The following is a 576,716-nucleotide window of genomic DNA, read 5'->3' as shown; positions in this document are numbered from 1 at the left end:
AATCCTGTTAGTGGCAGACACACCCATACCCTAATCTAGATGCAGTCTGCAGTACACTCAGTGAAGAAAGGAGGTTAAGGATCAGGCTATTTAGATAGCCACTCTATTTTGCTCTTCTCCAGTTGTTGCAATCAAGTTCTATGTGGCTTAGATGTATCAAAATACACATGTTAACAGGGTATAATCATTTGAATACATATTCAAGTGGATATTCAAAGATGCATTTTGAGACCTTTTTTAAAATCTGCAGATTAACGTGGACATTCACATTCTTGGTAGTGGCACCTCACCAGTGGAATGCCTTCAACCAGGTGATATGGTTGAACTCTTCTGTGTTGCCTTAGAGTTTTCAATGCATCCTTAAGGCACATCTTTTTACTTGAACCTTTTGGGACTGCTTAATGTGGCCCAAAGTCAAATAGATTGCTGTGGTTCAGCTGCCGGGAGACTAGGTTTAACATTTTGATTAACCAGTGTGGTGTAGTGGTTAAGAGTGGTAGGCTCATAATCTGGTGAACTGGGTTCGTTTCTCCGCTCCTCCACATGCAGCTGGGTGACCTTGGGCCAGTCACACTTCTCTGAAGTCTCTCAGCCCCACTCACCTCACAGAGTGTTTGTTGTGGGGGAGGAAGGGAAAGGAGATTGTTAGCCGCTTTGAGACTCCTTCGGGTAGTGATAAAGCGGGATATCAAATCCAAACTCTTCTTTAGTGTAGCTATTATTTTAGCTGTTGTAGGCAACCTGGGATCCTGACTGATGAAGTACAGCTAATAGAATTAAATAAATAAATAAAACAGTATACAAGTATGGCACTATCTGGAACTAGACAGGTAGTCAACAGGGGAGTTTCAGAGAAGAATAGTAATCAGGGGAATATTGAAGGAGGCAGTGATTAAAGCTCAACACCCCAGTTCTCCAGTCCTTATTTGATTCCCTGCCACATCACCTATTAAAGAAGTTTTTAAAATGCAAGAGTACCTCTTCACAGATCTCCCAACATCACTTCTAGTTTGATCCTGGCCTAAGCCACACTCTCCCACCTACCATCTCTAATATGGGAATGATAATAACAATGTCCTACCTTACAGAGTTGTTGTAATGATTGTACCAAGATATGACATGTTTTGTATGCTCAACAACTCTATATAAATGTTAGGTATCAATGTATTTATTTCAGTTGTACAAAAAACATGACAGTGGTCCTGGGAAGCTCCCATTTATATTTCAGCAAAATTTACCCTGGGGAGCTTCCTATCACACTGTACCCATTTGGTATGAACTATTCAATTAAAAAAAAAGGATATCATGATAAGCTACAATTCATATTAAAGTAGCCTATCGATGGAATGTTAAAGATTTAATGAGATTTAAAATATTAATTTTTTCCTAAATGGCAGTTATTTCTACTTTTCTATGCCAGTGGATGAATATATTGTCACAGTACTTGTGGAAATTATGAAGGCCAAGATTCATCACTTTTTGACTGTGACATCAAGGGATGATTTGCATGTGCTAATTGGCCATCACAGCTCTAACACAACAGGCAGAACTATCTTATCACCTCAGCTGTGATGCTTTTCCATAAAGTCAGTTCACACATTCAGTTGTCAGTCATTAACTGTAGAAGAGTCAAGTGCACAGGACTCACATGGCTTTTGTGCATGTGCACAGGACTGGCTCCAGTTCTAAGGAGACCCTTTGCAAAGTCCAGCATTTCCTATCACCTCTGGGGTCTTCTTGAATCCTGTATGGCACACAGGTGCACCAGCTCCTAGGGGCCAAGGCAGTTCTGGCCCCCACAAAATATTTGTAGAGGGGATGAGCCCCCTCGATATTCAGGGGGCATTCAGCTCCACCTGCCCTGGATCCTTGCGCATGATGTTGTGGCATTGCACAGCATTGTTCACGGACCCCCTCAACCTTCTTAAGAAGATGGCACTTCTAATGGTACAGAACTCTTTAAACAGAAAGCTAGTGTGGGGAAAGGGGACGCGAGTGGCGCTGTGGGTTAAACCACAGAGCCTAGGACTTGCCGATCAGAAGGTCGGCGGTTCGAATCCCCACGATGGGGTGAGCTCCCGTTGCTCGGTCCCAGCTCCTGCCAACCTAGCAGTTTGAAAGCACATCAAAGTGCAAGTAGATAAATAGGTACCGCCCCGGCGGGAAGGTAAACGGTGTTTCCATGCGCTGCTCTGGTTCGCCAGAAGCGGCTTAGTCATGCTGGCCACATGAGCTGTATGCCGGCTCCCTCGGCCAATAAAGTGAGATGAGTGCCGCAACCCCAGAGTCGGCCACAACTGGACCTAGTGTGGGGAAAGATGGGCACTACCAAACTATGGGCCCCTCAAAAACCTTCAGAAGGTGAGTACGAAAACAGATTAAGAAGATAGGAACAAGAAGCCACCAAATATAATAGTATTAGTATCATTAGATTTCGACCCCACATTTTCATCCAAAGGAGCCCAGGGTGGCAAATCTAGCTGCAGATTTTTCTTAGGTTTTCTGAGGAAGAGGCCTTTCTAATAGAAAAGGAATATATATATATTCCCTCGCATGAGTAGTTGGTGTAAAAATCTGTTATGTACACCTCTTGGGTGCGGGGTCCCAACCTGAATGGATGTGGTAGAGTATCAAGGCCAGCCCAACTCATTTTGGCACCTGAGGTGAATCACAAAATGGTGTCTTCCCCTGCCAAGGAAGAAGGAGTGAGTGAAGAGATCTGCACCAGGGACAAGTGGAGGAATCAAATCAACCTTACTTGTCAGTTGATGTGTGAAACAAAAGCCATCACATGCTGGGACTTTGGATAAAGTAGAGAGGCAATGTAGCCAATCAAACAATTTGAATATATATATAACCTGGGGGAAAATAAAACTAATAACTTTATTATTATTATTATTATTATTATTATTATTATTATTATTATTATTTCTTTTCCCTGCTTTTTGTTCAGCAATATGTTGCTTGTCAATTATTTCCCTCACTGTTGCCCTTTCAAAGCAGCTAATGTTTAACCAACTCCAAAGTGAATCTAAATGAATCAGAAAAGGGCTTATATGATGCATTATTTTGCCTTTTTAGCTAATGGTTAAAGACATTGTCCAGAGTGAGGAATTAGCTCTTGAGTGTCACAGGTACACTTACAAGTTAGGGAAAGGCACGTCCATCACTCCTACGTCTCTCAGCTACTCCTAGGTGTGCACCCAATGCAGCAGTTGCCGCAACAGAGAGGCCCCTCTCACAAACTCAGCTTGTGTATCTCCCCAACCCATGCTCCACACAAGCAGGTGCACCTATTTCTGCTCCTCTCATTTTAATCCTCTTCTGGTCCTGGGAGACAGTGGAGCAGGTGGGGTCAGGAGGAAACCCTAGACCAGGCTCAGCTCTCCAGATGTTTTGAGACTACAATTCCCATCATCCCTGACCACTGGTCCTGCTAGCTAGGGATCATGGGAGTTGTAGGCCAAAAACATCTGGAGGGCCAAGGTTGAAGAAGCCTGCCCTTGACTCTCCACCAGTCTGACCTATCTTTCCATCCTCCTGCAGCTTTTCTTCACTCTCCAATCCTGCAGCTTCTCCTGCCTCTTGACTCTTGTCTCCTGGCTGTTATAGGCTCTCCCCAAACACTGATCCCTTCTTCCAAACCAGTCTCACCCATTCTTCCAGTGCCCACCCAGCCACCACTCAGCATCCAGCCAGTCCCTGAACACTAACTGGAACTGGTTTAGTCACAGAGCCATCTCTCTATCTAGAAAGGCATGGAAAAGAAGTAGAAATGCCTGAAATGAATTTCTGGTCATGTGTCCATTTCTCACCATCAAGAATATTTCTGAAATAGAGTGGGGGGGGGCTTGTCTTTGATCACCTGTCAGTAACTGTGAAGTATCTTTGCATTAAATAATGTGGGTGTCACATACACAGTAAAGTGTGTAGGAAGTATTATTACCTTTGCTTAAAATGAACAGAAAATGACATGTAGTACAAGCTTCACAAATGTGACAGTCGATGAAGCCAATGAGATTCTGGCATTTTATTTACTTTTATAGTTTAAGTACAGTAGTGTTGCTTCTCCATTAAACTAACTCTCCCTCTCTCTCTCTCTCTCCCCCCCCCTCTCTCTCTGCAGCCTGCTTAAAAAATTAGGCAAGGATAAACTAGTATTATAATCAAGGGCTCCTATGAAGTGTGTGCATTTGTATCAAACCTATTTGACGCATAATTGTATCTAAGTCGATGACAACTCTATCCTAATTCCACAACTGATCATTTTTATGTTCTGCTTTTAAAAATGCCTGTGGCCATCAAGTGATATGATGTTCCTGGTTGCAAGGGCTGGAGCGAGGGAGGAGGGGACAGCCACTGAAATAGTTTCCTCAGAAAGGTTTCTGTACGATTTAGTTTCTGACTGGGAATGTTGACACACAGTAAAGCAGGAAAGTGATATTTTGCTAAGAGTGATACTGCCTCGATTTATAGTTCTGCCCAGTATAACATGTCAAAAGAACCTAAAGGCAACTAGTCTCCAACATTGTATAGACCTCCTTTGTACATGGAATCATAGAACTAGAAGGGACTCCAAAGGTCATCTAGGCCAACCTCCTGCCAATGCAGAAAATCCACTGCTGCAGCATTTCTCAAAGGTTGAGAAAGGTTGACTAATCATCCTTTGTTGTTCAGTTGTTTAGTCATGTCCGACTCTTCGTGACCCCATGGACCAGAGCACGCCAAGCACTCCTCTCTTCCACTGCCTCCCGCAGTTTGGTCAAACTCATGCTGGTAGCTTCGAGAACACTATCCAACCATCTCGTCCTCTGTCATCCCCTCCTCCTTGTGCCCTCCATCTTTCCCAACATCAGGGTCTTTTCCAGGGAGTCTTCTCTTCTCATGAGGTGGCCAAAGTATTGGAGCCTCAGCTTCACAATCTGTCCTTCCAGTGAGCACTCAGGGCTGATTTCCTTAAGGTAGTCATCCTAAGGTAAAGGTAAAGGTACCCCTGCCCATACGGGCCAGTCTTGACAGACTCTGGGGTTGTGCGCCCATCTCACTTAAGAGGCCGGGGGCCAGCGCTGTCCGGAGACACTTCCGGGTCACGTGGCCAGCGTGACATCGCTGCTCTGGCCAGAGCCAGAGCCAGAGCCGCACACGGAAACGCCGTTTACCTTCCCGCTGGTAAGCGGTCCCTATTTATCTACTTGCACCTGGAGGTGCTTTCGAACTGCTAGGTTGGCAGGCGCTGGGACCGAGCAGCGGGAGCGCACCCCGCCGCAGGGATTCGAACCGCCGACCTTTCGATCGGCAAGCTCTAGGCGCTGAGGCTTTAACCCACAGCGTCATCCTACCTGTGCTTAAAAACGTCTAAGAGTCCTCCACCTTCTAAGGAAGTCTGTTGGACAGCTTTTAACATCTGGAAGTTCTTCTTAATGTTTAGCCTAGAGGACCAAATCCACACCATAGATTTAAAGCACTATTATTTGCCTTTAACCAGTAAAGTCTTCCCCCAAGGATTCATGGAAAGTGCAGTTTTTCAAGGGTGTTAAGAGTTGTTGGGAAACCCCTATTTTTCTCATGGAGCTACACTTCTCAGAGTGGTTTAACAATCCCTCTTCCTGGGGAATTCTAGGAATTGTGGGTGGGGATTTTATTACCAGGTTTCATGGGATTTAATACAGGACCACTTTTAGTTTTGCTTATTGCGCTTTAATTGTAATTGTGTTTTCTTTTTGTTCTGTTCTCACAGGATACTCATAGGATGTGGCAAACATCCTTGGTTAAGAGATTTGTGCTTAAGCTTGTCATAGACAACAGCAGTGTCTCTTTCAGTTAAAACCCAAAGTAATCTCAGCTGTGGCCTGCATGAGGCCTCTATATGCCGTGTTGCATATCGGAGGTGCTTTGGCTGTTATTTGCATAAAGCAACTGCTTTTCTTCGTTCTTCAGGTGCTGAAGCTTCTTGGAATACACAGATATGAAATTAATGATTTTGCTTCAGTTGTTATAGATCCCCTCCCTAGACAAGGTTGACCATGATGAATGAACAGTTTCAGTAGAAGATTTGATGTAAAACTTGACAAATGTTTCCATATGTGCTTTCAAGACATTGTGTGTGTGTGTGTGTGTGTGTGTGTGTGTGTGTGTATCAGTGCCTACGTGAGAATTGTCTTGAAGAGGTCAATTTAAACTAGCAGAAAGTACTGCAACCAACAAATGATGTTGTAAGAATATATAATCCTAGTCTACATTTCTAAAACCCTTTGTGAGAAATCTCTGCAAACCTTACAACACATGGTGCGAAAGGTAACAGTGATAGATATAGAAATCACTTTTGCTATCTTAATTAACATTATGGAGTGCAATATGAAGATTCCATCTGGAATGAAGATTCCCCCTATATAGATGAATGGAAGCCATTCAATTATATGGAAGAGAGTAAAGGCACTCAAGGATACTACTGGAGTGGAAATTCAAGCTGAACTCCTGTTCCTAATGTCTGGGATATATATCAGAGTTTGTATCCTTTCAAATTTATCTCCGCTTGCAAGTCATTAACCTTTTCCCCAGGTAAGCTGGGGCTCTGGCCCAGCTGCTATTAGGGCAGACAACTGAGAATGGGCCCAAGTGATTTTTTTGTGTTACATCTAGATTTGATAGTTGACCTAACACCACAGAAAGAAACTCCTGAATGTACAACTCCTTGCGTAGTTTTCAAATCCTGCAGACCTACCCACTAATTCATTCTCTTCCATCTCCATTGACCAACAATCAATCTGTTTGACTGATTGTTTAACTATACCCGGTCATTTCAACATGCAAAACCAAGTAATTCAGCATCAATGGAAGCTATCCACTGCAGATGCCAATCGACATCAAAAGAACTGAATAGTAAAGGTAAAGGTACCCCTGCCCGTACGGGCCAGTCTTGACAGACTCTGGGGTTGGTGCGCCCATCTCACTCAAGAGGCCGGGGGCCAGCGCTGTCCGGAGACACTTCCGGGTCACGTGGCCAGCGTGACAAAGCTGCATCTGGCGAGCCAGCGCAGCACACGGAAACACCATTTACCTTCCCGCCAGTAAGCGGTCCCTATTTATCTACTTGCACCCGGGGGTGCTTTCGAACTGCTAGGTTGGCAGGCGCTGGGACCGATCAGCGGGAGCGCACCCCGCCGCGGGGATTCGAACCGCCGACCTTTCGATCGGCAAGCCCTAGGCACTGAGGCTTTTACCCACAGCGCCACCCGCGTCCCAAAGAACTGAATAGACGTCAGGTAATAAAGGGACGTATGTTGATATTGCTAAGCAGCAAGTACAGGAACAATACAACAAGTCTGCATCAAGCTCAAAGGTTCAGTGTATAACAGCCTTAGCCAACACTTGTAAATGCATGTAGTTTGTGAGTGGTGAATCAAACAAATCTCAGTCACAAAGGTCCATGACTCCTTGGCAACAGAAGTGGATCCATGCAATTCACATTGGTCCTAGTTGTTGTTTACTCTTACTACTCTATTACAGCACAGGTGTTTCATATTGCTAAACTTATTTATCTTTCCAACTATCCTGTGTGTTCTTCTTAGATGACAACTTCCTTCATTCCTGACCATCAGCCATACTGCCTGGGCGTGAGGGGAGTTAGAATTGAGTGACACCTGGAGGGCCACAGATCTCCCCATCCCTGAAGCAAATGGGTAGTAGCACTTTTGTGGTATGCTTGTAGAAATTTGGGATGAAATTTAACGTAGCGCTATGGCAAGTGTTTCATCAACACAAGCTTTTCTGATTGCTGGACGGAACGATCCCCTATCGCTTCCCATAGTGCTTACTACCAGGTGTCTGCTTACAGGGTAGCAGATTCAAGCAAGATTCAAAATGGAGTAAGAAGTGTTCTAACTCACACGAGGAGCCTCCAAGGAGTAGAGGAGGCTCTTTGCTTCAAAATGTCACCTGCAAACTCCTGAAGTGCTGTTAGCACAATTTAAGGGATGTGCTGGAGGAGGCATGGCTTCCTCTGACATATTTGCTTACATACATTTAAAATGAGCACCCAAATAAAGATTATGCCACCTTTGAAGGCACTTAGCTTTTTTCGTAGCTCAAAAAAAAAAAAGTGTTTTGCCCCCAGTGTTACAGGGAGCCAAAGTTATCGACCTCTTCATCACATTTACAATTGAAATATTTAAAGGCAAGCTTTAAAATCTCAGGTGTAAACATCTAATGTGTGAAGAGGTATGTTGATTGAAATGGCCAATGAAGGAAAACACAGGTGTGCTGCTAGTTTAATACCAACACCTCTTCTGATGGCCCTTTGAGCATAGAAGGGCTAGGTTCTATAAACAATCGATATTCACATAATTTAAGTTTCATAGTTTCTTACAGGAAAGGACCCATTTTTCTGTCATAATACTTTTTAGCTCATACTTTTTCTCCACCACAGGTATTGAAGAACAGCTTTACCATGATAAAATAAAGATATAAAAACCCATGAACTATATCATAATTACATGGCAAATGTATTTTCCTTCTTTATGTCCTACATGTCCAAGGCTAGACATGAGAATGGATTAAGAGAATCGGAGGGATGAGGAGGGGAAAATGGAGTGAAGTACAAATATAGTACCAAATTACATTTCCTCCCACTCCCCCAAATAATCTAAAAATCTTCTGAAGAAAAGCAGGTTGAAATATTGGAAACTTAAGTGCCTTAAGTGCTTTTCAAAAAAAAAAAAAGACACGTATGAGAGAGATCAGGAAAGGCTGGGAAAGGAGGTGGGAAGAGAAGACACCCAAAACACATTTTCTATCCTAGACTAAAATAAACATGATCATGTTTTTTCAGTGATATGTCAGTAATAGGAAAAGGTAAAGTTTGCCTTTCATGAAACACAAGACAAAACGTAGCACCTAGCCCAGGGTATAGATGGGGGAGGCATTCAATTCAGTTCACATTTAAAGGTGAATCTATCTAACTCACACTTTATGAAACAATGCAGGAACTGAAATGCAGCCATGCTTTCAAATTCGCACTTCTCCGAACTTTGCAATGCAGTTCTCCTGCCAAGTGACGTGTGAAGAAATGAATGTGCTGGGATGAAGTGTGTATAGAAATGCATTTGTTAGTGTAAGCAACATGCAAAAATGCATTAGATTAGGTGGTGCATTGAGGAGGTGTGGAAAGGTGGTGCGGGTACTCATATCTTGATAAGCATGCCATGGGTGCAAGAACAAAATGGCTACCATGGGCAGGGAAAAAAGAAGTCACTGTACTCCATACCAGTGAGCATAGTCATGCACAAAAAGTATTAATGCCAGGGTACATTGCTTTGCAATGTGTATATTAGCCAAAATTAAATAATAATAATAATAATAATAATAATAATAATAATAATAATAATTTTATTATTTATACCCCACCCATTTGGTTGGGTTTCCACAGCCACTCTGGCTTGCTTACAGCACATTAAAAATTGTAAAACATTAGACATTAAAAAAAAATTCCTGATACAGGATTGTGTAAATGTGTATATTAGCAAAAATCAAACATAAGACTATCAGAGACGTTTAGACAGGATGGGGCCAGATAAGCAGCCCATAATTTTACTGTCGGATTGAACTTCTAGTTTCCCAACAAGGCCCAGAAGATGCCTCTGGGAAGCACACTATCAGGGCATAAGCGCAGTAGTTTTTCCCCACCTTTGTTCCCCAATACTGGAGATCATACATAGCCATCATGGCTCCCAGCCATTGATAGCCTTATATTCCAGGAATCTGTCTAGTCCATCCAAACTGTTGTCCATTACTATATCTTGGGGCAAAGAATTCCATAGTTTAATTATGGGCTGTGTACTGTGGGTCCTATACCCTAAGCTCTCCTTATATTTTTATTAGTATTCATAGACACATCACATTATTATTCAGAATCAGAGTGGTCAACATTAATAGGAACAGCAGATCCTCCCATGGATATTGTGATGTTAGAACACTACTCTAAGGAAATTTATTAGCATGCATTTTATACTAATTAATAAAGAACAAAATAATATGGGCCACTTTATGCAGGTTATGTATTTCTCTGTCAGGCAATTCCATTCCAAATGCTTAGAACACAAGGACACCCCTGCTGTCTCCTCAGTGCCTCACATTTTTAAAAGTGGATCTGTAATATCAGACACACAACAATGTGAAGAAACGCTGGAAGTAAATTAAGTGCTAACTTTTAAAGCCCTAAACAGCCTTGGCCCTGTATATCTGAAGGAGCATCTCCACCCCCATAGACCAGCCCAGACACCAAGGTCCATCTCCAAGGGCCTTCTGGCAGTTCCCTCACTGTGAGAAGTGAAGTTACAGGGAACCAGACAGTGGCGCCCACCCTGTGGAATGCCTTTCCATCAGATGTCAAAAACTAAACAACTTTCCAAAAAGATCTCAAGGCAGCCCTATATTGGAAAGTTTTTAATGTTTGACATTTGCTGTGATTTCATTATGCCAGGAGCTGCCCAGAGTGGCTGGGCCAACCCAGTGAGATGGGTGGGGTATAAGTAATAAATATTATTGGGACTTCCGGAGGCGGCGCGAACGGCAATGGCTGCCCTTTCCTAGCCGGGGAAGGGAAGCTCCGCCGAAAAAGGGTCTCCCGCTGCGGCGAAGCGGGGACCCATTCAGGAAAACCACAGGCAGCAGAAGCCTGTGGTCTTGGGGTCCGGCGGGCGCCAGGAGCAGCCCCCAAAACGTTGAAGGAGCCCCGTAAGGGGCTCCGGATCGCGGAGGGGGTTGCGGCGCTGTGGATCGTTCCGCAATCAGCGGAACTGGCTACTTTGAAGCACCTTTTGGAATACCAGCAAGCACTGTCTGAAACACTGTGACTTTTTAAATGCTAACTCTGCTAAAAGTTACCTTATAGAAGGTTCTCGGACATTAAATGGGACTATATTATTTTTATTGGAATTGTCTTCTTTCCTAATGACATTTTAAGTTCCCCCTAGAGGATTTGGGATTAATAGCAGTGACATTGTTTTACTTTCCTTTTCCCGGCCTCCTGTTTGACTATTACCATCTGGGCCGCTGCTTTCTCATGGGAACAACTCAGCTTGACCTTGAATTTTAGATAACTCTGGAATGAGTGGCGCAAGAAAAAAGGGACCGAGAACTAGACAAACAACCCTAACCGCAGTCTCCCAGGCACGCAGATCATCTGTGCCTACTGTGCTTACTCTGCCTACTCAGACTTCTGAGAAAGAAGCTGCTTTTCTGCCACGGGCAGAAACTGAGGAATTTCAATCGGAAGAGATGGCCTCAGGAGAAATTAGTTCTACTTTAGAGAAAATTCTTGAAAAATTGGAATCTTTGAATAAAAAAGTGGAATCTTTGGATAAAAAAGCTGATCAGCAAACAGCTAAAATTGATCAAAATACTGAATGTTTAAATAGACTAACTGGACAAGTTGCACAGAATGTGCAAGCAATTGGAGAATTGAAGGAGACTGCAGGTGAAAATCGGAAATTGGCTGAAGATACCAGCCAAAGATTGGGAAATTTAGAGAAAGAGGTAAGGCCACTCAGCAAACAAGTAGGTGAACATCAGACTTATCTTTCTATGATAGAACTACAGAATAGACAGACCAATTTAAGGATAAGATCGGTACCAGAGGTGGAAGAAGGCAACTTAGCTGAGTTCTTGACCAAAGAATTTTCCAAGTTTTGGAACTTAGAGGAAAAAGACTTTAAAATCATATCAGCCTTCAGACTTGGAAGACTTATAAAGAGAGAGAAGCCCAGAGATTGTTTAATAATACTGAGATCAAAGGAGGAAAGGGACAAGATTTTGGGTCTACATTACGGAAAGTCACTGGATATTTTGGACAAAAGAATCGAAATTTACAAGGATATTCCTAAACAACTGTTGGACCTTAGATCTGACTATTTGGAACTAACAAGATTGTTAAGGAGTAATACAATTATCTTCAGGTGGGATTTTCCTCAAGGATTATCTTTCACTTTTAGAGGGAAGAAGATTAAAATTAGATCACCGGAAGATAGAGACAAATTTTTGACTGCGTACGGAGAGGACCTCCAAAAAGGACTGGAACTACCCTCGGGGCCTGTAGTACCAGAGGTGCCTGCACCCTCGGATTCTGAAGACCCAGCGAACAAGGTACTACCCCTAGAAAAATAACCAGACTTATCCAGGATGTCTCTGCAACTTTTGAGTTGGAATATAAATGGCTGTAACATTCCGGAAAAAAGAAGGAAAATTTTTCATATATTGAAAAAGGAGCAATTGGACATTATTTGCTTACAAGAAACACATGTGACTAGGCTCCACAGGAAAGTACTAATAAACAAAAGACTTGGTCAGGAATTTATATCTTCAGACAAAGTAAAGAGAGGCGTGGTGATATATGCAAAAGAGAGCCTGTCACCTAAATTTTTATTTAAAGATGAACATGGAAGAATTTTGGCAATCGAAATACAACATCAAGGAGAAAAGATTTTGATATTAGGAATTTATGCACCAAATGAAGGGAAGTCGGATTTTTTCAAGAAGTTGCATGAGACTATGCTGGAATATCTGGATTATGACAACATCATCATGATGGGAGACATGAACGGGGTCGTATCAACTAACATGGATAAGTCACAAAGCCAGAATGTTACAAAAGATGGCAGACTACCAAAGACCTTTTTTGAATTGACTGACAATATGGACTGGATTGACATTTGGAGAACGAAGAACCCCTTGGGAAAAGAAGGAACATTCTTCTCTGAAGCTCAGCTGACTTGGACAAGAATCGACCAAATATGGATAACTAGAGGTCTGGCACCGAAGGTCAGAAAGGTGGAAATCTGCCCAAAAACTTGCTCCGACCATAATGCACTGAGAATGGATATGACACTATTACCAACTGGCTCCTTTAGATGGAAGATGAATGACAATTTGTTCAGAGATCAGGAGATTATTAAGAAGGCCCAGAAAGCATTGAAGGACTACTTTGAGATAAATATGAACACTACGGTGGAAAAAAGAATTATTTGGGATGCAAGTAAAGCTGTGATGAGGGGGTTCTTGATACAACAGAATGCTGCAAGGAAGAGGACACAAAATGACAGAAAAGATAAGATTTTGGAGAAAATAAAAGAACTAGAGAAGAAGCTAAGATCAAACCCGAAGTCCCTGCCGACCTTGAGAGAAATTAAACTCTATCAAGCACAGTATTCTAAACTGATAAATCAGGAAATAGAGTGGAAGATTAAATTAATGAAACAAAAAACCTTTGAATCGGCAAACAAATGTGGAAAACTGCTAGCTTGGCAGTTGAAGAAGAGACAAAAATTGAATACAGTTACAAATTTGGAAATTGAAGGAAGAAATATTCAGAACCCCATGGAGATTAGAAAGTGTTTTTGGAAATACTTCAAAAAACTATACACTCAAGGGCCGCAGAATAAGGTCGAGATCAAACAATTTTTAGAGAAAAATGGACTTAAAAAGTTGTCACAAGAAAATAGATCTCTCCTGAATAGTAAAATAACATGCCAAGAAATTGAACAAGTCATTCAAAACATGAAATTGGGCAAATCTCCAGGACCAGATGGGCTAACCTCCAAGTACTATAAGATATTAAAAGACCATTTGATACAACCATTGATGGAGGTTAGCAATGAAATTATGGAGGGGAGGAGGGCGCCGGAGTCGTGGAAGGAAGCATTCATCACATTGATACCAAAATCGGAAGCTGAAAAGACACAACTTAAGAACTACCGTCCCATCTCCCTTTTAAATGTGGATTACAAAATATTTGCAGACGTTTTGGCAAGTAGACTTAAAAAAGTTTTAAACGAAGTAATTCATAAAGACCAGGCAGGCTTTCTCCCAGGTAGACACATGTTTGCTAATACAAGGAACATTATTGACATTTTGGAACTTTTGCAAACTGATATAAATACAAAAGCAGTGCTAATCTTTATAGATGCAGAGAAGGCCTTTGATAATATCTCTTGGAAATTTATGAAGGGAAATTTAAAAGAAATGGGAGTGGGTCGGGGTTTTGAGAATGGGATTGATGCAATATATTCAGAACAAAAGGCTAAATTGATAGTAAACAACGTGGTCACGGAAGAGTTTAAAATTGAAAAAGGAACACGACAAGGCTGCCCGATTTCCCCTTTGTTATTTATATCAGTTCTGGAGGTGCTCTTGAATATGATTAGAGGGGACCGGTTGGTGGAAGGGATTCAGGTCGGAGTGAAGCAATATAAACTTAAAGCTTTTGCAGATGACCTAGTTTTGACCCTGCAGGAGCCAGAATCTAGTACAAAAAGAGTATTACAACTGATCCAAGATTTTGGTCGGGTGGCGGGATTTAAACTAAATAAACAGAAAACTAAGGTGTTGGGGAAAAATCTGACAGATGTAGAGTCGGAACAGTTTCAGAGAGAAACAGAACTAACTGTGGTTAAAAAAGTAAAGTACCTAGGGGTAAACATAACAGCAAAAAATCTGAGTCTATTTAAGGATAACTATGAAAAATGTTGGTTTGAAATTAAGAGAGACTTGGATAGTTGGACAAAATTGAAGCTTTCTTTGTTAGGCCGAATTGCTGCTGTTAAGATGAATGTATTGCCAAGAATGTTGTTTTTGTTTCAAACATTGCAGATTGTGGACAAAACAGAGTGCTTCCGGAAGTGGCAGAGAGATATATCTAAATTTGTCTGGCAGGGCAAAAAGCCCAGAATTAAGTTTAAGATACTAACTGATGCGAAAGAAAGAGGGGGCTTTGCCCTGCCGGACCTAAAGTTGTACTATGAAGCCGCAGCCTTCTGCTGGCTAAAAGACTGGCTACTTCTCGAAGACACTGACGTATTGGATTTGGAAGGGTTTAACAATGCTTTTGGTTGGCATGCATATCTATGGTATGATAAGGTTAAGATCAATAAGGTCTTTAAGAACCATATTGTCAGGAAAGCAGTTTTTAATGTCTGGACAAAATACAAAGACTTACTGGAAAACAAAACTCCGAGGTGGCTTTCACCTCTGGAAGCTAAGGCCCGAAAGAGACTCAATATGGAGGCCAAATGGCCAAAATATTGGGAAATATTAGAAAAAGACGGAGACAATTGGAAATTGCAGAGTTTGGAGAAAATGAAAGATAAAGTGCGAGACTGGTTACATTACGCTCAGATTAAAGAAGTTTTCAAAAATGACAAAAAGGTAGGGTTCCAGGTGGAGAAATCGAAGTTGGAAACAGAATTGTTAGAACCAAAAACTAAGGTATTATCAAGAATGTATAACTTGCTGCTGAAATGGAATACACAAGACGAAATGGTTAAATCGGTTATGATAAAGTGGGCTCAGGATATTGGGCATAATATTATGTTTGAGGATTGGGAAAGGTTGTGGACCACTGGGCTGAACTTCACTGCATGTAATGCTTTGAAGGAAAATGTAATGAAAATGATATATAGATGGTACATGACCCCAGTTAAACTTGCCAAAATATACCATTTGTCTGACAATAAATGTTGGAAATGTAAAGAACACGAAGGAACATTCTTTCACCTCTGGTGGACCTGTCCTAGAGTGAAGGCCTTCTGGGAAATGATATATAATGAGTTGAAAAAGGTATTTAAGTATACCTTCACTAAGAAACCAGAGGCCTTCCTTCTGGGCATTGTCGGCCAGAAGGTGTTAAAGAAGGACCGAACATTTTTTATGTATGCAACAACGGCAGCAAGGATACTCATCGCTAAGAGCTGGAAAACTCAAGATCTACCCACACTGGAAGAGTGGCAGATGCAGCTGATGGACTATATGCAACTGGCCGAGATGACTGGCAGAATCCGAGACCTGGGAGAAGAGAGGGTTGAAGAAGACTGGAAGAAATTCAAGATTTATTTACAAAAGTATTGTAATTTGGTTGAATGCTAAGAAGGATGCTAGATCATAAATAATTGCCTACCATTGAATTAGATTTGAACTTGATGATAAGTGAGATTGAGGGAAACATAAAATTTTTGAAGATTAGATTAAATTAACAGAACAAGATTCAAGAATATAAATAAGATGATAAATTGCTGGAAAAAAATTTATAATGATGTAAGTGGGAGTGGGAGACGCGAGGGAGTCCAAAGAAGTTCTGAAAAATGTGTTATGATCCATGCTATATTGTTTACTATTTTTGCATTTAGCCAAGTGTTACTCAGGGTGGACCCACTGAATTAATGGTCCCAAGTTATTTATATATAGGACTTTCAGTAGGTCTTCTTTGATTAAGAATTACATTGAATATCACTCTTCAAAAAAAAAAAAAAAGTAATAAATATTATTATTATTTGTTGTTGTTGTTGTTGTTGTTGTTGTCGTCGTCGTCGTCGTCATCATCAACAACAACAACATCTTTAATGTTTGGCTATGTTTAAACTGTCCTGTAATGTTTTATCAACTACCAACTATTTTTTAAAAGAAAAAAAAAATCTGCTTCCTTTTGTCTTTTATATAACACAAAACACCGGACAACCAATTGTAAGCGGAAGATAATTAGCCTTCAATTATCAGCAGTCACATTTTCACCTGTCCCCTTTTGCCTGTTTGTGGAACTTCTCCTTTGACCGATTGCCATATTCCAACCCACCCCCTACCTCACTGACACAACCCGGCTGGAATGGGATTAATAACCCTTTGTGCTCACCATCTCCAGCAGTGCCTATTCAGCTCTGTAGGAATTGCGGTGCGCAGTTTGTGGTGAGTGGTAAGAAGGCTGCACTATTCATTCCTTCTTTTCACCAGTCAAGTTTTTAAGTGTGATGAATACAGTCAAACATTTAATTCCCACAAGGCAATGCTTTGGGGGGGGGGGGTTTCTCCGCACCTCATATAATCATGGTGGTGGTGGTTTTACTGCTCCTGTACCAATAACAGTAGCCAGATGCACAGAAATGCAGAGGTTTATTTCCCCCTCAACTGTCTACAGTGCTACAAAAAGTTTGGTGGCTATACTTATGTGTGTCAGATTTATGTTAAAAGACCAGGCTTGAAGAACAGGGCCAGTGCTAATCATGTTGCCAACTACTACTTCAGAATTTTAATATGTATGAAGTTACCATGTCACATGGAAGAAGGAGCAAGCATTAGAGGAGCAATTAGAGATATGTGGAGAAAGCAGAAAAGCTTCTCCCTCTCAATACCCAGAGCTATCCCATGATGTTGAATGGTGGGAGATTCGGGACAGAAAAGCAGAAGGACTTATTCACACAGCTTCCACAAGATGAGGGTGACAGCCACCCACCGGATTGTTTTAAGAAAGGTTTAGGCGATTTCCTAGAAGATAAAGCTGTCGATAGCTAGTAGTCATGATATCTATACGCTACCTCCAGAGCATGTCTCAGAATACCAGTTGCTAAGGAACGTGATTGGGAAACTGTTATTGTGCTTGTGTCCTGCTTGTGGGGTTTCCATAGGCAACTTTTGGACACTGCAAGGAACAGCTGGAAAAGATGGACCTTTGGTCTGATCTTCGTATGATCCATGCCTCTTCTATGTGCATCATTAGGTATGACTAACTTTCCTGCGTATAGTTCTCTAGATGCTAGAATGTTTTTGATAGAAGGGAGCAGTAGAGAACTCCTACACACAGAAAATATGTACAGAAGAGGGGAGAAAGTATGTGGAATGGGATCTTGTCCTTAAATTGTTGTTGTTGTTCCAGCAAGGCTTTTAATTATGCAGTTCTGTAGTCCTTACATATTGGACATTTGGGGGATTGTTGTCTTTGGTTGTCTATTTACGCAGCTTTTAATGTGGCTTTGCTGCTGTTTTATAGGGTTTACAAAAATCTAGTAAGTTATTGTTTGATTTTAGTATGTTTTAATGCTTGCTTTCAGTTGAATGCCACCTTTTCAATCCTTTGGGAAAGAAAGCGGGCGTAGCAAAATAAATATGCGCAGCTCTTGAATGTGTATATAGTACATTTCCATTGGTAGCTTGTCAGGTGATGATACCAGTGATACTGTAAGAGCTAAAGCTAGATCAGATGAGCAATAGCTTCATATGATGCTTTCGTTGATGGGTTCTACCATTTTGGACTGCAGATGAGAGTTCAGACGCTTCAGTGCTCCCTGACTTAAATTTCACCCTAGCATAGAAAACCGCTGTTAAGAAAAATACTTCTGGGTATCATGGTTTTATATTTTATGGAAGAAACCGAAAGCACTTAAGAACACAAGAATACTAGATCAGGCCAATGGCCCATCTAGTCCAGCATTCTGTTCTCACTTTGGTTGATCGGGTGCCTTGTGGGAAGCCTGCAAGCTGGACATGAACACAACAGCCTGCTGCCCACCTGCAGTTCCCATCAACTGGTATTCAGAGGCAAAATGTTTCCAGGCTTATTATTTTGGGGTGGGATTCAATACATACTGGGAAATTCAGGTTGCGCAATTAAAGGATTTGCAGCTCTTGCACAACAAATCCCACTTCCACCCAAAATCATGCTTTTGGTGATAAGTGATGGGGAAAGGCATTGGAAAGTGTGGATGAAGAATTGCTTGGCACAACATTTTATAACTTCCCTGCAAACAAATCAGGATGAATGCCCACTAAATAGCTGGCATTGTTTAACCAAGCTTTCTGCAAAGAAATTGAAGGCTTAATAAGTAGGTCATCTGAAAGTGATGAAAGAACTTCCAACTCTATGGTTGTACTTATGCTAGGAAGCAAAATATGTGATTCTCACCAAAACGATCACATTTAGGGATGTACAGTTCAGCCTATTTCAATCCATTTCACCTCCGCATGTGTTTACTTACAAGTCCATTCCATCCCATTACCACATTATTCTGCAGGTTTTAATCAAAGTCCACACAGGAATTCACAAACACACATTTAAACATTTATTTGAAATGCATTCTTTGTCAAGCTATGCAATGTCTAAATGCATTTTCTCTCGACACATGAATTTTAAATATTTAACAATTTATTTAACAAAATGTATCTAGCACTTGATGGTTAAAAAACAACCCACCTCTAATATCTGAGCTAACAACTGCACTGGAACATTTGTGAAGTGTCAAAGCCAGCAGATACCCAAGCGCACTCTGCACATTGGTCTGGAAGGCGCAGATCAGGTCAGTTCATATTGGAATTCAATATGAAAGATCAAATTCCTCAAGCAGCCTAATCACATTGAGTTTCTGCTCATGTCTATGGGGTCCTGTTGGGTCCTCAAGGTCCCAGAGAGCAGGGGAAGAAGACAGGTGGCCACATTAGCTCTGTGCGCAGATTCATAGCTTCACTCAAATGAAACACCTGAACTGGCTCAACTTAGTCAACTTGGAACTTACATGTACAGCCTATTATTTTAAAACACTGTCTTTCTGTTTTCGTGCACATACACACACTCTATCTTGCTCCTCATGTCTGGGGACAGTTTTCACTACTCAGAATAGAGGCTTTACAGTGGAAATGGCAAAGTTTTACTGCTCTGACAAAGCAATCCATGAGATATATATGCTAGACCTACAGCAAAGAAGAATCGGACAAAGACTCAGGGAAGCTAATTGTCTGCAGTGAACCTATTCCACAATATGGTTTGTTTTTATAACCTCTTGGTTTTCAGCAGACTCCAATCACGGTTGTGACAGCCCAAGGAAATTGAACTTTTCTGCACAGTCCTCACTAATGCAGCCTGCCACTTAGTCCTATTGTTATTAGAATAATTTGCTCCCAAGTTCTGAAATGAACTCTGTGCCCAAGTAATTAAAGCTCTTAAAGTTTCTAGTCCTTTGTTTAAAGAATTCGTCCTTGTGCTCTCTATGCCCCATCAGCTACCTAATTAGCAGAGCCTTTGCGTGATTAAAAATTCTCACAGAGATTCTGCTGGATATTTGCCTCTCTTAATGAGTGTTTGTGGACAGCTGGGAGCGGGAGCTGGCTCCCTCCTCCCAGGACCTCCAATGAATTCTGCAGACCTCTGTCAGGGCCCAAGAGTGAAAGCTGTCATTTTAGTAATGTGGATGAAAATTGGTCAAAAGCACCGTGGTCCTTGAGGAATGAAAGGCCTTGAAATATAAATGAAGATGAATATTCATATTTGGTTCAATAAGTGCCAACTATTAATATACATGTCTGTCAGTAAGAAAAGTCAAACTTATTCATTGTGCCTAGCATAATTTGGCTTCTAATTCACAATTATTCCGCTATTCTTCCTATTGCTTCGCGGCCCATTCATTGACTCCAGCCCTTGCACGGAAATTCAAAGATCTTCACAGAAGGGAAAGTTATTTCCTCCAAACAAAGTTGCCTTTTTGACGTCTGAGATAATTTACTCTCTGTTAGAACCCACCTGCGGCTTCTGCTCTGAGGGATTCTGAGCACACAGAAACACACACTGATTTCTCATACGTTACTCATGACAAAATGCCAGTTTAAAAATGGCTGTGGGCATGATTCCTGCATTGCAGGGGTTAGACTAGATGACTCTCTGGGTCCCTTCCGACTCCACAGTTCTATGATTCTGAGTGCGAATGCACAAAGGGCGCATGTACATGAGAGGAGGAATAAGGACTTTCCTTTTTCAATTATCTCGACTCTTCACTTGCTTTGTTTTTCCATTTCAACCCTATTTGCGCACAAAATTGAAACACTGAAAAATGTGTCCATACATCATTTAAATGAAATAGCAAGTTGCAATGTTTAAAGGAAATGGCCAGGGTTAAAATTTGTGCCTTGTTTTTGGATGTCAAATAATTTGGCTTCTGCCTGGACCTCAGCAGGCTTGCAAAGCTGATGGCAGATTTGCCCTTCCATTCTCAATCGGCAGCCAGGGCTGTCAGGTGGCAAAAGAAATATTGACTCATTGTGTTTTTCAAAACCATATTAAAATTCCATTTGGTGTAGCCCATTCAAAGATGAAGTCAACATTCAATGTATATTCAGTTTCAAAAGGCTTCTCTTCTGTTTAACATGGACAACACAGAGACATGCACAGCTCGAAAGAGGCTCAAAGGTTATTTAGTGTAATGTATGAGGGGGATTATCTCATTCTATCCAGGGGCATGTCATGATATACAGTGTCCAAAATGGCTCTTGAGTGGTAAACAACTAAGTTTTACTAAGAGCCAACCCATTGAAACTAATGAGCATGACTACATTAGGTCCATTCATTTCAACAAGCCTATGAGGAAAAATTCAGTTGAGTATCACCCCTTGTTTGAAGCCATCCTGTGCTTTTACTGGAGGGGGGCATCTTAGCAATTAGATATGTGTTTAAACCTCCACTAAGCTGTCTAGAAAAGAGAAATGCCAGGCAGGGAAGAAAGGGAATGGAAGCAGACAGGTGTAATTTTGTGACTGACAGCACTAGAACTTCCAACCAGAAATTATTTCACCAGAGCTCACCTATCAATTGCTTTTGGAGGAACACTGAAGTAACCTATCAGAAGTTGTTCCACTATTTTCAGAGCCCTTCTGCAAGAGCTGTGGAACTGTTGGTGGGGGCTTTGTTTCTGAGACCTTCATTCCAGTCCAGAGCAATCTTTCGTAAAAGCCAGTCCCTTGCATCCTAATTCTTATTTACTCGTGCTGTTTGTTTCTGCCTTGAGTGTAAGCTGTTAGGTAATTCACCTCCCTTCACCTCATCCCAACTCACCTCCATTATGGACCTGGATGCATTTGATCTAAGTTAAATATTTGTGGATCTCTGAGTAATATCCAAGTCTGGTGTGTGTTTGTGTGACTATGTTACGCACAGTGTTAAGGTGTGTGCAAGCACTACATTAGGGCACATTTTCAATAAAGTGTCATAAACTCGACTGAGTATGATGCAGCTTTGCTCATAGATTGGTTCACATTCCAGACATGGGACCAATAAGAGAATATTAGCAATTTCCATTACTGTTTACATTTTTGATTGAATGCTGCAACATCCCAAACCACAAACTGGTTTCTGTGAGGAGAGACAAATGCAGAAAGTTCAGATCTTTAAGCAAATGGGGGACGCAGGTGGCGCTGTGGGTAAAAGCCTCAGTGCCTAGGGCTTGCCGATCGAAAGGTCGGCGGTTCTAATCCCTGCGGCGGGGTGCGCTCCCGTCATTCGGTCCCAGCGCCTGCCAACCTAGCAGTTCGAAAGCACCCCCGGGTGCAAGTAGATAAATAGGGACCGCTTACTAGCGGGAAGGTAAACGGCGTTTCCGTGTGCGGCTCCGGCTCTGGCTCTGGCTCTGGCCAGAGCAGCGATGTCACACTGGCCACGTGACCCGGAAGTGTCTCCGGACAGCGCTGGCCCCTGTCCTCTTGAGTGAGATGGGCGCACCAACCCCAGAGTCTGGCAAGAGTGGCCCGTACGGGCAGGGGTACCTTTACCTTTACCTTTAAGGCACCAAAAAGTTCACAGTCCTCCCTTCCATCTGAAATTTGGCTTACATCATTGGTACCATGTCTGAAATTTTGTCCAATTCTACCAATAAATAAAAAATTATAGCTTTTTGTTGATTGTAGTCAGTTGGGACTATAGTTGGGAGATTCTGCCTCAGATCCAAAGTAAAACAGACCTTCTCCAAATCTGTCCAAAGCAAAGCAGCCACCCAGCCAAATCAGGTTCTGAAGCATTTTTCCCTCTGTGCACACCCATAACATATGACTGCATCCACCTTACTCGTGTCTTTTTCAGAAAATTACATGAGAGATATGGCTTGCCAAAACCACATGGCAAGAGTCAATGCACTACAATGTTCTGAAAAACTTTTTGATGCAGTATCCCTGAGAAAGAGGTCCTTCAGAGTTGGACGCAATGTTTTTGAATGTTTCTTGTTGGAAAGCGATTTCATATGGAAAGGTTTCTGATTAGTGTGAAAAAGGAAACATGTGGGTGACCTCCTAGAGGTTTGTAACATCTGTATGCAGAGAAACTGCATACAGATAAGCTTTCTTCCTCCCTTTTAACACCAGAACAAAAGTTCGTCCAACAAAACCGATTGGCCTAAGACTGAGGACAGACAAAAGGAAGTAGTTCTTCACCCAGTGCATAGCTATTATGGAATTCACTGCCACGAAATATTGGGGGGGGGGTCCAGCTTTTTTTGTAAACTATTCTGAGAGTTTTGATTCCCAATGCCAATTGCAAGGAAACAACAGTGTGAGAAATCTATAGCCCTCACATCCTGCTTATGGACTTTCCAATGACATCTGATTAGCCACAGCAGAAAACATGGTAGGATGCTGGGCTAGGAAGATTCAGCAGGGATCTTCTTAGGTCCTTGGCATGTGGAGAGTGCTAGTCGAGACCATTCTGTTGGCAGGGAGATCTTGGTGTGAAGAAGCATTCAAACGTCAGATCCCTTCCTGCATTCTAAAGCACAGGATCCTGAGGCAGTGAAAGATTGTGCAGTGGATTAGCACTTACCTGACCACCTGACACCTGAGTTTCTGCTGAGTGGGAGGAGCAAGGTGTTGGGGAAGTCAGTGCAGTGCAAATGCACCAGCAGGTATGCCATATTGGCTCTGCTGGTATGTTTGCACCATACCAACATCTCTGTTATCTCACCCCTCTCACTCTGCCTCCTGGTAAGCAGCAGCAACTCAGCTGTCAGGAGGTCAGGTAAGCACCAACACCCCACCCGGCCATCCATTAATGCTGAGTGATCTGTGTTGGGTATTTTATTTTATTTTTGGCAAGGAATGTAAGAAGGTAAGGCCAAGGGCTTGTCTAGTCCAGCATACTGTTCCCACAGTGACCACCAGATGCCAAAGGGAAGTCCATAAGCAAGACCTTAGTGCAACAGCACTCTCCCCACTTGTAATTCCCAGCAAATGATATGCAGAGACAGACTGTCTCCAATAGTGGAGACACAGCATAGCCACTGTGGTTAGTAGCCATGGATAGCTTTATCCTCCAGAAAAGTGTCTTTATCTCCTCTTAAAGCCATCCAAGTTGGTGGTCATCACTACATCCTATGTGAGTTAATGTTTCAATCATTTCTGATTTTCATGGATTGGGTGGTGGGGTGGGATAAGGAGACAACCAAATGCAAGCCCAATGCTTTTTCCAGTGCATCAAACCAACACCAGTCTCCATTCTCCAAATAATTATTTTATGATTTTGACCTTTTCAGAAAATGAACTACCAGGGCTTCCTCAGACACTTGTCAGTGACAGAACTAAGAACGAGTGTAGTTTGATTTCTTTTCACTCTCACCCAGTAGAATATACTTTCAAACTTTATACAATTCCTCATACAGATAACTAGTGTGATATATTTTATACACTTCAGATATTGTTCGTGTATGTTTTTTGATAAAAATGAAAGGCCTTAATAGATATGTTTGGCAATTATCCCTTTTCTGTTTTTATTGCTCCAAAAGTTTACTCACGTCAACCAGTTGGAGCCAAATGTTGCTGTATGCTGTCTATTTCTTATTTTAATGCTTTGCCTGTTAACAGTGCTTGTCTTTAGTGGGGGGGAGAAATGCCAGTACTAAGTACCCTTGAGTACTCCCAGAAAAAAGCACTGCCTGTAGAAGTTCAGCCCCCAATATCTTCAGGTGTTGTTAGGGAGGGTACTTGCCTGAATCCCTGAAGAGCTGCACTCTCTCAGTAGAGATAATACTAACCTGGATGGACTAATGGTTTGACTTGGTACAAATCAGTTTCTTATGTTCCAAACACATACCCTCTTTAACCATTCTTAGGTAGAAACAGTAAAACCTCCAGGCTTTCAGCTGTTGCCAACAGGTTGGTTATTGTCTGCCTTAAGATTTATCTATAGATTTGACTGCTTCTTTTAAATAGGACGGCCACCTCCATTTTTAGGGTGGCTTTTCGTATGCATGAGAAGGAATCTGTAGGTGCTAATGTTTTGTTTTCTGCGAAATGTAGCTTTAATTCAGTGAAGAAATGAGATCAGCTGTTGTCAATGGCAGGTTGAAAAATGAAGTGGAAAAACTTGGGACAGGTGTGGGAGCATATTAGTGAGGCAATTAGGTTTGGCAATAATGATTTATCATTTGTAGTAAGGTCACATCTTAGAAATCTGTGCCCACGCTGCATTTAGAGCTGTGCTAAATCAAAGGTTTCAGACTCACAGAAGCTGCGGCAGAACTTTTAGAGAGTTCTAAGTCACAAAAATTCTAGCATTCTCAGAAATAACAAGCATTCCTCAATGGGGTAGGGGTGATGATACAATCATCATCACCTTAACATTCATATAAGATTTTTTAGTATTTCATGTACATTATCTCAGTTGTCTGGGCTATGGGGCTGGACTATAAGGAATATCAATTTTGCAATCTCCATATTCCATAGGGGGCAGGGACTGATCAAATTGTCCTGCTGTCCATGATGCCGCTAAAGTTATTTTTCCTCTACGCCTGTGGTTTCTTTTCCCCATTGCCTTTCATAGTTAACATTTAGCCACTTGACCTACCTGAACTGTAATTCTTCAAGGGAGAGGCCTGGGCTGTAAGGTCTTGCATATCTCTATCATCCCCTCCCCTCTGCTGTCTCTCACAGCCATGCACGCTCATTTTTCAACTGACCCTCCCTCGCTGACACACATTCTCACTCCATCCAACACTCCATTCCACCCTACTCCACTTAAACTTCTCTCACTACAGGCTAGATCAACAGGCTAGTGTGCCACTACCAAAACGGCCTCTTACTCACAGTCACCCACCCTATCTCACCTGGTAGAGGCCCTTGAAGAGGGGCCTCCATCATTGATCTCAGAATCTGGGTAGAAGCAGAATATGGGCAGAGGTGCAGTGGGCAGGAAAGAAATAGGGGATCAAGAGTTAACCATCCCCTCCCTTTGACACTGCTGCTTCCCAATCCTGCAATTCTTTTCTCTTTTTTTTAAATGCCAGAAGAGCAATTGCAGGTATCCTGGCAGCATATTTCACTTGGCCTTAAGTCAGCGGAGGGGGGAGGGAGTTTTCTGGTGTCTAATGTGGCATGCTGTACCACATTAGGTGAAGGTTCACCACTGAGTCTACCAGGATAGCTTTGAAATGTCATTGTTAGTCATTTTCACAAAATGAATATCGTTTATCAGAAAATAATTTGTCCAGGGAGAAGTATGCTTTTGGCATACAAAGAATAACAAATTATGCAAACATCAGTTGAAAAATGTGAGAAGGACACATGGAAGCATTATTATTATTATTATTATTATTATTATTATTATTATTATTATTTTATCATTCTGTAGAGGGAAGAAATGAAGACACACTTTGGCTGGCAACTGGATAAACACAAACATTGCACTAAAATTGACCATAAGTGTAAGTCAATAAACTGCTCTTAACCTTCCAGTAAATAGTTTATTTTAAGAACTTCTCTGGGAACTATTGGAGTCCTTAATGTTTGGGAGTGAATCCTTTTTCATTGTTACATGAATAGCATCTGTTATCTGTGAGCACGGTTTTGATATTTTTTTAAAAAAACTTTCTCATAAAGTATGCAATTAACAAGCCTTTTCTTACTCAAATTTCAGAGAGAGCCAATGAGACATTTTGAAACTGCATAAAGCCCTCTCACTCTTCCATGGGTAACGACTGGGACTACGACTCTCTGAACTCCCAGCAGGAAACTGAATTGGAGTACCTCATTTCTGATGGGAAGTCAGCAACCTCCAGCTCATTTTTCTGTGGGGTATTCTAGGACTTAGGCATCCCAGTCCCATTATTTTGTGGACAAAGCCACTCTACAGGGGACTAAGATCCTGCTGCTGTTGCACCTGTCTGCCACAAGTTAAGTTTTGGGGGGTCTTGGGAAGTGGGGTGCAGTGGATAAGAATTGCAGTGAGAATCTGTTCACACAGGTCTTGCCATGTCTCAATTCTAATCAGGAGTGATTAGGCAAGTGAGTTTGAAGTCTCACTACATCCAAATCTGTAGTATCTGCTATAGGTTCATTTATCCAGGAAGTACTCTAGTTTTTGTTTTTCCTCCCAGTTCTTTGGAGGTAATATTTTGTTTCCTCACAGCATCTTTAACCCCAGGTGCAACCTGACCTCCGGTGATCTCACCAATTCCATTACAGACTTTCCCTGAGACTCATTTTTAAATGTATACACTTGGAAGTATTTAATTTAAAATGTATTTTTAAAAAACAAAATGTTCACAGTTTCACTTGTAAGGAATCATAGAATTGCAGAGCTGGAAGGGACCCCAAGGGTCATCCAGTCCAACCCCCTGCAGTGCAGGCATCTCAGCTAAAGTACCCATGGCAGATGTGCATCCAACCTCTGCTTAAAAACCTCCAAGGAAGGAGATTTCACAACCTCCCAAGGGAGTCCATTCCACTGTTGAACAGCTCTGTTAGAAAGTTTAGTCGGAATCTCCTTTCTTATAACTTGAAGTCCTTGGTTTGAGTGCTACTCTCTAGAGCAGGAGAAAACAAGCTTGTTCCCGCTTCCATGTGACATTGAAAACAATGTAGTTTTCAAAGGTTATGTAAGGAGGATTTTGAGAAGGGATTTACAGAACAGAACTTAGAAACTTCATTTAAGGGTTTGTGGGGGGAGGGGGTTGAAAGAAAAGATCCTGTTCCTCTGCTTTAACAACAACAACAACACAGCTCATTAGGGCTCCACAGGCACTGCTTTACACTGTAAATCCTATTGGAGTAAAGGCCCATCACAGGATACAACCAACAGAAAGAAAGTCTATTGTGAAGCTACAAAGTAATTTTTGTTAAATGTGCAGGTAAGAAGTCACTTGGCCACTTCTTAATTATTTTCATGTAAGAGAGAGAGAGAAACTCTGCCCTATAACAGATAACGAAGGAAAGTGAATCCACGATTTAGCTGGGTTAATCTACTTTGTGCCTGTCCATTTCATCCACTTTGGCCAAAAGAGAGAAAAAAAGTAATACTGAATGGGGAAACTCAGACATTCGTTTTATAAAGAGAAGCTCAGCAGTCAAACTACAAATCAGAAAGTGCAGAGTGACTCAGGTGCAAATTGGAATATTTAAAAATGCACAGATAAAGGGCTAATCTTGGGACCTGTGTCCACGCTGTGTGTGTGTGTGCATTTTACATTGGAATATAGCCCTTGCCCAGCTGTACATTGAATGCATCTACATTGCAGCAGGCATCTCTTCGCCAGACATCTCAATCATGACTCCAAACCTATAGCCTCCTTCAAGTCTCCTGCAAAGAAGCATATAGCTCATTCCGGATGCCTCAGTAATTTTGCCCTCAAAACAGAGCAATCCAATGATCTCTTCTCTATGTGCTCAGCTGCAACTCAACCCCCACCTCAACAGGTCAGTATGGTCTGGAGAGTAAGCACTTTACTATCCTTTGTTGTTAATGTTGCTACTGTTTTAAGTCTGCTACGAAAGAAAGGTAAAAAGGGTAAGCACAGAAAGAAAGCTGAGTCTTGGTGGGGGGAGGGTGTAAAAAAAAGAACAAGGTCACATCTCAGCAACTGGAAAGTAGTAGAGCTCCCTTCATCAAGTTTTTAACTAGAAAAATAGTATGCCTATTTCTTTGTAATACACCTCTGGGCTTTTTTATTATGACTTCATTTCCCCTTGTAATATTGGAACGTCTCTATAATTGTAAAAGTGTAATAGAATCTAATAGAATTTCATTTGGAACTCTGAATGGTCTATGCCATCTCTGCTCATTCTGAGTAAAATAATGATTTTTAATGTCCACACATGGCTTCCCATGACCTTATTCAATCTTTGGGTTGATCAGGAAATATATTGATTCAATTACATACTGATGACAAATGAACTAAAAGAAAGAGGGGAAAAAAGGTCAGCATATATTTGAACATGTAAATCTTAGCAATGTCTTTTGGGTTTGCCCAAAAAAAAAAGTCATTTCAAAATGCCATTTGTGGCTAATAGCACAGAGTTTCAGTTCCTATCTGTGAGGAGCAAAGAAATCATTAAAGTGCATAGAGCGTATTCTGTTCTGCTTTTATCATTATAAAATCCTCTTTCCTTCAGAGGGTTAGAGGGAATGACCTCCACTGACAAAAAAGACCCTCTCTCTTTATCACTTTACTGAAGCTTTACTTCATAAATATACCAGGGGGTTTCGCTAATTTCTCTCTTCTTCTTTTTTTCCTCCCTTGGTTCTTCTTTTTGTTTTCTTCATGAGGCAGTTACCACAGTGGATATTTTACCCTAATTGTCAGTGCTTTCCTTATTACCCACCTTTCTTCTCCCTTTATCACCCATCTCAGTCATACAGAATGCCAAATAGCATTTCCTCAGGCTTTTGGCTCTTAATTTGAAGGGTGGCCTGGTGGCCTCTTTTAGTGAGTGATGATCCATTAGTTGTGTCTTTTACTTGTATAGCTATGTTTTTAGGTTTTTTACTTGGTTGTTTTTAATTGCTTTTGATAAAAGTCACTTTGGGTCATTCAGTGAGAAAAGCAACTTATTATTATTATTATTATTATTATTATTATTATTATTATTAAAGTAGATTTGCCTAAGTGGGGTTATTTCCAGTTTAATAAGCTGTTAAGTGTCTATTTGCAGTATTTCATGGCATCTCATGTGGGGGGGTGGAATTAATGGCTTAAGGACAGCTGAATATTTACGTACCTCTGTTCTGTGAAGCTAGGCTACGAACCTCAGATACAAAACATATAGTTGCTCAGAAGAAGCAAGACACAAACAGAAATTAGAATGACCATCTTATTACTAAAACAGTCACTGGATCATGTACCTTATTTGAAAGTAATGCAGGTGTCATGAGCTACTCGGACTCCTTTGATTTGGTTCCATTGGCTTCATTCATTAACTTCTCTTTAAAATGGGACCTTTATCATGGCATCCATGACACACTGGTTTATTTCATTACAGCACATAGTTATCTATGCTCTTGCATAGAAAATCTTGAGTTGTGTTGCTCTGGTGGTAAGGATTTTGTCAGCAGAACAGAGGAGGGAAGCCACTGGGGCCATTCTGTAGCCTCCATGCCCCCTTAAATTTGCTCGAGAGGGGGGACCTTTTAGAATAGATTTTAGGAGGGCAGGCACTAGTGACTGCAGGGAGAGGGGGAATGACTGCAATTGCTCCCCTCCCTATTCCTCCAATTGAAGCCTTGCCATCAGCTCAGCAACATCCCGTTGCATAAACATGATTGTCATGGTGTCTGGTGATTATATGTGTTGCAAAGTAAGACTCAGGAGCACACACATCGAGCCACTCCAGGGCTGGATTCATGCAAGTGTTAAAATAAACTGTGTAAAATGTTGGCAAAGGCAGTGAAGCGAATGCTCCCCTATCTCTAGTGTGCAGGTGGCTCGGGGAATTGCCATAGGGCACATGAGCCACCAGCATTGTGGAAACAAAGCTTCGCTGGGTCTGGTAGCTAGATTGGAGATCACCTGAAAACCCCAGGTATGCCACCATGGGTTTCATGACACATGAGAAGCTGGATATAAATGTAATGAAAACTAATGATCCCCAGGTCCCCTTTACTGTGATACGATGAACTGTACTGCCCCAGTGGCATGGCGACACAGATTCTGAAAGGTACAAGTTGACAGCCAATGCCTAGTACTTTCAGATTGTTGACAAAGGCTTGTATTGACATTGTGCAACAGAATATACAACGGTAACATTTTCTTATCTTTAACAAAAGCCGAAATCCTAAACACATTTACTTCCTTACTTGCACATAATGGGGCTTTCATCTGAATAAACTTTGTTCGTTACATTATTTACATTATTTATTTATTTAAATTGCATATTTCCACTATAATGAAAATGTAGCAAGTATACACAGAGTTGTGCTGCTAAATCAAAATAAGACCTCAACGATGTCCTTGATGAGTGTGTTTCCATAATACATTGTGCAGGTTTGGAGAGTACACAATGTACACAAAGAGCCAGCGTGGTGTAGTGGTTAAGAGCGGTGGACTGGTGAACTGGGTTCGATTCCCTGCTCCTCCACATGCAGCTGCTGGGTGACCTTGGGCTAGTCACACTTCTCTGAAGTCTCTCAGCCTCACTCACCTCACAGAGTGTTAGTTGTAGGGGAGGAAGGGAAAGGAGAATGTTAGCCGCTTTGAGACTCCTTAGGGTAGTGATAAAGCGGGATATCAAATCCAAATGTATTTTAGAGGAAGCTCCCCTTTTTCTTTACTAGAGGGAACAGCAAGTCATTCCCTATTTGGTTGCATTAATGTCACTCTGTGTTTTGAGAAATAACCATCATTGGAAGGAGGGAATGGAATATTTTGATTATGAGCTATCCAGAATGTTCAGGAAAATCCAATGCACATTTACCCAAGAGTTAATCATGTTCAATTTAATATGACTTAGTCTGCAATCCTAAACCCACTTACCTGGGGATGAGCCCCACTGGATTCAGAAGGAATTACTTCTGAGTTAAAATAGTTAGGGCTATGTTGTTGCTTCTGAGTAAGACTTGTATAGGCTTGAACTGTAAGACACAAATTCATTTCTTAACACTTTGAGGAAGTATAAGCTACTTTTTTATCAGTAACAGCAACCCCGCAATGTCTAGCCTCATCTAATTTACATAAGTAGTTGGCAGCTCATTAACAGCTAATTAATAACTTTGTATGTGTTTGGTGGGGAGAAATAGGTGCCAGAACATATTCAATGCAGCAGAAGGAACAAGATTCTGCTTTCAAATAAAACTAAAAAGAAAACCCCCTTAATAAACCTCTATAAGAGAAACTGAAAAAGATTAAAAAATAGATGAGTATTTTCCATGATTCTATGGATGATCTTTTTACAGATTATATCCAATGGAAGTAATTGGTTTTCGATTCTATATTTTCTATGATGGTTTATTCCCCCCCCTCCAACTATGAGGTTCAATTATAATTTAATGTACAAAACATAAAACACATGCAAATAATATACTAATAGTGCTTATCCTATACATGTCTATTCAGAAATAAGTCCAATTGAATTGCATAGAATTGCAGCCAAACTAAACTTAAATTCCAACAATCCCCAGCCATGAGAATCTAAATATATAAATATAAAGGTAAAGGTAAAGGTACCCCTGCCCGTATGGGCCAGTCTTGACAGACTCTGGGGTTGTGCGCCCATCTCACTTAAGAGGCCAGGGGCCAGCGCTGTCCAGAGACACTTCCGGGTCACGTGGCCAGCGTGACAAAGCTGCATCTGGCGAGCCAGAGCCGCACACGGAAACGCCGTTTACCTTCCCGCTGGTAAGCGGTCCCTATTTATCTACTTGCACCCGGAGGTGCTTTCGAACTGCTAGGTTGGCAGGCACTGGGACCGAGCAGCGGGAGCGCACCCCGCCGCAGGGATTCGAACCGCCGACCTTTCGATCGGCAAGCCCTAGGCGCTGAGGCTTTAACCCACAGCGCCACCTTGCGTCCCTATATAAATATATATTGCCCTAAATAGACAAAATAGGACTGTAATTTACTAGGCACAGATATGAGAAAATAAGGGCAGTTCTGTACATGTTCAGTTGGAGTGTGTCTCAGCTGGAGGTGGGGGAGAGGAAGCCATATGGTAGTAAACTTTCCTAAAATATCCCAGTAGCCAGAGAGCCACATTCCCTAACATTTGGGCGCCCACATGCCTGTGATAAGCAGGGCCAGAGACTGCACATCTGTAGACACAGAACTGAGTGAAAGCAAAAAAAAGTCTATAAACTGCTGCTCAACTGTGTACAAGAAAAAAAAAATGCAAACATGTGCAATACAAGTATCAATAAAGTTACTAAAATGCAACGATATAGATCCAGACTATACATAAAACTGATGTGACAAACAATAGCTAAAGTCCAAATGATATTTTGACCCCCATGGGGTCTTCCTCTGCAGTCAATGAATTTGTAACACACAATTTGTCATCCAAGATAACCTGATCTGCATAGATGACAAGGTGAGCTGACCTATCATATCCATAATGTTACTGCGCACATATGGTGGACATGAAGATATAAAAAAAAAGATGGTGCTTTTCTACTAGTGCCCAGTCATGTGTGTTTTAGGGAGTCCTCCGGATCTCACATTATAGATGTCAGCCAACCATCATAGGCCAAATGCATGTGGTGGCAAGAGCCAGAGGCCACATATCTGTGGTAAGGAGTGACAGAGGCAAAGTGGGTGGAGAAATGGGTGTGACTCCTGCCTTTGTGCAGCAGGCTACATTCCAACAGTATAGAAGCCTGAAGTTTCAACACAAATGTATTGAAACACATGTTTCTCTCTCTGTCCTCCATTCAAGCAAACAAGAGGCACCATTACAGTTCAAGCGCACATTCCAGCCAGACAAAAGCACTTGAGGAGGTGCACAGCAGGTCTGGTGAAGATGTGGCATGTAAATATGGAACGTGGCCTTGGGAAGGGGCATATACTGGGGCGAGCTGAGTAGAGAGAATTGGAAAGCCACACTTGGCCCTCTGGGCCTGAGGTTACCCCGTCTGCAAGGTCTAACAAAAATGGTTGTGCCTTTTGATATAAATGCGACTTAAGTTAGCTTCTGTTGACCTCAATGGGATTTAAGCATGACTGGCTTTCTCTGGTTTTGGGCCGTTAGCCTATAAAGTCACTCTGAACAGTAAGTGGCGCCCCCACATTAATTAAGGCTTGGATTAGACCCAAAGACAGCAGAACAGGATACAGTTGCAACAGCAGAGGAAATCAATGTTTGTTGTTAATCCTCTTTCACAATCATGCCAAATGCATTAGTTATAATTGGAAGATTGAAACGGAAATACACAGTGAATCAATCTGAAGTTCAGCACAAAGAATAAATTTTAACACGCTTCATATTCTTTATGAGGGCAGTGCAACAGGGTTCATTGCACAATTCATTAACATTCTAGCCAATGTGTTTTTTTTTTAAAAACGCACACCTAGCTTTGAATGATAGCACAAAAATAACCACAGATTTACAGACACCTTGGAAAAGAAGGTTGCCTTTTAGCTATGCAATGTTCATTAACTTGCAGCTCTGGTGAGAAACCTGGATTTGTGGCTGCAGCTGGGTGTTCAATAATAATAATAATAATAACAATAATAATTTATTATTTATACCCCGCCCATGTGGCTGGGCTTCCCCAGCCACTCTGGGCGGCTTTCAAAAGAATATTAAAATACTGTGATACATCAAATATTAAAAGCTTCCCTATACAGGGCTGCCTTCAGATGTCTTCTAAAAGTCTGATAGTTGTTGTTCTCTTTGACATCTGGTGGGAGGGCGTTCAAAAAGGAGGGCGCCACTACCGAGAAGGCCCTCTGCCTGGTTCCCTGTAACTTGGCTTCTCGCAATGAGGGAATCGCCAGAAGGCCCTCGGTGCTGGACCTCAGTGTCCGGGTAGAACAATGGAGGTGGAGATGCTCCTTCAGATATACTGGACCGAGGCCATTTAGGGCTTTAAAGGTCAACACCAACACTTTGAATTGTGCTCGGAAACGTACTGGGAGCCAATGTAGGTCTTTCAAGACCAGTGTTATATGGTCTCGGCGGCCGCTCCCAGTCACCAGTTCAAGTGGTGGCACTGGCTAAGAGTGGCTTTCAGCAGCTTCAGCGGGGTCATCAGGTTTTTCTGGGGAAGGCAGATGTAGCCAGTGTAATTCATACTGTAATAACATCCAGACTGGATTACTGTAATGTGTTCTACATGGATCTGCATGTGAAACTTCAGTTTGTTCAAAACGGAGCTGCAAGAATAAATGCATTTGCATTTTGTTTGAAAGCAACAATTTATAATGCTCTAAAGTCTAGGACCTCCAATATCTCAAGGACAATCTTGATTCATGTATCCATATCTGGGCATTTAGATCAAGGACCTTTCTCTATAGGTTTCTTCAGGTATCTCCCCCATTCTAATTGCATGAAGGTGGGAAGCAGAGTGCGCTACCAAGCTCCACCCTCACATCACTGTGACATTCCCACAGCCCTTCACATGTTGGGGGCTGAACTTCTGCAATAGGGAGCTTTTTCTACACTTGATTTAGAACCTTAGACAATGATATTAACATCAGAGTCAGAAAGCACACCTCCATTCTTCCCCCTCACATGATTATAATTTGGGGTTGGGATGTCTGATGAGGGTTTGTGTCTCCCCGACATCTGAGGTAGGCCAAGATCAAGCTTTCTCGGTGAAAGTACTGTAGTTGTGATACACCCTCTGAAAGCACCCATTCGTTCCTTGAAGCTATGTCACTACAGTAAGCCTGCATCTTGGGCACATTTAATGCTTGCACGTTCAGCTTTTTTGTTGTTGTTGTTTAGTCGTGTCCGACTCTTTGTGACCCCCTGGACCAGAGCAGGCCAGGCACTCCTGTCTTCCACTGCTTCCCGCAGTTTGGTCAAACTCATGCTGGTAGCTTCGAAAACACTATCCAACCATCTCGTCCTCTGTCGTCCCCTTCTCCTTGTGCCCTCCATCTTGCCCAACATCAGGGTCTTTTCCAGGTAGTCTTCTCTTCTCATGAGGTGGCCAAAGTATTAGAGCCTCAGCTTCACAATCTGTCCTTCCAGTGAGCACTCAGGGCTGATTTCCTTAAGAATGGATAGGTTTGATCTTCTTGCAGTCCATGGGACTCTCAAGAGTCTCCTCCAGCACCATAATTCAAAAGCATTGATTCTTTGGCGATCAGCCTTCTTTATGGTCCAGCTCTCACTTCCATACATCACTACTGGGAAAACCATAGCTTTAGCTATATGGATCTTTATTGGCAAGGTGATGTCTCCGCTTTTTAAGATGCTGTCTAGGTTTGTCATTGCTTTTCTCCCAAGAAGCAGGCGTCTTTTAATTTCGTGACTGCTGTCACCATCTGCAGTGATCATGGAGCCCAAGAAAGTAAAATCTCTCACTGCCTCCATTTACATGCATGGCAAATAAATAAATAAATAAATAAATGGGGGGCAGGATTTCAGGAAAAAATTATTTTGGCAAACTCATCCACCACTGAACCCAATAGGTTTTGACTATACACAATTTTGGATTTAGGCAGGCGCCTCAGAACACAGCTCCCACATAACTTGCAGGCCTACTGTATGTGCCCCACACCCGACATCCATGTGACATCAGGTGAGGGGGCAAGGGGGTGTGGTCCTTCAGGGATAAACCTGGCAGAACAAACGTGGGCTTGTGATGGGCCGAATGTGGCCCACAGGATGGAGGTTCCCTGCCCCTGCTCTAAAAGTGAAAGTGAGCATAATAGAGCAAGTGAACACTGCAACAGTGACCTCAATCTAATCTAAACTGAAACAACCAGCACCTTCTAAATGAGTCTTTACTGATGTACAACCAGTTATCTAGAGGTATTGGGAATTGCCCTAGTGATGCTAGATAAGGGAGCTTCAGTTGACTTGTTAGGTGCCATACTTCTGGGTTTCATGACCTTGACAGTGGATTATATTTTATACTTATAGGAAATCACTAACTTTTAAAAAGCTCATTTATTTATATTTTGGCCTTTCAGCATGTAGAAGTTGATTCCGGTTCATAGACGAGACAGACCATATTTCTGATTGATAGAAGCAATCCTCAATGAAGGTGCCATTTAAAAATAAAAATAAAAAAATGTCCTCCTTATGCGAAAGAAAGAAAGAAAGAAAGAAAGAAAGAAAGAAAGAAAGAAAGAAACTCACACCATTGCCAGATAAATTCTCACATCACCTTCACATTTAAAGGAAGCCTGTTGGAAATTAAATGATGTCCCGCTATAGTGTAGCCTCTTGCTCAGAACATGAGCTGTATTTCTGTTATTTATCATAACCAGCTAATGTATTTTATTTACTACTCAAGGTCTACTCCTTCCTTACACCTGTTGCGAGGATGCTTGTAAACCTAAAAACCTAATGGTATCTAAGTGAAACTGCTCTTTAATGAGCTCCCAAAGGATCACACCCAAGGCTTTTATATGACTTCCTCACTCGTTTGATGTTCTAATCTCTGTCAAACGATCAATTTTTCCCCTTTAAAAAACGGTCACAATAATTCCCCTACCCCATCTTCACACCAAAGGCATAGCCGTGGTTTTTCTTGTTTATAGCAATCTTTATTGTCTCTCCCACAGTCAGAGAGAAAATAATTTCAAAATATATCTTAGGAGTCATGAAGTTGGGTCCACTGTTAGTCATATTTAGAGTAGGTCAATTGAAAGTTATGGACATAAGTACCATAGGTCCATTAATGTCACTAGGTCCACTGTGAATAGAACAGCCCATGCGTGTCAAAGTGTTGGAAGTCCTGGAAGCCTTATCAGAGTGGATGTAGCTCATGGAAGAGGTGGGTGAAGTTTCATGGAGGGGGAGGATCCCAGAGCAAATTGAGCCAGAGCACTTACCTTCCAGGAACAAAAGTTCAGTACTGTAGAAACCAAATCTGCCATGCAGAAGCTGCCAGAAGGCAGTAAATGTATGGAACCTTCTGCACAATAGTTCTTCATTCTCCAGTCTCATTCTTTGGGTGGCAGTGGGTGAGAAGTTCTGCTCCAGCTCTCTTCAGCTACCATTGTACTGGATACAGCACATATACAGCATATATCCTCTCAAACACAGAGTGTAGACACATACATGTGCACATCATGTGCACACAAACTTGAACTTGGCATCCCTCACCCCTTGTCTTGATCCATGAACTCTGGGTTGCAGCTCAGAGCATAGCTGTCAACTTTTCCCTTTTTTTAAGGGAAATTCCCTTATTCCGAATAGGATTTCCCTAAAAAACAGGAAAAGTTGACAGCTATGGCTCAGAGGCCCACCAAGTTCATCTGGTTGCTCAGAAGAATAACTTGTCATTTGTAGATTTAGGCTTAGTAAATTTATGCAGCTCTTCTCTCGCACACACACAAAATAACTCAAAGCAATTTACAGACTAAATAAAAACTACATTCATGAAATCTCATGTACCTCCAAAAAAGCAGATTTAGTGGTACAATATTGTATCACTCATGCTGCCCAAATGCCCAGGAAAAACAAAAACACCTTTACTTGGTGCCAAAACTATGACAAAGTTAACACCTGGCAGGTCTCCCATTCCATAAATGGGGAGCTCTACAGAGATGGCCTATTCTCTTGTCAACAATCTCAAGACTTCCCTTGGAGGTGACACACTGAGAAGGGCATCAGACTATGATCTCAGGGTCCAGGCTGGTTCATATGATATTGAGTTCTGAGCCACGTAAGGCCTTAAAGTTCAAAATCACCTATTTGAATTGGGCCCAGAAATAACCTAGCAGTCAGGCTAAAACCAGAATTATATGTTCATGCATTCTTGCACCAGCTAACAATCTAGCTGCTGCGCTCTGCACTAGCTGTAGTTTCCACACCATCTTCAAATGCAGCCCCATGTACATTTCATGACAAGAGTCTCACCTGGAGCATACCCTCCAACTTTTCTCCGATGAAAATAGGGACATCCTATTCCATAATAATAGTTTGCCACAGCCACTCCAGGCAACTTCCAAGATATATAAAAGCATAATAAAACATTAAACATTAAAAAACTTCCCCATACAGGGCTGCCTTCAGATGTCTTCTAAAAGTCAAATAGTTACTTATCTCCTGGGCTTGGGGTTTGCATAACTCCATACCTTCCAACATTTCTCTGGTGAAAATTGGGACAGCCTATGAAAAAGGGGGGGGCATTCTGGGATCAAATCAGAAACTGAGAAGGCTTCTGTAAAACCAGGACTGTCCCTGGAAAATAGGGATGCTGGAGGTTACCAGAGCATAGAGAGCCACAGCCAGCCTGTCCTAACCTAGTAGTTCAGCATCTCTTCCAGGAGTTCATTATCACTTCTGAGCTATCTATCATTTTTAAACATTTTTATTGAGTATTTAACATAGTTCTCCAATAAAATCAATGCTGTTCACAAAGTGGCCAGAGGCTAAGCAGGTGAGTAGCATTTGGAAAGTTCAGGGGAGATGCTTTGCCCAGGTTTCCTAGCAGACAACGAAAAGACAGATAAGCCTGATCTCCCCTGAACTGATCCAGTCTCTCACAAGCCTTCCAGAAAGTGGTATGAATGACAAAGGCCGTCAAGCAGTGCAGAAGCATTCAGCAATGAGGAAACAGCAGGCAACAGACTGAAAACGCTGCTGGCAATGAAGACCCCAAACTCAATGGGAGACAAATGGAACAACTCAGACATGACCAGGACATGATGCAGGTCATTCTGTCACAGCCATCAAATGGATGGGGATCTTGCGGGCCAAGAAAAAATGCTTTGGGGACCAAGTACAGTCCTTTCCAGGCTGCTGTAAGAATTATGAAATAATGCATATAACTCTCTTTCAACACATGAAAGTACTGTACAAATGTTGTTTATTTTATATCAATCATCATCATCATTAAACACTGCCCCTCCAATATGATCTTGATGAGACTGTGCATATGATTACGTCAAGCTCATTTCTGAACACAGCCTTCAACACAGCTACACTCCCAAACACGGTGAAAACAATATACAAAACCAGATTGACACAAACAGGTATTGCATCACTTTTTCTGCATGTTTTTCTTGTCACACCTTGCTAATGTAGAAAAGGGGGGAAAGATAGGGACAAACAGAAGGGACTGAAAACTGCAGCAACTATTTGTTCATAAATTTAAAAAAAATGTAATGAAAGGAAGTTTGTAGTATGTTGGGTACGCTTTGAAAATGAGACAAGGTAAATAGGAACTTCAAAATCTGGGAAGACATCCAGATAAGGAGAATTCGGGAAACATCCCTAATCTCTGTAGGAGTGTCCTATGCTAATCCAGCCTCTCTGAGCTGGCTGTACTGCAGAGTTTGTCTAGCCCACTAACCAGGACCAACTCTTTACAATAGAGATATATGGTACAGATATACAATAAATATATGGGACACGGGTGGCACTGTGGTCTAAACCACTGAGCCACTTGGGCTTGCCAATCGGAAAGTCAGCAGTTTGAATCCGTGCAACGGGGTGAGCTCCTGTTGCTCTGCCCCAGCTTCTGGCAACCTAGCAGTTCGAAAGCACACTAGTGCAAGTAGATAAATAGGTACCGCTGCGGTGGAAAGGTAAATGGCATTCCCGTGTGCTCTGGTTTCCATCACGGTGTTCCGTTGCATCAGAAGCGGTTTAGTCATGATCCAGAAAGCTGTCTGTGGACAAACACTGGCTCCCTTAGCCTGAAACGAGATGAGCACCACAACTCCATAGTCGGCTTTGACTGGACTTAACCATCCAGGGGTCCTTTACCTTTACCTTTACCTTACAATAAATATACAATACAGAAGCAGAGATTTCCTTCATGACCCTGAAATAATGCTTTATTATGACTGCTTTTATTGTGTTTATTCTTTTTTAATTGCTGTTTTATGTTCTCTCTTTATAAACCAACTTGAGAGCCTTTTTGGCTCTAAGGCAAGATACACATTTCAAAATCAAATCAAATAATATTACGAGATGTTGATCTACTCTAGCAATCATTCTACTGCACTTGCCGCGGATCTTGTCTGGTGTAATCGCTCATAAACATTTGTCCCGGCCCTGCCATCTTTCAAGTCCATATTTTCTCATCCTTCTCACATCACTGACAACCTAGCTCTTCTCTGAGATGAAATGTACTCTCATGTTTTGACTTTTATCATTTTATTTGACTGTATCTTTTCCAACAGCAGAAATGCTAGCGAGCAGGTTGCTCCCATCAACTGGCTCACGCTGCAGCAATTTTCAAAGTGCAAACTGCAGTCAAAAATTTAGAGGACTTCATTCAGCATGAAGTAGTACCACCAGAAGAATCCTGAGAAACCTGCACAAATGGGAATCCACAAAACCCAGAAAACACTCATTTAATTTCTTGACCTTTGACTGAGTGGTGCTTCTTACTCACAATGGTCCCTGTGTCTGTAATGGGTGGTGTGCTAATAGGGAAGACAGACATGAGCTGTGGACAGATCCACACCACTCATTTAAAGCACACCCATCACACATTTCTTCCCCCCCCCAAAAAAAAAAAAAATTAATGATGGGAACTGTAGTTTGTTAAGGGAGCTGTGAATTATAGTTCTCTGATTAAGAAGCAATAGTTCCAAAGATGCTTTGGGGAAAGTCATGTACCTTAAAGGTGTTTGGATGTGCTTTAAACATATAGTAAGTGGACATGGGATGAATAGATCCTAAAAGGATCCCAAATAATGGAATAAAGAGCATGAAAAACCCAAAGAGTGTTTCAAGCACGTAGGTCTTCTTAGGATTCATAGGTACAGAATTTAATCATCCTCTATGGTTTGGAGGAAGCTGCTGAATCTCATGAGTCACCAAAGTTTTTGAGCCAGGGGATGCAATTTGCAATGTTGAGGAAGTGTCATGGGTTCCAGTCACAGAATGGATGCCATGGGATCATAGGATGACACAAAATAGACATTTACTGAGGCTTTTTGCAGGTGCCCCAGGAGATACCGTCAGGCACCTTGGAGCCTGTGGGCACTACATTGACAACACCTGAGTTAGATGAACTACCCCTGTGCAATGCATGTTCTCTCTAAATGAACTGAATTATTTCTGCATGCTACTGCTATTAACATGCAAGGACAAAGGGATCTTTTACTATGTGGCTTCCTATCTGTACTTCTGGGATAGCTCTTCAAAGGAAGCCATTGCTGGCTTGTTCTATGCTATACTTCATCACCACTCCTGCAAAGAGAAGTACTGCTAAGCAGAGTTCAGGTAGAACAAGGGGCTAAAAGATTCCCACCTGATCCTATAAAGCAGTGTGTACTCCAGATGTGGTTTGACCACAACTTCTCTGGCCATTGGGCATATTAGCTGACTAACTATTTTACTGTTTTGTGTTTATGTAACCTGCCCTGGGACTTCTTACATTTCAAGAAATGAAATCACTCAACAAATAAATGACATCTTGAGGGCACCGTGCTAGCTACTGCTGCTATAATGCACCCAACAGTCTCTGGGAGAACTGCTCTCAAAACTGCTCATCTCTTGCTTATTAGACATCACAGTGCTCAATTGTTTTCTGGCTCTGTAATTCCTCAATGTGAGACACGACAAGGAAGGAGGCATTTCCCAGCCAGTACTTGGCCATGTATCACTTGCAAAGTTTCACAGACGTTACGGAGTCCTTTCCCCAGTGCTGCTACAAGATGGGCAGCAGCAGCTTCTCCATCTTGTTGCTCCTCCTCTGTTTCCTTTGACTATCTAGATATTGTGAGGCCTTGTAGTTTAAACTCTGGGCATACTGGGACCTTAAGAAATGATATCTTTGGCTTATGGGGTGAAAGGAGAGAATGGTGTTCAACAGCTGTATATGTTGGTTCTACTTCCTTGCTGCATATTTTTTTGGCAGGGCTGTTTTATTACTTTTTAATTCATCTTATTAAGCGCAAACTCAGCCAAGTCAAATCACTTCATTAATTAAAAGGGATTGGAAAGGTCCTTAACTCCCAGATTCCGCAAATGCCCAAAAGCTCAGGCCTGTTTACAGGAGGTCGTATTTCATTTACTGCCTATGTCAAACTGCTACCCATCAGGCCTTTGCTAGGCCCCTGAGACGAGCCAATCAATGTCTGCTTGCTAAAGCCCCTCGCATGAATCCACTTAAGCAATGTGGATGCTTCCTGTCTAAAAAAGAAATGGTCTCTTGGTACTTCTGATAGAAATTAGCCATGAATTAGAAGAGAAGCACAGTTGTTTTGGAAGGAAGCCAGGACCAGAATTAATAGGCCATCCAAGCCTCTTGAGTGTTAAATCCCATTTGTTGGCAATTCTTTATGAAAGGCTTCCTCTACCTATACCAGCTCTGACCTAGGACTCACCACTTTCTTCAGAAACTAATATTGTCAAATAAAAATTCAACCAGCTGAAAAAACATGAAAACTATTCCCCTTAGCCATTTGACATTTTATAATTTTTTACTGAATATTTGTACTTTTTAACTCCCTTGACCCCAAAGCTATCTATTTTTTTTCCCTTGGTCAAATATCCCATCTCCTCTTGGCCCATCACATTCAAATAATCCATCTCAAGCGTACCTAGTCCACTGATATTAATGCACTTACACGGGAGACCTATTTGGGTCACTGCAATTTTTAAATAGAACTTTTAGAATCTTGTGGATGCGGCTACTGTGAATTTAATTTAATTATTCTGTGCAAATATGAGTGTACTTTGAGTGTAATACAATGTATACAGATTTTTTTTTTCATTATCAGTTTGATGTGTTCTCATAAAAGCTATAGTAAAGATTTCAAAACTCATCACAGAAAAGAACACTAACAGAGCTAGGTTTCTACATAAGTGGCATGAGCCTATTCAATGACCCTATAGTTCCCTCATTTTGAAATTTAAGAATACATACCCTTTTACATATTATTCTTTAAAAGATCCATTTCTTGGTGTCAAAGTTGGCTATTAACAGGACACTTAGATTTGTTCAAAGCTATAAACAACACAACCACATACATTTCTAATCATTAGTAAGCCCCACTGAGTTTAGCAGAGCTTGCTCCTAAGTAGTACGCATGGGATTGCAGTTTAAATAGTCTGTCAGTCAACATCTTCTACATTTGATAATTCACAACTGTTTAAAAATACACTTTTTCTATTGGTTCTGTTCTGTACTTTCTTTATAACATGGGAAGCCTTCGACATTTTTGTGATATTGTTTTGCTATAGTTTTGGCCGAGGAGTTTTAGTGTATTGAAACTAAGTCTGGAATGAAAGCTCCTGTCAATTTCATGGGAACATTACCACTTTTCTCAGAGGGGGTGGCTTTCCTTTAAATATGAGATGGCTTAGGGTTGATTCCCCCACCCTACTTCATTTCCTTTTTTTAACACAGGCAAAAAAACACTGTCACCACTTTAAGTGGCAACTCGATGGTCCTCAGCATTTTGGCAGCATTCCCTTTCTAATTTGGGACATGATGCCCTTGGGAATGTCATGGCATCAGTACATGCAGCTTAACTAAAAGGTGACTCACTACTACACAGGGACATCATCAGGACTTGAGCAGGCCAGACCTAGGGGTTGCCACCGGCGCACTTCTGTAGGCAGTAAGCCTCTGCATGCCAGTTGCTGGGAATCACAAGTTGCACTCAAGGCCTCCTTGCAAGATGCCAGACTTGATAGCCCTGTGACCTGACTCAGCAGGACTCTTCCGTTATCACCCAGTGAAGGGAGGCAGTAGAGAGGTTACAATCATTGTATGTTTGCTGTTCAAATCTCAGCTCCGCCGTGAACCCACCAAGTGGTCTTAGATGAGCTAATATTTTCCAGCCTCAGGCCCTCTTTGGTCATATCCACATTGGTCAGCCTTTCAACACTGTTGTAATGCTCAGGGAAAGCAATGTACTGTATAGGATACTAAGGGTTGCTAAAATGTTGTGGTGGATGGCTTTAGAGGGGGATTAGACAGTGGTTACTGGTCATGAGATGACGCAGGTGGCACTGTGGGTTAAACGACAGAGCCTAGGACTTGCCGATCAGATGGTCGGTGGTTTGAATCTCCGCGACGGCGTGAGCTCCCGTTGCTCGTTCCCTGCTCCTGCCCACCTAGCAGTTCGAAAGCACGTCAAAGTGCAAGTAGATAAATAGGTACCGCTCCAGCGGGAAGGTAAACGGCATTTCCGTGTGCTGCTCTGGTTCGCCAGAAGCGGCTTAGTCATGCTGGCCACATGGCCCGGAAGCTGTACACCAGCTCCCTCGGCCAATAAAGCGAGATGAGCGCCGCAACCCCAGAGTCAGCCATGACTGGACCTAATGGTCAGGGGTCCCTTTACCTTTACCTTACTGGTCATGACACCTATATAAATGAGCAGGATTCACCTTGCAAGTCCTGTCAGTGCAAGCCATCCCTGAAGGCTTCCACTTGAGCAATGGGGCATTCCTTCTCTCCTCACCTTGCCCCCCGTTATCACTGGAGGAGAGATGGGATTATTCCCAGAAGAGACAAGGAGTGGAGGAGATGGGGGGTTGTCCCACCTGGCAAACTGCAGTGCTTGTGCTGACAGAGCATTCATCATAGAGCAAGGTTGGATTCCACCCACCGTCCACAGGATCAGAGGCAATATTCTTCTGAATACTACTTGCTGGGAAGATGAGTAGAAGTGCTCCTTTCCTGCTTCTGGGTTTTCCATAGGCATCTGGTCTGACCCAGGAGGGCTCTTCCTACATTCTAATATACAGCTACATGCTAGACGTTCACCTTGCACACCTGACCCCGACGTTTTGTGCTTTGTCCCTTTATGAAAATGTTATAAGCTTCCAATTAGAACATGTGCAGCATTCTCGTACATAACGAACTGGTCTCCACAACCTGACTATATTGCATGTGTGCTTGTGCCAGATCACGAACAATGGACCGTTTTATATTTTAAATGGTCTGCTCCCAATTCGATGCTCTACAATGTAAGCATTTTGTTCTACTTGGTTAGCTCTTTATGGGTTTCATTGTGCATTCTTACCTGACTGGTGACATTCATGTCAAGTTTGTTCTCAAACACTTCAGATTTATTTAGCCATGCTAATTCCTTCCAGAAGTGCATTTAGAGCAAAACACTGGAATGGTTCCCCCCTACTGAAAAAATGCAAAGGACCATTTGATTTGAATGAATGTTTATGCTACAGGATGGGCTTGATTAACAGTGAGGGCCATTGCCACATGGAGCAAAGCATTGTGGGTAAAAGACAGACAAAGAGTATCAGCCTAGCTTTGAGTAAACCCCAGCTCACTTTTAAGAAGTTATGATATACATTTTATATCTTTTGTGGCAAATACAACTGAAACAAAACAATCCCAAGGACCAGATGCACTGGAACAATGGGCCATTTCAGCTGGAGAAATAAAACATATATTGGCTCAAACCTAAACAAGAATAATTTGAATGAGGTGGGTTGATAAAGAGCCACTTTTGCTGGAAGGCTTCTAAGCTTTTCCTATCCACAGAAAATATGCTGATCTCCCCTGTATCTTTGAATTTGCTAGTGAATCTCAAAATGATATAATGCTTACAGGCGCACAAGGCCGCTCCATTGCTGAAGCAGCTCTGAGTCTGGTCAATGCCTGAGTGGATGAGTACCTGGGAACCACATATACACCAAGGGTACCATGATAGATGAGATGCAGGGTACAAATGTGCACGGTTTGTCAGTGCGTCTGGCTGTTAACCAGAAGCTTGGTGGTTCGAGCCCATGCAGGGACAGAATTCCTGCATTGGAGGGGGTTGAACTAGATGACCCTTGGAGTGCCTTCCAACTCTATGATTCTGTGACTATGACTTCCAAAATAAAAATAATAGTGGCTCTTCACACTCCCTACCTCATCCCCATCCTTCTGTCCATCCTGCTTCCTACAGCAGAAAATGGTGGAAGTGGGAAAGCTGTTGCAAATTTCAAGTGGAAATGTTGCCATCCTATCTGTAGAAACTAATTACAGTGGTACCTCGGGTTACAGACGTTTCAGGTTACAGACTCCGCTAACCCAGAAATAGTACCTCAGGTTAAGAACTTTACCTCAGGATGAGAACAGAAATCGTGTGGCAGCAGCGGGAGGCCCCATTAGCTAAAGTGGTACCTCAGGTTAAGAACAGTTTCAGGTTAAGAACGGACCTCCAGAACGAATTAAGTTCTTAACCCGAGGTACCACTGTATAATGGAGGGGGGGAAATCTGTTGCTATTTTTATATAGCACTGAATGACTGGTGCAGAAAGACTAAGATTTGTGCCATCAGTACACAAATGACTTGATCGGTTTTTGAATGCATTTACTTGGTAACATTTCTCATGATTGGAGCACAATGAAGCACTACCACTGAGGATGGGCAGGTGGAGAAGCTCATAGGTTGAAATGGCCCCAGTCTCCTTGAAGCCAAGGCTGTTATGCCCTCAGCTGGCCAGCCCTTCATAAGCTTCCATGAGAGCCCTCCAGCCTCTTGCAAGATCCCATGAGAAGACTGCAAGATGAAGGAAGGCTTATGCCCTGGGAAGGCTTTTGCCATCCTGGGAGTCCCTGCACCACCGGGCAAAGGTACCCCCTCACAGGGGCTCACAGAGTGATTCTAGTGCAGCAATCACAGATTTTGTCATTCATGGGTATGGCGTAGCTCATAATCTGAAAGCAAGAAAAATTGCCGATTCTCCCCCCTCATCCAAATTTTTATGTTGAGTTTTGAAAGTATATACAAACTACTTTCCAGGCCACCGAGACAGAGTAAAAATGCAAGGATTGAACAGCAGCAAAGTGGCATGTTTATAAGTCTAAGAAAGGTCTTTATAAGCTGATTGAGAACCAGAACAGTGATGAAGTGTAAACCATATGGGATGAAAAATAAAGCAAGGTAAAAGTACTGTACATAACCTGCTAGCTTCTTGAGATCAGATCGCACACACATTTTAGAAGATGGTTATTCAAAAGTGAATGTAATAATAGAGCAACTTCATGACAGGAAAGTTTTAATCTATCCCACAAGGGATTTATCACTCAGGATAAACATACAGGATGTCTGCATAAACAAGAGAGAATCTATGAGCAGAGGGAATGGAACCTGAAAATTCTTTGCTAGAGACCCCAAACCCTCCTCACAGAAGTCCTGGGGGGAAAGTATTGAACCAGTTTAAATCTATGGCATAAATATGTCTTTAGATTCCCCCTATGCTGTTCTTATGCTGCTTTTACACTGTTTTCATACCAGTGTTGAGCTGGTTTTATGTTGATCTTACATTATTCTACTGTATATTTTATGATTTTGTAAACCACCCCAAAAACTTTTTGTTGATGAGTGATACAGAAATGTTGTAGGTAAATAAATCGGTGTACACCAATTAAACAGGAGTCGTTGATCACATATATTTTCTGGATTGTGTCTAGTGTGTGTCCATCCTCTGATAGAAGGCAATTTGATCCAGCAGAGAATTCTGTGTGCACAATGGGAAGGAACTCAATTGCTCCTCTCTCTTGCAGCCCCCTGTGTCCCCACCACCACCTCTCCCAGAGCACTAAAATCAGGGACTTTTTGGAACATTATAGAAGGTGGTTTGGGGGGTTGCAAGGAGTGATGGGCAGTTGCTGAAGATCACCTCCTTTCCTGTTATGCTGACAGAAGCCTCTGCAGGAACACCACTGGATATGACTGTTGTAATCTTCAAGCGTAGTCAGAGGAATGTGCCATTCTCCAGGCACCCGGCTCAGATTACTTGTTGACCTCCCTGTTCTCCGACTCCCGGCAGGAGACAGGCGGGGTCTCTATCGACGATCCTCCTCAAACGTGAGAAGAACACACCACTCTTCCCTCCTCCCTATCTTCCCCAGGAGGGGGAAAGAGACAGACAGAAATGTATTTACATGCCTTTATTTCTGTCTATGCAGCAGTACAGAGAAACACGTCCGTACTCTTCAAACACCAACAGCAGAGAGAAAAACTCCACCCCTGTACTTCCAGTACATATCAGGTGACACACTGAGCTAACATCCGGTGCTCAGTACAGTGAATAGACTGTCCTTTGGATCCCACGGTACAGTCATAAACATCAACATCCTGTTTGGCTTTCCAGCCAGCTGCAGCTCGCTGCATTGCTCCTTTTTCGTAACAATGACATGGTCCAAAATATCTGAAAGACCTCACTGGGTGTAGCTCCACCAACCTCAGAAGTTCAGGGATGGTGGCCTGGGAGAGGACATTCTCTATGATGGCACCTACGTTGTGGAATTCCCTCCCCACAGAGGTGCACCTGGGACCTTTATTTTATAGTTTACATCATAAGCTAAAGATGCTGTCACCCACTCTGAGATCTTATAGTGAAGAGCAAGTAAGAAGGTTAATAAATGATGATGATGACAACGAAGATTCCACCCCATACATTTTTCAAGACTTGTTTTGTACACTGTAAAAAGACAAGGCATCTTGAGATCAGGTCCCTGATTTTTTTTGTTCAAAGGTAGTGCTTTAAAAGGGGGGGAAAGGGTTTAATGAGGCTTGGTGTGGCAGCCACTTCAATTTATAAGGTCAAAAAAGGATATTCTTTTTACCTTGAAAAAGATGCTGTCAGGACTTTAACTGAGCCGAATGACTTGAATTTCATTATAGCTTAAAATAAAAAAGATTTTTTTAAAAAAAAGAAGAAGAATCCTAACACAATTTACAGCCTTTGTTCAACACATCAATACAGATATTTGCATAAGGTATTGATTACAAGTCATTATAATCACAAAATGTTAATTACACCAATTAATTCCCAATCTGTTTTTACCCTATCTTGTTTGCCTTGAGCGCAGAAGGTTAAAGCCAGAGTGACTAACTTGTGAGGTTTTCTCTGCTAAGAACATTTCTTATACGGGAAACACTTTCATTTTAGGAATTTGTATCTTTTCCCTTTATCAAGCTTGAAAGCGATTATACCTTGTAATGATTTCTCAGATGTGTTTGTCTCATTTAATGTAAGATATATATATATATTAAGTGCAAACATTAATTATTGAAGCTATCAGAAAAAAAAATGAAATGCCTTATTTTTGTTGAACTACTTACAACTTGGATTTGCTCAGACTGCAGTGTGTGGTATTCAACTACTATGTACCATCAGTGCAAAGATTTCCACTTGCAAATGAGACTTCCCCACCCCCGCTGCCCACCCTGCACCCTCCCCAAATCTACTCCAGAGGGTTGGAGGAAACTTTGGTACAGATTTAGGAGGTGCACAATGGGAGGAGAGGGGGAGAACATTCTATTGCACAAGCATAAATCTTTGTGCTAATAGAACATCCACTTAGTGTTACATTGGCTCCTTTGTGGTGCTCAGCCTTTGGAATACTCCACCTTGTGAATTATGTTTGCCCTCCTCACTCCCATTATTTCACCAACTAGATTGATTGATTGATTGATAATTGTATTTTATTGTATCTTATTTTTATCGTATTGTAATACGTTGTCCATTGCTTTGGGGGTCCTATGAGTCCAAGATGCAAGGTGAAACCAAACCACAAGTATACTTTATTCAATTAAGTGTGCTGTATCCAAAAGCGGTTTTGCAGAAAGTGTTTCTCCCAAAAGGCACTGAACATTGGCCAACCTCACCCCTGACTACTGCAGTTCTTCATGCAATAGTTCAAGCTGTTCTGAAGGGTGACAAAACCTTCAGGAGCAAAGGGGTTGGAGAGGGAGGTGGGAAAGAGTCTACAGTAAAAAGGGCAGATCAGGAAAAATTGTGTGTTCCAGCTCGGGATGTAAGAAGGCAATGATTTCCATTCCAACCAATCTTCTTCACAATCCATTCAGCTGCAGTACAGCTTCCAGCAAATACTATGTTATTCACCTTACTGTCCACTACTTAACATATGTTACATAATTATTTACATAATTTATGTAAGTTAGAAAGTTAACATAATTAATGGCACAATTATTTCTACATCATTCATTTCAATGTAAAGGAAATGGATAGACAATGTAAAGAAGTCATAAGTTATGTATTGGTTGTAGACTTTAAAATTATAAATTCTGTTCTGGACCTGGGATGAAAATGCAAAGAGTGGCAACTTCCACTTCTGATTTAGTTCTCCAGCATTTCTCACCCCAACTTGCACAAACAAAAGTCCAACTGATGGTGCAAAACCATCATCAGCTATAACCCATTATTAGTATTTTCATTAAGTGTCTGAATTACTGGTGTGTTCTAAACTTTTATGTAATGCCAGAACATACCAAACTCTGCCTCTTGGCTACAAAATCCTCAAATGGGGCATGCAGTTTCAGCATCTCATTCAAAAAGGAGATTCAATCACCATTACATTTGTGGTACATTCCCTGACATCAAATGCTCTAATACAGGGAATTTTCAAATTCTGAAAGCTATAGTGGTTGGATTTTAGTAGCTATACATTGCCCAAACACAATCCATGTATTATGAATGTTCCCCACAATGTGCCTAAACTCTCTGAGGTTAAAGCACCACTGACAACAGCAGCTTTTCAAATGTATGTATGCACAAAGATTTGTAGAGCACTTTTTGGACATTCTGTTAGATCATTTTTAATCTAATCCTCTACGAAAACCTTCCAACCTAGCCCTTTTGACATATCCTTAGTGTTGACTTCCAACAACCAATTATAAATCTTTGAAATTAGTCCTCTAGAAATATTAATTGAGGAATTTAACCTATAATTTATTGTTTGCATGATTTATTTTTCCCCCTGTGCAGCTGAAGCAACAGCCCCATGAAACCCAAGGAAGGGTAAAATATTTATGGGCAATGTGCTTCATCTTTAAGAGACAAACTGGGAAACCCCTGGGAGGCAATGCTGCTGAGAAACCTGCCTATAGTGGCTTGGTGTCAATTTGCATAACATTACCCAGAATGCTTTGTGGTTTCACGTTAGTGTGAAGAATGTTATCTTTTCCTTTCATTTAGGGAACAGATGGCAGCACAGAGGGGCTGGTTGATAGGCTGTTTGATTTAAAGGTTTGTTCATAATGCAAAGGGGTGTCAGTGTGGTTGCTGTATTAACATGGAGTGGAGGAAAGAGCAGGTCATTAGTGATAGCTCTGCATGCCAATAAAAAATCAACTGGAAGCAGGGATATCTATCATCAGATTGTCTTAAATTCTGTTCTCACAGCAAAGGTGTGTGCAGTCCATGTGTAGAAGAGAAGCACATCCATACCTGCTAGCCTGCTCCCAGCTTTTGCACACTGATAACGTCTTTTGAACCAGGTATGCATGGTAAGCTTGATCTCCTGCACAATCAGCACATATCGGCTGTCGTGGAAACATCAGATGTGATGTACCTGCCTCCAATCTGCAGGGACCTCACCTGCTCTCCAAGAATTCTCAAAGTGGGTGCAGCCCATCAGGCCCTGGAGATCTGAATTCATTTAAAGTAGCTAGGTGTTTCCTTGCCACCTCTTTTCCTATCTTGGGCTACAGCTCCTTCCTCACATGATTTATTGTTATCATCAGGTTGGGCACTGCTTTCCTTTTGAAGACAGGGGCAAAATAGGTGTTGAGCAATTCCACCTTCCCTCTGTCACCCAATAGCATTTGTCTTCTCCATGCAGATCGTCTATTACTTGCTTGTTCTTCCTCTAGCTTCAAACATAGCTGAAGAAACCCTTTTTATTGTTTTTAACCTCTCTTGCAAGCCTGAGCTCATTCTGAGCTCTGGCCTGCCTGACCTTCTCCCTGCAACTGTTGGCTACTTGTGTTTTATTTGTTTTATTTAATGCTGAATTTGCCCCTGGCTCCCCCTCCCTCCACTTCCTCAATTCAGTAGCATTTGAATTGCCATTGACATGGCCTTCATGTCTTCTTTTTTCTCTTCTTTTTTCTCTTAAGTACTTGCTGCAATTACCATATTGATACTAATATCAACATCTTTATTGCTGGCATAAAACTAAGTATTTTCTGGAATTTGGGGGGGGGGACTAGTCATTCCTTTTAGAAGAGACAAAGAACAGATTTACTGAGCCAACTTTGGTTAGAGTAGAAACATGCATGTTTTTCAATCATATGCAGATTTTACAACCCACTTCTAATATTTACTTGGAATGAAGTCGCTTTTATCTTAATGGAAACTGCAAAAGTGTTTAGGATTCCTACTTTAAGCAGGTAGTCGGAACAGAGCGAAAGAGAGCACACAAAGTTGAGTGCAGATCCAAATATTTTTAAACAAGCAGACAGAACTGAAACCAAATGGAGAAACAGAAACAAGGGGAATAATGGAGACAGAGGGCAAGCAAAGTTTGATAGATGCCATAAATAGGGTTCAAACCAAAATTGTTGGTACATGCAATATAAATTCCAAAGCCTTTTGAGCAGTGAACTCTTCATCTACTGTATCTGACATCTATTCTAGTTTACCATTGTAGGATTCGGTGGGTCAGGGGCTCCTTTTGGAACTAAAAAAATTACTATTCTTTTCTTTTTGTCGCCTGATGCTCATTGCATGGAACACTTTAAGATTTATATTCCTTGGATGGCTCCATGAATGTGTTTATCTGCCAAAGTTTGCTTAAAATCTATGTGCACTGGCTTAGGGATAGGGGTGATGACGGTCAATTTCGATTTCTCTCTGTTTCCACTCTTCAGTTCTTCACATTTTCACATCACTTTGCTTTTTTTAAAGTCCTCATGAAAATTCACTAGCATTTCAGTGAACATTTCCCCCACTAAATATGTTTGTATGCAATTTTGGCTAATACACTCATTTTTACAAATATATTTCCCCCTACCTAATATTTATATTTTCTTAATATAGTGCTTGTTTCAAAGGATGGCAATGTTTTGTTTCATGCATTGTTTTGAAAAGTGTAAATAAGGCTCACTTTTCAATGAAAATTAAATCAATTTTCCCCCATCCTTACCTAAGCATAAACCCCAATGAACACAGTGGGAGTTACTTCTGAGTAAATGTGTATAGGATTGCACTGAAAGTAATGTTTAATACATTTGACCACGGCACCATATTTGTGTAAAACTCCTTATGCAATTAAAGACACTTCTGAAAGCTGTTTACAGCATCTTAATATAGTAAGGTAAGTAGAGTTATCCATAGTCTTTTCTTTATCTTACAATGCAATCCTATGCATGTCTACTCAGAAGTAAGCTCCATTGCATTCTAAGAGATTTACTTCCCTGTATGTGTTTATAATATTTCATCCCCAGTTGTACAGTGGTACCTTGGGTTAAGAACTTAATTCGTTCCAGAAGTCTGTTCTTAACCTGAAACTGTTCTTAACCTGAAGTACCACTTTAGCTAATGGGGCCTCCCGCTGCCGCCGCACAATTTCTGTTCTCATCCTGAAGCACAGTTCTTAACCCGAGGTACTATTTCTGTGTTAGCGGAGCCTGTAATCTGAAGTGTCTGTAACCCAAGGTACCACTGTATACAGAATTAACCCCATCCTCCTGCCTCCTCTTAGAGCAAACCAGTGTGTGGCTAGATATAAATGGCAACACTTAGCACAAAAGTCTATTTCTATAAAACTAGCTTCATGGTCTGTCATGGTCACTGTCTGTGTGACATTCCCACATTGTTCCCCCCCCCAGGCATCACAATAGTAAACGTATAGTTTTAAGAATAATTGTAGAATCGAGTCTAAGCATGACCTCCATCAACACAGAGTACATGCAAGCGATTAAGTTTTCTTTCAAATCACAAAGAAGCCAGGCTTTAGAAATATAAACAAGCCGACCCTTTGACTTCTTTCAAGATTATTCTTCCACAATAATGTCCTTGTCAGTAATTTTTACAAGATACAAGAAAATTAGGTGAAAATTTATCAGGGAACATAAACAACAACGATTTGATCTTTCGTTATGTTTTTTATTGATTTTCCTCCTCTGCAAAGATTAACAAGCAGGCACTGGCATAAATTTATGCTATAATATGCCAGGCACAGTTGTATCTTCTAGACTGAGCTGCAAGAGGAAAGTTCACTCACTTAAGGAAGCTCTTGCTTAGCATCAGTTAACCTAATTTGGCTGCAGCAGGAGATGCTTGCTCCATGCTTCCTCTTTCCCTGTGGATAGACTTCATAACTTTGTAACCTACCTTTTGGTTCTGAAAATAACTCAAGTTTTGTCCATTCCATTTGCCTAGAAAGGAGCATTTTAAGAAGAAGAAAAAGCAATTTCTTTTTATATAATTTGGTAGCCAAGTCTACATTGTCCACAAATTTAAAAAAGCCAATTTTGTTCAGTCCTATCACGTTCACATTTTGTGCAGATGTGTGGCAAAGATGTCGAAATGAAGCAACTCCAAACATAAGCTCTAGCAAAATGAATTAGTATAAGCAAATAAGAGATGCTCAGAGGATGCACACATGGATTCCTTGTGCTGCTGAGGTAATGCTCTCCCACTAATTCTTGAAAGCAGAATTACCACTCTTTCTCCATATATGTATCAATACTACGCAAGTGTTGCGCAAGTCTTGTCCATGCAGCATTAATGTTTGTATGGATGGTATATAGTAAATTGAGGGGGTCTGTGATGGCAAGTGGCTAATAGACTCCAGACCCTTTCCACTCCCATTAAGGTTTCCAAATGATATACCCATATTTTTCGCTCTATAACACGCACCCAACCATAACACGCACATAGTTTTTAGAGGAGGAAAATCCGTAGGCATGCCACCCGTAGGCATTCCCTCCATAACACGCACAGACATTTCCCCTTACTTTCTAGGAGGAAAAAAGTGAGTGTTATGGTGCAAAAAATACGGTAATATAACAACAAAAAACCCAGCTTGAGCCAGTGCCAGAATCAACATAAACAGAGATCTGCATACAATTAATATAAAAACTAGCAAAGAGAAAGCAATTTGCGTGTTCAGACCCAGACACCCCCCCCCCCAAATAAATCAGCATATGACTCAAATTTTAGTTTTGGTTAGGGAAGTTTTTTAATGTGTGACATTTTAATGTATTTTTAATCTTTATTGGAAACTGCTCAGTGTGGTAGGGGAAACCCAGCCAGATGGGCGGGGTGCAAATAATAAATTATTATTATTATTATTATTATTATTATTATTATTATTATCATCATTATCATTATTATTGATTACAGAAGGTGAGTGGTTGCATAGGCTCTGGTTCGACTAGCTCCCTGCACCCTTGCAGGCAGCGGTGACCCAGGGCACCTGCATAGGTCAGCCAAGGGAGAGCACCTGGGAAGGCAAAAAGCCGGGAACAGACAATGTTCACCACCCAGATGCCCCCCTGGACTCAGGCATGGGCACAACCCCCTCTTGGGGGTTGACCAAACCAGTTGAGTCCCTGGATTCCTTTAACGGAATACCCTTCACATAGGGATGGCGAGACCGCTCCCCCATCCCTATCACCTGAACCAGTGCCTATCCGCAACCTTACAAGTTGTGACGATTTCCTGCCTTGCCCCTGTCTCAACAACATACGACACATGACGGCATAGCAAGGTCAATAGCATAAAACCCTAAAAGTAGGGAGAGGTGGGCAGGTGTTCCAAATGCACAAGCCGAAAGAGAAAGCTCTGGGTCACGTGCATGGGTATATATAGGTCCCTCGATCCTTTAAGACTGTGCCCCATTGGCCAGATTGAACCCAACATCGAGAGACCTACCAATCGGGTGTTGCGTCTAACCAATCAACCCACCCACAACACAGGGAGTCAGTCTCCTGGTCTGACCGCAACATGTGCCCTCTTTTAGGGAGGACACGATTTATGCCCCGAACTAAATGCACTGAAACTGAAAAGACCACAACAGAGGCATTCCCTCCCAAATAAGGGCCTAGTATCCACCCACCTAATATGAATTGGCAGAGGCACCCAGAGAAGGATCTCAGATTAAGATATTCATAATCAAGAAAATATATGTGGTATATATGCAATAACTGGTCAGTCCTTCAAACAACCTGGTCCCAGGTCATTTAGGGCTTTAAACTAGCACTGGAATTTGACTGGAAGTCAGTGCAGGTTATGAATGATATCATATCTGTGTTGTAAAAAAGGCCACCTTTGAAAATTGTCCAGTCCCCATTAGTAATCGCAATACTCTATTTCGGACCAGCTGAAGTTTCTGGACCATTATTCAAAGTGAATAATCCAACCGAGTGTTACCCAAACATGATCATAAGGCTCTTTCTGTCCAGATAGGGCTATAATTGGCATATATAAGATGAAACTGATAAAAGGTGTTCCAAGCCACTCAGGCCACCTCAAGTGACAGTGATGATTCCAACAGCACTCCAAAACTGATCCATTAGTGAAAACCCAACTGGTTGGACACCAATTTACTGGGCAGGCAGCCCACTCACCAACAGCAGCACTATCTTTTCTGGACCGAGTCTCAGTTTTATTGGCAATCATCCACTCCATCACTATGTCCAAACATTGGTTCAGAGCAGCCAGTGTCTCACCTGGATTTGATGAAAAGGAGACATGATGCTGGGTGTCATTAGCATATTGGCTGCTGCTTTGTGCAAGGAAATGACTTGCTCAAGTGAGAAGAAAAGTAATGAATGGAGATAGTTATATTTATATTAAAGCATATTCCTAACAAATCCACATCTAAAGTTTCACTGTTACAATACCTGAACAATGCTATTAAAAGTAAAATAAAATTATTTTTAAAACTTAAAAAATAATTTAAAACCTGTAAAAGAAAAACCTTTAAAGCACTAAAAACATCTAAAAACGTGTATAACTTGTACCCTCACAGTTAATTTGCTCATAGTTAATAACCTCAACATTGCCAGGAACAGAATCTTTCAGCTATCACATGCCTGGGTGAATTCAAATGTTTTAAAGTTCTTTCTAAAAGATAATAATGAGGGAAACAGATACACTCTCTTGCCAGGAAGGGCATTCCATAAATGGAGAACCACCACCACCATGAAGACCCTGCCATGGGGCAACATGACTGGGCGTCTCCCAGTCTGATACCTCACTGGTAAGTAGCTGGAGACTGCTAAAGCCTTGGGCGGAGCAAAGATTGGGAGTTAACTTGTTAAGGGCCTGCTCTTTGTCAGCAGAAGATGGAAGAAATGTTTGAGGATTATATATAAAACAGCCTCACTGCTGTTGTATTTCCCAAGGGTTCAGTTGCCTTTGGCACCTAAGCAGCAGTACTGTCATTATACATCAATAGTTGCAGCAGCTGGGGATCTGGCCTTTTGAGATTTGCTCACTCCAATATATAGGAAATCAAGGAAAAGGAGAGGCTGCAACAAGTCTGAAAATGAAAGAACAGTCTTGGTTGGTCAGATCAAAACGTCAAAGGGCAAAGACATGTCCTAGCCATTGTCATGTGATGTGTCTTTTTTTTTAGGGATGGGGGAGAAATTTGATTCCTTCCGCATTTTAATGTGAACCTAGCTAATTTGTACTTCCAAAAACAATGTGTGAAACAAAGCAGCTATTCTTCAAAATTCCCTCTTCTAAATTCTTTGGTGCAGTTTTGAAGGATAGATTCAAAATGTATCCTTCGAAATTCACTCTTCTAAATCTATGCAAAGCAATGTGTTTACCTGGGGAAAGTGTTCATAAAAAGGCATTTTAATAGAGAAAAATGGGTGCACTGGGCAAAACTGCATACAAAAATGTGTGTTTTAGGAGAGAGGCACCCTAAAATGCTCAAATGTTGCCCCGTGTGATATTCATTCAAATAGGCTTGCAAATTTTTCATATATATATTTCCAGATTGTAGGCAGGGCCTGGGGGCATGGAATGTGATCACCTGAGGGCTGAGCCCCACAGAAGATGCTCTGTTTATCTGAGATGTACAGCCATTCCATTTACTTTCCAATTCTCTGCCAATAAGCAAAATTATCCACACAAGATCTCAAGCCCCACAGAACACAGTCTAGCCCAGAGGTTTCCAAAATTCTGAGTTCATTGACCCCTTGATGAGCTTCTAAAGTTGTCATAGACCCAAATCCAGGAACGTAAATAAAGTCAAGAAATATCAATATGCAGTTTACATTTATTAACCATCAATCACCATGACAAGGAGTCATAAAATGTACAAAATAAGGAAATAAAACAAGTGAAAATAATAACAATACCATACATTTTATCTTTTCTAATAGGATAGTTGGGCCTGATGGGCTTAACAAGCGTATGAATATTGGGGTTGGAAGTTAATCCACTAATAAGTATCTCCATGTCTGTGAAGTCAGAATGTCCTTAAACAAAAGGTACTCAGGACTGTAACTTTTCTATTCTTGGTATACTTCTATCAATCTCTTATTCTTTTATTCCTAAAGTTTCATAGCTCTCATCCATTTGCTGTTTATTCTCACAGTACATTTACTCACTCTGACCCTCCCCGTCTTTTCACAACTTCCTCTCTATTTGCAATGCAAAATCTATTGAATATCTATATTGCTTGTATGGCTATTGAACATATTTAACAAGGGCAAATGCTAATAGGCAGCTTGATGTCCTTTGTGATGGACTGATGTGGATGTTAACGACGGTGATGACATCAATGAGGGAAATACCATTATTGCTTTTTAAGTGAATGCAAACATTATGGCCATATGCATTGCAGAGGGGCAGGTAGAGCATTGGTTTAGATTGATGCTGTGATTAACAGGGCTAAGAGTATAGCATCTATGAAATGAGGTGGAATGGAGGTGTCCGCCCTCCCATAGGCTCATGTTCATCCATCAACTGTCTTCAGTCCACAATGCTGATGGTGGTGAATGAACTTATGGAAGACTGGAACCACAATTGTACCATTATTGTATTGTGGTAATATTCTAGATGTAATTAAATGTGTACTTGCATTTGTATTAAGTAGAAATGTAGAAGTACAACAGTGCCTCAATCTTCTCAGTGATGTGTAGACTTTTCTATGAAGCTGTGCTAAAGTAGCATTTCCAATACTACTCAATCGGCATTTCTGATGCTAGTTACGTATCAGAGAAGGCTTGGTGACTCCATGTCAAAAAGTTAAGTGCTCTAAGAACTGCTCTAGCTCAAAAGTAGGTGGTTGCTCTGTGGTGCCAGCATGACTATAAACCATTTCCAAAAACAGGAAAATGCTGCGTTGTTTTCTGAATGCCACACCCTGGATTCCAGGAGAAGAAAAAAAGTTTGCCAAAAACACTGAAATGAGTGCTAAACTTGCACTATGACCTACTATATTTCTACAAGTGGATTTGACATCATCTGAAAGCTCAAATATAACACGGAAATTGCCGTGCGTTTGTGGGGAGGGCTCTTCCCCCTGCTAGCCCATTCTCCATCTTGGGCTTGGGGACGGGCCCCATACTCCACCTCAGCATAAAAGACTCCAAGGAGGCCCGGGACACTGCTGCTGCCGCTTTGCCGGTGAGTCTTGGGGAGGACCGCTCCCCCTGCAAGCCCATTCTCCACCTTGGGCCTGGGGGTGGGCCCCAGACTCCACCTCAGCATATAAGGCTCCAAGGAGGCCTCGGAACATTGCTGCTGCCGCTTTGCCGTGTGTTTGTGGGGAGGGCTCTTCCCCCTGCAGGCCCACTCTCCATCAGGCCAGGGGGCAGGGCCCACGCTCACCACCGCCGCAGCCTCGGGGACACTGGTGCTGCTGCAGCGGTTGTTGGAAGTGTTCTTATATGTTTTAAACTGTTTTTATTTTTTTTGCTTTGTTGTACCACCATAAGCGGTGGTTTTTATCCATGTACTTTTATTGTGTTTTGATTTATTTTGGGTTGGGGTGGGGTGGTTGGGGAGTGGGGTGGGGATTGGTTTTGTTTTCGTGTAATTGTTTTTGTTTGCTTGCTTTTATATTCTGTAAATGGAGGCGAGTATGAGGCTTGGGATTCCTACTGTGGAGGGGCGAGGGAGGTATGGCAGTGGGGGCAGATGTCATAGGCGAAGGGGATCGAGATACGGATATGCTCGTACCCCTTCCAATCTGCGCCCCATCCCGAGAGACGAGGGTAGGGTGAGCAAGGATTACTCACCTCCGTCACTGGTATTGTGCAATGCCAGGTCTATAGGCAACAAAACCGCCACCCTGTGAGATTTCTTCACCTCGCAGGGGGTTGACCTGGCATGTGTGACTGAGACCTGGGTGCGCGAAGGGGATACTGTTACCTTACAAGAGATGGCGCCCCCGGGTTTCTCCGTCCTTCACCAGTCGCGGACTGTGGGCCGGGGGGGGAGGGGTGGCGTTATTAATCCGGGAAGATTGTTCTTTCAGGGCTCTACCATCGCCATCGATCCCCGGCATTGAATGTGTTGGCCTAGTGTGGGGCTCCGAGGTGAGCTTGGCTGTCTGGCTGGTGTACCGGCCACCTAGCGCACCAGCAGCCACCCTGTCAGGCCTGCTGGAGGCGGTGGCCGGCTGGGCCTTGGAGTTCCCTAACCTATTGGTATTGGGGGACTTCAACATCCATGCTGATGCCACTCCCTCCTCACAGGCTCTGGACCTGGTGTCTTCCATGGCGACACTAGGGCTCTCCCAGTTTGTTTCGGGCCCCACACATCAAGCAGGCCACACGCTGGATTTGATCTTTGGCGTCGGTATAGATGTGATCATGTTTCCTTCGATGAAGGTGCCATGGTCTGATCACTATGCTCTGAAAGCCAGGATTGACGTTCCACCCCCACCCTGCTTGGGTGGCGAGCCAATTTGGGCTCGCCCGCAGAGGCTGATGGACCCTGATAGATTCCATCAAGCCTTGCGGGACCTTTCTCCCCCTGGCGACTCATTGACTGAGCTTGTTGAGGCCTGGAATACCCAGCTCCTGGCAGCCATCAATGAGATCGCACCTAAGCGCCCTCTGCGACCCCGCAGAAACCGGGCTCCCTGGTTTACCGAGGAGCTCCGGAAAATGAAGCGGGACCTCAGACGGCTAGAGCGAGTATGGCGGGGTGCCCGTGACGGAGCTTCAAGAACATCTTATAGGGTCTTTATGAAAACCTACGAGATGGCATTGAAGGCCGCTAAAAAGTCCTACTTCTCGGCCTCCATTGCATCCGCTAGCTCTCGCCCGGCGCAATTATTTAGTATAATTCGGTCTTTAACGTCCCTCGAAGGACAGCCAAATTTAAATAACAATTTGACACACAGCTGTGAGGCATTTGCGAGCTTTTTTGCGGAGAAGGTCTTGTTGCTCCGCCATGACCTCCCTGCCAATTTGGATACAATAAAGGAACTGGAGGCCCCTCGACTGTCCTCGGGTTCAATATTGGACCACTTTGACTGGATATCCCCAGCTGATGTAGACAGACTCCTCCGAGCTGGAAATCCCACCACCTGTCCTCTCGACCCGTGCCCGTCCTGGCTGATTAGAGCGTGTCCAGAAGAGGTGCGGGCCCCCCTGGGGGATATCATCAATCTGTCCCTTGGCACCGGGACATTCCCAGGGGAACTAAAGGAGGCAGTGGTGCGCCCGCTCTTAAAGAAAACATCATTAGATCCCTTAGATCTATCCAATTACCGCCCGGTTTCGAATCTTCCATTCCTGGGTAAGGTGATTGAGAGAGCGGTTGCTGAACAGCTTGGTAGGTTTCTGGATGAAACATCAGCTCTGGATCCATTCCAGTCCGGCTTCCGCGCTGGTCATGGGACCGAGACGGCTCTGGTCGCCCTAACAGATGATCTCCGCAGGCAGCTGGATCGAGGCGGGTCGGGGCTGCTGATTCTTCTAGACTTGTCAGCAGCCTTCGACATGGTCGATCACGAACTCCTGGACCACCGCCTTGCCGACGTGGGGATCCAGGGCACAGTCCTTCAATGGCTGCGCGCGTTTCTCTCTGGTCGGGGACAGAGGGTGGCGCTTGGGGGGGAATTGTCATCCCGCCACTCCTTGGTGTGTGGTGTGCCTCAGGGTGCAATACTCTCCCCGATGCTTTTTAACATCTTTATGCGCCCCCTCGCCCAGCTTGTCCGGAGTTTTGGGCTGGGCTGCCATCAGTATGCTGATGACACCCAACTCTATTTGTTGATGGACGGCCACCCGGACTCGGCCCCAGACACACTGATCACATGCTTGGAGGCTGTGGCTGGATGGTTACGTGGGAGCCGGTTGAAGTTAAATCCTTCGAAGACAGAGGTCCTCTGGCTGGGACGGGACGACATGGGACTGAGGGGGCAACTCCCATCTCTTGCGGGGGTGCAATTAGTGCCAGCACCGTCCGTTAAGAGTTTGGGTGTAATCTTCGATACCTCCCTCTCCATGGAGGCGCAGATTGCAGCTATAACAAAGGCGGCATTTTTTCATCTCCGCCAAGCTAAGCAGTTGGCTCCTTACCTCTCTCGCCCTGACCTAGCCACTGTGATCCACACGACGGTCACCTCCAGACTGGATTATTGTAACTCGCTCTACGTGGGGCTGCCCTTGAGACTGACCCAGAAACTCCAGCGGGTGCAGAATGCCGCAGCGAGACTCCTTACGGGGTCTTCGCTTAGAGATCACATTCACCCGGTGCTATACCAGCTGCACTGGCTCCCGGTGGAGTACAGGATCAGGTGTAAGGTGCTGGTTTTAACCTTCAAAGCCCTATACGGCCTAGGGCCCTCGTACCTACGGGACCGCCTCTCCTGGTATGCCCCACAGAGGAACTTACGATCTTCAAATAAAAACACCTTGAGGGTCCCAGGCCTCAGAGAGGTTAGGCTGGCCTCAACTAGAGCCAGGGCTTTTTCGGCTGCGGCTCCAACCTGGTGGAACGCTCTGTCACAAGAGACAAGGGCCCTGCAGGACTTGACATCTTTCCGCAGGGCCTGCAAGACAGAGCTGTTCCACCTGGCATTTGGTCAGGGCGCAGCCTGACCCCCTCCTCTGGCAATCTTTACAAAGCTTTAGTTTATGGTTGCCATCAATTTTGATTTTAATTCATTTTTATAATGTTTTATAATGTCATACTGTTTTAGTGTTGTTAGCCGCCCTGAGCCCGGCTTCGGCTGGGGAGGGCGGGATATAAATAAATTTTATTTTTTTTATTATTATTATTATTATTATTATTATTATTATTATCACTGGGGAAACATCATGGAAACAGACTAAACCGCCGTGTGAATGCAGCCACTGTGACTTGCTAGCGGTAGCAGATGGTGTCAGGAGAGTGGCTCTACCCCACCATACTCATCGTTTGCTAATAAAAGTTAACCATTCATTTCACTATAAAGCACAATGGAGACCTAATGCCTCTAAAACAGTCAGCGATCTAATCAAACATACAAATGACAACCAGAGGTTGACTCTGCTATTGGGTGAGGCCTGAAGGGCTGGAACTGAGAAATCGGCTTTTCTCTGTACTACCACCCTATCCAGTGCTATTTTTCTAGAAAAAGAGGTGCCAGAGCTCACCATGAACTTCTCCCTTGTTCTCTTAGAATGGCAATGGCGCCCTCCTGAGAGGTGCCAGAACTGAGCTCCAGTGAGCTTCGGCTGAAAAAAAGCCCTGACCCTACGTGTTGACCTCTTGCCTCTGGAAGGATGATAGACAGCTACAAGAGTTCAATTCCAATGCCAGCTGAGAGCATCATGTTCTCCCTGGCCTTCTGAATGCTGTCAGATCGTTTTGCACAATAGTTAGTATTGTCTTTTGTGGCTGTACGGTTGTTTGATTTGTTTCTATCTGCTGCTGTAATTTTGCATGTTGATTATAGTTGCATTTTATGTGGATTTTAATTGTGTTTGTTCATCAGGTGTCTGTCTGTTGTATTTTAATGTTTTACTGTACAAAGGGCGCTGGGATTTCTATGAAGAGTAGCATGCAAATTTTATTTTAATTTATTTTTTATTTATATATTGCCCTTCATCAAAGGATCACAGGGCTGTTTACAGTATCAAAAACCCAAATATATGTAACATAATTACAAACAAAACAATACACCACCTTGGGTTCCATGATGAAAGAAATTCAAGACATAAATATAATAAAATAATATATAGACAAAGTCCGTCCCCAATGAATAACCACAATGAGTTTCCACAAATCTGTGACTAGCAGTTAAATTTTCTAGAGCATAGAATGTAAGCTTCTTTTAAGGATTACTAGGTCCACACCTTGTGAGGAGAGTGGTCCCTTTAATAATATGTTGGTACACAGTAGGATAAATGGTAGGGGCAGATGTGTGAATGGTTCATTCATCTACTTTTCACACTTCCAGTGTAATGTTTAAAAGGCAACTTGCTCATTCTGCACCAAAAGTGAGATCTGTGAGCTCTATCCACATATTGAGCTCATTCATCTCACTTTGTGGGAGAGAGATACGCTTCACCATTGGATGTTATGCTGAAGAGCAGGTGTGTGAGAGTAACCCATGTATTCACTGTAATCAGTGCTGTGAAACGTCTCTTGCAAATCCCATAAGAGCCATACAAAAAAACGAGCTCTCTTCATGATGCTGCTTTCGTCATGCCTGAAACCTTGGGATTCAAAGAAAACATTTCTCATGCAATCGACTACATTTAGAGCTGGAGGAAGGGCCCTGCCATCTTCAGGTAAGGTTGGCAAAGACTCCTGTCTGAAAAACTCTCTCATGGGGGGTGGAGAGAGAGAGAAATGGAACAAGAACATAAGGAAAGTCTGCTGGATCCAGCCAGTTCAGTCCATCTAGTTCAACATCCTGTTCTCCCATAGCCAACCAGATGCCTATGGGAAGCCCACAGGCAGAATCTGAGCATAACACCGCTCTCCCCTCCTGCCATTTCCAGCAACTGGTATTCAGAAGCATAATGCCACTGACTGTGGAACTAGAACATGTCCATCAGGGATATGTAGCTACTGAAAGTCTTATCCTACAGGTTGGTGGCCATCACTGCTTCTTTGGTGAACAAATTCCATAATTTAAGTAGAGAGGATATTGCCTCTTATTCCACGACTGCTAAGGTTACTTGCTTTATTGAAAGCTTTTTGGAAGTCCACGTACACCATGTCAACCGGATTGCCTCTATCTATATGCTTGTTATCTCTCTCAGAGAACCCTAATAGATTTGGGAGACAAGACTTACCCTTGCAGAAGCTATGCTGGTTATGCTTCTACAAGGCTTGTTCTTCCATATGTTTCGTTACTTTATCTTTCTCAGTACTTTCCACCATTTTTACCAGGTCCAGGATTCCCCCTGGATCATCATAAAATTCATGCTACATTAGCCACAATCCAGTCCCTATGGATGCTGATCTTAGGGACAAGATGCCTATTGAAGTTAGATCTGCCATTTCACATGGTAGTTCTTGGAGAGGATGCCATCCAGACCAGGTGATCGGTCAGTTTTTATTTTGTCTATTTGGCCTAGAACTTTATCTCTTGTCTCCCCTCTTTGCCTCAGTTCCTCAGACTCCCTTCCTGAAAAATTAGTTCAGGCACTGGAATTTGCCCTTTAACTTCCACTGTGAAGACAGATCCAGGGAATTCATTCAACTTATCCGCAATCTCATTCCTCTTTTGGTTGCACATAAAACTTCTGGTTGCAACAAGGGATCAGGGAGAAATTCAATTTTGTTTGCATTTTAATGAGAAATTACCTAATTCACATTTCCATATGCAAACCAAAACACAGTTCCCCTTGAAGATTCACATTTCTCTTAATATTGCTATGCAGTTCTCCAAGAAAACAATATATGCCATAGACATATTATATTAGGGGGATATGCTAGCAAAAATGTGTATGTTAGTTAAACCTGTTGGCAAAAATGTTCTTATTGGGAGATATTCACACCAAAATGCTGACAAATTTTATGAAGATTTTTTTTAAAAAATCACAAAATGCTGCAGCAATGTGGAGAACTGGATTTAAGAATGGAAAAATAAAAAACAGAGAGACACCAAAAGTGAGAGATTTGGAGTCTCATGGACTGCAAGAAGATCAAATCTATCCATTCTTAATGAAATTAGCCCTGAGTGCTCACTGGAAGGACAGATCGTGAAGCTGAGGCTCCAATCCTTTGACCACCTCATGAGAAGAGAAGACTCCCTGGAAAAGACCCTGATGCTGGGAAAGATGAAGGGCACAAGGAGAAGGGGACGACAGAGGACGAGATGGTTGGACAGTGTTCTCGAAGCTACCAGCATGAGTTTGACCAAACTGCGGGAGGCAGTGGAAGACAGGAGTGCCTGGCGTGCTCTGGTCCATGGGGTCATGGAGAGTCGGACATGACTAAATGACTAAACAACAACAAATTGAAGCTGGTTGATGCCCCATCCATTGTGTCATAATATGGGATCTGGATCAGATTTAGTGCTAAGGAAGTATCTGGTAGGCTTTTTTAAAAATGTGGAAACCCTTTAATAATCTACAAAAAGGTACTACCTACACAGAACAATCTTCCTCAGCAGGAAAAGAAAACCCTGTTAATATCCCAAAATTTGCTTTCTAGAGCCACAATACCCTAACTCTGGGGTAAGCCTTGTCAGTTGTGCTTTTTCACAATGGTTAAATTGGCCCTCTGCGCCTCCAATCCTACTGTATCCAATGACAAGAGTTTGTCATTGTGTGATCACCAACATTGTGCCATTATTAATTGAACAGATGGAATTCATCTTAATCGTTTGCCCCCCTCTTGGCTTTAGACAAAAGCTTCATTCTTTCCTTATGCTCAATTGCTCCCATAAATGGTTCATTAACACGTTCTTTTGGTGGATGTAGCAGCTGTTCCAGTTTCTTCACTCCTTTTTGGTATTACAGCTGAAATATATTTCCTGGGTGTTAACCAATTCTAAATGTGGTGTCTGCCCCCATCCTCCTCCTTTCTCTGAATGCATTCATCCCGAAGATGGGGAATGAGTGTTCAAGAGCACTGGACTCTGGAAAGTTGAATGCCCCTTCTGTGCCCTGTTTATCCACATATTCCCCTTTCCTTATATCTTTTCATGATTTACGTTTTTATTCTTAAAATACATCAAATCTAATGTCAAGTCCAAATTACAGAGTCCAAATTACAGAGTAAAATATCTAAACTGAAAGCAAACTTGTGGTTCTAGTCTGAACATAAACTTGCTAATAGGGAACACATGATACCAATTTAATGTCTTGAATATACAACATGCTCAGTGACTTTGTAATGTATTGAAGTGAGCTAAATGCAATTCTTTCCAACATGTTAGTATTTCTGAATGAGCTACCTGTCAGTACAAGCTACATTCTCTTCATGGTACAGTACAGGAGTTCTTCCAGGTATAGAAACCTTGTTGGAATATTAGTTTCATTGTCCCAGTTCAGAGGATAACGTATTCTGATGGGAGAATTGATATTCACTTGTGAATTATTATCTGTATCATTAGGGTTTAATCAGGAGGACTGTGAAGAGTCACATTTCATATCAGGAATAACTAGGGTTCAGACAAGACTTGATGAGATGATTAATTGCAAATGGAAGTATGTGTAGCAAGCAGACATATGTGGTCATTACTGTCTTTGGTGCCACTATGGTGAAGTGGATGCTATGCTAGAAGCAGACTTCGTATATAGCCATTCTAACTTCTAGAAAGGTCTGGACAATGGGGAGCTGGAAAACAGATGAGAAGGGATCCTTCGTGATAGTTTGAAAGCTTGCTTTCTTCAGTAAAGGTTATATGTACCATGACTTAGAAGAGGCAGGCCCTGTAACAACATACTACAGCATATCTTCTGCATGCTAGACGCCAGTTGTGTGGAAGCCCAAACACAAGCAGCAGGGGTTCGTGTGTAGGATTTTTCACTGCAGATGACCATGCTCTGGATTGGAAGTTCAGGGGCAGGGCCAGCAGTGGGCTTGATGGCCCTGCTCCCCAGGAATGACATGGTGCTACCCTTACACACGTAATGCATGTAAAGGTCATCTATCTTGCCAGGTTCTGGTTCCTTTAAACCCACTTTCCCCCTTCACCAGAATGGAAGTGAGGAAATATAGAAATAAAGCATTTTAGCATACCTGTGACTGGGCAGGAGCTTCCCACCCACCACCCACCAATAAAAAAAGAAACATAAATACCAATAAAAAAATGGCATTCACTGAAAATCTGGAGGTTCCCTCTCCAGACAATGAGATGGATTCCTCCTATTTTCTTAATCTTTTTGTCTCCAGTGCTTTGTTGACACCCCAGAAGTTCACAGGTCTAAGAAACTCACAGCTGGTGTTGCTATTTAATGTATATATTGTACACCATGGGGCTCATAACTATACAGAAAATGTTACTTCCACATTTTTAGGTGGCTTTGGTTTGCCCTGATAGGCATCACCCAAGTTCACTGTTAGAGGGTCTGTACTAGCTGCAGTTTCCAAACCATCTTCCAGGATAGGTTCACACTAAGTGCATTTCAATAGTCCACATGTAAGGTTAATACTGTTGTGAGGCCATCCCCATCAGGTAACTGCCATAGCTAGCAGGAATGCCAACTTAGCCCAGTGACTGTGGGTGCCCAGGACCATGGGTGCCATGCAGTGTGCATGGCACTGGCACTGAAATTTGTGGGTGCCCAGCCCCTTCATGGGGAATTTTGTGGGTGCTCAAGCACCCAGGGCCCCAGAGAGTTGACACCTATGATAGCTAGTGAATGAGCTAAAGTTGGAAAAAGGCTCTCCTGGCCATTATAGCTACTTTTGAGATCTATAGTGATATTGAGGGATCCCCAAAGATACCCATCTGCCTCTTCAAAGGAAATGCAACCCTAGACCATCTCCCCACTTTTTAGACATGGGAACTACCAATCAACAGTGTCTTCATCTTGCTGGGATTCACCCTCAGATTACTGAGCATCATCCAGACTCCAGGCACTAGTTTAACACCGACACAACACGTTCAGATGGAATGAGGCAAGGGAAGCGAGAGAGAGATGGGTGTCATCAGTGCATGTACCCAAAGGGAGTTCTGTTTATCATGCGTGTTATAGGATCAAGCCTTGGTGCTGAAAACTTCTTAGGGATTACTGAGGTTAAGCACTCACTCTATCTCAAATCAAACCTATTTTTACTGAAAAGTCAATTGGGTATTTTGTCTGCTTGCCTGCCTGCCTGCCTCCCGCCCTCTCTCTCTCTCTCTCTCTCACACACACACACACACACTGCTTTATTAAGTGAAAATTGTAATGCTTAAAGTAAGTATGCCTAGAACTACAGCTATCTGTGACAAACACTGAGCATGGAGACTGGACCAGAGTGACCAATGTAGTCAGAGCTGGCACATTAATAAGCTTTGAAGGGAGCTGTTAATTCAGCAAATGTCCATAGGAGAGTGTGGAACCTGGTCCTCTGCTGCATCATTGCTTGCAGCTGGATGTTGGCTTGCAGCTTGGTCTACTCCCTCCTCCTGAGTAGGCCCTTCCTTGCAATTAGACCCTTTCTCCTGAGCAGACCCTTGCCAATAAAGATGCTCAGCAGCTGAATCCTGTGACTTTTGACTTGCCACCCAGACTACCACCACCTTTGCTTCTCAGGCTAGAGGGGTAGGGGATAACTGAGGAGCTAGATCTGGGGAATCTCCAGATGGGGTTACTAGCTAAATCAGGCTACCTTTAGCCTAGTGCAGGTTTCTCCAAGGGATCCTCCTCAGAAGGGATTTCCCCAACTTCTGGGTGAGCCGAGATCCTGAGTGCATTCTAAGTGACCTAAACTTAAAAGAAAAAAACAACATCCTTCTGGGTTCTGGAAAATGTGGTTGCACTTCTAAGTTCAGTGTTTTCATATAATTAATCCCAGTCTTATTTGCTTTCATTTCTTTTATCTGCATCTTTCCACAGGCTATTAAAAATCCAAAGTCTTATTCACTGTGGTAGTTGGGGAGGAGTTGGCTGTGGGGAGGGGGAAATTATTTTATTTTTATTTTTTTGGTCCACCCAATGTGAAAGATGACAGGTAATAATATAATGTGTGGTAGAAGAAGAAATGCTGACAGACATTGTGTTACTTTGCTTCAATTAGGCTCTAATTACTTCTTCTCTTCAATTAGAAAATCACATGAACCAATTATGCCAGATAATGTGTGCTTATCCTATTCAAGCTGCACAATGGGTGAGGTCTATTCACATTGATTATCTTCAATTTATGCTTTTAGCCTTTTCCCCCCTTCTGTCTGCATGGCCCATTACAGTTTTAAAGTGGAAGCTCTTAAGCAGTTCACAGTATTATGATATCATTCATAACAATTGTTGTGTTTTGATGGAAGAATAATTTTGATGCCTTGAATAAGAAAGGGAAATTTCTTTGGATTCAGTATATTCTTCTCTCTCTCTCTCTCTCTCTCTCTCTCTCTCTCTCTCTCTCTCTTCATGGTTTATAAATGAAATGACACAAAACAAGGCTTTATTGAGTGCACACAAGTGCATTCAGATGATCAACTGTAGGGAACAAAGGATTTAGAACTAAACTTTGTACTGTCTCATTGACAAAAGAATTTGATTGGCACAGGCCTCCAACTCACTGAAAATGCTCTTACTATTTGAAAAGCGAAAAGGACCAGCATGGAGAAAAAAATGCCAAGTAAAAAATTTTAAAAGCCAGTAGAAGAGGTGGCTCTGCCTGTCATTAGCTCTGGGTTCCACCTATGGTTGTTCTCCCTGACTTCTGCCCCACCAGTTTTAGTGGCACCAGCAACCACTAGTAAATGCCAATGTGAAATTAGCAGAGAAATTTGCTATTGCCAGGGGTATTATGAGGGGGTGGCTAGATGTCCCAGGCTCTGAGTCTTTGGGATAACTCAGCCTCTTTCACCCTCACAGCTCCTTATTCTAAGCAGCTAAAATTATATCATTTTCTCTTTATATTACGTCATGCCCTTTTTCTGTCGTAAGATAAGATGTTAATAATAACTCATTACAGATGAATGGTAAGATGCTATAGCTGTCTATCTCTCCCTCACCCACCAAGCTTATAGCAGCTGGAAAAGGATTTAGATGGGAGAAGGTCACTAAAGAAAGGGTTTAAATATCCCGGGTTGAAACCGGCTAAATAAATGCACATGCACAATGACTTCCACAAGTGTGGCAGAGCTTCCCTTCAATCTCTTCCATGCTTCCTAATTCGATATCTTCTTCATTCCATCCAATTTGATGCTGATATACACAAACATCTCTTCAGAATGCGGGACTGTCTTCAAAGGAACAGGACCCACCTTCCCTTTCCTAAAGGTATTCAACACATTGTTCAAAACTTACTAAACTAACTCTGCTTGTTTCAGTTGAAAATGCTGTCTTACACCTCTAACTACAGACATTTTGGAGAGCATAAAAAGCTTTCGAATATCTAACTATAGATTTGCTACAGCAAACCTACAATAAAACAAATGGCAAGTGCCCATTATTCAAGACAGGGGGACTAAACTTTGAGGGATGTGTGCAATTACCGTAATTACACATCCAGCCACTGCCACCTGCAATCATGCAACTTTGAGCCCAAATTAGCCCCAAAATGGTACTTGCATTTCTACACCTACGTATATGTACTACATATATTTTTCCTAGTGCATGTATTATAGAATAATAATGGCAGCAGAAAGTCCAGAAGATAAAGCCAGAGGAGTTACTGTAAACGAAAGTATAAATAGGTGTATACAGACAGTGGTTTCACAGTGGTATAAGTTTCAGGCATGAACGTCACATTTATAAGAGGCTGGTTGTTCCATGTGTGGCAGTGTACATGACTTGATAACTTTGCGCTTGACAACTATGTGAAAGGACTCCTTTGGAAAGCATTGCACATATAGTGATATAAAGTGGTCTGTTGCTGGCACCTCTGATTTCTCATTCATACATACCACTTGATTTCACTCTCAATAAGTAGGGTTGCCATACGTCTGGGAAATCCAGACGTGTCTTCTTTTAAGGGAGATACATGTCCATTCAGGGGGATTTTTACAATTGTAAGCAAATGTCCAGGGGGTTTTGTAGGGAGAATTGGAAAAAATGTGTGTGCACATGGACGGCTTGAGTTTAGGCTTGGGCAACCCTACATTAAGTAATGCCTAAAATGTTGGTTGCTGTGTCTCAAAATTCAGCTCAACCTCAAAACTGAGATCAGATACTGTACCTCAAGTATCCATGGGTAAATTATTAAAGTCCGTGGTTATAGAATTCTTCAGAATTACAGGTTTTCAGTCTGTAAAAGACTGCAGCTTGCGGAATTAGATAGCGCTAAGGATATATAGGCATAGAAACTGTATGAACTTTGTATTACCTTTGGAATCCAATGTAAGATTTTATTGACAATAAAGCTTTACAGTGCAAGAAGCCAATTAATAAGGGTACAGGCCTACGGATATTTATCTGAGAAGAACCAGCACTGGAGCCAATCAGAGCCTTTCTCCTGCTCCATAGAGTGCCTGGGAGGAGCAGGGTTTTCGTCAGGAGAATGGTGTGGGAGAAATGCCCACTCTCACCTGCACCAGTGGCCATCAGAAGGCCCCACAGCTGTTATTTACAGTTTTTATAGATGCCCATAATTCCCATGGCTCTGTGTATAATTTGATCCTCATTTGTACAACACTTTGCCCTAATGAAAAGCATGGCCAGTAGAAACTCAAATATTATGAGGAGAATGCATATCAGCTGTGAAGTGGAGAGTCCTTCCTTGACCAAATTAAAGCACACATAGACACATATATCCACCCTCCAACCAGGAAAGCAAGAGGTGTTGTCACAAGGCAGGGACACATTTATAGGCAGGCAAAAGCACTGTCTGGAAGCCTGCTGGCCCACAGGCCAGAGAGTCCCCACCCCTACTTTACCTATTTCTTTAATTTGCTTATGTTCTACTGTGTTTTATGCAAGTACATTCTTTCTTTGGTTTGGAACTAGGTGCCACAGAAACACATAAGAAATCTGAAAAAAACAAAACCACAAAAAGCAGCTCTCTGGTCTAGGCTACCTACCTGATCTGAAAGAGTAGAAGTTTGGGAATCTCAATGTTCACAAAGCATGTTTGACCAGAAGAGGCTCCAGCATCATCAGACTTCAATTTGTCATAGCAACAGTTTCTCATGCCACACAGAGCAGCTACCACCCTGTTCCCCTGGGTAATGTTTGTGTTTGAAAATCCAAGCACAACTGCTTCAGATTTTCAGTTGTGACTGTGATAAAATAGTTTTACATTTTCAAATCTCCAGGGCTTGATGAGCTGCATCCAAGGGTACTAAAGGAGCTTGAGGATGTAATTTCAGAGCCTTTGTCTATTATCTTTGAGAATTCTTGGAGAACAGGTGAGGTCCCTACAGACTGGAGGTGGGCAAATGTTGTCCCCATCTTCAAAAGGAGAGGGTGGAGAAGTCCCAGGTAACTACCAACCAGTGAGCTTGACATTGATACCAGGGAAAGTCCTAGAACATATAATTCAAAAGTCGGTCTGTGAGCATTTAGAAAAGGGTGCTGTGATTACTAAGACCCAGCATGGGTTTCTCAAAAATAAGTCATGCCAGACCAATCTGATTACATTTTTGATGGAATTACAAACTTGGTGGATCAGGGAAATGTTGTGGACATAGTGTGTCTTGATTTCAGTAAAGCTTTTGACAAAGTCCCCCATGATATTCTCGCAAAGAAGCTGGTAAAATATTGATTGAATGAGGTAACTGTTAGGTAGATTTGTAGCTGGTTGACTAACCGAACCCAAAGTGTACTCATTAATGGTTCCTCATCATGCTAGAAAAAAGTGACAAGTGGGGTGCCGCAGAGTTCTGTCCTGGGCCCATTGTTGTTCAATGTCTTTAAAAATGACTTGGATGAAGGAATTGAGGGGTGCTTATCAAATTTGCAGATGACACCAAACTGGGAGGGATAGCAAATGATGTAGGAGACAGAATCAGAATTCAAAATGACCTTAACAGAATGGAGAACTGGACGCAAGCTAACAAAATGAATTTCAACAGGGATAAGTGTAAGGTTCTGCCCTTAGGCAGGAAGAACCAGATCCACAAATATAGGCTGGGGGACACCTGGCTTACTAGCAGTACATGTAAAAAGGATCTGGGGGTCTTGCTGGAAAGGATCTAGGGGTCTTGGTGGGCCACAAGCTTAACATACTGTAAGTCAACAGTGTGATGCAGCAGCAAAAAAGCTAATGCTATCTTAAGCTGCATCAACAGAAATATAGTGTCCGGATAAATGGAAGTAATAGTACCACTCTATTCAGTGCAGGTGGCGCTGTGGGTTAAAGCCTCAGCGCCTAGGGCTTGCCGATCGAAAGGTCGGCGGTTCGAATCCCTGCGGCGGGGTGCACTCCCGCTGCTCGGTCCCAGCGCCTGCCAACCTAGCAGTTCGAAAGCACCTCCGGGTGCAAGTAGATAAATAGGGACCGCTTACCAGCGGGAAGGTAAACGGCGTTTCCATGTGCGGCTCTGGCTCTGGCTCTGGCCAGAGCAGCGATGTCACGCTGGCCACGTGACCCAGAAGTGTCTCCGGACAGCGCTGGCCCCTGGCCTCTTAAGTGAGATGGGCGCACAACCCCAGAGTCTGTCAAGACTGGCCCGTACGGGCAGGGGTACCTTTACCTTTACCTTTATTCTGCTTTAGTCAGACCACACTTGGAATACTGTGTCCAATTCTGGGCACCACAGTTTAAGAAGGATGTTGACAAGCTGGAACATGTGCAGAAGAGGACAACCAAGATGATCAAGGGTCTGGAAACTAAGCCTTATGAGGAGCGCTTGAAGGAGCTGAGTATGTTTAGCCTGGAAAAGAGGAGACTGAGAGGAGATATGATAGCCATCTTCAAATATATTAAGGGCTGTCACATGGAGGAAGGAGCATGCTTGTTTTCTCCTGCTCTGGAGAATAGGACTCAAACCAATGACTTCAAATTGCAAGAAAGGAAATTCTGACAAAACATTTGGAAAAACTGTCTGACAGTAAGAGCTGTTCAGCAGTGAAACAGACTCCAGCAAGAGGTGGTGGACTCTCATTCCTTCGAGGTCTTTAAACAGAGGTTGGCTGGCCATCTGTCATGGATGCTTTAGCTGAGATCCCTGCGTTGCAGGGGGTTGGACTAGATGACCCTTTGGGTACCTTCCAACTCTAAGATTCTATGATTCTAAGATTCTTTTTGTTAGTTTATTAAAAACCCAACAGATTGGATGCCAAACACTGCAGAGTTTTATATCTCGGTGGCTCACACCTTTCATTCATTTGAAGAACATTGAAGGTGGCAGATGTTAACTGTTGAGAACATCTGACATAGGAATTGAACGGAACTTCTCTAGAGCCTTAGAATACTATGTGAATGAGAATACATAGGTGCAAATCATATTCATTTTAGGGGAAAGAATTTCCTTTCCCATCAATGTGTGTGTGTGTGTGTGTGTGTGTGTGTGTGTGAATACTTTCTGAAATACATTCCCACTATAATTCCTTTTGCGGGGGGAGAAATGTTTCAATAGCTATGATAGCTCCCCAAGAGAAGGTATAATAATGATATCACACAAACAGCATTAATAGAATAACAATTTATATAATAGCTTGCTTTCACGCAGAAACATCAAAATTTATTTGTAAACCCTTTTTATTAAATCATACAGTGAATTGCTTTTACATGTCAGATAGAATAACATGCAACAAAATATTTAATAGCATAATGTTCTCAAGGGCTTCAATTATATCATCGAAACCAAAGTAACTTGTTTCCCGACAGACCCCAATATTCACCGATAGCCAATATTACACTGGGCGTTTGTAAGAAAATATGTGTCATGGGTACGTATCAATACTCAAAAATATTCAATACTATTGTGAGCATTTTTTATAAAATGTATATCTCTATCTACATGATAAAGGTAAAAGGTAAAGGTACCCCTGCCCGTACGGGCCAGTCTTGACAGACTCTGGGGTTGTGCGCCCATCTCACTTAAGAGGCCAGGGGCCAGCGCTGTCCGGAGACACTTCCGGGTCACGTGGCCAGCGTGACATCGCTGCTCTGGCCAGAGCCAGAGCCGCACACGGAAACGCCGTTTACCTTCCCGCTGGTAAGCGGTCCCTATTTATCTACTTGCACCCGGAGGTGCTTTCGAACTGCTAGGTTGGCAGGCGCTGGGACCGAGCAGCGGGAGCGCACCCCGCCACAGGGATTCGAACCGCCGACCTTTCGATCGGCAAGCCCTAGGCGCTGAGGCTTTAACCCACAGCGCCACCTGCGTCCCATCTACATGATACAGCAGCACTATTAAAGCTTAAGACTTAGGCCAGCTTTTGCCATCCTGGTTCCCTTCTGAAGTTTTGGACTACTGCATAGCCATACTGCATAGGACTGATGGAAGTCATAGTCTCAAAAACCTGGACGGCACCCGGTTACAAAAGGCTGCCCGAGGGAGTAGACTAATCTTAAAACATGGATAATTTGGCAACAGTAGGCTCAACTTGGGGTGAAGGTAACCTGTCATTGAAGAACACCATAAAAATAGAAGATCGAAGCTAATACAATCTCCAATTATCTAGCCCAGTAGTTCTCAAACTTTTTTTTCCTGTGGGCCTTTTGAAAATTTCTCAGGGGATTCTTAGACCACTTAGTAACCTTTTTTTATCCTACAAATCAAAGTCTTACCCTTCTAATGCAATGAGCAAAGTTCTATGAAACCAGGTATAGTAATGCTTGCCAGTCTTAGGCTCAGGTCATGTTAAGCATTAATCAAGGATGGACTTGAGGGTGCAGGTAACAAACATTCTCTCACCCAGTGCAGAATTATGAAAATAATTAACCAGTTTGATAATCTGGCCAGGATCAAAATATTCTCAATCCCCTGGTTAGAAAAATAGTAAACAAAGTGCAGGTCCTAGCAACAATGTGCTTTTGTAGAAAGCTCTTCTGAGACTACCAAAACTCTAGCTAAAGCACTTTGAATATGTTCCTACCACAGAAAAGCACCAGAGAAATCTGCAAAAGCCCACTGGGTTGGGCTGCTGACACTAGGCTCAATCCAGAGAAAATTGGACAAAGTTTCACTAAATCAGTGATTTCACTAAATCATCTAATATTTTCTGGATTCCACCTGCCAGCCTCAGTCCAGTATACCTGAAAGAGCGTCCCCACCCCCATCATTCTGCTCAGACACTGAGGTCCAGCGCTGAGGGCACTTGCCCAGTGTCAAAGAGAAGAACAACTACCAGACTTTTAGAAGACATTTGAAGGCAGCCCTGTTTAGGGAAGCTTTTAATCTCTGAAGGACTATTGTATTTTAATATTTTGTTGGAAGCCACCCAGAGTGGCTGGGGAAACCCAGCCAGATGGGTGGGGTATAAATAATAAGTTGTTGTTGTTGTTGTTGTTGTTGTTGTTGTATCCTTGGAAAGCAAAAACTAGTACAATCCAGGCCTTCTGTTGGATTCAGGGGTTTGGAACAATAAAACTGGAAGCTATTGAATAGAAAGTTCAAGGGTTATGTTTTTTTAAAAAAATAATATTTATTCAGAATTTTAAAGGTTACAAAAAGCAAAAAGAGAAAAAATAAAAATAAAAAAGACACAGGAAAAAAAATGAAAATGAAAAGTTCAAGGGTTATGTTAACTGTTTCAGTATAGATGCAGACTGGGAAAGTTCTCTAATGGGAAAGCTGGTTGGGAGAGGAAGGTCTTTAGGAGGTGTTGAGAAGACAACAGAAGTGGCAGCTGTCTAATATTTAATGGGAAGAGATTTCAGAGGGATCTCACAACATTAAAGGCCCAGTTCCAATACTGTGCGGAACCAGTGCTTTTCTTCTAGGAAAAGAAAATGCCGGTACTCACCATGAAGTTGTTACAGTAAGCGCCACACTTTTAACCAGTGCAGAAAAATTGTGCCGGTACTGCATGCCCTTGAGGACCCCCAGAGAGAAAAAAGCCCTGTGTGGAACAGACCTCCTGATAAGATGACGTCTGCAGGAGACCCTCACCTTCAGAGCACAATGATTGGCTGTGTATGATGTATATGGTACTGTTCTTGCTGGATGTCTTCCATCTGCACTGGAGTTGGGGGTGACCTTAACTTGACAGCACAAAGTTGGGGCTGTTCTGCACACTGTCTGAACAAATGCCCCACCTTGCTGAACACCTGCTAGTCCTGCTCCTATGGGTACTACTTCTTGCCTGCCTGCTGTTAGGAATGCTGGAAAACAAGCTCAAGAAGATGAGGCAGGAGAGGGGAAAGGGAAATTCTAAAAAAGAATGGTTGTTCCTTACTCCCAGTCTTCTCAATGTATAACTGAAATATAGTTCATGAACAAAAAAAAGTCTCACCCTCAGTTGAAAACAGTTGTAAATTGCAGTGCTTACACACACACACACACACACACACACCTCTCTTAAGAAACAATTATGGCCTAGACGTAAATGCTTTTATCTGAAACATTATTTTATTGTTTTTACAGCCTTCATAATTTTTCCTGGAGGTTCTGAAACAGATTGCAGGAAAGGCAGAAGCAAAATAGATATTGTGTCCCTGCTCAAGTCTACATGTCTCTTTCTCAGATATTGCAGCTCTTGATAATCGTGCCAGGGGAACTTCCCTACTCTAATTCAAATAAACATTTACACCAAAGTCAAGAGGGATAAAACAGCTCAGCGGGGGAACAGAAACCCAAAAGAAGCACACAAGGGGAATCTTAAAAATTTCAAAGGTTTTCTCCCTTTAATAATTAAAAAAGACTCATCCTGGAAACCAAGGGCTTTTTAAATGCAGCTTCATAGTAGAAAACTTAGTTCTACAGATATAGATAAAAAAGGATTGCTTCAAGTTACTTTTAGCTCTAGAAAGGTAAAAGATTGAAGCGACTCAGTAGGAGGAAAAATAGGATTCCTTTTCTTCTTCTTTTTGTAGAAAAAAGACCAGTGACCACTCAACTAATAGAGAAATAAGATTTGGTTTTGGGGAATTATGTTTTAACAATTATAATTATGGAACTGTATCTGTGATGAATCCTCTGTGTTGGGAATACAATGGCACTGCAATTTTTAAACGACTGTATAATTCTTGGGCACGCTTTGATGATTCCCCCCCTCCCCCCCCGGCAATTGGTCTGTCTGTTTTATAAATCAGCAGGGGATTTGACAGAATGAGAAAAAGGTTTCCTCCTCCCTAGATTTATACATGCTTAGCTATATTCATTGTTAGCGCTGCTCTGAACAACTTAGTCATTGATTTGTGGCATGTGCTCCTTAGAACCTTTTAAATGTTTTTATGTGTCCTGAATGAACCTTTTACTCTAAAACTTGAAGCGTCGCAGCTTCAGACGTGAGTTATGGTAAAATAAATTGCCCCTTATTTCATCCCCCCCCCCACCCATATATATTTGAACTGATGATACGTCCTTTATTTCTTAACTCAAGACAGAAAGCGGAAATGTCAAAGCCCTTACATCAGGGAGCCAAAAATAAAATTCTAAAAATTCAGATTGAAAATCAAATTACTCACTTCCTGGATAGGTTATGATGATTTCAGTAACCTTATGGTTCATCTTAATCTTCATAAGGGGAAAATGATGGGCTCGTCCCGCATCAAGGAAGACCTATGCTCAGCAGAAATTGACATCTGCTTGTCCAGCAGTGGATAAGCCTGTGGATGGGTATCCATATATTACTTTAGCATTACTGGAATGTTCTTTTCTCAGGCAAAAGCTACATGTGTTGGCAGGGATGAGAACACCAAGCTCCACTCTTGGAGGGTGAAGTTCTGAAGCTGGGAGCCTCCATTACTCATGAAGGTTCTCTGCATGCTTTGGAATCCTCCATAACTGGGGTTCTATATCATGTGGGGAGGACAACATCAGACCTTTGCTCTCCATGAGTTGAAGGGCAATGGGGGCATGGAGCTTAGTGCATCTGTCGCCACTCTCCCTGCTAGCTTTTGGTGAGCAGAACACATGCACAGGGTTCTTGTGAGTCGTATTTAATGGCTCCAGCAGGACTTTCAGTTGGATGGACGAGTACCTTGATGTGGATGTGGGTCTTCACGAAGATTTCCATGTAGACCCATAGCTATAGGACTTCCATATGGTTCTCCGGGTAGTATTTTTGTATTTTTGATTTAATTACTTTGTCTTCTGTGAACTGTGTGTCCCTCTCTGTACCACCACCCCTTGTTTTGGATATTTGTCTGGTTTACTTGCCCAACTCTTCTGATGCCTTTTCCACAGGAACAATAAGTGACATTTTCTATGTGATATGGTTGTTTTTTTGTTTTTTTGTAAGCGTTTTCTCTCATTGGAGACAGGGCTGGGATCTGCTACTAGCAATTTTTATGATTGGCTAGGTAGAGAAGATGGACAGAAGCATCTAGAAAGCCTCTCAGTGACTGAAAATGTATCAATGTGATTGTGGGGCTTAGGAGAAAGACTGAACTGCAGCTTTGAAAGCTTGTGAGCGAGTTCAGTGGAGCCTCCCTTGCTCAGAAGTAAACTGTGCTATATTCAGTGGGGTTGGCTTCTAGGAGAGTGTGCGGAAGATTGCATTTTAAATGCTATTTTATTTTTTGGCTGAGTTTCTGGAGCGGGAGAGGGATAACTGTTTAAAGATATGGCTGGCTGCTAATATTAATTAGCTAATTGTACATCAATTTTCCTGATTTTAATTGCAGTAGTGGGGGGGAGGGAATGAGGACTGTTTTTGACATGGCCTGTATTTGTATTGTTTAATTTCTTAGTTGCTAAGCGCTTACTGTGGAAAGTAGGGGGTGAATTAAATGTTTCAAATAAATAAAACAAGGTGCCTACAGAATGGGATTGTGGGGCTGCACCAGAGCCCTAAGGCTGCTTAACCAATCTTCTCAGTTACTTTTTATGTAACTTTTATGTATCTTTTATGTAATCCAGAAACTCATAGACACCAGGTATTCTGAAAAACAGCTTAATGGACGCTACCAAGGGACCTGAATCAGACTTTATAACACAGAGACAAGTACCAATTTAAAGTGGAGAGCAATTCCCAGAATAGCATTATCTGTGTAGTGTTAATTCTTTATTATTCAAAAGATGGCTAACTGTTCATATCTGCACAAATGTGTTCATGCTTCATTCATTCCAAGTCAATAATAATGGATTCTTACTATTGATTATACATGAGCCTTTTTGTCCCATCATAATGAAATTTTAATGTTGATGGTCCCTAAACTATTATTTCAGCCTAATAACAGTGAGACTTGACAATTACCTTGGTCTGTGGATTGCAGATAGAACTAATAAGGTCATCCTTAATAACTTTTTGTTTACCTGACATTTGGTAATTTTATAGTTATTATGTATTATTTTAAAGTCAGCAGATTGTTTTGCAGAGGGCTGTTGCCTCCCCATGGAATAAAAATATGATTCCGGCAGGAGGATACCTCTTTTGGCTGGCTGCTCTCTGACCTGCCGCATGGCACTCGCTTCCATTAAGAGATCCCTTCAGCTCACAGAGAAGAGAAGGGAGGAATGAGCTTCGATAATTACCATTCGAAAGGGCTGACCAAAAGAAAAGCAAGAAGACATCTTTAAATCTTCCAAAACAATTTAGAGAGAGAAACTTAATTTCAGAATCAATAAGGGCAGGACAGTAGCAGAAGAACTATTCTCTCTTTTCAATGAGCTAAACAAATATGTTTTATTCCCCCTATAAATTTCATGCCAACATGAGGCTATTTGTACAACGTTTTATTTGGCCCTCATCGGCATGATGTCAGCACAACCCACTCTTTTTCTGTTTTAGCCTAATCTAACCCTTGTGGCACCAGCAAATCCATTTTATGTTGCTGACTATGTGACAAGGGGTGCATGTATAAACACAAAGGTTTCCTGAGCGGTGGATGTAGACCCACACACAAGTCATTGGCAACCAGGCAATTTGCCACTATACCTGGGGCGAGTCGCAATTATTCCACGGAGAGCACTCGAATACCAAACGGCACATGTCCCCGAAGGAGGCAGTGGCAACCACCACAGCACTGTTATTAAAACAGTACAGCCGACTGAATGCGTGACTCATCACTCTCTTCTAACTGCAAAGAGGCAGTAGCCTTTCAATGCTAAAAATGAAATGAATGAATGAATGAGAGCCATGTGTAAGAAGAAGTGCCAGTTCCAACTCATAACTGGGAGGTATGAATCCTCCATCTGAGATCTCACAAGATCAGGGCTGCCCAAGATATCACAGGATCTTGGACAGCCCAGGAGATCTCACAGGAGCCTTCAAAAGGCCTCCAAGGAGCCTCCCCGTCTAGTAAGCAAGATGGAGTGCTTTAAAAGCTCTTTCTGGGAAAGGAAAACCCTTCATGGGAACAGCTTTTTAAGCCTTCCATTTTGTTTACCAGGCTCTGGGACAGTTGTGTGAGGCCTCTCGAGGCTCCCACAAGATCTCATGAGGGCTTCCAGAGTCCAGTAAGCAAGGGTCTCCTGCCCCCTTTCTATTTTTAATTGGCAATATGCATAAAGCTGCAATGGTGCAAGAGTGAAGTCTGCCTAAGTTGCAATTGCCCTATACCTCCTGAATAGTGATAGGCAAAACTGGTCACAGCAGCCTCACTGGTGGCTGAGCCAATTGCCCATTGGAGGTACTGGGAAAGCCGCAGCAGGAAGTTGCACTCTTGGGTCAAGATTAGAGAACCATGATACACAGATTTCAGCAAGCCATTCTGAAGCCACATATTTGAAGGCTCCAGGCAGCTTTTCAGATAATTCAATTACATTATCTAAAAGGATGCTACCCTTTGAATTGCAGAGTGACTGTGGACTGTTTCACACATTAATACTCTGACCCTCAGAGCATGTATAACAAAGTTCTCTCCCCCTTTCTCCACCCCTTTCTCTCTTTCTTTCTCTCCAACACCACTTCTTAGTGCATGTACACAGAGTGAAGCAGATGTTTGTGTGGGCATTCACTCTTCTGGCATGAAGATCCATCTTCATGTTGGGGAAAATGTTGCATGTAAATCATATGCAGTTATCTACACATTACTAGAGACACGGGGCTGGAAGGAACTATGAAATCAGATCTAACTTTGTTGCAAACCACACTGGAAATATTTAATTGGAAGGCAATAAGAAAATGTTCTAAATATTTTATTTTAAAAGAAATCTCTCCTCTAATCTAAGCATCACACTCTCTTAAACCATTCATCATATTTCCACAGATTAATCCACACAATCTGTGCCACAGCAGAGACACACAAACAGCAGACACATACAAGCCATTGTCCCTCATGCTTTGGCGTCATCTAGTTTTGCTTCCATTGTTTCTATATCTGTCCTCCACTATAAAATGTTTATGTGGAGCGGAATATGAATTTTGTAAATAACATTAAACCTGCAGTTCTGGACACTGCTTGGTTGTGTATGCAAGCCCGGACCCAAGTCAGTGAAAGGGTTAATCAGACCAAAAACAGGTCATGAGGTCAAGCTTCATCTCACCATGTGGAGGCAAGGAAAGGTCTTACTGGCGCTATGTTGTGGCAGATCACATTGTGGGCAAAGAATTTGTACAAAGATGGTCCAGTGAAGAATAAAACATCTCTCATTGATTCCTGCATTGCAGAGGATTGGACTAGATGACCCTTGGAGAATCCTTCCAGCCCTACAATTCTATGATTCTATGAGTTGTGGTCTTGTTTTTTGTTCCCAATTATACAGTCTGGTTAAGCATTCTGCTGACTTAGGTCAATGCTTACACTTAACTCCAATTGACTTCAATGGCTCGCATCCCACATGTCTGCAAACACATGGAGACTGTACGTCATGTTGGTTAAAATAGCAATAGCAATAAAATAAAATGTTCTGAAGATAGAGGTGAAAACTTAACTACAGTAAATACAAAATACATTCTGGAGGCATGGCACAGCTTCAGTGGCCAGCTCCTCCAAAGCGCTTGGCCTCCTCCAGACAATGTGACGTCACACACACACAATGTGCGACGGGTCCTCTCAATCTTGGGGGCAACTTGGCGCCTCTGGTGTCCATGTAGGCTCTAGTAGCAGGGCAAGCCCAAGGGATTTTGCTGCCTAAGGCACAGCAGCAAATGGTGCTTCCTTCCCCAAGTCCATCAACACTGTGCCAAACACTGGGAGTAAGACTAGCCAAATTATTTTGGCACCAGATGGCAAAGCCCACAAGCACCTCTCCCCCTCCCTTGCATTAAAAATTCAGCATTGGTAAATTAAGCAATTAATAATTTCCCACCCTTTCAGGAAATCCAAAGCCAACTGCCTGAGGCAGCTCCTTCACTCAGCCTAATGGTAGGGCTGGCCCATAGTAGTTTAATAGGGAGAGATTTGCTTTTTGTGGAAGAAATGACAGAGCTGGGCCATTTGCCTGATCCAGCAGGCTCTTCTTACATTCTTAGCTATTTGCAAAATGCAATGATCATCCTACGGTGGGAGGAGAGGTATGAAGAAGGAAATATCTACATTAGAAAGATTTGTAGCTTTTTCCAGTCAGCTGGAAACTTGAAGAGAGGCTCCAGTCTTCCATCTCAGAGGAAACTGCCTAAGGATCATTCACTCTGAAGCTTGCTAGAGGCCAAAATATTTGTTTACAGGGCTGTTCCTAAGAGAAACATTCCCGACTGCTGACAAGAACATGAAAATGCTGTCAGAGGATAGCACCTCCCAGACCTAGGAGAAAACAGGCCGAAGAAGGGAAAATCTGTTAAGAAGATTGATTTCAATTAACCAGTAGCTCTCTGACACTCTCTTGTTACTCTGCAGATGTGAGAAAGCCCAAAAGGCTGAAGTGTGAATGCAAACTTCTTGTTCATATTGCATCAGATCACACTTAGGGGGTGGGGGGAATCTCTTCCCAAGGGGTGGAAACGTGGTTATCACTCATTTGCCTATATTAATTCATTTATATAAATATTTTTTCCAAAGCACAACATGCCAACACAGCCCAGCTATGTGACTAAAGTCCCCCTTTTAAGGCTTGTTTCTTACAGACTAATAGCAATTGATAGCATCCCAGTGAGTTCAGTAAGCATCACAGGATCACAACCTTTTTCTGGGCTGATTTAAAAGATACTTTTTGATCTGGTTGAAAGCTTTTCATGTGATCCCTTTGAAAGATGAACTCCTTGGAACCAGATGCAATGCTAATAGGGACGGTTCCTTAGAGCAGAGCAGAGCAGAGCACATTAACCTGTACAGATTTCTGCATAAGGGCATACTCACATACCAGCTTGGGTCCAAGACCCTTCTTGTACTCCTTATGCCAGTGCAACTGCATTATGAAAAGCATCACATTTTTATCTAGTTTGTTCTTCTTCCAAGAGTTGGCTTGATGCAGTGTCTTAACCATCCTACTGACCAAATGTTGAACAGCAGCATAAAAATTGAAAGGGACAGAGATAGTCAAAGCCATGATCTCTCAGCCTCAGCCACCCTTCTGCATGTCATCTAATGAAAGGATTATACAAGAAGATCATGTATGTGAAGCACTATGCTTGGTATTACGTATTCTATTTGATCTCTTAACTGGGAGTAAGTCTCATTAAACTCAGTGGCACTTACTTCTGAGTAAGAAAGTGTCATCTTCCATTCTACCCTGTATTCATTGCACAAGGCATTGTTTCCCTTCTGCTGCAGTTCCTCTTCCACCAAAAAAATACACTCTGTCTCACTGCCCACTGTGGCAAAATTATGTAATATTATACTATTCCACCTCCTTAATTTCAGTACAAAGGAAACACAAGTGCAGGAGGGCGAAATCAATTACATTTCATTTGCAGACTGTAAACAACAGCAACCACAGTGAATGCCCATCATATTCACTGGATTGTTTTCTGTTCTGGCATGAATAACCAAACACGGGCAATTTCTGCTCCCGTTTCTGTTTTCGTTGGAATTCTCCAACATTTCTGCTTCTGAGTAGACATGCATAGGATTGCGTGGTTAGGCTTTCTTTATCACGCGGTGACAACTCACTGATCACTCAGCGATTGTGACATCAAGTGTAGACCAGCAGCATGTGTGAATGAGCAGAGCCAGTGTAAGTTGAACACCAATTATTATAGGCTTTCCTATCACCATCCATTTCAGTGGAGTCGTTTCATACATTTAGCCGTGCGTCATCAAGGCTTGAGCAATCAAGCAGCATATAACTGTGTGTGCATGCTGGCCCTTAGACATCATTAGCAGCTCATTCATTTTGTCTGTTAGGCTAGGTGTCAAATCTAATGTGAACATACTTCCAATAGGAGTGAGAGTGGGTGTGTTTGTTCATGCAATTGTGTGTGCTTCCAACAATGGCTTACTACATAAATTAATGAAAGATAAAAGGGTTTATAATGATGCACACAGCAACTCAAAAGGCAGGATGGCACATTCAAATGTCCCCATATAAAATAGTCAGATCCCATTTAAGAAAGAAAGTATTTTCTTTCTTTCTTTCTTTCTTTCTTTCTTTCTTTCTTTCTTTCTAAAAAGTGCAAATCTGATTCAAGAAATGGGAACACTCCACACGAAGTGCACTATTTATTAAAAACTAAAACACAGCCCACCAAATCTTCTCTGCCTTTAATGAAAGCAAAGTGCCTTGGAAACATTTATAATCCATAGCTCTGCTTTAGTGGTGTACGTGCTTAAAAAGTTGACAGATTCCTTTGTAACAAATAGAGGCTTAATACACTGCATTAAGAGTAAATACAACCACCTTAATAAACATACTCATTCCCTCTTTAAAAAAGATAAAATGCAATAATAAAAAATGTGCAGATCTAAAAGGTACAAGGGACAATTTTCCACCACAGCAAACACACTGGGAGCAGCCAACTATTGCTCTTACAAGAGTGCTTCTAATTAAAGACCTAGATACATCCTTACACCAAGCTAATGAGACACAGTTTGCCTCTCTCGGAAGTTGCTTAGGCACTGCTTCATAAAGAACATGTGTGCTCTCAGTGCAAGTTAAGGGAATCTCAAGCTCAGTGGTCAAATGTGACCTTCCAGACATCTAGACATGACCCATGGGACTCTCCACAAGTCACAGCCCCTCCTTAACGCCACTTCATACCTTCAATGAGTTTTTGCTTGGCTGGAATGAGTCCTTGAACTCTCGCAATGTATCTTGATTGCCTGGATGAAGAGAGACATGTCGTGTGTGTGTGTGTGTGTGTGTGTGTGTGTGTGTGTGTGTGTGTGTGTGTTTAGAAACTAGCCTACTATGCATAGTTTCGATTTGCATTCCTTGCTTCACCCACTTTTGCTTCTGGCCTAGCTCAATGCTGACATGTCCCAGCCCCAAAAAGGCTGTCCATATATGAAGGTGGCCCTCAGTCCAGAAAAGGTTCCCCATGCAGGTCAAGATAAGGCATGAAAATTAGCCAACAGCATGGTTCAATGCTATCAGTCCAACAACACTTGCTGTCCACAGAGATATAGAGGAAGGTGCCTTAGACTGAATATTCTGGTCCATCTAGCTCAGTATTGGAATTCTGTACTTTCTGGAAGCTTCTCTCCAAGGTTTCAGACAGGGAATGTTCACAGCCCTACCTGGAAATTCTGGGGAACAAACCTTGTGCATTCAAAGAAGAAGGCCTCTTGCTAGTTGTATAGAGCTGTTGGGTAGTGAAGAACTGGAGCAAATGATTACTTATGCACTTGGCCTCCTGAGACATTTAAACCAACATGAAAGAGCAATATTGACAGAACACTAGGAACCAATCTTCCCAGTCAGGGACCTCACCTAATGTAGCTGTCCCACTGGACTATAGATAGACATCTGAATATATGAATGGATCAAGTCAGAGCAAAAATTCTAGCCTAAACTTTTCCCTGACATGCTAGTTCTGAATGTGCCAGGAAGTGTTTGTTTAAAAAATGACAGAGCATCCACACATTCAGTCCCCCACCTGTAGTGTGAACAGCAACATTTCCATCTCATGCTTCTGATCGTGTATTTTGCCCGAGTGCCCAGCTTTTCACAGCAGTATTTTATCATGGGATTGCATCTGACAGACAGTACAGAAGATCTGCTTGCTCTATATGCCAATCACACAATGCCACCATCGCTATTATTATAGGTGCAAGTCATTTTGTTTAAAGTTTTGTCATTTACTTGCTTGTTTGCTATATAGTTGTGATACTTTGGTTCACTTTTCAGCCAAGAAAAGCAGCTTATAATTAGGTTGTATTGTTGGTTCTGATCCCTAGCAGAAAAACCACCCAGATTCCAAGCTCTTCCCTCCAGATGGAGAGGACTGGATTAAGCTGCAAGAGGACTCAGGAACTGGCTGGTGGTAAAGATGCCAATCTACCTACCCAGCCATTCCTTTAATCCAGTGGTTGGTTATGGCTTCTAGGTTCAAGATATTTCTCTCCAAAAAAGGGTGAGGGAGAAAGTAGACAGGTATGCTAACAGAAAAGGGTGCCCACAAGCAATCCATAAAATATGCCAGTACAGGTATAATTTTTCTTATCTAGCCCATATTTTGGACAAGTTTATCTGTTCCTCAAAGGTAGAGCTACAGGACATGTGTTATCTAGTCTAGATGCCTAACAACTTCAGCTTTTTACCACAGGAACTAAGAGCAGTGCTTTGAAAAAGAATGATGCCATCTAACACAAGAAAGATATCAGGCAACTTTGTGCTATTGCCCTAAAAAATCACGCAGAAGAGAGCTCCCTTATCTTGGCATCTCTCTAACCTGGCAAGATCCTGCCAAGTTGTCCTCTGAGCAAGGAGGTTCATTTCTCCAATGCACTATTAGAATAAAGGACAAATCTGAATCTTAATGGGTGCACCATTACCCTATAGGGCCTTGAGAAACTTTGCAATCAAGCCACACAATTTTGTAGATGGAGAACTCCCTGTCCTGTTGAATAAATCAGTAGACTATCTTCTTACACTAACTCAGACTAACAAATCTTTTCACAGAAACTGCTCTGCTTCAATCTCTGAAACAGAACAAGGGTGTTAAAACCTCTAAATAATTCTTGAAACTCTTATTACACCCTGTTGCCCACAGGAACACACACAAACAGCTGGGAGCCTCCCAACCTGAGATGCTTGACTGGAGCCACTTATCATAACTAACATTGTAAATGAGTTTGCCCTTTTCAGAATGTCCAGGCTCAGTTCTCAGCAAGGAAAAGAGTCGTTTCTGTGCACTGAATAATCTCTCGTATATTTAAGACATGTTTTATAAGCTTCAGATGTTCTCCACACCAGTTTTAGGCATAGAACTCAAGAATATTAGAGCAAAGGCCTGTTTAGTCTGGCATCCTGTTTCCCAGAAGCCTTTGGGAAGCCCACAAGCAGGGTGTGAGGGCAATATTCCACCTCCACTGTTGCTCTGGCATTCATTGTGACCTATACAGAGAAGAAGCATGGCCCTTAACTGAATAACGTTACTTAGTATGGCCCAGCTATGGGTTTATTCAGCCCATCTTCTGCCTCTAACTCCCAGTGCACTCCCTGCCTGTGACCTCTACTCCTTTAGCCATCCCACCCTTGCTCTGAGCTCTTTGTGGGCTACTGCTTCCTTTAACAACTTTGTGTATGTTTGTATGTTACCCACTCCCACCTAGAAACATGTACATAGTGCTTCGTCCTTCCTCCTCAGAATTTGTCTTCTCCATAAAGCTATTGCTTAACTCCTTAATCTTCATCCCCCACCACAACAAAAATCTACATATGTATAACAACCTTTGTATTTTCTCTTCATAAGCAAACCTCAGACTACAAGCTTTTTTGGGCAGTGACCTGTCCTGTCCTTTTCTGCTTATGGTCTAAAATACTGGGCTCACTGAAAGTGCTGCATAAATAATGCATATTTATGATGAATATTCATTCGATCATGTTAGCATTGCAAGATGTATATCACTAGAGGATGATCTGTGAGTGCCTATTCCAAGTTGAGATAGTTAGTGGAGAGCTTCCCTACATGACCTATTCTTGGCTTGCTACATCCCCTTAAAACTTCTGAACATAGATGGAGCATTGGAGTGGCAAGGTATGTCCTGGTCAGTTGGTGTCACAAGTTGCCTATTACTCTGCTGGGTCTTTATGATCACTAGGTGTGCCCAACAGCCCATATCTCACCATGCTCAAAATATAATAAGTCCCTTCACTTAAGATGTCCCAGTTTGTCTGTCTTAAACAATATATAAGATATCATAAAAATGTTTCTTGGGGAGACTCAGTTGATGGGTTCTTTATTTCACATACAGATGCCCATTCCAAAATGTGTGTTGGAACCATGCAGATACATTTTGCTGAACTCACTCCTGGCTGTGCAGCACATCTTTCATGGTGTCTGCACTCTGCTCCAGGTACTTCAATGTCCTGCGATGACATGCTCAGCTGCTTGCACCTGGTTTTACCAGTATTGTCCTTTCAGATGCAATTTATAGCATAAATAAAAGGGAGATCTTTGCAGTGAGATGACCAAGACTAGTCTAAATAGTGGGAAACTTTTATGTGAGCCTCATTTATGTGAGTTGACTGGGAAACATCCCAATTATTCAGATGGCCAGACATTTGAATGCATTGGATTGCTATTTATTCTGAGTCTCCTGGGGACAGGCAATGAACTTTGATAGCAAGGAATTGTGAATAACAAAGGTTGAGATCATGGTCCTCTAGTATTCCATTTGCAGCCAATTTGTTCCATCATGAGGCCACTAGGATGCTAATGTTGGTCCTCCTCCGCAATCTTCCAATGGACATTTCATTTTAACTATTTATACAATGCTGCTGATCGAAGTGCCAAGGAAGGGCAACAAAAGGGCACAGCACTAAAGTAAAATACCACCATGCATGACAACGGAAGCAAAGCAAGTTAGCAATGCCTGATCTTAACTGAGAACAATATATTAGTAACAAGCTTCAAATCACAGAAAGGAATACTCTGAAGAGGAAAAGACTCGGAACAACTATTTGCTGTGCAGAGATCATTAGGTAAACAAAATAAGGAAGGCAAGGTTATGAAACTGGTCCTAGAAGAGACGCACGAAGCCTAACACCAGTATTTACAAGAGGTAACAGATAAGGGGAACTTAGGAAGGAAACGAAACAATACAAACAAAACAAAAAAACCTAATAGAGTAAAAATCATATGAATTGCATTAAATACAAATTTTGGAATGCTAAATCTGTTGGAAATTGATAGACAGAGAGAGACATAAATGACACTTTTGCCTTGCTGGGTCATAGAACTGTAGCTCTAACAGTGCAGTTTAGTTTTGTTCTCCTCTGCACCAACTGAAGGAAAGTTCAAAGTGTCCTTTGTTTTAAAGACATTAATACAGGAGGCTCACTGTGTCTTTATAATAAATTGCTTCTTTGCACATGAACAAACTGAGAGGATATTATGGGGTGTTGAACCAAGCCCATGGTTATTTCCATATTCCAAGTAAAATGAGTTTTGTCCGTGAGTTCTATTGGTTTTTTTACACGAATCATGTGACAATCATGTTACTTCTACAAGCAGCAACATTCTTCCCAGTGCTTTGCTCTCTCTTAGCCCCAAACTGCTAAAAGTTTCACAGAATTCCCACTGTTTTCATACAGTTATTTTCATTATTTGTGTGTCAATGGATCCTTCTTTTTCTGGCTTTTCTCTTTTGGGGGGCAGTTGCTGCTATTTTCCACAGGGGCATTTTCCCCAAAGGACTTCAATGTTCAGGGCATTCTGGAGCAATAAAATTGTGGCTGTCAAGAGCAATTGTCCCACCAGAAGAAAGTTAGCCCTCCGGCAGTTGGAAATAAGGGACACAGGGGCATGAATGAGAGTAATGAAAAGTATGCCGCTTCATTCCTCTGTACATTCAATGCAGAATTAATTAAAGTGGAACCACATCAGCCCATCAGTTACATTTTTCATTCATTCCAAAATGAATGCACAACCTTGTTTTTAACCTGAGTTTCCCTTTGAGATTTTTCAAACAAGAATTCACACATCCTGACTTGTAGCTCCCAACATTTAGCTTCCCTGCCAGCCACTAACTAATACAGTGGTACCTCTGGTTACAAATTTAATTCGTTCTGGAGGTCTGTCCTTAAGCTGAAACCGTTCTTTACCTGAGGTGCCACTTTAGCTAATGGGGCCTCCCACTGCCGCTGTGCTGCCAGCACGAGATTTCTGTTCTCATCCTGAGGTAAAGTTCTTAACCCGAGGTACTACTTCCGGGTTAGTGGAGTCTGTAACCCCAGGTGTTTGTAACCCCAGGTGTTTGTAACCCAAGGTACTACTGTACATACATTTAGCTTATCCTCAAACTGGCAGCATTTTACAGATGCAAACACATCATACTCGCCTCACCGTTGCATCTCCCTTCTCCCTCCCAGTAATAACAATTTAATAATAATTGATTATTTATACCCCACCCATCTGGCTGGGTTTCCCCAGCCACTCTGGGCCGCTTCCAACAAAATATTAAAATACAGTGGTCTATTATGTGACGAAATCTGATAAGATCTTAATTGCACTGGCCAGCTAATTGCTTTATGGCCCCAATTAGCCCCAGTGGTCCGGCACGCTTCCCAGCCAAGCTGCTCTCAGACCTTCTTCTTCTCCGGTTTCGCCTTGCAGAGTAAAAACACAGCGGATCAAAACCGTTGCAGTCTGCTTCAGATCCAAACACACCAAGCACTGTGTATGTCCAAATTCATCAGTTCTTTATTGCAGCAAATATTTACAGCTCAGCATTTCTCAGCTCCTCCTGGACTGCTAGCATTCATGGCGTCCTGCTCTCTCAGAGACACAGAGAGAACAACAAGTAGAGCTCCTCCCTCCTTTCAAACGTCAGAAGAATGGGAGGCACAACTCAGAACAAAATTAACCCAGTAAGTTCTGAACCCCAACACCCCCTCTTGCCTCCATTCCTGGCAAGACCTGTGGATGTACCTTTGCAGACCTCTGTGAGATCAATCCCTTCCCCAATGCCTTGCGCCCTCTCCTGGCGTTCCTGTCAGGCATCTGTGGAACATCCTCACAACTCTCAGATTCGCACTGTGCGAAACTTACCCACGCACCTGTGGCCTGATACCTTTCAGGTGGAATTCCCTTCGTTGTGCGACTGGACCTCCTGGGCACAAACTCAGGCACTTCCTCTGACTCACTGTGGTCAGCAGGTGTGTCCTCTGCATCCTGGGATTCCCCCTCTGACTTAACACGTCTTCGAACCCTTGGAATTACCCTTACAGGAGAACTAGGCTCACTCTTGGGCTCCCTTTTTACAACTTGGGGAGATGCCCCATCCTGCTCCTGACTTTGGTCAGTGAGCTGATCGTCATCAGCAGACTCAGCCCCTGGCTCTCCTTCCTCCTCATCAGAACCTTCCTCCTCTGAATCAGAAAGACATTCTGAAAGAATATCGCGTCTGACAGGGGTCTTTGACTTTTCCTCCTGCTTACAGAACTCAGCGTGTTTACTGATCAGCAGCTTACTCTGATCACCTGACGGGTACGCAAACCTCCATGCACGAGCCGTTGGCTCATACCCACAGAAGATCATTTTCTGGAACTTGGGTTCACCTGGCCCTCGCAAAGCTTCAGGCACCGGCAGCGAGGCCGTTGATCCGAACTCACGGAGGAAGTGTACCTGTGGCTTCCTCCCGTGAAGCATGAAAAACGGTGTGTCTCCTACCACTGAATTGTAGGACCGATTCCAGGTGAAGCTCACATATTTAACTGCCTCCATCCAAAACTTTGGAGGTAACCCAGAATCTGACAGCATCACCTGTGCAGCCTTAACCAGAGCCTCACTTCTGAGCTCTGCCACCCCCCTCTGTTGAGGAGAAGTCACTGTGTGACTTATCCCTTTCTTGTGAAAGAACTTCTGCAAAGCAGACCCAGTAAACTGTGCGTATCTGTCACTAGCAATTTCCCTGACTCTGGTGGAGAACCTTAGTTCCACCTCCTCAATCCAACGTCTAATCAGCTGTGCTGCATCTTCCTTGGATTTGAGACCATGTGTCCAGGTGTTCTGCGAAAAATCATCCTGCAGTGTCAGCAGAAACCTGGCCCCTCCCAAACTTGGTTCCTTCATGGGACCCAACAGATCTATGTGCACAAGATCAAAAGGTTTTGTGGTTACCCTCTCCACCCTGGGGTAACTGCACCCTCTTACCTTTGCCTGTCTGCAAGCCTGACAATCTAGGACTCTTGCACATTCCTCAATTCTACAGCCTTTGGAAACCTCAGGTAGCACCTGCAGTTCTTCAAGACAAGCATGAGCTGTCTTCTTATGCCACGCACAAGAACATGAAACATGAGTGGGAACTGTAGCACGCAAGGCTTGTGCTTTCTCAACCTTCCCCTCACCCTCCAGAGACGTTTTAAGAATGAAGAGATCATTCTGCCCCTTTGCAACTCTGACCAGTTGCTTCCCTCCTTTGGAGATTGTACAAACATCGTGTTCAAAGCAAACCTTAAACCCCTTTTTCAACAAATAAGGCACAGATAAAATACAGTGTTGCACTCCTGGTACAATGCAAACTTCCATCTGCTCCTGCAAAACAGAAAACAATACATTTGCAATGTTATTCACATTTTTCTTTTCCCCACTTGCAAACTGAACAGTTTTCCCAGCCGGAATTGCCTTGCAATTCCACATCTCGACTGCAGGGGTCTCTGGGATCAGGTTGCAGTTAGCTGCTGAGTCGATTACAAAACGAAAATCAGTGTGTCTCTCAGAGCTGTCCTCAAACAAAGCCATACTGGCAACAAACGTGTCGCTGCCCCCTCTCTCTGGGCTTCTGCAGCAGTTCTGTCTGGTTGTCTTGGCAACCAACTCCCCCTTGCTCAGGACCTTGGCAGCTTCTGTAGAAGTAGCCTCCTCCGTTGCCATGGAGACCGGCCTGGCCTCTGCGTTCCCACGCGACTCTTTAGGCCTTATCTTCACTTTGTCCAGGTGGCCGACCTTGAAGCGTCTAGCTCTCCGCCGCTTTCCAGACTTTGGCTGAATACGACAATCCCCAGTGGAAAAATACTGCCCAGGGCTCCTTTCAGCTGGCCTGGCCCCCCTTCTTCCGGAAGAGCCCTCTGTGCCAGCCCTGCCCTTGCTGAAACTGCGTTTCACTTCAGCACTCACAGTGGAAAACTTTTGAAACTTGCCTTTGGAATTCTCAGCCCCCCCGACTTGCACCTCAGGGACTGGGGCTACAGCCATCTCCGGGCTCTGCATGACTTCTCCAGGGTCCTGGCATCCTGCTGAAGTTTCACACAAACTTCTCAGCACCTCCCAGGCAGCCCTTGCTGACTTTACGCCCTCCAAACTGGGCAAAAGTGATGCATGTACGCATGCCTTTAGCATAGCAAGCTCTCTTTGCATTCTCTGCTGGCTATCTTCAGGCAACGCAGCCTCAAAGCCTGCAATGTCTGTCAGGGGAAGTGGCTCTTTCTGGCTTACATCCCAAAGCCCAGCCACCAGAAACCAACCCCTTACTCTTCTGGACCAGGTTGCCCAACTTCTTAAAGTGAGCTTCTCAAGCGGAACGTCCTCCAGGACCTGGCTGTCTGCCATTTTCTCCTCTTTCCCGGGGCCCCAGCTGCTGTACTCACGCATCACCAGTCAGCCCTCCGGCACCCGATTCTGCAGCTGCTTTCTCAGCTCTCTGCTCTCTTGCAACTCTTGCCTCTCTGCAGCAGGCAAAACACAGAACGCAGACCTCTGCCGCTTCAGTAGCGTCTTCCAGCTAATGCCAAGCTGACTTCAAACTTCAAAGCTCACCGGCAGACTCTTAGCAACAGTTTTATTAGCGGTAATTAGGTCCTCCATAACCTGTGACGAAATCTGATAAGATCTTAATTGCACTGGCCAGCTAATTGCTTTATGGCCCCAATTAGCCCCAGTGGTCCGGCACGCTTCCCAGCCAAGCTGCTCTCAGACCTTCTTCTTCTCCGGTTTCGCCTTGCAGAGTAAAAACACAGCGGATCAAAACCGTTGCAGTCTGCTTCAGATCCAAACACACCAAGCACTGTGTATGTCCAAATTCATCAGTTCTTTATTGCAGCAAATATTTACAGCTCAGCATTTCTCAGCTCCTCCTGGACTGCTAGCATTCATGGCGTCCTGCTCTCTCAGAGACACAGAGAGAACAACAAGTAGAGCTCCTCCCTCCTTTCAAACGTCAGAAGAATGGGAGGCACAACTCAGAACAAAATTAACCCAGTAAGTTCTGAACCCCAACATATTAAACATTAGAAGCTTCCCTAAACAAGGCTGCCTTCAAATGTATTTTAAAAGTCTGGTAGTTGTTCTTGTCTTTGACATCGGGCGGGTGCCACTACCGAGAAGGCCCTCTGCCTAGTTCCCTGTATCTTGGCTTCTCGCAGTGAGGGAACCACCAGAAAGCCCTCAGCACTGGACTTCAGTGTCCGGGCGGAACGATGGGGGTGGAGACACTCCTCTAGGTATACTGGACTGAGGCCATTTAAGCAATAGTCAAGGGACTGACTGGAGTTCAGGTGAGCAATGCTGTCCCACCACACACACCATCTGCACCTGGGCAGAACAGTAGCAAGGGAGAAATTGGGAGGCTTTAAGAATTGCGGTGCCACAACTATGATCTACAATGGAGCGATAGAGGTGGGGTGTGTGGTATTTGTGTGTCGCACAGGGCACCAATGAAATCCCATGGAAAGAAGCAGAAGTTCCATTGACCTCCCACTGAAAGCAGGGGGGGGAAACATGCATGGAATCGGACTGTTCCTGTTCTCCTGCTAGAGTCCCCAAATTTTCTTTGTTGGCTTTTGGCACAAAAAATGAAGAGTCCGTCATAAATATAAACTGTTTTTTAAAGTGGGGGTAGGTAGTATTACATGTTTTTTGGGGTTTTCTCCAATGAGCCAATTGTAGCTAAACTTTTCACTGCCACTTCCTCAAATGTCAGTGCTTGAAACTTGATGTGTTTTATTTATAAATGTACCTTATAATAGAATTTGACAGCAATGACAGGTAAGGCAATTAAGGTTTCATCAGCCATTCTTGAGATGGTCTGGGCACTAACTGTCAGTCCATGTATCCATGCTCAAAGATCCCATGGAGATGAATCAATCCACTTAAGTGTGACATTTGTTTGGAACAGATTTATGTGGGGTGGTGGGGAGCTTGGTTGTAAGTCACTTTGGGTTGTCCTGGGCAAGACAAAGCAACTAACAAATTTAATAAATAAAATAAATAAAAAAGCTCAGAGGAGAACAAACACCACTCCATGGCTTGCAAACTATTTAAAAGCAGATGAGGAAGGAGTGATCCCAAGCTTCTTACAAATGCTTAAAAATCCCAGCTTTCTTTTATTTCATAGTTGTTATATGCCTGTTTACAACATTAAGAAAACCTTTAATTTTTTATTTAATAGTACAGTTTTGATTTTAAAAAGAAAGAAAGCCACCTCGTTTATGGTGCAATCATTTAAAATAATTTTGATATCTCACCCTTGCTCTCCTGAAGGGGGATTAAGGTAATGCAATTTTGAAGTTGTTTGCCTTATCCCCACAAGCTGGTTGGTAGGGCGTGTGCCAGAACAAATGATGTCTCTGTGTAGAAATGTACATCTACACTTTTTAGTATGTACTTTTCTTTCTCCCTTCCAACCCCATTCCCACTAGGAATAGCCCAGATTCTTTAAATGACAAGAGACTGCCCACAGCTTGACACTTTTATGTTAAACTAACAGTCACATTACTTTTTCATCTTTAAAAGGTACTATTCTTGATCAGCGCCAACACACATATTATCGAGTGCCTTTCAAAGCTGGCATTTAAATATTGCTAATGGAATTTCTTTGTAATAAGTCCCAGAGAGTTTAACTCTGTATCACACAGCAAAGCCATCTCTGCATCTCCCTTTGACTCAGACAGCAACATAATATTTGGAGCTCAATCTGTTTCACTTTTTGGAAACATGGTGAAACCAAATGGTGACTTTAAAAAAAGAAAGAAAGATCTTGATGTGAGGTGCAACAAAGGAGGCTCCTGAAGTGAAGCCATCCTGACTGCACGTTCTAAGGGAACAGAAGAAGACCCCAGTGGGTCAGCCCAATGGCCAATATAGTCCAGCATTCTGTTCTCACAGCGGTCAACTTATGGGAAGCTTATGAAACTTATGAATGCAACAACATCCGACAATGAAAAGCTCCTAAGGAGGGGATGGAGAACCTGTTGCCTTCCTAACATTGTTGGACTACAGCTCCCATCCTCCCTGACCATTGGCCATGCTGGCTGGAGCTGATAGGAGGTAGAGTTCAACAATATCTGGGGGAGTGGGGCAGACTTTTCCCCATCATAACATGCTAGTCAAAGGAGCAGCTCAGCTCAGCACTGTTTTAGTTTAATCCCTGGATTTAATTGTTGATTGTTCCATCTCAAACTTGCATGTTTGAGAGCTTACCCAATGCTTTTTCCATGTAACCTGCCTAGGCCTTCCACTCAGCAGCAGAAGACCCTGCTGCCAGTCCCTCCAAAGTACTTTTAGGATAACCTCTTGGTGCCTTTCCCAGAAAATCACACCTGATCCATACCTGAAGCTCTGAAATTGTTCCCAGCCCTATTCTAAGCTGTTTCTCTCTTGCTTGGGTGAGTTGTTGCTTCCATTTTTAATTGTTCACACGGTGATATTAATTCTGCAAATGTTAGCCACCTTGTGGGTTTTTTGAGGGGGAAGCATGGCATTAATATCTTAATAGTGATATTGTTTGCTGAGGTATTATTTGAACAATTCCTGGTTACTGTAATTGCTTCTTAATTGTATATTAAATTGTTATTTTCCACCAAATTGTTTTATTCAATATCAACTTGGTATTATTTTAATGAGAGGCAGTCTAGAAAAGTTTTAAGTAAATAATATTTTTATGGTTTTATTTTTATATGTTATGTGAGCTGTTATTTTATGTTCTGTGCAATGCATTGGAATGTGCCCAGAAGATGAAGGACAGATTAGAGATATTTATTCTTATAAAAACTCCCCTTAACAACTTCCTGCCATTAGCAGCTTTGTCTGTCAAATCTGATGAGCATAAGGATAGCTGTAATAAAGGTGTGCTGAAAGAGAGAGAGAGAGAGAGAGAGAGAGAGAGAGAGAGAGAGAGAGAGAGAGATGTATATGAACTCAGGCTAAGGTCAGCAGGCATGATCCTGCTCCATCAACTCTATAGATTCAGTAAATATATTTAGAAAGTTGTGAAGAGGGTTTATGTTTTATTCCAACCTAATCCAAACGAATTTCAAACGGACTTCTTTCCAAGTAAGGATGCTCAGCATTTTAACCCTGGTAACTATTTATCTATAGAAATACACATATTTCCACATAGATCTATCATTTAAACCTGGGAAGTATCCCAGGATTCTGAAAATTTAATGTTTGGGTAACGTAGGGCTGCCATACATCCGGATTTTCTCAAACATTACTGGGATTTTAAAGGTAGAATTGACATCCGGGGAGAATTTCTGAAAGGTGGCACTTTGTCCTGGATCTTAGGCAAGTCAATCAAAAAATCATTTTAAAAAGCTGGTTTATACTTTTTGAAATATGGCAACCCTAGGTAACAAAACTCCAGTTCCTCAGGGTCTTGACCTAAAATCCCTGGATGCTGGCAGGAAATTTCAAAAATCAAAACTTGTATGAACAAGGCTTACAGTAAAAATATTTTATTTTGAAGTTACTCCACTCTTAAGCTTACTATATTATTTCAATAAAGTTTTTTTTCTATTCAAGTTCTTATTCTTTTAAAAATTATAGACTTGAAATCATTCTGTAATCATCATACACAATGTTGGATTTTTCCTTTCAATTTTTCTCATTTGTTTCCTCCACAAACAAACAACTCCTTCCTCCTCCCACTTCAATATACTATCTCCCACACGTATCTCTGTATAGTACAGGGTTGATTTGTTAGCTTTAGAGTTTTTCAGTGCTTTTAATTAACACCTATGGTCCATATTGATAATTAAGGGTAAGCCCTTCCTTTAAATCTAAACTGTAAAGTACTGTATCTGATCAACTGTAATGCCTGGGTGATGCTGCTACAACAATCCCCATTCCTTCGTGAAAACAGATACATCTCACTGGTTTCAATATTGTCCCCCATCCATCCTAGGGGATTCTGCAGGCATGCTTTTAAAAGATAACATGGCCCAATAAAACACACGGTCTATAATCCTCCAAGAAGTTCTTTATCAACTCAGAGTCCTGGATAACGGAACAGGTCAGCCTCTGCAGTAGTCCAGGACAAAGTAATTTGAAGAGCCAGAGGACACACTTCACTTGGTTTCCCAAAAGCTCTTTCATGTTTGTATCAGTTTTGTGAGGTTGTCTCAGTCTGGTGCTCTGGTACCATTGACCGCCAACTGCAGGACTTATTTCACTCACTGTGAACCTAGAGACTCACATTTCCCAAGTATCTCCTTCAGTCCTCCTTTCCCTTCAGACTGTAGCCCCAACACAGAGAAAGATGGTTGCTTTTTAATTCAACTAACTTTTAAAAACTATTTCTATCCCACTTAATCCTACCCACTTAATCAAACAAAGATTTCCATGGGATCTAAACATACCTGTTTCTATCTTGACAGATACTGTAGAACACTGGTGTTCAGCTGGTGGGTTAGAACTGATCCAAGGTGGGTCACAACAGGACCACTACCACCATGGAAATATATGGTCAAAGATTAAGAAATGCATCCCCCAATGCAGCTGGGCCCTGGGTTTGAAAAAGTTGAAGATACCTGCTGTAGAAAAGAGGTTTTTGACTGTTCCTCAGAAGCTTATCAGGGACTTCTTGATGAGAAGATAATTAATGATGAACAGCCTTTGTTGAATGGTAGCTGAAAATCACAGCGACTACCAAACTTTCCCTAGAAAGTGTACAGCCACAGGGAGTTGTTATGTTGGTTGTGCGTTCTAAATTATAATCTCAATTCACATAAAGCTATAGTGAAGTCTAGATGGCCCAACTAGTGCTCTGCTAGAATTAAAATTACACCTTACTTTTCTCCCCAGAATGTGCAGTTGCAGACATGCAAGGCAATATCCTTTCCTACCCAGAAAGTGGGAAATTTGAAAACCACTTAGAATCAGAGAATCATAGATTTGTATAATTGTAAGGGACCTTGAGGGTCATCTAGTCCAAACCCCTGCATTGCAGGAATCTCAACTAAAGCATCCTGGCAGATGTTCATGCAACCTCTGCTTAAAAACCTCCCAGGAATGAATGTACACCACCTTCCAGGGGAGTCCATTCCACTGTCAAACAGCTCTTACCATCAAAAAGTTCTTCCTGATGTTATTTGGAATCTCCTTTCTTGTAACTTGAATCCATTGGTGCAGGTCCTAGCCTCCAGAGCAGAAGAAAACAAGCTTGCTCCATCCATGTGACAGCCCTTTAGATATTTGAAGATGCCTATCATATCTCCTCTCAGTCTCCTCTTTTCCAGGCTAAACCTACCCAACTCCTTCAACCATTCCTCATAAGGCCTGGTTTCCAGACACTTGATCATCTTGGTTGCCCTCGACTGCATATGTTCCAGGTTCTCAATACCCTTCTAAAATTGTAGCACCCAGAACTGGACACAGTACTCCAGGTGGGCAAAGCCTCTAACATTTCCCTGATAAAAATCGGGGCATCCCATTCTGTAATTATAATTTTACTATTTATACTCCACACATCTTACTGAGTTGCCCCAGCCACTCTGGGCAGCTTCCAACATATATAAAAACATAATAAAACATTAAACTTTTTTTTTTAAAAAAAAAAAAAACCTTCCCTTTACAGATTAAAACATTTTCCAGTAGCACCTTAGAGACCAACTAAGTTTGTTCTGGGTATTATTTATTTCGACTGCATCAGACCAAAACGGCTACCTATGTGAATCTTCCCTTTACAGGATTGCCTTCAGATGGCTTGGGGGTCGGATAACTCCATACCCTCCAACATTTCTCCAGTGAAAATAGGGACTTCCTAAGGAAAAGCGGGACATTCCAGGATCAAATAAGAAACCGGGATGGCTTCTCTAATCTGGGGCATTTCTGGAAAATAGGGTCTGGGTGGGGTCTGACCAAGGCAGAACAAAACGACACTTCAAACAGTGGCTCATAAACAGTCTGTCTGTCTGTTTCATGTTGCAGTGGAGGGCAAAGTTTTTTTCTCAGCCTGCACCTCTGGATTCTGAAATGAGGGGAAAGGTGAGTAAGTGGTTGCTATGATAGTTAGGTCTTAGACAATTCCACAATGGACCATAGTTGTGATGTGTGAGGAAAGTATGAAGCCTGCTACTTTTAGTAGCTCTGTGCCCCTGAGCACCCCCTGAAATGACCCCAGGAGCACATCAGCTGCCGGAAAACAAAGGTTAGCTGTTTCTGAACAGTAAAGATAAATGGTATGATGAACACCATGACCTGTCATTTAGATAACTAAATTTTAATTGTGAGTAAAGGGGGGGATTTTTATATGCCTGTTGTTTTTGTCCATGGAGTTTTCTTGGCAGGGATACTGGAGTGGCTTGCCGGTTCCTGCTCCAGGTGGATCACGTTTAGTCCAAACTCTCCACTATGACCTTTCCCTCTTGGGTAGCCCTGCACAGCAGAGCTCATGGCTTCTCTGAGTTATTCAAGCCCCTTCGCCACGGCAAGGCAGTGACCAATGAAGGGGGGTTTAAGAAACAAATTAGCAAGCAGTAAAGGTTTTTTTGAGGGAGGAATTGGGAAGTTTATAGGAGGATCGTGATTTGTTTGTTGTCTTCACAAAAATCCCTATTAGATTCATCTATTTCAGACAAGCGGTTTTTCTTATATATTTTTTGTTCTGTAAGCTCACACACATAGAGAAATGAAAATGTTGCTTTTGGATTTCATTCTTACTCTTTGCAGTTTTGCTGGTTGTTAGCTTTTCTGTGCTGAGTTTTCCACATTTTTTACAGCTCTGGTTAATCTTTCTTATTTGTTTGGGAAGAGTTTTCTTCTCCGTATCAGAACTGTCCCTAGTGATTTTTATACAAAGCATGGTTTTCCTGAGCTTTGGCCTATAAACAGCTTTGAATAATTTAATTTTTACACATTACTTTTATTTTATTCTTCCTTACTGGATTTACCTGGTGAGTTTCAGACTTCACTATTCTGTTATTGAATATTTTTGTTTAATTTTTACTTGAAAGTAATTTTCTGTTTGGATGTTCCTAGATATGATGTCCTGGATATCACACTAACACCTGATATCATGCATCTAAGACCAAAGAAGCCTATTCCCTGGAATTCTGTATTGGTAGCTATTATTCTCTTAAACTAAAATGCTTTGCAGTTAGGATTGCTCTGATTATAGTAAAATTTAACTAGATAGCTGGTGGAGTTTTGTTGTTGTTTAGTCGTTTAGTCGTGTCCGACTCTTCGTGACCCCATGGACCAGAGCACGCCAGGCACTTCTGTCTTCCACTGCCTCCCGCAGTTTGGTCAAACTCATGCTGGTAGCTTCGAAGACACTATCCAACCATCTCATCCTCTGTCGTCCCCTTCTCCTTGTGCCCTCCATCTTTCCCAACATCAGGGCCTTTTCCAGGGAGTCTTCTCTTCTCATGAGGTGGCCAAAGTACTGGAGCCTCAGCTTCACAATCTGTCCTTCCAGTGAGCACTCAGGGCTGATTTCCTTAAGAATGGATGCGTTTGATCTTCTTGCAGTCCATGGGACTCTCAAGAGTCTCCTCCAGCACCATAATTCAAAAGCATCAATTCTTAGGCGATCAGCCTTCTTTATGGTCCAGCTCTCACTTCCATACATCACTACTGGGAAAACCATGGCTTTACCTATACGGACCTTTGTTGGCAAGGTGATGTCTCTGCTTTTTAAGATGCTGTCTAGGTTTGCCATCGCCTTTCTCCCAAGGAGCAGGCGTCTTTTAATTTCGTGACTGCTGTCACCATCTGCAGTGATCATGGAGCCCAAGAAAGTTAAATCTCTCACTGCCTCCATTTCTTCCCCTTCTATTTGCCAGGAGGTGATGGGCCCAGTGGCCATGATCTTGGTTTTTTTGATGTTGAGCTTCAGACCATATTTTGCGCTCTCCTCTTTCACCCTCATTAAAAGGTTCTTTAATTCCTCTTCACTTTCTGCCATCAAGGTTGTATCATCTGCATATCTGAGGTTGTTGATATTTCTTCCGGCGATCTTAATTCCGGCTTGGGATTCATCCAGCCCAGCCTTTCGCATGATGAATTCTGCATATAAGTTAAATAAGCAGGGAGACAATATACAGCCTTGCCATACTCCTTTCCCAATTTTGAACCATGGGACTCTCAAGAGTCTCCTCCAGCACCATAATTCAAAAGCATCAATTCTTCGGCGATCAGCCTTCTTTATGGTCCAGGTCTCACTTCCATACATCACTACTGGGAAAACCATAGCTTTAACTATACGGACCTTTGTTGGCAAGGTGATGTCTCTACTTTTTAGAGTTTAGGTGGGCCAATACAGGATTCTGCAATCGATAAATTGTAGTTCATTTTAAAATTGCATATTGTAAACATTGCATATAATAACTACTTTACCTGATGTTTTAATACAGTTTATTTCACACTTTACTTTCCCACATAAGCTTTGCATCCTAATGTTTCCCTTGTATACACTGTTTCTTATATTTCCCATTCCCCAGCATCCAACTTAAAAGTGCTTTAATGTTTCTTTGATATCGTTTACAGCTTTCAGAAACTACTCATCTGCTGATGCACTGCAACTATATTCTCCAAACTGATTTCAGCCTCTGGTCATTTCTTGTCACCACTACCCCTCTCACCCACTGGGCAAATTAAGGGTCACTTTCACACGCAAAAAAAGAAAGCAAAAGAGGGGCACATATAATACACAAGAATGTCTTTTGGGGGCTCATCTGTACCATCCATTTAAAGCAATCATATACCACTTTAACAGTTGTGGCTTCCCCAAAAGAATCCTGGGAACTTTGATATATAAAGGATCTCCTAACAACTCTTGGCACCCTAGCAAACTACAGTTCCCAGAATTCTCTGGGGAAGCCAGGACTGTTACAAGTAGTGTGGGTGTGGCTATCAGTAGTGCGTTAGGACTACATACCAGCTAAAGCAGGTACCAATTTCAGACAGACAAGTGAACAGGTTTTAGTCTTTCTTTCAAAGTATGTGGAGATTCGGCTGAAGAACCGCAATTCCCTGAGAATAATTAGGCTTTGTTTGCACTCTCCCTTTGACTTGTAGGCTTCTAGAGTCTCCAAGTTGCCAATTCCCAGGCGCTATTATTCACTGCATTGCTTGAGGGTGGGGGTTTGAATTCCAACTGCAGGAGCAAATTATGTTTGGGAGGAAATTACAGTAAATAGGTGTGAAAGTACAGTAGCTATAGAAGTGAAAGAATGTGAGTGAGTCACACAGAGTAACCATCTCATTAGATCCTGTGTTTTTTTGATGAAGTTGTTCATTGGGGAGCTGAATATGTGGGGGCGCACTAAGAGCCTGAATTATAGCCAGCCCCTGAAGAAGAGGGGGGGCTATGCAGACAAATAAAGGTACTTTGTTAAAAGACACAGAATCGGGAGGCAAGGAAACTTTCAAAAGCCACTTGCAAAGGGGGCATGCTCTGGAGTTAAAAGCAGTTAAAAGGTGGGGAGGAAATCCCACCATTAGAGTCACACAAATTGCTCTCTATCAAAACCTGACAGAACAGCAAATTTTGATGACAAAAACCATTTCTGTGATCCAGACCCCCCATAATTTATTTCCATTTCCATTTAGGTTTTACTATAAAGAGAAAAGTAAACTAAAACACTCAAAGGGCACTTACATAACAGGATGTTGGAAGCTGCTTAGATGGTCACCAAAAGGTTATTGAAGTTTCATGGCTCAGACACACGAAGGCTTCAGTACTGATGTGTCCTTCTAGCTCACCCCTCCACCATCTATTGACATAATTTAAAGGAGTCACCTTAGGCCCACCAAATGCTCTGTAAGCCATGTAGATGGCCCTTGAATGTATGTTAGCGTGAGCATTTCAGGGGAAAAACTAGACCAGCACTTCCAGGTTAGAACCAACCAGCCTGGTAACATCAGAAGCTGTCAATACACTGAATGTTTAAAATATAAGATGTGGGTGCAGCCCCACTGAGTTTAATAGCATACTCCCAAATAAGTGTGCCATAGATTGTAGCTAAAGGCTGCATCCAGGTGGAACCTTCTTGTTCAGAGAGTTCCACAGATGATTAGAAGAAAATGCAGGGCCCATCACCCACCCCTGAGACTGGGAACGTTTCCCTTCCAACACCCTTGAAAACCAACATCTCTGAGTTTGTGGAATCCTGTTTTTCTCACCACGACAGTCCCAAGTTATTAGGCTTATCACAAAGAAACAAGACACTATCCTTCTCAGCAAGAGCTGGTCATCTTCAGGGAAGAAGAGCCAAGATCACTAACCTCTCTGTGGCAGAAATGACCGGCAGAATCCGTGACCAAGAGAAGGAGACTGTGGAGGAAGATTGGAAGAAGTTCAAAGCTTATCTTAAGAACTGTCACAATATTGATGAGTGCTAAAATGTCAAGGGGAAGGAAGATGCAGAATTGCAGCTGAAAATGTTTGAGGATTTAAGGGGAAATTGAGAAAAATAATAAACTTAAATTTAATTGGCTAAAAGGGTTGCTGAAAAATTGTAAAATAAAGATGCAAAAAGGGTGAGGTATGGGGAAGTCCGAGAAAGGAGGCTTGTGAAAATGAGGTTAAGAATTTATATTTGTGTGTTTGTCTGTATTGGTTGATGTTTTTATGTTGTTGTTGTTGTTTTGTTTGTTTTAAAAATTGGAAAACTAATAAAAATTATTATAAAAAAAAAAGATCACTAACCTCTCTGTGACAGAATTGTGGGTACCAAAAGGCTTCGAAACCACTGTTAGGGTAGCACTCAGGTCTGGGTTCTTGCCTGTGACTACTTCTGAGTTTTGTCTCAGATTCTGGCATCTAGTTGTCATCTCAGATTCCTCACTTGCATGGTGTGCTCATCCCTGTCTCCCCTTCCTGAACCCATCTATTGCTAGGACATAAGCCCAACCCTCAAAACTGTGCTTCTTTCTTTACTTTCGGATGGGTAAGAGAAAAGTTGACAGAAGAAACACATATAAGGATGGGAACCCCATGACCTTCCCAATGTTATTGGACATCAATTCCCACCAGTCCCAGCCAGTGTGGCAAGCATTCAGAGATGATGAGATCTGTACTCCAGCAACATCTGAAGGGCCACAGGTTCCCCACCCGTGACATAAACACCCAATATCTTAGCAGAACATGGTCAAGCCTGCCTCTGCTCAGATTCAAAGCCAACAGGTATGATTACCTAATGTTCTTGATTTATGTGTAGATCACCACTAATCTGGCTCTTGGTGAGAGTAAGACTATATTCAATTGTCAAAAAAACCTTTTTATATGCTGCATTAAGGGCCTTCCATTTTCGCTCAAGTTCCAAAATGATGGGAAGTTGCAGGTGTTAAGTGCCACCTCATGAAAAGATGCATTATTTAGGTGATATGGAGAAGATATGGTATAGTATCCTATTCTGCGGTTAGTTCAAGCTTCACTACTAATCTGGAGTTGGATAGCTGTCAGTGGCAGAGTGGTGGGCCTAAATTACCAGCGCTCTCACTTTTATCAATCACTCACTCCCACATACACAGCCATCACACATTTATTGCATTAAAAAAAATATTACTACACATCCTTTCATCAACATTCTTTCACATAACAGCCAATAATAACCTAATGCACTGGCCATAATAACAATCATAATAGCAGCCAGTAATGATCAAACATCTCAGCATCATCACTAATCCCCCTCCCTCCCACTGAACTAACAGGTCCTCTCTCCCGTCCCCCAATCTCTCACCCAGGGAGGAGGGTGGGTTTTTTTTGTTTGCCAGTGTGGGCTCTCAACCTAGGAGGATATACAACTACTTCCGGTCCATCTAGTTCAGGCACTTGCTCATGGTTATCAGCTGCCTTATTTGGCTGAGCTAGCTAGCCCATTGGTCTGACCTCATGTAAGGGATCGTGTAAGCTTCTTACATTCCTAGACCTCACATCTGTCAGAAGGCGGGTCATACAGGAAAAGATACTGGGGGCCGATGCCATTTAGGGCAGCATTCAGCATAGCCCTTCTGATGTTTGGGACTACAACTTCCATTAGTTCCAGCCAACATGACTGTCAAAAACTGCACCTTGAATTGGGTGCAAGAACAAACCCGAAAGCCAATGCAGAAGAGCTGTTCACACATACATGACTCACGCCCCTCAGTGATCAGGCAGCAGCATTCTGAACCTGCTGAAGTCTCCAGACTGACTTCAAGAGCAGCCCCGTGCAGAAAGGCATTAAGACTAGTTCAAACAGAAAAGAACCAAGGCATGGGCGACTGTAGCCATGTCTCTGTTCTTTTCTTTCCTTTTAAATTGCAGGGGGGAATTATGCTATATTCAGTGAAAAGAGTGACCTCTCTAATCTAATTAATTTTGCTCTTTGTAAAGAAAATCAGCAGAGCCATTAGCAGTCCTTGATTTTTTTTTCCCTTCTCATTTGAGATATTGTTCAGGATTCAAAGAACCATGCAGAGATACCTAGCTGCCCAAGGAAATTTGGAGCTTGTGTTTCTCAAGCAGGAGCCCCATGTGCTGTATAGCAAATTTACTTTTGAAATTGAGGAGTTTCAAAAGCAATTTGTGAGATGGCACAGTGGTCAGCTGTTGAAAGAAAAGAAGTCAAAATTCCCACTGAAAGTGTGCAGGGCCTTGGGTCCACTCTAGGTAGTTGCTTGGATCCTAGTCATTCACACAAAACAAAGCCACAAAACACATGGGCAGGCAAACTAAGGCCCGGGGGCCAGATCCGGCCCAATCGCCTTCTAAATCCGGCCTGTGGACAGTCTGGGAATCAGTGTGTTTTTAAATGATTAGAATGTGTGCTTTTATTTAAAAATGCATCTCTGGTTTATTTGTAGGGCATAGGAATTCGTTTATTTTTCCCCAAAAAATATAGTCCAGCCCCCCACAAGGTCTGAGGGACAGTGGACTGGCCCCCTGCTGAAAAAGTTTGCTGACCCCTGATCTAGAGGTTGCCTGGCTGGAGAGGCCTGCACAACAGCATCCCTGGAGCAATCTACAATTAAATAATCAAGCCACAGGCTTTCCTCATACTTCTGAAGAGAATGAAGATTATTCAACCAGTGAAAGAACACAGGAGGAAACCAATACCTGCATTTATGTCAGCTACAAAATTAGGTGTCCTTTTATTCCAGGAAGGGCCAACCCACTCAGCCAGGACCGAGGAACAGAGCTGAATTTACCTCCCCCACCCCTTGCAGGCCAACTATGACAGGTGGACAGATGAGGTAACAACCTGAAAGGGGATTGTCTTTGAAGACCCTTTGCAAGTGGTTTCAGTCATGTCTCTCCCTGCTTCACCCTGTGAAAGGATCCCTGCCGCACTCCTGTTGTGGATATTAAAGAATATCTAAATTAAACCATGGCTTGGATCCAGAGTTCCCATGAGAAGAGTTCCACTTGTGGGATTCTCCTGCTGGTGGTAAAGCAGGTGGAGAGGGCTTTAAAAAAATATTCTCCCTTCCCTTTCAGTATGTGGTGCCCTCCCTTCCAAAATCTGCTCTGAAGGGTTGGGTAACCATCCAGACGAATGTGGTAGGGTCACAGGGGTGGTTCCAAGAAACGGGATATCTGCAAAATCACCTCTTTCTCTATCATGTGAAGACACATCAGCCAAGAAGCTAGACTAGAAATTTATGTTCTCCTTTAAGAATAGAACAAGAGGAGAGTCTTGACCCCATCTAGATACAGCCAGGTGCAGAGACAAAATTTAGTGATCAAGCCACATATGACATTATCCACACACATCCTTCTTCCATCAGAAGCCTCTCCTGGACCAAAGATCCTTCTGCACACAAAAGAAGACTTTCCATGTATGGAACAGCGATTTCCTTCAACCTGTTGTGTGGTAGGACAAGTCCAACATACAAATGCATCCTGTTGTCTGATATGCAGAAGTGTGTGAAATGATGCACAGGAAAGGAGCTGAACATCCCAATCATCTTATGTGTAGATGTACGAGTCACGGCACAATATAAACACATGTATTTTATGGAAATGGTGTTGACTTTCACTTTGAAATAATTCTGGCAAACAGGCCAAATGTTTGGCTTTTATTTGGAGAGTGGGTGTTTCTGGCAACAGAATTGTTGTTGTTGTTTAGTCGTTTCATAGTGGAGAGTTTTGACCAAACGTGATCCACCTGGAGCAGGAACCAGCAAGCCACTCCAGTATCCCTGCCAAGAAAACTCCATGGACAAAGACAACAGGCAACAGAATAAGAGGGTCAAAAAGAGAACCACAAAAACCAGCAAGCCAGTAAATTTTTGTAAAATAAAATGCTGAGGGTATGCTATTCCTACAGACATAAATAACACGAGACCAAGAGATAGAGAGCAGCAAGGTAAATAAATAAAGAACATAAAGCCAACTTTTCATGAAGGTAGTAGCAGCTGACCTAACGTACGGTCTCGTTTCACCTGGGCAGCTTTGCTGTGTGAGAAGAGAAGAACACATCCTAAAAACTTCTTCATGGAAAACCATGGTGCTTATCCACAGAGCCAGAGAACAGAACTTAATTCTGTGCAAGAGTGAATGAGTGAGAACATGGCTTCACAATGCAATAGTTTAATTATTATTAATACTTCTTTATTGATTCTTACACCAAGATTATCTGTCAGCAGGGACAGCGTTGCATTAAGGGGAAAAAAGAAGTAATGGAAACAGGATAGGTTGAAGCCAGACAAGAAGGGAGACATGAACTGACATTAGATTTTTTAATTAAAATCCACACAACTCTGTGGTCAAAGAACCTAGCCTGAAATGTAACCTCATGGGTAACTCATATGTTTCTTGATTTTAGGCAAGATATAAGAGGCACCCAGTAGACTGGGCAAGGGAGTTTGAAGAAGGGAACCAGTCTAATTAAACCAGCCATGCCTTTAAAATAAGTATTATTCAATTTCAAAAAAAGAGAGAGAGAAAGATGAAGATGTGCTGACTAAAATTACATTAACTTGCCATGCCCTGCCCTACTGACAGCTGCCAACTGTGAAGTACTTTACCTGTCAATTTTGTATTTTCTGCTTCATATTTGTCTGGTTCCCTGTCACCGCCACCATTGACCACACACCTGATCTACCAAGCTCTGTCTGCTCCCAAATCCCTGCTGTCATCCATGTCCCACCAAACTCCACCAAGTTCTACCCTCTACGCATGTGTACGTACACACACACACACCTCTGGCTCTGCCCACCGGCCCTTGACTGAAGCTGTATTTTTGTATATGTTGTATTTTTATATATTCTGCTGAAAGTCATCCAGAGTGGCTGGGGCAACCCAGACAGATGGGTGAGGTACAAAAATATTATTATTATTATTATTATTATTATTATTATTATTATTATTATTATTATTACTACTACTACTACTGCACACATGGGCTAGGGAACCTCAGGTCCAGGGGCTGAATGTGCCTGAAGAGGCCTTTCTATGTGGACCTTGGGACTCTTCCCAAACCACTAGCCTCCTCAGCCACGCTCCTCACTAGCCTTGTTTTGCTCCTTCATTTAGTGTTTTGGCCTGGCTAGAATGTCTCCTTGAACTGTGTTAACACCTCTTGCATTCTGATATAGCAGTATCGGAAATGTAGCCACTGCTTTGGCCCCAGAGAAAACTGTTTTCCTATTTAAAACTTGGGTTTCCTCTTTTTAATCTATATTTCACCTCGTATTACTAGAATGCTCTTCCTCCAGAGCTAACTCGCAGACATTACACGTTTTTCAATTAATATGATTTTCATTCACTTTGTAATTTATTTCTCACAGGTTAAAGATCTATCAATGAAATTCCATTTCCAGGCATTCTCAAGATCTCAATAGTTACAATTGTCTTCACATGGACATCAATTTTAATTATAGCATCACTTCACATTACAAGTGGTAGGGCTATGTCAGCGCTGCCACTGTAAATAATTTTTCATGGATTTATCACCTAGCAGTAAAACTTACTTGGCTTGGGTTTTCAAGGTCCTGCACCAAATGCAAATATTTTCTTGGGGAGGAGAGATTTGAGTAATATGTTAATTGAACAGGAAATTCATGACTGGAAAGACCTTTCTCTCCTTAGCTAAAATTTAACACACCTGAAACTATACAACATACAGGTTCTGGGTAATTTAGAGCAAATTGTATTAGACATGTATTTGTCACAGCAAAATAACAAATCAGGCAAAGCACAGAATTTGTTTTACTTCAGTTACCTGGAATTCTTATTTTCCAATTCCGCATTCAGAATAATTATCCATCTTGTTTTGAAATTAGGGAAACATTTATTTCATTTATATCCTGCCCTTCCTCCAAGCAGCTCACTATCATCATCGTATTATTCTTATCCTATTTGTTCGTCACTTTTCTTACAAAGGTAACTCAAAGCGACTTACATTAAAACCAATAAAAACCAAAAAGAACACAAAAATTCAAATAAAACACTAACAATTAATCAAAAAGTCAGGACCACAAGTTCCACTCTACTAAAAGACACCACAAAATATTTCAAATTAAGGGCCAAGAACTCTGGGGGGGGATGGGTTTTGTGCAATGCCTAAAACGAGATAAAATGGCACTAGCCATGCCTCTAAGGGGAGAGCGTTCCATAAGCAGGGAGGTGGCCACCACTGAAAAGACCTTCCCAATCTTGCCACCCTCCAAGCCTCCAGAGGAGGGGGCAAATAAAGGGCCTCAGATTATAATTGCAGGGTTCATGTTGTTTCATGTGGGGAGAGGCTGTCCTTGAGCTACTGGGGTGGTAAGATGGATAAGGCTGTCCTATCCTGAGCACAACATAAGAAGCTGCCTTATATCGAGCCAGCCCTACCGGGAGATGCTAAAAATTAAACCTAGGGCCTTTGGCCTACAAAGCACCTCTGTGCTACGGTCCTTGCCCTATGCGGTAGGCTAGGCTAAGAGAGAGTTTCATAGTGGAGTGGGGATTTGAACCTGCATCTCCCAAGCCCTTTGTCTGATAACTCTTTACTACATCATTCTACAGTAGTTCCAATACAGCAAAGAGGCATATACACATGGCAAATTTCTGCACACATCTCCCTAGTGGGGATGAAGAACTACATGCACCAATATGTGTACAAGATCCCAATCCCATATCTGGGACTGGCATATATGTAGCCCTGCTCAGATAATCCGCACTCACATGAGTCAACTGTCAGAGTAAACAGGAAGCTGAATATGGTACCAGCAATTCCCTCTTCCCTGCCCAATCTGATTGATGCAGTTTTGTGACAGCGATAAACATGCATAGACCAGGGCCTATATTATTTTATTCAGATGCTCCTTTTGAACTTGTCGATGGGTGCCATGTAAGTTGTTATATAACTTTTCCTATTCATTTTGCAGCTTTTTTTTAAACATGCAAGTAAAAAAAAATCCACTCAACAGTGGCAAGATATGTGTATATTTCAGAGTAATTTTGATTATCCTTTGACTTTCATTTCATTGACTTTCATTCCTCATTCGTCTTCTCCCCTGCTGCAACTCTCCATTGGAAGTGAGGGTTTATGGCAGTTCCAACTACTCTCACAAGTAATTCTAAAGAGACCTCTGCTGGACAAATGGGAAACTGACTGCATGAGAAGTTAAAGGGCATGAGATGTGTAGAATCTCAAAAATACTTAATAAAATTATCATTGTCATTACAGTAGTACCTCAGGTTAAGTACTTAATTCGTTCCGGAGGTCCGTTCTTAACATGAAACTGTTCTTATCCTGAAGCACCACTTTAGCTAATGGGGCCTCCCACTGCTGCCGCGCTGCCGGAGCACAATTTCTGTTCTCATCCTGAAGCAAAGTTCTTAACCTGAGGTAATATTTCTGGCTTAGCAGAGTCTGTAACCTGAAGCGTATATAACCTGAAGCATATGTAACCCAAGGTACCACTGTATTATTAAATATTTGTACCTCACCTATCTGACTGGGTTGCCCCAGCCACTCTGGGTGGCTTCCAACAAATATAAAAGCATAATAAAACATCAAACACAGCCCCTCCAAGTGTCCCTATTTTCCAGGGACAGTCCCGGATTTACAGAATGTTTCTGATTTGATCCTGTAATATCCTGCTTTTCCTGAGGACATCCCTATTTTCATCAAAGAATAGTTGGAGGGTTTGAAGATATGCAACCCCCAAGCCAAGGAGACAAATAACTACACAACCTTTAAAAGACATCTGAAGACAGCCCTGTATAGGGAAATTTCTTAATGTTTTATTATGGTTTTATATGTTGGAAGCAACCCATAATAAAATGATGATGACGACGATGATGATGATGATGATGATGAACATCCCTATTTTCTTCATGTTGGAGGATATGCAAACATTAAAACCTTCCCTATACAGGCCTGCCTTCAAGTGTCTTCTAAAAGTTGTACAGTGGTACCTCTAGTTACGAACTTAATTCATTCCAGAGGTCCGTTCTTAACCTGAAACTGTTCTTAACTAGAGACGTTCTTTCGCTAATGGGGCCTCTTGCTGCCGCTGTGCTGCCAGCACACGATTTCCGTCCTCATCCTGGGGCAAAGTTCTCAACTTGAGGTAACTCTTCCAGATTAGCGGAGTTTTTAACCTGAGGCGTTTGTAACCTGAGGCGTTTGTAACTCAAGGTACCACTGTATGGTTATTTATCTCCTTGACATCTGATAGAAGGGTGTTCCACATTAATGATGATGATGATGATGATGATGATGATGATATAAAATAATAGAACCAGCACAGTGCAGGTGTTAGTTGTTAATTCCCATATTATGGAGAAAAGCACAACTATTTTTAATGAAATTCTAAGAGTATATTTCTCAATCTGTCCCTTTCAGGCTTCCACAGCATATTAAAACCCACTTTTAAAAATTAATCCTAAAAAGACTTGGGCTGTGTATGGCCAGGAACAGGCTGCCAACAGGAGCTTCCAGGCATTCACCTGATGGGCTAAGAGCCCTCATGTCAATAACTGGGGCTGGTTGCTAGAGATAAAGAGACAGAAAAACCTGTTCAGACATCTACCTCACATGGTTAGCAGATGTGTAAGGGGGGAGCAGGACCAAAGCAGACAGCTGTGCCCCTAATGCCACCACACCCCTCTGGCCATTCCCCCATATCTGCACATTTATTTAAGACGAGTGGGAACAAGCTGAATGTAGCCCTAGGTTTGGGCCTGCACTTGCCCGTTCCCAGGCCACATCCCTCGCCCTCCTTGAGTGCTTTTGTGTGGCTGGAATGCTTCCCTGAACACAATGCCCCTTTCTTGCCTGGATAGAGGATGAATGTGTGCTCAGTAGGGCTTGTGTGGTTGAAATGTAACCTCTTGTAGAAAAACGAGAATCACATCCATTGCTCCACCCACTTTTCCTTCTGGCTCCGCCCAGCACAGGAATGAGGTCCCTGTAAGTTTGTCCATGAGAAAAACATTCCCCATCCCTGAGTTAAGCTCATGAGAGAGGTTCCTACACAGATAGGGACATCAACACAACAAAGCTCCCAGTCACATCAAAGCCTCTACACAAGGCCCCTTTTACATGTTCAACCAAACCTGTGGACCTCAAGTGGCATGGGCAGAGGGGTACATTCATGCTGGTGGGGCTCCCTCATCTATTCACAGAACTCGTAAGCAATTTCTGAGCAGGGCTTAGGCAGAGCAGGGCTAGGTTTTAGGCAAGACTGGTATTGTTCCACACCTATGCTGGAAAGGGGCTTGGCCTCTTCTTTCTTGGCAGGAGTTGCGGCAGAGAAAGCCTGTCTCTAGCCCTCAAAAAGCCCCCTGCCTGGCTGCTTATCAATATATAGAATACAAATACAATGAAGAATAAAGACAGGGAATAATATAAAACACAGCTTAAACATAAAACATAACCCACGGTAGAATAGTTTTTAAAAGAGCTGTTAAAACTTAACAGGGCAGTAAAACCAAAATCAGATTCATGATGAGGTGGGGGATCTCTGCTGAACAAAAAGTGAAAAGAAAGGGATCCAACCGAATCTCCACATGGAGTGGGTTCCATAATTCGGCATTGCAGCTGAAAAGACCGAGCTATGTGCCCTAGTTCAGCAAGGCCTCAAACGAAGATTATATAGAATGCTTAACAATGTAATCCTGTGCATTCTTCTTTCAGATGAAAGTCCTCACTGAGTTCAAACCTTCCAAGTGTCCCTATTTTCCAGGGATGTCCCTGATTTAGAGAAGCTGTCCCAGTTTCTGATTTGAACCTGGAATGTCCGACTTTTCCTTAGGACATCCCTATTTTCATTGGAGAAATACTGGAGGGTATGGTAGGATGTCCCTATTTTCATTGGAGAAATGTTGACAGGTATGGAGTTATCTGACCCCCCAAGCCATCTGAAGGCAATCCTGTATAGGGAATTTATGTATGTTTAATGTTTTGTTATGTTTTTATATATGTTGGAAGCTGCCCAGAGTGGTTGGGGCAACCCAGTAAGATGTGTGGGGTATAAATAGTAAAATTACCTTTATGGAATGGGACATCCCAATTTTCCTAATGTTGGAGGGTATGTGAGTTTAATATAATTTAATTCCAGGTACGTATATGCAGCATTGTTGCAACAACCCTGTAAGGTAGGTGTGAAATTTTAATGGTATGCCAAACTGAAGGTACATATGGCAATTTAGAGGTAGTCTCAGGGGAGCATCGTGAGAACTGGGTATGCTAAACTCCTAGCTTCTCTAATTCTTCTGTAATAGTCTCTGAAAATTTACTAGAAAATTCCCTTATGTGCATATATTCCCTCCCCACCTCCCACGTTTAACATTAAATTCATGGTAAGGTGTAGGTAGGAACCTCCATTCTTCCTAAACTTGTACCCGTAGAAGACTCAATTTTTACCACGATAGCAGGTGATATATGGTTATACCAGCTGTGATATGCTTTTTATACTTAAATGTAATTTAAACCCCCATGACATCCTTGAAAGAAGGTGTCTTAATTTCTGCAAAGGGCATTGCACTCACGATTGAACTTGCCCCGAACACACATTTATTATTGAGTGAAACAATCTTACAGTAAATGAGGGTTTTTTTTAACCTTAATCCAGATATGGGGCAAAGGCTGAGACAAAGAGAGAAGCTTGCCTAAAGCCACCAAGTAAATTCAACGCAGTGGCAAGATTTTGACTTACAGATTTCCCTGTTTGTAGCTCAGTTCAGAAACAATGCCAAGGAGAAGTTATGATGGATTCCATCTCTCTTTCCATGCTTCCATGTCTGCTCTGAAGCCCCAAAAATGCATGGATCTCAAAGTGAAGGAAGAATGTGCACCATAGAGGGTTGCTATTTATTAATATAAAGTAACCCTAAAATACAAAACGAATCAGCAAATACAGCCATAAAATAATTAAACACCTTACAGCGAGTTACCACTCCTATAGACTGTACTGTAACACAAGGATATTTTTTTCTTTGTCAAGGTTGGCAAAATGTTGTGTGTTTGTGTGCAACTGGTGCAACTGCATGTATTGTTGCTTGTATTGTTTTGTTTTGTTTTTTCTTGGTTTTCCTCCCAGGAGCTAAAAGCTATGTTCATTCCCCTTTCCCCCTTTATCCCCACAACACCCCTGTGCCATTGGCCACCTTGAGAGTTTGTAGTTCAGACACTGGAGTTGTTAAACTGCAGTACTTAAGAGTATTTAGTCAAATACTTAAGAGTTTTTTTTTGCATGCTGTTATCTGGCAAACATTTTGTTTGTTTTGGTATTTTGCTGAAAGTATCAGGAAGGGACGCAGGTGGCGCTGTGGGTTAAAGCCTCAGCGCCTAGGGCTTGCCGATCGAAAGGTCGGCGGTTCGAATCCCTGCGGCGGGGTACGCTCCCGCTGCTCGGTCCCAGCGCCTGCCAACCTAGCAGTTCGAAAGCACCTCCGGGTGCAAGTAGATAAATAGGGACCGCTTACCAGCGGGAAGGTAAACGGCGTTTCCGTGTGCGGCTCTGGCTCTGGCTCTGGCCAGAGCAGCGATGTCACGCTGGCCACGTGACCCGGAAGTGTCTCCGGACAGCGCTGGCCCCTGGCCTCTTAAGTGAGATGGGCGCACAACCCCAGAGTCTGTCAAGACTGGCCCGTACGGGCAGGGGTACCTTTACCTTTACCTTTTATCAGGACTATGGAACATTTCAGTTAAAGCAAGGAGGCTGCTTTTCTGCCTTTCTCTACTACATGATCTGTGAATGACATCAGGCCAGTAAATAGCCCATTTAGTCAAGCATCTAGAGCCTATGAGAATTCCTTCAGCAGCTAGTATTCAAGAAGCATAGGCCTCCAACTGTGGAAGCAGAGCAGAGCCATTGTGGCTAGCATTGATAACCTTATCCTCCATGAATTTGTCTAATCTTTTAAAGACATCCCAATCATTGGCTCCCGTGATGATATATTCCATTGTTTTCACTCTGCATTCGTGTGCTTTTCCACCAAGGTTGTTTACATTTTCTTTCCATCCCTCTCTCCCTTTTATATTTGGAACAGCACTGTGAAGTAGGCTAGGCTAGGTTAATACAGGTACATAAGTAGCAGTTCTTGCCGATAGATGGGGAGCGCATGCAGAGGGCCCAATCCACAGTGTACCAGACCCTAGAAATCCTGTTGGCATCCCTGCCAGGGAGAAACTGCTTGATGCCAGCAAGGAAGCCATACCTCTTGCAAGGATTCCTACTGTCATCAAGTCAGCTGACTGTGATACATAGGAAGCTGCCTTAGACTATTAGTCCATCTAGCTCAGTATTATCTAAACTGACTGGCAAGGCCTCTCTAGGATTTCAGGCAGGGTTCTCTCTTAGCTCTACCTGGATATGCTGGGAATTAAATCTGGAACCTTCTGCATGCAAAACAGATGCCCTTCCCTCGTGGCCTGGACATCATGTGATCTGCTCCCCAGTTTGGTCTTGCAAGGGGAGGGTGTAGAAAAAGAGCATCCCAGGAGGGACTGCTCATCATGACAGCCAGAACCTGTATGAACTATCAGGCATAGGATGAAAGAGCCTAATTCTTTGGTTGAGTGTGGATGATTGGCATGTGAACGCACACCTAGGCTGACATGCCAAACAACTTAATTCAAACCTGTGTAAATTACTTTTTACAAGAACTTTTTGTTGAAACGTGGTGTACAAATATTCAAAGTAAATGATCATAGAACACTTATAAAATTTCTGTAGAATAGAAATTAAGTTAATTATTTTTGGGGGGGTCCCAATATGAGTGTGATCTTATCTTCAACCAGGGCAAACCCTCAATTTCCACTAGGCTGGAGAGGAAGAGCTGAGAAAAGTTCCATCCCACGAAAACTAGACCCCGACCCACCTCATTAGCATAGAGAAGGGAATGTTTCCCTATTTTCTTATACTAGCAAACAGGATAGGACCTGGTAATATGTTTATCCACTTTCCTGCAATGCAAGGAGGGGCAGGTGGCAACACTGATGCCAGCATCCCAGCCCTTGTGGAGGTAGGAGGTAACAAGTTGGAGGCAGAGATGAGAGTCGGCTCCCATTAGAAGTGCCACCTGGCCGCTTTTAAACTGCTCTGGTGTTTTGAAATCATCCGCAGTGTCAAGTAATGGGCAATTTAATATGTGCATATATGCAAATTAATCAGCACAAACATGATCAAAGGCTTTTCCCTTTCCGGAAGAGGTGCCAGTTCTACTGCCTTCCTCCCACAGGCATTCATGTGCAATGCCACCTTCTTACCTCTTGGCCACAAAAGCCTGGTAAGTTAGCCGTTGGAGATACAATGTGCTGGCAAACAAGAGAAATGGCACGACTGATGATAATACTAACAAGCAGCCATCAGGAGATTCGTGCATACATCTAGCCTAGTTTGCAGCTACAACACACATTTGCTGCATATAAATTTCTGACTCAGTGTTGGCAGCCTGCAACAGTCCAGATCTTTCAGAACCAAGCCCCTTATCTGTATGCAGCCTGCTTTTGTTCCAAACCTTTCTTCGTGTTCTCCCTCTCTTCTTAATTAACAGAAAACAGTTATGAATATTAAAGAAGAAATTAACAACAGTGTAAATAATTTCTGGGTGTTTGTAGATTCCATATTTAGTTTTTAATTAACCCCCACTGGTTTCAAAAGAGTGTTTGAGAGACAGATATCCTTTTAAATTCTCCTTGTGCAGATGTTGTTGTTGTTTTTTAAAAGGTAACATTGAAAACGGTATTTTGGCATTGCAGACACATAAGTGTTATTTGGGGGGTGTTGATCATAAATTGCTTTGGGTGCTATTTTGGCTGCTGCTTATGCCCAGTGTACAACCTGAATTCTAATTCAACTTCCAGAAAGAGAGGTAGCTGTCAATGCCTTTATTACAATGATGTAGATCTCTCTTCCAGAATATCTGGCTGGAAGGCAGACACATGGAAAACCAACCAAAACGTAATTTAAGGCAGCAGTATACCACTGCATCTCTTCCACCACCATTTTGAGTAGGGGAGGTGTTTTCTTTTCCTTTTTTAAAGGTCTGCAGTGTTCTTCCTAAGTAAGAAATACTTTCCTCTGCCAGGAAGGATGTACCATTCATTCACTTCCAAGATCTTTAATCTGCCTTCCCTGCCAATCTCCCGAGTGCCAGGAGAGCAGCAAGGAGGATGGATAGTTTGATGGTGCCATTCAGCACTGATGGCCCTTGATAACTTGCCTGATCTTGATAATTGTTGGCACTGGCCACACACTAAAGAAAGGAAGGGGAACTGATACTCCCACCAGGAATTATTCAAATATATGAGTTGCATCCACATGGTGATCCCACATTGCCACAGGAGTGGGACTAAAGGTATAGTTATTTCCTATACACCTCAGCTGAAGGAATCAGGAAAGTGATGTTTGAGTGCAAGGCTCCCCTGGGATGCGGGTGGTGCTGTGGTCTAAACCACTGAGCCTCTTGGGCTTGCCAATCAGAAGGTCAGTAGTTCAAATCCCCACAACGGGGTGAGCTCCCATTGCTTGGTCCCAGCTCCTGCCAATCTAGTACTTCAAAAGCACACCAAGTAGATAAATAGGTACCACTGCAGCAGGAAGGTAAACAGTGTTTCCGTGCGCTCTGGCTTTTGTCACAGTGTTCTGTTGCACCAGAAGTGGTTTAGTCATGCTGGCCACATGACCCTGAAAGCTGTCTGTGAACAAACGCCGGCTCCCTCGGCCTGAAAGCAAGATGAGTGCTGCAACCCCATAGTCGCCTTTGACTGGACTTAACCGTCCAGGGGTCCTTTACCTTTTACCCACCACCCACATCATCTTCACCACCCACATGGTTCCTTCATGCACATATTGCTGGAGGGCTATGAGATTGCACTCAAAGGAAGTGGACCAACTCACCTATTCACACCCAAATGCCCACGTCTCAGAGGACTGATCCTCAGAGCCAACATACATGTGATGTTACACATGATTTAAAGCTATGTGAATATTTTTACAAGGGTAAACAGCAGTGGCCTGATTAGGAGTACAGTTGTACCTCAGGTTACATATGCTTCAGGTTGCAGACTCCGCTAACTCAGAAATAGTACCTCAGGTTAAGAACTTTGCTTCAAGATGAGAACAGAAATTGTGCTCTAGTGACACAGCAGCAGCAGGAGGCCCCATTAGCTAAAGTGGTACCTCAGGTTAAGAACAGTTTCAGGTTAAGAACGGACCTCCAGAATGAATTAAGTTCTTAACCCAAGGTACCACTGTATGCTGCTCAAGGAGGTAGTCCTTTTCTCCTGCATCAGAGTCCTGATGAAGATCTCCCCTGCAACCAAGCTATGATTCGGCTATGGGGAGACATTCCTGTTGGATGCACTGGAGTACACATATATTAGATAATAATTTGTTGCTGTATTTCTTATTTCTGTTTGATAATACCCCACACACACACACACACACATCAATGAGGGCAGACCTTGTGCTTAATGCAAATTTCTACCATAATACAGGATACATGTGAGACTTGTGCAAGAAGGATCCGTGAGTTTAAGAACTCTGCCAGCCATCCAGACTCACATCTGTGGGAATTCTGCATGTAGAGTAATAACCTGATGTCAAGACGCTCTTAGGAATCTGATCTTAAAATGATTGTGGAAAGCTTCAGATTGTACTTTCCTAAGTGCACAAAGGGGTTATGTTGCCCTCTCCCCTGTGCGTAACACCCATTAGCGTTAATTTGAGTTTTCCTTGTTCACCGAGAAGAGAACATAGCCTGGAGCTGCTAGCATAGCTTCTTGCCTTCGCACTAACACAAAGTATTCCCTCTGCATTCTCACACAACCATTGCAAATGCATGTTCTGGGGAAACACACTTTGTACCACAGCTGTGCTCGTTTCTGTTAATGCAACACCTCTCCCCGCCCCCCAACCCTCCATCCTTTAAAAGGAGGAGAGGGAGAAACCTCTTGTCTTCAGAATTGTGGACAATGCTAATCTGTTTCAAATATGCCATCTGATTTTCTAGAAAAGGAGAGAGTATTATTCATCATATCTCAGCGTCCTTATTAATTACAGTTAAGAGAGTATTGTGTAAATACATTTATTTTCTGTTTTTAACATAAAACGTAAAAACTTCCTGTTAGGAAAATGAATTCTAGTTTATTAAAATCGTTACTTAATAAACATCATTCAGCCATCTTTTTTTCATGAACAGGGCAGATGGATCGGCTCATGTCCTCTTTCCCTTGCTCAGTGGTGGCAGGTGGACACTTGATGTGGTCAGGCAACTAGGTGGAGAGGTGGGGCCCGCTTTATTGTCTGAAGGTTGGGTATGTGGGTGCATAAGACCATTAGATTCATAATTATAATATTTCCTGCTTGTCCTCTCTATTATAATATTGTCTAATGTGAGCTATTCAAGTATATGAACTTGCCCCACCATCCCAATGATTTGCCACACTGGTGCACATACGAGAGTGTTGGTTTTATATGTAACACTTGTACCCTGTGCTTGCTCTGAAGAGCTCAGAGCTTGTTGTTGTTTAGTCGTTTAGTCTTGTCCGACTCTTCGTGACCCCATGGACCAGAGCATGCCAGGCACTCCTGTCTTCCATTGTCTCCCACAGTTTGTTCAAACTCATGCTGGTAGCTTTGAGAACACTGTCCAACCACCTCGTCCTCTGTTATCCCCTTCTCCTTGTGCCCTCCATCTTTCCCAACATCAGGGTCTTTTCCAGGGAGTCTTCTCTTCTCATGAGGTGACCAAAGTATTGGAGCCTCAGCTTCACAATCTGTCCTTCCAGTGAGCACTCAGAGCTCAGAGCTACTTCCTTACAATTCCTTACAGTTTCCCACCCACACTGCAATCAAAGGGCATTGCATACATTTCATTTAGACCATTATGTGCAGATTTACAAGATGAACCTCAGGTGCATGGCTTGCTAAAGAGAAGAACTTCCACGTGCTTCGGATCATAAGTGGCCACCATGCCTGGATTTGGAGGCAATAAGGAATTCTTCTGACCTCTGCTAATCTGTATTCTCTGCTTATATTTTAAAGGTTGACTACTGAAGGGTTATTGCTGGTCTAAAGTGGGGGGGACGACCAAAAATGACTTCTACCCAATCCAGCTACGAAGAACCTAGCTTTGCTGACCTCAGGTGGAGCATGCTCTTCTTACCAGTCTGTAAGACTGCCTGCTTTCCCAGGAAGGTGTGATTCACAATTCCAGATTCCAAGTGTGTGAGAGATCTGTGCCACTTGTGAAACAAGCATTACCATGCTGTTCTATGACTTTGATGGAATCCCACAGCCATGTTTATCATATTATTGCAACTCTGAGCAGCACAAGATTCCAGGCGCTTGCCCATGGTTTGTTTCCCTTGTGGAAATGAGGTACAGCAGAGCCTGTAGTGTCTTTATGATATATGGCTTATTTACACATATATACAACCTGGGGGGCGCAGGTGGCGCTGTGGGTTAAAGCCTCAGCGCCTAGGACTTGCCGATCGAAAGGTCGGCGGTTCGAATCCCTGCGGCGGGGTGCGCTCCCGCTGCTCAGTCCCAGCGCCTGCCAACCTAGCAGTTCGAAAGCACCTCCGGGTGCAAATAGATAAATAGGGACCGCTTACCAGCGGGAAGGTAAACGGCGTTTCCGTGTGCGGCTCTGGCTCGCCAGAGCAGCGATGTCACGCTGGCCACGTGACCCGGAAGTGTCTCCGGACAGCGCTGGCCCCTGGCCTCTTGAGTGAGATGGGCGCACAACCCCAGAGTCTGTCAAGACTGGCCCGTACGGGCAGGGGTACCTTTACCTTTACCTTTTACAACCTGAGCCTACAACAGAGGGATTCACAGCATCAACACCCCAATATTATCTTGCTTCTCCCATAGCCACAGCCTTGGACTTCAGCAGACATCAGCCATGGCACTTTCTCTGCCTTTCCAACCTGCTGCTTTTGTATCTAGCTTCTAGCTCCCATCACTTAACTCTGGCCTTTCTAACTACAGTGGTGCCCCGCAAGACGAATGCCTCGCTAAACGAAAAACCCGCAAGACGAAAGGGTATTCTGATTTTTTAGCGGCTTCGCAAGACGAATTTCCCTATGGGCTTGCTTCGCAAGACGAAAGCCCATAGGGAAATCTCCGGGGACAGCGGGGAAGCGCAGCACCTGTCCTGAAGGCTTGCGGTGGGAGGTCCGGGAACAGAGGAGAAGGCGCGCAGCGATTCTCCTCTGTTCCTGGGGCTTGCGGTGGGAGGAAGGTTTTCCTCCCCACCGCCAACATTCAGAAGGTTGTTCTGAAGGCTGGCGGTGGGAAGAAAAGCCCTTCTCCCGCCTCCAGCCTTCAGAAGAGTTCCCCGCAGGGCTCCCCAAGCTGTGAATGTCTGCCCCGCGCGAGGGGCGCTCTGCTTCAGAGCGCCCCTCGCACCGGGCAGCAGGCTGCTATCCGCAGCCTAGGCAGCCCTGCAGGAACTCTTCTGAAGGCTGGCGGCGGGAGAAGGGCTTTTCTTCCCACCGCCAGTCTTCAGAAGGCTGTTCTGAAGGCTGGCGGTGGGGAGAAAAGTCCTTCTCCCCCCGCCAGCCTTCAGAAGAGGTCCGGGGACAGACTGTCCCCGGATCTGGTCTGAAGGCGGTCTCCCTAGGAACGCATTAATTGATTTTCAATGCATTCCTATGGGAAACCGTGCTTCGCAAGACGAAAAACTCGCAAGACGAAAAAACTTGCGGAATGAATTAATTTCGTCTTGCAAGGCACCACTGTAACAGACAGTTGAGGGACAGAGGCCCACCCATGTTTCCACTAGCACAGAGCCCTTTCCTTTGTTACCCTAATGGCACATGCTTAGAGGGCCATTACCAGGCTGGCCTGGCTATTACAGCACTTGAATCTGCGCTGTGTCCAGGAATTAGAAGGGGGACTCAGGAAAACAGCCTACCCCCAAGTCATAACACTATGATTGACTTGTCCTCCTAATCTTCCATCATGCATTTCCTTTGTCTGTGATAAGCATTTCACCCTGTGATGGTGGTAGCCTTCAACACGAGCAAGGCCCACATGTGTTAAGGAGTCATAAAAACGTCAATGTGTCATTTTAATTCCTCTCTTAAAAGGTTCTTATTTCATAATTAGAACTCCCAGGGCCTTCCCTCATAACAGAATGATAAGAATTGTTTTCTATCTTGCTACATAAGGTGGTTTTCATGTTAACTAGTCCATTAGCAATCTGCCGTGCCTACACATTGCAAGTTAATCTTGCCTCGGGCAACATTAATTTAGCTTTGCTTTTTAATGGCACCTCCTCGGGGTTAAATATAGATGATGCAATGCAAATATTTTCGTGTGTAACTTCACTCACTAACCCCCAACTCCTGATTTCTGCAAATCATTCATGTTTCTGCATTCTTTGCTATAGAAAATTCATAATCATGTTTCCATGTGTATTTCGGATACATTGAACCACAATTCCTAAACTCCAATACACAAATGAGTGATATAATGTTTATAAAGCCTGTTAGGACCTTATTAGGACTTTTCACAAACATTAACACAGGTCCTTGATCATTAATTTCAGCTTAACAATTACAGTATTTCAAAAAATTGCATTTGCTCTTTTGAAAATACTTGCTAGCCAATGAGCAAAAATAATACTTTGAATTAATACTCTGATATACAACAAAATTACACTATAGAATACAAATAACGAATAGACATAACTCTTTGTATTGTCCTACCCATTAAAAATCAATAATATTTAGCACTGATTCAGCACTTGCCAACTGTTTGAAATGCTTCTGATGTATTATCTAAAATGCAGTCGGTATTATTATCCACATATTCCTGCTGGAGGTGGAGGCTGAAGCTGAGAGACAACAACATACCTAAGGCCACCTAGTGAATTCATGGGAGAAGTGAGATATGAAATGCTGGCAACTTCACACCTCAGTTTTTATACCACATTGGAAGATGATTATTCTAGCTCATGGCAAAATACACCTCAGCTCCATTTAGGACTCAACTGGCAGAACCATTAATCTTTTATCCCTCTGACCATCCTTAAATACCTACAGTGGCTTCCTAATTCACTCCTGGATCCAACGCAAGCACCTCATCCTTACTTTTAAAACCTCCACAGACTGACTCTCCCTTCTTTCTCCATTCCATTATCCTAAAACATCCCTGCCTATAAACAGTGCTGTCACTACATTTTGTTGTATGGCTAGGAGGCCACTTAAGCTAAGTGGAGGTGCAAATTCCCACTTGTCTGTCAGAGCTGTCTAGAAGGTTCCATACTGGGGTTTGTATATCACTACAGGCCATGAAGAACAGTGAAAATTGGTCTTTCACATGTGACTTAGGGTGAAAAAGAATAGAAATCTGGCAAACTGCTTGTACATTTATATATCATATGCTTGATCAAATGTGACCTCCAGCATATGGTGGCCAGTAGCTGTACTCTTCAGCTGTATCTCTGTGCTCCACTGCTCATAGGCTGTTAATGGGAGAGTAAAACTTTCTGAACCTGCTTTGTGTTTGTTCTTCAAAAATATCTTGAAGGGTTGCAGGCTAGAGTTTAGCCATGGGCAGCAATTTCCTGGTCAGTCATATGGATGGTTAAAGTTTTTTTTTTTTTTTTTTTTTTTGGCCATTCCATCCTATTACATACTATGGGTCAGAAAGTCTATGTGGTATAAGCACATGTGATCATTATGTGAACACTCCACAGATGCTGAAAAATGAATTTCCTGCTGATTTATTTGATGTGGAGACATACTGTTGGAGATGGTGGAGAGCAAATAACATTTCCTCAGCTAAGCCAGAAAAGTGGTCGTCTTTTGCATTACTGCATTCAGCCAGCCCATGCTTAGAACTACAATTGCTTCAACCGTTAACCAAAACCTTTGAATAATAATTGTAAAGAGTATGAGAAATATGGGTATTTGTAGAAATTAATGTGATATAGTTTCTCACACATACACACCCAATCCAGTAATTCAAAATAAGTTTCAGGAATCATTGTGCAGGAGCCTCTCTAATGAAACCTTGAGAGAACACAGATAATCTTTAGTTCAACAATTCAACTTTAGAGGTTTCTTTCCCTGCTCCTTTCAGATGTTTCCCCCAAGGTGTCTTTGCTAGAGAATAACTTTATGGTTAGACAAGTTCAAACACAACTTAAAGAAAATGTGTTTCATGTAATTTTTACAAGCTGAGGTTGGCACCTTACTGTTCTACAATGTCCCTAGCAGGTGAGGAAAAAAGTGAAAGGCAGAAGCGAAGAGAAATATTTAAGCTAAGCACTGAAGCAGTAATTCACAGAAAAGTTTAATTAATCTGCTAGTCTTTTTCCTGACACCTTCATCTTTTGACCTAGCCACACTTGCTTTTTAAGCTCTTGGTCATTTTCTGGTTTCTTATATGATTCCCATCTCCTGTTATGTTCGGTAGTATTTTTCCAACCATATTCTTTGAAAGACCTACTTCTGCTTTCCTTTTCCCCCATGTAACACTTGTATTACTGCCAAGCAAGCTCCTGTATTAATTATAAACCAGATGTGCCCCACTGGATCATCACATGGCTCAAAATCAGAAGAGACCTTCCTTAGCCTTTGGCCTGGTTTGCACTTCATGGTAGACTAAACAAACTATGGCTTACTGGGCATACAGGCTCTTGGAGAAGCTCACAGATGCTTTGTCCCTCTTCGGTCATTTTTCCTTGTGTGCTACGCTGAGCTTAGAGTGCCATCTGAACCCAGGCTCCTAGTTAAGCTCTCTGCTCATGAAACATTAAAGGTAAAGGTACCCCTGCCCGTACGGGCCAGTCTTGACAGACTCTGGGGTTGTGCGCCCATCTCACTTAAGAAGCCAGGGGCCAGCACTGTCCGGAGACACTTCCGGGTCACGTGGCCAGCGTGACATCGCTGCTCTGGCGAGCCAGAGCCGCACACAGAAACGCCGTTTACCTTCCCGCTGGTAAGCGGTCCCTATTTATCTACTTGCACCCGGAGGTGCTTTTGAACTGCTAGGTTGGCAGGCGCTGGGACCAAGCAGCGGGAGCGCACCCCGCCGCAGGGATTCGAACCGCCGACCTTTCGATCGGCAAGTCCTAGGCGCTGAGGCTTTAACCCACAGCGCCACCTGCGTCCCTCATGAAACATTAGCTGTAGCCAAAAGCATCAAATGAGCTAGAAAGTAGGCAAAAGAAGCAGGAAAGTTAATGCAGCGGTGGATGGGGCCACATGCCAGTGGGCATGGCAGGTAGCTGGATGGGATTTCACACATGCACACTTATAGGGAAGACATATGGGGTGAGCAAAGAGACAACCCTCCCGCTTCCATGCACTGCCCATCACAATCACGCTATCCTTAATTTGGTGGCTGGGGAGAGCACAATTCACATGGAGAGGCATCAGCACTGAGACAGAGGGAAATTTGGCAACAGGCGGTGGCTTGGGCACTCACACAGGTGACACTGAAGACCTTGCAGGGCTATGGCTGCCCCTATGTGACTTATATGCTTGTGGTTTGAGCCACCTCATGAGGAATGGTTTCCTTGCATTGTAGGTATATATAAACACATAACTCCCTTAGGGTCCTTTGGAAATCCTAGCCTTTCAGTCATATAACTCCCTCCGCCCCCTCGAAAAACTCACCAGTGAAGGCACTGCATTGAAGTGTAATAAGACAGATCCAGTCCTTCCATTACACAGAGTACTCATCTCTCCATTATCAGATCTAACATCTTTTATTCTTTGAGATGAAGGATGCCCTGTGTGTTGGTGCCTTTGAATTTGATGGGATCTCTGCTCATTAAGAGCAATAAAACAGCCACTTCTTATCCATGAAATTATATTAAGTGACAGAAATACCCTTTCTTACTGATGTAAGCATATGGACTGCTGCATTTCCTCCCCATACTGTTAGCATCACCCATTAAGTGCATTAATATTGAATTAGAGGCCATAGATCACTTTCCCATTCTTAATTAGTACTTAGATTTTCCTCTAATGAAAATACTAATTGATGTGATATTAAAACGAACTTTTTTTCAGCACAGTTACAAATATTCTGAATGCAAAATAACCTAAACGAGCAAATGATTTTATAAATGAGTTGTTTCCCCAGACAGAAGCTCCACCTATTACATGGACACTCACAATATAGATGTAGTTGTTGAAAACATATAATGCACTCAAACCTACCCCATTACATTTTAATACCCACTAATCAGTTGGGGTTTTAGGATGAGATAAGTGTTCAGAATAGCAGTTTTTAGGCTTAATCTTTTCAATATTTTCTTTAAAACAACACCAGAAAAGGGCAATTGGACAGTATTTACAGAGTAAAAAGGCTATCATTTAAGGGTTGGGGAGCATCAATGGATACATCAGTCAGCAATGGAGAGAACTTTAGTCAGACTTGAACTAAGGTAGGTTCAAACTGCTGTTCAGCATCTCTCACCCAAATCAAATTCTCAAAGTTGCATTTAGGGTTAGATCACCTCACCGTGTTCACTGTCCTGAACACAACAGAGTGAAGTGTAGATAACAAATGGGGTTGATAGGTAAATGTACAATTACATCTGTCCATACCATGCTTGTACACTACACTGGCATATGCAACGTTATGGACCCCTCTACTGAACTTTTACTGAGGCAGACAATTACTTCAAGTCTACTCCAACTTTGGTGGAGGTTTTTAACAGCTCTTGCCCACCCCCTGGCAATTCTTGATGGATGAGGAAGCAGAACTGGAACCCTAGCATGCCTCTCACTCCACATTATCCACACAGGAAAGGAAAACTCTTCTGGGAAGAGCAGTCGGTATGGGCCTACAGTGTACTGTATCTTTAGACAAAAACAACTGTATTGACTTATACCATCCCATAAACTAGAGTTGGCACCGTAAGTTCTGAAGGGGAGAGGACTGGCAAACCACATTAAGAGTAGAGAAGAGGGTGACAAAATATGACTTTCCCCATTCCATATTGTCCTTAAAGGTTTCTGAATCTTAATATAGGGTGATGTGTGGCCACTCAGCCCACATGATTCATTTTTAAATATCACAGCAGGTTATCTAAATTTTGTTTCCTATTTAATTTTGTTCCATTTTTAAAAACATTTAAAATTATCACTCGAGGTATTGAGCATAGAAAAAGCCAATCAACAGTTGCTGGAAACAGAAAGTAAATTACACCATTTGCCTGGATGCGGCTAAATTTTGGGATTGGTCCACAATTTTGTATGTAAGATATAGTAGTATTCTAATTTAAATAAAATGTGAATTGGAGTGATATCAGTAGAGCAGTGTTTTGTTTTGTTTTTCCCTTTTCTTCATTGGGAATGGCCTCAGCTCCTAAGCAGGACTGAATACAAGTTAATTAAGATTGCTGTGGAGCAGTTCCCATGAGAGATGCTCACATATGGTAAGATGCAATGTGCAATTTTCTGTTTTCTGTCTTTCAGTCCCAAAATGCTACTTTCTGTTCAGAATTTGGATGGGATGATATTTCCTGCCATGTTTTTAATGCAAGTCAAATTTGATATCTCTGTAATCCAAGGAACTTTGAATTGACAAATGCTAAACTGAAACAGACAAGAATAGGGCATAAAGCAATGTTAGCAATAGCATCTTTTATAAAGCACGATGAGACAATGATAAAAAGCAAGCCTTTGCTCCAGTAATTGTTTGAAGTATGTATCCCCTTAATAGAATGGAATTTGGAGGATACAGGTGGTGTGACAATATACATATATCAGTTAAGTGTTAATGGGAATTGCATCCATGATAAATGTCTGTAAGCACATGGAATAAATACAGAGATTAGAACATAAAGGCTAGTCTATCCTCTAAGGAAGGCATGTACAACTTCCAAGAGACTGTGATCTACTCCCACTATAAAAACAAACTGGCAGTGATCTACTCATTGGATTGACCAAAGTTGTTGAGCTTTTTGGGGGGGGAGTCAGAGTTGTTGAGCTTTTGGGGGGGATCAAACAGGATCACACGATCAACCAGGAATACCCCACGATTGACCAGTAGATCGCGATTGACCTGATGGACATGCCTACTATAAAGGAAGTGATCAGGTATGAGAGGGGAATGGACTCTAAGGTTTCCTGCTCTGTGTTTTAATTACTCTGTGGGGATTTACAAGGCTTACATTGTTGAGATTCTATACATTTTTCTGGAAGAAGGGTACTGAGTTCTTCTCCGTCTTGGATTGAAATCCAAGTCAGAGAAAAACCCAAAGGGATGAACTCACATAATGCTCATGTCGCAATTAATGTGAGCATTACGAGTCTGTGAGCTTCATATTCCAAGTCAAGATGTATAAAGCTCAACCGCATCTCCCCAGCTAAGGGAGCACTTACATCACAGATGGGGCGGGGTGGGTGGGATAGGCAAAAAAGGAGTTAGAGCAGTACTGAATAAATGCAGACTATCAGCTGTCAGAGGCTTGATTTAGAAAACCTATTTTTGTTGCCTGCCTGTGACTACAAAATGCAGGGGAACTATCTAGCAACTAGTAGCCCACAATGCATAAGTGTTTATCTTAGTAGGCCAGAAGTTGTGCAAGTCTGGTTTAAGGCTAAAAAGCATGGCGTCACAGAGGACTCTATTCTGAAGCAATCCACCCAGACAATATCGCTGTTACTCTGAAGCACCCTTGCCTATTTATCCTCTTGATATGTTGGACATTCCTTTAGAAGTTCCTATGTAAATAACTTTAAAGAACTGTGCATTGCATACCTTGCTCTCCTTTCAGCATTTTTAAACATAATCACCTGCTGATGGCAAGCTTATTTTCATATGATTAGATTGTCAAATCAAATCTTATGTCCCTGAATCATCCTATTCTGGACTGTTTAAAATGGTGCCAATTCCTGGGCTGCTGCCATCTTGATTTATACTAGGCATGCTCAGCACACCTTGAGAAATGTGTGTCAAATGATAATTGAAATGCAAACCAAAGAATACAACCATAGAAATATAAGTTATAAAGATGTGCCCCTACGTTTCCAAAATCAAGACCTTGATCTGCAATATTCCATTCAGGTCAGCTTTCCATGCATTATATATGAAGGATATATAATATTAGGGCTATTGGTGGTCAAAAAAATAGGTTTAAAGACTGTCTTAAGGCAAATTTTTAAAAATGTAGTATAAACACCGACAACTGGGAAACACTAGCCTGCGAGCACTCCTGTTGGAGAACAGCCTTTACCAAAGGTGTCATGAAGACACTCAAACTCAGAACGCAAGGGAGAAACGTGCTAAAAGGAAGGCACACTTGGCAAATCCACACCGTGATCAACTCCCACCCGGGAACCAATGTCCCCACTGTGGAAGGGATGTGTGGATTCAGAATTGGCCTCCACAGTCACTTACGGACTCATTGTTAAAACTGTATTTATGGAAGACAATCTTACTCGACTGCAAGTGATCGCCAAAGAAGAAGAAGACGATTGGGGCTATTATCACCTCAGCCAAATTTAACTCCTATTAAGGCACAAAGCAAGCTAGAGAAACTAGGGCACTTGTCATAGTCAGCACCTTGAGCTGCTCCTAGAAATATCTCTACCTCTACCTGGAAGCCAATGGCAAACCCTGAGCAAAGGTGTTCTGGCACTGGCTTAAAGTTAGCACAGCCCACTGCAGCAGCCAAATCTGGAGGTTACAATAACAAACAAAGGACTTCTGGTGTACCAGAGACATCAATTAGGCACCTTTAAGATGTACTAACATTCACTGAAAAGGTAAGGAAGGAAAAGATTAAAGTCTTTTTGTCGCTTTGAAAAGGCTCATCCTGACCTTACTTTACTCTAGTCATACAGAAGCCCATTTTCCCCCCATCGATCATATCAAAGAGAAGCAACCTTGTGCTACAGGGTTTGCTTTCCATCCCTCACCTGCACATCTCTTCTTTTTCTTTGATTGTGAAGAGCTATGTGCTCCTTCTTCTTTTTTCTTCAAAACAGTTCCAGTGCTGAGAACCTTCAACTACATTCCTGATGCATTCCCTACATTAGAGGGATAGGACTATAATTTAGTTTGGGACTAATTTGCTCATATCTCTTTATTATGATTAATTAGCAAACCAGATATATAAAAGAAAAGCCGCTTTAAAAAAAAGTTATCAATGGACTCCAAGCTTAGGAGGCATTGAGGTTTTGCACACTGCTTTTCAAGTCCTTTAGCAGATTACAAACAATACAGATAAGCTGTGCTATTTCATAGCATCAACATGCAAGATAAATGCTTTTCCAGCAAACATTTTCATTAAGCTTCTGTTCTATTATATAGGAGTCTGGGATATTTATTCAAATACATTTTGCACGGCATGTGGTACTTTTTAATGGAATTTTAACAGAGAAGGGGAGAACTAGGAGAAATGTATTTTCCAAAGAGCATGTTTATATCACAGATCCTGAAAGAAAGAAACCATCATGAAGGTCAATGTATATTTTAGACAGAAAAAAGAGTAAATGGGAATTTAATAAACATGACCTTTGATAAGGTGTTCTGTCCAGTTTTTGTATCTGAGTTGTCTTCGTTCAGTGCACAGACCATGCCACACAGCAGATACAAAGTTATTGCTACAGATAGGGAAAACTTCATGTCAAATGTTTTCGAGGAACTTCTGTGCTGGGAGTCCAGCACAGCTCAAAGTCGAAATCCCCAGTGACAATTCAACATTTTCTGGATAGGTAGCAACTGGACTCAACACTGCCATGCCAAAATGACTTATAATTTGGCTCAGAGACTCTTGGACACAACAGTCTAAGTACAAACCATTGATAAGTAATAAATAAATTCCTATTAGCAGTGGAGATGTTGGGAGCCAATCCTTACAAAAGGAATGAGAATCCTTATTTCTTGGGGTCGGAGGCAGTGGTCGAGAGACACTTTGACATTTTGAGCATGTGACAGTTAGCTCTTATTTGTCAAAAATAAGAAACATTTCCATAACCATGGCTATTTTTGTTTTCCTAAATGGAAAACACTACAATGGGAGGAAAAATAAAAGGAAAAGAATGGAACTCCATGGAATGAGAACACGTGGGTGGTTTGCTGAATGCATACAAGCCAGGAAGCTACAACTGGTCTCAGCTTCCCAGCACATACAGTATACACAGTGGTGGCTTGTTGAGGCAGTTTGATGGAAGGTAATTCCATGCTTAGCAGTAATATAGAAGGATAAGTTACCTGATGCTCTTAGCAGAGGATGTCATAAGGCAGCAGTCAAGACCTGGGAACGGTTTTGTTCAGCACCACGCAGGCACAAGCATGCAGCTGCTGAGTGGCTGGCAGTGCGCAGTATGGGCCACTGACATTATGGCCCATCAGTGCATGGATTTGATGTAACAGTCCCATGCCTCCATTACCACCTTGCAAGGCCTTCCTCTTCCTGTCGCCATCAGTGTCCTGCAGCAGAAATGTATTACCTTGTAGTAAACTGCCTTACAAACGGCTGCTGCATATATATTATATATGGAGGCGGCAAAACATGCATGTGCAATTGTCAGGGGATGCAATCTACGCATAACATGCATGAAAGCTTTTTCTTAAAATAGAAGTGCTTTTTGATCAGGAAAGGGGCAACAAGAGGTAAGGCAGCTATTGAGTACTGTTCTTGCTACCTAGGACTATCCTTCTTTACCAGCAAACAGATGACATCTCCTAAGACACATCTTGCTTCATTACCTGCTGGTTTGCTCTTGAGTTATTTGCTCTTTCCAAGAAACTTCTGACCATGGTGTCCAGGTTCCAAGGATTAGCTTTAAAGAATTGTAGTCAGAGACTATGGCTAACTCTCAACTTCATTTTATATAGTCTAAAAGTGTTTAATGCAGATAGATGAGACAGAAGGAGATGAGAAACAAATGCAGCCTTGAACTTCTCCTGACTGACTTTATTTTTTATTCAATGGACATACAGAGAAGAAAGGCAAGGGCACTCAGACATGGACAATTGTGAAATATATCTGGTGCCAACACAGCCAAACCTATGTTGATATAAACAATCCCTTAGATCTTTGCAGAAACTTCCAGTAAAAATAAGGGTGGATACTATTTCATCCATCAAACATGAACATATAAATCATTAGATTTAGCTGTGGAACAGCACTTCAAACTGGAAAAAATGTATATTTAAATTATCATTGAATGTCCTGAATTTGATGGAGCCAGTAAGGAAACTACTGTGGAAATAACTGAGCAGTAGATTTTAAACTCATATGGGCACACAGAATATTTAGATGTTATAATTTTAACAAGCTAGGCAAATCCATGGTATCATACAAATCAGTTTCAGTTAAAACAAATTGACCTATAAAATTTATTTATTTACTTTCTGTCCCACTTTGCTTCTCAAAGGAGCCCAGGCTAGCAAACACCAAAGTCATAGATCAAATGATAAATACAAACAACTAATAAAATAATAATGTAAATGTTTCAAACCTTAAAAAAAACATCTAAAAATATTCAAAGGAGTTACATGCTTTTGGAGTTGATAATTTTAAAGTTACAAGGAAGCATTATTTGTCATCAAAGTTGTCCTGAAAGTTAATAATGAGGAACACAGATGCATCATGCCAGGGTGGGCATTCCACAAACAGGGAAGGGTCATCGAGAAAGCCCTGCCGTGGGTCAGTGCCAACCAGGGAGCATCCAGCAATGGCACCACCAACATAATCTCCCAGCTGATATTGAGGAAGACACTCTTTTAGGTATTTGGGCCCCAAGCCAATTAAGACTTTGTACACAAGTACTGACTTCTTGAATTGGGCACAGTAGTTCGTTAGCGGCCAGTGCAACCACATTCTGCACTAGCTGCAGCCTCCAACCCATCTTCAAGGAAGGCCTCACATAGAGCACACTACAGTAGCCCAGGTAGTAGGTCACCAGAGCAGAGGACAGGCTATCCTGCTCCAGACATAGCTAGTGAACCAGCCTAACCTGGCCATAAGCATCCCTAGCAACAGAAACAACTTGAGACATAGAGGAGGATATGGTTATCCCTGTGTTAGTAAAAGAATGGGTTAAGTAAGAGAATGATAGCCCTATAAACATTTATACTGGTGAGAGCAAATGGTGAGAGTTCAGCAATAAAAGCTAGAATAGATTACTTCTGTTTCAGGAAAACCAATATTGACTTGTAGCTCTTTTGTTGTAAGACAGCTTCAATGTTTTCTACCTCATTTGCCTACTGAGGAACTCCTGATGCCTGCCACAAAACATTAATTCACTTCACTTCCTCCCAAATCCAAGGCAGTTATCGAAACCAATACTTCTGCAATGTACATATATAATGTGAGCAGGTTCATGATGTCCAAAAGACACAATACCCCTCTACTCAGATGCCCATCCAGTTTTGGTAATGCTTTCTTTTTTTTCTTCTTCTGTGAAATGAATTCTCTTCTGTATCATATGCAAGCTTATGCAGCCTTTAAAAAAATGTTCTTCCCTTCTCCACGGCAATACCCCATTTCAAGAACCTTTGGGGAAAACAAAAATCCCCTCCTCTCTTTTAATGCGAATCTCCCCTTCATTTCCCTGTTACTATAGGAGGCAATGCAAGTACAATGCAGAAAGAATGCCTTCTCTGAAGATGAAAGGGGGGGGGAGTGGAGACATATCGCTTTCCCAGAAATATAGATCCTAGACCAGGACTGGTTAATTTTTGGCCCTCCAGATGTACTAAAAGTCTCATCATCCCCAACCATCCCACACCCCACAGCCTCATCCATGAGATTTTTTTTTCTGGTCTTTCTATCTGCATGGCTGCAATGCCCACACTCAGAATGCTATTTCCCGCTTCTGAATCCTGGAATATCCCTATTGTTCTAAGTAAATCAGATCAAATTGATACCATTTGTTTGTTAAAAGCAGCTGTAACTACTTATCCAAATCCCAAGGATGCAATTTAAGTGCCAGGGTATGAAGGAATCTGTTAAGTATGTAACTTGCACAGAGCAAGAAAACAAGCACTGTATGAAATTTCCTCCATCTAAATTGAACAACAGCTGCTGTAACTTAAAGAAAACATTGGATAGTGCCTGTCCCTAGGATGGTATCATGTAATACAGGAGTAGAATGTAACCCTGCAGCTCTTGTATATCCAGTCACACAATATACACAACTATTCTGCATCCCTTCCAAATTATGTTTTCACCAGTACAAATATGATATGCAGATAGAGTCAAAGCAAAACAAAATTATGGAGTAATTCTTAAATCTTCTTAGAAATGACATTGAAACAACACTGCTACTGTACCCTGGTGGAGCAAGAATAATGTGAACATTTCCACATATATCTTGCTGCTACTCATAAATGATAGTGTGCACCCAGCATGGAATCTAAACCATATATTAATAAAGTACAGTTTTACCTACTGATGTGATATGATACAATGCGAGGAAGCAGTGCAGAATGTACCAAATTCAGCCCTGAGACATAATTTTCTACTGACTCTGAGGAGTTTCTGGGGGGAGGGGGGGATCATCAACAGTTGTTTTAGCTTGGCATTTTCATGTATCTCATTTCTTTCTTGTGTGGCACCGAGCGTGGGCAAGAAGTATGCATTCTACAAAATAAATACATTTGTAAAAGCCAGCCACTGCTGTTTCACTAACTAGGTTCAATACATCATTAGTAAAATTCTGCAGTGTAACAAAGCTAATACTTGTGAAAGCTACTTGCATGGCTCACAGGCCCCCTTTTTAAAACATAAGTAGAAAGGTTCTCTGTTGTATCTCTAGATAACATGAATATTTGAAACATTCTTCAAGGTGATTGTATCTATCAAATTTTCATGTAGATAGGCTGAACAAATGAACTAGTATTGCATTTTTAAAGGATCAGACTACTGTTGATTAAGGCCTTGTCAGACTGGGTTCTTTCTTCCAGTTTTCCCAGTGGTGCAACTGACTACAAACTATACAAGCATTAGCATAGGCAAGCTGTCATTTTAATATAAAGTGCTCTAAGGTTTAGATACTTTTAAGGGGGCAAAGCTTCTTGAGTATATGGTGGTGTGGTGTTAACTTTTGCATCCCTAACCCAACCTTCCTCCCATAAGTTCACAGCAGCACTAAGAGACAGTGACATTCCCAAGGATGCTCCATTAAGCTTCAAGGTAAATGGCGATTTGGCCCTGGATTTTCCAACTTCAAAACCAAGATACTAGCCACTATAAAAGCAGTGCACTGAAGAGGCTACACAAAGTTTCATCATAACAAAGCAAAAGTTATGTATTTAAATAAGTACGTAAACAAGTCCTCCCAGTTGTGAGGTAACGTGACTGACATATTTTCTTTTATTTAAAATTCTATATGTCCCTGGGTCCAGGGTACAAAAGAGCAAAGGGCACAGTATATGTCAGCCCCGGTCATTAAAATTCCATTTACAATAGTCAAGAACTTATTTGAACACAAAATAGAATCGGCCTTAACGCTACATAGTCAGTTTGCAACTAAGCCAGTCCTGCGATCAGGTAGGATTGACCTGAGGCTGGCTAATGATGCCTTTGCAGCTCTAATAGAGCATGTCCTGGCATAGCCTACAAGCAATTATCTGACTAAAGGAAAATAACTGGTGCCAAGAGCTAATAGCCAACTAGATCTGGTCTTTTAGAACAAAAGGGACCTATTGCACCTCTGTCAGGAGACTCAGAAAGCTAGTTCGACTTTTTAAGATACTCTGACCATTTCATATCAAACCAGAGAGGCTGTCAGATCCAGTATCTGGGACAAGGTTTTGCTGAAAATAGCCTGAATATTATTATTTGGGGGGGGGTTAACCTTTAAGACCAGCTAAATTAAGAGAAGTACTTTAATGTAAATGGTTATAACATTTGTAACTTTACTAATACACATTAATAGTAAAATATTAAATTCTTCCCATGAGGTAAAGGTAAGACATCAAGATCTGAAGTAGAAAGAGGCAACCTCCTTATCACCCATGCATATTTGGGGAAAGTTTGGATATATCCAACTATTTATCTGGACATATCAAGTCATACAAATTAAATCTAAAATGATATTGTGAACATCTAAAATGCCATCATTGGCTTGAAAAGTCTGAGTCGCAGCGTGCCCGCATTAAGTCACTTGCAGGTACTAGGAACTAGAAACCTCTGGGGAACCTGCAGCTTACATGGAACTGGGCCTTTGGCATTGCCCTGCATAATCATCTTGGGAAGGTGACAGAAGAAGAATGAAATCTGCTTCATTCACAGGCTTCACTGAAGTACCTGTTATTTCTGCATAAACTGAGGACCCACGGTTGCTTGCAATCATGGGAAACCTACACTCAATTTTCCACAAAAGTTTGAAAAGAACCAAATGTTATATAAGTATATGAATGAGACCACTACACAAATATTTAGCCTGACAGCCTGAATAATTCACAGTGCAAAATATGTCAAGTGTAAGCATTCAAGAATAATCTAATGAAAGAACTTTAAGCAAAAAGAGCTTTATCTTTAAAAGAAAAGAATCATATTACAAAAATATGATTCTTCTGTGGCACAATCCATCCTTTCAAAAATGAAGATTAACTAGCATGTGAAAAATATTTTTCTAAGATCTGTTTTATTTGAACACACAAGAGTTTTAGCAGCAATATGAACCTCAGCAATTTTCATAATACCTAAAAATGTTTAAAGTATGTTTTCTAAACAAACTAAAGTGCCATAAAAATATCAGAAACAAAATCCATTGACCTTGGTACACAAGTTATAATGCCTACAGGGTTATAAGCACAATCTACATACATACATACCACCGAGCCATTACATATTTTGGCTCCTTATTCCCCCACGCAACAAATGTTTGTGACAATACAAAGCAAATTTAGGAAAAACATAGAAAGTAGATTGAAAGAAACCAGTCGTTTGCCTGAACAATACAATAAATAAAAGACCGATTTTTACACAGTTCTGTGCTCTTGCTCTGAAAGTAATACGACCAGTGGATGCCCTCACATAGGTTAGGAATTCACACTGCTTCAGAACTTTTATCAGCACTACTGTGAAGCTAGAGCTCTCTTGATGATTATAGATCTCAGAACAACAAAAAAGGCAAAAGAGTTCAGGCTACATTGGTCCTTTTTATAAAGTTGCCACATTTTGGCATCGGCACTAGTTACTTCGTAAGAACTTCGTTTTGAGTTGATGGATACCCCCTAAGATTTCTTTTTCGTTTTGAGTAGGCCACTAAGGGTAGTTGATTTTTGTGAACTTTTGCTTGGAGACCCATGACTCGGAGAAAAGGAAGACTTTTCCATTTCAGTTTTCTTCTCTTGGCTATCCTGCATCCGTTTCACAACCGATCCTGGAGACACCGACCCACTTCCACCACTCTGAATCTTAAAAACAAACGACACCAAAAACACAAATTAACACAGGATACATTTGATATCACATTTATTAATGGGAGGAAGAAACAGTCATGTGATGATGCCTGTTCAAATTGTAGTAGAAATTTCTGATTTCTGATCAGTTATACAATGTCATTAGGAAAGGACAACTTCGACTGGAGCTATGTTAGTTGCAATAAAGCAAATCAGATTTGACAGCATTCTTATTAATACATGGTGTTAGGAGTGGGAAGAATCCTTGTCTAACTACTCAGCAGAACCATATTCTGTAAGCTAAAAACCAATAGGCCAAAAAGCTCTCAGATGCTCAAAAAGTACCAGGAAGAGCACAGCAGCAATGAGTGTCTACTAAAGGGAGGAAAAGGAAAAGAGGTAAAGGAACAGTAATAGAATGACAGAACAAGCTGCAACAGATCCTGACTTTGTATTCCATCACAATCCAGTCCCAGACTGAAGGAACTACGCAATATTGCATCACCAAAGTGTCTACAGTTCTATTGGGCCCATCTACTCCCTCTTCTCACACTGACTAACCAAATGTCTATGGAAAGCCCACAAACAGGACCAGAATGTGACAGCACTCTCTGTATCTTTTTAAACCTCAGCAACTGGAATTCAGAAGCACACTGCCTCCAACACCGGAAGCAGAATACAACCATCATGGGTAGTAGCCACCAACAGCCCTATCCTTCATTAACTTGTCCAGTCTTTTAAAGCCATCCAAACTGATGGCTGCAACTACCTCTTCTGGGAATGAATTCCTTAGTTTAACTATACACTGTGTGAAGAAGTACAGTGGTACCTCGGGTTACATACGCTTCAGGTTACATACGCTTCAGGTTACAGACTCCGCTAATCCAGAAATAGTGCTTCAGGTTAAGAACTTTGCTTCAGGGTAAGAACAGTTAGCTAAAGTGGAGCTTCAGGTTAAGAACAGTTTCAGGTTAAGAACGGACCTGCGGAACAAATTAAGTACTTAACCCGAGGTAACACTGTACTTTCTTTTGTCTGTCCTGAATCTTCCAATGTTCAGCTTCACTGGGTGGTCTTGAGTTTTAGTATTATGAGAGAGGCAGAAAAACTCCCTACCCACCTTCTCCACACTATTCAGCTCTATCATGTCCCCCGCATACTTGCCTTTTCCCCCTGAACTAAGAAGCCCTAAATGTTGGAAACTTTGATAGCTTTATCACATCTTTGCCCACGCTAGCAGACTTCCCTTCCTGATGACATCATCTATAGGACTGAAATGAACGCCATCTACTTTGCAAAGTATTTCTGTAGTGGCAAGAACTACGGCACCACAAAGACTGAAGCAAGGAAGGTTCTGAAGGCTAGTCTAATGAAAACTTCTGCACCAAGTTTACACACCAAGAACAATGAGAAAGCAGTTACCAATAAAAAAAGACTATAAATCACACAAGTTGATATATGGAAGCTACTTAACTAAACCAACCTCTATAAATTACAAGAGAATCGGCTTAGTCAGAATCAAATCCTCTAAATGATTCAGAGCAGTTTTATTTAGCCTCTTGGTATGCTGTTGGTTAAGATGCTGGGACTGCGTGAGACTGCCACTATGCTTGCTCCTAGACACCTAGGTATGAACCAGCATCCACTAATGGGAGCTCTACATGCAAGTGCCCCAATTCCCTTTTCTTATCGCGGGACTCAGGGCCTTGGCATGTAGACCATCTACTTAGAGGCACATTTAAAGTGTGATCCCAGCCTGCTGCAAGCACAATACCAACTGCAGAAGCATCTAAAGTACTTACATGGCAGCCCACACATAGCTGAAATGACCCTTCAGTTAAGAGAGAGCGGCCGATTTTATAAATATGCTTACGTTGGAAGCTGACTTGTTATATGAACTTTTCTTCCGCAATGTCCCATTTGGTAAAGTGTTGCTGTGGGTTTTTTTCTTATGAGTCTGAAAAAGAATACATGTTGTTCTGTAAAAAAAGTTCTGTAAAAAGTTCTGTAAAAAGTAACTATGATTCATAAACTTTGATTCTCCTTAACACAAACCTTGCCTTTACCAGCAATGCTCTATGCTATTATGTAGTTCAGGGGTGGGCAACCCAGTCAGATGGACAGGGTGGAGTAGTAGTAACAACAACAACAACAACAACAACAACAACAACAATTTCAGCCTGATGGCTGCCCCTCTGTGAAAACTTCTGAGGGCTACACACCAATGAGAGGCAGGGCCAGAGGCAAAAGTGTGCACAGGAACAAATGTGTTTTTTACCTGTGAATTTTTAGGTGAGTTTCCATACAAAACTCACACACACTCTCTGTTTCCATCAGGGAAAGCAAGAAGCATTCATCAGAGTTTGAAGACACATTCCAGCCAAACAAAAACACTCAAGGAGGCTGCAAAGCAGGTCCAGTAGCATGTGTGGCCCAGGGAGAGTCAGGGCCAGACAGAGATTCCTAGAGAGACACTTTTGGTTCCTAGGACTGAGGTGCCCCACCCCTAAGATGGACTTTATCTTAGAAATACCAGGTTAACTTTTACTTGTTTTGTCAGCGTGGAGGATTTTCTGCTCCCACTCTCTGCTTCTGTTTCTATACTGGCCTCTAAGTTGCCATTGCTGCTAGTAAGTCTATCATGTTCTTCACGGATTTCTTGTTGTGAAGTTGATGATGCGCCATTCAGTTCAACTTCCAGAAGGTCTACTTCTCTGTTGTCTGTGCTGATGTCGTTATTCCACTTCTTCATCAATTCTAGGACATTACATGGCCTTGGGAAAATGTCTGTTTCACCCTAAAGAAATAATAAACCATTTATGTCCAGGCCTTTATTTCTGGAGGCCAAGGTGTTTCATTAATTCTTTTATTATAAAAGTCCAAAGAGAGAAAGCTCCTCTTTTTAAAAAAAAAACAAAACTGATTTTCTCCCCACAAAACAAAATAATAATGAAGAGTTTTACATTGGGAATTATATTGTAGCACATGTGGATCCATTTCCTCTTCTTTTTGGCCAGAACATTCTAAAAACAGCTGATGCCATCTATACCTTATCCTAGGTGGCACCTTTTTTTGGTCCTCCTTACAACTACTTCTTGAGGTGGCAAGATGGAACACCTACCTATAGGCAATTAAAAACAGCACTGGTGCACTTATTAGAAAGTCAATTGCTTTGGCAATCCCTCCGTACCTTCATTGATTTTCTATCACAAGTATGCAAGTCCAATAAAATCTGAAAATGATTTTGCCTGCCTGGTGGCAAGCTGTTTTCCCAAAAGCTCCTATTCACCTAGAAGTTTTAGAAGCATTTCTGACTAACAGGACAAATGTAACTATTTTTTTTCATGGCACAGCAGCAACGAGTGTCTACTAAAGCCAGGCAAAGGAAAAGAGGTACAGTAAAAAAAACAATACTAGAAAGACAAAACAAGCTGCAGTATATGGCATCAGATACTTTGATGCCCACAAATGCAGATTCTATGGAATCCTAAACATTTGGTTTTTTTAGACTTGAGCCAAAAATATGAAAAGAGTTTTGTGTGAACATATTTTTGCTCCTGTGTTCCTTCATAGTAATTTCTGTGGAGTAGAACCAAGAACAAGAGTGAAAACAGCTTCACTTATTTTTCTTCAGCAACCATTCAGAGTGAGGGGACTGCTTTATGACCTTATTCTGAATTAACTTTGTGACACTATCATTGTAACCAAATCCAATTGGGTATGTGGTTTAATGACATAAATATGGCTTATGGCTGGATCAAATAGGAAAGACCTAATATAGGTCTTTTAAAAACAGATTTCCTAAGCAACAACCTAGGCAACAAGCAATTATAATCATGGCGGAGAGAGGAGGACATACCCCTCCCACTTCAATTCCATGCCAAAAATGTTTCAGTAAAGAACTTGAGCAAGTTAGACCAAGGCTTGCATTGTGTTCTTATATATTAACTTACTTAGCTTTACAGACCCATTCTTGTATTTGTGTAATGCTCATTATGGGCACATATCAATTTCCATAGAAATAAATGGATCTTAAATATATAAATAAGCACTATTTTTAGTGGATTTTCTCCCAATGGATTTCTTCACTTTTTTGAGTCTTTATAAGCTTTTGGTTCTGAAAGTCTCTGGGGTATAATACCTGTCTATTTGAAACTAGCAGTTACCCCACACACACACACACACACACTGAGGGGCAAGGACTATAAATGTAAAAGCAGCCTTGTAGCTTTGTCTTCTCTGTATAATGTATCAGCATCAGCTTCTTTAAGACTGGAACAGGAAAGTCATGTGTGTGGGCCCACTTAAAGAAAGATTATGGGTTTGATCTGTTGTGGGGAAAATCTCCCCCATGGATGTTGAATCCAATAAATGCAAAGTGATTCACAGTGAAGATTCAGTATCTTTAAGAGATACAAGCATTCAACTTAATGCTTTAAGCAAGAAATACTTTGTTCTTTAAAAAAAACCCAAGCACTATGTTTTTAAAAGTTTGCTTATATGTGTCTAAAAATAACATGTGTGTGAATCTTTTCCATTTAAATAAATGTATCATAAGGTTTTGACCATACCATAAATCCATACATGACAATGGATCCATACATTCCAAGCAATATAACCAGATTTACACCTTCTTTTCCAACCACAATACTATATTGTCTTTATTAACAGTATATTTCAGTCTTTGCCTTCCTATGGTTTTGGCACAAGGTATGTATGTGTGTGTTGTTTCTGAGTGGTGGAGGTTGGGATAAGATAGCCATGCACAGAGAGAATTAGTTCTACATGAATCAGGATAATGTATTCCCAGTCCTTCTAAATTTATAGAATGATTTTCAGATGTGGACTCCAATTTTGCAGGTGCAAATTTACATCTGTAATTAACTGTAGACAAATTGATGTTGCAGACATCCAAATAACTACCTTATTTGCAAGCACATTCAGGTAATTAAATTTCTAAGTGCACCAAATCGCACCTACAAAATAAGAGGCTGAGTTGTGGCCTCAGGAAAAAAAGCACTATGTTTTAAAGAGCTACAAATACTTAAATAGCACATGAAATGGGGTGGTTGTGTTCTGACAGTTTTTAAGAAAGTGGAACCACTTAAGTTAATTGTCTGTATTGCCTCATTTGAGCACCTGTTGAGTTTAATTGGCTAGCATCTGGTGCTGATTGTGGGGAAAGTGGAGGATTACTAATTGGTTGCCTTTTAGATTGTTTCATTTTCTTTTGTCTTTCCTTCAAGCTTTTTATGTTCATATTTTAAGGGAGTGCATGTCAGTGAGATTCAAGGCATAGAAGGGAACAGTGTGCCCCTCCATCATATGGCACCCAACGTATGTCAGAAACACATTTTCCATTCTGTGATCTCTGCTAGACTCTGTTCTGAATGGCAGTACTCCCACACCACAGCTTCCGGACAAAAATAATGGTTTGTTGGAGAAAATGTTCCAAAAGTAAGGCATAGTTTAAGAACCTTTTGTGGTATTTGTCTGTGATGAAAAATAAATGAATATTCACACAGAATGGTCAGTTAACTGGTGACTGATTTTTATTATAATTTTGTGAGGGATAGGCTACGCACTGGAGAACACACTTGTGTGATCAAAAAGGGCAATTGGGGGGCAAAAGGAAGGAGAAGCAGCCTCAGTAGTTGAAAATGTAAGTGCTGAACTTATTCATGAATTGAAGAAATACCCACTAGTGACAAAACGTTCCATCGTGTGCAGTATGGACCAACTTGCTAAACTGAGAAGCAGTGTGCTTAGTTTTATAAACCAAAAGACTATGCATTAGGAAGAGTGAAACTCAGATTACGCAGAAGCAAATACGAATATGAAATATTTGAGGCACTCGTGAAATGCACATTTACCCTAGTATCTCTAAACACTTTTGTGCATTAACATAACATGAGTTCTTACATAAATTTGGGAACTGAGGTGGGTGGGAGTAATTTAATTATAAACATCTAACAAACAAGACCTTCTGTCCATCTGTGGGCACAAGGGGGGAGAAAATCTAACAACCAATCCTATTGATAAATAAACAGCTGTTTATTTGGGTAAAGAGTACGAGAAAAGAACTATAGCAATTATGCAAAAATAATCCAGAAATAGATGCAACATAATTTCAGTTTGTTTGCAGCAGTGTATGGAGAAAAAATAACACTGATAGAAGCTTTTAACCATTGCTATCTCTGCTCCAAAGGATAACCAATCACAGATTTTTGAATTAACACTTTACATAAAATAGCAGCTATTAGAATTCCGTGATAATTCTGCCCAAATGCTTGTCATTTCAACAGCTATCCCTCTGTCAAATGCTCTGAAAGCTTCAGTGATTGCAAACCCTAAAGCTGTGTACCATGCATGAAGTGCCTAACCCCCAAAGGTAGAAGAAAGGACAACTGGATATGGACAATCCAGATATGGGTGAAAATAGATTGCAACCTTATTGATACAGCAAGTATGTGCAGTTGGCTAGGCACAGGGCAAGGACTGGATAGCAGAGATCTCACCTTTTATACGAAGGCCCCTAGCCCATCTGCTGGGGCCACCTCCTGTGGGTTGCCAGCATAACAGTCCTCAGCGTGCTACGGGACAAGCATCTGAGTTCTAGCTGGCAACCTGGGACAAACAGTGAAAGGCCTGCCCTGCTCAAGCCAGGGGTGAGGGCTAAAACACCACCTCCAAGTCCCCACTATATTAATGGTCTTGCCCAATGCCTTATCCTGCTCAAGTTGTGACAGAGAAAACAAAAGATGAACACCTAACAATGTAAACAGCTCTTGCGGAGATGAAGGTGAAAACCTTACATTATGGGCCAATCAAGATATGAGCAAAATTCCTTTCCGGGAAACCAAGCAAGTTCCCAGCAAATGTCTTCACTCCGAGGGAGGGAGGGCGCATGGTGAAGCCATGGACAAGAACAGACAGATTCCCAAAGTCAAGGCCTCCTTTTGAGACTAAGATAAGCCCTGCATCTTCCCCCTAAGCCTTGTGATAGTGTAGAAGCTCCCAGGAATTTCCGCAAGACCTAGTTAGCCCCATACATGGACCCCACCTCCTGAAGATTCTGCCCAGTCTGCACAAGGCGACCCTGCCACACGAAAGCAGAGAACTATTAAGTTCTGGTAACACTAGGCTGCCCTATGTAAGACAGTAACCGACATTCCATTATTAAACATCTCACTAACAAAGCTGATCTTGTTCTTCATGGGGGAGGGGAGCCTTAGGATGAAACCTTTGCTAGAAATGGACTGGAACAAATAGAAATGTGTAAAGTCTGGGAAAGTAATCAAAAGCGCATAACATCTTATTCATTTCTATATTATTGTTGTTTAAATAATTGCTTCCATTATTATCAGCGAACCTCTGTAATCACCAAAACTTCAGATATACTGGGAAAATAATATTTGTTTTGTAGGGTGTTCATACTGTAGTTTACCTATACTGCTTGCTTAAATGTGGATACAATTGCTTTGGGGAACAACCATCCATGCACTCCATTTAAATGAAGTTTGCAAGAGAAGTTCCCTGTGGATAGTGCCCTTGATTCTGCTTATGCTTTCAGTTAACAAAAATATATACACATATCTCGGAGATATTGCGGGTTTGGTTCCAGACCACTGCAATAAAGTGAATATCATAATAAAGCAAGTCTCTCTTTTTCTTTTTGTTTCCCAACGCATACATAGAAAATATATGTTTACACTATACTGTAGTCTATTAAGCCAGGCTTCCCTGGCTGCAGGGACAGAAGGGGGAAAAACCTAGTTCTAGCCCTAGCCAACTCCACACCCATGGCCAGAAAAGGACCATTCTCTGCAAGGCAAGGCATATTAAAGTGAAGCACAATAAAATGAAGTATGCATGTACACAGATGGAATATGCAACTCAGTGTCTGGATCAGAATTCTGACAATTGGAACTACACTAAGAAAGGTCATGAAGAGTTGGCAGAATCTGGAGGGAGTAGAAGGAGAAATGTAGTAATTTGTGGCCGGATTTTTGTTCCTGTTTACACAGTCTATAAAAGCCCAGTAAGCCCTCACAGTGACTTGTGTCATTGTTTATATACTGGCAGATACACCAAATGCTGTAAGTACAATTTAGATGCATATAAGGCAAATGACGAATGTCTCAGCATCTTACTTGTTGTAACGTAGTAGACCCTTCAGAAAAATTGGGATATGGCTATTATCGGAGGGAGGTGGAAGAGAAACATTTTCACAAATAAAAAGAAAAATAAAGAAAAAAATTTAGGATTTTTTCAAAACAACAACAACAACAGCAACTTACTGTTATCCACTGGATGTGAAGCAATTCATTAGCAGTCATTCTGTGGGCAGGGTCTACTCTCAGAAGCAGCTCCAACACAGCTTTGGCTATAAAGGGAAAGACTCGTAAACCTCATTTCTGTTAGCTGCGAACAAACACATCTCCCAGTTGTCTCTGAGTGCTTTAATCCAGCAGAGTATTTTACCTCTAATGCTGTGAAGCTAATTCATGGCAACAGTTCTGTGAATTTTCTTTAGCATCAATTTTACATTTATGAGAAAACACAGTACTTAATGGTAATAAAAAGGTCAAAATATTGCAACAATTTGTTGAATTTCATGCTGGGGATGTTGTTGTTTGTTTTTATCATACAGTTGCCTACTTACCAGCCTTACTGACTGTATCCCAGATTGAATGTTTAAAATGAAGATCTCCTTTCTTTATAAGTTCAAAAAGCTTTTCTTCAGAGCCTGCCATAAAAGGTGGATCACCACATAATCTGTTTTGCAGGAAGCAAAAAAGGAAGGCTGTTTTATATTCTGATTAGTACACATATATGTTTAAAAGATAGAAGCCCCGTGAGGATTTGAGAGGTGGCTGCAAGTCTAGTCTAGATAGTATAGGCAAGCTGTTCTTCACATTTGCAATACATTCTTTTGGATAGGAGTTTAAGCCAGGTTATTATATCTCCATTGTTGCTTTTAAAGCGAATGTACGTTGTTGTTTTTTCTCTATATAAACATTCAAATTCTATATAACATTTTTGTTTTCTGAAACAAACAAAATCCAAATGATTTTGAAACCCCGGAGGTTTAAGACAGCTAGTTTAAGCTCCCAAACAAGATGACTCTTTGTCAGAAATGGCAAAACTTTGCACCAAAAACTCTGCTTCTTGGATTTTGACTGCTCAGCTCAGCTAGTCTCTTAAGACATATGATCTATATTTTTATGCTGTTGTTCTATAGACAGTAGTCCTATAGACAGTTTCCTGCAAGTAAGTCCACCGAACTCAGTGAGACTTGCTTCTGATTAGACATGCATAGAATTGCACTGAACAAGACTTAAACACATTGTGCGTGCTATGTTGGCAGCACTGATTGTAAGGTCCAATTAGTCTAGAAATGATCTCATGCTCATTCGTAGGCAGTATTGTGGTGTGATTGCTGACTACTAGAAAAGAATGTTTGGCTAGCTAGCCTAGGAACACTTTGCTTATGATCCCTCTATTGAGCCCTAAGATCAGTGGATGAAGCATTCCTCTCAATGCCTCATTAGTGGAACACCCTCCCCACCCCAACCCCACCCAGGGCTTACTGGGATTTCCCTCCTAAATTATTTCAGGCAATAGCAAAAAGTATTTATACCGGAGTGAACCTTTTAAACACATTTCTTCCTCACCCCTCCCCTCCTTCTCTCATATACTTGGCTTTGATGCATCTATCCTGGCTTGTTAAACCACTGTTTCCCATGATATCAGAACCAAGAAACGATGATTTAATCACTACTTACAATCCAAGATAATAAACCCCAGCAAATTCTTAGGCCAATAAACCATTAGCTTTTGGCCTCTGATCCAGGCTAGGAAATTCCTCATTGCAGCTTCTTGGTTGCAGTGGACAATATCCATAAAAAGAGCAAAGTATTGGCCAGAGGCAGAAGAGCAGGAAGGGAAAGATCATATTGGTTCAAAAAAAAGAGTAGTGGGAGAAGATTTGTCTCTGGAGCAACTGCAAGAAACTTCCCCAAGCCAGTTCCAGAATACACAGTGGGAGGACTATCAGAACAAATCCTCAAAACAAAAGAGGTGCCAATTCTGCAACTCTTGCTTGAAGAGGAAAGAAAGGGTGTCAGAAAATGTTCCTTGTGGATTTAAAAGAAATTTGGGGAAAGACTGCTTCCTGTTACGAAAAGCAGGGAACGATCCATTGTGGAGTGGTAGGCTGCCTCTGAATGCTAGTTAAACTAGATTCATAACCAGTGTTTTGAAGAAATCCTTGCTTAAAAATGGATTAGAGTTTGCTTTAAACTATGGCTCTTCCAATTTGATGAGTGGAAAAAGAAAATAAATAGTGGCAAATTCCTTTTCCTGGCTGTGCGAGAAGAAAAGAGTATATGAACCTGATGGTTAACTTAAGCTCCTTCCTGCCAGTCTCCTTCCCCACTGGGCTTCAAAAATTAATATGAGCATTCTCACAAACAGCCAGGCCCTAGAATACCTGCCCAATGCCCTAGCTCCTGACAATTATGAAAAAGAAATTATACCAGGTGATCTCTAAAAAAATACTCGTCATCACAAATTTAGAACTTGCACACATTACCATTAAGTGTAACATGACAAAAAAGTGAACAGAAGCATGCGGTCAGGTTCACCAAATGTAGGGAGCATGTATTTTTTCTTTAATTTTAAGTCTGCTGTAGATTTAGAAAATGCTGTCACCTATCCTTGATGGGTGCCTGCCACTCAAAATCAAAATATAGAATCATTACCATCAGGTTTATTTCACTCTGCTATGAAATGCCATAAGTAAACATTTTAGCAATTTATTTTCAAATGACAGTTCTCACAAGTCTCATATATTTGATGGATTTTTAACCCAGAATATCCTCAAAACGCAACAGACATGATATACAGTGGTACCTTGGTTCTTGAACGGCTTGGTTGACAAACAAATCAGCTCCCAAACACCAAAAACCCGGAAGTAAGTGTTCTGGTTTTTGAATGTTTTTCGGAAGCCGAACATCTGATGCGGCTTCCGCTTGAGTGCAGGAAGCTCCTGCAGCCAATCAGAAGCTGTGCCTTGGTTTCTGAATGATTTCGGGAGTCAAACAAACTTCCAGAATGGATTAAGTTTGAGAACCAAGATACCACTGTATAAAATAAGAGGAGTAAAAGCAGGAAGGGGCTTACCATTGTTCTGGCCTTCGAGCAGCAACAGCATTGTTACATACTAGGACAGTGAAGGGGCAAGGCACAAGCAGAGCCATTCCTGGTGATGTGCCTAAATTACACAATGCGTCAGAGGCCTTGCAAAGCCTCAGACGTGATTTCTGAGGCTCTGCAAGGCCTCGGACACAAATTTCAAGGCCCTGAGAGGTCTCGGACATGACTTCCAGTTCCTCCTGGAAGTTGCCTTAGAGGCCTCAGATGCGACCTCCAAGTCAGTGCAAGGCCTCCAATGCAACTTTTGGGCCTCACAAAGCACTGGAAGTAGCATCAGAGGCCTCACAGTGTGAATGCCGAGCACCCACACAAATAATATGGGGCCCTGGGTGCCAGTTGCTGCCAGTGACCCCAATACAAGCCTGTGGCAATGTACTTTTCCTACTTCCGTTCTATTTTCTAGGCCTCTTTAATTTTGCGTTCTGCCACACTCCTGTGGCAGCCATTTTGTGACTGGCATTCCCAGCACTCTGAAAAATCAAAATGCATTCCCTGGTCCAAAATGACTTGTGACCCGAGGGCTACATGATTATGTCACTGAGGTTAAATAAAGTCTATTGAGAATGTGACAGCACTTATTCCAGAATAAGTCACATAGATGATTCTGGGCAATCAAGGATCATACAGTGTATGGATATTTGGCCAATCAGCTTTGGCTACATGGTTATATCACTTGATGGCAAGCAAACCTAACTGAGGATAAAGAATTTGAAAATATTTCATAGGCATTAAAGAAAAATTAGTGTTATTTCAACACTGTTGAAATTGTTCCAGAGAAACTGGGAGAATTTTTGCTTCAGTCCTGTTTGGCAGCATAGTTGCTTTGTAAGATGCAGTGATAAAAATATTGGCCACATAAAATGCTACTATGCGCCTTGTGGTAGAACTTGTGGTCTACGAAACTAAGCCAAACACAGCCCACGAGGAGCTCAATAAAAACATAATTGCTTGTTGTTTTACTGGCCTATGCTAAAAGAGAAATGGCAAGCAAATTACAGATACATTACATTAAAAGCGTCACAGCAGCATTATTCTATTATACAAACACGTCACGTGAAAAATTCAACAAATCTGAACAAATGGATCAAATCTTAAGGCCTGGATTTCCTAGGTAGTTCAAGATCAAGCCGATTCTAACAGATAAGCACTTGTTAAGATAAGTCATGCCATCTGCACTTTTGTCATTGCTTTGGTTGCTAGAAGGTAAATGCAGACTCATTCAGCTACAGGGAACATCATGTAGCAATGGCAACATTAAGCATTCACTTAGACATCATGGCTCAAAAGTCCATCTAACAATAGTAGGGTGTGTTGCTTATGAAAACTGGATGAAAATTAAACACATATCTTATATATCTCTTGAATACCATTTGCAGCAATAAAAGTGGTGTGAAGTGGATTCTATTAATACTTAGGCAGTATGTTTGTGGGTTTTTCAACTGTCATCTGGATGAAGTGCAATATAATGTTGCATTGTTATAATACTATTGTGATTATAAAACGCTAATTTAAAATATTTATATGTTAATTAAAGTATAATGTCAGGAGTCCTGAGCTGTGACTACAATCAGCACAATTCACTGCTCTGTGTTTTTACAAGGCCTGTGAATTGTGCAAATTGCAGAAACAGCATGGAATTCTTATTGGCCAATCAGGTATTTCAGTTACCCCAGCCCAATTTATAATGCATTCAGCTGTGCTATACTGTGCAAATGTGACTTCTTCAGTGGCAACATTAATACTGTAAAGTATGGCCATAAAACTGGTACTGCCTCAGCATTAAAAAGTTTGTAGAACACAGTTTGAGCCACAAATTAAAAGAAAGAAAAGCAATAAAGCTGTTCAATTTATATTATGGTATGCAGGAAAAGCTACACTGAAGGAGTTGAAGGAACAATAGGTGGGGGAGTGGTACACCCCCTACTGCATCAGCTTAAGGTAAGAGGCATCTTCTTCCTCTGTTTGCACTTGTCCAGAACAGAGATGTTGTTGCTAGTTAACCTATCAGAGCCCAACACTGCTGGGAGCAGTTTGGTTACGCAGGGAGAGGTGGGGGTAGGAAGGTTTACTCCCGTTGTCATCTCATGTTTAGCCCAAAGTAGCACTTTTAGCCAAGAAGAGCTGATAGGAAAGTCTTTCTCTGCACATCAAAGGGGCTCTGGGTTGTATTTAGCACTGCGTAAGCTGAGTTCCCTGAAACACTAGGACTTTCCTTTCATTTTCTCAACCTGCACACCCCCAAAATATGCTCCCGGGGGACCCCCCCTTGACCCTCTGGGACAGATCTTGAGCGTGTGCGAGTGCTGCAGGAGAGATGAGAGAAGCGAGTTCAGTTGAGCAAGCAAAAGTATGTTACACGAGTGGAACAGCAGGATTGGATACAATCCTCTGCCACAATTTCACGTTTCGTTTGCTTAGTTGAAAGGTTTCATTAAAGGAAAAATAATTTAAAACCCTGGATCCACATGCCGTGTGGATTTTTTTTCTTAATGTTTTTTTAAATAATAATAATAATAATAATAATAATACATACATACATACATACATACAAAATTTCAGCTTTTGTTTGCTTAATCTGAGCATTTTCTCTTATGCACAAATAAATATAACAGAGTAAATTCATTACTCCCACAATCGAATGGAGGTTTTAGATTATTTTGAATTACTCTATTAAAACATATGAATAATTACAAGAACTGGAGAAGTAAAAACATGTACCGGTGTATCTGGAATAATTTGTTTCTCTTACTGTATTCTTCTATTATACGATATGTTGTACTCTTCAAATATAGTAAGTCATTAAAAATTTAAATTTAATTTTTTAAACAATGTCTAAATACACTGGACACCATATATAAAATTGTGCAGTACAATGGGCAGACAGTGTAAGCAAATGCCTTGAGCAGTGGCAGCAATGGCAAATGGTTCCCAGTTCTGTCAAGTCTACGCCAACACTGACAGAAAGAATGGACCACATTTTCATGAAACCTTATTTTTCATTAAAAAGATTTTGTCAATAATAGCCTGACCCTTCACGCTGCCTAGACATGCACATTCTAAAGCTTTGATCCTAAGCACACCTATTTGAAAGAGTATCTAGAATTGAGGTTTAATTGTACCGAAAAGATTAACCAATCCTGTTAAAAAGGAGTCAAGAAAGACAACCTAAGCAATGAATAATTTCAGCTAGTATGTAGCCAAACCAAGTAACAACCCTTATTTTATTTTTTTTAAAAAGGGAAGATTAAATACAAAGTTACGTTCTTTAGGATGGATATTTTCATTTTATATAAATGTTACAAGCTACTTACAGCATATACATAATGACACCTATGCTCCAAACATCACACTGTTGGCTATAGTCATGTGCACTGATCACTTCTGGGGCTGCCAACCAAGCAGAAAGAATATTATTAATAATACAAAAAATTACTTTTAAAATGCTTAAAACAAAGCATGTGCTGATGAGATATACTTTATTCCTCCCCGAAGCAAAAAAGAAAAGCAGCAGATGTTGAGATTAATAATGTACAGCCCTTAACAATTCATGCTGATGTGTCCTCACTTTGATCATTTAGGAATGATGACATTGTGGCTAAGTAATTGCATTATTGGTTTTCTTTCCAGCTATAAATTGAGAAAACGTTGCTTATAAAATACTGATAGCAAATGCTTCATGACACCACATAAACACATTTCCATTTAGTAAACAAGTGTAGTGCATAAGGTTATATGCTGGATTTAAATACAGAAAGGGTTCTTTAAATATTCATTTAAGACAAATCTGAAAATGGGTAACATCAATTTAAAATATAAACATGCTTTTGGAAATAAAAAATGGCTTCAAATTATCTGTTTTATATATTTATACATGTCCTATGACTGAAAAATGTACATAAAATTTTCTCACTAATCACTGGCTTGGCTCAGATGATCACATATCAGGTTACTAAATGGAGATATGCACAAACCTTTTCCCTGCACAGTCTGCCCTTTCACAGCTCCCTTTCTGTTGGCCAAGATTAATCCAAAAAGTTTCTAATTAGCAAAAGTTTCCCATTTCTCCGAACCAGGAAATTACAGTCACAAGTTTCAAGTTTGTTTAATAACCTACTTCTTCCAAAGTGGGTAACCACAGTATCTCAGTTAAGACAACACATGAAAAGACTTTCCAGTTTCATAGCTGCATAACATGAAGAGAGGAGTGAAGGGGCTGCATACACAAATAAAAAGCTTGAATGTGTTTGATTTCAATACACTTAAAACAATTGCTTAAGGATAAAGGTAGCAGTGCCTAATGTACTGTCCTTTAGTACAAGGTTAGTTCTCTTTGTCTGCCAAGGACATTTCACCTCAGAGAAAAGGGCAAGGTAAATACTCATGCATCAGTACTTCATCCGTTTTGACACTGAAGCAAGTTAACTTTAATTGTCTTAGTTTAGCATGTGTTACATAACCAACGGGCTGGCCTTCAAAACTTATTTAGTGTGTGTCACAGCTAGCAGAAAACATCCTTTTACTACATTCAGCTCTTGCTTTGAAGCTGTAAAGCAATTGCTAAGAGAGCATAAAATCTCATTTTGACATGCCATTATAATATCACAGCTATTGGATCAGTCTTAGTTTTAAACCAAGGGTCATAACAAGGCAGGAAACCTGATGTATGGTATCAAACCCAGGTCAACAACATAGCTTAAAATACAGAATGAAGAATATAAAAGCCAATTACAGAGAGGGTTGTCACACACAATACTGATTTCTAGATCAGAAAGTTACCATAACAAGCTGTATGCAGCTTCTATGGAAGCTGCCCAGAGTGGCTGGGGAGGCCCAGCCAGATGGGCGGGGTATAAATAATAAATTATTATTATTATTATTATTATTATTATTCACAATGTCCTTGCCTGCTGAGCCAATGCAAATATAGTCATTTATATGAAACAAGTGGGGCCTTGCAACAAAATGTTGCAGTGTGGGGTGCATCTGTTTAGGGTTTGACACTTCCTGTCCTATTATTATTATTATTATTATTATTATTATTATTATGCCAAAGCAACGATGGGCAAAATGAAGACATTGTATATATACATCTAAACAAATGGAAACCACCTATTCACAGACTGTGGGCTACAAAATAAAGTTTTATTCCATTCAAATGCCAGTCTTTCATGTGATGAAACTAAATGGGAATAATACCATATGAAGCACTGAACTTACCCATGTAGATAGGAGTCCCACAGGTAGACTGGAACATGCTTTCGCTTCCTCCCATCTTTTGTACAGCTAAACCAAAATCAGTCACCTACAGGAAACAGAACTCAACTGTCTTGAAAATTCTCTGCTGTTATGTAGTTGCAACTCTTTTATTCCTCTGAAGAGCTCATTGTTCATTGCCAAACCACTTCAGAGAGACCTAACGGAATCTGACTAGATTTCCCAAATGATCTCCTATAACAGCACACCTAAAGAAGAGGAAGCTCTGCACCAGTCCTTCTATAAATATTCAGAGCTGAGTTTTAAACAACTTTAATACTTACACTGCAAATTGCACTAGCATTTGAGCATATGAAAAGTGATGAGCTTATTAATGAGATTCAAGCTAAGTGTGTGCTGCTATAGGGTCTGATCAAAGCACTTTAAAAAGCCAAATATTTTAGTTATGAGATCATTGGGGGACATAAATATGGGGAACGCAACAAGAGGGAAAGAAGGCAGGAAGGAAGTCAGACAGGAAAGAATCAGGAGATAAATGATTTGCTGGGTGTTTGGGACACACTCTTCCTCTCCACATACAGAGGAGACTCCACAGGTGCACAGGATGGGATGAAGTTGGGGCAGACTCATCCATCCTTCTCGACTCTATTCAGCAGCAGCGTAATGCTGAATGCTACCTCAACTGCCAGAACACTATTATGTGAGGGCAGAGACTGGGGAAGAAGAAGAAGCCCAGCCCAGTTTTGTATCCAGGAGCAGCTCACCTGGTGGAGTGGAGCAGCTATGCTAGCTTCCTGGCAGGTGGAATGCTGTTACTTAGGGAGGTATATGGAGACGTGCGAGGCAGCGAGAATGTTGGCATGGCACTAGATCAGTTCTGCAGGTCTGTTTGCACCACATCAACCTTTCTGCCATCTCAGTCCTCCTGGTTGGGAGGCCAACGTTAGTGGCTCCCCTCCTTCTGGTGAGCCAATTCAGCTACTACCTCCCTCCACCTTCCTTGTTTTCCTGGGGCCTGACTTCCCTAGTAGTACAAGCTCCACTGTGTATAGTGCTTATTCCTGCGCCTAGCAAGAGACACACATGTGCACTGGGTCCAGGATACTGCATGGGAGATAGGATGTGTATGGGGCTTTTCTACTGTGGCCTGCCACACTGCTGTGTGCCTGGCACAGAGCAGTACACAGAGCAGTACTGTGCCAACAGAAATACACAAACATACCTGAGGAAAAGTTAATAACTACCTTGCTCCCTCCCCCCCCCCTTTTAATGAATCCTGAGAGCATCTTGAAAAGCTAAGCTACAGAAATATTTCACATTTTTCCACTGCACAATGAAGCATTCCCCCCCAAAATACAGCTTTTGTTGCTAGTAGAACAAGAATTTATTCATGCCATTTTTGTTCTTCCTTACAGAGGTTCTCTGTTTTAAAAAAGTAACTTTTTCCTAGATAAATGACTGGTCCACACAAGGACCAGTCCACCAGCTGCTTCCTTGCACTTATTTGCAATTGTTCGTGAGAGATCACAAGCAGAATTATTTTCTTCCAAGGGGGTTCAGGAAGATATCTGTGACGTTTTTTCCTATTTTATCCTCACAACAACCCTAAAATATAGGTTTGCCTGCAATGGAGTGACTGACCAAAAATCACCTGGTCAGTCACTTATGGCTCAGTTGGGGTTCAAACTCAGATGTCCCTGGTCCAAGTACAACATTCTATACACTACCCCATAATGCTGCCCTAAAAGGTAAACTAGTGGCTCAAAGATATATTCAGCAGCTACTCCTGTGACTGGCAGCTTCTAGAGCAACTGCTACCGCTATCTGTATAATGCTAGAGCAGAAAACCATATCCATGGTAGGACTGGGAAGAAGAAAAATAAGGGACCAAACACAATAGAAATGAGTGAGTAAAAAAGAGAAATATCAGTTAAATTATATGGCATAAAGATCCGTGAGGCTACCACCTCACTGAAGCTAAGCAGTTCTGGGTCTAGTTGGGGCCTTGATGAGAGACCACATGCATGGAGCCTTGAAAGGTGGAATAGAAATGTAAGTAAGTAAACAAATAAGTATGCCAGAATATAGGACTTTTCCTGCTGAGCCCAACTGCTGGGATTCAGTTTCTGCTGGCCTAATCTATTAGGAAAGTATGGAAGGGATATTGGTAGTAGACAGAGACCCAAATGCAGGTGGGTAGCCATACCTTGGCCATTTCCCTGTGGGTGGGACAGACCCTATTCCAGTACGCTGGTCTAGGGTGTTGAAAGCCTCAGGGCCTCTGAAGGATACCCCCCCCCCCACATACACACACAATAGTCTTTGTGGGATACCAATGCTCAGTGAGCCCAAAGACCACATTTAAAAGTCCAAAGCAAAATGTCAGTTGTGACAGCAATATGGCACTTATGGGCAACATTCAAAATTGGGAGAAACTACAAGGATGGTGAAGAAAACAAGGCATAGGGTAGGAAAATCACAGAGGCTGAGCATAGTCCCAAAGCAGCCAAAACAAACGGGTTTTCTCTTTAGTCTTCCCAGGAAAAACAAACAAACAGAAGCTTGAATGTACCACATTGACACCAACACAGGGGAAGTAACAAGGCTGCACAGTCACATCAATCAGCAAGCTGTCACAGCCCAGTCTGCAGAGGCAGGGGAAACATGACTGTCCTCGCTCTTCCTCTCCCTTCCAGTGCACAGCACAAACAACCCCCAGCTTGAGAATTATTGTGCATTTCTCCATGCAGCTACAAGCAAAAGTATGTTCAGAAGCAAACACATGAAGAGAAATGCCTGGTGGAATGTTCTTGTGAACTTGTGCAAAGAAAAGTTCGGATTCGCACAGAACACTCTAAGTAAAATACAATTTATCATAGTGTGCTGCTTTAGTTACTGCAGGTTGAACCTCTGTGCTTCGGTTCTATGTGTCAGCATGCACTTTTTATACAATCCTCACAGCCATTTTATAACAGCAATAAAAATTTTAAGTAAGGATAAAGTAATATATAATTTAGCAACCATCAAGTTCCAATTATTTCCACACAAATAAATGAGTGTAAGTTCTTGATACGTTTAATGCGTTTAGGTAGTAAATACTTATAATATCCAAAGTCTACAAAATAGAAAGTAGCTGATATGTAAAGCATCATATGTTTTTCAAAATTACTAAAATGTTTAAAATAAATTGGCAGTATGCATAATTCATACTAATTACAGCTCCCCAGCTCACTCTTGCTAATGGCTTGGAACTACATCCAAAAAGGTATAAGAATAACACAGTACACTTCTAAAAACATTTCTTTTTAAATGGCCTATAACTATACTACTCTTTGCTCAACAAGAACTTTCTTCAATGGCACTTGACTCCTACATTCTTGACAATTGTTCTTATCTCAGACCTTTTATTTTTGGCTTGATTACGCCATTATGTTTCAGTTCAAAAGCTACTAATAGGCATTTACTTGGAAACTTGACTTCTGATTCCTGGGTTTTAAAAAAACCACAGGCAAAAGTACTGCTTAAAGTAAAGTGTTGCAATTTCTGGGCTTACCTTTATATTTAATTTCATTTCATTTTCTTCATCAATGTCACTGCTTTTAACTAAAATGTTTTCCAATTTCAGATCTCTGTGAACAATATCTGTCAAGATGGAGAACAAAAAGTAAGTGTTATTTATCAATTGCATTGAAAATATTCTGACATAAATGTTTTAAACCCTTTTGATTGAGTAATTTATGAGCTACACTTTTAGTGCATTTTATCCTACATTAGTGCACGTTGCAGACACCGTTTTCTTTTATAGAAAAAGTCTGGTCTGTACATTCCAAAACTGGATCAAACTTAGATCCGTTCTTCTAATAAAGGGGATATCATAATTTTGAATAATATGATTTGTCATTTGATGCACTTTAAAAGCACCCATTTGTAAAATTAGCATATCAAAGGAAATCATCCAACTAGCTTCCTGTGCTCAGGAGGACAAAGCATAAGGTTCATCAGAAGTAAAGATGAACAACTCTTTCCCATTCACAGTTGTGCTCTCAGTTATTATCCATAATCAATACAAGTATTTCGTATTATATTTTTGTAAGAAAAAACACTGCAATGCTGCAGTTTAGCTGGCTGGCCAACTGCAGCACAATGGCAGAACAATACTCAGGTGAGGGTAGGGTGGGTTAGGTGAGCTGTAAGGAGGGGGGCATGGGGTTTGAAGAGTGTGCAAGGGGAGGGGGTAACAACAACAACAACAAAATTCTTATTTATACCCCACCCATCTGGCAGGGCCTCCCCAGCCACTCTGGGCAGCTTCCAACAGGATATTAAAAACACAAAAAAAAACTTCAAATATTAAAAACTTCCCTAAACAGGGCTGCCTTCAGATGTCTTCTAAAAGTCAGATAGTTGTTTATTTCCTTGAAGTCTGATGGGAGGGTGTTCCACAGAGTGGGCGCCATTGCCAAGAAGGCCCTCTGCCTGGTTCCCGTAACCTCACTTCTCGCAGGGTGGGAACTGCCAGAAGGCCCTCAAAGCTGGACCTCAATGTAAGGGGATGGAGTGGCAGTTGAAGGCGCCGTCAGGGAACAAGGATTGACAAGGGTGCATTGGGTGGGGTTCGTGAGCAGAGCAAGCAACCACTAGTAATCACATGCTAATAATCTATAGCTCTCAGAGCAGTATGTTGGAAAGGATTGGGCTCTGCAGCACTGCCCAGAGGGTGCATGAGCTATCACCTCTGCCCACTTGCTCACATTAGGTAAGGAGAAGAAAGGGCAGCAGTTTACAGGCTATTCCCACTACTGGCTCTTTCTCCAGGGCTCAGAATCCTGGCCTATTTGCCACTGTGTCTCCAGTCAGGTGTTGCTGCTGTTCAGTTCAGGTGAGTTCCGGCTGAAAAAAAGCCTTGCTGGCAGGTATTACTGAAACATAGGTGGGTGAGCAGGGTGTATTCAGTTCAGCATCAACTCCAGATGAACAGAGGCAGGGAGGATCAATTATTCTGCATAGGATTCAATCTCTCTCATCAAGCAAACCCTTCAGCAGCATTTCCTCCTAAGATGGAGGTCCCATTAAGGTGGTCTGCCACTAGACCTGCTCAGTATCATGTCTATGGAAATCAATAAAAAGTGTAGACTCTTATTTATGTATGCCACCACTATGGCAAGAATTCTGATAGCCAAAATTTGGAAAAGTAATATTATCCCCACCAAATCTGACTGGTTGGCAAAAATTATTGAATCCTTACATCTTGCAAAATTAACAGGGAGAATAAGAGGAAACACTATTCAAAAAGGCAATAAAGAATGGTCAATTTTCAAAGAATATCTCAAAAATATGGACAATGCAAGTCTCCCGGCAAATACAAACTAAATCTTGTAAACAGAGGGAAGGTATAGTAAAAGATGTTTAGAATAACAAAAAGGAAAAAGTAGAAGATTCAATGTGATATGCGTACAGAGGTAAGATTGGTAACAAAGCATAAAGAGAAGAGTTGGAAGCATAACACGTGTGGTGTAATGTTGGACATGTAGGTATGTATTGTATGTAATGTATTGTATGGTATTTGTTGAGTTTATGTTAATTAATGTATAATAATAATAATAAAAATTAAAAAAGAATGAGGGATACACTGAACTCTACTTTTTAAATTAACTTTGTCATACATTGTATAAAATATTAAGCTCTTGCCTAAGATGAACTAAAATGTTTCTTGAAAATTATAACTCAGATCCAATGAATTCTTTGTGTTTGTTTGTTTCTATTGTTTAATCACCCCATGAGATACTTCTCTAGGTGATTTAGAATGGAAGTTAAAAACAAAGTATCAAAGACAAACATACAAATAATGCAATCAATAAATGTCACAGAAAAATCCAGAACAGCACAAATGAGAAATTTAGCTTTGAAGGATAATCTCTCATTATTATTTCTAAACAAAGTGTCCTAATAATAATAATAATAATAATAATAATAATAATAATAATATAATATACCTTTATTGTCATTGTACAACCTATGTACAATGAAATTAAACAAGCCTCCCCCCACCCAACACTCAATCTCTCATCGAACAACACACCACCTCGCAAGTCAATTTTCCTATGTTATTTTCTGTTCAATAGCCTAACAACCCACAGATAGAAGCTATTTTTCAGCCTGTTGGTAGGGCTGATAATACTTCTATATCTCCTGCCCGGGGGTAGAAGATTAAACAGGTGATGGGCGGGGTGTGAGTCATCCCTGATAATTTTTCTTGCTCTCCTAAGGCAACGATCCCTTGCAATGTCATCTAGCAGACTCAAGGGACAGCCCATGATATCATGTGCTGTATTCACCACCCTCTGAAGAGACTTTCTGTCCGTGGCTGTCAGGCCAGCATACCACACTGTGATACAATATGAAAGGACACTTTCTATTGTGGACCAGTAAAAGGAGTTCATCAGTTGTTGTTTAACATTATTCTTTCACAGGACCCTGAGGAAATGGAGTCTCTGTTGGGGCCTTTCTGACCATGTGAGTTATGTTGATTTTCCAAGTGAGGTCCTCACTAAGGTAAACTCCCAGGAATTTAAAGGAGGAGACTCTCTCCACACCCCAATATACAAGGAACAGGTTCCCCCCTCTTCCTCCCCCTCTTGGACTAATACACAAATCAGAACATTACTATCTTTTGCATATTGCACTTTGTCAAATGTTGCAGCTCTCAACCCAAACAACATATCATAGCTACATAAAAAGTAAGTATTTTAGACGTCTATATATCCTATATGTTCACTATGCCTCGCCCCAGACAACATTCTAGCAGCTGCATTCTGCACTTATTTGCTGAAAAAAGTTACTGCTGTAATGAATGGAGAAAAATAATTAGAAAAGGCAGGAGAAAGTAATGGCATTTTAACTAGTAAATGAGCAAAAAAAATATGTGTGTGTTAAAAGAATGTTGCTTTTCAGTTGATAGGGCCACAATTATACTATGGAACAAGTAAGAGATACAAAATTGTGATGATGATATATAATAATGTATAAGAACGTAATAATCATCACATTACCTCTTTTGTGAAGATATGCTATTGCTGAGGCAAGACTCTGAATGATGTGCCGTGTCTCATTCTCTGTAAATTGACCTTTTCTTTGTAGAATCTCTCTAAGTTCTCCATCCTCACATAGCTCCAATACAAGGTACACACGCTAACATTAAGAAATAAACAATATAAATGTGTGTGTGTATAATATGAAAGTATTAATATATATTTTCAATCTAAATGCCTCAAATATTTAGTTAAAAATAGAAATAACATTTTTGTTTTACAAAGATTGAAGAATTAATATTCTTCATATTTTTGAACAGCCAACTATAGTGGTACCTCGGAGGACAAATGGAATCTGTTCCAGAAGTCCATTCGACTTCTAAAACATTCAGAAACCAAGGTGTGGCTTCTGATTGGCTGCAGAAAGCTCCTGCAGCCAATCGGAAGCCGTGGAAGCCCTGTTGGACGTTCGGCTTCCAAACAACGTTTGCAAACCGGAACACTCACTTCCGGGTTTGCGGCGTTCGGGAGCCAAAACGTTTGACTTGCAAGGCGTTCGGGACCCAAGGTACAACTGTATTCTTAAATGTTACAGCATTCAAACACTGAAGATATAAAGTGATATTGGTTATAAGTGCTTTTCAAAGAAGAGTCATTCAAGGTGCAAAATGTGGAAGTGGGAGGCAGGCGCTAAGGACCCTTTGTACCGCTCACTTCCCTGATAAACAGCTTCTTCAAAGGTCTTTTACTCCTAGTGGGACTATATCAGAGCACCACTGGGTGACTTGGGAGCTTCAGCACCCTCTCCCCCTCTATAAAGCCCCATTTCCACTTTATAGGAACTGAATGGCAACACAATTCTAACACAACCATCTGTCATCATCACACATGGTTTGCACCTTTGGGTTAATTGCATTATAGGATTTCTATTGATAATGTCTTACCTTGGGAGTCTCAAACACCTGTTCAAGATGTATTATATGCTCATGGTTTACTGTTTTTAGGATGCTCACTTCCCTTTCAAGTAGTTTTACTGCAGAACTCCCCGCCTTTAAGAGTGAGAGAAACACATTTCTTGCGGCAGTTTCAAAGTCAGGTTCCATAGCCTTAGCCCTGTCAAACACCCCTACCAGAACTTCATGAGACAAACACAAAAAACTAAACCAAGCCAAGGTAGGCATGGTTGTTACATTCATAAGAGGAATGATAAAACTATCCCAATATTTGCAATAAGATACAGACAGGTAAGTGAAGAGAGAGCAAGAGGTATGGCACACATGAGTTGCAAGATACACAGAAAAATAAGCCTATAAACCATCTGAAACCATCAGAGGCACAAGGAGTACCAAGAATAAAAGGTTCTATATTACTCCAATTAGATGTTACTTGTTCTAATTTTTTTGAGACGTGTGGAAGAGACCAATATAATTTTTCTTTTTTTAATGTATTCAATAAAATCCCACCGACTCACAGGCCTTTTTATGTATGGTATTTTAATGGATATGTAGTTTTTACCTGCTCTTTTAAATACATTAGAACTAGTGTTATTTTGTTTTTAATTGGACTTAGCTCACCCTGGAACTGTATGTTGAGGTGTGGGCTAAAAGTGTTCCAAATACATACATAAATAAATATCCCCATGCAGCCTTGATCCTCTGCTCAGGCTTGAAATGCCAACAAGTACAAACAGGAGGCTGAATTGAGATATGGAAGGAATGTGCAAGCCTTCCATTCCCCTAATGGCCTAGTGATATGCCACAGCCTTCTCACCAAGAAGGAAAGAGGAGGGTATAAACAGGAGTCTCTTGTGCCCGATAGCATTCCCTATGTGGCTGGGTGATGAACCGGTGCAGGATAGGATCATGCACTACGTAACTGAATAATTACAAAATTGATTCTGCAATTATTTATCCAAATACGATTCCTGGTAGCATTATTATATTATTATTATTATTATTATTATTATTATTATTATTATTATTATTTGTATATCACCCTTTATCCATAGGTCTCAGAGTTGTTCACGATATTATGTCTCATGCTTTCTAAGAAATGAAAGTTGAAGAAAACTGATGACAGCATGAAAATCAACATATTCACCATTTGCAATGTGAATTTGGGGCACATAAATGTATTGTGGTGATTAATTTGTAATAAATAATATTATCATTGTCTGAAAAATAAAAACTTATTCTCCAATACAATTAAAGCCTACCTTTTCCCGGTTCACTTTCTTGATTGCCCACTTCATGCCTGTTTCTTTGTCTGTTACTTCAATCACCACACCAAAGCTGCCTTGTCCTAATTTCCTTCCAAATGAATAAATTTGCTACAGTAATAAGAAGAAGAATAAGAAGAATAAAATTAACAAGTCGAATGTTACAGAGGAACACTCAGTAAGGACTCATCCAGACTTGGTCTTGTTCCACCACTTTCCCCTAGGGAAACCCAATCTTTACTGCTGAATTGGACCAAACGCCAGCTGGGCTTTCTGCGGATTGACATTTGCTGTGATTCATTGGTAAAGAGCAGGTTTTCTCAGAGAAATCTGTGGGACAAGGGCAAAATCGCTCAGACTTTCTAGACACAGGTTCACCTGTGCTTTCTAGGCACAGGTAAAGTGAAAGTGTGGGTGGGCCCCTAAGTTATGTCAATAGTCAAATATATGAGAAAAACATCCTCAAGACTGACGAATTTCACTAAATATTCAAATCCTTATTACTGAGGAAAAGTGAGTTTTGCAGGACATCAAAAAACCAGATTGTGATGACGGGGGCAGGGGGCTGACAGCAATGGAGTGTGCTTTGCACTTGAAAAAGAAGGCACTCACAAAACAAATGTTCTAGGATGCTTTCGGGAAAATATACGGGTCTTCCATTTTATACCGTGGAGCGAAAGAATCCTAACTTTACATACATGCTGATGGTAACTGATCAGGAAAGGGATATTGGGGGTGTGGTGGATAGGACAATGAAAATATCAGCCTAATTTGCATGCCAGGGGATCATTAGGAAAGAATAAAAAACTAACCTGCCCATATCATAATACTTTATACAAATATATGGTGTGGCTGCACATGGGTTACAGCACACAGTTTTGGCCACCACCGATTGCAAAGAATATTGTAGAACTGGAAAAGTTGCACACGAGGCCATTATGCGTCATCACTATGGTGGCTGAGCTGTGCCTCTGAGCTCTCTGTTCTCCTACTTTCAATGCCTGCTGGGTTCTGGGAGAGGGGAGATCTGGAATGCTTCCTAAAGACACTGAGTCCGTCAGCTGTCTCTCCCCTGGTGGTTCTTCTTCCTCCTCCTCCTGTCGCATTATTTCCCAGCTTTTCCCCTCATCTGCCTCTGAGCTGTGACCTCCCTCAAACCTCTGTTGTAATTCTGAACTGTCTCCTCCTTCTCTGGAAGGGTCTGGCTGGGGAGGCGGTCTCCACCATTCCTCCTCTGCCCAGTCTCTGACATCCAGCCTGATGAAGAGTGTTGAGAAACTTGAAAGCTTGCTTTAGACATTGGGATTGCTGCATTACAGAGGGTTGGACTTGATGGCCCTTTGGAACCCAATCTGCAGTTCTGTGATTCTATGATATTATGTCAGTCAGGATGGTCCTTATACAGGCATTACCACTCTCCCACCCATGGACCAACGCAGCTATTTTTGCCATCTTCTAATTAAAAATTGTACCAAAAGTCTGGAGGAATGCACAGCTACGAACCTGAATTGCTGCTCCATCTTCTATTCGCGTGTGAGGAACTTTGAAATCTGTATTACTGCCACGAATGCCTGGAGTGGTAATGAGCATTTTCCTCTGAGAGTCTGTTAGTTCTGACTTTGGCATCTTTAGGGACATAAAAAGAGAAGCATGAAATTAAAATACAAACCACTGTTTTAAAAGGCTATATGCTATTTTATGTACCTTCCGGCACATGAACTAAGTTATATGTAACTTATTACAAGAAAACGAGAAAATATATGAAGTGGGACGAGACCTAGAAAAGGTGAACTTATTAGATTTCAAAACAACAGATCGCAAAACAAGCAAAATGTATGATGGAGCAGGAGGCAGCCAATGTAGTAGTTGTTGTTGAACTCCAACTCACCTCAGCCCCATCCAGTATGGCCAATTGTAATGGATAGTGGGAATTAAAGTCCAGTAACACTTGGAAGTCAACACATTGGCTACCCCTGTGTCAGAGTATGAATAAGTGTAAAGAAAGAGAGTCTATAGACACCTTATACAAAAATATGTATTCCTTTTCCCTTTCTGATGCATTTAATCTATTTCAACAAGGAGTTCCAATGTAATTTAAGCTTGCATTGCTTTTTTATGTTCTACTTCACTTCTAGGAAATGCTTGCTCAAAAGCAAGTCTCACTCACAGAATCCAGATTCTGCAGCATGTCTCCCAATAAGCCTCTCTATTTCCTTGCTTTCTACAAGAGGACTAGTATGTCTAGGCAGCAGGTGAGCAGTTACCCCCATGTAGCACCAGCTGAAAGAGCGAAAGCCACCCTGAACAGCAACCATCCTGCATTGATAGCTGGTAGCACACCAGCTATGGTCCCAAAAGGGATCATTCCCTAAGGGTGATGATCATGCTTCGCAGGGGAAGGTCCATGGCTCAGTGGTGGAGCATACGCTTTTCATGTAAAAGGTTCCGGGTTCCATCCCTGGTGTTTTTAGGGAGGGCTGGGGAGGATCCCTGCCTGAAACCCAGAGAGGCATTGCTAGCCAGTGTCAAGAATATTAAGCTAGATGGACTGAAGGTCTAGCTTATAGTCAATCCAAGACCCCATATTTAATACAAGTCTCAAGACTGGGGAGAAATTCAATCTGAGTCCTGGAGAAGCTACTGCCAATCACAGTAAAGAGACAGTACTGAGCTAGATGAACTAATGATCCAATTCAATTTTTGTTTTTTTATTCCAAAATATTTACATAGCAGTATGGCACCCTCAAACCAGAAATAGCCAAGACAATTCACAATAAAACTTTTTTTTATATAAAGCAGGTTCATATATTCATATTCTAATAGAAACATAGAATTGTAGAGTTGGAAGGGACTGTGTTAAAATAAAATAGGGCAATCTGATTCACGCTGCACCTATATAAGCCAACCAAGCAGAAGAGCCTAATGGCTGCTTTTAAAAAATCATTTTTAAACTGATACTGAACAATATATATAAGGCATTCCACTAAATAAACAGTAGTGGAAATGTATTTGTATTTACAACTGTAAATGCTACTGGTGTTAGACAGCCTGAATAAAGAATCTAGAATTACTAGGGTTTTAAAAAAATTCCTAATGCCTAATACTTTTTTTAAAAAAATCAAGCAGAGTAAAAAATTATTCTTTTTGTGTGAATCAGCCAACTGGTATACGCTAAGAGAAAATGACACTGTATTAAGTGCTTGCATTAAGTTAATCAATTAGATACTAAATTAATGAAGTAGCTGATGTTGGAAAAAAGACAAGTAAATGTATAACTAAGAGAACACAATGATGCTAAAATTATTTGTGCTAATATAATATCCATCTTACACTAAAAAAGTAAAGAAATCTATAACAATAATGGATTTCATATATGGCAATTCTAAAGTTAATGGTCATGCTTTTCAAAACATCCTATGCATTCTACTGACCATCCGAGATGTAAAACTCAGTTGCCAATAGTAAAATGAAGTAATTCTTTTTGATTATACTATATGACATAAAGAGTATAATCATAGGTTACTATATTTTTTTTATTTTTTTTATAAATATTTATTGAGATTTTTTAAATACAGAAATGCAAAAATAATAAACAATATAACATGTATCATAACATCTTTTCATAACTTCTTTGGACTCCCTCACGTCTCTCGCTCCCATTTGCATCATTGTAAAACTTTTTCCAGCAATTTATCAACTTGTTTACATTCTTAAGTCTCATTATTTAATTTAGTCTAATAATTCTCCAAAAAAAAAATTTATACTTTCCTCAATCTCCTTTATCATCCAGATTACATCTAATTTAATGGTGCTCAATTATTTATGATCTAGCATCCTCCTTAACATTCAACCAAATTACAGTATTTTTGTAAATAAATCTTAAATTTCTTCCAATCTTCTTCAGCTCTCTCCTCTCTCAGGTCTTGGATTCTGCCGGTCACATAGGTTACTATATTATCTTTTTATATCAGATGTAAATCACTCGTGGTATGTTCAAACAAAGTTTATCTGAGATTGTTCAAAGTTTGCATCCTGCTTTTTAAGAGCACTACTTTAAGGAGGCCAATTTGTGTTAATTGACCAAATTATGGGTAATCCTCTGGAGTTTCAATCTTAAGTGCTATCCCATCCCATTTGTTTTGAATGTATATTTATTTCAGGGGATTTTTTTGCAACAAAACCTTTTAAAGATTTGTGCTCTACAAGTTTCAAATACTTGTGTTCTCAAATAAAGGTAGTACACAGCACTGGACTGAAAACAAAAGAAAATGTCCTTTGAACATATTTTCTATAAAAAGCATCAGGGGAATAATAGAAATTTAGGTCAATCACCACTTCTGCTTAATTTCTCCACACAATTATTGTAACTTTTGAAAATTGTGAGCTATTATTTCAAAGAAAATCAAATGATTCAACATTTCTACATTCTCAACATCAGCTGAAACTGATCTCATGATGTCACCCCAGTTGTTGCAAGGGGGACTCGTTTCATCTCTCTGCTGTCACTGCTCAAAGCACCATGCCTATTAGGTTTTAAAAGACAAAGGTTAGGGAGCTTGCGTTTCAGAGGCAGGGGACCGGCAGAAAGGGCTTCAGGGAATAGTGGATGCTTTTTCTAACGCCCTCAAACTGGCCTGAGCAGGGTGTGGGAGGGATCAGAGAATAAGTCAGTCTAAGGCAGCCTTTCTCAATCTGTGGGTACCCATATGTTGTTGAACTACAATTCCCATCACCCCTAGCTAGCAAGCCCAGAGCTCAGGGATGATAGGAGTTGTAGTCCAACAACATCTGGGGACCCACAGGTTGAGAACCGCTGGTCTAAGGCAAGTTCTGGACAGCCCACTCATCCTTAGCAGTCACCAGAACACTTCTAGGTTTTCCTCTGTGGAGCTACCAGACAGGCTCCTGCACCTTTGCAAGATGACAGGCAGGCAGCTGCTTAAACAGGTAAAGGCATATCCAACATGTAGAAGAAGCCATGGTGAGCATAACACCTGCAACTCTTCTGCCTGCTGTTATGCAGTTTTCAATGGCAACAAACCGCTGCTGGGACAAAGACTGGCAATCCCGCCTGCCTTTGTTTCAGATGCTATTCCATCTGCCATGCCATTCAATAAAAAGATTTCATACAGCTGCCATTTCTTTGTTACTGGGAGTTAGCAGATAGGGATCTCTTCTCCCATCCTAGTTCAATCTCACTTCAAGATGAGAGTCTTAATTGGGAGGGGTGCCAATGCTTTTTCTACTACTGGGATTTAAGTTCAGTGAGCCCTCCATTCAAAGCGGGCAGCCTCTCGGAACCCACAAGTGAAACAGGTACTGCTGCCACTGTAAAGGAGTCCATCAACTGACAGGGGGAGGGGGAGGAACAAGGCATATATGTTCAATAACTTAGCAGAGCTAACCAGCCAAGAAAAACAGCACAGGAAGATGGAGCAGAGGTCCACTATTAAACAAGTAATTTGCCCATCCAGCACTCAACTGGCTTGGTCAGCACTTTGTCAGGTGTGTCTGCACAAGCTTAAGCTTCCTATCCCTGTCTGAGTATAAGCCTAGGACTTTCTCCAGGCAAGACTTCTACTGTTTCATAGGGCTAGAGTTTCTTATGTGTCCTATTTGGTCCTGCCACATATGGTTGGAATTGTACATGGTCACCTGGAGGGTGGCAAATGCTCCATGTCTTCTGCCTGTTTCTGTGGCTGAGTGGGTAAGCAGCTTTCCTGGAGGGGAGTGCTTTATAGGTTTGAATCCTGACATTTTCCTATTTTGCCTGACGTTACTATCACTGGCCAGATTTCACAAAGGCATTTCACAAAAGGGAAAGTTATCTGAACTTACACTGGGGTGGTGGAAGGATGGTGGAAAAGGAAGAAAATAAAATCTTTGAAGTTAGTATCCTTACATTTGCTAAATAAGATGTTTGTTTCTTTGACAAGGTGTCTTCGGGATCCGAACATTCACTCACTGAAGTAGTTGGTGAATCTGAGGTCTCTACTACAGCTTGTTCAGGACTCATGGTGCCATTATTGCAACGGGGGCAAAAAAGCACAACATTGCTTGGTTCAAATGATGTGCAACACTCTGTACATTTTGCAGTTGTATTTTCCTGACTGAGATCAGCCATCTGTTTGGTCGTGTAGATCCTGCTGTGCAAATTAAACAATAGCACAAAGATTGGCACCTCAGTGTCCACTGTTGAAGGAAGCAAAACAAAAAGCTGAGAAAAGGAATTGGAAGGTCACAGTTAGTGGACTGGTGGTATTAAAATGTGTTATGACTAGCAATGGCTTCAAGCAATAACAGTACTGTACAGACCTCTGATCTCTCTCGATCTCTCTATACACACGTATGTGTGTACACACACACTTACACACATTTTTAAACGGTGTTTCTGTGCACTGCTCTGGTTTTCACCAGAAGCAGCTTAGTCATGCTGACCACATGACCTGGAAAAACTGTCTGCAGACAAACGTCGGCTCCCTCAGCCAGTAAAGCGAGATGAGCGCCACAACCCCAGAGTCGTTCACGACTGGACTTAACTGTCAGGGGTCCTTTACCTTTTTTAAGCAGGGGAAATTATTTATCTTGATGATTTCAGCTTACAAAAGGGGAATATATAATGCTACATTTTTATGATGTAATATTAGAAGGAATATTATGTACAACCTAAAATCTTACCTCAAAAAGTGAGGACCATGTTGAAATAGGTAGCACTGTCATGGAAGGGAGCTGGAGTAAGAATGGATAGAAAGAAACCACTGAAGTCTACAGACGAAGTAATCTGCCTACTGTTCGTAAACTAAAAGACCCCCCCCCCCAAAAAAAACCCCAACCATACAGAAACAGAATGTTCTGTTGTTTGTTATTAGTTACTTTATCATTCTGGGCTGGATTCAACTAACTGGACTTCCCCTAGCATAACAAGGTTTTCCCTCCTGTCTTGCCTCCTGCACTTGCACCCCAAATTGGCTCAGTGGGAATGGGAAAACCCCCAGAAACATTCATAGAGGAGAGAGGAGGGGTTGTTCAGTGCTTCTGCTGATAGAACATTTGTAAAAGCACAACACTGAATTCTTCCCTGTTTATATTCTCAGTTGTAGAATAAAAATTGAAAACATAAAACAAAACCTATTATGCTAGAGAGGTAAATGTGTATTTGGCTAGCTTGAATGAATTGACAGGGCTTCAGGTATTTGGTAGGATGTTGGACTAGATAAGCCTTTGGATCCTATCTTATTGCTTGATCCTTAAAAGAAGAAAACTTAATTTAAGCCAGTGTGTGTCAGACCTTAAAACAATTCCATCCCCCCTTAAAGCCTTTGCTCTCTAATGTTCTTTATATTCCTCACTGGGTACATTCCCCCAAATCCAACAACTTCTGAGATATGTCTACTCCACCTCTGAGATTGCTACCTGCCAACCTATCTACGATGGTGGTGGCACAGCCATCTTATGCGACTTCAACTGTGAAATGTGTAGGCTGGGGTCAAAACAAACATAATCAAGATAGCTCTGATCTGTGTCATTGCCGAGCTGCCCCCTGCAGTCCCCATTGCCACTTGGAGCTCTGGATTCCATGCCAGAAGCACATCAGGGCAGCATAATTAATAGGGCAGGATGGTGAGTTTGAGCATGCAGTCCAGAGCACCAGTCAAAGCTGCCCCCTCAGCCCTGTTGGCTGCTGCCATGGGCATGCCAGGAATCAGGTGGGCCCAGCACCTCACATGTTGGCAGCGGGTCTAACATGGGTTTTGCTCATCTCTAAAAATTAATGAGCTGTGCTTGTTCCAATGTTTGCTACCAGAGTATATGAAAAGGATTTTAAATTTTGACTTTAAATATATGACAGGAAAGACCAACTGGCAAGCCTGGGACCAAATCATTTTACAGCACCCTCTACAGCCCAACCAAATTCTAAGCATGGTCATGAAAGGTTGGTCTACAGTTTCAGCTGTAAGGAAAAGGAAAATAGATTCCTTTCCCAAGAAATAGTGACTCCACACATACTCTCTCTTTTGGATTTTGTATGTAATGTCCTGGCTAAACCTTGAGCACATGGGTTCTATAATTGTGATACCCTAAGTATTGCACTGCACATACTTTATTATGGAGCTTGACTACTCATGAGAAAGTCGGTTGCTAGTTAATAGACACTTCCTACCATCAGGTGCTCAGGAGAATGGCATGGTCCCCAACAATGCAGAAGTCAGCCATCCCTGACGTATAGCAGCATATCAATGAGCTTAATGGTCAACCATGCAAAGTGCAAGTGTGATTTACCCACCACATGGATACTGAAGAATAATTAACCTAAAGAATCTCTTGTACGCTTTTTGTGTTAGCCAAGCATATCAAATTTATAGCTAGCTTCCTAATCTCTTTTTATGCAGAGAGCCAGAGTACATTTTAAAGCATTCCTAAAATATCAAAGAAGAACAGAAGTTAACTAAACAAATGCAGGATAAATAATTATAATCCCTTCTGGACAGACCAAAGCTTGTAGTAATCAAAGCAAAAGGTGGGTAAAGTCCTTTACATTTTGACCAGAATGCTATAGGAAGCTCATGTGCAATGGTGCCCTGTTATTAAAGTCTAAAAACAATAGCTAGATAATTAAACAAAAAACAAAACAATACTATGTAACTGTATCCAAACATTTCATCTCTGCTTAACAAACACAAAACTTTTATTACTTCCAACTCTACAATTCTATGATTCTATTATTATCCTTTTATGTTTCTAAGAGTACATTCACAAGCAATAAGCACAACTGGGTCTGCCATCTCACCTATGTACTTTGTGATGTGTCACATTCAAACATTTGAAGGTGCTAACTCAAGTTTATCAATATTTCAGCCATGCCATTATAGATCAAAATCAATCACTGTCAAAATTGTCTAAATGGAAATAGGTTACATTTGCTTAACCACATTATATATGCCTAGTTGCATCTCAAAGCAAATATACATGAGGTAAATGCTTCCCTGCTACTATTTTATTTTAATTTTTGTACTGCCAAAGTGTATCAACTCACTGAGTTATTATTCTAGATACTCTGCTGAAGGTCACTGTGAAGTTTTCTTCCCAATAAAATCAAATTTTGCACCATGGCAATACAGACTCTGTAAGAAAAAACCAAAAGATTTTTTTGAATAGCAAAACATGGACTTGTATAAATTTGCACAACCTTAGTCATGTTTCCTTCAAAGAGTTTACCTTGTGGGTGGAATTTGGAGGTTCAGATTGGGATCAGGATGATGCAGACTGGGGAGGGACAGGGAAGGTACTGAAATTCTGGAGGTACCTTGGAAAGAGGATCCATAAAGGGGAGAAGCATCTCTGGCAGCATATTTGGGGCAAGTGAGAAAACCAGAAAATGATTTGCAAGATCTTAAGTCTGTTTTCCCCATCAAATACTTTCAAGGTTTGCAATGAATATGAACAATAGGTGCTTGATCTTCTGGGGCAGTGACAGCCACTGAGTTAGAGGCTGCTGAATCCCGCTGTTCCCTGTAGTTCCTACACACTGGCACAAATCTGTTCTGGAGAGCTGGGGGAAGGCTTTTCAGAAGACAATTTACAGGGCAATATCCAACGAGATTTTTCCTTCTACATAAAAAATTCCCACTTACACACCAAAACTCCCTGTGCATGAGAACCCTATATCCTCCTCGAATTTGATCTAGAGGGTAGGAAAAAAACACAGAACAGATTTAGGGGCCACGAAGGGGGAAGAGAGGGGGTGAAATCGTTGTGTTTATGGAATTAGTTCGTTTCATACCACCTACAAAATCCTGACAAACTGAAACGTTCTATAGCGAAGTAAGAACTTAATAGCTCCATTTATAAAGTGAAAAATTAATGGAAAAACAAAGTCAATAAAACATACTGTTAATACTCTTTCATTTAAGCTCCTGCAAAGCAAAATTTAGCAGAATTTGAAACAGTTTCCTGCTCAAAGGATAATTATCAAACTGCTTTATACTCCTCTTTGAATTATAGTATTGATGTATTGAATGATGTTTTTATGGTAGTTGGAAAGATTTTATGTTTTGAAAGGCAGTACATATATAAATCCCCAAAATAAATAAATAATAAAACTGTAAAGAGCATGCAAGTTTTAGTGGTTGAACATGTTCAGGAACCAGTGGACGTGCTCAAAAGTGTTAGGATTAACTGGAAAATACCTTTAATAAACTAAAAAGAAAGAATAAAATGCACTTTTAGCATAGCAGTGTTGAAGTACAATATATGATGGATAAAAAATGAAAAAGTGAACAAGAACTCAGGCTGATTAGGAAGAAATAGTAAAGCAGCATGTACATTTGAGCACTGCAATGACCTTGAATACTCATCACAAAATGGAGGCAAATATCTGACAATTTTAGCAAGTGGTCAGAGGGAAATACTATTTGAATAGCTTCCAGAAAAAGAAAATCCGACCATATTTTCTTTCACCTAGTGTTGTTCCAGTACCTTATAGTGAATAATATTTTTCTTAAATGAACAGAATTCTGTGCTTATATGATATAAATTCTGGAGTAATCCTACTGAAGCCAATACCGTTACTCTAAGTTTAAAAAATCTGGTTCAGTGTGATTAAAATCAATAGAGCGCATCGTTTGATGATACTACTTCTCAAGAAAAGGCTATAAGCTTCAGGCATGCTATTATTTGATTACACAATTTCATTGACAGGTTGAAAGGCTTAAAAGGCAACTGAGATATGTGCAGGATTTCATTTTCACAGGAAGAGGATTCATTTCCTCATTTGAAAGGACATCACCATGTCATTTCCTCAAAGTTTTTAAAAAAATATCTGTCCTTTGTTGTAAGACACTTGACAAGAAAATTCCTTTTCTAATCTCAAAAAAGCAGATTTCTTGCCAGTTATGATTGGATTTTTTTTTTCAACAGTGCACAGCATCGTTTTAAAAATATGAATTATAACTCTGATATTGTTCTATGAATGTATTTGTGGGAAGTTTTTATTTTATGCATTTGTTTATTTTTCTCCATCCAACAATTTATGTTTCTGTTGTTGAGTCCTCCAAGGGGCATGGGTCTACCGATAGTGTTCCGTACTTGATATCAACACCTTGCCTCCTTCAGCAGGGCAAAATTTAAAGCAAAGTAAATAAATGATTTTGTTTCTGGTAGAATGACTGATGACAGGACAGAAATATACAAACAAGGGAATTCTGCAACCTGTCATACATATGAAGCTTACTGCCTACATAACCTATTTTCACAGGACCACAACTGTCTATAACATGTATGAAATGAGGCAGTCACTAGATCCTACAAAACATACTTTCAAGAGATTCTACAAAAGATCCTACAAAACATACTTTCAAGAGATCCTACAAAAGATCCTACAAAACATACTTTCAAGAGAAGTCACAACCTACACCTAAACAAAGATAAGAATTACTATTTTTTTACACAAAATTACTATTTTTTTATACAAAAAAAGACACTCCATCAGTATTTGGGGCTACCCTGCCACATAGTATGATTACCCTCCAAGGCCTTCTGCTTCTCTTCCAGACATAGCTGTCATATCACCAACTCCAGCGAAATCCCCATCTAGGTCAGCAAACTACTGCTTCCATAAAAACAAGTCTGGACTGCTTTACGGAGTTAGTGCACTAGAGTCTAACAACAGAGAACAGTGTAAGAAACATCTTCCCCACTGAGAGGGAATGATGTGCAGTCTAACTCTTGCTATAGTAACATTACAGCCTAGATGTTCCTTGCTTATCTGACTGACTTACACTCCATTCTGGTCACCTAATATCCGATCCTTTGAACTGACTGATATTAAACCTGAAAGAAGCACTGTAGTCATCGCCTTCTTGTTCTTCATTGATACATGACTGGCCCATTAATACCTGCCAGCCAAAAAATATTATCTCCCCAACTACTACATAGCTTCATGGTAGCTGTTCATCTTTCTTACTTCTGCCTACTTATTATCTGGACTGACTAAGTAATTGCTTAGCCTAAATGTGACGAGTTAGTGAGTGTGCAACATTGCAGTGCAATGCATACTGTAGACATGCAGTGTGGTAAATACTGTCTTTTATCACATTTCAGTAACTACTATGAGTGGTACGTGGTAGAACTCTGCTGCTTTGTGATGGGTGTATAGCACTGCAGCGTAAGAAATATGTTTAGATGCATGTATGTGTTTTTTCTAAAAGAGAAACCTATTGTGTGTTTTTACAAACCTAGCATTTGAAAATGAAATTGATTACTAACAAAAAATAATTCTTACCTGATACACTCACATTTGATTGGTCGCACGAAACACCACTGTAACTTCAAAATGTTCCCATTCCCTATATTTAAAAAAGGAATGAATGAATGAATATTTTACTTGCTATTTATACTTGCTGCTCCAAAATAGTAAGCCTAGAAAGTATACCGGGGGAGGGGATCCACCTTATATCAGAGCAGCACAAGTCTAATCAGGTTTTCAGCGGCTGGAAACCAAGGTTTTATAATCAGTGGGGCATAACTGGAAGTGAAAAAAATCCATAAGCAGAGACCCAAGGAGAGTGGGGGCAAATTAATGTTTAATTGCACATGAGAGCATCCTATTGTCAAGGACAACAAGGGCCAAGTCTGTACAAGAAAAGGTAATTATTTAACTAGTCAAGCCGCTAACTAATGCTTCATACTGCTATGAACACCAATCTCACACACAGACATACAACACAGCTGGAACTAAGAAAACATTATTAGCCAATGAGAAAAATAAAACACATGAGGTGGCTTCATCAGATATTTAGTATTATCCATATTACTGAGTGTAGCTACCAGTAATACGGTTTATCTAAAATATTGTAATTATTTAAAATAAATTATTTAATAATTTTTCAAATATATTTTTTCCACGTTATCTTCTTTTTTTAACAAAAATGCTTGCTTAATTACCAACATATATTCACCATACATTAAAGTAGACGGCTGTAATGGATAGCATCATAGAAGATATTAAGAAAAACAAGTGAAAACAAATATGCTTAACTGGACTAATTGGATGCTCTCTGTGTGTGGTAAGTACATCATAGGACATGATAGTTTACTTAAAAATATGACCGTCATATTGGTCTCATAGATTGGTTTTCACAGATTATGCTGATAACATCGTGAAGTTCTTATTGTAAAGAAGTTTTGGACAATTTACTTAAAGAATTGCTTTACCCCATACATGCCCACTCAATAAATAAATAAAAAGTGAAGTACGTTTAACACTGGCCTTTCCCATGGTAAATGTTATATATAAAAGCACCCTGCCTATTTAATTACCTCCACAAAGTTATATACTATACTAACAAGGGGCCAGGGAGGCGTGAAAGTGTGGTCCTCTGTTGCATTGGAAGCCTTTCTTTCTTTCTTTCTTTCTTTCTTTCTTTCTTTCTTTCTTTTGTTATACCAGCTCCTGGTTGACAAAACTGAGAGGCTTAAGGATTGGGCCTTTGCGGGGAGGATCCATGGGACGTAGACTCTGCCACCCCACCTCAAAACAAACTAATCTGTTTCCATCCTTTCAGCTGTCTACCATCAGAATAAGAACCACCAACAGTAGCTTTCTGCCCACTTCGGTGGAGCTGGGACAAAAGCCAGTGGAAAAAACTCTACACACCACCCTAACTCCCTCCCATCAGGGAGTAAGGATTGCAGCCTACATCTGTGAGGTATATTTCACATATCTATTTTATATATTCCAGAGAGATGCCAGTATACGCTGTATGGAAAGTATGTTCCCTGTTCAAATCCACTACACTGCATTCTCTATTCAATCTCTATTAAAATCTCTTATACGTTGCTGTAAGGCTGTAGCCTTTTACTTTCCAAAAAAATAATTACATAAGAAAAGGAAAGATTGCCACAAATTATTAAAATCATATAATTCAGCATGGCTGCTCACCACCATCAGTTGTCGCCAATTTTTGTTCACTTTTTATTGTGTTGAATATTAATTCAAATATGGTATTACATACACTAATGAAAGGACAAATGCTTCTTATCTACTCCCTCTGTGCAGGACTGTTAAAGCCATCTTTTGTATCTTGCCTTAGTAATAAAATGCTGATTTATAGTGTTTGCTTTATCTGTTGAAGAAAGATAATAGAGGAGCTATTGCCCAAGTAGATTTTCATTTCATCTGGCGTAAGATACAAATCCCCACCTTCACGTATCTTGAACCTGCTACTCCTAAAACATAGGTATAGGAATAATGCACTCCAGTGAACAAACAAAAAAAGTATCAAGAAAAACCTACTTGCTATCAAAGCAAACACTGCTACTGTTATGTGATTCACAAAAATAATTTCTCAGAAACTCAACAGCTCTTAAAATCTAATACAGAAACCAAATACAGACTGTACACTTAGGTCACCTGCCAATGCTCTTCTTTGAACATCCCACTGATGCAAGTAAGGCAGGTGGAAACTAGAGAGAGGGCACTTTTGGTTGTGGTACTCCTCTCCCAGAAATACTCACCTGGCACATATTATGCTATCTTTTTTGTGCCAGGTCTTTTATTCTCCCTGGTTGTTGTTGTTTTACCCCCAAAAAAGACTTTTACTTATTGTTTTTATTTTATCCAGTTCTGCTGCTTTTAAATCACTTACCTGCTTTGCACCACTTGGCAAACACTATCTTTGTGAGGCTGCACAAGCATACAGACTTCTGGAGAAGAGCTTGCAGCCACTTTGCCCATCTCTGGTCCTTTTTTGCTCCTCTGCCATACTGAGCTAGGACAAGGTTTGGCTTAGTGGGTTGTACAAACCAATGTTACTTTATTATTGATTTTTTAAAATAAAATAAAATAAAATTGGTTTGTAATGCTGTTTTTAATCCTGTAAACTTCCCACAATCTTAAGATGAAGGGCTTTATAGAACCCTACTGATGATAATATCAATAATAATAATCACGAAATAAAATAGGAGAGGTGGCAATCTCGCTTTTGTTAACTCCATCCCTGAAAATCACATACAGTGGTACCTCGGGTTACATATGCTTCAGGTTACAGACTCTGCTAACCCAGAAATAGTACCTCGGGTTAAGAACTTTGCTTCAGGATGAGAACAGAAATCGTGCTCCAGCAGCACGGCGGCAGCAGAAGGCCCCATTAGCTAAAGTGGTGCTTCAGGTTAAGAACAGTTTCAGGTTAAGAACGGACCTCCGGAACGAATTAAGTACTTAACCCGAGGTACCACTGTACTCAATTCAAAGGGCAAAGGGGGAATTCCTCAACTGCAGTTGCATCATAGCAGTCTAACTGTAGACACCCTCACCACATACTATGGCCATACTACTTAGTGCAGTTTCATGTACACTCCATGCCTCTCTGCTTCTAAACCCAGAAGTTTCCTAGCACCTTATCAATGAACTAATTTATAACAATGATAGTTTTTGTACACAACAACCTTCCTCATCAGATAATGACATAGACAGAGCTGGTGTTGGAGACAAAAAACTGCACAGATATACATGGATTTGGAGTTAGCAGAAGAAACTACACCACTCCATCACACTAACAAGCTGAAATTAATGATATATATTCAAGTCAAAGGCTAAAACAAATTGAACAATACTGTACTCATCTTGAAAAAATGGAATGTACTACAGACTTTCTATTTTGTGTGCCTATGTAAGACAAGGAAGCTAACATTTCTTTGGGGGAGAAAGTTGAAGAAAACAGCACTCTCTAAAAGAGTATGTAAATCATGTAGATATCTAGTGTGAAAAATTCTCTATACTGCACTGTGTTATTCTCTCCTCAAAGAGAAATAAATCAAAGCTATTATCTTTGTAGTTTTATCGGGAACAAAGAAGGCAGACTGCTGACCTTTTTTATCCTCTGAACTTCAACAAAATTGTTTAACATTTATTTACAAGTCTGTCATATGATAAAGACAATACCTTCAATGAAGCTTCACTCAAAGACCAAGGGTGATATAGCTTATAGTTTAACGCAACAATGCTGCAAGCAGAAAATTAAATGCTGAAAGGTACAAACTTGATAAGAAGTTTTTTAAAGGGCTTTTTTTAGGTGAACTTGGGAACTTATGCTCAAGGAAAAGTGCAGCTATAATGAAAATCAAGTGCTAAGCATAAACTACAGTTGTCTAGTTTAGCTCCCCAGAAGGTGCTTCAATCCTGAAATTAAAAACTGTAGTATAAACTAGTATATTTTTAAAAATTTGGGAAATGACTTTAAAAACCTACGGGACTAACTTTCAATGTTTGCAATATTTTATTATCAGAACCAAATTAAAAGACCCAAATACATCTGTGTTTTCATTAATAAAGTTACATAGCACTGTAGTTATTTGTTTTTTCCACGAGGTGGCAGTTTTGTACTGTCATCAAAGGCTTGGTGATTTCTTTAATCAAGCCAATAGAAGTTCCTTCATCCTTTCCAAATCCATTTACACTTTATGGCATAAGAGAATGGGAAGTCTGTGTGCTGTATGGTTTGGCATCAAATCTTTAAACAATGGATTTTCAGTAAACCCCTGTCTCCAAACACTCCTATATGTCTCGCTGTTCTCTTAAGTTCCGTTGTGGCCTGTATTCCTCAGCTGATATTATTATTCATTTATTATTTAGCTATTTCAAAACCACACTTTCATAGAAAATATAACAAGGCATTGAATAGCTTATAAACACAGTACTGCAATAATAACAGTAAAAATGCCAATGACGTATCAGTGAAAAATGGTCAGTAAAAAAAAATGTATTTCAAAGGCCTGTCTGAACAACACAATTTTAAAAAGAGATCTATAAGATAGCAGAGGTGACACCTGCCAAACCTCTATTGGCAAGGAGTTCCACAGGGCAGGAACTGCTAAACTAAAAGCTTGCCGCCTGGTAAAAGCCAGAGGGCATAGAGAGGGCACAAAGAACTATCCCGTTTATGACCTTGCATCACATTCAACAACAGAATTAGGAGGGTGCCCATGCACACACTAGGAGGAGTATACACATTCTCTCACTCATGCACACACATTCCTAGAGCGCACACTCTCACATGCACACACACATGCAAGCATACAGACCACACATACTACACTGATCCCCATCTCAGTGCAGGCTGAAAGACAAACCAGGTGCCCCAAGCTCCTTCAGGAGGAAAGTGGGACAAGAAAAGGAGGGAGGGAAGGGAGGGGTTGATGGATCACTAACAAAACTTTACAGAATTTATCCTGCCATGGATTCACCATAAACATAAACCTCTCTTCTTTGTAGCTTCTGCGACAAAGCATCTTCTAGACAATTTAACACACTCCTCAGGCAGTGGGGGTTCTGCAATCCTATTTTAGTCTCCTCAGGAATAAATTATCCCACAAATAGTTACATTTATTAACAGAGCCTAAGAAAAAGTGAGCAACCACTGTGCGTACGTCTATCTTATTATTATTTTTAAAATCCCATCCTTAGCACTTCCTGCACTGTGCTCTTCTGTCTTGGCAGTATTGCAAATTTGTGCATGCTACCTGCAAGGGTTCCCCCCCCCCCCCCGCACCCCCTTAAAGTGCTCTTCCTGGGCTTTCTTCTGTGCTGCTCTTGCATGAGGAATGAATTTCCCCTTTTTAAAATGGTTGCAGCTACATCTGGTGTTTTATGGAGCAGAGCTTACATCCTCTACCCAGCCTCTGTGCCTAGCATAAGAAAGCAAAGTTCTGCTGTGCGGGGGGGGGGGGGGGCGACTTTTTTTGCAAAGATTCAGCAGGCTTGTAAATGTTTGGACTTATTTTCAAGGCTGGTTTCCGTGTGGTGGAAGCAGGGCCAGATTAAGACCTTTGGAGGTCATAGGCACTTAAAAGATCTTGGTGCCCCCATATTTATCTAACTTAAAAAAAAATTTTTTTCAAATGAAACAAAACCTACAGAAAGATGGAAAGTAATGTTTATTTTTGTATGTTGTTGTTGTTGTTTAGTCGTTTAGTCGTGTCCGACTCTTCGTGACCCCATGGACCAGAGCACACCAGGCACTCCTGTTTTCCACTGCCTCCCGCAGTTTGGTCAGACTCATGTTTGTAGCTTCAAGAACACTGTCCAACCATCTCGTCCTCTGTCATCCCCTTCTCCTTGTGCCCTCCATCTTTCCCAACATCAGGGTCTTTTCCAGGGAGTCTTCTCTTCTCATGAGGTGGCCAATGTATTGGAGCCTCAGCTTCACAATCTGTCCTTCCAGTGAGCACTCAGGGCTGGTTTCCTTCAGAATGGATACGTTTGATCTTCTTGCAGTCCATGGGACTCTCAAGAGTCTCCTCCAGCACCATAATTCAAAAGCATCAATTCTTTGGCAATCAGCCTTCTTTATGGTCCAGCTCTCACTTCCATACATCACTACTGGGAAAACCATGGCTTTAACTATACGGACCTTTGTTGGTAAGGTGATGTCTCTGCTTTTTTTTTTACTTCCACTTTTGTATACTTCCACTTTATTCATATTTGGGGGGAAAATCTACTTTTTCTCATTGCAAAGTCTTTAATCAGATCCTTAGAACAAATCTTACATAAGACATATGCCTCCATACTTAGTAGAGATAATAAGGCATCCAGCCTACCTCGTTGCATAGTTGTTCTGTTGGGATTTTTAATATACTTCAACTGAGAGAATGAACGTTCAGCTGAGCAATTTGTGACCATTAATGCTAAAAATCTGGCAATGAATCTGTGGTGCCCCCTTCCCTTGATACCCTAAGCAAGTGCTTATTTTGCTTAATGGTTAATCCAGCCCTGGGTGGAAGTATTAAGTGATTTCCTTAATTCTGTCATTTGTTTTTTCCACCAGATGGCACCTTAGTACGATACAGTATCTGCTTTGTATAGTCACATTCAATTGGCATTTGTTTCTCAATACACTGTTTTGCATTTTAGTGGAGAAACACTAATGTGGTTTACACTTCAGAGTCACCTAAGTGTTCCATTCAAACATTATGTGAAAGAAAATGTTTCTTATCTATAGCTATCCTCAGCACAATATGCATATATATTAAATCTACAGAAGTTATGTGCAATTTGATCTCTCTAAATCATCAGGAAATTACCTCCTTCATCATGGATGTTGGGAGGTACACATTGCAAAATAAGTATGCAGGATAACTGCACAACAAAATTGCACTAGCCCTTCTCATTCTACTTTTGAATACATTTAAATTAAGTGATGCAGCTCTTCCCTTTCAGTTAATTTGCAGAGAGAGGATAATGGCAGTACATTATTTGAATCTCAGTTGTATCCATTAACCAAAATAACACTTCTCCTTTTTGGTAAAATGTTTCTAAACTCAAACCTACTGTATCCCATGACTCCCATTTGTGACACAGCTGACAAAAAAGAGATTGACAGCAATGATTTTTTTTTTAAATCCACTTGTATGGGCTGGCACCAATATAGATGGGTCCCTGCTGAATGGAAGCCCTTTCTACCAATTTCAGAACTATTTTGCATACTAATGCCCTGCCAAACTCTGCTGCAATATCCTACCAGCATCTTAGTTATCAATCTATACTACCTTGTTGCATTAGCTCATACCCCAAGTGCGATATCCTGGTTGTTATATTGCACAAAAATTTTGTGAACTGATTCTACTTTGTTGACACAGAAGCTCGAAAGATCTGGACATAAATAACGCCATCACCATACAATCTGACCACAACAAAGCATGTACTGTATTCAGATAAAGGTGTAAAAGATCCTAAATAAGAGATTGCCCTTAAGATAAAGGGATAGAAATATTAACAGTGAAATTGAGTCATTGTGATCATCTCCACATTCATATTAACAAACTGCAGATAAAATCTTGTCCAGAAAGCCCCATTGTTAAATGGAAACCACAAAAGTTCACATAACAAAGAAGCTTGCTGTGCTCATGTTTACTGCAGGCCTTGGGTAGTTGCTAGGAGCACTGCTTTCAGTGGGATTTTTGCATTCTTGTCTAGTTCACTTCCTCAAGTGCTTGAACATTCCCATAATAAAATTGCTTTTAGACTGCCCTGTTAAACACACTACAGAGAACCCAATTCTGTCCAAGTCAGTGTAATGTATCCCTGTTTACGTCATACTGTAAATGTAACATTCTTTGGAGAAAGTTAGAAGGCTCTTATATCATATCTATGGTCTGGATATGCAGTCTGTACAACATAAAGATTGTACAGGTGTGCAATTCCCCATTGGATACACTCCAACATTTCTCCAATGAAAATAGGAATATTCTAACATACGTAAGCTAGACTCATACAGGCTTTCTCATAGTGGGAACGAGGGGGGAACCTTTTTTTTTTTGTAGCCTCCCCACCACATTAATAAATATGGACTAAGGGAGCATATAATAGAAATCTACAAAATCATGCACAGTGTAGAGAAGGTGGGCTGGGGAGAAATATAGCACTTTTCTCTCTTTTCCATACCAGAATTCCATCCAATGAAATTGAATTACAGAGGATTCTGTATTACAGTATTACAGGTAGATTCTGTTTTACAGGTAGATCCAATAGGACTGTTCTTGTGTTAAGGGTGAAGGGTTGCAGCTGCAACAGTATAGAGAATGTCAGCTAAGAAGGAGGTTCCTAGCTAGAAAATATGATAAAGTTATGCACAGGGAGGACTAAGTGTCAAGGAGTTTTAGCAGGTTAGCAATTTAGCAATTAGCAGGTTTTTTCTAGGAGCAGCTCGTGAACCTAAGTAGTGCCAATTCAATGGGGTAGCATTTCTGTTAATGTTGCAAATGGACAAAATTGTGCTACACTAAACTTATTGGTTTCACAGGGTAAAGAAAACCAACTCCTATCCCGTTTTGTAATTTTTTCTGGATAAGATGGCTGGCTTCTTCTCGCTCCTCCCTTACAAAAAAAAAAAAAACCTACTCCCACCATTCCTTCCTAATGTGTTTTAGCAAATTAATGATTTGTGAATCCTTGATTCAAAGCATCTATTTTACAGGCTGCCGTGAACATTCTTGAGGAGAGTGAATATGACTATCTATTGAAAATTAGATAACGTAATTAGTTGCTCATTTAGAAGCAGAGAGAAAATGAGTAATCATCTTAGTCTATTGCCCTTGTGTCTTATGGCCCAGTAGCCATAAGATAGCTTTTATTTCAACAACACAGAAGGGAGTTTAAGAATTAGATTCATATAATTGAATACATTCATAGAATAAGAGTGATCTAATCAAATTTAATAAAGTAGCTGAAAATTCTGTCAGAAATCATGTAATGTAGGAAACAAGGGTCAAGACTGTGCCTATGATGGGCAGTAAGCTTTGTTAGCACTTCTGGAGACGTATCACAGTGTGCTGTTTTATAACAAGTGGCTATATGTTTTTCAGAAGTTATAGTTTGGTCTACAATAATAAAAACTAGTAAATACCACCAACACAGAGAACTTCCATGTTGCAAATGTGTTCATTTCCATTAAATAATTAGAAGAATCAGTGGTGCGGTTGCCCACTAGACCTGGTGAGGATGCTAGGAGTTCATGGGGTGCAGCCAAGTTGTTTTGGTTTTCTCATCATCATCTTCCTCCCTTGCTATTGTGGACACTTAAGAACTTCAATTTTACAAATAGCTTTTTAATTTAAATTTAATTTTGCCAAAATGTTTTTTTACCATCACAACTCTGTAAAGTAGACCATTATGCAACTTGAGCAAAACAACAAAAAGAACAATGCTACTACCTTAATGGCTAACAAATTTATTATGGCCTAAGGTTTTAGGGACTAAAATCCACAGGATCAGATGTCTCATTTTTTTTTATCCATGCACACTTAAGGAATAATGCATTTTGCTAGCCTCTAAAGTGCTACTTTAGAGCACTTTAGAAACTACACTGCAGTTTCATTTCTGCTGTAAGCCATTGCTAGTTGTATAACATTTCTGAACAAATCAGATAAAAACAGCAAGATGGTTCCATGTAAATGCTGAATAGCATGGGAGACAAGAACTCAGAATATTAAAAACCCCACAGAACTCAGAATATTAAAAGCCAGGGGGCTAAGCAACAGTCTCCCAGCAAGTTCTGAAAGTTGCTCTCCAGATAGGAATGTAACCACTTCACAGCAGAGTCTCTAATTCCCAACTCAATCAGCCAATCCAGCATGGTCTATGGCAGGGGTTGTCAACCTGGTCCCTACCGCCCACTAGTGGGCGTTTCAGAATTCTAGGTGGGTGGTAGGGGGTTCTACGGCACAATCTGAATGCTCCTTACATCGAGCACTGGTGGGTGGTAAAGAAATTTTACCATCAAGAAAGATGCATTAGTGGGCGGTAGGTATAAAAAGGTTGGCTACCCTTGGTCTAAGGACGCGTGTGGCACTGTGGTCTAAACCACTGAGCCTTGGGCTTGCCGATCAATAGGACAGTGGTTCAAATCCCTGCGACAGGGTGAGTTCTCGTTGCTCGGTCCCAGCTCCTGCCAACCTAGCAGTTCAAAAGCACGCCAAAAAGTGCAAGTAGATAAATAGGTACCACTCTGGAGGGAAGGTAAACTGCGTTTCCGTGCGCTGCTCTGGTTCGCCAGAAGCGGCTTAGTCATGCTGGCCACGTGACCCGGAAAAACTGTCTGTGGAGCGGACAAACGCCGACTCCCTCAGCCTGTAAAGCAAGATGAGCACTGCAACCCCAGAGTCGTTCGCGACTGGACTTAAGTGCCAGGGGTCCCTTTACCTTTACCCCTGGTTATGGAAACCAAAAGCCACTGCGAGTCGCAGAAAAAATAGTAAGGTCACACTCTCCTCTGGTCTCCCAACCAGATAACATATCAGGGTAACCAAGGCTGTTTTAGTGATGGAAATGGACCATAATGAGATTGAAATGGATCTAGATAAGTAGCCTCATTTAAGAATGCTAGATAGCACCTTGCCCAGTAAAAATCTTTTCTTGACTTTTGTATCCTATGGATGTGCACATAGCTATAACCCACCAGAGGGAGCATGAACATAAGAATGAAAAAGTAACAGCCAGAGACATATGGAAATCTTAAACCAGGAATGGCGAGCCTGTGGCCCTCTAGATATTGATGGACTGCAACTCCCATCATACCTAACCATTAGCCATGCTGGTTACATCTGGTGGGAATTGGAGTTAAACAACATCTGGTGAGCCACAGGGTCCCAGTTCCTGTCTTAAAAGCAGCCATTGCTTCATCTGGGTTTGGAACGCTAAGCAATATAAAATTTACATTGCATTCCAAATGTTTTCTCTCTATGCTATATTTTTGCATAAAGTTTATGTCACACGCTATGCTCATTGTATACAAACAGGATACAAAAAGCTCCAAATCAATTTAGGTCTCATATGAGAAAACACTTTAAGGCTGCTGTCCTAAGCATAATCACATAAAAGTTAGACCTACTGAACTGTGTGGGACTTACTTCTGATTAAAAATGCTTAACTGCTGGGATAGTTTTTCCTGATTCAGACAATTCTGTAAAAGCTACAAAGACAACATTCTAGTTTGAATTGTATAACAGTAACAAAACAATAATATACGAAAGTGCAGTAATATTTCTGCAGAGAACTGTGAGTTTATGAAAAAGACTTTCCATGTTGCCTTATGGCACCAGGACTGCTTAGTTCAGGAAACAAGAAGGTTCTGAAATAATGTATTTCCTTAAAGTTATGTACTCCCCAAAAAAGAATAAAAGGCCTGGAAAAATCCAAGACTATTGGCAGACTGAAAGCCTAATCATTGCTGCCACCCAGGAATCTGATTCTTTCTCTAACTCTGAAGGACAAGATAAAGTAGCAGGCATCTATTCATTTGACAGGCACCACATTGGGAAGGAAAGTCATTAGGAACTTTAGAGCAAGGTGTCTATTGCTCCCTAACATCTGAATCAGGAGATATGAAAGCTCTGAATATATGAAAGCTCATATGAACATATGAAAGCTCTGGATCAGTATCTGAAGGAGCCAATAAACTTGATTCCTGGAAAGATGGAGTCTCTTTGGATAGGTAGTTTCTGTGTGCAGGAGATAGGCAGCTTATCAGTTGCAAGATAAGAAAGAAAAGGTGCATAGCTTGGGGATACTCCTCAACACATCTCTGTCACTAGAGTGTCAAGTATCCTCTGTGAATAGGAGTGCCTTTTACCTGCTCTGCCTATTTCACCAGCTATAGCTATTCCTGGAATAGCCTGGCCACTAAAGTCCATTTATTGCTAATCTCAAGGCTGGATTACTGCACTCTGCGTGGGGCTTCCTTAAGGCCTGGATCAGAAGCTTTTGCTGGTGAGGAATGTGGCACTTAGACTGTGGATGGGGGCACATTGCCAACATCATGTGGCATTTTTTAAAAACATCTGCACTGGCTGCATATCTACGACCAAACCAGGTTCAAAGCCATTGTATTAATTTTAAAAGCCTTAAACATCTTATGTCCAGGGTACCTTAAGGACAGCCTAAACTCTTCTACCCCGGCTTGATCACTGAGCATCATTAGTCTTCCCCAGAGCTGGCAAGGCTCACCTGACAGCAACAAGAAACCGAGCCTTTGGTGTTATCAACCCTGTCCTGTGGAATGCTCTGCCAACAGAGATTCAGCAGGCACCCTCTATTTCAGCCTGCAAAAAACCTTTCTCTGCTACCAAGTTTACACAGGCAATTAAGAATACATCTGATTTTAATTTTTAATGCACTTTTATTCTGTGAAGATACTATTGCTGTAAACCGCTTGGAGATGGCTTACGCTATAGCAGTGTATAAGTGCTTTTATAAATAAATCAAATGAATAAATAAATAACACGTGCATTTAAAGCTGCAACATCACTGCCAGAGGAGCTGTACCTCTCCTCCGTCCTCCACAAGCGTGCCTACCCCGCGTATATATTCATGCAACGCCTTAGATCGATTTATTAAACTATAATAGCAGAGTAAGCTGCCACCAGCCTCTACGTTGCTTTTGCTGCTGCTGCAGCCTAACCCGGCCGGCCCCTCTGAGAGCGGATAACACGGCAGAATCTCCGAATAAGTCACTTGTGAGGGACCCCAAAGGAAGCTGGCTGACAAAAACACAAGCAGGTCCCTCCTTCACCCGGCAGCCCCGAAAAGCGCCCACAAGCGGCGGAGATGCTGCGCTCCCCTCCCTGGAAGCGGCCGCTCCGGGCGCCCAAATGCAGCCGGCATCCTCTTCGTCGTCATGGCAACCGGACAACTTGCAGCCTCCCTCCCTGGCTGCCACCCTCCTTCCCCCTCTCGCCCCTCGCTTCGCAGCGGCAAACGCACACACCTCACCGACCCCACTGCCCTGCCGTGGCGGCGGCGGCTTTTTCCCGCCTCTCGGTCCCCAGCCGGCTCTTCAGCCCCTTCGCGCATGCAGAAACTTTTCTCCACAGCCGCACAGCCTGGGCACCGCGGGTAGTACAGGGGCCTCGCAGGGACAAAGTAGCGCAGAGCGCGGAGACGTTCCTCCCTGCAACCCCCTCCCCCCCCCCGCCCTCCTCAGAGGCCGGCCGGCCCCACCTCAGGGAGGAGGAGGAAGAGGAGGAAGGGGCGGTGGGACTTTCCCGTCTCCCCTTCGCTTTTCTCTCGGTAACAGAAGGGCGGGCGCTCTGAGAGAACTTGGTCTTCGCTTTGAAAAAAGTTGCATTTCAAAAACCGGCTGCAGCCGCCGCTCTGCCCCACCATTCCAGCCTCCAAGGAAATTTAGCAGGGCAATCTGGGAAGTAAATCGCATTGAATACCGTGGATCTTTCCCCTCAGAAAAGCGTGCATAGGCTGGGAGTCTCTCAGCTCCCTGCGAAACTTGTCCGTTGGGATTGTCCTCTTTCTGATTTCGCGAGGCTCACTTGGCTCCGCAGTTTTTATTGCTGCTGCTGCTACTGCCGTGGATGCTCTTTCGCGTATAAGGAGTGGTGTGCTCAAGACATGGCCCCAGGAAGCAGGAAAGAGCCAGTTGCACCGAGTACCATAATGTGCAAATTCTGCACCTTCTAGTTCCTCACTTAGCAAGGCTGCTTTGTAAAGTTTCAAATGCCTTGCAAGGACATACAGTGTAAGCCGCAGACTGCCCCCCTGGCGCAGGGTTGTTGGAAACGAGGGTTAAAGGAGCTTAGGCCGAGGTGGGGGGCGCCCAGCCCAATATACTTCGGTATCTGCAGGGGGGACAACCCCACTAGCTCCCACACCTCAGTGCAGCTTGCACAGGAGAACTATAGAATTGTAGAGTTGGAAGGGATCATGAGGGTAATCTAGTCCAATCCCCTGCAATGCAGAAATGTTTCACCCAGTGTGGGGCTCAAACCCATGATCCTGGAATTAAGAGTCTCATTGCTCTGCTGAATGAGCTCAGATTATCGTGTCCTGTAAATCAAATGTCCCACTCTGATGCCACCTTTTAACAGCGCCCAAAATATGCCTGCTGAGACACCCTCCTCATCTTGCCTCAAAACAGGATCACTTCTGAGCTTTTTAAACAACTTCTAACTGTGTGGCACTACATTATCTCTTTATTGTAGCAGGAAAGCCCTCAACTGACACCAACAGCACAATATACAATTTGCATAAGGGAAAGTACAATCTTGCTATGAGGAATGGGTGCTCTTTGCAACTCTTTACCTGTTATTATGCGATCCTTATGTCAGGAGTTCCTAAACTGTGGTCCATAGACCACAAGTGCTCTGCAAGTTTCATTCATGTGGTCCACAGTGTGTCTATCAATTTGTGGTTGAAATCAATAGACATCAATCACATCAAAGATTCATGTTGATTTTAATTGTATTTTAATTGCTTTTATTTCTTATATTGTGTTTTTTGTATTACAGTTTCAATGTTATGGACACACAAGGTAATAAGACATAAAAGAAGCAGTAAAATACAACTAAAATTGTACAGCATCTAGCACAGCATATTACAACTACTACAACAGTCAGGAAAATCATCAAGTGGTCTGTCAAGACCCTCAACAATTTTCAAGTGATCCATGTGGAAAAAAGTTATGTCGAATAGAAGGATGTTGTCACTGAAAATTTATATGTGCAGAAATAACATGTGATACAGTCCTTTCTCGACTGTAGCAGGGTCCAACTGCAAGTGCATTCCTTGCACATTTGGATCATGAGTAAATCAGGTAGATGACTCATCTTATTGACGTTAGCTTTTCATGTATAGAAAGGGAAACATTCAAACACAGTCTGAAGTAGTTACATAGATACACAATCTCCCAAGGAAGAGGTAACAATTAGCATGGGGGAGGTAGGTGTGCATACACATTCCATCTTTTAGGTGGTGTCACCTGTGCTAAACGTTCTGGTGTATCATTTGGTCTAACAGAGATGAACAAAATTTTATTGTGCTTGACACTGAAAAATTGTCCATCGTTCAGGGGCAGCCAGGAGCATATCCTTGAAGAATGCAACCTGTATTTATTTAATAATACAAAATAGCATTACCGTAAGCACTGAACAATGGGCTGTGGTACAGTGACCTTTTCCAAGGTCCAAACTATTGTGAGCCACAGTTGCAGGTTAAATAAATGATATTTACCTTAGATAAATGAAATGGTCAAGACAAATTCCTGTTGTAAGTAAGTACTACAATAAAAAAAAATTGTGTTTACCAGTGCTAGCTATAGTAACAATCCTGATTACATCATAATCTTTACACAGCAATTCTATATGTGTCAGAAGTTAGCTAATTATGGTGCCAGATGTATCTCTGTGGAGAAGGAATTCCACAAACTAGGAGCTGCCAGAAGGATTGCCCTTTCCCAGGCCACCACCAACAGAACTTCTGAGGGCAGTGGAACTACGAAGAGGGACCTATCTGCCAATTTTAACATCCAAGAGGTCTGTGGGGAAAGAGACAGTCTTTCACATATTTGTGGCCTGAGTCATTTAGGGTTTTATACACTAACTTAAGCATATTGAATTGGGCCCAGAAATTAATAGGCAGCCAATGCAGCTGTTTTAAAGCCAGGATTATATGAGAACTAAATGGAAACCCAGCCAGTAATCTGTCCACTGCACTTTGGACAACTGAAAATTCAGAGCTGTTTTCAAGGGCACCTATTATCCAATCTGGAAGTTACCAGACCATGGAGTATTATGGCCAAGTAAGCTCTGTCCCAAAGTCGCCATGTTAGCAAACCAGCGTTAGCAAGAAATAGACTCTCCTAGCCACTAACGGCACTTGAGCCTCAAGGAACCATATTGAATCCAGAGTACACCCAAGCTATGAACCAGCTCCTTTCAGGGAAGTGGAACCCCATCCTCAACAAGCTGTCTTCCCACCTCTTGGACTCAAGAACTTGGAACACGTAACACCTCTGTCCTTCCAGGATTCAACTTTTTGGCCCTCATGCAGCCCATAACTCCCTCCTAGCACCTGTCTAGCACCTCAACCATCACTCCTAATTCAGATGGGACTGAAAGGTAGAGTGCTATCCTTATACTCGTGACACTTCACTCCGAATCATTTGATGACAGCTCCCAGTAGTTTCATACAGTTGTTAAATAGCATGGGGAACAAGATGGAACTCTCCGCAACACCACAGCAAAGCTCCCATACTAACATATTAGGGCTGCAATTCAAAGAGATGATACCAAGCACATGACAGAGAACTATGCATGCAACTGAAGTTTTACTTGCTGCTTCAACCGCAGCAGTTCCTACTATCAAAGGGCTAAGTGACTGATCACATTTTAAAGCGACTTGTTCCTTCAGCAACTGCAAGAAGTTCTCTGCAGCATCCATATTTCACATCTTCAGATCACAGCCAAGGCAATTATGTTCTTGCTTCTTGACAGTGCATATGCTGGATAAATACATTTTAAAAATCTCTCATTGTAATGTTTAAACATTGCCCCATTACAAGTATAGTTAAAAAGAATGCATGGTGGTTTTATGATATATTATCATTCTTTATGCAGTCTTGTTGACCTAGTATCACAAGCTAGTTGATTCATCAACTCCTGGTTTCTCCCAGAATGATTTTTAAAAATGTGATTTATTACATGTAACTAATATGCTAATTCATATGTAGCACTTGTAGCATAGAGTAGCCAATGATGGGTCCTTAAAGAAAGTGATGTACACTCAAGGAATACACACACACATATGTATTAAAAACTCCCTTTCCCTTCTTTGTGCATATAAGGAGTGGTTCTAGTGGTGGTGGTCCCTACTACCAAACAAGGTTTATCTGTTCCAGCCTCCACATTGAAAACTTGAGTGTATGTGAAGTATTTGGTCCTCCCAGTGTGATGCTGTGACTGTTCCAAGTTTGGTTTGCTTTTTACCTGGAACCATATGAACACATGGCTATGCTAATGTAGGATTTTACTCTGATGCATTTTGAAATTTTGTCGCTGCTTACTCTTTTATTACTCTGTTTCACAATGTGATTTATATGTTGTTAGCTTTGTGCACTGATAGGTTTTATCTAAACCACTAACATTTGTTTTCATGAATATGATTCCCCATTTGAGAAGCAGTAAAACCACTTGGTACATCATCTCATAGCAACACTTGCTGCTATTTACTCTTGGCAGAAGAGAATAGGTGCCTTTGAGACTCAGGCTTACATAATGCAGCTAAAACGGCAGGCTTTCATTTTTGGACATCTAACTCACATTTCCCTTGAGTAAATGTCTCTGCAAATATAGATGCAAATATTTTAACTGTATTTAAATAAAATACATATACAGTACCTAATAAAACACAGCTACTGCTGCAGTTTTCTAGGGGGTTTTTATTTCATACCCTGCCCCCTTTCTATAATATCACACTCAAGGCAGTATGCAAACAGAAATAGAAATCACACAAGATTAAACCAATCCTAGCAATAAAAAATAAATAAACAGTAAACGCAGCATTATAAAAACTCTTAGCAACAGGAAGCTAAAACATAATCAGAGGGTCTCTTACTATGACACGTTTGCCAAACTAAAACAGAACCCTTTTAAAATTAGGCAAAGTGAGGACTAAGTTAACCTTTCCCAGCATAGTAAATATTCTGTAGTTTACAGGCAACTACTGAAAAGAACTCCCTCTCTCTCGCCCACTCCTTCTACACTTCTCTTGGTAAAGAGACAGTGCAGAAACTGATCATGAATTTCAAGTAGGTTCATGGGCGGGGGGAATAATTCCTGAGAAGCACCATTATAGTAAAAGCAGTTCTGAAGTGTGTCAATTCCTAAACTAAGAATAAGGATTACTGTTATTCAGAACCCCTATGAATTAGCATATAAAATGAAATGGGTACAGAGCACCTTTCACTACGGTACTGCACATATACAAAAAGTAAAACACAAAAACAGCTTAGGAACTGTAAAACAATGGTACCTGATATTTTTAAGATTAGATAAATTTATTGTCATTGTCCGTATATACACAGTATACACAACAACGAAAATCAAACACCCAAGACCGGATTCACATACACATTTGCACGTATCTCCAACACTCTCTGACAGGGACGCAGGTGGCGCTGTGGGTTAAAGCCTCAGCGCCTAGGGCTTGCCGATCGAAAGGTCGGCGGTTCGAATCCCTGCGGCGGGGTGCGCTCCCGCTGCTCGGTCCCAGCGCCTGCCAACCTAGCAGCTCGAAAGCACCTCCGGGTGCAAGTAGATAAATAGGGACCGCTTACCAGCGGGAAGGTAAACGGCGTTTCCGTGTGCGGCTCTGGCTCTGGCCAGAGCAGCGATGTCACGCTGGCCACGTGACCCAGAAGTGTCTCCGGACAGCGCTGGCCCCTGGCCTCTTAAGTGAGATGGGCGCACAACCCCAGAGTCTGTCAAGACTGGCCCGTACGGGCAGGGGTACCTTTACCTTTACCTTTACCAACACTCTCTAAGGGTGGTAAGTTATCAAAGCTTTTGTGTCCTGTTTTGATGTACTGTACAGGAGAATGGTGCTAAATGTTTACAGGGCCAGGGTAGTTTAATATCAAAAGTTAACTGTTATAGAACTGCCAATTCCCTTTTGTAGGACAACTGAATAACCCCTGGTGTTATTTCAGAGATGGTGATACATTTTCCAGTTCTAAAATAATTACTGCCACCTGCTGAAGCAGCAAATAGTAGTCTGTGGATGGGAAAGTAATAAAAATGGGTGGGTGGGTGGAGCTGTGCTGCTTCATTGTTGGTGGATTTTGATAAGGGTCCTCTTGAGAATTCAGAGAAAACCTTTTGACTAAAGGATTTTAAAGAGCTCACAATTTTTAAATAAAAAAATCTCAAATTTAGTTCTTGGTTTTTCTACCAAGACTTCAGAGTAATAATAGGACTACTTCTGTCTTAGAAACAAACATTATAGCTGAATTACAAAACAAACATTGCATTTGGCCTACATGAACTGTGTCCTTGAGTATACATGACCCAGCATGCCCTTCAGGGCAAACTGGAAGCTTCCGTTGCTGCAGAACACAACAGCCTGCCTCTTAAAAAGAGTAAGTTCTAACAGAAAAGCTACCAAAATATGTTTCAGTATCTGCACTGGATTCCTATTATCCACCAGGGCATAATTCTAGGTATTGATTGGCTTTGACTTTAAAATGTCTAATGGTGCAATCCTATTCACACTTACCTGGCAGTAAATTGCTGGGTCTTACTTTTGAGAAGATATATATAGGATTACACCATAACGCCTGAGTCTTAAATACACTTACGAAAGATACTCAGTGCTCTCCTCCTCTGCAACTAATTACTATCTCTTACAGCTGATAGGCACACCATTTTAGCATTTCCACCCTGCAACATTATTTAGACAGCATGGATAAGAAGCATTTTTTGTGAATGTTCTAATTCACATCTGTTCAAAACTGTGGTACAACAGATAAAAGTGTTGGGCATGGAACAGGGAACTGAGGTCCAAATTCAGCAATGAAGCTTTAGTGGATGATGTGAACCAGTTACTCTATTTTAAACCAATCTACTTCATATGATTCATTGAGGATAAAAGAGGATTACCCAAATATTAACATTTTAACAAATGTGAAAAACTAATAAAGACATGCTGCCAAACACCAAACATATTTTAAATGAATTATATTACTACTATTTGTAAAACTGGTGGTGGTGGTATTCATTATATTTTTTAATAAATCTGTTCTGTGTATGCATGATTTAAATTAGTATTTGTACTGGGTGTTTTTTTTAAAGGAATACTTTTTCATTCTTTGAATGAGTTAGATACGAATGATAGCCAAGGGACACAGGCAAGGAAATAATTTAGACTCAACGGTTTAAATTCTTTTTTCAATGTTTCCTTTATTTATTTTTTCAATGATTGTTTTATTATACAATAAGAAAAGAGACAACTTTTTTCTACAGCATTTATTTTGAGCCATATTAACATTGAAAACAGAAAAAAATATTCAGGTGTGGCTAGTAATTCTATAAACTCTCGCTTAACGTGTTCTCTATTATAACAACCATGGATACCATATTCAAGAAATTCATATAGACTGAAAAACTCTCTTCATTTACAGCAAATCTAGTATAACTGGAAACTCACTACTCTTTGGGGGAGTTAAAATGACTCTCCTTTTAAAGAGTCAGAGGAAAACCAGGACATCTAAGAAGACCACCCCACCCCACCTGCAATCACACCTGATCCCAACTAGCAGTATAGCAATTGGGATTGGGAATGAGGCTAAAGAGAGACTGCAGGGGATGTATTATGGATGAGGCTTCACAGAGTGTTGTGTGTGGCACAGTGGGTCAGTGCATCTTGCTGTTAACCAGAAGGTTGGTGGTTCGAACCCACCCAGGGACAGCTGTGGGCAGGATTCCTGCATCGCAGGGGCTTGGACTAGATGAGCCTCAGGGTCCCTTCCAACTCTTATGATTCAAAGAAGACATGAGGGTTGAGAGCTTGAGGCATTATACTGAGTGAAACAACTGTATCTCAGCTTCTGCTATGATTTGTCTGCAAGGGATTCCTTCGCATTTTAAATTTTACTGCTCAAGTGGGAGGGTGAAAAAAGGCTCTGAAAAACTGATGCATCTCAGAAATAGCCTTTATCGGTCTCACTCCTATGTAGTCAGGCTCATTTCAGCAATTGACTGGCTTCATAATTATCCTGTATCTGTTTGCAGTACACATAGACAAGGGATTAGCATAAAGAGAACACAGGTATAATGTGAGCTGCTGGTATTAAATGGACAGTCAAACTTCACTCCACCCACCCTCTGCTCCCCATGTTGGTTGCACCAATCCACTTCTGGTGCACAATCACCCTAGAGAATTGAAAACAATGGGGGGAGCTCCTTTCCTTTTCTAGAATCAAAGAGTAGAATTCCTGAATGCAGTTCTCGTGTTATTTCTTTACACATCACTTTCTAGTAAACACAGAACCAAGAACTCTCTGCTTAACTCCATGGGAAGCATTGCTTCAACTGATGTCCAGAGATTTGGTCTTTGGTTGCCACATTTTGTTAGCAAGACAACATAACAATGGCTATAAATTGCATTGGGAACAGTGCATACTCATACCAGATGAATTTTGGATTCATTTTTTTCACTAGAGGAGACAATAGGCTTAGACACTGCCACATATGGTAAAATTGAAATGGACACTATAAATATGTGTGGAATTACTAGTGATGTTGCCAGATGGCTGTTTCCAGCTACAATCTATTAAGCGATGAGAATTTATGAAATAATTTTAAGAACAGCATATCAAATGTCCTATTTTTATTATTAATAACTATTGCATATGACAAAACAGTAGTGTAAACACAAATTGTTAAGACAGCATATAGCTGTCTTACTACCTATTAAAATTACATTACACTGAAAATGTAATCTCCCCATAGGATCTAAAAATGAAATTGATTGACCACTGCTATGAAGTTCAGGTGAAATATCTTAAGAGACATTTTCTGACTCCCCTCTTACGCACATCTTATTTTGATTGATGTTTTGTTCTTTGCGGCACTCCACACGTCACACCTGAGAAAGACCTTTAGCTGGCCAAAACATTGGTCTTTTAGTCTTTTCACTTTCCTGTGTACAAAGGAAATAAATGGGCAAATTGTTAGAGAAGCTAGTCTTTTCAAATATTGTTTCACACTCCATTTTACTTGGCAAAATAATTAGGTAGCTTGCAAGACCTTCAAGCACTAACCTGTTTACAAAACTGAACATGAAGAAAGAATCACCCTGGTCTGACTGAAGTTTATTAATACAGTACATCCCTAAGCATATTGTCAAAGCTTTATATTAAAAGCTGTGGAAAGAATTAGCTTTGGGGCCACTAAACAATCAAGTTTTGTTATGTTCTGTATTGCTTTTGTATTCTTACAGCGTGCCGTCGCCTTCTTTTGGGCTGGATACACTCTTGTCTGTATGAGGGCCACTGGAATCCCTTGGGAGCCACTTGGCTATTTTCATGTTCCTCTGAATCAGAGTCATCTTGCTGCACCGCGCAGAACTGCTTTTCTGGGTAAATGTCTTTTAACTTGCTTTCAAAGAATATTTCCAGGCATCGTCCAGCCTCAGCTACCTCTGAATCAGGCTGCAAGAGAAGGCATCATAATTTGTTACGACAGCATGTGGTTCACTTAGTAAGACATGCTCTCTCTGTTGCTAAATCTATGAAACTCTTGATTTATTATTATACTCATCATTTGAAGAATTGATACAATTTACAGTTAAATAGAAAACAACCACCCAGGAGAATTATCCGGCACAGAGTGAGAAGAAAGGTCAAGGCAATGGTATATGAAAATAAATAATACTATACATTAAATAAGAATCTTTCCAAAATGTTAAATAAACCACGGGTGAGCATGGGAAGGCTGGCTTCTTAGTGGTATTAGGAAATAAACGGGAACCAGACATTGGGAGGAAAATCAGGTTTTTTAGATTACCTATTAATGGTGAGTAAATTTCTCTAAAAGATCAAGGTGCTGAACCCTACAGAATTAGTTTTGTAGATAGCAAATATCTAAGGACAAGCCAAATAATATTCCAAAGCCCCAGCACAGAAGGCAGGTTTTCCTGGTATGTTATCGCCATTGTTCAGGTGCAACAGCCAAAGGCAACACAAAGGCAAGGATCAGCCAATTTATTCAATGAGTGACAATAATCATGGGCAAGGAGGATAAATCAGGTTCCTGTCCATTCCTTTGAAATAACTTGCTATTTTTTTTAAAAAAGAAAAACCTTCAAAGCAGAGGATCCTGTAAATGAAGATAATGAGAATGTAACATAATAGAGAATAATAGATTTTCAGCACCACCTATTGTGGTCTCTCACTCCAGAATTACTGCCAGTATTTGTAGTATTTGCATCTTTTGTCCAGAATACTGAGAAATTGCCTTTGATTAGTGGCTAAAAAGGTAAAGGTAAAGGTACCCCTGCCCGTACGGGCCAGTCTTGACAGACTCTGGGGTTGTGCGCCCATCTCACTTAAGAGGCCAGGGGCCAGCGCTGTCCGGAGACACTTCCGGGTCACGTGGCCAGCGTGACATCGCTGCTCTGGCCAGAGCCAGAGCCGCACACGGAAACGCCGTTTACCTTCCCGCTGGTAAGCGGTCCCTATTTATCTACTTGCACCCGGAGGTGCTTTCGAACTGCTAGGTTGGCAGGCGCTGGGACCGAGCAGCGGGAGCGCACCCCGCCGCAGGGATTCGAACCGCCGACCTTTCGATCGGCAAGCCCTAGGCGCTGAGGCTTTAACCCACAGCGCCACCTGCGTCCCTACTTGCTATCTTTTCTCTAGGTTGCTATTTTTTCACACTATGTTGAGATGGAGAGGAATAGTCACTGCCCACATTATTTGCCCAGGTGATGCAGTGAATTCTGAATTGCAAGAACTTACATAGTTGAATGTTGCACAATTCCAGAACATAAGGCGCACATCTGCTACCAGCTCATCAGCGGTGGAGTATTGCAGCTTGTTCTTTTTCTGGAGCTTTTTCCGGATGGTGGACAAGTCCATGGGCCTTTTGATGATCTGATAATAATGTCGAGCCTGTAAATAAATATCACAATCATTCTTTACAGCTAAAAGCATTCCTGTGAAGTAGGCAAGTGTTTTTTCTACCTTGAATATGTTTTAGATTCACAGTTTTGTTTTTTATACATGTTTATTTATAAATCCCTAACATCACAACACAATGCTATACATAATTATGCAAAATAGCTTTAACATAACCATAACAATAAAGTGCACAACAATTTACTGTACATTAAATAAGAAAATTCACAAACACAGTAAACACATCTGCTTACCCACAACCATCAGAGACTGCTTAGGCAGGGGAAATGTCTTCATCTAAAATCCAACCGATTTTTTTTCTGGAGAAGTGGCGGTTGAATTACTGAGACAGCTCTCTGACTCAGCAGTCCCTGATGGTTGTTGCTAAGTAGATATATTTAATGTGTTCATGAATTTTCTCTTTAACGTGTAGTAAATAATTGTGAATTGTTTTATTTTAGATTCCTTTCCAACATGGAATATGGCTTTTTCACAGCATTTACTGGGTCAACATTTTCAATGAACTATTCAACACATCCTTATGATTCCCTTCCTGCTCAAGCGTTGTTAGCTCAGACACTATTAGCACGCATACACACACACACACACGTACAATGATGCACAGTGGGCAAAAAATTACATTTACTTACAATGAAATGTATTTTCCATTTTGATGCCAGTTCTGGTTTGGATATTTTTTTTTTAGAACTCTTCACTGTTCTTTTTTTGTGTGCTTCTAAATAATTTTGTGTTCTCCAGAAACTTGGCCACCGCATCACTCACTACTAACTAGATTATTTATGAGTAAATTTAAAAGCACTGGTCTCAATACAGATCCTCCAGGGACCCCAATGATTACCTCCTTCCACTGTGACAATTGTCAATTTGTTTCTGCTCTCTGCTTCCTGCTCTCTAACTAGTTACTGGCCCCTCATTTTATCCCATGACTGAAAAGCTTGCTCAGGACACTTTGGTGAGGGGTTTTCTCATCCCACCATTTGGTGAGATGATGCAGTGAGTCAAGCCAAGTACAGTTTTCCTTAGCTGACAAACGTCAGGCTTCTGATGAGATAAGATTAAAGGAGCTCAGCTTTTCCTGCTTGGGGTGGGCGGCGGCAGAATGGGTGGGAAGAGACAGAGAGATATAATAGCACTCTATTTATGATTATAGTGACAAAACTAGAGAAGTGGAACACTTCTGAGAAAGAATACTGTGAAGTAGAAAGTAGCTGTAGCCCACCATCTGAGCTGAGGGTGCCTCCAGACTGTCACTGTTTAGCAAGAGATTCAAGCACATACTGTAACTTAATGTCTGCACAGTTAAAATTGATTAAAGAGCTCTGTCACCCTAGTGCAACACATCTACTTTAGAAGAAGAAGAAGAATTGGACTTTTGCAGTTAGGAAAGTGATGGGGAAATGCATTGACAAGTGTGAGATGAATGAATAACTATACACCGTAAATACCCCAAAAGCAAATCAGGAAGAATGCTCAATAAACAGGTCATCTGGAGGGTTCCTAAGATCATTTTTTTAACCAAGCAAAGCTTCCTTCATACTGAAAAGCATAGGAAAAAGATGTGAAATTAAATTCTGGTAACACTTACCAGAGGACTGACTGGTTCATGGAATGGAAGACTCAGGTTGTTGCAGAGCAGTGAAAGTATAAGTTTCTCACACTTCTGTAAAATGTAAGTTTTAAAATTAACTTTGGTTATAAAAGAACTATATGAATACCTGCATTAATAGTTGATATTTTGGCCAGATACTTTATTTCTCAGTATTCCACTCACACCCAATTCTAAATCAGGTTTCTCTACTTGCAAAAGTTGGAGAAACCCTTGGCTAATTTTCACTAAGCATATATTACCATTACAAAAAAGCACAAGTTTCTGTTTCATTTGCATTGCTATAGTCCAACATTATAGCAATTATATTAATTTTAAAAAATCTCTTAAATAAATTTTGTATACCGCTGAATTGTAGAAAACCTCAAATTTTTGATATAAACTATATGCTTCCCCCTCTATCCTCTCCACCCTCCCTGCCCCCAAAACTGGGATGTGTAATTTGGTCCTGACTTATGTTCAGTGTAGATGGAGTCTACTGTATTTTACTTCACATTTTTATTCTGTGTAGTTTTCCTTGGGGCATTTGCACATATTGTAGAGACAATGTACATGTCTGGAAAAGGAGGGCTCAAACATTACTCAAACATGTTTATATGCTTCTGTTGATACTGGACTTACCTTCTGATCATAGTCATCAAGGCCATAAAGTATTCTTGCTGGCATTAGCGTGTTACTGTAGCTAAAACGTGTGTTTTCACAGTCATATGCAACCTCTGGCTTCTCTACATTGCGACAAAGCGTGCACACCCATTCGCCCCTGGAGCACAGAAGGAAAATACAACATCAGATTGTTGCTGTAGATCACTGGTCCTTGAATTAATATGCCAATGGCAGATGCCTAAGAGGAAGCCTTAACACCATGTTGGAGAACAATTCTCCTTTCCTGGTCACCTCAAGCAGAAGAAGCCCATTTTGATGGACTGTGTATTTTCTTTAACAATCAATGTGTTTAATTGAGTACAGGCATGGATGCAACAAGCAAACAGCAGGAGTTGAAAAAAGAAGCTGTGATGAAGTTCTTTTTAACAACAACTAGACTGCAGTAATGGGGAGGGGGGAGAGACATGAACAAACACAGGAAGTCTCTTCTACTGCTCCTCTACCTTGCTATCTTCAATATTTGACATGGTTTTCATCACAGACAAGAATTACAACGCATGACTTCCCACTGTGTTAGTTTCTTATGCGTTCCATACCTAACATGAATCAAGTTCTCTGGTTTCTTCAAAATCCACCAAAACAAATTACTGTAAAGCAAAAAGATGCCAATATATGGATATTATGTGTGTCCCTATGCATGTAGCATATAGCATGGGAAGAATTGTAGCTCTGTGGTAAAAAAAAATTCTTTGCACGCAGGTTCAATCCTGGGAAATAGTCCTGATTGAAAACCTAAAGAGTTACTGTTCGTTAGTATAGATTGTGCTGAGCTAGATGGAACAGTGTTCTGACCTGGTATGGTGATTGCAAACCCGCCCCCCATCCATGCTATATCAGATTATTTCAGGGTGTACTACAGTCAATAAAAGGGACGCGGGTGGCGCTGTGGGTAAAAGCCTCAGTGCCTAGGACTTGCCGATCGAAAGGTTGGCGGTTCGAATCCCCGCGATGGGGTGAGCTCCCGTTGCTTGGTCCCAGCGCCTGCCAACCTAGCAGTTCGAAAGCACGTCAAAGTGCAAGTAGATAAATAGGGACCGGTTACTGGCGGGAAGGTAAACGGCGTTTCCGTGTGCTGCGCTGGCTCGCCAGATGCAGCTTTGTCACGCTGGCCACGTGACCCGGAAGTGTCTCCGGACAGCGCTGGCCCCCGGCCTCTTAAGTGAGATGGGCGCACAACCCTAGAGTCGGACATGACTGGCCTGTACAGGCAGGGGTACCTTTACCTTTACTTTACAGTCGATAAAATAACAATACAACATAAACAATAAAACCTTCTAAAAATTAATACACCCCACAAAATCCAATAATCAGCAGAAAAAGCAACATAAACAGCTCAAATAAAACAGTAGCTAATTTCGCCAAATGGTTGAGTTTATAGACAGGACTTGACTTGGCACCAAACAAAGCTAATGATGGTGCCAACACAGGGGAAGGCATGACACAACCAGGAAACTATAGTGGAGAAGGCCCTCTCTTTCACCTCCACATAGAATACATCTCCCACAGGGGGGACACATAGGAAAAAACCTCTCCAGCAGATCTTTATGCCTAGTTAAATATAGGGAAAGGCTCACCCTCAAACATCCAAGTCACAAGGCATTTAGGGCTTTAAATGTCATCACTAAACACCTTGAATTTGGGCTGGAAATGTATTAGCTGACAGTGCAGTTCCTTTAAAACTGGTGTTTATATCCTGCCCTTCCTCTCCAAGCTCAAAGACTGAGGAGTCTTTATGTTTTAGCAAAGCATTGCCAGGTTATCAACTTTGTAAGATTAGAGAGACCTTGAGCCGTTTCTTGTTCTTGCCATCTTCGCCATTTGAAGATCGCTGAACATAGGCCTCTCTGAGATGGAAGATGCACCTCCTGGCTGCCTAATGTCACTTACATACCAGTAGCCACCAAACGTCTGCACCCAAGTCCCAAGATATCCTGTTGATCATCCTGTGAGCACTAACTGGCAGCAGGACACTTTTCAAATACAGCCTCTAGTTACAAACTTAATTCATTCCGGAGGTCCGTTCTTAACCTGAAGCTATTCTTAACTAGAGGCATGCTTTCGCTAATGGGGCCTCTTGCTGCCACTGCGCCGCCGGCACACGATTTCCATTCTCATCCTGGGGCAAAGTTCTAAACTCAAGATAACTCTTCTAGGATAGCGGAGTTTGTAACCTGAAGCATTTGTAACCTGAGGCGTTTGTAATTCGAGGTACCATTGTAGTAAGCATCCAACCTGAAAAGAGCCACTGAAAGCCATATATGAAACCTGAGTGTGTGGCACAAAGTGGATTAGATTCGAAGAAGTGGACCTTGAAACATATACCAAATGGAGCAGATATTTCATGTGCTATATGTACTCACACAGGAAAGCTGAGCAAGGCAGGAACATGGCATGAAAGATGGAACACCTTTGGGCAGTAATCACAGCACAATAGCTCTCCTCCATTCAAACAAACAGCACAGAAGTCCTCGTTCTCAATCGGGTGGTCTTCCTGGGTAAGCACAGATTTTTTCATACTATTACTGAGCCTGTGATCTACAGAAGGATGCAACACTGGCTCTGTCAGTTGACTTGTGGGGATTCTCCTTTCCTCCGTGTTCTCAGGCTTGAGATTATGTCTTTCAAGTGGATTTCCTTGATTGACCTAGGATGAAAAGTAACATCTAAATTAAAGCAGCCTACAATTTTCACATGCAACTTTTGAAATAGTACAGAAGATTAAATGCAGTGAATAAACGCCTCAAGGAAAGCAGCCTTTACTGCATTCACAATTGAGGATTCCTATCTCACAGTTTCTCTGTAACGCATAGCACATTAAGTGCAGTAATTCCCTCAAATGATATGGTTTGGGGGTGGGGAGCTCTAACCAAGATGTCAAGTATATTTGCATTGTCCCCAGTTACATTCATTAAAAATTATGCCCGAAGCTTTAATTGGTTTAATCAATAGATTAACCAACTAATTAGTGAAACTGAGATTTTGTAGCTTGTATGGCAGCATGACCTTCAGAATAGCAGAGCCCCTTCTTCCCGTGCCAGATATATTGGAAAAGAAATGTTAAAATGTACCCTCATTCCAGTTTGAAGCCAAACCTAGAAGACGTTTAGATAACTTTTGATAAGTAGTGGGATATAAATTATATAAGTAAATTTTTAAAAATGCCTTTCACCTTGAAAACACCACAATGTTTCTTCTAGCACTGTGAATAGCAGACAATAGACAGATTGTACTCAGTTGAAATCAATATTGCTAATGTCTTTTCAATCTAAATCTTTCTCAATACCAATGGAATGTAACCTGCACGTTTTTAAAGTGGTTTCAACTCTGGCATTTTGTTTGAATAGCATTTTTCCTCCTCTGGTTCCAATTTCCATGGTCAGTGGAAGCTTCTGTTTATTACACTGTATGTTCTCTTACTCACAAAAAAACTAGCCCCTTCTTCAATATTTTGGCTCCTATATTGAAGTCCTGATAATATGCAAATGTATTGACATTTAATCAACCAATCAGTACTGTATAAATCCAGATGATTAAGCAGTTTCAAAAGGCTTAAACTGGTTGATAGCCACAATCCCAAATGATATTCCTGAGAAATGTAATGTATCTGTTAATCAATCTGTTGTTGTTGTTGTTGTTGTTGTTGTTGTTGTACCACCCTTCATGTGCAGATCTCAGGGCAGTACACAACATAAAATTACAATGTTAAAATTACAAAATACTTAATAAAAATAAGAACAAAACCAAAACAATAATCCCCCTCCCATAACACATTTAAAAGGGTATTGGATGTTAATTAGCCCAAGGCCTGGTTGTAGAGGAACGTTTTCGCTTGGCACCTAAATGTGCATGAAGTCCCCCTACGGTTAAAGACAAGGTCCACTGAATCCAGCAGAAGGAAATGTAGTCCGCACAAGGTTGGTGCTGAGGATTCAGCCTTCAGTCTAAAGACCCGAATTTTTACACTCATCACCTTGCATCCAAAAGTGTTTGAAGCTATACTGTGTGAACAAATGCTTGTCTACACTACCTGCAAAAACCAGCTGAGTTTTCGATACAATACGATATCTTTATTGTCATTGTCCCTTGCGGAACAATGAAATTGAAAAACTACATAAAACTACATAAAAACTACATAAAACTACATAAAACATTCAAAAACCCCTAAAAAAACTCTAAAACCCCATTTTAAAATACACTATACTACAGAGACCCCTTATGCTGCGTTTAGAACCAGAATTGCATTAGCGTAGAAACTGTTTTTCAGGCGGCTAGTCCTGGCCTTTATAACCCTATACCTTCTTCCAGAAGGCAGAAGCTGAAAGAGATCATTTCCGGGGTGTGTACTATCATGTGCTATCTCTGCCGCTTTCTTATGGCACCTGGCAGCATAGATTTGATCTAAGGTGGGAAGAGTGCACCCAATAATTCTCTCTGCAGTCTTTACAATCCTGGATAGCTTTTTTTTTTCCTGGCCGTGCAGCTCCCAAACCACACACACAGACCATAAGTTAGTACGCTCTCCACAGTGCAATGGTAGAATGCCATCAACAGGTCCTTTGAGAGATTGTTTTTCCGGAGGATTCTCAGAAAATATAACTTCTGCTGTGCTCTTTTCACCAGGTCTTTGCTATTCTCTCCCCAGGTTAGGTCGTCTCTCAACTCCATTCCCAGAAATCGAAACACTGAGACCTGTTCAACGCACTTCCCCTCAATAATACGTGGCTGAATATTCAATTTACATTTCCTAAAGTCCACAATGATCTCTTTTGTTTTCTTTAAGTTAAGCAATAAGTTGTTTTTCCTGCACCACTCCCCCAACTGCTCAACTTCCTTCCTGTAGGCCATCTCCCCCTCTCCAGCCGTAATTAAACCAACCACCGTTGTATCATCTGCGAACTTAATGATCTTATTACTGGGGTATTTGGGGGCACAATCAGCTGTATAGAGCGTGTATAAAAGCGGGCTCAACACGCACCCCTTCCTGGCTCTCCCTGAACCCAGTCCACCCAAACAAATGCCAGGATCTATATCAACTAGACAGGTTTAGACGTTTCTTAACAGATGTTCATGAAACTACAATTCACAATATTCCATGGATTAGGTAACACACTATAAAACTTAAGTACATCTTTCCCCAATGATCAGTTTATACCACTGTTAATGAGATATTTAGCACCCTTTGAGTAGCACAACAGTTTTTCTATGCATATTGTATGCGAAATGTTTTAGTAGAGGATGATTCTGCTTACACTTAAACAGAAAAATGCTTTGCATCAGTTTCAAAGTTTTTTATTACTTAAACAGAGCAAAACAGATAAACTTTAAATTTTTAAAAATGCTGTTTATTTTTTTATTACAGGGAGAACTCCTATGCAGAGATCACCCCAGACAAAACACTTGGAAGTGGGTGTAAGATAAAAGTGTCAGCAGGTCCTATAGAAAGTCAAAGTCACCTGATGCCAAGCCTGGGCGGTACTCAATGAATTTTTTCTACTAGTGCAATGTTTAGCACTAGCTCAAGGGGATCCCCCCTCCTCCTCTTGTCCCCTTGCACACTCCCTTTGCCTTCCTCAAATCTACTCTAGAGAGTTGGGGAATAAAACAGAACAGATTTAGGGGGACTGTAGGGGGAGAAAGCGAGAATGTTCTGTTGTGCACAGAGAAATTCTGGCACGGATGGAACGTTCACCTTAGTGCTCCATTGAATACAACCCAGCAATTATCAAAGAAAGGTTTCACTTGTTGTGTACTGCTGTTCTGATAAACATCGAGGGCAGGAATAGACTTGAAGTCCATTGTCTCCCATTCACACAAGCGCTCTTAGTACTTTCAGCTTTCGTTAAGAATAGTGCAGGGAACCACCTATTCTTTTCTCTGCAGCATCCCACACTACTTGCCACTGCCAGTACAGTCTATTTCTTTCTGGAAGGAAGATGCTTCCAGCTTTTGACCTACATACAGTGTTTTTGTTTCTGTATATTTTCCCCTAACAGCAGCTTGAGATGGGGGATTTAGGTCAGGGAAATGGCATGGGGAAAAGCTTACCCCTGTCCCCAGTGCTGAAGTTCTGAACTAGTTCAGGGGCCTCTGCAGCTGCTCATAAGTAAACATGAAGACATCAAGAGATATGATCACAGATCTTACTTGTCACTCGTAGTCTGGCCCTAAGTATATTCAAATCTGCTGGTCAAAGGCATCAGTGAATTTGAATGTGTCAGGGTAAAATAGAAGCAATGCCAAACAGCAACCAAACGAGCTGAATTGAGCTGAGCTTACCTTAATAGCCATGCTTGAAGACTGAGTACCACATTCAATTATCAGCAAGAAAGTTCCATCATGTTCACTCTTCTGTGGTTGCAGTTTAAATACTGGAAGTTCTCCAGACTCTGAGTTGCATATCTTCAGTCGTTCCAGTCGCACATAAGGGACTTTTACCTCTTTGGCACAAGCTCTAAGAACAAGGTTAAAGAGTGGATTGACGTCATCAGTGCTAGTAAGAATCATCCCTCCATTCCACCTCTGTTAATATACCATATGTTTTCACAGATTCCCTTGTATTTTTAGATGGCTAATCAAAACGTTCTAATATGATGTTATTAGTACACCTGAAATTTCAAGAATGGGCTTTCATACTTCATAATGCAGGATCAACAAATTTTCACATATGAATGGGAGTTGTAGGCACGTTTCTGTGTACAAGGATCTTCATATGATGTTGTTGTTGTTGTTGTTGTTGTTTAAATTTGTATACCATCCTTCATCCAAAGATCCCAGGGTGATGCGCAACAGATTCCCCACAGGCTCCCTCACCATTGGAAAGTCAGACCTACGATTGTTTCAACCTAAGTTTCCTCACCAGTAAAACTCACAGAATTGAGATGAAAATTAATGGGTTCGTTTTACACCAATTTCTCCGCAGACAACAATAACAATGTCATTATGTTGTTTTTAAAGTGATACCTTACTTCACAGATTGACACATTAATTTCACAGATTACTAATATATTTGTTGAAGTGCATTGAGGATTGTGGTGAAAACTCATTTTATCGTAATTTGTTCTAGATCCTTCTCACATCTGGAATTACTTAATTTAACTGAGCTATTACAACAAATGTGATTTATATTCCTTTCTAAGAGGGGGGAAAAGGATTCAATTTCTTAATGCTACACTTTCAAATTGGGTGTTACCTGTTGCTCTGATTACTTTTAATTTCCATATCAAAATGTTCCTCTTCGCAGTTATGGCAGTCTGCAAGAAAAGAAAATGAATAAAATATTTGGTGGTCTTATCCTAAGGGAATGCATAGCCTCCTTTGAACTTTATATTGGTATGCACTAAACACAACATTCTGTTCAGACCCCTATTTGGGATTTTGTAAAACAGCCCACTTATGCCCCCAAGATCCCAATTTGAAGGCTGCCTGGTTTGGCTTTCTCTCCTCTCCCTTCACTATTGGGAAATATAAAATGGCTGTGCCTCCCCCCCCCCCCCTTGACTATAGTCAAATCTGCATGTACAGTTGCCCCTCTAAATGATTAATTTTTTTCTTTTTGAAGAACCATATATAACTTATTAATTTTGTCCAAAATTGGATTAAATTTGCCTGCAAGGTCACCTCTTCTGAGGGCATGAATTATGCCAGGTGTTTTTTGTTTTTTTTTAAGGACAGCTGCAGTGGTTGACCTGAAAGAGCAGCTATTATGGCTTTGGAGTAGGTGAAAAAAGAATTGCTCCTAGTGGTATGTTGGCAACTGGTTTGAAAACTGCAGACACAAGAGAGGTATCCCTCTTACTCCCCACATTCCCATTCCATATGCTTTGGTTCTGCAAAGCTGTTCCCTTCCCCAAAGCACCAGGATTGGACAACACTAAAATCATTATCTCTGCTAGACCTGCCAGTCATGACAAGAGCTGTTTTTCCGTCCTCACTCTGTTGCTTGTTCTTTCCTATCACCCCATCCTAGCGTTGGGAAGCTTATTAATTTTGCTTTAAGCAGACACTTGCCAGCAACATTTTTAATGACTACGGGGGCAATCCAAACTCCCTCTCAAGCCACCATATGATGAAAGAAGGGTCAATGCAAGATCTCAGGCTGTCTCCAGCATGCTCTGTCCCATGAAAAGTCCTGTTTTCCACTGGCAGCACTTCTGCCCCACATTTGGCAGGCAGAAGGAGGAACACCACAGCAGCAGAGTGATACTGGTGTTACTTTGGAAGCACAGGCTAGCGGGAGACCAACAGAGTCTGCCAGAGACTGCCAGAGAGACACCTCAACCCAATCCAGAAGTCCACCACCAGCCTGGCACAAAAGGGATTTGGGGTTGCTGGATAGAGTGCAAAGGTACCACAAAGTGCTTCAGGGATCTCAGCTTTGATTCATGCTGCCTTGTGAAATCCCAGTTCACTTCTGACAAGCCCCAAATGTCTACAAGGCATCCCACCTTGGAGCGCAGGATTCACTGAATCTGATGCACATCACTATTTTGTACTATATTAACTGAAGAATCAAAAAGAGCTGGAGGAGGGAGAATCCCAGACAGATGAACTGTCAAATCCAAAACTCTGCCTCCCTTATGCTGGCAGGGCAGAGAGCAGCTTGGTGTTTCTCCATTTCATGGTTTCCTTTGGGGGCCAATGTCTCTCCCCCCCTCCCAATTTTCCCTTCCACCGGTCTCAAAAGGTCACTCTCTGCTAACATGGGCAAGTATTGTGGATGCCAAAGAGAACAGGCAAGGAAACTGTAGTCAGTTTTGTGATTCAGCTTGGCAACATAATGAATTACTTCCAGAAGGAGCTGTGTTATGTCTGTTGCAGCAAAAAAATTACTACAAAAAACAGAAGGAACCTTAAACATTAACAGATTTATTATTGCATAAGCCCTTGTTGAAGCATGATTTAATCCTAAATTTGTAACCATATAAACATATGAGGGGGCACATACGGAAATGAGGTCATACAGGAATGACATTGTCTTTTTGCATTTCATTTTCCTCTGATCTCATCTACGTATTTCCACACACAGGCCATAATGCCAAGTTAGGATTACATTTCATGGATCTGATTAAACAGACTGTGGTCTACGAAAGCTTGTGCCATAATAAATGTGGAAGTCTTGAAGGTGCCACACAAGCTAATTGCAGCAACGGCAACCCTGAAATGACCGCACTATGCAGTGGAACGGATTTTAAAAGCCAAAGGAAGATAAAAGAAAAACCTCATACCTTCAATATGTTTTGGTTGTGGAGTAACTGGCTGCATGCAGGAAGCATTGCTGATAAGTATGGGAGGGGAGGCACATGGCTGCGTCTTCTTCACTGAAAGATTAATAGGCTCTTCCAGAATATTTTGCATGGGAAGAGATAACTCACTGATGTCTTTGGACTGAGAAGCAACAGAATCACTTCCAAGAGGGTAAGTCATGGAGCTGAATTCTTCGTTCTCCAGCTTGCAAAAAAAAAGGGGGGGGGAGGTTTGAGGAAAAAAATATTGAAATATACAAACTTACATCAATCTCAAGAAAAGAATTACATTGTTGAAGATTGTTGCTTTGTCGCACTCTTATTTCCACACAGAGGCTGGGATCCAAAAAGCTATTTTAGGCATGCTCAACAGAACCTTTGAACCACCGATCCACATGCCATATTGCAAACAAGGTTTTGAGAAGAGGCACATGCAATTTCATGAGTCTGTATGTGACATGAAGAGAGGTTGTTAAATAAACACAAGTCCCCTCAGGCTAGTAGCTCCTTTGGAGCTAGTAGTCCCACGGTTCTCTGAATCCATGCCAGAGATTTAGCCCAGGCAGCATGCAATATATATATGCATAAACCACGTTTGTGCCATACATTTTAAGCACCATATTGCTACTTTAGACAGTCATGGGTTCCTCTGAAGTGTTCTGGGAGCTGTAGTTTGTTGAGGGTGTTTGTTAAGAGCTGTAGTTTGTTAATAAGACCCAGAGAAGTTTAACAATATCTCTTTCCACAGGGAACACTAGGAGTTGTAATTCTGTGAGGGAAATAGGGGTCTCCAGGTCAGCCATGCAGTCTGCGCTGGAGCAAGCAGCTCAAATTTCTTTACACTGAGCTTCTCAGGTAGATTGAAAGGGAACAAAGGCATGATTACTTAGTCCCTCCCAAGGTGAGCTAAGCCCAGCAGGACTTTATGGTCTCAAACCCTTTATGCATTCATTAGACTTAAGCATATTGCTTATATGAGGCTGGTTATCCCACAGAATCAACAGTCCTTACCTTGCACACTGCGCCCCCCAGGGGCACACCACCGGTTGCTAAGTGGCTAAGAGCATCAGAGTTCAGGTCATTTGTAGTTCTATCCAAAGCCAGGCTGTAACTGGGCAAAACTTCAGGCTGCACATCAGAGGTATATGGCATACTTTGGGGCTGACCGGATGTTACAGTGGGTATATCTTTTGCCTGTGAATCAACTGACTTGGATACCCTTGCTGAAGACAACTCCATGTCTAAAGCATTTGAAAAGCCCACAATGTTCAGTGAAGCTGACCGCTGAAAAAGAAGACAATGTGTAGGTTGATGTGCATGCAGATCTAATTTTTTTGATGTGGACATAAAGGCTCATCCATATTGTCATGGACATTAAGTGCCTAATTCAGTGCCTAATTCCATCACTTTCTTTGTATTTTGTGGAAGCTTGTGCTGTCAGTCCTACAAGTCTTTCACAATTACATTTTACCTATTCCACAACCTTCTGGATCTGTGTTCCTATTTCCACTGAAAACACTGAAGGACTGCTGTGGGCAGGATTCCTATGTTGCACAGGGTTGGACTAGATGACTCTCAGAGTCCCAACTCTACAATTATATGACTCTATGCTATGGTGCTCTATGGTAATCAACTCTATGGTAATGAACTCCCAGATTCAGAGATTAGTCTTGGAGCCTTCAGCTTTAATTTTGTTATAGATAGACAGACAGATAGATGGATGGATAGATGAATTCTTGGGTGCCAAGATCCAAGTCTGGGGCAAGTACTCTTTGGAGAGAGATCCCCAACAGAGTTTTAAAGTCACAAAATATGCAGCAAAGTAAAACGTGGAAATATAGGCTGTTAGTCCTTTATACCCTTCCAGGTAAGTTACAAAATTTCTTTCTTCCTCTGGCATAGGAAACAACCACAAGTTTGGCAAGTTAAAAATTGATTTACTTACAAACTCTTCAAAGGTCAGATTCATGTGCTTTTCTTCACATCAGTCAGAAAAGTTGCAAAGGCAATAAAAGTTCATAGAGCTAAACCTGGCAGGACAGCTTACTCTATGTTCTTAACCCCTTCATGCTTTAACTAGACATAAGCATGTTGGTTATATGAGGCTGGTTATTCCACAAATTTCCCATTTCATTCTAATAGAAAGGCCTGTTTTTTCCCTGCAAGCTACCAGGAAAGAAGAGTGCTTCTGAACCCAATGCAGATTGCTCTTATCTTACTGTTGAAACACAGTGTCTGGATTCCATATTTCTGGAGTCAGAAGGCTAGAGCTTCTGGATGCCAAAGATTGAGGGTACCAGCAGTAGCAAAGTTTGGAGTAGTATCCAGAGATCCCATGCTTATTGCTATCTCATGATTGAGCCATTCACATAGACTGGTCTGATCTTATTCCCAAAGACTCTGGAAATACTCCTGGTAACTTCAGACTTCAGAGCTACAAAGTACAGGTCTTTGCAAAAATCACCTGATGTATTTGAAACTAATACCTTTAAAGAGATTAAGTTTTACAGAGAAGAGGGCTTCTATTTTCCCTTATTACTGCTCCAGTTACAGGAAGTGTATGAAGAGAGTATAATAGATTGCATCAGTCAGTATAAAACATTAATCTTACTAAAAAGGAAAGAAAGGAAAAATGAGGCCATCAAACTGCCATCTGTCTCTCCCTGGAGGCAAAAGTTAATTCTGCGGTTATTTTAATAATGAGGAAACATTATGATCTTTCACTTTAAAAAAAGTGTGTGTGTGTGTATTAAGGCTCCTGGTAAGCAGTTGACACATTCTACACTGTGATCCACAAAGCTGCTGTCAAGTGTGAAGTGAACAATGCGCTGGGAGTAAGGCTCATTAAGATCCTATTAATTCTCTCCCTAAAATAATCATTCCTTTTGGCATTAGCAGGCGATGGGTGGGGGACCTCATCTCCCCTAGTGATTTCTACAGTACTGGATAATTTGTGGTGTTTCTTTTTTATTATTAATGGATCAGAATTCTCTAAAAAGCTTTAACGTTTCATTCCTTGAACACAACAAATGCTACATTCATCATACACACTGTCACAGTGTGATTGCTGCTGTTGGAAAGCCTTTCGGTTCCAACATTTTAATATATAAAGTTACAAACAAGTCCATTTGTGCCATTACAAATCTTTGCACTCTGCTTGCCCATTCCCTTCATTTTCAAAAAAAAACCAATCCCCATGTTTTCCTTAAACTTTGAAAAAACACAATCTCAATTACGTACAGCTCCTGACACGTTATAACATTAATTGCAACAGCAGCTGTCCAGTAATGGTGCTCTTAATGTCAAAAGGTGCTTTTTAACCATTATCACTTATATCACACAAATTTCAGCCCCCTTTTCCATCGGCCTTACTGCATACCTTTAATAGCAGCCTCATATGCAGACATTTAGCTGGCAAATGCTGTTCCTAGCATGAAGATAAGTGACAGGGAAAGCTTAATCTTCAAGCTTTCTGCATGTCAGGCTGCTATTAAAGGCACAGGAAGAAGGCGAGGGGGGGGGCGGAACAGCAGCTCTACTTACAATAGTAAAAAGATAATGTGCCCAAAATCAGAGTTAAAAATTAAGAGCATATTTTTATACAGCTCCATGCAAACATGCATTATGAACCACAACGAAAGTTGGAGGTGAAAATGCCTACCTTCAATAAAGTCTTGGCTTAGGATTTGTTAAACCTACACAGATTCTTTGCGGTTGTGGAGAAATTACTGAGAGCAAAGGACTGGAAAGTAACGAAGGCTGCTGTTAAGTGGAGCAATCCCCCTGGCAGCTCATTATGCTTCAAGGTTAAACAAATGCACTAATTCAAATCCAGTTGGCTCAAATTTAACTCGGAGTACACCAATAGCCTACGCATATATTCTTTGTGCTTGGCTCTTAAGTAGAGTGCCCCTGACCAAAAGACCCTCCAGTTTGGGGTGAGGGAGCACCTCTATTTTCTGCTTTAAAAAATGCATCACAAGAAAATGGAGCCGGCTTTACGGTGCAAGCAGCAGAAACAGCCAGCCGAACAAGCAGAATCATGTATTATTTATCTTCCTTTTCAGGTCACAAAAATAAGCTTTGCTAATCTAAAACACACTGTGAAATACTGCAAAATCCACAGCATGGCAATATCTGTATTAGGCCAGTCAATACTGCATAAAATAGTAAGCAAGCTTTCAAGTTCTACCAAACTCTTCACTGGGTGAGATGGGTAGGAAAGATGGCTGGGTGTTAAAAGCCAGGTAAATGTTCCAGCTGTACCTGGAGCTGATGAGGATTAAACTGTGAACCCTCAGCGTGCTCTACCACTAAGCCACCACCCTTTCCTATACAATGTACTGATTACCACCAGAATGGCTTAAGTTCAGCAAATCCAGTCCTCCAGAATCCCCAAGATGATCAGGGTCCAAAGGATCAGATCCTAAACACTTAAATTGGGCTATTCCCTGCACCTGCACAGTACCTTTAGGCAGCACCAGCTTAATGCCAGTGCCTTGGACATTTAGGTGGCATGACCTTTGCAAAGTTCAGGCCAGCTGCCAGTACAAACACAAAACCAGGAATATAAAAGTTCATTGCTAGGCATAAAGTTGTGGAGTTGGGTACCGTAATAACCTAGAAACATTGATTCTGCAGGGGTTATCTCTTGGGCACAGATTGAGAGAGGGCATCTGGATTAAAGATGGAGTCTGAACACTAGTTCCCTCCCCAGTCAGTATATGGTCCTGACTACAATAGGGCACAGAGTCAATGGTATTCAGTGGAATTCCTGTCAGTACCAGCAGGCTGCTTTTGTTGACATCAATAAGTAGAAAATGTTGTCACCTGACGCTGATGTAGCAGTCAGTCATATTTAGCAGTACAGGGAGTTTAAGCTTAGATCATAAATTACCATGACAATCAATCAATGCAGAAATTTAGACACCCACGGTTATGCCATGAAAAAAAAAAAAAGCCTAATGGTTGGAATGTCATAAATATCACCTCTTGTTTTACCAATTTGTGGATTTCTGGAACCTGGAGATAGATATAAGAATCCCAACATTAAAGACCCAGAAAGGAGAGGAGGTCTGTGTGGGATTTTCAGCGGCTAATGTGCAGGAAATGACGATGATTATGATAGTGTCCCACACAATTATAACTTTACAGTGTATTAATATCTCATCTTAATTTCCTCTCTATTCTCCTAGTCCTGAGGTGAAATATCATAATTCTGCACTATAAACTAAAAACTAAAAACAAACACAAAAATGAGATGCAGAGCATATATTTGATGCTCAAGTCTAAGGTTCAATCCTGGCATCCCCAGTTTTAGGATCTGAGCTGTTTGGGAGTGGGGCAACTCTCTCCCAGAGAATTTATGATATTCATAATATAATCTAGCGTACGTGTAGTATGAGGATCATTGCTCTGAATGAGTGTACAGCAACTCCTTTTAAAAAATGACAATCTTCAATTGAAATGTATGTGCATTTATTCAAATGTGGCTAGTTAACACAAGTTTCCACAAAGACTTAATTAGGAATGCAGAACTGATTGGGAGGGGGAGTACAGAACAGCATTTTTCTTTAACTAACTTCTTAACTAACTTTTCTTTAACTAACTTCTGTTTCACTCTCTCCCTGCTCATCAAATGATTGAGCCAGTGACTGGGAAGGGGCCATTTCTATCTTCAGCCTGCTGGGCTAGACCAAGAGGTTTAAACTTCTCCACGCTATGTGTCTATTTTATATATACCCCCCCCCCCAATTTTTTGACACTGTCCAAATTGATGGGTTCTTGGAGGGGGGCAGAAAAAAATGGAGAATGTAGATCAGGCCACAGGGCTGGGAGTTAGCCACACCTGCTATATATTTTGCATGCGGTCCACAGATTTGACTCCAGAGTAGTGCTTTTGTTGTAGGAATATTGCATTTAATGTGCACTCAAAGAAGTACAACATTCTGTACTTGACACACCATAAATTTGAAGCACATCCCCACCATCACCCCTGCAAAAGAGAGAGAAAGATATTGGGAACAGTAGTTCCAAGGGCTACAGTTCCCAGCAGCCTTAACAAACTACCATTCCCAAGGTTCTTAGGAGGAGTGCTTTGAACGCTGGGTGTGAGCACAATTAGATGTGATGCTTCTCCCATAGAGTGCATATGTTGCTATAAAGTTTATTTGCAGAGTATTACTGGCAACTTTTATGTGGCATTTGTGCAATATCACTCCCCCTCTGCCTGTGCACCCCTTTGCTACCTGACCCCTGAACCAGATGACACAGCTGTTGGTGATGGTTTTAAAAGGGGGGCAAAAAGCAGCATGACTATAGCCCCATCTACTGGATGAGGATGGGTTAGATTAGCGTTCTCAAGAAAAGTACGATAACTGTTATGTCATCATGTATTAAGCAAATGTATTTGTGGCAAGTCTTCAGTAACTGTCTGAAACAGCATTGAGTCTACATCAGGATGTCGGAGTCTACAGTAGCCCCACTTATCACATGCTTTATTGGTCTGTCAGAGCTTTCCTAATATGAATTCTATTTGTAAAAGTTTTCAAAAATATTAGATAAATATACAAGAGACACACAACACAAGAAAGGAGAAAAACACAGAAACAACTTGAAACTAAAGCACATTTACAGTACAAGGATGTGGGGTGTGTGTGTGGAAATGACTGTCAAATTCACAGACAATCAATGAACTCTAAGAAAAGAGGATGTTTGTCAAGCTAAGTTGGCAAACTGAAAAATGAGGTGCAAGCAGCCAAAACATCAGAGAGGAGAGGGATGTAAATGTTTTTGCATTTGGTAACAGTAAGATGGCCATCTGGCACATACACCATAAGAACAACAATCTTCTTTTTCTAGACTCTATCTCTAGCCTGCAGCATCTGTTGACAAAGTTTACACATAATCATCACTTCTCAGATAGTTCTGTTGTTTCAGCTGTTGCAGAGAAAACCACAATTGTGTTGTTAAGAAGTATAGTTACAAGGTCATAATTTGCTTGAGGATGGATAAACTCCTGAAAGAATTCTGCAATTAATTAGTAGAAGAGTTGAGCAACCACAAAATGTGTTTAAAGGTCCTAGTTTGGACACAGCCGTACTAGACAAACTGACTATAGTTCAAATGGATTAAGTGGAACTTTGCTGCAGTTATGCACTTTCTGTTAAGATCTTTAAGCTGAGTTTTCTTTATATTTATGCTACAAAAATGAGGCACAGGTGCCTTGCCAATCTAAAGCTCTAGGCAGATCCTTTACAAGCCTCCAACTACAAAAGCATCTCCTTCAGAAGAAGGGTCAGAAGGAACAGGTAGGTGGTAAGAGCTAAGGAGGAGAGCATTGTGACATTTAAATAGGATTCTAATGATGCTAGTGAGGTTCCAGGATTCTGCTTGAATTATGGTTGTCTAAGAAAGTAGCATATATGCAGAGTGGCATATTGGAATAGTGATGCCATTAGGGCCCCACTCAGCAGAAGGAACAGGAAGAGCCGCAAATGCAGCAAGTGAAGTAATGCATATTATCATTTAAAATGATCCCACCCCCATAAGATAATTAAGTCTAGGGTCCAAAATGATTTAACTGCACCACTGTACAGAAAGCTATGGTGAATCAACTTTCTTTTCATGTTCCCTGGAGTTTTCTTCAACATGTTAAGTCTGTCATCCAATGTATCTTTGTTCTTTTCCAGGAAGAGAAGTCCATAAGGCTGTTTGAACTGATTAAATCAGAATGATACAGAAAAAGACGATCAGGCAAAAATGTGATTCTCTCTTCAACGGATCCAATGAACAGAGCATTCTTAAAGGAAGAGATGCCTAAGTATGAACCAAGGCCGATCCCTGTGATCATTCCAAATCAAGGCATCCTGTGTATAGTTTCTGGTAGCATGTTGTTGTATTTGTGTCCACTGATGATGGAACCATATAGGAGAGCTGCAGCAAAATATAAAGTCCAGGGCTGGAACTGTCAAACTTTTTTTAACCATAGGTCTACTAAATCGTGGTTTATGCTTAAGACTTGGTGGTGACAGATAAAGTGCAATTGTTTGGGGAGGGAGGGAGGATTCTAGACATTCATTCATTCACACAATCGCTGTCCTGGTGAGCCATAAGAAGTCAGAATACCATTTTTGCATGCATTTGTAAAGCTGATTAGAAAGTGGTTGGTAGTTGAATGTATAATAGGTAGACAGAAGGATGACAGAAAGATCACAAGGTGATGCCATGGCTTAGTGGGTTGCACAAAATAATTTTATAGGTCAAGTTTATATTTATCATATCAGACTTCTGATAGTTGACTTTTTATCCAGATGCTTTTTCAAATGTGTCAAGCTCACACTGGTTATGAGATGTAATTTGAGCTGCTGAGATGTTATCAGAGATGATCACTGCTTTATGCTGTGTTTAGTTACACTTGGATCATTTTGTTCATCCACAGAGCACAGGCTAAGGGTTCCATTGTCAGGATATATAGCAACAGACGCAGCAGACAGCCAGATCTAGTTCTCGTTTGAGATGAGTATGATAGAAGTCCAGGTTGTCTACAGACACAGCCCCTAAGGATGTTGATAATGCCTGAATGTCCCTGGAGGAATTAGGACTGGAATTCATCTCGAGAAGGAAATACTTGAGGCATAGCCATTCGATACAATCAAAAGCTTTCTCAGTGATGGGGGATAAGATGTTCAAAATGTGTCTTGCCTTGTATGCAACATCAAGCCCATGTAACACTTCGTCCACCAGGTGTCATCATGGGATGAATTCCATTTGATCAGAGTGGATGTACTGGGTGATAATGTTGTCCATTCTGTCAGTTAAGACAGCTGTAAAGTTCTTCGAGTCCTGATTGATTAAGGATATTGAGCAGTAAGAGGCAGTTACAGCCGAGTCCTTTCCCTGTTTCAATCATCCATCTTTTCTTCCACCCACAAACAATATCTTACTACTCTAAAGTAGTCACAGAAGTTTCAAAGCCCTTGCTATCAGAATTTTATGCAAATATGTGTAATTTGTATACAACCTTCTTATTCTACTGATTGCCTGGTTTCTATGACAAAAGACTGTAGCCTGGATCCAAGGACCATACAGAGGAACCATACACATCATAAGGCTCTTCACATGATCCCTTCTGGCTATAGCCCCTATACCACCTTGCAAGCTGCTCCAAAAACTCTGAAGAACTTTGGAACTGTCTGCAATCTGGTATAAAAAATCCTGGTTTTTTTGGCTTTGGCTAAGCAAGGACTTCCAAATTCTTAAATAGAAGGTACTTGTACTAAAATTATTCAAATACTCAGGTTGCAAATGTGATTTGTGTGGGAGGCACGTTCGCAACCCACAGCGTTCGCAACCCACAGCGTTCGCAACCCACAGCACCGTGTCTGCACACACATGGGTCATGATTCAGCGCTTCTGAACATGCGCAAAGTGCGATTCAGCACTTCTGCGCATGCATGAGCACTGAAACCCAGAAGTAACCCGTTCCGGTACTTCCGGGTTTGGCGCGGTGCGCAACCCGAAAACACACAACCTGAAGTGTCTGTAACCTGAGGTATGACTGTATCAGCCATCATAGCTAAAATTAATCCCCTTGTAAATTGGTGGTTCAGAGTTGGGAACAGGGAATGCCCAGTTATCTTTATCCTTCATTTCAGTTTCTAGGCAGATGATTGGCCAATATCAGATACAGAATGCTAGCCTATACAATTCCTATGTTCTTAAATGCGGCCTAAGCAAACAGGCCTTATCTACGGTAGACAACAAACAATTAGAACTCATATAAATGGCATGTGGATTATGCAAATGGCATTGCATCTTATGACTCAAATTACAGACCATTTAATCAAAATACCCGTACATAAGTTCCTGGAAATTGTGGAGAAACAACTAAACAGTTATGTACAAGCAAAATGGTAATGTAAAATGAAAGTTAAATTACCCTCAAAGATACAACCGGTCTTTTACTTTGAACCAAAAGGAAATTTGGTCTTTCCCCCGTTATAGTTACAACCCCCACATCACTTCTTCAATCAGCACTTGCCTAATTTTGGCACCAAGCCATGACAGTGCTGTGACACTATAGCAAGACAAGGGTCTTGAGGTCAAAGTAGATGGGGCTGTTTATTTGTGTTTATTTGTATCCTGCTCTTTACCCATAGGCAAAACAAAATAAAAAAATTCCTTCCAGTAGCACCTTAAAGACCAACTAAGTTAGTTCTTGGTATGAGCTTTCGTGTGCATGCACACGGCTACCTATCTGTAACTTTACCCATAGGATTCAGGGTTGTGTATATGGGAGGCTGAAGAGTGTTCCATTCAGGAACTAGCCAGGCCAAAGCACTATTATTCCACTAAACAACTCCACTGAAGTTACTGGCCAGTTAAAATATTTACTAGCTGCATGCCTTTTCACATCTATCTAGTCATTTATGTCCTAAGAAGAATAATTGTCAACTTTTGTAAAAATAACCTTGTCTTATCATTTTGGAAGCATTTCTTACTGACCAGAAGTGACCAGATCAAGTGGCTGTTGGGCAAAAGGTCCTCAGAGGAGGTCGTCAAAAGCTACCAACTTAAGCAAGCACATTTTCAGTATTTAATATTGCCTATATGATGAAGCATGCTCCCAGTCTGTAATACATGAAGCTACAGTCAAGACATCACACTGGGTAGTAGCTGCAATATGTACTGAGTTTATTTCTCTCTCTGTGTTCTCAGAAAACAAAACCCTTTTGGGTATCAAGAAATGTTCCTTTTTAAATTTAGAAAATCTAAATATGCATAGAGAAGATCATAAGTATGTCTATTTTACCTGTATGGTTATTGGCACCACCACCTGAGATTGAAGGAAGAGGGGTTAACTTGCACCTAAGTTGCTCTTCACAGCAGGTTTGTTTACCTGCTGCAGAGGAACCTCAGAGGTACCTGCCTTAACAAGCCATGTGCCTGGGCCTTAGAAAGCTGGCTTGCACCAGGTCCATCTAGAGTAGACTAGTATTATGTACACTGACTGGCAGCAGCTTTCCAAAGTCTCAGGCAGAGGTCTTTCTTATCACCTACAGCTCATCCTCTTAACTGGATAACCTACAAACACAACCTGTAACTGCCTGCATGCAAATCATGTGCTCTACCACTGAGCTATTGCTAATGTTGGGGATAGGAACCTTTCTTCTGCTAAGGCCCACATTACCTCTGGGTTTGGGCGGGGGCTGGGCCAGATAAATTATTATTAGTTTTCCAATATTTACCCAATAATAGCCAAATTATAACAATATCAATTAATTTACCTGTGAGGTAATTTGTCGGAGGCTAGATGATAGCAGTATGCAAGGCCAGAGTGAAAAGTGAGAGGGGTGCTACCTCTATCACTCTTTTTCTCTCTCTCTTTGCCACTCATTTTCTACCTGTTCTTCCCCTCTGTGGCACCTGAATGAACTTAGGCAAGCCACATGTTGTTCACCTTTGCCATATGTGCAGCCTCCCATGATCCTACACAAGTGTTAACTGACAAAGCCCTAAATAACTCATGTCCAAAGCACCATTTGATCTCTTATGAAGTACTTCTGGTGGTTCCCCATGCCCTGGAGCCTTCACTAGGAATTAAGCCTTTAGCTTGGCAGGTCAGGCCCTGTGCTGTGTATGTCAGCATCGCCCTTGAGCCAGTGTCACCAACTGGACTCATGCACTTGAACCCTGACTGGGCTAGGCGAGCTGGGTAGCACTTCCAGAGACCACCAGGTCCAAGTGCTGTGGACTCACAGCTTAGAGCTGTGAGCACCGGATTCACTTCCACAATACAGTCGTCGCACAGCAGAGTATAGCAGAGTCTGGCAGTGTATAAACAACTCGGAGAGCAGCTCTGTAGAATATCTTCTTTTATTCTATAACTACAGCTATAATACAAAACTATATACAGAGCTAAATAGGTCTAATGATAAATGAATGCTACACTGAGTGTCTGCAGCTGCTCTTAGCAGCAACCTTATCTCTACACACGATCTCTAACACACTCTCTCTCTCTCTCTCTCTCTCTCTCTCTCTCCCCCCCCCCCCCCCGACACACTAACTGACTGACTGACTTGGTGCTGGAGCTGAATAAGTAGAAAGCAAAACACTGCTCCTCCTCTCTGGAGAATCAGCAGACTCGTCAGAAGATTCTTGGATATGGGAGGGGTGAAATCTCCTCAGTGTAGAGGTTCGGGAGGAACGGTCCCTATCTTCTTTTAGAGGTCTGAAAACTGTACTGTTTAGACAGGTCTTTACAATATGAATTTCTCTTTTTAGCCAACCAGTATCTACTGATGTTTCAGTGAAGTTTTTTATTGTGTTTTATAGATATTTATAGACTGATATTATTGTGTTGTATATGTTCTGGGCCTCCTTTATATATTTTACGAAAGTGTGGATTATAAATGTTCAAACAAATACATAACTGCCACCTTTGGGCTCCAACTACCTATGAGCATTTGACAGGCTGCCCCAGCATTACGACAGCATTAAGAGGAGGCCGATGCAAGGAACAAGACTGTGGATGAACTGAGTGAATTCCCCCTATTCCCTCCATCATGCAATTATTGCTGCTTGTTTTTGAACACCTAAATAGGGTGTTCAAATAATTGTGAACACTGGGATTTCCCTCCATCCTTGTGTAGAAAAGAAATGTCAGGAACAAAGCAGCCCTAAAAATATGTCTTTTGCAGCATTGCCTGGAGATCAACAAATCAGAATTCATGAAAAACTCCCATCGAAATTTCCACTCAAGGCTTTATGTGATTTTTCAATCAGTTTGTAGTGCAAACGTACAATGTACATTGCCCCAAAATGTAAAAATGTACATTTGCATTACAAATGCCTTTCTTCTATTCTTTTCTATATTAACAACTATGAAACAGGTATAGAAATAACATGAGAGTCTCAAGGGCAATTTAAGCACTTGTATGGACACATTCACCGTGTTCCAAGGATATGGGTTTCTACAAAGAACAATCTCCCCTACAAAGATGAAATTTCACCCCTGACCTTCATTCTTGTCAAAGTGCTGAAAGAGAGAAGTAGTCTTCAAAGAAGCCATATAGAGCTACCGAAACATTTTCTCTTATGTTTAAAAAAAGAAAAGAAGAAGCTCTGTGTACCTTTCTGACTGGATTCAACAAAGTACTCTCTGGGGAGTGAATACTGACAATAGCATCTTCCAATGGCTGTGACATAGGTGGAATCATGTTTCTATCAAGAGGAAGTGCTGGTTTTTGACCTTCTGAATCAGTGGAATCTTCACCAACCTATGATAAGGGAATAAGCAGCACAGATTCATTAATAGCACCAAGATCAGTTTAGGTAATGAGTCGTAATATGAAAAATCCTTTTGATGGAACACCCTTATTCTATTTGTACACACAGGGATCATTTCCAGATGATCTGTAGACTGAGCCACCCTCCTAATTTGTTTGCAGGGAGATTAGTTGATTTTGCCCATTAGTTAACATTCAATCAGATTTGTTTGCAGTGAAGTTAGATAACACTGTGTCAAAGCAAGTGTTCTCACACTCCCCAGTGCATTTCCTCATCACTTTCTTTACTGCAAAAAGTCCAATCTTTTGCAGAAGAGCTCCAAATCAACTTTAATTGGGAAACCAGAATTTGCCAGTGTGTTATCGAATCCCACCTAAAAATAGCGAAGCCTGGAAGGGCCTACTGAGTTCACAGGTGTCAGCCCATTTATTAACAATTACTGGCTTTAAATCTGTGCTAACCTATCTCATTGGAGCCTACTTGGTACCAAGTTTTGGTTAGGGCATTTAAACAGCTAGAGACCAAAAAAAGAAAATGACAGACCTAGCAAACTCACCTGCTGGGCTTCATCCTGGCTTTGCTGCTGAACTGCCGTCGGCTGCCTCACAATGTAGTTTATTTGCCCCACAATTGTTTGCTGAACATGCTGAGGCTGCTTGGCCTGATTCACTTGCAGGCTCGGTTGCTGAGCCTGGAGGAGAAGCTCCAGATCTTTCTTCATTTCCTCCAGTTCAAACTGGTGGTGCATAATGTCCAAACTCTGCTGTAGCACTTGTTCGTGAGCCTTCTCGTTCTGACCTGTCGTAGATGACTGCTGTGGTGACAGTGGCGGCGGCGGTGGCGGCGGCAAGGGTGGCTGTTCCTGCTGCTGCTGTTGCAAGTGATTCAGCTTTAGCTTCTGGAGAGGACCAAGCTGAACTTGCACTGTCGGACTGTGCAGAGCAGATTGCGCAGGCAGCTGCTGGGAATGTCCAGCCTGGCCTTGTTGACCATCATGGAGGGGAAGGGGATAAATGGGATGTGCTGCCTGTTGCAACGGCTGCTCTTGGGAATGCTTTCCCATCCTGGCAGATAAGCTATCGTGCTCCTGGTGAGATTTCTGCTCGGCACAAGGCTGCAGTGTTTTCACGGGTCGAGAGGTGCACCTCTGTTCTCTTTCGTGCTGCTGCTGGCTATACTGCAGAGGGAAATGCTGCTGGTGGTGCTGCATCTCAGGAGGCTGTCGGAAGGAATGAGCATGGCTCATGGTTTGATGAGGAAGCTGTCCTTTATTCATGTGTGGGATGTTAAGGCAATGGGTGCAGCACACAGGGGTAGGGCAATGAACAGGAGGCTGAAACTGGTGGGACTGGTTGTTGAGAGAGTCATGCTGTGGTGCTGGCGAATGGTGTCCGTGATGATGATACAAGGAGGGCTGCATTCCTTGCATACTTCCATAGGATGGCACTTCTGAGTGATGGATTGGTCCCCCCTCCATTGACAAGTGGCCTGCAGAAAGCAAGGAAGAAATAAAAAAGGGAAGGATGCACCAGCAAAAGGGAGAAAAACACCCACCCACCCACCAGGAGGGGGTCAACATGTGCTAGAAACAGGCTATCAAATCTTCCTTCAGGGGAAACCTTCTTCAGAAATACTTCCACAGAATCGCACCTTTTGCATTATCTCCTAGTGTCTGAGTATCAAATAGAGGCATATAGTGAATTGTTGTTGTTTTAAGCCCTGTTAAAAGTAGAGGACTGGTGAGATAATAGCCAGCCCAAATGGGGATGTATGACTTTTTCCCAAATTGTCATTTGTAGCACTTCCATAAAGACACTGTAAGCCAGGGGTCAGCAAACTTTTTCAGCAGGGGGCCGGCTCCCTCAGACCTTGTGGGGGGCCGGACTATATTTTGAAAAAAAATGAACAAATTCCTATGCCGCACAAATAATCCAGAGATGCATTTTAAATAAAAGCACACAATCTACTCATGTAAGAACACACTGATTCCCGGATCATCCGCAGGCCAGATTAGAAGACGATTGGGCCAGATCCGGCCCCCAGGCCTTAGTTTGCCTACCCATGCTGTAAGCAATCTTTTAATTTCAGAAGGGCTTGTGAGATTATTTCAATAGTAGCTATTTCAGTGTGTAGGTGGGTGTCTACTACATGGCCGCCTTTTGGTCCCCCCCCCCAAAAAAAGTTTCTCCAGATATGGAAAGGACTACATCAACATTATCCCCCTACTTTCAATCAGGTCTTTGATTCTGGCATGGTTATTTATGTATGGATATGCATGTGTGTGAGCGTGTTTTCATTCTTATGCCACCAAAGCAAAATAGTGGCGCCTATGTCACTCGCATAGGGGTATAACTCACAACTTGGCCTTTTTCCGCACGCACCCTTTTGACTCACCTTGTAGCAGCTTTTGGGTGACATATTAAGTGTGACTTACAAAGAATTGTCACAGTGGTAGCAGTGGAAAAATTAACATCAATACTGATAATACACACACACACATATTTTCATCTAATGAACTCAAAGGAAACCTAACATTGTATACTTTTTTTACCTAAATTGGACAGTTGTTTAGTCCAGAAAGATGGGTCCCATGTGAATCTGACCTTCCAAGGAGGACCTGCATCAGTATTACAGTTTGTTTCTAGTAAACGCTGGATCTGAAACACAATCTGGTAACAAATAAAAAAAATACTGTTAGAGTTAATGATGATCAATGCTTTATCAATCACAGCTGATTATGACTTATAACTTTAAATGACCCTACATTTCCATTTTCCATTATTGCTTACTTGCCCATTCAGTTATCCTTTTATTTCATTTCGCTTTTTGCTTTGCTTACATTTTCAAGGCAAGAATCTCCTAGCTAAAGTGAACTAATGAGAGAAAAGGAATTCATGTTGAAATCAGGGACTCCTAAGCCAGTTGTCCATCACTGCAGGAGAAATGATTTTGCATGCAGACAACAACAGGAATGTAATGTCTGCTATGCAAACTTCAGTGGAGAGTAAAGTTACTCAGATTGCTATGGAGACCAGCAAATAGCCTGAAATAGTGAACAAGAAGTATGCTTCTGCAAAACTGGCACTTTTGCAAGTGCCACATAATGTATGTTCCACATTTGTGAGGAGTCATTCCTTTAATAAGGCAGCACCTTTGTTGTGGCAGACATATGATTTAGTTAATGATTTTTCTTTTAAAGTCATTGATTTTTATCTTTGTTTTTAAGGATGGCGGTGATTCTATGTACACTTGTTTTTAACTGGTGTATGACTTTATCCGTGTTTTTATTTATAATTCTATCCGTACACCACTTGGGAAATTTCTTTTGATCTAGTGGTTTATTAATTCTCTAAATAAAATAAATAATTGATAAGTTGCTGATGTATGAAACAAGACTGAGATAACAATCCACAATACTTTACTGTGTAAGCAAATCCTTACTGTCTCACAATCTTTCTCCCATAATTACAAACGATATTTTTATATGTGTTTTTCCCAATAAAGTACTGCACATAGAGAGCAACCTAAAGCCATACCCAGAAACTCCACTGTGAGCATAGGATCTCTCTTTCACACTAATCTCATCTGGAATATTACTGATTCAGCAAAATGGAATCCTATGCATATTTACTCAGAAGTAAGTCTGCGTTCATAAGACAACCAGATCTGCACTACACAGGGCTAGTTTAGGGGGTCTAATTATTTGTTATGGGCATTTACTCTTTACAGTACACATGTGTACCTTTTGTATTTTCATTATTTGCTTTAGCTCCTACCATATTAATGCAGATTTTTAGTTCATGTTGCCTTACATTGTCTTGGTTGCCTCTTCGGAAGACAGGTAATTAATACATACTTAAATACATAAATGCATCATTATTGTGCTGTATCTTCAGTTCACACCAGTTCCATATCCTGTCCCACACTAGATGAAAGTAACGGGAAGCTACTGTAAATCATGAATGAGGTAGGCGTTATGTGAATGACTGTGTTAGCATGGGGGGAAAGGCACTGGATCTTGTTCCATTTCCTATGCTTCTGGGTCAGCACTAAAGTCCCATGCTGATGACAAGAAAACATCCTATGCACTGTATATGCACTATATATGCTTCCAGATGACTGGTTGTGTGGGTGATTGGCACCATGTTTTAGCATGAAAAGCAGTCTCAATCTATATAAGGACTAGGGATGGGCAAATCAATAAACTTCCAGACCATGCCACTTTTGCATTTGTTTGCCCATAATTCAACTGTTCCATTTCCACTTTAATCTGTGTATTTCCACTCAAACCAGAAGTTTCTAAACATATTAGGCCATATTCAGCTAATGCACTGCCCTAGCAGAAGCCCCCACAAAGATTCCCACTAATGCAGAATTAACTTTTTAATGGAGTCGCTTGCCAACCTCCTTTTTGCTTCAGCTTCTGGAAGACCTAGAAGTACTCTTAAAAGTCTAGAGCCACCAGTACAGTAGAAGAGTTCATGAATTTTTCCCATTAGCTTCTTTGGGGACTTGGTTTTCTCCCTTCCCTTCCTTTTTTGCATTTTGGGATTGCAGTGAGCATTTAGACTTACCAGCTCCTTACTGAAGAGGAATGGAACACTGTTTTTACTGCACACTGCCCAGCTGAGAAAGTTCTGCACGTGTTCAAATTGCCTGTTTAACACCATGATGCCCTGAAGCTGTTGTTCCAGTTTCTGCTTCCTTTCACTGGTGATTCTCTGTCAAGAGTCAGAAACAAAAGAAACTACTCATCATAGGCATTGGACCTGTGATGATGCCTCTTGCTTGCTTGGATGAAAGATGGAGAAACGTGTGTAGGTGTCAGAAACATCTAAGAAAAGTCAGAAAACTTTTGCTTTTGCATGGGTGGAATATAGCCTACTGTAGAAAGATAAGACTCAATTTGTTGCTCCGCTCAATGTTGCCATCAGTCCTTCCCACTTTTGCCTCTGACCTCACTCGCCACTGGCATGTGACCTCCAGAAGATTGCCCATGAGAGAATGCAGCTCTCAGGCTGAAAAACTTTCCCCACTCCTGATATAGGCAGTCCCACTGGTACTGTAGGCACCATGGACATCTAGCTGTGCTGTTTCCAAATCTCTTGCCCAGCTGCCCTTCTCCCAAAGCACCCTATTCATTACCAGACATTCCCACATCAGCGGAGGAAGGACTCCCCCTTTCAGTTTTTCTCACCCCGTGCATTTCTTGACCTTTGAGTTCGCCACATAAATAAATTGTTGTTTTTATGTCTGCATGTAATGATCTGCCTTAGCTACGTTAGAACCACCCTACTTACCTCTAGCTGTTCAAGTAGAACATTCGTTCTCTTATTTATTTCACTGATCAGGAGCATCTTGGCCATTTTGATCTGGTTTTCCACTTTCCTTTGCAGGTGCTTTACTTCAAACAATCTGTAGAAAAGAAGCCATTGACAACTTCACTGTGTGTACCCATATATGAGAAGGTTTGTGAATGCATTATCAATTGCACCAGGAAGCCAACTAGTGTATATGGCTTGCATCTTTCAAAGCACTTAGTACTATGATCTGGCTAATATCATGATTCTAAGCTTGCATGCACTTCTGCTAACTTAAAATACATGCTTCATGGATTCAAACATAGGACTTTTCAAAAGAGTTTTGCTGAATCAGGGTGACAAGTCAACACTGCCTAATTTTAGCAAATTTGCCAGGTTTCTTGAGAAAGCAATGATTATATTTGTCTAGTTCATTATTAATAGATTATAGCAAAACCTTTATATATGTATACTAAGTTGTCAGACTGAAGTTCTCAGCATTTTATCATTGAGGGTAATTGGTGTGGCTATTCTTGTATCATTGGAGACAGAAAGAAACCCTTTTAACTGCTGTAATATTGGCAACTCCTTATTGGGCATACTTATTATTGCATTCTTTATATCTCACCAAGCATTACTTGAGCTTAGATTTGAATTGAGTTTTCCTACATCTAACCCTGAATGACCTAGCTATTATTCTGTTGTTGTTTAGTTGTTTAGTCGTGTCCGACTCTTTGTGATCCCGTGGAGCAGAGCACGCCAGGCACTCCTGTCTTCCACTGACTCCTGCAGTTTGGTCAAACTCATGTTCATAGCTTCGAGAACACTGTCCAACCATCTCGTCCTCTGTTGTCCCCTTCTCCTTGTGCCCTCAATCTTTCTAAGCTACTAATTATTCTAAGCTACTAATTTAGGATAGCAATCCACTGAACAGAACATAGTTCTGAACAAACTTGCACAAGACTGGACTGTAAATTTAGCAAAATGCCAAAGGATGTTTGCCCTCCCATCTAACACAGCTAGGCAAACTGGCCACCTCTTCCACATGTTACTGAATACCTAGAACAAGACAGCATGGTAGCCAGATCTCCTCTCTTTGAAGTGTTTACCTCCAGCAAAAGCACACACCCCATACTTTTCTGCCCAAGAGGGTCAGAGAGTTCTGCATACTTTCCCCTTCATCACTCCAGATATGGAATCAAAGAAAAGTGGGGGTGGGGTGGGGGAAGCAAGTAGGCAAGCCACACCCCTTTCCTTCAGATGATGTGCCCCAGTTATGTCCCTACTTAGGCCACCTTCAAAAACATCACTGACTGCCTTATTGTGAGAACATCAGGCTGAGGCCAAACGCAGCCATCCAGGCCAGGTCTCTCTTTCTGTTCCTTGTAAAGTGTTTGTATCCTGTCCCCAGCCACACCTTCTCTGTTCTTCCTTGCCTAGAATGTGTCCTTGAAAGTTACCTGTCTTCAATCTGTTTGGCTGAGACTTGCACCCCATTTTTCTTCTCTTCCACTTTAGCCGTCACATTTTCCAGGATGGCTCTCTGGTTTTGTAAAGCTTCGTGGAGATGCCTGAACCTAGGAAAAGAAGAGAAGCCTTTTGTGTGGTTTTTTATTCTTCTGCTAATAAATTCATAAATTAACAGTGAGCAGTCTTCAGTTCAAATCCAGCGCAAGAAGGTTTTGCGCCTCTGGCATGTGGCCCCTGACAGATTGCCCATATGGGAACGTGATCCTCAGGCCAAAACATGTTCCCCACCCCTGCACCAGACCATATGGGCAGGTTCATACATCACTTGTACTGTCTAGATTTGACTACTCAACACATAAATGACACACCACTAAATATGCAAACTGCCTCCACTGAACAACAAAGTGCCTGAAAAGAGGAGACACCTTTGTCTTTGGTGTTTGACCCATGATGGCGCCTTCACATATGGAAGTCACACATGATGCAGTCAGGAAGTGTTAAATATGTATGTTTGAAGATAGGGCAGATCGACAGCATACATTTAAAGCACATTCAATACACATCCAAAATACATGGACTTCCCCAAAGAACCCTGGGAACTGAAGTTTTCCCCACACAGAGCTACTATTCTCAACACCTACACTTCCCAGGATTATTTGGGGCAAGTTATGCACTTTAAACAGGTATGGAATGTGTTTTAAATGTATGGTGTGGATCTGCCCAAGGTCCAGTCAACCAAAAACTTTCCAGAAGACCCCAGCAGCTTTTCTACTGTCTTGGCATCATTATTCATTTACCACCCAGTCAAGGCCTGGACTACCAGATTATGTGTGCAAATCTGGGTACATATTTGACAGCTGCCTTCTCCTAAAACTGTTTCCTGAACCACATTAGTTTTTTATTATTCATATATATTCCACAACTATCAAAAATCACAATATCATTTGTAACTGCTATACAGACTGCTTCACCTTCCCTTCATAATCACAAATGTCTACTAACTGCACACATGAGGATTTCACAAGTGTGTGCTGAAGAACCGAGGAAACCACAATAATTTTCATATGTGAAGTCGAACCCAGCTTTGCTCCAAATAACCTCCAAAGATGAATCTAAAACCTGCACTGGCCTATACTTTCCGTTCTTCCTCCAAATTCTTTCCCACTTTCACAGTATTCAAATGGGACACAAAATGTGCTCACAGCCCAATCCTGTCCAAACTAATTTGGAAGTTACCTCCACTGAGTACTATGAGACTTTTTCCCAAGAAAGGTTTCAATTCTGAACTGGGTCTTACCTCTAGGTAAGACAGGATGGTGTGGTAAGTGCATCATGTGAAAACAGTGGAAGTTTACATTGCATAGTGGGATGTGTGACCTTCTGTACAGCTGAAGAAACATTGTGATAAAAAAATAAAGTGGGGCAACCTTATCCTTTCAATCACTAGGCTCTTCCTTGTAGCACTAGACTAAGAACAAAGGACAATAAATATTTAGTACCTGTGTTCCTTGTGCTCCGTTAGAAGGCAGCAGCGGCAAGTGAGGGCATCGCAGGTTTCACAAAACAGTTTGAGTGTCTCTTGACTGTGCATTGGGCAGAACAAGGGAAATTCACTTGTTTCCCCATCAGCTCCTGGAAAGCAGGATTAAAACAAAATTACTCCAGAGGTATACAAAAATGCCATGGCATTTGCCTTAAGTTCTTGCCCTACTGTCATTTTACTGCTCTCCCCCTATTCTCTTGTAATTTTATTGAGTTTGGAATAGAGCATGTAATCTGAGCACTCTTATGCAAAATAAACAAATTTGCATTTATAGTTTATTTTCCTAATCTATTTTAAGCACGACACCAGAGTTTCTTTGGCGCACAATGTCAACAGCAAAGCAGAAAGAAGATCACCTATCCTGAGTATAATTTGCTTAATTCAACCACTAACCGATTCTGTTCTCAAAGCTCTGTATGAAATGCTTCAGGTTCTACCATACGTATTTATCCATCCTCATGCTAGAATGCACATACGTTGAGTTCCGAAGTTTTCCCAAATCAGTAGGTGTATGTGATCTTCCTTTCCCCCAAGAAGCATGCCTAATAAATATTGATATGCACATGCATCAGATCCCTTAGTCCCTGTGAGATTGTTCTGATTCAATCACTTACTACTAGCTTCAAAGAAAGGAAAACTACCAGACACTAATGGGAGTTGAGTATAAATACGGTCTTTTTCTTTTTCTTTTTTGTTACTGGCATGCCTGCCTCCTAGGACAGTTAAGGGGAAAGTCATTTACATTCTTAAGGCAAGTTTCCAGCCAAGTTCCCATTCCGAAGACTTGCTCAACTTCATTTCCTCAAATTCACAACCAGCTTTTGCCTCATCTAGATGTAATGTATAATACAGCATGTTACATACTTTATTAAACTGCCACTTGTATGTAGCAGTGTTGCATATTTTATTAGGGTATGCATTAACTTTGGTGCCATGTTTTCTTTTGATGGACATGTAGTTATCTGGCATCTTTCTTCTATGCTTATCACTGCATGAATTTTAAATTAATGAAATTAACAAATAATGAAAAGCTAGATTCTCCCAGTCTCATTTTGCATACTGAAGACAAGAACTGAGGGTCTTAATTCCAGAAAACATTTCAACAAAGGTGGGCAAAAAACCCCAGGGGATTTCTGAAGCTTTCTTCAGAAGTAAAGACCTTAAACACCTACACACTAAAGCTACTGATGCTCTCCACAAATCTCCACTACTTTGACTGTGGAGAAAACATTCCAATATGTCATCTGTGTTGCATTTAGTTTCCGAGGAACTTGAGAGGACTCTGGAATGGGGTAGAGATTGCTGGAGGACTGACTTTGCCTTCTAGTGCATTTGTAAAAATATTTTCCCCAGATGTAAGTTTCCCTTGGTAAACTCCTTGATCTAAGGAAAACAGCCATTTTCTTCCTATATACATAAAAATGTAAGGTTGTTGACAACAGAATGGCAGGCAACAAGCAAGCAAGCAGTGCAGGTGGCAGGTGACACAAGTCAACTGTTTAAAGGGGGCAAGTGGCACTTCACTGTGAAGTTTGGCAAAAACAGAACCGCATGAGATTACATTTCTACCTGAACATCCCTTCAATGGTATAGGCAAGAAATTGTCTCCTGTTTCCTTGCCATGCCCATGCTCTTCTGTACACAAGCTGCATAGCCACTTGTTGCAGTTAGTACACAGACTGTGTGCAGGCCTCTTCTCTTTACATCCAGAGCAATTCTGCAATGATAATAAGAACAACAGCTTAGACCTGAATAAAACTAAACTTAAATTTGGGGTGCCTCCCATTAACTCACAGAGATGTCTAAACTTAATGCAAATGTGGAAGTTGGACTTTTTAAAGATTGCACATCTTTTACACTTTTGCAAGTCAAAAGCATGTTGAGGTACAGAAAATAATAATAATTTTTTTTAATCTATATCCTGCCCTCCCCAGTCACTCTGGGAAGCTTTCAACATATATAAAAGCACAATAAAACACCAGAGATTGAATCTGCGGACATCTGGATGCAAGATAGATTCTCTACCATTGAGCCACAGTCCTGATTACACAAAAAGAATTGTCACGCAAATATATGTTTGCAGCATGCAGTTGTGTATGAAAAGCTCTCTGCACACAACAGATGGCTGGGAGAATACCCTAGTAGATAGAGTATGTTTGGAAAGCGACAAAGCAGAGTTCAAACAATTCAGATAAACACTGTTAACAAAGCATCGAGGGGAAAGCATTCTGCATATATTTGAAGGCATGCTCTTCCCTTTTGCTTTGCATTTTCCATGGGTGTACCTCTTGGAAAGACATAGCAGGCTCGGCCCGGATGAGACCTTGCCAAATTAATCTTCGGTACACAGATAAGGAAAACACTCTCAAACATCAAATTGTGAAAAATTGTATATAAGCTGAGAAGCTTCTTATGGCTTGCCAAAAAAATGTATGAAGAACTAGTGACTCACTGGAAAGATAGGAAGCATAAAAAATGACAGGCATATACATATAATGTTCCTGGGTAGATATTTTGGATAGGAATTATTGATTCTCTGTTTATTATAAGCACACCGCAGCTGCATAGCTTAGTGTAAGGTTAGTTGTGCTATCTGATTTTTTGATGTGTGTGTTGATTCTACAACACTCTTAACTAAACATGTGGTGATTCCTGAACAAGGCAACGGGCAAAACAGGCTGTAGACTGGCATCCTGTCAACTTTTAATTCCAGGGTTATGAAATATCAATAAACATTTTGGTTATTCCATTTACCTTATACCCTACATGGGGTTCCATGATAACTGATCAGCTGTATATGCTTACAGCTATTTCGTACTGTTGGTACACTGCCACCACAGCTGGAGGCAGCAGTACTTCTGAAAGCCACAGGAGGGAAGAGTGGCCTTGTGTTCGAATCCTGCTTTTAGGCTTCGTACAGGCAACTGGTTGGCCACTGTGAGAGAAGGATGCTGGACTAGATGGGCTATGGGCCCGATTCAACAGGCTCTTCTTATTGTTTCACCATTTTTGCACTTTCCAATTCTTATGTCATTCATCTTTGCAATAGCCTAGTCAAGTAAATTAGACTGAGAAACAATACTCCAGGCAAAGTAAACACTCTTATTTGTATGCTACCTCAAACTAGCTCTCAATAATCAAGACACTCCAATGTATTTTTAAAAAGTTTGCTTGTAATTCCAAGCCGGGTGGCAGAGTGCTGGAAGCAAGTGGTTGCTTTACAGAATTACTAAATTTTTGAAATGAGCTGATATCGGGACTGGGGGGTGTCCGAAATGTTGAAATCTGGAGCTGCCTATATTTGTTACTATGTACTCTGATACTCCTCAACATGTAAATGTGTAAATAAACAAGAATACTGCAAAGATAGTACAAGTTTCTGTAGTATTCTCTCTTCCAAAGCAAAGGGATCCCATTAGGGCAACCCTGGCCTGAACTTCCCACTGTGTAGGAAAAGTAGAGGGGACGTTGAGGTAAAAAACTAAGATAGGTCACTCTGTCACACACTAGTTACTTTTCTGTTAACTTTTCAAAGACTGCAATTGGTTTCAAGGCTGTACTGCTTTATCTTTACTTCAAAGTCTTCAGCGAACCAGTATTATTTCTTTAACAAAAACAAATATAAAGCAATTGCAGAAGATACTTTCCTTCTCTGTTGGTGATTCCTGTGTGGCACTTGTGATAAAAAAATGTTTTTTACAGGCTCGTTAGGCTTCAAGGCAAATGTAGCCCCACAAAACCACAGTATTTGATTTCAGCTGGCAGTCCCAAAGCTGCCCCTTCCTTTTCCTTTCCATGCTGGCTACAAAGAATATACTTAGATTGATTCAAAGCAACCAGTAAAACTCTTTGTAAGGTGAACATTCTAGGCAGGGAAGCAACCTCAGCTGCAGCAGCCACATAAATGCTTATCTAATGCTTTTCATGCTAAAATAGCATACCCTCCAACATGCTGCTGATCAAACTTGGGACGCTCGTTTTTAGCTCCCAAGCTTTCGCGGGAGCCAGATGACTTGCATAAGACTTAAAAACAAGCGTCTTTTGGTCCGGTGCCTGACTCGTGCCAGAGCACCAGACTCCCAAATGGGGATCATTCCATGATCCAATCAGAAGTCAGGATGTCCTGCTCAAATCAGGAGGGTTGAAGAGTATGAAATAGTCTGCACCAATAATCTAAAATCACATCCACACCACACATGGCTTCCCCCAAAGAATCCTGAAAACTGCAATGCTCACTTCTGTAGCAAAAGGAACCCCCTTGCCTGGAATTCGCTGCTCCCTCCAGCCCTCCGCTTTCCCTCATTAACTTTCTGCCTCCCAAACGTTCTCACCGTATTTGCACTCCAGCCTTGTGCAACATAATTGGCTGCGCTGAAACATTAGGGGAACTATTGCGTCATCAAACAGGGAACAGTTAGTTACCATAAGATAAATCCCTTGGGTTTGAAACTTGATCCGCCTACATTAATAGCCACCTGAGGGTGCTTCCAGGTGTCTGCTTCCTCTGCAGCATCTAAACTGGAAGCAGAATGGGGAAGTCTGCCTTATTTTCTCCACCAGCCCTGCTGCTGCCACCTTCTTCCCCTCCTTTCCTGTTTATTTGATTTTAAGCCTGCAGACTGGGCCTCGTCTACGTTTAAGCTTACGTGTACAGCACCTGGTGTTTTTAGGTGCTTAGTAAACATGGCATAGTGGGGTTAGTAGACTACGACTTGGTAGACTGGGGTTCCAAAGGCTACTCAGCCACGAAACATAACATTCAAAACTCCATTCAGCTTGGGTTGTTGCAAGGATAAAATATGGAGGGGGAGAACCAAGTAGGCCACCTTAAGTTCCTTGGGATGAAAATGAGATATAAATGTAATACTCAATAAATAAAACAATCAGAGAAGGAAGTACTTCGCAGAAGCTGAGGATCCTATCATTGCCTTCTGCACTATCAATGCTACGCTGCCTGTACTTAACCTGAATGACCATTATTTGTGACAACTAATAGTGTTAAGCCAAGGGAGTGGCTCATATTCACAGGAGACCCATTGACTTCCATTATTTTACTCCATTTATTTCAATGGGTGTACTCTTAAGTACACCTTGATTGTCTATTGCCCCTGATGTGGTTCTGTGGCCACCAGGCGTGCTTCAGAATATTGTCCACTTACCCTCGCCATGGCTTGGTTTATTGTAGCAGAAGTCCCCAATAAATAAATGTTCAGCTACATTCCTTGGTAAATTGAAGTGTAAGAAAATGGGACATGAGAAGATACCTAAGCAAAGAGGTAGAAAAGAAGAACAGTTCAGGAAATAAAATAAACTGCTATTTCACAAACGAGTTTTAAAATATGTACACCAAAGCATGACAGTGGTACACCCACTCGGCTGGGACTGGCTATGGAACTGTGTATCTATTTCTAAATATGCACAATGTGTGATGCAGAAGATTGGAGAAGGGACAGAGCTCAGTGGTACAGCATGTGCGTTGCAAGCCAACGGTCCCAGGTTCAATCCCTGGCATCCCCAGGTGAGAAAGATTCCCATCTGAGACCCTGGAGGGGTTCATATTTACACTGCCAGTCAATGTAGACAATGCAGTGGAGACAATGCAGAAGCAGACAGACCAGTGGTCTCGCTTTAAATAAGGCAGGCTTCTGCTGTTGTATATTTCACCAAAACTTTGCTTCAGGAAATGTGACCTTTTATCCTACAATTCTAGTTTAAAAATTATGGGCTTTAAAAAATAAGAGAAAGAAAACATCATCTGTTATACACAGTAATGGATAAAATATGGCCACCCTATGATATTCATTTATCAAGGTTACATCAACCAATGCTCCACATGTTCTTATGCTCCCTCACTTTGGTCAGCTGTATTCACTGCAAATCATGGAGTGTTTTCCTGCAAAGCTGTTTTCAACTGGGGCAACAACATATGCTGGTAATGGCTCCCAAGGGTTTGTTATTCAGCTAGAAATAGCTAGAGCTGATCGTCATCTTGCTTCCTTTTGGTGCTGACACACCTACTATCTGAGGATGCTACATATAAGCAGAGACGTGTAAGAGTATTCTCAGGGGATGGGACTAGTATTTGCTTTATACTGATCACGGGAGCAATGACAGACCAGAGAGTACGGTACCTTTACTTGTTTGTGCTTTTCACAGATGAGATGATTTCATAAACTACAGTAGTCTGAAACCTACCATGAACCCTTCAGTATGGCGAGTCTGTAATTCTAAATAAATTCAATACATAGATTTAAGAGATAATTATAATACTGCAGTGTATTGTAGAAATAAGGTAAATTGATGAACTGCGAATGAATATTTGCCTTTGTCAATCCAAGTTCTCCAGGAGTTACAGAATTACATTCTTGCTTTCTGCTGAAACTTCTGAAAAATCGAAATTGAACCTCCATGTTTAGAGCAGTATACCTTCAATTATCATATGCTGAGGGCAAACAGGGGATGGCTAACTTAGGCTATGTACACACTCCCTTTTATTTTGCATTTTATATACTCAAAACACTGGTTTGGGAAGCAGTATACACACAATTTTAACCATAATCCTGTACCTATCCTGTTGTTTCTTATGATATACTACGTTTTTATGTCTTTCCCCATAACAGCTTCAATCTAAGTTGAGAAAAAGAAAAATGTTGTAGCATTTTAAGCTGGCAATGTTTTCACAGCCTAACATCTGTTGGGGGCAAGAATTCTGTATTATAAGGACTGCTTGTTCAGCCACACAAGGCATTTCTTATGCTCTTAAAATCATACTTGTAGTTACTCTGACAACCACTTGGGCCTAGTTACTCAAAGATCAAAGTGACTATCACTCAATACATCAATTTTCCCCCTTTGTATTTCAAGTGAAAATAGAATTGCAGACCTATATAAATAAATTTGCCTGTGATTGGTTCTTCTTTGCCTTGGGCGACGTATTTTTCAGGTTTAAATTATGTAAGCCTATTTAAAATTATGTATCTAGAAAAATGCACATATATAATTCCGTATGAAGTTGTCATCACTGTACAAGCGCTCTCTGTCTCTCTCATGTGAATGCTCTGCAGAATACTCAGCTATTAACTTGTCCATTACTCTTATGATTAATTAGATTTCTGCCAGTAATTCTCTAAGGTTTGGATGTTTTCCAGTTACTCAGCATTCATTGTCCTTGAATGCACATTCCTATAAGATTCTGCCGGTAAAAAAAGGCGATACTGACAATCTTTTGTTGATGCTGTCAGCAAAGCAGTTTTTCTGTTCAGTCCCCTGTATATTAGCACAATGAAATCTGCTTTAGATCACTCTTTTATTAGACTTCTTTCCAAATACAAAAAGTATTTCATTACATTTGTATCCTGCTCTTCTAAAACAAGCTCTGGGCAACATACACATGGAGGAATTCAATGCAACTCTTCTAAGGAAACTCTTCCATTAGGGCAGGCATTTCACTTTGCCAAATGGAAAAATCCCACCTCTTCTCACCCTGCACACTGTTCTAGTGGTTCTCCCCCAAACCCAAAATTTGGGGGGGGCACAGGAGGAGGAGGAGAAACCCAGTGATACAAGTAGAAGCTCTTGTGCACTAGCTGAATCCCACCCATGGTGATTGTCCCTTTTATCATAACCACAAATTGCTGGCTTTAACTGACAAAGAGCTGCATGGCTAAGGACCTCTTTCTGCCATATGAGCCTACTTGGTCCCTGAAACCAACCTCTGAGCCCCTTCCCTGTGTGCCCATGCAAGAGATGTTTGGAGGGTGGCAGTTTTTTTCAGTGCCCCCACATCGGGTGATTGTGGAAGGCTTGACTGGTATATTTTATCATCCTTCTGGTGCCAGGTGAATATGTGTTTGTTCTCCAGAGCATGTGGACAGCACCAGTGCTCTGGCATTTGGTCCTGTTTTGTGTGTTCATCCTTATATGGTAGGAGTAGTTTTTTAGGTTGTTGGACAATGCACATTTTAAAGTACCTTTATTTCATTTTAATGGCTTTTTCTTGTATGCTGTCCCTGTAAATTGCTTTGGGGCTCCTTCAGTGTGAAGTGATGCAATAAATTAGGCCAAGAGAGAATAATTAGGAGTAGCTCACCATGAGGAACATAGGAAGCTGCCTTAGATTGCATCAGGCCATTGGTCCATGTTGTCTACACTGTTGTCAGTCTTGTCTACACTGACTGGCAACATTGCTCCAGGGAGACTTTCCTAGTCCTACCTGGAGATGTGGGAGGTTCAACCTGGGACCCTACGCATGTTCTACTATTGAATGGCTGAGTAGGGATTTGAAACTGTGCTTCCTTTGAGTAATAGGGATATAAAAGCTGTCCTGTACAGAACATCTTGTTCCCATCCAAGAAAGCAAGGGATTACCGTATTTTACCGTGTATAAGATGCCCCCATGAATAAGACAACCCCTGTTTTTTTTAACCCAAAATTAAGAAATTAAGTTGCTTAGCTTTTGGGGGTGGGGGGTGGGGGAAGTGACTTCCGCCAACCGCTCACCCACCTGCCCACCACTGCCGATTGCTTGCCACAGCCACTGCCAATTGCACACCTTGCCGCAGCCGCCAATTGTCTACGCGCTTACCGCCACCAACAGCCCATCCATCCACTTCCCGCCTCACAACAGCTGCCAAACACCTGCCCAATTGCCACAGCCACAGCCCATCTTCAGCAGGCCTTGCCGCAGCCACCAATCACCCGCCCAATCTCCTGCTTGCTGCTGCCATTAATCGCACGTCCCCCCTCTGCATTCACTATCTGTGTATGAGACGACACCCAATTTTTGCCTTTTTTATTTTTAACAAAAAGCATTGTCTTATACATGGAAAAATACAGTAAGCATGGAAGATGATCTGATAGGGCTAACAAATGTTGTGATATCCAGCCCAAACTTGGTCTGCGTAGAATTGTATCTACAGTTATTAGTTAAGCTTCTTAAGATAATGTTGCAGCAATACTGGCAGTTAAATCTTTCAATATAATAATGTTTTTCATATTTACATACCTTCCAGATGAGCTTATAACCCAACAGGGGTACAGGAAGAACAACAGAGTTGTGCTATTGTCCCACCCATAATTTTATTTTCACATTATAAGATGGGCCTCACATTTGTATTCCTGCCTAAATTTCATCACTGCAAAAAATTTGGCTAGTAAGCAAAGCATCAACCAGAACTTATCTTGTTGTGGGGCCATTACACACAGTGATAAAAGCTACTATGCTTATTTTTCTAGGCTGCAAGCAACAGAGATGAAGGAATTAAAACAGCATAATGATACATATTCTCCATTGAACCACTTTTGCACCTAATTACCCAATTTCACTTGTAAGCTTTACAAGGCAAGAGCCTGCCTTTTTGGCTTGTGCTACTCTGTTAAGGGGCGCAGGTGGCGCTGTGGGTTAAAGCCTCAGCGCCTAGGACTTGCCGATTGAAAGGTCGGCGGTTCGAATCCCTGCGGCGGGGTGCGCTCCCGCTGCTCGGTCCCAGCGCCTGCCAACCTAGCAGTTCGAAAGCACCTCCGGGTGCAAGTAGATAAATAGGGACCGCTTACCAGCGGGAAGGTAAACGGCGTTTCCGTGTGCGGCTCTGGCTTGCCAGATGCAGCTTTGTCACACTGGCCACGTGACCCGGAAGTGTCTCCGGACAGCGCTGGCCCCTGGCCTCTTAAGTGAGATGGGCGCACAACCCCAGAGACTGTCAAGACTGGCCCGTACGGGCAGGGGTACCTTTACCTTTACCTTTACTCTGTTAAGGGGACACGAGTGGCGCTGTGGGTTAAACCACAGAGCCTAGGGCTTGCCGATCAGAAGGTCGGTGGTTCAAATCCCCGCAATGGGGTGAGCACCTGTTGCTCGGTCCCTGCTCCTGCCAACCTAGCAGTTCAAAAGCACATCAAAGTGCAAGTAGATAAATAGGTACCACTCCAGCGGGAAGGTAAACGGCGTTTCCGTGAGCTTCTCTGGTTTGCCAGAAGTGGCTTAGTCATGCTGGCCACATGACCCGGAAGCTGTACGCTGGCTCCCTCAGCCAATAAAGCGAGATGAGCACCGCAACTCCAGAGTCGGCCACAACTGGACCTAATGGTCAGGGGTCCCTTTACCTTTACCTTTACTCTGTTAAGCACGATGGGAAAACCCAGGTAAGGACCCCAGATATGGGCTGCTTAAATTACCTGGGCATGGACCTGAGGGAAGCCCTCCTGCTCCATCAGCTCCTCCCCCTGGCCCAGCCTGCATCCAAATCTGCACTCCCATTTGCCAATCCTGGGCTCACATCCAGCTCCTGAAAGCTGGAGCGCCCCGCCACTCATCCAGACAGCCACCCTCATCAGGGACTTAGGAGGAGCCTCTGCCGTCCCGCAATGCCACCACACTGAGAGAGTGAGCGGACTTGTGTTGCTCTGTGCACTATTATGGTGCTCTAGAAATAAGTAATAGCAACGTTTGAGTTCTAAATATCAGTCTGGAGTCCTGGGTGGCATTTTTGAAGTGTGAAACACAGGACAAAATCTGAGCTGTGTATAAAATGTGACTGCACTCCATTAATATTATTTATTAAATTTGTACCCCACCCAGAGGGATTGACAACAGGTGATACAACCAAAACAAGCAATAAGCCAGACTAAAATAAGAATGCAACTACAACAAAAACATGCAAGGTAATAAAGGAAATAAAAGTAGGTAATAAAAAAGAAGGTAATAAAACTGCTGAAACTAGACAAAGCCTGGGGCTGTGTACACATTCACATATACTCTGCATCCAGTGTGCCCCCAGCGCTGGTTTGGGAAGTGGTGTACATCTGACATCCTGTATCTATACATTCATGAAATACTGCGTTTTTATGCATTTTTCTCCAAACCAGCTTCAATGTGAACTGAGAAAAAGAACAACCTAGGTGTGTTTTAAGCTGGCAATGTGTACACAGTTTGGGTTGTGTGGCTGTGAGAGAGAGTGCATGCACAATGCTTTCCAATTGTCACTGAGGCTCGTCCACACTTTGCCTGCCCTGTGCCTAGAAAGCACAGGTCCAAGAGATTTTCTGCTTGTCCAGTGCATCTGCACCACCACTTTCCCCAGGAAAACCTGAATCAAAGCAGGTGTCAATCCACTGAAAATCCGATTGCCGTTTATTCCAATTCAGCAGTAAAGAGCAGGTTTCCCCAGGAGGAAGCGGCAGGACAAGCATAAATGTGAACAAGCCCTGAGTCTGAGTGTAAATGTGTTTTCCTACAATTTCTCTTGGCAGGCAGTTTCAAAGTGTGAAGGATCTCACCAAAGGCCTAGCTGTGCACCCTTCAAATAACTAATATGCAGCAGTAGAGGCCAGTCCACAACCCACAAAGTACTTGACTTTGGGTCTGATTAACTCCACTTCGGCATAACACGTTTAGCTATTAAATGCAGTACATATCCCACCTCAAAGGATTAAATATTGCTAGTTTTGATTTGACTCTTTATACACATCTGTTTAGAGTCCAGATGGTTGCCTGGGGCAACACATGAGTCTAGTTGAGACTCTTGCCAGGGCTGCTTCACACCATTTTCCAATGCAGGTTTAGGCAGAAAAGTTGTACAGCTGTCCTCTCCTATGTTCAGACTGGATGGGGTTAATCCTCTGAAGCACATATACCTCTGATCAACACAATGGCAATAGGGAGGCTCCTATAAACAATTCAGTGAACTTGTTTGAAATGGCTTTTTGCTTCCTTTTTCTTAAGTGTCATATGGGTATGAGAGGACTGACAACTTCTGTTTTTCAAAAATTCTGCTGGCTGGGTGAGCCAGGGAGCACAACACAACAGACTTCAACAGGTCAGGTAGTGGAGGAAGTAGCAACAGGTTTCTGCTTGAGCCTTGTATCCAGTATTCCAGGCATAGTGGGTGGGTAAGTCTGTCCTCTGCACATCTACTATGGGGTGGAGAAGTAACATAGGGAATTTGGTCTGAGAGCAATGGACAGAGGGAGTGGACTGGGGGGGGGGATTGAGTTGTAATGGAAAAAGGGCAGAGGAATTATTAACCATCCCTTTCCCCACTGCTATTCCACTTAAAATACCCCTTTCTTATTCAGCTTATCACTAAAATTAGCTGCTATTTGGGTTTATTACACATGTCTCTGTGTTGCTTGGCATTTATTCTGCATTCATGGACAGAAGAATTGAAGCTCACATACTAAATAAAGATGATGCCTGCTTTTACTAAAATGATGATGATGATGGCCTTACTGGGAAAAATATAACAATATAGCAAATGTTTGGCTTTTCCATAAACAATAACTGTCCCAAAGGCTTTGATTTTTTAAAAAACATGGGATTTTTTGTTTTTCTTGCAAATAACTGATTTGCTTTGATAATATTATGAGGAACAGAAAAGTAAATCCGGCAAATAATCTTAAAACATGTCTTTCTTCATCTTTGGAATTTTAATCCTGCCTACCTAACATCAGACTGTAGAACCTCGCACCCTCCCTCATCAGGATGCCATCATGGGCCAAATTTGGGAAAGTGTGTATTTTTTTCCACTTGGACACACAAGCCCATGCATGCTTGGACAGGCAAAACAGACCTTTCTCCCATTTCTCTCAAAAGACTGTGTGTGCAGAAGCCACTTATTCAAACACAAATGTATTCCAAACATGTAAACACCGAAATGAGTCTGTATGTCTGAATCAGCCAGTGTATTTGGAGAACTGAGAGCTCTAGTGACCATGACCTTCAGGCCTCCTAAATAACCAAGGAGACTCCCAAACAGAAAAATGTAAAAAGCAACTGTTAAATAATGCTAAGTCTTAGGTAGATGCAGTTACTGCATTCGGCAAATCCCCTGTTTGATTGTCTGCCTAAATATCGGTAACAGCTTGATTTTGGTCCACAACAAATGTGTTTGCATTTTGCTGTCTGAATCTTTAACCCCACGGGATACAATTGACCTTCAGTTACCCTGGGCTGGCTAATCAAGCTCCACTTGCAATACTTGGTAATTTTAAACCTGCACATTGTAGAGATGCAGAACTCCCACTCCTACCCACCCCCCGCTGCTGTCTGCTCTTATTACCTTCTAAACCTTAATGATGCTGCTCCCATTATCAATGCATTTTCCTTTGGAATGGCTATCCAAACTTAATCAGCATAACATGAAGCACGCCAGCAAAATAACCTCTCTGCCTGTTTACAGACAGTGAATCACAACTGACAGACAGCTGCTTCGACTAGAAATGGGAAGTGCTTATGCCACCCTCCTTGCATACTGCTGCTAGGCTATGTTATTTATTCAGGAAAAAAAATACTTTTCATGTTGGCTTACCTGTTCTCTCTGGAAAGCAGCCACTTAAGAGAGGAGCACAAATAAGTGTCTCTTGGCTGAGGAAATGGGTTGTTACTAAGCAGAAGAGCGTGCACCGCGTAATCCCTGGAAACAGCTTTTACTGTACAGCGTCAGGAGTGCTGATGAGAGAAAATGACTAGACCTTCCCGGTGTTCATCTGGGGCTCCTTTCCTGTTTGGTAAAGCCCTCTTCAAAAACTAGGCTCAGAACAGAGACCATTAACGTGCCTTTATATTCCCCTCTTACTTCTCAGTCTATGGTACGTTTTCTCAGCTGTTTTTCCAGATCAATAGAAAAGGGGGGGAAAAACAATTCCATGGTGAGACAGAAATGAGAGCAATCATTCTGTTTTTAGCCAGATCTTCTTTAAAAGGAAACTCTCAATATGGCTTGTAACAGATGCTTGCAAACGGAGACTAGAGAGGTGTCTTACTATCAACCCATCAAGAAGAAATCACAAACAATAATTCACCCCAAGGTACATATTCAGCTACCTATGCAACTGCTGAACTTCAGAACTCAGTGTCATCTAAAGCCAAGGAAGGTATATTTCTGGAGCCTGTGCTTTACAGAAACCTCTTTTAAATACAGTATATCATTATTACACCTCTGCTGGTGTAGGAAAGAGTATTCAGCATTGCCCTAGAGAGCCACTGTTTGTACGGATGAAGAATGATGCAATCAGTACATCTAAAAAGCAATCCAACATGGGATTGTACAACTCAAACAACAATGTATTAATATCAATAGACCAAATTCAGTTCTGGGGTTATCACCATGTCCAAATTAGGATATCTTAATTTCTGTAAAACGCAGCTCATCAGTCTTGAAAATACTGTTTTCTCTTCACATGGATTGATGCTATTTATACTTTTGACTGAAAGAGGCAGGGAAGAATATACGCAGGATCCACTTCTTTTGAAGCTTTCCCGATACCTGTTTTGAACTGAATCCAAGCTTCTTTTAAAAAGACAAAAATGAGATGCTGTAGAAAAAATGCATTATTATAGAGAACTCTGACTGAAGTAATGAAACTCATTAGGTCATCTTCAGATGTGGCTAAAGTTAGCTTCATATTTTTCCCATCTATAAACCGAATTTTAAAACTGTATGGTCAAGGACACTGGTTTTTAAATGGTGACCCATGGTGTACTTGTTTTTTATGTCTTGGAACCCCAAGGGCCATAGCTCAGTGGTACAGCATCTGCTTTGTATGTTGAAGTGTCAGGGCTGGGAACATCCTCTTTCTGAAACCCTGGGGAGACCCTCCCATCAATGTAGACAGGACAAAGGGTCTGACTTAGTATAAGGCAGCTTTTATGTTCCTGAATTTCTAAAACAATGGCAAAAATAACAGGAAAATGTTTGTACCCTTTTCCTGAGCAAACAGTTCCCAAACAGCAAATTATGACTAAATTTCTTCAGACATCCCCTTCCGCAAAAAAAAAAAAAAAGCTGTACTGAAAGTGTGAGGTAAAAATTAAGTGTTGAGGTACTCGTGCGGCCCACTTGGTATGAAAAGTTGGGCCGCCCTGTGCAAAATGGCTTCTACAAGACAAGGGCAGGAAGCTAGCCTGCTTTTTGTGGCTGGTTGCAAAACAGATTATACTTTCTGTTGAATAACCTGTTGTATAACAAGCTTCTGCTAGCAAAACTGTTGTGCTGGATTTTATATTGCACAACCATTATTCTCACCCCCATGATAACACAACAGCGTGGTCAGAGAACATTGAATCCAGGCCTTTGAGTTGAACATGAGGATTAGTTTACATGGTGTTTTGGCCACAGGTGCCATACGAGTGATACCACACCAAGAAAACAGTTTTGTGTTTTTAAAGTGTTCTTTAAAAGCCTCCACTGAGACATAGAGCTCACGTTAGTGACCTGAACCACCAGCCTTAAACCTGTTTATTGAACATTCATTCCAATTTGCTTGCACAAAGCTTTTGCAGAAGTTAGACTATGTTCAGTCATTATTAAGCATTCATTCTAATTTGTTTGTGGGGTGATTATACAACAATGAACATTCATTCTGATTGGTTTGTATGAGTTTTACATCTTCCTGTCAATCATTCAATCATCTCACATTTTTCAGTGCATTTACCCATCACCAGTGCTTTTTTTTTCTAGAAAAAGAGGTGCCAGAATTCCCCATGAATGCCTCCCTTGTTCTCTTATAATGGCAGTGGCGCCCAACTGAGAGGTGCTGGAACTGAGCTCCAGTGAGTTCCAGCTGAAAAAAGCCCTGTCCATCACTTTCCTAACTGCAAAAAGTGTGTGTGTGCTTGTAAGTGAATTTATTGTGAAGGATGATGGATCACTTTAATCAGCTTTAATTGCTCAAATCTAAATTTCTGATATGTGCTTGAATCCCTCCCACAAAATAAGAAACAGTCTGAAGGTGCCCTTATGATGATGATGTCAACAACTGGATATAATATTACATCACTGGATACCAAAGAACTTTAAGAAAAAATTATTCTTTAACTAAATATGTTGCTATGTTAAGTAAGTCAAACAGTGAAAGTAGTATTCAGCATCTGAATTTGGATTTTTACTTAGAAAATCCATCATGACAATTCATATCTGAGTAATGCCTAAATTTGCTTCAACCTGATAAAATTTCTATCCATCTCCCAGATAATTTCACCTGCCTTATCATCCTTCCTGCTTCTCTAAAGCAAATGTTCGGATAATAACTCTCAAAGAGCATTAACCAATTGCTCAGAACTCTTGATATTATTCACATTTTCTCTAAGGCCCAATTAGGGGATATCAGGGAGTATTTTAAAATACAAAATGCTGTACTGTATGTCTTCATATTTACCTAACCAAGCCCAGCTGCTCTGCTCGCCTTTTGAGTGGGCAGCAGCAGCAGACACTGACCAAAACAGGTCTGAAGCAACTCCAACTCAACCACCTTGAACACTTATGCAAACTGCTTGCAACATTTTATTTACTCTCCAACCTGAGCTCTTATTGGTGTGATTAATAAAGTTATGCTATCATCCATACCTCGGGTGAATGTCTAATTAAAACTAAGGGGTATTCATTTTCAGACAGCATTGCATGTAACACATTGCATCACTTGCCTTTGGAGAGGTTTCAACAAAGCAATTTTACGTACAATCCCTATAATCTAGGGCCTGTAATGTGAAGCTAGCAAAAATAGCAGGTGCAATTATAATTCTGGTTTTTAAAAAAATAATATGGTAAAATTCTCCATCACCTTTAATGATTCTCTTCACTGGACATCTAGCGGTCATGATGGCTATAGTTTGGTGAGCTTCACATTCTGGAATCCATTAAAAAAAACTGATGGAAAATGCCTGCCTTCAAATTCACTGTCTCATTCCCATGTGGTGGGCTGGGAGGTGGTCACCTATTTTTCGGAGCGGGGAATAAACTGCACAAGGGTTATGGAATGAATGTGCCTTACCATTGGTAGACATAATGTCATCCCAGGGCAATGTGGGTTTCATAATATGATGGATGCTCTTTCTCACTTATAATGCCTCAAAAAAGAAAGGGAACAAATGGAGCTTTTAAAACAGTTGAGAGAACAACCATGCACTCACTGCCAATAGTAAGCCCTCTCACTCCCACTAAACATTTTCAGTTTTCACTCTCTAAAATCTCTCCCTTAGTCTTGGGGAGACAAGCCGCTCCCAATTTTGAGCCAAAACCTCTTTCCTGAAAACTTTCAGTTCAGCACTCAGATTCCCACAAGTGTTGCACTTACTACATGAAAAGCAAGCAAACTAACCAACAACAAAAAAACCCGCAGTTCACTAGCAGTTCTGGTTAGCTATTTGAGTTTAACAGCAACTCCCTTGGAAAAGGAGGGCATGGAATGACATCATCTGGAAGGTTCAGAGACAGCTGAGCAGTTCTCCAGGGTAAAATGCAACATCTCAAAAGTGGATTCAGCAGCAGGGAATGGCAGATGCAGCTCATGCCAAATAAGTAAGCACTTCTGTTTTTCTAGCACCCAGAAAGGAGCTGGGTTCCCCATTCAAGGATCAAATATTGTATATCTAGTGAATTTCACCTGCTTCAGAAAGGGCAAAGCATCTCCCACAGAGATTGCTCTAATACACACGATAGGCTGAGCTCCTATTGCTCTGTCCCAGCTTCTGCTAACCTAGCAGTTCAAAAGCACACCAGTGCAAGTACAGTAGTACCTCGGGATGCGAAAGGGATCCGTTCCGGAGCCCCATTCACATCCTGAATAGAATGTAAGACGTGATGGCACGTCAGCGTGTGCGCAGGTTGCATTTTGCCGCTTCTGCGCATGTGTGTGATGTCATTTTGAGCATCTGCGCATGCATGAGCGGCGAAACCCAGAAGTAACGCGCTCTGTTACTTCCGGGCTGCCACGGAGCACAACCCGAATGCACTCAACCTGAAGCACATTCAACCCGAGGTATGACTGTAGATAAATAGGTACTGCTGTGGTGGAAAGGTAAAGGGCATTTCTGTGCACTCTGGCTTCTGTCACAGTGTCCCGTTGCGCCAGAAGCTGTTTAGTCAAGCTGGCCACATGACCCGAAAATCTGTCTGTGGACAAATGCTGGCTTCCTTGGCCTGAAGCGAGATGAGCACTGCACCCCATAGTCGCCTTTGACTGAACTTAACTGTCCAAGGGTCCTTTACCTTTAATAACCAATAAGAATATATTTGTTTCTCAGGAAAAGGGTTTGTTCAGGGATGCTGCTAACCAGGTTGTACATAATAAGGAAAAGTACTGACAGATATGCACACATATACACACACAAGCTGGATACAAAAGGGCTCCCTCCACTCCCCGGGCTCAGACATGCACATTCGGCACAACTGATCTCTTTAAAGCCACATAACATGCTGAGTTCAAATGTCAGCAGTTCCCTGTCCCTGCACTCAGCAAGCATGGACAATAGCAGGATACTTTTAGGCCGTGTGCATCACATGTGCTTTCTAAAGGCACCTGTCCTTCACAGCTAGCTCCCTCCCATGCCAATGTCATTAACAGCCCAATCCTATACCGTATACTCCTACTGTGTCGCATGAGGCTTATCTCCAGGAAACTGGGCTTAGTAGTTTATATGCAGCTTTAAACTCCCACATAAATTTTAGGATGATGCCCGTATAGTTGCCCACAGAGTTCAGCCTACCTTGGCTTTCTCATTTTTATCACCATTCTGCATTGGGCATTCAGAAATTACTGAATAATCAGCTGCTGAAATGGGGTGGGCCTTCTTACTGGCATGGCCATGCAAGTCCCTTCCAAGCAGCTTCAAACAATATCCATTGGTCCTCCAAACAAGTTTGAAATGGATAAATACATTTGCCAGATTACTATTCTGTTATGAACAAGAATGAATAATAAATTGTTCCCACATCTACAGCTATGTGATTAGTTCACTCAAGGCTATTCCAAGACATATAGGTGTCCTGGACAGAAATTATGGATGTGAATGTTTCAGTCAAGACAGTAAATAACACCTTTGAGGCTTTCTCAAAATATTTTTCCCACGTGTGGGTGATACAAGAGAGGACACAGAAGAAAACCGGATGTTCATGGTAATCAGTGTAGGACTTACATTCACAAAATACAGGAGTTACACCTCCTATCAGAAAACTTCAGATGACTCTACCACCCGGATCTGTATGCTTGCTTCGCTGTCTATTCCAAAGATGTCCATCTCTTTTCATATAACATGCTGCTAACCCTGCCCCAATGGGGCCATGAGCTCTTTCCTTATCCTCCCCTCCCTCCCTCGGAAAACAACTGCTCCCCACCCCATTTCAGCAGCTGATTATTCAGTAATTTCTGAATGCCCAATGCCCAATGGTGAAGAAAAATGTCCCTTTCATCGTATAGATGGGTCAGCCCCAAATTCATCATTGATTATTTTATCATAGAATAGATAGCCACATAATTCAGTCTGTGATCATGCCTAGCCTTGTCACAGCTGTAGAGTCAAAGTTATCAAGTACAATATCCAACACATAAAAGACTACTTTTTGCTGGGCTCAAATCAGGATATCTCCTGTCTTTCACTACCTCTCAATGGTGTTCAGTACACACAGTAACATCATTTTACTGAGATTCAGATTTGTTTTCCTTCCTTTTCAGATTCCTGACATATTAATTAGAGATTTGCACCTGGTGCCTTGTGTGGGCCTATGAGAATATCGCTGTTGATTGATTCTTTGCCCTGTCATTTCTCTTCTGTTTTTTTAAGCACATAATAATTCCTGATTTATAACAAAAGATGTGAGACACATAATTAATTACCGTTCCTGCCCCCTGTTCTACAGACTGCAGAATCTGTCGGCAGACACAGTCAGGCATTTTCTGAATTGACTGAGGCATGCTAAAAAAATATTGCTGCCATTCCCTACCCCATCACTGCCACACCCCAGAAAAGCTAAGTAAAATGTGTGCAACATATCCATACTCACACTTGCAGATTTCCCCTTAGTTTGAGCCGCAGCAGCTCACAGCACAGAACCACCCAAACTGCTCTCTAATTGAAAAAGCACCCTTGGGATTTAGTGCACCATCAAGTTGCTATGGGCAAAAGCAATCCCAGGCACACATACAATACAACATGGGAACAACCCAAGGCAGAGTTCCTGCTTGCATCCAGGCAACCTGTTTACTGAGATTTCATCCTGATTTCTTTGCATAAAGTTTTCAAGGAGGTGAGCTGACATTGGCTAATTATTGAGCATTCATCCCAATTTGTTTCTGGGGAGGTTAGACAATGCTCCGGCAAGCAAATGTTATCTCAAACATTCCAATCCATTTTCTCATCACTTTCCTTATTGCAAAATGTCCAATTTTGAAAGGAAGTGAGCTTGTCGTGAAATAGCTCTAAATCAACTTTAATTGCACAACCTGAATTTGCCAGCATCTGATTGAAATCCACCTGAAAATTGTGACTGTCTGGAATCACAGTGTGATTCTGCCTTTGAATTACAACCACTTGATGGGGATAGGATCACTACTAGTTCCTTATGCTGGCAGAACAAAACTTTGAATCAGAGTAGTGGGTTAGTTTGCTGGCAACACTTGTACCCTGCCTGTCCTCATAAAAAGGCTCAAGGTGACTAGCAGCAAAATCAAACCATTAGCTAGCAATTTAAAACATAAGTTACAAAACCATTAAAATACTATAAACAGCAATGGAGCAGTTTTCAAAAATTACAAACAGTTTCCAGATTACAAACAGGTAGAGAGAGTAGTAAAACCAATACAATAAAGCCATCATCTGTAAACAAAAATCCTTCTTACATAGAAAAGTTTATTCTAGCTTCTGGAAGGCCATTAAAGAAACAGTGAGACACACTTTCCCTAAAGAGAATTCCAGAAGAGGCCCCTGTTGCACCAGCATTATGCAACACTGGCATTATTACCACAGTACTCACTAACACAAGTGACTAAATGGGCACAGTTGACATCTAATGCACAGAAGTCAGTTGCAACAACAGTGTAACATACCAAATTAAAAGACAGAGCAAGTTAAATAAAACTAAGGGATCAGTGGAGAGCCTAAGGTGATTGCCCTGTGCTATGACCACGATCACGACTCTACCATGCTGTCATAGGACAGGAGTCTAAAATAACTCAAAAACAAATCACAGGGGTATATCATCTCCAGAAACATAACACAGCTTATTTATATACAAATACATCGAGGCGCAGGACATGGGGCTCCATCTTATGGTAGACAACTAAGACCTTCAAATGTTGATGAAAAGGAATACTTGGTGTGAAGGAGAGGAATGTTGTTAACATTTATTTTCACAATAACTCACAGGAACATGGGACTCCAGATGCAAACACCCATTAAGAGCTCCACTGCTGAGGTGCAAGGATAAGGTAAGTAAGCAAGGAAAGGCAACTCACAAGGGCAGACCATGCCTCCAAGTCATCACAGCATAACTCCTGCATCTTTTCCATCTGTTTCCCCTAAGCAAAGAGATGGGTATGTGAGTCCTCAAACACTCATGACTACAGGGTGTGTGTGTCCCACAGCCCCCACCTTAAGGAAAGAACGTAAACAGCACTCTCTTACTCAACAAGCTGGAGCTGTCTGAATGATGGTGTCCTCCATATGTTCAACCAAAGCACATCTTTCCTCTCCAGGCTCAAACTGTTTTTTGCAAATTTGCAGCTGAAGCTGGCTTTTTAAAATAAAAAAGCTAGACTGCTTGTGTGAAGCATGAAGGAAAAGATGGACAACACTGATAGATGAGCCAGAGAGTGATTCACTGGCGTGACTATTACTCATTTCAGTTCAGGGAGGCTCTCCCAGCAGTAAACTCTGAGCTTTTTATATTAAGGCTGCAATCCACAGAATACTTACTAAAGAGTAAGCACCAGTGAACAGAGCAGGGGCTTACAGCTTTGTAAGCATGATGTTGCCCTAAGGTTATATATTTGCTTAAGGTACTCAGCTTTGCTTCCTTCTTGCATCTCTAGCAGAACTTTATATTGAGCCAAATAAATTGTCAAATAGCAGAACAGTTGTAAAAAGAACACAGACAATAATGGTGGATTTGAAAATATTGATTAATTTGAGAAACAATGTCATTAAACTGTAACCCAAGCTTGAGATTGTGTAAGAAAGATTTCTCATTCTTTGTCATTAGGATGCTGGACAAGTCACTAGTGTCTGAACCATCACTACAGAGGTCAGTAGCACAGTAAAGTTGCTTGCAGACTGTTTGTTGAGCTTCTACCTGATTTGTTTGCACAAAATTTGAGAGGCTATATGACATTATAGCAAGCAAATGTTATACCACACTTTCCAGTGTGTGCAAGAATGCCAAATTAATGTCAATTGTACACACAGCATTTGCCAGTATGCCACTGAACCATACCCACAAATTGCGACTGTCTAAGCACCCAGCATTAAATGCTAAACATTTCACTAATTAAAGGGTTTACCTGCACCTGCTGGTGCAGTAGTGAAAAGTTCATATAAAGGTCTGGGATCCTAAAATGATCATATACAGTATTTTCAGAAAGTTCCGTTATTCAAATACTACCAAGAGAAAAGCAAGAAAAACTCTACACAATATAAGAAACATCTGCCCAAGACCTAGTTATGCAGCATATTTTCATTGGATAAAACTTGCTGTGTATCACTAAAATTATGTAACTGGTCAGTAGTCTGACATAAAAAACAAACCTTATATTCCATTGGTGGGTCAGCAAAATATCAGATTCTCCTTTTCCCAATGTAATTATCTAAGATGCATGTGACTTCTTTGCATGATCTTAGTTGAGCAATCCCATTACATTTTGCTCAGGAAATAAACTGTTAAACCCTGGGAGATGCATATAACTGCAATTATTAGACACACTATGAATTATTTACAATAAAACAGAGGAGTTTCTAGGAACAAATGAAAATGTTCAGTCTTTCTATTATTGTGTGTAGACAGTGTCATCATATAGTTTAATCCCCAGGTGGTACTTTATTTAAATGTACTTGGAGGAATCAGGAGTTTGCTGTTGCTGTTCTGTATTGTAGAGACAATGAAGTTCATGTTGAGTTTTCTGACTGGTGTATGCTCTAACCCTTCCATGACATAAGGAACACAATAAAATATGTGCACTGTTTCCTGGATTTTGTTACTATGGTGGCCAAAGACACCTGTGTATTCTATAACATTCATTTGTAACCTCATGCCCCTGATTTTAGTTCATCTCCTGCTTGGAAGTGGATCTTCCAGGATCTTCTGGGGACAAGAAATGCTCACACAAAAATATCAATTTTGTTCTGGGGCCCATTTAGCATAAGTCAGGCCACCTAGTGTCAGATTTGCCCCGTGCCATTGCATCATTCTGATGTTAAAGATGTGTATATGAGTTTGTCACTGTTTGAACTTAGGCTTTGGAGTCAGGAAGACAAATATGTCCCCTTGCCCTGGAATAGTTATGTTTCTTGAGGTGGGGGGAGCACAGCTTACTCACCCGTCCCCCAAGTCTTTCTCATTTATTTTAATCTGACCTATACCTGCCCTGTGGAACGCCCTCCCACCAGATGTCAAAGAGAAAAATAACTACCAAACTTTTAGAAGACATCTGAAGGCAGCCCTGTTTAGGGAAGCTTTTAATGTTTAATAAGTTATTGTATTTTAGTGTTTTGTTGGAAGCCGCCCAGAGTGGTTGGGGAAACACAGCCAGATGGGCGGGGTATAAATAATAAATTATTATTATTATTATTATTATTATTATTATTATTATACCAGGGGTTGACATTTTTGGGCCAGTGGACACATAATGACTTTTGAGAGGGTGCTGGGGACAAAATGGCTGCTATGGGGCTGGCATGGCATAACACAAAACCGCTGCAGTGAGGAATGTGGAATAACACACAATTAGAGAGACAACGATCCCTGACCATGTAAGGCCCTATACAGCTCAGGACCAGCTTCCTTAAGACTGCCTTATACCTTACACAACCAGAGTACCTGGCACTGATATTAAATAGCAAGTGTTCCAAGCAGTGCTGTGTGGCCACCTATTAAATTTCCCACTATGCTGCAAAGTGATACTACATCACATTCCCAACGCGGAAAATGAAAAGGCTAGTTAGGATATAGCTGCTTCTTGGAAGATCAAGCGAGAAAGGGGAGCAGCACAGCAGGTGGCGTCATTAATGAAGTACTGTACGGAATAAAAATCGACAGCCCGAGGCCAATGCTAGGTGTTTCTACTCAGAGGAAAGTCTCTGCTCACTCAGTTCAATAGGACATAGTCTCAGATGTGTATAGCTGTGCAGCCTCAGGGAGTCAGTACCCCTGAAATCAAAAGGACTCGCTTCTGAGCATGCCTGAATGGCAAGGCTGCACTCCGAGGAACATACAGTTCAGTGACCAAGGGCCCCCGATGGATACAAAAGGACAACAAAATGACTTGGCTGGGATTTATTCCAATTTTGCATTCTCCAGTGGCGTTATCAAGAGGGGTGCATTTAAAGGCACACCAGCAACTGCCTTCTAATAATTTGTAAGTGTTTGAGGTGCCACAAGACTGCTGTTTTAAAAAATATATCAGCCAATGGTACGTGGTAGGAGCTTGCTTTTTTTTTTTTTTTGCCCTCAGGGCTCTGCTGAATTCTCCTCCCACTTGACTGGCAAGACCAAAAGCTAGGTGACGTCATCGCCTTCCTGACGCTAACTGCATTTCACTTCGATGAGAGCGGAAACTTCCGGTATACCCCTGGATTGGTTTCCCGCCCCCACCCTTCCCCTCCAATGCAAAGCGGGCATTTATCATAGAGCTGCCACAGGGCTGGAGCGGCACAGTACACCACAGCGTGACGGCTTTCAATGGCCACCGGAAGTGCAGGATGTCTTGCCGTTCCAGGAATGGCCAAGCTTCATTTCTCTCTCCCGTTCTATGTGCCCCTCCTCCCCCCCACCGCACGAACCCCGAGAGCATTGTGGGAGGTTCCTTGAATAAGGTCTTCTTCCGCTTCCTGCTTCCCTTCTTCCTTTCGCGTGGTGAGTAGCGGGGAGCAGGGTTTAAAAGGAGCGAATAAGTTCAAGCAGGCGCGCGATCTTTTTTGGTGAGAGTCTGTTTGTTTGTGAAATAAAATATGTGTTTACAGTTCTAGACAGAATCAACGTATTGGGTTGAAACAGTAAATGAGTAAGAAGCTTGTGTACCTATAATTAATCGAGACTAGAGTCACATCTTGATGTCTTCAGTCGTTGTGGTGTGCTATAGTACTCGGAGAGAAAAACTAATCTTTATTCACTGACTTTGTTGTTCTGTAGCAAAGTCAGTCACCAGGTTAGTGACAGACCTACACCTGAATTCCAGTGAACTTCCTGAAAATTGGGGGAGGCAGAGTGCTGATTAAAGTGACTAAAGAGTGTCACGGGAAGATTTATAAGTAAAAATGAGCCACACAGCAACATTGCATTGTTTTTTCCTTTGTAGCCATCCAGTTTATTTGGAAAAGTTGTTACGAGACCTTACTGCTTGAAGGGGGGAAAACTATGCACCAGATCAACTCTGCGTGCTAAGTGGATGAGCCCCCAAACCACGCTGGATTAAGAGTACCTGCTGATTTTGTAGTCTTGGTAAGTTTGTGAGGAGCAAATATAGACTTTGGATTACAGGCATCTTCAACCTTTTCAGGCCCAGGACCCGCTTTTAACCCAAACATGAATTTGGCAACCCATTTCTTACTCTTTTACCATATATTTGCATGGTGATACTGCTCCGGTTGCAAACCACCTTGGATCAGGCTACTACCTTACCTACCAGTTTAAGAATAGTGTTCTACATGTTAAAATTTCAATTGTGTTCTGTTCATGGCTGGGGAGCCCATCACAGTTCCAGTTTGGCCTGCTTAACCCAAACCACACCCATCTGTCACATTGGGTGCGGTGGCTTCTGGCTTCAACTGAAGCGTCCAGTTCTCGCTCTTAACTTTAAAGTGGAAAATAATGCTGGTTATTTGTAATCCTTTTGAGAAGTCTAAATTATCAAGTACCAAAAATGCTTGTTTACATCTATGCTATAGTCAGAGACCATTGCTTTGGGTGTACTGGTAGTGATTTGGAAGCTACCTTCTGTTACAAAACTCTTAAAACTGCAAATACATTTAACTGAAGCAAGTTGTTCTCCATCAACCTTACATTCAGCCAGCACAACTTTCTACTCTCAATCTGGGTATGTCATTCCACCAATGTTTCAGTGAACTTGTTTCTGTCAGTCTGCATCCAGTCTGAGGGTTCTGCACATCTGATATGTTGCTAATGCCACTTAAGTTTGTATTGCAATTCTTAAATAGTTCTGAATAGGCTTGAGTTTATATTGAGGGAATACTTCCATTTTAAGTATTTTATTATTTTTTAATAAAAAGTTTGCATAAAAGCTGAAGTTGTTTGGTTTTTGTTTGTTACATGATAATTTTGAGGAACGCGTTCCAGTGGATGTGTCTCCAGTGAATGTTCATAGGACTAACAACATCAAAATTGCACAAAGTAATCACACAGATTGGTGTTGGACTTTCTTGATCCTCCTTTATGGCCCAGGTCCACTTTGAAAAATAAAATTAGCTGGTGGAACATGTAGGATCCAAAATAGGTTGTAGTCAGCTTATCCTGGTAAAGTACTGCCTTTTTACAATGTCCAGGTATGTTTGGGAACGCCTTTCCCTTATGAGCATCTTTCTCCATATTAGTCCTCACTGATGCTCTGCTGTGGGCACCATGAGAATGCTTTTTCAGTGGTGGCACAGCCACTAATACACCACTTAACTTATGCACAAGCCTTTAGCTTAAACAATAGTTATTTCTGCTTTGTCCTCCCAAGTTCCTGTGTAATATTAAAGTACAGAGGATTTTTCACCAGTTTTTTTCTGAAAAGTTGCTCTAGAACCTTTAAGACTGTAATGGGGGCTCAGTGAAAATCCCCTTTCCTCCCTGATACACGAAAAGGACATTTCCTGCATCCAGTAGTCTGCTGGAGAATTGCCAGTGGTGACTATCCCATTAAAGAAGTTTGAGTGATATGGTAATGCCACTGGTTCCTGGGTGTACACTGGAATTTGTGAGCTACCTTTAAGAGTCCTGGTATATATTTTTTAACAAATTATGTCCTGCATAGGGAATCATTCAATTCTGAAGAAAAACCATTTCAATTTAAATAGATGCCTAAATTTGTAAAATGTTTTTGCTTTTCCTTAAAAATAATATATAGCTAGTTTGTTCTTGTTCAAATCTGCTGGTGTGAACTGCACATAGTTTACTACCTAAAAAGCATATGTATTAAACAGCTGAATAATGTGAACATGGTCACCTTAGGACTATGGCATACAATCAAAATTCTGGGCAACCACAACCAGTTGGCACAGAAAGACACGTTCCCAGTAGGGGACAAAAGCCACTGGTATCATGGTCTGAATTGCTCGTGTGCAGGTGCTCTCTCACATGTAGAACACTCCAAACACATTCAATTTCACAAAACAATGTTCATGTGTTTAAGCCTATCTTTACAATGAGAAGGGCTGAAACGGAAATTCTGACTCCTGTGCCACTTTTGTGCTCGTACATTGAAATAGCTGCAAGGAAACATTTTGAACAAAAGACTACTCTCTTGGTGAACCTTCCCCCCCCCAAAAAAAATCAAGTTAGGAGTATTAGAATTGGCAATGAGATACTTTTCAAATTTTAAGCTTATGAATACACAGCTGAAATTGTGTTTATTGAAGCCTGGATACATAGAAAAATCCTTTATGCCACTAACACGCAGGCACCACCAACTTCTTTGATTTTCTCTTCTGCCTTTCTGCTGAAGAATTTTGCTTTCACGATTACAGGCTGTTTGGGCAGTTTCCCCTTGCCCAGGACTTTGTAGTAACCCTGGAAAGATAAGGAGATTTAGCAAAAACTCTTAAGTCCAAATATAAGGTACACAAAGCCTCTTGCAGTCACTACCAGCTGAACCAATTTCCATACAAATCAAAAGCAAAATATTTCAACGTACTGTATGTAAACAATGACATTGTAATAAATGACCTTTAGAAAAAGTTTTGCCAAACATTTACCAATTACAAAATATAAATCACCATGCATATTCAGTATTTTCTCACTTTGTCTTCTTGGTTTAAAAATACTTTGGCAGACAGAACAATTTGATATTCTAGAAAGGTTTGTCAGAAAACTAATATGCTATGTTGAAATGTCATTTTGTCCTCTCGGCCTGAGCACATACCATGAAAGGTTTGTATAAGTACTTGGATCCTACGTTTGTTCCCACCAGGAACTCTTTCGTCTTGCGCGTTTTTTGTCTTGCGAGGCATTCGTCTTGCGAGATACCACTGTATAGCCTTTTAAGCTAGTGGGTGGTATTTTATTGTGTTGTGTATTTTGTGCTTTTATACCGTAAACTACCCTGTGATCCTTATTAGGCTGCACTCCTAACTGTGTCTACGCAAATGTCAGTCCAACTGAATTCAATGGGCCTTACTTTCAAGTAAGGGGTGTTACAAGTTCAGCTTTTATCTCTGAAACAATTTTAGGACTTACCATACTACACAAATGAACTAGCTTCACACACATTTTATATTATCAAAATAAACTTACCGAGCGTACAACATCAATAACTGGAGCTAATCCCGCCTGATTTTTGGCATAGTTGAGTCTTGTTTGCTCACTAACAAGTGTCCAGAGTTTATCCAGGTTCACTGTAGGACAGAAGTGCTGGTTTTTCTTCAAGTGGTAATGTCTCATACCAACTTTTCCAAAATAACCAGGATGACTGGCAAGAAATCACAGGCAGAATACAGTCAATGCGTAACTCATTTTGAAATGCATGTGCATCATTACCTAGCTAGAGGACATACAAAGTATATAACATTAATTGCATAGCCTACTGAATGAGAAATTGTCTTCATTTAAATTTCTCTAGCCAGGTTCGTCAGGTTTTTTTATGCTTAAAACCATTGCAAGGTATATCTAGTCTACTAGTACCCAGCTTATTTCCCTCACACAGACCTCAATGACATTGTCTCCTAGCCACTTTCAGACTGAGTTAATGTGGTCCACAGAGGTGAAGAACAAGAAAATACAGAGTTGTAAGGAGTATTTATTGTCCGAAGTAATAACTTATTTAGTTCCAGGTAATCAACTAGAGCAAAAATCAAACTAATCAGATGGGAAAAAACCCTGTCTATTTCTGTGTCCTTACACAGTTGTCCCAGTATTTCACTGCCTGGTGCCCAAAGTACCATAAAACACGACATTACACACACTACTGTACACAAACCACCCTAAATTTATAATTTGCCAGGAGGGGGTTCTGCACTACAGGTAACTTTTATGCCCAAATATTCTGTGACAGAAGACAAGCTACAGCAACTTCAAAAAAATATGTTGTTCTAAAGGAAAGGGAAAGCTGTAGTTGATCCAACAATAAATATTTGCCTTAACTGTGGCTACAATGGGAGGTCATCCAAGCTCTTGCTTTTTATATGAAAGCAGTCAAAGACACACAATTCTATTTGTTTCCTTGCAGCAACCCCAGCAATTCACCAAACAGAATTCACCAAGCAGAATGATGATACCGATCCTCCTGGTGGCCCCACACCTCCCAGTTTGGGATATGAGTTTTCTGTTACTAACCTGGTGACTGACTGAACTATGAATAGGGCAGTCAGTGAATAAAGGTCAGTTATTGCTCTTCGAGTACTATAGCACACCATGATAACTGACAATATCTAGATGTGACTCTAGTCTCGATTGCTGTAGATCAGTAGCAGTCCATGTGATGGGTTTGAGCTGCCCTTCCGACATTGGCATGGTTGCAGTCTGGGCTGTGGACACATTCTGGTGCTCCTGGTCATACACACACACAGTCCCAACCTCACTGTCACCCTATCCAGGTAAACTGCAGCAGTGTAGCAACTTCACGCCACCAAACAGGCCACTTCTGGTATAGATAAGTAGCTTTGCATACCTAATTCAAAATTAAACCTGAAATACTCCGCTTGTTTACTGGGACAAAAGTCCACCAGAAACAGTGTAATGGACTGCCTCATGGCCCTAAGGAAGAGTAGGTTATGATTCCACTTCAGCCTATATTTAACAAAATTAACATCTACAGGGTGGTAAAGGTTATTTTGGTACCTATTATGGATTTGTTCTTTGCATTATATAATTAAATGCTTTACAAGGGACAAAAAAATGTTAAAAATTGCTTACTATTTGTCAAAATTAATTCTGTGGTGGTGCAAACCCCCAGCATTACCACGGCCTCCAGGATGCTTCCTGTGTTTGCCTATAATAGAAATGAAGAATAGATTAAAACCCTGAATTCAACTTCAATTAAGCATGTATTTACATTTCTTTCCCAACCTCACTGTAACCGTCATCATTTTCCCCTGCACTCTGGTTTTATTTCAATCAAGGTTGTGAAATAAATAGTCAAGCCTTAAAATAACTAAGTATTAAAAATGAAGCTTACAAGTACTACTAATGTTATCCTCTACATGACTTAGTCTAGTAATAAAGCAGAAGAAACCATGAATGAGCACAAACCAACAAAGTAAATAATCCTCTACACTTACCGATACGGCCGTGGCCATGGCTAACATGACCCCTCAGTTTCCTGGTCTTCCTCAGTCTGGAAGGCTTAAAAGATTAGACTTGTGTAAAATATATATATATATATATATATATGAGAAAAACATACACAACAAAGCTTGATGTAAAAGGGCTATCAACCCCTAGCAGACCACACTACTTCAGATGAAACAATTTAAGCACAACCCCCTTTCCCCACTAATTGTTGCAACACAATTTTTTGGCTCCTCCTTTCATGAACTGTTTAGTTATAAAAACTCTGTAACTAAGAACTAACACATTTGCTTTCTTCCAATCTCTCACCTAATCCCCTTTGTATCATATTTTTCACATGTAAGCTTGAGGGCAGGGGCTGTTTCATTACTGGTTTTTGTAAGGTACTATAGGCAGCTTTTAGGCTGAAGAGCAGGCTTAAAAAGAGAAGTGTTAAATATATAAATATATGTGGGTTTTTTAATGCATGTTACATTTTGTGGAATTGATATGGTTCTTTATGTTTATGCTTACAGGGGTGGACAGAAGGTAGATCATATTCCATAGGTAGACCTCTGACCAGTGGCTGGCAGATAACCTGGTACCTCTTGGCTGTTGGGATTCTTTCCATGAATGGTAGATCCTCATCAGATCCAGTAAGGCACTTCTTAGGCTCTTAAGATTTAACACTGCCCAGTTATGCTTTAAATTAAAATGTCCTGAATAGCCACTTGCATTGCAAATTTAATACAAACTGGATCTAGCAAAAAAAAAACCACCCAACAACCAACTGAAGTCAGCCCACCCCTACACTAATATACTCTTAGCCTTCCTGAGCCTGCGCAACATGATTGAGTAAATGAAACAAATACACTACCATGCTGTTTTAATTTTATATACTGTACACTGCCTTGGTATTTCAGTCAGGGGGAAGTGTATAAATACTTTAAATAAAATAAGAAGGAAAACGCTTCTGCTGTGTGGTCTTTCTAGCCGGGAAGCATATATCGCTTTTTTTATTACTATTTAATATTCTGTTGGGAGCCGCCCAGAGTGGCTGGGGAAACCCAGCCAGATGGGCAGGGTATTATTATTATTAGGTCCTGCTCCCCCCCACAAAAAAGTACTATGTACTCTGCAGAAGAGCTTCTACAGGCCATGTGCTCTGAGGTGAGGAACCTTCCTCTTTCTAAAGGGGTGTCCCGAGAGCCGTCCCTTGCATACAGGGTTCCCACAACCCCCCCCCCCGCCGGGCAGAGATGTACGTGGCCCATTTCGGAATTATTTGCAGAAATTAAAGGGGGGGACGAACAAAAACGGGGCGCAGTCCTAGGGATGCGGCTGCCACGTCCCGCTCCAGGGAATTCCACGAGGCTCTGGGCAGAGGAGGAAGGGCTCCCCTTTTCCGCCTCCCTCCGACTGCAGGACGAAGCAGAAGGAGAGAGAAGGAGGAAGGCCCCAGCTCAGCCTCAAGCCAGAAGCCGCCCTCCTCACACGCTGCGCGGAGAGGCGTCGGAGAAGCCCCGCAAAACCGCCTCGCCCGAGCACTCCCCATCGCTACCTACCATCTTGCTGGGCCAGAGTCAAAGGGAAAGAGAGAGGCCTCTCTCGCGAGCTTTCACAAAAGAACCTGGGAAGCGCGCTCTTCTCGCGATGTCTCGCGCAGCGGGGGTGGGGAATGGGTCAACGAAGCTCAAAGCGTAGTTTCCGCCGCTCACGATCACGCATTCGTGCTTCACTTCCGGTTCTGAGAAAGCCTCCTCCATGTGCGGGGCAAGAGGGGCGGAAGTAGAGGTGGCCGGTGCAAAAGTTTAGCCAGGGCGCTTTCGTTGCATTGTTCTGAAATGATCTTAGAGAAGAGTCTTGTTGCTCGTTGTAGGAGTAACGTTGGTTATTGGAAGAGAACACTTGAGGGTTTTAAAAGTGGGATGGGGAGGGGGACGGGACACAATTTAGGCTGTTAAAAGAGATTGAAGAAAGGTTAAAAGCTGGTGTGCAGTGCATGGGTTTAGTTTGCTTTCTTGATGAATAAGAGCAATAAGAATAAGAACCCCAGTGGCTCCTACATCACTGTGTTTCTGTGAGAAAATAAATACTGGAAGTGTTATCAGTGAGAATTTCAGTATGGTGCTTGGTGTGTGTCTGGGATATCGGTGGGGTGTGGAGTTCCGTAGGGTAGGGGGCTGTGTGAGGCAGAACGTGTGGAAGGGTTTAAGTGTGGGATTTAATGTGGAGCAGGATGTGGCAGATTCAGTGAGCGCTTGACTTTAACACTCATATTGGGGAGATGGTTGGGGGGGTGCATGCAAGGTTATGGGATGTGGTCTCTTAAGAGGTGCCCATAGCGCGCACCCCCCCCCCACTCAATGGATGATTCTTCATTTAAACACTGCACCACACTGATATTTCATAATTAAAGGAACAGGCATATGCAGAGCATCCACTAATACTGGTGGTGATATGAAACCTTAAACAGTAAGGTTCGAAGGAAAGGAAATGCAGAAGAATACAGTGTGATAATTGCATTATTAATAGTGGCCATTTTCTCACACACAAATCCAACTGGGTTAATCAGTATGCCAATTAACACATGTAGTGTGATTTATTTATTTTTTAAACTCATTGGTAACATTGACACTCTTGATCAATTGTAGTTCACCAGTTTTATGTTGCAGTCTCCCTTTAAAGTGCCATTGATCCATTATCGGGGCATTAAGGTCAGGCATGCTGTCCTAGAAAGTTAAAATGCTCTCCAATCCCTTTTTAATATTGCCATTTCTGGTGTCAGATTTGTGTCCATTTATTCTTTTGTCTGGCCTGTTTTTTTATATTGTGATAGGAATTTTGAGGTCTTAGATATATGGTAATGTTCATAGCCGCACGTACATAGATCAGCACAGGAAGACCGACCTGAAGCCATTTTGATTCCTAAACTGAGCAAATGTTTTCTCTGCAAGGTCAAAGTGGAAAAGCCTCCCCATTGACTTTTCCTTCACAAATCCTGTCTTAAGGGTATGTCTGTGTTTGAATAGGGTGTGAGCCTGTGACCTGGCCCAGGAACTAAGTATTTATCACTACAAAAGAATGGACAGGCTCCCCAGGCAATCCAGTCAAGTAACCTGCCAGACAGGAGATAAACAACAACAGGAGAAAAACAATATTAAAATTTCTGTTTTAGACCGCCTTTTCTGTGATGTAGGTGTGATGTATCTGAGGGGTGGACTTAGGTTACACCCCTTCTGTGATGTACGGTATGTATGATGTTTCTGGGGGTGGTCTTGATCTCCAGGGTGGCAATTTCAAAGTCTTTATAAGGCCTTGCACACCATTTTTCTGGGTCCTCCTCCTCTCCTGCGGGTGAGGGAGCACCCTGTTGCAACAGATCAATAAAGATCAAGCTTACTAGCTGCTATGCTTCTCAATATTCTCTGGTTGGCCTCTGTTATTCTCTCCTACCAATAGGGAACCTATGTAAGGACTCTATATGGAAAAAAACACTCAGCCCTCAGGAGTTGCACAAGTCCCACTCTGCAAGTGGAATGCCTAGGATTTTTAGGATGCAATTAGTAAATTCTATTAGTTTGACTGTTACTTTGCCAAGATGCAGAGGTTAGCTTCTAACAAGGTTTAAAACAATGGTTTTGTACTTTGTGCTGTCAAGCCCAGTCCTATGAATATCTACTTGGGGGGGGGGGGGGAATCCCACTGTGTTCTAAGGGATTTACAGCACGAGTTATACAACTTCAAACTAAATCTAGTTATTCATTTAGTATTGAGGCAGCAGCCAACATCAGAAGAATTCTAATGAATGGCATTTGACACAAGTATTTACACAATTTATTAGAAATCATACATACATTAGAAAAAGACGGACTGTACCTCACCATTTGCAGCCTGTGTGTCAAAAGGCCAGAGATTTCTCCATGTTTAGCAATCATAGTGCAGAACGCATTATAATTTACTGACCATCATTTAAAACAAAGCAGATAATCTGTGATTGTGAATCAAGTACCTTATTACAGAATAACTTGTTATTCTTTTTCTTGAAAAATTAATTAGAAGAAACACTAGAGAAAAATATAAACTCTGTCATATAAAAAATCAGACCTCTTTCATATACCCCCACCCCCAAATTCCCACACTGGAGTTCATTCACTTCCACAGTACACCATGTAGCTCTCACAAATATCTGATGAAGTCAGTGGTTCCGCTGAGACAGTCGGCTGCACATAATTAGCTATTCAGTTTGCACCAAGCATAACTCAGTTTGCTCTAAAGAAAGAAGCACCTGTTATTTTCAGGAATATACAAATATTACCACAGTTGTCCGTGCTCGTGACAGTTTTTGTTTGTTAAGGACGCTTACAGCACATCATTTACAAATATCTATCCAAATACATTATTATTATTATTATTATTATTATTGCTGATGCACAGTGAAACATCATTTGCAGTCACTTAATCTTGTGACCAGCTAATTTTGTCCCCTCCAGCATCAGAATCGGAAAAAAAGATGTAGGTGGTGATCTGTGCCGGCATCATAAATAGTCTTTGGATCCATATTTCAGTAGAAATGAATTAATTCTTCTTGTGAAGGAACCTCATTTTATTTCCTGAAATAACACAAATGAGATATCATAGTTATTAATATACATTTTAAACCATCAAGAATTCAAAACAGCACAACTTCTTTTTGGTAAAGAGGTCACAGCATACAGTGCAATCTATCTATATCTTGGTGGTGTCTCAGAAAAGCAGCTTAGCATTCACTACTACCACAATCCTGGTTTATGTACATGAGATGAAACACAATGATGAAACACTCTCATTTTACAGTGGTACCTTGGGTTATAGACGCTTCAGGTTACAAACTCCACTACCCCAGAAATAGTACCCCGGGTTAAGTACTTTGCTTCAGGATGAAAACAGAAATTGTGCTCCAGTGGTGCGGCAGCAGCGGGAGGCCCCATTAGCTAAAGTGGTACCTCAGGTTAAGAACAGTTTCAGGTTAAGAATGGACCTCCAGAACGAATTAAGTTCTTAACCCAAGGTACCACTGTATATCTTAAAATTTATTTTCATGCTCAAACATTATAATAAAATTAATTAGCAGAGGAGAACTATCTGACACATACTTGGAGTGTGTGCGCACAGGTAACAATTTCTGTGTACAAAGAGGAATGATGTCTTCCCTATCACTACTGTACAATTGTACTAGGTTGACAAGCTTACTGTCTCTGTTTTTTAAAGTCCTCACCACAGCCTCCTCTCCACATCCCATTTAAGGACATATTGTTAAAGTATATTGTTATATCTTTGCCCTCCCTTGATTCTTTTGAAAAGCATGAGCTTTACATTATATGAACTTTACGTTATATGCAATGAATGAATGAAACAAAGTCCCATTTTTTTCAAAAAATAAAGAGACTGCAATTTTAAGTGTGGGTTTGGGGGGCAGGTCCTTGACCCTTTTCTGCTTTTCATCTACATGTATAGTTTCCCCCCTTATAATTTCATTTGATCAACTGAGGCCCTTCTAAAGAATTTTCAGTTGTTGTACACATTGGATCATGAAGCAAAGCATGTTACCAGGACTGTTAAATAGGTCAGCACTTTCTGCGGAAGCTAAGCTCTTCCATTACTTGTTAATAAATGTTGCCTTCTCTTGAATATCTACCAGATGCTACAATGAAGAAGCCTCCAGGAACAAAATGTGCTTTATAATAGGGCCTTTTCTTAGCATTTTTTAAACATGATGCACATGCTTCAATATTTCAAAGCCTCTGTTTTAAGTTCCTTACCAAGGCCTCGCAGAAACTTATTTACTCCACTTTGTTCAGTGTCTGGAAGCTCTTCCAAATACTGTTCAACCCTCTGTTCAAAGAGACCTGTGGAAAATGGATGAAAGAGAAATATTGGTCTTTTTCCAAGAGAAAGGAGGATCAAGACCTAGTGCTCTTACTTTTGTGGCAGCCAGAGACCCTCTCTCTCACACACACACCCCATTTGTTTTCTGAAGGGTATTTCAAAAGCCTTATTTTCAAAAGTTCCATGTCTTCATTCATCCCAGCATTCATCAGCCTTTCTCCTGTTAGGAGATGGTGGGTGGGATTGCCAAAGTCTTTTTTCCTAGACACCCGCTCCCTTTAAAAATAAATGCCAAGTGCGTAAGCTGAATGCACACAAGTTAAATGCTTGTATGTTGCGAGTTATGAGTACTACAATACATTAATAAATGAAAAGGCCATCTCACAGTTGACAGAACAGGCCTTACCTTTTGCCCTGCATTTTCGGAGTTCTCTATCTTGGATAAACCCAGCAAACATCTGAGATTCCATAAAGACCTCTAAGAAACGGCGGATGCTCTTTGAAGCCACAGATTTGCGGAAAGCCTCTCTTTGGAAGACTCGCTCGGCCTTTTCATTTTGAGTGAGGAAAAGGGAATAGTGTCCGATTGTCTCCACAAAGAAACGGATGAACACTTCTGATACTAATCCATTCAGCGTATTACACTCTGCAAGAAAGAGGAAACAGTATATAGTAGAACCCACACAGTATGAACTAGATGTCTCCTCCCCCAACTCCTGAATACCATTGTGTGTGTCCCTGCAGCTCCCTGTCACTGTAATTGCACATAAACATTATTGGGATATTAGAATAGGATGTTCATTATCAGACTATTGTTTAAAATGTCTAAGTGGTGTACAACAGATTAGCCAACAAGTGCAACGGAAAATATGTTGTATTCAACAGGACATCACCAAGAGACTGTCCAGCAGCTAGAAGCATCACTCCCACGCCCCCAAATCATTTGATAAACATTTAAAATTCATTTGACGTAAAGACAGCATGCAAGTTTCCTCAATTCTCATAACCACAGGCTGTACGAATACCAACAAATGGGGTTCACTCATCCTTGGTTGGGTCTTCTGGAGCAGGTTTTTTGAAGACCTTCACTTTGTTCTTCAAACATTATATTCTGGGCATTTTCCTCATTTATCAGAATACCAATGGGTTTAGAGTATATACCACAATTATACCAGGAGCCAAGCAAAATGTTTGTTTCCAAACAGCCTTTGCAAGATCCTTTTCCCTTTAATGAGGATGCCTTTGAATCTCATGGAGAAACTATTTTGTTTAACTAAGAAAGAAACTGTGAAGGAATGGTCAAACATTAGTATGAAAGGAGCAGCCAGCAGCAAAGGCAGAATTGTTGCCACTCTCAGACTCCAGTAAGTACAAAGCACACCAAGAGGCTCCTGCCAAGTTTCTATAAACTGATCCCCCCCCCAAAGGCTCAGATCAATATCTGCCCATCTCATGTGGCTAGGTCAGCCAATTGACTGGAATGTCTCTTGTCTTGTAACGTGGACACTTTAAGTTGATTTAAATTCCTCCCTTTAATTTGTAAATAAACAAGTAAGAGACCTTTTCTTCCCTTTCCCTAGTCATAGGATAACTAGTATTATTAAATTGATTAAAAAGCCATTTGTATCCTTAAAAAAAAAAAGGCTAAATGACAGGGCACTTTTGCAAGGATGCATGTAGCACAATCCCACGGACATTCATGTAACAAATCAAAATGAGTATCGAGCTCTGCAAAGCCAAGCATGTGGAACTCAGCCATTCAGAACCTAAGAAATATTAAAATAGTTCTAAAGTCTCTTTAAGGGCTACCAAACACTTCAACACAGATGCATCAGTTGTTTTCCGAGGGAAGTCACAATGACTCAGATCAACACAGCAAGCTGCTCTGAACCAACTGTGGCTCCTGTTTCGCTTCCATTGGGAATAGCACAGCATCCAAGCTTGTAATTAAATTCTTACAAACACAATAAGTGAACCAAAAAAAAAGAAAGGAAAAACAGTCATGGAAGTCACTCTCCAGAATAGCTGGCTATAGTCAATTAAACGGTTAGCAATGCGTGACAGTGTTGTGGAAAAAAATGTGTGCCATCGTTAAATACTGAATGGTTTACTGTTGTGAAGTACATTTTTTGAAGTTGTTTTTCTTAAAGGATTTTCATAGTTAACAGTGGTACATAAAACGTCTCTGTTTTCAATTCATAGAGTCCTTTCTACAGGTCAGTTACATTCAGCGTGAGAATGTAATGGTGTGTTGTGAAGTACCCTTTAAATGTTGAAAAATATATATTTTTGTAGTTCGCTGATCAGTTTACATACAACATTCTTGTTTCCCTCTTTAGCTTCCAAGAACATATTATTCCCCATCCCACAAAGATTCGACTGTAAACAGGACTTGTTCCCAGCCTCTCTTACCCTCATCTGATTCGCTGTCTGAATCTTGGTTTATTAAATCACTCTTCCTCTCTAGAGCCTGCTCCAGAGCTGCTTGCAATTTCCTAGGCAAAAGTGTGTCTTCATCATCCATCTGAAGGAGGAAAACAATGAGCAGGCTTATTTCCAATCAAACTTTTTCAAGATTTAGAACTGAGAAACATATCTGATATTTCACACCATGTTGTAAATAAAGCATTAAACTCTTACACTGTGAGAAGAGAAAGCAGGGCAAAGCCAGATTTGGCAGTGATGTTGCAGCACCTTGCCCAGGTTTTTGAGGAGAGATGAGGTGTATTGAACATGTGAATTTATGTTGTTGGTTGTTCTATTTGTAATTGAAGTTTTTATTTTGTTTTATGCTATTTGAATGTTATTGATTCATTTTGGCTTAGATTGTGTATATCTCTGCCCTGGGACCTTTGGGTGAAGGTTTATTGTTTATTGTGAGGTTGACACACCCACCATGTTTTCTCATTCTTAACTGATGGGACAACCTCACAACTCGGCCTGTTAACTCTATTTATGTTTTTCTAATGGGCTATGAAGTTGTTTTGCATATTTCAACACACATAAAAAACACACAGTACCTGTCTGATGAAACGATCAGATCCAAGGTTCACCATCAAAGCCTAAAAGGTAATCAACAGAGAAAAGTTTTATCATGGTGCCTGGAGACATGTTATTGTCTTTACAAGAAAGGGGAGATCTAAATACAAGTTTGACCACCAAATTGAACTTCTAGTGCCATCCAGTGGCTTCAGAGTGTTTGGTATGCACCAATAATGTATAAAGCAGGAACCCAAGCTTGTGGTGTGTGTAGTGTACTGAACATCCACTCCTATGAGAATTAAGCTGAGCGTCTTACATCAGCATTGTGCCCTCCATATGCTATGGACTAAAACTCTCATGATCCCTGATGATTTGGCACACTGACTGGGGCTGATGGGGATTGTTTGATCCTTCCTTTATTCAAGAAGACACAGTTCCACTAGTATCTGAGAAGGTATTCATATAAACCAGGGGTGGGGAACATTTTTGGCTCCAAATGCCAGATCCTTATTAGGATCAATCAGCCTTGTGAGCCAACTTTGACAGGTGGATGGGCCAACTCTTGAGCTATATGGACCAATGGTCTGACTCAGTATAAGGCAGCTTCCTCAGTTCCTATGACATGGGCCTTCCTATGTTCCTATTATATGGGAAGACACCATGTCATTCCGTTTACTCAGACATTACCAGAACAGTAACAGATCCAGACACTCATAAGCAATTCTTATGACTCTCTGATACTGAATGAAGCTACCCTTGTATATATAAACAGCAATATAATAAGAAATTTGAGAGGAGGAGAAGACGACGAAGAAGAAACAAAGAAACCTGCTTTGCACATGTCACAAATAGTGGCTCAGAATCAGCCCTATCAAAACACCTCTTCCCCTGCTTTCACGACCCATGGAAATAGAACAATGACACCGTCAGGTATGCAGTTGTCCTTAATATTTTCTGGACTGATCCCAATTACCAATGTAGTATCTTCCTCATCCTCTGCTCTCATGTTTGCACCACAGGAAATTAGTTCTCACATTGATCTAATTTCATGATGGATGAAAGTATGTAAAGGAGAATGAATAAACTCAGAATTCAGCTCAGAACAGAATAGTTGTGGGCAACAGCACTTCGACCACATTGCTCCCTAAGCAACAAGCTGCCAATATACCTTCCTAGAATGGTCTGTGTAAACTTACCACTCAATTTTAATAATCATGATATGGTAATTGGTAAGAGCCTATGTATTGATAGTTGCTTCTCCACTCCCATGCATTTGGTAGAAAATACCCAGATATGTCATAAGAGTTCGATTCAGGCGTGCTCCTCATATGTAAAACTCACATGGGAGCAAGGTGAGCAGAAATGAGAGGGCTACACCCATCGCTTTCCAACTCAGGGAGTACAACTATGTGAAGTGGAAGATTCTGAATTGTGCAAAGAGCTTCCATGAGTAGAGGAGGTCCCTTGCTCTACAGGACCATCCTTCATGAGTTGGAAGACGACGGGAATAGTGACACAATGGCACAGCTTAGAATGCTCAACTGCTTGAATTGTAGGGTTTGCATATGAGCAGAATGCCCAAATAGAACTAAGATTCTACATCTGTCCTGGACAAACTTGCTTCTTTTAAAATGGTCTGTTTCTCTACCATAGTCCATTTTTGCAGGTGTTACAGGCAGAAATACAATTAAAAAATGAGTGCATCCACCTCATAAGGATGTAAGAATATAAGCTTATCAAAATCAATGAGTTGCAATTCAGATCACCTATCCCAAAATTGGCATTTCAGTGTCATGCTCACTCTAGCAGCATTGGGGAACCTCAAGCTCAATAGCCAAATGTGTCCTCTATGCCTCTCTATCTGGCCTCTGTAGCACCACCCTGTTCCCAGGCCAATCCCCCCTACCAGCCCTGCTTTGCACCCCAATGAGTGTTTTTGCCTGCCTAGAATGTAGCCTTGAACTCTCATCTTGTCATCTTGTCTTTTGCTTACCTGGATAGCGTGGTGTATGTGGAAACCTAGAAAAAGTGAGATTCACTGCTTGGCACACTTTTGCCTCTGGCCCTACATAGCCCTGGCATGTGGCCCTCAGAAGGTTGTCCAGAAGGGAATATGGTCCATGGGCTGAAAATGGTTCCCCACCCCTGCAGTACAGCTTGCACATCAATGAGGAGGAAACCTTTCAGAAAGGTAATGGCATTGTCTCCCATCAGTTGCAAGTAAGGATTGAAGCACAAAGGTTTGTTAAATCTATTGCAGAGTTCTTTCCTGGGAATTTCACTTACAATGAACTATAGACTCCATTCCTACCTCTTCTACTGGTAGCTCCTTTAATTTAGGCAGTGAGTTGGAAAGCAATCCAACCAGAAATGGAGTAGGGCAGCAGACAATGTCAATCATGGAAGAAGGCAGGACTGGAATGAATGTGTGTTGCCAGGAGAAGGGGTACAGCAAAGCCACCACCGCATGAGAGCAGCTGGACAAGGTGCTGAGGACAAAACAGAATGGACATTAGCATGTGCTTTAACAAACAAACAAAACTTTCTGCTTGCTTCTTAATAAAAGTCGGGACACTTCTAGTTTGTCACTATATTCAGACGGGGTTAAATCACATACCAGCAAATTCAGGTTGTACACTTCCCCAAAAGATGTGACTTTCTACTATAAGGAAAGGGACAAGAAAATGCACTGGAAAATATGGGATAACATTTGCTTTTGTGCAATGTCATCTAACCTCCCCACAAACAAATCAGAATGAGTGCTCATTAAATAGCTAGTGTAACTGAAACTCCCTGCAAACAAGTCTGGATGAACACTCAATAAACCAGTTGTCTGGAAGCACACTCAAAGAAAAGAGAACACCCTACATTCACGCACCACAAAATGGTCTTCAGGATGACTTTGCACATTATCCGAATCCAATCTTTCCTGCTTAGTCAAAAGTAATCACCAGTCACCAGTTTATGGAAGCCCACCTGGTATAAACCTTGCCAGAGTTTAACGGAAATAGTCTGAAGCTTTCAAAGTTAACACTGATTAGTATCCCGACTAGGTTAAATCAGTCACTAAGCTGATAGCCGTGATAGGATTTTTTGTCTAGTCTTGATAGGATTTTGTTGTTGTTTGGGAGTGAAGAAAGCATTGGACATGTTACCCATAAATGAGGGGGAAAGAAGCATGAACCTCACTTCCAGTATAACATGTAGATGGAGAAATTGCACATCTCCCCAGAATGAGATGTGTGTGCTTCCAGAAGTGGAGCAGTCCATACATCTTAATACATGAATTGCCTGTCGATCTTAAACTAAAAGTGCAAAGAAGTGTTTGCTATCCTCCAACTAGCCTCCTCCTCATACAAACCCATATGCTGTATATCCCTGCTTACATTTTTCACACCATCTGTAAGCAATGGAAGAACGCCTTGTCCTTGACCAGCACAGCACAGTCTGAGAACTGGAAAGCCACAGTTCCTGCTGCCCTTGACTTTGAGGGCAGTTTCATTTGTTCTCAAGTTCTTCCATCTGCAGGATATGCTCCATCTTCAGAGCACTTTCCAATGAAAGGCACTTCAGAAACCTCTGTGCACTCAAAAAAGCCCTCGCTGCTATGCTTTGCTATCACATTCTTTGGAAATCCCCTGCTAACAACATGCTTTTACCCAGAGTGCCTTCCCAGTACAGTCTTCTTCTGGAAGGCTACAATAAAATAGCTTTTTTTGTCCAATCTGCTTTAGGATAACAAAAAAAGGAAAGGGCTTTTATTTCAAGAACCGCCACTTTAACTTGTGGTGCTTTGTGCAGAGGTGAGGGTGGGGATTTTTTCTTCCCGAAGTTAAGACGGCAACACTCATGCCAAGATCTGAGCAACTTACGATAATTTTTAGTCACAGTTAAAACTTGTTTAAGCAAATATGCTTGAACAAGTTTTAACTGTGATGAAGGTTAGCTCAAATGTCATGGTCTGGATTGAATTCCAAGTGTGTTGTCACCTTAGGTTTGTGAAGAAAGTCCCTCACAAAGCTTTCTTCCACAAGAATACTTTTCATTTCAGAGAGTTATGAATTCACTAAACAAGTTTTTACATGAAAATGCTGTGTGGTCAATTAACCATTTATTTATTGACATGCAAGGCCTTTTCAAGACCCTAGATGGCATCAAACTTCTGTTTGAAGACTCCTTTGCCAACTCTCTAAGCAAAAAAACGATCTAAAAGACCACACAAAACCATTTGCTCAGCAATAGCAACTGGAGCTATGTGCCGACAGGAGAGAAGCTTCTGTGTGCTAGGTTGTAAACTATGCAATGTCACAGTAGAACTCTTAGGGGCACATATGTCAGATTTCTCCAGCAACCATAGTGCTTTTTCAGACCACAAAGGCACTGGTGTGCCATGCGCTCATGAACCAGATAAGAACTGTGCTGATCCAATGTATTTAAGGGAAATCAGTGGAGAAATGTAGTGGGGAAGACAGCTACTATTACTAGTTCCTGATGGGAAATGCCCTGTCAGAATCTTGTGCAGTTTCCAGCACAGATGCCAGCAACTAGTTATCTAGCAATGATAAAATGACATTTGATCCAGCTCTTGGTCAGGATGGGTGGACTCTTAGCTCAGTGGTAGTAGAGGTTAAGCCTGGGTAGAATGAGGTTGCACTTCTCTTGGCAGAGCAGGGACATGGTTTGAGGGTACTCCTGTTCCTGCATTCCCAGGTGTTGTCCAAGAGTGCTTTTGCCCAGCTCTGGCAGGTTTATCAACTGCTCTTGTTTTGGGAGAAGACAGACTTGGTCTCTGTACACAAGCTCGCTGTGAGGCCTGAGGTGGAAGTCTTGTTAGAATAACGTTATAAACTCAAACAAAAAAGCAGCCAGTCCCTGGCAGGGACCCCCAGCCAGCTTAGCCCTCCAAGGCCTGGGGCAAGTGTACCTGTCTCCCCCCACCCTCTGGCATGGGCCTGTCTCTCCACAGGCCTGACTACACTACTGTAAGACGCTCTATCTGCGGGTAACTCAAAGTGCAGTTGGTAGAGCATGTGACTCCTTTATTACCTCAGCTGCAGTGGCAGCCTGTCTGTTTCTAGACACAATCCAAAGTGCCGGCTATTGGCTTTAAAGCCCTTTAAACCTGGAATCAGGTTACCAGGAGAGGCGCTCTTGCGTGCTCAACTCCCATTCCAAGCACACCTGGCTGGGACACATGTGAGGACTTTCTCAGCAGTGACACCCACTTTCTGGAATTCTCTGCTTTGGGGAACCCACTTGGTTCCTTCTCCAGTAGCATTTCAACACCTGCTGAAAACATTTATGTTTAGGCAGCCTTTGGCCTACACGTTTTGTTAATTTTGCCAGGCCTCTTCTTTCCCAAGCCTTTGGTTTTGCTCTTTTTTTCCTCCTGCTCATTTGTTAGCTTCTCAATTTGTTCTTCTGAGCCTTGTTACATGTTTTAAGCACCCTGAGTGGTTCAGTTTTGAACTGACAAGTAGTAGATGAATATTCTTAACAAAAACAGTCTTGTTGCGAGGATGGAATGGGGAGGGGGAAATCCATACACACCACTTTGAGTCCCTTGGGGAAAATAAATACAACAAATAAATATAATGTAAGATCTAGCAATCCCTCAATAACCTGAGAACACCCTTGCCCAATGGATTTTCCTACTATGCTTTAGTAAAAAAGGCAGATCCGTCTCTACTGAAATGAATTTGGTACCACACAGGGCTCCGGGTGAAGGCAACTGACTTTCATGACCTTGCCTACCTACACAAAGATTAATGCTGCCTTCTTAGCAAACATTTCCCTCCTAGTACTGTTATCCAACATGTGATGTGCTAGCCTTGACTCTTATCTTGCTGAATAGTGTATTTGATTTAAAAACAAACAAAACACCACCATCTGATTCAGGAAAAGAAAATGTGGAGCATGCCTCACAGGCTTCCAGGCATAATCCTTTAACTAAGCTTTTAATGACTGTGGAAGTTTCAAGTGTAACTGGTCAAGTCAATAAGCAAATGGAACTAAAGTGAGAACCATGTTAATCTAAAAGCAGGAACACAAACATTCCTTAGTGTTCAGCACATACTCCTTGCTTTCTATAGAATGCCCTTTTGTAACCTGCCCTCCTCTTGAAGGCAGGGCTGTGATGTAAATCAGAAACAACATCCTCTCTCTCATGGGCAATTCCCACGCTTGGGAACTTTTTGCTTTGGGCCACTTCACTAGATTCCCCCCCGCCCCTCGCCCATGAATTGTCCAATGCACAGAGCCACTGCGAGACAACTGGGTAGCAAACATGTGATCAAAGGCAGTTTTATACATGCATAACAACTTTTTTTCTTTTCTTTTTTTACTTCCAGAGGAGTAGTTGCATTAGTCGACTGCAACAAAATGAACAAAGATTTACATCTTAAAGATCAACCGATTTATTGCAGCATCAATTGTTGTAGGCTGGAGCTTATGAATGGAGAAATGGATTTTGGTTCATGAAAGGTTTGACACAATAGATATGAGAGCCTTTAATTTGCCAGAAGATATGCTGTTGCTTTCTTTGTTTTTGGTTTGATAAGAAAAGAGGTTAGCTAGATTTGAATATTCAGATCTGAGTAGCTTTGCAGATGGTTTTGTACAGATCCAAGATTTGTGCTTTTTGGGCACATCTGCCTGGGAGCCTTCCAAACTGGTTAGCCTAGTACTTAGTACTAAACCAAAAAGTAGCAAGAAAAGAAAAGGGTACTCTGTTGTACAGGTTTTGCACATTCCTTTATGTTGATTGTGCCACCCAGACAGACAGCCTGGCAACAGTTCTCCAGCCAATATTGTCATCAACTGCAGAGTCCTCTCCTTTTACTTATTGGTTGATTATGGAAATAACCTTGCTGCATTAGCATCTTTTACACATATCATTAAAAAAACAGGGCTGGTAGGCTGAATTGTAACTTTGTATGCTTGTATGCCTCTTTAGCATATCTCGTAGTGAGTACCTGGACTGAATGTCTTTTTGAATGGAGAACAAAGATCTTTTTGTAGTGTATAAAACTGGAGACATTTGAAACTCCATTAACTTGGACAATTTAACTTATCATGATACTTAGCTATACTTGGTTGTTTATATTGTAAGCATAGAAGTCATGGGGCAGTTAAGAAGGGTGTGTGTGTGTGTGTGTGTTACAGGTGCCTCATGCTGGCATAGTCATGGAATAAACATCTAGCCCAGATGTGGTGCAATTTATATGCGCAAACTGAGATGTGGTTGGAGCCTGAACTGCCAGCGTGCATTACAACTCACTGTCAGGCCACTTTTTCAATTTGGGTCCTCACCAAAAGCTGAACTAGGGCTCTTCTCAGCAGGTCATTATATGCCAATTGCCATTTTGCAAACCACCAAAGGCCTTCCTAAAGTGGGCTGAATGATGGGATATAAAATCATGGTCTATGGTTATGATGAACTGCTCCCACTGCTTCTTCACCACAAGTACATTTTGAACTGCAGTTGAAAACAAGCGGTTTCCAAGTAGGCTCACCAGGGATGCAATTGGTCTTCAAGTATGGGTCTTTCACATGAAAATTCAAGGCCTTGCAATGAGCAAGAATTTGTTTACAACTGTAGTCCAAAGGGGATGCCAGCTCAGGCGATCTATAATCCGCAAGCCACTTAAAACCATGGTAAGATGGTCAGCATCAGTTCAGTGCCCTGAAGTTATGTCCAGTTTCAACTTAAGGCAGACATACTGTAGGTCTAACTTCTAATTCTGGTCCCATGGGACACCAGATTAGAAGCATGAGACCCATTGTTGTTTCTTTCTGTACTCAAATTGTAAAAATGACATGCCATACATATTTTGTTAAAAAAAATGCTTCCCCTTGAAAATATCAAAATAAGAGCATGAGTCATTGTTGCTACCCATGAAAGAAAAAATGTCAGTTAAAAAATGCTGAGTGAATAGCTGTAACCGTGAGAAAAGTCCCCAAGTTACAGAATATGCTAACACATGCATTCAGGGACAATGGTGATATTCAAAGTCAAAGAACTGAATGCACAGATTAGGAGAAAACCACAGCAGAAGATGATGGAACGGCATTTACAGGAAACTAGGATACTGGGGGATATTTAATGGATAATGTTTCAGATACGGGGTGGGAGAGGAAACAAAAGCTGAATATTTCACAACACAAAAGGATTTTTAAGAGCAACTAATTGTCATGCGATATGTCCCAGGATATAATGCAAGCACGTGTTGTAGGCCACTTCATCATCCTGGGTGTTGTTGATTAGGGCTCTACTTCTGAGTTTTGTTGCAGTTAAATTATTCCCTTGCTGAATAGTCACAATAATCTGGACAGGCAACATCTGCACATTACAGCCTGCCAGCCACATGGTCTCCTAAGTGCTTACCAAGTTCACTATTTCTACAACCCTAGATGGGCAAAACAGGTAGTTTTATCATGCTGCTGGTGACCTGATGAACATGGTTGGTGGGCTGCATTCCACTTGGTGGATTACAAATTTTGCATCCAGCAGTGAATTGCAAAGGGGACTCTAAGATCTAATTTGCATATTTTATCCGAGAATTATGTTTTATTTTGTGTAATAAGAAATTTTGGTGGAGTTGACCATGGTTTTACTGCATATAGTGTATGTAACAACTGCTCTTTCTTTCTTTCTTTCTTTCTTTCTTTCTTTCTTTCATCTTCCTTCTTTGGATGTTGCCATGGACTTCAGCTAGCACAATAAAAAAAATTTTTTGAAAAAGTTGCACATCCCCTGCCAATATGTTTTTCTAAGGATTTTTGTTCATTTGATTTTTACGAAACAGGGAATATATGAAAAATGCAATACAGGCAGGGGAGAAGCTATGGCCATTGTCACTGTATACTGGGTATGGATACCAGGTGTTGGCAGGGCCAAGGTCTTGAAGATCCTGGCTACATTATACTGAGACTTAGGGCAGTTATACAAAAAGGTCATAATCCTAAATTCAATCCATTGTTTCACAAACTGAACAGCCATTTTGATGTCCTAAGAGACCCAAACTGCTTGTGTGGGCATTTGGAGCTCCAACGGTGGCTCCACAAACAAACCTCTATGCCAGTTTTTGGGCTAGTTCATGGTCCCGCAGACGCCGCGGTGGGCTGGAGTGCACACACGCGCGAACACTATTTCCGGCGCTCCATCTGGCGTGGAGGAGGCGTGCACAGCTTCCCATTGGCTGAAGGAACTTCCTGCAGCCAATGGGAAGCTGGCCAGCATCACAGAAGGCGGTCCCCGCTCTGCTCCGTGCCGGTTTAGTGTGGCGCACGGGAGCCAACTGAGCAGGTGGCGGGGGTCCATGGGCCGGTTAAACGACCCCCACGGGCCGCTTGTGGCCCATGGGCCTTAGGTTGCTGACCCCTGCTCTATGCTGTCAAAAACTCCTCATCCCCACTCAGCCTTAATATTCTTAATCAGGTCTTTTCCCCAATCTTCACTGAGTGGCTGGAAGCGGGGAAGTAGAAAAAAGTCCTCCTTCCATTCTGCAAACAAGGAAACATCTGCGTTCACACACCCATTCCATGCCACCTTAACCAAACAGAATGCAAACAGCAGCAGCCCATCTGGCAGTCAGACAGCAGCAGATTTGCTCTGCATTTTGCTTTGCTTTTTGGATGGCCTGGGGATTGGGGGCATCCAAATTCACTCAACAAAATATGCGGGATGGGTTCCAGTTGAGGGCAACGTCATGTGAACAACACCTATAAATTCTGGACTCAAACAGCCTCAAACTCATGATAAAGTCCAGTGAGGACAAGCCCTGATACAACCACCAGCGGAAACATTGCTGGAGTTTAACCAGCCCTATGCTAAGATTCCCTCAGTAAATGATTTTGAGCAAAACTGAATGCTTGCAGGGCAGGCTGAAGTGGTCTCACATGAATTGGTATGCTGGCTTGATTGCAGGGAGTGAGCTTCATGTGACAAACTGCAGAGCACAAAGGTCTGGATGATAAAGCTGGGGTAGGGGGCATGGAGTGAGGAGGAAGTACATACTTTCCGCATCACATCAGCCAATTATCAACTATCCCCTTGTACAAAACGGTTTTAACTATGGCTACAATGTAAAGAATAAACTCTCAGCTCCTTCATCCTGCTACTAAGTATTTCCCCCCCATGAATGTAAGCCAACATAAACTTCACGTTGAAAAGACATGAGTCATGTATAAGGATTTATCTTGTTGGGCATTGTGCACAAAGGATTTAGCAAAATCAAATGTGCTGTCATGCTTGGTGGGAATTGTAGACTTCACACTATAATAATAATGATCTCTGAAATTTCTGTTATGGTTCTCTGTCATCATGTAACAGAGCTTCTCTACTGGGTTAAATATGCTATTAACAATGTCCTGTATAGACTTTCATCACTGATCTGCAAAGACACCAGCAATAATGAGATTATTTATGAGGAATTTATGAAACAATTGTTGGCTCTTTGCAACCTAGAGTGTATTGTGAAGAATACACAAGTATAACAAAAAGAATTTTGTGAAGCATTCCCACACAAACAGCAACCAGGTAATGACAAATGAGGGGACCAGAATCCAACACAGTGGCTGCACAGGTGTGAACCAATGATGTCACCAGCCTGCATGGAATCTTAATTGCCTTTGTGAAGGTAGAACATTGCAGCATTCTCATCACCATTCAGCAGTAGCAGCTGGTAAATACATGACTTATCTCTTGAGCCGTCTAGCTCAGTACTGTCTACGCTAACTGGTGGTATCTCCGCAAGGTTTCAGACCACTGTAGCAGAGAGCATTACCCTAGTCCAGGGGTAGGCAACCTAAGACCCGGGGGCTGGATGCAGCCCAATTGCCTTCTCAATCCGGCCAGCGGATGGTCCAGGAATCAGTGTGTTTTTCATGAGTAGAATGTGTCCTTTTATTTTAAAAGCATCTCTGGGTTATTTGTGGGGCACAGGAATTCATTCATTTCCCCCCCCCCCCAAAAAAAATATAGTCCAGCCCCCCACAAGGTCTGAGGGACAGTGGACCAGCCCACGACTGAAAAAGGTTGCTGACCCCTGCTCTAATCCTTTAAAATAGCCTGGTGGCATTTTCCCTCTTCTTGCACTGCATTAGTGCCCTCATGCCCATACATACGTTTTGCGATGATTTATCTTTTCCTCCCTGTTTCATTTAGCTCTCTGCACTTTTGCTTTCCAGTATAGTACTAGAGTGCACATCACTGACATAAAGTGAAAAGAGAAGCATGTGCATTTCTCCCTGACCAATACATCTATCTATTACACTGGGAGAGCATACTGCTTTCCTCTTGGTGAATCTAATTCAAACACCCTTGGAAAAGCACTAATGGGACACAGAGCACTTCCACAGGGCAATTTATTGTGAGCTCAATGCAGCTCATGCGCACACATGTTTCACAACATCCTCATGACGTTGTCCTCACCCAAATGCTATTCCATATTTTTTCCTCTTTTAATCTGGATTGACTATCTTGCCCTGTTTTCTTTAACATCAGAATTTTTGTAGAACCAGTAAATCCATATTAAATAGAAAAAAAATGGGATAATGTTTTGATGAGAATGACACGTGAACACTGGACAAAACTTGCATGTGTAAGCAGCACCAAGTCCACAACTGCCTTGTGGAAGTGCTCTCAATAAGAGTTGTCCCCGTCCCCCCCCCCAATTACCACACCTCTACGTAGAATGAACCAGTTCATGCAAGCAAAAATGTGTGGTGCTGAAGCTATTCAATTCCTTTTCACTTCTTCAACTTCAGAGGATAGCTATAAATAAGTCATAAATTAGATCTTTATAACAAAAGGGGGGAGGAGCCCTATGAAAATCACATAGACAAATTTTGTGCTGTACAGCACCAACTGGTGTTGCATCTTTGCAATGGCGTTACAACGATATAACTGACTAGAGTAGCTGAGTCCGCAAGTTTCACACCTTAGGCCAGTGCTTCCCAAAAGTTTTTCTCCCACAGACCACTTGGAAATTGCTGGGGGTCTTGGCATGCCATTTAATATATTTTTTTCTGCCTGCTGTAGCAATTGAATGGGCTGTATAATTTCCACTTGTATTTTTATTGCTTGCTTTGTTTTTTATATTGTATTTTACTGTATTAGAATTGTAACTGTTTTTCACAGACACACTGTGAACCACCTGAATGAAGCTCAGTCTGTAGACCTCAATTTGGGAATCCCTAGCTTTGGGTAACACATAACACGTAGCATAGTGTTACAGGTTTATTACTTTATAAAATGATGTGAAAGCACTCAGTAAAAGTGTAACCTGAAGTCAATTCCATTTTATTTATTTTTTTATGAGAAGGGAGACAGGATGACTGGAAGTATCCCCAACTAGCTTTAATGAATGGTTGTACAGTGAGCAGCACTATGCTTATAGCATTATATTTAATTTTCAGCCTTATATTTGATTTTCATCAGGGAAGTTCTTGTGTGACTTACCTGAGTTTATCTGCTATGAAGATCACTCGACGTTCCAACAGGAGGGAGGCAAAGATTCTGATGATTTGTCGTATACTCAGACACTTGAAAAGACACTCAAAGTCCACATGTTCCAGGCGAGAGTCCATTGGCCTTCGGAGTTCTATCACCTGAATGCATTCCACAAACACAAGTCATGTTCTAACTGGCTTGATTATAATATGGACATTATGCCAATCTTGCATCCTGACTTTGGTTAATTATTATGTGGAATTTGAAAGTAACAAAACATTTCTTGGATTGTCTGCCCGGTTTGGTAGCCTTGAGAATTCATGTCACCTTTTATGGTATTTTTCCCAGGAAATGTTACTTTCCGCAATATGCAGAGAAGGAGAAAGTGCGTATTTTGCCTAATGTGTGCTTGACATGAAGCTGATGTTGGTATTGGTTTACTATAATTTATTAAAATTTATTTTATTACTTATTAGATCCCTGTACTGTCCTTCATCCAAAGATCACAGGGTGGTTTACAATATAAAAGCACAAAAAGCCAAGTACACAGAGTGAAACTGACACCATTCCATCATTCATACACTACAACGTAAAAAGAATTAGCTCACATACAGTATGTTATGAATGCAGGAATTATTTCTTGCTTGGCTAGCTTCATGACTATGACAAAAGTGCAATGACACTAATTTGTAGGCTGAACTATGTAGCCTTTTAATGACCAAATATAGACAAAATTGTGACATACTTATATACGGTACTAAACTGTTGCAACATGTTGGTTATAATTTTCAATCCTTGCCTGTGGTGACTTGTAGCTTCCTGACTTAACCACTAGGGATTAGTCAACAAGCGAAAACACCTTGAGACTACTCTGATGGCTAGCTTGCTGACCTTGTGATAAAGCCTGCTGATGTCATAATTTTCATAGATAAAACCAAGACGCCCTATAGCATAGAATCTGTTAAACAAATATAAATTAGATTCCTGAAGCAGTTACACATATACACACACCAAAGTAAATTGCCTAATGAAGCAGCTTCCCAAAAGAAACTTATTTTAAAAAATAAATCCACAATACATGTAACTTCCAGAGCTGTGATAGCTCTCTGTGTTCTACTTTCTTTCTCACTATTTTACTGTTTCAGAGAGAGAGAGAGAGAGAATATGTGTGTTAGGGTTTTACTTGAAAGTTTAAGGTTTCTTTTTACCTCATTTCCAGCTCCAGGCAGGAAAGTCTTGACTTTGATTGTCTTTCCAGGTGCAGGAAAAGGAGACTCCATGAGACTTCTCATAAATGGATAAACCAGGGCAGCAGATATTCCTCTTCTCCTTTCAACTTCATCCAGTATCTGATCCATCACAGTCAAATGCAGAATAAAAGAGAAGCTGTGCCTTAATGACAACTTACACATGTATGCTATATTGACTCTACTCAACCAAAGTGCCAGTAAATCAGAAATTTTGTGTTTTGTCCATTTATTTAAAAAAAAACACAAAACAAACAAGCAATATCCAACTTTCTTTTTCCAGAAATATCATTTCTCGGACTGAAGCCTTCCAGTTGAGTATCGACTCGATCTAAACGTACTTCTTTGAGAAGGACTGTCACTAACATTCCATCTAAACAAGGAATCTCTCAATGACACCAATGCTTGAAAGATAACCTGGAATTACAGGACCTTGGCTGCTTTGCAGCACCACACAGATAATGGTCAAACAGAGGGACTGTAGCTAATCAGCACAGCTGGACCAAGTAATGTGGGGAGACAGGGAATTCCGGGTCGGCGCCATCGCCGAATGGCGGACTCCCTCCGAGCTCCGGAGGGAGTCGGCTGGGTAGGGGTTGGGTCCTGCCGTGCCGGCGACGCGGGGACCCTCAAAACCCATGGGCGGAGATGCCCATGGACTTGGTGACTCGGCGGGCACCGTTTGCGCCCCCCCGACCCGCGAAGGAGCCTTTTTAAAGGCTGCGGAGCGGGTGACGGGGGGGGTGTGGTGCTGTGAGTCCAATGCTTCCCCTGCCCAGCGAAGCCACATGCCATTCGGCGAAGAGCAACGACTTCTTCTTTGAAAATTTCGGATTTGGACTAAAAGGAACAACCCGTGAGTAAATTGATTGGACTTAAAAGGGAAATTTGATCTTTGAATTTGGAGCGAGCGGGGGGAGTGCAAAAAGGAAGTTCGCCCCCCCCCCCTGTTGTAGATGGCTCAACGCAAGGATTTGACAACTAAGATCGAGAGATGAACTTGTTTACCTGAAAAAAAATTTTAACTTCACGAAGGGAAATTACAATAATTGTGCTGGAGGAGAAGACTGATTTGTGGGAACTAAAATGCAACCCCCCCGGGAACCGGGAACGATCCACTATGAGAGACTGGTGAAGAGACACAGAAACTTTGACAGCTGTCAAAGTAGCTGTCAAAGCAGGAAAATAAAAGAGAACTTTGTTACGATGGCTTTGCTGGTTAGATTTGTTACAATTTGGACATAAATTATTGGAAATAAAGGCAACAAGTTATTTGACTTTTGGGTCTGATTTTGAAAGAAATTAAGTTACCATATTCCCTCTAGAGGGAGGCTGGGACATTGCAACAGTAGCAGCAAGTGGAAAAATACTATGAATTTGAGCAGGATCTGTTATCTCTTGGGAAAGCTGCAAAAACGAAGCATTATTTTGTCTACAGAGGTTTCTATACTAAAGGAGACAATGGATTTATCTATTGAAGAAAGGAAGGGACTTGACGCAAGTTATGTTCCTGAATAACAAAAGCCTCTGTGGAGAACAAGAAGTTTCTGAATTAGAAGGTTTCTGCAGCAGAACAGGAAAAAGCAACCTGAGGAATAAGAGCTGGACCAAATTTGAAGCCGGAGTATTTGGAACATCCAGACTTTAAAAGGACCAAGAAATAGAATTTAAGTTAGACTCTTAAACATAGAGGTCTGGATGGAAGAACAATGACTTTTTCTGAGAGTTTTTTCGAGATTGGACTTTCTGAAATTAAAAGCTATCAAAAGACGGCAAAGTGGAGTTGAGATATAGACGTGGATACACCAGGCTGGCAGTAGACAATGGATGAACTTTGGGGATTGGAACCGGGGAATGGGGGGGGGGGAGATTTGGAATCCAAAGGCTGTAAAATTATATATTATTTCTTTCTTTTCTTTTTTCATGTTTGTTGTTTGAAAATAGGGGAATTCGTGGAAGGGAAGTGCATTGTTCATTGTCTGGCAGAAATAAACCATGTGCCCAGGTTCAGGTGCAACACTGAGCAGAACCATGGCAAAAAAAAAAAAAAAACAAAACAGTGTGAAAATGCAGGGCCAGAGGAGGAGAAAAGCAGTCACAAATTTCTCTCCAGCACTTTGCACATTCACATTAAGCCATAGTCTTTCAGGAGCAGACAGTAACAGCACAAGAGAGTTCAAATTCCCTTTGAGTAACCATCATCAAAGTTTGAAAGCTTTGTATATCTGAGAATCCTTATAGAAAGGAGAATGATGCTTGTGATAATATAAATGAAGAACCAGTTTGCTGGGCTTCTATCAAAAAGTTCCGGCTTTACCTTCTGGCATTTAAATAGCTCAGGTAAGTCATTTACAGTTTCCATTAATAGCTGAACTGCAAACGGGAAGCTTTTTTTGCAAAACTTATCCATTTCTGAGGCAATTTGATGTTGATGTATAATGCTGCAGTAGTCAGACCACTACTGTCTACTGTCCTACTGGCAGCTGCTCTGCAGCATAAGTCTTTTTTAGCCTTGCTTCCTGAGATTATTTTATTGGAGATACCAGGGCATGAATGCAATGCCTTCTGCATGCCTTTGACACTGCTATTTAGATAACTCCCATTAACACATTTTAAACTTTCTTTGATGACAGAAAACAGCATAGCCTAACAGAATTCACCCATGCAATGATCTTGATATGAAGTTATCTTTTATCTACAGGTGCATATGCATCCTGAACTTCCAAGTTTAAGCAACTTTTGGTGAAACAGGCGTTGGGGATGGGAAGCGGAAAGGAGGTATAATATGAACTGGGAGATTATCAAGCCTGGCATCAGTATTTTGGGTGTGCAGGGGGATTAATGCAGACTGAATACAGGGGCATGTGGGCCATGAGGATTAGATATCCATTGGATGCACATCCAACCACATTTTTTTTTTTAAAAAAAAAGAGGTTCTGGAGGTATTCCCTGTATTTGGCAATAAACAGATACTGGGTTAGTGTTATACTGGCTCATCATTTCAGATAAGTGTGCCAAGAATTACAGCTTGGCCAAAAGTGGCTTTAGAATACAATGGACTGAGAGGGAGAGTGCCAATACCGACAGACACAGATGTTTTTCAAATTGAGATGCACTTCAGGCACAGAAGTAATAAAGCATTCTTTAATAAAGTCAATAACAGATGAACTGTCCAGCACAGTAATTCTAAAATACTGTTATCACCAATCAAACAAAAAATTCCTCTTCTTGACTCATTAAGTGTGAAAGTTTTCTGTGAGCAGCTAATGCAACAGCAGTGCTTAAAAAAACCTCCAGCTTACCTTGGAAAATAAGTCAAAGCAACCCAGGCGGCTGATCACACAATATACTTCAGGTAAGCGTGGACCTTTTCCACTTGGCTGACAACAATAGTAAAAGAAAGAAAGAAAGCAGGTTTAATTGCATTTTAAGCCACTGATATGATTGTACCATTGGCCACTATTCTAAACATGAATCTTTCCTTTCACCACCAAAGTGGTCAAACTGTTAGGAAATCACCTTATTTTCCCGAAGGCTGGAACCTCAAGATACATTTATCCATTCTGGAAACTGCTGTGCAATGGACACACTTCCCCATCATCATACCAAATCAAAGTTTTGTTTTATTTTAAAGAAACCTCCAGCACATTTAGAATTTCTGCCATTGGTGTCGTTTTTCTATCGTATATGAACTGAAGCCACCAAGATCACTTATGAGAAAAGTTGGGGGTGAGGACCATTGAGACTGTGACCACTAGGGCCAGCCCAATACATTTTGCTGCCTGAGATGAAGGACAAGATGGTACCGTATTCCATGTACTGAAGCCAAGTTGACTGGCAGTTGAATCCTGTCAACAGGATAGTGTTTTCCACAGCACCCAAGGCCTCAGACTAGATTATGGGGCCAAGGTAAGGCTATGTGGCAACAAAGATGAATGATTGGCTGGAGCAGGCGTCAGTATACAGACAATCAAGCAATGTTGCTGCTGCTCCCATTCCAGTACCCAGTGCCTTTTTCCAGGGAGTACTCAAGGGTACGCAGTACCGGCACATCTTTTTGTTGTTGTTAAAAAGTGTGGCACTTCACACTCTGCCCGCCCCCAATCCCTCTCACTACAAAGGAAATGTAATAAGTGAATAGAAAGAGAACCTACCCAGTTCATGCTGACAAAAAAAACAACCCACATGCACACTATATAAAGGAACATAAGTTTCATCACACCTCTCCCCCCCTTTCTTCCCCAACCCTATGCTGTATACAATACTAATGTCCCATATCAAATGTAACTGATTTGTAGAAAGGACTTCACAATCTGAAAAAAAGAGACAATGCACGTAACTGTTGTAAACCAAGAAAACTTTTAATTTTTTTTTAAAAAATTTTAAGTGTGGCACTTACTGTAACAACTTCATGGTTGAAGAAAGTGCTGTCAGTACCTAGGGCCTGAGGTGGTTACACCTCACTCTGTCAAATAGTAGGACTGGCCTTGGCCACCACAAATCTTCCCACATGAGTTTGCTTACTACATCCATCGGGTGCCTTGCAAATAGAAAGCAATCAGGAAACTAGCCATGACCTAGGTGGTTTGACAGTGTCCTCCATAATCATGTAGACATTCCTTCATTATGAGTGTTAAAAGGCAGTTAATTTGCAGTTGTGCTGATGGTGTGAGCACATGCTCCATATTAAGGACAAAACAGCACTGCCAGTTCTGTGTACCTAAGGTACGCTAGCTCCTTCCATTTCCTATCGAACCAAAGGAGATGGCAACATTTAAAAATCCTGGTTGTTAACCCTATTTTTATGAGGCTTTCAAAATATTTTCTGCAGTTAACGCTTTGCTGTTGAGCTGTTTGTGTACAAGTCACAGGAAACTGCAGATTAATGTTCTAATCAGAGAATGACTGGGCTGGTCAGCAGGTGCGTGTGCTTCTGCAGTTAAAATCGTGAAGATGCAGTGAAGTTAAGTTAACACAGATGAGTCTATTTCTGGATCAAAACCTGCTGCTCAGCAGACGTCACATTTCTGAAAAGGCAGAATCCTTCTTTGTCCATATTAGGTATAAAAACGCCTTCTAAAAGCATCAAGTGATTATATCTAGCATGTGGGATTTGGGTTAAAATCATTGTGTCAAATCTGCAGGAATGCTGTAGCCATGCCAGGCATCCTGGACAGCTACCAGCTAAAAGCTGTCTTGCTGGCTGCCAGTAAAAACACTGCATTCCTGGGTCATATATAATAGCAGGAACAATAACGGCTCACAGTTTAGTCAAAAGCTCCGGCCTTGTGAAATATTACTCCTGGGGTTTTTTGCTGCTTTTTAAATAACCCTTAAAGGCTACAGTGTCACCAAGTTTTAAAAAAAAACCATTGAGCATCTTCACTTTCCAAACCTCTCTTGCTTCATGTCCTTTATTTCAGATTTCCCTTTTCTTTTTACCAGCCGCAGCGACTTCCTTTGTGCTAACAGATCGCAGCAATAAAAATGGAGCCCCTCAGAGGTGGAAAGTTTTTAAGTGGCTGGAACTCTTCTTAACTCTTTCACTGGTGTGCGCATGCATAACCTTTCAATTTCCTTCAAACCTCTAATTATGAAAAAAAAAGCCCCAGTGTTAGTACAAAGCTTTTTACATTTGTGGTAGTATTCACGTTTGAAATAAAAATCATTGAATTTTGAAATTGTTTTCTAATATACTGTAGCGTGCAATTTTAAGTAATAGCTCGAATGTTAAAGATTCCTGTTTATTTTCCATTAGACTGTGTGTGTGTGTGTGTGTGTGTGTGTGTGTGTGTGTGTTGATTAGTTGAAGATGGAATCAAGCAATACCGGGAGGGCCACAGGTTGTCCAACTTTGGTCTATATGAATGGGTAAATCAGAGGTGGATTTAGGGGAGCACCACTGGCTTGGTTGCACTCAGCGCAGAGCCTCGGGGGCACTGCAGCTATGATGTAGAATGGAAGATGCGAAGTGAGGAAAGTTCCGATTTTTTGGTGTTACACAGGGCATCGCTGAAATTTGAGGCCCCAAGGTCCACCATTGACTAAATGCCCCAGGAGCAGGTTGTCTCAGTGCTAAGGGCTGTTAGGCAAAATTGTAAAGATCAGAAATTACCTATCATCAAAGCCAGTTTCATGTCCCTGTGAACTGCAACCTCACTGCAGATTTGTGAGTCTGAAGGCAGTCTTAAAAAACAAATCTCCCCAAGTATTCAAGAAGACTAAAGGTTGTCAGCCTAGCATACACATCTATAATACAGAACTCTGAAAAGAGAACAAAAGGCTTATTTGGGCCTCAAAACACTTAGGAATAGCTCTTAGGTGGTGTTTGCCACTGTTTTCAATTTTCAAGCATCAGTGAATTATTTCCCACTTCTTTTGAATATCAACATAGGAATTCTGATAAAAGAGTTTCAGATTTAGCCACATATAAGGGCATTTGAATGTAATTTCTAATAATCCCAAAGGGTGACATCTAGAATTCAAACTTCAGTTTATGGAAGACATTAATGCCAGTGATCAAAATGCACTTATAATATAATGCTTATTCAAGTGAAAGAAACTGTGGATGTAGCAATGTAATATGAACATACTGTACATATTAATAGTCGTGGAAGCCTGACAACTGTACTTGTCCAACTTTATTGTTTTGAAAATGAAACAATCAAAACATTTAAGCCAAAACTGGACTGGAAGCAGCATCTGACAGTGCCAGGAGATCCTGTCCCACACTATCAACATTACTTTAGATTACAGCTTTTGAATAGGTTTTTCTGAACAGTAAAGTCTGTGTTCTGTAAGTCAGGGTTGTGTTGCATGTGCTATGCAGATGATTTACAAGGTCTGCAGTTTTGCACACCCAACCCTTTTCCATCCGCAATCAAACAGAAGTACCAGCTATCCTGCCAGGAATATTCTTTGGTATCTTCCTCTCCACCATCCAACCCAGGCCATTAGCAGCACCTGCTGCTGAAAAGTTAAGCTTTCTAAAAAAGAAAAGAAAAATCTAACAGCAGGTAGTCCCTTCAGAAGTGGGAGTATCTGCTTTTCCAAAACAAGGTTCCATATTAATGTGCTGCTCCCTTACAAATTACAGTGGTACCTTGGCTCTCAAACTTAATCCATTCCGGAAGTCTGTTTCAAAACCAAAGCGTTCCAAAACCAAGGCGCACTTTCCCATAGAAAGTAATGCAAAAATGGATTAATCCATTCCAGACTTTTAAAAACAACCCCTAAAACAGCAATTTAACATTAATTTTACTATCCAACGAGACCATTGATCCATAAAATGAAAGCAATAAACAGTGTACTGGAGTCACACAATCAATCAAACAGTAGCTGAACTGGGTTCCACACAGTCACAAAAACAAAAAGAAAAAGCCGCAGAAACAAAAACGCAAAATAAATAGCAAAAACAGACAGACCTCAGTGTAACACTCAAAACAGAAGTGTAGCACTCAAATCAGAAGTGTGGCACTCAAATCAATAAATAAACACTCAAAACAGAGCTCATTCGGCTTCCGAAAAAAGTTGCAAAGCAAACCAGAGCACTTACTTCCGGGTTTGCAGTGTTTGGGTTCCAAGTTTTTTGTGTACCAATGCATTTGAGAACCAAGGTACCACTGTACTTGTTTGAACCAAAGCCAAGGTCAGTGTTGCAGTGTCAGCACAGTGTAAGCGGTCAACGATGATGTTGACCTTTGGTTGTCATATATCATATTTTTCCTATTTCTGGTCACATGCCTCCTGTTATTCCTAATATTCTGTTACTGTTGATTATTTACTATCATTGTCTCACAGATAGGGGAATTGCCATATTGGCTCCCTGATTCGTGTCCCTGCAATTAAAAAACTCCCCAAGTAAGACAACTTGCCACATCTATTAAACTATTTCAAAAATACATGCTGTTTCTGTCATGAGCATCAATCTCGTGGAGAAAACATAAAGTGGGCAGAGGCTTTCATTATATGAATGGTTGCATTTGATCATCCTCAATTCAGCAAGGTGTAATCCACATTCAGGAACATATTCTCATGCATGGATTGCCTCCCTATACTGTACATGCCAGAGACTGCTGTAGGATAATATTACTACTGCTAGCAATAGCCTGAGGAGACATGATAGCAGAAATACTAGGTGCCTAATCATGGATCTGCTCCGATCATCAAAGAGGGGAGTGAGTGCAAAAGGAGACTACAGATGAGGGGTACTGTATCTTCCCTTGCTTCAATATTACCACCCTACATCTTATTCCCACATGTGTTTTACTCCCTAGTGAAACTCTAATAGTAGAAGCATCCTTAACTGCTAGAAAGGTGGTTGGGAGATGGGATGCAGAAAGGTAAGTGACAACCAGGGACAGGGGTGTTCAGCACTCCTTTCCTGTATGCATCTTCTTGCTGTTAAAACTAGAGCCTGCACAACCCATTTCTGTGTGTCTGTGAGCAGACCTGTGTTTAAGCACATAGATCATCTACCACCACATCTAAATTGGCCCTGAGTGGAAATCAAAGAATGACCTCGACCCAGTTTCCCAATAACGTAATGTCTACACAAGGGAAGATGGGCAGAGCATGAGAAAATGCAGCTTACTGGCCTCTGTTTGGTACTACAACACATTCTCATTAAGTGGGATAGGAAGCAATAAAATGTAGGTAGAAAAAGAAGTTCCCCAATGTTAGCTTTGGGCTTATCCACACTTAGCTTTCCTCCGCTCCTTCCAGGGACAGCCTGTGCTTTAAATCTCTGTTTCTATGTGCCCTTTTCTCTCTCTCCAGAGCTTCCCCCAGAAAAATCTGCTCTTTAAACTTCAATTGGAACAAACAGCAATCCACAGAAACCCTTAATTGACATTGAAATGACATTTGCTGCAACTGAGCATTAAAAAGCAGTTTTTTCCAGGGAAAGCTATGGGGCAAAACAAAAACAAAAAAACACTTGGACAGGGAACATTTAAGTGCGGACCTGTGCCTGGAAAGAGTGAGGCAATAGGTAAGTGTGCATAAACCCTTTAGCAGTTCTAGTGACCTGTACATTAGTTTGCTGGTGTGCTAGGCATCTGTAGTCCAGTATGCACTATGCCGCTAATACTAGCTACTACTTCTAGTCCAACGGGACGCAGGTGGCGCTGTGGGTTAAAGCCTCAGCGCCTAAGACTTGCCGATCGAAAGGTCGGCGGTTCGAATCCCTGCGGCGGGGTGCGCTCCCGCTGCTCGGTCCCAGCGCCTGCCAACCTAGCAGTTCGAAAGCACCTCCGGGTGCAAGTTGATAAATAGGGACCGCTTACCAGCGGGAAGGTAAACGGCGTTTCTGTGTGCGGCTCTGGCTCGCCAGAGCAGCGATGTCACGCTGGCCACGTGACCCGGAAGTGTCTCCGGACAGCGCTGGCCCCTGGCCTCTTAAGTGAGATGGGCGCACAACCCCAGAGTCTGTCAAGACTGGCCCATACGGGCAGGGGTACCTTTACCTTTACCTTTACTTCTAGTCCAAATGTACTCATGGGATCACCATGGGGAAAGAATCAACTGTCATGAGTGCCAGTAGCTCTGTATCCTCTTCATAATAGGTAACATTTCTATCAGATACATCCTGTTTTACTTCTAGTAAGCTCTTCTCTGGAAATGCCCAATTTGGGAGTAGGTAGGTATGAATTTTCCAAGTAGAATAAACAATTGAGAGTGGGCTTGGTTTTAAAAAATGGAATTCCCTGCCATAAACACTGAAACATGTAAAATACAGTAACTCCTAGATTCCCTGGAATATGAATATGGATTTGATTTGATTTTCTGTAGAAAAAGCTGTATTTCCCTTAAGACCACAAGAGATTAATTTTCTTCTTGCATTTGTCCGCAGCCCCAAAAGTGACACATTCAGCTCTCATAATATTTCACATTCTTAGCATAGTGTACGTTGAAAAAAGTTGATGTACTTACTAGTAATCTTCTGCAGTAACCAAACCTTCTGCTGCCATCTTCTCCCGTCAGCATAAAAGAGAATGTTTCACTGTAACAAAGATTACCACATATGTTATTGTGCTGCCAAAAAGCAGGTGTTAAGATTCCTTTCGATTAATATTTTGACATGTTTTGAGATATCTTCCAGACAGATAAATCTTGTGGTTTTATCTCATAGTCTTGGTGAGGCTTTGTGACTAACCAAAGGATTTGTACTCATTCTATCCATGTGTAAATGATTACATAACACAAGAAGCAACAGAGAACCAGATATTCTATTGTGAAATTGGTTGGCTTCTTTTGCCTCACAGTTGTAAGATAGAGTACTCCACTTACAGTGGTCAGCTAGCATGTGGATTATGCAGTAGCTTATGCTGTAGGAGGAAAGAAACACACCGATCCAATTAAGTCTGAATGGAATATATTCAAATTAAGCAATGAATTCCAATTCAGCTATTTCAAGCTGGAGCCTCCCTTTCCATTTATTTCATTCATATCCCACTTTTCCTCCAAGGACTTCATGTCAGCATACATAGTTCCCTCCATCCCATTTTATCCTCACAAGCTTGTTTGGTAGGTTAGGCTGAGAGCTATTTCTTTAAGTTGGAGACTTTGAGGTAAGCAGAAAAATCTCCCCAAAGACTGACATCTCTTGTTCTTGACTGCTATCAGAACTATACAAAACTTAACAAGAGATGGTTGCAAAGCTCCCTCAAGCCAGGCTCAGAGAATGTCTTTGGGAGCTTGCAAAAGCTCACCTCAAAGGAGAGGCAAGCTTTAAAAGGCCTAAACTCTACTCCGGCTCAAATTAAAATCTGATCTGAAGAAGGAGAAGGAACCCTGGCTTTCCTCTCCACCATCCCTCCCCCAAAACACATACTGTGAAACTGCTCCCTCCTCTCTGCCACCTCCCCGCTTTCTGTTGTTACTTGTCTGGCCAGTGGTAATAGCACCAGGGAGAAGGGAGCAAAGAGCTCTATCCCTCTAGCCACCCATCCCTGCCTGCCACTCATTGCCCAGACATCAGCAGTGGTAGTGGGAGCAGCCACAGCAGGGTGCAGGGTAGCTGGAGGCCATTCGCTTCCCCTTCTCTGTCATGGCAGCCCTTCTTTTCCAAGGCCTACCATGCCCTTCCTCCTAGGAAGTTGTTATGCAGCACTCCAAGGCCATAAGTTATAGCCCTCTGCTCACAAAATTATCCATTTGATGTGTTGGAGCGTGGCAATTTGCATCTCCATTAGAGTGCAAGGCTGTGCCCAACCCAATGCTATGTCCGCTTGATCGTTTTTCTCAATGGTGCCATTGCTAAACTCATTGGGTATTAGGGTGGAGAGAGGGAGAGAAAGAGAGAAAGAGAGAGAGATTGAGTAGCCAGATAACACCCCCTGAGCTGTGGGTTAGCCACCCCTGCTCTACTTGGTAACAGAAAACCTAAACAGGGCTTTTGTGATACTCAGAAGTGAGCTCTCCCTTCTCTAAGCCCAGGGAGCCCAGAAAGGCCAGTAATCAAACTCCTATGAGCAATTTCACTGATTATCTTCTTCAATGCTGTGCAAAGGGCGTTAGCAGGAGCAGCAAAAAGAGGCAAGAACTAGGTGTGGTGCACCAGCAGAACATAACTAGAGTTCCAAAGGAGAAAAAAATGTCATCTACATTCACCAACAAGCAAAGGGCACAGATTTATGTGTGTTTTGTCAATCCATGAATCCAGTCTTGTAACTATCAGCAGGATAGTTTACCTGTTGTATTCTGACACTGGGTTCCAGTCCTTGGCATCTGGGAAGCAGAACTGTGGGATGGCCTTGAGACGTTCTTCTGCTTCGCGAACTTGCTTTGTGGGTCTTTCTAGCTGTGGTTGAATAAGTCAACATCAGCAGAGTCTAGAACAGACTCAAATCAGGCTTTTTAAATCAATACAGGGAATAGCTATCCTTTTACAAACATCTCTTAAGGCTGCAATCCTAAACCCTACTTACCTGGGAGGAAAAGCCCCATTGAACCCAATAGGGCTTACTTCTAAGTAGACATGGTTAAGGATTGAACTGTGACTCAACCAAGTAACTAAATGAGAAAACTATATTTTATCCCCCAAAGCCATATATATATATTACTTAGTACAGAAACATACGCAGAAAGGCAAAAATGTGCCTTTTGAATTTAAACTACTGCCTTTTTGGTTCAAGAGAAGACAAATGACAAAATAGATAAGCTGGGTATTATTATTATTGATATCAGAGCCTCATTGATATCTTTCTCCTCCACACAATCATAGAAACCCACTCAGGATCCTGCTTTTGTTGCTGCTGTTCCATTATTGCCTTTGCCTGATTCCATTAGCCTTATGAGATCTTGACTCTAGGCAAAGAAAACTACAAACACTGAGAAGACTGACTTTATGGGTCGTATTCAACTAACTTAGAGTAAACCCAGTGATATTAATAAACCTAAGTTTATCAAGGCTATTCATTTCAATAGGCCAATTTTGAAAAAAAAAGTCAGTGGGTTGTATCCAATGAAAGGACAAGTGAAAGTGATGCCTATTGCAAAGGAGTTCCACGCTGCTGCCTCTCTACCATGGTGCTCCACACCCTCCCAAAATCCTATCCTGAGGGCAGAACGATTTCTACAGAATAGAAAGGAACTGTGGCAATTCCTTCTTCCCTAGATCAAGCTGTAATACCATCACCGTGAACACATCTGTACCATCTACAGTGTGTTACATTCTCCCATAACATTGAGCCAGGGATTGCAATTCGTTGTTTCAGCTTGTGCTAAGAGAGGAGTGAAGCGATCTCCCATGTTCACAGAAAAACCATTTACTATAGTTTGCCACACTGTGTGAATGCAGCCATCCTATTTACTTACTACTTACTTACTCACTTACTTACTTACTTACCTACCTACTTACTTAAAATCATTTCTAGGCTGCCCTTTGTTTGAAAATATGACCTCACAGCAGTTTAGAAAAAAATAAAATAACACAGCAGTGGTAGCATTCCAATAAAAAGTCTCATCAAAACATCCACAACATAAACAAGGGCAATAAAAACTGGCATCATTTTAAATTTTGTTTGTAAACCACCTAGAGAATATTTATTGATGGATGACTATATAAATTTAATGTGAAATATAAAATAATAATGTCCACCCATCTATAGTAATATTTCTTAAAATTGGACATGTGTCTATTTTTAAGTTATGCATGTGCCTAACACTGTCCCCTATATGCTACAATAGCAGTCAACAGCTACAATAACAATAATGACGGCAATGCAATAAAGTTGTTGTTTTACCTTTGGAAACTGATATGTGACTTCAGGGAGGTAAGTATTTTTAGAGGGCTTCTTCTTAAGAGAAACTACCACAAAATACTCAAACAATTCACGTTCCTGCCATTCAATCAGCTCCAGTTCCAAAGTCCGGTAACTAGGAGCTCTCTTCAGCATTGACTGGATGTGGACAAGGCGCTGGGTGTGAGCTAATATTAGAAAAGAAGCAAGAAGTATTACTTGGCAGCTTCTGAGATGCTAAGCCCAAGCATGTTCACTTTTAATTCTGCATGTCTTTATTTCCTACATAAATGAAAGCCTTTTCAAATACAGAAGCGATAAAAGTTCTTGAAAAGAAACTTGAGGAATACAACCTACTCAAGCTTTACGAAGTCAGCTGACTGCACAGCATCAAATGCAACAGGCTGTAAACCGTAAGGATCCCTGTACTTTATTAGCAAACATAAAATAGCTTCTCGCATCACTTTAGAATCAGGTCTGTGTTGCCAAATATGTTTCAACCTTGATGTGATAAAGTCCTCTGGGTGGGATTCAACTAAGGATTTCTGGCAGCAGAAGCCCTACACAAGGACTTCTGCTTGCACAACAAAACTTTCCCTTCTCTTTTCTCCTCCCATGTAGATATGGGGAGGGGGGGCTGATTTGAATGAGGGTGTGCATTAGGGAGAGATTTAACCCTTTGCCCCCTGTACTGTGGTCCCAAGCTAGATCAGGGACTAGACTGATGATAGCATTGTTTTTTAAAAAGCAGAAGAAAGGAAGCTCCTCTTGGAGTGAATGCCCCCTCCCCCAGGTAATATAAGAGCATTGCCTTCTGGGAAAAATACAATAACAAATATATAATACTAATTTTAAGGCCCCACAGAAGGAGCAGCAACAAGCTGCAGTTTCACCCATCCGTTTCTGCTGCACCTCAGATTACCACAGTAATCTGTATCAACCTAAAGCCAGGAAATTCAATGGAATAAAAGCAGATTCTGGCACTAGCTGGGAAATAAGTCCATAAAAACAGATTTACTGGCCAGACAAAGACTGAGATGCACCAGACTGCTAGAAAGCAAAAGCAGCAAAGACGGCTAAGGAGAAGAGAAACTGTGCCCAGCAATTTCACAATCATTTCATCATCATTATTATTACTGTCTTTAAAGGATTTTTAAGTGATAGTCATATCCACCATATTTCTTCTTATTTTTTAAAAAACCCATTCCTTTATATGAAGCTTTGCATTTAGTGCACCTTAATTAATTTTCTCCATGCTCAAAAAAAACTGTAAAAAGAAGATAAGCTGCAGAAAATGCTGGTTCTGAGCAGGTGCTCCAAGCTGGGAAGAACTGTATTGGGTAGCTTTCACCTTAAATGCCTACTGCCGCCAATCTATAATAGGGTGATGACAGTACTGGCATATTATATAGGCTTGCTATAGATAATGATTACTGATATAACATATCTACAAAGTGCTTTAAGCATTTAGGAAACGTAGTGTTACAATTGTCCATCACAATGACCACCACTTATTATATTCTTATTGGCTACATGCAGGGATTGGGAAACCTGTGGCCCTACAGATGCCGTTGGGCTCGAACTCCCATCATCCTCAGCTAGCATGGCCAATGGTCAGGAATGGCAGGAGTTGCAGTTCAAGACTATCATGGAAGGCTGGGGGTTACCAATCCTTGATACAAGGCCTTGCATGAGAATAATTACTTTAGTCAAATGCAAACATCCTAAAGACAATGAAACGGCTTCCCTGCTTCTTCCTTACTGCACCCCCAATGTACCACCTCTCCAAAGGCCGATTCTTAGGCTCAGGGGACCCTCAGAGACGAGCAGCATCGTTTGTAATGATGCTCAGCCAGCAGCGACAGGAGCACTAGGGCAATAGCAAAGTCCGGAGAGCTCCAAGTTGGCAGTAGCAGCCAGGATGCACCTATAGAATGCTGCTGCCATTCCCTGACCTTGCTGCCACCCTGTCCCATCCAAGTGAACACAGTGCTGCCAGCACCTAGTGGCATGGGTAGGCAAATTAAGGCCCGGGGGCCAGATCCGGCCCAATCGCCTTCTAAATCCAGCCTGCGGACGGTCCGGGAATCAGCGTGTTTTTACATGAGTAGAATGTGTCCTTTTATTTAAAATGCATCTCTGGCTTATTTGTGGGGCATAGAAATTCGTTCATTCCCCCCCCCCAAAAAAAAAAAAAATAGTCCGGCCCCCCCACAAGGTCTGAGGGACAGTGGACCAGCCCCCTGATGAAAAAGTTTGCTGACCCCTGATCGCATGCCACTGCTGCTCCATCGCCACTCTCACGTGCATCTGCTGTCAGAGATGGAATGGGATGTGGTAAGGGGGAGATGTACACCTTGTCTCCCATTTAATTTCATTGGATTGTATAGCAACTAAAAGATAAGGAATGCTGAGCCTCTCACCTTTAAACCTGTCATCCGAATCACTCTCACTCTCACTATTTTCATCTGAAATAGAGAGAATGATTCTATTATCAGAAGGAAAATTCAGGTTTGCTCTTAAAGTTAGCAAAATAATAATAAAAATAATGTGTGTCCTTATGTCCTGCAATGAAAATACATGGTCAAGCGGTGTTTCATGATTATGGAAATCTTTAAGAAAAAAGTAATTTCCAGGCTGCTTGACACTTTCCCATTCAACTAGTTTGACACTTTCCCATTCAAATTCTTTTTACTGAAAAGAGATTGTAACACCTCAGAGAAGTCAAGGGGGACACTTTAAAAGCTTAAGTAGTCAGAAATCTGTATGAATAACATGAATTAATTCTGTGATGAATGCCCACTTGGGTAAGTGGGCATACTGGTAGCTAGGCTGGCGACACATTCACAGCATGTGGCTGCACTTAAGCAGGCCAACAGCTATGTGTCAAGGGCAGGGAGCCAGCAGCAAGCAGTAGCAAGGCTAAGTTCAGATCTAGATATAAGGGAAGGGCCTTAGGTCAGCAGATAGGCATCTGCGTTATATGCAGAAGGTCCTAGGTTCAGTCTCCCACATTGCACCCTGTCTGAAACCCTGGACTGCTGCTGCCAGTCAAAGTGAGTGGACCAATGGCTTCACTTAGTACAAGACATCTTCCTAAGCCCTCTATGTTTTCATGTCTTGGTGTTGGAGTGGTACATCTCATAGGGCAGAACCATTAGGAACTCTCATTACTTCTGCTACCCTGGCACACACACACTGGCATACATGATCACATGCACATACAAAGATGCACATGAGATGCACAGACCATAGCAAATATTAAAAACATTTATTTGGAAAGAATATGCACACAGGATCCAGTTTTATTAATTGGTTTTACTTTCACATTGTTGCATATGCAACAAGTTGACAGGAATAAATCAGTGGCCAATGTGGCTTCACCATGAGCACATTTGTGCACTTCAGTTCTGCAGAAATTAGCTGGCACCTTCCAGGAAACATTGAGAGCCGTTTCACACTTTATATAGCAATCAGGTTTGTTGCAGCTATGGCCACGTTTCCCTAGTATCTCTTGCACTAAATGTGGAAATGTGAAAAGCAAATGGGCATTCCTAAATGCTGAAGGATGCACACCAGGGACCCCTAATTGGCTGCAATTCCCTAGTTTGTGCTTAGGAACAAGCACCTCACCATGCAGCTTTATCTGTTTATTTATTATACAGTATATCAGTGTAAAAGTGACTTCTGTAATGAAAGATGGGTGCTAAAACGGATTTCATGATATACCTCTCAGTGATGCTGTTTCAATATTGGACATTGAAAGCTTCTTCAATCTTTTTTTCCCTCTCTTTGCACTATAGATAGAATTGATCCTTTGTACAAGCTGTAAAAGAAGAGGAGAACCATTAGCCTCTGTCAAATCAGCACTTGAACTCTAATAAGGATGGAGAATTAAAAAAAGTGTGTGGGTGAGGGCAGTATGCAATGCACAGGATATGTTAGCAAACCCTCTGCCCTCTCCAAATCTGCTCCAAATGGTTTGGGAGAAACCCAGAACAGGGAGAAGAGAGGGAGGGGAAGTTCTGTTAAGAATTTACTAAACACAACTGCACAGGAAAGAGTTAAACATATAAGGAAAATGCTACATTTATCATTATAAATAAATATGCTGTTGTTCATTCTAACTGCTCATACTACCAGATAATTATTCCATCTCCTTCTTAGATTTGTAAGTTTTTTACCAAGTTGCAAGAGCTTAACTTTAATTGAGGCTTGTTTCAAATCTGCCATGACGCAGCTATCTGAATTGCCCAGATATAAACAATAGGACCCATGTTGGATCAGTTGCGATTTCCTTGGGAACCACCATGACAAACAAAAACAAAAAACTTTAGGCACAAACCATGGATTATAAATAGCAGCAGGTCAACTGCTACTCACATTATAATTTAAGCAAAACAGAGCAATGCACCAGTTTGCAGAGATTAAGGGAAAACGTGTAATTGCCCTTTTTCACACATGCACCTAAAAAATCTTTTCCAGAAATGGAGTGGTGAAGGCAGACACCCACTGTGCCAACAACATAACTTGTGGCTCAGATGTCTTTGTGGATATTTCATGCAGTTGTTTTCCCTTTATTGAGAGCTAGAAGGCCACATGGCCACGGCAGGTGTTACATGGATATACATGTGCTTTACACCACATGTGTAAGCAATGCCTGTTTTAGTGCTTTTACCTTTCAGTCTGAAGTTGGTTGCTGCAGCACAAAAAAAACAACTCAGGGATTTTCCCACCCCACCCCACCCCACAACCCAGGTATTCCCATATGCATTGTTGAGCATAGAGATAGATGATAGATTAGATAGATAGATAGATAGATAGATAGATAGATAGATAGATAGATGACAGACAGAGAAGGGAAGGGAAGGGAAGGGACGATAGATGATAGATAGATAGATAGATAGATAGATAGATAGATAGATAGATGACAGACAGAGAAGGGAAGGGAAGGGACGATAGATGATAGATAGATAAATAGATAGAGATAGATAGATAGATAGATAGATAGATAGATAGATAGATGACAGATAAATAGATGATAGTAGATAGATATAGATAGATAGATAGATGATAGATAGATAGATAGATAGATAGAAAGATAGATAGAAAGATAGATAGATAGAAGAACATAAGAAGAGCCCTGCTAGATCAGGACTATGGGGAAACGAAAAACACAACCTGAGAGCAATAGCACTTTGTCCAGTTGTGAATCTCAGCAACTGGCATTCAAGGGCACACTGCCTCCAGCAACAATACTTAATTTTGTACTAAATTTGGGATATTACACCAAGGGTAAGAAAAAGCAACATCATGACCGATTTGTAGTAGTTACCTTTGGCACCCTCCGGGCTCTGCGTGTGGAAAGAAGTTCGCTGGTAGTACTCAAACTGTCTTCATTCAGGCTGGATGGAGAGGAGGGAATGCCAAGCTGGGCCAGCAGCAGCATGTCATCATGACTGTGTCTCTTGGGTAACCGTGGTACACGATGGCTTCTCCTTTCTGACCAGTTTCCGATTCTTAGTGACTGGCTGCTGGGCTTTGAAGGTAGCTAAGAAGTAGGCATAAGAAAGTAAGAAGAGCCCTGTGGGATCAGACCACAGGCTTATCTAATCCAGCATTGTGTTTCACACATTGGCCAACCAGGTGCCCATGAGAAGACCATAAGCAGGACATGACAGCAGTAGTACTCGCCTGCTCATAATCTGCAGGCACAGGTATTCAGGGGCACCCTGCCTCTGATCTTGGAAATGGTGTGTAGCCATTTTGTCTAGTACCCAATGATAGCCTTATGTTCCTTTTTGGAGCCATCCGTAGGTGGCCATCACCACATCCTGTTGAAGTGATTTCCATAGTTTAACTATGTGCTTTATGAAGAAGTACTTACTTTTGTCAGTCTTGAATTGCCTACCATTTCGCTTAACTGGATGACTCTGGGCTCCAGAATTTTGACTGATGGAGAAATACTTCCGTCTGTCCACTTTATCTACTCCATGCATAATTTTACACACTTTTTTATGCTCCCCCTTACCCCCCCCTTTTTTAAAAAATTCAGTAGCCTCCAAATATTGTAAGCTTCATTTGTTTTGAGTTACTCTATCCCCCTGATCATTTTGGCTGCCTTTTCCAGCTCTACAATATCATTTTGGAGGAAAAACAAATTCCACCCATACAAACACAGTTATTCCGGCAAAGTCCAGCCATGCCGGGCCTTGACTGAATTTTTAATATAATTAGCAGAAAGATCTCAAATGAGCTTCAGTGAACAGTAAATAAGGAGAGATTGTTGGTCAGAGAGACAAAATTGCCCTTTTCATTGAAAAAGACTACATTCTGCCATTAGTATAATGAGCTGCCTTATACCAGCTCAGAACATTAGCCCTTCTAGTCCCATCACTCTCTTGGCTTGTAATCTTTAACTGGGGATGTCTTCCACAGAACTCTCAGTACTTGGCAATTGACTGCTCTAGGCTGCAATTCTATGAACACCTGCATGGAAACAAATCCCACTGAACACAGTGGGGCTTACTTCACAGTAAATATGGTCAGGATTGCACAGCTAGAATAATTTTTCATCTCTTCCTTTTTAGATATGACAATACAGAGTCTTTCTTCCCTCCCACTAAACATATATTAATAATTCTGTCTGAAGAGTACTTCCTTTTGTATATCATAATCTCCCACTATTCATGAGCCCAGGTTGTGTTATAAGAGGAAGAGGAAGAGGAAGAGAAACCTCTCTCTATCAACTTTTGTCACACCATGCATAATTTTATAAACCTGTATCGTGCCCCCACTTTACTCATCTTTATCCTAAACTGGCTGTAAACAAAACATTTACTTAGAGTGGAGTTACCCTACACTCCTGATCATTTGCCCTTTTCTATGCCATTTTTTTTAGGTCCAGTGACTAGAATCCTACACAGTGTGGTTGCGCCATAAAAAAGGTAAAGGACCCCTGACAGTTAAGTCACAAATGCCTCTGGGGTTGTGGTGGTCATCTCGCTTTACTGGCTGAGGGAACCAACGTTTTTCCACAGACAGTTTTTCCGGGTCATGTGGCCAGCATGACTAAGCCGCTTCTGGTGAAACCAGAGCAGCGCACAGAAACACCATTTACCTTCCCACCAGAGTGGTACCTATTTATCTACTTTGACGTGCCTATCTACCTATTTAAGCACTTTGACGTGCTTTCGAACTGCTAGGTTGGCATAGATACGTATAAAAGCCACAATATTGACAGTTTTATTTGCAATCCCTTTCTTAATAGGATGAAATTCACCTTTCTCACGCTAATAGAGACTCTAGTCCACTCAGAAGTTGCTCTTCATGCATTCCAAGAATGCATAGAGGGAAGAGCAGGTCATTCCAGCCCCACCCCAAATGCCTCTATCCCTGCCACTTCTACCCCAAATCTTGGCTAACTGAGCAGAAGATCTGATGGGAAAGCTACATGCATTCAGTGAAACATTCATAGACTCTTGCATGACATCATTATGTTATTATGTTGGGGCAAAGCAAGCATATGTGGCCTCTGCATATTCTCAGAATGCATGGCAGGTAACTTCTGAAGAGAGTTCCTTTCTCCCCACATTTCTCTGTTTAAGACCCAAGATAAAAAAAAAAAAACCTGAGCTTTATGGCCTCAGAGTTAAGGTCTGGAATAAACCATTGAAATGAGCCTAAGCATTTTCACCTATCTCCAAGACGCCGACACACCACAGGGGAAGGTATCTGCTCGAATAACTGGAGTTAAGTATGCCCCATGTAACACTATGGAACTCAGGCCATGCTATGGGATTCTAATTTGTTGCTAGGAAAGCATTTTGGCTCTGTGCCTCAGCTATGTATATACACATCAATGCAGGTGTTTCTCTTTTTTACTTGTCTGGCTCAGACTTTGTCCCAGTGAGCCTCCCAAATCAATAAATAAAAATTGAACCCCCCCCCCCAATGTTTACAGCAAATTTAATAAACAAAATCAGAAAATGGCACGTGAATGCAAGGGGATATTCCACACAACCGTAATAGCAGTGATTATCATCAGGGGAGATACTGCGCTTTTGAGTGGTCAGGAACTGCAATATCATTCCATTAAAATGTTTCCTTGAGGAAAGATCTGGGGACTGCACTCAGACTGATGCAAAAATATGTTCCACATGTCCCTGTCATCTGAGGTTAGGAAGATAGTTACTGTAGGAAGTCTACTTGCTTAACACAATCACTTTGGGGGAAGCTGGTAACAAGTTTCTTTTTAGGAAAGCATTTGCAATTTGCTAAAAGTTACTGATTTTATTCTCTCCAGTGGTGAAGTTTGTTTCTGTCTCTGATTGTTTTTATTGTATTGTACATTATATATTGCATTCTAATAATCTGTAAGCGCCAAGGGAGGAACTATGGGCTAGCAGGTAGATGGAAATTTTCAAACGCCCATTTGTCATACAAAAGAGAATCTGTGTAAAAAGGTCTTATGTCTTCTGCTCTTTTGTGTGAGATACAAATAATAAGTTTATGTAGTTGTTTAATAATAACCCACTCGATTCATTTGCTTCAGCACAAACACAAGTTCTAAATTCCTAATACAGTATTGGAAAGAACTAGTTGATCATGTAATCCAATCAGCACTCAGACACTCACACACAGAATATCTTTAACAACAGTAATCCAAATTCATGAAAGATAGTGTTCATTTTTATAAAACAAAATCAGACATTTAAAAATCTATTTTGAACAAAACAAATACACAAGCCCATTTATAATCAATAAGTGAATTCAGAACTAAAGCCCACTGATTCAAAATTAATTTGACATTCCACATACGTCAAGGTTTTTACTGTAGGCTATTATGTCATAAACATTACAAACCCTTACATAATTTTATCAAAGGCATTTGGAAATAATGTCCTCTGTTTTCAGTTATTTTTTTTCAAGAAGTAAAGTACACTAAACCCAATGAGGCATTTAACATACATCCATACAGGACCAGCATGACTGTCATATAAGAGGCAACATTGGTTTGGGAGATGAGGAGCTAAAGCAGTTATCTGTCTAAGGAAAATCTTGCTGTGCCTTGCCATTTCCCCATTCATTGTTTTAACACTATTTTTAGTAGATTAGATATAAAGCCTGAGTTGACAAGTCATAATAATTCAGGTTAAAAAAACAACAACACCCAGAGCTTTGCCTATCTTCTATTGAAACTGACAGAACATACAGTGACTCATTCTGCGACTTACTAACTTTAGCAAAGGGTAACAAACTTTATAACTGTATAAAGTATCAAATAGCATCACAGAATTTAAGTGCATGTTTACAGCAAATGTATATAAACTTAAAGCTTCCTTTTTTCTACAGCAAACATCTAAAAGGATTCTACTTCCTTTCTAATAACCTTTTTTGGTTTCATCAAGTTCATTTACAATTAGTATCCCTTTTCCTAGCTCTGCTCCTGTGGCTAGTTCTTTTGCAAACAAACAAATAAAACACATTCACATCTAAACACAAGGTCTGAGCATAGCCCAGCCCTCTTTAGGACATGCTGTATTACCTGTGGAGGTGTTGTGTACTTCCTGTCCTGCGGAGTCCACATCCTGTGCAAAGTATCTAGGGAACTTTCTGAGAACTGCTGGGATTTTCGGCCTGCATTACGGGCTTTTAGTTCCACATCCTCGTACGGATTTTCCTTGGGTGAATCTCCTTAACAATTTTTTTTAAGGAAAGAAAAACAGATAGGAATGTAAAATAAAAAAATAATCATGTGAACTAAGCAAAAGGCTCGTAGAAAACCTCCTTCGCTTCCAGCGTGACTCATCCTTCCAAGTACAGCTGGAAGTACTTGGAGGAAATTCTGGCTACGAAAGACTGTGTGGTGTGTTTTTTTTTCTTCCCTGTAGCGATTTCACAAGACTGCTTTCTGAGTCCCTACAGCTCTGTCAAGCTTTATTCATGAATGTAAAAGAAAGCGTTAAACACACAGCTACTTTCAGGAGAACCAGGCAGATTACTAACAGTTCAATCCTCTGTGTGTTTACTCAGGAGTAGGGATGCCATCAGGGCAGGGCTTTGGGGGATGTGTCCAGGGCCCCAACTCAGCAGAATGAGCAAAATGGCCCCAAACACAGCAGGCTGGCTCACCACATTTTGAAATGAAGGAACACACGTTGCTATTTACCGTGGGAGTGTGTGTGTGTTAAGATTATTAAATCCAGAGTCAAAAATTACCTAACTGCACCACTGCTCAGAAATCCTACTGAGTTCAATGAGACAATGTCGCTTGTGAAATGTGTTTGTAGAATTGCAAATCAGAGAGTTACAACTGAGTGTCATAATAAAAATAATGGAAGAGGTTTTTGTTTTGTTTTGCAACTGCCTTAAGCACACTCAGGCTTGGTTTGCATGTCAGTTTAATTATTGTTACACTAAACAATGGCTATGAACACACTCCCATTTACTCTGAATCCAGTGCGCTCCCACTGTTGGTTTAGGAAGCAATGTACACACGTCAGCCACAACCCAAATCCATCTATATCCTTTTGTTTCTTAGGAAATACTACATTTTGACACGCTTTCCCCAAAATCTGCTTCAATCTGAATTAATAAAAAGAATGGCCTAGCTGCAGTTTAAGCTGGAAAGCTGAATAGTGTCTGAGTTTTAAAGGTGAATGTGGAGCATTTTGGTGTGCACTGCTGAAATTATGGGTGCTTTGTTATTCTCCCACTCCTGCTCCTGTCATGCTGCTAGGAGCTAAGCCATTGTAAGCCTTAGGGTTACATTTAAACCGAGGCTTCTGATTTGTTTTCCCCCTGCCCAAACAAACCATGAGCAGTAAGCCAAGAACAGATCTTGGTTACTATTGTTATCACTCATAGTTTGGAGAAACCACAAGCCCCAGTTTAGATACAGCAGCTAAGGAGAAGTGAGGAAGGAGTCAAGAGCACCCACAATTTGAGCAGCAGGCACCAGCATACTGCATGATCACCTTTTAAACCATAGTTTGGTTTAAGTAGGCTTTAAACCAGGTGCAGAGCCCTCCAGATGTCGCTGGACTACAACCCCCATCATCCCAGGCCATTGGCCATGCTTGCTAGGACTGATGGGAGTTGAAGTTCAAAAAAATATCTGGAGGGCCAACGGTTCCACGTCCCTGGTTTAAAGCATCATGTGAACCGGGCATGTGCATAGAAAGGCAGGATACAGATTATTGTAATAAATGAATGGTAAAAATAATAATGTCATTGCCCTATCACATGCTTTAGTAAATCTATCATCTGTCACCTTATAGCGCAGGTGTTAAAGGAGCAAATTATCTTTTTGCAAAATAGGGGGAAATGCATAGGTATAGTCATGATGAACTCAAGCAGAAGCTGTTACCTCACACTAACATTCATGTAACATTCTCACTTCCAATTTCTACAAACGTTTACAATATCTAAAGGAAATGCTACTCCTACATAAAAATAAATATTGGGTAACCTCCATATGAAACACAAAGCAGGCCACTCAACTAGGTAAGAAATATCTGAAAGCTTGATGGGTCAATAAAAACATACCCATAAAGAAAATTGACCTTAGGCCTGATTGCAGGCATGCCCATTTTTATTTTTTTGTAATGAATTCAATAATTTTGAAAGTTAGGCTTTAGTCAATGGCTTTTAGCCAATCAGGGCAGTCCAACTTTGACACAGAACATGCAGGCTACACACTGCCTTGATGCGCGGGGGTGGAGAAGAGCGAGGCCAAAATGTGATGCCCCCTCAGCCCTCATGCTAACTTCCTAAAGTTGGATATGCGAGGGGTTGGGCTTTGGAAAGGAGGTGTGAGGCTCTGGAAGGCTCACATTATTCCCAAAGTTGGGAAAGCACTAACTAGGCCAGGGGTCAGCAAACTTTTTCAGCAGGGGGCTGGTTCGCTGTCCCTCAGACCTTGTGGTGGGCTGGACTATATTATGAAAAAAAATAATGAACGAATTCCTATGTCCCACAAATAACCCAGAGATGCATTTTAAATAAAAGCACACATTCTACTCATGTAAAAACTCCAGGCAGGCCCCACAAATAACCCAGAGATGCATTTTAAATAAAAGGACACATTCTACTCATGTAAAAACTCCAGGCAGGCCCCACAAATAACCCAGAGATGCATTTTAAATAAAAGGACACATTCTACTCATGTAAAAACATGCTGATTTCTGGACCGTCCGCGGGCCGGATATAGAAGGCAATTGGGCCAGATCCGGCCCCCGGGTCTTATTTTGCCTACCCATTAACTAGGCTTTGTGTAGGAGAATGGAGGACTCTAGGACCCTGTCAGAACTCTCACTCCTTCTGCCCAAAGCCAGCGCCTTGCTTACCCAGCTTTGGAAAGGCAGTGCGAGGGCTGTGGGGGTGGGAGTCAAATGCTGCTGCCAAGGGCCACCAAAAAGGCATTGAGGGCTTCATGTGGCCCTCAGGCCAGGTGCTGGACCACCCTGGTTTAAATAATTGTTCCAGGCTCAACTACACAGGAGATGTGTTGGTACCAGCAACTATATGAACACAGAAGTCCTTCTAGGCCAAATCAAGGGTCCACAATCCTGTTCCCAACAGCAGCCAGCCAAACGTTTCCAGCAGTTCACAAATAAGGGCCCGGTGGCAACCACCTGCCTCTGTTGCTTTCACCAAGTTACTGCTGAAACTACACGTTTCACTTAGCTATCATGGCAATTTTTAAAAACAACCCCCCTCCATTAATTTGTCTAATCATGAGGTGGGCTGAAGCAGCCACCTTGGGTGGCAGACAGCTGCGGGGGTGCTCTGCCTACCCCTGCAGCCAACTGGGTCCTGCTGCAGCAGCTTCTTCTGGCAATATCTTGGAAGAAACCACTGCAGCCATGTGCAGGGGAAGAACAGAGGCACCTCCACCAGCAAAGCAGGACAGGCTGCCCCTGCTAATCATTTTCTAAAGTCATCTAACTACCTTTTGTGGCAGGAAATTCCAAGTAAGTGTTGCGTGGGGAAGTTCTTCCTTTTGCCTGTCCTGAATCGACTATCTATTGGTGCAACTGGATGATTCCCCACCCCACCCCGTAGCCAATTTGGTGCCCCCCACATGTTTGAGGGACTCCAACTCCCATCAGCCACAGCTGGCATGGCCAATGGTCAGGTATGATGGGAGCTGCAGTCCAATAACATCTGGAGGACATACTGGCTCGTGTGCAGGTGTGAATTAATACAAGAGAAAGAAAGGTGCAATGCCTTTGTGTGCAAGTCTAGCCAGACTGATAAATTAACAGAGAGGGCTAAAGAATGGAATTTAAATGAAAAATTCTGGTCAGTGGCAGAGAAATGAAATAATTACAGATCTTCCTCAGTGTTTATTCATTTAGAATAAACTAACCTACAGATATTATTATTTTTTAATTAAGGTATGCTACTTTCACTATCTAAAGTGTAGGCAGTGCCTTAAAGGGCACTGCACACAAACCAATATTTTTGGATTGTTTTAATGACAAACCTTGAGCAGCTGCTGCAATAGAAAATGGTTCAATTGGCAGCCCTTGATCATTATCTCAGTAGCATGGAATGCAAATGTATAGAATGCACTGGAACTCACAAACTCTGGAGACAAGATACCTCCCAGCTCAGATGAAGAATAATTTAGAAACTTAGTTGGCTATTTTCAGCAAATAAATTTTAATGGAATTTCAGCCTTTGTGGAGTATAAATATGAAGCCATAAATTCTACGGTGATACCTTGAAGAGACTACCCAGAGAAAAAATAAGGACAACAAGCTAGTGTTTCACAATCAGTTCTGAAAAATGAGAAATTCAAAACGTAACAAGTGCAAAAAAAAAAAAAAAGTAACTTAAAGAAGATCAAAGGAATTTGGAAATATCGGCAGATGTCAGTTACTCTAACTGACACAAAGTCAGGAGACTGAAGTCAGCTCAGGACATTAGCTGTGATTTGCATTTAACAAGCGGGTTTTAAAACAGCATCAGCTGGAAATAGAAGGAAGGAAATGTACCGGTAACCCTCTCCTTGACTGGTAAAGGTAAAGGGACCCCTGACCATCAGGTCTAGTCGTGGCCGACTCTGGGGTTGTGGCACTCATCTCGCTTTATTGGCCAAGGGAGCCGGTGTACAGCATCCGGGTCATGTGGCCAGCATGAAAAAGCCGCTTCTGGCAAACCAGAGCAGCGCATGGAAATGCCGTTTCCCTTCCTGCTGGAGCAGCACCTATTTATCTACTTGCACTTTGACAGGCTTTCAAACTGCTAGGTTGGCAGGAGCAGGGACCAAGCAACGGGAGCTCACCCCGTCGTGAGGATTCGAACCGCCAACCTTCTGATCGGCAAGTCTTAGGCTTTGTGGTTTAACCCACACTAAGGTGCTAAAGGAAATCCCTCATCTGAAACCGTTATCTGCTTTGGGGAGATGGCACCAATACAGTATTTTCTCCTAATACAAATAGCAGCTTAAGATGGCAGATTTTTCTCGGAACACAGCAAGGGGGAAAGGGGTTAAATGCAGTAAAGACTGAAGATTGGTTTACACTGTTCAGTGCTGTGGGTGCAAGCATTAAAACCTATAAGTTTGACACCTGAAGACTTAGGAATAGTATATAAATAAATAACGTAAGAAAATAAAATTCTAAACTGTTGGAAAGGTAAAACCCATTCTGCTATACTGATGCCAAGCAGACATTTCATTGACACTGAAAACTTTTGTAGGGATTTTTTTTGAGTTAACATTCAAGATCCATTCTTTAATATAATTAAATGAGCCTCCCCTTCTATGACGAATCATTTTATCACATTATTTATCTATTGCATTTATTTATCTTCCCCTTAACAAATGGGTTACAAACAAGTTAAAAACACAGAAGTCCCCTGCAGAAAAAGTCACATAACAGCACACTATGAAACCACCACAAACAACATAGCAGAGATTAAAAGAAATCCAGTCATAATCATAAAATCAAAATGAGGAGAGCCAGAAAATCATCTTAACAGGGCTAAACCATATCATGACATCATTGCAAAAGCTTTTGAGCCGTTTACAAGCAGATTTTAAAGGCCTGGGGAAAGAAGGGTGCCAAAAGGATATTAAAGGTGGCACCAGGTGAGCCTCTCCAGGGAGGGCATTCCACAACTGGAGAGATGCCATCAAAAATGTCCTCTCCTTCAAGGCCATTCCCTGCTGCTCAGATTGTGGGAGCACTTGGAAGAGGGCCTCAACTAATAGCCTCATGGCCTGGGTAGGGACAGATGAGAAGAGGCTATCCTTCAAGTACTGAAGTCTCAAGGCTTGAATCACTCTCCCACAGGTGTTGAAGGAAAAGTATAGACTTTACTTCAGTTTAAGACCACATCTCTTAAATCCAGCATTTTGCAATATGAGAATTCTAACCACAGGTCCTTAATGGAGGTCAACTGTCTTTAAAAAAAATTTTTTTTCTTTCCTAGATTCCTGAATCTACCGCTTCCAGTGCATTTATCTGCAGAATAGTTTTGTTGGCAACATGGTGCAACATTTTGTCCAAAGTAAGAGCAAATGAAAGCCATGGTAAAATAATCAACACACTTTGGGGGAAATAAAGAATAATGTGCTGGGGAGTTGAAGCACTGATGAGTTGTTTGTGATGGTTGCACTCCTTCAATGTGCAGCTCCGAGGAATGCAGCCAGCCCCTCAGTGCAGCAAATGTCTTGCCACACTGGCTGTCAAGCGTGGCAGATGGGAAGCCAAGTCTAGGCAAAGCTAAGCAAGCCAAGAATGAAGTGAGGCAAGAATGAAAAATGGCACCAAGAAAAAGAAAAACTGAATTCCTCATATAATTATCTGGAGCAGCATGTTTCCTTTGCACTCTGAAAGCAGGGATTTATCAAAGGGAATTTCATGTAGCACATAAAGCATTTCTGCCCGTTAGTCTATAACTAAGAGAACAGATTTGCAACTCAAAAAAATCTGTCTTTAGAGGCATTTTCTAGGCAACACAAATAGCGATTCTCAAGCAGGTGTGAGCTTGCAGACAGGCTTGAACAATCTGCTGCTCCTTCAAAACCACAATCCTGGCTGATTTGGGACTGACACTGGCAAGCAGACTGGAAACAGGGGAGATGAATCATTGTTGAAGCTAGTGAGCAGACAACAGTGGCGACTTTCAATTCCCTAGGTTCAAGAGATTGCATTCTTAGCGACGGGGAAGAACCTGCTTCACCTTAAAAGACAGGTTACAGATTTCCGGAGAACTTTGTATTTTGAAGAGTGTCAAGGACTCTGTATAAGAATGATTGCAGGTTCAAAGTCCTGCCAGTCTCAAGGCCACAGGAGCTGCCTTGGGAATGGCCATAGGTTAGTAGAAAAGCACTCGCTTTGCATGCACCCAGGTTAAGTTCACTGCATGTCTGGAGAGGGCAAGAAAAGGCTCCTCCCTGAAACTGTGGGCAGCTGCTGCCAAGCAGCAGAAACCACAAGGAGCTGGATGGATCAATAGTCTGACTCAGTATAAGGGAACTTCCTATATTCCTAAGGACAAACTCAGTCATCTGTTACCACCCCACAAGGAACTCAGGGGCAGGGCAAGCAGACATGGTCTCACCTGTTCCCGATACATATATTCCCTGAACATGAATGTGCTGTGTGAACTGGGCTACAAACAATGGGTTTTAGCATTTTCTCTAGAATAATTCAGTATTTGCAGATGCATGTCCATAGTAAAACTTTGAAAATTCAATCATGATAATCAAGGATTTAAAAATATGAAAGTAAAATACTTTCAGCCCATATTTATAATAATATAGGATTTATTTTTAAAATGTGGCAAAATTATTATAGGTCAGTGAAGGTCTGCTTTATTGTTATTGAGCAGTTTTCAAGATGGCATTCATAAGAATTGAATACTATGGTTGGGTTCAGTAACTTCCAGAAGAGTCATTTAGGAAAGCTCTCCTTGTACTGTGTATAGAGCTGTCACCCTATTAAAGAAATTTTAATTGATTAATCGTATGAGTTTTAGTTTATTAATCAATTGATTGAATTTGCAGAAATTTGAATGTCAGTAAAGCAATACTACTGAGGTAGAAAGAAGCATTCTTTCTTCTTCTTTTAAACTTGCTTTCAGACATCAGTTGAATGATGGTGGGTTTTGAATGCTGCTCGTTTATTCTGTTCACTTGCTGAGTTTCCAGAAAGTCATCATATGCAGCTATCACCTTTTATTTCAAGCTAATCTTAAAACAATAAGAAGTTCTCAATTAATTTAGTATATAATTCGAGCTCTTCTCAGACTTCTGGACTCTGCTCAAGCATTTGTGACTGACTCTAGCATGTACTATGGGGCCAAATATAAAACAAAAAAAATGAAACAATTGGTTTTACTCCACTCACATTTTCATATGCAACATTGCTAGTGGGGATTTTTAAAAAGATTGTTTTATTGTAAAGTCCCACAGGAATTGTAAGGGTCTGATCTGGATCCAAAATCCCTACTAGAGAACACTGTCTAACCATCTCGTCCTCTGTTGTCCCCTTCTCCTTGTGCCCTCCATCTTTCCCAACACCAGGGTCTTTTCCAGGGAGCCTTCTCTTCTCATGAGGTGGCCAAAGTATTGGAGCCTCAGCTTTAGGATCTGTCCTTCCAGTGAGCACTCAGGGCTGATTTCCTTCAGAATTGATAGTTTGAATCTTCTTGCAGTCCAAGGGACTCTGAAGAGTCTCCTCCAGCACCATAATTCAAAAGCATCAATTCTTCGGCGATCAGCCTTTATGGTCCAGCTCTCACTTCCATATATCACTACTGGGAAAACCATAGCTTTAACTATACGGACCTTTGTTGGCAAGGTGATGTCTCTGCTTTTTAAGATGCTGTCTAGGTTTGTCATTGCTTTTCTCCCAAGAAGCAGGAGTCTTTTTGATGTTAGTTTTTTTGATGTTGAGCTTCAGACCATATTTTGCACTCTCCTCTTTCACCCTCATTAAAAGGTTCTTTAATTCCTCCTCGCCTTCTGCCATCAAGGTTGCGTCATCTGCATATCTGAGGTTGTTGATATTTCTTCCGGCACTCTTAATTCCGGCTTGGGATTCATCCAGCCCAGCCTTTCGCATGATGAATTCTGCCCTCCCACAGTAATTCTAATTAGAATACATACTGCGGGATCGCACCCCCCAGCCACGCCGCCACACCGGATCACCCCCGCCCCCCCCGGCCGGGCGCAATCACCACTGTGTGGATCACCCTACCCCTGGGCAGATTGCCCGCCCCGCCCCTGGGTGCACAGCACTGCTCCGGGTGCCTGAGCGGCTAGCTCCGCCGCTGGTAGTAACAATGAAGGTGTGGATAGTAGTTGACAAGAATATGTGCCTTAGTTACACAGCATTATTTTCAAATATAGTAATAGGGTAGAACTAAATACTCACACAGCAAGAACCAGGCAAACACATCTAAAGGAGCCACAAAGTGCTGTAGGAGTGGACGATGAGCAAAGGGGGAATAAAGAGAAAGAAAACCTTCAACTAATTCCTGCATTGAAGGGGGGTTTGGTCCCTTCCAACTCTACAATTCTCTAATTCTCTGAACTCTGTCATAGCTGTATTCACAGGACTCCCTGAAGAACTCAGGAGGCTGAGACAGAACACGCTGACACAATTATGCCAAACCATTCCAGTGCTAAAGTGTGGGTCAGAGTCAGGCAAATGTCAAGCTGCCACCTCATCAAAGACATTCACCAGCTATAATGTGAGTTATCAAGGCCATGGGTACCCTGATCTGAGAGGAAATGAGGCACAGGATCAGCTACTATCGCAGTAGAAATAAAAGTTTGACAGCAAAATAAAAGGCAGCTAGCGTTTTAGCACATTTGACAATTCTCTTACAGTTAGAACAAATACTATGCAGAGCGGAGCCTCAGAATGTATCACCAGACCAGCTCCTTCGGCATTTTCATCCCTTCACTGTCTTTCAGAGGCAGGTGAAAACATTTCAAAAAGTTTTTCCTTTGTAAAACAAGACATGCCATTACAGTGGTACCTCACGTTACAAACACTTCAGGTTACAGACTCCACTAACCTGGAAGTAGTACCTCAGGTTAAGAACTTTGCCTCAGGATGAGGACAGAAATTGTGCTCTGGTGGCACAGTGACAGCGGAAGGCCCCATTAACTAAAGTGGTACTTCAGGTTAAGAACGGTTTCAGGTTAAGAATGGACCTCCAGAACGAATTAAGTTTGTATCCCGAAGTACCACTGTATGTGGTGCTTTTAAACTGTAAGTCTGCTACTTTGATCTTCTTAATGCTTTGTACTATTTTAAAAGTTTCTATATTTATAATGAATTTTGATTGACTTTATTTCACAACTGTAAGTTACCTTGTGTATTTCTGTGGAAAGTAATTTCAAAACGCAGTCAAACAACACTCCCATGCCACAGTAGGGGTGTTGTCATAATATTAATTCTAACTAGTTACAGCCATATAATCTGAAAAGATAACCAGTCCTTAAATACTGCAATAAAGCAAAGTAGAACAATTCTCATATCTGAGTTAGTCACGATATATTGCTACTTTTTTAAAAAAAAAGAAATAAGACATCTGTGCACCAATGCACAGAGCTATAATAAACCCAGTCTTAAACTCCATACCTGCGAGAAGAACAATCTGATATATGTGCATGCACTGTGTGTTTAATGGGACTCAATGGTTTCATAAGTTATATATCAACAAGAAATCATTGAGTTTCTAATTACAGACCTAGTATTAATAGACCTCTGAGGAAAAACAAGGAATTTTAATCAAACACATTCCTCTCAAAGAAATATACTAGAATATAACTTTTTGGGCTTCAAGTTTGCATGAATGGGAAGGATACCAGTATTGAAGATGAATGTATTACTATGGATCCTAGTTTTATCACTAAATAGAAGTGGGAGCTGCAATAAAATGTTGCTGTGGAGTGCTGCTGTTCAGGATTGCAGCATTCTGCGGCCATTGAACATGCTCAGCTCGTATTCAACTGTTACTGAGGTTCACAGCCTTAGAATTTGTTTTCTAAATATTTGTGTTCTTCTACAAACTCTGTATCATCAGCAACAGCAGCACACAACAGGGAGAAATCATCATTTCTCCCTGTTGCGTGCTGCTGTTGCTGTTTTGGCTACATAAAGAATGACAGTCACACAGTCAAAACTAAAGGGAATGATTCCATTATAAATCAATTCATCATTATTAGCATTTTGGCAAATGGTACTGTCATTTTTTGTTTGTTTGTTAGGAAAAAGATCAAGGATTATTGTTCACACTGTGTGTAAGACGGTTGTTAAAGTAGGGGTGGAATCTCCACTTACATGCAGACATTCTTAGTAAAATACTGGTACACTGAAGAGAGGTTTTGAAGTTGGAATAAAGAGAAATAAAACTTTGTCAATCCAGTTTGAAGAATCACAATGCTGTGAACAGGCATGCACCCAAATTACTGTGATCAATGGCATTGTGGGAAAAAGGTGGCAGGCACTTTCATGCTCTGTTGGTAGTCACATAGTGATTCAAAGTGGATTTATTTATCTGTAATTTTGGACTGCAACTCTTCCTCCAAGGAGCTGGGGTTGTTGGCTTCCCCAGAAGTGTTGTTTGGCCACTGCTGAGAATAGGATGCTGGCTAAAATGTACCCTCTACCCAATTCAGCATAACTCTTATGTCTGTTTTCTCTCAACTATTTGTGAGATACTGACCTGCCCAAGTCTATGCATAAGCTTCACAGCGCACCAAAACACACAGCATAACTAAACAAAATCATGTCTCACTATTCCACCTGCAACCCTCTAGACAGCTTGTGAGAAGATAGATTGAAAAGTTTTCAGAGTTTTATATTCTAAATTAGTAACATTTAAAAAGAAGGCAGACTTGCAGCATATTCAGTTTACTTGTCCTTCTTTGATCTTGTAGTAAAGGGTGGGTGAGAAATCTTATAAATAAATAAAAGAAGACATAGGAAATCACCTAAAAATAAGAGCCTCCACAACTCTTGGACACGTCTTGATAACTGGGGGAGGGGAACTTTTTACATATAGTAACTCAGCTGGCTATTTAAGCCAATTATATTAGAAACATCTTAGAGTGGCATGGCAAGGCAAGATAAAATATGCTAGAAACTAATGCTCAAATAACACTCAAACAGTTCTTTCTGTCTAGAACTTCTAGTTATACAGTTGTACCTTGAAAGTTGAACAGAATCCGTTCTGGAAGTCCGTTCGACTTCCAAAACGTTCAGAAACCAAAGTGTGGCTTCTGATTGGCTGCAGAAAGCTCCTGCAGCCAACTGGAAGCCGTGGAAGCCGCGCCAGACATTTAGCTTCCGAAAATCATTGGAAAACTGGAACACTCACTTCCAGGTTTCAATTGTTCAGGAGCCGATTTGTTCAGGAGCCATGGCATTCAAAATCCAAGGTAGGACTGTGTATCACTTATAAATGATAAATAGTTCTTTATAATTGAGGCTTCAACTCAGTGTTTTGGGATAATAGGAAACTTCCTGATATGAGTTCAGATCATTGGCCCATCAAGCCTAGTATTGTTGACACTGACTGGAAGGCTCTCCAAGGTTTCAGAGCAGAGTCTTTCCCAGCCCTTCCTAGAGATGTCAAAAATTTAACCCAGAACCTTGTACATGCAAAAACATGTGCTGTACCACTGAGATAAAGCCATTCCCCAAATTTGTGCATTTGGGAATTGCTGCTTCAGAAAAGTCACGAAATCATAAAGGAAAAAAAGGCATGGAAGATAAAGAAAGGTGTCGCTGCCAGTGCCAATTAATCAGTATTTTAAAAGCACCAGTTTCCATTTATATATCCTCTTAAAAACTTCACTCCTAGCCTATATTTCATATGATTTATACCAATAACAAGGATAGGTATACACATCCAGAATATAAAACTTAAGAGTGTTTGTGTGCATAGATAGATAGATAGATAGATAGATAGATAGATAGATAGAGGGGTGCAAGCTCCTGGGGCTGAGCCCTTTAGGGACCCCCATATATTTGGGGGGTAGAGGCCGCCCCTCCCATGTCTGCAAAGCACATTGCAGCTCCAGCGGCCATCTCCTCCTCCTCCTACAGCGGAGGGGAAGGAGGGCCAAAGCAGCCTCCCACCCGTGGCGGCACCAGGAGGAACAAAGGAGGAGTCGCCTGCCATTGAAGCCACGTGGCTGCCATGTTTGTCCCAACCTCCTGCTATCGCTTGCATGACATCACACACATGACGTTGGCATCCTCAACTGCCCTCTCAAAGCTGGCACCTCTGGATGGATGGATAGATAGATAGATAGATAGATAGATAGATAGATAGATACAGATAGATAGATAGATATGAAAGTGTTAGACATTTTCTTTGGGTGGCAATATTAATCTGCTGTTCTCTGTAGGTGTTAGAAGTGGACAGCGGGGATGAACTTTTAGTCACAAAAAAACAATATAGCTGGCAGATGAGCGCTGAGGAAGGTAGCTGCTGCAGATGAGTTTACACAGACATCCTCTAAACATAAGCCAAAAGCCACCTCCTACAGGAACCACCCTGCTGTTTAATAGTTCTGCAAGCTCTGCATCTATTTTTCCTTCTATATTCTCTAAGCCCACAGTGGGTCCCCAGCCAAAGTCTTCACAAACAATGATTTACGCCATGAAAAACATGGTGATGGCTAACCAAGTAATCTGTTTCCAATAAGACTGCTCAGTGAGGTTTAAAGGAATCAAGACCTCCTGCCTGCAGTCTGCGTATAATGTGCTTGCTCTGACGTTTCAGCCCATTTACCCTTCACTTAACGGCTTCTTGCTGTTGTACAGCAGGACACATATTCAACAAGTCACTGCCTGACCACAATTGCTCAACGTCAAGCAGCTATTTTGTGTGCCGCAACAGGTCCTTACCTACAATGTCTTCGTAGGCATTCTCTTCTAAAGTGCTCTTAGATCCAAACTTGTGCTGGCTTTCAGTTCCATTCTCACTTGGGGAGGGAGGGTACAAGGACTGGAGGCTTGAAGCATCTTCAAACTCAAAGGATTTTCTAGAGTGGAGAAAATGTAAAGGGATAATTTTCTGATTGCCTAATTAACAGTGCTTTAAAGCTCAGTGCAGATATTGGATGGCATTCAACTAAGTTTTACTCAGGCAGACCCACCACAATTAATGGACCTAACTAAGTCCTTGTTCATTAATTTTAATGGGCTTGTTCTGAGTAAAGCTTAGCTGAATGCTACCCATAATGCTAGCAAGGGTTAAGGTATACTCTTCCTTCCTGAGTCTCCCCCATCCCACACACACACACACCGCATCTGATTCTATGATGAAATTGTTTGGTTAAACATAAAGAACAAATTGGTGACTGGACTGTTGGTTAAAGTTAGCTCTGTATCAAATCTAAAAACATACATCCACATTATCTTGCCACACTTAGAAAATACACAAAATACTGAATTACTTATGTATCAGACCTGTGAAGTACAAACCATGTGATTTGTCAGATTGTGATTTTGCCATAACCCCAAGCTGGTGGTAGTTAAACATTAAAGACAAGTTTTTTGAGGTTTTCAGCCAACATGATGAGATTTTCAACACGGATTCAGTACCTGCCCCGTGGAACGCCCTCCAACCAGATGCCAAAGAGAAAAAACAACTACCAGACTTTTAGAAGACATCTGAAGGCAGCCCTGTTTAGGGAAGCTTTTAATGTTTGGCGGACTATTGTATTTTAATATTTTGTTGGAAGCCGCTCAGAGTGGCTGGGGAAACCCAGCCAGATGGGCGGGGTATAAATAATAAATTATTATTATTATTATTATTATTATTATTATTATTATTATTACACTACATTTTCATTCTTGTTTTGCATATTTTGTGCTAGCCCATGAGCTGAACATACATTGACAAAAATACATACATACTATACATACAGATAGCGCTTAACTTAAGGCAGGGATAAGAAACTTGTGGTCCTCCAGATGTTGTTGGACTCCCAATTTCTATCAGCCCCAGCCAGCATGGTCAATGATCAGAGCTGTAGTCCAACAATATCTGAAGGGCCACAAGTTCCCCATTCCTGACTTAACAGCTGTGGTTTCCTTGGACCTCTCCAAAGTCCTGTGAATCCTGCCTTTCTCCTCTGGGCACTTGTTAGCTGCTGGCCACATCCTGTGATTTATTCGGAACTTCCTGCTTGCAGCTCATCATTCCAGGCTTCATTCAACATTTTTGCACTTCTCAGCCATAGCAGTATGGAACACACATCAGTGTCCATTTCCTTTCTATACCAAAGAGACATTATGCAAAGGCAACATATATAAGGCCATGAGAGATTATTGCTTCAAGACAGCACTTGCATGTGGCTCTGTTGTGCAAGCACTGAGATCATCAATGGGTTTACAATTCAGCATCCTGAGAATCACAAATCATCTTTCTAAAAAATAAAATACATGTTTCCAATCCATATGGCTTTGAAAATAGTTTATGCACATTCATGTCTATCTCAGAATCCATTGAGGGAAATGCTAAAGTAGGATTGCCAGTGGTCTAAAGTGTTTTAGCACGATACATAGCTCATTGCCCTTCATTGCGAATAACACTGTGGCAAAGAATAATATGTAACAGCACTGCTGGGAAATAAGAGATTAAATATTTGGCGGAAGATCCATCTCCATCCTATGGTGGTGTGCAAGGAAGCACTCTGAGAGGGCTTGTTCTATGGCTGCTGGAGTTACTGCAGTTTGAGGGTCTGGGCCTCTATAGTGTTAGCATCCTAAATACTGTTACCGGTAGTTTTCTTCATAAGAAGTTGGGTGTCCTTATCAGTAGCTAGAGGGCATCTCTAAAATTCTACTAGAATAAGGATAAGCAGAACAAGTTGTTCAAAATAAGCTAATTTGTGTAATTTGTACAGATTGCAGAACATGGGTTACATTACTGCAGTTTGTTGTTTTGTCTATTTTTTCTAGTGCAGAATACATACAGCCTAGACATAACACCAAGAGAATCTGTATCCTCTCTGCTCAAGAAAAAGGCACATTTGGGCCAGAGTCAGTCAGTATAAATTGATTCCAGTATGGCTGATCCACTGGAGACAGACACCAAGGGCTATTGAGGAAAGTGGTTAGCCGTAATTTTAAAGTCTAACATTATATTTACATATATATGCTATAAGCCGCCCAGAGTGGCTGGGGAAAGCTAGCCAGATGGGCGGGGTATAAATAATAATAAAAATTATTATTATTATTATTATTAGCATCAGCATCATCACACAAATGATGTGTAAATAGCAGCAAGGGACTATTGTTAGGTTTGCAGGTGGAAGACCCAGGTTCAAATCCCCTCAGCCATGAAACACACTGGAAGGCCTTAGCCTACTTCATGGGATCACTGTGAAGAAAAATAAAAGCAGTAAAGCACTTCCTACAATGTACATTCAAAATTGCTCCTTATTTAAGAACTCTCCAATTCCACAGATGGGAGACTACAACTTGTATTTTTCCTTTTAGTCATGGTGGTTGTTGGTAAAATAAAAGTTCTTCTGGCAGCTGAATCTGTTAGAAGATTCATGTCCCTTTTTTTGCTGCAAATGGCAAAACCCTGATTAGCAGGATACAAGAGGCAATGATTCTACAACACAAAAGCTGTAGTCTAATTAAGACTGTCTTTCATTCTTATCTGCTGAGATTGTGACCTTAAAAGGAGATGCATCTTGAGAATATATGACAAGCAGCTTTCCATCTTTACCTATTTTGGGATTTTCTGTGGAAGCGTGACTCTTTTTTCTGCCTCCGGGTGACAGGGGGAGCAGGAGTTGACGGAAGAGGGGGAGGAACAGCAGCCAGAGGTGAAGGAGGTAGGCCATTGCTTGGTTTACTTTTATGGTTCTTGTCAGCTTCATACTCGAAGGTGCGTTTGGGCTTGGGCACAGGGTTTACCGCTGTGTTCGCCAAGTTCTCAGGAAGCAGCTTAGGACCAACAGGACTAACTGTGGCATTGAGTCCTTGTGGCATTTTACTAGTTTTATCAGTCTCTGTGGGTGTCTCTGGACTACTCCCACAAATAACACTCCCTGCTTTACTATCATTTGTGTTCTCATTCAAGTCCTCCACAATACCCGAAGTCACAGACTTTTTTCTTCCTCTGTCAACACTATAGCAGCTACTGGGCAACTGAGGAAGACCCCTGCCTGGCTGTTCTTTTAAAGCCTGCTCAATCTTCTGTATTCTGTTCAGCACGGCAGAACTCTCCTTTCTTGCGTTCCCCTTGAAGAAAGCATTTGCCGACTCACTCCTGCTCGGCCTCTTTTCAAACCTGTGGCAGGAATCTCTGTCCAGGAATTCCTCCTCCTCTGTTTCTGGGTAGGAGCATTCGGAAAACGTTCTGCTCATCCTCCGGAACCCTTTGTAGTCAAATGTCTTCTCGCTGCAGGGAGAAGGCAACATACTAGGGCAAGTCTCACTGCCTGACCTGTCCCCAACATCCCTCTTGTCCAAGCATACACTCATCCTAGGGGAAGGTTCTTTCCGACATTCCCATTCTGATATCTTCTGCCTGATATCAAGTGCTTGGGAATGGACGCTGACCCTGCTGAGGGAGAGGTTCCGGAGGTTCACTGCAGACCCCAAGGAGAGAGTGCTCCGCGTAAGCTGGCGGCTGCCTACAGCTTCTCCATCCTGAGTCTCCTTGGAGGCTTCCTTTTGGTCTTCAGTCTGGAAATGAGAGAGCCTTTTGTCCAAGCAGCCAATGCTGACAGTTTTGAGGGGGTGATTTGGAGATTCAGTGTCTGAGGGGGAACTCGAGGCGCTTCTCAAGGTAACTCCACAGTTAGTCCGGTCCTTGAGGAGCACCCTGGAGCCGGAAACTTTGGTCAAACTACTGGAGCGGCAGGAATCCTCACTGTCGCTGAGGGGATATGTTGGGCTTCTTGGTTGGTATAGAAGAGGCGGTGGAGAGACTGATTGACACCTGGAAGTAAGAAGAAAAATACTAATCAGCTACCTGGCTACCTAGATTTTACTCAGCTCTTGTTTCTAAGGCCAAACGTTTGGAGTAGGCCCAACTTAGTAGACTTTTCTAAAATGGTTTCTGAAAGTGCACACATTTGATACTAGAATACTTTTTATTCCCCCCCCCTTTTTTTTTAAATACATGGTCCACAGACAGCACTGGCAAAGACATTTTGCTGCCTGGAGCAAAAGACAAGATGGTCCCTACGCCACCCTAGTCTATGCACAGAAGCCCACCATACTGGCAGCTGAACCTGACTTCAAGACTTGTGATGAGACTGTGCCTCCCTCATGCCTAAGGGCAGCAAGGCAGCTTAGGGGGCACAAGGTAGGCTGCATTACATAACACTGATGGTACACTTTTAGGTATTACTCCTTCCTATATGCATGGACCGGTTAGTCCTTATTCCCCTATTTACACACTCTTTGTGTACTATCAATATCAATTGTTATATTCTTTGCTCTGACATAGTTGGATGATTGGACAAAACCAGTGGCCATTTTATAGAGTTGGCAGTTGAACAGAGCTCTGGAGGACAACAACTTAGCACATACTTAATGCTTTTGAGTGTTCAATCCACTTCACATTCATAATCTCAGTAATCCTTACAACAATCCTGTAAAGCAGGGCAGTATTATGTCTGTACTTCGTATGAAGGATAGTGTCTTGCCTAAGGCCACCAAGTGAGTTCACGGCTGAGGTAAAAGTCGAACCTTCCACTCTGCTCAAACAAACATTTTAAATTTGTATCAACTAGTAACATTGAACTTTTCCTCCTGACACAATGAACAGGAAGAATATTTCTCTCCAAGTCATATTTACAGTAATATTTACAATCAGAGATCTTTTTTGTCTTCTGCATTTAACACAGATATTTGAAACCTCTTATTTCTCATTTTGCTTCTCGCTTGCCTCACAAAATCCAAAAGTAATTCCCAAGTCATCATAATTTCATATTTGTGGCAGGAGAATCAAAAGCCAGAGTGTATGTTATAAAAACAAATGCATTTATTATTTATTCATTCATTTATTTATTACATTTGTCAGTCACTTTATCATGCCCAAGGCAACCCAAAGCAACTTATCCAAACGTCACTTACTTTGTGATGTTTTAATTCCAGGATGGGGAACCTGTTATTATCCAGCTGCTGCTCAACTCCAACTCCCATCATCCCCAATCCAAGCCATATGAATCGGGTTGATGGGAGTTGGTGTCCAGGAACATCTTTGTTTTAGCTTATCCTAATACAGGTATCTACTGTGAATTTAGGGTTTTTCCTCATGGAGTAACATGGCTGCCTACAATTTTATAAGCTTCGTTACTTAGTGGGGTTAAAGTTAGTCCTAATAAAGGTACTATTCTACTCATACATTGCTGGCTTAAACTGCAGCTTTGCCATTATTATTCTCAGTTTAGATCGAAGCTGATTTGGGGAAGAATGCATCAAAATGCAGTATTCCCTAAGAAATGACAGGATAGATATAGGATAGATATGGATGTTGTGTTTACAACCCTTCCAAAGCCAGCAGTTGGGAGTGCACAGGATGCAGAATAAGCAGAAGTGTGTACACAGTAATAAATTTTGCAAGCGGGTTTTACCAAGTACATGTGTTTGAGAACCACCTGTGAAACACACATGCACTACCAAAAGGAATTAACAAGATGGAGGTGGGCGTAGAAAGAGGGTTTGTTGCACAAAAACACCAAATCCACTTCCATTGTAGAACCTGAATTTGAAGGCATGCAACTGAGACAGCAAAATAGAGACAACCTGCACAGTCCTAAACATATTTTCTCAGAAGCAAGTCAGACTGTGGTCATTTGTTAGACATATTAGACTAGATTAAAAATAAAGGTGCAGTTAACCTTTTATTCTAGTCAATTTCCTGTAGCCTTTGTATAGAGATAAACCTACATCTACCTAGGTTTGTGAACCAATTACTAAGATGATCAAGAGGTAAAAGGATTTTGTGCAAGACTCTGAGAAAGGTAAATCAAGATCCCATTCTTTGTCCTGTAAGCATCAGAAAAAGATTGATTTCTAGCCAACAAAGCCCTATTTGTTCAACATGGTAGGAGAGTGTGATCCCAACCTCTAGGCACACAGCCTTCCAAAACAATAAAACAAGTCCTAGAAAACCCATATTACTCACCTAATTGCAGCCACAACTTTAAAAGTTAGATAACACAATAGAAAGGAGTAAACCCACAGATTGTATTAAAATGGTTTCTATTTACCAAAAGAGACTATTTCTGGCTATCAGTTCTGAATTATTGTTGTTGTCATTGCAAGTACTGTTATTTTGTGATTTCTTTCCTGGTAAGGAGAGAAATATATACAGTACATTGGCTCAAAAGAAACGAAAGCACCTTATTAATGTAGTATCCTGATTCTGAACATTAGGCTTTACCATCACATTTGGCTTATTAAAATCTGTTTAAAGTGTTATATACAATGAGAATCTGAAAACCTAGCAGGCATGAAAATTAGTGAATAAAAGTGTAAAAAACAACAACAACCCTCTCACTCACTGTGTGATTGCAATAAACTTGAAGGACAGTCACAGGTAGTTGAAAGTGGTAGTGCTGAAATAGCAAAATGACTTTATAACATTATTGTGGCTAGACATAGATTTCAACACTGAATCATCTGATTCTGTCTCAACATCACCTTTTCAGCAGACACCAAAGAAAAACAACAGCTCAAAGCTTAACTTTGTTCTCTCAAAGAACTCTTAAACAATGGACACGTACAAGGAAGTGCTTTCCCCTTTTAAAATGTTTGATTATTTGATTGTTTGATTATTTGATTGTTCCAGTTACAGATAGGTAGCCGTGTTGGTCTGCCATAGTCAAAACAAAATAAAAAAATTCCTTCCAGTAGCACCTTAAAGACCAACTAAGTTAGTACTTGGTATGAGCTTTCGTGTGCATGCACACTTCTTCAGATAATAGGTATCTGAAGAAGTGTGCATGCACACGAAAGCTCATACCAAGTACTAACTTAGTTGGTCTTTAAGGTGCTACTGGAAGGTATTTGATTGTTGTTAGCCGCCCTGAGCCCGGCTTCGGCTGGGGAGGGCGGAATATAAATAAAATTTATTATTATTATTATTATTATTAGTCCAGTTCTATTATGCAAAGTTGCATGGTTTAAGAAAAGTTTAACTCTACAGCATAAGCTGTTCAGGTTCATCACAAAACAGTATTGCTTCACTTACCCCTATTCTGTGGCTCATGAAAAAATACCTTTCCAGCTTGCTCTTGAACTTTTTGTTAACTTCCACTCTTTTCTTTAACTCCAAAGTCCAATACAGTATTTCCCACACTGCTTTAATCTCCAAGCTAGTAATTGTCCCATACAATTCTCTTTCATTCCCAGGATGAGAAAGGATCCTTTTAGCAAATGCCACAACTCTTTACAAACAAAATTGTTGTCATTGTTAGGAAGAAAATGAAGTGGTTAATTTGAGAAACTAACATTCCATATATATGACTCAATATATATATATACACATCAATAAAAGAAAGAGCCCAATTGTTTACATACACCTGAAAAACAGGCAAAGGAAAAGACTTGCATCAATAATAATAATAATATTAATGTTTTGCAAGGGCTGTGTGGGATTCAAATGTGTAGAGAATGAATACAGATGGAGGAGGGGGAGGATGCAGGGAATGTACTGAGGAAAAATTTCTTCGAATGTCAAGAATGTACAGCAGGGTGATGTGTCCTACTCTGTTCACCAGCTGTGAAGAGACAAAGAGAAGAGCTGTTCACATGTTCCCTATTTCCAAACAAAGACAGCACAGAGAGAGGCATCCACACTAAGCAGCTACCCAGTCGATGCTATACAGGGCTGGTATTTGTCACCAAGCCATTATAAGTAGCTGTGAGTTTTCTTGCTTGGAAAGTGGGATGGCAAGGTGTGGAGAGAGAGAAGACACCAAAAATATATGCTTCACATGTCTACCTGTTGTGATGCTAAGTCATAAGCAGCCAAATAACTAAAAGTGTGGGGTACAGGAAACACAAGCAGCAGGGAGAGAGGATGAAGCCCTCCCCAGGTGTAGTAAGCAGGCAAACAAAATGAATTCTAGCTGTTGCCCAGCCAAAGCTGAAGCTAGATCTGGCAGATTTTCTAGCTGATACCTGCTCAGGAGAAGTCACCCTGGAGTCTGGAAAAACACCAAATTCCTTAGAAGTTTTCACTTTGCTAACCCAACTGGCTTAGCATCAGGTAAGTAGAACAGACATCCCTCCACACATGCCTGGTTCTAGACAAGCCTTCCACAGCCCAATACCTTCATCCATGACTATTAGCTATAGTGCTGTGGATGGCAGGAGTTAGTAGTCCACATGGAGAAGGCTGTTCTTGTCAAAGTAATTCTCCTAACGCCACTCTACATGCCCCCTTCAGTCATGACATGTTGCTGAGGATGCTGTAGTTATAACAAAACATAGAGTGGACTAGCAGGCCTGCATAACAACTACTTGTGCTCCTCAATGCATGTGTGAATTCAGCACAGAGGTCCTAGCTTGAGTTCAGAAGATGTCTTTGATAGATTTTGCCCAGAGTTCTTGAGGTCCTTCTGAGTGCTCTTCCAAGTGCTATAATAGGAAGAAGACTGATGTAGTTCCCTTATATACAAAAGCCTCTGCAATATGGCTGTCAAGGAGACTCCAGTAACAGAAAATGTGTACTAGCAGTAATGGGGAAACAATAAAATGTGCTAATAATTTTAAGGATAAACGCTAGCAGAAACATTTAGTTGTACAGCCTGCCAAGCATCTTAAAATACAGAGGATCTTGCCTTCTACAAACAAACCAAAGAAAAAAACCATCATTTAAGAGAACCAAAAATAGAACATTGTGCAGTAGGTTTGGAGTAATGAGATGAAGACCAAAAGTTGACCTCAGTTATGGGCTCCCCAGAGAACATAGGCCAACAGCAGGAAAAGAAGAAACCTTTAAAACTCAAAATACATATCCCATAGAACACATTCTTAAGCAAAACAGAAGCAGGCCAGGCAACAGCATATTTCAAGTGCAGTGCCCATTCCACTATTGCAAATCTGGCTGGAGTACTGTACTACAAGCACTGTGGACCAACTACACCTGACAATTCAACCCTGCCCTATGGGAATCCCATGCAGATGACCGCAGTGCTTGGAGACAGGCAGTCAATGTATCCATAGCAGTGACCAGAGGAGAAATGACTTCTGGGCAGAGCGCAGAGAGAAGAAATGCCATAGTGCATCTGCAGCAGCACAACTGGACACTTTCATCTGCTGCCCCAGCTACAACAAAACATGTCACTTTGGTATCGGTCTCTACAGCCACAGCAGGCTCTGTAACCTTCCAGCAGTTTGAACTCTCCCTCAAAGGCATATTACTGCAGTGTCTCCTGAGACAAACGGATGCCAACTGACTGCAGGTCAGGCTGGAGTACTACAAGCATTGTGGATTAACTGCTTCTGAGAATGGCACAGTTGTCAGAAGTTAGGAGTAGTTGTAGCATACCCAGAACTATCTAGTTATGCTAACATACTTGCTCATATATTACACAGAAGTGGGCATAAATTGAAGAAAGAGTCACTTGCACTTTTCCTTTCCACACTTTTAGTAGTCCACATGGAGAAGGCTGCTGCTACTTATGAAGGTAGGAAAACTTAGCACACTGAAATTACCTACCTACCAACCTACCACTTAATATAAAAAACAATGAAGCAATTTAAAATAGGAAACCAATATAGTAAGACAAAATTAATCCACAAATATCAAATTACTGAGCAGTAGAATCCAGAAATAACAGTTAGGAAATGGTCAGACAAAAAGAGACATTACGTCACAAAACTTGAATCAGGAGTGGGAGAATGAGAAATGAGGCTTCTGCTTTCAGTGGTAGCCACATGGCTCTCATAATACCTAATTCAGCCTAAGCTGATTTGATTATCTTTGCTAAGTTTTGTGAATATCTAAGGAAACAACTCATTTTTCTAGTAGAGACACTTCTTTTTCTGCCTGCATTTAAAAAAGAAACACATACAAAGAAAACCCAGACAACCTTCATGCAAATGGATGCAAAGAAGTGCCTAGCTCCTGTTGTACCTGTGAATGCTGATGACGAAAGAGGAGAGTTAGTCATCTCCATCTGCCCTCATCTTCTTTACCAAAGAACAGCTGATTCTCCAGGAAAGTCTCCTCCATGTTATGAGTCAAGTCATGGTAGACCAGCTTGAGGGAGAAAACTAACCACATAAAATAATGAATGATGCAATAACTATTTCCTGTGCCTGCCTCCTCATGTTTCCCTCTGCGCAGAACATGACCAGATTATCCTCACAAATTTGTTTTTGCTTCTGGAAAGGAAGTGGCTAAGAAATTGCCTGGGGAGGTGAGGCTAGTGGCAGTAGTCAAACAGGTTTCTCTCCTGTCTTCTGCTACTTCTCATTTGTTTCCAAGCCAGTCAGTGTCTTCGAAGCCAGTCAGTGTAGGTCACAGATAGTTATGACAAAGCAGTGGCAGGGTTGTGCTGAAAACCTTATCTCAGAAAGTATGAAGCAATTGCTCAAGTCTCTTTTGTCAGTAAATGAGTCTTCTAGTAAAAAGGAAGGAAGGAAGGAAGGAAGGAAGGAAGGAAGGAAGGAAGGAAGGAAGGAAGGAAGGAAAGCTTGCCTACAAGACAGGTAACTAGAGTCTTACAAACATTTAAGGTAACTTGTGAGCATTCAGCTTGGGGAAAAAAATAATAAAAAGGGGGCGGACATCCACTAAAAAAGACATTAGAAATTCCACCTGTCACTGAACCCAATGTATGCGTGACTGGCTTAGCACGTTTTCCCTGGAACGTAAACCCCACACAAGTTGAGAGTCACCTGTACATCGATGAAGCTCTTCAATATTAAACATACATGTGGTTTTACTATGGTGTATTTGAAATGGAATGATATTTGCACCCCAGGTTCAATGATATTTGAACCTTCCTAACTCAATATTTAATCTCAAACCTTTTCCCTCTCATTGGTTTTCATGAGTAATGTGTGATCCCTGTCCACAACATCATCAAGAAGATGCAGGCTGTAATCTTCCATGTAGGTGACTAGAACTAAGATCACTCAAATCTTCTCCTGAGCATGCGTGCCCAGTTACAGGTATGGGCTTATTCTTCTGATACCCACTGAAATACACACAGATGTACATTGAACTGTTTAACAGTCTCGGGAAGCACACAGCATACCTGTCAACTTTTCCCTTTTTAAAGGGAAATCCTATTCTGAATAAGGGAACTTCCCTTAAAAAAGGAAAAAAATTGACAGCTATGGCACACAGTGCCCTTGCAGAATTGTATTTTATTGGGGGTGTAATCTTCAACATATTATTGACATAATAATAGTGCAATAGTGATGGGTTTCTTCTGCTTTTTTTAGTTGTTCTGCAATGCTTCCCCAATGTTACCACTCTACTGTTGCACAGAAGAGCTACAGCACAACAAAAGTAGGACAAAAAGAGAGAGAAGTGTGCTGGCTCTTGTTTTTGTATCTCTATATGCATCCTATTTGCATATGAATTCTAGTTCACAGATCACCAACACAGTACCCAGAAGGACACTTGATGCCACAGAGGCCTTCTCTTGTACGCCTGCTAAAATTAGAATTGAAAGGGGCCTTCTCTTGTAGCCAATAGCTATCTTCTTTGAAGTGCAATACAATGGAGGGTGGGTGCTACAAAAGGGGAGGGTAAGGGTTAACCCTTCCCTTCCCAGCTGTGACACACACATACGCACCATGAATTGCCAGTTGTAGTTAGGCTTGGAAGGATGTAGCTGAGGAGGGCAGGCTAACGCTTTTCTCCCAAGCTTCTCTCTCAGTGAAGATCACACTTTCCCCTGCAAAGTCAGCATGCTTGCATGTGCTTAGCTGCCATGCACACATGTGGTGTTCATGACAGTCTCTCCAGTTTTCAAATGGGCCCATGAGCCCAAAGAGGTTGGTGAACCCCTATTTTAGCTGAATGGGGGTTTTTTTAATAAAAAAAAGCTAGCACAGATTGGCATACTGCCTACTTTCAGCACATATCTTTAAAACCAACTATTTTGTTCAACTCTACAGCCAATTTTTGAACCATCAAGATCTTTGTTAAAATAATAAACCTCTTTTGTCACTCATCCCAAAATATGACAAACATGCATTTTTCTATTAATTTTGGGTCATAATGTCTGGCCAAAAACCTACAAGTCCTACTAGTATTTGTAACAGAAGACTGTGATTATTAATGGGGTGAGGAGGAGGAGGGAGGGAGGGGCAAGCAGCAGCATAATGTGTTATTGACTCCAGATTGGGTTATTGGTTCTGCATTTGGATGCTTTTCAATGTATTTCCTCAATATTTTGGTTTTTCTGCTACTGCTTTTCAGGAAACTATATATGCAGGCCAGGCACTACACCATTTGCGCATAGTGAAATAAAAGTATGAAAAGTTGATCTCTTGACATATATACAGCCAACCCAATGACAGGGTTTCTTGATCTAGATTTCATGCTGTTCGAGCAGAACCAGTAAGCTTCTGGCTATCTGTAAAAGTGTGTGCTACATTTTAAGTGTCAAAACTGAAGTAATAATCTCCTTTCCTCCCTTTGTGGCTTTTGATTCATCACAAGGTCTGAGGGACAGTGGACTGGGCCCCTCCTGCAAAAGTTTGCTGACCCCTGTCTTAAGAGTTATATGTGAACCCTGCTCAATAGTTGAACTATGGTTTGTTTACTGCCAACAAAGCAAGATGTTAAGCCACAGTTTGTTGCTGGGTTTTGAACCCTATTTTAACTGTGGCTTTGTGTTATGAACCTTACAACCTCCCCTAACCATAGTTTGATCACCCGATCCCAGAAGCTCACCAAACTACAAAGGCATGAGGCAAAAGCAGATGCAAAACAAATATTTGGAAAAACAAGGCACGGTTTGCTTGATTATCTGTGGGACAACTCATGGTTTTTTAAACAAGCCATGGCTTAGTGCTATGTGTCAACTAGGTCAAAGAAAGAAAGAAAACATGAAGCTAGAACAGTGAGCTTCAAATACCTTCCACATTTCTGCTCCTCTCATCATACATAAAGATATTGCATCTTGTGACCATTTTTAAATGTAAGCCACCCTGGAGACTAGATTTAGCTACAAAGCAGGAAATAATATAATAATTATGGTTCCACCATGCAGTCCTCAGCATGTCATGCAGGACAAAGTGCTAAGGTCTATTATCTTATTCAAACATACCAGATCATATGCTGCACCAAGTTTAAATCACTACCTTTATTGGTTTGATTTTTGTTTTATTATTACACTTTATTATTACACTAAATGGCATGACTTCTTGCGAAAACTCTGAACTCACAGCGTAGGAGAAGCACTAATCAGAGTGGACCCTACATACAGAAGAAGAAGAAGAAGAAGAAGAAGGAGGAGGAGGAGGAGGAGGAGGAGGAGGAGGAGGGAAGGAGGAAGAGTTTGGATTTGATATCCCTAAGGAGTCTCACAGTGGCTAACAATCTCCTTTCCCTTCCTCCCCCACAACAAACACTCTGTTAGCGGAGTGAGGCTGAGAGACTTCAAAGAAGTGTGACTAGCCCAAGGTCACCCAGCAGCTGCATGTGGAGGAGCGGGTACATGAACCCGGTTCACCAGATTACAAGTCCACTGCTCTTAACCACTACACCACACTGACTCTTAACCACTACACAACAGCAAGACCCTGTGCCCCATAGCTTCTATTAAGCTGTTATTTCCAGTCATTTTCTGCACTGTGGGGATCCTGACACAAGGCTCGAAAGGAATGATGCAACTCCACCAGACAAAGATATCTCTGAAGAAGATCTAAGTATTAATGGACACCAGTGTCCTCCTTTCAAACATACTAAAGGCAAGAAAAACAAATTCTTTAAAAGGACATCAGGCTTTCTGCCATCAACATTTATTCTGTTTTGTAGTATGATTCCAAACATGATCTCATTTAATTTGAAGGCCAAAAGTGAACTGTTTAGACAGGAAGAAATATGAATGCTGCTGGCTCTTTCTGTTTCAAAAGGGACTTTTCAAAGGCGCTTCCAATGGTCCTGCAGTAGTTGCTCACACACCCTCGATGCAAGTATACCACTTTATTTATGCTCGCACCCAAGGTCAGGTGCATGTTTCTCGCTAAGCTAGCTGTGACTGGTCTTTAATTCTGAGCGGTGAGGCTGGAATCTCCTGCATGTGACCAAAGTTGCACTGCAGCAGCAGTGAAGCTTCTAGGGTAGCCTAATGAATGCAATTACTTTCTCTTCTTGGGCCTGCCTATGAGCAGCTGACTGGCTAACCTTCATCTCCGTCCTGTGGCATTCGGTATGGTAGATCAGAGCTGCTGAGCTGCCCTCTCAGCGCTAGCATTGCTGCAGCTTACCTAGACAGCACTGGGGCAGCAGCGAGGTCAGGGGTGTGTGGAAGCATTGGGAGAGTCAATGCAGTGCTGCCACCAGAGACTCAGCACAGTTGTGGGTTTGCTTCTGCTTTGCCCTGCCCCAGTGCCATCCAGGTAAACTGCATTGATGTCTTGGCAGTTCCATGGCTCTGCCCCTCCACACCAGCCACTACTGTCTCTTTCTGTTATAAACACCCCACTTCTTCCTCTCAGTTTCTTTCAGTGCAACAACCAGATGTAGCCTGGCCTCTGTTATCTACGTTTTGATGGCCTCCAGATTAGACAAATCTTTTGGGGTCCATGGTCACATCTTGAATTTTGAGGGACTGTAGGTACCACCCTCTCTTGGTTGCCTTTCTCTCTCTCCCTCAGGCCACTCTACCACCCACCCACCCACCCAGAAAGAATGGGAACATATCACACCAAGGCCACCATACGCCATACATTTAAAGCACATGACTTTCCCCAAAGAATCCTGGGAACTGTAGTTTGTTAAAGGTACTGGGAAATGTAAATCTGTGAAGGGTAAAGTTCAGTTCCCAGGATTCTTTGGGGAAAGTCACATGCATTAAATGCATGGTGTGTACATAGCCCAATTCTTAAAATAGCTGCACTAGATACTAGTTCATCTCCAAGCACAATTCAAAATGCTGGTTTTAACCTTTGAAGTCCTATACAGTATAGTCTGGCATTGTGATATGTCTTTTTCTGGGTGGCCCCACCTGTACCTGGCGAAGTCAATGGTGACCAGTGGAAAGGACTGACTCAGAGGTGTTACCCAAATTGTACAATTTTCTCCCCAAGGGGGCACACATGGCACTGAGGATTTTGCCTTTTCAGTGCCAAAGGCCTTATTTATATGTGTCTACTGATAAATTGCTGCTGTTTCCCTCCTTTTTATCTACTTTTAATTTTAATGCTGCCCTCTGCCCCTTGCTTGCTTTTCTTATTAAGGAATAAAGAATAGTTTCAGTGAATGCCTTTCATATGATATGACACTTACAGAATTCCTGTAAGTTTTAATATTAATATTACATTTCTTTCAACAGACTCTCCATTTCTGGTTCCTATAATTTACTCTTGCTTAGGGCATTAAGCAGGCACAAAGCCAACTTGGGCTGAGGTTCACTGTTACAACAACCAGTAACTGCAGATGGGTATATGTCATAAAGTTTGGGTGTCTGGACTTACTTGTCAGTTTTTGCCTCAATTTTTCCTGACTGTGGTCAGGAAAATATTCAGATAGATAGTCTGGTTTGGTTTGGTTTGATTTGGTTTGGTTTGGTGAGAGTATTTCCCCAAGAGCAAGCTTTTTCTATCCAGCCTCACGATACAGATATTTCTGCCATGGTAATAGGACTGTGGTTTTTGTTAACCCCTCAGATTCACAAATCTAGGAGGAAGACACAGTTACTTGCTAGCAAAGGGCAACTGATGTGTACAAACTTAATTCATGGCAGAGGCAGTCATTTCTCCTGAAGAAAAGACAGCAATATTGGCAAGGCTGCCATTTTCTGCAAGAAAATTAGAACTCCCTTTAACACTGATAGTCAAAACATCACAATTCTGCCACTTGCAGACCAGAGGCTGTTTGTCTGCAGTAAAGGTAAAGGGACCCCTGACCATTAGGTCCAGTCATGACCGACTCTGGGGTTGCGGCGCTCATCTCGCTTTATTGGCCGAGGGAGCCGGCGTACAGCTTCTGGGTCATGTGGCCAGCATGACTAAGCCGCTTCTGGTAAACCAAAGCAGTGCACGAAAACGCTGTTTACCTTCCCGCCAGAGCAGTACCTATTTATCTACTTGTACTTTGATGTGCTTTCAAACTGCTAGGTTGGCAGGAGCAGGGACTGAGCAACGGGAGCTCACCCCGTTGCGGGGATTCGAACCACGGACCTTCTGATCGGCAAGTCCTAGGCTCTGTGGTTTAACCCACAGCGCCACCCGAGTCCCTTGTCTGCAGTACTTCTGGTCAAATCCCAGATTAAACGAGTAGCTAGATTTCTCAGTGTGGGTGTTTTGTAGTAGTTTCTTTCTTTTCAAAATGCGTTTAGAATGAATCCCTCCAAGTGTTAAATGAAAATTAATTCAAGTGCTGCTTCTGTTGATTTAAGTCTTATTAAAAAGGAAGAAATCTTCGCAATGACTCAGGGCATGGCCTCCCAAAGGAAAGTCAGCCAAGTAGATTACATGACACGAAGGAGTCAGGCTGCTAGCATGACATATTGGAAGGTTTCTCTCATGAGTCTGTAACTCAGTGATGTGCCAACTCTCATGCCTATGCTTGCCTTTAAATATATTATTCATTACTGAAATAAACCTTTAAAAATAAATGCCAGTCATAGTGAGAAGAAGAGAGATGTGGAGCTTGTGGACAGGCATGTAGAACTTACACACTTGTTTTTTCAAGATTTTTCACACTAGTGCCAAAAAAACCTGTATTGAAAATAGTGGTTCTGAACTTCTTTACTCCCAGGTCTGGACTTTCGCTTAGGAAGTCTTGGAGACTGTCCACCCTGACAATGTGCACATGTACACAAGGTGTGGTGCCATGTACACTGATGGCATAGTATACACAATAATCTTAATTATACACTGTCAGGGGTGGGGGACAGTTGACCCCACATGCTCTGAACTGACTGTTCATCATCTTCAGCTGGTGATCCTGCATTCCAGTATGAGGAGAGAGACTTAAACGTGCTTTGGCTAAATCACATCCTATAAGAAGCTTTGAATTTTTCCAGAATCCCACAGCAGTGCCTTATTTTGAACTGGCTCCACTGGAGCCTTAAACATAGTTAACAGAATCGGAGTCCCACTCAGAACTGTGTTTGTGTCTCCCTCGGGCTCATTCTTCCTCCCATCAACTTTTTGAGTTCCCCTATCTCTTTTTCCCCAACAGTAACTGAAGCTAGCATCACATCTGCACAGAGCTGGACACTAGCCATAGTTTTAAGTTTAAACTAGAGGTCAGAAGCAGACTTCAAATTCCATTTTTAAGTGAACAATCACTTTAGCCCAGGGCTCAGCAGCTTGCTGGGGGATGGGGGATGGGGAGGGAGAACAGAATCTCTCTAGGGCACCACCACCAAGAATGTTCCTTTTGACAACTAATCTAACATCAGAGGATACAGATACTTGGAAGAAGGCCCCATCTGACAACTAATCACACAAGCAGGTTTATGCAGAAGATACTGGAAGATACTTTGCAGGCCCAGGACCATCACTCAGGCAGCTGCTGGGGCTCATTTTTCTTTTAATTTTTTGCACTCCAGTGCCAAACTATTTCCAGATGTCATTTTGAACTTGCCCCAAATGCCCTAAGAGTTAAGTAATCCTAGGACATTGTAGGAAGTGAATATGACCACTGCCATGTTTTTGTGGGGAACCACCTTCTCCCCCACCACCAAAAAGGAAAACATGGAAGAAGTTGCTTGGAGCAAAAAAATAAAAGGGGGAGGTGTTGATTTTTTTAAAAAAATGGGCAGGTGTCAAAGCTGGGCAGAGGGCTGTGAAATTTGCACAAATGTTCAAAGGAACTCCAGGTGAAGCACACCACAATGCTCAGCCACGAGGTTGCCATGTATAACAGGGACCAGATCACCTTTTCCCATAAGTAGCCAGAAGATAAAAGTCCTTCGGGTCATATATACCAATTCCAAATCCAGGAGTAGTGCCAGGTCAAGAGACACCCAAACAGTGCATTTGGCCTTTATAGGTGCCTTACTTGGTTCAGATGAAAAAGAGAGAGTTGTTTTCATCAGTATACTGACGGCAACTCACCCCAACTCTCTGGACAGCCCATATCAGCAGTTTCATGTTGATGTTAAAAAAAAAATGCTTTGCTGCTTGCAAGATCACCAAGTCAGAGCTTAGCAGTTGTATATTTACATAACATGGCCAAGGATGTGATTAGTAAGGAGACCCAGGATGACCTGTATGCCAAGGTTTCTACACACACTAGCCCCCTGGATCCAGTATTGACTCCATATGCTAAGGGGCTCTTGAACAAGATGCCCTCAAGGGGAGCCCTCCTGCCACCATCACCGTCACACATTCACTTGTCCCCTCCTTCCAGGCCCAGCCTGCCCAAAAGCAGGGAAAGGGCAGGGTGGAGGCTGCTGCTTTTATTGCTGCTGGTATATTTGGAGAGTCCTGGTGAAGAGAGAGAATCAGGAAGGAAGAGGAGCAGGGACAGGAGACTCTGGGTTCAGAAGTGGGCCTCCTCCTATAAATGATAAGTTTCAAAGATCTATGGGTCAGAGCATTGCTTTCTGTTGTGGTGGGAGAGCAGGAAGCAATTTGGAATCAGGCAACAAAAGCCCATAAACATATTGCTTTCCACTTACCTATCGAGACTATCCCGAGGCACTTTACTTCCTCCAGCTCTCTTGGTGACACTGGCAATCTTGTTGGCAGTCATGGTCATTTCTGCTCTCTATAAACCTGGAAACCTGGGTAAGGGGAAATAAAATCCAAAGCAAACCCATTGAACCAGAGACTTTTTCCAACACAGCTTAATAAGAAATGTTTCTAGTACATGGAAAAGACTGCCGGAAAAAGGTTTTGAACATGTTACCTAAACATAACTACTCTTTTTCAATGTTGCAAAAAGTCAAACAGCAGCTCAGGTAAGATTCAGATTTGAGTCATGTTTAGGTAAGAAACTAAAACTACCGAAAAGTATGTTAGAAGAATGGAACCATTGTCCTTACTTTTCCACTTTCTCTCATTAAATTGGGACTGGGATAATTACGATAGCATTTTTTTTTAAGTGTCACAACTGTAATAACAAATGACAGAGCTCAATCCTAAAGCAAAAGTTTTAAAATGAGCATTGGAAACAATGGCAGAACTCACAGACTGTGCAATGTCATGACAGGATACAGTATATCGTAATTTATAAGACATACAAGCCTGCCCATAAACATATCAAAGATAAGTTGATTATGGTCCTAACGCAAAGACTTGTACAATATGTAATTTTCTTCTCTCAAACCTAGCTCTCCTTCATATAGTTCCCCAAGCTGGTGATAGAGCACAAGGTCTTCCAAGGACACCTGCATTTATCTTTCTAGACCTTCTGCAAATAACAACTAACTAAACCAAAAGATACAACCCCTTGCTGTTCTCAAAAAGTCACAATATCTTCAAGATTTTTATGCTTACAAATATCTTATTGCCCTCTGTGCTGCCTCTAATTCTTAAAGTACAAGCTGATGGGGGCAGGGACTTTCTCTTTGAGATACTGTACATACTTTTCTTGTTTACAATGGATAGCACATGGGAACCAGATTATTACTGCAACCCTTAGGCTTCCCATAGTAAATGTAAAATAAACAGCCTGCTTAATGAAAAGTTCCACTGACAGGTTTGACCCAAATCCTCTCAGATCTGCAATATTCCTCAAATTAAACTGAATCCAGATGTTTACAGCAACCACACACCTCATGTCATCTTCCTTCTCTGAAGGATGGCAAATAACACAGCATTAACTACCAACCATGGTCCGTTTGCAGCGGAGATACAAGCACCATAAGTAAAAACCCACAAATCTACTTCAAACACAACTTTTATTATTTGCTGCATTTGTATCCCACTCTTCCTACAAGGAGTTCAGAGGATGATGTGTCTCATGTTTCTCACTGTGTGACAAAGCAATGCCCATGCTCCTGGTTCACTGCAGCAAAACAAAATGTTGGACAAATATGCCTGGAAAAGACATGTACTTCTCTTGCTTGGACAGCTCCAGGCCAAAAGTGGAAATCCAGGTATGACAGCTACATGTGGCCTGCACTGACCTTGCAATTATGTAGGCTGAGGACCAGTTTGGACTGAAGAAGCATCCTGCACTGGTCCTGCAACCATCCAGTCAACCATGTGGTCAGTGGATCTATATGTCGGTGCTGACCTTTGAAGCCCTAAAGAGCTTCAGCCCTGTATACCGGAAGGAGTGTTTCCATCCCTGTTGTTCAGCTCAGACACTGAGGTCCAGTTCAGAGGGCCTTCTGGCAGTTTCGTTACTGCAAGAAGTGAAGTTACAGGGAACCAGGCCGAGGGCTGGCACCCATTCTGTGGAACGCACTTCCATCAGATGTCAAACAGGTAATCTACACAACTTTCCGAAGACATCACAAGGCAGTTCTGTACTGGGAAGTTTATAATGTTTGATTTTTGCTGTGCTTAATGTTTTAGTTGTTGGAAGCTGCCCAGAGTGGCTGGGGCAACCCAGTCAGATGGATCGCATAATTTTTATTATTATTATTATTATTATTATTATTATTATTATTCTGAAATCATATGTGCATCTGCAATCTGTAAATAATGTTTAATTCATACAGCATGTGGCAAATGCAATGTGGCATCTACATCCAAAATTGGTTCCTGTTACTCGCCCTCCATGACACATCAACAGCAAGGACACATGCCAATCACACAGATCACACAGTTGCATGAGCACTTTCTCCAGCAGCACCAGTGTTCCCAAAGGACGCGCCATCTGTGTAACTGGACATGGAAATAAATACTACTTATGTAGCCTGAAGCCCAACCATTTTCAGTACCATCATGTAGGTCTGTGAAACTGCCTTAGGAATTCATATCTAAAATATGGCCTATAAATCTAGTAAATAAATAAATGATTCCTCTCCACACAAGAGAAATAAAAATTAGATTTGGATACTTGAAGAAGGAATGGAATCATTTTAGACACACTTCGTCTGGAAAGAATTAGAGATCAAAGGGGAAAAGAACATGACTGAAAATTGCTAAAGCTGTCAAACAAATTGGTTTTAGTTGATTTATCTTCTGCAGTACAAATTATATTTTGAGAGTAGTTAACAAGTTTTTTTAACCAAAGAACAACTTACTTTCTGTTTCAGAAATCATCAAGGGGTTTTCCCAGATCATTTATCTATCTACACTAAACATCAGAAATGATTTGCCTGATTCACACAAGGGAAAAGGGAAATAGTTCAAACCTCAATTAATGAACTGAACAATCATTTTAGTCCCAGCAATCATATCCTGTGCATCCCTCTCATTTTGTGCTATGATCCCTTTGTGTTTGGGCAAGGGAGATGCTTAGCACAACACTCAGCCACACACAAACGTGTCTTGCAAGCAAGACAAAGAACAGAGATCCACTGCAAAGACACAAACCACCAGGCATGGATGCAGAAATGATATCAGCAGGGGCACAAAGCAGGCATCCTGTGGCAATCAGCACATGCAGGCATAGCCCACAATCACAGCAGTAGCAACCACAGGAAGGATGGTTGCAGTTCATGCAACAGAACAAAGTGACCTGTCTGGATGGATAGAAGAATCTGGCTACACCACCCAGCACAGGTGTTCATTACCAAGTTAATCAATTCATGCAGCTGCACCAGTACCCTTTAGCAACCATCATGGACAAATTACATCACTGAGCCTTTGCTAGCATTTAAACGAAATCCTTGTAAAGCCTTGAGCCTTTGGCCAGCCTATAGTGACCCCATTCCACCCTGAGTAGCAACTGTGACTCCGACTGAGATAAGCAGGGGCCAGATCAGAAGCAGCAGCAGCAGCAGCAAAGGCCACAGAAAGGCCAGACCAGGGATGAGGAATCTGTGGCGTTTCCAGTTGTTGTTCAACTCCCATCAGTCCAAGCCTGCATGGCCAATGGTAAGGGACAATGAGAGCTGTTGTCCAACAACATCTAGAGGGCCCCAAATTTCTCAACCCTGGCCTAGATCCAGCCACATGCCTGGACACTGTGTCTAAGCCAGAGTCTGAACAGGGATCTCCAAAGACCACAACCCATTCATCTGAGATGTCTAAGGGGGTGGGGTCACACTCTCTATCACCAGTGCTGGTAGTGAGCCATGAGGGAAGGAGGCAGAGTAATAGGCTCCAAGTCAGGAGAGTGCCCTTTAAGCTCACCACACTCCAGGAAAGAGTTGGGCCTCAGGAGTTGACTGAGCATAAAATGTCTCATTTGGACCTTTTATGAATTTCAGTTGCTTAGCTGAGACTCTATGAGGTTATGCAATTCCAGCCTGTCTTGTCATGAACGTCCACCTGAGCTCCAGATATATATAACTCAAACTAAGTGTCCTCTGCTACTCCCTCCACCCCACCCCCACCCCACTAAGACCAAGTGTGGCAGAAATGGGCTGTTGTGTTATTATAAAACTATAAATCTTGCATGTAGGTGTGTTTGGGGAGTTAATGGGTTAATTTGTAGATTTTTTGCCACTAATTAGAAGGTGGTAGAATAACCGAGGATGGTACTGTAGTTGGGAATTAAGACCCTCATTCTTCCTTCAATTTGCTGATTAGCACTCATGTAGCCAGATCAGGGAACTGGATGAAAGGATGAACAGATCAAGGTATGAGCTCAGGAGACAAAGAAAACACAAGTCTACTCTAGGGATTGTCTAGTGTGGGGAGAGATGAAAGTGTTTTAACCTACATTTCTTTGCTATACTTTATTACCCACACCGGGAATGTTTTGTTGCTTGTAAACATTCTTAAATTAGAAACTTTTTTTTCTTATAAACTACATCCCCCCCCCATTTAGTAAACTTCCAGTCTTGTTACAGAAAACCTTGTGGTCTCTGTTATTTTTATTAAAAAACACACACACCCCATGTCTAAGCCAAGTTCTACACTACTTCAAAGTGTTCTCAAGGAGACACGGGAGAGTTTTAGACTGGTTGGTGAAAGACAACCTTGTAGAAAAATAAAATCTTTCAACTGGTGGCAGCAAAGGGAAGGGTGGGCGAAAAGAAGGGGGCATTGTGTTTGGCTGGGAACTCCCCTCTCCACACAACTCAGGAGTCAGGAAAGCGGGAGTACCATACCACCAAGTAACTTACTTACCTTTGACCAGGGCATGGAACACAGCAACTTTTCCCCAAAGGGTGGGACAGGAACCACCAGTTCCAGGATCCCTGGCAGGTAACTGATGCCATGCATGCCATTTCTGCTAAGGTGAAGGTCCAGTGGGAAAAGATTCTCTTCCAGAGCCTGCAAAATGTCTGCCCTTGCAAACACACACACACACACACACACACACACACACTGCGAAGGGAAGGGAAAGTGCCAGCGCTCACAAGACTAAGGCGAACCTCAATCCTGTTTGCAAGCACTCAACAAGGTGCTCACTTTTGTGAATGCTCACAGCATTTCAAGTTCAAGCCAAGACTATGTCATGAAGACCATGCAGAATGGTTTATTGTCTAATTTCTTTGCACAATTCCCCTTTTTGCAACTTCTCCATATAGTGGCTAAGAGGTACTTTGGCAGGCCTGGAAATTGCGTTTCATTGAGTATTGATACACAAGCCCCAAAGCCAGATATACAAGGTATTCCAAGAAGCAGTATTAAGGCCCTAGAGTGTGCTTGGAATTCTGCTTGGAAATTAACAGGCACAGTCTAGATCTCTCAAGCTGACAGCACAACTACCATGTAGTATCATAGAATCATAAAACTGTAGAGTTGAAAGGGATCCAGAGGATCATTTATTCCAACCCCCTGCAATGCAGGATCGAACCTACAATCTTGGCGTTATCAGCATCAAGCTCTAACCAACTGAGCTATGTAGGAAATGTTAAGCTAAACCAACCCATGCAAAAGTCTGAGCATGCAATTTTAAAATATGCCTTGTGCGCATTGGATCAGTCTGCCTGTAGCATGAGGCAATGGGGCAACGAGGGTCGGCAATTCCATATAAAGAAATAATGCTCATGCACATTGATACCGAGAATACAAAATGGGGTTCAGATCTCAATATGATGCACCTTCATAAAAGGTTTGAGATTCACTGGTTTAAAGCTAACAACGTTTCTACATCTTGCAGGTTCCCTTCTGGAAGAAATGTATTCATTACATTTCCGGGAGGCGGGGAGGGGGAGGTTAAAACCATCCCATTTTAGATCCATTTTTTAATTAAATTAAAAGAAAAAATCCTATTGAGAACACTTGAGATGACTCCACAGGGAGATATTAAGTAGAACAAAGCACAGAGAGGCTACAAGCCTCCATCAAGAAATTTGCTGCTTTATTAATACATTAAATAATTGTTATGGGTTAAGGGGCTGCTTGTGCGTAAATGGTTGAGTTCTCAACTCATGCAATCAGTTTCTAAAGACTCTCCCAGACCGCGGAGCCATGGGTGCATGGCTACCTCAATCGCTGGCAGAATCCGTCAGTGGGCGCTTCCGGAATTTACGCCAACATAAGAGTTCCTTAACGGAAACTCTCCTTCTGGATTCTCTGCGTGACAGTTTCCTGCGCAGAGTAGGCGTCCCCAGCGGAGGTCCTGAGACTTCTCCGCTGTTCTCACTGGAAGTATCTTGGAGCCCTCCCTCCGACTGAGTTTCTGCAGGAACTCTCTCTCTCCCCCTGCTGGTTCCTTCCTCAGCATCCGAGGGTCTCCTAGCCTCCTTGAGCCCTTCCACCACCTGACTCTCCGATGGCAGTTCCCTGACAATAATCAAATTTCATAACCTGCTAAAGTTACTATTTTTGCATTAAAGTGTAATCATTTCCCAGTGCCTCTATGAATTCTCAGATGGCCAATTTATTTTTAATAAGCTGGTGCTTTGCGGGGGTGGGGATTGAGTGGTGCGGTGGGGGGAGTAATAATAGGGTATTAAAAGATGAGGTGAGGGGCTTTGGGGCACTCCTTCTCCCCAGTGTTGCCTTTCCTTTCCATGAAATTTTGTGTGCCTTCTTTAGTTCACAGTAGAGTTGTACCTCGGGACGCAGGTGGCGCTGTGGGTTAAAGCCTCAGCGCCTAGGACTTGCCGATTGAAAGGTCGGCGGTTCGAATCCCTGCGGCGGGGTGCGCTCCCGCTGCTCGGTCCCAGCGCCTGCCAACCTAGCAGTTCGAAAGCACCTCCGGCGGGAAGGTAAACGGCGTTTCCGTGTGCGGCTCTGGCTCTGGCTCTGGCCAGAGCAGCGATGTCACGCTGGCCACGTGACCCGGAAGTGTCTCCGGACAGCGCTGGCCCCTGGCCTCTTAAGTGAGATGGGCGCACAACCCCAGAGTCTGTCAAGACTGGCCCGTACGGGCAGGGGTACCTTTACCTTTACCTTTACTAGAGTGGTACCTCAGGTTAAGTACTTAATTCGTTCTGGAGGTCTGTTCTTAACCTGAAACTGTTCTTAACCTGAAGCACCACTTTAGCTAATGGGGCCTCCTGCTGCCACCACGCCGCCGCTGCACGATTTCTGTTCTCACCCTGAAGCAAAGTTCTTAACCTGAGGTACTATTTCTGGGTTAGCGGAGTCTGTAACCTGAAGCGTATGTAACCTGAGGTACCACTGTAATGGAAACCTGAAAATATGTTTGAGCATGCCTATGTGGAAAACTGAAACATAGCTTGAAGTCACACATACAACCTAGAAGAGACAAGTACTTTGACAGGACTACCTAATGCCTCTCTGCTGAACCCTCTCTCCCCAGCAGACTCATCTGTCGCAAGGGCTTGTGTGCAGTCAGTTTCTTAAGCTTCAGAGTGAGTCCAGTAAACATTTCTTTACACCTCAGCAGCTGAAATGGTGACTAGGGAGGTCTCATTTCTATCCATTAAAGCCAGAAGTCCTGCAATCAATAGCTACAAAGGTTCCAATGACTGGAGATAACATTTACTTCAGGGTGTTCTTCCCTTTTGCAGAGTTTTATCTGATCTTGGAAGTAAATTGATAAAAACTATTACTTTTCTGGCAGCTTACATAAAGTGCGCTTTCATTTGTTATTTACTTAGTCTCTGTATGGAATCTATTAACATAGTTAATGCCCAGAAATATTATCTAAAGCTTTGGCGTTGGCTTGGCAAATCGATAGACGCATACAAACTCAAGGTACTGCATAGCAAAGGCAACTTCACTAGAAAACCTTCCCCCTGTTGCATAAAGGGCACACTGAGGAATAGCTATATAAATATAACCCAGCCCGTTTGAAATATTTTCCTAAGGAGCAGTTTTCTGTGTCACTTCTTTATAGTACTGGAATACTATTGGGAATACAATAGTACACTAATAGACAATGAAACACTAATGAGAGAGAAGGAAGTATGGAATAGGTGCCTCTGGAAAGTGCTTGATTTCCCCCCAGGTATGCCAAATGACCATTCTGTGATCTTTCCACACATGCTCTGACTGGGGTGGAAAGGCAAATATCAGCAGTGGTGGGGTGAGGGATCTTAAAATTCAGCGGTGCCCTGTGCAATGTGAAAATTCCCCCCCCCCCCCGCCGCCTCTTGCGCTGCATTCTAAATCATAGCTGTAGTGCCCCTGAGGTTCCAAGCCCAGTGCAACCAAACCAGTCATGCAGTGTTCAAAATTAGCCAGGTGCTTTTGACCACTTGTGACCAAGTGTAGTTGCATGCCTGGGTGCCAGGATGGCACCTGACATCTCTGCCATCTGGGGATCATTGTATCTGGATTTTTTCACACACTAATACCCCATCCTGTAGAATTCTAATTTTTCTGAACAATCAGAATGAATTTCTGGAGTCAAATTGCTTTTTCTGTGCAGCCTGAGCAGGAGCAGTCACCATTAAGAAAAAGAGGTTGGAATAGGCAAAAATGGCAACTAGACATTCTGTTTTGGTGACTGCAGCAATGGTTTAAGGAGCCTAGTTTAAATATCTGAGTTTCTAACACAGCAGTCACGCTCCCCTAAATCCGCTTCTGATATCAACAACCACTTAGCCTTCACACAATGATCTAATATATAACCAATTACCTGGGGAAGTAGGGGGCTCCCTCCCTCCTAAGATCTTCAGGCAGGGACCAAAGCAATAATCTGCAGGAAATTATTTAGCTCTGGATTTGCTGAATCAAACAATGTGTTTGACCAGATGGCCTACAAAACCCCTCCCAATTCTATGATTGTGTATGTGGGCACAGTGACAATCATGTCTTCTTCATCTCCTATCTCTCCTTTCAAAGAGGAAAGTTGAGGTAGCCCAAGCCATGATCATAAGGAGAATCTGTTACAAACTGTTAATGCCCAGTGCATCTCCCCTCACAACCCCTTTCCCCATAAACATAAAAAGCGCTGGTGACGATGCGCAGAATATAAAGCCATTTAATGGCGAAAACACCATATAAAGCACTTGATTGTTTACAGGAAGCTGTTGGTGCAGCTCCAAATCGACTGGGCTATGTTGCTATGATGAGCGTTCAGAAGGAGGGGGGACTCTGCATTCTTCTTGTCAACTATTTCCTGAAAATGCTCTGCAGCAAAATCTAGGCTTTCTCCAGCGCTATGCTGAAGACAGGCAGTTGCCTCTCCAATTGTGACTTTTATTTCACAGATGACAGAAAAACCAGCACTAAAACTGTTAGTTTTATTGTTTGAAAAGTGATATAAGGTAACGGTACCCCTGCCAGTACGCGCCAGTCGTGTCCGACTCTAGGGGTGTGCGCCCATCTCACTTAAGAGGCCGGGGGCCAGCGCTGTCTGGAGACACTTCCAGGTCACGTGGCCAGCATGAAGAAGCTGCTCTGGCGAGCCAGCACCAGCGCAGCACACAGAAACACCGTTTACCTTCCCGCTATAAAGCGGTACCTATTTATCTAGTTACAGATAGGTAGCCGTGTTGGTCTGCCATAGTCAAAACAAAATAAAAAAATTCCTTCCAGTAGCACCTTAAAGACCAACTAAGTTAGTTCTTGGTATGAGCTTTCGTGTGCATGCACATTTCTTCAGATACCTGGTATCTGAAGAAGTGTGCATGCACATGAAAGCTCATACCAAGAACTAACTTAGTTGGTCTTTAAGGTGCTACTGGAAGGAATTTTTTTATTTTGTTTTGACCTATTTATCTACTTGCACTTAAGGGTGCTTTCGAACTGCTAGGTGGGCAGGAGCTGGGACCGAAAGACGGAAGCTCACCCCGCCGCGGGGATTCGAACTGCCGACCATACGATCGGCAAGTCCTAGGCACTGAGGTTTTACCCACAGCGCCACCCGCGTCCCTTCTGTTAGTTACTGTTAGTTTTATTGTTTGAAAAGTGATATAATATGATCCAAATGGCAACTAAGCCAGAATTTTCACATGGTCTCAGCAACCTCAGATAGAACTCTGACTCTACCAGGTTTCATAAAATGCTATACATAAAAGTCTGACGCAATCACAAAGCCAAATTTGTGCAGGTAGTCAAGCTGCATCCTAAGCATGATGGGATTTTTGTTTGTTGTTTTTAATTGCAGGCTACAGGTAGCAGGAATCCTACAAGACTGTTGTGGAAAATTTTAAATGAGAATTAACTCTTCTCAAACTTGTATCACCCTCTTGTATCCCAGTCTAACCTCAGCCAAAAGAACGCATGAGAGAACTGGGATTCATATATATATATTGGAAGGGGGGGTGATTTGGCCAGAAATGAGAGAAATCCACAGATTATATGGTTTGCTACTTCCAAATTTCAAACTTCAAGGCACAAGGGGTCAACCAGTAGCCTGCTTATTTTTTGCAACATTCCTTTCAGAAAGACTTGTAAATGAAATAACAAACAGTATCCAGCAAAGTAGTACCCTTAGCACATGACTTCTGGCTAAGCCATGGAACTTGTCTTTCTTTTCCCCACATGCCCCTAAGTTTGTTTTGGGTTCTCCCCAACCCTCCAGAACTGATTTGGGAAGGAACAAGGGGCTCATAAACTGAGGAGACAGTGGGGAATTCTGTTACACAAATGGAAAATATTATGCCAACGGAGCTACTTCATTGGCTACAACCCAATGGGCCTGGACTCAACTAAACAGCTGTGCTAATGTGACTGAATGCAACAAGTCCCCCTAGCGCAACAGGGCTATCCCTGCCATGCACCACCTCCATGCCCCCCTAAATAAACCCTGGTAAGATTGAGAGAACCCCCATTGAGAGAACAGGCGAAGGGGAGATGGGAGATCATTCCATCTGGCAAGCTGAACAATCATAATAGCATAATGCCAAATTCCGCCCAATGTGATTATTTTTGTTAATTCCAGATATGCTGGCTTCTAGGTAAGCTAACAAAAACAAATTATTAATATTCTAAAAATATATATACTTGTATCACAATGCGGTAAAAAAAATATTGTGGTTTTTTTTACATGGTGTCAGTAACCTCTATTTGGGAAAACAAATATCTGCCACAATGCTTATAACTTCACACACATACACTTCAATTATGATGTTATAACAGTGATATTTGTTGTAAAGATATACTCATTTAAGTTTATAGTGTCTCGCTATACATGCAGTCCTTTATAAACTCCGTTCCAAGAAGCCAACCCCAAACATGCTCAACTTTGTCTGGGATTCCTAGACGTCTGAGTAGAACCATTTGCCTAAGCTAGAATTCAGCACCTGGGGATCCTCTATGGGAGAATAATTGGCTTGGCAAGGAGAGCTGCTCTCCACAATCAGAATTTCTGGGATTGAGGGAGACTCCACTTTTTTGTTTTGTTTTTCAAACCAAGCCTAGAACAATATTATGAGAGAAAACTTGCCAAGACTTATCCAGAATAATATGGATTGTTCCAGCAATTTACAGCCAAAAGGATAGGATTACTGGGCAGGTCCAAAACATGATAGATAGATGCTAGATAGATAGATAGATAGATAGATAGATAGATAGATAGATAGATAGATAGATAGATAGCGGCTTTCACTGGGGGCTAATTAAGGCAATGTGGGATTGGCTGACAATGAATCCAATGACCACCTTTCTTTAAAACTCAGCAGAATTCAATGGCACAGAACCCAAAGTCAAACTAGACATGACGTTACATGCAGATCTGTATTTAACAAGCATGTTTCTAGCAGGGAGGCGAGTGGAGGCTAGTAATTGTCAGGACTGAAGCAAGTGAGGATGTAGAATTTAACACTTTTCCTCCTTTGTTGTGGTGTTACTGAAATCACTCCTCCACAGCTGCTATATGCAGCACACACACACACACACACACACACACACACACACACACACACCAGCCAAGGGGGGGGGCAAGCAAAACCACACATAAAATCCTGCCTCATAAAACTATTAAAAGGGGGGTGAGCCCTCACTGCACCCCAAAGACATGACTCAAAGAGGCAATTCCCTTGGGAGGTTGCCCCCAGTGGTCGCACAGCCTGCTATCTCCAGCAGGTGTACCTTATATCCTACCTTCCCCAGCACCACTGCATGGTATGCTGGTTTGGGGAGTGTCCTGAGCAGCTGCAGCCACTCAGGCAGATGGCATATTGCCTCAGCGGGGCCTAGTCCTGCCGTTAAATGTCTCCTTGAACAGCAGCCTCTTGGAGACAGCAGCTTTTGTAGGGAACTAAGGGGCCTGAAGTTAAACTCTATTCCTCTCCATACTTCCCCTCTCTCATCTAGCTACCTCCCTTCCACTCATCTCCTTTGCTAGCCCTACCTTGCTCTTTTAGCTTCTCTTAATCATTTGCTTCCCTGAGCCATCCTTGTCTGCCTGAGGGTCCCACCCCAATTTTCACACATCTAGCAAAGCAGATGTTATTGATCTGCTGCTATGCAGTCCTACATTTGTTGCCAAAGTGCCACATTTAAGAACCACGTTGTCCTCGTAACTCAAATGCCGTTAAAATAATAGCAGGTTACAATAACCACCATCTCCTATTTGTTATTAAGAAGAGCTGACAAAACTTGACTGCAAGGCACAAGATATAATTAGTGGTTCAAAACTATGACCTCACTATAAATGTATAGGCAGAAAAAGGGTCTTCTCAGTGGTGGCACCTGAAACAAAGCACCTACTTTACTGGCTTTTCAGTGATGGGTAAAGAGTTTTACTCTCCTGAACTTTTAGCAGATAATATTTTATGCACTTACTTATATTTGGGCACCACAGTTCAAGAAGGACACTGACAAACTGGAACGTGTCCAGAGGAGGGCAACCAAAATGGTCAAAGGCCTGGAAACGATGCCTTATGAGGAATGGCTAAGGGAGCTGGGCATGTTTAGCCTGGAGAAGAGGAGGTTAAGGGGTGATATGATAGCCATGTTCAAATATATAAAAGGATATCACATAGAGGAGGGAGAAAGGTTGTTTTCTGCTGCTCCAGAGAAGCGGACACGGAGCAATGGTTCCAAACTACAAGAAAGAAGATTCCACCTAAACATTAGGAAGAACTTCCTGACAGTAAGAGCTGTTCGACAGTGGAATTTGCTGCCGAGGAGTGTGGTGGAGTCTCCTTCTTTGGAGGTCTTTAAGCAGAGGCTTGACAACCATATGTCAGGAATGCTCTGATGGTGTTTCCTGCTTGGCAGGGGGTTGGACTCGATGGCCCTTGGGGTCTCTTCCAACTCTATGATTCTATGATTCTATTCTATGATTCTATATTGCTGCTGATTGCTTTACTGTATTTAATTTCCTATTGATATGTTTTAATTAAATGTTTTAACTATTGTTTTTACCTTGCTTGGAAGTTTGCTTTTACTGTAAGATAGGATAGAAAGAATTTAAATACATTCTGGTTTCTATGTACCGGTAGTTTGCTTCCCACACTCCCGCTACACACACTTATGCATTCCCATGATACAATAAGCCAAACCATGGTTTATTTATTGGGACTTGGTGAACATGCATGCTCCCAGAGAGGAGCTTTCAAACACTGTACTTCTCCCTGCTCTTGCACTATGCTGAGTTAAGCTTATCCTCCTTTTCAAGTCACTACCAGCAGCAACCTCTGCGTCAGCAACCTCTGCTTACTCCTCCTCATTTGACACAGCAACTGCTGCCCCAGCCTCAAACCAGTCAGAATTGCAAGGGTCAGAGGACTCTCCTTGCTCATCATGAGCTGCAACCAAGGTTTGTAGCCAAATACTGTACCCTTCCTTAATGAGTTCTGAGACTGCTTGAGCTTGCCTTCATCTGTTTGCTGTTTGCTTCCCTTGGACAGCAAGGGATCGTTCACAGTGCTTCCATATATGGATCTCTTTAACTCTTCAGACCCTTTTAGAAGCATTGCAAGTCCATCCTGTTTTGGATTATGTACAACTTTGTACTAGCTTGTAATTCTGCAATCACTGTAAACTAATCCATCAAGTTTAACAGATCACTAAATCAAATCCACCAAGCTTTACTCTTTAAAAAAGTGCTGACGTCTCTTAATCTATATCCTGTCTCAAAAGTTAGATTGATATCAGTAATCACAAAGAATTTAATAATATATGGGTGACATCCAATATTACTTGAGCAGCTCAAGTCCATTTATTCCAGTGGGTCTACTTTGAATATGACTTAGTTGGATATCACCCATATAAATGTCCAGGCTCTGGCATCTCTCAACTGGAAAGTCTTATTGCTTCAAAAGAAAGGGCTAACTGAGAGCCTTGAACACATTCTGTATAGAAATACTTCTTCCTATATACCCAATTGCCAATAAACCCTTAATACATTTTCCACCATGTAGATTTGGATGAAAACAGTATCTAATTTTTCAAAGAGCTCATCTGCTCCTGTTCCTTGTTCCCCTCTAGAGTCGTAATCCTCTCACTGTGACATGAAAGACATTTCGCACAATGGCCAATTGTTTGTGATATCACAAACCCAGGATTATGATTTCAAAAAAAGACTGAACAACCAGAGCGGCTGAGTGCTTAAAGAGCAAAGAGACTCTTTTCATGCAAATGTCCTGATTAATAAACAACAAAAGGAAGCACGAACAAAAAAACAGACATACAACCAAAGGGGCATTTTATAATAAGATTTTTCTTCCAACTTTTTGATAAGCTCACAGTAGCCTTTAAAATGCACGCAATCCATTGAAAAGTTCCTGCAGTCTGCAGTTCATGCTACAGAAGGCATGCTGCTGAGTTGATAAGATTCTGTGGACATTTATTGTGGCCCCCAAAACATTTAGCACTTTGTAGCTCAAGAAAGTAATGTGTGAACTGAGATGTGTTGCGTGGGTTGGGAACTAGGCCTTCTGTCTGCCAAAACAGGCTCCATATATGCATGGATAAAAGAGAAGTCAGATTTCCAGAAAACATGGCATGGGTTGTTTTTTTCTGCCCAAGCCAACATCAATATATTTTGCAAAAAGAAACAAGAGGGAATGTGAAACCCCACATTACTAAGCAGCGGCCCTGAGAAATCCAATCCACAGAGTGACACTGCCCACCCTGCTGTACCAGGACTGTGGGCCCTCCAGCAGTTCAGAGGAAACGCAAACATTGCTCTGGAATAGTGGGAAAATAAATGGGCTTGTATAATATGCTTGGCTAGGCAGAATGTATTATAAAGCAGAATGTTTCCTTCTGAGCTCTGGGGTGCCTTTGGCTAATGCCTATAACCGACAGTGGGAAAGTGAGAGCCAATGAGAAATTCCTGGCGATCCTTCTACACTGTAGATTCTACACAGCCTCATCAAAGAACAGGAAAGGATCTATGTCATTCCACCTTCTGTAATTCAGGTTCTCAGGCTTTAAAAAATGGTCCTTGTGAGTTCTTCTCTGCACCTGGTCCTGTGCCACATAGCCTCTAAAATCAATGTACAATCAAAGGTGGATTTCAGGCAGTGCAAGAGGCTCTGCAGTGTCACAACTATGACATAGTTGGATCTTAAAGTGACTTAACCAAGCAACAAAACATAGATACATTAAGTCCAGGGTGGGGCAGTGGGTTTACATTAAAAACACCCCACCCACTTCTAAAAGGCCACACGTGGTTGCAAAATGCCAAAGGCCTGGTTATAAAGTTTTTGCCTGGCATCTAAAGTTATATAATGATGATGCCAGGTAAACCTCCTTGGGGTGAGCATTCCACAAACAGGGAGCCACCACTGAAAAGCCCTGTCCTCATGTTGCCACCCTGCAGACTTTCCGTGAATGGGCCACTCAAAGAAGGGTTGGTTCATATGCGAAGAACCGCCCTGAGACCTTCGGGTATAGGGCAGTATAGGAATTAAATGAATAGAAGAAGAAGAAGAAGAAGAAGAAGAAGAAGAAGAAGAAGAAGAAGAAGAAGAAGAAGCAGCAGCAGCAGCAGCAGCGGCGGTCCTTAAGGTATTGTGATCCTGAGCCACATAAGGCTTTATGAGTCAAAACCACACACTCCTCACACTCAGGAACACCAGCCCCTGGATGCCAATTCGGCTCCTGTCTGTATAACTACACCCTGTATTCTGTTTCTTGGTCACACTGTAGTTTAACAGTATTTTGGAAATGGGACTCTCAACATATAAGTCAGTTTCCCCCCAAACAGGCGCCCTCGAAGCGCCTGGGGCTGATGAGAGTCTAAAACATCTGGATGGCACCATGTTGGGGAAGGGTAACATGAGTGAAAATGGGCTCACATAGGCCTCTTCCTGGGAACTTTTTCTCCTTACTCCTACTGACCAGCTTTTCCCCCCAGGAAATCCTCTGCTTTGCAACACAAAGGGCCAAGAAACCATGGGTGCTATTCAGAGTAGATCCTCTGAAGTTAATGGACATTAGGGTCATTAGTTTCAATGATCTGACTCAGTTGGATACAGCCCCATGAGTCTTGAGAGTTCTTCGCCTGAATTCCAGGTGCTTCACCTTGTTCCCATGCAACTTTTGCATGCTGGCTTCAATTCATTTCTGCAAGCATCACTGAAAGCAGAGAATGTTTTCTTAACATTTACTGTATGTTCCCCTGTTGTCACTAAAGGAGGAAATACTCTCTGGCACTTCTCAGCTAACTCTTTGGCAGAAACCCTCTTCTGGCAACTTTATCAGGGTGTCAGAATAATTATTTCTGCTCCCGAATTCAAAAGCTAGAATGAAGGGAGTGGGGAAGGTATCAGGTATCAGCTTCTCACTGGGATCGTACTAGCAGTTCTCACTAAGTAAGCTGTGCAGGAATGTTGCTCTTGAGTGCTGAGAACTCAAAAAAGAAAAAGTGTGAACCAAGGCTGAAAAGCCATTAGTCAAAACGAGAAGAGACTTTAAGCCCTGCCCCATCCCCAAACACTGCTTTAGAAAGCCTTACTACCATCTTGGGGACACAACCACACAGCAGTTGGCCAGGCTCCTGATTCAGCACTCTTTATTAATGAACACTGGAGAAAACTAAAGAAAGAAGGCTAAATAAGAATGAGTATGAAATTGACAGATTTTTTTTCTTTGCAGTCAGGCATGTCTGCAACAACTTTTTAATATTACTTTTCTAAAAGTTCAAGCAACATTTGTTCCATCTGTAGCCTTACCCGTCAGTAATTTTATGTTGGTGTCATTCAGAAATCAGCATGCTAGCCACAGTGCGACAGGTTTATCCTGCTGGGTTGTGTTCCTATGCACTTCTGGGATTGATTTGGATAATAAATATATATCTTTTGTTCATATGTGAAACAGCAGTCTGGACAGCAAACTGAATACTATATATAGTATACAGAATCACACAGCTATCTTTCCATTCATAAATTATTCCATGGAAAGATGGATGTCTGGAATGAACTGGAACCATGTGTCCAACAAGGGGACCGCAATTTTATGAAAGTGTTGCACATTTCAGTCTTGGAATGAATATTTTGCTTTGGCAATTATCAGATCTCCCTTAACTGGAATTGTTTATGAAAAGAAATCCAACTGACCATGGACAAAAAAAGCAAATAAAACCAGTTATAAATCAAGTTATAAAACATGGAGCCAGATGCAATTAATTACCGGTAACTGACTGGGACATTGATCCTAACCATTTGCTCCAGGGAACCTCCCTCTGTCACTAGTAAATTATGTTTTCTGCATGCCACCTGCAGCTGAGTTTCAGCTGATGAGCAGAAGCTAACAGGACCAGTGGTCAGGGATGATGGGAATTGTAGTCCCAAAACATTTGGAGGGCCAAGTTTGGCCATGCTTGCTATAGGCCATTCTGATAGTGGAACCACAGTTATGGAACTCCCTCCCTTGTGTCAATAGGTTGAATCCATTGTGTGAGCAGATGTCAGACTACACAACTGATCTTTCTTTTCCCCATCTCCCCCTTTACAAAGGAGAAAAACAACAACGCCTCAGAGAGCTGGCGAGGGCCCAAAATAATGTGGACTGTGCTGTAAGAGTAACCTTAAAATGGGGGGAGATGAGACATCTTGCACCAGTAGGAGTACGACTAGACCAAGATCGCTCAGCCTGATTTGGGGTGAGTTCTCCCTTCCACTCTCACAACCACCAAAATTTTTTAGGAAGAAAGTAAAGAACTTCCCTTTCCCAGATATTTGTTGCTGCTACTTGAGGTCGGTCTTCAACCATCACTGTCCTGGTTCTGTTTTTGCTCTTTCTAGGTTAATTATCTGTAACTGTCTTTAAATGTAATATGGTTTTTATTAGGTAGTAATCTACTTTGGACTCTTGTAAAGACAGGTGGGATAGCAACACATAAAAAGTTTGTATCACACTGACGGGACAAATGTGCTGGATATCCCATTCTAAACATTTATGTGCTCAGCAAATATTTGGTTTACGCTACCAAATTTGAAAAATATTTCATGTTCCTTGTTTAAAACAGACGTGGATACAGTGAACTATTTTTAGAATATTCTGGCTTTGTCTTTCAATTCTATTAAAATATATCTGGATGTTTGATTAAAATTAATGGGAACTATCATCCAACACCCTCATGTTGGGCTTTCAACATCTCAGCATATGTTTTTGATACTGATTTTTCACTGCCTCATAACTTTCCAACGTGATTCTTAAAACATTTCATAGCTATGTATAAACGCTGAAACAGAAGGCCTAGCATGGGTTATGGAATGGCTGCCAATACAAAACAGCCTTCATAATACATGCAGGCATGAGGTGATGACAATATGAGTATCTAAGGAAGGCCTAAAATTATTGCAAGCAAATATGCTTTTGTTTCAAACCACAATAAACCTTGAATTGTAAAAGAGAACAAATCAAATTCATTTAGTTTACTTTATACCAACATAAAGAAATCTAGAATCTCATCTCAGGCTTTATACATATATTTCTTTGCCATTAAGTAATTTATCACTCTAGATAAACACACATGCGTGGATTCATCCAGGGCTTTATATGCTCCTCATAGCACAAAAATGGAGCGCCAGACTAGGAGTGCAGGACCTATATAGCCCTGCAGTTATTGTTGAACTACTGTTCCCATCACCCCAGACCATTGTCCATGCTGGCTATGGGGCTGATGGGACTTGGGAGACTCAACAACCGCTGGATATTTTTCAATGAAAGCAATTCTCACATTCATATGGAAGTCATCAAGGTAGGTCAATGAGTGACGTATATGCAACTAAGTCAGTATTTATTTCAGGGGAGAGGTATATGGCAGGCCTCAAGTCTGTCTGGAAACAGCACCCTCTAACCTTGAAGACCACCACCATCTTGATTCCTGGTATGCTTGGCCCTTCTGTGGTCACTCAGTAGTGAGAAACAAGCACTCTCCACCTCTGCAGAAGCCCTTATGATGATTCTTATTTTTTATGTTCCACAGGTGAGCCTTGGCAGTGAAAAGAGATGCCAGTGCTATGCTCTGGTAAACCCTGAACAATTATTTTAACCCATTCATTTCGACCTAGAAGTCCTGGTTCTAATTCCTGCTGAACTTTGAAATCCTTAGATGTCACTGAACTAATCACTCCTCTCAGCACCTGTTTCCCATCTGTAAAACAGGAATCTGAAACACTGGGTTGTTAGGAGGATGGTGAAAGAATGCGAAGCACTCCACACCAAGGCAGCCTATAGAATTAATGCCACTAGGTATTCTCAAGCCCCTTCCAACTCTGGCAGCGGCAAAGAAAAGTTTCTCAACAAATTAGATAACACATTGCTTCTTGATCTGAAACAAGTGGCCAGTACTAACTGCAAACAGTAGTCTGGGCATATTGTAAGAAGAGCCTGTGTCAATCCTGGTTGGTCACAACCACCTGAAATCACCTGGCAAAATGTAAACCTCAGGCAAAAATAACAAAAGACCGCATTCTACACTCCCAGTTTTATGGAAGCACAATGGTGTGAGGTATGCAGCTCTTGAACGAGGGCACCCTGACTCTGCAGAAGCTTCCTCCAGTGAACCATGCAGGAAAAGAAAGCTAGAAAAGCAGAGAGTCCTGGGTCCTGGTTTCAGTTCTGCTATCCCTCCTTCTCCCTCTTAAATCTTGAATATTTGTTTTTACCAACAATTTCTCTGATGCAGCCCAAGATCACCCTCTTCCCAGTGCCCCAGGCCCTACTTTTAGGCTCAGGTACATCTGACTTTTGAGAATGAGATGCTGGAGTAGCTGGATGTTTGGTCTGATCCAGCAGGCCTCTCCTTACACTGAGCTCTAAGCAGACTTTTGCCACAGTAGACTATGTCATTCTGGAACTGCTCAATCTACCAGCACCTACTTTCTAAACTGTAGTGCTGAAAGGTAAGACATAACAAATTTTGAGTCAGAACATCACCGGCTGATAAAGACTTGGATTGCATAATAATAATAATAATAATAATAATAATAATAATAATAATAATATATTATTTATACCCCGCCCATCTGGCTGGGTCTCCCCAGACACTCTGGGCGGTTTCCAACAAAATATTAAAATACAGTAGTCCATCAAACATTAAAAGCTTCCCTAAACAGGGCTGCCTTCAGATGTCTTCTAAAAGTCTGGTAGTTGTTGTTCTCTTTGACATCTGGTGGGAGGGCGTTCCACAGGGAGGGCGCCACTACCGAGAAGGCCCTCTGCCTGGTTCCCTGTAACTTGGCTTCTCGCAGCGAGGGAACAGCCAGAAGGCCCTCGGCACTGAACCTCAATGTCCAGGCAAAACGATGGTGATGAAATGATGATGAAATGAACTCTAGTTTGTGAAAGTTAATACCATAATCAATGTGTTAGACTTTCAGCTGCCATAAGACTGTTGTTTTTACAGTCTAAGCGTTGTTGTAAAGCAGAGTGCGTGTGCACACACAAAGGAAAGGCTATATTAATAAGGTAGTCTGCCACATGTTTCTCAGAACAAGTTACTAGTGATCTGGTGGACACCAAAAGTAGAATCTGGAGCTTCTTTCACTTGGGACACTTGATGCTTTGGCAGCCACAGATTCACAAGACATTTATGTGTGCAGATTTTATCAAGCACCTCTATTGCATGACCTTCTGTTTCAGATATGTTGCATTCCCCACAGTAATTGCATTGCTGAGGAATTACTGAGGAAGTTCAATTATTTCTCCTTGCAGCAAGGCTGTGAGATTCAGAAAGCTGTTTGAAATGTGACTGAATGTCAATTATTGGAACCTATTGCACAGTGACTATGACGCGTGGCATAACTGCTATCTGTATGCACTTTGTCATGATCCAGTGCTCAATCTCCAAAAATTGAGATGCAACTAATTAACTGGAAGAGAAAGTATGGTGAGACCCACTGGTAATTTCTCACTCTACACACACACACACACACACACACACACACACAGCATACTTCAGATTTGACCATGAGATTTAAACTGAAGTGATAGCGGATTCTCTGTGTTTTCCTTGAGATTTAGCGGATTCAGCTCCCTGGCATACCCTGTGTGGAGGATGAGTGTTTCCCAGTTGTGTTTTGTGTGTGCATTGCCCTTTAAAAGCTGGAGGAAAGAAAGAGCTCTATATGTGGACTGGATGTTGCACAATTCCCTTTGAGCAGAGGCTCACAGAAGAACACTTTGAACAGGTAATCTGGGCAAGCCTATAAAAGGGATTATAAACAACAGCTCTTCCTCTTGGCTCAGGAAGACTGAAGCTTTCAAGAACTGAGGGCTTTTGGTGTAGGATCTTGCATGCCCTTGGCTTCAATTCCACAAATCCGTTTCTTCCAGATGGTTGTAAATCCCCAAGAAATGTCAGTGCAACCCCATAACAGTATTTGCATTAGTTTTCTACTGCCCATCCAAGTCAATTAGCAGTAAATTAAAACCAGCAGGGGTTATAGTTCTTAATGTATTCTAGCAGAAAACAAACAGGAGAGTGTAGCAAATAAGAAAGGCCAGTCACAGCACTGAAGTTTGTATTAACTTCTCTGAGTGGTATTTTAGTAGATGGGAATGAAGAAGAAGAATGTGCTCATTTTATAAACTAGCAACCAGAAATTAAAACAGGTTACTGGCGGTTCTGTTCCCCCAATGATCTCCTATTTTTATTGTCTCACATTGTTATTATCTGTGGCCTTGGTGTTGCCTAAAAGTATAAGAAGTATAAGCCTGTTGTTACATTAGGCTGGCTTTTCTTGTTTCGTACTAGTCCCATCCACAAGGAAGAGTCCATCTGTGCAAACTCAGGACATGTGCCTGGCCTTTAGGCTCAGGGTGATTTAAGGGACATACACAGCCCTGTGTAGGGAAACTCTGGAGTCCAAAGACAAAAGCATCAGGTTGAATGTGCAGGTCCATTTGACACAACTCAATCAGGGTCAGGAATCAGATAAGTCTCAGGGGAAAGTTCATTAGCAAACCAGAGAATTTTCAGAGCTGTGGTATTATTGGTGCTATGCCAGGAAGACAATTAAGAAAGGCCATTCATGGGGCAATTAAAGTTCAATTTGTCACTAATCCCCCAGCCAGACTCAACAGAAGGCAATGGAATGGTCAGGATATATTTTTTTATAACGTTGGAAAGCACCAAACAGGACTTAAGGTAAGGTAAAGGTAAAGGTACCCCTGCCCGTACGGGCCAGTCTTGACAGACTCTGGGGTTGTGCGCCCATCTCACTTAAGAGGCCAGGGGCCAGCGCTGTCCGCAGACACTTCCGGGTCACGTGGCCAGCGTGACATCGCTGCTATGGCGAGCCAGAGCCGCACACGGAAACGCCGTTTACCTTCCCGCTGGTAAGTGGTCCCTATTTATCTACTTGCACCCGGAGGTGCTTTCGAACTGCTAGGTTGGCAGGCGCTGGGACCGAGCAGCGGGAGCGCACCCCGCCGCAGGGATTCGAACCGCCAACCTTTCGATCGGCAAGCCCTAGGCGCTGAGGCTTTAACCCACAGCGCCACCTGGTCCCACTAGGACTTAAGGTACTTGTGAGTAAACATTGCAGGGGGACCTTGGCGATGAGAAAGACAACTGCTGGAAAACATGGTGGTATATTAAGTGCTATGTGGAAGCTCTATTTGATTCTCAGCTAATTCTGGGAAAGCAACACATCAGCAGTGTTAAAGGGCTATAGCATGGAAGCAATCTCTGACAGCATGGAATTCTGCCGTAGTTGTAGGAAGAGCATTCTCCGTTCCTGATCTTCAGCCCCATGCCTAATCAGTCTCTGATGGCTGGGGCTGATGGGAAACAAACCACTGCAGGGTACTAGAATGCCAAAGGCTGGCTTAAAGTAACTGGGTGAGCTCCTTTTCCAGTCAACAGAATAAGGCTGATGGGGACAAGGAGCCAGCAATCATACTGAAATAATCTTCAATATCTCATTGCCGTGATTTGCACATACAGCAGTGGTATATATACCACAAATCATGTCAAATCTGCTATTCAGACATTTGGTTGTAAAAGCGTCATGGAGGGCAGAGTAAGTTTGAAATGGTGAGCAAAGTTTTAAAAATTTGAGGTGGGCAAGCAGTCTGAGAGCTTGTGGAGAAGTCAAATTGTGGAAGTATTTGACAACTACCGCCCAATCACTAATATCCCATTCTCGGGCAAGGTAACTGAGTGAGTGGTAGCTGGCCAGAAGCAGATGTGCCTAGAAGGAAATGGATTATCTAGACGCATTTCAATCTGGCTTCAGGCTGAGATTTGGCAATGAAACAAATTTAGTCACTCTGATAACTCATAGGAGGAGAGAGGTGGGGGTGGGGGGAAGTGCAACCCTCTTCATTTTTCTAGACCCCTCAGTGGCTTTTGATGCCATTGACCATGGTATCTTCCTGGAGCGGTTCTGCAGATTGGGAGCTGAGGAACTCTATGCTACAGTGGTTTCACTCCTGTCTTCTCCTGCACTACCATCAAGTAGCACTGGGAGTAGCTCAGCAACTTGGCGCATGTACTGTGGGGTCTCGCAGGGTTCCATATTGTTTCACATGCTCTTTTTTTATTTTAGCATGAAGTAACTGGAGGATTTCATCAGGGGATCTGGAGCTTTGTCATATGTGTATATCTATTTGGTTGTTTTGTAAACCACCCTGGGATCCAAACAGACGAAGAGTGTTTTTAAAATGTGGACAACAACATTAACAAGTGCAACATTTGGAAACATCCAATTCTTCCCATGCAGCCAAATAGGTAGATACAGTAGGAAGCAGGAGAGATATTTCTGGTTTTGTTTTTACATATATAGAAGCCAATTAACTGTATAGCCTAATCCTATGCATACTCAGAAGCAAATCCTGTTGTCTTCCATGGCACTTTCTTCCAAATCAATGTGTGCAGGATTATAGCCCCAAATCAGAAAGCTTTAAGCCCTGAAAGGAGTGCCAATGTCACTGAGCCAAAGCTTAATGTCTTTATCCACTTCTGTTTCAGAAAAAGCTCTCGTTCTCAAGAATAGATGTTTCGCTGGAATAAAACAGACATCTCCTCTAACAAACTGTGGGAAAGATCCACACAGCTGCATTCTGTCTTTGATTCTTTCAGAGGCTCTTATAAGTGAGCATAGGGCGAAGGCCAGAAATGAGAGCAGCAGTGACTGTATATGCACAGGTCTACAGGTGGGTTCTGTATTAGCTGCAGGCTAGCTGAAAACTGCCCTATACTCTTTAACCTGGCCTCTGACACCTGAGTTGCGTGTTTTCAAGATCCCACCCTATTCTTGTGATTGTAATTTGCTTTTGCTGTTTTTAATACTGAATTTTAAAATGCTGCCAGCTGTCCTGGGACCAGCTGGTGAAGGATGGTTAATAAATGAGAGGCAAGATGGTGTGGTGGTTAGAGTGTTGAACTGGGATCTGGCAGACCAGAGTTCAAATCTCTACTCAGCCACAAAACTACCTGGGTGGCCTTGGGCCAGACACTGCCTTTCAGCCTAGTCTACCTCACAGGGTTGTTATGGAGAATAAATGAGGAGGACAGCCATGTACACCACCTTGAGCTCCTTAGAGAAAAAGGCGGAATATAAATGCAATAAATAAGTAGTAGTAGTAATAATAATAATAATATACACTGAAGCACTTGAAAGCCATAGAATATATACTTCAAGCTGGCACATTTGCTACTGTGATCGTAACTGCAGGTAGTGGGAGCAGCAGTAGCAGGGCATCCTGAATGAAGGAATTCCTTCAGACTATCAAGATGCTGCTTTAATTTGATTCTAATGGCAGCAGAGCTGGTAAATACCCATATTCCACTGGTGGAATATGCTATGGAGAGCACATAAAATGTAATGAGAGTGGGAGAGAGGTATCCCTGAACATAAGAAGAGTTCTGCAGGATCAGTCCAAAAACGTACCTATTTCAGCATCCTGCTTCCTACAGTGGCCAACCAGATGCTTCTGAGTACAAACAAGACTTTAACAATAGCCTCTTGTTCCCCGCAGACTGGTGTTCCAAGGCATCATATAGTATATAGCCATCAAGTAATGAGAGATGCCCAGGATCCAGCCAAGGTCAATCACTGTAATAATAGTCCAGCTTGGTAGGATATCTTATATATATGCACACATGAATGAGCATGGTTCATAGTGCCAAAGAAGTGTCTGATAACTAAATAATGGAATATGAAAACTATTTTCCAGGCAGTAATACATCTCTCTGCGTGGATCTTAAGGATAGATGGCACATCTAGAGGGTTTTTTGGATAAATACACGTGGCTTTTCTATTCCTCCTGTTGAAACCTGTAGCAGAAGCAACGCTATCCGAACACAGCTGGGAACTGACACTATTTACAATCCGATTGGGTATCCATATAGAAGCACGTTAAGGAAACAGCTGTTAGTACATGTCTTGTATGTTTACTTTGCTGAAATATGCCACTGTTTCTAAGAGTTTAAGAGAATCAACTAAAAGAAAAGGGAACCTTAAGGCTATTTTGCAATATACCAAGTGGATCATTTTCAGTGTATAGTTCTCCAAATCACGCCTGCTCAGGTGCCTGTGAAGCGATTCAAACAAGAGCGTTACATGTCTGAAAAAATATAATAGGTCTCCACTGTGGGCCCCACTTAACATTTTCTAGTTGTTTGTGCCATCTTATGAGCATGAATGGAAGGAGCCATTGGTGTTTGCTCTAAGAATTAATCCATAGTAATAGAAAGTACAAAAGCTCAAGTTCAGAGCAACTAAGCTCCAAAGCACACCACAAGACAAGTAGTCCGAATCTGCAGGCTTCCCTTTTTCTTGAAAGTTGGTGCAGCACCCTCCACAAAGCTCCCTCATCCACAAATGTGCCCAAGATCACCCTTGTAAATATCTGTTTTAGGGACTTGGGGGAGACGGGGGTGTAAGCTGCATTCTTGATGCTGTGAGAGGACAACAGTGGCTTTTTCTGTTAAGCAAAATCTCTTTGTGCAAATTACTACCCAAGCTGACCTGTTGCAAAACTGCCAAACGTCTCGCCGGTGCCACCACCAACCAGGTTCTCTTACAACTACCTGGGTGACAACCATGGCCACAGCCAACATTCATTTATAATACTCATTAAATAAGACATTTTACAACCTTCTGGCATGCTCCATACCTAGTAACAGCCAAACTTACTAGCACTCCAGTTTCCAGTGCACTAGGATTTGCCTTTAATTTAAATCCTTCATTTTTTTCATTTTAAGGAAATATTAAAATGTTAAAAATCTATGCAGGAGAACTAATTTGTAGCAAATGTGTGAGAAAAATGCCAGGCCTGGCTCTGTTCGGTGCCTGTGCCAAAAGCCTGCTTTCTATCACAACAGCAAACGGTGTCACAAGTTCACCAAAGGAACAAGGCAAAAGCTACAGAGAGGCAAGGGATTCCTGCTAATACTGCTCCTCATGTATGGAAAGGTGGTGGCTGACCAGGGTTGCTGACAAAGAGAAGTCTCCTTTACACTCTCTCCCATACACCTTAATTTCAAAGTACCCATTCTCCCACTAGGACGGACTTGTTATATGAGCCCTGGTTTGCTCTTGACACTACGCATGTTCCTATAGCTTCAGTCTGGACCAGGAGGCACCTACAAATGTTCTACTGCTTTGTTTACCCAACCCAAAGAGTGCAACAATTCTGCCATTGAACATGGCCTTTTAAACAATAAGGGGAGGAAAGAACTTTGGGTAACCCCCTGCTTAATGTACTCTTGTTGGCTTGAAGGTGAGGAACCTGAAGCCTAGGGGCCAGATGCCGTCCAAACGCAGGGCCCTCTGCCCAATACAGGCTTCCCTTCCAAGCTACATCAGTCCCCAGTCCTACTCCTATGCTTTTGCCTGGCTGGAATCTGTCCCCGAACTGTGGATGGAGCAATGGAGTGTGTGTGGAAAGCTCTGTGTTTTTTATGACTGGAATGTAGCAGGAATGTAGCTCACTGCACAAAGGTGCATCTATTGTTTTCCCACTTTTGCCTTTGGCTCCGCTCACCTCTGGTTCCCAGGAGGTTGATCATGAGGAAAAGTGGCCCTTGAGATGAAAATAGCTTCCCACTCCTGGCAAAGTTAGTCACAGTAGGCAAGGTGAAGGCCAGAGCTCCTTTTACTTGCTCCTCAGAAACAGCCAGCAAACCTCTACTTGAACCTTCGTTCTCCAGCATACAATCCAATCCAACAATAGTTACTCAAGAGTAAGTCGAACTTATCTCTGTGGAACTTACTTCTAAGCAAGCATGCTTGGAATTATAGTCTCTGTTCTTAAATACTAGTGATACATACAGTGGTACCTCCGGTTACAAACTTAATTCATTTCAGAGGTCCATTCTTAACCCGAACCCGTTCTTAACCTGAGGCGCACTTTCGCTAACGGGGCCTCCCGTTGCCACCGCGCTGTCGGCGCACGACTTCTGCTCACATCCCGGGGCAAAGTTCACAACCAGGAGCATCTACTTCCGGGTTAGCGGAGCTCATTACCCGAAGCATTCATAAGGAGGACGGTACGCAACCCGAAGTTCCACTGTACATGCACCACCACCATACGAAAAATAGGGGGAAATTCTACCCGTTAAGTTGCAACATTTCATTTTAATTGCCAAATTACTTGTTTTGTATATAAAAATGAGGCAGTGATGTGACTCACTGCCCTTGAGTCAAATGCTATTTAATTCCTAGACAGTGAATCTATAGTACAAGGCCTGGATCTACTCACATTTTACTTTTATTTACAAAGTGGGTGTCTGTACATTACCTAACAGGTACATTTTTATTTTTGATGTGGCTGTAAAAATATTATGATTTAGTAGTGGTTTCGATTTCCCACTGGTAAGGTTATACATACAGATGTAAACTGCATTTAGTATGAGCTCACTTTGAATGGGCATATGGAAATTATATTGAAGAAATATTGAAATTCTGCTTCGTGCTATTTTCCTAGATAAGCTGTGGGAACTTCAATAAATCCAATGCAGGAAATACTATTCCCTCAAACAGAAAATCACATAGATAGGATGTCCAGTCCAAACCACTGCACTGAGGAAGGATTTTCTATACCTAAACATCTTTAAGAGGCTAATCCATGGACTACAATCATACATTCTGTGATTATACAAACTACACATAACAAACACAGACTAGGAGTAAGGGAGGTGAATCATGCCAAAAACTGAGGGAAAGCATTTCGTAAAACAAATTTGGATGACTCAAAAGCAGACACAAGTAACTGCATCCTTGCATCTAATGCAGTTTGTTGCACTGTGGACATTAGCGTACAGGTTTTTCAAGTAGATTTTTAAAGTAAGGCTAATTCTGCATTGGATCATCAACCAATGAAACCTTAGTATGGGTGTCAATTGGCCCCTTTATGAGTAAATGGCAGTGCACCTGTGGAGTCCAACGAAAACCAATTTTCTTAGCAGTTCCAGCCTGCTCCACCAGCATCCTATCTACATTGGTGGCCTTTGTTTATCGATTGATTGATTTCCATCTTCCATGCTTATTCTAGTTTAATACAGAAAAAAAAATTCCTGTATGGTAACAGAACTTTAATGAAAAGATGTCAGACACCCCAACTACACAGTCTAAATTAGGAAAGCTATCCAAAACATGCTACCCCATAATTTTACGCCTCCTTCAAGCAACTCCTACAGCCCAGCTGGTGCCAGACGTGATGCTCTGCTTTCCTTTAGACCACATCAGGAAGGCCAAGAGGGGAGCAGTCTTGTCCTATGGACATCTGCCTGGGCTTGTGCCCTGGGGAGGTCACTTCCATGCTGGTAACACAGTGGTTTGACTTCACCCCGTTGCAGAACTTGGGTCTCAAGTTTCAGCAACACTCTGCGTGATGCCAAAATTAGGCATCCCTCTGCCTCTCAACTTCCATTCTACGCAATAGTTGCCACAACCCCCGTGGTGCCCCCAAGCCTCCGCACCCAGTGTGACCAAAATCCTGTACCTCTAAATCTACCTCTACTTCACCCCCAGAGGCACACTGTCTCTTGAAACAGACAGGGGCCAACAATAATAATTTTGTCATCTATAGTCAGCACTGCAAATGCCAGCAGGGAAGATAAGGGTTGTGTTGAAATCTTGTGTCGTCATACAATATGCATGCACACATTAAGCGTATATACATCACTCATGATCCCCTGCCCCCAAAAAACAAGCAACCCGGGCTGGCACTTCCAAAATGCTGTCATATGAGAACAATATGTAAGCAGCAGTATCTGGAAGGCTGCATCCCCATCACTACTAAAGAGCTGAAGGATCAGGACAAGGAAAGAGGCAAGAGTAGTTGGGTTTTCAATTTGGGCAGTCAAAAGATTATGACCAGCCACTTTTAACAATGCTTCCTCACTGTAAGGAAACCCTCCTGGGGGTAAAATGTCACAAGCATTGATAGGAGTTTGAGTCTGGTGCTAAATCTATACATTTTCAGGATTAGACTTAAAAGGAAGTGATTGTGGAGCATTTCCACCTTATGAGGAAAACTTTTATTTCCTTGTTCTTCCTTGTCATGCAGCCTACAACTCCCAAACACTGACATCAAAACCTGCAGTATCAGTTAATTAAAGCTCTGATTTTATATTTTTGAAGAGAAAAAGAAGCTATTTATCTTTGAGGAGAAAATAACTACAGTGGTGCCTCGCTAGACGAAATTAATTCGTTCCGCGAGTTTTTTCGTCTTGCGATTTTTTCGTCTTGCGAAGCACAGACTTTGGAAAAGCTTCAAAAATCACCAAAGTCTTTAAAAACCTCAAAAAAGGCTCCACACCGTGTGCTATGAGTTACTCCTCGAAGTGAATGCACGGTTTTCAGAAAAAGGAAACCAACTTGCAAGACGTTTCCGTCTTGCTAAGCAAGCCCATAGGGAAATCTGTCTTGCGAAGCAACTCAAAAAACGAAAAACTCTTTCGTTTTGCGAGTTTTTCATCTTTCGAGGCATTCGTCTTGCGAGGTACCACTGTAAATGTAGTGCAACAGGACACAGCCTTGCCCTAGGCAATGATAAACTACTGTGTAAATATTACAGTGCAATTACATATGGTAACACTTTGTTCCTGTCTCCTGAATTTAACTCTGGACTGATCCGATAAGGAAACCTGAGGTTTTGTTCTTAACTTTTCTGAAAGATGTTTTAAAGCATGCAGGGAGGAGCTGTAATTAAAAGAAGGAAAAAACGGGAGACAAATACTATCCTTCTTCTGCAGTATCTTTGTTATTTTCACTCTGTCCATGTTTTCCTCCTTGTAGTCATACCCAGCACAAAGAGGAAACAAGCCATCAGCAGCATGTCTGAACCATGCTAGCAGGCACACTGAAGCCAATCAGAAGTGTCTTTCATTGTGTAATGGAACACAAAAGACACTCTGTTTGAGAAACTCGGGAAGAAAGCTGAAAGCTTGTGACCTAGTCTCCCAGTCAAAAACTGCAACTGTGGCTAACAAAGGCCTGAGATCCATAGAAGACATCCTAGTGAGCAGACTCTAAAATCTGTGAACAGGATTTATCAGTTGACCTCCAGCAATGCTGTCCTATACCCTGACTAACCCACCCAAATTCCATATTATCAGAGCTTCAGTTATCAAAAATTCACCCCGTCCCCATATTCTGTATATGGAACATTTGGAGCCTGAAACCAGCATGTTTCTACCTATCCTGCTGGATGTATTACGTTTGGATTAACTTGATATTTTCAATGACCCACCTCTGCAAATATAAAAGGGGAAGGGCTTAGTAGACCAGGGATCCAACCCTTTCAGTGTTTCACTGGCAGAAAGTTCATACTTCCCAAGAGAAATTGCAGAAGAGAAGAAATCCGGGGAATAGGTCAGAGGAACACAAGAAAGTATATTATACCGATTCAGACCGTTGGTCCATCTAGCTCAGTGCTGTCTACACAGACAGTGTCTCTCTCCAAGGTTTCAGACAAGAATCTTCTGCAGATGTTCTGTAACTAGCTAAGGCCCTTTTAGTGGTCATTTTTATACACTGTCTAGAAGCCGAACACTGGGATCCTGACCTTAGCTGAACTCCCTAGAATGAATAGTAGTAAAACTCTGATTCTCATCATCAGTCCAGTATATTTTGGTCATGTATTAGCTGAGTTTTCACAACACTTGATTTTATTAGACAGGCATTAAAATATTACCTATTTTCCACCAAAGGCACCAGTTAAAAAGCACAGTTTGAGGCATTTCATTTAAGCCTTTACTTGCACATCTAAAATGAAATGTTTTGGGGGGGAGGGTTGTGGATTTTGTTTTGTTTTTGCCTCTGTCTACATCTGCACCCAGCTGGAATTTACCATAAAAGGTGTTTTAAATGCACGGAGCCCAGAAATAACCAAGAATTCAAAGGAAGTGCCCTCATTAAAAAGACCAGAGCAGGTTTGATAAATAATAAAGAAACTTTACTTGATTTTTCTGGAATGCACATTTAAAACAGCATAGTTTCCTTAACAGTGTTTAACCATTGTTTCTATTTAACCACCTTTATTTGAAACCCTATATCTGCAACATGCATACAATGCAACTTCTCCTGCAACAAGTTGATATTTTAAAAAATGCCTCTCCTAAGTTGAGTGGTGCTGCTGAATCTCACACTGCTGGAGAAGTGAACTGGCTAGCAAAGCAGCCGCAGTCTTAAGGCAACCTTCCTTCCTTTTAATTGTTTAAATCCCAAGCACAGGCTTGATTTCTTTTGCCCCATCTATTTCTTCATTTAAGTGCATGTAGGCGGATCCATCACCAGGAAAAATTAAACAGCTGCTCAGAAGCCAAGAACCCAAACAGCAAAATAAAAGAATTACCTTCAATGTAATCACCATCATTGCGGTGGATGTGGACCCGACTGCCATTTGCGGGTCTCGAGAAACTTTCCTGAAAGTCTCTCTCTCTCTCATGTTGGAATACTTCACACAGAGAGAAAGTAGTAATCCTAGTACAAGATTCAACAACTTTTCACAGGCAAAAAGATCTATTCTTCAGGGCGGGCGGTGGGTGAAAGTCACCATTTCCTCCCTCTTTGCTTAACAAAACCCAACTGCTAGGGCATGACATCACTCCTCGGAGAATGGGGTTCCAAACATACGCTGACATGCAGCTCCAGAAACGAAAAGGAAAAGTAAAAGAGAGGGAGGGAGGGAAAGAAAGAGAAAGAGGCAGAGACAAAAAAAGAGGGGAAAGTTTTCATTACCTGACACTTGCAGCACTTCCCCTTCCACGCCATTCTCGATTTTTGTATTTCCCAGACCAGAAAAAAAAAGCTTTGCCCTATTAGCTGAGGCACTGGACGAACGAGCGACGTTCAGAGTCTAATACCTGCTGTGCTTCCCACAGCTCCTTCTCATGACCTTTCACAGCACAGATCTCGGGCAAAATGATTGCAGGGAGAGTACACAGACTGGCTGGGTCAGTTGTCATGGTGATCATTCTCACCCTTTCTCTCTCTCTCACTCACTCACACACACACGCTCGCTCGCTCTCCCTCCCTCCCTCCCTACACACACACACACACAGTCACAATTCTGGAAGACATCCATGAAACAGCATGCCTTTTCATCCAGGTTTCCTCCCCCTCCCCCTCGAGCATTTTGCCCCTCCTCCTCAACCGCCCCCGTTGCTCTCACCAAGCCAGCCCCCAGACGCTTCAAATTGATTATTGCTGCTTCCAAAAAGATAATGCCTTTTCAAGTCAGTGACGTCGAGTTTAAGGTACTTTCCACTCAGCTAAGGGTTGCACAGACAGGTTGGGTTGCAAAATCTTTCTGCAACAATTTAAAAAAAAAAAACCCCACAGAAGCCTGCCACTGCCTGAGGTGGGGGGGGGGGAGAGAGGGAAAAGTGTGGGGGGGTCATTTGACATTACAGATTTGATATCTCCATCTCCAAGATCAAACTGAAATACAATAGCAAGGGTTACAGAGCTGGAAAATCACTCTTCAGGCAGCTAAATGGCTTACCTTGTTGCTCAACCCAGCACTTTGTGAAAATACTTAATTTTTGTAGGTATTCATTGTCGCCAAGCAGGGCATCCTGTAGTCTTTCATCCTGTAGTTAAGAAGAAAAATATAGATGTGAGTTAGGAATGAAAGAGGATTGTGAAATGAGAAGGAGAAATTGCCATTTCTCCCAAAAGCTTCCTTGCTTCCAGGGCATACCACTCATTGCGGTAGAAATGCTACCCACATTCCACACAAGTTAACCATCTATTTGCCTTGCCAGTACCTGGTTATGTTGTCAACAAATTTAGTGTGACTTGGGTATGCATGACAAGGCAGAAAGCTGATGTCTTTTGCCACTGGGAAATAGTTCTTTAGAAACAAGCGCAAGTTCTTTTTGAGTGAATCTCCTATTTTTTCCAACCTTTCCGTCTTTCTTACTGTTTGTGCTTTAAATGTGCTTTAAAAGTATGGAGTCTTTTCATCTTGCTTACTGTTTGCTTGGCACAATGTTATTATTAATAATGAAATTTAAATAAATTTGTACTGCACAACTAAATTCACAACAGAGAAGAACACAACACACATAAAATCAGATGCAAACTGTGCAACTGTATGCTTCAGTGCTTAAAAATGAATAAAATGAGCAGATTTTTAAAAAAATAATAATAATGCCAGTTTCAAAGTTACGGAGATTAAATAGAAAATTCTAATTATGAATACGTAAGTGTGACGAATGCCAGAATCCACAAGATTATTTTCTACATCAGCCACAAATCTAAATTCATTTACCTTTATCACAGTTCTGTGTGAGAACTAACTTAACATTAAAAAAGACTGGTTGGTGCTTTGTAGACTATAAAATAATTTCCTATGTAAACTTTTTCCCATTTCAAAACATTTTAAAGTGATGCCCACTTTAATGTCCAGCAGTCAGGCACCATGACAACGCTGGATAAAATACTTGGAAGAAAATAATATTGTTTCTCTTTTTAAGCTTATTGCTATGGAAACAAAAAGGACCCTTTTTAAATCTCATTGAACTCAATGAGAACTTTGACAGGAATTTAAATGGGAGCAAAAGCAAGCCCAAGCCTTTTAAACTTCAAGATAGGGCCTTGGAGACTTCCTTCTTTGGAAAGTTAATTGAAGACAGTCAGTGAAGATTTTAAAAGCTCCATATAAAGTCTCAGAAAATCTGAACAGTGCCCGTTTCTCCTATGTGAGCAACATATGCAACGCTCCCCCTAGTGGGAAACCAAGTCCTTTAAAAATATCTTATTCTTACAGAAGTCCACAGCTTTCATACACTACCCAGCATGTTTTTTTTAATGCAGAATATTACAACTTCCATAGAACCTTTCTTATCAGTTTCTATTTAATCTGCATCTTTTCTAGGGAAAGACTGCAATCCAATTTAGGGAGAGGGTTTGACTCAGGGGTAGAGAATCTGCTTTGCTTGCATAAAGTCCCAGATTCACTCCCTGTCATCTCCAGGTAAGACTGAGAATGACGCCCTGGAGTGCCACTGCCAGTCAGAATAGACAATATTAAGGTAGATGAACCAATGGTCTGACTCTCTATAAGGCACCTGACTGTGTTTCTGTGGCTCATAACTTAATCTCATGCCGTGACACGACGAATGAAACTAAAACATTGCTTCTTCATATATTGCTCAGAAATCTGGATTTTCAAATACTTCCATTAATAACGTAGCATAGCATAACCCAAACCTCAATACACTTCTAAAGCCAGGCAAGTCACAGCCAAAGGATTGCATCAGGATCACAAGTGCTGGCCAGGGAATGAGATTATTCCAAGAACATAAAAAGATGCCAGCAGGATTGGGCCAAAGGCCCATTTAATCCAGCACTCACAGTGTCCACCCAGATGCCCATGAAAAGCCTGGAAGCAGGAACATATCCTCCAACACGCTCCAAAGAAAAACCGGGGTGTGCGTCTTTTAGGGCTGCGCTCCACCATGAGTCACATCACTCGCGCGAGAGCACAACCCCAAAAAGTGTGCATCTTTCGGGGCCACAATCTCCCAGGAGCCAGGTGATATATATTGATTTTTATGTATTAATAACTGTGTATTAACATAACATTTTAATGTGTAACACTGTATTTTTGTGATGTTTTATTTAAGTTGACAATTGTTGCTTAATTTTGTGTTACTTTTATTGTTGTTACCCGCTCTGAGCCCGCTCTGAGGGAGGGATATAAAATAATAATAATAATAATAATAATAATAATAATAATAATATATTAAGCAGCATAGAAATTAAATAACCATCTGGCACAGACATGTACACTCCAGTCCCCTCCAAGAAAATGAACTGCCATGCTGATCCTGGCCACCTGATCCATCTGCTTGTGAGCATCAAACAGCAGGACATGGGAAGGCAATGCTTAGAACAGGAGTGCTAAACCTTTGGGCTTACTAATGTTGTTAGACTACAGCACCCATCATCCCTGAGCATGAGCCAGGTTGGCTGGGAGAGTTGGTCCAGAATATCTGGAGGGAACCACATTAGTGGAGCCTGATGCAGGGAAAGAACAGTGGACTGAACGGTAGCGGATTAGGAGTAAGAGAGATATTTAAGTGTACAGTGGTACCTCAGGTTAAGAACTTAATTCGTTCTGGAGGTCCGTTCTTAACCTGAAACTGTTCTTAACCTGAGGTACCACTTTCGCTAATGGGGCCTCCCGCTGCCGCCGCACGTTTTCTGTTCTCATCCTGAGGTAAACTTCTTAACCTGAGGTACTATTTCTGGGTTAGCGGAGTCTGTAACCTGAAGCATCTGTAACCCAAGGTACCACTGTAGTAGGTTGTAGGAATGCATTCCAGACAGGTGACAGATACCAATTTAGTGCTTGCCTCTCTCACAAATAAGCAAAAGCTTTTGCATTGAGAAATTGCTTTTCAAAATAGACTATTTCCCATGATTGTCTCCTCCAGATACATCGTGGAAATGGTACAGGCTGCCAGGTTGGATGTCCAATAAGATATCACCCTGTTTATTTATACAGGATGATCTTACATGGTAGCACTGCAGTCACTTTGAACTGAAAATGCAATGCAGACCTATGGCATTTTTTTGCAGCCCCTTTTGCTATTATGTTCTAAATGTTCTAAATGTGAGCTAGAAACTTTACACAACCTGTGGTGACTGAGCAGATCATTATCCTCAAAAGCTCATTAGGCAGCAGGCAGTAAAAGGAAAATGTCAGGCCGCTTTTTCTCTGAACAACCATCTCTTTTCTGCAGGGTATCTCAAGTTCTTAAGATTCTTTTATTTTGCAAAAGCCTCGAGCTGCGTAGTCATGTATGTTATTGTGAACTGCAGGGATCTGACATAAATAACTCTGCAACCAAGAATTCAAACAAAAGTTTCCCTTCAAATATGCAATAAGAATTACAATTCCCAAGTGAAATAGGAATCCCCATGGCAATAGGTTCATGAGACTATGGAAGCACTAAAACTAGAGATGGTTTTAAGGCCCAAACTGCACATGACATAAGCCATGTATTTAAACATGTGTGCTTAATCTGGCCATTTTTAGTTTGGAGAAAAAAGGAGCCATGCTTCCCTGACATGGTCCCAATAATCTGAGTTGGGTTTTCTGCTGAAAACAACTCACTCCTGGCTTGTTCAACCCCAGAAGTACTGTTTACTGCAAACAGCACCTTCAGCCAATGGCAGCCAAGCAGGGCATGATTTTTATGAGAAAACTGATGTTCTAGATTGGGGTCTTTTCTACAACAAAGTTTGAGATGAAGGAAGGAGGCAAAGTATATTTGCTACTGTTGTGCCTCTTGGATATAATCGTGACTTATTAATAGAAACGTTGCAGCTGCTTGAACAACTTTAGGCTGCCACTGTGGGAAATTTTGGAGTGAACATCCGGTGCTAGTTCAGTCTAGGACCAATAGAGAAAATGCTGCCTCCAGAAAAGGGGTTTATCCATTATATTAAGGATTAAAGTAATTGATGTTGCTGTCTCCCCATATACTCAATAGCTACAGCAACCTTCACCATCAACCTGGTGCCCTCCAGCTCCTTCAGCATGGCTCTGCTCCCCCTAGCTCCAGCAGCATATGGCTGGGGCTGATGGGGGTTGTAGACCAAGATATCTAGAGGGTACCAGGTTGGTGAAGGCTGAGCTGGAGTCTGAAAAGGAAGAAAATGCACATTTTCTCCTTCTGTTGTTTTCTGGAACATCATAGAGCAAAGAAGCTTAGTGAGTAGCAGGGATAGGTGATTGTGCTAAAGGTTAACTAAAAATTAGCCTAACTTTGTGCAGAACTGCAAGCAAATTCAAAACAACATTTATTCATGCAGTTCTACATCTAATTAGTATTGTGTTGTGTTTCATTTTTTTATTCTCCATCCCTTCACTTCCTGCTTAGAGCTTATGACCAGGGATTTAACGATTACCGGTAACCTGGCACAATTTAGTCTACTGTTGTGGTACTTTAGAGATGTCCAAGAGCTAGATGTGCCAGAAATCTCAGACAAATCCTGTTCGGGCAAACATTTGCCCATAGAAAAGTTGAGAGGTGTTAAGGCCACTCACCTCACAAAGTACATTCAGATCAAGTCTGCTTAAATACAATGAAGTCTGAGCTTGAAACGGTAGAGCATGCACTGTAAACTATGCATTGTCTGTTGTCTGTGTATGCACATCATTGAAATTTCTCTCTCTCTCTCTCTCTCTCTCTCTCTCTAAGAGTAGCAAAGTATTTTGCACAAGAAGTATCCAACAATCTTGAATCACAGCTATTAACTATTAATCCAAATGGTTAAACATTCACCTAAAATACTGTGCAGTACAAATCTATGTATATATGTCCCATTAGTTTCAAAGGCACTTACTCCCAAGAAAGCACACATAGGATTACAGGCTTGCTAGCAGTGTGGATGAGTAATGCTACTAAACCAAGACATCGTTAATTTGGTAAAACCATTTTAGGAACAAGGATGAAGTTTGCCAAAGCACTGTGGATGAAGCATTTGGAAATCAATCCATCACAACATTCTCCTGTGCAAAGCTCATTGAAATGGAGCCTGAATGGGAGATATTCACAATGAGTTGTGGCTCTGACATCTTGATCTTAAAAGGCACTGAAAATAGCATAGCAGAACTACTCAAATCAATCAATCAATCAATCATTTTGCACACAGAAATCATTTTCTAATCACAGTTCCAGACACTTCTCTACACTTCTCTAAAGGATATAGTGAATAGATAGGTCTTCCCCAAACTGCTCCCCTACAAATGTTTTGTGCTGTGCTATCTGGCGTTGATGGGAGTTGTATTCCAAAATATCTAAAAGGCACTAGGTTGGGGAAGGCTGGAGTAGATATTTACGAGGCTAAAATGAAAAAAAAAAAAAATCAGTGCCCAATATTTTTAATATTTGAAAAATCAGGAATCGGGTCCTGTCATTCCAATACTACACACATTGGGTGAGATCCAGTGTAGCATAAGCAGGTGTCCTTTCAGGCAGCAGGGCTTCTGCTTCCTCTTCTCTCCCTGCAGCCCACTGCACAACCCCAAAATCTGATCCAGAGTGTTATGTACCGAAGTTCTCACCCTGGGCCAGCAGGGGGATACTGTAGTAGTTTTCACTCAGGTCTACATATGCAAATAAGGAATTGAAAGTGACTTTCAGTGATTGGATAGTTACAGAAAGTTGTTACTTTTGTGTTGTAGTGGAGTTCTATATAAGCAGGCTGGCTGAACCCTTCAGTTCTGTTCTGTTCTGGCCTGTGAATAAACAAGAGCTGTTTGAAGAATCGCTGTGTCGTCTGATATGTTCAACCACAACTTAACACAGAGAGTTGGGAGACCTTCCATAAAAATATGGGGGGGCACATGGGGGGGGGGTTCAAGGGGGGAGTAGAGAAACCTGAAGCAAGTGAGTAGACATTTTTGGATGTCACCTATTTGCATGTATGCGAGTCATATCAATTTCACTGGAATTCCCAGACAAGTGTGGTTAGCTAAAAACTAACCAAATAGACACATTAAGTGCCAATCCATTTCTATGCACAATTCATTGTGCCAGTCTAAACCATTAAAGCCCTACACAGCTTGGGATCCAGGCTGCTGAATAATTGCCTCAACTCACAGAAACCCTTCCCATATGCCATTATCTTCACAGTTTAGATGGGTGGTGACCAGAGTAAAGGCCTTTTCAGTTGCAGCACCTCATCTATGGGACACTTCCTTGTGATTCCTTTTATTCATTTGAGCTTTTTAACTATCTTAACCCCGTTTTAAGCTCTGCTAAAATGTTAAGCACTTCTATTGCTCTACTCCTTTGATTGTTACAAATTGTTTTCCATTGTGCTTTGAGGTATCATTGATTTTATTGCCTCAGTGTAAGCCATCCTGGGGAGTGGAAACAGCAACAGGCCAGCTGCAAGTGATTTAAATATATAATTATCAAGGATGGAGTCACATGAGAAATAGATGGACCATGTGCTAATTTCAGGCATCACTTGACTTTTCCAGACAAGAGCACAAGTAAAGCTGCCATTGAGAAGAGTAGTTGCTGTACCCTTTTGTTGTGGTAGCAAAAATGACACAAATATGCTTTGGAAACCAAATGGTGGGAAACAGCCATTATATCAAATGGGGCTTTCATGTCATCAGAAATTGCTTCAGACACAAGCTATTGCAGTGGAAGCAGATCATCTACATTTCACAGAGACCCAGTTTATATGTTGCTCGTGTGGCATACTCGAGATTCCTTCTGGCAGAATCCCACGCAACTCTAGTTTTTTTGGCTTTTTAGTTTTATTTATACTTTTCAGATTTACACATTTCCTTAATTTTACAATAATTTTAACATTTCAAAACTTGACTTCCTTCCCCCTCTTTCTGCGGTTCCTTAAAGTTATCTTTTTAAAAATATCTTCTGCATATCCAAATTCATTTAATTTGCTAATTTGTTTATCTACTTTAAATATATACTCCTGTGAAACTGTAGGTTATTACAATAATCCATCCATGTAACTCTAGTTAACACATTTTAATATTTGCATCACATGGAAAAGACACAGCACATGAGAAATTGCCACATTAGAACTACCACCTCCCAGGAATGTGTAGCAGATATGTGAAATGACATGGAAACCAGATTATTATTTTATTTAAACACTAATGGAACAGTGTGGGATCTAGCCAAGAGGAATGATATATACCATAAAGGTAAAGGGACCCCTGATCGTTAGGTCTGGCCGCGGACGACTCTGGGGTTGTGGCGCTCATCTCGCTCTATAGGCCGAGGGAGCTGGCGTTTGTCCGCAGACAGCTTCCAGGTCATGTGGCCAGCATGACTCTGGCGAACCAGAGCAGTTCACGGAAACGCCATTTACCTTCCTGCCAGAGTGGTACCTATTTATCTATTTGCCCTTTGACATGCTTTCAAACTGCTAGGTTGGGGAATGATATATATCAATACTTCCCTGTTAATGAAATGTTGATTGTGCTTTCGTAACTGAAAAAATCTTCAAGAATGTAGGTTTTCTCAAATATATGCACCAGTCTCCAGTCATATCATCAAGTGACCACACACTGTGTGTTATTCAACCCCAAGCAGTTTATTATGGCATAAACTTTATTTTGCAGCAACTCATTTCATCAGGTGAATGAAATAATTTAAAAAGTATAATGGAAGATGGCTAAGAGGTTATATACATTTTTGCATGACTGGTATCCTTTCACTGAGCATGGATAGCTCAGCTGGTTAGAGCATGGTGTTGATAACGTAAAGGTTTCAAGTGCGATCCCTCTATGGAACAGCTACATAGTCCTACATTGCAAGGGGTTGGACTAGATGATCCTCAGAGTTCCTTCCAACTCTACAATTCTAGGATTCTATGTTCCAGCTGCCAGAGCCCCCAGCCACTCAAGTTTTAAGAATTTTTAAGCTTCAGACATACACAAAAACCAATCCGATATCATGTATCTCAGGATCATTTCTATCACATGGAAAGAGTTGTCCTCACTCTCTCAACACATTCACAACTATACCGAATGCATCCATTTTACTTCTATCTGCTTAATGAATGATGTGCTTTAATGAGTACATGCACTATGAAGCACAATGCATCTGTTAACAACAAAGTGTTCAATCTGGAGCACAAAGCAGATGACTCATGGGTTGTAAGTCTAGTCACTGAAAAATGTGGCAGAATTAAGTTGTTTGTAAAGGTCTGCCCATTCCCTGAAGATTTATATCTGCTTTCTAAATCATCTGTTCCTGCTAAAATAGTTTGCATGCACACTTGTGTGTGTATCTACCACCCATTAACACAAGCTATATTTTAATCCATTAACACAAATTCAAGATCTTTGTAAAGGATTGGGTGGTCGATTAAAATGTTTAAATTATTATTTTTTCTTTATATTATTAAGCAAAATACCGTAGTTAAAGAAACTTCCCCTAGTTTATAGCACTCCGAAACATACAAACCCTTTGAGCCATTAGCAAATCTAAGCTCTAGTCAGGAATGTATCTCAGAGGAGATCTTCCATCTAGGCTGTTCCAAAAATGCAGTGTGCCTGCGGTTTATTTTCTCCTGCATATTTAAAGGAGATTTTACTTTCATGATGCAGTCAAAGGAAATTCGGTTCCCAAAAAATCACTCAGACATCCAAATTCAATGCAACGACAATGATTCCAAGAAATGCAGTTTCAAAGTGTCAGGAAAGAGCGAGGGGAAATATAAGGTACATTTCTCCAACCTTTCCTCAGGTATGACAATGGGGCTTTTGCCCTGAGGTCAGCACTGATTCACATGTGTGTGTACAACACTTGATTACACTTGACTTCCCTTCACTTGTTCACAGAAGAGAAGGACTACCCAGCTAGTCCCAGCCCCCTCCCCCCATTACGTTGCCTGGCTCCACCTCCAGCATCAGGGTCAGCTCTAGATGTTCATGTGCTAGCATAGTCCTCTGTAGCACAGAAGTCTACACACAAGCAGCCCAATCTCATGGGAGCTTTCACATTAACAATTCAATAGACTTCTGCATATTACCAAAGTGCCAGAGCCAAGACAGCATGCTAAGAGTACAGCATGTACTGTTGTAATTGTGGGATGCCGCCTTCATGCAAGTAACATGGGAATGGGACTTAAATCGCTGGCAGCTGAACGAGTGAAGTGATTTAATTCAAAAGCACACCTTTAAAATTATGGGTGGGGATATGGAAATTCAGTATCATCACTTACTACAGTTATCAAGTGGTAGACAAGCACGTGTGACTTTGCCCTAAGATGTTCAGTATAGCATTGCTAAGATCCAGTCATAGAAAAATGTCTGAGAAGCCAAGGCCAAATGTTTAAAACTGTAAAGTGGTACCTCGGGTTATGTACTTAATTCGTTCCAGAGGTCCATTCTTAACCTGAAACTGTTCTTAACCTGAAGCACCACTTTAGCTAATGGGGCCTCCTGCTTCCGCCACATGATTTCTGTTCTCACCCTGAAGCAAAGTTCTTAACCCAAGGTACTATTTCTGGGTTAACAGAGTCTGTAACCTGAAGCGTATGTAACCTGAAGCGTATGTAACCTGAGGTACCACTCTATTAGTTTTATACAGTGCTATTTTTCTAGAAAAAGAGGAGCCAGAACTCACTATGAACGCCTCCCTTGTTCTCTTATAATGGCAATGGCGCCCACCTGAGAGATACTGGAACTGAGCTCTGGGGAGTTCCAGCTGGGGAAAAAGCCCTGGTTTTATAGCAATATCAGAGGACAAAACCGGTCCTTCCTGCTCTGCACAGTATCATTTGAAAAGAGCAAGAAGAGTCTCACCAGTGGACAAAGTTTCACAAATAACGACAGAAGCCAATGTGTAATAATATCAATTTTATACTTTTGTCCAATATTAGTGTGTTATTTATTTTCATGTTCACTGCATTCATTAAAGGATTAAAAAGGCCAACAGCAACACATTAAAATGGATGGTACATGACAATAATTATGGTTTTCCAGTTGCCTTGAGTAAAGTGGAGGCAACTTCACACAGAAAGCCCAGAGTTTCAGACAACAGGCTTGTCAAGTGTGGAGCTCAGTCACACATCCATAAACACCTGTGTTCACATTTTGTGTTCACATGTTGCAGACTCCTGATTAATCCAGAATTGTGAGGCATGTGAGAATGGAATATTTAAAAACATGCATGATATCCACATGTTTCCTTTTATGTGGGAAACACTAGTGAACACACAGCAATTGGATTGCCATGGAAAAGTGTGGAGTCACTTCCAGGAGAAGCAAGCATGGTCTTATACTGCAAGTCATGCTATGGTGTAATATCAATGTCCATAATGGAGCCCTGAGTTGCTGTTTTAATTTGATTCTACCTCTGTGGTGTTTGTTCAGCAATTGTTGAAGAGCAAGTCTGTAGGCACCAACTGCTACATTCAGAATGAAATAAAAATTCCTTCTCCCTTCCATAAAATGTGCTTCCCTCCCCCTCCCAGACAAATCCCATAAGGCATGTGCAATTCTTCCTGCTCGGAAATTCTCATCTGTTATTGAAATCAGTTCAGCGACAAACAATCCAACTCTTGATGGTTTTGTTCCTGCTGCCAAGTGTCTGCAAGACACCCAACCTCAGACCTTGGGGGGGACATCCCAAGACACTTGTTTATTTACAGAATGGCTTGTTGGCAGTCTCACTCCCTCTCAGAAGGCCTCAGCTCAGCTCACATGAATAGGCAGAAGTCACCTTCAACATTTTCACATTTTCCCATGAAGTGGAGCGGGGAGGAATACAATAAATCAATCATGTACTCTTTAAAAACAGAATCACAGTAATGGCACCTATTATATAGACTACGACAGGGATTATATTAAACTACTCTGTATGCCACAGGAAACTGTGAGACACATGCTGATTACAGTCGAAAAGGTCAGCAAAGCAGTACATGGCTATGGATCCCTCTGTACATGACAGGATCTCCCAACACATAGATCATAACTCTTGAGCTCCAGTCCTGCCATGAATAAGAGCACCCGACAAGAAGCTCCTTTTGAGATGCGATCTATTTCTTCTACTCATTGTAACTGTACTAAGAATTCGCAAAAGGCAGATGCAGTGCACGCACACACAACTATGAATACTGTACATTCCTTCTTGAACACATAGTTTCCTTTGATTGTTTCCTCCCTTAGTTACACTTGCCTGCAATGAATTTTGTGCTCATTTGCACTGAGAGAACTTTGCAGTGGTCTGCACATTATTTGTGCCAAAGCAATTCTAAACATGATTGAACACTCTTGGCATGAGCAGTGCAGACTACTGGAAACTGTAGCCTTAACAACTTCCCCAATTGCTATAGAGTACGTAATGAGGGTTCAGTGGACCTTAGCACTCCTCCTCTCTGGCCTCTAATTCTTTGCTGCTCAGGTCACAACACTCTCCCATAACTGGATTCCAGTTCTGGTCTCCATCAGCAGCCACAGTTAGTGTTGGAAGAGCAGTCATTAGTGAAACAGATCTGTCATGCCAACTTTGAGACATAAGCTTTCATCAGGATCTGAAAACAATCTGTTCATGGAGTACAACATTCCCGCTTTCTGCATGCATAACATTCTTAAGAAGGCCTTAAGAGCCAACAAGCATGTGACTGACTTGTCAATGCAATTTGATGGTGACTTATGATAAACTAGTAGCACAATGAGCTCCCTATAACATTCAAACAGAATCAGACTTTCAGGTTTAAAAAATCCCAAGCCACTTATATTAACTACACGTCCCTTGGAGTAAGCACGTTTATTGATTTCGATTTCTTTCTCATTCTGTACCACCAAACTCAATAGGACTTACTTCTGAGTAGTGAAGTACAGGATAATGCTGAAATTTTGGCATGGCTCAGGACAGAGAGAGTTGTCCATACTCGTGCCTGGCTGACAACCACAATCACTTTCTTTAAGATCCCACTGTTCACTTCTAGACCAGCTGTGCATTAATTTAGTGTTAAGATAGTGTTCTCCAGAGGCATTCTGCAGTACCCCTACAACTGTCTACACTTTCTGAATATACTTATGAATAAATAAACTGGCTGTATTTACACCTTACAATAATTCAATTATGCAGCGCAAGATCCCAGTATCTCAAGGACTGCCTCTCCACACATGAAGCCACCAGAACCCTGCATTCACCATGTGGGGCCCTTTTCTGTGCATCCTCTCAAATGGAGGTGTGGAGGATGGTGATATGAAAACAGGCCTTCTCAGAGGTGGCTCCATTTCTAGACTGCTCTCCCCAAGGAGGCATGCCTGGTGCCATCATTATCTGTTTCTGGGCAACAGGTAAAATATTTTTATTCACCCGGGCCTTTGGAGCCTAACTCTTCATATTTTTATGAAGGTTGAGCTGGATTAGCTCTTTTATGCATATCACTGCATTTTATGTTGCTTCTACTCTTTTTTTATAGCTGTTTTCAGTGTTTAAGTTGCTTGAGGATTTTTTTAAGTGATTAAAAGTGATTAAAGTTACAGGGAACCAGGCAGAGGGCCTTTTCGGTAGTGGTGCCCTCCCTGTGGAACGCCCTCCCACCAGATGTCAAAAAGAACAACAACTACCAGACTTTTAGAAGACATCTGAAGGCAGCCCTGTTTAGGGAAGCTTTTAATGTTTGATGTATTACAGTATTTTAATATTTTTTTGGAAGCCGCCCAGAGTGGCTGGGGAGGCCCAGCCAGATGTGCGGGGTATAAATAATAAGTTGTTGTTGTTATTATTATTATTAGTGAGGTATCCTGAACGTTCTCTGAGGGTTCCCCTTTAGGATATTCACTATGAATTAATGGAGTGTGGTGGGGAAGAGAGTCCATTTAACTTCAGCAAGGAGCCATGTTGCACGGAAAAGTTGGAAAGGATCACTTATAGCAGGATGGTATTTTAAAGTCTTTAAAGAGCTGGGCTCATGATTTCTCTAGAGGTTAAATTCCAGGAGGAGAAAATTCTCTTTGGACTCGGCAAGAGGGCTTGAAACTTCTTCAATTAACCTAAATCAGCAACAGATGGGGTGAACAGGAAGCGCGTCCCATTCCAACATAGAAGCTAACCATTTAACTGAGATAGTGTGGCACTCAGACATACTCCGTTCCCCTTTGAAAGTGGCTGAGGGCAACCCAGTTAACTTTATTAAGTGAATGTCAAAGCACCCTTGGAGCACAGATTTGGGTTTAAAACAAAACTCAATTTTTTCAGTTACATTTTCTCAAAGAAATGACCACCAAATCAGGGACAGGAAACCTATGACCCTACCGGTGTCACTGGGCTACAACTCCCATCATCGCTAACTGTTGGCCTTGTTGGTTGGAGCTAATGGGAGTTTGAATCCAACCATGTCTGGAGGGCCCTACGGGGTTCCCCACTATTGATCCAAATACTCATCACTGAGTAGAGCAAGGAAGGTGGCAAAGGTAAGATTGGCACAGTGAGACACAGCATGCCCAGACTAGTAAAACATAGGACTGGTTGGTTGACACAGAGTAATGTTCTTCTCTGTAGTGTGTAGGATCCAACCTGCAATCACGTCCGTATTTAGCAAACCAGATGTTTTTAGCACCCTTCACATATTAATCACATGACTAGGGTTCCATGCAATGATTGGGATTGTGAGATAAATTTGATTCAATTCACATTTAAAGGCAAGCATACTGAATTTGCACTTTCAAAATAACATGTGAACTGAAATACAGTCATCCTTCAATATTTGCACTTCTCCAAATTTTGCAGTGCAGTTCTCCAGCTGATTTGTGTGTACAAAAAATACATAGGCAAGGGTAAAGTGTGCATGACAATGCATATATTAGTGAAAGTAACATGCAGAAATCCATTATATTGTTATGAGCTGGGAGTGGGGGAGGATGAGGTTGTATGCAAAGATCCTTCTCATTACTGGATCCAGCAAGTGTTAAAACTTAAGCAAGGATTCAGCTTCCCAGGATAGCTACCAATTAATTTGACACCAACAGTTCAAAAATACAATGAGCAGAAAGACGGAAGGGAACAGAAAAAGAGTCTGTCCAAGGTTTGTATTTTCAAGGGAACTCTGTTCCTGGTTAAGTGAAGAGCCATCTTCCCTTTCTACTTTCCTCCTTTGCCATCCCACCCTCTTAAGTTCAGCAAGGCGGTAGATGTGTCACTAGAAATCATTCACATGCTTAAATTGAAAGTGCTCCTTCACAGCAAAACTCTCAGCAATGTCATAGCCCACAGACTGCAACTGCATCATGGATACAGTGGCAAGTTCCAAATGAAATCCAGAATGGGATCTTAACGATTTCGCCCTTTGAGTAGCAGGTTTCTGGATAAATGGAGCATTAATCTGAAGTGTTTATCTCAGAATTGCAGTTTCATGTGCTTAAAGGAAGGATAATTATCCACAGCCTGGCAGTGTATCCTGGAAAATATTAACAGTGGAACAAATCTTCATTCTTATTTCACGTCACTAACTGCTACTAAGCATACGGCACAAAACTATCAGTAGGTCAGGTTTCTCAATGGCAAAAGCAGAAAGACTAGCAAGATATGGCAACTAATTTTCCCCAGACTACTTTTATTGGCCTGTTTATTACCCACTTTCTCTCCCTCTCTCTCAGAAACATTTTGCGGTATACAGCATTTTTCCTCCTGGGAAAATGTTGCGCATTTATGAGTCCTGGGGTTTGGATTTCATTTTCCTGCATTAAAAGCAGCGGGCACAAAGACAGCACAGAATATATGCTACTATTATCTATATCTCATTAACCAAAAACCCATCATCATTTAGATGCTACCATACATTTCCCTAATAACTTCACAAAGCTTGAACTCAGGGAAGGTAAAGAGCAGGTTAACAGGAGGAGGAAAAGGATTTATGTACACATGCACAGATGCAAACACGCTGCCACTTATTTCCTCCATATCCTAAACATTTGAGACAGGGGGGCTTGCCATTATAATTTACTTATTGCCCCCCACGTGTTTTAATCTTGCAGCTTTTCTTCCAGAGATCCTTCTGCTTTCTCATTCCATTTCTGCTTCTGTTTTGTCTCCTTAAGATTTCTGTTGTACTCTGGACTGTTCTAAAATCTATATGATTTGTTTCATTAGATAAAATCACCTTTGGTGTCAGGGACAGCGAGGCAAAAGGTTTTATAAATAAAGTAAACTGAAGTAAGTTTTCATTACAAAAGAACAGTATAAAGTTACTGTCTGAAACCAATGTAATAAAACACACTGTCTGCCAACTCTACTGCTTTCTTGGTAAGCCACATGTCTAACTTACAAGAAGTGGTAGATGCAGTCAGCAGACTAGATTGATCTGACCTTAGTTGACCAAGAGCCAATATTGGAGCATTCAGATTTCCCGATTGCATTTTTCCACTTCCTATAGGCTTCCTGAGTACAGGATACAGCAGACAGATATGGTTTCTCTTTATAGGACTCAAGCATGAATAGAGTACTTTCCCACTCAGATGTGGTTCCTTATCTGTAAGATAACAACATTACAGTGGTACCTCGGGTTAAGTACTTAATTAGTTCTGGAGGTCCGTTCTTAAGCTGAAACTATTCTTAACCTGAAGCACCACTTTAGCTAATGGGGCCTCCTACTGCTGCCACGCCGCCGGAGCACGATTTCTGTTCTCATCCTGAAGCAAAGTTCTTAACCCGAGGTACTATTTCTGGGTTAGCGGAGTCTGTAACCTGAAGTGTATGTAATCTGAAGCGTATGTAACCCGAGGTACCACTGTACATGGAACTTTGCATTTTAAGGCTGCAAGTCCTATAATCAATTGCCAGGTAATATGCCCCACTGACCTCAATGGGACTTATTTCTGAGTGGACATGTAAAGAATTGTGCTGAAGAAGCATGACTATCCTGACTTCATTGGAACTGAAGCACTTGCAGACGGGCACTTGGAGCAACTTATCTTCTCGGTTGTGATTCAGTCCCAGCTATACACCACATTACTCATGGTATCAGAAGACAATATTCTTAGAATCTTAGATCATTATGTTTAAGCCATCCAGCACTCTGAGTCCTGTCCTGTCGATCTAAAAAGGCCTGAAAGAATTCACTTCACCAGAATCACTTTAAACATGGCACACTTTCTCACACCATGCATAATTTCAATTCAGTTGTGAAGGGAAGCTCACACTGAGAACGGTGGTCTCATGAGGTCCAGGCTTTGGAGGCTACTTTGAAGGTGGAGCGGGGGGGGGGGATGATTGCCAGAGATAGTGGCGAATGATGGGGCCTAGCATCAACACCCAACATGGGAATACCAGGGCTGACACCAGTTGCCACAACTTGCCTTTTTTGAAATGGCTTTCACAGAGGTCAGGTGCACAGTGAAGTTCCAGCCATGCCTGCCATTTTCATTATTCCCGAAGTACTAGAACAGGGAACAGAATGAGCAGTCAGGGCCACATTGGAGGGAGAAGAAGCAGTAAATAGTAACTGCCTGCCAGTTTCATGGCCATACATATTTTATTAAGCTGGAGCATTTGCCAAGTCTTATTTTTCATACATTAAGTGGATTCAAAAATTGTCCATATTTCATACCTTGATAGTCTGTCTCAAACCATTTTGTCTCTTGGGACTGGTGTGGCCAAGATGTATTAGTTTCTATGACCTCTGTTACATTAGACAACAATATGAGTAGCACCATATGTAACCACTCCTTTTGACTTTCCGAATCCAAGAGTTCGTGAAATCATATAGAGTTCAGTGAAATGAGGCTCGAAACCCACAAATTTCAGGGATGAAGTCAAATGCCCAAACCATATGACCACTGTGATTGAAACGCTGGCACCAAATTGCAAGAATTTGTAACATCCATTGAAGCTATTTGACACAACTCCGTTTTCCTTTTTGAAAGAATTTCAATTACAGTATGATTTTCACTAAATAGGGAGTGTGGGGAAACTACAATAGAGACATACAATCTGGTTCTATGATGTTTATTCAGATGTAAGCCACTTACAGTGGTACCTCTGGTTGCGAACGGGATCCATTCTGAAGGCCCGTTCGCAACCTGAAAAGAACACAACCCATGTCTGCACACGCGTGGGTCACGATTCGTTGCTTCTGCACATGCACGTGATGTCATTTTGCACGTCTGCGCATGCGCGGGCAGAAAAACCTGGAAGTAACCCGTTCCAGTACTTCTAGGTCGCCGTGGGACGCAACCTGAAAACACTCAACCTGAAGCAAACGTAACAGGAGATACGACTGTATTTCAATGGAACTTTGGACACTTCCAGACTGTCACTATTTTCAGTTAAATTCAGGTTGCACAATTAAAGTTCATTTGGAGCACTTGCACAACAAGCCCACTTCCTCCAAAAATCAGGAGAATGATGGAGAAATGCACAAGGTGGTTTTAAAGGCAGTTTAGATAAATTCATAGAGGCTAAGTCAGGATGGCTCCAGTGTCAGAGGCACTATGCCTCTGAATACCAGTTGCAGGTTTCCCATAGGCATCTGGTTGGCCATTGAGAGAACAGGATACAGGACCAGATGGGCCTTTGGCCTAATCCACCAGGACAGTGGTTTTCAACCAGTGTGCCATGGCACTCTGGGGTGCCTTGAATGATGGTCAGGGGTTCTGCAGGCAACACTGGCCTCTGTCCCTCTTTCTTTCTCTGATGCCTTCTTGCATCTCTGCCTCCCAAAGGGTTGCACAGATGTTTAGTGCAACAGCCCTGGCTATAAGCTTCGCTTCTCTTTGGGTTGAGGCAGCTCAGAGACCAGTGACAGCAGCAGCAGCAGCAGCTACTCAAAGGACTCCCCAGGGGAGAGGAGAGGAGGCTGTGAGAACACTTCACAAGGGAGGGTGTTCGAAAAAGGGTGAGAGGCTGCCAGCGCTGCAGGCAAGGGATGACATTACTGGACTCCTAAGCCCCACAGGAGTGCCGCAGAAAGAATGTAGTTGGTCTAGGGAACCATGGACTCAAAAAGGTTGAAAACATCTGCACTAGGGCTATTCTTATTAATGGCCTCTGGCCGGTGATACATTTTCACTGTGGTTCTCAGCTTGGAATGAATCATCTACTCATAGATTACTTTTTTCAGATGTTGTGAAAGAGCTTCACAGCAACATTAAACATACACTGCATGTGACCTTTAAAAGTTCTTATAAGACTCCTATTTATGTATGTCTTATTTATTTGAAACTTTTATAAACCACTTTCTAAACAAAAATTATTCACAAAGTGATAACAGTTAACAAACACTATCAACTATTACAGTGTCAACCAGTACTACAATATACGTTTAAAACAACCACAGTTTGTAATGCTTTCTAAAAAACTAGCACAAAAACAACAACCAGCCCTAAATAAATCACACCACCATTTCTGAGGCCCAGTTTACATCAGCTACTAAAAGATGTGGGTCTTCAAGGCCCAGCTGAAACTTCCAAGGGATTATTTTGATTTACTTTGGATCAATCCTTCATAACAAAATCTACAAGATGACACTTGAGGCTCAAGCAGGTAACTTGAGTAAACCTAAGAACACTTTAACAGGATATTAAGTATTCTGGAAATAAATTTTCCTTGACAGAAAGTTTTTAAAAGTGCAGAGGTGGTGCTTTTGTTTTTGTTTTTGAAAAGGTGTTTAATGTCACTGAGCATAACAAAGGAACTGCTGAATGGGAGACTGAGCAGGCGACTGGGCTACCATCATTATTCTACAGTAGTTGCACAGTACAAATCACATTCCCTTCATGGTGGTCTCTACCCTGATACCCCAGATGCCCCCCAGCTGCATACAGAGCTTGTCAGCAAGTAATGACAGCCATCCTGCAGAAGAAACTGAAATGTTCGAGAGGAAGAAGCCCACATTTCCCATCACATTTCACATATAAGACCTGCTGGCTGAAGAATGTAAGGTGGGCCACTGGTTTGACTCTTTCTCATTTGTATACAAACAGGCAGGGCTCAGCCCACAGAATCCATTCTCACTCTAAAGCGAAGAGCCCAGGAATAGGTGAGGTAATAAAACAGGAAAGTGCCTCTGAGCATGTGCAGAGCACCTTTATTCCTAAACAACCATCACCAGTTTCTACATATTTAGGGGTAAGGAATAAAGACTGTGATGTAGATGGCACGTCTCTCAGGCACGCTTGAGCCGTGGCACACCTCTTTGTAGAAAGGAAGAAATGCACATCGCAGTCTTCATTATCTCAACCTGAGCAGGCCTATCTACTAAGACTGATTCAAGAAGTCAGTGGCAGTTGAATGTGGTGATACTGCAAAGCCATCACATTCTTAACTTACCGTATTTTTCGCACCATTGGACGCACTTTTTTACTCTTAAAAAGTATGGGGAAATGTCTGTGCGTCCTATGGAGCGAATGTGTGGTCCCTGGAGCCAAATTGCCCGAGTGCGGCACACTCTTGGACTGGTCTTTGGTAGTGGTGGTGGAGCCGCGCTCCCCTGCCGGCAGCCTCGGCTTCCCTCTGCAGCCCCGGGAAGTTTGGAGCAAGGGGAGGGCTGTGCGCCCATGCCCCACACTCCTGGGCTGCTAAATGGGGGTGGGGGGTGCTGCTCTGCCAGCAGCCTGCCCTTCCCCTCAAGGTTTGGGGCAGTGGGCAGGCTGTGCGCCCATGCCCCACACTCCTGGGCTGCTGAATGGGGGTGGGGGGTGCTGCTCTGCCAACAACCTGCCCTTCCCCTCAAGGTTTGGGGCAGTGGGCAGGCTGTGCGCCCATGCCCCACACTCCTGGGCTGCTGAATGGGGGTGGGGGGTGCTGCTCTGCCAACAGCCTGCCCTTCCCCTCAAGGTTTGGGGCAGTGGGCAGGCTGTGCGCCCATGCCCCACACTCCTGGGCTGCTGAATGGGGGTGGGGGGGTGCTGCTCTGCCAACAGCCTGCCCTTCCCCTCAAGGTTTGGAGCAGTGGGCAGGCTGTGCGCCCATGCCCCACACTCCTGGGCTGCTGAATGGGGGTGGGGAGTGCTGCTCTGCCAACAGCCTGCCCTTCCCCTCAAGGTTTGGGGCAGTGGGCAGGCTGTGCGCCCATGCCCCACACTCCTGGGCTGCTCAATGGGGGTGGGGGGTGTTGCTCTGCCAGCAGCCTGCCCTTCCCCTCAAGGTTTGGAGCAGTGGGCAGGCTGTGCGCCCATGCCCCACACTCCTGGGCTGCTGAATGGGGGTGGGGGGTGCTGCTCTGCCAGCAGCCTGCCCTTCCCCTCAAGGTTTGGAGCAGTGGGCAGGCTGTGCGCCCATGCCCCACACTCCTGGGCTGCTGAATGGGGGTGGGGGGTGCTGCTCTGCCAGCAGCCTGCCCTTCCCCTCAAGGTTTGGGGCAGTGGGCAGGCTGTGCGCTCATGCCCCACACTCCTGGGCTGCTCAATGGGGGTGGGGGGTGTTGCTCTGCCAGCAGCCTGCCCTTCCCCTCAAGGTTTGGAGCAGTGGGCAGGCTGTGCGCCCATGCCCCACACTCCTGGGCTGCTGAATGGGGGTGGGGGGTGCTGCTCTGCCAGCAGCCTGCCCTTCCCCTCAAGATTTGGAGCAGTGGGCAGGCTGTGCGCCCATGCCCCACACTCCTGGGCTGCTGAATGGGGGTGGGGGGTGCTGCTCTGCCAGCAGCCTGCCCTTCCCCTCAAGGTTTGGGGCAGTGGGCAGGCTGTGCGCCCATGCCCCACACTCCTGGGCTGCTGAATGGGGGTGGGGGGTGCTGCTCTGCCAACAGCCTGCCCTTCCCCTCAAGGTTTGGTGCAGTGGGCAGGCTGTGCGCCCATGCCCCACACTCCTGGGCTGCTGAATGGGGGTGGGGGGTGCTGCTCTGCCAACAGCCTGCCCTTCCCCTCAAGGTTTGGGGCAGTGGGCAGGCTGTGCGCCCATGCCCCACACTCCTGGGCTGCTGAATGGGGGTGGGGGGTGCTGCTCTGCCAACAGCCTGCCCTTCCCCTCAAGGTTTGGGGCAGTGGGCAGGCTGTGCGCCCATGCCCCACACTCCTGGGCTGCTGAATGGGGGTGGGGGGTGCTGCTCTGCCAGCAGCCTGCCCTTCCCCTGAAGGTTTGGAGCAGTGGGCAGGCTGTGCGCCCATGCCCCACACTCCTGGGCTGCTGAATGGGGGTGGGGGGTGCTGCTCTGCCAACAGCCTGCCCTTCCCCTCAAGGTTTGGGGCAGTGGGCAGGCTGTGCGCCCATGCCCCACACTCCTGGGCTGCTGAATGGGGGTGGGGGGTGCTGCTCTGCCAACAGCCTGCCCTTCCCCTCAAGGTTTGGGGCAGTGGGCAGGCTGTGCGCCCATGCCCCACACTCCTGGGCTGCTGAATGGGGGTGGGGGGGTGCTGCTCTGCCAACAGCCTGCCCTTCCCCTCAAGGTTTGGTGCAGTGGGCAGGCTGTGCGCCCATGCCCCACACTCCTGGGCTGCTGAATGGGGGTGGGGGGTGCTGCTCTGCCAACAGCCTGCCCTTCCCCTCAAGGTTTGGTGCAGTGGGCAGGCTGTGCGCCCATGCCCCACACTCCTGGGCTGCTGAATGGGGGTGGGGGGGGTGCTCTGCCAGCAGCCTGCCCTTCCCCTCAAGGTCTGGAGCAGCAGGCAGGCTGTTCACTGAGAGAGGGGAAGAAGAGGACGGAGAGGAGGGGGACCAAGAAGCTGGGTGAAGGGAGATGAGGTACCATAGGTTGCCGTGAGTGGAGAGTCATGGTAGAGGGCAAAGGAGAGGGAGCAGTGAAGGGGAGAAATTGTAGCCGTCACCTGAGGAGTTTGGGTGAAAGGGATGGAGAGGAGGAGGCTGGAAAAGGGGACTGTTCTGCTTGGGGGGGGGAGAAAAAAGTGGGGAAAAGGAAAGCCTCCCAAGCCTGCCCCTGAGAAGCTCTGCTTGGTTGTTTCTTGACTGTTATTCAAGTAAAGGGAATGTTTGCGAGCAGCTGGCAGGCTGTTCGCTGAGAGAGGGGAGGAAGAGGATTGAGAGGAAAAAATGTGGCATTAGCAATGCTTTGGATGGATACGAAGATGGTATTTTACATGAAGATAGTGAAGAAAGTGATGTCAGTGACTGTGAGCAACTGAGCTTCATAAATTCTGACTTTAGCAGTGATGAGTTCTTGGGGTTCACAAAAGACTAGAAGAGTACTCAAACCTTAAAGTCTCTCTTCATTTGTTAATGACAGTGATGATGGTTCTTAATGCCATTGTTGACTGCTGTTCACTTTACATGGCTGTAATGTGGTTCAAATCCCTGCGACGTGGTGAGCTCCCGTTGCTCGGTCCCAGCTCCTGCCAACCTAGCAGTTCAAAAGCATGTCCAAGTGCAAGTAGATAAATAGGTACCACTCCAGCAGGAAGGTAAACAGCGTTTCCGTGCGCTGCTCTGGTTCGCCAGAAGCGGCTTAATCATGCTGGCCATATGACGTGGAAGCTGTACACTGGCTCCCTCGGCCAATAAAGTGAGATGAGCGCCGCAACCCCAGAGTCAGTCATGGCTGGGCCTAATGGTCAGGGGTCCTTTTACCTTTACCTGCTTACCTGCTTAAGAAAGCTGGAGGGGCCAAACAGCTGGAGATGTAAGTCGCCAGCTTGACATCCACATGGTCACAACTGGACCTGCGCCAGTTGCAAAATGTGCCTGGTGCCTGCAGAATTTTGAACACCGAATACATCAGTCTGTCCAGCAATGAGTATCAAAGCAAATGTATTCTCTATCCCCTACCCTAGCCACCTAAAGCTGTGTACACACCATACACCTGAAGCACATTTGAAGCGCATGGAGTCCCTCGCAAGAATCCTAGGAACAGTAGTTGCCCTCTCAAAAGACTACAATCCCTAGCATCCTTAGCTACTGTTCCTAGGATTCTTTGCTTGGAGGGGTGGCTTTAAAGTGGTATATTTGTGTGTAAATGCTGGTAAGCTCAGGTGAATTTTGTGAATGTCTGAAAATAGAAACCTGGCCTTGCACTGCATTTTGGACATACCAACGGAAGGCTGAAAAATCACATTTAGATAGCTATATGTGAGGTCTGCCACAAAATGTTGCAGCGTGGTAGACACATACCTACTACAGATACTATTACTTGAACAGGCACACATCTGTAGCAGGTTATGCCTACCCTCTGCATTCAGGACATATATAATGCCATGATCCCCCTTTTCCTCTCTGACAGCTCCTCCAACCACTTAGCCGATACTGTATCTATTTTAGCATTACTCTCATTAATTCTATTATTAACTTCAGAAATATGATTTCTGGTATAAACATTTATCTGTGTTTTCTTTTGCGCTGTTCCATTAATCTGATTTTTAGCCCCTGCCAGACTCAGTAAAACGTGCAGAGATGCAATGAGCTTAGTTCAGTACATAAGGAAGTCATCTTTAAAACAAGTCTCTCTGGGGATCTCTTTTGGATATGATGTCATTTTTCTTTCCCCTCCCCATTACAAATATAGCACTGATCTCCTCTGTGCTGCTTCTGGACTTGCTGTGTGGGATACAGCCTACTATTAGATTTCTGAAAACCTCTTATCATTTAATTTTGGACACTCTCTTAATTTCACATTCCTATCCCCCACCCAGTCATTTCTTGCTACCTAACTCCTTCTAATTCTGGAAGTCAGTTAGCATTGTGGAAACTTACTGGCCAATAATTATTGGATTTATTACTTCATCTCTTCTGCGGAGTAGGATTTAACACTCAATTTCCAATTAATAATAACAGAAATAACAACACTTGATTTCCAATTGGCAATTTACCCTACAGCTATCAAATTGGGTTTAGAACACCTGAAGAATGGCTTGTGATGCTAACCTTTAACTTTGAGAAGCAATGGTAAAACATACTTGCTTGCCTGGTATTCCTAGGATCTTAGTATTAAGGGTAGCCAGCATAGCACCTTCCAGAGGTTGTTGGGCTCCAACTCCCATCAGCCTCAACTGGCATTCCCCAAAGTAAGGGATTATGGGAGTCATAGTCTGACAGCATCCAGATGACACCACATTGACTCTATGGAATAGGAGTGGACAAAGACTCTCTCTCTGTAAGGGTGATCTGCAGCTATGAGATCAACTTTGCACTTTTTGAATTTATTCAGCAAACTCAGGGCCACAGGTTCCACATTTTGCACATGGAAGGGGTTTCCAAGTAACACATGTAAATTATGTCAGGCATACAAGGATTTAGCTGTCTCTGTATGCAACTGGGAGCCATGTATATGCAGCAAACAAATCACATGTCGTTCATCATATGATCTGCACACAGGCTTCACTCTTTCCAACATGGCCTTGGCTAAAGGAGGAATCAGCGATTCATGGCTAATCCAGCACACACTATACATTGCCCCTCTCAGCACTAATGGAGAAAGTTTTGATAATACTTCTAGAAAAAGGAGCACAGGAAATACCATAACCCTGCATTTTCCCCAGGCATCCACAACTCTTGTACAATTTAGCAAAGAGGAAAAGAAATGAAAATCCAGCAGCAAGCTGCAGTCCCACACTAGGAAGAGATGACACAATAGCAACTGCTCCAGAACCCATTTGTGATGTTTCACCAGAACAGCCCTTGAAGGACAATTGCAGAATCTACATTGTTATCCAAGTTTATTGCATGAATATGGAAAAAACATGTGACATAGCTGCTATTATTACTATCATTTCAGTTCACTTTTGAAACAATTGAAAGCAAAGAATCGTGCTGATCAGAACTTTCTATTCCTTCTTAAGAAACTATTTGTTCTCCCACAGAAGCAACAATGTGAAACAGAGAAAGTAACAATAGTGAAACTTCCTGCTGTAAAAAACTGGTTAGAAACAGCTTTGCCTATAAAATCCTCACTCCTCATTCCATTTTGGCCTTGTTTATCTAGGCTTGTGACCTTCCACAGCAACTATCATTTTAAAATATATTGCTGCATGAAAAGGCATCTTGCAGCCCAAGCCTATGAATGCTTACTTTGAAGTAAACGGTACTGAATTAAATGACACTTCATATTCTCAGTAGGTAGCAGAGTAGTGAAAAATTCAAACATTCCTCCCAAGGTCTGAGAGGCTCCTTTGAAGCAAAGACCTTTACTGAAGTTTAACATTCCAGTGGGTGTTTACAATATGAGCAACTGAGGCAAAGGAGAGAATGCAAATATTTGGAATTAATTTTCCTGAATTTTTCCGTAGCCAAATTGCTAACACAAAGGCAACCTGCTAAGTTCTTACTGACAGGGTTACTCATTTCGTAGGCCCAGAACAAAAGATTGCTCACTGAGAAACATGTTAGCACACTACCACAAACTAAAGGGTGCAATCTAAACTCCAACCCATAATAAATGGAAACAATGTTTAACTCTATCATTACCCATTATTATACCAAGCAAAGAAAGAGGATGCACTTTTACCAAAAAAAAAGTACGAATAATTTGTGCTTGCTGCCTTAATTGGTCAGCCAAAACCCACTTGGTCCAATGTTGGCAAAAAAAAAAGTAAGGAGACCTAATTTCAGCTGCAGATCTATATATACTGTATTATCAAATCTACTCCCCATCTATGTGTGTAACACACAGTCTGGTTGTGACATTAGTTTGCTTCTAGCAATTCAGCTTTCCATTTTATAGAATTTTTTTGTGTGTGCATGATTCACATAAGGATCGTGCTGAAATCACATTGATGTCACTCCTCTAATTCCAGAGAATGGTTGTCACTTATGGTCACACTGATTCAAAAGCAATGATTGAGAAGAACCAGAATGAACTTTCCCCCAAAACTTCCACTAAGCATCCAAAAGGAAGTGGAAGGCAATGCAAAGGAAAATGGGCATTGTTTATGTTGTCACTGCTTGACCCACAGAATAATAATTTCACACTTCCTGTAGTTTAACAACTCAGCAGTTCCTGTATCTCTGTGAGGGGTAAACTACAGTTCCCCAGATACTTTGGGGGAAAGGTATGGAGTGTACACAGAGATGAAGTGTTCCATTAGTTCAAAAAGTGCATAGTTTCTCAACCCAAGTTGACCCAATAAAAAATCCCTTCCTTCTCAGAAATCAGTGCAGTGGTGCCTTTGTATATGCTAAATCATGTGTACACAAATGAAAGGGGAGCTAACAGGACTCTCAGAAGGCAAGACAATATATGCAAGTTAAGACAGATGGCATTTCCTGTTCCATTAGTCATTCCTGTACCTGTATTCAGAGAGTAAATCAGGTTAATTGACACAGCTGACATAAATATGCCTTTTTACAACTGCATAAAATAATAACTAAGAAACCCTAGCTTGATATGGCAAAACCTATTATTTGTAACTTTGACCTAAGTAGGAACTTTAGTCTATCACATATCTTAGCTTTCACTTCAGGGGTAATTTTTATTTTTTTATATTATTATTTATATGTATGACCAATCACTTCACTTTTAGTTACTGGTCCTGATCCAGAGAAACACAAATTATAGCAGGATGCTGTGCTCAAGCCACTGTGCTCTTGTTTTGCTTAATAGCTGAGCTGCTCTGCAGTGGGAACGGCTTCACCACAAAACCACACACAGTGCTGATTTGCTTTAGTAGGAGGGACATTAGCAGTGCACTCCTAAACTCAACTGGGAGTGATCCCCATGTACTACAATGGGATGCATTTCTTAGCAGGGTGGCCAAGTGCAAATGAGGACAGGGCTCCACCAACTTTACTAGTTGTGTAGAAAAGGGAATTTTGCACAAGTCTCCTACACAACTACCACAGGTGCAGAAACACAGTTCTCTTTTGCACCTAGCTACCCTACCTATGAGTAAATATGCTGTAAGAATTTGAGGCCATCCACAAGGTATGTTATTCATGGAATGGCGGGCAGAGTAGGGGAGATGTAACAAAAAGAGGATTAGACATTGGTTAAAATGAAGCAAAGCACAACAATAGGGAAATAAATACAAATTATGAAATCTGGGAAGGATAGAGATTATCACATTTTTGTTCTGAATTAAACTGGATTAAATATCAGATGCTGGCTATTGGTATTATTGGATTTATTCATTCCTACATAAAACTAGGCAAGAAAAATCAGAGACATATAGGCAGATTGACACAATGCTCCACATTTTACAGATACTTGGTCTTGATCCAATTTACCTTGTTTTTAAAATGTTAATTCATCCTAACAAGGGAAAAGAAGTGGTAATATTTTTCCCATATCTATGGAGGGCTATAGCTCAGTAGCAGAGCACATGCTCTACTACTAGGTTTAGTCCCTGACATCTCCAGGTAAGTCTGGAAACAACTTCTGCTCGATACATTCGAGAGCTGTCCCCAGTCAATGTAGACCATACTGAGCTAGATGGGTCAATGGTTTGATTTGGTATAAAGCTGTTTCCTACGTTGCTATTTGTTTAAGGAAGGGGTAGCTAACCTGCAGCCCTCCAGGGTGTTGCTAGGACACAACTCCCATCATCCCTGACCATTGGCCATGTTGGCTGAGGTTGACGGGATCAGCACCTAGATGGTCATACGTTTCCCACCTCTGCTTTGAGGGAAAATGTGACAGACAGCTGCACTTAAAACTTAAAACAGGTATTGGGTAGCATGACCAATTTTATGAGTGTGCTTAATAGATAAAAAAATCTCCTGTTATTAACCCAGAAGTTTAGAATCAAACCAGGTTGCCCTTACCTGGCCTAGCTAACCCCATTCCAAGGCCTGTTCATCACAGAATGTTTTCACAATTCTGTTTTAATCCACATCTTATATTCTGAAATAATTGCCATGAGTTGTTCACATAATGCAAATGCAGATTAGAACACTCAACAAACTCTTTACATACTATTCAAAAAAGAACACTCCCCCCCCCCATGTGCCTTTATTATTCTGTAGCACAATACAAACCATGGTGATGGTTAAATGATGTTAAACAGCACCTGAATGAGCTGAGATCAACACTGCCAAGTAAAATCTCACCCCAACCCCAAATTTGCTAGGTGACCTTAAGCAACCCATCATTTCTTGGCTTAAAATCAATGTTTTATGTATCATGTGAATCTGCAGGTTCAAGAGTCAGCGGAGACACAAGTATCTCACTAGGCAAGTTCAAGACCTGAACACTACCCTAAGTAGCCTTTAGGATCCCAGGGAAAATCTGGTACTATTTCACTTAACAATTCTTATTTTCTTCCACTAAGGAAAGAGTTGCTCTTATGGGGGAGATCATTATGAACTAGGCAGAATGAAGAATATATATGCATAGTTAAGTATGTGCTGTGTTCATTCAAATATAGTTACTGTCATCATTATATCCAGGACATGAGCCGATATACTGAAACAGTGTATCTAAAAGTGCATTTCAGTGATAGAATAGGACCAAAGGGATTTGTAACAACTTGCAGTTATTCTTCTGGCTTGTGTGTGACCTCATTGCTCCCTTGACTAAGCAAGACAAGCACTTAGTTACAGCCCAGACTCAGATCCGGACATCAGAGGCGTTCTGAGGGAGGCGGGGGGCAGTCTGACCCAGGTGCCATTCCAAAGGGAGGGTGACAAAAGGTCGATCACCACGCACCCCCTGGGATGCGCACCACGCCCCCTGGGATGAGTACCGCTCCAGGTACCAGAGCAGGTTGCTTCGCCTCTGCCCAACGTCTGATTTCCCACTCACACCACCTATAAAAATTGTTCCCAACCCACCCACCCCTAATCCACTCTACAGACAGACAACTTTTCCAGGTCCAAGAGGCTGCTTCCCCAGGAGATACAAGACTTAAAGCAGAGCAGTCAGAAGTACAGTTCACTGCGTTCAGTAGAACTTGCTTTCAAGTAAGAATGCATAGGAGGACTGCATCCTCAGCTCAAGTTATAGCTGCATGAATTAAAGAACAGGAAGAGGAATTAGTTGTGGCCTCTGCTAATATTATTCACCTTTCCTTCAAGGAGTTCAAGGCGCCATGCATGGTTTTCCGCCTCCCCATGTTTTTCTCACAATAGCCCTGTTAGGAACTGACTGCCCCAAGGTCACCAGAGAGCTTCATGGCTGAGTGGAGATTTGAACCCTGGTCTCTCAGGTCCAAGTTCAACACTTTAAACCACTATGCCCTGCTGGCTTCCCACCATCCATCTCTGTAGGAGGGCTGAAAGTTAGGGTTGGAACTTTGTGGTAAGAATAAAGAAGACTTGATGAACTTTTCGTTTCCATCTGATGCCGGTGGTTTGGAGCTGGGAGCAGAAGCCCTTTTACTTTCAGCTTAGTACATAGCACTAAGTTACCTCCAGAGTCCAGACACAGCCCTCCATGGAGAGGGAGATTTTCATTATATTGTATCACATTATACTGCATCAAATAGGAAGCAGAAATCCCAGAACAAAACAAGGATGGGGAACAGGACAAGTTAGCCAAATTCAGTATGTCAGTGTTACACCATGGCTGGCAATGTCCCTTTGTATCCAAATGTCCATTTTCTAACTATTATCCGTGGCTAACTATCCTAGACTGAGGAGGAGGTGGAGGAAAAGAGGGAGGGAGGGAGAGAAGGAAGGAAGGAAGGAAGGAGCTGCGTTGCCATTTGTTTGTAAAATTCAATATACAGCAATGCTGTCTTTTGTGGTATGTCGTTTGGGTGTCAGTACTCATTAATTTCCATATCTGACTAAATAATAGCGGATGGGTCCAGATATCAATAACATTTATAGACAGATCCCAGGAATCAAAAGAATCTTTTTTAAAAAAGTTTTCTTCCCAGACGTGTTATCGGTGAGGAACAGCTGGCAAAACGGGTGAGCACGGTGCTTAAGCGCCACCTATCCTCCTAAACCGGGCAGTGCGAGTCGATTTATGGGAAGGGGAGAAAGAATACGCTCCCTCCTTCCTCATCTCGAAGTTGCCCTGAACCCCCTCCGAGCAAAGAGCTAGAAAATACCCCGAAACAACCCGAACATTACGAGCAAACAAGCCAAGTCCGAGCCCCGGGTCGCATGCAAGGAAGACCCAAACGTGGATCTCCGGGGGGGACTCGCCTGCCCGGCGTCCCTCCTCTTCCCTTCGCGCCGAGGTGAATCCATTGTTCTTCCCAGAGAACTGCCGGGCGCTCGCCCCGTTCAAACGCTGTCTCAGCCACAGAGAGGCAGGCAGCCCTTTTCCTGAGGAGCATAGAAGAGCGCCGCCGAAGAAGCTTCTCCCCTCCCCATCCCCTGGAAAAAGCGAAAGCCGAAGCCTTCCAGATGGCAACTGCAATCGCCTCCTGGGCTCTCCCGTGTGTAGGAAACGAGAGAGACCCTCTCGGGCCGCCCCGCCAGCCGGAGCCCGGCGCCTCTCCTTCTCCCTTACCTGGGCTGCTGCCCTGCGCTGGAAGAAGTGCAGATGTCGAGTCCAGCTGTTGCAGCTCGCCGGAGATCGCCTCCAGTTCTGATCTCTTCGCTTGGCCAGATGCAACTCTCTCTCTCTCTCTCTCTCTTCTGCCCCCCCCCACCTCCCTCGCTTTTTTTTCCCCTAAAAGAGAATCTGGAAACGCGCGGGGGGAGGGGAGGGCGAGACAGAGAAATATGCCAAGACAGGAAGTGGAGACAGCGAGGGCCAGTGCGGGAGATTAATAGGAACCAGTAACCCGGCGGCCGGCAACGAAAGCGGCTCCCTGGGGCGAGAGGGCTTCTGCCGCAGCCCGCCTTAGCCCACGACGGCCGAGGGGGCGGCGGCGGGCGGCCTAGAGCTGGAAGCCCCGGCCGTCGCCAGACCACGGCGAGCTTCCCAACTTCCTCTCTCCCTCAGACTCCTCTCATCCCAAGGAAACGGGGGGCGGGGGACTATTCTCCGCTCTTGGCTCACAGGATCAAGCTGGAACTGGGAGGAAGGGGTCTCCAGCCCCCGAGCTTCGTGGCAGGAGTCTGTTTACTGGGTTTTCACGGGGTCTCGTGGGGGGGGGGTCACGAGTGGCGCTGACCACTGGCTTACTCTGAGGCGAACGAAAGAGCGTGAGAAGCCACTCGCGACCGGACCCCGATCCAGCCCTGACCCCCCCCCCCCCCGCGCGCGCGCGCGGCCATCGCAATAAAAGCTCTCCCTGGTGAGGAGCATCTGGTTCCAATCACGAGAAAAAAGTGGATCGCTTCCTATGCATGAAAGCGGGGAGGGGGGCCCTCGTTGGAGCCGCCGGCAGCTTTTAAGTTTCCTCGCTCGCCGTTCGCCGTTTGGAGACGCCGGGTTCTCCTTCATTTTTTTTGCGCGCCAACGCGAGTTCCGGTTCACACTGCCGGGCGCCCTCTCGCCCCCCGCAAGCTCTTGGCTGATCAGTTATTTGACGACCAAGTCGCTCCATATAAACGGATCCTAAGAGTTGGGAGGGACCTCCAAGGTCATCTATTGTCACCCGCCAGGAGATGGAGGAAATCTGCTGTGTTAATAGCATCCCTGATAGGTGGTCAGCCAGCCTCTGCTTAAAAATATATCTCTTTAGGAGAATCCACCGCCTTCAGGGCTACCAACCCTGTTGGACCCAGGGGCACATTTGCAGATCAGAAAAAAACTGCTGTGAATACCAGACACCAACCCCAATACCAACCAAGAACACACCGCAACCTATTTGCCTTCCTGGGCTCCTTTGGGTAGAAGGGAGGATACAATTTTAATAAATAAATTAAACATTATATTAGCTATACTGGGTGTATGGAATGTTAGGGGCAGGGTAGTACCTCTGGTGGGGGGGGGACGCATCATGCTCTTTTGGGGTAGCTTGTCCACCTTTGGTCCCCACCCCGCACTCAGCTCTCATCTCCTAGAAGCTGTCGGCATGTGACAGCGGCCACAAACCCCAGAATGGCTTTGACTGGCCAGGTAAACCAGGTGAGGATAGCTGATGGGTCTCAAACTCTCAGTGAGTTAAGGACTTCCCCTGCCTGCGATGACAGGCTCTGCCAGATTGAGTGGACGAGGCCAATACTGGGTCCAGTGGTCAAGAAGGCAGTTTCTGCATGTGCTGTAGAGGGAAGTGAGGGGCAGATGAGGCTTATCAACCTGAGAAGGTAGCCCATCTAGGAGAAGGAAAAGTCTGATCCTAAACCACCACTGCCTTGCGGGATATCTTCGAAAGAATAAAAGGCTAAGGAGCAAACCCTACATAAAGCTGGAGTGGTGTCTCTAAGTCAGTTGGATGGTGCCTTGTATGTCTCCTTCCAGCAACTTCTGCAGCTATAAAGGTAAAGGTAAAGGTATCCCTGCCCGTACGGGCCAGTCGTGTCCGACTCTAGGGTTGTGCGCTCATCTCACTTAAGAGGCCAGGGGCCAGCGCTGTCCGGAGACACTTCCAGGTCACGTGGCCAGTGTGACGAAGCTGCTCTGGCGAGCCAGCACCAGCGCAGCACACGGAAACGCCGTTTACCTTCCCGCTATAAAGCGGTATCTATTTATCTACTTGCACTTAGGGGTGCTTTCGAACTGCTAGGTGGGCAGGAGCTGGGACCGAAAGACAGGAGCTCACCCCGCCGTGGGGATTCGAACCACCGACCATACGATCGGCAAGTCCTAGGCACTGGGACAGCGCCACCTGCATCCCCGGTAAGATGCAGCTAAGATGGTGCCAAATGTATTGCTCTGCTTTCCTTTGGGCCACATCAGTGAAGCAGAGAGAGGGATCTTGTTGTCTGGGCAGCTCAGGACCTCCATACACACTGCCCAGGCTTGCACCCTGGGAGGTCACATTGGTGCTGCTAATGCAGCAGTTTGACTTCACCTCTGGAGGCACACTCCATTGTCTCTTGAGACAGATGGATGCCAACAATACTAGCTACAACAGAATGCAGCTTTCAATTCTAATTTCAGGGAGGTGAGGGCATCCTGTGGGAATCTGCTGGTGCCACATTTGCAGTGTCTGAAAGGTGTACTTTTTATGTATGACTCCAAGCATCTCTTGATCATTCTTCAGAAGAATGAAGAGATGCAGGGCAGGGCAAAGCAGAACTTTCTGGCATCTCTGTAGTCCTATGGATTAGGCACTTTTAAAAAGAAGTGTGTCTTTGGCCATTTTCACATGTCCTAGAGAACTGCACAAAGGTACTTCAGGGGCATGTGGGCCAGCAGTCATCCTCCTGCTTATTTTCTACCCTTCTTACTCCAAACTTTCCTCCTCCCCATCTTATGCCAAGTTTGTCCCATTGTACCTACTCACTACAGATACCTTACCAAACACTTTAGACCTGACTTTCACCAAATCAGAACCTAGTGACTTCATAAATCCTACATACCCTCCAACATTTTACAGATGAAAACAGACACACATTTGAGTGCTTACACCACTGTTTTCACACCAAGGACTGCTTGCTTGAGCACATGTATGTGAGCTCACTTACAAACACATCACTAGGTGCCTTCTATACAGCAATCTTCAGAAATCATCTGTCCTGCCCTGTTTTCTGAATCAAGTGTGTGAGTAAACTGATCGTATCCATTTCCTTTTTTAAAAGGCTGTTTAATAGAATAATTATAATCTCACAACGGACCTGGTTGCACTTCTAATGGAAAACTACAGCATTAAAAAGTTGAGCAACATTTACTACTTGGATAAGCAGTTACTGGTGGCTGAAAGATTAAATTACTTCACATGAACATGCACACTAACAGATTTTTGTTTTAGAAAAAGACCATCATCTCTAACGTTTCCACAGAAGACAAAAGAAGGACAGGCCAGTCACTAGTATAGGCTGGTCTACCCCTAGGCAGAGTGAGGTGGTCTCCTCAGGTAGGTGATTGTTAAAAGGCAGCAAACTGATAGTTGGTTACACTCTCTCTCTCTCTCTCTCTCTCTATATATATATATATATACTGTGAGGAGGAGAGGCACTTGTAGGATTTTATACCTCAGGCACTGTTTTGCCAAAGGCAAAAAGGGCTCTTTATTAAGGATCTCTGAAACAAAGGCAAAACACAAGGAATGAAGAAGTCTTAAATGTATTGAGTAGCAGGCTTATCATACACAAGAATAATATAGACTAACATATCAGGCAAACAGCAATCCTACTTTTTCTGCTGGGAGTCCCAGGGATGTAGCAGCAGAGTAGACCTCAGGCTGCCAGGCTATACAGCACCAATATCCCATTTAGGCCTGCACCCCACTCTGACTCAAACCCTGTTTTTTTTATACCATAGTCTGCCCCAAGTCATGAGGCTTAATTGCTAAGCTACCTTCACAAGGCTTGGGGGGGGGGGTCGCAGGATATAGGAAAGCAAGTAATTGATGCAATACTCTGTTATCTGTGCACAAGGAGCCCCCATGTGAGCACTCAAGTCAGCAGGAGTCAGCATTACAATCACTACTGCTGAGCTTAGGAGAGTGGTGAAACCCTGCTTCCTTATGGTGATATGAAGGGTTAAGTGTGCAAGGCCACCTCCATCATCTGCATTTCCACTGCATTCAGTGTTATGAACGTACCAGGGAGATATGGGTCAATAGATGCCCTCTAAGCATAAGAGACAAATCAGATCCTAAATGATGTGCAACCAGAATACTGTTCTGGCTGTCTACTTTGTGTCAGATGCCTAGCTTAAGCTGTCATGATGGTTGATATGCATACACTTCTTGGTCAGTCCTGTACTCTTGTGTTTCAACTTCTATAGACCAATGAATAGATGGTGGAGTTGGCCTCAACAATTTTGGGAATATTGCTGAGCCTGGAAACAACAGTTTTAAGAACTGAGCCCAGATCCTCATGGTCCCAGTCCACTGCACTGCTTGTTCACCAGTATTAAATGTTACCAGCTGTAACAGCTGTAATCATCTGTTGCAGTTGATGGAGGAAAGAGGAAGTGTAGAGGTGCTCAGCCCTGACTCCTGTTCCTCCAAACAAATGACTATTGCTGTTAGAGCAGATGATAACCATCTATTAGGGACATGTACACAAATCTGATGCCAGAAAGGCATCATACAAGAGTCCCAGATAGGAATCCTAGGTATGAGATGCATGATCTAAAGCCTTTGCTGTATATAAGAAACACATCCAACAAGGCAATGTGAACACATGAATCTGTTTCCATGTGCAGATTTTTCTTTTTGCTCAGGGCTTGCACATCTATACCTATTTAATGCTTAAGATGCTTTAAAAGACTTCCTTTCAAACTTCCTTCATTGTAAAGACCTATTCACACTTATTTTGCCATAAGGCCCATTAGAAACAGAGGGACTTACTCAAGTAAACATACTGTACATAAAACTGAATTTTAGTAAAGTCTTTGTTAATACTAATACTTGTACACTAATACTTGTGAGAACACTTGCCAAATGTAGAGAGGTGTCTGAGTTGAACCTGGCAACACACATAGCACAATCCTATGCATGTTTACTCAGAAATAAGCCCCAGTGTGTTCAAAAGGCTTACTCTGGTAAATTGGAATAGGATTGCAGCCTAATAGGAACTAAGAATTGTCCAAAATCCATTGCCTAAAACTGCTGCGAAAGCCCTTTCAAAACAAAATTCCAGTAGGGTGCCTTCCTTCCCCACGTTTTTGCATTATTACACAAAGCAAACAGAATTAAGATCATGATAAATATTTTAGCAGTCGTCTTGTTGCTTAACATCAGGTTTTCTGTTCTGAATCCTTTTTCAGCAATTACTCAGGCATGGTCTTGTGCTTTGCAGAATTAGGATCTTAGCTGGTCATGTCTCCCCACCCTCAAGCAATACAGGAAATGGTTGTTTATTATAGAATAAATCTCTGGCAAACAGCTGGCTGCTGCTCTAATGAAGCAACTTGGGTATGATGATTATAAAATGTAAACAGAAAGTGGGTCATATTCCCCATTTGCTGGAAAGATGACAGATGATACTGCCCAAGACCTTCTGGCTGCCTGATTGTCTGTTGTAGCTTCACTTCATTGGGGGGGGGGGAAATAATGTATAATGATGGCATTCATTATTATGTTAATAATGAATAGTAACAGTAACAATAATGTTTATTATTGCTATCATTATTATTTCCCCTATTTCCCCCCCCCCAGGAGTAATTTAACATTGCTCCCAAGAGAAGAGAGAAGTTTCTAATTCACCCACAAATATTTCATCTTGGCACAGAAAAGGATTAGAGAATAATAATAGAGGAATTGATTCACATGTGTTAGAGGGTTAAACCTGGCATCTTCAGAGATCAAGCTGGAGGAATACAAAATCAGAAGATATGGAAACCTCAGAATGTATAGCAGAACTGCGGAGGGAAACCTGAGAAGGGGCAAGCAGGCAGGAGCAAATGCAAGGAATGGGACCCAAATTTTGGGGTTTGTAGTTAATGAAGTTGAATAGGTGCAAAATTGAGTCAGAGGGAATGGCAACATTGCCTGTAATTTGGGCAATGATCTGACCAGGAGAGAGGTCTTGATTGTGGAGTGACCCATAAAATTTCTCTGGATATTATAGGAACAATTGTTGCTGTGGAGGTTTGTCACCATGCAATTGACATCCAACTATTTTTTTATTTCCATTTAATCCAGGTGATACAGCAGATGCACCAAAGAGGTGCTTACAGTCAATAATGGGACAGTTGATTTGAGGGCTAGTGAACTGAAGCCGAATTAAAATAAGATGGAGATAATATAGGTAGGTGGAACCAGTGCTTTCCCCCCCAAAAAAATGTTTAGGGATACTCTCACTTTGACTCAAGAAAATTGGGGAAAATAAATACAGTAAATGGATAAAAGTACAAAGATTCACAAAATATTTAGGGGTATGCGTATCCCCAGAAAAAAGTACTGGGTAGAATGACTGTGGAGGTTCTATTCAGCTTGTAGTGGATACGGTTCCAACATCCATGGTTTCACTCACAGTCAGGATTGCTCCTCAATCCACCATTGCTGTTGAATGCCCAAGTGGCCCCTTTTCCCAACTTTGGTGTGCTGGCTGCATCCCCTCCCCAAAACTGAATGATGCAGCCACGGTTATCCATGCTCTAGCAGCATCCAAGCTTCATTGCTGTAATGGGTAATTCCATGAAAATGTCAACCTACGGACCCATTTTTTCATTTTCATACACAGTTAGCATGTTCTGTGTTATTTTAACAATAATTTCCCAAAGTTTCTTGATCTGGCCACTGTTTTTCAAAGCGGCATTTTTCACATAAGTAAAAAGTTAAAATTAAAAGCCCCAGAAGCATGCAATGTGAGATGTCTCAGAATTTTTTTATCTTCCCCTCAAACCTTCAGTTAATGACCTCTACAAGGAAATAGGACGCAGGTGGCGCTGTGGGTTAAAGCCTCAGCGCCTAGGGCTTGCCGATCGAAAGGTTGGCGGTTCGAATCCCTGCGGCGGGGTGCGCTCCCACTGCTCGGTCCCAGCGCCTGCCAACCTAGCAGTTCGAAAGCACCTCCGGGTGCAAGTAGATAAATAGGGACCGCTTACCAGCGGGAAAGTAAACAGCGTTTCCGTGTGCGGCTCTGGCTCTGGCTCTGGCTCTGGCCAGAGCAGCGATGTCACGCTGGCCACGTGACCCGGAAGTGTCTCCGGACAGCGCTGGCCCCTGGCCTCTTAAGTGAGATGGGCGCACAACCCCAGAGTCTGTCAAGACTGGCCCGTACGGGCAGGGGTACCTTAGCTTACCTTTACAAGGAAATAGGTTAATGGCCCTTTAATCTACTAATGGTTCTGCTTTCTCATTTCATAAACTAAGAATAAATTTTATGTTAGGATCAAAATCCGATGAGCTTAGGACAATACGGTACAACTTATATTGGCTTAGTGTCTTATGTAGGTCACAACAACACATACATAGCCTATAGAGATGCAAAAAAATTACCTCAGAAGATGAAGGTCTCTTGTCTTATTGTAACCATCTCCACTCCTTAACAATGGAGAATTAGGTAGCCAGCTCAAAGAGAAGTCAGGGCTCCTGCACCTTTAAAAATAGTATGAAAACTACACTTACTGAAATTTCATCTTTCTTGCAACTATTAAATCCCACCTGTTCAGAAAAATACTCTAAGCTGTCAGGGGTTTGAATAGATGAATTCCTTTTCTTCCTTAGCCTTCCATTCCCCCTTTTTTCTTTTCTGGTTTTGTTCAGCTGAACACAGTGGCGTAGCGTGGGGGGTGCAGGGGGGCCCGGCCGCACCGGGCGCAACATCTGGGGGTTAGGGTTAGGGGGCGCAAATCCACGGGTTAGGGGGCGCAAATCCACGGGTTAGGGGGCGCAAATCCACGGGTTAGGGGGTGCAAATTACTTGCCTTGCCCCGGGTGCTGACAACCCACGCTACGCCACTGGCTGAACATGAACATTTTGTATCTTAAAAGTACTCTCAGTCACAGTCTTATTAGCAGACTTGCAGTCTGCCTGACTTTTTTTTAGGTCCCAACCCCAGGTCAACAGCTATCAACATTCTGTAAACTCAGAAGCTCCTAACAGCCAATTTAGATATATTTAAAGCACATTCTTCCCCAGATAATCCTGAGAACTGTAGCTTGTTAAGCATGTTGGGGACTGTAGCTCTGTAACGGGGAACTGCAGTTCCCATAATTATTCAGGGGAAGCCATGTGATTTCAGTGTACATTGAATTAACTTTAAACTACATTATGTTTGGGTGTCCTCATTTCACTGCCAAATTGATTGCCAGTTAACCACCTAAGTTTGCTGTTAGAGGGAGTGATTGCTCTGAATAGTAATACTCTGCTGACAATCCTTCATAATCCAAAAAGCAGCCTTGTATGCAGAAGGTCACAGCCTTCTGCAGCACATAATAAGAGTTCATCTGCTCCTCACAAAAGGCAATTCCAGGCAAAGATGTTCCTCAGTGCATTGCATTACATAGTCAGCAGTTTCCAAATGGCCCAACAACAAAATTGCTGACAGCATGGATAGCTGTGCATGGATGCAAATCCTTGCATAATGGGGCAGAAATGTTCTTAAAAGTCAAAAGAAACTGTTGTCTGGCTGAAGAAAATTGTACTTGGAAGAACAAAGCTTTTTAGCTTAGAACTCTGATGTCATACAAAACCCAAAGATTTTGCAGGTACTGTTCTGGTAAATATAGTCATATTTGAAAACATCTGCAGAACTCCAACACCCAATATATTTGTAAGCTGTACTGAGGGCTCAGTTTAGGTAAACTGGAAATGTAAAAACAAAAATTGAGTATGTATGTATGTATGTATGTATGTATGTGTGTATTTGAATTTCTAAACTACCCTTCATCAGGTAGAGATCCCAGGGTGGATTATAAAATGGTGAACAAACAAACAAATAACAGTTAACATTAATAAAACCCCGAACAAGACAACTACAGTGTCTTAAAATTGTTGCAGACAGCAAACACAGTAGCTCCATAAAGACTTTGGACCATTTAATCAGATTCTGCCCAAAGGCCTGCACCCCAATAATGTAATAGTTAGCCACGCCTCTCTTAAATTTCTGGCACACAGTTTCACCAGTAAAAGCCACAGCAGAAGCTTTTGCCAATATAAATAAAATTAAAACCAAATATCCCACAAGTGTGGGTGTGCAGAGAGCTGGATTCAACCCTGTCCCTCCAGCCACTCTTTTTTTCTATGGAGCTAGTTCTGGATTCACACTGCCCACCATGGAGCTTCTTGGTCAGGGGTGGTGTCAATGTTTAGGCTGGCCGGAACCTGAAAGCCCCAGGCAGGCAGCAGAATAATGACCAGCAACTGGAACTAGTCTGCACAAAATACTTTATTTACAGACCTTTAGAATATACAGTACCAGGAATCCCAGGAAAATGGCTCAGAATTAGGGTTGCCAACTGGCCATAATAATAAAGTAAAAAAGATAGTTCTGGCATTCTCCATTCTCCTTAACAGATTTCATAGGTAGCAACTTGAAAAAGTTTTTAAATGGTATAGATCAAAACACTAGGTAAAAGTTAAGGGTAAGGACCCCAGGATGGTTAAGTCCAGTCAAAGGCATCTATGGGGTGCAGCGCTCATCTTGCTTCAGGCTGAGGGAGCCGGCGTTTGTCCACAGACAGCTTTCTGGGTCTTGTGGCCAACATGACCAAACCACTTCTGGAGCAATGGAACACTGTGACAGAAGCCAGAGTGCATGGAAACACTGTTTACCTTCCCGTCGCAGCAGTACCTATTTATCTACTTGCACTGGTGTGCTTTTGAACTGCTAGGTTGGCAGAAGCTGGGACAGAGTAATGGGAGCTTACAAAAGGTGGCAACCATACTATGTAGTGAGCCTGTTTGAAAGAAGGCTATTCTGTGTTCAGCATTTATCTTGAGGATTTTTAGTGCAGAGATTAACATCCCAATCTTAACCCAGATGTACAGTAAAGGGAAAGGGAAAGGGACCCCTGACCATTAGGTCCATTCGTGACCGACTCTGGGGTTGCGGAGCTCATCTCACTTTATTGGCCGAGGGAGCCGGCGTACAGCTTCCAGGTCATGTGGCCAGCATGACTAAGCCACTTCTGGCGAACCAGAGCAGCGCACAGAAACACCGTTTACCTTCCCGCCGGAGCGGTACCTATTTATCTACTTGCACTTTGACTTGCTTTCGAACTGCTAGGTTGGCAGGATCAGGGACCGAGCAACGGGAGCTCACCCCATAGCGGGGATTCGAACCGCCAACCTTCTGATGGGCAAGTCCTAGGCTCTGTGGTTTAACCCACAGCGCCACCCGCATCCTCCAGAGTAGAATGGCATTGAAACCAGCTCTATTCGACAAGGGTGGAATTTTGGAGTAAACATGCCTAGGATTGTGATGCAAGGTGACACCCACACCCAACACCTAAAGCACATTTATATCCCATAAAAAGTCATGGCTTCTTGCAAATAACACTGGGAACTGTAGACTTGTAACAGAGCTACAAATCCAAGCATCCTACAGTTCTCAAGCTTCCTTGGGGAAAAGCTGTGGTGTGGATGTGACCTAAAGAGAAACCAGCTGCTCTACAGCACACCCAGGGAGCACTGCCACATACAGAATGTAACATCCGCAAAACAGCAGAGCTCTATGCACGTTTACTCAGAAGCAAGTCCAGTGAAAGCCAACGGGGCTTGCTCCCCGGTACGCGTGCAAAGGCTCTTTTCCAGCCTTTCCGCTGACTCGGGACACGTTTCTGAATGGCGCGTGCACACGACCGCCGCCCCACGCGTGTTTACTCAGAAGCTAGTCCCGCCGAGTTCCACCGAGCCAGCGGCAGCAGAACCGCCGCTTTACGGAGGTCACCCTCCCGGAGGAGCAAGGCGGGTTGTCACGCACGCCCTTTGTGACGCAGCGCCGCCCGCTAAACAGGGACACCCGCTCGCCGCCGTTAGAAGCTCGTAGAAAAGGAGAGCGGCTGCTCGGTGACGTCACCGGCGCTGACGCTTTAAAAGGGAAGCGGGGGCTTCGCGCGGGAGGATCGGCTCAGTTATCGCCGCTCATTGCTGAGTTCCCCCAGGAAGTACGGCTGACGGTGAGTTCCCCCAGCCTGCCGGTAGAGGGAGCATGTGCGCCTTCTCAGCGGAGAGCGCGCGCGGGAGAGGAAGGCTCCCGTCGGGAGGGTCTGGTGAACCGCGCCTTTCCCCCAACCTGGTGCCCTCCGCGTGTGCTGGACAACCAACTCCCGCCAACCCAGCTGGGGGTGATGAGAGCCGTAGCTGGCGGAGGGTGTTAATCGCTTAAGCCGCTTCGAGGTCTTTGGGGTCACGGAGCGGTCTATAAGTGGAAAGAGCGCACAAGCAAATAAAGTCGCTCCTCTTCCCGCGGCACAAGAGGGAAGCACGAGCATTGCTTTATTTGTGCTCGCGCTTTGCACGGTGCGCCACTGTATGTGATGTTGCCCGCTTTGGATTATTTATCATGCCTTCGCTTAATAAGCTGAGATAAGAACGAGACTATTCATTTTTCTTTTGTAGGGTGAGTAATCAAATCCAAAAGCCACACGTGCCCTCTTTTTTTGGTCTAAATAGGGAAACTAGGTGCTTCCAGAGGTGTGCTTTGGGTGGGAGTGGTGCTGTTTGTGCACGGAAGCGCTTTTTTTTTCTTTTTCTTGCAGCATCCAGGTGGTGATGTCATCAAAAGGCCGGTTTGTATTCTTACCCCTCCCCAATTGAACCTAAATGTACCATTTCTGGTAAAAATCTGATAAGTTTTTCTAAAAAAGAAAAACGAACCTGTTGCCAATATCTCTTTTACAGTATTTAGCCCCCTTCTGGAAGCACCCTGTAAGTCCTAGCATTGAAACAATCCAGGATATTAAATCAACTTATTTAATGCCCAGGCTTGTTTTGAAATTGAACAGTATAGTTTCCCAGTCTGAATGCTCATCCTATGAAGGGTGCAAGTGCGGGGAGGCAAGAGGTTTACTTATACATTGACTTATTAAGCTGAGATATAGTCACCTCTACTTGCCCTGTATAGCATGATATCATTTGTGTGACGTGTGTTACCTTCTCTTCTCCTCCTTCCCCTCATTGGCTTGCAGGGCCACACATAGTGTGGTGACATAATGCCACTGATTGCATTGCGCAAGGCATAACACCATGGCTTAATGTTATGTGAACAAGCCTTGGACGTAACAGCTCTCCCCGATCTTCCTTGGGCATGGTTGTGAGGGCAAGATCGTAATGTTCTGTCTGAACCCAGACAAAGTGTTGTTTAATTATGTTGGCTTGTGAAGTCTTCTTTTCCTAAAGTATAGTTAAAGCTAGCTACAGTTTAGGCACTGGATGTAACAGTAAACAATGGTGAATTAAAACCAGAAGTCATCCCACAGCTGCACCAGGGGAGGGCAGAGGAAGGGAGACCATGCTTGCCCAAGACTCCTTCATATAATGCTAAACCAGCACTTAGCATTGCATCTGAACCAGGTCATTGCCACTAGCTCCCCTCCTCCTCCTCCTCATCACTGCTGCCTGCTTGCTTAACAGGCAAAGGAGAGGTGAGTGGGAATAGTAAGCAGCATGAGCAGCTGCTTTCAGATGGGTATTTGGTGTGGGAGTGAGGCTCCTCATGCATGGAAGCATTTTGAAGCCTCCAGATGAACTTCTTGGCATTAAAATGCCAGCCTGTATTTCCCCCCCCCCCTCCCAACACAAAAGGGCTGCAGGGTTGTGAGCTTCAGTAAATGGGCAGGGCAGCTTTTGGGTAATGAAAAAAGAACCTGAATATTTGGGGAGATGGCTAGGACATGTAGTTTTGTTATTGATCTCCTCCCTCTGTCTTTTTGGTTAGCGTGTTTGTTTGTGACTACCTGAACAAATTCATTAGGCTAAATATTTTTTTTTTAAGTCAGGACACAAGAAATGGAGTCCCAAGAAATAAGCTTGAATCGCTATCGCATGCAGCGCACAGCAACACTGGCCCAGGAAGTTCTGGAGCGGGCAAGAACACGGAAATTGAACTGGCCATTGCCTGCTACATTTGAAAGGAGGGCTTTTCAGGTAAGTGCTGTAACCAAAGGCAGTTGCTTCCATACCTGAACCTTTTAATGCTACCGAGAAGCTGCTGTTCCATTGTGAGTAAGTTGTAATAATACCTAAACAGAGCTCAATGTCCTCAGCGTACTTGTGGCCCACTATGGTTAAGAGCTCGGTTTCACTCCAGATGCACCAACAAAGAGATTAGAGAAAGTTACCCAGGGGTGGTGCATCCAATTTTCCACTTGAGGCAAAATGGGAAGTGCCACCTTGCCACTGACGATGCCATAACTGCTACTGCGCACCCTGTTCCATCTGCTGGCAAAGAAGCGCCACAGCCATTGGAGCCCATTTCAGGCAAGATCGTGCTGATTTTGAGTGAGCTTTTGCATGCTCTGCAAGATTTTGGGTGAGGTCTCGCCCACAGTGGATGTGATCTTGCCTGAAATCGGCGCTGATGGGCTTGCTTGGGGGGCTTTGCCACCTGAGGCAGCGACCTCACCCTGCCTAATAGCTGGTCTGACTCTGGTGTCATCTAATGATTCTTTGGGCTTCCCCTTGTTCCCATTATTCCCAACCATTGGCCTTGCTGCCTGGGGCTGATGGAGTTGGAGTCCAGCAACAGCTGGCTATTCTGGTTCCAGATGATAAGGCCTTGTCTGCTTCTGTTGTGTATCTTACAAGATTGCTTGTATAACTAACTGAACAGGGGGTGCTACTTGGCTCATTACAAAGATTGCTAAATATAATTGTCACTGTAGATACTGCCTTTTCTCAAAGGTTTGCCCTGCATGTAGGTATGTAAAATATTATTTCATGTGCCATCTGTGTTTTCCTTTACCTGTTACCTTTTTGCCCACATTTTCTTTCTTGAATCATCAAGCAAGTTATTTTTGCCTGCCATTTGTTAAACGTGGGACTCTGAATAAGACAGAAAATGTCAGGTAAAACCAAATGGGAGGCAAACAGTTGTTGTTTCATTTGTTAAAATGACACATACTCAGTCCACAGCAAACTGTACAAGACTGAAATCTTTTCTGAAGCAGCAATAATCCAAAAGAAACCACTCAAATGTTCTCTTTACTTCAGAAACTAAGAGGATTTTTTTCAATACCAGAAATGGAACTGAAATGAAAATCTCTCCGTAAAACTAAAATGTAAAAATGTCATGCTACCCCTTTAGAGGATTTGTAGTGTCTCATCATAACCCTTGATGTGCATGAAGTCAAGGCAGGGTGGGTGAGCAAAAGAACAGAATTCTTCTATAACTCTTAGGGTAAGGGAATAGAATTCTGCCACAACTCTCAATATCCTGTTTCTTTGACTGGATAGCTGCAGGAAGCACTTGATAACAGCTTATAATAATCCTCAGATATTGGATAAAGAGCTGCAAGGAGTAGTTCAGAATCTTTTGCTACTGTCCATGAGCAACTGTGGTTCATCATGTTATCAGAACCCTGGCAACCGGTGGTCAACCTTAACTGGTTTGTCTGAAACTTCAAACCACAGTTTGTTTTCGTAGAGATATATCCTGCCTCTCTTCAGCCATGGAACCCAAAGCAGTGTTCATGTGTTTTCCAAGTAGTCACCCATCCAGACACTGAGCAGACGCAAGCCTTATGTGGCTTCAGACCCTATGAAGCCGGTTTGTTTCAAGAAAATATACCGTAGTTAAAATAACCACAGTTTAAGGTTTAGCTCAGATCGGCTGAAACTCAGCATATGCCTTGGAACCCTGTGTCTATTTTGGTTTTGCTCTGAGCAATGAGCATGTTGCCATTGCAAAGTAACAGAGACGGAAGCATTGGTTTAAACAGGATATCTTCCTATAGTAGCAGCTGTGCATAGGAAGGAACAGTCATTTTGATGATGACATAGCTGCAAGCCTAACTAGTTTCTTGCTATATCTAATGTAAGCATGTGCTCCTTTTTGGCCCTGAGGGTTCTTCCATCATCTCCCACCAGTAATTGGATTAAGTATAAATATACATTTCCTGGGAAAGTGCCACTGTCTTCCCTCCATGTGAGTTCTGATTAGCCAGAAACCTCTCATGACCTTCATTTAGGGAAACATATTGATATGTTTAATAGTAATTCTGTTAACTAGTATCTAATGTTCCTTCCATGGGGTCACGAAGAATCGGACACGACTAAACAACAACAACAAAATGTTCCTTCTGTCCAGAACTGTTATTAAAGCGGTTGCCCATTGTGTTAGAGCTAATGCCAGAAAATCTGTTTCCTATAACTGGACATCTTACAGATCCAAAATATGTCCACAAACCCTGTGTTTCATGCCTGCTGTAATACTTGGATGCCTTCAGGGGCCATAGTTTGACCTTTCCCTTGCCTTTTCTCCCTGTTTACCTGCCTCTCATCTGTGTTTATTTTCTTTGGATTAGTCAGGAGCATCGTGGAAAGCAACAGCCAATGCTACATATCATGTAAGAAATGCCTTTTTCTGTTTTTGAAATGTTATTAACTAGAATCTAAGGAAGCTAGGGTTGGAATCAGCACTCCCTAGGAAGGCTTGCCTGCCTTCAGTCACCCCATCACATCCTGAGCCAACAGTGTCCTTTCAGAGGATAGAGGAAAACATGCAAGTTTTCACCTTCTGCTTATAAAGGGCTCACCACCCAAATGAATTGATTACACTACAAAGAACCTTGGGTTCAGTTACAGCCATGCCACCACAAGTCATGGTGAAACTTTAGAAATCACTTCTGTTCACTCTCCCTTCCTCATGAGAAGTGATTATTAGTGTCTTCTCTTTCCAATCCCTAGTTTTCTCATTTCCTTAATCTTGCCGTCTGCTAATACTTGCATTAACCAACACCCAGTCTTTTGCATTTCAGCTTTTCCCTTTGAGGGTTTAGGATTTCACTGCAACTCACCTGGTTTTTAGTACCTGATCCATGCAAGGCGAATTCTTCTCCTCCCATCTTCACCTAGCTCAGTAATACCAATAAAGTGGTACCTCGGGTTAAGTACTTAATTCGTTCCGGAGCTCCATTCTTAACCTGAAACTGTTTTTAACCTGAAGCACCACTTTAGCTAATGGGGCCTCCCGCTGCCACCGCGCTGCCGGAGCACGATTTCTGTTTTCATCCTGAAGCAAAGTTCTTAACCTGAAGCACTATTTCTGGGTTAGTGGAGTCTGTAACCTGAAGTGTGTGTAACCTGAGGTACCACTGTATAAATTTATAGATCAGGCAGCTTTTGGTAGCCTGTAACTTTTTTTTTAACAACTAGCCATCTTGCTATTCTACATTTCTCTATTGTATTGATACTTCCAAGCTGCAAAATCATTTAACTCACTGCCAACCATTTCGTGAAAAGAAAACATTTCATATTCATTTTGACAATATTTGTTGGTTCTCGATCATTTTTCCAAGTAAGCAAGGCAGTATTTCTAAATTGTCACCATTGTGGTGGGCAATTTTCTCTAGATTAAAGATCTCCAATGCTGTGCCTCTGTGAATATATGTGTAAGATACAGACTCATGTGTATGTGTGAATAGATTCGCAAGTAGATCCAACAGCATATATAGAACACTAAACTGTAGTTAATGACAACCAAAGCGAAAGTTTTCCTTCTACAGTGGTGGAGGATAATGGAGGGGGGAACTCAAGCCTGAGGCTTGCTATGACTTGTTCCTATCACAGTAAACTATAATTTATTATGGAGATTTCAGTATAAAAAATGACATGCAAACACAACCACTGTGTTGCCTTTTTGGGCTGTATATTTCCCATTGTTTTCATAGTGACAGGACATTTTATTTCATGGAAACAGGAAGGCGAGGATGAAGATGCATGTCTTGCTGCTGCTTTTGCTTCTGTTGCTGAACACATGGGCCACATCTCAGCAGAATGCGAGGTAAATGGTTCTTGAGATGGAAGCAATGACTGCTGTGCTGGGAGTCAAGTACAGAAGCTTGAGTGACAACTATTAGGGACGTAGGAAGCTGCCTTACATACCATTGGTCGATGTAGCTCAGTACTGTCTTCACCCACTGGCCGTGGCTTTCCAGGGATTTAGGCAGGGGTCTCTCCAGGCCCCAGATATTGAATCTGACACCTTGTGCGTGCAAAGCATGAGTTCTACCAGCAAGCCATATTAAGGCTATATTGCACCTGCATTTTAGAAAATACCAGTTTATACTGTGTTGAATTATCAAAACTCAATGGGCTGAAGGAAAACAAAATCGCCATCAAGCAAGTCTGGATTCTGTTCCATGAGTATCTTTGTCAGCTTCCTCAGAGATCCCTTTGGCAGGGTGGAAATGTTCAGGATTTCCCCCCTCCCATAAATCATTTATCATGTCTAACACGAAAGAGGAGGGGTAAGGAGCCATGCTTAGTATTGAACCCTACCTAGCCAGCCCTCCATCTTCCCTGAGACTTCAGAGATTTCACCAGGTGTTGACCACACACTTTCAAGCCAACATTCAGGCATATTATATTTCAGCCTTGTATTTAACAAGGCTCTTGCAGCTAGAAAGTCCATGCAAGATCAGCCTGTTCCTCCTTTGATAGCCTGTATAGCTACTGTGATAGCTGTAGAAAGAGGAAATACACTTTCTCCCTAGTCGGCATGGGACCACAGTAGGCTAGCGGAAGAGGAATGGAGCAATCTGCCCCCACACTGGCCAGCTTGACAGAAGAGGCAAACTTTTTCTTACTATCCTGCTGAGAGCTGAAGCCTGCATTTCTGGGATTTCCTGCCTCCATGGAGAAACAGGCTGTTAAGTTTCTTTGCAGGCTAGTAACTTTTGTGGGGTTATTGGCAGGGCTTTCATTTTGACATTTCTTGGGGATGCGGGCTTCTTCTGACTTCGCAGTACCAATTTCTACACTGATTTAATTACCCCAACACTTCCAAACACTTGCTCTGAGGGCAGCAATTAGTATGGGCCAAATATGAATCCAGAGACATCCCAATTTCCCATTGTCAGGAAAGGGATCCAACCACATGGAGCAGAATGCGGGAGGAAGAGTTGGTCATCTTATTTATAGCAGAGATGGGAACGCTGTGACCCTTTGGATGTTTTTGGACTCCAACTCCCATCAGTCCTGGCCAGCATGGCCAATAGTCAAGGATGGTGGCAGTTGTAGTCCAGCAACATCTGGAAGGCCACAGGTTCCTAACCCCTGATTTACAGTACCAAACACAGGCATTTCTGTCTGACAAAGTCCTTTCACATTTGTCCTTCTGGTGGCAGCAGAGACGAGGGAATTGTTACTCACATCTTCATGGGGCAGGCCCACATTAAGACATTTCATTATTTTAGCACCACACGTACTTCTTGGTTTAGTAATTAATATTTTCTTCTTCAACTCTATTCCAGAACTATTACTGTTGCGTACCACCATTTCAATTCAAAGAGTACGAAGTTGCACATATATTCAGATACCACAGCAGGGAGTCATCTGCAAACTTGCTAAAGGCATTTGAAAATGAGGTGAGTGTACTGAACATAATTCTCCTTTTAAGCTAGGAATGGCTAAACTGCAGCCCCCAAATTACACCTTGAGGGCCACAGGTTAGCCATCCCTATTTTAAGCAAAGATATGTTGTCGAAGGGTCAGCTTACTCAAAGGAGTCTCTTGATGCCACTTCAACCAAGCCTCTGCTAATCTTCTAAATGACATATAAATTTGTAATTTATTTGGAAGAATTTTCCAACATTGCCTTAAGGGGCATTTTGTTATCAGTATGGACATCTCCTCCTGTGGACATCTTCCTACTGTATTATCCTATCCTTCCAGAATTATCCTTCCCAGGAGAGGCTCGGGCACTCTGCAGGCCCCGCAGTAAGTGCCGTCCCCAGTCTGCCCCCCTGCACCCCCAAATATGCCTCTAAAGCTGCTACAGGTGCCTTTTTGATACTTGCTTTTTGCTGATTTGGATTAGGTCTGTTTGCTTGAGGCTGGTGGATAGGCTGAATCCAGCTTGAGATTCCATAAACTATATCTGCTCTCTCTAGGAAAGTAAAAATGTCCCAATAGTGGAAGAACCTGGTTGTCCTGATACAGATACAGCTGCTTTAATTCCAGCAGAGAATGCTGAACATAAAATAAAAGCAAGTATAAGTTCACTTAATATTTTAAGGTTTTTGTGGGTTTTGTTTTTATCTGTGCAGGGTGCACAGGCGTTCAGTTGCTCGATGAATTAGAATGCATAGTGCTTCTGGAATGAAAGAAATGGTATTGGTTTTTACATGGAGGAACCCACAAACACAATCCATGGTGACTTCCCCTCCCAGCTCCATCAGCTCCTGAAAATAATCAGAATTCTTTGTTAGCTACAGTAATTTCATTTTAAAATTTTATTTATTTAAAACTTATTTATATTGTCTTACATTTAAAAAAAGGTGGTGGTTGTTTAGTTGTTTAGAGCAATAGCCACAGGAGTCTTACAGGACAAACACAGCAATCTGGTATTAATGAGCTGCAAAGGTCTGGGAGAACATATGTATTTTTTGCAGGTTCTGGAAACCCAAGTACAGTAGGGAGGATCCTGTTCCAAAGGGTGGGCACCATAATAGAAAAGGCCCTCCCCCTTTTTGCTGCAGGATGGACCTCAGCAGGCTGTGGCACAACCAGGAAGTCTTTATTAGATCATAGTGACCATGCAGGTCTTTATGGGAGGTTTTGTCTCTGGACTCAGATTGTTTAGGGCATGGTAGCCCTACATTTTTCACATCCTGGATTCACCTCTATACACACACACACACACACACACACACACACACACCCCTGGCTATCTCAAAGGAAGCAATGATGAACAAAGGTCAAGGGGGCACTTGGCCAGCTGAACTTTACTTTAGCCCACATTCTCAAGCTCAAGCTGATCCACAAAAGCTGACTAGATGGTGTGTCAGGCACATCACTCAGACATGTTACTGCGGTGTCCTAGGTCTTGAAGGCAGGCAATTTTGTCCACAAAGTGCCTTGGAAACTTCCAAACACAACCAACCAATAAGTCACCCTCTGGTTATGCAGTATGTAGAAATATAAATCTCACACCACCAGCAGCACATCTTACAAGAGGAGGATGTCCTTACAGTTATCCAGACACCAAATACCCCACCCAACCATACAATTCACCTGACTTACGCTTGGGAGCCTCTCCCTCCAACCACCAGTCATGCTCTCACCTGGACAGCTGCTCTCCAGATACCCCTGGCTCTCACCCAGAGGTGTCTTTTCACATTCAGCCTCACCCATAGCTCTCACCTAAAGTGACAACACTTCATTGAGCAACCCACTTCACCAGTCAGCCAAGGGGATGGCATCCCTTTGTGTTACCACAAGGGCAAGGGTGCCAAATGTTGTCTAAGCCAGTGTTTCCCAACCTTGGGTCTCCAGCTGCTTTTGGACTACAACTCCCATCATCCCTAGCTAGCAGTACCAGTGGTCAGGGATGGTGGGAAATGTAGTCCGAAAACAGCTAGAGACCAAAGGTTGGGAAACACTGGTCTAAGCATCTCAGAGCTGCCACTCTCTTCCTCTCTCACCACCAGCATTCTTGGTCTTGTCAGTTGTCTTCTAGGACAAGTTGAGTTTTGCATCTTTGCATTCATATGCTGTGGTTAAGAAATTTGAGGAGAATTTTTTTTGTCCAAATAGTTAAACATTTTAGTAGTTGGAGCTATTTAGCATAAGAACATGAATAGGGTTTTGATTTGAAAAATATTGACATGTATATTTTATATTCAGGATATCTACATTGAAGTTTCTCCTGGCACCTACACAGTCTCTGCCTCTTCGTATGACAACACAGTCAAACAAACACATCTGGTAGACGTTCGGTCAGGAGAAAGCGTAAATTTGACCTTTGATTTATGACTGATAGTCTTTCTGTTTCATCAAGGTAACAAATGAAATAGATTTTGGTGTCTTTCAAGTGTCACTTTTTAAATAAATTTTTCTCAGGCTATTTACCCTATATAATTAAATATGATCTCAGGTTTTATGCTGTCTGTATATTATAGTGTGAAACTTTGTTCACATTTGCCCTAACTTGAATCATGTGTATTTTCACTTTTATACTATGCAATGCCTTGTAAACAATAAATTTAAAAGTGCAAATGTTTTTGAAAAGACTTTAAATTCTTTGTCATTTGCCTTTCCGAAGGAACTGCTAATGTATTGGCAGAGGCTATTGAAATGAAATCAACAGAATAGAAAGGGGAGTCTTATTTAGTTATGTAGTTCCAGGTAACCGCAGAGTGCACCATTTAGTCAGTCACAGATATTGGTGGTCGAATTCTAGACTAAAATGCTTTGCTGCTAACAGAGCAGATTTATTCATCTGGAAAACATGAGTTTGACCAAACTGCGGGAGGCAGTGGAAGACAGGAGTGCCTGGTGTGCCCTGGTCCATGGGGTCACAAAGAGTTGGACACAACTAAACGACTAAACAACAACAACTTCCCTTTTTGTTAACCTGGCTGGTCCCGAAAGTCCAAAAACAGTTACTTCAAAATATATTTGAATTTTCTGTTGTACTGTGGTTAGATGCACTGATCTCCCCTAGGGCCCATCCAGTGTTGAAACAAGAGAACACTTGTTAATTTGCTGGGGAAATTACCATATATATAATTTATTAGATGCTAATGATCCAACATCATTATCCTAAATATCTTAATATATTCTTGTGGACCCACAAAAAAGTAGAATAAAAAACAAGCATATGCTTTCAGTGGAGGGTGGTTTTTTCTTTTCTTTTTTACTGTGTTCCTTGCTCTCCTCCTGAGGATGGTTTGACATCTTTGTGACCCAAGACTTCCTTCACAGTAAGTTGCCTTCGAGGAGACTGTTCAATAGTTTCAAACATGGCACTGTGGTTGATCAGTGCAGTTGGGGACGGATCCATATAAGGAACTGCTTTGGTTTCAGATCTTTCCTTTCTGCAGGTGCTGTCCAAAGTATAATTGGTTCCTATACATGATAGTATAACACTTAATTTGTGAGTAGTTAGACGAAGACAAAATAATCAAACAAGGTATGAAATAGGGAACCGAGTGTTTTGGGGGTTTCCCCCCCCTCATGATTTATTATTTCAACATCCCTCTCTTCTGTTAAGGCAATTGGAGACAACTGTGGGGGGGGGGGGGGGTTGGCTCACGATTTGACTCGATATATATTACTACTTCATGCAAATTACTTCATAAAATTTATGCACCACTTGATTGTAAAAATAAAAAAAACCCTCAAGTGCTTTTCATCTCCACACACACACAAACAAACAAACACGCAGTTAACAAACCAGAAATCCCCAAGTATGCTAGTATCTGTGATACCATTAGCAGAAAAATCAGTCTCAGCATAGCTGTTCACCTCAACCAGTATGATAATGCCAGGTAGTTTTTGGCACTCTTCTACCTTCCACTTTAAAGCTCATTCAAAGTAAATATTGTGTACCGTGGCTGTTATGACGAGAGTTGGGATGGCTTCTCTTCCAGTATTTCCAACAAGGTCTCCTGATTTCTTGCAGCTTGGGCTTTTCAAAAAGACTAGAATCCGTGTTCACTGCATGATCTACCATTGTGGTCTTGGTCAAACCTGTTTCTGTACCACTTTTGGAACCGGAGGAGCATGAAGAAGAAGAAGAGCTGGACACAACAGTGGCTGCCTCTTCCTTTGGAGGCCCTTCCACTGCCAATAATGGTTTACTGCTGAACTCTTCTTCAACATTTCTCTGGGATGGTTCGGTTAAAGAGGGTGGCCACCAGCAGCCACTGTATTTAGGGCAGCAGCAAGAAGCGTACTGTGGATGTCCAAGGAATGAGCATGTGTGTTGAAAGCACCTGGAGCAAGGGGAGATGAAAGAGCAACATGGCCTCTGGAGCCGGCAGAGGCCACCTACAGCGCATCCATGCATGGAGCCTGTTATAGCCCTACATGAGCCACTGTAGTGACCGGGTCTTTGGAGTTGCCATTCAGATGCTTTCCTGCTGGTAAGGGGCATCCGGATCATCTCCACAATCCTCTCCCACTGCACTGGGGAAATCCACAGGGCTACACCCAATGGGACTTTGGCTTTCTTGCCATTCCAGAAGCTAACTATAATTTCTTCATCTTCTTTCCCTGTTTTGAAGAGAAAAATATAAACTGGGGAAAGCCGTCACTCTCCTCAATTTATTAAATTTCTATCCTAATTTTAAGGAAGGGACTGGGACTGTGGTGTTTTTATTGTATGTTTCTGTATGTGATCTTTTACATGTATATAAATGCTTAATTGTCTAAATAAAATATCTATATTTTTTAAAAAAATCGATTCTGCCCTTCTTCCCAAAGGAGCACAGCTAATGCTAATAATAGTTTGTCAGTTTAAATCAATCTGATTAAGAATAGTTTGTCAGTTTAAATCAATCTGATTATGTAGCCACAAAAGGGTGGTCTTTATATTCCAGTCTAGAAAGTATGCATAATAATTAAATACCTGTTTTGAGGGTTTAAAAAAAAATATTCACCAGAGCTTTGACATAAGCAGTGTTTTTCCACCATATGCATAATTTAATAGTAAATGAAATATGAAGAGTAAATGAAAACCACAGGAGCATACTGCACTTCCTATGTTCAGGGCTATATTATACATATACACACCAAAAGCTAGTTCAGCTACTGGCTCATGTTAAAAAATAAACAAACTGGGTTTTACCTCTCAAGGGATCCCTGGTTTCCATGCCTTGGATGGTAGTGCCAGGGCCATATCTTTTTTGCTGTGGCTCCCAGGGTGCTAGCACTTTATCACCTGGCAGTATGGAATGCCTCATTCCATTCACACACTCAAACATGTCACTGCTGGCTGTTTCTTGCACGCATGTTGTGTCCTCACTCAGTCCAAATGACTTGGCAAACTGTACAAGAAAGGTTCTTTTCTCACCCTGGTGCCAGAAACAAGATGGGGAATTAAAATGAAAACCTAACAAGCTTTAGTCATGAAATAATCAGCAGTCACATCTATGATAGCTTAAGAAATGAAGGGCGGGAAATGCAGGAGGCTGGCCATGTTAGTACCAAGTTTTTGTTGTTGGAGGAAAATGTTAAGCTTGTGTCTTTTCATGCATGGTTTTAAAAAAGTTGATCAGGGTGGCAAGATAACAAGAAAAACGATTTAACTAAAGCTGTAGAAAATAATACTATACCAAAAAAAACCCCTTTTGCTGTTAACTTGAGGTAGAAAACATGCTGCTGTTCAGCTGGCATGCCAGGAAAAACTGTATTCTCAAAGGGCAAGTTCATAATAAAATGCTAAACAGATGTAGCTCAGTGGAAGAGGATGCACTTTGCAGGCAGAAATCCAGTTTAAAAGAATTAGCTAATAGATGGTATGGAAGACCTCCGAATGAGACCTTAGGCAGCTACTGCCAGCCAAGAGTAAAGAGTATTGGGCTAAATGAACAATAGTCTAATCTGGTATAAGCTTCCTGTGTTCCAACCGTTGGTAACAACTTTAGGAATTGCAAAATGCATGTGGGGTCCACCTGCCTACAATGGCTCCCCTATTAATTTCCAGAGAGAAGCATTACAGTAGGCTATGGGCGTAGCCAAGGGGGTACAGGGAGGGGCAGCTTCCCCCCCCCCATAATTAATAAAAATACATAGCTAACTGGGGTTCTCTACCCTAACAAAAATCCTGGCTATGCCCATGCAGTGGGCACATCTCTGTGTGTATTGGGTTGGCTGCAATTCCTATGTTACAGAGAGCAGTCCTCTAATTGAAGGACTTATCAAAGGACAGGCAGCCTCTACTTAAAAGTGTCCTTTGGTCTAAGTTTGGTTTAAAGATTAAAGAACCATTAGAAGGAAGAACTGGAGCCTTGAAGTTGGCCATCAACAGATAGGATCTGGACCAAAGACTGAGCTGGCATGTAGGTCGCAGTTTCCCCCACTTACGGTGAGATATATGGAATTTATTTTTAAGTTACATTCATCTGATGGCATTCAGTTAATGAGTCCCATCAGTGGAAGCCTGCACAGTGACTTAGATTTGTACAATGGGGCTTTCCCTCATCTTTTTCACCTGTGTTCTGCCTGTACTCCCCAAATTGACTCTGGGGGGGGATTGGGAGCACCCCTAGAATAGCATGAGGAGGGAGGAGAGGGGGATTATTCTGTCTGGCAAGCCTGTCCTGATAGTATTATCAGCACAGTACAATGTTGAATTCTTCCCAGTATTTCCTCATCTGCACCTATGTGTATGAATAAGCATATGCAATTTTTATTCTAATCACATTTTGTCCTTTTAATAAAAAAAATCCTCTTTTTTTAGCAATGCATAAGTGGCCACCATGTTGTGTAATGAAAGGAATCAAACACTACAAAACAAAACAAACATATATTATTGCCAGTCACTCCCACTACATGTACTGTAACTGTAATGGCGGCGCGCAGAGACGCTGCGGCTCAGTGCTCTCCTTTTGTTTTCAGCGTTTTGTTTTGTTTTCAGTGTTTTGTTTTCATTATTTTTACTTGTTCTGAGTATGTTTGGCCGGGCAAGAAAGATTTATAGCAGGCAGGAACTTCTGAAGGTCGGGTTACAGTGTGAACAAGCTGTGAGAGCTGATTATTTTCGCCCAGATAACGTTCCTGTGGGAGTAGCCAGGCCACCGGGCTCTCCATGGATTACTATGCCTCCAGGGAGGAGGCGAAGGCGGCGTAGAGACAGGAGGCAAAGGCGGGGTTGTCGGGCCGGCGTCCTGGTAAGATTGCAGAGGAGTCCATCTAAACCACCACTCCCTAGCATATTTCTTGCTAATGTGAGATCTCTTGCCAACAAGATGGATGAATTGAGGCTGCTGGCAGCAAAGAACAGTCTCGTAAAAGATTGCTGCGTCTTATTTGTCATTGAGACATGGCTTCAACCGTCCATACCAGACACGGCTATTCAGTTGGAAGGCTGTGTGGTACATCGTCATGACCGAGGCATGGACTTCGGAAAAACCAAAGGAGGGGGGCTGTGTGTGTATGTGAACAAATGCTGGTCCAATAATTCTAAGACCGTGGGCAGTTACTGTTCACCGGATTTGGAATATGTGGCTGTTAAATGCAGACCAGCCTATCTCCCTAGGGAGTTTACAGCTGTTATGCTAACTGGTGTGTACGTGCCACCAGATGCCAATGCCAACTTGGCTCTGGGATGCCTGCAGAGCCTTATCAGCAGCCAGCAAGACAAGCATCCTGAAGCTGTGCACATCATTGCGGGAGACTTCAATCATGTTGAACTTAAAACAGTGCTCCCAACGCTCTATCAGCATGTGAAATGTCCCACAAGGGGGGACAAGACACTGGATAAAGTTTATTCGAATGTAAATCACGGCTATAGGGCCTTACAGCTGCCACATTTGGGCCAGTCCGACCATATGTCTCTGTTCCTGGTACCAGCATATATCCCACTCAGGAAACGGGCTCCCACAATATCAAGGACTGTTAAAATCTGGCCTGAAGGCGCTATCCACCAGCTGCAGGACTGTTTTGAGAGAACCAATTGGGATATTTTCGATCGTTCAGACCTGGAGGAGCACACGGCGGCAGTTCTGTGCTATATCAATCACTGCACAGACACTGTCACAGTAAATAAATCCATCCGGTTTTATCCCAATCAGAAACCCTGGATGAATAGAGAGGTCCAGTGCCTGTTGCGGGAAAGGAATAGGGCTTTCAGGTCGGGCGAGGTGCAGCTTTACAGTGTGGCAAGAGCAAACTTGAAGAGGGGTATTCGACGGGCAAAACTGGTCTATAGGCAGAGGATTGAGGATAATTTAAGGAGTAACAACACAAGACAGATGTGGCAGGGGATTCAGCATATTACCAACTACAAACCTAACCTTGGTGCTGTCGATGGTGACCCTTTGCTGGCGGAGGAGCTTAACTTTTTCTTTGCTCGCTTCGAGAAGGAGCCACCTGAGACGCCGGTATTACAGCCACCAGCCCATAGGGGCCCCTCATTCACTGTAGAGGAGCATGAGGTGAGACAGGTATTGAGGATGGTGAATCCGAGGAAGGCTGCTGGACCTGATGGCATCACGGGAAAGGTGTTGAAGGGCTGTGCGGATCAGCTGGCGAAGGTCTTTACTAAGATCTTCAACAAGTCCTTACACCAGTCTATTGTCCCACCCTGCCTGAAGTCGTCAACTATTGTTCCTCTGCCTAAAAAATCTACAATCAGTAGTTTGAACGACTACAGACCAGTTGCACTGACTCCAATCATCATGAAGTGTTTTGAGAAACTGGTGCGCCGTCATATAATTTCCTGTCTTCCATCAACTTTTGACAACTACCAGTTTGCATACAGGGCAAATAGATCCACGGAAGACGCTATCACTATCACTCTCCATGCTGCTCTGTCCCATCTGGAGCAGCCGGGGAGTTATGTGAGGCTGCTGTTTGTGGATTTTAGCTCTGCTTTTAACACTATCCTCCCCCATAGACTGGTGTCCAAGCTAGAGGCGATTGGACTCTCCAACTCCACCTGTCTCTGGGTTTTGGATTTTTTGTCAGAACGTTCTCAGAGGGTTAGAGTGGGGTCACATATGTCCACAGCCCTTAGCCTTAACACCGGCTCACCACAGGGTTGTGTGTTGAGTCCCCTGCTCTATACTCTCTATACGTATGATTGTACAGCCATCTATCCCAGCAACAAAATCATCAAGTTTGCTGATGACACTACGGTGGTGGGGCTCATTTCAGGAGGGGATGAGTCCGCCTATCGGGACGAGGTGGAGCGGCTTTGTGTTTGGTGTGGAGAGAACAATCTGGCTCTTAATACGGCTAAGACCAAGGAATTGGTGGTGGATTACAGGAAAAAAAAGGCGGACATTCAGCCCTTGTATATCAAAGGGGAACGGGTGGAGAGGGTGGCGGAATTCAGGTTTTTGGGAGTGACTATCGATCAGGGCATGACTTGGAGCGCAAATACCACTGCTCTGGTGAAGAAGGCCCAGCAGAGAATTTATTTCCTCAGACTTTTAAAGAAGAACAATCTGAGTGAGAGACTGCTGGTGTCCTTCTACCGAGGCTCCATAGAGAGCATTCTCACATACTGTATTTGTGCCTGGTTCTCCAGTTGTACAGCTAGGAAGAGGAAGGTGCTCCAGAAGGTCATAACCACAGCCCAAAGGATTATTGGTCATCCTCTCCCATCTTTGGAAGAACTGTACGGTTCCCGTTGTCTTAGGAAAGCAAACAACATCCTGCAGGATGTATCTCACCCGGGATACAGTCTGTTTGCACTACTGCCTTCTGGCAGGAGATATAGAAACATCAAGTCAAGGACAAATAGACTGAAAAATAGTTTCTATCCAAGAGCTGTGGCCTTTTTAAATGCTGTAACTCGATAGTGTGACCTGGGAGTTTGATGGGTGTGGGTGTGGGTGTGGCTGGAATGTGGTTTGTTTGGTTGTTGTTGTTGTTTTGCTTTTGTTGTTTTTAAGGGATGGCATCCAATTTCGTTGCACTTGTGCAATGTTGCACTTGTGTAATGACAATAAAGAATCTATCTATCTATCTATCTATCTATCTACATGCTGAATACCAGGCATTTCAATTTTGTCAGTTTTCCAGAAACTTTGATAAACAGCATTGCCTTTTTCTTACACTTCAAAAACAGCACAACATTTTTTTTTAAGTTTCAAGTGCTAACAGCTAATGAATTGAAGGTTGTTTTTCCTGTGCACAGAGGACAAAAAGTGTCAAGTTTATATATATTAACACGCTAATACATTTCCAGCAAGTATAATGTCCATCTGTTTACTCATAACAACGGATGGGATATTGTCCCCAAACAGCATAAATCTCCAGATACACTTGGCAGGAAGGTTAAAACACACACACACACATAAGAAAACCTGTGCCAACAAGTTGGACAGAGACTTGGGTCACAGCCCCACCACACATTTCAAGCACATAGTTTTCCCTAAACTAAGAATTTTGGCACTGGTAGTTTGTTAAGGATGCTGGGAATTGTAGGTCCATGAGGGGTAAACTACATTTCCCAGGATTCTTTGAGGGGAACAGCATGTACTGTAAATGTATGATGTAGTTGTGGCCTTGGCAGCAGTTCTAATTTCTGAAGGTCTCACGCAAGATGGACCTTAGACAAGTCAAATGAAATCTAGAAATTTCTGAAAATATGGGGAAGTGGTTGTCAAATGGGGCTGAAAGCTTGGTGGTAATGTGACACAATTTTCAAATACAGATTGTAGCAACTCTGTACAATAAATGGCTAGAGAGTGATCCTCATGATCCATCAGAATTTCCAATTATTCAGCAGGTAAAAGGAGGGAAGGATGCCACTTAATGAGCAGGATGTATAATATTAAAGAGTTTTTTTCTCCATCAAAATGAGGCAGACACCAACTTCCATTGAATGCAGCAGTTGTGATTGACATACGCCCCTTGCCCAGAATCTGACGCCTTTAGCAGAATCCATAAAGATTCTGGGGTGAATTATTAATGTCTCATCTACACATGCCAGAAAAAAAATCATATAGCAACTTGCCTCTATAATAGCTTTTATTATTGTGCCAGGATAATAATAACCATCAGTTTCTCTTCTTGCCAAAACAGGAATGCCAACAGTGTCCAAGGATGTCTCCAAGTTTTTTACTGCCTCACATGCTCTAAGAGGAGGAAAATGGAGGCAGCGGCCAAAATGTAAACACCTTCAAATAACAGAGAAAGTGTTAATGTTCGTTTTATCTACACATGACAAGAAAAGCTACTTCATCTACAACAGCTAGAACCTTGATGCAGATGCAAAAGTTTTACCTCAGGAGTATTATTCTTCTGTACCCCTGTTTTGGCATCAACAATACCCCTCACCCCACTTGAAAAATCCGGAGATGTATCTACAATGCAACATCTATAACTGATCACTGGAATGGAATTTGCATATGAGAGCTGGCATTTCAAAATGCAGCTCTTGTTTGAACTCTTCAACTTTAGTCTGCCCACCCCCATACACACTTTTTATTACCTTGTTGTGATGAGCGGTCTAACAACACAGGCAGGATGTGCTGAAATGGCACCAGTGCAGGTGGAACTGGGATTAGCTGTGAAGCTGCTATGCACAGGTTTAGCTGGTGCTAGCATTGCACAGCAATGACTGTGGTACGGCAAAGAGAACCAGGTGCAGCCATCCATTCCTTTTGAAGTATTTCCCTACCAAAAAAGAAAAGGAAAAAAAGCAATCACCCCATAAGGCACGTTAAGTATTCTGAAGGAGGAAAACATGTCACCATGACATAACAGTAATTGCTGCCACCGCTCAAGCTCATAGCTTTGGAGAGCTCTCCTGAATGTCATCTGCAACAGTTATGAATCAGGCCCTAACGTCTGACATTGAATGGGAATAGATTTGTTTTTTTTTTTTTTATAAATATTTATTAAGATTTTTTTTAAAATACAAAATGCAAAAATAATAAACAATATAACATGGATCATAACACATTTTTCAGAACTTCTTTGGACTCCCTCGCGTCTCCCACTCCCACTTACATCGTTATAAATTTTTTCCAGCAATTTATCATCTTGTTTATATTCTTAAATTTTGTTCAGTTAATTTAATCTATTCTCCACAAATTTTATGTTTCCCTCAGTCTCACTTATCGTCAAGTTCAATCTAATTCAATGGTAGGCAATTATTTATGATCTAGCATCCTTCTTAGCATTCAACCAAATTACAATACTTTTGTAGATAAATCTTGAATTTCTTCCAGTCTTCTTCAACCCTCTCTTCTCCCAGGTCTCGGATTCTGCCAGTCATCTCGGCCAGTTGCATATAGTCCATCAGCTGCATCTGCCATTCTTCCAGTGTGGGTAGATCTTGAGTTTTCCAGCTCTTGGCGATGAGTATCCTTGCTGCCGTTGTTGCATACATAAAAAATGTTCGGTCCTTCTTTAACACCTTCTGGCCGACAATGCCCAGAAGGAAGGCCTCTGGTTTCTTAGTAAAGGTATACTTAAATACCTTTTTCAACTCATTATAAATCATTTCCCAGAAGGCCTTCACTCTAGGGCAAGTCCACCAGAGGTGAAAGAATGTTCCTTCATGTTCTTTACATTTCCAACATTTATTATCAGACAAATGGTATATTTTGGCAAGTTTAACTGGGGTCATGTACCATCTATATATCATTTTCATTACATTTTCCTTCAAAGCATTACATGCAGTGAAGTTCAGCCCAGTGGTCCACAACCTTTCCCAGTCCTCAAACATAATATTATGCCCAATATCCTGAGCCCACTTTATCATAACCGATTTAACCATTTCGTCTTGTGTATTCCATTTCAGCAGCAAGTTATACATTCTTGATAAAACCTTAGTTTTTGGCTCTAACAATTCTGTTTCCAACTTCGATTTCTCCACCTGGAACCCTAACTTTTTGTCATTTTTAAAAACTTCTTTAATCTGAGCGTAATGTAACCAGTCTCGCACTTTATCCTTCATTTTCTCCAAACTCTGCAATTTCCAATTGTCTCCATCTTTTTCTAATATTTCCCAATATTTTGGCCAGTTGGCCTCCATATTGAGTCTTTTTCGGGCCTTAGCTTCCAGAGGTGAAAGCCACCTCGGAGTTTTATTTTCCAATAAGTCTTTGTATTTTGTCCAGACTTTAAAAACTGCTTTCCTGACAATATGGTTCTTAAAGACCTTATTAATCTTAACCTTATCGTACCATAGATATGCATGCCAACCAAAGGCATTGTTAAACCCTTCCAAGTCCAATACGTCAGTGTCCTCAAGAAGTAGCCAGTCTTTTAGCCAGCAAAAGGCTGCGGCTTCATAATACAACTTTAGGTCTGGCAGGGCAAAGCCCCCTCTTTCTTTCGCATCAGTTAGTATCTTGAACTTAATTCTGGGCTTTTTGCCCTGCCAGACAAATCTAGATATATCTCTCTGCCACTTCCGGAAACACTCTGTCTTGTCCACAATCTGCAATGTTTGAAACAGAAACAACATCCTTGGCAATACATTCATCTTAACAGCAGCGATTCGGCCTAACAGAGAAAGCTTCAATTTTGTCCAACTATCCAAATCTCTCTTAATTTCAGACCAACATTTTTCATAATTATCCTTAAATAGACTCAGATTTTTTGCTGTTATGTTTACCCCTAGGTACTTTACTTTTTTAACCACAGTTAGTTCCGTTTCTCTCTGAAACTGTTCCGACTCTACATCTGTCAGATTTTTCCCCAACACCTTAGTTTTCTGTTTATTTAGTTTAAATCCTGCCACCCGACCAAAATCTTGAATCAATTGTAATACTCTTTTTGTACTAGATTCTGGCTCCTGCAGGGTCAAAACTAGGTCATCTGCAAAAGCTTTAAGTTTATATTGTTTCGCTCCGACCTGAATCCCTTCCACCAACCGGTCCCCTCTAATCATATTCAAGAGCACCTCCAGAACTGATATAAATAACAAAGGGGAAATCGGGCAGCCTTGTCGTGTTCCTTTTTCAATTTTAAACTCTTCAGTGACCACATTGTTTACTATCAATTTAGCCTTTTGTTCTGAATATATTGCATCAATCCCATTCTCAAAACCCCGACCCACTCCCATTTCTTTTAAATTTCCCTTCATAAATTTCCAAGAAATATTATCAAAGGCCTTCTCCGCATCTATAAAGATTAACACTGCTTTTGTATTTATATCAGTTTGCAAAAGTTCCAAAATGTCAATAATGTTCCTTGTATTAGCAAACATGTGTCTACCTGGGAGAAAGCCTGCCTGGTCTTTATGAATTACTTCATTTAGAACTTTTTTAAATCTACTTGCCAAAACATCTGCAAAAATTTTGTAATCCACATTTAAAAGGGAGATGGGACGGTAGTTCTTAAGTTGTGTCTTTTCAGCTTCCGATTTTGGTATCAATGTGATGAAAGCTTCCTTCCACGATTCCGGCGCCCTCCTCCCCTCCATAATTTCATTGCTAACCTCCATCAATGGTTGAATCAAATGGTCTTTTAATATCTTATAATACTTGGAGGTTAGCCCGTCTGGCCCTGGAGATTTGCCCGGTTTCATGTTTTGAATGGCTTGTTCAATTTCTTGACATGTTATTTCACTGTTCAGGAGAGATCTATTTTCTTGTGACAGCCTTTTAAGTCCATTTTTCTCCAAAAATTGTTTTATCTCATCTTCATTCTGCGGCCCTTGAGTATATAATTTTTTGAAGTATTTCTGGAAACACTTTCTAATCTCCGTGGGGTTCTGAATGTTTCTTCCTTCAATTTCCAAATTTGTAACTGTATTCAATTTTTGTCTCTTCTTCAACTGCCAAGCTAGCAGTTTCCCACATTTGTTTGCCGATTCAAAAGTTTTTTGTTTCATTAATTTAACCTTCCACTCTATTTCCTGATTTATCAGTTTAGAATACTGTGCTTGATAGAGTTTGATTTCTCTCAAGATCGGCAGGGACTTCGGGTTTGATCTTAACTTCTTCTCCAGTTCTTTTATTTTCTCCAAAATCTTATCTTTTCTGTCATTTTGTTTCCTCTTCCTTGCCACGTTCTGTTGTATCAAGAACCCCCTCATCACAGCTTTACTTGCATCCCAAATAATTCTTTTTTCCACCGCAGTGTTCATATTTATCTCAAAGTAATCCTTCAGTGCTTTCTGGGCCTTCTTAGTAATCTCCTGATCTCTGAACAAATTGTCATTCATCTTCCATCTAAAGGAGCCAGTTGGTAATAGTATCATATCCATTTTCAGTGCGTTATGGTCGGAGCAGGTTTTTGGGCAGATTTCCACCTTTCTGACCTTCGGTGCCAGACCTCTAGTTATCCATATTTGGTCGATTCTTGTCCAAGTCAGCTGAGCTTCAGAGAAGAATGTTCCTTCTTTTCCCAAGGGATTCTTCGTTCTCCAAATATCTATCCAGTCCATATTGTCAGTCAGTTCAAAAAAGGTCTTTGGTAGTCTGCCATCTTTAGTGACATTCTGGCTTTGTGACTTGTCCATATTTGTTGATACAACCCCGTTCATATCTCCCATCATAATGATGTTGTCATAATCCAGATGTTCCAGCATAGTCTCATGCAACTTCTTGAAAAATTCCGACTTCCCTTCATTTGGTGCATAAATTCCTAATATCAGAATCTTTTCTCCTTGATGTTGTATTTCAATTGCCAAAATTCTTCCATGTTCATCTTTAAATAAGAATTTGGGTGACAGGCTCTCTTTTGCATATATCACCACGCCTCTCTTCTTTACTTTGTCTGAAGATATAAATTCCTGACCAAGTCTTTTGTTTATTAGTACTTTCCGGTGGAGCCTAGTCACATGTGTTTCTTGTAAGCAAATAATGTCCAATTGTTCCTTTTTCAATATATGAAAAATTTTCCTTCTTTTTTCCGGAATGTTACAGCCATTTATATTCCAGCTCAAAAGTTGCAGAGACATCCTGGATAAGTCTGGTTATTTTTCTAGGGGTAATACCTTGTTCGCTGGGTCTTCAGAATCCGAGGGTGCAGGCACCTCTGGTACTACAGGCCCCGAGGGTAATTCCAGTCCTTTTTGAAGGTCCTCTCCGTACGCAATCAGAAATTTATCTCTATCTTCCAGTGATCTAATTTTAATCTTCTTCCCTCTAAAAGTAAAAGATAATCCTTGAGGAAAGTCCCACCTGAAGATAATTGTGTTGCTCCTTAACAGTCTTGTTAGTTCCAAATAGTCAGCTCTAAGATCCAACAGTTGTTTAGGAATATCCTTAAAAATTTCGATTCTTTTATCCAGAATGTCCAGTGACTTTCCGTAATGTAAACCCAAAATCTTGTCCCTTTCCTCCTTTGATCTCAATATTATTAAACAGTCTCTGGGCTTCTCTCTCTTTATAAGTCTTCCAAGTCTAAAGGCTGATGTAATTTTGAAGTCCTTTTCCTCTAGGTTCCAAAACTTGGAAAATTCTTTAGTCAGGAACTCAGCTAAGTTGCCTTCCTCCACCTCTGGTATCGACCTTATCCTTAAATTAGTCTGTCTATTCTGTAGTTCTATCATAGAAAGATAGGTCTGATGTTCACCTACTTGTTTGCTGAGTGGTCTTACCTCTTTCTCTAAATTTCCCAATCTTTGGCTGGTATCTTCAGCCAATTTCCGATTTTCACCTGCAGTCTCCTTCAGTTCTCCAATTGCTTGCACATTTTGTGCAACTTGTCCAGTTAGTCTATTTAGACATTCAGTATTTTGTTCAATTTTAGCTGTTTGTTGATCAGCTTTTTTATCCAAAGATTCCACTTTTTTTTCCAAAGATTCCAGTTTTTCAAGAATTTTCTCTAAGGTAGAACTGATTCCTCCTGAGGCCATCTCTTCCAATTGAAATTCCTCAGTTTCTGCCCTTGGCAGAAAAGCAGCTTCTTTCTCAGAAGTCAGAGTAGGCAAAGTAAGCACAGTAGGCACAGATGATCTACGTGCCTGGGAGACTGCGGTTAGAGTTGTTTGTCTGGTTCTCGGTCCCTTTCTTCTTGCGCCACTCATTCCAGAGTTATCTAAAATTCAAGGTCAAGCTGAGTTGTTCCCATGAGAAAAACAGCGGCCCAGATGGTAATAGACAAACAGGAGGCCGGGAAAGAGAAAGTAAAACAATGTCACTGCTATTAGTCCCAAATCCTCTAGGGGGAACTTAAAATGTCTTTAGAAAAGAAGACAATTTCCATAAAAATATTGTAATCCCATTTAATGTCCGAGAGCCTTCAATAAGGTAATTTTTGGCAGAGTTAGTGTTTAAAAAGTCACAGTGTTTCAGTGTTTCAGACAGTGCTTTGCTGGTATTCCAAAAGATGCTTCAAAGTAACCAGTTCAAACTCCCTCAGATTGTTTCAAAGTTTAGGTTCAAAAGTATCCAGCCCTGCAAGCTGGCTACTCAATTACTCAGGCAGTTCCAGCACCTGGGTTTCTTACTTTAATTGTAATCCAAATAGAAGAAAGGTATCAAAGTCCACATAAAAGTCTTATAATCAATTACTTAGAGTCCTTATTTCAGCTTAAAAATAATTTCCATGCATGCCCAGATCTGTTAGATTAAAAGTTCACTCTTTGCCTCCACTCCTCCGGCTCTTTGCTTAATGATTCAATGACAGCGGAAGACGGACTTCCTATTTTTCGTCACTCCGCTTTCAGCCAAATTAAGTACTTAAAGTCCCGAAACTTTTAAAGTCCGTTTACTCACGGGTTGTTGTTTTCCGAATCTGTAGTTTAGGAAGAAAGGACAGCGCTCACCGGCAGCAGCAACGCGGCTTCACTCCGCCGATTGCGGAACGATCCTCAGCGCCGCAACCCCCTCCGCGATCCGGAGCCCCTTACGGGGCTCCTTCAACGTTTTGGGGGCTGCTCCTGGCGCCCGCCGGACCCCAAGACCACAGGCTTCTGCTGCCTGTGGTTTTCCTGAATGGGTCCCCGCTTCGCCGCAGCGGGAGACCCTTTTCGGCGGAGCTTCCCTTTCCCGACTAGGAAAGGGCAGCCATTGCCGTTCGCGCCGCCTCCGGAAGTGAATGGGAATAGATTTGAAAGTACTAACTACTGGTAAGGAATTAAATTCTTTATCTGGACCAACTTTTTACAAAAGCACAATTGTGAGGAATGGCTGAGTTCTGCTTGGGATTTGAAGGTGGTGAGCAAAACTGACACTGCTATAGAAGTATCATAGAATCATAGAATCATAGAATCATAGAGTTGGAAGAGACCACAAGGGCCATCGAGTCCAACCCCCTGCCAAGCAGGAAACACCATCAGAGCACTCCTAACATATGGTTGTCAAGCCTCTGCTTAAAGACCTCCAAAGAAGGAGACTCCACCACACTCCTTGGCAGAAAATTCCACTGTCGAACAGCTCTTACTGTCAGGAAGTTCTTCCTAATGTTTAGGTGGAATCTTCTTTCTTGTAGTTTGGAACCATTGCTCCGTGTCCGCTTCTCTGGAGCAGCAGAAAACAACCTTTCTCCCTCCTCTATGTGACATCCTTTTATATATTTGAACATGGCTATCATATCACCCATTAACCTCCTCTTCTCCAGGCTAAACTTGCCCAGCTCCCTTAGCCGTTCCTCATAAGGCATCATTTCCAGGCCTTTGACCATTTTGGTTGCCCTCCTCTGGACACGTTCCAGTTTGTCAGTGTCCTTCTTGAACTGTGGTGCCCAGAACTGGACACAGTACTCCAGGTGAGGTCTGACCAGAGCAGAATACACTGGCACTATTACTTCCCTTGATCTAGATGCTATACTCCTATTGATGCAGCCCAGAATTGCACTGGCTTTTTTAGCTGCCGCGTCACAGCACTGTAGCAGCACTGTCCAAAATAACAGCAGCAGCATCAACAACGATAACTTGATAATCCCCATTTGGTGTCTACATTTGTATGGTCTTACATTTTAAAGAGCCCCAGCTCCATTTCCTAGCCACCGTCCCGCAGAACAATACCACTGTTTTTCAGTTGCAATCCTGTGCTCTTTTTTAAGGTTTTAGGATCCCCGCTAAATACAGCATTTAAGATTATGTTTGAATGTGCAATTCCTGGAATCGCAAGGGAGAAGAAGGGAAGAAGGTAGATGAAAGTCTACTGGTAGACTTTTTGGTTTTTATTCTGTGAACCGCCCTGAGACCTCTGGGTATAGGGCGGTATATGAATTCAATTATTATTATTATTATTATTATTAATAATAATAATAATAATAATAAATCTCTATGTGATTATTAATTCAGTTCAAGTGCAAGAAAATGTGTGGAAAATACCCACTACTTCAGTATAAATAAAGCTGCAATTGTAGACACGCTCACATGGCAATATAACCCAGGGGTGCTTGCTTCTGAATAGACATGCATAGGTTTGTATTGTGAATTTTTGATGAAATACACCAACTTTTTATGTAATACAGAAAAAACACCAATGTAGCATGGAAGTAGTAAGTAGTAAGTACAGTTGGTCCACACAGTTTGAACCACACAACAACAACAATGGTTGTGCGTTTTTGCATAGGTCTCTGTTTGTAAATAAATTCTCTGAGCTTGGTGGAGAAGTTTAAATCTTTTTGTCCAGAACAGCACTATGTATCCTTTTTGCTGCTGTTGCCAAAATCAGTGGAGTTGGGCAGAGGGAGGAAGATTTGCTTAGGAGCCAGATCAGGTCTCCAGAATGGGGGTTAGCCACCTAACACAGGGGTTCTACTCAAGATGATCCTCAACCATCTACATTGCTGGTGGGACAACTCGGTTATTGGTGTAGGTAGGATTTTGCAACCTGCATGGTCAGTTTGCCATTGTCAGTTGCAATGTGCCTGTTTTTCCAGAAACACTTCCCACATCTCTGCATATCACATTAGAGGTTGGTATGGGAATTAGACAAATCAAATCTATTAATAAGGCAATCAAATACAGGTTATAGCCAAGAGAAACATTCGCCCTGCTTCCCTTTGTGCACTCCATAACCTAACCAGAAACATAGGAATAGGTTATATAGGTTGTGCTCCCAAAGTACCTCATGATTCAGAAAGCACCTCAGGTAATGCTTCCATAGTTGAAATAGGTTTAGAAAAAGTCGTTCCATTTAAGTCATGCAAAATTATGGTGGGGAAATATTTTGATCTGCTCTGTGTTCTCTTGTGCTTCATAATCACTGCCTTCTTGCAACAAGGGAATGATCATACAGAGAAATGGCATGTGAAGAGAGAACTTACTCTGCGGCTGTCAAGGTAAGATTTGCAACGTGACAGTAAATGCCAGGCATTTATCAGGCACGCTGGCAAAAAGATTTTGTAGCACTTCAGAGATTGATACAATCTGACTTGATTATGGGTGTCAGCATTAAAAAGGAGATGGGTGTTTTTCAGAGTGCTCATCATGTGCTTATTATTTTGTTGGTTAACTGTTTTAGCATTTCCCAGGAGGAAAAACAAAAACAAAAGAGGTTTGAGGCCTGGGAGACAGGGCTCACCTCTAACAGAAGGACTCCCTTGAGAAAATATGTAGCAACTGTGCAATCATTAAGACATCAAATCATCTGGAAACTGTATACTGCTGACATGCTAATTCAAGCAAAATCAAGACCTATATTATCTGTGCCTCACTTCTATTTTATTCTAACTAGGCCTGTCAACCAAATAAATAAAATTTACACCTGCTTTCTTGCTATTAATTGATTACAGTATATTACATGTAAAACAATTAGCATATTCCAAAAGTTATAGCATATAATCTTTGTGCATACTGAAGGAAGTGTGAGGTAGTTTTTTTTCTTATTTCTTTATTACCTGCCCTTCATCCTAAGGTCACAAGGTGCAAAGCAGCGGTAAAACACATTAAGAACTATTTAAAACAACTTACAACAATAAACAATTTGTTTATTCAAGTGTAAGGCTGCAATCTTATGCACACATACCTGTTCTATTGAATTCAGTAGAACTTATTAAGTTACCATCCATTGGAAATAAAGATTATTTTTAGTGCTTCTCTATTACAGTAACACAAATAGCACCAAATATATACCCAAATCTACCAAGTAAATTGAAGCCATCTACCAACTAAGCCAAGGGACGCAGGTGGCGCTGTGGGTTAAAGCCTCAGCGCCTAGGGCTTGCCGATCGAAAGGTCGGCGGTTCGAATCCCTGCGGCGGGGTGCGCTCCCGCTGCTCGGTCCCAGCGCCTGCCAACCTAGCAGTTCGAAAGCACCTCCGGGTGCAAGTAGATAAATAGGGACCGCTTACCAGCGGGAAGGTAAACGGCGTTTCCGTGTGCGGCTCTGGCTCGCCAGAGCAGCAATGTCACGCTGGCCACGTGACCCGGAAGTGTCTCCGGACAGCGCTGGCCCCTGGCCTCTTGAGTGAGATGGGCGCACAACCCCAGAGTCTGTCAAGACTGGCCCGTACGGGCAGGGGTACCTTTACCTTTACCTTTACCAACTAAGCCAGCAAGGGGGAGGCAAACCTAAAACTCTTCAGTCCATTGATTTGCTAAAATGGTAATTAGAACTCACCAGATGCTTGCAGTACTAAATGCTGGGATCTTTCAGTTGGCTTGACTTCAACAATACGGCACCTCTCTGCTGAGAAGGAGTGTTATTGGTGGCTGTTTTCTGTTTCTAAGCAGGTTGCTATAGAGTCACTACAAACAGGAACTTGTGTCTGATAGTACAGAATGTGTGAAACACACACACACACACACATTCATACTGTCTGAATATCAGCTGTGAATGTTTTCTCAGGTACATTTTATTTCTAAACTCAGTAACACTAAATACTGAAGAAAGAAAAATGACAAGGGTAAAATGAAGATTGTCCAGAAAATGCTCAAGTCTAATGAAAAGAAATACAGTGGTACCTCGGGTTAAGAACTTAATTTGTTCTGGGGAAATTTGTTGAATATCTGAAAAGAATATGTGATGTGCAAACAACGCTGGCAGGGTTTCAAGAAGCACTGTAAAAGTTGAGATATATTGTTAAAAAGAAACAGGAGTGGGAGGGAAGTTTAATGGCAATATAAACAGAGAAATGCGTAACTGAGAAGTAAATATGGATGATTGCCAGAGAAGCTGAAGGAAGTCCAAAAAGAACTAAATTTGTGGAAATTTCGATAAAATTGTATATTTGTGTTGGAAAATTAATAAAAATTATTTATAAAAAAAAAGAACTTAATTCGTTCTGGAGGTCGATTCTTAACCTGAAACTGCTCTTAACCTGAAGTACCACTTTAGCTAGTGGGGCCTCCTGCTGCTGCTGTGCCGCTGCTGCACGATTTCTGTTCCCATCCTGAAGCCAAGTTCTTAACCCGAGGTACTATTTCTGGGTTAGCAGAGTCTGTAGCCTGACGCATATGTAACCTGAAGCATATGTAACCCTAGGTACCATTGTAAAGAAAAAACAAATGCTCAAAGTCACAGTGCACTCTGCACTATGAGCCTTTCCTCAATAAAAATATTTCTTTATTAGTTCACAAGATTTCTATACCATTTGATTGTAATAAAACATAAGAGCGGTTTACATTAAACACACACACACAAATTAAAATATATAATTAAAATAATTATCTATTAAATGTAGCTTATTGATAAAGATAAAAACTATTCAGCTAGCTGCAACCACAGTTCACTTTGAGCAGCATCTCATTTCTACTCTGCAGAAATTTATTTAAATGTGACAAATAAATAACTTTATTAACATGTATTTGGTTGAAAGAACTATTTTAATAGTTGTTTTAACTGTTGTGTTTTAATGGGTTTGTTTTAGTGCACAATTTAATTGTAGCTGTTTATTTTAATATTTTTGACAGAATTTTTTATTGTACATTTATATTTTTTGTAATTGGTTTTGCACCTATGAATTTGCCACTTTGGCAATTAAGCATGATATATATAAATAAATATTACTACTAGTAAAGCCATGTGGAAAGAGGACTTTATAAGAAGATTCAAGCTTTTTCTATATTATTGGGGGGAGGGGTGTTCCTCCGATTAGCAGTTCAAAGACCACTGAAGAAGCATCCTTCTTGGAATGTCTATATCAGTAATATTTATGATGCTCAAATCCTCAAGTAAACAATGGAACAGTACAATAAAATTGGGAGAACCTAAGGTAAGTTTGTTAGTTTCTTTATATTCTTGAAATAGAGGGAGTAACAGGAGCTGTAGACACTCCTTCAGCTTCATTTCTTCCACTCACTATCGATGTTGTGACACTTAATTGTCTCTCACTGTGTGTCTGTATAATACAACAAACTTCTTCTAAGATATAGTTTGATCATGGAACAAGGATTTATTTAGATTTCGAAAAACAAAATATCCAGATAAAATTAACTCAATATTGGCATTTCCAAAGTTAGTGTGTTTTTACAATACTGTCTTTTTTGTTGTTGCTGTTACAACAGTCAAGTGGTTTCAAGTTTATACATTCTGTGCAAACAGAAACTTTATACATTTTATCAATTTATAGAGAAACTTAAATTATATATATTTTTTAGAAATAAGTGTTAGCAAAGACAGATAGGTTACTGTTCTCAGAAAGGAGCAGAATCTTTTTATTAAAATATAACCTAAAGCATTCAGCTTGAGTTGACACATTGGTGTCCTCCCCCACCCCCTTGTAACCAAAATTAACCATGTATTACTGATCTCTCATCTCAATCTGTTAAAACGATTCCAGCCATTTCAATCATTTGAAACTTCCACACATTTTAGCAAGATTCATGTCATCACAGTCACAAGCCCTGAAATCACCACATTTTGTATAGCAAGTTCAGTCTTACAAGCATCTTTGAACAGGCAGGGTTGTCTTTGGAGCTTCCAGAGAAGACTTTATTTGCTCTCGAGCAGACTATGAAGTCCTTGGAGCGTGATCGCTTTGAGAGCTATCTTTGGGTGTGTGGTGAGCTTCCCTGCTATTCTCCTCTGAATCACTGTAAAGCACAGATTGGAGATACCTGATGTATTTAATTGCAGCTCGGAGTGTTTCTACTTTGCTGAGTCGTTTCTCTAGGTATTCGGCAGGTAGGTGATGTCTGAGTTTGGCGTAGCCTTCGTTGACACACTTTACTCTCTGCCTTTCCCTTTCGTTCCTTTTTCTGATGAATGCTGGGCCGCAAGAGTACTCGCATCTGCCAAAATTCCCACAGGGACCTTGAAACGGGAAGGCACAAGGATCGCTGTAGAAATTATCAGCCGTCAGCTGCTCTGGTGTGAAAGGAAGCAAAGGCAAATCTTCGGGGCCAGCGAGTTGGTTTGGGATCTCTGGGTAGAAATGGAGTGCAGCATAAAGGTCCCTGCAGCCAAGTCTAGACATCTGCCCAGCGTGGGAGTTGCTTAAGATTGGCAATCTGTCCATGGCATCCCAAAAGCTTCCCAAGCTGTGGTGTCTCAGGTATAGAGCTAGAAATGGAGAACTGTGTATCAGCTTTAGTGATTCATACATTGCAATAGGCTAGGTGTGATTGTCAGTATTTTTAGTGCACTTCTGATATTATGCAAATATGTGGGAGACGGTGTTGTACTGACCTATTTAAATAGAGTGTTCCATATGCAAAGGACATATTTTAAAATCAATATAAGCATAGATACTTGCAACTAGATAAATCTCTTTAGCTTTACAGTTGAGGATGTGAAATCATATGGCAGATTTTCCTAGGCAAAAACACATGCCATTGTCAGAATGACTGGTACATGAACTTCTCCATTATTCTCTGTACCCACTCATTTTCTCTGCAGTGTGTGCCTCGCTATTCCTATCACTTATGCTGATTATTAGCCCAGGGAAAGAGGGGTGTTGTCTGTGGGAAAGCTTGAAATGTGCTTAACTCTCTCACTGAAATTATTGAGGCCTACATGTATTCACCTTGATCAAATTGTGCCCCATATCTTTTAACAGAAACTCTCCTTTTCAGGCTGTGCCTAACATCAGAATTCAAAATTTGCCAACTTCTCCAGCCGAAATAATGTTGTATCTTTTATTCTGTAATATAGCAACTCAACAACTTCATATAGCAAATAATGTGAAAGGTACAGTAATGGTAAATTAATGTTTCTCATCCTCCCTTCCAATACATTATTTTTATTATAAGCAATAGTCAATAGTGTAAGAAGTTGTTTCCTTCCATTTATCAGGGATTACTGGATCAGCTTGCTAGCAAATATCAAAGTATTACTCTGACTGCGGGCATGTTATTTAATTGCATATAATCTATGTGGTTAGGATTTAATGGGAAGTTGCTTAGAGAGCAATCAATCTCCCGTAATGATTCAGGACCCACCAACTGACTTTCAGAACATGTAAGGGATGAAATTGGCTCTCCCCGTGCCTCACAATCACACTTGTCAGTTCCCACCAGCCTACTCCAGCATAGAGAATTCCATAACACACACATGTACAGAAGAACGCGCCCCCCGCAAAAAAATTGGGTCTGCAGCCTGTAATGTAGAGCAAGGAAGATTTAACTGAATTATAGAATCATAGAATTGTAGAGTTGGAGGGTCATCTAGTCCAACTTCCTCCAGTGCAGGAATCTCAATGTGTCTGGTCCCCCATCCAATTTGAAACCATACCAGACACTGCTTAGCTTTGCAAATGTGCTAGGAGTTTTATATTGCTAAACAGCAATCAATGAAACGTATTTATTGATCATGCATTATAAAAGCTGAATCAGTAAACTGTCTATAATAAAAATTGCCTATAATAAAAATGTCAATTAATGTTTGCATTTTAACATTTGGAAAGATTACTGAATTCACCAAACCTTTAACTTGAATTAGAAACCTCAGTTAACTGAATTATTTACTATGAAGTGAAGTCTCATTAATTCAAATAATTTCCTTTATTCCTTCTGAAATTTGCCTCAGTGCCTAAGACAAAACACAAGATCATAAAACAAAGCTAAGTTTTTCATTCCTAGACTTGCTTATGGTGAAATAGAAAAGAATCCCCAGAACCACAAGGAAAAATCTAAAATATTAGACAGGGACTGAACTTCAAAATTCCACACTAAAATTATGTATGTTAGTAAGCTGATTCTTATAGCACTTTTCTCTATAGATCTATTCTATAAACTAGAGCTCACAAAGTATATATTTATCATGTGCATCATTTAAATTTAACAATCTGGATTAATATTAACAAAAACCATGTAACATTTTGCTATTAGCCTCTATCTACCTTTCATTCCTTACCTGAGTTCCACAGTTCTTGTGCCTGCTGGACTGAGTCAAAAGACAGATCTAAATTTATAGTCAATTGACAATATGCAAAGTAGCTTACAGTTAGATCTGCTCTTTTCTGGTTTAGCTTCTTCCACCCACACTGCAGCTATAAAGGCAACAAATATTAGAATTATGGGATAGAAAGTGTAATGTATTAGATGGTTTTTATGGTTTCAGACAGAAGCATATTTATACACTGCCAATGTGTAAGTTGTAATAATTTACTAATTTTTATCAAATAAATGTTCATATTTACACTGTAGAAGAATTTGCTAGATCTTGAGTACTTTCCCCACATATTTCTTCAGGTGTGTTAAACACACAAATCAAATCTCAACAAATTTATTTCAGACTATCTTTATAGTTACAATAAATGCCTGTGAATGTGGATATTTACAAATCAATTTTAGAAGGCCACTGGGAAATCATAAAATGCTGACATTTCTTAGTAAAAGTTAAAGCCAGTTCACTGTCCAGTCATCACCAATTTCATAGAATCATAGAGTTGGAAGGGACCCCAAGGGTCATCTAGCCCAACCCCCTGAAATGGAGGAATCTCAACTAAAGCATCCCTGACAGATGGCCATCCAATCTCTGCTTAAAAACTTCCAGTGTCCATCACCTTCCAAGGGAGTCTGCTGCATTGTCAAACAGCTCTATCAGAAACTTCTTCCCAATGTTTAACTGGAATCTCATTTCTTGTAACTTGAAGCCATTGGTTTGGATCCTACCCTCTGGAGCAGGAGAAAACAAGCTTGCTCCATCCTCCTTGTGAAAGCCCTTTAGGTATCTGAAGATAGCTATCATATCTCCTCTCGGTCTCCTCTTTTCCAGGCTAAACATACCCAACTCACTCAATCATTCTTCATAAAGCTTGGTTTCCAGACCCTTGCTCATCTTGGTTGCCCTCCTCTGCACATGTTCCAGCTTGTAAACATCCTTCTTAAATTGTGGTGCCCAGAACTGGACACAGTACTCAAGGTGGGGTCTGACCAAGGCAGAATAGAGCAGTACTATTACTTCCCTTGATCAAGACACTGTTGATGCAGCTCAAGATACCATTAGCTTTTTTTGCTGCTGCATCACACTGTGAACTCATGTTAAAGCTTGTGGTCTACTAAAGCCCCTAGAGACTTTTCACATGTACTACTGACAACCCAGGTGTCCCCCATCCTATATTTGTGCATCTGGTTCTTCCTGCCTAAGTGCAGGACCATACATTTGTCCCTATTGAAATTCATTTTGTTAGTTTGGGCCCAGTTCTCCACTCTGTTATGGTCATCTTGAATCCCGACTCCGTCTTCTACAGATTTGGTTATGCCAAGCACTCATTTTAAATGTAATTTGTTTAGCAACTTAACTAAGCAGAAAAGTTTAGTTAGAAATTATAAGAAAAGAGCATGTAGAAATACAAGTTAAAATCAGTATTTAATGGTATAATTATTTAAGGCTGTACATGTACCTAAGATTGTGTATGGATGTAAATTAATAGTAATAATAATAATAAATAAATAAGCAGAAGAGAGCATACTATGAAATGGTAACCCCCCAACTCTGCCCCTTCTCTGCTCTCAAGTTGCCTCTTCCACTGGCAGATGATGACTAGAGCAGTAGCTGAGGAGAATTTATGATAAATCTGACCAAATACAGGTAGAGTTCATATTAAAATCTACACTGTTGGCTTATTTTCCCAACATAATTGTATCAGTACCATGTAAATCAATGTTCCACATTATGAGGTTATTTGGTTTTTGTTTACAACTCTTGGTGGTCCATCCTTGTAAGTTTATTCATGCTTTCATCACAGATGAAGCTCCCCATAATTCCACTTTACGTGGAATCCAGGTTAACATACACACAGACACCTGCTTCACACTCTCACCTAGGAGCAAGCCCACCCACAACCAGTCACCACCAATGGGGGAGTGTCCTCACCCTCATCACCCTCTGAAAGGAAGAACCCGCCCAAATAAACAACTCACCTTTGGTGTCACCCTGAGTCCAGCCCACCAGTTTCAGCTCACCACCAATGGCAAGACTCCACATAGGCAGGCTTCCCCTCTGGAAACCAGAGATAGAGAAACCGGCCACAGCTGTGTCAAAATTCTTACTCTTCATGAGTAGGGCTGGCTGGCCAAACATTCAGACTCCTCCAAAGGGCTGCTGTTCTGCAGGTACAGCAGAAAAGGGTTGGGGAGGCTAAGATGGGGTCCACCTCCCAGCCAGCAGTAGCCCATCAACGGCTACCTGCAGACCACCTGCTCACTTGACCTATATCCATCTTGACTGGCAAGTTTGGCCACATGGGTAGAGAAAGTTATGATTCTTTCCTGGGTATGTGATTCCATTTCCTCAGAGAGCGACAGCAAGCTCAGAGGGACCTTTTGGAGTGCAACCAACTGCATCCCTGTGGCAACCATAATGGAACTTATGAACAAGTGGGCAGGCAGTAGTGGTGATAGCAGCCAATACTGCAGTAATAGCTACAGCAGGCAGACTGGCCACCTATAGTGGTGTAGGTGGCAGCTGCAAGGCCAACTGGCTTGTAAACAGTATGGTGGGTCAACCACCCTTTGTGATCTGCTGTCCAGGCAAGTATCTCACCATGCCTCATTATATAGCTGGCCCTGTATGCCTTGGGCACATCAAGGCTGGACTACGATAACATAATCTGCATACAACTCTGAAAAGGTTTTGGAAACTACAAATGGAGCATGATGCTTCAGCCAGACTTCTTTCACAGGCCTATTACCGTATATGAAGCCTTTTTCTCCCAGTTCTTTTGGAGTTCAAAATACTGGTCCACACTTTTAAATATATTGGGCCTAAACTATATACGGCTTTTAAGACCTGCCATTTCCCATGCAAAGTGTCCACCTATTGTGTTACTGGCACTGTGGCCAGTATTTTATTTAGCTGGGCCTTTGGCACTGAGGAATTCATGTTGCCCTGACTATTTTGCCTTACTGCGGTACTACAGTCACTATTATACTCTGCTGCATTATGTTTTCAGTAATTGTAATGGGGCGATTTATTTTGCTTTCATTGTTGTAAGCTGCTTTAAGGGCTTTCAGGCAGAAAAGCAGTCTAAAAATAATGCTGCTTTTTAGGGAGCACCAGAGGCTACAAAATGAATGGAGGTGGTTAAAAGTACCATTGCACAAATGCAAATTTGATCACAGCTTAGGTTTTTAGGAGAAAACTTGTTTTTGCCAAGTATGTTTAGGCCAAGGAGAATTAGGGTTGCAATTCTATGGCCGCTTATCTGAGAGAAGGCCTCACTGAACTCAGCAAGTCTTAATTCTGAGCAGACGTCTATAGAATTGCAACTGAATCTAGGTTATATTCCACATAGACTCCTTGAAATCAATTGAATTAAGTCCAATGACATCAATGGGTTTACTTATATTAATGACGAACATTGGCTATCCCCCTTAGTTGGCTATGTACTTAAATTACCACCACCAAGCTAAACCTTCAAGTACTCACACTGACAAAACAAACCAGGTTTAAACACACTACCTTAGGATGAAGGAATAACAACAGGCTTTGGTCAAATCAAGTCTTAGGTATACACTCCAAAAGTGTTGTAATTACAGCATGGCTTCAAATGCATTTTAAAAGTATTGCTATGACAAAGAAATCTTTCCTTGTCCTCTTCAAATTAATGACCAATCAAGATGAATGCTCATAGCCAAAAAGAAAGAAAGCACAATGGTTTTGAAATGGTTGAGCACAGCTGTACATAGCACTGCAATGGATTCATTTTTGTTCTTGCTGAAGGACAAGATGAGCATTCCCATGCTGCTGTGGGACATTAAAAGGATTTTCAGCATCTAAAGCGAAAACACAGAAACACCCAATAAAGAAATTCAGCAACCTGTGTAAGTTTGGGGCACAGGGGAAGTATATCAGTTATGGAAACTGTGGATACTATTTGCAGAGGTACAAAGCAGCCACAACTGCAATAAGCACACTAGCTTGGTGAGGGAGATTGCCTTTTCAAGCATCAATATATTGCTTCTGGAAAACTGAAATATTCTCACAACAGAAATGCTGCTTGGACAGTAATTGTTCCAGAGGGCCCAGATGGCTAACAACTGTCTTTTTTTTTTTTTAAAAAAAAAAAGTTGCCTGCAAATCCCCCCAAAAACTTAAAACTAGCCAATTCCAGTCTTAAAACTATGAATGCCTTCAAATGCATTGACCTGATGACTGAAATACCCAAATGGATTCCACATGGTATTTCATTTTAAAATGCTTCACTTGACAAATTTTATGGAATCAAAATAATTTTTCCAAGTATAACTAACTCCCAGGACAAGAGAAGATTCTGAATAATTTATTCGCATTCCGTTATCCAGCTAATTTTTAAAGATTCTCATCATCCACCAACTATTAAGATTTAGATGAATAAATTTAGATATCACATTGTAGACACTTAGCAAGCAACCGAGGAGGTCCAACACTTCCTATTCTGTTCTACATTGTTTCATTTACACAGCACTTCAAGTCTCTAGAGTTCCCTGTCTTAAAGTTGCAGAGGTGCAAGCAATAAAATGCATACAACCAGCCAGTTTTAGATGCAACAGCTATACTGAAAGACCCAGGTTTTTGATACACAGCATCAGACAGTTAGAAAAGAACAAATATACATATATAAAAGTTCAAGATGTAAAGTCACTTGTAGCAGAAATGTGGCACACCGTCTCATTTCTTCAAATAGATATTAGGGAAACTTGCATTTAAGAAACATAGTGAATCATCTCTCAATGTCAAAATTAGCACACAAATAATAAGCTTATGCTTTATTAGTAAAAGCAACTTAGTGGTGTACTAAGATTTTGGCTTGTTAAATATTTGAAGATATTCCTTCCCCTCATGTTTGTGCTTCCTTTGCTGCTAACGAGCAAAAATTGTCTTCCGATGAAGTGGAACACCAGGAAAACAATCTGGCACTTTACTTTCGTCCATTAATTTTCCTCCAACACGATTTGGTGATAATTACTCTACTTATTAACTGAGCACAACATGACGGTCAAACACAGATTTGCGCTGTTCTTGGACTTGGCGCTTCCAACGTTGCTGGGCATACTCCACTTTGTTCAGCATGTTGGCTCGGCTTCGGGAACGAGCCAGCACATCGTGAGCATTTGCAAAAGGCTGGTGATCCTGAAATTAAGGGAGATAAGTTCTCATTATTAAATTGTTATCGTTCAGCATGCAGAAGTTGCAGAAGTTTCTGCTGTGCATGAGATGAAGTGCATTCACTTTGCAAACACAATTCTCTGGCCCCAAGCAATTAAAAATAGCAAAGTTAGGGCTTGAGAATTTTCACTTACACAATAGAACTTCCTCTATTTCTTCTCTCTCCCCCCCCCCCACTCCTCTTCTCCTAATCTGCTCTGGAGAGTTGAAGGGAAACCCCAGAAGAGGTTTAAGGTGCACATGGGAAGATGGAAGGAAGGGGAAGTTTTGTTGCACAGCCAAAAGTCCTTGCACTAAGTCAAACAGAACTACTTCATTGGATACTGCCTTGAAAATCAACTAATACTTCCCTGAGACCACTACTAACCAGTAGATTGTATCCATGTTTTACTCACTGAAATTAATGTAATGAAATTAGGTGTATCTAGCCAATGTTAGTACAGCTAATGTTGGTTAAACCCAATATAAATTGTTTTCCAGTGCAAGATTATCAGGAGTAGTAAAAGGATCCTGTGTATTCTTCAGTTTGTAAGATAGCATTGAAATTCAAACTACCAGCGCACTTGCGACTCTGTCTAAGCAACTACACTACTAATCAGCAACACCTATTGTTGTGAAGCTGTTTAGAGTACTCACTCCAAGATGTCAAATAATACTGAACACACCTGTTTATATTCAATATCTTAAAAGAAAAGCAAAAATACAGCTGTTTAGGTGACAAAGTTGAACTACTATATTTATGTTAAGCACTCATGCCATCCTATTATACATACCACTGGATGAATGCCATTCATAAACATCAACATTCAATGCTAAACCTACTGTTTAGATTTTGGGCACTAAGCTGTGTTTTAAAGATTAGCTTTAGAGAAGGGCATGTATGTGATATATACTAAGGATTAAATATCCACATTGTGAACTGTTTACGATGTTAACATGTCTAAACTGACTTTTAGCAGCAATACTTCAAGGCATTTAGGATTTTTTAAAAAACAGCATACACCAAATTGGAAATCAGACATCGGGTTTTAAGTGAAAAAGTTGCACAAGCTGCCTCAAACAACACCTGCACAAGCTCCAGGAATACATTTGAGATGGTTCAAATATCCTATACCTGATGGAGCATGGGAAGGAGTGTTTCAGAATCTTATACATACCCATCACCATGTGCATAACATGTGACATGGTCATATGTACGCCTTACCACACCTATTCACTATCAGGGAAATAGGAGGTAGACAACTGAACAATAATTCCTCTGTGCTATGGAAGATCAGTGAAGAACTGCCACTTAAAGCAGGAGTTTTAAGTTTGGGGCCAAGCCTCTGAAACCATCTTCCATCTGGTAATCTTTGTACATCTTTCACTATCAACAAAGATACTCTTGTTTTCCATGGCATTTGCTGTCTGCTGATTAGTACCATTTCCAACGTAAGGGTTGTTGCCTATTTGCTATTTTAGTATTATATTTTTTTTAAAAAAAAATTATGTTGTATTTTTACATCAGAATTTTGAACGATCAAAATTCAACCTGAAATTTTGCAACTAGGGCCTTGAACATATGGATTTTGGAACATATGGATTTTGAATATTATTCAGACAAATAACTTACCCCAACGTCGTCATCGCTTTGTATTAGTTGTGAATGTCCAAAGAGGCGTCTCTTCAGAATAGGTTCTATCAAGGTAAGATACACCATATACAGCAGGAGGAGACCCAAGATGGAGAGATATATGATGATTGTAACCTACATGGCATAAGACAATAGTTCAGTTATGCCATCTGAAAACACACTAATAGGGAGAATGTTGGCTGGCCAAGTGAAACAAATGGTCTATTACAGCATTGTAAACATTTAGGCATTCCATTCTCAGCAATGTATCCAAATGGACTTTTAAACCACTTAAGCATTTAGCATGAGTAAGTGATACAAAGAGAAAACACACCAAAGCTATCAAAGGGGTTAAAGAGTAGGAAAATCAAAACTCAGTTTCTTCAGATAATATGGGTTCATTTTCTCAGGGAAACTTATCATGGCTAAAAAGGTGCCCATTCCAACTGAGTCTTTAAAAAACAGGAAACAGCAGCAAAAATGGGTTGGAACAGAACCTCTGGATGCAGCACAAAGTGAATTTGTGAAAGCAGAGATCATCAAGTGGGTGAGGGGCCTGGACTGCTCCAATTAAAAGCTTGTCACAAACTGGCTTTGAATGCCATCCATGAAAGCAGACTGTACATCAATAAACAAGGCCACTGTCAGCACAGCAGAGAAAGGTTAAGCTGGATGCACAAATTAAGCAATTCTGATGCTGTTACCACAGCCTTGCAAAAATATTAACAAAATATTAAGCAATTCAAGAACTGGACACAAAAATGATCGGGGTGGGCAGATTTACTGTATGTGAGCATTTAAATATGATTATCTCTTAGCACTGAATGTTATTTCCAATAATAACTTAAATAATTTATGGTACTGACACCAATAGACCAAATGCTATGCCTGTTAAACATGCCTTGACTGGCAAAACATGTGCTATGGGGATCAGCCATTGTTGCTTGATAGAAAAACATCACAAATTGTTGACCAATAAACGGTCTAGGAAGCATGAGACTGGCTGCATTCACAAGTGATGCTAAACAATAGTTTAGCATTATGAAGACAAGCCGTAACACTCTTTGACCTCACATGCAAGTTTCCGCTTCTATTTTAACTGCAGTTTATTGTGACAACTGAACCTGGACAAACTAGAAAGCCCTTAGCTGTGGTTAGTAGAAAGAAACTAAATAGGAGAGCTGGCTTATTTACACTAAGCAAAGTACAGAATCAATATTATATAGGGCAAAAATGTTCTTCAAAATCTAGCTACCAACACTCTATTACTGTAGCTGCTGCATCACACACATAATACTCAAGAGTCATTATTTTATTATATTTTTTCTCTGGAAGGATTTTTATGCCATTTATGTAGGTTATGCTATACAAACTTTTATTTTATAGGTTTGTCTAATCTAAAATGTGGGTTTTGGCAAAAGTCTTAACTGAACAAATGAGCTTTAACTGGCTTGAGTTCTAAAAAAAGTTAATCAAGAGGTATTTTACTTTAATAGTTTCAGAGCTTCTTTCCTCATATTTGCATTCACAACGTAAGCAATATGCCTCTACATCTGGTCCCGGAACTGGCATAGGCTCCACAACATGAAGACAATCACTGGGTAGAAAGGGAAAAGTGCTCAGAGTAAGTTTAGGTAAAATTATACATTGCAAAAAACATCTTCAGTGAGAACACATGCTGAATGTACCAAGAACTCACAATCTATTATTCATATTTTTGGAAGTTAGAAATAATTGACATTTAACCCAAATAATGATCTGCTTAAATATTTAATTTGGTGCAACAGAACCTAAGTCACTTAGGAAGAGGAAAACACATTAGAGTACAAATGCCAGCATGGGAGTATCTAAGAGAAGGCCCTGAATCTCTAAATCTCCGTCTGACTTGCTAGGCTCTACTCCAGGATCTTCATCACCATCATGAGCCCTCAGTGGATATCAGCTGTGGTGCATGGAAGTGGTAACACCAGCTGGAGTGATTGTTAAATGTTCAGAGAAGAGATCCTTGCCCTGGCAACAATCCATCTGGCTCCCAAAATCACACATACTGTATCTCTTTACTCTAGCATACTGAAAGGTATTCTGACGTTCAAAAAGAGCATGAAATTGCCTAGGAAGCAATTTGTAGATCTTAGAAAAAACTTATTTCCTTCTTTTGCAGGCAGAAACAACTGTTGAATTACAGGCGGTGCAGAAGTGGAGTATTTTCAATAGGCAAGCGGTCACAGAAAGTTAGGCGCGATTGCTACAATTGTCATCTGCTTTCCCTCCTACTTCACATTGTCAAGAGTTCTCCCACCATGTGAAATAGCATACACTCTTTTTATGAAACTACCATGCATTCTTCCTGTACGATCTACTAAAAGCCTAATCCTATACAGACAAGACAGTATTGGTGTGGAAACCTTTCTTCTCTGGTTTCAAGCACAGAATGAGGCTTACACTGTGAGGAACTGCACTGTACCATCCCTTTATCTTCATTAGAAGAGGGTTTAACTGTATATGCCAGAATGCAGTTACTTTTCTCAGTGAAAGTGAACATGTCCATGAAAAACCAAATTTACAAGTCCTTTGTATACGGCTGCTTTCATATACCTTCTGGGCAACACTTACTTATCACAGCTAATTTATTAATTGTTCCACTCTGTTTGTATTGACTCCTGCATCGTTCAAATGACAAGGGCAAATGATCAAATTCATGATGGCCAACCTAAGGAGATTCAGTACATGGCAAAGGCATTAAATAAGTATGCTACTAGCCTCATAAAACCTTCCAAGCTAATGCCTATGACATCTAATCATTCTGGGTTGAGCCAGAAAGAAGATGAAACCATACTTCCTAAAGTTTGTAAATGAAACCAAACTTCATCCAGTTGGATTACTTTGGTATCATCTAAGGAACATATAGTAGCTATCGCCAAAGGGCATGTTATACATTGGTGTAGCTAGTCATGAAGAAAAGCTTCCAGTCACTACACTATATAGACGGGACTGGTGCCAGCAGTAACCAGCCTGACCTGGCCAGGTCACCATTCACTAATCTCCTTGTGGGATGTTTTTCAGCACTATGGAGCAGCCTTGCTTTTGAAAGAGAGCAAAGCTTAGTTCCCATTTGCGATGGCCGCCCACCACTTTTCAAGTTACCCAAAACGTAATGTCTGAATGTTACAATGAAATGTATTGATTTCATAGATCCACAGTCCAGACTGAATGGGAGCAGAGCTCATCTTCTGTTCAAAAGTGTTCTTGCCTCTCAACCATGTCTGGGACCATGGTGGAAGGCAGTGAGTGGTTTTGGTTTTGTTGCCACCCTCCAAGTGGTAGCAGTGGTTGTTGCTGTGGCCACCACAAGTAAGCCTGCGCCATGATTGGGTGGGGGTTATTCTGGATCTATTGTCTGCTCTATGCTAAGGGCCCCTATGCTGGCTCTGCTAACAGAAAAGCACCACAGTGTAGGTATTAGCATTCATTGAGAGGAAATACTGTTTTTCCCTCCAAGACTTGCCCTATATATTGAAAGGCACTATGAAAGCCACTGTTTCAAGTTCATATATACAAATTAGGCTAATCCACATGCCTTTGCTTGACTACTTTTGACAGCCAACTCAAGGTATGCCAAAATATTAGAACTGGAGTTTTGTCTGATTGCCTCAAATGCAAGTGCATAAAAATAAATCATTTTTGAACTAAAGGCTTTTCTTTCATAAATGCTGTTGTATTTCAGTTCCATCATAAAAAAGAAACTATAGTTTATTACTTATGTTTACTAAATAGCCTGAAATTCAACAGCTCCTTATCTTTTGCCTTTACTGCACCTTTAGGCTCAGTAAGGATTAATTTCCACATTACAAAATTCTGTATCAACAACAGTACCTTTGAAATGGCAATTAAATAAAGGGCAAACATTTTAGTTAAGAGTACAAGAACAAGACAAAAGTGCCATATACTTACCAGTCTTTCTGTGAAACATTCTTACTGAAAATTTGGCCAGCATGGTCTTTGTAAGGAGGACAGATGCATTTACATCGGACATCTTCAGAATTCTGAAAAATAAACACAAGCTTAGAACTAAGGGATGTGTCATCAAGAACAAAACATAAAAACAATCAACAGGAGAAACATGTTTAAAAAATAATACTTAAGAGTATAAATGACGTATAATGACAATAGTGCCTCTCTTTTTACAGAGTATTTATGATTTTTACCCTGTTGGAATTTATATATGTCTTCAAAGGCTTCAACCTACCTTCTAAAAAATGAATAACAGAAAGAAAACTTAACAAAAATTACACTTCTGATTAGATGTTTGGCTCTATAAATTGAACCATGCTTGATCAAGTTAATTTGACTAGAACTGTAAAAATGGGAACTAGATAGATTACCTCCTTTGGTAGTGTATTAATGTGAAGTCAACACACCTCAAGCTATGTACCTTGAAGCCTTTCAGCAGCTTTGAGAAACAAGGTAAATCTTGCTACACACTTTTTCCACTTTTAAACTCCAGCAATAAACCCAGGGATTCTGAAATCTCCCACTCCAACACAAAATATCTTCCATTTCCCACTGTTGCTCAAAGCCATCTAAGCAGGCAATCTTTTATACCAGTTTATACACCACACCTCATCATGAAACACCCAAACACAACCAGTTGTGCTTGATCTTTAAAAACAACTCCTACATTGGTCATGTGGTTTGGATGCCTATCATCTTCCAAAGCAACTACAGTACTCTATTCCCAACTTAAGAATGGAAAGCAAAATACTGGTTTAAAGACGCTCTTGAGGCAAATCTTTAAAATGCAGTCTGCAAGCGTACAATTGGAGAATAGCCTTTACCAAAGGTGTCATGGACTTTGAATATGAACTCAGGAGGAAAGGGAGAAACGAGCTAAGAGTAAGGCACGTCAAATCCTCACCGTGATCCTCACCCAGAAACCTATGGCCTCCACAGTCACTTACGGACACATTGCTAAGACTGTGTTCATGGAAGGCAATTTTACTAGGCTATGAGTGATTGCCAAAGAAGACGAAGAAAAGAAGACATCTACAGATGTCTAAATACACAAGATGACAACATGAACAAAGGATAGGAATGCAAGACAGCAGTCAGAATTAGAAGCATCATAAAAATCCATAGTAACTGCTGTTGGCCACAAACATGATGCTAAAGCTAAAGGTGGCCACTGAAACTCTCAACATGCCCAAGTCAACATCAAATACTATTCAGTTAAGTGGAATGTATTTCGAAGTTGAACATGTTTGTAATTATAAGCTTAAGCAAAATGCCTCCCTTTGCTCTTCACGACATCTGAAATGAGAAAACGACAAACATTTCGGGGTGGGGTAAATCGGATAAACACATATGACATAGCAAAAACCTCCCTGTCCGAAAACCGATTCTTTCTGCTGTGCTTTGCAATCCTCCTGCCTCGTCCTACCACTTTTTCTTTTCTTTTTTTCCCCCTTCTTTTGAAGGAGAGCTCCTACATGCGTTCTGCTTAAGGGATATTTTAAGAGTGCTGCAGAAATATGTATTTTCAGAAATTAAAAGTCGTCGATAACGAGAAAGCAAGCGTCAGCGACGGAGGTGAGATTGACAGCCCCGGCGTTGCGGGCGGTGGTGGTGGTGGGGAAGCGGGGACGCCTTATTCCCTAAATGTATGGATATGAGAAGCCCTGGCCTTTTGAACATAAGCTTTTTTATTATTATTATTAACATAACCCTCCGGAAAGTGGGGCTTCCGCTCCCTCCTAGGTGCAGAGATATTCCGGGGACTGGAGAGGAAGCGGGCAGACTCAGTGGAGGGAGGGAGCGCGAGCGCCACGGGAACGGACGGGAGGGGTCGCGCGCGCGTCGCATACCTTTTCGCCGGCTACGTGCCCGGCGAGCGCGGCCAGAGCCAGGAGCGCGCACAGCGCCGCCCGCGCTCCTCCCGGGGCCGCCATGCCCGACTCCCGCGCCGAGCCAACCCAGAGACCCTCCCCTTATCGCCGCCGAGGCGGGGCGCGAACTCCCAGCTCCGGAACCATCCCGACTTCCGCCTTCGACAGAGGTTCGGGCCCGTCCGCGCCTCGTCACGTGACGCCGCGGGGCCTTCCCTTTCGGGAAAGGGCCCTCCTCCCACCGCCCACTGCTCGAAGGGCGGTCTCGCGGCCTTACGGCGAAATCACGCGAGGGGAGAGAACCGGCGGTGTGGCCCTCTTCGTCTCTCACTCCATCTCCGCCGCCTGTTTTTTGCTAGTAGAAACGGAGGCGGCTCCCCTCAGCCCCCGCGACAAGGCCTCCGTGGGCTTTCCTGAAGGAGCAGCGCTTCTCCTCTAGGAAACTGGACGTTAAAATTGAGACTCCAGTCCTTAAATATGCTTACTTGAAAGTTAGCTCGATCGAAACCAAGAGGATTTGCCTTGGCGGGGGGAAGTGTTTTAAGATGAGAGCGTTCATGTGAAATGCTTTTTATTATTTCTCTTTCCGAAATCTTACTTTTGGGGCGTAGTTTCCTCCCGTCGCGCTCCCCCAAATCCATTTTGCCACTTCTGTACCTCACTCCTTTCATTTTCCTGATGCTGCTGCCACGAGTCAGAATCGAGGTCCCAGAGGTGGAGACCTGAATTAATATTGCTGCATTGTCGTTTTCTGCTCTGGATTTTGTTTCTTCAACAGCTGTTGCTGGGTGCACGTTGGAGAGCTAAAGCATTTCTTAACATGAAATGCGTTCATGGTAAAAGCTTATAAAGAGGCATGTCACATAATACTCCAACTTGATTGTGGCTGCGATTTTGTGAACGCTTACAGTAGGGGACTTTCCAAAGCAGCTCAAGCTATACTAGACTGTTGCAGCCCTTTTTAAGTTACTCATTTTGAGGGAAATCCTCATTGCATATGGCTGAACAACCTTTATTTGGTTGTTCCAGTGCTACAAAGTTCCTGCCATTTAGCTCTGTAGAAGAAGGCATTTCAGCAGGTATGCCACATAACAATGTTTCATTTTCTACACAACTATTAAAGGTAGAGTTTTCTTCTGCATCTATCTGTCCATCCTAGTACACCCTCAGGGGGCAGGCTTTGGTCATTCAAATGGTACCCTGTGTGAGCCCAAAATTTGGCACCCGGACCCCATGCCTTCCTTTCTGCTCAATTCGCTACACCATAGTTGTGATACATTGCCTAGTGCAGAGGAACTGGTTGTGCTGCCTCTGAGACCCTAATGCATAGATATGGCACAAAACCCTGCTCCCACTATCTTACAGTGTGTTCATATTACTGCCTTAAAGTGCAGCAAAGTTAATTTTTTTCTGTGTGTTTTCCCCACCCCAACCAGCTGTTCACACCAGCAGAGCTTCATAGTGTCAGATTAATTTCTGTTTGTGTTCTTGCTCAGGGGAGTGTATTTACCTCATGTGTTCTTGATGCATACAGTACTTGTAGCATTGGCTTCCAGCACAATCCTAAACATGTCTACTCAGAGTAAGTGTCATTGAGCATAAGGCTGTATACCACAACTTGGTACAGCAACATCTTTATCTCTCTTTGAATTTCTAGCATAATAATGTAATCTGTGTCATTTAATAGCTAGTTTTCAGCACTGGAACAATGAAGATATTTGCCTTGCTTTATCTGGATGTCTCAGACCACTCTTGAGCTTAAAGTGCCTTTAAATCTTTGTGCTTGTCATATAATCATTAAGCAGTATGTGATAAGTATATTATAGCCTGTAGATTTCTCTGAGTATGATTCATTACCTGCTAATAAATATGTGCCCAGATTAAAGGAGACAGAGGGAAGGTTGCACACCCCCTGATTTTTAATCAATCTCATTATAGCCATTTCCTGCAACTGCAAATTAGTACTTTGATGCCAGTTTCACCAACCCACTCTCCCGATCTGTTCAACCACCTGCCCGCTTTTGGTCTTTACTGGGAAGAACATTGCCTTTGTCTAAATATTCATGCCAAGGAACTGAAAAAGAACAAGTATTTTTTTTTCTTATGTATTTGCCATCTCAAAAGCAAGTGACATCTCTGCAGAAAATATAATTAAAAACAACCCTGCTTTCATGTGGATATTCTTAGTTGTGGTTAAATCCAGTGGAAACAGTGTTTTATTTTAGTAGGGAGGCAAGCTTTATTTATAACGAGTGTGAAAACAAATTAACCACACATGAAAAACTGCTACAGAAAATACATCTTTTTTGCATGTAGTTTCACATCATTTGACTGAATTTATTAATTTGCTGACCCTCAGTTCAGTTAGAGAGCAGCTAGGCAGTTTGCTACAATTCTTGCCACAAACTTTTTACCTCAGAGTCATGAATGGTTGTGATGGTCTGATAATGGCTCACCTCACTGGAGACCATGATTCACCAAGAAGAGTGGGAAACCACAAAGTTTGTGAGGCATTTCCATGCTGATTCCATTTTGGTCAGGTGTTGTGTCCCTCATTGTGATGGGGGATTGTCTTAGTAAGACAGGCGCCAGAACCCACTCCATTTCCACTCCCTTTCCAAACAAATGTATTGCAGCTGTGTTGTCCATGTGGATTGCCTGAACAAATGGGACAACTCTTTATATCTTGTAAATATGTATCTTCCTTAAGACCGACCCCCACCCTAGCATAGCGGTCATTATATAGGCTTGTACTAGCTCTGTCCAGTATTGTGCAGAGATACCATACATTTTTAAAGTGCTATAACCTATTTTACTTCCACATGTTTGTGAGTGGTTTCGACATTAATTAAACTTGGGAAATTGAGGTCTGTCACCTTTGTAGGGCAGGCTTACTGTATCAAAAGTCTAAGACTCCCATTTAGAATAGTAGTCTCAATCTGAGTATATGAGTTGTATAGAAATTAGTTTACAATAAGGAACATTTCAGTTGCTGTGTAGCTAATTTCTTGACTTGTTAGTAAGCAAAAGTCTCATTTTTAATGGTGTCCAGAAGTTAGCATTGCAGTGTATAGTTTCAAATTATTTTGTTGCTGTTATCAACTTGTGTACATGATTCATGCACATAGTCTAATATTAGAGTTCCCTTGCCTTTGGCAAAACAAACAAACCATGCTGAATTTCCAAGTGGAAGTGAAGCTATGTTTTCAGCAGACTAGAACAGCAATTTCATTCTTCACTGCACAATATATTGTTTCTATCCACTGCTGCTTGCTGCTTCTTCATAAGTTATGTCACATTGACCCTAAAGGTCGGAAGCCAAAGCTTTTCTCCTTGATATTTTGGAATCCTTTGCAAAAGTGCATTCTTAAGTGATCCAAATGTTAGCTGCCCTTTGACCACAGAAGCCTCCTGCTCAACCATTTATTCATCAATGTACGACCCTGGTTATAGTTAATCACAGCCTTGGTTTGCTGCCCTTAAATTGGGATATTATAACCTACCTGCCAGTCTGCAGTACTAAACCAATCTGGAAGTGAGTCCAACTGAAGTCAGTGGGACTTACTTCAGAGTTAACATGCTTAGAATTGGGAATGGTTAAGGACGCGGGTGGCGCTGTGGTCTAAACCACAGAGCCTAGGGCTTGCCGATCAGAAGGTCGGCGGTTTGAATCCCCGCGACGGGGTGAGCTCCCGTTGCTTGCTCCCTGCTCCTGCCAACATAGCAGTTTGAAAGCACGTCAAAGTGTAAATAGATAAATAGGTACAGCTCCGGCGGGAAGGTAAACAGCATTTCCGTGCACTGCTCTGGTTCGCCAGAAGCGGCTTTGTCATGCTGTCCACATGACGCGGAAGCTGTCTGCAGACAAACACCGGCTCCCTCGGCCGGTAAAGCAAGATGAGCGCCACAACCCTAGAGTCATCCACGACTGGACTTAATGGTCAGGGGTTCCTTTACCTTTTAAGGACAGAAAACAGTTTGCACTCTTGAGCAGCTATAGACATTAATAATGGAATCTTATTTATGCTTCTCTTCTTTTTAACTGCTTTTTCTCAGGCTGAAGAGGAAAATGAGCACCACTTGTCATATTGTCAAATTTGGTTCTGCTATAGTTTGCTTTTGGGAAGTTGACCTGAAGAGGTCGCTAGATATACATCCAAGAAACAGGTAAAGAAACCAAAATCAAAGTATTTTTAGCATGTGTTAATTGTCTTATTAATGCTGGGGTGTTCAAGTAATCAAGAACTGTCTTCAGCATGCAATTATTCCTGACTCTACTTTTCTGCATTTTGTTTTCCTTTGACCTCACATTATACCATTTCTGTGTCCCCCCCCCAAAAAAAACACTCACTCATATGAACATGCAACTAGGATAACAACATCAGTATAACATTTCATGTGTTTGAGTAAATGGGTTGTAGTTTACAACAACTTGAGCCATAATAGACATGTTAGTCTTTAAGGTTGCTATTTTTGCTGGAAAAGGTATTCCTCTGGAAATTGTCAAAGTCAAACTGATTGTACACTTTTGCACCCAGTATTGCATTAGGTCTTCGGGAGATTATTTTTTAAAAAAACAACAACAATGCAACATCAACAACTGTAATAGACTGTACAGTGGTGCCTCGCAAGACGAAATTAATTCGTTCCGCAAGTTTTTTCTTCTTGTGAGTTTTTCGTCTTGCGAAGCACGGTTTCCCATAGGAATGCATTGAAAATCAATCAATGCGTTCCTATGGAGACCGTCCGGGAACAGAGGGGAAGGCGCGCGCCTTCCCCTCTCTCCCTGGACCCCTTTTGAACCAAGGGGCGGCAACGGGGAGAAGCGATCTTCTCCCCGTTGCCGCCCCTTGCTTCAAAAGAGGGGACAGAGGGGAAGGCGCGCGCCTTCCCCTCTGTCCCCGGAGATTGCGGGGCTGGCAACGGGGAGAAGCGATCTTCTCCCCGCCGCCCCTTGCTTCAAAAGAGGTCCAGGGACAGCGGGGGAGACGCGCTGCGCTTCCCCGCTATCCCCGGAGCTTGCAGGGCAAGCTTCGTTTTGCGAAGCAAGCCCATAGGGAGATGCGTCTTGCGAAGCGGCTAAGAAAACAAAAAACTCCTTCGTCTAGCGAGTTTTTCGTCTTCTGAGGCGTTCGTCTTGCGGGGCACCACTGTAATCAACTGGATGCTTTTTGAAGTATAACCAGCATCAGAGGCATATGAGCACCAAGGCCCTATTTAACCTCCATGTTCCTGATGGAGCACCAAAAACTGACTGTCCCCACCCCAAACAGCTTTCACTGTATTGATTTTATGTCATCAGGCTCACAAGGTTTTCCAGAGTATGATGACAGCATAGCATATGCCCTACTTGCTCTGTTTCCATGACAACTGTTAGAAAAACAGCTCCCGTCCCCACTACCAGTGTCTTTATTACATCTCACAGCTGTACTCCGAGTGAGACTTTCATCTCCTGAAGGTGTTTCTTCTTCCAATTAATCACCAATGTTTTGTTGAAATGAAACACAATTGAAATGTCTATGGCTTTAAGTAACACAGTTACAAAAAGCAGCACGGTGTATATATCTAGAAGGCACACAGTATGACTAGGTCAGGACTAGGAGTACAAACACATTTAAGGGGAATGTAGATTGCTTCCTAAATCTGTGTTTTGAATGTTTCATTTATATGACAAAAAGGAGTCTGGAAGCAGATAATAAAGTACTAGCATTACATTGGCATGACCAAACTGAATAGAGGGGAGGCTGCCTGGGAACATCCAGATTCTGATTTTGTACAAGTTGAAGCCACTGCATGGCAGGAGGAGGGGGCAGTGTGTTCGACTATGCTCCCTGGCTCCTCACGATGTTGCACGTGTGATGTCACCCCCCCCAAAATATCATTTTCAGAAGATGGTGCCTCTGTGTCACCCCATTAACTAGTTTGCTGCCCTCAAGTGTACTGGGGAACACTGTCCCATTGCCAGGGTTGAAATAAGATTTAACCGCCAGTTTAGGCAGCTTCTATACATGGAATGTGTATGTTGTGTGTGTGTGTGCTATAATAGTGTCCTTTGCCTCAGGCAAGAAAAAGTCTTGAGCCAACCCTATGAATGACTGCTTAAAAGTTCTTGAATTGGCAGTGGCCAATTCATTAACTACAAATCCTGAAGTTTTGGATCCCCCCCAAAACCGGTGCCAAAGTTTTGAAGTAGTTTTGTACCCCCCCCCCCAACTGAGTAATTGATACATGAGTGGGCCAGTTCGTAGTTAACACTCAGAAATCCAACGTTGTCTGATTCACTTCAAACTGATGCCCAAGTTTTGTAGTTGTTTTGTAGGGTTTTGTAATGAGAACTGTGCATTACACCTCCCAAACTGAGTAATTGATAGTCAAACTGTGGCTCATAGGTATCACCCAGAAATCCAACATGGTGGGATGTACAAAACATCCAAAGTTTTGAAGTCCTTTTGTAGGGTTTTGTTAATGAAGCTATAGCCAAACACTGCAGCCTCATCTTTTGTTAGGGAAATTTACAGGCAAATGGCTCAAGATGGTTAGGAAATAGGTAGGTCTTCCTTGAGTGTTTTGAATAGGAAAATCCATTAGAGTTTAGGAGTAGTGGCACATCTCATCCCCCACCTACAGTGGATTATATAAACAAGATCTGGTGAGTTTTAACAGAACAACAGAAAAGGGTTTTGGGATAGTGAGACAGAAACTGCAGCTTGAGAATGAAAGTGAGTTTTGAGCTCTGGAAGTTTAAAAGCATCTCAGAATGCTAGACTGCCTCTGGAGATCTGATGCAGGGCAGTGTAACTGCTGTTTTCAGGAGTTCTATGCTGTGTATCTCATCCAGTGCTCAGCTTGTAAGTAAAATCAAATATTACAAAACACCATAGGTCTCCAGTGGTATTTACTTTCTTTTTCTTTGGTGATCACTCATAGCCAAGTAAGATTGTCTTCCATGAATATGGCCTTAACGGTGTGTCCGTAAGTGATATTTACCTACTTTAAAAGGAGATGAAGCCTGGAATTCTGCCCCTGGAATGTCATACTGCTTAGGGAAACTATTTCATAAGAATTCAGAAATGTGTGAATGCTTATAGGTAAAGGTAAAGGTACCCCTGCCCGTACGGGCCAGTCTTGACAGACTCTGGGGTTGTGCGCCCATCTCACTTAAGAGGCCAGGGGCCAGCGCTGTCCGGAGACACTTCCGGGTCACGTGGCCAGCGTGACATCGCTGCTCTGGCGAGCCAGAGTCGCACACGGAAACGCCGTTTACCTTCCCGCTGGTAAGCGGTCCCTATTTATCTACTTGCACCCGGAGGTGCTTTCGAACTGCTAGGTTGGCAGGCGCTGGGACCGAGCAGCGGGAGCGCACCCCGCCGCAGGGATTCGAACCGCCGACCTTTCGATCGGCAAGCCCTAGGCGCTGAGGCTTTAACCCACAGCGCCACCTGCGTCCCGTGAATGCTTATAGCTGGCCTCAATTATTGTTGCCTTGATGACCAAGTCATTCTACTCATTTTCCCCCCCTCATTTGTATTATTTATTTATTTTTGCAGTTTTATTTCTTTTCTTTTCTGTTGACACGTGGTTCTCTAATTATAGCTGTCAGTTTAGACCTCATCCTTTTTTTCCATGTGGCTCAACAAAACAAGGTCCTCTCTCATGGCTGACTTAGATTGTAACCCACTGCACGCAGATCTGAGCATATGCACCACTGAGGACAGTGGGCTTGCTTCCAAGTAAAGATACCGTACATAGGATTGTGCTGCGTGAATATTGACCTGTACTGTATCAGCTCATACCATGGGCTGCAAGATCTTCATGAAGCCTCATTTTAAAATGCCACAGGGCTCCTCAAGTTTGTAATTAACTCTAATTGGAACTCACAGAATGGGACAATTGCAAACAACTTATGACCTTATCTTGCAGAGAGAAGCCGGCAGGCTACAACAGAGTTCCCAAGCTTCCTTTGCAACAGTTCTTTAGCTCAGTGTGCACAAAACTGCTATGAAAAAATAATGAAGTTGATATTGCAAATGCCAGATTAATTAGCTGATATGTCTATAGGTCATTTTATGTTGAAAAATGGATAATTATCTCTATTCCAAGGAGTAAACTAAAACTTCTGTGAGCAAGAAAGGAGCCCCAGCTGATGAAGCATCTAAGCCCCAGTGACAGAGCATTAAATTAACAAGCAAGTCATTCAAGAAGGTAAGTGTGTTCATTCATTCATTCTATTTATGTATTTATGTATTTATTTATTTCATCTGCTAAAATAGGGTACAGCAGAGGCATTGTGAGCTAGGAACTAAATTCCAGTGCAGGGCAGACTTGAGAGGCTGCAGTAAACAGCAACCAGAAATTTATATAATAATGGGCAAAACATAAGGGTAGGTCTCAGTCCAAGTCAGACATTTAAGCATTAATTAAAAATTAGTTCAACTTAATAAACAGCATTCAGTTCACTTTGAAAAAAAGTTCAAAACTAGAGTATGAATTACGACTTAAAACTAGAGGGTAAATTTACACTTGCAAAAAACTTCATTTCAAGCTCGTGTAAGCTTTGGTTAAACTTATCAACCAAAGAGTAAGGATAGGTCTCACCCCAAGTTAAAAACTCTGATTTTGGTTCTGTTTCAAAATCAGTTAAAATCTAGAATATTTTTTAAACTCCCAATTTACATTTCATCTACCCAAAGCCTCCCTTTAATCCCTGTTTAATCCAGCCATTGTCCATTCCCCAGACAAACATTCCCATTGCTAGGGAGCTAAACTGACCTACGTTTTCCATTCAGAGTTCTGCTCAGTGGAACTGAGTACAAACTCAGCCCAGTAGCTGAGCCACACTTCCTTGTGTTTTTCAAAGGACCACCACCTGATCTAATTGAAGTAGCAGCTGAGGAAAGCTAGACAGGGCTATAAATTAAGGTAACTTACCAAGGGAGCAAGGGACGTGGGTGGCACTGTGAGTTAAACCACTGAGCCTCTTGAGCTTGCTGATCAGAAGGTTGGTGGTTCGAATCCCCACGACAGGGTGAGCTCCCATTGCTCGCTCCCTGCTTCTGCCAACTTAGCAGTTCGAAAGCACAAAGTGCAAGTAGATAAATAGGTACCGCTCTGGCGGGAAGGTAAATGGCATTTCCGTGCACTGCTCTGGTTCATCAGAAGCAACTTAGTCATGCTGGCCACATGACCTGGAAGCTGTATGCCGGCTCCCTCGGCCAGTAAAGCAAGATGAGCGTTGCAACCCCAGAGTTGTCTGTGACTGGACCTAACGTCAGGGGTCCCTTTACCCTTACCAAGGGAGCCTATTGTATAAGTAAAAGGTAAGCCCATACTCACTAGTTCTCAAAGATTGTAGAGCACCACACTGGTGTGACAGGAGAGGATGGCAAGTGTGGCCAGAAGATTCAAGGACAATCAATATTATAATTTGGGAATGATTAATGTTCTTATCTAGCTACATTGTTTTCTAATTTCTGGATGTCTCATGATCATATTATTAAAAAAAACAGTGGTGTTAGTTTATTGTATAGGAAAGGATACAGTCTTGTATTGTATGCTAGAGAAAAGATTCGTTCCTTCCCTCATTTATAATAAAAGTTCTTTTGACAAATGTGCTTGTGTAGGCTTCCAAACTTCCTTCCCAGAAAGCAAACTTGGAGCATGACCTTCCAACTGTCACAGAACCAGCTAGAGGGCAGCAAAGCTGGACTTAATCTTAAGTGATGTCCAGGACTAGGAACAAGATGAATTTATTGTTGAACCAACTGGGGACGGTGACTACATTGCTATTAAATGCAACAGTTCTTGTTGCTGCTCCTTAAAAAGCAGCTGGAAAAGGTTCAGAAAGGGGAAATCCAAATTTTAATGGGGATGCTGGAGTAGATGGGCACTGTGTCTGATCCAGCAGGGCTCTAATGTAACCCTGCCTTCCTTTCGTCCACATAAAAATTGCATTTCTACTGACAATGTTGGTTGGAGTTGAGCAGAGAGGCTTCTGAAGGAGCTATTATCATGTGCTCCTGTAGTGGAGGGACAGGGTCTCTCACAAAGATTTTCTAATAGAGCAGTTATCTGACAGTGTTTCCTGTAATTGGGTTTCAAAATAGAGGCACCACTTTCCCAGCACGCCAGCCTGAAATAACCTGCAAAGCCCTGTGAAAAGAATGCTTCCTCTTATGACAAAGAAGCCTGGTTCTTTTTTCAAATGGACACATGGACTTGGTAGAAACATTGGTTGCTAGGTGACACAGACACTGCTCATGGACCCCAGTCCATGTTGTGTTAAACATGTTGTGTTAAACCAGAAATCTCTGGGGGGGAGCCCTCTTTCCCCAAAAGATCTCCATTTTGAGTCTTGTTAATAGAGTGGCTTCTGTCTTATCCAGATGATTTATTAGTGTTATGGACTTTCACGCCACCCACAATGAGAGACAGGAGCATAATCTTAAGTTAAATATAGCAAACTTACCCTTTACTCCAAGTCAAGAACAGTTGCACTGAAGTTAGTGAAAGGTGCTCATTATTCCCAAGGCTGGTCCTGTAAACTCAATAAAGGCACTGCCTGAGGCAGTACCTAGGACTGGAAGCTCTTCAGTAAAGCTGCCTGTCAAGCCTTTATGCAGATAAGTAGCCAGGGGTGATATATTGTGAGATCAGGAATTTTGAAACTGTTATCATGATCTGGACGTAAAACCATTTTTGCACAATGTACCAGTACGTCACCCAGGCCTACTGATGGAGACCTTTGGATGATTCAGAACTCTGATCTTTCAAGGTTCTAAATTGTGCAGGGAACAAGATGGTGATGGGACAGAGCTCTCTACATTCACGTGTTGGCTTTATGAGTAGAATGACTGAAGGGAGCTTTTGTTGATTTTATGGTTGCTGGATATCATGTTTGGATGGTACTAACTGATAACAGGGGACTTGTTAGAACATGCACTAAGCAGGTTGGGGGGAGGGCAGAGAAGTATATGTGTGTGAGAGGAATCATGTAAGATTAGACATGACTTGTTTTAGTTTTAACATGTACACAAGCAGCAGTTCTTGCTAATATATCGTGGGTGGAGGACCCAATCTACATACAGTATACTGGGTGTAAAAATCCTGCTGCTCCTTCAGGGTTCAGAGTGAGTCCTATGAATGAGAGCAAGGGTTGCCTTCCCTCCTCTAAAAGTCAGTCTAAATGTTCGTATGAATTAATGTACTGTAAGCCCACAACTTAAGCACATTTAACTTGTGCGCATACAACTATATATGCATGGCAAATTTAAAACAATAATAATTAAGGGCTAGAAAAGGGGTGGGTTTCTGGGGGAAATGACTTTGGCAATCCCACCTGCCATTGAACCCATTGGGTTTTGTCTATATGCAGTGTTGGCTTCAGGCGTGATCCCCAGAACATAACCCTTGCATAAGTTGCAGGCTTACTGTATGCAGATTTGTACCCTGTGCCCTGAGTCCTTTAAATGCCTAGCAATAACCTTAGACAGATCTGTATTCCCTCCCCCCCCCCCCAAGAATTAAATAAACTTAAACCTGGTTGGCTAACTTGAGACATAAGAACCAGGTGTATGTGATATGGCTACAGCTGTCTCATTCTTGGAACTTGAGTTGTCAGAATATCTAAAAGGTGGTGTTTGTTGACTGGAAAAGTATTGACCAACTTCTTTCTGAAGTAAATGTAAGACTACTATAGTATCTACTTGGTTGTGAGGCATTGTGCCGTGACTTTGTCATATTCAGTATCGACTGGCCTGGAATTAAGCCACTAAAATTCAGTTTTGCTTGAATTGTTCTCTCAGTAAAGCAAGTCCAGCAAAGACTTTCATTTGTAGCAATTAAGCCTAGATCCTGTAAAGGCACAAATATAACTGACTGTATCATGTGAGAGAATCAATGTGAAAGCATTGTCAATGTGCTGAATACCCATTAAAAAAAGCCCGACCCTAAATGTAGAATATCTCCTCAGTATGGAAAAAGTGGATTGTGAAATGGCAGTAGACTTGCATGCTGATGAAAGGCCAATGCACCACTCATTACGCAGAAGAAGAAAGACAGAAGAACACAGGCAATGTACATTCTGCTTTCATCATGATGCCTTTTAAAATAAGGCAGCCAATTAGATGTTGACAAAAACATGAAATAAGGTGCCCTTGCTATGTTCAAATATCTGAGATCCATTAGTATACCAATGCCATAAATAAAAGCCAGGACAACGTGCTCCCCTGAGAGCGTAATTAGGTAGGAAAGAAGTCTGCAAAAGTTCCCCTCATTTGTCTCCCGGAACTCAGCATCAAAATGTTTCATATAGAAAGATAACTATGTTCTGATATATAATGACCAGGAGATGAATTGCTAGTTATTAACAGCAGCAGCAGCATATGTGGTTGTAGCCTATCATTACTGGGATGAAGTGTGGGATAAAATCGCTTTTAAGTATATAAAAGAAATAAATAACATTAGAATACTAACATTCAATATAAATGCCCAGTAATAGCATTTGCTTTCCCCTTGCATCATGCACCTCGAATAACCTGATTGAGTCTCTGGGTATTTTGCTCTGCTCTATGTTTGTGGTCTGGTTTTCATGATTGAGAGTTGGTGGTCCCACAGCATGAGGCCAGAAACTTGTTTATAAGAAATATGTATTATTTATTGCCTGCATAGGCTTGATGGAATAGAAAAGTTTTCAGTGGCCATTTGAAAGCTGAAATAGAAGATGCCTTCTGAATCTCAGTGGGAAGAGTATTTCACAATCCTGGACTGATGACCCTAAAAGCTTGGTTCCTTGTTAAATGAGCCTTGCCAACTCAGGAAACGGCCAATAATGCTCCAGCAGATTATTTCAGTGGTTGAGCTGGAATATAAGGTTTCAGGCAGCCCTTGCAGTACCCTAGACTGAAGTTGTCTGGACCTTTGAAAATTAATACAAGGACCAGGAACCTGACTTGGTAGTAGATGAGCAGCCAGTTCAAATGCTTTAACAATGGGGTCACATGTTGTCGGCCAGATGTAACCAGAGGGGATCCAAATACCTTTATTAGTGCTGTTGGGGCACTAATAATTTCTGTTACTTGCTTTTTCCCCTCCAGTGACTTTTTGGACCCCCCTCCACACACATACATTTCCCATTCACTTTTCTCTACTATACATTCTGCTATACTGGGTGCAATCTGTTCTAGAAGAATGAGAAGCCCCTGCACTTGCACTTGCAGAACTTGATCTCAGTCAGAGCCACCCTTTACACAGCAGCTCCATATTTTAGGGTGGCTTTACCAAAAAGAAAAAAGAGAGAACAAAAGATGATGCAGATTAATATAAATTTTACATATGCTAATTTATTTGTATATATTTAAATTTGAAAATAATTACTAAAATTTAAATAGAAATGCAATACATTTCACCATAGTGGGGAAGATGTGAGCAGGTTAGCTGTTCAGTCTGCTTCCTAGGTGCTAAAAGTTAAAGAGCAACTTAAAGGCTACAGCTTTCCCTTGTTATGGTTCTTTATCTTTTAACTGGGCTCAGACCAGACTGCCATTCAGATATACTATGGTATGAATTTTTGTCTTTTTATATTGTAAACTGCCCTGTGTTTCTTGGATGAAGGATGGTATTGAAATACTACTACTGCTACTAATCTAGGACTGCCCTTAGTAATGTAGGACACAAGGCCTACCATATTTGCACCAGAAAGCACCGAGGGTTCTGGATCAGGGTGTGTATTTGGCAAAACATACCATGAGAGAAGATAAAGCAGAAATTAAAACACCTTAATAGAAGTTTTACATTTTATTTATTTTCATAATCATCACAGTAATAAACACTAAAGTAGCCAAATGCCACATAAGTAGCATAGACAAATATATTTTATTTTTCAACTACATGTTGGCAGGTATACACACAGTGCAGTTCATCTCGCAAACACATAAGTTTTGTTTTGTAAATATAGATATATAAGTATTGAGGGCAATGATGCACAGAAAGATAAAAATATATCCAAACACTTATACTTCAAATCTGTGAGCAACACCAGCGCTGTACATGGATGTTATCAAACCCATTGCAAAAAGCCAAACCACAAATTATTAAAATATATATACTAGTTTGGGAGTGCTAAAGATGTTGTAGCCATTGCATATTCTTTGTGGTCACTGCCAGAATGACCAAACCAGATCAAATATTGAAAACTAACGCTAGCCTAAAAGTGTTGGTTCTCTACCCCTTTTTATTCAATGCCAGTACTTATTTCCATTGAATTTAATTAGGGTTCTTCAAAATGTAAGTGCATATTCAGTACAAAGTCTACTAGATAAGTTTTAAAAGGGATCTGTTGTGTCTAAAGTGTGTATTGCATCCTGTTGGTTTGACAACACCCACCCACACCCAAGTCTACCAAAGCTTCTTTCCTGCAAAGCATTTAATTAACTGGTGTAATTAGAAGCACATCTGTGATGCTAATCATATAGTCGTATAGCTAACCATACAGCTCCATATATGGGAGCTTGGTATGGTGGCTTGAGGTGTACTATAGACAGAAGCTTAGAGAAAATAGCTTGAACAAGGAGCAGGGGAGAGGGATGTCTATATACAAAACAGCTCCCCATGCTCTCAGGAAGGAAGAGAGTGCATGTGTGTAAGATCATTTTCCTGTATATATTGTTTGCTATTTTTGTTTATATGGATTGGTGCACAAGTATGACCACCCTAGCCTGTTGTGAATATGGGTTAAGCAGATATATGCAGACTTGAGCACATACTATATAAGTTTTACGGTCGCTTGAGCACACTTCAGTTTGCAGCTCAACACATTTGTAACGTAGCTGCTAGTGCAAGTTGAACTGCATGTTGAAACAATCAGACAATTATGTGCTACACATGTTGTTAATCCACACTGCGGCCACAACACACTTATTTTTGAGTAAATTTGCACAACTAAACGTATCACCCAGAACCAATTGAAGAATACCTATTGCTGGTAGCAAAAAGCTCAAGACCATTATAGAAAGCAGTGCCAAGAAGTTATAGGACAGGAATTGTCTGTGGTATTATCAGCCTAATGAAGAAAACCAGATAGTTCGCTGAAGAGTGTGCCATAGCATACAGCATTATTGGCTTATGAGACTCTAAGGCCAAGTAGTCCAACTTTTCATTCCAAGTGGGCTGCAAGAGTGATTCAACATGGAGCCCATGGGTTGCACACTGCCTTGTCACGCATGTGCAGGGAGGGGGAGCCTGGCCAAAATCTGAGGCTCCCCCAGCCCTCACACTGCTTTCCCAAAGCTGGCTAAGTGAGGTGGACTTTGGGGAGGCACCATGAGGCTCTGAAAGGTACCTAGAGCGGCTTCCGGTCGGCGCCAGCGCTTAATGGCGGTCCGAGCCTCGAGCTCCGAGGCAGGACTGCTTCGTTAGTTCGGGTCTTACCCGCTACGGCAAGCGGGGGACCCCTAAAATCACAGGCGCGGAGCCTGTGAACAAAGGAGATTCGGTGGGCACCTTTTGCGCCCCCCGGCACTGTGAGGGAGCCTTTTTAAAGGCTTCTGAGCGGCATCGGGGTAAGCGCGGTGCTGAGAGTCGTCACCCAGCTAGCGGAGTGAAGCCGCGTCGCCATGAGCGGAGAGCGCCGATTCCTTCCTGCAATTGGAATTTGATTACAACACCCGTGAGTAAGATTGAAAAAGTAACGGGACATTAGAAAAAAAAAAAAAATTCGGCTGAAAACGGGAAAGGCAAAAATTAAGGAAGTCTGCCTCCCCGGAACTGCAGAAGAGATAAAGCAACGAAAATCAAGCTGCACTTAAAGGGAATCTTTCTAATTTTTTTAAGCTGTCAAACTGACATCGGACTTAAAACCTCCCCCCAGATTGGCAGGAGAAGGGGGGAAGGGATTGGAACGTTGTTAACCTGCTGGAAAATTAATGGAAAATTAAGACCTTCCATTGTCAAACCCCCTGGGGTCGGGCTGCCCAAACAAGACACCGGGACGTGAACTGTCAAACTTTGAGAAGTGGGGACTTGTTTGTAACAAAGTTACCGGACCTTAGACGTACTTTGTTGCATTTTGGCCACATAGAAAATAGAGACTTTACAATTTGGATATTGGAAAATTTCTGGCTACTGTTATACTTCCTTGCCTCTTTGTTTTCTTTTATCTCTGCCATTTGGATACAATTGAATGCTCCCTCTAGAGGGTTCTATGTGAAATTGTTGCACTTGAAAAAGTAACAGTGGGATTTTCCACCTGGGAATCAACTCTGTGAAAACGACCTTGAGGATATGAGTGCCCCTACAGATGAGATAGTAACAAGGCAGAAAGCAAAACAATCTCACAAGAAAAGGGCCTCTATATCAGGAACTGCAGCTGTGCAGGAAAAAACAGCAGCTTCTATGGGTCCTATGACTCAGGCACTACTTAAAATAAATCAATCCCTGGAAGCATTGACAAAACTATCGACAGAGAATTCTAAAAAATTAACAGAGTTGACAACAAGGTTGGATGTGAATACAGCTAGTGTTACATCGAACACAGATTCTATAAATAGATTAATTCAGGAAAGTTCAGAAACACGAAAGATTGCAGAAAGTGCAAAAACAACGGCAGAAGAGACAAGGGAAAAATTTGGGCCTATTATTAAAAAAGTGAATGAGCATGATGCAGCCCTCTCCTTACTGGAACTTCAACGTAAAGAGAAGAATTTAAAATTTAGATTGGTGCCTGAAGGGGAAGGGGACAACCTTGTGAAATTTCTTACAGAGAACATCATAACTTTTTGGCAGGAGGAATGGGAGGAAGATGAGGAACTTGAGATAATATCAGCCTTTCGATTGGGTAGAAGGCAGGATAAAAAACCAAGGGACTGTTTAATTACACTGAGATCAAAAGAAGAAAGAGACAGAATATTGAATTTGCATTATCAAAAGGCATTGGTGATCCAAAATTGTCAGATACAGATTTTTAAGGACATTCCTAAATACATTTTAGAGGTGAGAACATATTACAAAAGTTTAGTAGACCTGCTGAAGAAAAACACTATACCATTCAGATGGGAGTTTCCACAAGGACTGTCCTTTAACTTCAAAGGAAGGAAGATTAAAATAAAAACAATTCAGGACAAAGAACAATTTTTGGAGAAGTACCTAGAGGATCTGCAGAAAGGAACCGTGGAGGAGAGGGAACCACCTGATATAGCAAATTTGTCATTTGGACTTCCACTACCACCATCGGAGGAAGAGCAGAAGCTTGGAGCAGTTGGAGGAACAGCTACCTAAATACAAAATGTCTCTGCAACTCCTTAGCTGGAACTGTAACGGTTTGAACCTTCCTTGGAAAAGAAGACAGGTTTTTCACATTTTGAAGAAAGAACAATTAGACATAATATGTTTGCAAGAAACCCATATTGCCAGGATACATAGGAAATTACTGATAAATAAGAGACTCGGTCAAGAATTTATCTCATCAGATAAAGTAAAGAAAAGAGGTGTGGTGATCTATGCAAAGGAAAAGTTGGCTCCAAAATTGATATTCAAAGATGAACAAGGAAGATACCTGGCAATTGAAATACAAATTCAAGGAGAAAAGATATTAATTGTGGGAGTTTATGCCCCAAATGAAGGGAAGGCTGAATTCTTTAGGAAGTTGCATGAGACATTAGTTGACTTTTTAGATTATAAAATCCTAATGATGGGAGATATGAATGGAGTTGTCTCAACAAACATGGATAAAGCACAGAGACAAGTGATCTCGAAAGAAGGGAGACTACCAAAGATCTTTTTTGAAATGACTGAAACAATGGACTTGATTGATATCTGGAGAACAAAGAATCCTTTAGAGAGAGAGGGAACTTTCTTCTCAGAAGCAAAAATGACATGGACAAGAATAGACCAAATTTGGATTTCTAGCAGTCTGGCGTCAAGAACAAAAAAAGTAGAAATATGCCCAAAAACGTGCTCCGACCATAATGCGGTTAAGATGGAGATGAAACTAACAACAACTGGTTCCTTTAGATGGAGAATGAATGACACCCTATTCAAGGATGAAGAGATCCATAAGAAGGCCCTTAAAACACTAAAAGATTACTTTGAGATTAACAGGAAAACAGATGTGGAAAAAAGAATAATTTGGGACGCAAGCAAAGCCGTGATGCGAGGTTTCCTAATTCAACAAAATTCTATTAAGAGGAAGCAACAAAATGAAAAGAAGGAAAAAATTTTAGAAAAAATAAAAGAAGGAGAGAAGAAGTTGAGGTCCAAACCAAAGTCCCATGAGATTTTGAGAGAAATAAAGTTTCATCAGATGCAATACATGGAGCTCATGAACCAACAAATAGAATGGAAGATAAAGCAAATGAGACAAAGAACTTTTGAATCAGCGGATAAATGTGGGAAACTTCTGTCATGGCAATTGAAAAAAAGGCAGAAAATGAATACGGTAACAAGTTTAGAAATGGATGGAAAGATTATCCACAAACCCAACGAGATCAACAATTGTTTTCAAAGCTTTTTTAAGAAATTGTATGCACAAGGGCCAACCAACGAGCAAGAAATAGAAGAATTCATCAGAAAATACGGTTTACCAAAAATCTCAGAACAAAGTAAAAGGATCTTAAACGAGGAAATAACAGAACAAGAAATAGAGGGTGCCATTCAAAATATGAAATTGGGAAAATCACCAGGACCAGATGGCCTGACGGCCAAATACTACAAAATGCTGAAAGAATGGCTGATACAACCATTAAAGGAAGTTTGCAATGAAATTTTGAAGGGGAAAAAGGCACCTGAATCGTGGAAAGAGGCTTTCATCTCACTTATACCGAAAACAGAGACTGAAAAGAACCAGGTTAAAAACTACCGCCCTATATCTTTGCTTAATGTGGATTACAAAATTTTTGCAGACATTTTGGCAAAAAGATTAAAGAGAGTTCTGGCAGAAGAGATTCATAAGGACCAAACAGGCTTTCTCCCAGGTAGACATATGTCAGACAATGTGAGAAATATTATAGATATATTGGAGCTGCTGGACGTTGACATTAATAGGAAAGCAGTTTTGATTTTTGTGGATGCGGAGAAAGCCTTTGACAACATTTGTTGGACTTTTATGAAAAAGAATCTCCAAGGGATGGGGGTAGGCCAAGGTTTTGAAAACGGTATAGGTGCGATATATTCTCAACAAAAAGCCAAATTAATTGTAAATAATGTGGTAACAGAAGAAATACCTATAGAAAAAGGTACACGACAGGGTTGCCCAATATCCCCTTTACTTTTTATATCAGTCCTGGAGGTTTTGTTAAACATGATCAGAAAGGACCAGTTGGTTAAAGGAGTTCAGGTCGGAGTTAGACATTATAAATTAAGAGCATTTGCAGATGATCTAGTATTGACCTTGCAACAGCCAGACACTAGTACTAAAAGAGTATTAGAACTAATTGAAATATTTGGTCGAGTAGCAGGTTTTAAATTGAACAGACAAAAAACGAAAGTGTTGGAAAAAAATTTAACAATGGAAGAAAGAGAGAGTTTTCAGAATGAAACAGGCTTGGAAATAATAAAAAGGGTAAAATACCTGGGGGTAAACTTAACATCTAAGAATGTGAATTTATTTAAGGATAATTATGAAAAATGTTGGTCAGAAGTTAAAAAGGATCTGGAAATATGGTCAAGGCTGAAACTTTCCTTGTTAGGCCGAATCGCTACTATTAAGATGAATGTATTGCCTAGAATGCTGTTTTTATTCCAGACGCTGCAGATTGTGGACAAGATGGACTGTTTCAAGAAGTGGCAGAAAGACATATCAAAATTTGTCTGGCAGGGCAAAAAGCCCAGAATTAAATTTAAGATTTTAACTGATGCAAAGGATAGAGGGGGGTTTGCCCTGCCGGACTTAAGACTCTACTATGAATCAGCAGCTTTTTGCTGGTTGAAACACTGGCTACTTCTTGAGAATACTGACATTTTGGATCTGGAAGGGTATGACAATAGTTTTGGTTGGCATGCATATTTATGGTACGACAAGGTAAAGGTGTATAAAAGTTTTAAAAACCATATTGTAAGGAAAGCATTGTATAACGTTTGGACTAGATACAAAGATTTGTTGGAAAGTAAAACCCCTAGGTGGGTGTCACCAATGGAAGCTAGGGAAGTAAAAAAGCTTAACATGGATTCTAAATGGCCAAAATATCATGAGATTATAGAATACGATGGTGAAAGGGTGAAACTTCAGAGTTATGAGAAACTAAAACCTAAGGTTCGAGATTGGTTGCATTACCATCAGATAAATGAGACGTTTAAACAGGACAGGAAAATAGGATTTCAGAAAGAGAAGTCAAAATTAGAAACAGAATTGTTGGAACCCAATACTAAGAATTTATCAAGAATGTATAACTTGCTGTTAAAATGGAATACACAGGATGAAACGGTGAAATCAGCTATGATTAAATGGGCACAAGATATAGGTCATGATATTATGTTTGCTGACTGGGAACAGTTATGGACCACCGGTATCAAATTTACTGCATGTAATGCTTTAAAAGAAAATATTATGAAAATGATCTACCGGTGGTACATGACCCCAGTCAAGCTAGCAAAAATTTATCATTTGCCTAATAATAAGTGTTGGAAATGTAATGAGACTGAAGGCACTTTCTACCACCTTTGGTGGACCTGCCCAAAGGTTAAAGCTTTCTGGGAAATGATCTATAATGAAATTAAGAAGGTCCTTAAGTGGACTTTTCCTAAGAAACCAGAGGCTTTCCTCTTGGGTATGGTGGGCCAAGTGGTGTTAAGGAAGGATAGGACTTTCTTTATGTATGCCACTACAGCAGCAAGAATTCTACTGGCAAAGTATTGGAAGATGCAAGAACTACCGACTCTGGAAGAATGGCAAACAAAGGTGATTGACTTTATGGGACTGGCTGAGATGACGGGCAGAATCCGGGACCAGGGGAAAGAGACAGTGGAAGAGGACTGGAAGAATTTCAAAATATATCTTAAAAATAACTGTAAAATTGAGGAATGTTAAGATGTCAGGGGGTAAGAAGTAAAGAATTGCAGCAGTAAACAAAAAAACTTAAGAAATATTTACGAAAAGGAACTAAGACAATGGACTTAAGGGTTGCTAAAGAATTTTTAAACAAGGATGCAGGGATGGGGAGGTATGGGGAAGTCAAAGAAAAAAGGCTATGAACCGATGAGTATGAAGTTATATTGTGTTACACTGTTCTTTATTTTATGTGTGGAAAATTAATAAAAATTATTATAAAAAAAAAATAAAAAATGAAAGGTACCTAGAGCCCTCCTAGCTCCTAGGCTTTGGGAAGGAGGCTGGGAGAGCCTTCATGCCTCTCTCCCCAAGCTCAGTGCCTTGCTTAGCCAGCTTTGCAAGGGCAGCGCAAGGGCTGAGGCGGGTCATCAAATATTGCTGAGAGCCGCCAAAAAAGGCCTCAAGGGTCACATACGGCCCCTGGGCCATGTGTTGGACTGCCCTGCTCTAAGGGAATAAAAGAAACAAGGTGCTGTCCCAGGAGCAGGGAGGAAGTGGTTCTGTCTTTCCCTGTGGCTCATCATATGATGTTTAGAACAGTGGAGAGCCTGCTTGAATATATATCATTACTGTAATATTGTCTCTGGTGGTAAGTGTTAAAATTCCCTGTTCGGTGGATAATATTGAGTGATAATTGCTCTTCTTGGGAATCAAGCAGTCATGCCATTAGTGAGAATGACCCCAAAGGGAGTATGACAGGACACGGATATTCATTTTTTTTAGAGAAAATGGAAGGGGCTGCCATAGCAACATTGTTTCCCACAGTGTATTTTTATATACAGTACACTCATTCTCTCATTTCTCAATCTGGTTTTATACTATAAAACAATAACCATGCTGAAGAATCAGTCCAGAACTCAATGTTTTTAGATTATTTGGTGAGTTTGCTGCTTACAAGATAAAGGTAAATACACCTGAAATTCTAGTAATATATATATTGTAGAATGCCTTGGAGATACAAAGGCAACAAGTATCTGGGCATTAAGATGATGAATACATATTTAAACCAAGAATGAAATGTTTTTTTTTCCAACATTATCTCATTACCAGCCTTAAGGAGTGATGAAAATTATTATGCCAAAATGTTGGTAACTATTTAGAGGTCTGTCCATATCTACTGATAATATATTTTTGCCAGGAGTTATGGGCTAATAAAAGGCTCACAGATGCAATTTAAAACAATCACAACTGAGAAAATTATGCAACAAAATTTGAAGAAAATAAACTAAAATATTAATGCGGAACAAGTAGACATTAAAATTCTTATGTATGCTACACTGTGGTTCTAGATAATTTGTTTAAAATCTGGAAATCCAGTTACTTATGCTATTATGAAAAGCTGAGTATTATATAGATTTAAATTGTGCTCCACCTTCTTACTGTTGACATCAATATTTCATAATGAGAAATTAAGAACAACATTTTCTGAGATATTGAAATTTGGAAAATATCTAATAATACAAGCAACAATAGTTCCATCATACCACCTTCAGTACCCTTGAAAAAAATATATTCTCTTCAACTTACGTGAGCATTTGGATGAACTTATTTAATTGTAAATAAGCTCTGGTTTGAACCCAATCATGTCCAATTATTAATCATTCTCTGTTTAAAAATAATTCTAAAAATCTGATTCTCACAGCCTCTCATTGCAGCTAAATACAATTAGTTCAAAAGTTATAAAAATTGTCTTTTTCAGTCTCACAAGAGGCAATTCATTTCAATAATCCATTCATAACAAAAAAGATGTAAAAGAAACATTTTCATATTTAGATGACCATAAAGAGGACATCATTTTTAAGAGTGGACTCAGATGTGCTTTTAGAAGTCCACTGTCCACACTCTTGGCATGGTGAGTGAATGCCTGAAGTTGCCCTAGACTCCTTCCTTCATTTAGCTACAAGCTAGCTACAGTCTAGCAAGGTGGGGTTATCAGTATTGCCGACTCTCCTTTCAACCACAAAGCCTTATTCTCTGAAGCCAGCAGTGCATTCTCTTCAGGCCTCAGAAGTGCTGAAATGAGAAGCATAAACCAGTGTGACAAAAGAGTTGCCTCTGTTTTGGTTTTTTGCCAAGCTCGATCTCATTATAGCAAATACATATGCATATAGCGCTAACTTGGGGGCTGGATGTGCTCATGCAGTCGTTCAGCCCCACACTCCATAAGCACCAGGGGCTGCGTGCAACCCATGCTGCTTCCCAGCCTGCCCACTCTGCTGACAGGGATGGCTATAAGACCAGCCTGGGCTGTGCCACCTGTATGGCCAGCACAGGATATCCTGGAGGAAAAAGGTACCTGCCTTTTCCAGGGACACTTCCCAGGCTTCCAGCTGTGTCCTACAGCTCTGAACCAGGAGCGCAGGTGGCTGCCATGAGGATGTGCCCTAGAAAATAACTGTTTAGCAAGCAAGGCACCTCATAACTGTGTGTAAAATATATTTCCTTACCTAAAACCTCTGATTTCATAGATCCTATATATATTATTTATCAAACTCCTAATCAGCACTTAAATTGGGGAAAGGGGGCACAAATGTACTTGGGGCAACTGAAAGCCTAATTTATTATATTCTTGGTGTAAAAGAGCCTATTTTACCACCTTTGTAATACTATACCTCTTTGGGGGAAAAAAATTCCAGAAATAAACCTCCCATGGTACAGTTAGCATACATGCCCAGGAGCAATAAGGTCCCTATCAACATTAAAAATGCTGAATGGTATACCATTGTCTCATTTTCTCTTTCTGTCTCCCTTTCTTGGAAACTTCCATGCTATTCCCTGACTAAAATGCAGGAGTGTGTCCTAAGCACTTACTGAAAGCAGGATATCCCAGTGCAAACCCACCAAATGAAGCAGAAAATATACGCATTGCCTGTATGATAGGCTTTGGTAATCAGAACCAATGTTTTAAACCATATTCAGTCTGATTGGTGTTAAAAAAAACCTTAAAAAATATTCATATCTTCTTCACTCACATCTAGGGGCGAGTTCAATAATGTGACAGTTTCACTGTTCAGTTCTCTACTTACAGCAGCTTTTTTCGTGCTGCACTAAACATACTTTGGATAGCACATGGTAAACTATCATGAAACCCTCAAATTATATGCCATCCCTAGTCAGGATCCATTTCCTCCACATATTCACTATGCCACTGATTTGACTGGATATTGTCACTCTAAATATATCTGTGCAGCTTTAGAGTTCAATACTCACTTCTCTTCGTGTGCAGAGGCATTAATGACAAAAGGAATTTCTACCCTGTCTGTCTTCCCCAAGATCAAGTGATACTTTTCAAGGTTTATCACACACTAAAATTAGAGGGAATATAAGAAAACAAATTAGACAACAGGTTAAGATCACCTCAGTAAAAGAAAATAGGGGATACGAAAAGTTGGGAGGGGAACAGAGTTTTACCTTCAAAGATTTCAGTGTCTGTAACCCCAGGGAGAAGTTTTTATCATTATCTTCTGGAAAGGGAGAGAAACATGTTCAGATAGAGATAAAATGCTATGATGAAACAATCTAACACATACACAAGCTCATATTTCCATGAGATGTGTTAGGTCCCTTAGTGTGGTGAAGGGGTCCCTGCCAACTCAATTTGTCTAAAGCAGCTGGAGAAGAACCTGCTCTTCCCTCAACTTTACCCTTCTTAATAGTTCAGTCACTATGTAAATCTAATCCTTTGCTTGTTCTGTGAAATCAAGTATTAATCAATAGTGCTGAAGGATGTATTAATTTCTTTTCTTTTCTGAATTTTCTTTTCATGCAAGTAACCTTTCTTTCTGTGACCAGTTCCCTATATCTAAGTCACTAATTGATTCCTCTGTAGAACAGTGATAAGAAATCATTGCTGATGGGAAAGAATTCTTAGTGGTCTCAGGGTAGTTTCTGTTGAGCCAAATTTAGAATTGTAAAGGCTGTCATTTATACATGAGAGGTGCCAGTACTGCCTGGAAATAGTACTCTATCATTATTAATTATTATTTATTTTAGGCTTTAGTATTTCACTATGACAGTTAACAGTTAACAATTTCAATTCATATATACTCATATATACTTATTGCAGGGACGCAGGTGGCGCTGTGGGTTAAAGCCTCAGCGCCTAGGACTTGCCGATCGAAAGGTCGGCGGTTCGAATCCCTGCGGCGGGGTGCGCTCCCGCTGCTCGGTCCCAGCGCCTGCCAACCTAGCAGTTCGAAAGCACCTCCGGGTGCAAGTAGATAAATAGGGACCGCTTACCAGCGGGAAGGTAAACGGCGTTTCCGTGTGCGACTCTGGCTCGCCAGAGCAGCGATGTCACGCTGGCCACGTGACCCGGAAGTGTCTCCGGACAGCGCTGGCCCCTGGCCTCTTAAGTGAGATGGGTGCACAACCCCAGAGTCTGTCAAGACTGGCCCGTACGGGCAGGGGTACCTTTACCTTTACCTTTATACTTATTATCCAAATAAATATATAGATATTTCTAATACAGTTATATAAATTATACTCTGAGTTTGTAACCCTGCCGCTTAATCCCAGAACTTTGTAGTCTGATGGTGCGGGAAAGGGATATTAAGAGGTGCTTAATAACTTTAATACTTTCACTTGTTCTAAGAGACATGTTTCTGCATGCCCAAATTAAGCTAGGAAAAACAATGTACTAACTATAATCCCCTTCTTGGTCAGTCCCCAAAGCATTCCTGTCCAAAGCACAAGCTTAAATTCACATAGAAATGTGTGAAATTGAAATTATAAAGTAGCTGGCTGGAGACAGCTGAAAGATGGTTTTAAAAGGCAATTGGAAAAAGGAATTTCAACTTCTGCTATATGTACTTATCCTACTTTCATCTCTGGTAAATGGGTTTTGCAGGACTTCATATTGTTTCAGAAACCTACAAACTGTTTTTGACCAGAGGCAACACTGAGGCTAAATAGAGTTTTCTCAACTAGAGAAAAGGATCCTTGGATTGTTATAAACTTGAGAAAGTAGGGATTTAAGCTGTGTTCTTGTACATTCCAAGCATGTGTTCCATTACTGAGGATGGGTCCTTCCACTGTGAGTCACTTTAATCCAATAGGGTTGGGTCCAGAGTGAGTTAGTTGTACTTAGAGGATTGGAATTAATGTTAGTTAGTTCTCATTGGGGGGGACGCGGGTGGCGCCTAGGACTTGCCCTCCAGAGCAAGAGAAAACATGTGGCAGCCCTTTAGATATTTGAAGATGGCTATCCTATCTCCTGTGGGTTAAACCACAGAGCCTAGGGCTTGCCGATCAGAAGGTCGGCGGTTCGAATCCCCGCAGCGGGGTGAGCTCCCGTCGTTCGGTCCCAGCTCCTGTCCACCTAGCAGTTCGAAAGCACCCTTAAGTGCAAGTAGATAAATAGGTACCGCTTTATAGTGGGAAGGTAAATGGCGTTCCGTGTGCTGCTCTGGTGCCGGTTCTCCAGAGCAGCTTCGTCACGCTGGCCACGTGACCCGGAAGTGTCTGCGGACAGCACTGGCTCCCAGCCTCTAGAGTGAGATGAGCGCACAACCCTAGAGTCTGTCAAGACTGGCCCGTACGGGCAGGGGTATCTTTACCTTTACCTTTTAGTTCTCATTGAAATCAGTGGCAAGTAAGGCTTTTGCGTTTTCCTTTTACAAAGAGTTTATATCCTACCCTTCCTCTGAGGATCTCAGGGCAGCAACACGGTTCTTTATCCCATTTTATCCTCACAAGAACCCTGTTATGTTGCAAGGCAGTGATTGACCCTAGGCCATCCAGTTAACTTCATGGCTGAGTGGGTATTTGAACCTGTCTTCCCAGTCCTAGTCCAACATGCTTAACAGCTCTAATGGGAGTTGTAGTTCAAAATAGCTGGAGGGCACCAGGTTGGCTAAGACTGTTTTAGCCCACCTTCCCTAACCTGATGTCCTCCAGATGGTTCTAGACTGCAGCTTCCATCCGCCCTAACCTGCAGAGCCAGTAGTCATGGTGAAAGATATTCTAACAAGTATTCCACACTAACTCCCCTAAGCTTGATTAATTTAGTCTGGATCCAACCAAATAGATTTTTTTTTTTTTTTTTAAAGGAAACTGACAGTGAATTGAGAGAGGTTTGGCTTTTCAGGGTACAACCACAACATATTTTTGTAATCTCAATCCAACAGATTTTAGAAACAAGTCAAAAGCCTCCCAAACCTGTTTACCAAATAAACTTAGAAATTGCACCATAATGTACAAAAATAGGTTTGACAAGTACTATACTTGTATGGCATCTAATCTGCCTGAACACTCACCTGCCACAATTGCTGAACAGTCCACATGAATAGTCCCCATGGTAAGAACCAGGTGTTCTATGTGGCCAATCACTTTCATACTGTGTGGCAATGAAATCTTCTCACCTTCGGGCTTATAGGGCTTCATGTGCTCCTTTAATCTGCACAAGGAAAAATCACTGGGTTTACGTCAGGAGTTTGTTCATTTTAGGATGCCAGTACTTGTGTTGTGTTGTATCCTGGAACTGAGCATAGTCATTCCTATTCTGTAATTAGTATCTGATACAGATAAATAATTATTTTTACACAGCTTTATATTATTTGCTGTTAACTATACACCTAGATACTTTACCTTTCTTTCAATCTTTAGTCCTGACACATCTTGTAATTTTTGTTCTCATCATTCATATTTTTTACCAAGAGTTTGATTTGTCTTTATTAATCTTAAATCCTGCCACATCCCCCCTTTTTTTAACTCTTGTAAGACTTTCGGGATTGACTCTGTTGGTTCTTCTACAGATATCACCGCATTGTCTGCAAATGCTTTTAATTTATATTGTCTCGGTCCCACTCTTATACTTTTAATTTCTTGGTTACATCTTATTCTTTGTGCCAATATGTCTAAAATTCATATGAACAACAAGGGTGACAACGGGCACTTTTACAGAAAGAAGAAAGCACGGATGTTTTTTCTCAGTGGCAGATTGTGCTAGCCTGACTTGTGGGAAAAAGGAACAAATTAGTAAGACATTAAAACCTGGCAAGCCTTTTGTCTTTCGCTAATACACAATGTTCTACTGCTCTGTCAAGTAACATTTGAGGATTATTTGGATTCTTTTCATTTCTTACATACCACCTCTTTACGCTAAACCAAGTCCACGTCTGGGGAGTGCTCAAGAAGAGTCTAGCGATTTTTCTGATCTACCAGAACTACCATTCAGCTAAAAATGAGAATTCTTCCCTCTGTTTCTTAGACTTGTTTTTTCTTAGGGCATTTTCATCACTGTGCTTATTTCAGCACTTGGAAGAGCTCGGATAGGATATCTAATCCCTGCGGATCAAACCCACTGGGGAGTTTAGTCTGTGCTAATTTCTTGCCCCATTACATAATTGACAAGGTCGGGATGGTGCGTTCTGGACAGCCACTTTCCTGCAGCATCTCTAGAGGTGTCATTGAATAATAAATCTCTTCCAGGGCTGCATCCCATCTTTCAGGAATGCTCTTACAGCATCCAAACAGGGTTATGGGCAACCACCATCCTAGGATGACCAGACCAGAGCAGAATTCCTATAGGGAAAAGAAAAGCTGAGCATGATGGAATTAGGCAGGCGATTAGATGAGACAGAGAGAGCTGGGGAAATGTATACATCTCGGGATCTTTTATAATTAGATGTTACATTTAAAATGTTGGTTATATAAACATTTAGTTATTTATTTTTAAAAGGTTTTTTTTTAAAAAAATCTTCTGATATCACAACATACTATTGGCTGGGCTCTTACAGAATCCTTCCTTTTCATTTTCTTTCAGTGGGGCCTACACAGGAGACAGTGTCTCAGTGGATTTGTGACATTCCATAGGTTCAAACCAAGTACTTCTGAGGGAACTCACAATTCCACAATGCTTGCTATTCTTTCCTCCTCACCCTTCGCTTTGTCCTAACAGTGTGCCTGTACTGGACTGACAGGTTTTTGTTTTTTTAAAAACAGTCTGTCCAACAGCTATAATTCCTTTCATTTTCCATGAGAACCTACTTTCATTTGTGCCTCCTTTGTGGTATTTTTCTACTGCACTGCTTTGCAATATGAGTCATCAGTGACTGATTTATGACCTATGCAGAGATGAGTCAATGCTAAAGGCACTTTGATACGGTTACTTTAAAGAACCCATTCTCCTATCTATTAAATGAGCTAGATGGATCAGAGCAAAAGACGAGAAAAATGCTCTATCCATTTCCTCAACTTTTTCTTCCTTTGATCTTCCAACAAGTTAAATATAGTACAGTGTATGACCAGTTCCAATAGCTAAGACGCCCAGTCCTTTATATAATTTGCCATTGTTAAATATTCTGATTAACATGTTAATAATTTCTATAGCCCTTTTCTGCAAAGTACATTGCAGTTACTTAATGTGTATTTTGTGCTTGATAATTAAATTGTCTCCCACCCTCCATGCAAAGAATTCAGAACAGCAATCCTTTTACTTGGCAGGCAGTCTCTAAGACAGTGTTTCCCAACCGGTGTTCCGCGGCACACTAGTGTGCCGCGAGACGTTGCCTGGTGTGCCGTGGGAGGGAGGCGGGCGAGTCGGGCGGCGAGAGGCCTTAGGCGCCCTGCAGAAAGGCGTCCTCTTTGTGGGTGGGTTCTCCCCCCTCCCTTAGCGCATCGTATTTAGTTGGGGATTCTGGAGAGGGGGGCGGGGGCGCGCTGGCCCCGAGCGGAACAGACGCGCCGTCGTCCCCACCTCCCTCTCCTCAGTAGCTCCGAGCCGACTGACTGAGGGTGGGACGCGGCCAGCGGCGTCCTCTCTCTCTCTCTCTCCGCCTCCCAGCACCGCTTTTCCCGAGGCGGGCGCGCGCCTAAGGCTGAATGGGAGCAGCCTGGAGGCTTGGCGGCCTCTCAGCGGCTCATGACGGGCGTCCCCGAGGCGGGAGGTGCTGAGCAGGGGCTCTGCCAGGGATGCGTGGTGGTGCCTGCGCGCGCGTGACTTAAGAGGGCGACCTGCTGCCTCTCCTCTCTCTCCCCTCCCTCCCCTCATGGGCACGGAGTCCCCGGCACAGCTTGGCGCTACTACAGCTACTACTGCTGCTGCTCCTGCTTGGATGAAGGCGGCTGCTTCTTCCTAACGCCCAGCCTCTGAGGGACCGCAGTCTCCCGCCCTCTTTTTATTTATTTTTTGGCGGGATGCTGAGGTAAAGGATCCCCTCGCGCGCGGGCATCTCTTTGGGCAGGGCGCATGTGGAGGCTTAAGGTGGGGAGTGTGGAGGGGTTGCCGCTTGCGAGGGGAGGGTTCATATTGTATTGGGCTGCGGTGTGGGCGACACGGCTCTCCAATGGCCAGCCCGCGGAGGAACATTGAGTTGGAGCATTTCGAGGAGAGGGACAAAAGGCGCACTGAATAAAGTATTTTATAATTTTTCATATTTCTGTTTACTTACTATTTCATAATAAAGTAATTATAAAATACTTTCTTTGTGTTTATTTGATTCCTATTAAAGAGAGTTACTTTATATATAGTCAATATAGGCACAGAGTTAATTTTTTAAACATTTTCTAATGGTGGTGTGCCTCGAGATTTTTTTCATGAAACAAGTGTGCCTTTGCCCAAAAAAGGTTGGGAAACACTGCTCTAAGATAACTAGTTTGGGCCCGATCTTCTATACTTCAGATTATTAAGATCTGCTTATAGGAGATATGAATGCTTCTATGACATGAGCATTGATCGCAATGCACTCATGCCTGCCTTTTAGTTAAACAAGTCAGTGTATGAACCCATGTTAATTTTTATTGCCTTGTCAAGGAAGATCTCATTTGGTTAGCTAAAGTTTAAACATTTATCAGTGTGTTGGCATGGAAGCATGCTCTGTGCTGCCCTGGTTGGTAGACAGTACTTCTGGCTGAGATACATGGCCAGAGAACAGATCACCATATGGCGAGTGCTACATTCAATGTTCCCTCTCCTTCCGTCCCTCCTCCCCAAGAAATATAGGCTCCAATTTTCCTGGCACAAGTTAAGATTGCACAGCCTGAGCCCACAAGGTTTTAAGATAATTTCAAAAATTAGAGCAGACTGGGGTTCATCTCTCCCCACTGTGTCACAACAACTGAATATAAAAACTCTTCTGACAAAGGCCCACATTCATGTGCTGGGTTGTGGCAAGGCTTACACACTCCTTATATGCTCAGAAGCACTTCTTTCATTTGTATTTCACATGTTTCAAGATAGGGCACTGATACTGAAAATGGCTCAGCTTAAGCGCAAGGGTTGAATAGAGGTGCAACTATATGCAAATTAAGACTCAGTTAGGAGGAAGAGTGCATGACCTTCCGAGAATTCATCCTGTACCAATAACAAACTAATAATCTGCATACAGCTCTTTATTTAGCCAAAATAGCACCATCCACACACAAGAGAGGCATCAGCAAGCTTGAAATAACTCCCAACATTTGCAAAAATACAGAAAAAGAAACAAGAGAAAAGCCTAAGGGAGGGCCCAATGCTCAGGGGCCATAGGATGTTGTGTTTGTTTTGATGGGAAGCAGAACAAGGGAGGTGGGGGATAAAATTGAGTATCTTGCCCCAAACCCTGAACAACAGTACTCCACACTGCAACACACTACTTTGCTCAGGTTTTTTTAAGGAAAAAAAATCACCAAATGGTATGACATTATTTCAAGAGAGGAGGAGCCTTGGAAGTCTTTCTTAAATGACTAGGGTGGTCCCACCTCTGACAGGTGCACTGGAAGAGGACTTGAATTCGAAGGATGTTAAGATTAACAGTAAAACAGAATAAACGTTTTATCAGTTCAGTCAACATCATGCTATGCAGCCAAAGGCTGTAACAATCAGAAAAAATAGACAATATCATATCTAAAAAGGAGGAATACAAGCTCACAGCTATAAATAATTAGCAAAGACATCTATCATCACCTTTGCAATTAGCAACATGAATTTTAGCTGCTGACATACCAAACAATGCATCTGAGTGGATTGCCAGCTGGCCGAGAAAAAGAAATGGGCCTGACCTGCTCTTGTCTCTTTCATAGCATCTTGAAAAGCAGGAATTAGCAAGTTTTTCACAAGATGGAAACACACATCATCATCTGCTAATTTGCTGCAGATCAAACAGCTGTTAAGGCACCTTAGCAAGGGCCAGATCAAAAGCAGTCAACTCAGCCTCCTAGCAATTGGTTTTAGAGTGGCCAGGCAGGTGATATAGAGGGCAGATCTCCTGCACTTTTAATAGTTGTATAGAAGACGGAATTTCTGCAGATACAGCTTATAATCTCATTTGCATCTGACTGCCCCCATTGTTTGATCAGTATTCCTGTAACAAGACGTTTATGAGAAACTTAACATGAGATACACCCCGAAAAGGAATTCCAACTACAAACATCAGACAACATTTTCCCTTTTTTGGACACAGTTGTAGAGAGGGTTCCAAAGCACCATAGCCACAAGCACAAAGTTATTCTCAAAGCAGAATTGGGCAGAAGGTAGACTTAAGGTCAAAGTATAGGGACGATTTTCCTGGCTTGCTAATATTTTCATATCACTGCTGTTAAAACACAGTTACAGTAACCAGTTTGAAAAGCTGGCAAACCTACTTTCAAGTTGCAACACCCTAGGAAACTGCCTTATACCAAGCCCATCTAGTTCCTTGATCCATCTAGTTCAGTATTGTTACCACCTAGTTCAGAAGTAGGGAACCCGTGCCACCACCACCCCGACATTGTTGGACTGCAATTTCCATCAGCATCTGGGGTGGCACAAGTTCTGCATCCCTGGTCTGCACTAGCCGGAATAGGTGCCCAGAGTGCTATTGCACTTACATCATGTTGGTAAACCTCTCATAGACATATAGTTGGTCATTGTGGGAAATGAATCCTGGACTTGATTGCTGGATAAGACCATAGACTGAGGTTTTTCTGATGTTCTTAGGGTTTCAGACAGGAGTCTTTCCTGCTTTCTTAAGACTCAAGGGCTCCTTTGCATGTAAAACATCTCTACCACTAAGCTACAGCCTTTCCCTGTTGAATGAGAACTCACTCTAGAACAAGCATAGGCAAACTCCGGCCCTCCAGAAGTTTGGGACTACAATTCCCATCATCCCTAGCTAACAGGACCAGTCGTCAGGGATGATGGGAGTTGTAGTCCCAAACATCTGGGGGGGGCAGAGTTTTCCTACGCCTGCTCTAGAACAAAATTGTCAACTTTTTGTCTGGCAGTCCTTTACCTTTAAAAGTTATGCAACAGATAGAAATTCAACAAGTACTCAGTTTCCTGGTGTGGGAAATAGCATCTCCAGTGAAAATTGTGTCTGCCATCCAGCTCTTAAAGGTAAAGAAGCATGCTTGCCAAGTCAGCACAGTGCAAATGCATTAGTGAAGCAGATCTGGCACTCCCACTGGTGGATTTGCAATTCACTGACCTGCTCCCTTCCCCTGTCCATCTTGGTGTGCAGCAGTGAGGTCAGGTGAACACTGTCACATGCTTTTAACTAACAGTCTAGAAAACAAACTCCTTACCCTAGTCGCTCGAGACATGCAGATGATATGATATTGCTCTGACATCCAGTATCAACCACAACTTCCAGTTCCTTCCCAGCGCACTGTTGGGGCAAAACAGAGTATTTGAAAGAATCAACTGACAGCTTCAATTTTTATTTATGCTGTAGTGTAGAATTCTGGAAACAAACACCATCCCCCCCATTGTGATCTATCTGTGGAACCCTTTTTTTGTATCACCAGTGGAGGGCTGATTTCTCAGTTACTAATTCTACTCTTGAAGAAATTCATTCTCCAGCTTTACATGTGAACACTCATTCAAGTTCAGTATTCCATCAGCCAGGATATGTTTTTCATAATCTCATCAATTTTATCTGCCTATCTTACGTATGGCTTGGTTCACACTGTGCATTTTTTCCTCCACATGATGGCTCCAGGCATGTATTCATCCAGCAAACATGAAATGTAACCTCACCACACACTGTGGAGACAGATGCAGCTACTAAGAATGATCCCCCATGGTCACAATGGATTCTTAAAAATGTTGCTGTGAGCACAGATATTGCCGCCACATAAAGCTTTGGCTGTATTTGGGTTCAACCACATAGGAAATTGGGTGCAGCATTCTCACTGTAGTGGAAGACTGGCTGAAATATCAAATGTAGGCCCATGAAGCATACCTGGCAACACACCAGGATGAGGTCTTCTTGCTCTGTTTTCTTTGGGACATCCAGTTTCATTTGATTCAGTTTATTTGTCTGGAGTGAGAGTTCGTTCTTCTGAGAGCAGCTGCCCCTGTTGTGGCGCAACCTGGACATGTTTGTCTCCATCAACCGTCTCTGGAGGATGTTGTGTGGTTGCTTAAAAAAAGAAAAAGAAAATTAGGGTAGGGGGAAATATAGGTTGATTGAAACCAAACAGTTGAATAATGCTGTCCTTTAAATACATGCATTATTTATGCAACTCAAGAAAAAAATATTTTGGCAGCATTAAATATGTATGTTTGTATCTAAACACACACATACAGAGTGACAAAGTATGTGGCCCTTTGTTGTTGAAAAGTCAAAGAACAGGACTCAGCCTAAAATCTGTTTGATAACCTCCTATAACCAACAAGGTTAAGTCTAATTAATGCATGAAGGGGTTAAGACCATAGAGTTAGCTGTCCTGGCAGGTGTAGCTCAGCTTGGGAGAGAGTAGGTAATCAAGACTTTGTTCCCCTTAGTCTATCTGAGAAGCTCAGCATGTGAAGAGTCTAAACTCATTACTTCAGTTGAGCCAAATGGCTCTTAAAAGCAACTCTTGAGTTCCCCTATCAATAATTTAGGAACTTGCACCACTGTAACTAAGTCAAGTTTCGTTGTCTGTGCAACTTTTTCTGAATGCTATATGGAAAAGCACATGAACCAGACCTTTGAAGAGTTTGTAAGTAACCTAATTTTTAACTTATCAGACATGTGGTATTTTCCTATATTGGGGAAGAGGAGCATTTTGCAACTCACATGAACATATTTTAAAGGTCTAATTGCCTATATTTCCACGCTTTACTTTGCTACATACTTTGTGTTTTTAAAACTCTGCTTGGGTTCTCTCACTGAAGAGTACTTTCCCCAAACCTGAATCTTGCCATCTAGGGAATTCTCCTTTTATACCTATTTTTTTTTCTTGTAGTCAACAAAGTCCTCATCCCAAAGGTTCTGCATGGAGAAAATGGCAGGCTGAAATTTATAAAGGAGTGGATAATTTCTGTTGTCATTCAGTATTTACAAATGGTGGTTCAAAGATATTTCAGGACATTTTGACATATTTAGTTGCTTGGATGAGAAAAACAATTTCACATACAGGGGACAGAAGTGCAATTTGGAAAAAAGCATTATCACTCATTTTCTAAATGAGAGTATATTTATCTCTAAAGAGCGAAGCAGCATGTAAAATTTAGTAAGTGGCATGTAAAATTTAGTAAATGTTGCTATTATTTTAATGTGTGCACAAACACGGTAGGCTAATGTCAGAGATATTGGGGAAATAATTTTTGGGGATGTGGTTTTGTGATGCCCATTCACTGTTTTCTCTGAATTAGAACAGCTCCAATCACAGGTATATCTGGGATTTTATGTGGAAAATTTAAAAAGTTCAGTTGAGTTCTGTGGACTTCCTGGGCAGATTTTTCATTTTGCCTTTGGCTCTGGGATGCTGAAGATATTTTGCTCAGATCTGAAGGCATGCAGACACTCGCAGCCTGGAAGCTTCTGAGTAAATATGTATTAGGTTGAACTGCATTTATTATTAGGGATGTCACATGCCTTTAACAACTTCATGACATTCAAATTCCAATTGTGTTGCTTTCCAACTGCTGTATTTCCATACCGGAAAAAGCCATAGCCATTAAAGACATAGAGCTTCCCTGAACAAAAGTGAGGCTGCTCTAATTGTAATACTGTATATCCTACATAAGTAGTCTTATAGTACTGGAACAGGGACTATGAGTGTAAAAGCCAGACCAGGATGAAGATATACTATAAAGAATCAGGGGGTCTAGTATTTCCATTTTCTGCTTGGTAGTACATGACAGGATTATTTCCATTTCCATTTTCTGCTTGGTAGTACATGACAGGATAGGGACGCAGGTGGCGCTGTGGGTAAAAGCCTCAGCGCCTAGGACTTGCCGATCGAAAGGTCGGCGGTTCGAATCCCCGCGGCGGGGTGCGCTCCCGCTGCTCGGTCCCAGCGCCTGCCAACCTAGCAGTTCGAAAGCACCTCCGGGTGCAAGTAGATAAATAGGGACCGCTTACCAGCGGGAAGGTAAACGGCGTTTCCGTGTGCGGCTCTGGCTCGCCAGATGCAGCTTTGTCACGCTGGCCACGTGACCCGGAAGTGTCTCTGGACAGCGCTGGCCTCCGGCCTCTTAAGTGAGATGGGCGCACAACCCCAGAGTCTGGCAAGACTGGCCTGTACGGGCAGGGGTACCTTTACCTTTACCTTTACATGACAGGATGAACATTCTCTCAACCTTGGGACTCCCCATTTCTTGGGACTTGGAATGCAATGGTTGCAATAATTCTAAATAAAGACTAAATGCAAAGTTCAAACAATGTTTATTTGATTTGGCCAAATAAATTACTATTGAGCAATTATTACTCTTAGTGCCAAGACTTTGTAGCTGTGGGCTTTCCCCAATCCCTTCCTTCTTCCTTGGACTCTCTTTTCATCCTCCTCCCTCTCTCCTTCTTTAGGATGAAGTTCCTCATTCTATCCACTTCTACTCTCTCCTTCTTCCATCTTCACTGTTGATTGTGTTATTTTGTCTTAAACTCTTATAGTAAATCAACCCATGTCAATCCAGTGGCTTTTAATGTTTATTTGTTGAGTTTTACTATACAAAACTCTCTAGCATTACAAACTTGATTTATTTTTAATCTCATGCATGACACCATTGTACAGTTTACCATAAATTCTGAGGGATTCTGAAACAGGTTGGCTGTCACAACATTCAGACAGTGTCATCACCATGGAAATAAGAGAAGGTTGGAAATACTGTTGATACTCTTTCCTTCAAAATACTCTGCTATATACCAAGGGTAGGATGATGAATATTATTGGAATAACAAAGCAGCAGCACTCGCAATCATCCAAATAATCTCACATACTTGTGCAGATCAAGTCTAGCCATGTTTACTTGGAAATAAGTTCTGCTTTGTTCAGTGGTGCTTAATCTCAAGTAAGTGCACATAGGATTGCAGCCATAAGCTTCTCAGATGCGAAGTAGTGATTCCAAAGTTGTATTCATTACACTTATATGAAAAACAGAATACTTAATGGAATCCAATTATATGTTCCTGTAGCAATGGGCTGCTGAACATACAGTTCCTGAAACTGCAGCACCACATTGTCTGATATGATGGCAATGAAGATTTAAAAACCCAACCAACTAACCCCCCACTCCCAGAAGAGCTTTTTGTTTTCATATAACTTTTTTTGTCTTCATAAACCATTTTTTAAATAGTTTGAATTTTGGCTGGGGGGGGGTGAGAGAAAGAGAGACATACACCTTTAATAGATGCATAGAAGAGCAAATACAGCTTGTATGACAGCTTGCACCTGTTGAAATTCAGTCTTCTATGCAACTGTTAAAGGTGCAGGAGCTTCCTTTCCTCTGTTTCACCTGACTACCCAATCAAGGCACTTTCTTCCTGCCCCCCACCCCCATAGCACAGGAAGGGACTTTTGGGAATACTGTATTGGGCCGCTTCATCATGTGGTAAACACCCTCCATATAAGAACCAATTTTATGCATTTTAAAGATCAGCCCATTGAACAATTTTCACATCCCTCATGTGGAAGAATGTGTTGTTAAGCAGATTTGGGTGGTTTGAACCAGAATCAGCCTCATGAATGTTGCAGTGCATGTTCTAATTGACTGCAACTCACCACCTCCTGAAAGTAGAATGAACTGAGGGGGTGTTGTGAATTATAAGATGGAACAAGGGAATATTCACCAGGCTGCTTTTGACACTGAAAAACACACATCAATAATCATTGTGAGAATCATAGAGAGTACTCTTTTAAATTCAACGAGCTTTTTTCCCCCCCTCTATCCTGCTTTCTGTCCTTTCTTCACAAAGTAGAAGCGTTTAAATATCATGACGCTGACTTTTTATATATAAAAAACACACATTCCTATTTAATGCCCCTGCCCTTTCTGCAATCTGTGACATAGCACTGTTTTGAAGCCTTTGAATATTAACACCTGGGGTAGGGTTGTGGGTGTGAGCATGCCACGCTTATTACATCACAAGGGAAACAATTGAGAAAGAAATGACACAAGCGATCACATAAAGAACGTTAGCCGCTAAATCATAAAGCAGTAAATTATACTTAAAGGGGTAAGCCAACATAACAACAGAGAGTGATAATAAAACAAACTTGCTCTCTGAGCACTGTATGGAACACTACTAAAAAGCACACTGGAGTCTCTCTCACATCTCATGTCACTTAAAGATGTTAATAGGAAGGAAAATTTGGAAGTGGAATCAAACATATGCCCCAGAATCAAGGCAGCCTTTGCATTCACATAAAACACCAATTGAAGCCTCAGGTCTGAATACAATACATACTCTCTCCAATTTAAGGAAAACTGTATTTCTGTGAAGTAACTAACCATTTCCATAATGGAACCCTCAGGATCCTTGTCAGATTTGAAGTTCTTTGGAGGAAACCATGACAGTTAAGCTACTATGATAAGTTTATAGGATGGCTGTGCCTGCTGTGGTTCTCTCTGCTTCTGCTATTCCTAAATTTCCCATGGACCCTCCTGGTTCAAGCTATATTATCTAGCAAGATTCATTTTGCGTCTGCATCTAACATAAATATTCCACAAAGCATTCCCAGCACCAGCTTCTTTTTCTTTGCTATCCACTTCTGTGAGAACCACTGGTATCTTGCAGTTACTCTTGACAGAACTAGACTGCACACGCCTTAAGGCAAGATTGGGGAATTCTTTTGTGTTTCTGCAGGCATCAACAAACTAAGCACTCAGCAAATATACATTAGACGATGAAAGGACAGAGGGCAAAGCTATAAATAATATCATTACTTCCTAGTTGTACAATAGGAACGCACTATATCTATTTCAAACAACCACCTCTGCTGAGCTGGTGAAAGAGACTGGCCCATGCCTTGCTGGCTGGGGGTGATGGGAGTTGGAGTCCAACATTTGGATAGTCACGTGTTCCCCATTCCTATTCTCCTTCTCACTGTCCTTTGCAGAGATATCTCAGAAATATTTCCAGTGGCTTTTACAGAGAACCTTTTACACAGCTCTGCTTATAGTTCTTTGGACCTCAAGGGGAATCATAGATACATAAGGTGGTAAAATACACATTTTTGCATATTTTCACTAACACTTGCATCATTATGCATGACTTCCCCAATACACCTATTTTTGGTGACATATTTTTGAGTGGATAACTACATTGCAGCATTCGGAGAAGTGTGAATTTCAAAGAAAAGCTTTGTCCTAGTTTTGCATATTGTTTTGGGAAGTGTGAATTAGGTAGGTTTTCATTAAAATGTGAAGTGACCCATATTTCTTCCCCATCCTAAGCCCATGCATACACTTTTTTCACAACAATGGGCATTTTCCTAATTATATAACTTATTCCTGAGTACTTCACTTTAGTGCAGGTTGGTAAGATGCAAAAGAGGACAATGTTCCTGGACCCTTAAAGGTTATATGAGGACTGAAATTCAGTAGAGTAGCTTGTCATGCAACCATTAACTTTAGCATGACCTAGAAATAGATAGCAGAAGTATATAGGTGGAGAGCTGGAGCCTTTCAAATGAAATAAACTTCAGGGGGGAAATGCTGAAAAAGCCATGGAAGAAAAATGCAAGCAGCCAATATGTACTGTATATATTAGATTATGAGTCATGATAGACAAGTAACATGATATTTTAGTTAACTAGCAATCAGCATAATGAACAGGCAGTAATTGCTAAAAATTAGTATGGTTAATGTAACATTTAAAGCAATATTTCATACTGTCTTGCATATCTGCACTATCTTGTTTGACCTTTTAGTTATTCTAGACATAACCCATCTTTCCAGAAAGTTCTATGCTGCTAACACACACAAATAACTCTCTCTATAGGAAATACAAATTATAAAATATGAGCAAGATACAAAAAAATTCAAACAAGAAGAAACTGGGCAGTGAAAACCAGAAAGATATAAGAACAGCAGTAAAAAAAATCATCTAACAGAGGCTTCCTGAAAAGGAAGATTTGCACTTTGAAAAAGCTTAGAACTCCCTTTATCTGAATCTCCAGATTATATATGTATACATATGTTATACATACAACATGTTAATAACAGCAAATCTAAAACAGCAATACCATTTATCAAAATGTGTGATGTTTTAAATAAAAAGGGAATATCATGCATTAGTTTATGCATTCTGAATGTTCTACAGGACTATAAGAATGGAGAGGGTTGGATAGTAAATGAAGTGGATAAAATAATCTGGCGAGGAAACACAGTCCATCAGCGGGTTGTTTCCAAGGAAGTGATCTTTTTCCCTGGCAAAAACTAAGGGGTGAGACCATCTGTCTTTGCCTCAAATTTTTAGTTAAATTATACTTTGATATTTCTGCTAGCATCCCTTTACCAAACAGCCAGAATTTATAAAACATGGAATTTATATGCAGAAAAGGCCTTCCCAAATGATCTTTACAACCGTGGATTTTATTTTTAGCGCTATGTTAACTAGCTTCAATCCAACACTAGTTGTACATGCTACGATATGGATGCAATGCAGCTGCAAACTGCTAGCTTGAAAACATCACATGATGGAATGTTGGGACTGTTCCGTGGGAAACAGAGGGACAGTCAGTTCACAGGGCAATGCACCGGAATTAGCTCAGAGTGTAATATGAGCTTTTCCTCTTGCGTATGTACAGGAAGTACAGGAAGTCTTTGTTACTTGACTGCTGGAGTTTGAAGAGTACAGACATGTTTTCTGTAATACTGCAAAGACAGAAATAAAGGCATGTAAATACATTTCTGTCTATCTCCTTCCCTGCCGGGGGAGCAGGAGGGAGGGGGGGGTGTTCTTCCTACGTTTGGGAAGAATCGCCTATCGTGACCTAGCCTGGATCTTGCTGGGGAATGCAGCCAGGGAGGTCAACAGGAGACCAAGCCGGGTGCCTGGGAGAGTTGCCAGTTTCTCCCGATAAAGGCTTGATTTCCGACAGTTACAATATCCCCTTTAGGTGTTTTTCATGGACAAAGGCTCTGGGTGTAATTTTTCTTTATTTTAGTGAGGGCTTTGATAAAATCCCCCATGATATTCTTGTGCAGAAGCTAGTAAAATGTGGTTACAAGGAGTTACTGTTAGGTGGATTTGTAGCTGGTTGACTGACAAAACACAAGGAATGCTCACCAACAGTTTTTGTCAGCCTGGAAAAAAGTGATAAGTGGTGTGCTTCAGGGTTCTGTCCTGGGCTCAGTGTTCATTCAACATCTTTATAAATTACTTGGATGAAATCAAATTTGTAGATGACACTAAACTGGGAGGGGTAGCTAATGTCCAGTTCTGGGTATCACAATTTAAGTATATTGAGAACCTGGAACGTGTGCAAAAGAGGCTGACCAAGATGATAAAGGGTCTGGAAACCAAGCTTTATGAGGATTGATGGAGGGAGCTGGGTTTGTTTAGCCTGAAGACGAAAAGACTGAGAGGTGATAGGATAGCCATCTTCAAATATCTGAAGGACTGTCACAGGGAAGATGGAGCAAGCTTGTTCTCTGCTTCTCCATTGAACCAATGGATTCAAATACAAGAAAGGAGATTCCAATTAAACATTAGGAAGAAATTTGGGGTGTAATAGTAAGGACTATTCAACACTGGATTGGATTACCTTGGGAGGTGGTGGACTCTCCTTCATTGGAGGATTTTAAGCAGAAGTTGGAGGGCCATCTGTTAGGGATTCTTTTGCTGTGGTTCCTGCGTTGCAAGGGATTGGACCAGATTGCCCTTGGGGTCCCTTCCAAGTCTACAACTCTATGGTTCTATGTGTACAAAGTGGGAGGCCACATGCAAGAATTGTTGAATGCATAGACTACAAATTATTGTCTGCAGCTCCTTGCCTTGGGATCAAGCTGAATGATAGATAGGTGTGCTTCATTTTTCTCTTACATGGGGATAAGGGAATAGGCGTCAGGCAATAACTTCTCCCGAATACCTCCGAGTACTTAGGTCTCTGTGAGAACAGGATGGGCCGTGGTTATAGGTTCAGGTAAAAAATAGGGGGTATGGTTCCCTCACATTTTTCTGGTGCCCCCCCCTTCAGATTGCTACCAGTGGCTGCTGGGAATGACAACATAGGGACATGTGAAGTTGCCTTATATTGAGCCAGACGATTGGCTCATCAAGATCAGTATTGTCAACACTGACTGGTGGTGATTCTCCAAGTTTTTTGACAGGAGATGCCTGTTATTGAACCTGGGCAATAACTTTTGCATACAAAGCATGACCCATTTGACCTGAGCATTATAGTGCTGTCCTAGAAAGGCTGCCAATGTTGATAAGAAAGATGGAGAGGTCTGTCTGGTTAGTGATATTGTGGCAGGGAAAGTCAGGTGAGTTTCTGCAATCGACCGGATGTTCCACTAACATGGAATTATTAGTTCAGGGGCCCAAACCTCTTTCTTGCTGGAAATCCCGCCTGCCTGGCTGCCATTGACCTTTTAAGAGCTCATTCTGGAATGGAAACATTTGTTTAATGTGCCTATTATTATTTATATGTGGTTTGGAGATGTGTGCAAGTAGGTAGCTCTGGGTGGGAGGAGAGAAAGCAAACACCACAGCTTCATTTATATAAAGGAAATAAACCTTCTGATGCAGTAAATCACAATAAATGCTGTGACAAAACTGGGGGACATAATTTACATCAGGAGGCATAGATATGTGGCAAAAGTATCATTATTTGTGTACCTATAAATTGATTATTATATATTAAGAACCTGTGTTGAAGAATTGCAATATTGGATTTATATCAGTCAGAAACACTAATTCCAAAGATGTGTGCCGTTACAATTCTTTACAGCGGTTTGCTTTGTGCCAATAGAGCTATATACCTGACTGTGCTGGAGAACCTGTGTTGAAGAATTGCAATATTGGATTTATGTCAGTCAGAAACACTAATTCCAAAGATGTGTGCCGTTAAAATTCTTTACAGCGGTTTGCTTTGTGCCAATAGAGCTATATACCTGACTGTGCTGGATGTCGGCTGCAATCATAGAATCATATGCCTGGTTACTCCCATTTATTAAGAATGCAGTTTTGCATGAAAATAGAGGGTGCTGTGTTATTTAAACAATTTATCCCCAGTCCTGTCTCTGCTCTGCCCCATCTCTGACCTCTTCTGTTTTTAACAGTTTTGCATAACACTGCCACACTTTTATTTACTGAAGCCAACCACTGCTGCTGTAGCAGGCGGGCTATTGCACTGTGTTAAATTGTGGCAGCATGCAGATTCCAAAGGTGGTGATGTGGTTCTTTTGTGGCACAGTGGCAGCCACGTATTCCATCTTTTTCACTGGCAGTGAGTATGTTCTGTTACAAGAGAACCAATTGCAACTTCTTGCTGGAAACTTCATTTTAATACTGTATTGTCAGTAGCAAGAACAAATCACAACCTTTCTTTTTTTAATAATAACATAGCAAGTGTTACTTTTGAGACATACAAAGAGGTTGCATATTGATAAAAGCTGAATCCTACAAATGTGTATAAATGCCCTGAGTTAGCTGGCCATGTCGAACTGGAGCTTCCATTTCCTTGGCTTTGAAAGCCTTCACTCGATCTTCTAGACTTGGAAAGGTGTTAAGATGGGGAGCAATTTTCCGAAATTGTGGCATGATCCACAGAGGATCTTTCTTTACTGGCATTTGATATTTCCTCAGCATGACAGCCCGTGTATCATATATCTTTCCTCGCCTTTTCTTATGCTTGTTTTCTTTAACATATACACAGTTTTTTCGGTTCTCCTCCACCCATTGGTCCCCAAACTTATGTTGAAAGACATCTATGAAGGGGGTGGAAGGACGATAGGGCCTCCCATAGGTCATGGCATCGGGAAGACGAGGTGGATCCCTTGGGAACCTATCCCCATCAGCTCCTTTGCGGCGCACATCATGGTGTTGGCGATACAGGTAGTGTTCCTTTGCTGTGAAAAGACCAGCTTTTATTCCTCTATAGTTCATGACTATGTAGTCCTTTGGCTTCTCCTTCTTTTTGGTGACAGTGGGTGTCATTACCCGCCAGTTCCCTATTGCTTCAGGCATTCCTCCGTCGGTCCCGCGTAGAGTTAATCCATACACAAAATCTGAACCAGGAATCTTTGCACACCTTCTGAGGGTCCTTCCTAGCTCTGGTTTTAGAATGAGGTGGTTCTGAAACATGGTGTCTCTCACCAGCCCAAGCCTGTCATTTTCTGTCCCTGGCTTGATATCATCCCTGGTCAGTGGTAGCAGTGGGGGTGGGCAAATGTCACTAACGCTGGCCCTCCTCTTCTGCTTATCAAGGTACCTTCTTACGAATGATTCCATTGCTGATCAATAAGTAGTAATCAAACACTTCATGCTCTCTCTCTCTCTCTCTCTCTCTCTCTCTCTCTTTCCAAACAAATATTTGATGCAGGCCTCTGTGGCCACTTGAGTGTAACCTGAAGCCTTGGGGTGACATCACAAACCATGCAAAATTTATTGTTGTGATTCACTGTGTCATCAAACCCTGATCTATTCATTCAGTAGATGTCAGTAAGTCACTCAATATGGTGTGTGTGTGTGTGTGTGTGTGTGTGGTTGGAGAGGAGGGAGGAGGGCATTTTCAAATGAAATGATGTTCGTTAAACAGGAGGATGGTTCTCTCAGGTGTTTGACTTCCGTTTTTAGGAAAGTTAACACTTAATTTCTAAAGCATAGGTGGCTAACACTTTTCAGGACAAGAACTACATTGACCCATAGCTAAGCTTCTGGGTACTTTTTATCAAAGTGGGCAAGTGTAAATGTTGGCATGGACAAAGCAAGTGGATGTGGCTAAAGTGTAAAAGTGGGCTCTATTAAATATAAAATTATTTAAGCTCATTTATTCTTCCTTATTAAATTCATGGAGCAATAAGCATTGTTCCCCTTTTAAACTGCCACATGCTCTCTAGTTTGTACTCTGTCTCTCTGCCTTCTGGCTCTGAACTCTCACAACTACACAGGTGAAGCACTCTGTGCTTTCTATAGTTTCATAACTTCAGCTGCTCTTAAAAATGACGGTGAGAAGCCAGCTCTGTTTGGAAGCAATCAGTGTACAGGAAGTGCTGCTCACAAAGATTGCAAAGTACTGCAGAAGGGCCCTCTATAAAGAAATTTGGGGGAATTGTTTGGTGACCCATGGAGTAAAAACACAATGAACACATTTTAGGACTTGCACAACACAACCATCAGTTCAAGAAATATTGTATTTCAGGTCAACAGAAGTATAGTGTCCTAATCAAGAGAAGTAAAAGCACTGCTCTATTCTGCCTTGGTCAGACCGCATCTGGCATACTATGTTTATTTCTGGGCAAAACAATTTTAAAAAGATATTGACAAGCTGGAACATGTGCAGAGGATGGCGACCAATATTATCAAGGAACAGTTATGAGGAGTGGTTAAGGGAGCTGGGTATACTTAGGCTGGAAAAAAGAGACTAAGAGGAGATAGGATAATGTAAAGGTAAAGGGACCCCTGACCATTAGTTGTGACCGACTCTGGGGTTGCGGCGCTCATCTCGCTTTATTGGCTGAGGGAGCCGGCATACAGCTTCCGGGTCATGTGGCCAGCATGACTAAGCTGCTTCTGGCAAACCAGAGCAGTGCACGGAAATGCCGTTTACCTTCCCGCCAGAGTGATACCTATTTATCTACTTGCACTTTGACATGCTTTCAAACTGCTAGGTTGGCAGGAGCAGGGACCGAGCAACGGGAGCTCACCCCGTTGTGGGGATTCAAACCACCGACCTTCTGATCGGCAAGCCCTAGGCTCTGTGGTTTAACCCACAGGAGATAGGATAGCCATCTTCAAATATCTAAAGGGCTACCACATGTTTTCTCTTGCTCTGGAGGGCAGGACCCGGACCAACAGATTTATGTTACAAGATAGGAGATTCCGACTAAACATCAGGAAGAACTTTCTGACAGTAAGAGCTGTTCAACAGTGGTATGGACTCCCTTGGAAGGTGGTGGGCTCTCCTTCACTGGAGGTTTTAAGCAGAGGTTGGATGGCTACCTGTTGGCTGCTTTAGTTGAGATTCCTGCATTTCAGGGGCTGGGACTGCATGATCCTTAGGGTCCCTTTCAATTCTATGATTCGGTGATCTGCAACCACCAAAATTGGGGAGGGGATCTCTGGAGGGGGCACAAAAATGTCTTCTGGATGCTGGATACAGCTACAGGCCATTGGTTTACCACCCCTGCTCTAGAAAATGCTAAAGAAGTCTTTACACCACTAAGTTGTAATCTTTGTACAGGGAGTTTTATGCAAAGCCATAGATACGGTATAGCATTAAATGCTCCATCCCTCTTCCTTTACTAGTTATATATTTCAAACACTGTTGTTCACCTCTGAGTATATTGTGATTACTCCAGGGTGATTTGATGTGTAGGGCTCTAGCAAGTGCATTGTAAGACTTAACTTCAATGGGGTTGTGTCAAATGGCTACTAGTCCAACTCGGGGGGAATGGCATATCCTTGATGCAGTATTTACCCCAAATGATATGAGGAATGGACTGGCAGTATATGGGGTGCAGTTTTCTCCTCTGTGGTGGTCAGACTATACGTTGTGAAGGTTGGACTGCAGTGGGAATTCTGGACTGGAGTTTTAAGTTGGAGCAGAAATCATAGTTTTGGTCAGTACTTGTTCTGAGGTTGAAGACTGGTATGGTTTTTAGAAACGCCTCCTATATATTAAGCAAAACACTGCCACTTTCCATTTTCACTGTTACACATCTGATCCTAAATTCTGGTCACATAAAAACTATACAAGGTTAAATTTTTTTTATTTTTTAAAAAGATTCACATTACTCATCTTATCGTCAAATGTTGTGAGTAGACAACATATAGAACTCGGGGTGGGGGGGATAAAAATCAGAATGGACACAACTTCCTGCTCAAATAGATTTTCATCCTATTTTGTGTCTCTGATGTATGCTTTTATTTTCAAAAGCTAGAAAGCTTTGCAGATGTATGTTGTAGATCTCGAAGGAATGTAGCTTCCCCTTATGTGGGAGACAATAGACTTGACTGAGGGCCAAACAGATGAACATCATCAGGAACGCAGCCACAGTACTCCTCCCCTACCCCCCCCCCAAATATTCTATCAAGGTCATAATTTTAAAAAACCCTCTCCCCAACACAGCTTTTACTGCTTAGTACCATTCTGAAACTGCTATCTGCAAAAGACAAGACAGGCAATGCAGCAATAAGGCCCCAAAGCTGCAGTTCTGAACACAGTTCCCTGGAAGGAAGTTTCACTGAAATCAACTGGAACCATGGTGAAGTAGCAGGACTGGAATTTACCTTAATAAAGAGAAGTTAAAGTACAAACTCAGGAAGTCATCACCTGTGTTTGATCTCCAGTTTTCTTATTACAAAACTACGCCTAATCTGATCAATTCACCAACTGACCAATTCACATACCTAACATTTGTACAGAATGCATTGAATTGACTATATATCAATATGGCTGAATAAGGCCATCTTTTCTTTTCTTTTTAAAATCACAATGTAAAGGATGCTTGATTGCACTTGCAAGCATGGCTATATAAACGTTATGTCAGGGACAGGACTTTGGGATAGAAGTCCAGGGTCCTGCTCAGCAGAATGAGTTGGGGTGGCTTATTACCACATTTTGAAGGCTGTGTTTTAATTATGCATTTCCAACTGAAAAACCAGCCATAAGACCATAAAGTCCAGAGTTCAGAATTACCTAGCTGCACCGCCAAATATAAACTATTTTTGATAATAAAAACAGAAAACATATCTCATGTAAAGCTCTTCCCCCCACCATTTCCTCAGTCTTTATCCTCCCTCTGCATCCCCAACAGCTTAATTAAAATGCTAATTTTCTATGGCTTCCAAAGGCAACAGAGATCATTATCTTCAGAACATTTTTAAAACACCACTAGAATCAACAGACCAAAATGTTTTAAATCCATCCTTTTAATCTTATGTTTTCTAGATATAGATTTTTACACACACACACACACACGTACACACACAAACAGCGTCTTACGGTGTCTTTCGAAGTCCCCAGCTTTTTCAGCCCATCTAATGGTAGCAGGTCAGCCGAGTCCTTGTGGTTAAACTGCACTGCCTGCTTCATTCTCCTCTGTTGTCGGAGAGATGCAGCTTCCCTCAGGTCCACATCCTTTCTGTCTGTTAGGAGCCCTGAGTAAAACATCTTTCCGATCTGTCTCCTCTTGTCTGCCTTTCTTTCTCTCCAAAGCTGCTGCCAAGCGTCTATATGGAAACAAATGCCACGGCGATCTATTGTGGTGGACTTTATAACAGAATCCGCGTGACGTTTTTGAGAACAGCAGGTATCCCAGCCAGTGCGGCGTAGTAAAGGAGGGGTTATGTACACTGCAATATGTTACACACATTGAATATGGCATGAGTTTGCTCCCAATCAGTCTAGGAATTACCAGCTTCCTTTTGAGGGGGCGGAAAGCAATGTTTTGCTGTACTAGGCTGTCTGTCTTGCATCTTTCACTCGCAGCTTGGGCTTTTCAAGGAAAGAACTCTTGATAAAATGAGCTAGCATTTTCTTTCAAAATAAACAGATGTGACCTTCTAATTTTATTTTATTTTTAAAGGCAGTCTGGTATATGTTTAATATGTATATATATTAAAAAGCAGAACCATCTGCTGCAGATGTATAAACCACAGACTAAAGTGTGCTTTCAAAATCAAAAGGCTGTGTGCATATACTGGCTTCCCTGCAAGAATCCTCAGACACAATATAGCTTAGTTAACGCTGCCAATATACAACACACGTGCAAGTCATTTAAGGCAGCTTTGGGTGCATGCTTATCGCACCAAACTCAGTGCTGCTTGGATGTGATACTGGAAATGGGATAAACAAGTGGAACTTATACCAAAGCGTTCAGTATGCCAGCTGATATTCCAGTGTTCCAGCCAGCCAGCCAGCCTTTTTCACAATATTCCATTCCATTTCACCTCACACAGTTTTCCACCCTGTTTCCAGGTGGAAGCAATCCCAGAAGTGCTTGCTTTTAGCACCAAATTTAAAAGCCCCACTTGCAGAGGAAGCACAATCAAAGGCTTTCAATTGTTCCTTATAACCATGGCTTTACCTGCCACACAGGTGGTAGGACACCCCATGTGGGGCAGATGGGTAGGGCTGGTGAAAAAACTGGCTTATGGCCCAAATTAGGGCCTCTGAACATTCCCCAGGGAGATTTGCCTGGTGCCTTCATTACATATCTTTAAGTGCCAAGCAAAACCATTCTTCTCCTCCCAGGTCTTTGGCTAATTATACCATCTTTGCCCTTGCAAATTGTGTGTGTGTGTGAGAGAGAGAGAGAGATTGTTTTGTTTGTGTGTATGTATAAGTGTTTTTGTGTTTTTATATTGTAAACTGCCCTGTGATCACCAGTAGAAGGGTGATATGTTAATTTGAATAATGATGATAATATTAATAATGATAATATTATGAAATTTGGGCTACGGGCCGGAGGTTTCCCATTCCTGACATATGAATGTTAAGAGTAATTTCATGGAGCCAGCCTCGCAATGTATCATGATCACACCTTTAGTTTTGATCCTGTTCCCACCCTTGCCAAGGCAAGGAATTGTTCTCATCCAGTCCAATATCAAGGCCAGACATGGGTCTAGTGCAGCCAGCGCCACACCTACAGGTGTAAAGGAAGGGTAGAGCAGTGTATCATCAATGTACAGTGGTACCTCAGGTTAAGAACTTAATTCATTCCGGAGGTCTGTTCTTAACGTGAAACTGTTCTTAACCTGAGGTACCACTTTAGCTAATGGGGTCTCCCGCTGCCGCTGCGCCGCCGGAGCACAATTTATGTTCTCATCCTGAAGCAAAGTTCCTAACCCGAGGTACTATTTCTGGGTTAGCAGAGTCTGTAACCTGAAGCATCTGTAACCTGAAGTGTCTGTAACCCGAGGTACCACTGTACACGTTTTCTTGACAGTGCACTCCAAAATTCCAGATGACTCCTGCCAGCAGTTTCATGTAGTTGTTAAGCAGCATGGGGGATAAAATCGAACCCTGCAGAACCCCACACAGGGCTGAACAAAACTCCCTCTGAAGATAGTCATCCAAGTAGAGTTGGAACTACCGCAAGGCTTGGAATTATACTCTCATTCAGACACCAAAAGGCCAAAATGCAACTGCGGCCTAGTAGTTTAAACACAGGAGAGGTTTGTCCTGTCCCCTTTTCTTTTTAGAATAGCCCATTATGTAATGAATCATTACAAGCATACAGAACTCTGAGGGTAAAAGCAATCTCTTTTTCACCTTTGGAGGCATTTGGCACTTAGGCAGTTGATTAAATAAAGATGCTTTGTTTGTTCACCTCATCTCTGGGCTAAGGGAGAGAAAACAGAGAGCAAAAACAAACCCCTCCCCCTAAATGGATGCTGTCTCTTTTATGTAATAGAAAGGAAGAGCTATAGGACAGAAGCCTTGCATCTCGTCTCGCATTAGCAAAGGTTCAATAAGCTCTTATTCGCAGCAGGACTAGTGGCTATATCAAAGCTGAGGTAGAGGAGTGCTATGAAAATGCAATCCTTTTTGAGTACTGCTCAAGGGTAAATGTGTCATCTATTTCAGCATGCAAATGAAGAAGAATTTGGTGGCCTTGAAGTTTTGCATCATCCATAGAAAAGCTTTTCTAATTGCATTACAGGCCACAGTGGTATTAAAAACAGTCAAATACAATAAATCTTGGTGTAGTAATGGAGCTAGGTAGGTAATCTTACACTTTACAAAAATCATTTTTAAATTTATTTTTAATACATTAAGAAATAGTACAAAATATTGTGCTAAGTGCATAAAATAAACCTCATGCTTTCTCAACAATTACTATATGCATATTTAAAGATGGTGCAATGATTTGCATCATAAATACCTTCTATCTTGTATTGAGAAGAATGTAGATATAAAAATGTAGATGTGTGTGTGTCCACGCACGCACGCACACACACACACACACACACACACTGTTGCACACCACCCCAATCCCCAAACAGTGCGAGATTCCAAGGGTTCCAGGCATTTACCCAGGGTTCAGTTTCCTTGGAATGAGGTACAGCAGAGAGAAGTAGAAAATTGTGTCCCTTAAGGCTGTGTTTTTTAACTTATTTGCAAATAATATTGAGTTAGGAGCAGGCAGTGAGGTGGCCAAGTTTGCAGATGACCTAAATTGTTCAGGATTGTTAAAGTAAAAAAAGATTGCGAAGAGCTCCAAAAGGACCTCTCCAAACTGAGTGAATAGGCAATAAAATGGCAAATGTAATTCGGTGTAAACAAGAATAAAGTGAATGCATGTTGCAGCAAAAAGATCTTAATTTTACATACATGCTCATGGGGTCTGAACTGGTGGTGTCGGACCAGGAGTGAGATCTTGGGGTCATAGTATATAGCTCAATGAAGATGTCAACCCAGTGTGTGGTGGTCATGACAAAGCCAAATTCTATTCTAGGCATCATTAGGAAAGAAAAATAAAAATGTCAATATAATTATAGTTGTTGTTGTTGTTTAGTCGTTTAGTCGTGTCCGACTCTTCGTGACCCCATGGAACAGAGCACGCCAGGCACTCCTGTCTTCCACTGCCTCCCAGAGTTTGGTCAAACTCATGCTGGTAGCTTGTGGGGAAAGATCTTCCTAAGGTGACTTTCACATTAGCCCCTTTACACTAGAATTGCCATCCTTTGTTCTCTCTCTTTTTTTATGGGGCATCCAGATAACACCAGTCAGCCCGTGCATTCCAGTATCTTCTGAGGTTTTTTTGACACAGGTTTTTTGTGGTAAAACACAGTTGCAACAGCAGCCAATCTAACATGAACAGGAAAGGACTATGGAGGCTTTTAGGGGTCATACTTTTAAACCTTTCCTAGACCCTTTTATTTCTTCCTGATTAGTGTAACTAGAATTAATTATCCCTTGAACGGCTGCTGTTAATTGTCCCTATGCCAGTTTCTGTTCTTGTGGGGGGTGGAGGTTTCAATTATTGGCTTCCTTTCCATTTTATATAGTCAAGTACCGGTAGTTCTGTTTGGCTAAATTACCCACACCACAAGGATAGGACATAACGGACAATTAACAGAGGGACCATTAGTAGGCTATTTCCAAAGAATCACCCATCTTTGCTCCTCAGAAAGCAATAAAGCTGGATGAACTTTCAAGGAAGAAAATGGTAGTTAAAATTGCAGAGGCTATTTGATTAAGAGGGAATATATGGGAAGTCAAACCTAGACTAATTGTTTATTTGGAACCTTTTGTTTTCGTTCCACTTCTTGATAATTGTGGAAAAGCAATGCCTTGGCAGCACCATTGGGCTCTAGTATAGAAGCAACCTAAAACTGGAGGTTGTTACTCCAGATAGCCTTGCCCAGCACAGAATGGTCTAATACAATAAATTACAGCTGCTAGCCCCATGCCCAATCCTCCCAAATTGTCTGTGCTTGTACACAAAGCCTTCCATCAGTATTGGCATAATCAAGTACTGCTGCTGTATTCTATTTATTTCAATAGAGTTTGCCCGGGAGAGCCATATGAGCCTCACTGACATGAAAGGAAGTTGTACACAGCAAGTGTTTGGTGAACTGCACTAGGGGTTGCCGGCTAAACTGGGAAAAATATAGGCTAATGTGTTTCTGTACCTTTAGTTGCAGGTTGATCTGCAGGAATCGGCTGCTGGAGCCTTTCATGATGTGGAGATAAATGCCTTCACCTGATAACACCTGCCGATAAAACCACTGCTAAAGGTTTTACCACCACAGGGGTAAGTTCAAAACCTGGCAGCTCTAATTGCAACCCCTATCAACACATCTAGGACAAGGATAGTGTATTCCTTTGTCTTGGATGAAGCTTAACAGTTACCTTCTCACATCAATGAGATCGTAAGCACGGGCCTGTCTATTATTTATTAGGACCATTAGAAATGCTGGATAATTGATGACCTTCACTTCACTTCAGGAGTCCCCTCCATGCCACTTGAGACTAAATGGTCCCACAAGAACCTGCCCAGGTACTGGAAGTTGGTGAAACTGTTGTTCCGTTGAGGACCTTTTCTAAAAAATGAGAGATGTGGCCTATCCAGTTTTTTAACTCTAAAATTTCAGATGTTAAAATTAACTGGAAAATTGAGTATGGACAACTCATTCCGCTCCATGAAACATTCCATGTGGCATTCAAAATTGTGATGATTGCTACAGCAACAGCAGGGAGCCCAGTATCTTATAGAACTAGCATTTTCCAGACTGTAAACTTAGGTCTACCTGTAAGCAAGTTCCTTTGGAAGTAAATAAATGGATAGACAAGGCTGGATGGGTATCCAGGAAACTTTCTATGGAACAGACTCAGCAGGAAAAAAAGAGAACAAATTTTGTTGCTACTTTGAGCTCAGTTTTGTGACTGAATTTTTGAAAGACCCTAGAATCATAGAGTTGGAAGAGACCACAAGGGCCATCGAGTCCAACCCCCTGCCAAGCAGGAAACACCATCAGAGCACTCCTGACATATGGTTGTCAAGCCTCTGCTTAAAGACCTCCAAAGAAGGAGACTCCACCACACTCCTTGGCAGCAAATTCCACTGTCGAACAGCGAACCTGCTGCCTGGGAAAAGTTATTTTTGAATTACTATGAGCTTGCATTTGCCTGCATTACTTGTTTATTAAATGGTTTGTTTTTGCTTTACTTATATGCTGTTGTACTTTTGGATACAGTTATATTGAGGGAAATGTTGCTTGCTTATTCTTATTATTGTGAGCTGCTTTGAGCTCAAGATCATTGTTTGAATAACAGCATGCAAATATTAAATCAAAATCAAATCAAAGGTCAACAGTCAGTCCTGGAATATGATCCTTCCTCCTCACTGGTCTTGGGTGGTAGACCTCTCTTTGCTTATAGACACAGCCCATTCTCCTAATATAAAGCTAAGTGTCTTCTACGTTAGCCCTTTCCATTGGAATTGCAGTGTGTATAAACCCTCATTTTTGTCCCTTTCTCAATTTGATTCCAGTACACATGTTAAAAATGCAGGCTTGTTTGTAGCCAAATTGATAACGCTGAAAATACAGGTCCTATTCATGTATTTACACACGTGCATTGAAAGAGGTAGAGGCTGCTCTGCTCTTGTGTGTCCAGAGTCCTAGTGAGGATGTCTGAAGAAGAATCCCTACTTGAGAGCAGCTGTAGGATTTTCTCTTTGTGTGTGCACACTTGATGTTCAGAGGTCACGTGTGGGGTGGTGGTGGCTAGGGCCAGCAGCACAGCCCCACTTCTAATTCAGTGCTTCAGTGCCCAACCTGTGTATAACACACTAGGAGGGCAAATGTAAGGATTTGCAATCCAGGAAGTAGGTTATATTAGAGCTCCCCCCTATAAACTTTCATCACTCTCAGATTCACAAACATCATAAAGCCAGGTAAAAAGAGATTTCAATTAAATTAATGGCTTTTTGTGTTTATATAGCAAATATCTGGTAGAATTTTTTTTTTATAGACACTTATATTGTCTAGAGGAAAAAGAGCTGACAATAAGTGTATTGTCACAAGAAGAAAGTTCACTGACTCTGCTCCCCTCCAATGTTTGAGTGCTATCCTTTTTAAACTGGTCCTGGGAGACATAATAGTAGAAACTGCTTCGCTGTACTTTTAAATTGATGCAACATGGTGCCCTCTTGTGGGAAATTGAGGGAAGATTTCTACAATTCGAGAAAGCTGCTTAAATCATAGGACCAATATTATTATATATAAAAAGGAACAAACCACTTGCAACCTTCATTCATAACTACTAGTATATCAGGGATAGCCAACATGGTGCCCTCCAGATGTTACAAACTTCCATCAGACCCTGCCTGCATACATGGCCAAAGGTTATTTGATGGTAGGAGTTTTACTCCACAACAGCTGGAGGGCACCATGTTGGCTACCCCTGCAGAGTAGGTAATGTAATGGCAGAAAATAAAACAGATGGCAATGAAATAATTATATTTTTAATAAAAAAAATTTACACACTGTATACAACTGACTGGGCAGCTTCCTGAAAATTTCCCCATCTTAGAGAATACAAAACAAATCTGCTGTACAGTCAGTAACTTTTTAAGTTTTCAAAATATAGTGTTCACTATTTGTAAGGCCTCAAAAATCTGGAGACTTTAGAGCGCAACAATCGAATAAAAGACCTTGGAAACATCTCTCTGGACTCTTGTGCTGTGTACTTGAAGTAGTTCTGTGGGTGTGCCAAGACATCAAACAATGCCTTTATCAGCTTCTTATCCTGAAAGTGCAAGAAAGAACTCAGTTGTCATTTAATATACTGTAGTTTGAGAAAAAATTAGTGCAAGCACAATTCTTGGTCCAGTTTCTATTACATATTAAGGTAAAGGGCCTTCCTATTAGCATTTTCCTGTAATTCAAAGTGCAACAAGGCTTAGGCCATGTTACCCACATATCATTGCTATCATCATTCCTGTGCTTCCAGAAGTTGGAACAGAAGGCATGTATGATTGCTAGGCAATTACTAATGCTCAAGTTCACAAGTTAGAAACATCAGCATTTGCCATCAGCACTACTGTTAGGCAGCAGGCTGAGACAGCAGCTTCAGGTAGCCGATTTACGGCAATATTAATAGGTAGCCTATTATCAACATATCTTGAGTCAACATTGCCTCCACCACTCCCTTCAGACTAGTTTTGGTTCTTGGGGAACAGAGTGATAGCAGCATGTTGCTTCTTGTTTGGGAGATATGCCTGCTGATCCTCCTCCTGTTTAGCTTCCTCTCTGCCACAGTAGATTGTGAAAATAAAGCTTTAATGCTTTGTTTACAAACAGCAGTCACTCATGAATGGATGTTTTCTTTCAGGAGATTAACTGAGCAAGTTTACCTTAAGGATCTCTTGATGATTTTCTGATGCATACAGTCTACCGTCTCTGACTATGTCTTCTATTAGCTCCTGATAATCCTCTGTTGGAGACACACACACACGACTTGCAAAATATTCATTTGAGTTACATCAGCAGCACATACATGTATCTCTAGGCTGAACAGGAGGGATACTTACTACTCCTTTTGGCAGACAGCAGCAAGCGGGGAGGAGGAGGAAGGAGCAGCCCAAAAGAGATCCTTTGGGCTGCTCGTTCCTCCACCGCCACCTCTGCCGCTCGCAAGAGCAGGCATAGGAGCCTGGCTGGGAGAGGCACAACGCAGCGCAGCGCCTCTCCCAGCCATGGCTCTTGTGCCTGCCCTTGCAAGAGGCCAGCGGCAGTGGAGGGACGAGCGGCGAGAAGGGCTCGTCCCTCCACCGCTGCCTGCCTCACTCAAGTATAAGCCGAGGGAAGCTTTTTAACATTTCCCATTCTTTGGCTGAAAATGCTCCCAAACAGAATGTACTCATGCATTTGCATGTACAGTGGTGCCTCGCAAGACGAAATTAATTCGTTCTGCGAGTTTTTTCGTCTAGCGAATTTTTTCGTCTTGCGAAGCACGGCTATTAGTGGCTTAGCGGCTCTTAGCGGCTAGACGTTTTCATCTTGCGAAGCAAGCCCATAAGGAAATTCATCTTGCGAAGCACCTCAAAAACGGAAAACTCTTTCGTCTAGCGAGTTTTCCGTCTTGCGAGGCATTCGTCTTGCGGGGCACCACTGTACCCATCTATAACCAAGACTACAAATTTTAGATTAGCAGATTTAATACCTATTCTAAACAGTCTTCAAGAAAAACTATACTGTTTAGACAAAGAGACAAAGTGTTCCATACCTGCTTACTATTACTTTATATACTTGAATATAAGCCGACCCGAATATAAGCCGAGGCACCAAATTTTACCACAAAAAACTGGGAAAACTTATTGACTTGAGTATAAGCCGGTTCACCACACCACAAACCTTGTGGTTGACGGCAGTGGAGGAAGAAGAACAAGCAGCCCGAAAGAGCTGCTTTTGGGCTGCTCGCTCCTCCTTCTCTGCAGACAGCAGCAAGCGGGGAGGAGGAGGAAGAAGCAGCCCAAAAGAGATCCTTTGGGCTGCTCGTTCCTCCACCGCCACCTCTGCCGCTCGCAAGAGCAGGCATAGGAGCCTGGCTGGGAGAGGCACAACGCAGCGCAGCGCCTCTCCCAGCCACGGCTCTTGTGCCTGCAATTGCAAGAGGCCAGCGGCAGTGGAGGGACGAGCGGCGAGAAGGGCTCGTCCCTCCACCGCTGCCTGCCTCACTCAAGTATAAGCCGAGGGAAGCTTTTTAAGCATTAAAAATATGCTGAAAAAGTTGGCTTATATTTGAGTATATACGGTAATTGGTCCATGGCAGAAATCATAAGCAGCCTTGGAGACATATATAAATGCTGGCTATGTGGCAAACTTCAAATACAGCTTTGCTAAATAAATCTACTCTTTATGTTAAAATCTGCCTACAACACTCCTGCTTTTTTCCCTTTCACTTTTTTGTATAATAAGCAAATAGCATTTACTATTTTGGTATAAAATGTATTAGCCTGTTTTCACTGGTGTGTTTTCAGGATGGAAATCAGGTTTTTAAAATGTGGAACAAATCCTGTTTCCAGCTAAGGAGGGTGGTTAAGTTGCCACTGACTGGCAGCAAAGCCAAAGGATTTAGGCCTTTAAGTGCTGCACTTGCAGGCCTTTGGAATCCATCATGCCATAAGCACATCAGATTGTTACCCCAGGGTAGCTTGGGATAATTGTGTCAAAGAGATCGGACGTACAAGGAAGATGAAACTTCCAATTTTCTCTGTGTCTGCCTGAAACACTGATTAGTCCCAGATTCAACTTCAAAGTAGAAACTGTGAAGCCATTTGTACCATTATGAAAAAAGACACTTCTTGGGATACAGCAATAAACCAGTTACAGCTTTGCTAAATCAAAAAATAAAACCTACATTGCAGCAAAGCAACTTGGAGGTGTTCAGAACCTAACTTGTCTCAAATACACAAATATACAATTTTGTGTAAAAATGTGAACTGGCACATAAAAGACAAAATCTGATACAATTTGAGAGTTATACCCCCAACAGACATCTGTCCCCCACCCCTTACCATCTCCAAAATATTTTCACATTTAATCTCATAAGGGACATGGATAATACCCATGTTATTTTGTGTGGAAGCCTGTCCTTACCTGACACATAAAATTTCACTTATATAAAATATTCTACCTATATAAAATGTTGATATCCCCTACTCCCAGACTTTGAGATGGAAAGTAAAAACACAAATTTACACATTGAAACACCCACACTTTAGTCCCAGCAGTTTTTAAGGTTTCCTTACCATCGTATGTTACATAAGGGACCTGGAATCCTTTGGCACTATTTCCTTCATTGGACTTGAACTGGACCCAGAGCTTCTTAGACCTGGAAGTGAAAGCTATAGGGCGTTCGTAGGTTTGACAGGTTTCGTATGTGGTCACAGAATTGGAGGAAGCTTCAAAACAAAATGGACAAAAGGAAGGTATCAAGCACCTGTTACCTTAGGATTTTTCTTTTGAACAACAAAATACTTTTCTTTTATTCTCTTCTCACCAACCCACCCAACTATCTACCGTCACCCCAACATTAATTGCCCTGAAGTTTTCTTTCTGCTTCTCCATTGCTAGGATCCATCCTAGTAAAGGGCAGATTGTTTACTTGATGGCTACATGTCATACCCTAATATGTCCCTCCCATTACTTCCAGATGGTTTAAAAGCATTGTGGGACAATGTTTCCAGGGAACTGCCACCTCCAGCCCAGGAACAACACCCCCACTGCATGCTGCAACAGAAAAAGCTATTGAGTGGGATATCTCAATGAAGAAAGATGGACCACGCCTCAACACTGGAGCACTGAGCAGCTTTCTAATTCTACTGAGGTCCTATCACAAGTCTATGGTTTTGCTGACAATCTGACAATAAATACAAATAAAAAATAAAACGTACATTTCAAACACATTACTTCTCTAAATTTGATGTGATTTTTTTTTAGTATTTTCACTTCTTGTATGTTTTAGTACTGTGATTTTTGCTTGATTTTATCGTTTTATGCTTTATTTATCCTACCCCACAACCACAGATCCATAGTTCACAACATAAAAATACAAGATAAAAAACACAAAATACATAATAATAATCTGCTTTGAGGGGTTTTTTAAAAAAACAAGCGGCATATAATTTTTTTGAAATAATAATAATAAACTAGCTCATTGCACAAGGAAAAGAGAACGCTAAATCCTTTTTTGTTCAGTAGCAAAACCGATCCCAAGCGCATGCTTAATGCCCTGCTTTGTGGGTTGCATAGAAGCTAAGAAACTGAACAAATCTTCTAGATGGAATATTGACTCTGCTTTGAATGTGCTATGTGGCTTTTCCCAAGCTATTTTCTCTCAACCCAGTTCTCACCCATTCTACAATACAAGAGGAATAATAATAATTTTCAGTATGGAGGAAATAATAAAAATGCAGGGTTTTTGTAAAGATTGCAACTAAATAATGCATGTGAACACCTTGGGCAACTGAAAGCAAAATATAAGTGTTTATTATTAAAGGTAGTATTAGAAGAAACAGTATAGAAAAGCTGGTATAATAGAATTCAGGTTTGCAATCAATATTCCTGTTTCAATGCACCAAAAGAGAACCTTTGGCTCTGTTGAGGTCATTGGCAAAGCACACATCAAGATTACACTCCAAAGATACAATTTGGCTCCATAAATATGCTATTTTTAGCTTTTAAAGATCTATTGCCTAGGAGCTGTGCCAAGCCATCAGCACAAGAAAATGAAGTGTTGCATCAACAAGAACAGGCCCAGCATGTAGCAAGCCATGACTGAAGCAGTAAAAATATATTATTTCCAAACTCACTTAATTCAGCAGGAGTAAAATGTTCTACGCCTCCCTAAATGCTTAGATTACTAGCTGAGTACAGTACATTCAGAAAAGCTGCTCTTGGATGTGTATATGAAACTTAGTTAATGCCAAAAACAATGGCATTGTTTTTAGTAAGTTATACTAAGGTTGTGCATTCCTGTTGCAGGTGTCTGAAGCTGTGCACACATGACATTAGCCACAATCCATCTCTCCTGTAGTTTCTTGAGAAATACTGTTTAATGCATTTCTCCTCAAACCAGCTTCCATTCAGTTTGAAAACAGAAGCTACTTTCACTCTGCAGTTTAGCTGAGGTGTGAAAATTTGAAACAACTGTTGCACAAGCTCAGATCACAGCTTCATGAATAGGAGTTGGGGAGTTGCATGCATAAGGAAACCAAACAGGTAATGCCCCCTCTGGTGTGTATAGCAATGTACAAATGCAGCATAAAATGCTGGGGGGGGGGGGGGAGCTAAGGTGTACATAGCCAAAGTATCCCCACTGAATGGAAAGGCATGATATCAGTGCTGTAAGGCCACTACATTTCAGGATCTCCTGAGCTCAACAAAACTAGTGGCAGCAAGAAGCTGGTGGATTGAAAGCTGCTACGAGCATGGAGAGCCATTAGATTTGCAAAGGCTGAATAGTGGGAAATTGCTGCCAAACACAAATATGCATGAGTGCTTAAGGGGTTACTACAATAGAGCTGGATTCCTAGACTCAGCTAGGTCATGCCCCTTCTCCAAAGAGGGAGGAAGTGAAGCCTTCTTTTCCTGTTCCCTTTCTTTCCACAGCTTGTAACAGAATGTTTTTATCCAAGAATATTCTGCCTGTGTTCTCCTTGCTGCTGCTTGGATAAATGCATGAACCTGACCTTTTGTAAGAAAAGCATTTAAAACTTACTTAACAGTGTATATATAGTCTGTTCAATGCTAAGAGTGGTAGAAAGAGGGAACCACTTCAGAAAGCGAACTAAACTGGATTTGCAAAAAGTTTAACAGCCTACATTCCTATCACTTCACTGTGCTGCTTGACTTGGTGAGTTTAAACTCTGCTACTTGGAACTCCTGCTGGAGACTGAATTTAGCCTTGCATTTTGAATTCAGGCGCCCCGATTCTTTCATTATTCACCCCACACGTGTAGGTCACAGGGATTCTTATTTCTCTTCCCACATGAACTATTCTACAAAAGCAGTCATTTTCAATGGTTGACTCTGCTTGCTGCTGCCAAAAGCTTAGTGGTCTTGTGACTGCAGCCATCAGCAGATCATTTGCTCTCTGGCTCCACTCAACCAGCTGGCAGATGTACACCCCAGGAAAGGCAAGCATGTTTGTGTAAAAAAGTAAGATGAATTCCCTACCTCCTTCACCCACCACAAATCACTATAGTTCCCCACTAAATCTAAAATATGTCTGATCGGTGGTGTGTGTGTGTGTGTGTGTGTGTGTGTGTGTGTGTGTGTGTGTGTTTCACCCATGATGGGTGGAATTTATTGTTACGAAGGCTGTTAGAGCTAGATTTTCACGGGACTTGCTTTGGCACAGACAAAATGTAGCAAAGATCCATCAGGAGAAATACATTCATATACCTGACACGGAAACCTAGTTTAACTTACAGCTTTTTCTCATCACCAGGTAGTCTCCACATTCATCTTCTATTGGCAAAAATATTTCCGGAACCACAATCAGGATGCGGCGTTTAGGAGGAGGATTTATACTCCAAGTACATTCTGTGTTTGCAGGATAATTTCCAGGATAGTTTGGGGATTCAATGTATCCAGTATACTCTCCAAGCTCACCACCACAGTGCCTGTCTGGAAAAAAGGAAATATGTTACCCATGGTCAGGGAAGAGGGGAGAGCAATATTCACACCTGTGTAATGCCACCAGCAGCAATCACAACTGATACAATTACTTTGGCTACTATTTAGGAATCATGCATATATTTTATTCCTTAGACCATTTTTATTAAGTAGCTGCTTCAAGGTGACTAAAAACAAAGGAGCAAAATCCATATACAGTACAGCTTTGTCTGTGGAAATAAATGGCAGAAAAAGCAGGAAATTGGTATTATCTGGGAGGCATTTACAGCTGCCTTTTCCAACCTAGTGTCCTTTCAGATTTTTGGACTACAACTCCTATCAGCCCCAGCCAGCATGGCCAATGGTCACGGACAATAGGAGCTGTAGTTCAAAACATCTGGAGGGCATCCGTTTGGGAAAGGCTGGTTTAGTGTTTAGAGAAAGCCTGGCCTGGAAGAATTGCCTTAGGCTTAGGGTCTAGAACTTGGCACAACTGAAGCAGAAGCTGTTGGAGAGGACACCAACAGCTCCTTCCCATGTCCACTGATAAGGGCTACTTGGAGACTGACACCAAAGAAAGCAATGAAGTCAGGTTAGGAAAGCCTACATCCCAAAGCAGGATATGGCTAACAAGGGGTGATTGCTGTTGGGTGGGGGTATGGCTTCTGCTCACTTAAGGAAAGACCAATAGCATCTATCCCCACTGCAGTTGGTACTAGGTCCTTTCATTTTGGACTGACTACAACATAGATTATCAATATTTACCTTTGCAATGAGTTACATTTGTTGATCCATCATAATCAGTGGTTGTGTTTCCAGGGCATGAAATGCAGTAATTCTGTCCAAACTCAGGCTGATATGTTCCAACAGAGCAGCGGATACAACGATGTGTTGTAGTGTTGTAGAAATGACCAGGTGAGCACTGCACTGTAGAAGAAGGTGAAAAAGCAACATGCTACAATAACTTTGGTAAGCTGTGACATGATTAACTGCAGCCATTCCACTGAATGACAGTTCATCCAATTTTCTGCCCAGAAAAATTGTGTACATCCAACATGCACACTGCCACAGATGAATAATGTATATGTTAATTTCACTTGGGTGTTCACACTGTGGGCATCCATCACTTAGCAGGAAGTTTGTGCATGTGGAATCTGGCAAAATAAATATGTATTCACCACACAAGAAGGTATATGCGTGGTGTATGTATGCAATTCCTTTAAGAAAATTAAGTCCATAGAGGTAGGGCAGGGTTGGAGAACCTATGGCCTTGACTACAACTCCCCAAATTCCTTCCTATTGTTCATGCTGGCTAGGGGTGCTGGGAGTTGGAGTCCCAACAACATCTGGACAGCTTCAGGTTTCCCACTTTTGATATAGTAAAAAGTCCTGAGGATTAGTCTATCCTGCTTGAATATGTTCTTTCCAATTAGTCTCTGCCCAACAATCACTTTGGGCCATGTGTATGAATGGAAAAGGGAGGACTTGCCTCCAGCATGATTTAAGTGATTTCCAGCTGCTCAACCCCACTCCCTTGCCTCAGAGCTCATCAGTGGCTCTGCTGCTTATCAAAGTGAGGCCTAAAGGTGATACCAAGGTCTACGGCAGGAAATGTCACCTGCTTTGCACAGTGGCAGCATCGTAGCCAATGAAGTTATCTAAGGCACGGCTATTGCCACCATGGCGACACCATGTTATTCCTGACACTGGATGTGAATGTGAGTTTTATTGTGAGAATGAGCACTTCTTCTGGCTATTAAACAGAATCAGTATTCTAAGTAAATGAATAGACTAGATCTCCAACTTTCATATTTGCAGTTGAAAGGAATGCTTTCACCCTTAAAAGGTAGAAATGAAAAGTGTGGTTGCCTATGTTCCTCGTGCATCCGTGGTTCTTACCTTTAGTCTCACAATTCTGAAACACTGTTGCACCGTTAAGTTTTGTCATCAAACCTCCACCACAGGTAAAACAAGATGTTCGACCTGGCTCAGGCTGATATGTCCCCAAAGGACATGCAAGACAAGGCTTAAATCCATCAACTGAGTATTCACCTGGTGAGCACTGTCCTGTGGGAGAGGGGAGAGAATATACATTACTGTAAGCCAGAGGTTTTCAACGTTTTTGAGTCCACGGCTCCCTTGACCAACTGCATTCTTTCTGTGGTACCCTGTGGGGCTCAGGAGCCCAGTTATGTCACCTCTTGCCTGCAGAGCTGGCAGCTTCTCACCCTCAGCCTCCTCTCCTTGGGAATCCTCTGGGCAGCTGCACCTGCACCCTCAGTCTCAGAGCTGCCCCCCCAAGAGAGGTGCCTTCTCCTACTGCCCCACAGGGGCCTGGGAAGCACCCCCTGGTCAGCCCCAGAGGCACCATTCACCTAGGGAGCTTGTAGCCAGGGCCACTGCAGCAAACAGCTGTGCAAACCTTTGGGATGCAGAAATGCAAGAGGGCATCAGAGGAGGGATGGAAGGAAAGAGGGACAGAAGCCAGTGTTAGTCGCAGCACCCCTGACCATTCAAGGCACCCCAGGGTGCCACAGCACATTGGATGAAAACCACTGCTATAAGCCATGGATTTTTTTTGGCAAGCCTATAATATACTGGAGCCTCAGTTGGTGGAAAGTCCTATTGCAAGATAGAAAATGATAGTTATTAAAAATCTGAACTAAATGCAGTTCAAAATAAAAATAGGAACTTGCAGCTAAATAGGTGTCATAATCTGGCCACTGACATGCATCCAATTCTGAGAGTTACCTAATCCTGGAACTAGAAATCAGAAGTTGCCATTCTATTACATTGTAGATACATAGCTAATTCTTGTATTTCTTTTTAGAAAGTACTAATAATGTATAATGTATAATGTATTTATGATGTTCCATTAAGGCAAAATCCAAATCCAACCACTTAACTGACTACGTTGTGAATTTATCCTTCCAGAAATGGAAAGTCCAAATGCAAAGAGAAAATGCAGGGTTTTCATGATAGTTGAAAAGCCTCCTTTTAGAGTCTGTAAAGCACACTTCTGAACTACACTGGCATTACTAATCAAAGTATTAGAAATGCATTCACTTTATCATGGGTACAGCACCCACATACAGAGGAATTCTGTCAGGCAAAATGGGGCCCAGTGCCCCCACTCTCCTCCCCACCTGCACCCAGGCACCACAACAGACTACTCTATGAGGAATAGGACCTCTTCGTGTACCTTTCATATCCCCATGCAACATACCTTTCAGACACAGTCATGGAATGCCTAATAAGCCATGTAGAAAAAATTAGGTCCAGGCCCTATCACTGAGCCTTTAGTATCTCCTCCATTCCTAAACTGCTTTGGTACTGATATACTATACAGACAGAGCTAACCTACTGGAACTGATTATATACACATATCCATCCTCGGCAGCTTCTTTATGTAAATCTCCAAGCAGTATGTCTTCCAAACTTGCAGCAAGCTGATTGCCATGGCAGGCCAAATGATTAGAACTGTTCTGCAAGACATGGGATTACTGCTGCAGCTGTTTGGCTAAGCTGTGAAGTTCTGTCCTTTTAAAGAGCTGGTAAAACTAAAGCTGTTAGCTTTGGTTTATAGCTCTGATAAATCACTTCAATGAATGGTTGTTTTTGTTAGGGGGGGGGGGTTAAATTGGCCCTGGCATCATTTCAAGTTATTTAAGTTTGCAGCAAATAAGGCATTAACTGGTCATGATCAGGGATGAGGAATTTTGTTTACAGCTAATGAACTGAGTTTAATAGGGAGTGCCGCCTTGGCTTCTGAATAAAGAAGCATGGAGCTGTATGTGCTTAATGCACCAAGGAAGAAAGAAAATTGCATGCTTAAATACTGACCCGTAGGTCATGACATCAAAAACCCAATTTTTTTCCTCCAACACTTTTGAGGTTGTAAAAATAGCCAATGCATGTTACAGAGCTGTTAAAATGTGAACTATCTAATGGATATGGATTTCTTCTTTTGTTCTGTGATGAGAGTTTTAAGACGTGCCACCTCAGCTACCAATATCCATTTGCTCTATCAATAAAGAGGCAAACTATATTATACTAAAACAACATATTGTAGAAAATTTCTGGAGACTACTATACAGTGGTAACTCAGGTTAAGAACTTAATTCGCTCTGGAGGTCTGTTCTTAACTTGAAACTGTTTTTAACCAGAAGCACCACTTTAGCTAATGGGGCCTCCCGCTGCTGCTGCGCCGCCACCCCGCGATTGCTGTTCTCATCCTGAAGCAAAGTTCTTAACCCAAGGTACTATTTCTGGGTTAGCAGAGTCTGTAACCTGAAGCGTATGTAACCTGAAGTGTATGTAACCTGAGGTACCACTGTACTTTAGAGTAGAGAACTTCATGACTGACTGCATCTCCTTGCCATAAGCTCCCAGGATCACAGAAATTTAGAATGCCACAGAGAAACATTTTAAACAAGCCTTCCTTTTTCTTATTAATAATAATTGGTGAATGACCTTTTTATTCATAATATATTAAGCATATATAAGCACAAGAAAAATATATAAATAAAAATTTATCACTACTGTAGCTCTTCAAATATTTATGCTAAACATGTTTCCCAACAGAAGGAAGTGCCTTCTCAAAACCAAATTCATGTCTGTGATCCTTCTATATAAAAGGATGCAGTTTTATTTATACAAAGGAATTCTGAGCTCCCTTAATATAATAGAGCTTGCTCATTTCCCCGAAGTGCAACATTCCAGATTCTTATTAACCAACTTTTGACATCAGACACGGTTTGATCTTTTCCAGAGTCTGGGCATGCATACATACTGGCAGCCACAATTAAATTCTGAATATATTTTTTCTTCCTGACTGCTCCCTGGATATTTCCTAAAAGCAGAACTTCAGGGGAATTTGGTAATGCAAATCTTGCCATTGTACAAATAATGTAAGAAAATCAGTAATTATCTTAGGAGAGCCGAGAGCTCTTACAGGATCCCCTTTCCTCTATTATATTTTATATTCCTCTACATTTTTTAAAATCAAACTGACTCATATGTGTTAAGGTATGACAAAGAATCATAGATGTGGGAGGAAACCAAAAGGTAATCTCTGCCAATGCAGGAAATCTGCTACTATAGCATCCTTGGTTAGCTACACTTTAAAAGAATGTTGACATAAATTTATAAACTGTATAGGAGAATATTTTATCATTGCCCACAGTTCTACATGTCTGGCAAAAAAAAGAGAGAAAAAGTGAAAGGTCTTATTCGTCTTAGTAAACTACATTTTCCAGATACAGAATGTTGCACAGATTATAGTGTCTGAAGTATCGTAAAATAGTTGACAAATTTAGATTAATGGAAAATATGCTATGGCCAGCACGGATCATCTTCCTTCCGCCTAAGACTGTTCCTTGGTTTTCCTTTATTTCCACTTTCCCCCAAACTGGTGCAAGAATCTGATACCGAACTGATCAAAGAAGCACATGGCAAGGATGTACTGGAAGCTGGCAACTTTACCTCTCTTCAGGCTGCATTCTATAGAAATTCCATGTTATCTCCAGATGCATCAGTGCAGACAACACTGGGAAGGTGAGAACAGTAATGAAATGTATCTACACCTCCACACCCATATCCATATTGATCGCTGTCTACTCCAAACCTGCACACACATGCAGTGCAGACACTGTCCAGACCAATGTAAACATGGCATGTGAGAAAAGAAGGCTGAACTAATGGGTGCTTTCAAATCATAACCAAGGAGGAAGAAGCAATAGTGTTCATGACTCTGTAAGGTGCAATATCCTCACCTCCACATTCAGATATACTGTGAGCTCCAGCTGTTTTTTGGTTTCCGGGATTCTGTGGGTTTGGGCAAGGTTCACAAGTTATTTGGCCTTCGTTGTCTTGGTAAGTTCCATTCGGACATAGAATGCAGCTTTCTTGCTCCCCATCGTAATATGTTCCAACACTGCAGCTAGCTGAGAAGAGAAGAGAAAACTGTCAGCAACAATGAATCCGTGATCATCTTCTATGGGATGGGTGGAAATGGGGATACCAGGAGGCAGAGAATTGAGTCCAATTATTTTTTACTTTGGGATTTTTTTTCATGCTGTGTGCCTCATGGTCATATTTAGGGTCAGGAAGTAAATTTTCTGTCTGGTCACATACAGGGGAAGGCTTCTGCTTTCCCTATGGATATAAAAATTGACCCTCAAGTAAAGGCTTGATCATCTGTTCTATTTCAAGAAGACTGCTCTCGGGTTTTTAAAAACCATCTACAGAAACCCAAATGGACTGTCCTACTTTGTGAGGGGTTGGCTTACATGGACTTTAAGTCTTTTTGCTCTCTGATGGTGGCAGAACCATAGGTTAGTGAAAATGTTTCAAGTTAAATAACTGGTAACAGGACTGATTGATAAAGTCCTCTTCTCTGGGATAATTATAGCATGGAATACTTTGCTAACTAGACTACTGAAGTATAAGGTAACTTCCTGTTTAATTTCACTTCAGTGAAAGGAAGTAGAGTGATCCTCTCCCACCAAAATCAGTGGGATTTCAAAGTTCTTTGACTATCCACAGCTACTGTCTGGGCTTTTGCATATTTAATAGTTTGTTTGTTTTTTATAAATAATTTTTATTAACAATTTTGTTTAAAATTACAGTGCCAATAAACAATACAATATAACATCTCTTGACATGGTTCTCTTCACTTCTTTAGACTCCCTCACATCTCCCGCTCCTGCGTTCCTGTTGTAAAATTTTTCCAGCAAATTTATCCCCTTATTTCTATTCTTGTTATCTAATTTTCCAAAGTTATATCTCTGATTTTTAACTATCCTTTGTTCAAATCATGGAAAATTTAAATATAACCTAGAACTTCCAAAAAATTTTATCCTTTCTTAAATTTAGCTTATCTTCATAATTCACTTCATCTAGCTTAATGGTGCCCAGTTATTTATACTCTCGCGTCCTTCTTAACATTCATACAATTTACAATATTTTTGTAGATACATCTTGAATTTCTTCCAATCTTCTTCCGCCGTCTCTTCTGCCAGTCATCTCAGCCAGTTCCATATAGTCTATCAGTTGCATCTGCCATTCTTCCAGTGTGGGTAGGTCTTGAGTTTTCCAATGCCTGGCAACAAGTATCCTTGCTGCTGTCGTTGCGTACATAAAAAATGTTCGGTCCTTCTTTAACACGTTCTGGCCGACAATACCCAAAAGGAAGGCCTCTGATTTCTTAGGGAAGGTATACTTAAATACCTTTTTCAGCTCATTATATATCATTTCCCAGAAAGCCTTCACTCTAGGGCAAGTCCACCAGAGGTGAAAGAATGTTCCTTCATTTTCTTTACATTTCCAACATTTGTTATCAGACAAGTGGTATATTTTTGCAAGTTTGACTGTGGTCATATACCATCTATAGATCATTTTCATAACATTTTCTTTCAAAGCAGTACATGCAGTAAACTTCAGCCCAGTAGTCCACAACCTCTCCCAGTCCTCAAACATAATATTATATCCAATTTCTTGTGCCCACTTTATCATAGCCGATTTAACCATTTCATCTTGTGTATTCCACTTCAACAGCAAGTTATACATTTTTGAAAGTACCTTAGTCTTAGGCTCCAACAGTTCCGTTTCTAACTTCGATTTTTCCACCTGGAATCCTAGCTTTTTGTCAAGTTAAAAAACTTCTTTAATCTGAGCGTAGTGTAGCCAATCTCGCACTTTGTCTTTCATTTTCTCCTGACTCTGCAATTTCCAATTATCTCCATCTTTTTCTAATATTTCCCAATACTTCGGCCAATTGGCCTCCATATTGAGTCTTTTCCGGGCCTTAGCTTCCAATGGTGAAAGCCACCTTGGAGTTTTGTTTTCCAATAAGTCTTTGTATTTTGTCCAGACATTAAACACTGCTTTTCTGACAATATGGTTCTTGAAAGTCTTGTTAATCTTAACCTTGTCATACCATAAATATGCATGCCAACCAAAAGCATTATTAAAACCTTCCAAATCTAATACATCAGTGTCTTCAAGAAGCAGCTAATCTTTTAGCCAGCAGAAAGCTGCGGCTTCATAGTACAACCTTAAGTCTGGCAGGGCGAAGCCCCCTCTTTCTTTCGCATCAGTTAATATCTTAAACTTAATTCTGGGCTTTTTGCCCTGCCAGACAAATTTAGAAATATCTCTCTGCCACTTCCGAAAGCACTCTGTTTTGTCCACAATTTACAAAGTTTGGAACAAGAACAGCATTTTTGGCAATACATTCGTCTTTATAGCAGCGATGCAGCCTAACAAGGAAAGTTTCAATCTTGTCCAACTTTCTAGGTCTCTCTTAATTTCTAACCAACATTTCTCATAATTGTCCTTAAATAAACTCAGATTTTTTGCTGTTATATTTACCCCTAGGTATTTTACTTTTTTAACCACATTTAACTCTGTCTCTTTCTGAAACCTTTCTGACTCTATAACTGTCAATTTTTTTTCTAATACCTTAGTTTTTTGCTTATTTAATTTAAATCCCGCCACCCGGCCAAATTCTTGAATCAATTGTAATACTCTTTTCGTACTAGATTCTGGCTCCTGTAATGTCAAGACCAAATCATCTGCAAAAGCTTTAAGTTTGTACTGTTTCTCTCCGACCCATATTCCTTCAACCAACCGGTCTCCTCTAATCATATTCAAGAGCACCTCCAGGACAGAAATAAATAACAAAGGGGAGATAGGGCAGCCTTGACGTGTTCCTTTTTCAATTTTAAATTCTTCTGTCACCACATTGTTAACTATCAGTTTAGCCTTCTGTTCTGAGTAGATTGCATCTATCCCATTTTCAAATCCCCGTCCCACTCCCATCCCTTCCAAATTTTTCTTCATGAATTTCCAAGAAATATTGTCAAAGGCCTTCTCCGCATCTATGAAAATTAACACAGCTTTTGTATTAATATTTGTTTGCAAAAGTTCCAAAATGTCAATAATGTTCCTTGTATTAGCAAACAAATGTCTGCCTGGGAGAAAGCCTGCCTGGTCTTTGTAAATTACTTCATTTAGGACTTTTTAAAATCTGCTTGCTAAAATGTCTGCAAAAATTTTGTAATCCACATTTAGAAGGGAAATGGGACGGTAGTTCTTAAGTTGTGTCTTTTCAGTTTCTGACTTAGGTATCAATGTGATGAAAGCCTCTTTTTCCACGATTCCGGCGCCTTCTTCCCTTCCAAAATTTCATTGCCTACCTCCATCAGCGGTTGTATCAGATAGTCTTTCAATGTCTTATAGTACTTGGAGGTAAGCCCATCAGGCCCTGGAGATTTGCCCAATTGCATATTCTGAATGGCTTGTTCAATCTCTTGTCGTGTTATTTTACAATTCAGGATTGATCTGTTGTCTTGTGACAGTTTTGGTAGTCCATTCTTTGTCAAAAATTGTTCTATCTCAACCTCATCTTGCGGCCCTTGAGTGTACAATTGTTTGAAGTATCTCTGGAAACACTTTCTAATGTCCAAAGGGTTCTGTATGTTTCTTCCTTCAATCTCTAAATTTGTAACTGTATTCATTTTTTGTCTCTTCTTCAACTGCCATGCTAGCAGTTTCCCACATTTATTCGCCGATTCAAATGTTCTCTGTTTCATTAGTTTAACTTTCCACTCTACTTCCTGGTTTATCAATTTGGAATATTGCGCTTGGTAGAGTTTAATTTCTCTCAGAATCGGCTGTGACTTCAGTTTTGTCCTTAATTTCTTCTCACATTCTTTAATTTTCTCCAAAATTCTATCTTTTTTCTCATTTTGTGCACTTTTCTTTACCACATTCTGTTGTATCAAGAACCCCCTCATCACGGCCTTACTTGCATCCCAGATAATTCTTTTTTCCACCGTAGTGTTCAAATTTATCTCAAAATAATCTTTCAAAACTTTTTGGGCCTTTCATATTTAATAGTTTGAACAGAAGCAGCAGAAACAATATTTCATTGGTATGTTTGGGAAAGAGACCTAAAATTGTTTGTTTGTTTATATTATTAGTACCCCGCCCATCTCCTTGTCTCACTCCTCCCTGCCCCTCAAAATAAGGACTATATATTTCTGACCATTCTTTGCAGAGTTATGTATCCTATCAGAGGACTGGTTCCCAGTCAGATAATCCTTACTACTTCTTTCCATGGCTGTAAAATATAACCCTTTCCATCTCCATCCTATTAAAAGAGACCCTTGTGCAGCATTCATTAGAATGGCCACACTATAAATGAGTTAAGTCTTCTCAGAAATATTTAAGGTCAGTGCTTGCTTGTGAAATGTTACCCTCTATGATGTGTCCAGTTCCCTGAAAATCAAAGGGTGGGTGTGTCAGTGTGCACATTTTTAAAGCTACTGAAGCACAACTGATCACTCTGTATGGAGCAAAAACTGAAATAAAAATGTCTCTGCAGCCTTAATTTCTTCTGTACAAATATTAGTTTAAAAATTAAGCTGCAAAGTTTTAGTCCCACAGATTAAAGCACAAGGTGTGCCACACAGTACAAAAAAAGTCTGTTTTCACAACAAAGAGCAACGACTTGGAAATAATGGCACTACATCAAGGATTCAGCAAGCTTTCTTTGCCTGCTTTTTATTTCCCCACAACCTGCTTGTTTTCCTTCAAATGAGCTGAAGAACCATTTGCCTTCAGCAGGATTCATTCCTATAACCACTGTCTTTGTTTGTCTTCAGTGACCATTAAAATCCTATTCTTAATCACTGCAACTCTTTGAAAAAGTGAAAGCTATTCTAATGCAAAAGAAAGAGGGGGAGAAAGGCAACTCCAGGGCGCCAGGAATAGTAGTTATAAGGACATTTAAAGGCTCTTTCACTCTATTCAATACTTTTAGCCTTTAAGATTTTGATGCCATGGACAAACTCTATAGTGTCTCCATGATGGAAAAAAGTGAGCCTCATAAAAGAGGTCGTGATCCACAACTAACTGTTCCCCTAAGAGCCATGCCCTGACTTTATAAGAAAAACACAAAAACCCGATGGAAACTTATTTCTAAGCAGCCCTCTGTATTGTTTTAGGATCTTTTTGTTTTGGTGTTTATTGGTTCACAAGCTGTGGTCATATGGGTAAATTATGCGCATTAGGAGTTAGGTCTTAAGTCTATTATTCCTTAAGCAGCAGGTTGGCAGAATAGCCAGCTATTTATCTCTGGTTTGGAAAATTTATTCCCCTCTCCCCCCAGCACCTCTTTCAAGATCTTTTCATTTGAAAGGAAAGAAAGTTGCAAGATGTTGGGAATCAGATACACGAAAAAAAAAACAGCAGGGGAAAAAAATTCTAAACAAAGTTCTTTGTGTCACTTTTTCTTCTTTTTAGGAAAAAAAAAAACTGAGCCACATTGCAAATTAATGTTCTTTTGGTGAAGTGTCACTTTATATGCTTACAGTACAACGAAGACTGACTGAAAGACGCATTTGTGCCCCGTAACACAATTTTTAAAAAATCAGCGCTGATGATGGAAGTTAAAATCAAACAACATTAAAATGCAAACACTGAAAACACCATCCTAACAACATCATAATATAGATAATAAAAACTATAATAACAGCATCAGATTTACTAAACATTTAAAGTCTGTGCAAATGCCTAATGTGTGCTTCACATGCCTATACTTGCAACAGTTAACAACTTACTGTGTGAAGGGGAGATTCGTTTATGAATATAGAGAGGGTAAAAACTGGGAAACACTTGCCCTTCTAAATTTATGGAGTTCAGAAGGATACAAATACAACCTATTTACACGGTTTATTAGTCCTCATGCAGCCAGCCCACTGGATGCCACAGCTGAGCAGTACAGAAATGAAAAGGAAAAAGTCACCCTGAGTCTTGTGCTCACACACTTCTCCTGCCATCTCCCCTGCAATTGGCCACAATGAGGACCTTAGCAGAACTTATTCTCACTTTCCACTAACCCTCGCTTGTCATGTTGCACTCGTGGTTTGAAGATGGCTTGCTCTTAAACTGACTAGAATTTGCAGTTTGAAAAGTTTCTGATCCATACATAAGGTCATACATAGGAGGTTTTATGGAAAGTGAAGTTAAACACTGTTGAAGGTCACCTCTCAGCTGTGCAGGAAGAAGAAAAAAAAGAGGAAGGTAGAAATGTGTGAGCCCAAGACTCATGGTGGCATCTTCCTGCTAATGCCCGTAAAGCTAAATCATGGTTTCTTTTTCCTGTCTCCACTCCACTTGGGCTAGCTGTACCCACAGCCAATCAAAGTGAGGTTTCCCGCTCACCACTTTGCGAGACGCTCCACTCTGGTGGAATTCCACTGCACTGCATCACCAGACTCTGGTCTTTCTTAGCTTTCTGTCACCGCTACATACGTGTTAGATCAATGCATCTGATCACGTCCATGCTCACCACATTTGTTGCCCACATGCCTTTGACCCAGGCCACAGACTTCTTGTGTTTCCAGCACCCTGGCAGATTTCCTGGCCACATCATGATTCACACCAGACAGGCGAATATGGAATTGTTCTTTATTTATCACCTTCCGCAACGTTCTAATTGCTTTACGAAGTCTTTTCTCAGTCCTCTTACGTGCGCAGCTCAGATTGCATGTTTCTAGAAAGGTACAGGTGGTCGCGATCAAGAGCAGAAAGCACTAAAGTGCAACAATACTAGATTCAAAAGAGTTGTCAGTGCAATAATGGTAGACTGCATTAACTACGGCAATACATTATTCTGTGTTAAACTTTTCAATATACCCAAAACAGACAGCAATTAAATGGTGAACATCTAGTGATAGTAGCTTTCTGACCATAGGGGAAATGAATATTAAAGCTTTAAAACAGGAGATACTTTTTTCTTTTTGCATGAAGGTGAAAGTGAAAGAGAGAGAAATCAAGGAACAAACTGCAACAAAGCTCCCTCAAAACCATAATCTTTCAATTGTATTGTGGGTTCCTTTCCAACCAACCTGTCACCTCCTTTTGGTTTGTTTCAAGCTCAAAGTCTGCAGATATAAACATTTCTCTAGCTGCCTTCAAGCTGCTGAGGTCTCCAAGAGTTCTCTTGCCAGAACTGCACGTCAGATTTACATAGTAGAAGTTCTTCTCCATTACTGAATTATGTTTCTCTGTGTGAAGAAAATTAAAGGAAGCAAGAGCCATCTATGCTGTAGGGCCTTTCTAAGGCTTGATAAATGTTGCCGAGAAAATGGTTATGGGGCTGTATGATTCATTCCAGATGCTAACAAACGACAAGCAACTGCACTCGATGGTGTATGGTACAGTCTGGTATTTGGACACATTTTCTATTTTATTAGACTAAAGCCAGTGCCGAGGTCTTAATGCTGCCCAAATTAGTTTATTGAAAATTAGCTCCATTGTTCCTTTTACACGCTTAAACCAGCTATGACAAAGCTCTACACCATTAAAAGTTCAAAGTTGGACTGCCAGAACCTCAGTCAGTTTGCTACTAGGAAGATTTACATGGCTATAGTTCTAAGCATTTGCTCACATATTGCGTTTGTGTTCAGAATGAAAGGAAACATATCCAGGTAGCCCTAGGCTTGTGATTAGGTACCGTGTCTGGGAGTCCAGACATTTACTGCGTCACTTGTCAGCAAACTAATCTGAAAAAATTTACAGTGGCACCTCAAACATGGGCTGAGCTGTGTACCCTTGCATCAACAAGAAATCAAGTCAGTCAAGATGTATTCAACACTTTTCCTGCTGATGCACATACATAATCACTAGCCTTTGGGACAGAACCCATTTAGACTGCCCATATGTCCCCCTTCCCCCTTAATTGCCCTGTAACATAACTTGATAGGTAATTCTCCAACCATGGTTCTTTAAGCTGTAATGCTTTCTAATCTTTAAGGCTTCCCCATTACACACCTGATGTACAAGCACACATTCTGACTGCAAAGGTTCCTGTCTATTTTGCACTCTTGCCACGGCCCCCGTTCTCTTTTGTCTTGGACTCAAAAGTCCATTTCTTCACCTGACCAATATTGGTCAGGGCAGCCTTGCTCCAACCTAGTTACTGACATTAACACTGTACCATCCCTCACGCAGCCTTGCCTATGACTGGCTACAGAAATTATTGTAGACTATCAAACTATAGAAAAATTATCTTAAATGCCTCTCATTGGATTCTTCTGCAGCTATTTTCAAACTCTGATCACCTTAGGCTATATATGCATTCCGTTCCATGATGGGTGTTGGCGCCATATCCCACCTGGCACCTAACAATGGGTTATTAGATGAGGAGGTCTGGAGCACCACACAGCAGCAGAAGTGAAAGGAGGCCTGGACCCGTCCTATGGCCCTACTGTTGGACAGAGCGGTTGCAGGGAAGCAGAATAATATTGTTCTGACTAATCATGTATCTATAGTGCATGACCATGACCAAACATTACCAAGGTCCTTCAAAAAGTAACTACAACTACACATCACACACCATTGGGGGCCTCTGGCATTTACTGATCTACAAAATTAACACGCTTTAATCACGCATATTCATCCATACCTGGTATTATATGATGAAGGGCATCTTGAAACATCTTACTCTTTCTCAAGTTACATTTTCCTTCATTAAATTTAAAGGTTACACTTGTCCTGATGGTAGAAAGATCTTCAGGAAGAAACATTAAAATTGTTACTTTCCTATGCAAGGACGTAAAACCAAGCAGGTAACTCAGGTGGCTTTCAAACACTGCATCATCAATACTTTGAAAATAAAAAGTGACCACCTGCTTCTCTCTCCAAGAGAAAGAGCTTTCACACAAAGTGAAAGCAAAGCAATAAGCAGTTTGTGGAATGCTCTTTCCAGGGAGACTCGCCAGGTGCCTTCATTATACACTGTTAGGTGCCAGGGGAAAATGTTCCTCTTCAACCAGGCCTTTGGCTGATTAACATTCTATGTCCTTTTAAAAGTGTTTGGGGTGTTTCTTTCTTTTTTCTTTGTTTTTATTATGTATTTTGTGTTTTTATTTTGTATTTTTATGTGGCAAACTGCCCTGAAATCTTCAGATGAAGGATGTTTTAAAACTTAATAAACAAAGACAAAATTTGTAATTCATCTGCTCCACTAATGCCATATGAATACAATTCCTGGCAACTGGTAGACTGTATAGCAGCATCCCTAATGCATTTAAAAGCAGAACCATCCCTTCCACTTCTTATTTTCATGTGTGAATGCTGTTGCTTTTGGATCCAAAGCCTACACAAATGAGGGATGTATCACCAGGCTTGGGGAAAATCCCAAAGTTAGCAGAACTACAAAAAAACTTTAGGGGAGAACGATGGGTTATGTTGGGGTGGGGAAACAGTTTAACAAGGACTGAGTGTGCTTAATGGCCATGGGATGCTAAGTGAGCATGGAGAACAGAAAATGGTAGCAATGACAATCCTGTAGGACTGAATAGGAACACGTTTTGTTAAAGGTGCCACTTGTAAACTCTGCCTTACACTGAGACACACTAATAATCCACCTAGACCAGCATTGTGCATCCTGAGCACAAGTCACTGCCAAAGACTGCTCCATACCCTGCTAACCTGAGATGATTTTACAAGAGATACCTATGAATGAAGCTGAGATCTTCCCCTCTGCCACTGAACTATGCACTGTCTTCAAGAATCTACAAAAGGCTACTCTAGTTTGGTTGCCCTTTTTAACAAAACAGCAGCACAAAACTTGGGTTGCAACATTTATTCAGTTAATGGATTAAAAACCTTAGGATCGGTTTTAAAAAGTGCCCCCGATTAACTGGGAAGCAGATTGTTTTTTTCCAAAAAATTGCCAATAAAAGAACTTGCAGAATCCAAGGTTGGCAGTGCCATCTTAAAAAACACCCCTCTTTTTTTCCCTCACAAGGAAATGCCTCTTCTATGAGGGTACCTGCTACAATAAAGGGAGTGTTTTCTGCATAACTGTTTTATTCAGATGCAAATTTAGGCAGATTAGTAAATTAATTGACCACAATTTCTTTAATTAAGCAGAACCCTTAAAAGATATAAACCAGCCCAAGCCCAACATGGAAAAATATATAGCAGATAATTTACCTAGAGCAGTTGACTCACTGGCATTTTGTGTTTTTTTCTTAAGTGGAGAAGGGCTGCCACATTTTATATTGTAGGAATCTTCAAGGCCTAAGAGACAGATCATAAAGCTATACAATAAAACAGAAACACATACTAGAATACTACTGAAATATATTCCTGGAAGCTCAATCCAGTTTCTGAATAGACTCTCAAGCTTACAGTACTAAGGCACAAGTGACGCATCACTAAGTCTAGAACGCATATTTATTTATTTTGAATATTTTGTCTGCCAAGTGATTTTCACAAGGGAAATCTGGTATAAATTCATGTAGCAGGAGATAGTTACTACAGAATGTGCATATGGATAGTGGCATATGTTTTAATGAGTATTTCCAGAATTTTTCTAAGGGTTCTATTCTTTTACTTAGAAATAACAACAACATTATAATCACTGTGTTCGGCATGACTTACCAGAGGTCAGATGAATGTCAGAGGGGCAGATTAAAAAACACCTATTGCTTCCATCAGTCTTAATGCAGTGCAGAGATATTTTGGGTAAACTGACATCAGGCATGGACCTTTCTATAGGGCAAAATACAGATACACACAGGAGAAGAAAACTAATGACAGATATGGTTCTAAAATGCAAATGTGAAGCTATGCATGGCACAAAATCAATATTGCTGAAGGAGGAAGGCACAAACAGTATATATACATTTCCTCTTTTCTATAAAATACTGAAATTGGGGTTTTTTTAATGCAGGCAACCACAAAAGGAAAAAACAGCCCAGATTAAAAGCACAGGAAAGAAAGCATCAAAGACCTGAAAGTATCTCCTGTTTTGTTTTGTTTTGAAGCCAGCTTTGACAGACAGCCATGATGGCCAGTTAGAAACAAAATAGTACTGCAGGCTGAAGACATACAATAGATTTTTCAGAGGACTGCCTGCAATTTGAAAGATGGATCACTGCTCTTAGTATCACACTTTCACCTCATGGTAAGCAGATTCTAAAGATATTTGACTGCTTCCGAAACCTGGTTCACCAGATGCAATGGTGAGATAAAAGAAACATGGATGTATGATAAGAGAAGTGCACTCTCTTTCAGATCACTTCCAGCTCTTAAAAAGTACTGTCTGTCTTCGGCCGTGATAATGCGGATCCACACTGCTGTGCTCAATGGATCATTGCTATCAAAATTGCTTCAAATGCGCAGGAAACCAAAGTTGCAAAAACCATTGGGGGCTCTTGAATCTTACCAACACAGTCCTTTTTGTTCCAGTGTAATTTGTGGCCAGCATCACAGTGGCATTCATAATCCCCCAGAGTGTTTACGCAGGTATGTTGGCAGCCACCATTGTTGATGCTACACTCATTGACATCTATAGCAGAATGGGGTGGAGGGAGAGAGACATTTAACCAAAAAATTAGTGCAGTTCCTACTGTGCTTAGCGTAGAGTAGCACATGCAAAACTACTGCTGGGTACAATAATACATTCACTATGCTAGGGGTAGCCAATGTGGCACCTGCCAGATGTTGCTGGATTCCAGCTCCACCCATATCCCTGACCCCTTTGGATATGTTGGCTGGGAGTTGGAGTCCAACAAAATCTGGAGGGCACAAGTTGGCTACTGCTGGACTATGGTATATATAGAAAGTGTGGCAAGATATCTCTCTCTCTCTCTCTCTCTCTCTCTCTCTCTCTCTCACACACACACACACACACACACACTTAATTGTAAGCTTGTGAAAGTCAATAGAATTTTGGGCCAAATAAGTGAGCTTAGTTCTGAAACCTGGGGAACCTAAATAGGCATATATATTATTTTATTAATCACCCTTTCTTCTAAGAGCCCAGGGCATAAGAACCCAGGATGCATAGCACAAGATAAACAACAAAATACATTACTAAATAAAATGCACACAGAACTAAAATATTACAAAATAACAAATGTCAAAACCCAGACTCATGATTTGTCTTGCTCTAGATAAACCACAAGCCGCAACCAATGTTTCTTATTGGTTTAGAGCGGGTGCTTTGTCTGGAGCAAAACAAACCAGAAGTCTAGACAACATGCTAAGCCAAACCATGACTTAACTCACAGCAGAAGAGCCAGAGGTGGAGTAAAGTGTCACGGTTTGGTTTAATGTTATGTCGGAATCAAAATAAAATGACTTGAAGGCACAGGATTTCCCCACAGGAACATTTTAAAACCATACGAGACTGTAAATGACTTACTTAGCTTGTCAAAGCTACGGCTACGTATTTCAGTTAGAAAAAACTAAATTACAAACATAATCTGTTTTTTTGAAACCTTTTTGAATTAGGGCTAGCCTTGGAGGCAGCTACCGTGCATAATACCTGCTGAAACCAATGGGTGTTTTGCAGGCAGCCATTCTGCAAAACCTCTCTCTTAGTACCCAAGTGTGGAATGCAACTGTTTGTTCTAATAGACATAGTTGTCTTCCAGTAAAAGTGAGAAGGAAAAGTTACTTCAGCAAAAGTATGATAAATACACAGTTAGTAGTTTTCTGTTTCAAACTGACCAAAAAGGAGAAAGGCAAACATCTGAAAAAATCTGCAGCGCTGGGTTTAAAACCCATATTTCCAATTGCTGTTAAAGATAGCACAAGCAATAAGCATGCCAGCAAGAACTTTATATATACACTCACCTCCACAATGTGTGAAGCCATAGAGTGTGTATCCTTTGTTGCAAGTACACTCAAAAGTGCCTGGATGATTGATGCATATATGGTCACATGTTCTTTCAAATGTACATTCATCAATGTCTGCAATTTTTAAAGGGACACTTCATTATTTCACTTTATGATTAGGAGACATTTATATACTAGGAAAGCTGGATGAAAAGAAAAGTACTGGATTTTTTTGAAAAAGTACTGGATTTTAAAACACCATGAGGCAGTTAGTATATCAAATGTGGCAAACCAAAGAGTAGAACTGCTGTTCAATTGAATTCTTATGCTTTTTTAGACCACTGAAAGCATTTTGTTATAAGGTAGCCGAGACCAGGCAAAGAGGAAGCAATATTTATCAAGCAATACTTAACTTTCCTACTTCTTTTTCCTACTGACTTAACAACGGTATAAAACATTGGTCTACTGATTAAAATGCCACTGACTGCAGAATAATAAAGTGGTTCTTTGTATCTCTGGGCAGGCAAAATATAGTAAGTCGATAGCCAGCAGGTATTTTCTAAAAATAGAGGTGTTGGAACTTGAGGTTCTTTAGAAACTTTCCCTAGCCAACCAACCTTCCTAATAATCCAAGCAGGGAGGGGACAGCAAGGAAGGAAGGTGCAGTTGCTCAGAGGAAAATAAAAAAGTAGTATTTTTTGCATTGCAAGGGCCAAACTAAACATTACACACAGATGCATGTAACATCATTCTGATTGTCCTTTAAAAGGTGGGAAAGACAGTTTGGAGGCAGGTGTGGGGAGGTGAGATTGAAATAGCTGTAAGGGAGTGCCTTTTCTCACCTGCTATTTCCACTCTCCACATTGCCTCTTAAAACAGCTCCTTCCTCCAACACAGATTTTAATAAATATTTTCTTGAATTTAAAAAGCTCTGAAGGAAATTTGGAAAAATCAGCAGGGAAGGGGGTAAGCACCCCCTCCTCTATCAGTTCTCTAATCCCAACCACTCCCTAGAAGTCAGTGGCGTAGCGTGGGTTGTCAGCACCCGGGGCAAGGCAAGTAATTTGCGCCCCCTAACCCGTGGATTTGCGCCCCCTAACCCTAACCCCCAGATGTTGCGCCCGGTGCGGCCGGCCCCCCCTGCACCCCCCACGCTACGCCGCTGCTAGAAGTGGATCTTCCCATTTTAATAGGGCTATCGGCATCCATACATTTTTGTGTGGAATGCCTTGGTTTATCCCGAATACACCATCTTGTTGGTACTTAATACAACAGAACGTGGGTGGCGCTGTGGTCTAAACCACTGAGCCTCTTGGGCTTGCCAAGCGTAAGGTCGGCAGTTCAAATATGTGCAACGGGGTGAGCTCCCGTTGCTCTGTCCCAGCTCCTGACAACCGAGCAGTTCGAAAAAGCATACTAGAGTGAGTAGATAAATAGGTACCGCTGTGGCAGGATGGTAAACGGTGTTTCCATGCGCTCTGGCACTCCTCATGGTGTCCCATTGTGCCAGAAGTGGTTTAGTCATGCTGGCCACTAGACGCAGAAAGCTGTCTGTGGACAAATGCCAGCTCCCTCAGCCTGAAGAGAGATGAGTGCCGCACCCCATAGTGCAATTTGACTGGACTTAACCGTCCAGGGACCCTTTACCTTTTTACCTTACCTTTTACATTTTCTAGAAATAACCCAGCCATACATAGGCAAGAAGGTGAACATTGTACATAGACAACACACAGATGGAGGTTGAGATCAGGGATTAAAAGATAAGTAATTGGTAGAAAAATGAATAATAGGTAGGTGCACAAAATACTGTATTCAACTAGCACTTGTATAGGTTTTTAAACTGTTAACATATTATTATTTTTCTTAGAAAAAAATAGCCTACTTCAAAGACAAATTTGAATAGTAGCACAATTTTAATTAAATAATGAGCTAACTACTGGTTGGTAAACAGATTAGGTGGAAAGATGAGAGACTTAATACTAAAACAAACTGTATTCAAATGGTACTTTCACTTGCACTCTCATAAATTCTACATTTCCTATTTGTCATGCTACATCTGATCTTAAAAAAAACAACACAAAACCAAAAGATAAAGAACAGTGGATTGAGTTTTGGGTTTTTGGTAATCAGTTGTGCAGAAGTCATTGTCAATGATGGCTTCATAAATTGTTGTCTAGAAAAATGGATTAATGCACCTACTAAAGCTGACAGAAGCTGAGTCATGAAATAAATTCAACTCCAGAACATTATTTCTGGAATTCATTAGCACCTCATTACTACCTACATGCTCAAACTGTTCCAAACATATTTATATTTTTATTGCTTGCCCCTGCACATACCTTGACAAGACTTTTCATCAGTTAATAATTTATAGCCTTTTTTGCAGCTGCAATCAAAACTACCAATGGTGTTTCTGCAAAAGTGATCACATCCACCGTTACTGGCCTGACATTCATCAATATCTGTAAATAAAGAAACAAAGGATACAAAGTTTGATTTCCTTTTCTTGACAGATCCTAAAACAGGTAAATACTGTAAATTTCAACCATTTTCTGAGTGCTCCTCCCATCTCTTTATACAGCAACCATTAGATTCTCTATCTTTTCTAAAAAAAAAAATACCCTGCTAAGCCACGAGGATTCTAGTTTCAAGTAATTATATAACATTTTAATATTTAAATTATATAACATTTAGGAAACCTCTGAAGGCAGCCCCGTATAGGGAAGCTTTAGTGTTTTATTATGCTTTTATATATGCTGGAAGCCGCCCAGAGTGGCTGGGGCAACCCAGTCAGATGGGCGGGCACAAATAATAAATTGTTGTTGTTTAAAAATGGTTTTAAAAGTACTATCATGCTAGGCTTAAGTCAGATTCCCACTGATTAAACCTGTAGTTCATACACTGTGTGCATGAACACAATAAAGTAATAAAATAAATTTATTAAAGGTTCCTATGCGGCCAGAATACACAGCTACAAAGGAGGCTGCCTGTGACAATTCTCAGTGATTCACTGTTCTGGTCTATCAGCCTCTGGCACGGCTGGGCAGCTCTGCTGAATTAGGTACGGCAGGATCGTTTTTATGACTCCTGGGGCACGGAGGAAGCAGATTAATCTGCCCTCAAGAGGAGGTGCCCACAGAACCAGTGACACATGCGGAAACAAGAGGTTAAGGGGAACTAAAAAAAACCTTGCATGTTGTTTTGTGACATATTGGTTTGCCTTATAAATATAGTGTCTTAAATTAAATGATGGAAGGTGGGTAGTTCATTCTTACACATTCTTCTTGCAACCCATTTTGGTTCTACATGAACAGAAGAAAAGTCAGAAAATGTGATGCACATGCCGAAGATCCCCCAGCCAATTGCCAATCCTGGGTTATGTTTACTATGTATTTTAGACCTGTGTGTCTCCCTGTATGAACACCCTAAACACCCATTTCTAACTGTTTGAAAGTGGAGACTATTTAAAGGACCATATGCAAATTACAGCTGAGCTTCCCATTTCAATTTTTTTGCTTGTTTTTTTAATAATTTACAAATGGCCAAGGTTTTCATTGGGATGCTGCAAAAGCAGCAATTTCTATATGAACATTGCAAAAAAAAAAAAAAAAGGTCTAAACTCTACCTTTGCATGTCTTCCCATCAAACTGAAGGGTAAATCCAAGAGGACAGCTGCAATGAACACCTGTTGAGGTGTCTTTACAAGTGCGATCACAGCCACCATTATTTACTGCACATGTTTCTAAGGAAAGGAAATAAAATCTGGCATTTGCAGAAGGAAAAACTAAAAGAGAATTTAAAAGCAGCATGTGGTATTTGATCTTTTCCAACTGAATTACCGTATTTTTCGCTCTATAACACGCACCTGACCATAACACGCACATCGTTTTTAGAGGAGGAAAACAAGGGGAAAAACATTCTGAATGAAACAGTGGATGTATCATTTTTGGGCTTCATGCTGTGGCCACAGACATGTGATCTGATTGTGAATTTGGGGTGACCCAATGCAAAAATCCTGAGAATTCCTGTGGATCCATGCATTGTAACCACGTTTTTGCACCATTGCAGCCCCAGGCAACAGTGGGTGCGTGATTTTTTTGGTGCAGGCTGTAGCCATGGACATGCTATGTGATCTGATGGTGAATTTGGGGTGACCCAATGCAAAGATCCTGAGAATCCCTGTGGATCCATGCTTTGTAACCACATTTTTGCACCATTGCAGCCCCAGGCAACAGTGGGTGCGTGATTTTTTTGGTGCAGGCTGTAGCCATGGACATGCTATGTGATCTGATGGTGAATTTGGGGTGACCCAATGCAAAGATCCTGAGAATCCCTGTGGATCCATGCTTTGTAACAACATTTTTGCACCACTGCAGCCCCAGGCAACAGTGGGTGTGTGATTTTTTTGGTGCAGGCTGTAGCCATGGACATGCTATGTGATCTGATGGTGAATTTGGGGTGACCCAATGCAAAGATCCTGAGGATCCATGTGGATCTATGCTTTGTAACCACATTTTAAGTGGGGAGCGAAGGAAAAACAAAGGGACATGAGAGGGGTGTGCAGAGAAGCAGCTGGCTAAGAATGCAGGAGAGGGATTTAACGGAGGGAGGAAAGAAAGGCAAAAGTTTTCCCCCACCCAAGCCAGCCATATCTCTCTCTCTCCCTCTCCCTCCCCCCCCCCTCTCTCTCTCCCTCCCCCCCTCTCCCCCAGCAGCACCGGAGCAGAGGAATTCCCCTCTGCTTGCCTGGAGGGGAGGGGCTTTCCCTGCTCTTTGTTCCGTTTGAGCAAACACAGCAACGAAACAGAGGAGGGTGGGCAGTAAGACCCTGAGGCAGAATGCAGGAAAGCAGCCACTTCCTCTTTTCAAGTTTCCCTTCTAGGAGACGCGCGATTTGATTTTTGCCTGCTTTTTCGGCTCCAGGGACCACACATTCGCTCTATAACACGCACAGACATTTCCCCTTCCTTTTTAGGAGAAAAAATCTGAGTGTTATAGAGGTATAGAGGGAAAAATACGGTACTTCCATTCTAACTTGCCAATTTTAAATTAAGATATGGACAACTCTGTTACAGAAAACTTAAATTATAGCTTCAAAATTTTTTAACAGAAGATGTGACAACTGTAGCCAAATGTAAAGAAGGGGGAAATCAAAGCCATGCTCACTGGATCAACTCCATCTGCTGGGTCCCCGTTGCTGGTCCTGCCATCCTCCACATTTTGGAGGGCAAAGGACTGCAATAGGGAACCTACTATGCTCATGTCAGGAACTTTGTAATTTAGACTCCTGATCGGGCAATGGGAGATATTACAGGGGGGGCAGGGCCAAGGAGCTCATCCTGCTCTTCACTTCACGTGTTGGTAACTACGTGAAGGCATGATGCCTGCATAAGATCCTGTGGGCTAGACAACTGACTACATTCACCCAAAGGATATGGACTCAGGCTTCATGTTTCCATGACAGAAGGTGACCCTGTTCACTCAAATGTAAAAGAGCACTCTAAGTCAAGTGAAGGTGAATGGATGTATCAAAGAAGAGGGTGTGCTTAACCACATTATCCTCAGCAGGCCACAGGTTTTTTTGGAGCAAATTAAGAGAAAGAACATGCCTTAATTAGGAAAATAACATTTTAATGTCTTTAAGATAGGGATTCTCATATCCTGCAGTACAGTGGTGCCTCGCAAGACGAACGCCTCGCAAAACGAAAAACTCGCAAGACGAAAGAGTTTTCCGTTTTTGAGTCGTTCCGCAAGACAAATTTCCCTATGGGCTTGCTTCGCAAGAAGAAAGCCCATAGGGAAATCTCCAGGGACCTCTTTTAAATGCTGGCGGTAGGGAGCAAAGCCTTTCGCCCCCCTCCGGCCTTCAGAAGAGGTCCAGGAAGGCCGGCGGGGGCCGAAAGGCTTTGCTCCCCACCGCCAGCATTTTAAAAGCGGTCCGGGATAGCAGGGAAGCGCGCTGCGCTTTCCCGCTATCCCGGACCGCTTTTAAAATGCTGGCGGTGGGGAGCAAAGCCTTTCGCCCCCCGCCGGCCTTCCTGGACCTCTTCTGAAGGCCGGCGGGGGGCAAAAGTCTTTGCTCCCCCCCCGCCTGCCTTCCCGGGATAGCGGAGAAGTGCAGCGCGTTTCTCCGCTATCCCGGACGGCTTTTGAAGGCAGGCGGGGGGGAGCAAAGACTTTCGCCCACCGCCTGCCTTCAGAAGACCTCCGCTGTCCCGGGGGCTTTTAAAATGCTGGCGGTCGGCAGCAAAGCCCTCCTGTCCCCGGAGCTTGCGGGGCGGGAGGTGGGGGGAAGGGCTTTTCTTCCCACCGCCAGCCTTCAGAACAGCCTTCTGAAGGCTGGCGGTGGGAAGAAAAGCCCTTGTCTCCCCCCCCCCCAGCCTTCAGAAGAGGTCGGGGGACAGACTGTCCCCGGACCTGGTCTGAAGGCGGTTTCCATAGGAACGCATTGATTGATTTTCAATGCATTCCTATGGGAAACCGTGCTTCGCAAGACGAAAAACTCGCAAGAAGAAAAAACTTGCGGAACGAATTAATTTCGTCTTGCGAGGCACCACTGTATAGATGAATAGGCTTGAAATTTAAATTAATGTGAATGAACTCAATTCCTGGCCTTTGTGCAGAACTGCAGCTATGGCCCAAAGTATGGCTATTCCTCCCCCTGAGGCAGACCAGCAGACCGGAAAGTGGAATGGATTCAAATCACAGTCTTAGGACTGGATCCTCTGCATCTTTACAAAGTCTCCTTGTCTGGGACACTAACTGAAGCACAATATTTGAAGGCAAGTCCTATTTTATTTCAAGAGAATTTCATTTTAATCAAGGGTGCTTGATCATTCCCCATTGTACATGATTTCTACATGCTTAACCACATGACATGACTGGGGGGAAATTCTCTCTTAAGTTGCCAATAACCTCCTTTCATAAAGATAAGATTGAACTCTATACGCTACTACAGATTTCAAACTTAGCGCAAGTAGGAAAGGTATAATCCCCTGTGCAAATGCATAAGTGCATTTGCATGAATCTGTGAGATACTTGACAAAGGGAAAGAACATGAATATTGGAATATTGAACCGTCTTGCCGAGAATTTCCCATGCTAAACTGTACCAGCATGAAAGCAGGCAAAATTCCCATTGACTTTATTTAGTAGAATAGGTAAAAGTGTTTCCTGATGCTGAAAATAATCATATAAGCTACAACACTTAAAACTGGGGAAATGGTATTTCACAAAGGAAGGTTTGGTAAGTTATCAGTGTCAACTATCAGACTAGAGCACTTCTTACCCATGAGCAGTCGCCGTTTCACTCGCTTGTCTACATCAGCTCCCGCTGTTGCATTGTTTTCAGAGAGCTCAGTTGTAGCCTCCTCTCTCTCTTTAAAAGCGAAAGAAAAGTAGTATCATAATTGGTCCTACATGCAGTAGGTACTACATTTTGGTTCAGGAAAGAATCTCCACCATTTCCTCCAACTCATGGGTAACTTTGAGCTGTGTTTGCTTGAATCCTATGTCAACATACAGGAGTCCAATTCACAATGGCCGTGTTCAAGTATAAAGCCTGTCATTAACTATTGTTGTTAGGTAAATTCATTTGTGCATGAACTGTGTGCTAGTGCAAGCAGCCTCAATACGCTCACTTCACCTGTCCCTTTCCCCAATGGGAAATGGCATGGCTTAAAAGTGCTCATGGTGTTTTTCTCCCAAACAAACCATTATAGGAAGCCAGGATGAACTTGAAATCCTAATGTAGAAAGACATGTGTGATCTCATAGGTATCATCATCATGACTTGGTGGAATGAGATGCATAACTGGAATATAGCAACTGAAGAGTATACCTTGTTCATAATAATAATAATAATAATAATAATTTATTATTTGTACCCCGCCCATCTGGCTGGGTTTCCCCAGCCACTCTGGGCGGCTTCCAACAGAGATGAAAAATACACTAAAATGTCACATATTAAAAACTTCCCTGAACAGGGCTGCCTTCAGATGTTTTCTGAATGTCAGGTAGTTGTCCATCGCCTTGACATCCGATGGGAGGGCATTCCACAGGGCGGGCGCCACCACCGAGAAGGCCCTCTGCCTGGTTCCCTGCAACTTGGCCTCTCGCAGTGAGGGAACCGCCAGAAGGCCCTCGGAGCTGGACCTCAGTGTCCGGGCAGACCGATGGGGGAGGAGACGCTCCTTCAGATATACTGGACCGAGGCCATTTAGGGCTTTAAAGGTCAGCACCAACACTTTGAATTGTGCTCGGAAACGTACTGGGAGCCAATGTAGGTCTTTCAAGACCGATGTTATATGGTCTCGGCGGCCACTCCCAGTCACCAGTCTAGCTGCCGCATTCTGGATTAGTTGTAGTTTCCGGGTCACCTTCAAAGGTAGCCCCACATAGAGCGCATTGCAGTAGTCCAAGCGGGAGATAACCAGAGCATGTACCACTCTGGCAAGACAGTCTGCAGGCAGATTCAAAATGAATAACACTTTTTAAAAGTATCTTTTGAGTCTCTCTCCTTCCATTTGACTCGCATTGAGAACATTGTTAATGCAGAACTGAATGCAGAAGAGCAATGAGATGTACAGACTAGTTAATGCACAATTTACATCTTTGTCACAAAGTGGTTTAGGTATGGTAATTTTCTAAGGAAAGGTCTGTAGCTCAAGGATAGAGTGTCTGTTTTGCCCAGAGAAAGTCTCAGGTTCAATCCCAGGCATCGCCAGCAAGGCCTGGGAAGGTCCCCTGCCTGAAACTCTGGAGAGCGGCTGCCAGTCAGTGCAAGCAATACTGAGCAAGTTGGACCAATGATCTGACTTAGTTGAAAGCAGCTTCTTATGTTATGCAAACACCAATGAAAACACCAGTAAAGCCAATGAAAACTCTGCAATTGCTCCTGAGAAATATTTTAAAGGGAAACAAAAGGAACAAAATATAACTCCAGCAAAGTTCTTTTCTCAATTGAAGTCTGGAGGATCTATATATATATATATATATATTATTATAAGCAGACCTCCTTTCCTTCCAAAACCAACTATTCAAAGTTGCCTAATCAGATGTGGGGCATGTTTCTCACTTTGAAAGGTACAGTTTGACCAGCCAGCCATTTTTGAGCAAAATACGCAGAGATGGCTAAAGGCTGATGTCATACATATTTCGTCTAACTGAAAAGAATTCAAGTGCTTACATACCAAGGCAAGTTTTTCTATTGGAATGCAGCATGTATTCTGGATGACATCCACAAACAGGTCCATCATCAGCATCTTCACATGTATGCTGGCAACCACCATTCCCATGGTTGCAAGTCACTAAAAAGAAGACATAAAACTGAGCTTCAGAAGCGTTTGCAAAGCCTATGGAAATCTGCAGCTCAGGGAGACTGTATCTTGAATATTATATCTTTGCCCTCCATGCATTTGGCATGCCTATGAACTATTTTATCAAGATTTTCATCTGTTGTGTATGTACTTTGACACAATTACCAAACCAAAGTTAATTATAACCACGAGCAACAAACAAATTAAACACTCATTGACATGCCTGCTTTTAACTGACTTAACAATTTAAATTAAATTAACAAAATTAAATTAATTATACTTTACTAGTCTTACATTTATATTGTTTTTATATAAATAGTTCATAATTGATGAAGCAATTTAAATCAATTAAATGAAATTAAATTAATTATACTAGTCTTACATTTGAACTGATTTCATTTAAATGGTTCATAATTGATGAACCACTGAAAAACAACTATCACGATAATTCAGTAGGTGATATTTCTAGGAATATTTGATCCAAGAATAGTAGTTTAACACAGCTAAACAGCATGGGCAACTAATTATCTGATCAGAAGTTCACCTTAAAAACAGTATCTGAATTCAAAGCTGAACACAGGTAGCTCCTAATTTTATATTTGGCAAAAATCCATTGCCAGAAGCTCTGATCAAGAGCTAGTCAAAACTCAACACTAACTTTTTGTCAGTTATAAAATATTGCAGTACATTAAAGACTATGAGAATTTTGGTGCCATGGTCTGCTGCAGAAAGAACTTCATTGGATGCACCTTAAATCTGTTCTTCCTTTAAAAGTGCCTCAAGGAGCTCTGCTATTTTTGCAGTAACAGACCATAGAACACTCTGAGAACAGCCAACAGTTTCCCTAGGAGCCAGGAAGTAGGTGGGCTATAAGCTTTATCTGCTTATAGGTTGTTCTTTGGGGTGGGAGAGTTGGCTGGGCTTAAGAATTCCCAACAGGCAGAACTAGGCTGCTGTCTTGTAATAAATAATAATAATAATAATAATAATAATAATAATAATAATTTATTTATACCCCACCCATCTGGCTGGGTTTCCCCAGCCACTCTTGGGGTGAGCCTGGCTGTAAAGTAGATACTGTTCTAGGAATTGCTATTAATTAAAAGAGCCATTTCATCACAATCTCTGAAATGATGTTTTTGTACAGTGGCATTTTGAATATCTACCAGTTTAATACCTTATCCCACCAAACTGAATTTTAGATAGCGTCATGCTTGCAAACGAAGCCTCACATTAACTAACAGCTACAGGAATGCCATAATTCTACTTGTTCGCCTTGAGAAACCGTAAGTAAGTGTAGAATGTTGCATACAAATGCAGCCTCTCTGGTTTCTGGCCAGTTCAAATCCAGGTCTGCATTCGCAGGCTACTCCTCCTTTCGGTGCTTCTTTGCAGATATGGGCACAGCCATGATTTTTATTCATACAGCTCATACCTTCTGCAAAAACAACAAGAGGATGCATCAGTGTTCTTTGTGACTTTAAATGCAGATGACACATTCTAGACAAAAACTGTTTAAATAGGTGACACATTCTAGATGTGAACTATTTAAATAGGTACCAGGTGGCCTTGAAACAATCTATCTTATTCAAACAAAGAATTCTGAATATTTGTACAGCAAGAGTAAAACCTTAATATGCAACACCACCACTTAATATTTTTCTCTGTGCTGTGCTGGATAACACAAGGTAACACTCCCCCTGAAGACACAAGTTTGCAGTTTGGGTGTGCTTCTGCACTCAGCCCTGAGCATGAATGCCTAGCTCTCTGAAGTTAAAGCTAGTGCACCAGTTCATCCCGTCCCTTGAGTTGTCTGATTGGCCTCAGTGACACATGCCTTGATTACATCCCATTTGGATTACTGTAATGGGGCTGCCTTTGAAAAATGCTCAGGAACTTCAACCGGCTCAAAGAGCTGCAACCAGATTGCTGACCAGGGCAACCATATCCCACCGGGACTCATACCCAGCTATGGTCCTAAGGGAGAGGTTAAAGAAATTGTTTTACAATAGTTAAACCTATTTGTGATCTAATTTGTTTTACATGTCTATTAAACATTATTTATTTTAATGGAACCATCACTAAGTATTAAATTAAATTTCCTGTGATTCAGGTATCTATGCTTCACATAGCAATGGCTGACCAGAATTCAGTACAAACCAACGTGTTCTTGATGACAATGAATAATGTCCCATTAGTTGACTTCTTTGCCCTTTCCAGACACCTCATAAAACCATTTTGTAATTTGTCTCCAACAGTTGCAAGCTGTTCACACTCTTAACACTCAGTTACCTGGAGGCAACAGGGATTGTCTTCCAAAATCATGCTGCCAAAACCTGAAGTCAATTAAACGATGAATAATCATTCCCCGGGTAACAGTTTTAAAGACCCTCTTTCGGCTTGATTCAGTGTGCCACTAATTAGCAGCAATCTATAGCCCTCTTTGGTGTTTTAAATACTGAATCGTACTGTGATTAACCTATGCTTGCATGGGATTAACCTATACTATACTAACATTTTACTAGCTAGTATAAAAATAAATCTAGGTAGCAATAATAGGCCATTACTGGTTTTAAATAAATGCTCGGACAGTTTTACTGGCCAAATCCCTTGCTTCAGGCTGCAGAGCAACCTCAGAACCATCAGAACCTATCCCTTTCTAAAAAAAAAAGGTCCCTGCCAAGAGCCATAAAAAAATTCTTGTTCCATTCAGGTCAACTTTCCCCTTTTTTACACTCGGAAAACCCTTTCCGTATCTATTCACCTGCCAAGGAATACCTGCATGTTCGTCATTCACTGCCTGCACGTTACAAGGGTTTCTGCAGTGTTTTAATATTAATGTTGCATTTTAATTGTTAACTTGTCCTAAGACTTTGGGGTGAAGGTAACAAATTGTAGTAGTAGTAATAGCAGTAGTAGCAGCGATAATAATCATAATAAAAACTACCCATTTAACCTTTCTTTTAGGAGCTTTCAATGTAAAAACGTTCATTCTTGAGATTGGGGGCGGGGCACAGGGAATATTTCCCCTTTTCAGCATTTCATCCATGCAAGCAACTGCCATACCTACATAACAGAAGATGGAGATGCTATCCCTCCAAGTTGCAGAATTCATTCTCTGCCTCTCTCACACATGCACACACATGCAAAATGGAGCCCCCAATACTTCATTTTTCTTTAAAGAAAATAACAATTGGGGGAGAGTGCATTCTAAACAGGCATTACAAGAATATTCAGAAAGTTGTGGGCGGATATGGGAGTAAACATATGAATTGCCTTTAAGTAATACCATACACTCTGACGCCATACCTCTGACGGTTACACAACCACAATGTCATCTGGTACAATAATCATTCTATCTGGGCCAAGAATAATTGTTTCCCAGCAACTTTAGTTCCATCCAACCAACTGAGCTATAGTTCCATCAATAGTTGCTTGAGTGCTGGGAAACGGAACACTTTCATAAATAAATAAATATTGACAGGTTGCAAGGAGACCTCCATACCTCACAAAGCAGCAAACATATGCAAACAAGCAAAACTCAGCAACATCCAGTTGCAGTTTTTCCACCAGTCGGTAACACACGTTTCTAGGTAGCACTGCAGCTGAAAGGCTTTGCTACAGCAGTAAGTTCAAATGCACAAACAGAAGCTTCTGTATGCAATGCAGTTAAATATTATTCCTCTGTGGTAGGTCTGCTACTGAAACATAAAATCAAAGGGGGCGGGGGGCGGCAGCATCTACTGTGGCCAAAGGAACTAATACCAGGACACCTACTGAAACCCACATTTCTGCTAGATCCTCTATCCCAAAATGCCACATGTCAGTGACTTGTGCATTAACAACCACACTGCCTCATGGATGCTGTAGTGGTGTCCAATTCTTTTCCAAAGAGGGCCAGATTTGATGAAGTGAAGGGCCGTGGGGGCTGACCAAAGGGCCAACCGAAATTGTAGACCTTTTTTTAGGATTGATGGTGTTGAGCGTTAAGAATTCAAGTTGTTGAGATTTTTTGGGGATTTTACCCCAGGAAATAAACTGCCACAGGGGCCGGATTAAACCAACCAGCAGGCCAGATTAGGCCCCCGAGGCAGACTTTGGACATGCCTGCTGTAGTCCACACATATCCCTGATGCAACAATTGTCAATCAGGCATGAAAGGCCTTGGCTTGGAGGTAAGCATACAGATTTATTTGCAGAATTGCTCCTCGCAGGATTTCACCCAACTCTGCTCTGCAGCCACGTTGTTATTCCAAGAAGACGAATGTGAACTGACAACATGGCCTCTGAAGGCTCTGTAACATTTTAATTAGGCATGCTGTCTTCTTAACACCTCTATTTATGGTACAGATAGACTCCTTCTAAGGCTGCAGCTTTGGACAACAAAGGAGAGTGCCTACAAGGGTTTTGATTATTCTGCTCTGCTGGCTTCTTGATTCCTTTCCCAGAGTGAGAAAACTAACAAGACAATGATGCCTCCAACCCTTCAGAATACAAAAAATATCCACATGAAAACTGGCAATCACTATTATGCTGTCAGTCAAACTCTTTGCATCCCAGAAGATCACAAATTAGCCTTATTAAACTCTAGTGTTTTGTGGCATTTGGAAGCTTCAACACGCCATGTGATCTGTCTGTTAGCTAAGAGGTGTTTAAGAAGCATTAAGAGAATTAACAGCTTTAGATTTCTGCTAACAGTGTAACTTCTTTGTGCCATTCAGAAACCAATGGAGACATCATTCAAGCAGGTACTTTGGTAAAGTTCACTGAACTCAAACAAACACTTCAAATGCTGAATAGAGACTTGTTTAGTTTTGCATGGGGAGGGGGGGGCGTTGTCTTGCACTCTTCTACTGAAAGCTATTAAGTGGGGGCAGCACATTCCGAAACACTAGAATTAAATAACAACATACTATATACCCTTTGCCTGACTAGTTAAACACACTTTATTTGAAATGTAAAATAAATGTAAAATCTACTAAGTTGCTGAAGTTGAAAGCTTATTTAATCATTGATTAAGTGTTTCTATCTTTATTTATGAACAATTTAAAAAAGAGAAATGAAAGAATGTTTGTTTATTGTATTTCCATCCAGTCCTTCCTCCTAATGGAGTCTAGGGCAGGTAACAAAACTGTTAAAAGCAGCATAAAAACAAGTAAAACAAGTAAAATTCATCAACAAACCAACCACTGCAATAGAGCACACAGAAAACCCATTTCATATAGCTAACTAAAAAAGCTTGGCAAAATAAATACATAGTGCAGGCTTCCTCAATCTTGGCCCTCCAGATGTTTTGGGACTACAACTCCCATCATCCCTAGCTATCAGGATCAGTGGTCAGGGATGATGGGAGTTGCAGTCCCAAAACATCTGGAGGGCCGAGTTTGCCTATGCCTGTCTTAGTGTCAACAGTGTAGGAGACAACTGAATCTCCATAAGAAGTAAGCTCCAGAAATGGAGGACTGTGCTACTGTTCTGTGGACTTCTCCTGCAGATGCTACAGAATGGATCAAAGAGCATTGGGGAGGCCCTCCTTCACATGCTTGGGTCTGAAGATGTACAGGGCTTTGTACACCAGCATCAATACCTGTAAGTTAAATTTATAAATCTGATATCAACTTGAATGAGATGATGACTGCAGCGTCAGCATTTCAAACGTACAGTATGTATTTGGAAAGTACTATGAGAATCAGATAACTTGTTATGTGATGGATACACAATTTAAAGCAAAATGCTCTGGATTCTAGCACAAACTATGCCAAGATTAGGAAAGGATAAAAGGCATCAAAAATGCCTAATTCAGCACTGTTTGAGCTATTTACATCAAGTAGAAGAACTTGCGTCTCAGTCCATTTCTTCTGGGTATCAGCAACCAGATTCAAGACATTAGGTTAAGGTGGGGCCTTGGTTGCAAATAAAATAATCCATTCACTGACCTGAAAACAGTTTAACTTCTGACAAACTTCAATCAACTCAAAATGTGAATCAATGATTCATGGGGATAGATGTTCATGTGATGTCCACAATTTATCTGAGTTATTTTGCTCTGTCTTCTACTCTCACCAACTTCACATTTACCTATACACAGAATTTTCCTTTGGTCCATGTTTCTGCTTTTCCACAAGCTATGTTATATTTACTGTACTTCCATTGGCCATTTAAATACTTCTAGTTGTATTATCTCAACACACACTTTAGTTGAAGACTGAACACTATAAAGGCTGGCCTCCTGGTTTGTTTTCTCTTTAAAAAAATGTTTTGGTTTATTAAAGAATGGCTTCATTCTATATTTATCTTTGCCAACTTTGCAAACCTATACAAATTTTCACTGTGTTAAACCCAGTTGGGCCCTACTGACTAACCACAGACAGTGGAAACTCCCTGATTTAAAACTACCACTTTCAAGTTATTGCCCCCAGGGTCTCTATTAAACTTTCATTCACTGCAGCCTCTAATCAGGCATCCAGTTTCATTTCTGTGTGGAGGATTTACTCATGGTCTTAAAACTAGGAGTTTTAAATAACTCTCCTTACCAAATGCTTAGGTCATGTAGCTTCATGGAAATGGACAATGGCAGTATTCTGTTGCTTCCATTCTTCATTTCAATGGGCATGCTTAAGAGAAAGCAAACCCTCTTCCTCGCCTATCAAGCAGAATCACTTATCTACCACTGGATTGATTCAGCCTTTCTTTACACTAGGATATTTCCGGTATAAAGGAAAAGTTCTCACAGTCAGTCCCCCTGTCCCCTCTGGCACTATGCAAAGGCAGTAGGACATAGCCAGTTATGGCTCGTACTTTGTGGGATGAAGGGGTAGAATGTGTATTTTGTCACTGACCTATAGTGGGTATTGCTTGCATTTCAACAACCATGTACGGTAACTGTGCAATGCAGCCCCAGCTGCCCCTGGTGGACAAAGATGTCCACCAGCAAGGATATGAGACCTCTCACTATTTCAGTAGCCGCTCAGGAGTGCTTTTCAGCAGCTTCTATTCCACATAATTCAGCAACAGCAAGTTGGTTTAAACATAAACCTGAGTGCAAAAAAAACCAAGCAGGTAAGTCTGGCAGGTTTTGGTGTTTTTTGCTGTTGTTGATGTTTACGTATATTACGTCCCATGTAAACCAGAGATCTTAAAGGCTGGGATTAGCCCTTGAATTTTGAGCATGCCCAATATGACTTGCTGAAAGACTCAGATATAACATACCCAAGTTACCATGTGACTCCTGGGAACAACATGCAGAAGCACACTCAAGTAAAGATCATTAATGAGCCAACCACCTGGAGGGCTCAATTCAGGATACTTTGTGAGGGAGGGAGGGTGGGGCACCCTTTCTGTTTGGTGGAAGAGAGACTTTACCTTCTGAACGGTGAATACAGGTATGCTGGTTATCACTGAGGAAAAATCCATCATTGCAAATACATTCGTAGCTCCCTACTGTATTGACACAAATATGCTGACAGCCTCCATTGTTGAGCAAGCATTCATCCATATCTGAAAAATAAGAGGCAGCAGATTTGTACCAGCTGTTATTGGTCAACACAGCAGCCTGTACTAACCACATAGGAAAGGACAATTAAGCCATGATGATAATAAAACACCCAACAGGTTGGCCAGTTGTCTTTATTCTCCCTTTTTCCTCACTGGTAGGATGGGCACAACAGAATTCAATACTACAGGCCTGATCAATATAATGATGATGGTGGTGGTGGTGGTGATGATAATGATGATGATGATGGTGATGATGATCAAATACTCTTAATGAACATTTCCTAATGTGCCATTTTCATGTAACTCTTTAAAAAAAATACCATACTTAAATAAAAATATTTGAGCAGCTTTCAGTGTTTTAAACTATTCCTACTTAAGGAAGCAGTCTTAAATTGTAGATTCAGTTCACAGGTCTTCCTTACATTAGGACTCCATTACACTTCATTCCGCTTTTCTTTTTACAATAATGTACTAGCATCTGACCAATGGCAACTTCATAATACCCACTTGAGCAACATTTGACTCCCTATTATCTGATGAACTGATAAATATGGGATTCCGTAAAAAAAAAAAAAAAAGCAATTTAATGCAGTTTTGTGATACTCAGTCCTGCACAATACAAGTCAATAGTTGGATTGGCTGGGAGGATATTCTGAGGACAGAATGGAGGGTGATGACCTAAATGCCACTGCCTCTCACCTTCTGAAAGTAAGTCTTCTCTTCTCTCTCTAAGCAGCACTGCCACATCTCTTACTCTCACTTTTAATTCCTCATCCATTGTCTGAAACATCTGTTTCAGGTAAGAGTGGGAAGGAGAAGCAAATCCTTAGATTGGCCCCTGGTAAGTCAGGCAATGCTCCAACTCTTTATGTGTTAGTTCGGCATATTATCTACACCCAAAATATGGAATTATTTCTGACATTTGCATGTAGCCTCATAACATAAAATTCTGATTGAATGTTAAAAATGCACTTGACGTTTGGTAAGCTTTCTGTGAAAAGGAACCATTAGGGTTCAAAAGACTGACTGCATTCTGCTGCAACACTAAACCATGCAAAGGCTTATTTTACTTGGATGCTCAATATCTATATAGTTTAGTGTCAACCTAATATCTGTACTTTTTGTAGAGCTTGAGAATATGTTAGCAGGGAGGGAGTACGTAAAGAGGAGGAATGGTAACAGGGAAGTGAAGAGTGAAGTTGTTGAATAAAGGTCAAAGAATGTAATGGAAACCAAGAGGGAAGAGAGACAAGCAGGCTTTTAAGACCTGTCTGCATGTTTCCAACCATATTCCAAACCAAGAAAAGAATAAACCAAACCACAAACAACGACAAGAATAAAGGCTTGTTTTCCTTTTAAAAATGAAAACCGTGTTTTCCCTGGAATATAAATTACAGGAAAGGAAGCTAAATCTGTGCAAGATTCTATGTAGATAAATGTTCTTTTTCTTTCATTCTGTGTTCCCTTTGGCTTCCCTGATCCCTGTACCTAACCCTCCCCAGCAGCTTTAGGAGAGTCTCATTGCCTTTTGACTCTCTGGCGATCTTCTCTTGAGCTTCCCACACACCTGTCTCCAAGGTGGTTGGCCGCAAACTCTATGGCAAACCTTAGGGTCTGGCACTGAAACAACTTCAAGCAGCGAGTCATTACAAGTAGCAACAATCCTGTAATGCATTCTCCCTCAAAATATCCTTAGGAAGTAAGGAAGAAGACTGGAGAAATTAAATTAATTGAATTAATTGAATCTTAGGGGGAAGGTGGGGAGAGGATAGGAGAGAGAGAAGCTCATAAGATATTCTGGACCTCCCAAGTCTTGAGTGATTATTCAAAACATTAGGCATCCCTCCCTCTTACACACAAAACACATGTGTGTATATGTGCGTGTTTGTGATATGCTGTGTCTTATACTTGCTAAGAGTATTGCTACCATTTTCTTCTGACAGGTTTCAACAGCTACATCAATTTCAACCAAGAACAGCAGCACTTCTTAAATAGGGCTATAACAGTGGACAGGAGAAGAATGTAGACAAGCGGACTGGTGGGTCAACAGGGTGGGAGGCACAATGGCTATGACCTTCCAGTGCATTTAAATCTTTCTGCAACCCTTTGCATAGAAGAACCCAGGAGCCATACTCTTAAAAGTACAGAGTTGTGGGGGAGAGAAATGAGACCATTATACTTTTCCAGGGCAATATTCAACTGACTTTTGCCACTAGAGCAAGGATTAGCACTCGTGTAAGTGATGTCCGTCTTGCTTAGCACACCCAGTGCTGTCCCCAAAAAGCTCTTACAGAGGGTTAGAGGAACCACCAGAACAGATTTGTGGGGGAAGAGAGAGGAAGAACATTCTGTGGTGCAAGGAGAAATCTTTGCACTGACAAAACCTTAGCAGCAGTATTACATTGAATACAACCCAAATACTTTCCCCAAGCATTTTGTAATGAGTCAACTGTGCATGAAGCATATTGCTTAGGCCTTTGGTTTGGAAACAATGATCTTCTGGTTCCTTTCTGTCATATATTTCTAGATATGCATTCAAACAGTAGCACCTCCATTTCAGAGATGGCAAAATTCCAAATGACCAAACCACCTTTTAGATTTTTCTCAATAAGATAACATTGCTTTTATTCAACCATCTTAAATTTTTTCATGCTCGTAAGAAAATATAGGTGGCATTCGGCACTGAGGCTGCAACTCATTGTAGCACAATCCTTACCAAGACAATTATGGCCATCCTGAGCCAACATGAAGCCATCATAACACATGCAGCGATAATTGCCTGGAATGTTGAAACATTCGTGCACGCAGCCTCCATTGAAGTCATTATCACATTCATCAATGTCTGAGAAATAAAGCAAAAGTCAATATGATGGATGCCTGCTTGTTTGCTGTAGACAGGTCATGACATGACTATATTATATAAATGCTAGCAGTTACTGCTATCTTAGATCATATTTGCCTTTCAAATAAAGCAAGTTCAACAGAGTATTGACAATTTCTCAACAGTAACATAAAGCATTAACCTTTTTATGTGCTGCTCTGATATTATTTTAAGAGTTTTACATATCCAGCTGGGAATGTCCTGCACCACACTCCATTATATGGTGCACAGAGGGAGAAAAAATACAGTGGTGCCCCGCAAGACGAACGCCTCGGAAGACGAAAAACTCGCTAGACGAAGGAGTTTTTCGTTTTCTTAGCCGCTTCGCAAGACGCATCTCCCTATGGGCTTGCTTCGCAAAACGAAGCTTGCCCCCGCAAGCTCCGGGGATAGCGGGGAAGCACAGCGCGTCTTCCCTGCTGTCCCCGGACCTCTTTTGAAGCAAGGGGCGGCGGGGAGAAGATTGCTTCTCCCCGTTGCCTGCCCCGCAATCTCCGGGGACAGAGGGGAAGGCGCGCGCCTTCCCCTCTGTCCCCGGACCTGTCCCCTCTGTCCCCGGAGATTGCGGGGCAGGCAACGGGGAGAAGCAATCTTCTCCCCGCCGCCCCTTGCTTTAAACAGGTCCGGGGACAGAGGGGAAGGCGCGCAGCGCTTCCCCCCTCTGTCCCCGGACGGTCTCCATAGGAACGCATTGATTGATTTTCAATGCATTCCTATGGGAAACCGTGCTTCGCAAGACGAAAAACTCGCAAGAAGAAAAAACTTGCGGAACGCATTAATTTCGTCTTGCGAGGCACCACTGTAAGTTACTACAGGCTTCTGCTGTAGCAATCACCTGCCTCCCCTTCCTTTCACCCAAGTAAGATCTTGTAGAAATCCCAGGATCAGTCTAAAATCTGGAAACCAAATTCTTCTCAAAGAAAGTTTCCATGCAAAACATGCACAGGCAAGATAAAAATGAAACCATCAGATTCAAATATTCATGTTTGTATGAACATATGTGTATGTGTGTAATCTTAATACAGTGAATTTCTTATATGGTTAGAAGTGGATTTCTTATATTCATTCATTGAATGAATATTCATTCATTCAATGAATGAATTCTACAAAATGATCAACTCTTTAAAAACTCTAAACAAAAATATAGAACCACCCTCAGGCGATTAATGAACCTTTATGAACTTTTGATTGCCATACACTAATTTTTTTGGTTCACGCCCTTTTCTATAAACTAACCCATGTTGGATTTATTCTTTGCTCTTCATTTAATGAATTTCTGAATAAACTAATTAATCCTTATTCACCTCCTTTGTATTTAAGGAACCTGAATGAACTCTTGACTCAATTTACTTATTAAGCATGGACTACCTCTATCTACCTAACCAACCTTATTGGATTCCTGTCTAATTAAAATCACCATTAATCACTTAGAATGGTAGAATTGAAAGGGATCTCAAGGGTCATGTAGTCTAACCCTCTGCAACGCAGGAAGCTCAACTAAAGCTTCCATGACAGATGGATATCCAGCCTCTGTTTAAAAACCTCCAACGAAAGAGAGTCCTCTATCTCCCAGTGAAGTCCATTCCACTGTTGAGCAGCTCTTACTGCCAGAAAGTTCTTCCTAATGTTTAGTCAGAATCTCCTTTCTTTTAACCTAAATCCATTGGTTCGAGTCCTACCCTCTGGAGCAGGAGAAAACAAGCTTGCTCCATCTTCCATGTGACAGCCCAGTTTAGATATTTGAAGATGGCTATCGTATTTTCTCTCAGTCTCCTCTTTTCTAGGCTAAACTTACCCAATTCCCTCAAGGCTTGAACAAGAATATTATCTTTTTAAAGTAACCTGAACAAATCCTTAAGAAAACATCTCTATGTATAAGACTACTGGGTGGATTTAATGGGAATCTGGGGCAAGTGGCCACAGTGAAGGAGGTGATCAAAGCCACTTTTCACTGAAATAAAAGTAGTTTCATGTGAGGACAGAAGAAGGGGGTATGTTTTCTAAAAACTTTATATGATCAAGCTGCTCTGAAATATATGCACTTTAATTTTTCGCCTCTACAAATTATTATACACATTATAGTATGGATTTATTAATTGCAATGCATTTTATACTATATGATCAAGCTGCTAGGAACTGTGAGCATATCATTCAATTTAGTCTCTATGAAAATTTGTTAGTTTTTGTACAATTTGGTATAAAATTACCATGCTGTGGCTGCTTGCTATTGTATTAGTATGGTTATTACATCTTATTAATTTGTGTATTTTAACAGATTGTTTTATGGTTATTTTAAGTGTTGCATTGTTCATCTAATCCAACTATGCTATTCATTGGATTATGTTTTCAACTGATTTACCTGCCTTTGGTTGTTATTATAATCATGTACCAATTTGCATTACACAGCTGTCTGACTGGTGTTGACAGTGCTTCCTGTACCCATTGTCAAAAAGTTTAAACAGCAGTCAGCAACTTAAAGTACAAACATTTGCTTCTTCAGCATAGTTTATTCAGCTTTAGCTAGTAAAGAGGGGGACTAAGCATACTTAGTGTAAAACTACAAAGCACATACATACCTTCACACGTCTTTCCTTCTCCACTGTAACCTGGTTTACATGTACACTTGTACAACTTTGGAGTATTTTGACAAATTGCATCTGGGTGGCAGTCATCAATCCCTTGGGTACATTCATCCACATCTGTGAAAAGAAATGCAACACAGTAAAAATACATGCAGTGATGTGTCCCACTCAGAAGTTCACAGACAAAATGTGACCTTATGATTGTAAGATGGTTCTGCTTATTACAGTAGCATCTTCCTCTCATATAGAACTGCTAAATACAAAGCATAATATACAAATGACTCAGTTACTTTTACAAAACTTTTTTTCATACTAGAACAGCTTGAAGGTACTTCTGCACGAATCCTTTCCCGTCTTAATGAGATCAGAGCCAACCACAGCCAGGAATATTTAGCACTAGCAAAGACACCACTCTATGGCGGCATTCACATGTAATGCTAAGCCATGGTTTGTTTAGATAATGTGTGGACCAACCATGAGTAACCATGGTTTACTTTCTAGCAGCAAGTTATGGTTTGTTGGCTGACAAATTGTGGATTGCTTTAACCATGGGTTGGCATTAGATCAGAACCCAACAGCCTTATTTAACTACTGTTTGTTTGGCTGCCCCACTCGAGATGCTGACTACGCTACAGAGACGTAGGGCAAAAGGAGCTAGGAAATGAAATTGCTCACAAGTCTCTAGCTGGTACTTTTCAAGAAGTCCTCACTTTTAATTGTACCTAGCAAGCGTCCTTTCCCCACTCAACTGTTTCAGAAACATGCCTGTTCTTCGTATGGCACTGGCAGCAGCCCTATCCAAGCCACCCACTCACGAAGTGCCGACTTGCCTCTACAATTTCAGAAAAAAACAGCACTCATTTGGACCATAGTAAACTCCTTCTGGGACGCAGGTGGCGCTGTGGGTTAAAGCCTCAGCGCCTAGGACTTGCCGATCGAAAGGTCGGCGGTTCGAATCCCTGCGGCGGGGTGCGCTCCCGCTGCTCGGTCCCAGCGCCTGCCAACCTAGCAGTTCGAAAGCACCTCCGGGTGCAAGTAGATAAATAGGGACCGCTTACCAGCGGGAAGGTAAACGGCGTTTCCGTGTGCGGCTCTGGCTCGCCAGAGCAGCGATGTCACGCTGGCCACGTGACCCGGAAGTGTCTCCGGACAGCGCTGGCCCCTGGCCTCTTAAGTGAGATGGGCGCACAACCCCAGAGTCTGTCAAGACTGGCCCGTATGGGCAGGGGTACCTTTACCTTTACCTTTAAACTCCTTCTACTCCCACTGCAAGGCCCTTTTATGTCTTGGCTGTTCTGTGTCAAAGTGAACAGAAGCAGCTTGGATTACTAAACCTCCATCGTGTCCTCCTCAGTTGACTTCTCCCCACCGCCCACCCCAGACAAACAAGCTTCAAATGCTCTTGCCTTTCTTCATAGATAAGCAACTCTATCACATTCCCATTTTGGAGGCTCAGGTCTGCACATTTTCCGGCTATACTATTTCTTGAGAATGGACAGCTGGTCCGTTCTGCAGTGTTCCAAATGTGGCACCAACAGATATGTTACAATACCAGCAGTTTTATTTTCTGTCCCTTTCCTAGTAATAGCTAGCATGAATTTGCCTTTTCACCACTGCTGCGCACTACTGCAATTTTCATTTAGCTACTCAGCATGACATCAATAACTCTTCACTGTTTAGTCAGACATTTAAAATCCAATCCTTGTCTACATGAGGCTGATTTGTTGTCCCAGTGTGCATTATCACTTTACACTTACTTATGTTGAACATCATTTAACATTTTTTTGTTCATAAATTTAGCTCGCTGGACTAGGCCCCTGGTTAGCAAAATGGCATCTTTGTGGACCTCACCCAGCTGGAAGAGCTAGGCCAGAAATGAAGTTTCCTGAATGTAACCCAGATGTCAATGTGCATTTGCTTACTGATATGCATGAGATTAAAGCAGGTGCATAGAAAAAAACTTTAGCCCCCCACACCTAGCAGTGGTTTCATAGTAGATACATTACCAGCTGGCCATATTCAGGCAGTCAACGCATGCAGGGTTTTCAAGCTACCTACCATATTTTCATAGCTTGTGAGCAGTTCCCTAAATAGCACAGTTCCCTACAGATAGGAGTACTGATTTCCAGGTGGGGGGGGGGGGAGCCCTGAAAAGTAAATACATTTCAACTGCAGTATACTAACCAGTTACTGAAGAAATACGACTTTATTACTGTGACATCACTGTCATAAAATGTGATTGGAAAGAAATACTAACAAATAGCGTTTTATAGAAATGAACATTTAGGCAAGTCAGGGCCACAGAAACATTAAACTTTTACTTTCCATTAAACAGATGCTTATTCAATGGTGTGTGTTTTTTAAAACTGTTCCAAAATTAGCTTTTTGCACTGAAAACCAGAAGTCTCATCTGGTAAGAAGCATCACTCAAGCACATAGTCAGCAGTCACCTTTCCAAAAACAACAACTCACAAAGGATGTTCACAGCTAAATGATCCAGGCAGGAATTTCAGAGCAGGACAGCTAGGAAGATGCACAATTCTCAAAGAAAGGATGGAAATGTGTGTGTATAGGATGCTGAAAATTTCTGGGATGCATGAAAACTTCAGGAAGGAAAAAAAAGTGTACCAAACAGAAATAACACATACCTAGCAAGGCACCAAACCTTTGCAATATTTGCTTTTTGATACAAAAAAATTACTTATTAGGAGACATTTATTATTGTGCCACCAGGCCTTCACAACCCTTCAACGTGGTTGCACATAGAATGGTCTCCCAAGAGAGGGCCGCCTGGCTACTTCTTTGTTTTATTTTTAGTACTAAACAAAGATCTTTTCTCCCACACCTTTCATACTTGATTTTAGCACTACTGATGTTTTTATATTTGCTTTAAAGGTAAAGGGACCCCTGAACATTAGGTCCAGTTGTGGCCGACTTTGGAGTTGCAGTGTTCATCTCGCTTTATTGGCCGAGGGAGCCGGCGTACAGCTTCCAGGTCATGTGGCCAGCATGACTAAGCTGCTTCTGGCGAACTAGAGCAGCGCACAGTGACACTGTTTACCTTCCCGCTGGAGCGGTACCTACCGTATTTATCTACTTTCACTTTGACGTGCTTTCGAACTGCTAGGTTGGCAGCAGCAGGGACCGAGCAACGGGAGCTCACCCCGTCACAGGGATTCGAACCGGCAACCTCTGATCGGCAAGCCCTAGGCTCTGTGGTTTAACCCACAGCGCCACCCGCGTCCCTTATATTTGCTTTAGCTGTAGCTTAATATATAGAGCCGGATTCAGCTAATGAGTTTCATTAGCAAAAGTGTGAACAAGGGCTACCATTAGTGATAATGGGCTTCTCCCCTCTTCTCTCCATGCGCCCCCCAATTGGCTACGAGGGTTAAGACAACCTCCAGAACAGCATGTGAGGGCACAAGAGGAGGGATCACGCCATCTGGCAAGCTGAAATGCTTACGCTGATGCACATTTGCCAGTGCCATGGTGCTATGTTGAATTCCTCCCACACGATTTTCCTTTAATACATGCTTCCTCAACCTCGGCCCTCCAGATGTTTTGGCCTACAACTCCCATGATCCCTAGCTAGCAGGACCAGTGGTCAGGGATGGTGGGAATTGTAGTCTCAAAAACATCTAGAGGGCCGAGGTTGAGGAAGCCTGTTTTAATATAGATCACTGGGGGAATTTCTATTGAATGCCTATTTAATAAAATAAGTAAAACAGTTGCTCTTCTTTTAAATAAATGGCACACACTCTTTTTTTGTTTTGTACAGAACAAGTCCGGTAATGCCCTAGGTTCTTCATTAGCATTGTTCTTGCAAGCATGCTGAGAATGCACTATATTTCAAGTTACACTTATTCCTATTTTCATGCTAATAAGTGTGCTGTATGATTGTGCAGTTATAATCTGATGTCACACACACTAAGGAGTCCCTCAAAAGCTAAAATAGATCTCAATTGTCACAAGTGGTGAAAACAGAGAGTAGTTAAGGCCCAGCCAAAGTAGTAACTAGCAGGAAAAAGGAACAATCCAGGGGGCAGATAAATATCACAGAAAAGGGGGTTGGAGAATTAAAATCACTGTGGTAAAAGAGAAGATTTAGAAGGCAATAACACAAAAAAGTGTAACCAAATTAACAAATAGAACTATCCTCTTAGATGTAGCTAGGAAACTGCAAGTATTCAGTCACTCAGCCGCTAAAAAAATAAATAATTGATGCTGGTGTCCCAAAGGATGCATTTAGTTGCAAACTGAAAATTAATGAAACCCCTTCATGATCAGTTCTCGTCACACACTGAAGTAAACTCAGTTTGCATCATGACAATTTGATCAGGTGAATTTGCCCTAGAACCATCACTGACAAGAGTCCCAACGTCTTAGCAGCAGGAGCAAAACAGAAAAAAAAGGATCTATATAAAATTGTTAGGCAAGAAAACGAAGCAGAAATACTAGCAGGAAACAATATAGTATGCTTATGTAGCATATGCACCAACTGCAAAACAATTTTATATCAAACTGCAAACATTCACATCATAGCTTCCAATGAATGGCATTCCAATTCTCAAAACACTGACTTTATTTAAGTCACCAGGATTTACTTGAAAGTGTTTTTCCTTTAAATCCACAAATGTGTTTTCAAGTGAATGTGTTCAGGATCAGTATACTACTCTGCAAATAAAGTACAAAAAAGAACTTGCACCAATACCCTAGAATACTTTTTATTTCAACTTCCATCACTAAGTGTATCTATCATGGGCCATGATCACCACAGAAAAAGGTATATTTTTGCAATATGCAAATTTCATTTAAATCTAAAAGATAAGCTATTAAAGTATATTTCCATGTAAGTCTACTTAAAAAGCAACAACTACAAAAAAATGCATGAAATACCTCATAAAAGTGCAGCAAATGTAAATCTAGTTATTCTACCTACTTGGTGATGCTTTTTTCCTATGAAATATGTTTACTCACAGTAATTTTTTTAAAAACTCAATAAAATACAACAGGCTTTAAGTATGGTAGTGGCAACAGTGTAAAAAATAAACTTAATATTTAATCAAATTTTATTATTCTATATCAACATCTTTACATTTTTTCAGTTGTTTGGTATATGTTTTAGCAATACTTACTTTCTAGTAGGGTGAAAACATTAAAACAAACTATTTCTCCCATAAAGCCAAAAATTGTATATCATAGCCCACATTACAAATCAATGAAAGCCAATAATTTTTCCCAGTTAAAAGTTATCACATCTATTTGTACAACACCAAGTGTATTTTATGCATTATTCATTATGCAACACACACTGAGAACTCAATTCTAAAAAGTACAACTGAAAACCTTTGGGTGCACTGTACTATTAACACTACAGTCCGTATATGTGTACTCAAAAGTAAGCCCCCTCCCCCGCTGCATTCAATGGGGCTCTTTCAGGTAACCATGTATACTATGGATTGCAGCCTTAGCTTTTCCTACTAATTTTAGTCAATTGCTTTAAAAAAAACAAATGGTAGATGGAACGAGCCCTTCTCTACAACTTAAGAAAAGTTACAATATGTGTAAACTTTATACCTGCATAAAAGGGGGGGGAAACTATTGTCTTGCTCCCCAAGAGCTTAATTTTCTAGGAAGAACGCAGCCCATTTATCAGAGCTATGAGCCTACTTACATACAAAAGCTCATACCACCACCACCGCTTCTCCAGCGTGCCACGGCATTTTGTGGCAGCAGCAGCAAACTGACAGGTCTAATCTCCTGAATTGCTGGAAATTAGAGACACTGAAATCAATGGAACTTGACTGCAAATGACTGTGTACTGTAAACACCAGCACAGGCTCTTGCAGCAGCAGCTGCAGCCAGCGGAACAACTCCTGTTGTTTGTGTGGTGGAGCGCGGCCAACGATAATGCCCATCGTATGCAGAGATGCAGTTAGGCTTTCCCAACTATCCCGCGAAGCCTGTGCGTGCGCGGGTCGACAAAACGAGCTTAAACTTTTTTAAACTCCCGACGGGGCGTCGAATTCGCAGAAGGGGCGCGCGCCCTTGGGAAACATCCCTTCCCCTCAGCTTTGCCCACGGCAGCCAAAAAGCCTTTTGGAACCCTGCCCTACAAACACACACACACACACACACACACACACACACCAAACCACCCGCGCCAACCCCGTCGGACGCCTTCAACCTGGGAGGAGAAGGGGGAATGGCACCCTGCTGCGCATACGAACCGGGGAAGAGGAGCCCGGCTGCGCGGACCTGTCCTTGGGGGGGCGCGTCGAACAGCGGCGGCGGCGACAGCAGCAGCAGGAAGAGCAGCAGCGCCTTCGCCACAGAGCAGCAGCAGCGCCCGGACCCCATCGAGCTGCCGGCGCCAGTCGTTGCTGCTGCTGCTGCTGCTGCTGCCGCCGCCGCCGCCGCCGCCGTTGCTCGTGCGGCTGCCGCCCCCTGGGGCCCGGCCCTGCGCGCGTCCACAAGGGGAGGCGTCTGCAGGCGCCTGGCCCGCCCCGAGCGTCGGCCTGCCCTCACGTGCGAAGGAGAGGCAGCGCGCACGCGCCGGGTGTGGGAGCGCCGGCGCCGCTGCCTCTGCTCTTTCCCGCTCTTATACGCGAAAGGGCCTACGGATTGTGGGGAAAAGGTGGCCAGATACTTAATATATTTGTATCGGGGCACCTGAACAAAACGACACCACCCCCCTCCTTGTGCATGCCTGGCTCACAATGCAAGCCACTTTGAGCTGGTGGCCGGACTTTAAAATGCGTTTAAAAGGCAGGTGTTGGGTATTATCCTACGACGTGAATGGCATGCAAAAGGCGGAAGGCGGGGAATCACGCCACTGCAGCCGGAGAAAAACAAAATACTGTAGCTGACCTAGGACGCCATAAACGGAAGCTCACCTTGTTTGGCATCTACTTGGGCAAGAAGCATTACCGCAGCTCTAGGATTTCTCGGTGCCTGTTGTCTGCCATTGATAGTCCTGAGGAAGAGGTAGCCAATGTGGTGCTCTCCAGAGGTTTTGGATTCTCCCATCGTGGCCAGTGGTCAGAGATAATGGGGGTTGTAGTCCAGGGAGTTGTCCACAACGTCTGGACGGCCGCGCCTTGGTTCTGTTTGCTCTAAGGCCTGTCCTGTTTCTTCCCCTTTCTTACTCTTTGCACAATACGTTGCTTCTTCCTTTAGACTGGAATCCAAGACAGACTGCTTTCTGCCCTCTGCATTTTACTGAAATTGCCCTCACAATTCCCCAATGCAAACTCTTAAAATGCTCTCTATCGTCATTTTTCTTACTGTTCCCACTGCCTTCGAGGCAGCTGATCACTTTCTTCTGCTTTACTGCCTTTATGCCCTAAGTGTCTGCATTATGTTCTTTCCTGATTCTTCTCATACCTAATCATTCTCTCAAGTGTTTCCATAGGTAGAAACCCCCAGCTTTCCCTCTTTCTGTTGGGGGTCCTCAAGGATCTGCTCTTGCCCCTTTGCTCCTTTCCAATCTACATGCTAAGCTTGGTTGATCTCATCAAATCCCATAGCTTTCAGTACCATCTAGCCACAGATGATACTCCCTTCTCCCCTCCACCAACTTGTTCCCTTCATTTCAATCCCACATCTCCAACTGCCCTCTGATAGCTCTACTCGGTCCAGTATACCTGCAGGAGCGTCTCCTCCCCCATCGTTCTGCCCGGACACTGAGGTCCAGCTCCGAGGGCCTTCTGGCGGTTCCCTCACTGCGAGAGGTCAAGTTACAGGGAACCAGGCAGAGGGCCTTCTCGGTAGTGGCGCCCACCCTGTGGAATGCCCTCCCATCAGATGTCAAAGCAATAAACAACTACCTGACATTCAGAAGACATCTGAAGGCAGCCCTGTTCAGGGAAGTTTTTAATATGTGACATTTTAGTGTATTTTTCATCCTTGTTGGAAGCCGCCCAGAGTGGCTGGGGAAACCCAGCCAGATGGGCGGGGTACAAATAATAAATTATTATTATTATTATTATTATTACTTGCATGCACCATCATTTCAAGTTCAGTAGATCCAACATGAACTTCTCTTTCCTCCCCAGCCCTCCTCGCCTAGCTTGCTTTCCTTATGCATTGAATTGCTATCCATCCTGTTGAACAGGCACGTAGCCTTAGACTCTTCTCTCTCCTTTGTTCCCCATACTGTACTGAGTAGCCAAGTCATGTACAACATTGGCTTGTCACTGTCCCCTCAGAAAGAACTTTGCTTCATGGCCTGGCCCTCTCTAGGCTTCTGAAATATTCTCTTTGGTCTGCTGCTATCTCAGCTTGGTCCCCTCACATCCATACAACACTCCGTTGCCAAAATAATTAATCTCTCTCACTCCACTAATCTCACGACACCCTCCTTAAATCCCTTCACTGGCCAGGTACATCCCTGCCTGTGACTTTCACTCCTAAACTGCAATGCCGTTCATTCATCTGAAGGTTTCCTGTTTCCTCAAAAGACACTCCCCCCTCCCCTCGCTGCCCCTTACATTTAGAACTTCCAGACATCTGTGTAAAGCAACCTCTTCCTTCCTTCAAAACATCATCAAAGATACATTTTCTGTGAGAAATATAGTTCCCATTTTATTCTTACAAAGCTACATTTCCCAGAGTTTCCTAGGAAGAGGAATTGATTGTTAAACCACCCAAAGAACTGCAGCTCTATGATGTGAACAGGGTTCTAACAACTCACAGCATACATAATAAACTACAATTCCCTGGATTCTTGAGGGGATGACTATTTAAAATGGTATGATACTGCTTTAAATGTATGGTGCAGATGAGACCTAAACCTGTTGGGTGTTTTGTGAAAGACAACTATAATAATTTCCCTTATGCTTGTGCTTTGTTTCTTCCATGTTTGAAAGCTTTTCTCTGTATGATATTTTCATGTTTCCATTATATCTTAAGAGGTTCCTAATTCTGTGGTGCTATCTCAGATGTGGCGCAAACCCAGAGGTTTGTACCATTATAGTTAAAGCACCCAATGTTAAAAAACAAAACAGGCTAATCAGTTTTGACTAGCTATTTTAATCCAACTTTTCCCTGAGGCCATAAACTGACAACACAGTACCTTTGTACCAGCATTTGTCCCTTGGATATAATGGCATTAAAAAGTGCAGGGAATCAGCAGCAATGAACTTTATAGTAAATTAGTGTGATGTGCATATATTTTGCTGTTTATGATCGGACATGTACTTCCATGAACATAGTAGAGGGCGACCCCCTTCATGCATAAATCTGAAATGGTCCACATAGATTTCACAGTAGATTTATTCTATTGTGTTGCCTAAAGCACTTAAAAGTATTCCACAACTCTCAAACCTCACAGGGG

General features: G+C 41.8%; 10 protein-coding genes, 3 long non-coding RNA genes and 1 pseudogene across 48 annotated transcripts; 4 read left to right on the top strand and 10 right to left on the bottom strand.

Annotated features, from left to right (window-relative positions):
- Positions 1 to 135,588: 135,588 nt before the first annotated feature.
- On the bottom strand, positions 135,589 to 192,791 carry STK33 (serine/threonine kinase 33). Of its 15 annotated transcripts, XM_079966321.1 has the most exons (18): positions 191,987 to 192,220; positions 179,011 to 179,074; positions 175,947 to 176,034; positions 175,765 to 175,852; positions 173,409 to 173,459; positions 172,633 to 172,947; positions 168,234 to 168,356; positions 166,728 to 166,841; positions 165,457 to 165,561; positions 164,534 to 164,672; positions 161,038 to 161,126; positions 157,488 to 157,572; positions 155,582 to 155,657; positions 149,716 to 149,828; positions 149,351 to 149,436; positions 143,584 to 143,847; positions 142,924 to 143,007; positions 135,589 to 141,065 (listed from the first exon to the last, which is right to left on the bottom strand). In XM_079966321.1, the coding sequence occupies exons 5-18, from the start codon at positions 173,448 to 173,450 to the stop codon at positions 140,883 to 140,885; spliced, it is 1,818 nt and encodes a 605-aa protein (XP_079822447.1). In that variant the 5' UTR covers positions 173,451 to 173,459; positions 175,765 to 175,852; positions 175,947 to 176,034; positions 179,011 to 179,074; positions 191,987 to 192,220; the 3' UTR covers positions 135,589 to 140,882. The 15 variants fall into 15 exon arrangements, with proteins under 15 accessions (XP_079822447.1, XP_079822449.1, XP_079822440.1 ...); XM_079966323.1 differs by lacking the exons at positions 175,947 to 176,034; positions 191,987 to 192,220 and adding an exon at positions 192,441 to 192,791; XM_079966314.1 differs by lacking the exon at positions 175,947 to 176,034.
- A 7,588-nt stretch (positions 192,792 to 200,379) lies between these two features.
- On the bottom strand, positions 200,380 to 252,676 carry TRIM66 (tripartite motif containing 66). 2 transcript variants are annotated; one of them, XM_079965883.1, is made up of 20 exons: positions 252,584 to 252,676; positions 240,979 to 241,083; positions 237,389 to 237,536; positions 235,776 to 235,908; positions 234,267 to 234,383; positions 232,807 to 232,921; positions 232,081 to 232,227; positions 230,058 to 230,175; positions 228,063 to 228,994; positions 227,350 to 227,496; positions 215,228 to 215,500; positions 214,199 to 214,421; positions 212,164 to 212,224; positions 211,251 to 211,425; positions 207,335 to 207,618; positions 204,933 to 205,071; positions 204,291 to 204,365; positions 202,526 to 202,678; positions 201,005 to 201,217; positions 200,380 to 200,706 (listed from the first exon to the last, which is right to left on the bottom strand). In XM_079965883.1, the coding sequence occupies exons 2-20, from the start codon at positions 240,985 to 240,987 to the stop codon at positions 200,647 to 200,649; spliced, it is 3,522 nt and encodes a 1,173-aa protein (XP_079822009.1). In that variant the 5' UTR covers positions 240,988 to 241,083; positions 252,584 to 252,676; the 3' UTR covers positions 200,380 to 200,646. The 2 variants fall into 2 exon arrangements, with proteins under 2 accessions (XP_079822009.1, XP_079822008.1); XM_079965882.1 differs by lacking the exon at positions 252,584 to 252,676 and adding an exon at positions 249,124 to 249,751.
- Positions 201,005 to 211,244, top strand: LOC307211014. Its single transcript, XR_013836245.1, has 3 exons — positions 201,005 to 201,145; positions 207,339 to 207,469; positions 210,334 to 211,244. It is a non-coding gene; the product is annotated as an uncharacterized lncRNA (long non-coding RNA).
- A 10,656-nt stretch (positions 252,677 to 263,332) lies between the features above and the next one.
- Positions 263,333 to 267,878, bottom strand: RPL27A (ribosomal protein L27a). The gene is made up of 5 exons (XM_079991105.1): positions 267,786 to 267,878; positions 266,232 to 266,295; positions 265,867 to 265,942; positions 264,250 to 264,424; positions 263,333 to 263,526 (listed from the first exon to the last, which is right to left on the bottom strand). The coding sequence occupies exons 1-5, from the start codon at positions 267,786 to 267,788 to the stop codon at positions 263,398 to 263,400; spliced, it is 447 nt and encodes a 148-aa protein (XP_079847231.1). The 5' UTR covers positions 267,789 to 267,878; the 3' UTR covers positions 263,333 to 263,397.
- A 2,151-nt stretch (positions 267,879 to 270,029) lies between these two features.
- Positions 270,030 to 376,978, bottom strand: DENND2B (DENN domain containing 2B). Of its 6 annotated transcripts, none has more exons than XM_079965908.1 (20): positions 376,877 to 376,978; positions 343,813 to 343,917; positions 327,750 to 328,970; positions 324,911 to 325,047; positions 311,563 to 311,711; positions 307,351 to 307,566; positions 305,745 to 305,841; positions 304,439 to 304,483; positions 302,019 to 302,203; positions 300,465 to 300,574; positions 298,705 to 298,774; positions 292,074 to 292,151; positions 288,733 to 288,873; positions 287,534 to 287,682; positions 277,382 to 277,559; positions 275,109 to 275,150; positions 274,501 to 274,612; positions 272,495 to 272,734; positions 272,022 to 272,108; positions 270,030 to 270,833 (listed from the first exon to the last, which is right to left on the bottom strand). In XM_079965908.1, exons 2-20 carry the CDS (start codon positions 343,890 to 343,892, stop codon positions 270,799 to 270,801), a joined length of 3,372 nt encoding a protein of 1,123 aa, XP_079822034.1. In that variant the 5' UTR covers positions 343,893 to 343,917; positions 376,877 to 376,978; the 3' UTR covers positions 270,030 to 270,798. The 6 variants fall into 6 exon arrangements, with proteins under 6 accessions (XP_079822034.1, XP_079822033.1, XP_079822035.1 ...); XM_079965907.1 differs by lacking the exon at positions 376,877 to 376,978 and adding an exon at positions 376,111 to 376,396; XM_079965909.1 differs by lacking the exon at positions 376,877 to 376,978 and adding an exon at positions 375,725 to 375,960.
- A 41,008-nt stretch (positions 376,979 to 417,986) lies between these two features.
- AKIP1 (A-kinase interacting protein 1) lies at positions 417,987 to 429,766 on the top strand. 5 transcript variants are annotated; one of them, XM_079966979.1, is made up of 8 exons: positions 417,990 to 418,180; positions 419,998 to 420,149; positions 422,528 to 422,569; positions 423,922 to 424,005; positions 425,477 to 425,590; positions 426,116 to 426,211; positions 427,851 to 428,004; positions 429,631 to 429,766. In XM_079966979.1, exons 2-7 carry the CDS (start codon positions 420,012 to 420,014, stop codon positions 427,977 to 427,979), a joined length of 603 nt encoding a protein of 200 aa, XP_079823105.1. In that variant the 5' UTR covers positions 417,990 to 418,180; positions 419,998 to 420,011; the 3' UTR covers positions 427,980 to 428,004; positions 429,631 to 429,766. The 5 variants fall into 5 exon arrangements, with proteins under 5 accessions (XP_079823108.1, XP_079823105.1, XP_079823104.1 ...); XM_079966978.1 differs by lacking the exon at positions 429,631 to 429,766 and having other exon boundaries at positions 417,991 to 418,180; positions 427,851 to 428,234; XM_079966981.1 differs by lacking the exons at positions 417,990 to 418,180; positions 429,631 to 429,766 and adding an exon at positions 418,224 to 418,623 and having other exon boundaries at positions 420,002 to 420,149; positions 427,851 to 428,234.
- On the bottom strand, positions 428,360 to 447,390 carry LOC307210602 (uncharacterized protein C11orf16 homolog). Of its 2 annotated transcripts, none has more exons than XM_079966598.1 (6): positions 447,104 to 447,390; positions 437,116 to 437,300; positions 436,639 to 436,759; positions 430,798 to 431,023; positions 429,558 to 430,223; positions 428,360 to 429,074 (listed from the first exon to the last, which is right to left on the bottom strand). In XM_079966598.1, the coding sequence occupies exons 2-6, from the start codon at positions 437,280 to 437,282 to the stop codon at positions 428,863 to 428,865; spliced, it is 1,392 nt and encodes a 463-aa protein (XP_079822724.1). In that variant the 5' UTR covers positions 437,283 to 437,300; positions 447,104 to 447,390; the 3' UTR covers positions 428,360 to 428,862. The 2 variants fall into 2 exon arrangements, with proteins under 2 accessions (XP_079822724.1, XP_079822723.1); XM_079966597.1 differs by having other exon boundaries at positions 436,639 to 436,801; positions 447,104 to 447,389.
- A 1,464-nt stretch (positions 447,391 to 448,854) lies between these two features.
- ASCL3 (achaete-scute family bHLH transcription factor 3) lies at positions 448,855 to 455,982 on the bottom strand. Its single transcript, XM_079966954.1, has 3 exons — positions 453,790 to 455,982; positions 451,866 to 451,913; positions 448,855 to 449,986 (listed from the first exon to the last, which is right to left on the bottom strand). Exons 1-3 carry the CDS (start codon positions 453,947 to 453,949, stop codon positions 449,436 to 449,438), a joined length of 759 nt encoding a protein of 252 aa, XP_079823080.1. The 5' UTR covers positions 453,950 to 455,982; the 3' UTR covers positions 448,855 to 449,435.
- Positions 455,983 to 456,133: 151 nt separating this feature from the next.
- Positions 456,134 to 464,629, bottom strand: TMEM9B (TMEM9 domain family member B). Its single transcript, XM_079966983.1, has 5 exons — positions 464,489 to 464,629; positions 462,579 to 462,670; positions 460,116 to 460,224; positions 458,628 to 458,762; positions 456,134 to 456,979 (listed from the first exon to the last, which is right to left on the bottom strand). The coding sequence occupies exons 1-5, from the start codon at positions 464,570 to 464,572 to the stop codon at positions 456,824 to 456,826; spliced, it is 576 nt and encodes a 191-aa protein (XP_079823109.1). The 5' UTR covers positions 464,573 to 464,629; the 3' UTR covers positions 456,134 to 456,823.
- Positions 460,232 to 461,014, top strand: LOC307211095. The gene is made up of 2 exons (XR_013836291.1): positions 460,232 to 460,704; positions 460,789 to 461,014. It is a non-coding gene; the product is annotated as an uncharacterized lncRNA (long non-coding RNA).
- A 225-nt stretch (positions 464,630 to 464,854) lies between the features above and the next one.
- Positions 464,855 to 523,746, top strand: LOC307210855. Of its 6 annotated transcripts, XR_013836174.1 has the most exons (6): positions 464,855 to 465,345; positions 466,006 to 466,091; positions 468,566 to 468,676; positions 472,568 to 472,711; positions 517,472 to 517,587; positions 523,494 to 523,746. It is a non-coding gene; the product is annotated as an uncharacterized lncRNA (long non-coding RNA). The 6 variants fall into 6 exon arrangements; XR_013836173.1 differs by lacking the exon at positions 466,006 to 466,091; XR_013836175.1 differs by lacking the exon at positions 466,006 to 466,091 and having other exon boundaries at positions 464,855 to 465,363; positions 472,610 to 472,711.
- NRIP3 (nuclear receptor interacting protein 3) lies at positions 478,288 to 513,249 on the bottom strand. Of its 3 annotated transcripts, XM_079966903.1 has the most exons (9): positions 512,829 to 513,239; positions 498,686 to 498,865; positions 498,027 to 498,109; positions 491,801 to 491,940; positions 488,955 to 489,007; positions 488,754 to 488,848; positions 487,844 to 487,927; positions 485,788 to 487,556; positions 478,288 to 479,843 (listed from the first exon to the last, which is right to left on the bottom strand). In XM_079966903.1, the coding sequence occupies exons 1-8, from the start codon at positions 512,994 to 512,996 to the stop codon at positions 487,541 to 487,543; spliced, it is 819 nt and encodes a 272-aa protein (XP_079823029.1). In that variant the 5' UTR covers positions 512,997 to 513,239; the 3' UTR covers positions 478,288 to 479,843; positions 485,788 to 487,540. The 3 variants fall into 3 exon arrangements, with proteins under 3 accessions (XP_079823029.1, XP_079823030.1, XP_079823028.1); XM_079966904.1 differs by lacking the exon at positions 487,844 to 487,927 and having other exon boundaries at positions 512,829 to 513,233; XM_079966902.1 differs by lacking the exons at positions 478,288 to 479,843; positions 485,788 to 487,556 and having other exon boundaries at positions 487,576 to 487,927; positions 512,829 to 513,249.
- On the bottom strand, positions 508,146 to 509,246 carry LOC307202923 (cilia- and flagella-associated protein 77 pseudogene; annotated as a pseudogene). Its single transcript has one exon. The product of its transcript is annotated as a cilia- and flagella-associated protein 77 pseudogene (transcript).
- On the bottom strand, positions 519,786 to 573,831 carry SCUBE2 (signal peptide, CUB domain and EGF like domain containing 2). 3 transcript variants are annotated; one of them, XM_079966003.1, is made up of 23 exons: positions 573,610 to 573,773; positions 567,371 to 567,493; positions 564,630 to 564,755; positions 561,782 to 561,916; positions 555,732 to 555,857; positions 554,294 to 554,410; positions 552,392 to 552,481; positions 548,730 to 548,846; positions 547,444 to 547,566; positions 545,123 to 545,239; positions 543,708 to 543,830; positions 542,921 to 543,031; positions 542,471 to 542,557; positions 540,936 to 541,040; positions 539,377 to 539,535; positions 538,818 to 539,021; positions 532,234 to 532,404; positions 528,359 to 528,526; positions 527,225 to 527,386; positions 526,274 to 526,471; positions 523,090 to 523,242; positions 520,693 to 520,772; positions 519,786 to 520,085 (listed from the first exon to the last, which is right to left on the bottom strand). In XM_079966003.1, the coding sequence occupies exons 1-23, from the start codon at positions 573,737 to 573,739 to the stop codon at positions 519,933 to 519,935; spliced, it is 3,078 nt and encodes a 1,025-aa protein (XP_079822129.1). In that variant the 5' UTR covers positions 573,740 to 573,773; the 3' UTR covers positions 519,786 to 519,932. The 3 variants fall into 3 exon arrangements, with proteins under 3 accessions (XP_079822129.1, XP_079822130.1, XP_079822131.1); XM_079966004.1 differs by lacking the exon at positions 548,730 to 548,846 and having other exon boundaries at positions 573,610 to 573,831; XM_079966005.1 differs by lacking the exons at positions 539,377 to 539,535; positions 540,936 to 541,040; positions 542,471 to 542,557; positions 542,921 to 543,031 and having other exon boundaries at positions 573,610 to 573,831.
- Between the last annotated feature and the right edge of the window lie 2,885 nt (positions 573,832 to 576,716).

This window comes from Podarcis cretensis (genome assembly GCF_951804945.1).
Source record: "Podarcis cretensis genome assembly, chromosome: 1".
NCBI classification, from domain to species: Eukaryota; Metazoa; Chordata; class Lepidosauria; order Squamata; family Lacertidae; genus Podarcis; species Podarcis cretensis.
Note: the sequence above shows the minus strand (reverse complement) of the source record. Positions and strands in the feature narration are given on the sequence as shown.

Coding starts and splice junctions, on each gene's coding strand:
- TMEM9B (XM_079966983.1), bottom strand. CDS start 464,572: ATGGCGGCCCCGGGAGGAGCGCGGGCGGCGCTGTGCGCGCTCCTGGCT. Junction 462,671..464,488: donor GGCACGTAGCCGGCGAAAAG/GTATGCGACGCG, acceptor TTTATTTTTCAG/AATTCTGAAGATGTCCGATG. Junction 460,225..462,578: donor AATGTTTCACAGAAAGACTG/GTAAGTATATGG, acceptor CTTTCTACCCAG/TGATTGTCTTCATGTTGTGG.
- ASCL3 (XM_079966954.1), bottom strand. CDS start 453,949: ATGTTTGGCCAGCCAGCCCTACTCATGAAGAGTAAGAATTTTGACACA. Junction 451,914..453,789: donor GACTCAGGGTGACACCAAAG/GTGAGTTGTTTA, acceptor TTGCCTTTATAG/CTGCAGTGTGGGTGGAAGAA. Junction 449,987..451,865: donor AGAAAAGAGCAGATCTAACT/GTAAGCTACTTT, acceptor CTCCATTTCTAG/CTCTATACCTGAGACACCAC.
- RPL27A (XM_079991105.1), bottom strand. Junction 265,943..266,231: donor CCATGGCCACGGCCGTATCG/GTAAGTGTAGAG, acceptor TTTCTATTATAG/GCAAACACAGGAAGCATCCT. Junction 263,527..264,249: donor TTATTGATGTTGTACGCTCG/GTAAGTTTATTT, acceptor TTATCTTTCCAG/GGTTACTACAAAGTCCTGGG.
- NRIP3 (XM_079966902.1), bottom strand. CDS start 512,996: ATGTTTTACTCAGGGCTCCTAACAGACAGAAAGGATGTGGACCTGAGG. Junction 498,110..498,685: donor TCATCCTGGTGTGTTGCCAG/GTATGCTTCATG, acceptor TTGCCCCAACAG/TGCGCTGGGAAGGAACTGGA. Junction 489,008..491,800: donor CTGTTCAGCAATTGTGGCAG/GTGAGTGTTCAG, acceptor CTCCCTTTCCAG/AAGATAATGATAAAAACTTC.
- TRIM66 (XM_079965883.1), bottom strand. Junction 214,422..215,227: donor TGGGGGGCGCAGTGTGCAAG/GTAAGGACTGTT, acceptor TTTTTTTGCAAG/CTGGAGAACGAAGAATTCAG. Junction 205,072..207,334: donor GCCTTGCTCAGCTTTCCTGT/GTGAGTACATAT, acceptor TCTGTGCTCCAG/GGGCGAATGGGTGTGCACGC.
- SCUBE2 (XM_079966003.1), bottom strand. CDS start 573,739: ATGGGGTCCGGGCGCTGCTGCTGCTCTGTGGCGAAGGCGCTGCTGCTC. Junction 554,411..555,731: donor AAACCAGAGAGGCTGCATTT/GTATGCAACATT, acceptor TCTTCTTTTTAG/TGACTTGCAACCATGGGAAT. Junction 547,567..548,729: donor TGATGGGAAGACATGCAAAG/GTAGAGTTTAGA, acceptor CTTTATTTACAG/ATATTGATGAATGTCAGGCC.
- STK33 (XM_079966323.1), bottom strand. CDS start 173,450: ATGACAGTGCTACCTATTTCAACATGGTCCTCACTTTTTGAG. Junction 165,562..166,727: donor AGAAAGTGAACCGGGAAAAG/GTAGGCTTTAAT, acceptor TCACTCTTAAAG/GCGGGGAGTTCTGCAGTAAA. Junction 149,437..149,715: donor GGATACAGTCAGTAAGGCTG/GTAAGTAGGCAA, acceptor TTCCCTTTATAG/CCAAAGCTGTGTTGGAGCTG.
- DENND2B (XM_079965908.1), bottom strand. CDS start 343,892: ATGACCATGACTGCCAACAAGATTGCCAGTGTCACCAAGAGAGCTGGA. Junction 304,484..305,744: donor TGAAACAGCATCACTGAGAG/GTATATCATGAA, acceptor TCTCTATTTCAG/ATGAAAATAGTGAGAGTGAG. Junction 272,735..274,500: donor AGACAGCGAATCAGATGAGG/GTAAGAGAGGCT, acceptor TCTTTCTTGCAG/AGTGTAATACGCTGAATGGA.
- LOC307210602 (XM_079966597.1), bottom strand. CDS start 437,282: ATGGATGGCTGCACCTGGTTCTCTTTGCCGTACCACAGTCATTGCTGT. Junction 431,024..436,638: donor TAATAAAAGCTATTATAGAG/GCAAGTTGCTAT, acceptor TTCTGGCACCAG/GGTGAGAAAAGAACCTTTCT. Junction 430,224..430,797: donor AACCAGGGATCCCTTGAGAG/GTAAAACCCAGT, acceptor TCTTCAAAACAG/GGAAAGAAGATGAAGAAATT.
- AKIP1 (XM_079966979.1), top strand. CDS start 420,012: ATGGAGTCCCAAGAAATAAGCTTGAATCGCTATCGCATGCAGCGCACA. Junction 424,006..425,476: donor ACATCTCAGCAGAATGCGAG/GTAAATGGTTCT, acceptor ACTCTATTCCAG/AACTATTACTGTTGCGTACC. Junction 426,212..427,850: donor ATGCTGAACATAAAATAAAA/GCAAGTATAAGT, acceptor TTTTATATTCAG/GATATCTACATTGAAGTTTC.